At 48.9% G+C, this 576,716-nt stretch overlaps 2 protein-coding genes, 2 long non-coding RNA genes, 1 other non-coding gene and 1 pseudogene across 31 annotated transcripts; 3 read left to right on the top strand and 3 right to left on the bottom strand.

Annotated features, from left to right (window-relative positions):
• Positions 1-18,712: 18,712 nt before the first annotated feature.
• Positions 18,713-33,216, top strand: LOC104003150 (uncharacterized). The gene is made up of 5 exons (XR_675695.4): positions 18,713-19,003; positions 26,616-26,753; positions 29,910-31,609; positions 32,248-32,412; positions 33,108-33,216. It is a non-coding gene; the product is annotated as an uncharacterized LOC104003150 (long non-coding RNA).
• Positions 33,217-44,477: 11,261 nt separating this feature from the next.
• On the top strand, positions 44,478-75,613 carry SMAD7 (SMAD family member 7). Of its 2 annotated transcripts, none has more exons than XM_016933668.4 (4): positions 44,478-45,631; positions 47,008-47,061; positions 52,867-52,938; positions 73,554-75,613. In XM_016933668.4, exons 1-4 carry the CDS (start codon positions 45,019-45,021, stop codon positions 74,090-74,092), a joined length of 1,278 nt encoding a protein of 425 aa, XP_016789157.2. In that variant the 5' UTR covers positions 44,478-45,018; the 3' UTR covers positions 74,093-75,613. The 2 variants fall into 2 exon arrangements, with proteins under 2 accessions (XP_016789157.2, XP_016789156.2); XM_016933667.4 differs by having other exon boundaries at positions 52,864-52,938.
• Positions 75,614-130,683: 55,070 nt separating this feature from the next.
• Positions 130,684-459,128, bottom strand: CTIF (cap binding complex dependent translation initiation factor). 26 transcript variants are annotated; one of them, XR_010151923.1, is made up of 16 exons: positions 458,815-459,099; positions 378,789-378,996; positions 373,327-373,374; positions 361,911-361,982; positions 335,005-335,078; positions 334,281-334,385; positions 328,432-328,507; positions 283,397-283,473; positions 235,428-235,920; positions 232,150-232,449; positions 176,359-176,514; positions 136,256-136,309; positions 133,455-134,539; positions 132,612-132,687; positions 131,667-131,833; positions 130,684-131,498 (listed from the first exon to the last, which is right to left on the bottom strand). XR_010151923.1 is itself a non-coding variant. In XM_063795660.1 (13 exons), exons 2-13 carry the CDS (start codon positions 378,966-378,968, stop codon positions 134,324-134,326), a joined length of 1,851 nt encoding a protein of 616 aa, XP_063651730.1. In that variant the 5' UTR covers positions 378,969-378,996; positions 458,815-459,119; the 3' UTR covers positions 130,684-134,323. The 26 variants fall into 26 exon arrangements, 12 of the variants coding, with proteins under 12 accessions (XP_063651730.1, XP_063651731.1, XP_063651734.1 ...); XR_010151926.1 differs by having other exon boundaries at positions 235,434-235,920; XR_010151928.1 differs by lacking the exon at positions 373,327-373,374 and having other exon boundaries at positions 458,815-459,128.
• MIR4743 (microRNA mir-4743) lies at positions 328,483-328,594 on the bottom strand. The gene has a single exon (NR_106632.1). It is a non-coding gene; the product is annotated as a microRNA mir-4743 (primary transcript).
• A 5-nt stretch (positions 459,129-459,133) lies between the features above and the next one.
• LOC129137838 (uncharacterized) lies at positions 459,134-516,661 on the top strand. Its single transcript, XR_008540656.2, has 3 exons — positions 459,134-459,172; positions 482,134-482,195; positions 516,575-516,661. It is a non-coding gene; the product is annotated as an uncharacterized LOC129137838 (long non-coding RNA).
• A 3,849-nt stretch (positions 516,662-520,510) lies between these two features.
• LOC100611182 (DNA-directed RNA polymerase III subunit RPC7-like) lies at positions 520,511-521,222 on the bottom strand (annotated as a pseudogene).
• Positions 521,223-576,716: the final 55,494 nt, after the last annotated feature.

Here is a 576,716-nt window from a genome sequence, read left to right as displayed (position 1 = left end):
AGGACACTGCTGGGGCTCAAGTTACAGGCCCTGTACCCCTCAAAAGACAGAGTCTGACTGCAGAGGGCAAACACTCCACAAAGCCAACTGAAAAGCATTGAGTGGGAAGGCAATGGGGAGCTCTGAGTGTGACGCCCGTGCCGAGGCATCCACTCAAGGGCTGATGGGTGGGAGAGGCGCTGGGACCTGGGGAGCAGGATGTGGAGATGGGAGTTCTCCTGGGAAGGCAGGTCTTGCAGGGCTTATGGCAGGACGGTGCAGAGAAGGGGTCCTGGGAAGCAGGGGACTGGTGTGGGTTAGGTGGGTTGGGTCACTGTTTGGGAGGCATGACAGTTGTCTCTGCTTTCCGCACGCCTTCAAACTCAATGGCACGAACTGGAGGGCACAAAGGCCCTCCCCTCAAAACCCCCAAATCGCCCACCATCTCTGCGTCCTGCTACTGGCCACATTTTAAATTGCCCGCCATCTCTGCGTCTTGCTACTGGCCACATTTTAACAAATGATGTTCAGCATTTTTCCCTCTGGGTTTGTCAGAGCAGGGTTGTCCCTGGATGTTCTGTAGGGTCGTTGTGTCGGGGGCAGGGGTGGGGGAGGAGTAAAGGGGTTGCTGGGAGGAAGGGAGGGAAGCACCCTGGGAACTATTTCTACACAAATAACTAGCTATTTTAGTTTCCCTACTGGACTAAATGCCAAGTATCAATTAATATTTTTTGAAGAAAAAAACAGATGTATTAATTCTTGCTTCCTCCTTTTGTTGGCGGGTCTGCTCTTTGCCATTTGTGAGGCCGTGTGTGGGTGTGAACGTCTGTGTGTGCACATGAAAGGCTGCGTGTGCTGGACACGTGCTGTATCCACACATGTACTCACACCCGGATGACACGGCACCCTTCACCAATTATGAAACTGCTTCACAAATCCAACCTCAGAAATGACTGGATTTAGCGTTTTTATGGGGTGGGATGGTGAGGCACATCCCCCCCACATGCCGTCTCCCATGAGGACAGAAAAGAGCATCATACTTTATTTTATGACCAAGAGGTCATTCGTCTATATCTGCTCTTGAAAGCCACTGAGGACATTTTGCCAATCACTAGGAGAAACTAAATAAACAGAGCCAAACAGTGTCAGCTCTCTGCGGCTGAGTAATTATGAGGAATTCCTCTTTAAATAGAAGTTTAAGTAAATATAGAAAGATCACTTTACAGAAGGCAGCTCCAGAAGAGATGGGGGAGCGGGGCAACAGGCGACCCTTCCAAGTCAAGGAGAAGGTAAAGGCCGAGCTTGGAGAAACCAGAAACGGAGGGTTTCTGGTATGAAACAGACACGCTTCTCCCTCTTCCGTGCCTGGAAGCAATGTGCCAAGTTGTTTCTGCCTTCATCTTGGCAGGCTTCAATTTCGGATGCTTCATTTACAAAAATGGCTTCTGTTCTGGGCCTGGGCTGAAACCCTGGCCCTGAAGACTCACTCTTGTCCGCCAGCTCACCAGGGCTCTGTCCCATTGGTCACTGTGCTGAGCCTTGGAGGAGGGATGGAGTGTGGGGAACAGGTAGAGCTCGGGAGATCACTGCAAACCGAGAGGAGCCCTTGGTAACGCGTAGTAACTAGTTCGTGATACTGTCGGTTGGTGCTAGGCGAGTCAAAAAGGCCAATGAGCAATGGATGAGTGGAAGATGATTGTTATCCTGGTCTGGGGAGACAGAAGGCCTCTCACAAGTCTGACCAGTCCCCATGGAGAAGCCCCACCTAGTGCGAGCTGCCCACCCTATTCTGTGAACATGAGGGCTGTGCAATGATCTCTCTCCCCTTGTCTGAACATTCTCTGGTCCCCCGCAGGGCTGTGAATTCCCCATGGTCACGGCAACTGAAAAAGTCGTTGCCTTGAAAGCTCAAGCAGAAACTGTGTTCTGCACTGTGAAACACCAAGACCCGTTCTAAGTCCCTACCACACAAAGACTGAGAAGTCCTGGAAGGCTTCCCAGGGGAGGTAGCACACGAATGAGGTTTTGAGGAATGAATAGGAGTTTGCTGGAGGAAGGAGGCAGGGCATTCTAGAGCAGGTGGACATCTCAGAGGGATCAATCCCAACATGTTGGGAAACTCTGAGCAGACAGGGAATGGCTGGAATGCGGGTGGAGGAGGGAAAAGATGAGGGCAGATGGGAGCGAGGACGAAGGAAGGTCAGCCTCCTTCCAGAGGACTCTGTCCTAGAGCAGTGGGAAGCGATGGGAGGAGTTAGGCAGGAATGTGGCACACCCAGGCTCCCCTGTTTCAGACTTCCCAAGGCGGGGTATGAAGGCTTGAAGGTGGATGAGCGTGGCAGTGTGACATTAAGTTAACAGATGGCTGCAGTGGTTTGGTGACAAATGACAATGCCTGGCCCAGGCTGGTGGAGGGAGGTGGAGAGCAGTAGACAGAATGGGGAAGTAAGTGCTGAAATCAGCCATGAAGTTAGTAGGGGTGGGGGCAGGAAGGAGTCAAGGACAAGGTTGAGGAAATCTGTCGGATGACGCTGTCATTTGTGCATTGGGAAAACCAGAGCAGGAGCAGACTGAGTGTGGCCAGGCTGGGGCTGTGCCTGGAGAGAGGGTCTACACGCAGCTGGGTGAGGGGTCCGGAATTCAGAAAGGAGGTCCGGGCTGGAGAGGCCTTGGGCACAGATAGCATTTGAAACCGTGGTTTGGGTGAAGTCACTCCTTGGAGAATGTGGAGCGAGGACAGTACTGAGGCCAGTCCCCAGGGGACCCACATTTGGGGCAAGTGGCAGGGGAGACTGAGGAGTCCACTGAGAGGACAGTTGGGGGAGTGGGGAGTGTTCTAGAAGACGAGGCAGGAGGCAGAGGAGGGGACGGTCCATGGCATCAACATCACCCAGAGAGGGCCTGAAAAGCGGCCACTGGATGACAGCAAATGAGGCTGGAGGCCATGAAGAGGCCTGTTCAGTGAAGAAGGGGACACCCCAGCTGGCCTGGCCTGCAGACTGGCCCTTCCAGCAATTGCCACACTTCCTCCTGCCAGGAACATGGTTGCCGCAATAGTGCCAGGCGGGGGACACCGTCCAGCCAGTGCCGGACAAGGAGAGGGGAGGAGCCAGACCCATGCCCTCCTCCATGTCTGACCCGAGCTTGAGGCTGTGAGGCAGGTATGAGGTGAGCCTCTATTCCTGCCGGAGCAGAAGCTGCCACCTTACTGTGGGTCTGCACTGGGCGGCCAGCATGAGGTGCCCGGGTAAGGCGGCTGGCCCTCGCCTGCAGGACAGACCAGCTGTGAGTCATCTTCCTGGGTGAGCTGGGTGTTAGCAGTGTGGGGAAAAGGCGTTGGAGAAGGTGCCTTCCCTGGAGACAGGTTAGGCCCTGAGGCAGAGTCCTGAGCAGCCTACACCCCAGACCAATTAAATCCGAGCCTCTGCTGCGAGTCTCTCTCGGCCCCAGTGTTTGTGAAAGCTCCCCAGGTGATTCAACCCCTCCAGGGCTGAAAACCGCCAGTCTAGGGAGAGAAAACCCAGGTGTAGGGCTCTGTGAGTGCTTTAGATCGGAGCAAAGCAGCAGCACTGAAGCAACAGAACCCAGGAAGAGGCTGAACTCAGATGGGCAGGGCCGGCTGCGCAGCAAGGTCAGCCTCCCTTCCAAGGGGCTCCTTCCTTCTCCCTCTGGTCCTCGAGGCCCTGGTGTTGTTTTCCTCCAGGAAGGGTCATCCCCACCCCACCTTTAGCCCCCGTCTTAACCCAGCAAGATCCTCTGGAGCTCCTCCCTCCCCTGCCACCCCACCCCACCGTTTCTGGGAAACTGCCCCGGGCAGGCTCCTGAGTGGTCATCCCCGGACGCTCTGCACTGGTGAAGCTCACAGCCCAGTGCCAGCCCACGCCCCAACCTGAGGCCCCTCTCCAGTGTCAGGGAGGTGGAGGACTGCCTGAGGCCCCTCAACCTACATCTGTCCTTGGACCCAGAGCATGGAGAGAGGGCAGCCCACCAGGGTCACTGACCTCAGAGCCCAGACTTTTGCTCTCAGCTGGGGAGGGTCCCAGGCTTGGCAGGGTTGGGGCTCAGGAGGAATTGGGGGAGGGCCCGAGTCAGTGTGGTCCCTCCTTCCTGGAGGAGAGCTCTAGGAGGCCAGGCGACAGTTCTGCTTCTGGGAATTAGGAATGAAGAGGTCCTGTCTGGAGACCAGGTCAGAATCCCGTCCAGCCTCAGGGCAGGGTGGCCCCAGCACCCCTCCCATCATTCCTGGGATGAACTCCCGGAGTGGCGTGACCCTGATGTGACATGCCGAGCTCTCCCTGGCCTCCTTCATAACAGGTTCTGCAGGGACAGACTGACCTAATCTCCTCCTGGGGTAGGACTGAGGATGCCACAGACCAGAGGTGAGGCAACCTTCACAGGGTCGCGCAGCACCTGGTGGTCTGGTCAGTTCTAGAATCCCGGACTCCAGAGGCCTGCTCCTGTGGACTTTCCAAACACTGCCATGACTCACTAATGGTGACACATACCAAGCATGGCCTGTGTGCCCTGCCCCCTCTTGGAAGCTCACTGAGGGGAGAGTGTGGGTGTGCAGCCCTTTGCTACCAGGGAGCCCACAGCATGGGTGTGGACACCCCTTCTCGCGCACACACAAAAACCCCAAAAGCCTCAAGGCAGCAGTGTCTCTGCTAAGCCTCGTGGCTCAGACTGGACCTGGGATGGGGACAGGTAGGGTCTGGGTGAGCAGTGTGGCAGGCAGAGGGTGCAGGAGGGTGAGTAGGAGACCAGCTGAACACATATGTGGACAGGCGGGGAGGCTCCCAGTCACGAGGCCGAGCCTCACTGTGCAGGAGGGAAGCTCACTCTCTCTCTCCAGCTGTGGGGCTGGATGGAGCAGGGACAGGGAGGGGCCCAGGACAGTGGAGGGTCTCTCAGGCTGTGTCCAGGCTGGGTTTTCTCCCTCCCTACCCCTCCCTCCTTCCTGCCCATTGCTGTATGAGAGGGCACCCAGGCATTCGCTTTTAGAGTTGTCTTTAGGGTTGTGGAAATGGAGAGAAATCAGGGCCTGGTAGGAAGGATGGGGGCAGGAGGCTCTGCACAGCAGTGTCAAGAATTCAGGAATCAAGTCACTGGGAGAAATGTGGCTTCTCTCTGGCCCCGGCCCCTCACTGGGGTCTTAAGCTCCCAGCCCTCGCCGGCCACCTCCTCCCTCATCCAAGTTAAACGAGCCTGGAGTTGGATAAGAATTCCAGGCCAGGACCTTTGGGAAGTAGAAACCGCCAATCTTATCCATTGGGCTCTGAGGAATTTGGCAGGGCCAGGAGAAAGGGGCTCCAGGGACTGGGCTGGACGCCCCAGCCTATCTCCCCCACCCTGGAGCAGGGGGCGCGCTCATTATTAATAGCCCCACAATAAACCCCAGCGATAAGGCTCTCCTCTTCCCACCACGCAGATAGTTCTTCCAGTTCAGAACAAAGAAACAGAGAACAAACAGCCAGGTTTCATGGAGGGGTTTTGTCCATAGAACAAATCTCTGGGTTGATGCCACAGCGCACGGCCAAAGAGGTCTCACATCTTGGTCTGCCTGACCTGCCAGGGGATTCTCTTTGCTGTACAGAAGAAGCGCCCATGCAACCTCACCTCGGCTCCTCTGTTCAGCTGTCCCTCTCCCTGCCAGCTGAAAGCTAACCCAGGCCTGGCAGCCAGTTCCAATAAGGCCTCCCCTATAGCCCCACAGTCTGAGTTTTCTGCCAAAGCAGGGTCAGAGGTGCACCGTTGGGTGGTGGGCTAATTCCTTCCCCTGAGTGCGTCCTGTCTCCAGTTTGGAAAAGTCCAGGTTCCTAGATGGAGGTCTTTTTTTTTTTTTTTGAGACAGGGGCTCACCTGTCACCCAGGCTGAAGTGCAGTGGTGTGATTATGGCTCATCGCAGCCTCAAATTCCTATGCTCCAATGATTCTCTTGCCTCACTCTCCTGAACAGCTGGGATTACAGGCACATGCCACCACATCTGGCTTAGATAGGGTCATAAGAGCAATCACACAGCAAACAACAAGCTTGTGAAAGCAGAGAGAAATGGGCTGGGGCACAGTCAGCAGCTAGGGTGGCACCTGCCCTGGCTCCAGGATACCTGGGATCAGGGTCTGGCATCCTCTGCTGGCTGCAGGTTGACAGAGGACAAAATGTTCCTCAGTGTTCTATGGCTGGGACTCTCCCCAACCCACAGCCACTGGGCAGCCCCAGAGGGGCTGTGAGACATTCCCTCCGGATACTGCCACCTGGGTCAGGCCTGAGCGTGGGGTGCAGCCAGAGAACCTGATTTTGGGGTCAGCTCAGGAGCCCCCTAAGCCACTAAGTAGCCAGCTTCCTAGGGTCCCACAGGAACACTCAGAACTCCAGCAGAGGAGCTCGGCTCTGCCTGATTCTGACCTTGCCCTTGGCCTTGCCTGGCGAGACCTGTGCCCTGGGAAGGCCCCCAGTGCCTCCCTCACCTATCAGGCTCCAGGAGACCACCTTCACTCCGTCTGAGCCCCCAGCCTTGGGCCTGCTCTGAGCTCCTGAGCTGAAGGCCTGACATTGACCCTGCTGCCTGATCTCCGGGCCTGAAGGCTGGGCAGGCTGCAGGGAGGCCAGACCTTCCTGGGGGTGCACCCTGTATGAAGCTGGCCCTCCTCCCCCAGCTCAGGCTGGGTTAGCAGAGATCTCCCAAGACCGATGCCCACCACAGGACCAGAGGGGTCGAGATAGGCGTGTTGGGCTTTTCAGAAAAACATGAGCCTCTTCCTCAGTACAAGAAAATTTGGGGAAACTTTTTTTTTTTTTGAGATGGAATCTAGCTCTGTCACCGAAGCTGGAGTGCAATGGTGCAATCTTGGCGTGCTGCAACCTCCACCTCCCAGGTTCAAGTGACTCTCCAGCCCCAGCCTCCTGAGTAGCTGGGACTATAGACTCCTGCCACCATGCCCAGCTAATTTTTGTATTTTTAGTAGAGACGGGGTTTTACCACGTTGGCCAAGCTGTTCTCAAACTCCTGACCTCAAGTGATCCGCCTGCATTGGCCTCCCAAAGTGCTGGGATTACAGGCGTGAGCCACCGCGTCAGGCCTGGAAAACTTTTAAACAAGGAAGCCACATGGGGAGGGTGAACAGGGGCAAAGAAGAGGAGGGCAGGAGAGGCCAACTTTTTTTTTTTTTCCCTAAGAAACTTATTTCTCTCTGAGTAGCCAAGCAAGTCCTAATCCCAGCAGTTTTGGGGCAAGATTCAATAAAAACTCTGTCTGCTGGGGCCTGGGCAAAGCCACTGAAAATAAATACTTCGTGGCTTGTCCGGTCTTCTGCCGCCTGGAGCCTGGAGGGCCCTTCTATTGACTTTGGGCCCAGTGGGATATGGACCGAGGGTGGAATTCTCTCCCCAGCCAATCAACTTCCTCTCCCCGGTTAGGACCATTTAAAAATCGTAAGTAGAGTTTCCGGTGTGGAGGGGGAAAAACAGAAGAGAGCATATTTGGTCGAAGGAAGAAAAAAAGAATTGCAGAAAGGCCAATTTATTTTCAATCAGAGCTGTTGGATTGTCCTGTTCGTGGAAAATAATCTTAGGGGTTAGGACCTTCCCTTAGCTCTCACACTTTCACCTCATGTCTTCTTAAATTCCAGGCCTGCAGCAGGAAAGCTCAGATGTCTAGAGTCGGGGCTGGCGCAGGGTCTTCCAGGGGCTGAGGAGCCCAGGACCTCCTGCCCCAGTGGTTGCTGCCAGGGCTGGGGAACGTGCAGGCTGCAGGGACAGTGGCAGCTCTGCAGGCCTGGCTGGGGGATGACTGGAAAAAAATGTGCAGGAAACCAGGGTAGGAAAACGCTCAGGGTCACAGGCAAGCAGCAGAGAGCCACACTCCACCGCGCCAGTCAGAGCAGAGCAGACTTTACAAACCGGGTATCTGTATCTGGGAGCAGAAGGAGAAAGGATTGCATTTGATACTGGGGGATGGGGGGGGCGGTTCTAGAAACCCAGGAGGAAAGAAAGGGTGAGGCACCACCGGATGAGCGGGTGGGTGGTCCAAACAGAAATGGGAGGACGGCAGGAGAGCACGCGAACCCCCACTGGGGCCTAGGAACTGGAAACCCCCCCCCACTTTTTACAGTGTTACAGGTCAAAGCATTTGAACAGCCATCTTGGGGTGTGGAAAGTCCTAACACCAAGGGTAGGCCACAAGAATGTGACCCATTTTCCCTTCCTATTCATTGTCCAGACCCTCCCTCTCACTGGGGGTCCAGGAGCCTCCAGAGGCTGTGGGAGGGCTGGGGGTGAGCTAATGCTTCTTTCCTTCTCCCACCGCATGTCCAGGATGGAAACACAATGGTTGGCTCTTGCCTTCCAAGGTCCGGACAGAGCACAGGGCTGCAGGGCTGCAGCCTGGAGAAGCTGTGTCTCCCTCTTTTAGCCACCGCCACCTCGGAGGGCCTGACTGGGCAGCTGAGGGCCACAGGCTCGGCTTGTGTGGTCCCCACTCAGTCCCTGGGCATGACATTCCACCCTCAAGAGCCACGCTATTCAGTTCAGGATTATTTCCCCAAAAGTTCTTATTTTAAAATGAAGACACTCTTGAGAGGGCTGATTCTGAGCAGGTGTCTATCTGGCTGACCTCCTCAGGGAACTGGAGGATGGAAATGTCATCATCGCCCAAATCTTATAGGGGGTTGGTCTCTCTGGTAGAGCCAACAGTTCCCCAAAGCTCTCTCCAAGGCCTCAAAAGTTAGCCTTGGTGGGCTGGATGAGGTGGCTCACGTGTGTAATCCCAGCACTTAGGGAGGCTGAGGCGGGTGGATCACCTGAGGTCGGGAGTTCGAGACCAGCCTGGCCAACATGGCAAAATCCCGTCTCTACTAAAAATACAAAAATGAGCCGGGCGTGGTAGCAGGCACCTGTAGTCTCAGCTACTCATGAGGCTGAGGCTGGAGAATCGCTGGAACCCAGGAGGCAGAGGTTGCAGTGAGCTGAGATCGCACCACTGCACTCCAGCCTGGGCCACAGAGTGAGACTCCATCTCAAAAAAAAAAAAAAAGTCAGACTTGGTGGCTCCTGGTACACAAGGAGAATCCCAAAGCCTCTATTTTTGGGGAGGGAGAAAGAATGGAAGAAGAGGACGAGAAAGTGCTGCTGACAGTCTTAGCTCTGATCCCCACTTTCAAAGACATGGTGGATAGTCATGAGTAATTTAAAAGAAGTATCTTGGGGCAAGGACTTGATCTCTTTAGAAACCGTATTTACAGGCTGGGCACGGTGGCTCATGCCTGTAATCCCAGCACTTTGGGAGGCTGAGGCTGGCGGATCACCTGAGGTCGGGAGTTCGAGACCAGCCTGACCAACATGGAAAAACCCCGTCTCTACTAAAAATACAAAATTAGCTGGGTGTGGTGGCACATGCCTGTAATCTCAGCTACTCAGGAGGCTGAGGCAGGAGAATCGCTTGAACCCGGGAGGTGGAGGTTGCAGTGAGCCGAGATTGTGCCATTGCACTCCAGCCTGGGCAACAAGAGCAAAACTCTGTCTCAAAAAAAAAAAAAAGAAAAGAAAAAAAGAAACTGTATTTACAATGAGTGGTGACATGTCAACTAGTCACAAATCCATGTATCTAAAACCCCCATAGGACCAGAATTAAAATAGAAAAGACTTCTGAGCAGCCCAAATAGACATTAAAAATCCCTGCTCTAAAACACAAGCTCTTTGTTTATTCGTGAGCCTTCAGTCAAAACCTTTGAATTCATATGTTACGTACAGTTGCAACTGCCTGTGTGAACTGATATCCAAATCCATGCAGGAGAAAAAGGTGCAAGGAGGGAAAAGAACTGTTATGGGAAAAAATGATCAAAACTTGGCTGTCTGGAGTATTTGGTATAGGGATGGGGTGGTGGGGTGCTGGCTGCCATAGTGCTCTGAAGTCGTGGGCTCTCAAAGCCCAAGGAAATGATAAGATTCATATAAGGGATCGCGAGTCACCAAGAAAGCACTCAACTCTGCTCAGGGCAATATGTGATAGATTCAAGGAAAATTTATATTCAGAATTGAACAGGGCTGTGACTCTTAAAGGGATAAACACTCCTTTATTGGAGCACCAGGTTTCTCCTCCATCTGAGCTGGGGGTGGAGATTTTGCTGTGCCCAGCTCCATATCCAACAAGTTCCTCAGCTCTCCTGAAGCACTGTTAGAGGAGAGAAGAGAATTGGGCCCTCACCTGAAGCCTGCATCAGTGACCAGTCCAGGCTAGTGACCCATCAAGCCCCGGGAGCCCTTGTACCTTCACTGTTCAACCTCAGCACCTGTGCCCCTTCTCTCTTTTCTCTTTATTCTGCCTTCTCATTCTCTCTCCACCTCTCCTATTTCTCCTCTCCATTCTACCCACAGCCACCCACCCACCCACTGCCACCCTGTAGGACTTTGTGCAATGATGGAGATGTTCTGCATTTATGCTGCCCAATACAGTAGTAATGAGCCATGTGGCTATGGAGCACCTGAAATGTAGCTAGGGCAACCGAGGAACTTCATCTTTGACTTTTATTTGTTTTAATTATTTAATTATTTTATTTTATTTTATTTTATTTATTTTATTTATTTTGAGACGGAGTTTCGCTCTTGCTGCCCAGGCTGGAGTGCAATGGCGCAGTCTCGGCTCACTGCAACCTCCGCCTCTCGGGTTCAAGCGATTCTCCTGCCTCAGCCTCCCAAGTAGCTGGGATTACAGGTGTGCACCACCACACCCGGCTGATTTTTTGTATTTTTAGTAGAGACGGGGTTTCACCATGGCTGGGCTGATCTTGAACTTCTGACCTCAGGTGATTCACCCGCCTTGGCCTCCCAGAATGCTGGGATAACAGGTGTGAGCCACTGCACCTGGCCTATTTATTTTTTGAGACAGGGTTTTTCTCTGTTGCCCAGGCTGGAGTGAAGTGGCATGATCATAGCTCACTACAGCCTCAACCTCTCGGCTCAAGCAAACCTCCTGCCTCAGCCTTCCAAGTAGCTGGGACTACAGGCGTGCACCACCCACCCAACTAATTTTTGAAAATTTTTTGTAGAGATGGGGTCTCACTGTGTTGCCCAGGCTGGTTCCAAACTTCTGGGTTTAAGTGATCCTCCCACCCCTGCCTCCCAAAGTGCTGGGATTGCAGACGTGAGCCACTGTGACCAGCTTCATTTTCATTTAAATAGCTACATGTGGCTAGCAGTTACCGCTTCTGGAGAGCACAGTGACCCTGGAGGAGTTCCAATGGGTCCCCTCAAGCTGCTCACTGGCCTGTTGGCCTGGATGACCACAGGCATTCATTTATTGTACATGCAACTGTTATTAAGCACCTACTGTGTACCAAGCAGAAAAAGATTATCTTGTGAAATACTTCAGTGAGCTCTCAGTCCCTTCCTTCTCTGTTTTTCCTTCCTTTCATCAGCAAATCCTGGCTGCCTGCCAAGCGCTCAGTGCTGTATGACAATGGTGCATGAACTGCAGTGAGCCTCAGGATCACTTCAGGGACCTGTTTAAAAAATGCAGAACTGGCAGTGTGCGGTGGCTCACACCTGTAATCCTAGCACTTTCGGAGGCTGAGGCGGGCAGATCATGAGGTTAGGAGATTGAGACCATCTTGGCCAACATGGTGAAACCCTGGCTGTACTAAAAACACAAAAACTAGCTGGGCATGATGGCATGCGCCTGTAATCCCAGCTACTCGGGAGGCTGAGGCAGGAGAATTGCTTGAACCAGGGAAGTGGAGGTTGCAGTGAGCCGAGATTGTGCCACTGTACTCCAGCCTGGCGACAGAGCGAGACTCTGTCTCAAAAAAAAAAAAAAGCAGAACCCCCTTTCCCACCCCCACCCATTAGATCTACTGAGCCAGAATCTCCAGGGCAGGCCCAGCATCAGAGCCTCCCACAGGAGAATCTATTCCCACAGGGAATACTAAACCAATGGCAGATGCTTTTCTACCAACAGCTTATACTTTAGAAGGTGTGATCAAAAAAAAAAAAGACAGGCCAGTAAATGGTGAGCTCTTTTTACAAACAGCTATTCCCCAAGAACTGTCTGAAAATGCCCTAGAGAGAACTAATACCTTAAGCCTTTTTATGGTGACATCTTAAGGGAATGTCTTTGGCAGATGTTTTTCCTGCCATGGAGTCAAATAGCAGAGTGGTTAGGAACCAGGCCTGCAGGGGCAGATCTGGCCTCAGGTCCTGCCTGTGTGACCTTGACAGGGCTGATCCCTATCTGTGAAACAGAGATAATCGTCTCTGGCTTCCATGTCACAACAGTTCATTATGAGAGTGGATCACAGGGAGATCAGGACAAGTTTCAGAAAGCTGAGAACCTTAGGGTCTCAGGTACCTCAAGGCCAGGAGGGACCCAGCCCTTCAAGAGTCCCTTGAACAAAGGGCACTTAGACCCTTAAGGCTTTAGTTTGGGATGTTTTCAGCTTGGAAAATATTGTTCTAATTTTATTCCAGTCCAACTGGAATACATTTAGAACATGCATAGATCTGGTTCCAATTCAAACTGGTTCATTGGGTACTTCTTGGGTTAAAGAAAATTGACAAATAAGGAATCGGTAAAAAAAAAAATCATCATCATCATATCTGAGTTCAGGGTTGAACTTTTCAGTTGGAAAGTTGTGATTCTTTGGTTCAGTTCAAGTACCTGTTTACAAATTAACTGTACAAGCATTTATTTAGCACCTAGTTTTGTTCCAAGAATAAACCAGGTATGAGACAGTTGCAAGGAATTTCTGCTCACCTGTGGAAAGAGACAACTAAAGAATCATAATCCCCTTAACGACCAAACAAGCAAAATCCTAGGGACGCCCACTAGGGAGCAAAAGGTTCTGGGGGAGGGTGGCCAGCAGACACACAGAGGAGGGGTGATGTGTGAGCTGGGTGCCGAACAGTGAGTGAGAGGGATTTCCCTGGCAGTTAGCGGTGGGGAGGAAGGGAAGCAGGAAGGTGAGATAAGCTGTACTGTGCACGCAGTCACAGAAGAAGGGGAAGGATAGTCTAGACTGTGGGTGGCCCATGGGCTTGGAGAGGTGCTTGCGGGAGATCATGAAGACACCAAGCTCTGCCCCGGACTTGCTACTCTGTCCCCACCCCAAAAAGAGGACCACTTTTCCTGGCCGGAAAGAACCATATTTGTATTTCCTTGTGTATTTATTTGTTTTAGTAGCTTTATTGAGATATAATTCATATATCACACAATCATTCATTCAAAGTGTATAACTGAATGATTTTTAGGACAGTCACAGATACATGCCACTATCACCACAGTCAATTTTAGAACATTTTCATCACTGCAAGAAATCCTATATCTGTTAGCTATCTTCCTCCCACCCAGCCCCCATCACCCTCACCTCCTCCCCAGCCTGAAGCAACCATGAATCTACTTTCTGTCTGTATAGATTTTTCTATTCCGCACATTACAAATAAACGGAGTTGGCTGGGCATGGTGCTCATGCCTGTAATCCCAGCACTTTGGGAGGCTGAGGAGGGCGGATCACCTGAAGTCAGGAGTTTGAGACCAGCCTGGCCAATATGGTGAAACCCTGTCTCTACTAAAAATACAAAAATTAGCCAGGTGCAGCGGCAGGTGCCTGTAATCCCAGCTACTCAGGAGGCTGAGGCAGGAGAATCGCTTGAACCTGGGTGGCGGAGATTGCAGTGAGCCGAGATCGCACCACTGCACTCCAGCTTGGACAACAGAGTGAGACTCCATCTCAAACAAAAACAAAAACAAATGAATTGAGTCTTACAATATGTTGCTTTCAACATCTGGCTTCTTTCACATAGCATAAAGTCTTCATCCATGTTAAGGCCCATCTATGTGGGAACACGTATCGGTCTGTCACCCCTTTTTATGACCAAATAATATTTTATGGTATGGATAGACCACATTTTATTTATCCACTCACCTGTGGACGGACGTTTGGGTTGTTTCCACCTCTCGGCTATCATGAACAATGCTGTGTGAATATTCACGGATGCGTTTCTGTGTAAGTCATTACTGTCATAACTCCCATGTCACAGATGAGGGTGCATGTTTTCATTCCACTGAGGAGTGGAACTGTTGGGTCACAGGGGAAATCTATTTGCAACTCTGCAAGGAATGGCCAGGCTCTTTTGTATTTACATATTTACTTTGAAAAGAAGGAAATGCTGGGTGCAGTGGCTCACGTCTGTAATCCCAGCACTTTGGGAGGCCGAGGCAGGTGGATCACGAGGTCAGGAGATCAAGACCATCCTGGCTAACACGGTGAAACCCTGTCTCTACTAAAAATACAAAAAATTAGCCGGGTGTGGTGGTGGGTGCCTGTAGTTCCAGCTACTCAGGAGGCTGAGGCAGGAGAATTGCTTGAACCCAGGAGGAGGAGATTGCAGTGAGCCGAGATCACACCACTGCACTCCAGCCTGGGCGACAGAGTGAGACCGTCTCTCAAAAAAAAAAAAAAAAAAAAAAAAAGAAAAAAAAGAAAAGAAGGAAATGAATGAGAAGACAGGAGTAATAATGGAAATCTGCTTGAAGCCAAGGGGCAGCCTATGTTCAGGGAAAGGAGAGGTTAGGGCCGCAATGAAATCACCATGGGTGGCATTACATCTTCCCAGGGACAGTGCCAGCTGGGAGGAGATGGGCACAGGGCCAGCACCCTTGGCCACCCACCTATGGACCGAGGGCACCTCCTTGTCACTGCCCCACCCCTCCACAAACCAAGGCCCAGGCTGGCTGTGAGTCTCCATGGAGCACAGCAAACATGTCTCCGCCCCAGCCTGCCATCTCTCCCTTCAGAGACAGTTAAAGAGTTCAAATTCCAGAGGGAAGAAACATATCCAAGGTCATGTTCATGGCGTATCTGGTGAGCCCCCATGACCTACAGGACTGCTCAGCATGTCCATATATTCTGTACACATAGTGTTCACTGTGGGCCAAACACTATTCTAAACCCTTTCCAAATCAAAATGCTTTAAATACTCAAAATAACTCTATGAGAGACTTCCTGTTAGGACTCCCATGTTACAGACAAGACACTGCGTCAGAAAGGGAAGCTAGCTTCCCCAAGGTTGCATGGCTCATAGTGACGATGCTGAGACTGAAGGTAGTCTGTCTGGCTTCAGCACCCACCTTATGCCACCTCAACTATTCTCCTGCAAGGGCAGTGTTGAAATTCTCATCCCACAGACAAGGACATTAAGGCCGAGGCTGATACACTTTCCCAAGGTTGCGACTAAAGCCCAGTCTCTATTCCACACCACGGCCTCCCTTTGTGGTGAGAGGGGGCAGAGATCAGCGTGCAGTGAGTCACAGCAGTTAGAAGGCGTGTGCCTTTGTCTACTGCCACCTGTTTCAGGAAGCTCTCCCTGACTGCTCCCTAGTCAGAGGGCTCCCACAGCTGCCAGGGATGTTCTGCCACAGTCCTGCTCCCTGGGCATGGCCATTGGTGTGTAGATGGCTCTGCCTCTGCCTGCTGAGGATGAGTGTGACTTTGCCCCCTCTGGCTCCCCAGCACTGAGCCAGGGCCTGGCACCAGCAGGTGCCCCATAAGCATGTGCAGGATGAAGGATGTGGTCCAGGTACTAAGAGACTGAGGGGCTTGGAGAGGGAAGAGCCAGTTGTGCCTGGAGCCATGTACTCGCTAGTGGGGCACCCAGGGCCAGGGAGGAATGGTGGAGTGGGGCATGGGGCAGGCCCTTCCAGTAGGGAGGGCTGGGGGTCCTCAGGGGCCTGATGTCTCACCGTCCAGAGAGGACTGGAGGTGGGTGGGGAGTGCTCTGTGGTCATGGGTGCCAGAGTCTCAGCCAGTGCACAGGGCACCTTCATGCCAGTTAGGAGGCACCCTTCCTCCCTCCAGGTGCCCAGCCCTGCCCCAGGACCCTGGGAGCTGCCTCGGACCCTCAGCTGGGCACCCTTGTGTAGGACACAACCTGGGTGCTACATGTGAGACTCTCTGGGTATAGAGTGTGACTGTGTTGTGTGGGGGTGTGGGATGTGGTATATACGCACACATGCAGGGAGTGGGGTATGTGTGGTTCGAGAGGGTAGTGTTGTGTGTTGTGTGGGGGTGCGGGATGTGGTATATATGCACACGCAGGGAGCGAGGTATGTGTGGTTGGAGAGGGGTGTGTTGTGTGGGGGTGCGGGATGTGGTATATATGCACACGCAGGGAGCGAGGTATGTGTGGTTGGAGAGGGTTGTGTTGTGTGTACATGGTGTGAGAATGGAGAATTAGTGTGGTATGCGTGTGGTGTATGTGTGTGTGCTGTGTGTGGGTGTGTGTGATGTGGGGTGTGTGAATTTGTGCTGCACTTTGCAAGCCTCCCAGGCTGGGTGGCCTCTGTGCAGGGAGAGCTGGGAGGCCTAGCTGTGAGGGTGCCACGTCCTAGAGCCAGAAACTCAGGTGTCTCAGTGGCCAAGCCTTCACCTGCCCCTGGGAGTGGGGACTGACACGGGGTCTGCTATGGCAGAGAACGGGCTGGAGGTCCCCAGTGGGCAGGCACAGCTGGCCTCCGCTCACGAAGGCCCTTCCTTCCAGAACTCTGGACTATCCCTTAGTTAGGGAGGGAAAGGTCTGGACAGACTGAGCCGAGGAAAATATTCCTGGGGGTCAAGGGATGCCCTCAGCTTGAGGCGCCTGGTCGGAGGCTCAGAAGAAGAGATCTGGGGGACAGGCCGGGTCCACACAAGGACGATGTTCTGGAAACCGGAACTGCCCAACGGCGGAGGAGGCCGCTTCCTAAGGGAGCAAAGCCCCACACCCTATGCCCTTGATGAGTTCCAGCAACGCTGCGGCCCCCTCAGCCATGGTGTTGGAGGAATCTCCCCTTCATGGTGCAGGGCGTGGGTCAGAACACGACCCCACAGACCCCTCACCCTCCTGGGTTCCACAGAAGCAATGGGGATGCCGGGGACACCTCCTTCCATCAATTGCACCTGCTGCCCCTCCCCAGAAGTTCCTCCATCGCTTTTCCCCAGTGGCCCCTCCAAATACTCCAGGATACCAGGATGTGGAAGGTGGTTTAAAGCCACCCTCTCATTTTACAGATGAGGACACTGAGGCCCTTACAGGGAAGGGACTTGCCCAAGGTCACAGAGGTACAGCTAACACCACGGGCATGCCTTGAACCAGGCACCCACCTAAGCACCCTCATCTCCTCACACCACGCCCGAGGTGGGACCTTCTCCATCTTACACAGGGGAGGACTTGGCCTGGGGTTGAGAGAGGCCAACATGGCCCAGATCACAGCACTAGAAAGAGGGCAGTATTCTCACAGGGTCCCCTCTGCCTCCAAGGCCCTGCTGCTGACCCTGATGCTCACACTCGGTGTCCCCCACACAGCGATGAATCTGACATGTCCACTGAGAGAGGAAGACAGATCCTCTCAGTACCATCTGCCAGGGACAGGGTTAGGGAGGCTGGGCAGCTCACTCAGCCTAAGTTTGTTTCCCCAGTAGTCAAACGGGGATAATAATAGTAACATTTGGGGCTTGTAAGATTTCCATAAAACATGTGACGCCTTCTCTTTGGAGACCTCAACAAGCAACGTTTCTCCTCTCCATCCCCTTCCATGACCAAAGTGCTACCCTCACCAAGCCTCCTAGCCTCCTGGCTTCCCACACCCTTAAGGCTTCGGCCAGCTTTCTTGGGGTACCACCTACATACAGTATGATGCACCCATTTTGCATTCAGTGTTGGATGAGTTGGGACAACTGTATACGTCCATCCACATAACCGCTCCTGGAGATGGGGCACCCAGAGCCAGGGAGGAATGGGGGGTGAGGGGCCATGGGGGAAAGGCCTTCCAGTGGGGAAGGTTACTGACTCCTCAGTAACCTGAAGTCTCAGGGTCCAGAGAGGCTGGTAGGTGGGTGGGGAGTGCTCTGCGGTCGCAGGTGCCAGAGACTCAATCAAGATATGGGACAGTTCCATCACCCCCAGAATTCCCTTGTCCTCATCCCAGTCACTGCCCCCACCCCCACCGCAAAACAACCAATACTTTTGGTGGACTAGGGACTACATTTGTCTCTTCTAGGGTTTTCCATAAATGGGGGCCACACCATATGTATCCTTTTGTGTTTGGCTTCTTCACTCAGCATAATAATGTATGTGGGGTTTACTCAGCTTCGCCCGTCAGTAGTCTGATCCCTTTTATGCCTGCAGAACAGAACCAGGAAGAGGTGGCCTCTCCGCCGCTGTGCCTCCTCAGAACCTGCTGTGGCTTCTGAGCAGCGGTGGCTTCAGTGCTGGGCACACTGGGCCTGGCCCACAGGAAGGGCTGAAGTTCGTTGCGAGCAAATTGACTGAACCCTTGATATTCGGGAAAACACAAATTGCCTAAACTAGGCGGGGAGTCATTTCATTGCTTTTCTTTTCTTTCTTTTTTTTTTTTTTTTGAGACGGAGTCTCGCTTTGTCGCCCAGGCTGGAGTGCAATGGCGCCATCTCGGCTCACTACAACCTCCTTCTCGCGGGTTCTACTGATTCTCGTGCCTCAGCCTCCCAAGTAGCTGGGATTACAGGCATGCGCCACATGCACGGCCAATTTCTTTTTCCTCTTTTTTTTTTTTTTTTGTATTTTCAATAGAGACAGGGTTTCACCATGTTTGCCAGGCTGGTCTTGAACTCCTAACCTCAGGTGATCCCCCAGCCTGGGCCTCCCAAAGTGCTGGGATTACAGGCGTGAGCCACCTAACCGGCCCATTTCATTGTTTTTCAAGCAGTCCCACCAGCGTGGAGAGGAAGGGGTAAAATTTAAATACGATGAAGGGGAAAGGACGGCTTAAGATAAAGAGCTTGGGCTGACAAGGGAATAGTCCCAGGGTTCAATTATCCAGCAGAGCGCGGCCTCCCAACGCCCGCCCACCGGGGATAATTAAAAGCCGGACGCCTCGGTCCCTTCCCCAGGGAGGCAGCGGCGCTCCGCGTGTGAAACGGCGCTCAGGAATGAACGGCGACACAGTGGCTTCATTGTTCGGCGGCGGGGGAAACTGAGGCCGGAGGGCGGCCGCCGGGTGACTGGAGGCTGGGTCACCGCGTGAGTCAGAGGCGCAGACGGGCAAGATTGCTGTCATTAAGGTTTACAGGTCTGCAGCCGCCGCCGCGGCTGTGCGGCCCGCGCCGCGCCCGGCCCGGGTCTCGCTCGGCCACCCCGCCTCGGCGCCTCGAGCGCAACTGCGGGTGGCTCGGCCACCGCGGGGGGCTGGAGAGGTGACCCCGACGGTCTCCGCCCGCCCTGCGCTCCTCTGCCGCCGCCGCCCCGCTCCCGCGGGCCCGCCCGCCCTCTGACAGCGCCCGCTGAGGGCCAAGCCTGGCGGCTGGAACCTGAGCCCCGGGGTGGCTGCCACCCCCGCCCGGCCTCTACCTGCGCCACCCGCGCGGCGCCCCAGGAGGCGGCGCGAGCTCTGGGAGCGCGGCGCCGGGAAGACGGCATACGGCCCGGCCCTCGCCGCCGCCCGGCGCCTCCGCTGCGCGCGCGCCCGCCGCCCCGCCCCCCACTCCTGGGCGCGCGCACCTCGCTTCTCCCGAGGCCGCGGGGTCCCGGGTGCGCGCCCGGCCCGCCCGCCCCTTCCCCCTGCCTCCCCGGCCTCGCGTCGCCACCCGGCTGAGTCACGGGCCGCGCACACCCGGCGTCTGACTCTGCACGGGCCCCTCGGGCCTGCACCTCCGCGGCCCGGAAGGGACGGAAGCCCCGCGTCCCCACCCCCACCCCGGGAGGGTCCCTGCGGCAGTTACGGGGGAGCAGCGATAGCTCCCCTGGAGGTCGCATTCCCACCCGGCCCCCGAGTTCTCCGGGAGAACTCCCCCGCAGCCTCGGCGGCATCGCCTCCTCCGATCTCCCCAGGAATCGTGTTTCCCCCAACCCTGCCTCCGTGCGCGCCGGGGCGGCGGCGGGATCCCGGTGCCGCCACCCCTCGGCCCCCCCGCCGCCGTGCGGGACCGCGATGGGGGAGGGGACGGGCGCGGTTTCGGTGAGGGGGCTGGGGTCGGCCGCGCCCTCTTCCCTGGCCACAGGGTGGGGGCCGCGAGGATGGCGGGGTCACCGGGCTGAACTCGCGCCTGTCTGACCTGCGGGGGTGTAGGCGGTGTGGACTGTGGACTGGAAGACGTCCTTAAATTTTTAAAAATAGTCTTGCCGTATGGAGAAGAACACTGGAACCTTTAAGTCCGCATCCCCTCGCCCGATTCGGCTCGTCTTAGCCCAGAGTGTAACTCCAAACATACTTATTAAGAAACTGTTGCTTTATTTTGACTCGTTTACATAAAATTTCCACTTTGGGGGGGATGGCGGTGGGCTTGTGGATTCCCTAAAATAACTTTTAATGGAGCGAAGCCTTCCATTATGGGAAGCGCCTAGACGCGGAGAGGCGTCTGGGGGCCTGGGTTGCCGTCACAGCCCTGCCACCAGCTGGCTGAGCGACCGGGGCACGTCGCTGCCCCCTCTGCCCGTGTTAGGAGAGTGGCCGCGGCGGGGCGACTGCACGAGCTGCCCCTAGGATTGAAAGACAGAGGCTGTCTCTCCTTAACTTGCTCTGATCCTGCAGAGAAGCAAAATGGAGTGAGATTAAAAATAAAGAAGATGCAAGCAGTTTGCTTTTCTGAATGGTGTGCCTTCCGCCCCGCTCCAGTTGTATTTATCATGCAGACAAGGTCAAGGTAACCTTCACGGTCTGGCCAGTTCCATTAATTACAGAGTGCCCTTTCACTAGGAGGAGACCTCCATTGAGAACTTTACTTCCCACATCACTTGGGAACCTTCAGGGCTTTGAAGGCTCCTACTCCAAAGGGTCAGGAGGGGAGAGGCCCGGAGGGAATGCGAAGAGGGACTTTTCACAAAGGGAGAGAAGAATGAAGGTGAACAGGTGATGTCGACTTGATGTGTCACATTTGGGGAGCCATAAACGGTTTATGGTCCTGTCCCAGGAGGCCCTGCCCTCCCCACCCCCATGGCTCCGAGGGGCTGAGTAATGTGGACACCCCGAGGTAGCGCAGCTAGGAGACTTTACTGCCTGGTCCTGCGCTCTGCTAACCTGCCTGCTTCCTTCCTCCCTCCCCTCTGCTCTGCCAGGGTGGGTAGGGGGGTGAGTGGAACAGAGCCCACAAGGATGGCTGTTTCACAAAGCTAGTGTCAGGGTCCCCTCCCACCGCCCCCCAGCAGCACACACGTGCATTAGCATGTCTGTGATGGGTGAGAGGCAGCTGCAGGGAATCGCAAGGTTAATTTAAAATGATGGAGTGGTGGGAAGAATGAAAGGCCACGATTAGAGCTCAACTTTGAAAGAAGGCAGGGGAACAATTACTTTAAAAGGTTTTAATTGGTCCTGTTCTGAAGAACTCACTCCTCCTTTGCTAAAACCCCAGGCCAGCTCAGACCTGCATTTCTGGATTGCCCAAGTGCCTCCCTGTTTTTCCCCTTTGAACAGTAATTCTCAGAGTGAATGCCTCCACTGCCCTCTCTCCGTAGCCTTCTCGGTTTTGGTATATGGGGGTGTGTGTGTGTGTGTGTGTTTGTGTGTGTGTGTAGCTAGCTGGCTACTTATCTATCTTTATATAGCAGATTTGCAGGCTGGCAGGTCAAAGGACTTGCAGGAGGAGAAGAGGGCCTCTCTAAATTATTCTCTCAACTCCTTAGCCTGACTCACTTGGGGCGGGTCTACACTGCAATCTAAGTAAAGTGAGGGAGGAAAGTGGCTTCTAGCAAACTGAAAACCTTTTGAGAGAAAGGGCGATGGGCCTGAAGGTGAGGTCCTAGCTATGCCAGCCATGGAAACAAACACCCTGTAAAACACTGAACTCCCTTTCAAGTTACTTGCACCAGATAATAAGGCTGGGTTCTTTCCCGCAAGAGAACTACCTACATCTTAATGGAAAAAGGGGTCAAAACTGGCCAGTCTGCTCTGTTCAAAATGTTCAAAAATGGCGGATCCTAGGACTGGGGCTGGAAATGCTGAAGATGAGTCCGGAGCACCTTGTGGTTCTGGGAAGTAAGAAAGTGCTCAAGATGAAAGGGATGTGGGTATGTCAGAAGGACACAGGGACCAACCTGAAAGAGGGCCCAGCCTCAAACCTGGAACAACTGGAACAACAAAATCAATAATGTAGTATTAGATTCAAATATAAAATATAAAATAGGGGCCGGGTGCGGTGGTTCACGCCTGTAATCCCAGCACTTCGGGAGGCTGAGGCAGGCGGATCACTTGAGGTCAGGAGTTTTGAGACCAGCCTGGCCAACACGGTGAAACCCCATTTCTACTAAAAATACAAACATTAGCTGGGCGTGGTGGCGGGCACCTGTAACCCCAGCTACTCAGGAGGCTGAGGCAGGAGAATCACTTGAAAGCAGAGGTTGCAGTGAGCCAAGATTGCACCACTGCACTCCAGCCTGGGCAACAAGAGCGAAACTCCGTCTCAATAAATAAATAAATAAACAAATAAATAAATAAATAAAATACTTGTGAATGAACCCATGCTAATACAAAGGCATGGTTGGATAAGTACATGGAGAAGAAGAGACAATCTCGCATGCAGATAATTTCAAATAATTCATGTAGACAAAACACTACGTATCTGTGTATGTAGGTAAACTCCCCTGAAGGAAGTAGAGCCTAATTCCCTCTCCCGTTGAGGGTGCACTGCCCTTAGTGATTTGCTTCCAAAGGCTACACACAGTATGGAAGGAGGTTGTGGGAGAGAAGAACTTTACAGTGGGGAAACCTGCAAACACTACCTGACCAGTGCTGAAGGTCAGCATCACCAGTGCTAAGTCATGTTGACAGCATGCACCGCAATATGATGGGATGAGAGTGGCCCTTCACCTCTGTGGACTTCTTTCCCCTAACCCATAATTCCAGTCTAACGATGAGAAAAACATCAGACAAATCCTGTTGAAGGACATTCTACAAAATACTTGACCCGTGTGGAATCCTGGATGGGTTCTGGAAGAGAAAAAGGACGTTAGGGAAAAATGAATTGGAGTAAAGTATGGAGTTTCGTTAATAGTAATATACCAATGCTAGTTTCAGGGTTGTGACGAATATTGACAGAATAATTTAAGATGGAAATTGAATATGGGGTAATACTGGAACTCTCTTTGCAACCTTCCTGTAAACCTAAAAATATTCTAAAAGAAAAGGTTAAAAAAAATAAAAAGACCCAATTTAGCTGGTCTAGATTGGGCCTTAGAATCACAGGATTCACAGGATTTAGGCATTCTAAGAAGGGGAAGGGTTAGCAGTGGCGCCCAGGGGACCCTTAGAAAGAAACTGCCAAGACCGGTTGGCGAGTTGATCAGGCAGAGTAAAATAATTTGGTTTTTAAATCACATCCTATCCCATGTATTGTGATTTTAAAGTAGCTTGCAGTTGTCCAAACCAAAAAGAACTCCATCCTGAACTCCTCTATGTGTAAACTGAAATTTTAAAAAAAGTGCATTTTAAAAAATGTGATCTTTGGCTGGGTGGGGTGGTTCACGCCTGTAATCCCAGCACTTTGGGAGGCCAAGGTGGGTGGATCATGAGGTCAGGAGTTCAAGACCAGTTTGGCCAAGATGGCGAAACTCTGTCACTACTAAAAATACAAAAAAATTGAGCAGGGCATAGTGGCAGACGCCTGTAATACCAGCTACTTGGGAGGGTGAGGCAGAGAATTGCTTGAACCCGGGAGGCACAGGTTGCAGTGAGCCGAGATAGTGCCACTGCACTCCAGCCTGGGTGACAGAGCGAGACGCCGTTTCAAAAAAAAAAAAAATGTGATCTTGTTCATATACAGTTCAAAGCAGGCAAAAGTAACCTCAGGTGTGAGGAGCCAGACTAGTAGTTACTCTTGGGGAGTGAGTGGGAGGGTGAAGGGAAGGAGAGTCTAGGTTGGTGATGTTCTGCCTTTTGAGCTGGGAGCTGGCTAGCTAGGTGTTTTCAGTTTGAAAAATTCAGCAAGGTGTATGCTTAAGATCCATATGCATTTTTCTATATGTATTAATAAGTTGTATCAATAAAAAGTTTAGAAATTATATAAAATAGTCCGGGTGAGGTGGATCACGCCTGTAATCCCAGCACTTTGGGAGGCCAAGGTGGGCGGATCGCCTGAGGTAAGGAGTTAGAGACCAGCCTGGCCAACATGGTGAAACCCTGTCTCTACTAAAAATACAAAATTAGCCGGGCATGGTGGCGTGCGCCTGTAGTCCCAGCTACCCAGGAGGCTGAGGCAGGAGAATTGCTGGAACCCAGGAGGTGAAGGTTGCAGTGAGCCGAGATCGCCCACTGCACTCCAGCCTGGGTGACAGAGCGAGACTCTGTCTCAAAAAAAAAAAAGAAAGTAAAGAAAAGAAATTATATAAAATAGGTTCATTTCACCAGGCGCGGGCACTGACGCCTGTAATCCCAGCACTTTGGGAGGCCAAGGCGGGTGGATCATTAGGTCAGGAGTTCAAGATCAGCCTGGCCAAGATGGTAAAACTAAAAATACAAAAAAAATTTGCCAGGCGTGGTGGTAGACACCTGTAATCCCAGCTACTTGGGGTGCTGAGGCAGATAATTGCTTGAACCCAGGAGGCGGAGGTTGCAGTGAGCCGAGATCGCACCACTGCACTCCAGCCTAAGCGACAGAATGAGACTCTGTCTCAAAAATAAAAAATAAAAATAAAAATTAATTAATTAATTAATTAAGTTGATTTCCAGCATTAAAACTTTAGAGCTGGGAGAGACCAACACTCCTCTCTTCCCTCCCCCAACGCTCCCCCAGGCAAATAAATTTAGAGAGTTCGAACAGTTTACCTGGGGGCACGAGGCCATCAGAGCCCTGGGGTCCTTGCTCCCTGTCTAAAACAAGGGCTGTCCCACTGGGCCTCTCTAGGGAGCAGTAAAACCCCTTTCTTTTTCTTTTTTCTTTTTTTTTTTTTTTTTTTGAGACAGAGTCTCACTCTGACGCCCAGGCTGGAGTGCAGTGGCGTGATCTCGGCTCACGGCAAGCTCTGCCTCTCGGGTTCACGCCATTCTCCTGCCTCAGCTTCCCCAGCAGCTGGGACTACAGGCGCACACCGCCACACCTGGCTAATTTTTTGTATTTTTAGTAGAGATGGAGTTTCACCGTGTTAGCCAGGATAGTCTCAATCTCCTGACCTCAGGTGATCCGCCCGCCCCTACCTCCCAAAGTGCTGGGATTACAGGCGTGAGCCACCGCACCCGGCCCTGAAAGTTTTTACATTGTGAAAGAACACCTATTGTGATAGTACACATAAACATTTTTTCAATATTTCATTTTTGTAACTGAGGAAGAAAATGGCAACTCTTCGTTTGCCATTGTTGAGAGTTGACTAGGTTGCCAGCAACTTCTCCAGAGGTCTGGGGATGGGTGGGGTTGAGTCCAGCTGAGGGAGAAGGAATGAGGGTCACAGCCAAATTCCCCACACTCAGGAAACCCCATGGAGGGTTTTGGAGGAGTTTCTGTCCCGAAGAATTTTACCATAAAACCCACAAACCAGTGCTTTGAGAACTGGGTTCAACTCTAAGGGTATTTTTTTTATTTCAATTTTTTAAAAGTTTTTTTTTTTAGAGCATTTTAAATTCACATGCATTTGTAAGAAATACTATGGAAATATCCTGTGTAACTTTCACCTAGATTCCCCCAAAGATGTTAATCTTGCACTAAGATTGTCTTGTCTTTTGTGTGAGCTGAGGGAAGATCACCTAACCAGAATCTCTTCTTGTAGAGTTAAGAAAACTCTTGTTAGAGTTGTGGTGGCTCATGCCTTTAATACCAACACTTTGGGAGGCCAAGGCGGGTGGATTGCTTGAGCCTAGGAGTTGGAGACCACCCTGAACAGCATAGCAAGACCCCTGTCTCTACAAAAAAACACAACAATTAGCTGGGCATGGTGGTGTGCGCCTGTAATCCCACGTACAGGCTGAGGTGGTTGGGTCACTTGAGCCTGGGAAGTCGAGGCTGCAGTAAGCCGTGATAGTGCCACTGCACTCTAGACTGTCTGACAGAGTGAGACCCTGTCTCAAAAATTAGATAAAATAAAATATAAATAAAATGAAGGCCTGCATTGTCCAAGTGACTTTCTCAAGATCACACCTGGGAATGACAGGGTCTGGGCCTCTCTCTAGATCCCTGTGGCTCCATCTATATGAGATTCCATTTTCTGTTCCCCAGGATCCCTGAGGTCAGGTCAAGTTGGCAAGTAGACATAGACATATTCTACCCCCCGACAACCTTTTTTTCCAGTGGTCCAGCAACAAAGGTCCATTTTCCACTCATGCTCTGTGTCCACCCTGGGTTGTCTGGAGGGCTCTGCTCTGGTCATCTCCACTGAGGGACATCCCATCTCTAGGTGGGCACGATTGCCAGTGGCAGGCTAGAAGAGCAGGGCAATAGTGTGTGGCTCTGCCACTCACATTTCACTGGCTAAACCAAGACGCATTGCTACCCTCACTCCAAGGGGGGCCGGGCCGGGGGTATGCAGTTCTACCTTTCACCTGGGAATGGAAACGGAAATATCTGTTAAGCAGCACTAATGAACATTCCGATATCCTACATCTATCAGGAGAGATGGGATGCTTTGAGTCAGTCACTGGCAAGCTTCTTTATTTGCATGATAAGAGGGCTTCTTTCTGATTTCGGCTTTTCTGTTGTGCTGCCTTTTTTTTTGGCAGGCTCCCAGAGTGAATGGGCATTGGCCAGTGGGGCTTGCGGCCCTATCTCCCCAGGGAGGGAGAAGATCTGGGGAGGCATGCCCCCATCCCCAAACCAATGAGCTCCGGAAGCTCCTCCTGGAAAAGCTAATTATTGAGGTAGGAAAGAAGGAAGGAAGGGACTGTCATTAAAAACACAAGGGAGAGAATGGTTCTTGTATATTGTGATGCTGATTAGACTCCTTCCTCCCTCCGTCCCTTCTTTCCCCCTCCTTCCTTCCTTTCTTCCTTCTTTCCTCCCTTCCTTCCTCCTTCCTTCCTTCCTTTTTTCCTCCCTCCCTCCCTCTTCCCTTCCCTTCCTTCGTTCCTTCCTTCCTCATTTCCTCCCTCCCTCCTTCCCTTCCCTCTCCCTTCCCTTCCCTTCCCTTCCCTTCCTCATTCATAGCTAGAACATTCCAGACCCAAACACTGCAGTCTGGGTGGCAATTTTTAACAGAAATGTAGACCAATTGAGGTTCCCAAAGGAGGGTGACCATGAGCTGGACGTCCTGTCCTGGGATGATCACCTGACAGAAGAGAGAATGTTCAGTTGATAGGAGAGAGGGTGAAGGAGGATGCAGGAAAGGTGTTCAAGGAGGGCTGGCAGGTGGAATTAGATTACATTTGTTATGCAGCTGCTGAAGGTAAGAGTAGGATCAATAGGTAGACATTAGGACAGGCACAGTGGCTCATGCCTGTAATCCCAGCACTTTGGGAACAGGAGACAGGAGGATGACTTGAGGCCAGTTCAAAACTAGCTTGAGCAGCATAGGGAGGCACCGTCCCTGCAAAAAATTTTTAGAAAATTAGCCAGGTGTGGTGGTGCACACTTGTACTCCTAGCTACTTGGGAGGCTGAGGTGTGTAGGATTGCTTGAGCCCTGGAGGAAGAGGCTGCAGTGTCATCACTGCACTCCAGCTTGGGCAACAGAGCCAGACCCTGTCTCAAAGAAAAAAAAAATAGCTGGAAGTTATAAGCGGTAAATTTCAACTCAGATTGGAGTCAGCCTTTTAACTAGAAAGTTCAGCAAGGAAGAATGGGTTTCCTTGAAAGCAGGGAACTCACAGTTCCTGAAAGTCTTCAGACAGGTTGAATGACCTTTCTTATCGATTATTTCTAATGTTATTCCCAACTCTGAGTCCACAATTCCCAAGAAAAGAGACTCTACAGAATCTCTTATTTCAGGATGTAAAATTTCATCTTTAAATGAGGTCATCTACCTTCTAGCCTAAGAGTTGTTTTTTTCCATGTACAGCTAAATTTTATTAATAATAATATTGATTTTTTTTTGAGACAGAGTTTTGCTCTTGTCACCCAGGCTGGAGTGCAATGGCACAATCTTGGCTCACTGCAACCTCCGCCTCCTGGGTTCAAGTGATTCTCCTGCCTCAGCCTCCCGAGTAGCTGAGATTACAGGCGTCCACCACCACGCCCAGCTAATTTTTTTTTTTTTTTAAGACGGAGTCTTGCTCTGTCGCCCAGGCTGGAGTGCAGTGGCACAATCTCGGCTCACTGCAAGCCCTGCCTTCCGGGTTCATGCCATTCTCCTGCCTCAGCCTCCCGAGTAGCTGGGATTACAGGTGCCCGCCACCAAGCCTGGCTAATTTTTTATATATATATATTTTAGTAGAGACAGGGTTTCACTGTGTTAGCCAGGATGGTCTCAATCTCCTGACCTTGTGATCCACCCACCTTGGCCTCCCAAAGTGCTGGGATGACAGGCGTGAGCCACCGCGCCTGGCCTAATTTTTGTATTTTTAGTAGAGACGGGGTTTCACCATGTTGGCCAGGCTGGTTTTGAACTCCTAACTTCAGGTCATCCACCTGCCTCGGGCTCCCAAATGGCTGGGATTACAGGTGCAATCCACAGCGCCCAGCTGATGGTTGTTATTTTTACAGCTAACACTTATAGAACACTACTATGTGTCAGGTACTTTTCTAAGAACTTTTGTGTATTTTAATACAATTACTAATTTAATTCTCAGAACAACCCTACAACGAAAGTGCTATTATTATCCCCCCATTTTACAGATGTGAATATTGAGTCATAATGACTGTAAGGGGCAGAGCCAATGTTTGAATTGGGGTAGCCTAGTTCTAGAGTTTAGAGTTTGTGCTTCTAACCACTGCCTTTCTTGATGCCTCTTTTGGTGGTACCCAGTGAGGTTTAGTGATGTGTCCAAGGTCACAAGGTTAGTTGAGTGATGACACTTGGTGTGGATGGAACCTCATCTGCTGGCTACCCAATGTGGTCAGTATCAAAGACTTTTATCACCTGTGACCCAAAGTGCTGGTATTACAGTTGTGAGCCACCTAATCTTCTGTTCTTGTCCTTTGAGCAGATATCTAGATGGAATACTGGGTCAGAGAATTGGAACGTTTTTAAAAATTGTGGTAAAATGCATATAATTTACCATTTTATGCTTGAACCTGGGAGGCAAATGTTGCAGTCAGCCAATATCGCGCTATTGCACTCCAGCCTGGGTGACAGAGCCAGACTCTGCCTCGAAAAAAAAAAGAAAGAATTTACCATTTTAGCCATCTTAAAGCATATAGTTCAGTGGTATTAGGTATATTCACATTGCTGTGCAAACATCACTACTATCCATCTCTAGAACTTTTTCATCTTCCGTAATTGAAACTCCATATCCACTAAACAATAATTCCCTGTCCTCTCTGCCCGGCCCCTGGTAACCTTGATTCTACTTTTTTTTTTTGAGACGGAGTCTCGCCCTGTTGCCCAGGCTGGAGTGCAGTGGCGCGATCTCGGCTCACTGCAAGCTCTGCCTCCCGGGTTCACGCCATTCTCCTGCCTCAGCCTCCCGAGTAGCTAGGACTACAGGCGCCCGCCACCACGCCTGGCTAATTTTTTTGTATTTTTAGTAGAGACGGGGTTTTGCCATGTTGGCCAGGATGGTCTTGATCTCCTGACCTCGTGATCCGCCCGCCTTGGCCTCCCAAAGTGCTGGGATTACAGGCATGAGCTGCCGTGCCCGGCTGATTCTACTTTCTATACTCTGAATTTGACTACCTCATATAAGTAGAATTATGCAGTATTTGTGCTTTTGTGACTGGCTTATTTCACTTAGTATGTCTTCAAGGTTTATCCATACTGAAGCATGTGTCAGAATTTCTTTCTTTTTTAAGGTTGAATAATATTCCATCATATATATGTGTATATGTGTGTGTGTGTGTGTGTGTGTGTATGTGTATAGTGGACTATTATAGATGGAAACTATATATATGTATAATTTACCACATTTTGTGTATCCACAGGAACATTTTTAAGGCTCTTGATTCAAATCATCTGCTGCTGTCCAGAAAGCTGACACCAACTTACACATCCGATAAGAATGGATGAAATTAAAATTCTGGGCCGGACACGGTGGCTCACGCCTGTAATCCCAGCACTTTGGGAGGCCGAGGCGGGCGGATCACGAGGTCAGGAGATCGAGACCATCCTGGCTAATGCGGTGAAACCCCTTCTCTACTAAAAATACAAAAAATTAGATGGGCATGGTGGTGGGCGCCTGTAGTCCCAGCTACTTGGGAGGCTGAGGCAGGAGAATGGCATGAACCCGGGAGGCGGAGCTTGCAGTGAGCCGAGATTGTGCCACTGCACTCCAGCCTGGGTGACAGAGCGAGACTTGGTCTCAAAAAAAAAGAAAAGAAAAGAAAAGAAAAGAAATTAAAATTCTGAAGTTTGCATACCTAACTCTTCACTTACGGTATCTCACAGTCTAATTAATTCATAGCCACATGTATAGAGTTTATTGCATTTGCAACTATGCAGCATCAAATTGTTGCAAAGAGACCTCTGGAAAGGACTGTCCTTCCTCCCAATGTGTATGTGTGTATGTACATGTAATACATGTACATATAATGAAGATTACATACATGTATAATTGTATTATATACATATATAATTGTATACGTATATAATACATTTATATAATCTTCAATTATATGTATATGTATTATATATACATACATACACATTGGGAAGGATATATATATAATTGAAGATACAGAATTGAAGATGAGTATATTTAATATTTATCAAAGGGTAAAGGCGCTCATCCACAGTTTGGATCAGAGCCTCAAAATCTAAATTCATGCCACGAATAGCGTTTTTCAGATGTTGACTTCCTAGGATCCTATTCTTTTAAACCTGATTCAATTTTTGTGCCTATCAAGACAGACACCAAAGATTTTATTTAGGAGGAAATATGTGGTATTCTTTTTAAACTTTTCCAGAGACATCACTTATGTGATCTTACTTGGTTTCTACAACATTCCCAGCCCCAGGAGGCAGGCAGAGTGATATTGCCAATCACATTTTTGTAGACACAGGCTCAGAGAAGTGACATTACCTGCTAGATGTCACACAGCCCATCTGGGACCCCAGGGCTCAAGCCCCTGCCCTCTGGCCCTGAGTCCTGCCTCTGTCTGTGGACTCCCAGCTCTTGCTGTTGCTAGAGTGTGCTGCTCCTTTACTTGGCATGTCCACATTCCTGGGTTGTCCAGGAACGCACATTCTTGGAGAGGAAGGGGAATAGATATTTTAGCCACATACAACACTCTGAGCTTGCCAGGCACCTAATAGGGACACTCAATAAATATTAATTAAAGAATGCAGCCACATTGGCTTATGTGCTGGCCAGATCCTTTAAAGTGTCAAGAATATTCCTTGAGAGACTGAGTGTTAGGCTGGAAGGCTGTGTGGAGGCGGAGAGGACAGAAAAGTCCTGGAGTAATGGAGTGCATTCTCTTGGAAGATGAAAATATCCACCCGCCCCAGGGGGCCCCTATCTGTCACTGTCACCAGGAGAGAAGGAGGAAGGGAACATATGTCTGTTGAGTGCCTCTGGGACCTGTATTTTTCTTGCTGGGGTGGGATTTATTCCGCTTCTCCCGTACTCCTGCATCTCCAAGGCCAGTGGAGGACACCAGGGGACAGCTGGCTGAGATCAAGGGTGAGTGCAATTGGTGGGGTGTGGAGTGGGGTGGGTGGGAGATGGAATGGGTGTGCCCACCCTCTCCTAGCGTCATGAGGGATTTACTGCTCATTGAGTAGGTGTTCCTTAGTGTCTCTGGCTTGACAGCAGAAGTCTACTTGGATAGGCAGTTCTGGGCACGCACAGCCAACTGTCGGGGCCTCTCCCCTAGTCTGAGTGTTCATGCTCACAGAGCTGGTGTCCCCTGGAATCCAGGGACTCGGAAGAGGGGAAAACTAAGCCGGAAGTGGAGAGTGAGGCAGAGGCCTGGGTAGGGAACCCTTGGGGAGCCCCCCCAGCCTGAGGGCTGCTACCCAGTAGACCAATGTGCCAGGAGGAGGAAGGATGTGGGGGCAAATGGGGATCTCCCATTCCACCCAGAGCCTGTGACTACCCTCTCTTTGCATTGGGAGGTGTTGCATGCAGAAAGCATAAGCAAGGCAAGTGAGGCTCCTCTGGGAAAGCCAGAACCTAGACATTGATCAGGCTCCTGGGGCTTTTTCAAATGAGCTCATCCCTGCTTTCCTAGGCCTCTTTTGGCATTGAATGGTATTTCCCTTTGGTTCTTTCAAAAGCAAGATGTGTTTTTGTAATTTTAAACAAGTGATCAATTTCAGATTAACGTCAAGGAATTTCTTCATCATCTCCATCATCAAATTCTACTTAACATGCTCTGCCCATTCCAAGAAAAAAAGAGGAATGAATGTGAACTCTTTTTGTACATACAGCCATTTACTCAAAAAATGCAGCCGGCAGAGATTCCACAGCTGGAAAGCTGACTGGTAAGCACCCTGTGTAAGTGAACGCGCTCAGTGGGATGGAAGGAAGAGTACTGAGGGGACGCGGGAGGGAGGGAGAGGGCTCCAGGTCACTCAGGGTTTTGTATGCCCCGGAAGGGAATTTGTCTTTGATCCAAGGGCATGCAGAAGCCCCGCTGGGTGGTTGTGCACTCAAATCAGCACTGAGCCCGACCGCCTGGCAGGGGAGGGGGACTGGGTGGGTCTGAGGACTCAAATCAGCACTGAGCCCAACCGCCTGGCAGGGGAGGGGGACTGGGTGGGTCTGAGGAAGACAGCAGAGGCTAAGGTGTGGACCAGTCCCGGACAGATGCTGGGTGGTTGTGGTGGGTGAGACTGGAGAAAAGCAGATAAGTGGAGAGGCATTTTGGAGGTAAAATGGATAGGCTTTGGGGCTGGTAGGATAAGGGGTAAGGGAGAGGTTTGTTGTCCTTGGTTTCTGGTTGTGATCACTGGATGGTGAGGAGTGAGCTTTCTGAGCGTGGAGCTCTGGAGGAAAAGCCTGTTTGGGAGTGTTAGAGGAGTTTGAACCAGAGCAACTCCATCTTGAATAGGGGCTGGGTAAAATGAGGCTGAGACCTACTGGCTGCATTCCCAGAGGGTTAAGGCATTCTAAGTCACAGGATGAGATAGGAGGTTGGCACAAGATACAGGTCAAAAATACCTTGCTGATAAAACAGGTTGCAGTAGAGAAGCTGGCCAAAATCCACCAAGATGGCGACAAGAGTGACCTCTGGTCATCCTCACTGCTACACTCCCATCAGCGCCATGACAGTTTACAGATTCCAGGTAATGTCAGGAAATTACCCTATATGGTCTAAAAAAAGGGGACACATGAATAATCCATGCCTTGTTTAGCATGTCATTAAGAAATAACCATAAAAATGGGCAACCAGCAGCCCTTGGGGCTGCTCTGTCTATGGAGTAGCTGTTCTTCTATTCCTTTACTTACTTTTTTTTTTTTTTTTTTTTTGAGATGGAGTCTTGCTCTGTCACCCAGGCTGGAGTGCAGTGGCGCGATCTCAGCTCACTGCAACCTCTGCCACCCAGGTTCAAGCGATTCTCCTGCCTCAGCCTCCCGAGTAGCTGGGACTGCAGGCGTGTGCCACCATGCCCGCCTAGTTTTTCATTTTCTTTTTAGTAGAAACAGGGTGTCACTGTGTTAGCTAGGATGGTCTCCATCTCCTGACCTGGTGATCTGCCCGCCTCCGCCTCCCAAAGTGCTGGGATAACAGACATGAGTCATCATGCCCTGCCATTTCTTTACTTTCTTAATAAACTTGCTTTCACTTTGCACTGTGGACTTGCCCTGAATTCTTTCTTATGCGAGATCCAAAGAACTCTCTCTTGTGGTCTGGCTCGGGACCACTTTCCTGTAACAGGAGGAAGATGGCCTATCTGGGACCTAATGAGCTCAGGGTGCCTTTGAGATATTGACCAGGCAAGTGGGACTGGAGAGCAAAGCAGAGACCTAATTTTTTTTTTTTTTTTTTTTTTTTTTGAGATGGAGTCTCAGTCTGTCACCCAGGCTGGAGTGCAGTGGCGCGATCTCGGCTCACTGCAACCTCCGCCTCCCAGGTTCAAGCGATTCTCCTGCCTCAGCCTCCCAAGTAGCTGGGACTACATGCACATGCTACCACACCCAGCTAATTTGTTGTATTTTTAGTAGAGATGGCATTTCACCATGTTGGCCAGGATGGTCTCGATCTCCTGACCTTGTGATGCGCCCGCCTTGGCCTCCCAAAGTGCTGGGATTACAGGCGTGAGCCATCGGGCCGAGCCGAGGCCTGTTCATGTTCTGCCTCTTTGGCTGTAATGGTGGCTGCCTATGAGAGGCATGGGTGGCTGGCAGCCCAGGTAGAAGGAAACCTTATCTTTCTCTTCCTCCCCTTTTGTATTCTTGGAATTGTGTACCATTGTGCATGCATTGCCTATTCAAAAATCAATAAAATAGAAAAAGCAAAGAAAAAGTACCAAATAAGATGGACTGAAGATGGAGACTCTCTGGGCTATGTAACGTTTATAATCCCTTCTGGCTTGAACCTCATTTTACTGCATTTCTCCAGATTTTTCCTTTATGGTCTACCAGACTCTAACAATGCTAAATAACATCATCTTCCCCCAACTTTGAAAGCCTTCAGAAGAAATGTTTATGGGATAGAGGGGGATCAAAACTAAATTGGGCACTGCAGAATCCTGCCCACTGGGTAACTCCTCTCCATGAAAATGAATCCCTCTTCACTTCCTCCTTGTATCTCGTAATTACCAGGGGAGATATTTCCAGGACACAGGAAAATATGTATGACTCATAGTAGTACTAGAAAAGAACTAAAAACACTTACATTGTTTCCTCACTTATCCCTCTCTTATTCCAACAGGGAAAAGATTTCCCTAGGTTTATTTGTTTGTTTTTAAACTCAGACGCTAGCCTTACCTCTTTGACAGAGTTCTAACTGGTCCTTATAAAACCCACACAAGGGGCCGGGCATGGTGGCTCATGGCTGTAATCCCATCACTTTGGGAGACCGAGGCGGGCGGATCACTTGAGGTCACTTGAGGTTCGAGACCAACTTGACCAGCATGGTGAAACCCCGTTTCTACTAAAAATACAAAAATTAGCCAAGTGTGGTGGTGCACACTGTAATCCCAGCCACTCAGGAGGCTGAGGCAGGAGAATCGCTTGAATCTGGGAGGCGGAGGTTGCGGTGAGTCACGATCCTGCCACAGCACTCCAGCCTGCGCGACAGAGCGAGACTCTGTCTCAAAAAACTGAAAACAAAAAACCCCCACACAAACAAAATCCCAGCCACTAGAAAAAGTAGCTTCCTTCTTCATTACCCTATCACTTGGACAATTATCTCCTCTAAAAATTCATTTCCTAGGCACGGAAGATTAGGCAAAATGTGCTTATTGGGCAGCTAGGACCTCAGAATCCATGATAATATGATAATTAGCATCTGTATACCACTTGGTTTACATAGCACTGGGGCTCTTGTGGTGTGAACGTCTCCTCCCAGCAACCCCACCGTGAGGACTTTGTTCTTGGAGCCTCACACTGAGTCTGGCACACAGAAGACACAAGACATTGTTAATTCAGTGTTTGTTGTATGAGGAAGGTAGACAGACTAGAAACAGACTTCCCTAAGGTCTTGTAGGTAGCAATGGCAGAAAAGTCTATTGAATCCTAAAGCCGAGCTGAGGGCCTTTCTATTCTCATAGGTCTGCGTTGGGAGAATGAGCAAGATGCCTTGGCCCTCACTCCTTCGGTGGGTCCCAGCACGTGCCAGGGGCAGCATGTGCGGTCACCTGTATGACCCCTTTGCTCTAGTCCCAATTCCCTACTACAGATAAAACATCATTCACCCTTCCGCAGGCTTTCTGTTCTGAATCACGATTACCAGCATGTCTCATAGCTCAGATCCTAACCAGCACTTACTAGGCAGAATTCAGCACTTAAGTGACCCATTAAGGACTTTTGGCAGAGGAATGGGAAAGATAAAAATAGGAAAAAAAATCAGAAAACAGAAAAGGATAATTTGGTAGCCCAATGTGACCAGGAACTTGGAGCTGCCCAGTTGAGTGGCTGGAAGCTGGAATGAAGAACTTGTCTGCAACATGGCCAGTGAGAAATAACACCAGGACCCATCAGGGTCCATCTGGGTTAGGCTCAACACTGATTTCCTTGCTTTGCTGTCTTTAAAATCAATTTTTTAGTACCTGTAGGGATCAGCCAACTGTATGTCTCACCGTCTATACGATAATGGCAAATAATAATTTTTTGTTGTTGGCATTTGAGAGCATTATTTAAGTACCCCCATTACTGAGGCATCTCAGCCAACTTCCCTGCTGAGGGTACTTCCCTTCCACTTGTCTTAAAACTGGCACAACTTCCTAACATGAACCAGTTTGACTCAAGTAAGGCCTGCTCTTGATCTGAGGGGTGGAGATCGTGGCGATCTCTATAGTTATTTGAGGAGAAACTTCTCTGTAACCGTAGACGATCTAGTGTTTTTCCTCCAATGTTTTCTACAGAGAAAACTGCCTTCTGAGGGAGATGCTCTTCCAGACCACCCACTGCAGGGACCTCACTTTCATCACTGACTTCCTATGGCTTGGGAGTGTTTATAAAGTTATACACTTAAGTGATAAGTGTGGCTTGGGTATTGAAAAGTTAGCTCAAAGAAAACAAAATTTCGTTCCTTTTTTTTCTGTCACTTAGGCTGGAGTGCAGTGGTGCAGTCTTAGCTCACTGCAGCCTCTACCTCAGGGTCTCAAGTGATCCTCCCACCTCAGCCTCCAGAGTAGCTGGGACTACAGGCACGCACCACCACCCCCAGCTAATTTTTGTATTATTATTATTATTATTATTTTTGAGATAGAGTCTCTCTCTGTCACCCAGGCTGGAGTGCAGTGGCGCAGTCTGGGCTCACTGCAACCTCTGCCTCCCGGGTTCAAGCGATTCTCCTGCCTCAGCCTCCTGAGTAGCTGGAATTACAGGTGCCAGCCATCACGCCCAGCTAATTTTTGTATATTTAGTCGAGACAGGGTTTCACCATGTTGGTCAGGCTGGTCTCCAACTCTTGACCTCAGGTGATCCACCTGCCTCAGCCTCCCAAAGTGCTGGGATTACAGGCGTGAGCCACCACGCTTGGCCATAATTTTTGTATTTTTTGTAGGGACGAGTTCCCACTATGTTGCCCAGGCTGGTCTCCAACTCCTGGGCTCAGGCAGTCCTCCCACCTCAGCTGTCCAAAGTGCTGGGATTACAGGCATGAGCCATCACACCAGGCATTGTTCCAGGTGTGGTGGCTCATATTTGTAATCCTTTTTTTTTTTCTTTCTTTTTGATAGGACAATTAGGACTCTGATCACCCTTGCCTGGCTAGTCAACTCAGCTAATCTAGTCTAAAATATTTCTTCCTTTGGGAAACGTTTTGAGGCCTCTCCCAGACAGAATGAGTCCCTTGACTTTCTGTTCCTAGAGCCAGTGCCCCCATTCTTGCTGCTGGGGTAACACTGATCCCATTTCATGAGAGTTTGTGGCTCTCCTAGACTGTGGACTTCTTGAGGGCAAAGGCTGATTAATCCTCACATTTATAACCCTCAGAGGTCTCTCCTGGATCCTGACTCCAATCAGCTCTGAATCAGTGCTGGCTAAATGAATTGAAAATCATGTGAACACGTTTCTGTTCCAAAAAGCAAAGCTCTCATTTTCTCAGATTGGGCAGGCTCCTTCCTGTGCCTGTGTCATCCTGACAGCCGTATTTATCTTTTTTTTTTTTTGAGATGGAGTCTCACTCTGTCGCCCAGGCTAGAGTGCAGTGGGGTGATCTCAGCTCACTGCACCCTCGGCCTCCTGGGTTCAAGTGATTCTCCTGCCTCAGCCTCCCAAGTAGCTGGGATTACAGGAGCATGCCACCACGCCTGGCTAATTTTTTTGTATTTTTAGTAGAAATGGAGTTTCACCATGTTGGCCAGGCTGGTCTCAAACTCCTGACCTCAAGTGATCTGCCCGCCTTGGCCTCCCAAAGTCCTGGGATTACAGGCGTGAGCCACTGCATCTGGCCCTGACAGCAGTATTTATTAGGCTGTCCATCCCAGGTTAGGACTTGCACCTGACTGATATCTGGAATGAGTTTTGATTAGGATGGGCATGTTTCCTCGCTGACTCTGGCCAGGCTCATGACGAAGCAGCCTCCACCCTTGCTGTCTGGGATGAGACATTGGCCTCTGTTGTTACCAGCCTCTTCCTGTAGCAACTGCCTCACAGAGAGAGAAGCTGTCTATAGCATCATTTCCACGTGGGACCTTGCCAACTTGTCCTTTTCTACAAGGACATCAGAACAACGAATTTCAGGAAATCAGAAAAGCAAGCAGAGATTTGAAAACAATTTAAATCTGTTTATTTTTGAATAAGTAACACATTCACACGGTTCACAATTCAAAAGGTACAAAATTATACAGAGTAAAATTCCCCTCCCAGTTCTGTTCTTCAGCTGTCCAGGGGCCCTCCTTGGAGGAAACGGCATCTAAATGTGACTGTAGATTTGAATGTCTCTATTGTCCTCACTCTTTACCTTTTCTGGATGTTTCTCATCTCCTCCATAGCAACATTCATTTCATCCTACCCCCATTCCAATCCCTGATACCTAGTTGCATGCTCTGGATAGGCACCTGGCAAATGTTGGGGATCAGCTGACAGCTTGTCTGTAATCCAAGAATATTTGTGGAGTCCGGGCTTATAGTATCTTTGTTTGATAGTGAATTAGATGCATTTTCATTCACTTATGTTCCTGTTCTTCCAAGAGAAGCCAAGAAGCGTCGATTGTCCCATCAGCCTTCCTCGTACTGTCTTCTTTTCATAAGCCATCACTTCCATTTGTATTGTTGCCAGTTGTGCATGGTTTAGGGCTCACTCACACATTTTTCAGGGGATGATTGTGCAAGAAATGTTGATGTTTTCCAATACTTTTTTGGCCTCCTCAATGGTTTCTTCTTTTGGCTTGTGCAAGAAAAAAATCTTTACCCCTGTCCTCACTCCCATCAACACACATCCATACATGCTTTGGGGCCTCTCTCTGCCCTTCTCTTCTGGAATCCACTGACAATGAGCAAAGAACTGAAAGGCAGAATCCTGTCTTCTCTAGACAGGCACTTTTCAGCTTTTACTTATCATTGTTTTGAGGTGTCAAGAGTTTTGGAGATTTTTTTCCTCTCCTCTTTCTCTCTAAGTCAGGCCCCTCCAGAAGCCTGCCTCTCCCCTTGGCAGGTGTGGAGAATTCACCTGCTTTTTTGGTCACTTCCTGTGCACTCTACTGCCTTCCCTGGCTGCTCAGAAAACATGGGCCTTGGAGCAACTTCCCTCGACTTCCTCTCTCCTCTAGATTCCTAGCCAGCAGCCGGTCAAGAGGCAGCCCCACAGTCCTCTGGGCGGCAGGGGCCGGTGATTAAGTAGCCAGGTCTTTAGCTGATTCCATCCTTGTTTGTCATAACTCTGCTGCAAGTTATTTTGGTCTCTGTGACTTGTGGCGGCACCATGATTAGGGTTTGATTACTATCACCAAAGCGACTAAAAGATGAAAATAGAAGCCACAACAGGAAATAAACAACTGCAAATGAGCTATTTTATTCCATATTCCCTGCCAGCAAATGATTAGAATCAAACTCATTCACAATAGTTTGGTGAACTCTTAAACTTTTTTCTTAAGGGTCAGAATAGTCTGAAACTGCATGTTTGTTGGCCTCCTTTGTGCCTGTGGAAGGGAAAGAAAGAAACTACCTTTCTAGGCACACCAGCCTGCCGGGAATTCCTCTACTGCCAGGCTTCTGGCTTCTTTCTTGGAGAGGAGAGGGATAAGAATGTGATGGGGTGGGGCTATCAGGAAGGCTGGGATGTTAACTGATTCAGGGGATGCCAGGGAGCTATAAAGCAGCACCAATCATTGTAGCTACTTGCTCAGCACCGCACCCAGCTTCTACCTAGGGTAGCAAAATGGAAGAGGAAAGCCGTGTAGAGAGGGGTGACACCTGAATTAATACACCTACAATTACACTATACGGGAACATATCTCTGCAAGTACATGCATGTTCCACCCAGACAAACCGTGACGTCAGACTCCACTCTTGAAACACCCATGAAACCTACCTGCCCTGTGTGTGCTCCGGCCTCTCATTACAGAGCCTTAGCAGTACTGGCCAGATCTCCAAAAGATTCTTCAGATTCTCCATTTAGCCAAGAAACTGAATTAGAATTATGACCTCTACTTTCTCTGCTTATTTAAGTCCTTTCTGTTGCTATGAAGCCTGGTCTGACCACTCTCAATAAGTGAAGATCTTTTAGGGAGATCCAGAACAGAGAGGGAATGGGACCCTAGAGAGCGGAAACTTGCCCAGAAAATCTTATAAACTCTGCCAAGTGCTCGCCTAATGTGGGGATTGCTGTTGGCCCAAGTTGCTTAACCAGTGAGTGGCAACGCCCCAGCCTGGAATCAGGTTTTCTGACCTCTAGTCTGGTACTCTTTCTAAGCCTTTCTAAGGTGAAAATATGATACATTTCCCAGACACCTTAAAAATCCCATTTCTGGGCCGGGCACTGTGGCTCACGCCTGTTATCCCACACTTTGGGAGGCTGAGGCGGGTGGATCGCCTGAGCTCAGGAGTTCGAGACTAGCCTGGGCAACACGGTGAAACCTTGTCTCTGCTAAAATACAAAAAAATTAGCGAGGTGTGGAGTGCGTGTGTAGTTCCGGCTACTAGGGAGGCTGAGGCAGGAGAATTGCTTGAACCCAGGAGGCGGAGGTTGCAGTGAGCTGAGATCATGCCACTGCCCTCTAGGCTGGGTGACAAAGCAAGGCTCCATCTCAAAAAAAAAAAAAATCCCACTTCTGTCTCTTTCGTCTTCCCTTGCCTATCATGATAGGCCTCCCAAAGTGCTGGGATTACACTCCTTCTCCATTCTCTCCTGTGCTTTCTCAGCTGCTGTCTTCACAGGTTGCTTCTTAGAATGTTTTTTTAATACACACACAAGGTTTCAATGCCCTTTTATACAAGCCGTATTTTAATTTACAACAAAATTATGATGTTATACAACTGCAGCTTATGTGGCCTTACACAGTAAATGTTCAGAATGGCAGCTTCTGTCCGTCCAGTAGGGTTCTGCACTGCTTGGCATCCTACTATCTTCCAAGTCAATAAGTGTTAGGATCTCCTTGCCTGGAAATGATCATGTAAGCAATGTTGCTGATTTCCTCTTGAATTTATATTACCAAAGGTACTTTTGGTGGGGTGGAGGAAGGGTCCAAATGCCCCTTAAGCCCTAAGTGTTGATTTCTAAATATTTATTAAGCATCTACTATTGTACTAATATGTTAGAAATCTTTTTAATTGCTAGAGGGGGAGAGGACTTGAGCTCTAAAGGCGGCTAAGATTCATTCCTGCCTTTTCCTTTTAAGAACATATAATTTAGCCGGCAAGATGTACATTTCATCTTTACTTTTCTTTTTTTCTTTTCTTTCTTTTTTTTTTTTTTTTTTTTTTTGAGACAGAGTCTCACTCTGTTGCCCAGGATGGAGTGCAGTGGCGCGATCTCGGCTCACTGCAACCTCCGTCTCCCGGGTTCAAGCAATTCTCCTGTCTCAGCTGGGATTACTGGCGCGCGCCACCCGCCTGGCTAATTTTTGTATTTTTAGTAGAGACGGGTTTCACCATGTTGGCCAGGCTGGTCTCAAACTCTTGACCTCAGGTGATCCACCTGCCTCGGCCTCCCAAAGTGCTGGGATTACAAGCGTGAGCCACCGCACCCGGGCACATTTCACCTTTTCTAAAGATTATTTTAAGGCCAGGTGCAGTGGCTCACGCCTGTACTCCCAGTACTTTGAGAGGCCGAGGCAGGTAGATCACTTGAGGTCAGGAGTTCCACATCAGCCTGGCCAACATGGTTAAACCGCGTCACTACCAAAAAATACAAAAATTAGCCAGGTGTGGTGGCGCGCGCCTGTAGTCCCAGCTACTCCGGAGGCTGAGGTGGGAGAATCGTTTGATCTGGGGAGGCAGAGGCTGCAGTGAGCCGAAATCGAGCCACTGGACTCTAGCCCGGGTGAAGAGTGAGACTCTAAAAAAAAAAAAAAAAGAAAGAAAGAAAGAAAAAAAGATTCTTTAAAGCCCCCAATGAGTTTCACTGCTGGCCTGATCTCACAATTCTCAATGGCTTTTTAAAAAAATCGTATTTCACTGAATATGAAGTGAGGTTAGATCACCATGCCAACTAGTGGCCTCATCAATACTGATGTGTGTGTATTTAAATCATTACGTTTCTCGGAGCCATCAGCTTTCACGCTGTAAATGCGTTTATGCTCTAGCAATGCCATGCCCGTTTCTATGCAGTAACCCGCCAGCTTGGGTATATGTTTCTTCGGGACCTGGGGTCAAGGAATAAACTCTCTGACTCTAAGCACCTTGAAAGCTACGAGGCCCAGAAACAAGGCCTGCATGCAAATGAATGCCCTAGGCAGGTCTGCTCGCTGGGTAACCTTCCCGCGCCGGGAGGCAGGGTGGCGGGTGGCGGAGGTCTTCCGGGCCCGGGAGGAAACCTGCCCGCGGCGCGCAGGCGAGCCCCCACCCCCGCTCCCCTTCTCCCGCCGGGATGCTGCCCCTCGCAGCTCGTCAGCCGGCCAAATGCATTCCAGAGCTGTGCACAAGACACACTTCTCCAGGCAGTCCTAGAAACCGGAGCCCGGAGCTGAGAGGGCGGGAGGGAGCGCGCGGCCGCCGCTGAGGTCATATTCACGCCGCCTCCCCGCCCTCGGCGGCTGTTCCCCTCAGCGCACACTTCCCAGGGCCTCGGTCCAGTCCGGTATAAATGTCTTTTAAACCGAGACAGCGCTCTCCTCCCCTTGCCCTCGGGCGCGGCCAAGGGATCCACCGCCAGGGCCTTTAAAACAAAACCAATGAATGAAGCGCTAGGGCGAGCGCGCGCGAGATGGCCATCGCGAAACCCAGCCGGGTCGAAATCGGGCCACCGACCCGCTCGCTCAGCTCCAAAACTCGCGGCGAAGCCCGCTCGGTGCTCCCTGCTTTTCCAATTTCTCCATGGCTCCGGCCGGGGCTCAATCCATTCTGGGAGCTTCTCTGCCCCCCACCTATCTCTCTCCCCTCCATCGGTACCCCCTCTACAGACCCGGGAGGGGGTGGCGGTGGCGGGGGGTTGGGGGGAGAAATAGCTTTTAGAAACCCGATCTGTTGTTTGCGAAACACAATCGCTTTTTTTTTTTTTTTTAAAGCGACAGGGTGTCTAGACGGCCACGTGACGAGGCCGGAGCCGGGCGCGCCACTGCGCAGTGGAACCAGCCGAGCAGAGGGCCGGAGGGGGGGTGCGGGGGGGCGGGGAGGAGGCGGCGGCGGCTGCGGCGGCTGGGGGCGGGGGAGGGAAGGGGGAGGAAGGGGGAGGGAAGGGGGCGGGGGCGGGAGGCCTTGCGGGAGGCGGTGAGCCCCGGGCACACTCGCTTGCTGCTCGGCGCACGGAAGATCCTGTCCCCGAGCCGCGCCAGCCGAGCCAGCCGGGCGCCGTGCTCGGTCCGCTCGCCGCGCGGGAGAGAGCTGCCTGAGACAGAGCCAGTCCGCCGGCGCCGAGCCGCCGAGCGCCCGGCCCCTGAGCCCCTGAGTGCGGCGCGGCGAGCCCCTGGCGGCGGCAGAAGGACCGGAGCGCCAGGAGAGGGCGGACCGGGGACAAGGAGGCTCCCGGGCGCGACGAGGAGAGTCTCGGAGGAGGAGGCGCCGAGAGGACACCGGGGCCTCCTGCCGCCGCAGCTGGGTCGAGGCGAGCAGCCCATGCGGGGAGCCTCGGCGGCCAGCCGCGGCCAGGGGAAGGGACACCGGCGGCCCCTGCACTAGCAAGCAGCTTGTGCCCGGGGGGGCGAGAACGCGCGACCCGTCTGGGGCCCTCCGCCGCCGCCGCGCCACCCTCCCCCGCGCTGTCAGCCCCGCCGGGCTCAGCCGCCGCAGCAGCATCTTCTGCCCCTGCGCCCCCGCCAGCCTCGAGGAAGTCCCCGCCGAGGACCTGGGCCCCCAGGAGCGCAGGAGGAAAGACCAGAGACTCCCCTAAACCACCCAGATGCGCAGGATTGAAGCGGTCTAGCCAAAGCTTTCTGTGGATTAAAAAAATACACGATTTTTTTTTTTTTTTTGGCAGAAGAAAAGGAGAGGAAGACCAGCGGGGCTTTGCAAGGAAACGGGGGGATGTAACTCGTGGATACATTTTTCCACTCATCAAACATCTTGTTATACTTTGTAAACATTTTCTTTTTTTAAACCCCAGTTCCAGCCGGACGCCCCCAGACCTCTGAGGTTCGAGGAGGTGGTGGTTTTCATTTGGGGCTTTGCATATTTGGTTGTTAGGTTTTGCGAGAGCCTTCTTATTTTGCCAGACATCTCATGCGGGGTGAAGTCCACTCGGCCCCCTCCCCTGAGTCTTCGTGTGCACGGAATTCGAGGAGATCCGGTTACTAAGGATATAGAGGAAAAAAATAAATCGCGTGCTTGCTTTTTTTTTTTTAATTGCCTGCTTCTCCCCACCCCCAAATTAAGTTGCTTAGCAAGGGGGAAAGAGGCTTTTTCCTTCTTCCAACAGCCCAGCCGAACGCCTTTCGTTTTTTGCCCCCGCGGACCTTCCATGTAGGAAGCCGAGGCTGGCGAGCCCGACATTCGGGAGCCACTGCGGGGGGGCCTCTTTTTGGGGAGGCGCCGACGGGGGCAGGCTCGGCCGTCCCCAGGGAAGCGGCGGCCGGGTTCCTCCGGGGCGCGCCGGGGCCGGAGAGCCGCGCAGGGCGCGGGCCGCGCGGGGTGGGGCAGCCGGAGCGCAGGCCCCCGATCCCCGGCGGGCGCCCCCGGGCCCCCGCGCGCGCCCCGGTCTCCGGGAGACTGGCGCATGCCACGGAGCGCCCCTCGGGCCGCCGCCGCTCCTGCCCGGGCCCCTGCTGCTGCTGCTGTCGCCTGCGCCTGCTGCCCCAACTCGGCGCCCGACTTCTTCATGGTGTGCGGAGGTCATGTTCGCTCCTTAGCAGGCAAACGACTTTTCTCCTCGCCTCCTCGCCCCGCATGTTCAGGACCAAACGATCTGCGCTCGTCCGGCGTCTCTGGAGGAGCCGTGCGCCCGGCGGCGAGGACGAGGAGGAGGGCGCGGGGGGAGGTGGAGGAGGAGGCGAGCTGCGGGGAGAAGGGGCGACGGACAGCCGAGCGCATGGGGCCGGTAGCGGCGGCCCGGGCAGGGCTGGATGCTGCCTGGGCAAGGCGGTGCGAGGTGCCAAAGGTCACCACCATCCCCACCCGCCAGCCGCGGGCGCCGGCGCGGCCGGGGGCGCCGAGGCGGATCTGAAGGCGCTCACGCACTCGGTGCTCAAGAAACTGAAGGAGCGGCAGCTGGAGCTGCTGCTCCAGGCCGTGGAGTCCCGCGGCGGGACGCGCACCGCGTGCCTCCTGCTGCCCGGCCGCCTGGACTGCAGGCTGGGCCCGGGGGCGCCCGCCGGCGCGCAGCCTGCGCAGCCGCCCTCGTCCTACTCGCTCCCCCTCCTGCTGTGCAAAGTGTTCAGGTGGCCGGATCTCAGGCATTCCTCGGAAGTCAAGAGGCTGTGTTGCTGTGAATCTTACGGGAAGATCAACCCCGAGCTGGTGTGCTGCAACCCCCATCACCTTAGCCGACTCTGCGAACTAGGTGAGAAGTTGTCCCCCTACCCCCAACATTTTCCGGAGCGCCAGTGCTGGAAGAAAAGCCCCTAGGGCAGTGCGTTTGTGCAGCCATCCCTCCAGTGGGGAGTGTGCACACCCTCCTGGGAGAGTGTGCATACCCTCCTGGGAGAGTGTGCATACCCTCCTGGGAAGAGACTGGGGGCTGAAAGTAGAGAAGAGACAAGGGGAAACTCAAAGGGCATTCCCTGGGGGTTCCCTTCCAGGTTTTCTCCTGTGTTGCCCCGAAGGGGTCTACGGGCACTGCTCCTGCAGTCTGCGGTTAAAAATTAGACGCCTTCATTTCCGGATCAACAAGGGGGTGCAGAGGGAGGTGGGGGGGGTCACGCCTCCCCGCACCCGGAAAGACGTTGAGGTGTGTGGCCGAGTTGGATTTGGTCCAGGCCCGCCAAGGAAGGCTGGGAGAAGCGTGCTATAAAGGCTGGAAGGTCTCCGTATTTACTCCTTTAGTAAATACGGAGAATCACGTCGAACACCAGTGGCCCAGATACTGTCGTGGCCGCGCACCTTTGGAGTTTTGGGGCAAAGAGAGTTGGATGGAAGGCCGAACTGGGTATCTGTCTCCTTTCAACTCTGCCAGCCCCAGGGTGCAGAGGAACAAACAGGCAGGAGAAGTTGGGTGTCCCCTACTTTTTCCTTCCTTCCGCACAGATAAGTCTGTAGATTAGTGGGGCCCCGGCGCCTCAGTGACGTTGTCGCCTCTTACTGCGCTGGGGCCTGGGCTTCTCGGCTGAGACCCTGAAACTCCTTTCCTTTTATCCTCTCAGCTTTCTCCATTCCTTCCTTTACTCTACGTCTCTGTACACAGAGTGTGATGTGAGGGTTCACCCCGGGCGCCCGCAGATCCCCCACGTTCCCCAGCACGCTTGGGATGCATCTCCCCAGTGCGCTAGGAATGGGCAGCCCCGTGTCCCCCGCGCGAGTGCCGAGCGGACCGGCGGGGGCAGAGGTGAATTGCACGCCTGGGGGGCGGGCCGGGGCGGGGAGCCGAGGTTGCTGGGAGCTGGGTCTGGAGTCCGAGGACGGGGAGGGGGCATGGTCGCCCCCCGCCCTGTGAACTGTGAAGTGCGCGGCTCCGGCCGAGCCGGTGGTTTCCAGCCGGGCCAGCCGAGCGCGGCGGCTGCGGCCGCAGACGTGGAGGAGCGGAGCGCCGAGGCTGGCGCCAGGCGGCCTCTTTTGTTTATCTGACAGCTAAATATCAAGGCAATCACCGCCTCGCGGCCCTGCCTCCAACCCCCACAGCTAAGACAAACAGTTGGGCTAAAAGAATGCCTCTGTTATCATAAGTTTCTATCTCTCTTCTCATGGCTGGGCCTTTATTTTCTCTTGCTTTTTTAATTTCAGAGTCTCCCCCCCCTCCTTACTCCAGATACCCGATGGATTTTCTCAAACCAACTGGTGAGTAGATGATTTTTAAAATATCCTGCTTATCTTAAGTTAGAAATAGAGCCTCTAGAACCTGGCTTTTTGTGTGTAGGCAAAGGCTTGGGGAGGTGCTGGGCTTCACGTTGGTTCTAGGTTTCCTCTGTTGGAAGTTTGGTGAATTTTTCTGTTGTGGCTGGGGTTTTTGCTGTTTTTGCAAAGACGTTCCCTTGATATGCTTTACATTTTGTTCCTTTTTCATGTATTTGTGCTGTGTAGCCGGTGGGCTCAGCTTTAACACATGGAAGCTTTAGTCCAGAGAGAAGTGTCTTGGAAACCAAATAGGACTGGTTGATGGGGATAACTCGGAGACTTAGTGAGTGCCAGGAGCATCAGTGAGAATAATGGAAAGGGTGATTCGATAGATGGGAAGAAGGTTTAAAAAGGTGCAAAGAAGACTTTGGTCTGGGGTAGACACTAGAACTTTTCAGAAGTATAGGCAACAGCCAGTAAAAGGGGGGTAGGTTCCTCCTGCTCCAGTCACCTGCAAGTCAGTCCTCTCCCGGGGTTTTCTCAGTATTCGCCATAGGGGCTATCAAAGTTTGGAGCATAGCTCTGCCTGTCTGCTGCTTTGTCACTGGCTGGCATGAAGCCACGGCAGAAGCCCATTTGAGACTGGCACCAGCCCTGTTGTGGTTGTCTGCATTCAACTTCTGGCCGGCAGCAGCACAGGGGTCCATCCTCTGGACATCACAGTGCTGGGGACAGGGTCAGCAAAATGAACTTGGGGGTGACAACAAGGACAAACCCAAATTCCTGGAGCTCCCTCTTACAGTAGGAGATAGATCTGTTTGCTAAAAGTACAGGTTGTATGTAACCTTGGTTTTTGTGCCTGTATACTGGTGCCTGAAAAAACATTAATACTTGGGACATTTTTATTTTGCCAAGGTTCTGGGAGAAGGAAAAGTGAAGGGTTGGGCACTATTTAGCTCCTGGAATTCTGCAAGTCCTTCCGCCTCCTGCGTTTTGGCTGTTGGGCCTTTCCCCCCACTAATTAAAAGTTTTGCTGGGGCGTTGTCATAAATTAAATAGTTTAATGAACGTGTAACCGAAGCCCATACTCTGCAGCCAGTCCTCCTGGGACTCTACCAGCTCCCTCAAGTTGGGAAGGCGTTCCTGCTTGCCTGGTGCCGGTCTAATAAGTGGCCCGCAAAGCATGTGATATTTTGCTTTCGATTTACAAAACACCAGATAAATGGTTATTAATGAGGAGATACCCAGCTCTCTGTATTTGTAACAAACGTTAACTGGAATTACCAAGCTCTGTTTTCCTAAAGACTGTAACTTGACTGGGTTTTGGCTTAAAGAATCAAGAATTCTTTTATGAAGTTCGTTTTCCAAGGGGCCACCTCTGACCTGTTTTTGTTTGTCCTTCCATATTCTTCAAATTTGGAGGTTTTCCTTAAAAGAGAGAGAACAGTGACCTTAGCCCCAGGGATAAAGACCAGCAGGGGTAAATGTTCCCAGAAACCTCCAAAAACCATAGAAAAGAAAGGCCATGTTCCCTTGGGTTTCCTGCAGAGACACTGGGATAAATCTGTTCTCAGGATTTAAGCAGTCATTCTGCCAGGCCAGGGCCTCATTTTCGGTGAGTGGAGTGATATATTTATTCATTAGCAAGTGTTGACATTAGGTAGCAAAATGTGTGTAAACAGAGAAGCCACAAAGACAGGAATGTGCCATTTCCAAGGGGGAGAAAAGTTCTCCAGATCAGCCAATAGGAAGTGATTAACCTGCCAATCGGAAACTAAGACAGCTGGTTACTCACCCAAAACGTTTTGTTGAAAATATAACAAAAAAAGAAATGAGAAAAGGCGCTGCTGTGTAAGAATTTAGCATCAGTAATAGACAAAGCCCCCATGAAGGGAATTGTCCTGCCACATTGGAGGACAGCCAGGTCTGGAGCTGGAGCACACCCCCCTCTCACAGGTCTGGGGCTGGTTTTGCCAGCTGCTGTGGCCGGGGGCATTGAGGTCAGACCACAGATGGGCGCTGACCCAGGTCTTCATCCCCATTTTGCGTATGGGAGAATGTTTGGCCCGGGAATCTACATGGACCATTTACATTCTTCAGTTTCTATGTCCCTTAGGTTGAATTTTTGGTCTTGGGTTACTAGATGAAACAGGCACAAAGTTTTACAGTGGACAACTGTTAAAATCTTAACCAGTTGCACAACTAAAGGAATACATCCTGTGAAGTCTCCATCTTAGGAAAAGGTGATGGGAATGGGGCTGGGGCCTGGTACCCTGCAGCCTTTGGAGACACAGAGGGCTCAAAGCTAGGAACTCCATTTTGCTATAATTTAACCCACTCCACTCAGCGTCTGGGAGGCCTGGACTTTAGACACCTAGGTACTGTGTGGTCCAACCAGCAGAGCCTTCTTTGAAAGAGTGTTCACATGACTGAACCTAGGGGAGGCCAGTTGTGACTTAGAAAGACACCCCCACTTCCGCATCCCACAAGAAGTCAGAATTTGCTGTTTAAAGCTGGATCTCGGGGATAGCTGTGTGGGCTCTGCTTCCCGTGTTTCATTGTATCTGATGGTCTGAAAGGTTTGAGGAATGGCTGGCCTTGGGGGGTTGCTGGGTGAGCTCTTGAGGGACCCAGGTGGCCAGTATCCATTGGCAGATCCAGCCTGCAAATCCAGATCGGAAGTCTGGCGTCTTGACCTGAGATCTGGCACCGCGTTTCCCTCTTAACCGAGGTCCCTCTTAACTTTTCTAGGCCTCTTTTAAAATCAGCATGATGAAAGAGATTAGGTCATTCATTCATTTATTCATTCATTGGTTCAGTCATTCATTTTACAGGCATGATGATGTGCCTACCTAGAAATTTGAGGATTCCGATGCAGTGCTGTGTTCTTTTTTTTTCCGAGACAGTCTCACTCTGTGCCCAGGCTGGAGTGCAGTGGCCCGATCTCGGCTCACTGCAAGCTCCACCTCCCAGGTTCACACCATTGTCCTGCCTCAGCCTCCCGAGCAGCTGGGACTACAGGTGCCCGTCACCATGCCCAGCTAATTTTTTGTATTTTTAGTAGAGACGGGGTTTCACCGAGTTAGCCAGGATGGTCTGGATCTCCTGACCTCGTGTGATCCGCCCACCTCGGCCTCCCAAAGTGCTGGCATTACAGGCGTGAGCCACCGCACCTGGCAGTGCTGTGTTCTTTTATAACCAGGGTTCATTTGAGTTCTGGGTTGGTTGAACTACCTGGGGCAGAGCTGGGACCCTTGGGGTACAGTGGTGAGTAGGGGCTCCTCTGTCTTTAACAGTACTTAGGAAGCTCAGAACGCAGTTGCTGAGACTATCGTGGGACTCCCAGCTCCTTTACCTTGTACTCATTCTCAATAGTTCACTCCTTGGCTGCTCCCCAGGGTTGGGTTTTCAAAGACTCTGTTGGAGCTGCTCGGAGAAAGGAATGAGTCTTTTTCTCTCGCAGAACCTAGTGCTTACCAAGTGCTTGATAACACTTAGTGTTGCGTGAGTCAGGAGTGGCCTAGAGCTTCTGTCTGCCAGCCAGCCTGGGCTCTGGGGAACAGGCGACACAGGCCTAAGGTGAGACCCTGACTTCAGAGATCTGTCTATGCGGAGCTTTTCTGTGGGTGAGAGATGGAGGTATGGCTCCTTTAACCTTGAGGCCAGTCTGGATGGCCTGGCCACCTCCAGGAAAGAGGGTAGGGACTCCATAGCCTGCCTGGGGAGTGAGAGCCATGGGATAGGGCTGGACTCTTGGGAATAGCCCAGCTCACTGGGTGGCCCTTTGAGCTAGTCAGTGACGCCTCAGTTTACCTGGCTGCCTATGGAACAGGTATACTTTGCTTCTTCACAGGGGTGGTAGGGAGGCTTAATTAACGTTTGTAAATCCCTCTTGAGATCAAAGCCACTGCAGAAGGGCAGAGCACCATTTCACAAAAATGCTTGTGGTTGCCTGTGTGGAGCTGGCTTACCTTTGATCTGAGATGGGCTGACACCCTGAATGTGGTCTCAGCTCTGCTCTGAGATGCCCGGCTTTTCCTTTGAAACACACCTTGCCCCTGGGATTCTGCCAGCCAAAGGTGGCGGGGAGTGGCTGTGGATAAGTCATCATGTTTAATGTGGGGGTGTCTTCCATCTGGGAGGAGTGGGTGGAGGAGAGGGTTGAGAAGCCTATCTCTAGAAAATGATGAAGGCCATCAAAATGGTTTAGAAAGTGCAGGGTATACACCATTTAACAAGTAACTCCATTTCCTGCCTGCCTCTATTGTTTTCTGTTTGATTAAGTGTATCCTGTAAAACTGTATATTCCTGTTAGGAATTAGACTTTACCCTGATAAAATGAGATTACACACACAGTCTTCTTTCCCCCCTACCCACCGCAGCCACCTCACCCCCACGCCTGCCTCCACTTCTGCCCCTCACCCGCTTAGGAGAGTTCTTGAAAAGTTGTCCTTCCAGCCTTGAGAATGTGGGAGAGGGAGTGACCCTGAGTTAGAGAGAGAAACTTAGCATTAAGAGGGGCAGACAGCAGAAACCCAGAGATGGTTTGGGGCTATGTGTAGGCCACTAAAGGATTCCCATGGGCTACTTGCCCGTCTGCTCTTTTTTTTGCCTTTCCTATTTGCCAGCATGGCCAAGTGGTTCCAACTGGAAACCCACAGGGACATTGTCCTGGTGGCCTGGGGTAGGAGGCCTGGTGTCTGCACGATCCAACCTGTTGTGTTTGCTGCGGACCTGGGCAGCACCTTTCCTTAGCCGGGCTCTCTCCTAGGACTTCAGGGAGTTTGGCGCTGCCAGTGGTGCATGACAAGCTTACAGGGTCTTGTGTATTTGTGTTTCATGGGACTAATGAGTTGTGGTTCATGGACATTAGGTTTTGCTTTAATTGCTTGGAGGGCGGTTGTGGAGACTCTGTTTCTCAGCTGGAATTGTCATTATCCTCATTAACGGTGAGGTCACTGTGCAGAGTACCTGAGGGTGACAGAAGTTGAAGAGAAGTCTAGTTAAGGGCAGATGCAATCTAAAGGTAAAAATCAGTGAGGAAACTCCGAGTGTTGGGTGCCAAACGTTTTATAGGAACTGAGGGCAGAGAGCCTTAGCAGGTCTGGGGTTGCCTGGGAAGGTTTCCAGAGATGAGGGGTTTGGACTAGCCCGGGAGAGGTAGAACATTTCCCCTCCGGCTCGGAGCCTTGCTGAGAATGTTCTCTGTCTTGATCTGGTGGTGGTTACACAGGTGTATACATGAGTAACATTCATTGCGTCTACTTGGGATTTTGTATACTTTGCTCTACTTAAGTTAGTCCTCAATTAAAAAAGGGGAAAGAAGTCCCGGCAGCCCAACATCAATCTTGAGAATGTTTTCAAGAACTGGGAAACCTGTCTTTAAAAGGATGAAGGCAGAGAGGACATGGGCTCCAAGGAGAGAGGCTTCTGCCCTTGATGAGGGATGACAGAGCAACCAGGGTTGAGAAAGTCCAACCCAAACCTCCTTTGACCTTGGGAACCACCTGGTATCCGTAATGGGGGACTGGTAATGCAAGAGAAATTCCAGCCAGTCTCATTGAGCCTGACTCGAGTAATGATTAACTGGCCGCCCGGAGCCCAGACGGGTGACAAGGTGCTGTGGTCTGTCTTATGATGGGCAGTGAAGCCTGAGCAGACCATTAATAATCAGCATCAAGGCCGCGAGTCAGCCTTTTGGAATGTGTGGTTTGTCTTTCATGCTGTTTAGAGCGTGCTTAAAGATGGATCTTGGTGTTTTTATTTGTGTATTTATTTCTTTCTCTCCCCTTTTCAAATCCACAGCAGACTGTCCAGATGCTGTGCCTTCCTCCGCTGAAACAGGGGGAACGAATTATCTGGCCCCTGGGGGGCTTTCAGGTAAGATGCTTTCTCTTATTTTCCTGGCAATTCCAACGTTTTTTGAAATTGCTAAAGACTGGAGGAATGGGGGTGGCCTTCTGCCACCCCAGCTGGTCTGGACTTCATTCTCATTTTTATATGCCTTAAGTTGGATGCATCGGTGGTGACATTGTGGTGCCCTTCAGCTCCTCATCCTGCAGTCCTTTACGCTCTGGACACTGGATCCATTCCGTGGACGGGGAGACAAGAGCGAGCTGGGGACTGCTTTGGTGTGTGAAATGTTGCCCGGTTATTTTTAAGCAGCTCCTGGCTTGGGGGGCTTCAGCTTGGTGACTTTGGTGTCATTAACTCATGCATTTGAGCTCTCTTTTTGCTTTTGCTCTTTGCGCATGGGGGATGTAAAGGGAATGGACCCACCTTTAGGGAACTTGTTGAAGACAGATCCCAAGCGTACGATGGGATTTCAGAGTAGATCTGAGGCTTCCCTCCCAAGTTCTGATTCCCAGCCCAGCTTGCTGCAGGATTTTGCAGCACATGTCTGGGGCTGGGAGCACCAGGGTGGGAGCACTGCCAACAGTAGGAGCTATAATTGTTCCCTAGCGGGGCAGGTTTTCCTCAGGGCTCACAGGTATGCGTGAAGGCCTGGAATGCCAGTGCTGGGGGGTCACGGGGCTGGCTGACAGGCACGGGGTAGCCAGAGCATTGTTGTTCCTGAGGATGCGAAAAGAGGGCAGTACTTAGAGAAACTCACTGGCTATGTACATGGGACGCATTTCATGTTGTTCTGAAGAAATCCTATTTCTACCTGTTTTTCCATCCCCACCATGTCATCACTAGATTTTCTAAGAACTGGCTGAAGCAAGAGGGAAAACGACCTTAAAAACAGAAATTCCAGCAGAGTTTTGGGCATTTGGCATTTCCTTGCCTGTAGGATCACGTGGTAGCAGCTCGAATAGAAGCTGTGCCCTGTTGTGGTGTATCCTCTTGTGTGAGGGGCACCCTTTTTTGTGGGGTGCCTGCTCTGACTACTTGGTGGTGTGTCCTCCATGGCTGGCTCAGGCAAAGTTCATTCCCGGACGGCTCCCTCCCCGGCTCTCCTCTTCAGGAACTGAGCTTGCTGAGAACGTCTTTAGGGAGACCCTTGTTTGTTTTCATTTCAATGCAATATATACTCTGTTATCCGAGACTGAGGGTATTGTTTACTCAAAGCTTCTAATGAGAATTGAGCAGGAAAAAGAGGGACCTAGAGAAGGGAGGGGGCTTCAGGCAGTACGGTGGGAGTGGACAGAGGAGTTGAGGAGGGAGAAAAGGCAGCAGTGTGTGAACTGCATCTTTTCTGCTTTCTAAGGCTGAGAGAGTTCTTGAAAGAAAGAAGGCCAATGAGAGGAAAGGGTCTCAGCAGAATAACACGCTCAGGATGTTGTTAGATGGTTTTATTTTTTAAACCCTGAATGTGCAGGGAGGAGCCCCGGCCCCTCCAAACCACATGAAATAAGCAAGGGAAGTGGCAGCTTTTGAAAGGGTCCTTTCGGAAGGTTTGTCTTATTGATAACATCTTGTCTGTCTCCCCTGCCAGAGGAAATGACGACACCAGGCTGAGATACCAGCCTGAGTGCCTCGTCACTCGCCCGTGCCATGTGACCTGTGAAGCCCTCAGGAGATGGGTGGGCTTTTTTTTTTTTCTTTTTTGACAAAGTCTCGCTCTGTCGCCCAGGCTGGAGTGCAGTGGCGCGATTTCGGCTCACACAGACGGAGTCTTGCTCTGTCACCAGGCTGGAGTGCAGTGGCGCGATTTCGGCTCACTGCAACCTCCACCTCCCAGGTTCAAGCAATTCTCCTGCCTCAGCCTCCCAAGTAGCTGGGATTACAGGCATCCACCACTGTGCCCAGCTAATTTTTTGTATTTTTAGTAGAGATGGGGTTTCGCCATGTTGGCCAGGCTGGTCTTGAACTCCTGACCTCGGATGATCCACCCACCCTTTCCTCCCCAAGTGCTGAGATTACAGGTGTGAGCCACTGCGCCGGGCCGATGGGTGGGCTTTTTTTCCCCAAAGCTCTTCCAGTCCTAGAAAGAAACTGGGGGTAAAACAATCATTAACTCCTTCCCCTCACCCCTCCAGGTAATTGTAGACACAGATATTAATAAGGAGCTGCCAGGAAGAAGCAGTGACTCTCTGAAGGGCAGTGTGGCTTCAGAAGACTGCAGAGAGAAAAGAGGGGGCCTTCCACATGGAAAGAGCATTTGTTTTGAATTTCAGCTCTTGATTTACTAATTCCAAAGGCTTCAAAGTTTGAGCTCTTTCTTCTTTCCGTTCAGAGTTGGTGCAGTGTATTCATAATGGGCCACGGTGGGGAGGGTACACTGTTTTGGGGGTTGATGTCACTGGCTTGGGGGCGTCTGGAGGGGAGGTGATGGGCACGGAGAAAACCTAGGGCTGTCCTCTTTGTAGCGAGAATGCCTTCCAAAAGGGAACTTTATTGGCCCCTGTCCAGGGCAGAGAGTTTTGTAAATGGAGAAAGCCCAAATCTCCTCCTTTTCAAGAAGTTGATCGTTCCATGGGGGGTGGCCTGGGTGTGTCTGCCTTGCTGTGGATGAGGCCAGTGGCTGGATGTGGCAGGGCTGGATGGGGGAAGGGGCATAGCAGACACTGAGGTTGGGGGGTGGGAGCCTGGCAGCAAGGTGGGGAGCAGTGAAAACTGAGGAGTTTCTCCCTCCTCCTCCTTGAAATAACCTCTCTGAGCCTCTTTCACAGGCCCTGTGTGCTGTTTTGCTTCCTGTCCTGCCCTGGCTGAGAGCGGGCTTAATGAATGGGGCTCAGTTTAGGGTGGGAGGAAGGTCGGCAGCAGGAGCCAGGGCTTGATTCTCTTGGCAAGGGAAGAAGGGAAAGAAAAAACAGCCGAATGTGAAAATGTGGTGCCTCGGAGGTGGGGGTGGGGTGTGCTCAAAGGCCCGTCCTCTCCTGAAATGCAGGGGTGACTCCAAGGCTGGCCCTTCCCTTTCCTGCGCCCTTGCAAACTGCCCGGGAGGAAGGGGAGTGGGCGGGTAGGAGCCCGGGGGCGGGGCTGCTGGCTGCAGGTTGGAATTCCAGCATTGCAGCTTTGTTTTGGGGGGGTGTGGGGGGGTGGGTAGACGACAGGCCTGGTCGTTAGGGACTTGCAGTGAAACACACCCCACCCCTGCAAGTTTCCTCGGTCTGGGAAAACGGGACATTTTTAGAAGGCAGTGACTTGCTTCCAGGAGATTGTACTTTCATTTTTGACAGCTGGCTCTCTGAGACAGATGGATTGCTGGGTGCAATCTTGTGTGTGTATGTGTGTGTGTGTGTTTTGGGGGGGGTGGGTGAGTGGGTGGGTGGGTGTTGCCGCAGACGTACAGATAGACAATCCCGTGCGCAAACACATGAGAGCGTGCGGATGCTCACAGGCAGGCTCTGGGATAGGGTGGGTCCCTGTCGCTGGGGTGGGTTGATGTCAGGGCGGCCTCTCCAAGAGGTTGTGGACTTGTGGGGTGGAGTTTGTGGATTGATTCTGCTTTGTGATTTGGCAGTCTGTGCCTGACTCTCTGGGATGGGTGTCTTTTGAAAGGCATGCAACTCCAGAACAGGTCCTTGCTGCTGCTTGGACATGGATGTGTCATGGCTCAGGAAGATCACCTGGGAGAGGTCTGATGTAGCTGGGAAGCCTCTAGGCTCAGCTCCGTCGTGGAAATGGAAAGGATTTGCTCCCAGAGCTTTCCGGGGATCACTGGGAATGCAGAGCATGTGTTGGAAGCTATCATCTTTGCAGCCTCCATCTGGAGTTTCTGTCTGGGGGCTTTCATTTTGCCTGTCTGCTGTCCTGGTTTGAGTGGGTTGAGGGAGCAGCATCTCCCTTGTGAGTTGTAGGTTATTCAGCTGCAGACTCATCTTCTAGCCTCCTCCTTTATATATGAATGTCTGGAGCTGGCTGGGCCTCAGCCATATGGACCTGCCCAGTTAGGGTAGGGATTGGAAGCCAGCAACCACTTGTAGTTATTTAAACTTCAAAAGAAGTGCTCCCATGGATCTCAAGGAGGGAGGTAGGAGGCAGTGGAGACAGAAGTGCTCACGTGTCCTGGGAAACTCCATCTCTTGGCTGTGCAAAGTCATGCTTGTTGGAGAGACCCGGCACCATGCCTCCAACCCAAGGGTGGCCAACTCTTTTGCTAAGGTCTTGAGATTCATATGTGGCTACTAGTTCCCAAGTCTGGGGGATGGGAGCGTCCTTGAGTCAGTATCCATTCAGCATCCAAGGATGTTTCTGTCTCCTTCTCTTTGATCCTTGCTGGCATCTGTCATAGTCTCAGAGGAGAGCCTTCAAAAATACCTATATAATCTGAAAATGCACCCCTGGCTCAGTCCACAGTTGACTTGGGCTCAAACCAAGTAGCTTAGGAAACATTGCTCCATCCTGTTTTAAGGAAAGTTAATCAGCTGCACGTGAACAATTATTCATTGTCTGGCTTGGAATTGTGATCATGAACTGGGAACCTGGGCCTGGGCGCCTGTTGCTCTGCTTTTAAATTAAGTCACCTCCCCCTGCCTGGCTACAAAACAGCTCATGGTTTCACTGAGGTCTCTAATGCCATTGTGGAGTGAGGGCAGGGGGCACAGGTTGAGCTCACAGGCATGTGGGCCTTTCACCCAAGTGCTCATGAGCGTGGACTTTGGGGGACTCAGGTGGACAGGTGCTTGTGACCATGAGCAAGCTCCTTCCTTCCCATCCCCTTAGTACCCTGCAGGCCACTGTGAGAAATGACAGTCTAGAACTCAGGGGACACCTTCTGCCTCTCCTTAAACACCTGCCAACAGGATGAGTCAGGGCTAGGGCGGGCTCACCTGGTGCACACCCACACCCTGGTGAAGACCAGTCCTGGACCCCGCCTCTTCTGCAGTGCCCCAGGTCATGCACTTCCCCCTGGAGAAGGGCTTACTGATAAAACCCGTTTTGTCCTGGAAAGAATGAGGCAGTCCGGCAGGGGTTAAATACAGGGTGACAGCATTTAAAATCTCTGGAGCATATTTGGGCTGCTCTGCCGGCCAGACAAGATGGTCTGCTGCCGCCTCACGCATCCTGTCCCCAGGCTGAACTGGGCCAGCAAAGGGGGAGGGCCAGGTGAAGGCCAGGCTTTGGGTGGTGTCACTTTTGGTGACACTGTAGCATGCTGATTGCCCCTCACTTCCTACACACACACACACATACACACACACACACACACACACACACACACACACACACGCCTTTACTTAGCAAAGCCTGACTGTAGCTGCGTAGACTTGTACACCTATGGGACCTCCGTGGCAAGCTCAGAGCCGGTGGAGCAGTGAAAAGGGAGGAAATGCCGAAGAATTCATGATCAAGTTTGGCTTCCTTTGCTTCTTTTTAAAATTTTTTAATTTTTTAATTTTTTTTTTTTAATTCGAGATGGAGTTTTGCTCTGTCGCCCAGGCTGGAGTGCAATGGCAGGATCTCGAGTCACTGCAACCTCTGCCTCCTGGATTCAAGGGACTCTCCTGCCTCAGCCTCTGAGTAGTTGGATTGCAGGCGTGCACCACCACGCCCGGCTAATTTGTGTACTTTTTTGTAGAGAGAGGGTTTTGCCATGTTGGTCAGGCTGGTCTCGAACTCCTGACCTCAGGTGATCTGCCCGCCTTGGCCTCCCAAAGTGCCGGGATTCCAGGCATGAGCCACTGCGCCCGGCCTCTTTGCTCCTTTATTATTGTTGTTACTGTGCCATAATTCCTTGCAGAATTATGATGGCCAGGCTGGTCTTTACTCCCTTCGGTCCAGGCCTTGAACTCGGAGCAGCACCCTCAAAGCAGTTGTCTTCACCTGGCAGAAGAAAAAAAAGGTGTAAAGTGCTGGTTCCTGGACTTGCTCGCACACTAAAATCCCTCGGGATTCAGCTTCCCAGTTAGCTTTTTTGCTTCTTTGTAGAGACGTTTGAGAGAAAACTATTATTAACTATACATGGTCCACTGTTTTGCTTTGCTGTCATGAATGGGATTGTAAAAGGGACCCATGGGACTGGGTTTCCTTTTGGGACGATGAAAATGTTCTGGAACTGTAGAGTGGTGATGGTTGCACAGTTCACCGAATGTATTCAATGCCATTGGTGGCACATTTTAAGTTATGTGTATTTTACCACAAGTTTGACCAAAAAATGGCCAGCGGTAGGTTTTAAATACATGTAGATACTTGGATAATCTATAAGGAACAGTGATTGTGGAGAGTAAAATTGGAGAGACTTCTGTTAGTTGCCTGGGACCTGATGATGGTAGACACTTGTTTTGGTGGCAGCCCTGAGGTCACATGGGAAATACATTGATGGACCAGGGAGCAAGGCTGGTAGCCTGCCTGGGATCTCGTGTGTGTGTGTGTGTGTGTGTGTGTGTGTTTTGAGATGGAGTCTCACTCTGTCACCCTGGCTGGAGGGCAGTGGCATGATCTCGGTTCACTACAACCTCCACCTCCTGGGTTCAAGCCATTCTCATGCCTCAGTATCCCTAGCAGCTGGGATTACAGGCGTGCCACACCATGCCTGGCTAATTTTTTTCTAGTAGAAAGGGCGTTTCACCATGTTGGCCAGACTGGTCTCGAACTCCTAACCTCAAGTGATCCTCCCGACTTAGCCTCCCAAAGTGCTGGCATTATAGGCGTGCGCCACCACGCCTGGCCTTCTGCTGTGTGTTACCTGAGCAAGCAGACACATCTGTGCTGATCCTTCGACCTTCCTTTTTTCTTCGTGGGTTCCAGAAATGAGAGACAGGAAAGTTCCCTCTGGTTTGATTCCCAGCCTGACTTTTCTGCTGGGGGAAGTGAATATGCTTGTTCTCACTCTGCGGGGTCCCCCTGGCCTGCCCATCCCAGTGACTGTGAACCAGGGTGGTGCCAGGGTTGGCTCCAAAAGCTGGTGATCCAGACCCTTCCTGGGCCGCTGGAGACCCCAGTCCCTGTGATGTCCTTGCCCAAGTTCTAGGGCTGCAGTGGCCGCAGGTGACTGGCCCGGGCACCCTCCCTTTGCGGGAGCCTCGTGAAAGGATACTCTAAGCACAGCCGCAGGGAGGTCACCACTGGCCCTACCACCTCTCGCTCGGTATTGAATGGCTAGCCCCAAGGCTGGCTGCCTGCCTACTGTCACACAGAGGCTTCCTCTCCGGGCTATTTTCAGCGGGAAGATATTATTAACTGCTGAGGCACAGTTCTCAATTTAGTGGTTAACACACCAAGAAAGCAACACTCACCTGATCCCGGCCACTCTACCTAAACCTGTTGGCTCACTTGGGGGACTCGGCTGCCCCCCAGCCTCTCTGTTTCTCTCTGTGGGTTCACCTGGGAGATGTGGGCTTCCACTCCCGTGGAAGGTGCCCCTGTGGATTCAGTATCTGCTAGAGAGAGAACCAGGCTTCTTATGAAGCCAACTCTTAAAAGGTGTAGAAAATGATCGTATTTATACTCTAAGATGGGGACATTTTTTGATAGGGGTGGGCACTGGCTGGGAAAAGGGACTTTCAGCGGTGTTGAGGACAGTTATTTAAAACAGGGTGATAACTTTCACCTTGTAAGTTAACAGGAAATATTGGGACAAGACAGGAAATTGCATCATCTTTTTTTTGAGAATAACTCCAGAAAAAAGTGGTTCGTGAAAGGTAGTGGCTGAGAAACGGCTAGCGTGTTTTCTGTTTTGTGTTTTTTTTTCTTCCCTTCCACTCCCACGAGAACGTGTAGGCCATTTTCTTTAAGAAAGAGGCTGTTTGAGAACTTTATGTTATTTTTATTATTTAAAAAAATATTTTACCAGAAGGGTCACCTTCAGTTGAAATGTTAACTGCCGCCTTATTTTCCATTTTACTAAAGAATCTTTCATGACTTTTTCAGCTTCCTTCCCCAAATGGTAAGGCCAAGCAGCTCTTGGCTGGAAGCTAATTTTGGTTTGGCTGCGGAGTCCTCAACACTGAGCCCCACCCAGTGTCATTAGCTCAGTTTTAACTTGCAAAAAAAAGATTGTATTTTTTTTTTTGATGGGGGGTACGTAAGAATTTACTCACGCCTTTAGCCTTTTTACCCACCCCCGGTACTGCCTTCCCCTAACAGAGGCACCTGGCACTTAGCCGCTGGGAACTCAGGGCTGCCTTCGTATTTTCAAGCCACCGTGTCCCCCTCATCCTGCAGGAGTTCTGTAACTTTCCTGAGACTATTTCTAGGGTGCTAGTGAGGAGTGGAGGGGAAATGGGTCTTGGAGCTGCCCCGGTACAGCTGTGTCCAGTAACGGTGCTGTGCTTTGGAGGAAGGAGTGATATGGTTCACCTAGAAGCATCTCCCAGAGAGGGGGCTTATCACAGCCCTACAGTGGTGTAGATAAGGTCCAGTTCCATTTTTTGTCTCTGGGTTTCTAAATCCCCTCTTTGTTGATGTCATTGTTCTAATGACACAGGGCATGGGACGGTGCCCTGGCCCGTGCTGCCAAGGAGCCATCTTTAGGATAGAGACCAGAAAGAAAGAGACCTGTGTGTGTGGCTGGCCCGCTCTCCACTCACGCTCACCCCCACCCTCCCAGCTTTTTCCTTAGCGTGCTTTGTTTTGTTTTCATAACACAACAAGGGCCCTGGGGTGTGTAAAAGCATTGTTGAACACTTGGTGAGGGTAACTTGTCCAAACAGAGCAGGACGCCAAAGCAGAATGCTGTGGGCAGGTGGTGTGCCCACAGAGGTTGGCGGGCCGGCGCCTGCCTTGGAAACACCTCTCAGTGGCATATGCCGCGGCGGCTGAGTGTGACCTAGTGCAGAACAGGGCTTCTCTCTTGTGTCCTCCGTGGGGAGTCCGGGAGAGGGACTTGGTCCTTCTGGCTGACTCCCTGCTTGGAAGGTGTGCTCCCCTCTCAGGTGGGTTCACATGTGCCTCCCTCTGCCGGGTGTGAAGCTAGGTGGGCCCGCTGCTTTGGAAGAAGCCAGTGTGTCCCTGTGGTTTGTTTATGGAGCAAATATGTATTGACACCTATTATGTGCCAGGCTGTGTGCTGTGCAAAGGACCAGTTCCTGGGCTGGGTTAGAATTAAGAATTGGCAGATGGAATGGCTTGTCCGAAGGTGATGTTGAATCCATGGGGATGGAGCCGGCGGGAGGGGGGATTGACTAGGAGTTGCCTCTACCTGGAGGCAGGCAGGGGCAGCTTCTGTAGGACAGAGGAGCCTGGTCCCTCCATGAAGCCAGGCCATAGGTGGGGGAGGTGCAGGGTGGGCCCCCTGGGATGGGCCGAGCTCTTGAGTCATCTACTTCTACTTCTGCTTTGGTTGTGTGGTCTGTTGAGAATTGAGATAAAGCAGAGCTTGTGGATAAACAGAGGTAGGTCTCCCGGGTTTTGGTTCCAGCCCGCCTCCCCACCCCGCTTCTTGCTGATTGTAAGATGACAGCAGGAAGAACAGGAGCTGTGGTTATAATCCACCCTCCAGACCCTGGTAGTACCTGGGGCACAGCACAGAGTGGAAGTGACCAGCCTAGCGCCAGGCTCCTCAGTGGACCACAGCCAAGGGGTGGGGAAACATCTGGAAAGACAGTATCTAATGTCTTGACAGCCAGAGAAGTGGGATGTTTTCAAAGCCCAGGAGTGACTTTCCCTTTGTAACTCCAGAGGACTTGATTCTCACGAAGACCATCTGGGGGATGAAAGAAATTCTTGCTTTTTAATTTTAAATCTGAGGGTTAAGCCCGTTTCTGAGGTGTCAGCCCTGTGTGTGAGGCCCTGGCCTGTCTGGGGTTGGGTTTGGATGAAATAATCTAAGATGCAGTTACCAGGGTGTTTCCTTTTCACGTTCATCCTTCCCTGTCTGTTCCCCCGGGGCCAACCGATGGCTTCCAAGCTCTGTGGAGTTCACTAATTGAATTACTCTTCTTGCTCCTCCGTGAAGCCCCACCAGGAAGAAAAGGCAGGGAGAGCTGCTTTTGCTGGGGGGTTTGATCAGAGCAGAAAGGGAAGATCTGGTCTCAACTCCAATTTCATCTTGCAAAGTTGGGACTTTCTTTCAGCCAGAAGACAACTCAGATAACCAGGCCAGCGACTGTGTGCTCATTTCAGTATTGCTTTCTTACGTTTTGATCTGCAACTGTCACTCAACAGGAACAAAAACAATAAGACGCCAAGATATGACTGTGCCGTTAGCAGATTAGCTGTCTGCATTTTCTGGGGTGGCTCACTCGGAGGTTAAATGATTGTCCCTGTCCCCTGTCCCACCTTCCAGTCACCTCATGAAGCTGTTAAGTGTCTCCTTCCCCTGCAGGCTAAGTGAGGATCATCAAGAGCTGGGCCTGGGGACCTTGTCAGCCTCACTGCAGCCTCTGAGCCAGCCCTGCCCCACCCCCTCATGAATCAGTAACCAAGAGGGAAAATTAAAAAGTTAGTTCTCAGTGTGATCTGAGTGCACCATACCGTTCTTACAAATAGATGGGCCCCATCTCCTGCTCAGTGGGGGCACAATCAAAACCCTGCTGGGGGGCTGTTTCCTGGGGAAGAGCCCAGGATCGTGGGGCCTGCAAAAACTCAGAAGCACCCCCACCTTCCCCGCAGGGTGTCCAGGATGCCCTAGTCCCAGGAGGGGGCTGGGAGAGAATTACAATGGCGGGGCCAGCATCCTCCACTTTCCTGTCACTAGAGGCTGGCCTGCTCTCCTGGGTTGAGGCCGAGTGTCTCAGCCCCTGGCTGGCCACATGGCCTTGCAGGAGCCATTTCTGTGTTCTGGGCCTCAGTTTTCTCATCTGCAAAATAAGGGCTTGGGCTTGGCTGCCAAGTCCCTTCGGTGATCTGTGATCTTTGTCTCTTGGATTTGAGGGGTGTGGGAATGATCCCCCTATTGATGAGATATCCCTATGGAAGCCAAAGACTGCTTCCATTTTAAAATAAAAAGGTTGTAGTTCTTTCTGTCTCTTGGCTCGCAAACTCTTCCAAGTATGGGTGAAAGCTGAGGACTCTGTTCAGAAAAATGCATGCTATACCACAATTTGTATACATCTGCAGGGGGCCGATATCTTTGCTGAAGCCCAGTCCCACCCGTGGAATCCCCAGTTCAGGAAATCTATGCTTATGAGGACTAGTTATGGGGGTGCAAAGGAGAGCCTTAAGAGAGCTGAGGCCTTTTTCTTTTATTGTGGTAAAATATACATAAAATATACCATATTAACAATTTTTAAGTGTATAGTTCTGTGGCATTAAGTACATTCATATTGTGCTATTATCCCCACCGTCCACATCCAGAACTTTTTCATCTTCCCTAGCTGAAACTTTGTTCCCATGAAACACTAACTTCCCTTCTCCCCTCCCCCAGCACTTGGCACCCACCATTCTTTCTGTCTGTGAATTTGCCTCCTCCTCTAGGTACTTCATAGAATAGTGGAATCAGACACTGTTTGTCCTTTTGCGATCGGCTTATTTCACTTAACATAGTGCCCTCAGGGTTCATCCATACTCTAGCGTATGTCAGAATTTCCTTCTTTTTTAAGGCTGAATAATATTTTATTGTATGAATATTCCATGTCTGGTTGATTTATTGCTTGATGGACACTTGGCTTGCTTCTACCTTTTGGCTATGGTGAATAATGCTGCTGTGAACATGGATGTGCAAATACCATTGGAGTCGCCGCTTTCAGTTCTTCTGGGTATATACCCAGAGGTGGAATTGCTAAATTACACTGTCATTCTGTGTTTAATTTTTTAAGGCATCACCAACGGTAGGGCCTCCTTGACTTGTGCGTCGTGTGTCGGCACACACTGATCGCATGGGGTGGGGGAGCCCTACCCACCGGGGTGGGCTTGAGGGTGAATCCTGGGGCAGAGGGAGTGAGAAAGGGGGGAGGGGACAGTCTGTCCCTGCGCGGTGGGGGAGGGGCAGTGCTGGGCTGCTGCAGTCACCAGCCAGATTGGAGCTCACATTTATGGGAGCCCATGTTTATGGGAGGCCTGGAGGCTCTGAAAGGTGGGGCACCCAGCACAGAGCAGCTGGCCGTGTATGTTGGACTCCAGGGCCTTGTGACAGCAGCTTCTGGGTGGGGGACCCTTTCATTCTTCTTTTATTCCCTTGACCTCCTAACTGGAGGTTAGGAGTGGGAGGACCCGCCAGAGGGAGTGGGGGCTTGGGTCTGGGAGGTCCTGGGTGCTTTAGGGGTGAAAGGGCTGGGATGGCTGAACAGTGAGTGTGTCCAAGCGGGAGAGATTAGATTACGGAGGCAGACAGAAGTAATGATTAACTTTTCCAGTCTGCACGCTGTCTCCAGGCTGTCGTACTGTTGTTTTTCCCTCTAAGTACAGTGTGGCCCTGGCCTGGCCAGGCCCTGGTATTGGGTTGTAAAGTGAGAGATGGAATGAGGGCTGGGAGTGCACGGGGAGGGGGGCCAGGGAGGGAGCTCGCAGGAGAAGAAGGAGCTTTTCCATCGGATCCTGCATTGGAATTTATTGGCCGGAATGCAGTAAATGTTCAAAATGCCATCCCATCCAACAGTTTTCATAATTGTTATGGAACAAGGGGAGCCGGGGGAGGGGAGGAATGAAAAGGACTTTTGTTTCTCACTGTATTTTTCCATGTCTTCGGACAGTTTTCCTACCCTCTAGAAACTGGAGTGGAGTTGGACCTGTGGGGGATAGGGTGGGAGAAGGGTCTGCCTTTGGGTCCTGTGATGCCTTCCAAGGACTAGGGGTCCTGGTAGCCTGGGGCTTTATTAAAACGAGGCCCACAGCAAAAGTAGCTTGGTTTCTTGCACACACAGAGCGCCCCCCCCCCACCTGCAAAACCAGGGGAAAACTGTCCTGTCCTTCTAGGGGTTTTGTCCTTTTGGAAAATTGGCTTAATGATGCAGTGGTTTGTATTAAGATTTTCATGATGCTTTAACGTGTGTGTGTGTGTGTGTGTGTGTGTGAAAGAGATTGAGAGAGAGAGAGAGAATGAATCAGCATTCAGTGCCAGCTGCCCAGTTGGAAATCCAGATAGGGAATTTGGGGAATCTCCTACACTCTCAGGGTGGCAGGTGGGTAGGTGGGTGAGGTAAGAGACTTGACTTGGTAGTTTCTCTTGGACACGACAGACTTTCTGTTCCATGCTTGTCCCAGCCCTTGTGTCTTCCTGGGGGTGCCAGGGTCATGCCCAGAGGGAAGGCAGCTGAGCAGACAATGCCATGCAGGGCTGAGGGCTTCTGTGCCTGCTAATATGTGAACCCCCTTTCTGAAGAGAGCTGCTCTGAGTTACTTGGGGGGTAACAGTGGGAACCTGGTTGGTGTACCATGGAGGGGAAGTATCTGGAAATTTGAACTCGAGAAATGATTCGGCTGCATGCACACTAAACAGCAGCCAGAGAGGCCCTTTACTGTCAATATTATGAATGGAGTTGGCTGGGTCGGGAGTCCCCACCCTTCCTCTGAGGCCTCTCTCAGAGGAGCCTGGGCAGAGCGGGCCTCCTCAGACAGCAGTGGCTGCAGGCAGCTGGGTACACGCTGTAATTTGCATGGCTGAATGCTGGGGCAAAGGAAGCCGCGTCAGCCTGACTGGCGAGACAGACAAGAGCTTTTGATTTGTGTGGCTCTCCTCCCCTGCCCCGTGCCACCCTCAATTACATTCTCCATGGCGAGATAAATGCTCTTAGGAGCATTCATCCCCAGGTTGGGGGCTTCAGACTCAGATGCTTGGGGGGTTTTGGGAGGTGGTGTGGGACCAGTTTGGGGAGCCAGGGAGTACATTTTAGTTCTAGGAATTGATTATTTAACATAATTTGTAAGGACGCAGTCACTAATTAGTGTTCTAGACCAGCAGGATCTGCGAAATATGTAGGCTTGGGAGAGGTGGCAAGGAGGGCGGTGATGGGAGGAGAAACTTCAGGGAACCAAGCCTGGGCAGACAGTGGACGGATGACAGTGATAAAAGAGATCCTCTCTTGGGGGCTCACCGTCTCTTGAGGGTGATGAATAGTAAGACAGAGTAAAAAGTCATTTCTGACTCTGAAATTTAAAAAACAAAAAGTTGGTTTAGAGATGGACACAGCAAAACCTGACTCAAACCTCCTTTCCCTTTTGATTTTATTTTGTTTTATTGTTGCAAATTAAATGCAAAAATGTACCCTGCTCCTCAAAGTGGTTTTCTTACTCTCTGGAAGGTAGTAAAAATAAATGGAACCAGTGTTGTTTAATACTGAGAATCAGAGTCCAGCCAGAGACCATGAAGGCAGAAGGGGGCCCATGGGGCCATCTTCCCTTGTCCCCTTTACATTATTTATGGACAGGTCAAACTGAGACCCTGAGAGGGCAAGCCACTTGGCCAAGGTCACAGAGCAGCTTGCTGGCAAAAAAGCCGTATCACCCCCCACTTCTTGCTGCAGGGGAGTTGCACCCCATGCGCAGCTCTAAAAGCTGGTGCAGCATTTCCAAAGTGTGTTCTGAAGGACACTTTGGAGAGGAACAGTGGGCTTGGTGGCTTTAGAGGCCTGTGTCCACAGCTCACACCAGGCAATATTCTGGGCTTGAATTGCAGCTCTGCACTTCGGCCAGTGACTTGTGCCTCACCCCCACTACTCCCTTTTTTAAGATAGGCTGGTGATAGTATGCAGCCTCAGAGGGTTGTCATGAGCCACTTAGAGAACACAGCCTATGCAAAGTAAATGCTTATTAAGTGTAGGCATTGGCCCAGAACTGTTCTACCATGGGGTGTGGGGATGTGGAGACAATCAGGAAGACTGGTGGGCATTTTCTGAGCGGCTGGAGAACCCAGGAGCCTCAGAGATGAGACCAACGCGTGTGCAGCACTCTCCACAAGCTGGCCCCAATCACTTTTGCATCAAATTGGTACAGCAACCTTATGAGGCTGGCCTTGGGGGAACCCTGTTTTAGGGATGAGCTGAAGTTACCCGGAGGCTGCATGCGAGGTTGGTGTGAAATGCATATCTGGCTTTGTAGCTGGTCGGCTCACCTCTGGGGTTGGCACAGGGGCGGGGGTTCTGCCATGGCTAGAACGCGCTAAGGGGTGGAAACGAAGCCTGCTGGGCCCGGGAACCAGAGAGCAGCCTGGCCTTTGAAGGAGACCCTGTGGCACCCCCTGCCCACCCCCAAGTCCAGCCATCTCACTTCACTAGAAAGCAGCCTGGCCTTTGAAGGAGACCCTGTGGCACCCCCTGCCCACCCCCAAGTCCAGCCATCTCACTTCACTAGAGATGCTGCAAAGCATGAAAAAAAAAAAATCCAGTGTTCTCAGGTCAGCCTTCCACCAGCCAGGATTCATCGTCTGATCTGTTTGGGGAGAGAGCATGGGGTGGTGGAGATGGGTTGGGCCCCAGTGTTTTCTGATTAACTCGCAGTTTACCTGAAACATTTTGGTTTGTTTCCTCCGTGAGGAACTCACTCTAAACCCCAGCATTGTCTGTGTTTCCTGAGGAGTCTGAGGGAGCTCTGGGGTCCTATTTCCTCTTTTGGATGAGGCTGTGAGCATGGTGGATTAGAGGCAGCCCCTTAAAGTGAGCCCAGATATCTCAGCAAGTTTTACGCGTCTCTATTTGGGGGAGGGATTCGCCTATTGAAAACAAGAGACCAGCAAGGGTCCTTGTGAATTATGATGGTTTGGCGTGAGAATAGATGGGATGGATTGGCACTGGAGTCCCCTTTTATCTTAGGCTTGTCCCTGAAGAGGGCTTGTTGATATCAGAACAGCCAATTTCCTGACAGGGTTGGGAGCAGGGGATGGGTGCTGTTAACCTTTGAGATGTCTGATGTGGAGGGAGAGACAGGATGAGGCAACCGTTGGTGGCGCCTGGGTCCTGAGGAGGGAGGACCCTGGACCTGGCGTTGGCGAGGCGTGGTGATGTTTGCGCTCCCAGGTTGCCAGGTGCAAGCTGTCTGTGTCCACATTTCTGCCCTTCGTTTGCCCCTGATTGGCACAGGGAGCCTGCAGGAGGCGGCCGTGCCTGCCCAGGCGCCCTTCCTCCCCAACTTCTCCGTCCTCAGCCTTCTGCTCTGCTGGACCATGGAGGAGGGGGCTGATAGGCCCATGGCCCTGTTGGACTTTGGCAGAGGAATATCACTTCATTATCCAAGTGCCTCACAGAGATGAGAGCCGGTGGAGACCCCTCCTCACTCGCCTTTGACCCTAGCTCCCGGTACCCTAGCAATTGGGCACATTTAACCGTGGGGCGTCAGCTGATGGAGCTCATGTCTTTACTGGCTTTTTTCCCCAAGCTTGCCCTTGTTCCTAAATGGAATCTTGAGGGACCCCCTCCCCACAAGTACGTCCTTTGTGTGTCTGGGCCCAGTCAGGCCCAGATAGCTTCTCTTCCACGCGTGCCCGTGTTCTCATAACCCCATGGCTGTTCTTGGAGCTGCTCTGCCTCTCTGCCCTCTGCCTTCTGCCTTCAGGTGGAGAATGGTATTGTTGAGGCACTGAGCAAGGCCTTTCCCCCCTCCTCCCCTTTTTCTTCTTTCTCATCTCCTGACACCTTCAAATTAAAAATTTAAGAAGGGGTCTGGGTGCGGCGGCTCACGCCTATAATCCCAGCACTTTGGGAGGCTGAGGCTGGCGGATCACGAGGTCAGGAGATCGAGACCATCCTGGCTAACACGGTGAAACCCTGTCTCTACTAAAAATACAAAAAATTAGCCAGGCGTGGTGGCGGGTGCCTGTAGTCCCAGCTACTCGGGAGGCTGAGGCAGGAGAATGGCGTGAACCCGGGAGGCGGAGCTTGCAGTGAGCCGAGATTGTGCCACTGCACTCCCGCCTGGGCCACAGAGCGAGACTCCATCTCAAAAAAAAAAAAAAAAGAAAAACATTTAAGAAGGGGAAAATTCCTTGCTTAACCTAAAATGTGGCCTTGAGGCCTGGTCACCCTGTGCCATTGAGACCTGGGGTGTGAGGTTCATTCATGAGCCTCTGGTCTCCTGGAAGGGTCTGGTCTGTTCATTCATGAGCAGGGTAATTAAATAACTCTTTGTAAGAGTCAGGGAGCTCCTTGCTAAGTGGTCTTCCCCAGTTGGAGCGCAAACACAGGCTGAAGTCCTCTCCCTTCTCAACACCCACCTCCCCCTTCCCTTTAAAGGGAGGATTTTATGCTTTAAGGGAAATGGGGAAGGTGGTGGGGGGGCAACACCTTAAAGGAATTTTAGGCAGATTCAGCATTTTTCTGGTGTTGCTCCAAAAATTCCCCACACTGTAATAAAAAGAAAAAATTGTGAGCAGGCATCTGATTAGTGAGCTTTTTACAACACAGCTTTTCTTTTGGATGCTTTAAAATGAACACATACTGTTTTAAAACAAGCCCCTGTACAGTTTTCTGGGGAGGGGGAGAAGTTTGTGGAAAATACCGGAAAAGGTTATAAAGCTGAGGGAAATTAACAAAGGACTGTGAGTTTTGCCTTCAGAGGTTAACTATCAGCGAGAGGCCAAGGCTCTTCCTTAGTCCTTGTACTGATTGAACTTCCCAGCCCCTCGACACGTGGCCCGGGAAGTCCCTGGGAGCAAAGCGTCCACACAGACCTTTGTGGGGAGACTCGTGTGGGCTGTGGGCCCGATTCAGGGAACTGTGTTTCTGTGAAGATGAAGCTGAGCATTTCCCAGAAATGAGCCCAAATGGCGGGGAATTCAGGGCAAAGGGGAATCTCTGTAGTGGCAATGGGGGATGTCGTGCAGGGTCCCCAGAAGGTGTGATGTTCACACAAGGGTGTGTGTTCGAGGGGCCTTTGCTGTTGCCGAATGGTTTTGCTGGAAAGCTTGTTTTTTGTGTGTGCTTAGAGATAGTCCCGGCAGGAGGAGAGTGGAGCTGTCCTAACGGGAGGACAGAGGGTGCTGGTGGGGGAGCTGGAGGGGACAGCGAGGGAGGAGCAGGCAGGAGTCTCCCTGCGGTGGGTTAGGGCACCAAATGGACTTCAGGGCCCTTGTTCACACACAGCAGCATTCACGACATCCATGCACTGCAGTTTTTCTGGGCTGGGCCATTAACCTCAGCAGAAAAATGCTTTTTCCAGGGGGTGTCTGGCAGCACATTGCTGGCGGGCTGCACAGATGAAACAGAAACCCACCTGACACTTCCCCGTCCTGCTACAGATCTCAGGCTCCAGTCCCCACCCAGCTTCCTCTGCCCCCAGAGGCCCCCACCCTTGGCAGACAAGGCTTCCACCCCTTGCCTAGGTGGCTGACAGGCCTGGCATGGGGGCACCTCGATCTCAGGTCCATACTCCACTCACTCCCTTGCTCCTCCTCCTCCTGTTGGCCGGTGCCAGGTTTCAGTGGGTCCTGGCTGCATGAAACAAAGCATTGTGAGGCTCTGCTGAGGGTCTCCCTCCCTCCCTCCCTCCCTCCCGCCTCCTTCCCAGTAGCTCCCCGAGTCTTCCTTTCCAGGCCAGGTTTGTTGTCCCGAATTGGGAAAATAAGCAAAAGCTTCTTGTGTTTCAGAACACCCTCCTCCACACCAAACGGGTGGATGTGCTGTGCCTCCTGGAAGAGGGCTTTCTCCCCCGCTTCACACTTGATGCCAATGTGTCCTTCCTTCCATGGGCGTTCAGGTCTTTGGTGTAGCCTTCAGAGCTGAGTTCCCTCAGCAAGAAAGTTCAAAGATTGCCAGCGCTCACAAGTTTATTAGCAGTTGATGGATACTTTGCAGAAACAAGTGAATGCCTGATGAGTCACCTTCTCCCTGTCCCTGTCTTGTTTTCCATATGTTCCAGTACGTATGTGCACACAGAAACACACATAACACACACTCGTACACACTGACATCATGGACACAGTCTTGCACACGCACATGCACAAGCACTGGACTTCCAAGCTACATGGGGGGCGGTGACCGGCCAGTTTTCTGGTGTTGATTTTTAGTGGGGGTTGGGGGTCGAGGGAAAGGAATGAGACCTCAGTGTCCCCCTTTTGTGGAGCTTTTGGGGCAGGCATTTGGGAAGGCCAGCTTGGGGTGTCTGTAGGGAACCGCTACTCAGGGTGTGTGTGTCTGTGGCTGCCCCAGCAGGCCGCAGTGTGCACATTTGTATGGCCTTACTGACGGGCACGTCCATCCAACACTGGCTGCTACTTAAAACAACAACAACAACAACAACAACTGAGTGGAGCCAGTGGGTTCCCAGGTCCTAACACGCCTGTAAAAGTTGGAGCCAGTTAGTGTCCTGGGCTGCCCCAGTTACCCAGCCTGCTGGGGCAGCAGGATGCGGCCCCATCTTCCGCCATGGACCCCCTGCAGGGTGCAACCCATCATCATTGACTCTGAACCCAGTTACTCCAGAAACACAAAGGCCACACCAAAACACATCTCACACTCAACCCCTGCTTTGTGCCCCCCAGGTCCCCAAGAGGAGGAGCTGGGGCTGCAGGGAGCGAGGGCAAGGCCCTGACCGACGTGGGGCCCTTCCCCTCTGCTTTTCCCCCTCTGCTGTCCCCATTTTTGTTAACAAATACAAGACTTCCGGTCTCCACCCTGCTGCCACAAACCACAGCGTTCCTGCAGTCTGGCTGGGCTGGGGAGATTTATGGTCCCAAGTCTGAGGCCTGCCCGCTGGCTCCTACTTAAGGAGGAGTCAGAATGCCCGCCACCGGGGCTTCCTTTCCCTCCGTGTGACCCCCCTTTTAAAGTCCTCCAAGTGCCTGTTGAGGAAAATTACCTTACCAGAATCACCCCGGCCCCCAGGCTGCCTGTGGGAAGACTGTGTAGGGAAGCGGGGCGGGGCCTGCAGGGGAGGGATGAGGGCGGAGCAGGGCGCCCTGCAGGCTCCAGATGCTTCTGTGGAAGGAGGGGAGAGAGGGGGCACCCCTGGGGATGGGGGTGCCGGCAGAGAAGGGGAGAAGGGGGACGCATCTATTTGAGACACATAATCTTCTGTCTGGGCTGGAGGAAGCTTTGTTAAGGTAGCCCGGGTTAATACCGGTCTGCATGTTGTGATTTGGCATTTTGACATGAATTCACCCTTTGTGTACAGGGCTGCTGCTGACACACTGAGACTTGTTTTCCTATTAGGAATATAGATGTTTTTGTCCCAAGCCACCCTCATTTTTATTTTTACCAGATAGGTCCCTCATGACCACGGCACTGATTTGAGAGCTGGGTGACAGGCACCCAGAGACCATCGCATAGGTGGTCCCAGAGTCTAGACACCTGGGTTCTAGCTCTGGCTGTGTCATCCCCTGGTACTCCAGCAGCAGGCTTTCTGGGTCCTGGTTTTCTCATCAGGATGACAAGGGGCTGGGAGGAGCTGGCCTTCAAGGTTCCATCCAGTTGAAAGATCTGTAACTCCAGGACGTTGCTGAGGCTTTTTGAGGCCCTAAAACCAGACTACCCAAGCTACTAAGGGTCCCTTTGCATCTGTGCTCTGCAGAGAAGAGGCTTTGTTGGCCAGGTGGGCACAGATGCTGGTGTACTGGACTCCTGATGGGCAGGGGCCTGGAGAGAAGCAGCACCCAGCGCTTCCTATGCTTAAAGAAAGGCAGGGTCCTGGTCAAAGGGCTGTAAGAGCCTGGGCAAGTCCAGGACTAGCCTCACCGCCTCCTTCTTTCTGTCTCGTCCTGAGAGATGAGCTGCTGACTGGGTGCGGTGGGGGGGCGGGTGTCTTCATTCTAGGAGTCACCAATGCCTGTCCCCACTAACCCTCTCTGCCAATGTGTTTTCTAGATTCCCAACTTCTTCTGGAGCCTGGGGATCGGTCACACTGGTGCGTGGTGGCATACTGGGAGGAGAAGACGCGAGTGGGGAGGCTCTACTGTGTCCAGGAGCCCTCTCTGGATATCTTCTATGATCTACCTCAGGGGAATGGCTTTTGCCTCGGACAGCTCAATTCGGACAACAAGAGTCAGCTGGTGCAGAAGGTGCGGAGCAAAATCGGCTGCGGCATCCAGCTGACGCGGGAGGTGGATGGTGTGTGGGTGTACAACCGCAGCAGTTACCCCATCTTCATCAAGTCCGCCACACTGGACAACCCGGACTCCAGGACGCTGTTGGTACACAAGGTGTTCCCCGGTTTCTCCATCAAGGCTTTCGACTACGAGAAGGCGTACAGCCTGCAGCGGCCCAATGACCACGAGTTTATGCAGCAGCCGTGGACGGGCTTTACCGTGCAGATCAGCTTTGTGAAGGGCTGGGGCCAGTGCTACACCCGCCAGTTCATCAGCAGCTGCCCGTGCTGGCTAGAGGTCATCTTCAACAGCCGGTAGCCGCGTGCGGAGGGGACAGAGCGTGAGCTGAGCAGGCCACACTTCAAACTACTTTGCTGCTAATATTTTCCTCCTGAGTGCTTGCTTTTCATGCAAACTCTTTGGTCGTTTTTTTTTTTGTTTGTTGGTTGGTTTTCTTCTTCTCGTCCTCGTTTGTGTTCTGTTTTGTTTCGCTCTTTGAGAAATAGCTTATGAAAAGAATTGCTGGGGGTTTTTTTGGAAGAAGGGGCAGGTATGATCGGCAGGACACCCTGATAGGAAGAGGGGAAGCAGAAATCCAAGCACCACCAAACACAGTGTATGAAGGGGGGCGGTCATCATTTCACTTGTCAGGAGTGTGTGTGAGTGTGAGTGTGCGGCTGTGTGTGCACGCGTGTGCAGGAGCGGCAGATGGGGAGACAACGTGCTCTTTGTTTTGTGTCTCTTATGGATGTCCCCAGCAGAGAGGTTTGCAGTCCCAAGCGGTGTCTCTCCTGCCCCTTGGACATGCTCAGTGGGGCAGAGGCAGTACCTGGGCAAGCTGGCGGCTGGGGTCCCAGCAGCTGCCAGGAGCACGGCTCTGTCCCCAGCCTGGGAAAGCCCCCGCCCCTCCTCTCCCTCATCAAGGACACGGGCCTGTCCACAGGCTTCTGAGCAGCGAGCCTGCTAGTGGCCGAACCAGAACCAATTATTTTCATCCTTGTCTTATTCCCTTCCTGCCAGCCCCTGCCATTGTAGCGTCTTTCTTTTTTTGGCCATCTGCTCCTGGATCTCCCTGAGATGGGCTTCCCAAGGGCTGCCGGGGCAGCCCCCTCACAGTATTGCTCACCCAGTGCCCTCTCCCCTCAGCCTCTCCCCTGCCTGCCCTGGTGACATCAGGTTTTTCCCGGACTTAGAAAACCAGCTCAGCACTGCCTGCTCCCAGCCTGTGTGTTAAGCTCTGCTATTAGGCCAGCAAGCAGGGATGTCCCTGGGAGGGACATGCTTAGCAGTCCCCTTCCCTCCAAGAAGGATTTGGTCCGTCATAACCCAAGGTACCATCCTAGGCTGACACCTAACTCTTCTTTCATTTCTTCTACAACTCATACACTCGTATGATACTTTGACACTGTTCTTAGCTCAATGAGCATGTTTAGACTTTAACATAAGCTATTTTTCTAACTACAAAGGTTTAAATGAACAAGAGAAGCATTCTCATTGGAAATTTAGCATTGTAGTGCTTTGAGAGAGAAAGGACTCCTGAATAAAAACCTGAGATTTATTAAAGAAAAAAATGTATTTTATGTTATATATAAATATATTATTACTTGTAAATATAAAGACGTTTTATAAGCATCATTATTTATGTATTGTGCAATGTGTATAAACAAGAAAAATAAAGAAAAGATGCACTTTGCTTTAATATAAATGCAAATAACAAATGCCAAATTAAAAAAGATAAACACAAGATTGGTGTTTTTTTCTATGGGTGTTATCACCTAGCTGAATGTTTTTCTAAAGGAGTTTATGTTCCATTAAACGATTTTTAAAATGTACACTTGATTTCATGTTGTCCTCCAACTCCTTTTTCTTCTGCTGCTTGGAGGGAGTGGGGAGGAGTGAGTATTCATCCAAATTCAGTTGAGTTGGCGTCTTCCCAGCCCAGTGCTTGGAGGATGGGAGACGTGGGCCACAAAAGAGACATCTAGAACAGCCCTGGTCTTCAAGAGTGCTGGAAAGACCTGCAGCCGCCCAGACATCCCTCCTTCTTGTGTCTTGAATTTGTAATGGGAGACAACCTACAGGAGCTCTGTGGGTGATAATTCAAAGCTTGTAGAATTGAGGACAGGGAATTACATCTAGGGTAATGGGAAGGAGACAGGATTAGAGGATGGATGGATGGAGAAGTTTAGCCCCAAGAACCTGGGTCCATCTGGTTCTTGCCAACTCCTCACTTGGTATTAAATCCTAAGCCCACTGTACCCCTGCTAGACTGGATTCCAGGAGAAGTTTCCTGGGGGCTGAGACCCTGGAAGGGTGATGAAGGTGGGGGTTTGAATGTCAGTGGTGTTCAGAGGGACTAGGCCACCTCCTGGCTCCCTCCCAAATACTGTCCTGGGCCACAGAAGTCACAGAGTACAAGTTCCACCCTGCAATATCCTCCCTTGTCTGCTGGGACTTAAGTGACAGTTCACTAGTCCCCTTCCCCAGCCTAGCTCTGGTGGCACTTGCAGTCAAAATGCCTCTTCAGTGCTGTCTTTGCATCAGCCTGCCTTGGTTCGCTGCTGAACCGTGATCTGAGCCATGTTTTAGATTTGGGAAATCTTGCACAAGAGATGGTCTAAATTGGGTACCAAACAAACGGCTGTGCAGGTGTCTGTGTAAGGGGTTTTGCACCTTATATCCAGGAAGGAGGTCCTTTTGAAGTGGGGGTTAAGATTTGGATATCATAAGCCTGTACAATTTCATGAAAGCTTTTTGGAAGGCCAATGTAGGACAGCCAACTTTCTATTTTGCCAAAAAATGACCAAAAGCGCTACAGCCTACTGGCGCCACCACTTCATTAAAGAGAATGACAATACAATTGGTTAGCAAGAAATATTAATACATGTTGATTTGCTGTTTTATGCTCCAGGGCATTAATGCCAAGTGGTCATCCTGGCCAACTTGTTTACATGTGATAGGGGAGCTTACTACCTCTAAAAGTAGCTTTTGCTTTTTTTTGGTTTTTTTCAGATGGAATCTCGCTTTGTCACCCAGGCTAGAGTGCAGTGATCTCGGCTCACTGCAGCCTCTGCCTCCCGGGTTCAGGCAATTTTGCTGCCTCAGCCTCCTGAGTAACTGGGATTACAGGAACACACTACCACACCCGGCTACTTTTTTGTATTTTTAACAGAGATGGGGTTTCATCACATTGGCCAGGCTGGTCTTGAACTCCTGACCTTAGGTGATCCACCCGCCTCGGCCTTTCCCAAAGTGTTGGGATTACAGGTGTGAGCCACCACGCCTGGTCGCTTTTTGCTTTTTATCATTGAACTGAAACTTGCTTACACTGTAGTTCTGTAACCCAGAATAAGTGCAAAATCTCATCTCTAGAAAACACCCAAGGAGGGTTCTAATTAACTCCAGGGTGGTAGCGGCGGAGGAGGGGTAGGGAGGGAAGGTGTTTCACTGGGGGCTGTCAAAGTTATTTTAGTTTGCTCTAAATTGCGTCGGCATGCCCGGAAGTTCTTTAATAATCGTAGCTACCATTTACTGAATGCTTCACTAGGTGCCAGGCATAATGTTTAGGCGTTTGAGGGAATTCTCATTTCATCTTCATTAGGACACGCTGCAAAAATGGAGGCTTTGAGAGGTGAAATGACTGGCTCAAGGTCACACAGTGAGATAGTAAGTGGTTAGGGAGATCAGGATCTGACTCCGGGCTGAGTGGTTCTTCCTGCTTGGTCCACGCCCTGTTGAGATGTTCATTTGGTAGGATCCTGTGTGGCTCCAGTCCCGCAACTCCCTGAAATGGAGAGAAGGTGGGAGGGTGGTCCGCCACGTTTCCTCCTGGCCACTTGCGCAAGGCCTCTGGATTTGGGAGGCAGAAGCTGTGGCTTCTGGAGGAAGGAGAGGCTGGAACAGGGTTGGAGGTGTGTGGGTTCTGGCAGCATGGCTGATTCCGGGTGGTGGGGAAAGAGGAGTGCTTAGGAGGAGTCTGGCATTTGCTGGTTTCTGACACTTCCCTCTTTTTGCCGGCAAGCCCGTCACCCACAGTCATCTCCTGAGCACCTTCAATGTGCCGCGGCAGGCACGGAGGTAACGTGGACCTGGACGGTGCCTGTGAGTGATGCTGGGGGACAAGACGCCACACCTGAGATGATCAGCAACAGAGCAGGCAGAAGAAAAGGCGAGGACCCAGAAGGAGGCCTGGTCTTGGGGCCACAGGTGCTTGCAGAGGAGGTGGGACTTTCAGCTCAGATGGCATTGAGATTAGCAGAGTAGGGGGAGAAGGTACCCCATTGGAAGGAAGTTCTCCTGCCTCTTGGTACTCCTTCCTTTCAGTTCGCCCCTTAAATTTCAGGGTATCTTATATAATTCGATCTCAGGCTCTGCTCAGGCTACATCCTCTCCCTGGACGACAGCATCACTCTGGTGGTCCGTCTCCCTCAGACCTGTAGATGCCTCAGCTGTCCCAACCAGAAACCTGGATTCCCCATCCTTGCCCCTGTCCCGCATAATGAAAAAAAAAAACAAATTCCCTCCATCCTGTTTCACTCGATCAATAATTATAAAATGCAAATATCTCTCTCAGAGTTCTGTTTTTTCTACCCCCACTAGCATGACTTAATTCAGGGCCTGTAAGTTTTCCCTGGGTCTCCCTTACCTCTGGTGAAAGTAGCACCTCAGCATCCACCTCTGCCAACCTCTCCCCTGAGTCCCCAGCCCTCCACGCACGGAAACCTTTTGTTCCAGGCATGCAGGGGGATGCACTGTGCTGCAGGCCCCCCGTGCTCATGCGCTTCTGCAGCAAGTGCTTTGCAGCCACTTCAATTAGCTATCTCCTCCTTATCCTTTGGGATGTGATGCAGGCAACACTTCCTCCAAGAAGCCTCCTCCCTTTAAAAAATTTCTGTCTGGGCGGGCGCGGTGGCTCATGTCTGTAATCCCAGCACTTTGGGTGGCTGAGGCGGGCGGATCACCTGAGGTCAGGAGTTCGAGACCATCCTGGCCAACATGGTGAAACCCCCGTGTCTACTAAAAATACAAAATTAGCCTGGTGTGGTGGTCGGCGCCTGTAATCCCAGCTACTTGGGAGGCTGAGGCAGGAGAATCACTTGAACCTGGGAGGCGGAGGTTGTGGTGAGCCAAGATTACGCAATTGCACTCCAGCCTGGGCGACAAGAGTGAAACTTTGTCTCAAAAAAAAAAAAAAAAAAAAATTTGTCCTGAAGAATCATCAATAGTGTAAGATTCTCTCTTCTGCTGAACTATAAGCTCTTGGCACCCTGGGGTCTCAACTGGAGTCTCAGTTAGGATTCACTGCCCTGACAATTCCTGGTGTGGTGCTCAGACAGGACTTGTCTCATGAACGAGGCATATTTGTGGGCTTAGCTTGGGCTGGGAATAATTGTCATCATCTTCATCATCAAGAGGCAACACTGAATATGTCCTGACTCTGTGCTAGGTAGTGTTCTAAGCACTTTATACTGGGATTGTCCCATATGATCCTCACAGCCACTCTGCGAGTGGATACCATGATCATCACTCCCATTCTACAGATAAATAGGTTCAAAGAATTGCCCACAGTCTCCCAGCTGTTAAGTGATAGCATCAGATTTCATCACTTCTGTGTTATCTAATCTCTCTGGGCAGGCCTGGCTCAAGGAGTTGGGTATATGTTTTTTCTAAAACAAGTTCTGGTTTGGAAGGACCAAGCTGATCTGACTGCTGAGCAACAGAAACAGCACCTGCCATTTGTACTTGTCAGTGCATACCAAGGGTCATGCTGCCTGTGCCCCCACGCCGCAGAGGACGTGGGCAGGCCTTCCCTGATTCAGGAAGGGCCTGACCCTCCAATGGGTGAGTGATTTGCCCAGGACCACCTATGCACAGCCTGTGATGGAAGCTGGATTTGCACCCAAACCTATAGCAAGCGATGACTTCTCGCTGGGTCTATTAAGCTCCCAACACTCAGCAGCCTGCAAAGGACCTGTTTGTCAGCTCAGCCGGTGTGCCCTCAATGAGCAACTCCTGATTGTCCCTGAGGGTGTGCTGGGGGCAGGCAAGGTGGGGGCCTGATGTGAAATAGGATGTGGTTCACAGTCACCGGTTTGGGGATCAGACAGATCTGGGTTTGAGCACTCACTTGGGCAAGTCACAACCTCTCTGAACCTCAATTTCCAAAGCAAAAAGTGTGTATTATACTTTCATGAGGCTAAAATGGGGACTGGGGAGAAAATTCATGTGAAGAGCTGACCATATGCTAATTAGGTTGAACCACGTGGGATTGCTAATATCTGATCATGTTGACCCACAATAATGGCAATTTCAGATACTTTATTAGATACTTAATCCAAGGCAGCCAGCTGTAATCAGGGGTCCCCACCCTTCTTTTCATCCCGCAGCTGCAGTCAGAGGCTGGTGGTGCCCTCTGGGTGGTGGATTTTGCAGCAAGTGAGAGAAGACAGTCGGAAAGCCAGTCCATGGATAGTAGGGGGGTGGCCAATATTGAGGCGATTCCTTCCTGCTCAAAATGTCATCCAACAGCTGAGTCCAGGCCAGGGCAGGAAGCAAAGACCACCAGCAGCCAGGGCTGCAGGGTTGGGGATGTCCTGGCCTCAGGAGGAGGGGTGCGTGGGCCCAGGCTGCCACCCTTGGAGCCAGGAGCAGCCTGCACAGTCCCTGGTTTCCTGGCGGCTCTCAAGCAGGAGGCCCAAGCTGCTAGCTCAGCAGTTTTCCCTCAGCCAGAAGAACCCCGCTCTCTTTCTGAAAGTAATGATTTTCTAAAAATGGATTCCCTCCCCTCCCCCAGCTGCAATTAATCTACCCAACACAAAGTGGCCGCTGGAGGAGGACTCTGGTGAGTTGGGACTAGTGCAAGTGCTTTGATTAATTCAGGGACAATTTCCTGGCTGGGCTGGGGATGAGAGGCCGGGCAGGGACACGCTGCCTGGGTCGGGGGTGGCCCACTGCAGGGTCCATTTAAACAGCTATGAGAGCCACGGAGACCTGGGAGAGCTGGGAGCCTCTTCCTAGGGAGCCTGTGCCCGCCTTCCTGGGGATTTTAGAGGCAGAGTCTGCCATGGACATGTGCCCAGGTGCCAGGGGAAGCTCTTGCTAAGCCTGGAGCTGCCATTTTAGTGGAAGCTTAGGGGGAGAAGGAATACAATTGTTTCTACCATAAGCCCTTATATCTTACGTAGTAGAATGCAAACTTGACCTGAATTGTTGAGAAAAAACAAGACACTTCAAGGACACGTGGTTGCCCTTGATGTTTTTAAGTGGTGGCCCCAGGCCCTGGCAGTTTCTCTTCTGCCGTGGGCATTTTAGTGGAAAAGTGTAAGACCAGTGGGACACAGAAGCCCTGGGGACAGAAATAGAGTGTGTATATTAGGACTGCTTTGAACCTTAAAGAAAATAGAGATGTGTCATAGACAACTGTATTGAATCCATTCTCCGCAGTGTAGACTGCCCTTTCATACACGTTCCTCTAATGATTCTGGATGGGAGCTCTGACTACCCCCATTTTAGAAGAAACTGAGGCTAAAAGAGATGAGCGACTTACACAAGTCACCCAGCCAAGAGGTGGCCAAGCAGTTTTCCTTAAGCCTAACCCAGGGCTCTTTTATCCAAAGCCTGGTGCTCACCACTCTGCCCATTTCAAACTCCAGGTCTTGCACTCTGCCTGCCCAGATCCCAGCAGTAATGAGTGACCTGGGGTCGAGACATTTCATTCCCAGGGAATACTTATGCACTTCCCTCATTTCCCAGCCTCCCTTGCAGTTTGTTTGGGACCATGTGACCAGTTCTGGCCAATGGGCTGTGAGAAGTGCCATGGGTCACTTCCAAGCTAAAGCATTGAAAAATTGGTGCAGGGTGACCCAGCTCTCTCTCTCTCTCTCTCTGCCACAGGGACCTGGAAGGTATGTTTTAGGATGATGGAGACAGAAGATGGAAAAGCGTTCGGATCCTGAATGGCTGCTCTGGAGAGCCCCTGGGCCTGCTGCAGACTTTGTTTGAATGTGGAAATTTTTCTTTGTGGCTGAGATTTGGAGGTTTGCCTATCCAGATGATTATGTGACCTGTGCCCCACACTCAGTCCCTCGCAGAATCTGGCTTGCTTCTTTCTTTTATGGAGGTGGGTCTTGTATCTCCAGCATCTGGGAGCTCCTTGAGGTCAGGCACGAGCCCAGCCCTCATGCTTACTTGAATCCTTTCACAGTACAAAGCCCAGCGCTGGGCTCATAGTAGGTGATGAGTAAATACCTGCTGTAATTGGCACGAAGTGCCTCTCCAGTGGTGCCCCATGAGGGACTGCCACCAGGTGTCCTCCAAGGGCACAGTCTCCCACCTGGTCCAGGGCTCCTCTCTGATGAAACCCTGCCCTTGCCTGCTCCTCAGCTACGTAGTCTTTGAAACGGCTCTTCACCTTCTCCTCAACCTCATCTCTGCAGGATACAGCTCCAGCCAGGCCAGGGGCCACTTTAACCTGGCCAAAGCCAGTACCCTCTGGGCAAGGAGAGAGAGGCTCAGAGCAGAGCTCCGGCTCCAGTGAACACATTGATTAGAGTCATCAGACCACGTTCCCAGCTCCTCTTGCCTATCCTGCTTGATTTTTCTTCGTATTGGTGGTTGACATTGTACTTACTGTATTATATACACATTTGCCTTTTTTTTTTTTTTGAGACAGAGTTTTGCTCTTGTTGCCCAGGCTGGAGTGCAATGGCACGATCTCAGCTTACCGCAACCTCCGCCTCCCAGGTTCAAGTGATTCTCCTGTCTCAGCCTCCGGAGTAGCTGGGACTACAGGCACACACCACCATGCCTGGCTAATTTTGTATTTTTAGTAGAGATGGGGGTTTCACCAGGTTGGCCAGGCTGGTCTCGATCTCTTGACCTCATGATCAGCCTGCCTTGGCCTCCCAAAGTGCTGGGATTACAGGTGTGAGCCACCGTGCCTGGCCTATGTTTGACATTTTATTATATATCTGTTTGTTGGCTTGACTATTATCAGAGGCCCCTAGTAGAGTGTGAGCTCTGTGACAGCAGGGACTTTGCTCTGGTCACTGCCACAACCCCAGAATCTAGAACAATGCCCGGCACGTAGAAGGGATAGAAGGCACTCAACCGATATTGGATGGATCAATGTTGAATGACTATTTAACTTTTCAACTAAAATATATGAATTTAAGTTCCAGGTGAATTCCTTTTTTTAATCTTTTTTCTTTTTTTTTAGAGACAGGGTCTCTGTTGCTCAGGCTGCAGTGCAGTGGCATGATCATAGCCTTGAACTCCTGGGCTCAAATGATCTTCCTGCCCTCAGCCTCCCAAATAGCTGGAACTAAAGGTGAGCACCACCCTGCCTGGCTAATTTTTTAATTTTTTTGTTGAGACGGAGACTCGCTATGTTGCCCAGGCTGGTTTCCAACTGCTGGTGTCTAGTGATCCTCCTGCCTTGCTGGGATTATAGGAATGAGCCACTGTGCTCAGCCAAATTCCCTTTTCCCCAAGAAAAGTGGGTATGGGGCCAGGTGCAGTGGCTCGCGCCTGTAATCCTAGCACTTTGGGAAGCCGAGGTGGGCGGCTTGCCTGAGCTCAGGAGTTCGAAACCAGCCTAGGCAACATGGTGAAACCCGGCCTCTATTAAAAATTAGCCGGTGTGCACCTGTAGTCCCAAATACTCGGGAAGCTGAGACAGGAGAATTGCTTGAACCTGGGAGGCGGAGGCTTCAGTAAGCGAGATTGCACCACTGCACTCCAGCTTAGGGGACAGAGCGAGACTCCATCTCCAAAAAAAAAGAAAAGAAAAGAAAAGTGGGTATGTACTTACTTTATAACACTAGTGAAAATAAAAAGCACATTATTATATTCTTTTCTCCCAAAAGGTGAATGCAAAACTTTACCTCTTAGGGTGGTGGTAATAGCAACAACTACACCCACAATAATAATAACAAAAACCTGCGTTTACTTAGGGCTAAGTATGTGCCAGGCACTCTCTGCAAGGTACGTTTTTTTTGTTTGTTTGTTTTTTTTTTTGAGACAGTTTCACTCTTGTCGCCCAGGCTGAAGTACAGTGGCATGATGGCATGATCTCTGCTCACTGCAACCTCCCAGACTCAAGCAATTCTCGTGCCTCAGCCTCCCGAGTAGCTGGGATTACAGGCGTGAGCCACCGCGCCTGGCCTACGTTGTGTTGTCTTTAAGGTAAGTGCTCTCATTAGCTCATTTTACAGGTGAAGACTTGCAGGCCCAGCGAGAGACTCACAGCAAAAGCGTGGTAGAACCGAAGCCCAGGTCTGCCTAACTCCACAGCCCTTGCTCTGAGCCCTGGGTCTCCAGGGGAGCCTAGAGACACCAGCAGCCTTGAAAGAGTAGTTTTCCCAGCTTCTGTTCCTTAAGGTCGAGACAGAAACACGCTAAGGCCTGATCCCACTGAGGCAGCTCGAGACTCTGGGGGTCTCTCTGCAGGAAGGGCTTGCTCCTTGGCCAAGCTGTCCTGTCCCAACCGGGGCTGTAATGTTCACTGTGTATGGGCGTCGTGTCATCAGCACCAAATCTTCTAATGACACACTGCAGCCAGGGAAATTACAGTGCCCGGGAGACTTGTCCCAGAGGCCCTGCCTGAGGTAATTCCAGAGCAGGAGCGCATGCTGGGAAATAACAAGAATGACAGAGTCTGGCTGCCAGCCTTAGATAATGGAATGGTGAGTGATGGTAATGGGGGTGGAGGGTAGAAGATTTTATTTTACTTATACAAATCTTTTTCTTGAATTTTAAAAATATTGAAAAATGGTATCAAAAGTAAAAATTAGCGCTAACCTCATCATTTAAATTATGCCCTCCAACTTCACTCCCCAGAGGTGAGCATGCTGGAGACTCAGATATGTCCCCTTTCTGAATTGGCTTCTGCCTCTACATTTGCACATATACAATTCTCACCAATGGAGTCACATTCTACATATCGGCCTGCGCCCTGCTTATGTCACTTAATGATACATCACAGACATTTTTGGAGATTATTCATTTTCATGGTTGTCTAGTAGTGGAGCAGAATTTAAAGGATGCTAGTGTTCATTTAAAGATATGCTACTTAGTACTGAATGGGAGTGAGGGCGTGGTGCAACAGGAACTCTTGTGTGATGATGCTGGGGGTATAAACTGGTTAACTTTTTGGCAGTATCTACCAAAGCTAAAGAGAATCATACCTGCATCAGAAATGCACACATATATTCACTAAAATATATGTGTCTTTTAGAGAATATATTCTTGAACATGTACAAGAATACTCACAGCAGGCCGGGTACAGTGGCTCACACCTGTAATCGCAGCACTTTGGGAGGCCTAGGCAGGCAGATCACTTGAGTTCGGGAGTTTGAGACCAGCCTGGCCAATATGGTGAAACCCCACCTCTACTAAAGAAAATGCAAACATTCGTCTGGCATGTTGGCACATGCCTGCAATCCCAGCTATTTGGGAGACTGAGGCAGGAGAATCGCTTGAACCTGGGAGGCGAAAGTTGCAGTGAGGTGAGATGACACCACTGCACTCCAGCCTGGGTGACACAGCGAGACTCTGTCTCAAAATAAAAAAATAAAGTATATTAATAGCAGCACTATTGATAATAGCTCTAAACTGAAACAACTCAAATATCTGTCAAAAGTCGATGGTTATTTACACAGTGCACATCATGCAACAATGGGCATGAAAGAACTCCAACTCTACACGGCAGCAGGATGATGTGCACAGTTATAACGCTGAGCCAAAGAAGGCACACACAGAAAAGTCTACACTGTATGATTCCCTTTATATAAAGTTCAAAATCAGGCGAAACCAATTTGTGGTGTTAGATGTCAGGAAGTGGGCACGAGAAGAACTTCTAGGGGCTGATGATGTCCTGTTTCTTGATCTTAGGGCTGGTTACACGGGATGTACAGTTTGTGAAAATTGTGCACTTTTCTACATGTGTTATACATCAGTTAAAGTCTATATATATATATATAGATGGTGAAGCCCCATCTCTACTAAAAATACAAAAAAATTTAGCTGGGCATGGTTGTGTGTGCCTGTAGTCCCAGCTCCTCAGGAGGCTGAGGCAAGAGGATCACTTGAACCCAGGAGGCGGAGGTTGCAGTAAGCCAAGATCACACCACTGCACAGCCTGGGCAACAGAGTGGGACTTCATCTCAAAAAAAAAAAAAAAAAAAAAAGTATGTGATACAGTCTCTATAGTGTCTGAGCAGGTTAATAATTGGGTGCTTATCCAAACCAATTGTCAGTGCTTTATTTCTTATTTTGGGAGTGCTCAAAATAGGTGATTCATTTCTTTTGCTATTTACTTTTATCTCCTTAGCAAGATATGTTCTCTCTTTAAATATTAGAGACTAAATTAACAAATACAAAGGGAGGGCTGGGCTCAGTGGCTCACGCCTGTAATCCCAGCACTTTGGGAGGCCAAGGCGGGTGGATCACCTGAGGTCGGGAGTTCGAGACCAGCCTGACCAACATGGAGAAACCCCATTTCTACTAAAAAATACAAAATTAGCCGGGCATGGTGGTGCATGCCTGTAATCCCAGCTACTCGGGAGGCTGAGGCAGGAGAATCGCTTGAAACCAGGAGGCAGAGGTTGTGGTGAGCCGAGATAGCGCCATTGCATTCCAGCCTGGGCAACAAGAGCAAAACTCTGTCTCAAAAAACAAAACAAAACAAAACAAAACAAAAACCACCAAATACGAAGGGAGAAGAATTTTGTGCAAATCACCTCTTGTGTTTTTTACAGAGAACTTCTTGACATCTGAACACAACTCATTTCAGACTTTAAAAAAATACATTTTTATGTGCTCACTATATAATAGGTGCTCACAGAAAATTTGCTGAATGAATGCTTAAATTGTTACAAAATGACACTATGTATGATTTTGTAAACTGCTCATTCCCTGACACAAACACACTTAATGCTGTAATGAGAACATATTTCCAGGTTCGTGAACACACAGCTACTTCTGATGCTTTCGTTCATCATTAGTAGGGATGATTTTTTTTTTCCATGTGTTTGGGAGATATTTCTGTTTCTTTTGTGGATTTCTTGTTTATGTCCTCTGCCTATTTTTTTCTCTGGGTTTGTTACTCTTTGTGGTCATTTGTCTTAAAAATTTTTTTCAAAGTAATTCATACACAAAATTTTAAAAGTCGAGTACTATTGAAAGGCTTATAATAAAAAATTGCAGTCCACTGTTGTTTCTCTCCCACCCTAGGTTTATTCCCCAGAAGTAACCCTTTCAACTTTTCAAGCTGTTTCTTTCAGTATTTATCACTATAACTTTTTAGGGATATATAAAATATTTTATTCATTAAAAATGTAAAAATAGTATATATTCATCATCAAATATTCAAAAGACACAATAATGCATTAAATAAAATGTTAAAGCCCTTCTTAATTTCTCCAATGCTACTTTTCAGGGGTAAATTTCATTAGAATGGATTACAATAGTCCCTCCTTATCTGTAGTTTTGTTTTCCACTGTTTCAGTTACCTGTGATATATATATATATCATTTTTTATATATATGTGATATATATCATATATGATAGATATATGTGTGAGATATATATATATATGTATTTTTTTTTTTCGAGACAGCATCTTGCTCTGTCACCCGGGTTGGAGAGCAGTGGTGTGATCTTGGCTCACTGCTGCCTCGACCTCCTGGGCTCAATGCATCTTCCCACCTTAGCCTCTTGAATAGCTAGAACTACAGATGTGTGCCACCACACCCAACTAATTTTTGTATCTTTTGTAGAGATGTTTTTGTTTTTATTTTTTGTTTTTTGTTTTTTGAGACAGAGTCTTGTTCTGTCTTCCAAGCTGGAGTGCAGTGGCGCAATCTTGGCTCACTGCAACCTCTGCCTCCTAGGTTGAAATGATTCTCCCACCTCAGCCTCCCAAGTAGCTGGGATTACAGGCATGTGCCACCATTTCCTGCTATTTTTTTTGTATTTTTAGTAGGGATTGGATTTCACCATGTTGAACTCCTGACCTCAAGTGATCCACCCACCCTGGCCTCCCACAGTGCTGGGATTACAGGCGTGAGCCACTGCGCCCAGCCTAGAGATGAGGTTTTGCCACGTTGCCCAGGCTGGTCGCAAACTCCTGGGCTCAAGCCATCTGCCCACCTTGGCCTCCCAAAGTGCTGGGATTACATGTGTGAGCCAGTGTGCCCAGCCATGGTCTGAAAATATTAAGTGGAAAATTCCAGAAAGAAGCAATTTATATATAAGTTTTAAATTGTGTGCCATTCTGAGTAGCAGATAAAAATCTCGTGTTGTTCTGCTCTGTCTTATCCGGGACGTGAATCATCTCTTTGTCCAGTGTGTCCATGCTGTAGGCACTTCCCACCCATTGGTCACTTAGTAGTGTCTGTTAGCAGAGCAACTGTCATCATATTGCAGAGCTTGTGTTCAAGTAACCCTTATTTTACTTAATGATGGCCTCGAAGCCCAAGAGTAGTGATGCTGACACGTTGTCTTAGGTGTTCTATTTTATTATTGTTGTTAATCTTTTACTACATCTAATTTATAAATTAAACTTCATCATAGGTATATATGCACAGGAAAAAATATGTAGGGTTCTGTACTATCTGTAGTTTCAGGCTTCCTGGGCGTCTTGGAACATATCCCTCAAGGGTAGTGGGGTACTACTGTATATCACCATATTCCAAAATAATATTCTTATTCTTATGTTTCTTGATACATCAATTTTAGATATCATCTAATAACCTCCTAGCTGGGGATTAGCTCTCTTGCAGCATCACATTGCTTCCCTTTCCAGTGGCCAACACTTACATTATTATGACTATGCCCATATTGTACACCCTGAGTCATATAGTATACTATGATTGCATCTATTATTTTTACACAATGTGTTGGTATTTCTGAAGTTGAGTTGTCTAGGTTCTTTTCATTTGCTTCAAGTCCATTGTATTTTTTGCCATTGGTTTCCACGCTCTTCAATTACTTCTCAGTATAGTTTTTCTCAAGGTTAAACCTACCAGATAGTTTGTCAGTTCAATTTTTTCCCCTTCTGGAGTCTCCAGCCGTCTGCCCTAGTCTGGACAGGTTGCCTCATAGGCCTGATGCACAGCAGTCACCCTGAAGCATCCCTCCACCTTCTATTGGGTGGGATCCCTCGTTACCGGCATCCCATGACTTTACCTTTCTTGGTTTAGTCCCTCATTTTGGTGCCAATTGTCTTTAAGTAGCCTGCCTGCCTGCCTGCCTGCCTGCATTCCTTCCTTCCTTCCTTCCTTCCTTCCCTTCCTCCCTCTCTCCTTCCCTCCTTCCTTGCTGCCTTCTTTCCTTCCCTCCTTCCTTCCTTCTTTCCATCTCCCTTTCTCCTCCTTCTCTTTCTTCTTCTTCTAAGCATAACCAAGGGCTTCACAGCAAGAGACAAGGGAAGAAGGACCCACTGGCAGCTTCAGCCTCTGCTCTGTTGTCTCAGCAATTCCACTCTGGCCCTGGACTTGCACTTAGCAAAACTAAAGCCCTGCAAATGACTACACCCACCCTGTTCACAAGGTGAGGGTTTTTTAGGGGCCATCAGGTGTTACCAGAGCTTGCCTGTTAGGGATTCACTCCCTGCCCATTCATGCCTCAAACTATATGGAGAACCCCCTGCAGGGGAATACTCTATCCTGTTGCTTTCTTGATTACTTTTGGTTCCATTGTGTAAAGGGACCCTGAGGACTGAATCCAGCACCTCAAAAGCCACCTGCCTAAAAAGGTAGTCGCATTCTTTCCATTCCCCTCTGCTCTTCCCCATGTGTTTTTCCTCTCTCCCTGGACTGGAAATTTTTGGATGTCAAGTTGTTTTTGTTTTGCTGGCACTGCCTCAGCTTAGGCTCTCCTGGCTTCTGGCTTGAACAATTCAGGGGCCTCCTGGGCACTGTCTCGATTCGCATGCTGCCCCCTGCTAATCCATACTTCTAGTTAGGGCAGAGAGTATGTTGTAACATCCAACATTGAGTTATTTTGTTTGTAAAAAACCACATCTCCACATCTCCACACAGGCCCCTTGGCCTGAAATGCATTTCCCTGCTCTCTAGCTGATGAAACCCATCTCTTCTTTCAATGTCCAGCTCAAACATCTACTCCTTCAAGAAGGCTTCCAGTCTCTTCTGTCGGAATGAATCACATCCTGCAGCACTTTATATGACACTTTCTTCTAATCCCTGTCCTTGTCTGCCATGGGAAAGCAGAGAGAGGAGTCAAGTAACCCAGGACAGATCCTGTGGCCAACTAGCAGAGCCACAGGCCACCTCAGCTGGCCCATCTGCGTACTTCTCAGGGAGGAGAGCTTGACTTTGTTCAATACCTATTAAGTGCCATGTCCTAGGCTAAGAATTTCACTGACATAGTGCAATTACATGCTGAACCCCAAAGCTCTTTCAGCAACAAACTTCTCTGCATATGTCCACTTTGAGAGTCTGGGCAGATAATGAGATAGACAAAGAATTGGAGGTGGGGGAATGAAACAGAGAGGACATTTGTTTTTGTAGATTAGCCTACCGTCATCTGGCTCTCTATCTGGTTTAGGGGAATTCTTACTTGAGTCTTTTTTTGTTTTGTTTTTGTTTGTTTTTTATTTTTATTTTTTAAATTTGAGACAGCGTCTCACTCTGTCACCCAGGCTGGAGTGCGGTGGTGCAATCTCGGGCTCACTGCAACCTCTGCCTCCTGGCTTCAAGCCATTCTCCTGCCTCTGCCTCCTGAGTAACTGGGATTTCAGGCATGCGCCACCATGCCCAGCTAATTTTTGTAGTTTTAGTAGAGACAGGGTTTCACCATGTTGATCTGGCTGGTCTCGAACTCTGGACCTCAGGTGGTCCACTGCCTCGGCTTCCCACAGTGCTGGGATTACAGGCATGAGCCACTATGCCCGGCCCTTACTTGAGTCTTATTGAGAGGATAATGAGCAAGATACTTGCTTTCCCAGCTTCCCTAGTGACCAAGTACAGTCATGTGACCTGGGATTGGCCAATCAGATGCCCCCATCCTGGTCTTGGGATCAGGGTCTGGGAATAGAGAAGCAGGGATGTAGGAGAATCATTCCGGAGGTGGACAGTGGTCACATCCTGTTTCTAGGGGGCAGCAGGGACGGCTAGGCCAACAGCAGCGTCCAGCGTTTGGTGTCTAGTGCTGATGTCAGTGGAAAGAGAGGAGCCTTCTGGGGCTCTGTGGCAGGGCCAGTGCGGGTCTCAGGAGGCCAGCACTGTGGTGTGGTTTGGCAGCCACCCCTGCTGTGGAGAAGTTCTCTGGCATGTTGTTGATTCTGTGACCTACCCAGGATCCCCTCATGACTTTTCTTTTGTGCTTAACTCAGCCAGAATAATGTTCTGTATTTTGCAACTAGGAAGACTGACCATGGATAGAGGCCTGGAGAGGCATAGGGACATGGTTGGCTGCAAAATCTCCCAGAGGGTTGGGAATCTCTGTGCCTCCAAAAGGTGTTGATGACCATGGTGTCTTCTCCACCCAGGTGGTCACTTAGGTCCTAAGCAGAAAGATACCACTCACCAAGGGCAGAGCCGCAAAGTTACAGAAGCCCCGGAAATGCTCCAGGAGGATGCAACTGAAAAATAGAACCATCCTAGGCAGTGGCCCTTCATCATGACAGCCACGCAAGCTGAAGGAGAAGGCCACTGTTCAGAGCAGCAGGGCCTAGAGTCCCATGGGCAGGAGGCATGGGCTCTTACCTTGCTGCAATTAACTCGCTGGGCAGCGTGGGCAAGTCCATCCTTTTCTCTGGGCTGCAGCGTCCTCATCAGGAGCCCTGGAATGTGGGCAGATAAATAGGGAGGCTTTGTCCGGCGCCACAGCTTCCAGGACCAGCACTGAGAGCTTCTGAGCTGCCCATGCCCCATGCCCTGAACTCGCGTGCTCTCCCTGACAGCAAGTCCTTGCCTTTCAGAGACTGGGTGCTCAGAAAGTGTGGGTTAATGGACCAGGGACTGGCTGGCTCTGTTAGGTGTGTGGGGTAGGTGGCTGGGGTCCTGACAAGCTCCTTCTCCTTGGGTCCTGGGCCATGCCTAATGATCTTTTTCTGGGAGCTCAAGATCTGCCTTTCCTGGGTCTCTACAGAGGAAGAAGGGGAGAAAAGGGGCTGGAGAAAGGGGAAGGAGGGCGGCTGGCCTGGCAGTGGCCCCAACGCAGCCTCGGCAGGCACTTTCTGGGAAGCCGCCCCCGGAACCTAGCCCCATGAAGGCCTAGAAGGCCCCGTCTCGTCTCCAGCCCGTTTCCCTTGAACTGGAGCCAGGCGGTCCTCACGCATTACTCACTGGCGGGGCGGCCCTGGCCCGGGGCCAAGGCAAACAGGCCTCCAGCCTGCCTGGGGGCTGGTCGGGCTGGGCTGAGTAGGGGAGGGAGGCACCCGCACAGCCTCCTGCCTGCCTGCGTCCTCCTGCCAGCTCAGCCCAGCCCCAGCCTGGTTGAGGGTCGGGCTTGGGCCCAGCCTCCCCCAGGGTTGGCCTGGCAGTTCCTCTGAAGCTGGCATGGCTGAGATCTTCCTCCTGCCTGTGCCCCTAGCAAGGGCTTCACCCGGGTCCTCCTTCTCCATCAAGGGAGAGATTGTGACTCCTGCCTTGTAGCCAATGCAGTGGCTTCACCCCCTGCCTGTCACTAACCAGCCCCTAGGACAGCAGAGGAGGAGGGAGCCCGGCCCTTCCCAGGCTCCAGGTCTGCATCTCAGGAGCATCTATTCAGGATGACCGATGTGATGATATGGGTTGTCCATTAATATTGTGAATTAGGAGTGCAGAAGAGAAGCAGACCACATGAGCTAGGAAGGCTTCCTGGAGGAGTGGGGCCTGGCAAGGCCTTGAAGGATGATTAAGACAGCCTTGGTGGAGGAAGACAGGAGGGTCTGTACAGTGGGTGTGTTTCTCAGGATGTGATGGGTCTGAAGATGGGGTCCTGGGTAGAGGCTGAGGTAAGAAGGGGAAGATAGCTAGGTGAGGAGGATGACACCAGGTACTGTGCCTAGGCAAGCCCAATCAGCCTTTTCCCAGAAGCTCCCTTTCCACTTATGCACCTACCCATTCAACCCACCCATCTGTTCATCTGTCCATCCACATACACATCCACCTATCCATCCATCTACCCATCCCCACATCATCCATCCATCCATCCATCCATCCATCCATCCATCCATCCATCCATCTATCCACTCATCCATCCATCCATTCATCCATCCATCCACTCATCCAATTATCTACCTATCCACACAGCCATCTGCCCATCCATTCATCCATTTACCTGTCCATACACTCATCTACCCTTCCATCCTAGCTACAAATATCTGTTGAGCATCCACTTATGAGCCAAGCCCTGTACTAGAATATTCTTACCGACCTTTGTGCATGCAGGCCTGGCTCACAGTAGGCTCAATAAATATTTGTTTAAATATATGGAGAAGTGATGATCAGAGGTGACCTGTCACTATCGTCAGTGAACTTATCATCTTGCAGAACAAAACATGTAAAATTATCAATTGTGATAAGTGCTATGAAGGGAAAGACCAGGGTGCTAAGAGAAGCAAGGAGGAGGTAAAAACTAAGGGCTCTTAGGCTGCTGTGTGATCCTGGACAAGTAACTTGACCTTGTTGTTCCTCACTTTCTGCATCTATATAATGGGAATAATGGTAGTACCTTATAGGGACGTCCATTAAGTTTTTTGCAATTATCAAAATCAGAAAGTTTTAATATTAACACAACTTTCTAGTCCACCATGCACATTTAGTTTCAGTTGTCCCAATAATGTCTTTTTCTTACTAGCTTTATTGAGATATAGTTCACATACCATACAATTTGCTCACTTAAAGTATACAATTCAAGGGTTTTTTAGTACAACCATAGGTATGGGCAACCATTACCACTCACCACTGTCAACTTTAGAATATTTTCACCACTCCAAAAAGAAATCCTGCATGCTTTAGCTACCACCCACTTTCTTCTCTCCACCCTCTCCCCTGCACCAGCCCTAGAAAGCCACTAATATGCTTCTCATCTCTATAGATTGCCCTGTTCTGGATATTTTATATACATGAAATCCTACAATATGTGGTATTTTGTTACTGGCTGAAAATAATGTTCTCAAGGTTCACTTGTGTTATAGAATGTATAAATACTTCATTCCTTTTTTTTTTTACTTTAAAAAAAGTTTTAAGATTTTTAGAACAATTTTAGGTTTGTAGCAAAATTGAGTGGAAAGTACAAAGGGTTTGCATATACCACTTCCTCTCCCTCTCAGCCTTTCCAGCCACCAACAATCCCATATCAATGTGGTACACTTATTACAATCAATGAACCAACACAGACCCATAATTATCAATCCAAGTTCATAGTTTACATTAGGGTTCACTCATTTTGGTTGAGTAAATATTCCATTGCATATGGATGTACAACATTGTGTTTACCTATTCATCAGTTGATAGGCATTTGGGTTGTCTCCATCTTTTGTCTATTATGAATAATGCTGATATAAACGTTTGTGTACAAGTTTCTATATGACCATGTGTTTTCATTTCTCTTGGGCATATAACTAGGAGTGGAATTGCTGGGTCATAGGGTAACTCTATGTTTAATCTTTTGAAGAACTGCCAGACTATTTTCCAATGTGGCTGCACCATTTTACATCCCCACCAGCAGTGTATAAAAGTTCTGATTTCTCCACATCCTTGTCAACACTTGCTATTATCTGACTTTTTGAGTTTAGCCATCCGAGTGGATGTAAAGTGGTTATCTCATTCATTGTAGCTTTGATTTGCATTTTACTGATGACTAATGGTGTTAAGTTTCTCTTCATGTGCATGTGCCTATTGGCCATTTGTATATCTTCCTTGTGGAAATGTCTATTCATAGCCTTTGCCCATTTAAAAATTGATCTATTTGTCTTTTAGTTATTGAGTTGTAAGAGGTCTTTTTTTTTTTTGAGATTTGCTCTGTCACCAGGTTGGAGGGCAGTGGTGCGATCTCGGCTCATTGCAACCTCCGCCCATTGCAACCTCCGCCCCGCCAGGTTCAAGCGATTCTCCTGCCTCAGCCTCCCGAGTAGCTGGGACTACAGGCGCGTGCCACCACGCCCAGCTAATTTTTGTATTTTTAGTAGAGACAGGGTTTCACCATGTTGGCCAGGCTGGTCTCGATCTCTTGGCCTTGTGATCCACCCGCCTAGGCTTCCCAAAGTGCTGGGATTACAGGAGTGAGCCACCGCACCTGGCCTAAGAGTTCTTATGTATTATGAATACAATTGCAATGTTTTTCTCCCACTCTGTGGGTTATCTTTTCATTTTTTTGTGTGTCATTTGAAGCACAAAAGTTTTAAATTTTCATGAAACCTGATGTTCTATTTTTTTCTTGTGTTGCTTATGTTTTTGGCATTATATCTAAGAATCCTTTGTCAAATCCAAGGTCATGAAGGTTTATTCCTATATTTCTTCTAACAGGTTTATAGTTTTTAACTCTTACATTTAAGTATTTGATTGAAGTTAATTTTTATATATAGTACGTGATGGGGATCCAACTTTGTTCTTTTGTATGCAGAAATCCAGTCGTCCCAACACCATCTGTTGAAAAGACTATTCTTTCCCCATTGGATGGTCTTGACACCCTTGTTAAAAATCAGTAGATGCATGGATTTATGTCTGAACTCTCAATTCTATTCCATTGATCTGTATGTCTCTCCTTGTGCTGTTACCACATTGCCTTTACTACTGTTGCTTTCTGGTAAGTTTTGAAATTGGGAAGTGTGAGTCCTCCTACTTTGTTCTTCTTTTTCAGGATTGTTTTGCTTATTTTGGGTCCCTTGCAATTTCATCCAAATTTTAGAATCAGCTCGTCATTTTCTACAAAGAAGTCAGCTGGGATTCTGACAGGGATTGCATTGAATCTGCAGGTGAACTTGGGGAGTACTGACATCTCGGTGATGTAAAGTCTTCCTATCTATGAATAAAGGACTGTTTTTCCAGTTATTTAGACCTTCTTTAATTACTTTCAAGGCTTTTTAGTTTTCAGAGTATCAGTTTTACCCTTTTTTGTTGTATTTATTTCTAAGTTATTCATTCTTTTTGATGCTGTTGTAATGGAATTGTTCTCTAATCCCATTTAATTCTCCACAAATGCTTATTGTGCTCAGCACCATTAGAGGTGCCAGGGATATCGCAGTGAGTATGTTGTGAGGATGAATGAGATAATCTCTGCAAAGGGTGATAATGTATTTTGTATTATTGTTCTTCCTGTCTTTCCCCTTTTCATCTTTTTTTTTTTTTTTTTTTTTTTCTGAGATAGAGTCTTGCTCTGTCACCCAGGCTGGACTACAGTGGTGCGATCTCAGCTCACTGCAACCTCTGCCTCCCAGGTTCAAGCAATTCTCTTGCCTCAGCCTCCCGAATAGCTGAGATTACAGGCACCTGCCACCGTGCCCTGCTAATTTTTGTATTTTTAGTAGAGATGGCGTTTCACAGTGTTGGCCAGGCTGGTCTCAAACTCCTGATCTCATGATCTGCCTGCCTCGGCCTCCCAAAGTGCTGGGATTACAGGTGTGAGCCACCGCGCCTGGCCTCCCCTTTTCTTTAAGCAGGTCCTAAGAAGGCATCCTGCAGAGGCAGGAGGGAGCTCTTTTCCTTCAGGAAGAGAAGACTTGCCAGTTGGCGATGGTTCCTGAAGCAGCGGGAGGAGCTGACTGTTTACCAGGGAAGCATACTTGCCTGCTTTGTATGACTGTGAGGACAAGATTGCAGGAAGGCTGAGGGAGCTGCTCCCGGGAAATGGGCATCCTTCAGAAGCCTGGGAAGGCAAAGCTGAAGGAAGGGCCTAGTGGAGGCCCTGTGCCTCCTGCTAAGAGGTTCCTGGAGGGAGCAGCATTGCTCCCTAGGCCCAGGCTTGGCTACCTCCTCCACAGGCTTTCATCTTTCATCTGTGGCTTCTTCTCAATTTCACATCCCTTTGAGGATCTCCTCCTGCCATCCTTCTCTCCTTCCCCGCATGCCTCTCTAGCACCCAGGAGCTGGGCAGCAGGACGTCTTGGGATCCTGGATTGTGCAAGACCCTGCCCATCGGATTAAGTTGGGAGAGGGAGCGGTGCCTCCTCCTTGCTACCACCCCCCTAGAAACACTGGGCCAGCAGGTGGGGAGATTTCTCACCACAGCAGCTGGCTCTTTCCTACGTCTGGCTCCAGCCTGGACCCCTTACCCTGGCCACAAGGGGGAGAGTGTCTGTTGGCCTGGCCAAGCAGGGGCCTGGGGTCTGAGACGGCCAGCGCCAGTCCGGGCATCTCCCTCCCTCTACACAGGGCCTCTTCCTCCTCCCCACTGTCTGGAAGGCCCCAACAGGTTCCTCATTTCAATAGTGGCTTCCTCTCTAGCCCAGGCCCTGTGGCGCCTGGGGGCAGCCTGATGGCCCCAAGCCTCACATCTGTCCACAAGCCACCTCCATCTTTGTCTACACCAAAAACACCATGCCCACTGCCCTCATGTCATAGGCCAAACCACAGAGGGCTGACTAAGGCTCAACTGTGTGTTCAGCACCCTGGGTCTGGAGGGGTGGGGACACAGGAGGAGGTGTGGCCCTTGTTCTGGCCCTTTTCTGTTCTCCATACAGGGCCCGGCACCACACATGGGGTGTGACCCAGGTCAGAGAAGGGAGGTGAGCGTGGGAAGCCGGGCTGTGGTAGGTTCGGGGCAGGACGTCTGGGTCCTCGAGGTCAAGCAGTGTAGCTAGGCACTCAGGGATCCTCATCAAGGCCCTGAGGGAGACAGTCCTCCCTCTGCCTGGAAGCTGTGGGTAGGCCAACAGCTCCCCCAAGGAGGGGGGTCCTGGCCAACAAGATGAGGTAAGACTGCTACAAGGTGAGGCTGAAGAGTGGAGTGGCCAGAGCATGGACTGTGGCCCAGAATTCTTGGGCTACAACAACCTGCTGCCTGTGTGACCTCGAGAAAGTGACTTTGCTTCCCTGGGCCTCAGTTTTCTCAGCAGTAAAATGGGATGATGACCTTACCTTAGACTCTAAGGCTTAACGCAGGGGTTTTCAGCCTAGACATTATTGACATTTGGGGCTGATGATTCTTTGTTATGGGGCCTGTCTGATGCATTGTAGAGTGTTAAGCAGCATCTCTGGACTCTACTCATTAGATCCCAGTAGCAACTCCCTGTCCCCAGCTGTGACAACCAAAATGTCTCCAGACATTGCCAAGTGTCCCCTGGGGGCAAAATTGAGCCTGAATTGAGAACTACTGGGATTGTGTAGTACTTAACTGAGTTACTATATTCAATGCACTTAGAACAGTACCTGATTCAGAGGAAACACTCAATAGTTCTTAGTGTTATTGTTACAAGCAGGTGACAGAGGCAAAAGCAAAACAAAAACATGAGACAAAGACAGAAGAACATGTCTAATGTTCTTGGTTACTAGAGAGTAGGGTCCGGGATGAAGAGGAGAAAAGACTGTGTTTTTAAAAATTCCATCGCTGGGGCCAGGTGCGGTGGCTCACTCCTGTAATCCTGGCACTTTGGGAGGCTGAGGTGGGCAAATCACCTGAGGTCAGGAGTTTGAGACCAGCCTGGCCAATGTGGTGAAACCCTGTCTCTACTAAAAATACAAAAATTAGCCAGGCGAACCCAGGAGGCGGAAGTTGCAGTGAGCCGAGACCATGCCATTGCACTCCAGCCTGGGCGATAAGAGCAAAACTCCATCTCAAAAAAAAAAAAGAAAAAGAAAAAAGAAAAATTCCATTTTTGAGGGTGAGCACAGTGGCTCATGTCTGTAATCTCAGCACTTCAGGTGGCTGGGATGGGAGGATCACTTGAGTCCAAGAGTTCAAGACCAGCCTGGGAAAGATGGTGAGACCCTGTCGCTACAAAAATTAAAAAAATTAGCTGGGCATGGTGGTGCACACCTGTGGTCCTAGCTACATGGGAGGCTGAGGCAGGGTGATCGCTTGACCCCAGAAGGTCAAGGCAGCAGTGAGCCCTGATTGTGCCACTGCACTCCAGCCTGGGTGTCAGAGCTAGACCCTGTCTAAAAAAAAAAAAAAAAAATTCCATCATTGGCTTGCCCAGTTCCTCCCTCCCCATGATTGGGTCTGTTAACCACAATGTGAACTGGGGCTCACAGTCAGTGCTGCACTGGGATGTGCTGGGGCCCCCAAAGACACAAAGGAAGGGGAGACCCAGCCACCCCTGGCTTCCAGGGTATTAATCTTGACTCAAAGAAAAGCTTATACACTTTACATTACTTCTCAAAAGGTCAGGGGACAGAGTGACCAGCTAAAGCCAGGGCCAATTGGCCAGGCACTCAGCCACTCATTCATTCGTGCCTTGCTCATTGAGAGTCTGCTATGTGCCAGACGCAGTGCTGGTTGCATCATAAAAAGACGGAATTTGAGCAGTGATTTAATGGCTGGCCAAGCTTCAGCTAGATGGAGAGGAGGAGAAATAATGGCATTGAGGGTGGGAGCTGGGGGTTGGCAGGAGGTGGGAGGAGGCGAAACTGATCAGGCCAAGGCCCTAAGAAGTGTGGTGTGATTGGAGGGGTAGATTGGGGTCAGCTTGGGGAAGGCCTTGAGTATTGGCTTAGAGACACAATGCCAGGGCCTTGCAGGCCTCCCCAGGAAGGGGCTCTGGGGTGGCCCTTTATTTGTTATTTTATTTTATTTTTTTGAGATGGAGTCTTGCTCTGTCGCCCAGTCTGGAGTACAATGGCATGATCTTGGTTCACTGCAACCTCTGTCTTCCAGGTTCAAGTACGTCTCCTGTCTCAGCCCCCCGAGTAGCTGGGATTACAGGCGGGCGCCACCATGCCTGGCTAATTTTTGTATTTTTAGTAGTGACGGAGTTTTACCATGTTGGCCAGGCTGGTCTTGAACTCCTGACCTCAGGTGATTTGCCTGCCTCGGTCTCCCAAAATGCTGGGATTACAGGTGTGAGCCACCACGCCCAGCCTGGTGGGCCCTTTAAGCAGGGCTTGGGCTTGGGTTCCTACTCCCGCCTCCCAGCCCCAGGGCAGGGGCCAAGCAGAGGGGCTGCTCAGGGCAAGCACTGGTCCTGACTCATCCTCCATCACTGAGGGATGCTCCGCCTCAGTCTCCCTAGCTGAGAAGTGGGCCTGTTCTATTTGTTCTATCAGCGATGGTTCCCACCTGCCTCCCAGGGCCCTCCACCTGGGCGTAATTAGACGCTGCCTCCAATTGCTTTAACTGCCTGAGGCAGTCAGGCAGCTCAACAGGAGGAAAGCATGGCGGCCCCTTTGCTAGTGAAGCAAACACCAGGCCTGACTGTCAGATGCAAGGTAACTGGGACCCAAGACAGAGCCAGGGGCTCAACGGGGATGGGGCGGGGCTGGACAGCAGGAGGCCAGGTGTGTGTGAGCACCTTCTCCTGGCCTTCATCTTGGCCACTCGTCTCCTCTGGGGCCCTTTGCTCTTGCCCAGGGTGCCAGGCGGGCAGCCGGCCTGGGCAGGACCACACCCACAGGGCTGTTAAAACCACCTGCAGCAGGCTTGGCCATGGGGAATGAGCTCACTGAGTCGCCGTCCTGTGAGGGAGCCAGGTCCCAGCTGCATGAGCATGACTGGTCTGCCTTGAAGCAGGGGTGCGGGGCCAGGCCTAGAGAGGCTGGCCCGAGGTTAGCCCGAGGTTGGCCCGAGGTTGTGCAGCTCTCCAGAGTCCAGCCTGCAGAGCCACACTGTAATCCCATGGGCGCAGGCATCCTTTCGGCTTCAAAGGGAATTTGGAAAACATGAATTGGTCTTTTGAACCCTGCCTGCCCCTTGGCCTGGGGCCCAGGCAGCTATGGAGAGCGTGAAGGGTCAGGTGGAGCCCTGTAGGAGGCTGGAGGAGGGCTAGAACTCCAGGCCAGCACACAGGGCATCTGGGCTCTGACCAAGGAGACGTCTCTCACCCACTGTGTGTCCCCTTGAGCAGGTCCCCTCCTCTTGAGCCCCGGTTTCCACTGGGGCCAGTGGGAGTCAAGAGGCCTGCCCGCCCTCCCTTCAGGGAGGTACTGGGGATCAAAAGAGATCACAAAGATAAAAGAGAATAGAAGAAAAGAAAGCTCAGAACACACGGACGTGGTTGTTATTGTCACTGTTGTTATTATTAGCTCCTCGCCAACCCCTCTCGGAACAGAGCCATGAGGGCAGGTTCTCAGCCCTACCTGGGAGCCCCAGAGGGAGCCGGGCTGTCCTGGTCCCGGCCAGGATCCCTGCTGCACCCCAAAGCTCTCTTTGGGAGCACCTCTGTCCCCCACCCCCATCTTCCAGCACAGTCCCCCTAAGGGTGAAGAAGGGAGAGGCGAGGGGCTTCGGTCTCTGTCGGGGATGGGACCCTCCTGGCACTGCTAAAGACACGTGGAAAAACACACACATACTTCCAAACATACACAATGCTCACACCCAGACATCTCAGACACACATCAGCGTGACTGAGCATTTGCACTTAGATCTTAACACAGGCACCTCTTACACACACACACACATACACACACCCCAGATACCATCTCTGAAGCAAACTCCATCATCACCTCCGTCCATCAGAAGGCCATGGATAGGAAAGGGGCAGGCAGGGATATGAAAGGATATTATTACCTGGGTGGTTGTTGTTATTATGATAGTCCTTAGAAAAGTCTCTACTCGGCAGAAAACATCAAACGGCGGCCAGCAGCCTCAGATAGCAGAGGCGACAGGCCCTTTGGGGCCCTTTCCAGTGCAGACCTGCCTCCTCGTTTGCAAAAATGACTTATTATTAATCTGCGATTGAAACTGTAATTATGCCATCACCGTGTCAACAAGCTGGAACACGGCGAGGGCTGGCAGTGCCGCCTGGAAGTGTGTTCTTACCCTCCACTGTGGCCGTGCTGGCACCCGCACCAGCATGCATGTGTGGAGGGGGCCTCATGCACACCTGCCAAATCAGGGCCCACCTCCTCACGGGCGCCCAGCCCTGTGTGTGTGCACATGGCTTTGTGCCTCTCTTACCCGTGAGAGTCTGGCTGGAGGAGGTGAGGTCAATGCATGTTCCTGATGGGAGAGCAGCCCTCAGAGAGCCCCAGGGAGCTCCAGAGCCTCAGTCAGTGGATCCAGCGGGGATTGAACATCAGAGTGTGCACGAGGGAGTCAGGGCCCAGGTGCAGGACACTCCCAGCTGTGCCTTTCTGAGTGGTCATTGTCCCAGCCTGCCCTCCACGATGGGGCCTTCTTCAGCACCCTTCATAGACGCAGTGCCAGGGTCCTTCCGGCCCTGTCCCTGCTCTGCTGGGCCCTGATGGGTGGCCGCCCTGGGGCCCATTCCCCTGCCGTGTTCACCTGCTGATGACCAACCTGTATTGACCACTCATGACACGCTAGGTCTGGGGGAAGATACTTTATGTTCATGATCTCATTAAAAATTTTAAAACCATTTATATTGAAATGAAGTAAAATATAAGTGTTAGCTCTGCAAATGAGGATGCTGTAGCCCAGTGAGGTTAGGTGGACTCCCCAGGTCTCACAGAGCCGGGGTTTGAAGCCAGGCGATCTGACTCCAGACTGCCGGCCTCCTGCCCCCTCCTCCCATGCGGGGAGCTTGGGAAGGCAGAGTCCTGGCTTTAGGTCCTCTGCCTCCCTGCCTGGAGTCTTGGGTATAGAAGATGCTCAGGAGATGGTCAATGAATGAAGGAATGAGGTGAAATTCAAAAGTTTAGAATTGGCTTGAGAGACATGAGCTTTCCAGAATTCATGGTGACCTGGGGTCACTACCTGAGGGTGTGCCAGGCTGAGACTTCTGGGTTGGGAAGGTGTCCTTTGGTGCCCAGAGACCACTTTTTTTTTGCCACATAATTGGGCTGAGTTTGGGTAGCTAAGAAAATGGCAACCCTAACTGGCCGAGAAGGAAAGTGTGTATGTGTGTGTGTGTCTGTCTGTCTTATTTTATTTTATTTTATTTTATTTTTTGAGATAGTTTGCTCTTGTCCCCCAGGCTGGAGTGCAGTGGTGTGATCTCGGCTCACTGCAACCTCTGCCTCCTAGGTTCAAGCAATTTTCCTGCCTCAGCCTCCCAAGTAGCTGGGATTACAGGCACCTGCCGCCACGCCCAGCTAATTTTTATATTTTTAGTAGAGATAGGGTTTCACCATATTGGCCAGGCTGGCCTCGAACTCCTGACCTCAAGTGATCAGCCCACCTCAGCCTCCCAAAGTGCTGGGATTACAGGCATGAGCCACTACGCCTGGCCTTGTCTGTCTGTCTTCTGTCTGTACCTGCAAATGTGTTGTCATGGTTTCAAGAGACAGCAGAGCTGGAAGGGCTCAGAGCTAGCAGGCGGCCAAGCTGAGATGAGGACCTGGGCCTCCTGACTGCCAGCTGGGGATCTTCTATGCATCTGACTGGGAAGACCACAGGGCCCTGGGCTGGCCAAGGTAGAGACAGCTTCAGGGGGCTGGTCAGAGAGCTTGGCCCTTTCAGATCTCCTCTGGAGGGTGACCACAGACTCAGTGGCCACATTCAGCCACTTCTCACTGCCCTCAGGGTCACTGGGAGAAGCCAGAAGTAGGAGGACTGTATTTGAGGCAGAAGGCAATGAGGCTCAGGAGAAAGAGGAATGGCTTTGGAGTGAGGTGCGACCTGGGGTTCAAATCCTGGCTCGACCACATTCTCACCGAGTGCTCCTGGGTAGAGTAACTTTTCTGAGCCTCAATTCTTTCATTTGTAAAATGGAGATAGGGAGGTCTGCCTTACAGGGTTACTGGTGGGAAAAAATGAAAACATGGTTCCTAGCCCCCTGTGAGGAGAGGCACGCTGCCCCGATGGTTCCCAAGGCTACATTCTACGCAGACTCGGAACTTCTGCGGCACATACCCAATGCCTAACTACAAGTAGTTTTGGGTCTGGAAACTAAGTGTCTCAACTCTGTGGCGTGCCCCCCACCCAGACCCAAGGCCACTGTTCACCACCCCATGCTCCACAAATGTCTCAGTGCCTGCCAGTCCTGGTCCACTCAGTTCCCTGGTGTTTCATTACTTTGACTTGAGGCTTACTGCAATCTCTTTCTATTAGGGCCTAGGCCTTGTGCCAAAACTGTTGAGATGCAAATGTCCCCCTTCATTGGTTTACTTATTCATGCACTCACTCACACATTCATTCAACAAGCAATGAGTGGCAGACACTGGGGAAACTGAGACACAGCAGGGCCCCAGCAGGGCTTTCTGGGATCTGGAGCTGCTGGCAGGGCAGAGAGGGGGAGGCCGGCAGTTAGGGTGCCTGAGACCCTGCAGGAATAAGAAGTGGCCAGGAAAAAGGGGCAAGCAGGAGGGGCGGCTGCGCTGAAACCAGGCATAATTGGGCTTCATTGATTCTATGTTAATGCCGCTGGAGCAGCTCAGTGCATGGCAGAAGGACCCAGCCAGGCTGGGTGGATGCTTTGAGGCAAACAAAGTCCTCTTTGGGGACTTTGTTACTACAGGGAGAGCCAAGGAGGGTCCGGGAGAGCCAAACCACTGTGGCTGTTTGAGGCCCACATTCTCTGGGTGGAGTGGGTGGCAGTGGTCCAGGTGGTCCAGGAAATAGGCACGAGGGGTGACCCAACCTGTAGATGTCACAGTTCGGGGGGCCCTCTGGGACTGTTCCCAGGCTGGGCCTCAAGTGGGGAGGCTCGGATGGAGTTGGGGAGGTCGGGCCCCAGGAAGGCAGCAGGAGCAGGGTGCAGAGTGCGCGGCAGGTGGGTCGATGGGGAGCAGGGAGGCCACGGTGATGGATGGGCCCTGCTGACCTTGCCTGGGAACCAACGCCCGAGACGCCTCCCGCCAGCTGGAGAGAGCCAGCGGGTCAGATGGCAGCCCCTCCCCCGGGAGGCCGGCCCTGCTAAAGCAGGAGGGAGCTGGCAAGCCATGCCGTTCTCAGGCCAGGCCGCCCATCCTCCCCTCTCCCACTGCCTCTGGTCCACACGGATCTTAGGGCTGAGATGGCTTGGAATGCAGGGGCCCCTAGGGCCTTGGAGAGGGCTCACACCCCCTCCCTTGACAGAAGGAAGAAATTGGCTTTCAGAGACCTGGAAAGGCCCTCCCAACCCCCTCCAGGACTCCCAAACCAAGCCCCCAGCTTTTCTTTACAGGGGCAGGGAGCTTGTGGACAGCACTCCTTGTGCCCAGAGAGGGGAAGTGATTTGCCCAAGGTCACACAGCCAGGGAGAGGCAGACTCTCCCTGGAGAAGAAAGGAGGAAAAGACTTAGTTTGTCTTCAGGTCAGGCCTCCCTGAAAAACATACTTCTGTTTCCATAGAGGTGCATTTATCCGATGGCTGTGGCCTTGGGAAAAGACCAAGCCATTTGTACCTGGCTAGGTCAGAGAACCCAGATTGTGGGGAAAGGTGAGGGGGCATGGCAGGGATGCTGGGGGCCTTGGGAGTGGAGCAGAGGCCCTGCTTGAGGGCACAGCAGGTCAATGGGTTGGTTGTTGCCATGGTTTGAATGTTTTTGCCGCCTCCAAAACTCATGTGTTATTAATGCCGCTATAAAAAGGGCTTGTGGGAGTGGGCTCCCCCTCTCTTCTGCTCTTCTGCCATGTGAGGACACGGCATTCCTCCCCTCCAGATGATGCAGTGTTCGAGGCACCGTCTTGGGAGCAGAGAAACCAGGCCCTAACCCGCCAGCACCTTGATCTTGGACTTCCCAGTCTCCAGAACTGTGAGGACACGTTTCTGTTCCTTATAAATCCCCTACTCCCAGGTGTTCTGTGACAGCAGCACACAAGGGGCTAAGACAGTTGTGAACCTGATTCTCCCCAGAACATGGAACAAAGGGCTCAGCACACGTTCAATTGTGGGCCACACCTGTTCAGCAGCCCTGAATGCAGCTAGTGTGCTCAAACACGCCTGTGTGTGTGCTGGGGGTTCCTAGCTGGGTGATGGGGTTGCTGGAAGAACAGCTCTACTTCCACCCTGCAGCCCAGGACTTGACCCCTTGCTGGGGGGCTGGACAGGCTGAGGGGAGGACAGAGCTTCTCAGGAGAAGGGGGGCGGAGAGAGGTCTTCTTACTGGGAAGGTGCGGATGTCCCTCTCTACGACAGCCCCCTCTGTGCCAGCCTCACAGCATGCCTGTAAGGTAGGTGCTGCCACCAGCATTTCACAGCTGAGGAAACAGGCCCAGAGGAAAGCCGTGCGTGCGGGGCTGCCGGGAGGGAAAGGGGTGCCGGCGAGCAGCCCCGTCCTGCCTCTCCCGGCAGGTGGCGGGCAGCAGAAGGAGCCTAGGATTCCAAGCTTGGTGCAAATCTCCTAGTAACTGTGCCTTTGGATTAAACACTTCCCCTCTCTGCGCTCCGGCTTCCTTTTCTGCACTGTGGGAACAATAGTATTGTCTCCTTCTCCCAGGAGTGTCTCAGGGCCTGCATGGTGACAGATGTGAAAAGGAACCACAAAGCATGAGGTGCTGTCCCTGTAGCCCAGGCCTGCGGCTTCTTGTGGTGGAGGAAGGGTTCCCCTGGGGCCCTCTGCTCCAGGAGCACCATGCGTGTGCCCTGGCCCTATTCCCACAGGAAGAGGATGGGAGAGGTGGGGTTCTCACCTCATCCTGAAAGTAGGGCCCACTGTCCAGAAGCCTAACCCTCATCTCATTCCGGCAAGGGCAGATGTTTTAGAGAGGTGGGGCCTGTCTCCCCAGGCCTCATGACCTCAGGTGGGAGAGTCGAGTCCCTACACCTGATGTCCCGGCCTGGAGATGCCGCTAGTTGGGTTAAGCGCCTGGCCCTCAGTTCACCTTCCAGTCCTGCTCACCTGCTCTGAGGTCATGTGCGTACAAAGGGCAGACTGGAACACTTACACAGGCTCAGGAAGCAGACGAGGCAGGCAATGAACTTAATTAATAGAATCAGGGCCTATAAATAATCTCTCCCTGCCCCCACCGCAGCAGGCTGTGCCCAATGGCTGGCTTGGCATTCCGAGGACTTGCCCATCAATCCAGGGACTTCTGTGTGCTCTGCCAGTGCTCAGGGAGGTAGAAGGCAGGACAGGCCTCTCAGGAGCTCAACGCTGAGCAGGGATGAGGCATTGAAACCACTGAGGTACCTTCCTGGGTGGTGGGATTCCAAGGAGGGAGAGGGCTGTGTGGCTGAAGGCCAGGAAGGCTTCCCAGAGGAGGTGGCTGCCAGTCTGGGAGATGCTCTGATAGGAAGTGGTGAAGAGGGGTAGTAAGAAAGGAGGAGAAGAGATGGGAGAAGGGGAGAGGTCTGTGTGTCCCCCTGCCAGCAGCAGCAGATGCAGGGGCTCGTTTCTTTCCCTAGTTGAGAACTCCTGTGTGTGTCAACCTCAGGAGTAAGGGGGACCCCCCACGTGCAAACCTACTAACTAGGCCCTGTGAGTTGCTCTCCGCTAGTAGTGACAGACTCCTCACTCCTTCCCTCTGAGGCGGGCGCCTTGTTGCCAAGGAAAGGGAGGCACAGAGAGGCTGATCTTGCTGCCTGTGGCCCTGCAGGAAAAGGAGGAGATGTTGGATGGGCATCTTCTGACTAAGCACGGGAACAGAACTGATTGAGGGGCCCCCTGGCTGTGTGTCCTGCAGGCTGATCCCAGCCCACAGGCTGCTGTCCAGCCTGGCAGGGACACTGAGGCAGGCTGGTTGCTGGAAAACACCAGACTCCCAGGGGCTGGCTTTGGCTCAATGACTCTAGGTGGACTTGCCCACCTTCCTTAGATCTCAGCGGTCTAGGATACTTTCACCTGGCCTTTCCTCCTTGGTCTTTCACTTTCTTTCTTTTCTTCTTTCTTTCTTTCTTTCTTTTTTTTTTTTTTGAGACAGAGTCTTGCTCTGTTACCCTGGCTGGAGTGCAGTGGCACAGTCTCGACTCACTGCCTCCTCCACCTCCTGGGTTCAACCAATTCTCCTGCCTCAGCCTCTGGAGCAGCTGGGATTATAGGCGCGTGCCACCACACCTGCTAATTTTTTGTATTTTAGTAGAGATGAGGTTTCACCATGTTGGCCAGGCCGGTCTCAAACTCCTGACCTCAAGTGATCTGCCCACCTCAGCCTCCCAAAGTTCTGAGATTACAGGTGTGAGCCACCGTGCCTGGCCCAGTCTTTAACTTTCAGGCCCCATGTGCCCCCAGCTGTAAGGGCTCACCCAGACTTTGCCATCTCCTTCCCCATATTCTTTTACCTAGTTTCCCCTAACAAAATCCTTGCATGCATGATCCCATCTTGTGGGGGCATCTGGGCACCCTGGCTAACACGTAACACTCCTCTGAGCTCCCTCTGAGGCTCTGGAATCCTAGGACTCTTGGGCCCCTCATGCTGAGCCCTGACTGGCCCTAGAATCAGGACTGAGCAAACCAAGGAGTGCTGGAGTCAGGAGGACACTCACCATGGACAAAAGAGCATCCTACCTACCCACGCTCCCCCACGGCTGCCCGGGGCCTGGGACTTCATCGGGTCCTCTTCTCCCTGCTCTGTTGGGAGTCTCAGCCCTGCTTTTGTCTGGTCTGCCCTTTAGGGTATGTGAAGGGGGTGAGCATTTCTTGAAGGCCTCACAACACCCTCTGAGCAAAGTATTCTTCCCTGAATTTTACCCGCTTCACAGATGAGGCCCAGGGAGGAGCAGTGGGCTGTCCTCATGCAGTCTCACTGCTGGTGGGACCTGGGGTTCCTGTTCTCCCTGCCAGCCCCTCTCCCTCACCCTATCCTGCCTTCACCTCTCACAGGGACGATGAGAGGTGGCAAGGGAAGGTGGTGGCAGGTAAGGAAAGTGGGGAGGTGCCGGGGCCAGGAGGTGTCTTCTCAGGCCCATCTTGGGAGGCTGGGGGTTGCCATGGCACCCCTGGCCCGCCTTAGCCTCCCTGACCAAGCCCGGCTGCCTCTTCCCATAAAAGCTAAATTTACTCTTTTAACAAGTCCAGCACTGCATTAAAACACAATGGAATGTTTGGGAAAGGGAATGTTCTGTCATCTAGGGCCAGTGAGTCAGGAGGCCATGCTCAGCCTCTGGGGGTCCAGCAGTGCCTCTGGAGTCAGGCAGAAGGCCCCCCGCCTCCGCCATGCCTCTTCTCCTCCTGGGAGGCAGGGCTGAGAGCCCCTACTGGAAGGCAGGAGGCCTGGGTGCTGTGCCCTGGGGCGGATCTCTCTGAGTCTGTTGCAGAACTTAAGTTCTTCTTTGGTCTCGGTGGCCCCCAAGGCCCTGTGGCTCGCCTCCATGGTGCTGGGTGTTCACCCGAGGCGCTCCCTCGAGGACAGTGCTTTCCCTGAAACCTTCCCAGTGGAGGTTGGTTTTCTCTACTCTGCATCTATCTCAGAACCAACACGTGGTTGGGTGCCATTTCTGCTCCCACTGGTACTTCCAGCATCTCTCCTCCCTCTTTTTTTGGAACCCCCAGCTCTTTCCGAAGCTCACCCACCACCTGCCCCAGGCCACACACTCTCTCTGTCCCCTCCTTGCTGTTACTTCCTAACTTCCTGGCCACTCTCCTCCATCTCTTGGGAGGCTGGCTCTGTCACTAGCATCTTGGGACTTTCCACATAGGGGACTACTGTCCATGTCTCAGTCCCTTGGCAACCTCACTTCTGGCCACCTCATCCTGTCACACAGTCCCAGGGTCATACCGTACCCTCATCACCACCAGAAACTGCACCACCTCTGAACCCTGATGTCAAGCTTCTCTTTCTCTGACCACCCCTCCTTCCTTCCCAGGTCTCTAACTCTAGACATTGACTTTCAGTCGTGACAGTTTTCCAACCTCACCATTTTTGGCTCCTCTTTCCTCCTTCTCCTGTGTCTATTTGGGGAATCTCAACCTTAGTTGAACTCAGCTATTTCCCCCAAGAGCTGAACTTTGCTGGAGAAACCCCTGTGGCCGGGCTGATCGGGTCCCCTTCTGTGCATGATCACAACCTTGAAGTGGGGTCCTTGCTGCCTGGCAAGGCTGGTGTGCGTGGCAGGGATCTGCTGTCCCTCAAGGCTTCACACTTTCCTGAAACCTCTCACCCCCTGCCACTCACTGTTGGCCAGGCCTCTGACTTCACCCAGGAAAGGGAAGCACAGCTTCCTTCTCTGGCCTCCAGAATACCCTCACACCTCCCTGGAGCCTCTGTCTTTCCACCATCCAAGTGGAAGCCTGCAGACCTTCACCCCTTCCCCCAGGCCCATTCCTGGCACTTATCAAAGGATGAGAGTGGCTTAGTGGGTTTATTTACTTGTTCATTATCACTAGAAAATTATTATCCTGGCACCTGGCACCAAGTAGGCACTCAATACATACCTCTTCGTGCATAAATGAATATATATTAGGGAGAGTTAGCTTTATTAAGTAATATTTTAAAATTACAACGTTAACAAGGTATGCACTCAATACAAAAACTTCTGACAATGGAAAAGCATAAAGAAAGAAAAGGCAGAAATTAACCATAATTCTATCACTTGTTAATAACTGCTGTCAACTTTTGATGTGTATGCATTCGAAGTTTCCTACACATATATTTTTTCTTCTCGAAATGATACTTGGATAGATACAGATCACTATCTAACAATTGGTGATGAACATTTTCCTACATCTTCAGATATTCTTCTAAATCTTTTTAATAATTGCACAGTGTTCCATTGTATGGATGACCTTAATTTACTTAACCACTTCCTTAATGTTGGACATCTGTATTCTTTCCATATTTTTTATCTTCCCTATTTAGTCAATATCCTTATACATAAATATATGTATACATTGTTTTCCCTGTGGCTGAATTCCTAAGTGGACTTGTAGGTCAAAGAGTACACAGATTTTAAGGCTTTTGATTTATATTATTAAATCACAAGAGACAATTTGTTTTGGAAACCAAATCAACACAAACACAATCTCCTACTTTTCCAAGCATAACAAATCCCCTTCTGAAGCTCCAGAAGGCTCCTCCCTCAGAAATCCTCATGGCTAGGATTATCCTTTCCATCAACATTTTGCTTAAATGCCCCCTTATAGGCAAAGGTCTTGATGGCTCTTCCATATAAAGTGGCACCTCTCCTTTTTTTTTTTTTTTTTTTTTTTGAGATGGAGTTTTGCTCTGTCACCCAGGCTGGAGTGCAGTGGCATGATCTCGGCTCACTTGCAACCTCCGCCTCCTGGGTTCAAGCGATTCTCCTGTGTCGGCCTCCTGAGTAGCTGGGACTATAGGCGCCCGCCACCACACCTGGCTAATTTTTTGCATTTTTAGTAGATATGGGGTTTCACCGTGTTGGCCAGGCTGGTCTCGAACTCCTGACTTCAGGTGATCCACCCACCTTGGCCTCCCAGAGTGCTGGGATTACAGGCGTGAGCCATCACACCTGGCCTCTCCTTCTTTTTCATCCTCTACATCCTTTTTGCAGTTGCCTAGCTGCACTCAGCACCCCCTGACAAGTCTAATGTTTGTTTATGTCTGTCTCTTCCAGATCTATGAGAGTAGAATGTTTGTCTGTTTTGTTCCTCCTGTAGCCCCAGTGTCTTCACCTCGCCTGGCACAGAGTACATGCTCAACAAGCATTTTGCGAGTGAATGACTGAGTGTTGGCACTTCTAGTCTCAAACCAATGGTGATGATAATATTCGGGGCTCTATAGGAGCTGTTTTAAGTAGCAGAGGCAATTCATAGAAGAGAGATAAGGAAACAAACAAATAAAATTACTGCTTAATGTAGTCATTGTTGTGAAGGGGGGATACACTAAACACAGGGTGCGATACATAAACTGAGACCTGAGGGCTGAGCAGAAGTAGGTGTGAGAAGGGCATGGACAAGTGCATCCAGGCACATGGAACAGTGTGTAAAAAGGCCTTGAAGTAGGAAGGAGATTAGCAGGTTAAGGAATGGAAAGAAGGCCAGGGCCTGATCATAGCAGTCAGTGGGGTGAGAGCCACAGCGGGGAATGGGAGATCACCCATGTGCTGTGGATCAAGGAGCATGAGGAAGAATCCCCTACTCAGAGCTCCTACTCACGATTCAGATCAGGGCAGTGACCTCCAAAGCCCATTCTCTCCCTGAGTCTCATACACCATGGAGTCTCATCAAATTTACATTTAATGCATGAAACTTCCAGCTCCTTATTTTTAATGTAATAATGCCATAAGTAAATTTGCATATGTAGTCTTTATTACATACTGTCCATTATCCCATGTTATGCTCACATACAAACACTATACTATATTGTACATATGAAACCTTTTACTTTACTTTATTTTATTTTTGGATAGGGTCTTACTCTGTTGCCCAGGCTAGAGTGCAGTGGCACAGTCATGCTCACTGCAGCCTTGACCTCCTAGGCTTAGGTGATCCTTCCACCTTAGCCTTCCAAGTAGCTGGACTACAGGCATACACCACCATGCTTGGCTAATTTTTATGTTTTTTGTAGAGACAAGTGAGCCCAGACTAGTCTTGAACCCCTGGGCTCAAGTGATCAGCCTGCCTCAGCCTCCCAAAATGCTGGGATTACAGGTGTAAGCCATCGCACCCACCCCATACAAAACCATTTATACTGTGTTTTATGGGGGTAAATTAAGGGATTTAAAAATGTTATTCTCTTTTTGTGCCCTGATTAAATTAATTAATTAATTTATTTATTTATTAACACAGAATTTTGCGTGTCACCTAGGCTGGAGTGCAATGGCACGATCTTGGTTCACTGTAACCTCCACCTCCCAGGTTCAAGTGATTCTCCTGCCTCAGCCTGCTGAGTAGTTGGGATTACAGGCACCTGCCTCCACACCTGGCTAATTTTTGTATTTTTAGTAGAGATGGGGTTTCACTATGTTGGCCAGGCTGGTCTCAAACTCCTGACCTCAGGTGATTCACCCACCTCGGCCTCCCAAAATATTGGGACCACACGTGTGAGCCACCGTGCCTGGCCCCTGATTTTATTTTTTATCAGATTTTCTCATTGTGCTTCATTGCTCAATATTTTATACTGACCTGTTTTCCAGTTCATTAATCTTCTATTAGTGACATCTAATCTGCTGTTAAACCCATTCATTGCTTGTTAATTATGATGATGATTATTTTTTGTAGTATTTTGTATTTGCCTAGAATTTCCATTTGATAACCTTTAGGAGTTTCCAGTTCTCCTTAAATTATTTATCTTTCCAATTTTTTTGAACATATCACAATTATTTTAAAGTCTGCTATTTTAAATAATAATATCTGGATCTCCTTCAGGTTTATTCCTATTAGCTGTGTTTTTTTTCCACCTCTTAGTTTCAGTCATATGATCTTATCTCCTGTCATGCCTGGTAAATGTTATTGACTTCCAGACATGGTATATGGAAGGATTGTAGAGATAATTTGAGGCTCTGAATAATCCAGAGAGGATTTACTCTTGACTCTGGAAGGGAGATAGAGTAGAGGCAGCGCACTTTAATCCCATGTGGGATTAAGTTTGTTTGAAGCTGCGCTTCAACCTTTGTGAGGGCTGACCTATTTCTGATTTGCGCTTCAAGGGTCCTGACAGATTTTTTTTTCTAAACAAGCCATCTCTCCACTTGGAGATGCTTGGGTTCTCCCCTTTCCTCTTTCTCTAACTCCAGGAGGTTGCAAAAACCTCAGTCTCCACTTCCTGCTCACATTCTGAACTTCATGCTACTGCTTAGGGGAAAAGTAGGGCCAAATGTTAAGCTCATCTTTCTAGATTCAAATTTTAAAAATGTATTTTATCTCTTTTTTCGGTTGGTGGCAAAGTTGGTGTGATATATAAGCTAGTCTACTGTAGCCAGAAGTAGAAATTGGCACAGATCTTAAAACCCACCCCTGCTGAGAGGTCATTCCAGTCCCCTGCTTCAATTTGGCCATTCAAAGGGTCAGCTTTGGCCTCCTCCTACTCTGAGCACCTGCTCCCCATTCATACAGGGCTTGGCTGCTGCCTAGTGATGTTCATGGCCTGGAGGCTGCCTCTAAAATGGCTACCCTTCCAGCCCCAGCATCCAGGCTGGTCAAGATGGTAGTGGCCTGGTTTTTGCCAAGGCTCTGCCATCACAGAGTGGCCAGGCTCACTTCTGTCTGCTGACCAGCCTCACTCACACACCATGCCTTCTGTAGCTCCCTCTTGTGCAGGCTCCATGCTCAGTGCTTAGCATAAGTGGTCTCATTTCATCCTCATAGAAAGACTAGCAAGTAACTATAGTTATCTTCATTTTACAGATGAGGAAACTGAAGCCCTAGGGGTTTAGTCATAATCCCTGCTCACTTCATAGAATTACATATGTACTTAGGTGTTCAATTAATTTTCTCGTTCACCCTAGACTATAAGCAACATGAAGGCAGAAAATGTGTCTATACATCTATTTTATATCCTCATCATATGCCCATGCCTGGCACAAAGTCTGTAGGCAGTAACAACCACTGAAGCCAGGTGTGGTAGTGCAGCCTGTAATCCCAGCCACTCAGGAGGCTGAGCCAGGAGGATGGCTGAAGCCCAGGAGTTCGAGGCTGTAGTGTGCTGTGGTCACATCTGAGAATAGCCACTGCACTCCAGCCTGGGCAACATCGTGAGATCCCCATCCCAGAAAAACAAAAAACAAAAACAAAAACAACCCAACCAAAATCAAAACCAAAAAGAAGCATTGAGTGAATAAATAAAGCTTCAAGTCCCAAAGTTGTCTGTGGTGGAGGCCAGACTCCAGGGAGTCCTGCCTGCTCACAACTCACATCACAGCTGGTGGGGAATATGTTCATTCACCAGAATGTTCCCAGTATCTTCTATGTGTTGAGATTCTAGTGGAGTTTCCTGCTACCAGGGGTATAATTTTGGCAATTTCAGCGCTTTGGTGTTGGGGGTTCCATTGCCCTTAACCAAGGTCTGAGGACCCATATGGAACTGAGGAATGGACTCAAAAGCTTCTGACATTACAGTAAAAATTTGTAGAGAATTTTTCTAGAGAAAGGATCTATTCAATTTCTCAGACTCTCAGAGAGGTCTGGGACCTCCCCAAAAGGTCAAGAATCTTGGGCATAGGGTTTGGTTGCCTTGTCGGTCTCCCAACATTACCTCGCCTGGCCAGGGAGGGGCTTCCTGAAGCCACCCACAGCGTGTTGGGGGCCGACTGGAGAAATCAGCCAGTGTGTGAAGGGGAAGCCTTTTCCAGCCTGAGCAGGGTACCCAGAGCCCTCCAGCCAGCATTCTCGAAAATCCCTCAAGGTTAGGGGGTGGGTGTCACTCACCGAAGGACCATGAATAATGGAGATCTGGCCCTCTCAGGGCAGCCGCTGACAGGAAAGCCGCCCCACCGGCTCGGCGGCATATTTGTGTGGCTTCTGGTTCTGAGGCAACTGCCAGGTGAGGCAGGGGTGGTGGGGGTGCGTGTGTGGGAATTCCCAGGCCCCAGCTCAGCACTTTGAAGCGAAGACCCTGAGTCCATGTTGGAGGGAAAGGAAGGCGCCACCAGTCCCTCGAAAGGAGACAAGAGGCTGCCGGGGCAACTTCTCCCTGCTCAGGCTGCCCTGGGTGCCCCCGGCCTGAGGATGAGGAGATTCTTGTTTAGTTTCGGAATCAGCAAGTCCAGCTACAAGAACATCCTCTCAGAATCAGAAAGGTCTCTCCTTGTACATATTCTACCCCGCACACAAAATCCTTACAATTATTTTTTCTTAGACGCACACTCTCAAAAACACGAGCACTCTCTTCTCTCACACACCAAATTCCCTCTCGTGTGCACATTTGTTTTCTCTTTCTCTCACACACAGGCTCACACTCGTTCATGACCAGGTTCGGGGGGGCTCCTGCAGACCTGGAGTCTGACCTTGGCCTCTGCGTCCACCTCAGGGTTCCTGAGGTGACCGGGTGGCTTCCTGGCTCCGCCTTTCTCAGTATTGTTCCCCACTGGTCAGCCCTGACAAGGTCACTTCCTACACAGAGTGTGGCAGACCTTGCTGGCCTTGCCCACCCCGCTGCGCTGTGAGCCACCGTCCTGCCCCTCCATCCCACAGGCCCTCTGACCTAGCCTGGCCCTGGGCACAGCCTTTGACAGGGAGTCAGGGGCCAGACCCTCCTTGTCACCCAACCCCAGTTCAGTTCAATAATTCTGTCTCAGAACTTAGAGGAGTTTAAGAAGGAGAAAATGTTTAAGAAAAGTCAAGAAAACCAAATTGTAATTTTATGTCCAGCTGTGACATGACTCACTTAGTGCACATCCTCCAACCCCCAGACCAGAAGCCTCCCCTGAGCCCACCATGGCTCCCGCGGGAGGTAGGGGTGACAGGAGTGGGAGGGATTGTGTTTCTGGAAGGTCCTTGGCCAGGGTAGTCCCTGAGAGACTCTAATGTCCTCTGGGGCTGAGTGTTCCCTGCTGTGGCTGGGCTCAGGGAAAGCCACATTGCCGGGTGTCTGGACTTGGAGAAGGTCCTGACATGACGCTGCCATGGTTGCCCCATCAATGTAGCTGGGTCATGGGCAAAGGTGGCCTAAGACAGGATGATATTTAAAATATTTAGGTCTGGGCACAGTGGCTCAAACCCATAATGCCAGCGCTTTGGGAGGCTGAGGTGAGAGGATTGCTTGAGGCCAGGAGTCCAAGACAAGCCTGGGCAACATAGGGAGCCCTCGCCTCTCCAACAAACAAACAAACAAAAAATTAGCACTCAGCACCAACTATGAGAACTGAGCTGGAACAGGACCCCAGAGGCCACCCCTGCCAAGCTGTGCCCGCCTTTAACCCTGTAGTTCCTAGATGTGGGCAGTTGTGGTGAGGTTGGTCCTGGGGGGTAAGAGGGGCAGGGATGGGACAGTGGCTATTCAGCAGTTGCTCCTGAAGAAGCAGCTGTGGGGACATATGTTGAGATTCTAGCTGAGTTCCTGCCATCAGGGGTATAATTTCGGCAGTTTCCAGATGTTGATAACATGTACACACATGGTTAGCAAGACACAGAGTGGGCTGCCTTGAGCCCATATGAGCTTTTGAAACCCTGAGGGGCTAATGATGAAGAGAGCAGGGGTGGGGGTTGGTGGCAGGGGACGTGAGAGAGTAACACCAGCATTTAATAGTGATGTAGTTCTCACTGTGCGCCTGATGCCTACTGAGTGACTTCCGCATATTACCTCACACGATAATTTAAACAGTGCTGTTGGCCTAGCACTTTGGGAGGCTGAGGTGGGTGGATCATTTGAGATCAGGAGGAGTTCGAGACCAGCCTGGTCAACATGGCGTCTCTACTAAAAATACAAAAATTAGCTGGGCGTGGTGGCAGACGCCTGTAGTCCCAGCTGCTCGGGAGGCTGAGGCAGGAGAATCACTTGAACCCAGGGGGTGGAGGTTGCAATGAGCAGAGATCGCGCCATTGCACTCCAGTCTAGGCAACAGAGCAAGACTCCATCTCAAAATAAATAAATAAATAAACAGTGCTGTTGAGATATATTTAAAGCCAAAGTGTACAATGTGCTATGTTTTGATACATGTATGTACCCACGAAATCATCACTACAATTAAGATAACGAACAAACCCATTGCCCCTCAACGTTTTCTCGGAACCCTTGGTAATTTCTCCATCCGGACCCTTCCTTTTGTCCTCAGGCAACCACTGACCTGCTTTCTGATGTTATAGAGTAGTTTTCGTTTTCTGTAACTGTTTACAGAAGTAGCTTATTTAATATTTACAACGACCCTCTGAAGTGGCTACTACTTTTCTTCCCATCATCCCCATTTTACAGATGAGAAAATAGAGGCACAGGGAGGTTAAATGACTTGTCTGCAATCACACCACATGGCCTGGGAGGGGTGGAGGCCAGGTGAGTGGCTTTGGAGCCTGGCCTACTGACCACAATACCGTACTGCCCCTCACTCGGGTGGAAGGACCCAAGCACAGGAGGGTGTCAGAGGCCAGAGAGAAGCAAGGAGGTCTCCTGTTTCAGAGGCCAGAGAGAAGCAAGGAGGTCTCCTGTTTCAGAGGCCAGAGGGAAGCAAGGAGGTCCCCTGTTTCAGAGGCCAGAGAGAAGCAAGGAGGTTCTCTGTTTCAGAGGCCAGAGGGAAGCAAGGAGGTTTTTGGGAGAGGGGTCAGAAAACCTCAGGATGTGAAGCTGGTGTGGGTAGCGTTAGGGGTCACGGCCAGGCTGGGCTTGGCTGCGGTGAGCTGTGGGCAGTAGGCAATGAACTGGCTCACAGCTCGAGTCAGGGTCTGGTGATCTTAGCAGGCCTGTGGAGCTTGTTCCCGCCACAGGAGGGGCCAGTGAGGGTGGCTGTCTCCCGCAAGCTTTTCCCTGTCTGTCCCTGGAGGTACCTTTGGTCTGCAGCGGCTTTCTGTCCTGTTATGGAGAAAAGCACTGATGGCCGGCTCTTCCCCTGCAGCCTGGCCTGGGGGCTGCAGCCAAACTGGGAAGGAGCTGCAGTCTGAGGATCCCTCTGGGTTCCCTCTGGCTGGGAACCCTGGGCAGACCTCGAGCCCTGGACCGAGACACCGTGGTCATGTGGTGCCTCCAGAGCAGCTGGCCAGGGCTGGGCACAGGGCACGATGTCTCCAAGGCTGCCAAAACACCTGCAGAAGACCCCAGATGCTTTCTAAATGCCCCTGCCACAGCAGAGCTTGGATGAGCAAAAGAGGAAGTGGAGCATCTGAACTTCTCTAGGGGCCACTCAAGGAAGGGGTTTCTGGAGAAGGCCGGTTTGGAGCAAGGCTTTGAGAGGGAGAACTTCAGGCACCATGACCAGCGATTTGGCCAGGATGACACCGGGCTCCCTCTCGCTAGCCTCTCTGTGATGATCACCAGTAGTAACTGATAAACCTGAAACAATGAATACTGACAAGAGGGCAGTAATCACTGTGATTTTATATTCGGCTAACTCGCTGCTGCAGAGATGGAGACTAGATGGTAAATAACGGGCAAAGACTGTAAATCACCCCGAAAACTGATCGATCCAGCAGCAGATTGACCCAACTTCCTGGCCCCGGTGCCTGGGTCTCGGGGGCCATTATAGGGGACAGCGCTGGGACTCCCAGGTTGCTCTGGTGCAGGAGTAGGGGTATCCCCACCCCGGGAGACCAGGCCTGGGTTCCAGTCCAGCTCTGCCAACTGCTTGCTGTGCTACTCTGAGCTGGTTGTTCGCCCACTCTGGGCTCGTTTTCCTTCAGCTATGAAATGGTGGGCTCCGATATTCTACAATTCCAAGTCTCCTCTGCCCCACCCAGATACCTTAAGACTCCTGGACCCTTTTAGGAAGGGGCCAGTCCTGTCCAGACTCCTAGGAGGGCTCAGGCACGGGGGAGGGAATAGAGTGGATGAGGGTCCTGCCAAGGCCCCTGCCTGGCCAGTGACAGGAAAGCAGTGGATCATGGCACAGGGAGCGATTTTACTGGAAAGATGAAAGGAAATTGCATCTTTAATAATTCACCGGCCGGTTTGAAGGGAGGCAGGTTGGCGGGACTGTGGAGCCGCCAGGCGATCCCAGCCTCTGTTCCTGGAAATCCTCCGGCTCCAGAGCTTGCCCGAGAGACCCGGGGCCCTCCATCTCCTCCTGGCCCAGGGACAGCGGGAGCCGACAGAGTCTAGACCAGGGTGAGAGGTTAAAACACAGCCATCCCGGGAACCCACTAAATTGATATCCCCAGCAAAAAGGGAGCCAAAATAATCAATATAGCAGCGGCCCAGGAAAGTGGCCAAGCTCGAGCCCCAGCCCAGCCCAGTGGAGTCGCTGCAGAAAAGGAGGGCTTGGGCTCTGGCCAACTGCATGGGGCTTTGGCGAGCATACTGGCTTCAGGGGCTCTGCCTGGGGTCACCAGGAATGGAAAGGGACCTGGAGGCAGGCAGGGGTCACCAATGCTGAGTAGCCTGTCCAGCTAGTGGGGTGGGTGCAGGGGCCACACTGCCTGGTGTCCTCCATGGGTCCTCGTTTTGTCCTTCCTTCCTGGTCTCTCTCAGGTGGGAATGCTTTGGCTCATGCTGAAGCATCAGGACCTTCAGCCTGGGAGCCCTGAGTGCCAGATAGAGAAAGAAACAGCTGAAGCCAGGAAGATGTGGCCCAGGACACAGATGGAAGGTGCCAAAGACAAAACTAGCTGAAGAGTCAAAAGTTCTGGAGTCCACACATGTTGGTTTGACTCCCAGCCCAGTCCCTCGGGCAAATCACTCCTGGGCCTGCAGCCGGTCCCTGTGAATGGGAACTCAAGGGACACGAAGAGGTGCAAGACCTTGTGCTCCCAGGAGGAGCTTTGCATCTGTAGGCTATCGTCATTATTAGGCCTTTTCCTCAAAGGCTGTAGAATTGTGGTTGACTCCACTGAAATTTCAAAGCTCTCCTGGGTGGGTTAGCCTAGGTAGAAACTGGATTAGAGGGGAGTGAACTCCATAAAGGAGAACAGACTAGGGAATGGAGGGAATCTGGGGGCCAAAATGGGCTCACACAGAACAGCTGTTAAAATCTGTCTCTCCCACTGCTCCCTCCCTTCCTTCCTCCCTCTCCTGCTAATTAACAAAGACAACTCAAGAATTACAGAGAAGGCCAGGCGTGGTGGCTCACACCTATAATCCCAGCACTTTGGGAGGCCGAGGCAGGCGGATCACATGAGGTCAAGAGTTTGAGACCAGCCTGGCCAACATGGTGAAACCCCGTCTGTACTGAAAATACAAAAATTACCTGAGTGTGGTGGCACGTGCCTGTAATCCCAGCTACTTGGGAGGCTGAGGCAGGAGAATCGCTTGAACCTGGGAGGTAGAGGTTGCAGTGAGCTGAGACCTCGCCGTTGTACTCCAGCCTGGGCAACAAGAGCGAAACTCCGTCTCAAAATAAATAAATAAATAAATAAATAAATAAATAAATAAATGAATCACAGAGAACCCACCTTAAAATCTAACATACCCATCCTTCTTTTACAGATGGGGGAACTGAGGCCCAAAGAACACTTTCATGAGCACCTAGCTGGTTGGGGTGGAAGCAGGACTAGAATTCTCTGCCGACTCTCAATCCAGTGCCCTTTCCCTGAGAGCAGGGGCCTCCAGTTCCCTTCTGCCCAGCTCTGATGCTGGGACGTGTGGTGTGGCCTCGAGGCCGCGCGACTCACCCTGACTCACTGTCTGATCTTGGCCCATTCTGGTCCTCTGAGGCTCAGCCTTCCTCCCTGGAAAACTAGAATAAGTCCCATCCCCAACCCCAGCCAACCTCAGGGGCCCCTCAGGAGGACCCCAGGGACTAGCACAACTTTAATTCTAGGTCAGCAAAACATTTCTTATCTGGCAGGTCCCATACTTTTGAAAGTCACTGGGGATGAGAAAGCAGGCATAGATGGTTTCTGAGCAGATCAATGGGTGGCTTCGAACCCCCATTCATGCAGGAAAGCTCATGCTTTTTGGTATGAAAATGCCCCTCAGGCCCTCACTCAGGGCCTATTTCCTCTTACTCGGCAAATAGTTTGGGTAAGTTTGGTGGTCTAGTTTCTCAGGCCACAACAGGTATACTGATAGTAGTAAGAAGAATTTTATGATGACCGAGAAGGGAGAACAATTGTAAAATGCAGATCCAGTAATTAAAAAAGCAAGGCAGACGGGGTCTACCTTGACAATCCTGAGGCTAACCCTGTGTTGCAGTCTAGTCTACTCATTAGCCTTGTCAGAAGGACCTGAGTCACCAAGGAAGTCAACACACGCTGACTTCTGAGAAATTTGGGATGTGGAGGATCCCCCGTGGAAAAATTGCTACCAAAAAATGAAAATAAAAAGTTTTGCTATTTAAAGAGGTAGATTACAGCTACAGAAAATGAAGGTCTGTGTCACGCCTCATTCTGCACCATGCCAGGCGCCCGCGATGGAGGCAGCTGGCCTTGGCTGAACATCAGAGCCCGCAGAACCCTCTTTAGTTTTCCTCCCCCATGGAGGTGCCTCCCACCTGGCCAATTAACTGGTTTTCCTGCTGTTCCTCACCGTTCCTCTCCCCTTTAATCCATTCTGCATGCTGCAGGAAGATGTCTCCCTTAATTCTTCCTGTCTTCTTCTGATAAAGAGACTCTGACTTTGACCGTCGTCTGCCTGACCCCAGGCAGCCCTTGTTTGCACACTGGCAGCCCACCCTGAAGCCGACCTCATGTGCTGGGTCAGCTCCCCACCAGGAGACTGGGTCCCTACGCCACTGCCTCGCTGGGTGGCCCCCTCTCCAGGTATTAACGACTCCATCACCAGAAGGTGCAGCTGTGTGTGGTCAGCAGAACACCTCATTGTGGGCTTTTCTTTACATGCTACCCTCCCCGCTGCCTGCCAGGTTCCCCACTGGGAACACAGGAAGGGACTGTGGCACTGACCTGGACAGCGACTGGCCTTAAATCTTCAATTAGAGTGGCAACACTCGGCTTGAGGGTAGGGCAGGTGTGTCTTCCTTCTGTATCTCCCAGGGCAGGGCTCAGCTCTGTCTTGCACCCAGCAGGTGTTCAGGGTCAGCTGATGGGTGCTTGGTGGGGCGTTTCATGGGTGACTCTTTGGCTCATTTGTTAGTGCTTCACTGAGGATGGTGAGGCCAGCAACCTAAGTCTCAGCTTCAAAAGTGCTTAGAAGTTCAGCCAAACCCCACACCAACACCTGTCCACTGACCCCAGTCCCAGCGGGTCCTAGCGGGAGAGCAGATAGGCTTTACTGCACACCCACTGCCCGAGAGAATCAGCAGCAGACAGACCCAGCAAGGCGGGCGAGTATCGTGTTTAAGAGGGAAGAGAGCCGTAATTTGTGGAGGACTCAATGCTCATGCACTGTTTCTCCAAACAGTCTAGCAAGATGGGATTGTGCATTCTGATTTTCAGCAGATAAACCGAGACTCAAAGAAGCCGAGTGAGCTGCCTGGCCTCACTAAACCTATTCCTACCTCTCTCTGTGGACGTATCTGATTCATCGCTGTGTGGGGGACACCGAGTGTGTGTGTCAGGGTCAGCAGCAGGGCCTTGGCAGCAGAGGGGACCCTGTGAGAATCCTGCCCTCTTTCTAGTGCTGTGACCTGGGCCATGTTGGCCTCTCTCAACCCCAGGCCAAGTCCTCCCCTGTGTAAGATGGAGAAGGTCCCACTTCGGGCGTGGTGTGAGGAGACGAGGGCGCTTAGGTGGGTGCCTGGTTCGAGGCGTGCCCGTGGTGTTAGCTGTACCTCTGTGACCTTGGGCGAGTCCCTTCCCTGTAAGGGCCTCAGTGTCCTCATCTGTAAAATGAGAGGGTGGCTTTAAACTGCCTTCCACATCCTGGTATCCTGGAGTATTTGGAGGGGCCACTGGGGAAAAGCGATGGAGGAACTTCTGGGGAGGGGCAGCAGGTGCAATTGATGGAAGGAGGTGTCCCCGGCATCCCCATTGCTTCTATAGAACCCAGGAGGGTGAGGGGTCTGTGGGGTCGTGTTCTGACCCATGTCCTGCACCATGAAGGGGAGATTCCTCCAACACCATGGCTGAGGGGGCCGCAGCGTTGCTGGAACTCATCAAGGGCATAGGGTGTGGGGCTTTGCTCCCTTAGGAAGCGGCCTCCTCCGCCGTTGGGCAGTTCCGGTTTCCAGAACATCATCCTTGTGTGGACCCGGCCTGTCCCCCAGATCTCTTCTGAGCCTCCGACCAGGCGCCTCAAGCTGAGGGCATCCCTTGACCCCCAGGAATATTTTCCTCAGCTCAGTCTGTCCAGACCATTCCCTCCCTAACTAAGGGATAGTCCAGAGTTCTGGAAGGAAGGGCCTTCGTGAGGGGAGGCCAGCTGTGCCTGCCCACTGAGGACCTTCAGTCCGTTCTCTGCCATTGCAGACCCCGTGTCGGCCCCACTCCCAGGGGCAGGTGAAGGCTTGGCCACTGAGACACCTGAGTTTCTGGCTCTAGGACGTGGCACCCTCACAGCTAGGCCTCCCAGCTCTCCCTGCACAGAGGCCACCCAGCCTGGGAGGCTTGCAAAGTGCAGCACAAATTCACACACCCCACATCACACACACCCACACACAGCACACACACATACACCACACGCATACCACACTAATTCTCCATTCTCACACCATGTACACACAACACAACCCTCTCCAACCACACATACCTTGCTCCCTGCGTGTGTGCATATATACCACATCCCACACCCCCACACAACACACAACACAACCCTCTCCAACCACACATACCCTGCTCCCTGCATGTGTGCGTATATACCACATCCCACACCCCCACACAACACACAACACAACCCTCTCCAACCACACATACCCTGCTCCCTGCATGTGTGCGTAAACACCACATCCCACACCCCCACACAACGCAGTCACACTCCACACCCAGAGAGTCTCACACGCAGCGCCCAGGTTGTGTCCTACACAAGGGTGCCCAGCTGAGGGTCCGAGGCAGCTCCCAGGGTTCTGGGGCAGGGCTGGGCACCTGGAGGGAGGAAGGGCACCTCCTAACTGGCATGAAGGTGCCCTCCGCACTGGCTAAGACTCTGGCACCCATGACCACAGAGCACTCCCCACCCACCTCCAGGCCTCTCTAGACAGTGAGACATCAGGCCCCTGAGGAACCCCAGCCCTCCCCACTGGAAGGCCCTGCCCGTGCCCCACCCCCTATTCCTCCCTGGCCCTGAGTGCCCTGCCTCGAGTATGTGGCTCCAGGCACAGCTGGCTCTTCCCTCCCCAAGCCCCTCAGTCCCTTAGTACCTGGACCATTCCCTTCATTCCCCACATGCTTATGGGGCACCTGCTGGGGCCAGACCCTGGCTCAGTGCTGGGGAGACAGAGGGGACGAAGTCACGCTCATCCTCAGCAGGCATCTGCCATCTACACACCAATGGCCATGCCCAGGGAGCAGGACTGTGGCAGAACATCCCTGGCAGCTGTAGGAGCCCAGAGGGGAGATCTGTAACCCTGACTAGGGAGCAGCCAGGGAGAACTTCCTGAAAGAGGTGGCAGTAGACAAAGGCACGTGCTTTCTAACTTCTGTGACTCACTGCATGCTGAGCTCTGCCCCTTCTCACCAGAAAGGGAGGCCGTGGTGTGGATCAGAGACAGGCCATCTGCAGACCTGTGATCAGGAACAGTGAACCTCTGTGTTGCAGTTCCTGAGATTTGGGGCTTGTTAGTCACACAGTGACATGGCAGTAGCTAGGCAACACGGACCCTGAGCCCCCTTTCCAATCTGGTGACACACCTCATGAGTTACAGTCCCTCCCCACCTGCTCAGCCTCAGCACTTCTCCTTTTCCTCTAAGCTGCACCCGGCTGAGCCTGGCCCTGGCTGAACAGGACTGCACTGATGACGCGCCTGGGCCATGAGCCTCCCTCCCACCCTTTTTGTTTGCCTTTGAGATGCCTTTGTGTCATTGTATGTTCTGCTGGGTCAGCAGGAGATTCAAGAGCCCTGACCTGAGCTCCCTGCACATTTCTGGGAACTGGAGGTGATGGAGTAGGCCGGGTGCCTTGTGTCTGATGTGTAGGTGGCATGATGTCAGGAATGGGGCAGAAAAAGGCTTCCAGGCTCCCGAGACACATTGAGTCCCATTGAGCATAGATGGCTATTAGGGACTTGTCTCTAGCACAGGGAGAAGGAGGCTGTGGCCCCTCTGAGAGGCCTTCTTTCAGTTTAGCTCCTAAGGATGGTCTTCCGGAAGCTCTCTGCACAATCTTTCACTTACCCAAGAAACATCAACATTTGCCCCTGAATGACACAGAATCACACTGGTGGTTAGGCTGACACAGCGTTTACACGGATTTGAAACTCTGTAGGTGTGACTGCTGGCTGCAGAACTCTCCACTGAGTGCTGAAACATTCTAAGCCACAAAAAGTAAGATTTTAGAGTGTGCAGAATTGCAAGGGTCTGTGTATGCATACAAGTATTTTTAAAATTGGCTTCTCACCTGCTTTAATCACACTTTTGTTATTTGGGGGAAATGCTATAGAATAAGTCTCTTTTCACCTTGCTAGCCTGTCTTGGTTCCCACTGGAAGTTTTCCTCTTTAGGCCTAGGTGGGTATTTGGGTTTCACCTGATTTGTTCTGGGAAGGGAGGGGAATGGTGGTCCTTCCTCTCTGGGGCTGGAAAGTGAAGCTTCGTCAAGCCCTGAATGGTCCCCATTGGAAGGCCTGGGCCAGGTGTTGGCTCTCTGTAGCACAGCAGATGCCACAGGCAGGGACCCTGCACCAGGACCTACCCAGAGTTGGGCTAGGCCTATGAGAGGTTGTCTGTTGTCTGGGAATTCCAGCTCCCAGGAGACTGACCATGCCAAGGTGGTTAAGGCATTGTCTCCTTTGCTTATTTCCTTATAGCACCCCCAGCACAAGGTGGGACCCAAGTAGGGGTTCACTTGAAAGACCTGGGCACAGGTGATGAGACTAGGAGACAGAGCATCACCCTTGAACCATCTCTGCTTCAGGTCAGCTGTGGGATCCTGGCCATATTATTATTATTATTATTATTTGAGATTAAGTCTTGCTCTGTCACCCAGGGTGGAGTGCAATGGCACGGTCTTGGCTCACTGCAATCTCTGCCTCCTGGGTTTAAGCGATTCTCCTGTCTCAGCCTCTCGAGTAGCTGGGATTACAGGCTGCGCCACCATGCCTGGCTAATTTTTTTGTATTTTTGTAGAGATGGGGTTTCACCATGTTGGCTAGGCTGGTCTTGAACTCCTGACCTCAAGTGTTCCACCCACCTTGGCCTCCCAAAGTGTTGGGATTACAGGCGTGAGCCACCATGCCTGGCCTCCTGGCCATATTATTTATTATTTTTTTTTAGAGACAGGTCTTGCTCTGTCACCCAGACTGGAGTGCAGTGGTGCGACCACAGCTCACTGCAGCCTTGATTTCCTGGGCTCGAGTGATCCTCCTGCCTCAGCCCCCTGAGTAGCTGGGACTACAGGTGCGTGCCATCACGACCAGCTAGTTAAAAAATATATATTTTTTTGTAGAGATGGGGTCTTGTCATGTTGCTCAGGCTGGTCTCAAACTCCTGGGCTCAAGTGATCCTCCTGCCTCAGCTTCACGACGTGCTGGGATTACAGGCTTGAGCCACCGTGCCTGGCCTGGCCATATTGTAAGACTTCATCTGTCACCTGGGACTGATTCCACCCATGGAATGGATGCCCCCATGGGTTGCAGGAGACTCAGGACTCTGCCTGGGAGCCAGGGGATGCCCAGTGAATGGGGAGGCTGAAGATGGAGACCAGTTAGAATTATGGGACACTGAGCAGGAAGCACAGACCTGCACTCCACAGGCCTGGATCAGGGGACTCAGGCACAAAGGTGGCCTGGGTCCTCAGCCTGGTCCCCATACCCACCCACCAGTCCCATCTTAGGACTAAGAAGGCAGCAATTCGAGGCCTGGTCTTTGTGCCTACAGGTCCCATGACATGGGATTGTTACTCTGCTTCTGTGAGCCTGTCTCCCTTCTTTACAATGGTGTCAAAAACATGTCACCTGGTAGCGCTGTCGTAAGGATCAAACATAGTCATATATTTAAAGACTATAAAGCCCCATTCAAACCTATGGGATGGCTCTGTAAGCCTCAGTTTCTCCAGATTTGAAATGGATATAAGCATTGTATTTACTTCTTTCACGGGGCTCTGGTGAGACCGTAACCAGATAATGTGTGCTAAAGGGCTGCAGAGGGGAGAAAGTGCTGTGTGATGAATCGGGCTCTCAGGGGCCAGCCTCCTTAGCGCGGCAAACACAGCTGCTCTGGCTGGCGCTTGGAGCTGTCTGGCTGGCAGCCAGTCCAGGGCAGAGGCAGCTACTGCATCTGCTTCCAGCACGGGCCAACTGCTTCCTTGGAAGACTGCTTTTGAACCACTCCCCCTCCCCAGCCCTGAGTCACCCAGAGATCAGGTGGGCAGCAGAGAAAGGTGGGACTCCCAGCTCAGATGACACTCAGGTAGGGCCAATACACCTGTTAGGCATATACAAAGGGTGCTGCTATGGACGGAATGTTTTTGTGTCCCCCTAAATGCATATGTTGAAATCCTAATCCCCAATATGATGGTATTAGGAGGTGCCTTTGGGAGGTGAGGAGGTCAGAGGGATGGAGCCCTTATCAATGGGGTTAGTGCCCTTATAAGGGAGACCCCAGCAAAGTCTCTTACTCTCTTTCTGCCATGAAGATCCAATAAATTAGCAGTCTGCCACGGGAAGTAGGCCCTCACTAGACCATGACTACGCTGGCACCCTGATTTGGGACATCCAACTTCTAGTATTTTAAGAAATAAATGTCTGTTGTTCATAAGCCACCAAGTCTATGGTACTTGGTTACAGATGCCTGAATGGACTAAGACAGGAGCCCACAAAATGTTTTTTAGGGGCCAACAAAGTGTTTTAATTTTTTTTAAAATCAGGGGTAAAAAAATGAACTTCTAGGTGGGAGAAAATGTTTTAATAAAAATAATATATTTGTCTCTATTACCAATGTAGTCATAATATTTCCATTTTTTTTTAAATGGAAGAAGGGGCCTATGAAGGCAAAAGTACCTAAGGCCCATAGGAGTGAGAATGCAGCCCGAGTCCATGGTATGGATTCTGTTCCACATTCAAGCAACTTGCCAGAGCCCCTGCCCCATGTTGCAGATGTGCCAGCCAGCATTGTTTCAGCCAAGATGGCAGACCCCGAGATTGCAAAAGAGCACAGCAGCATGGCCTGCTGTCCCCAGACAATAATTCTGCACTACTTATGACAGCTCTCCATGGCCATTATCGTACTGTGTTCCAGGAGTGATGGATGGTGGCTCTCAACCATCTTTTCTCTTGCACCCATCCAAGGCATAGCACACATGTACCAGTAAGAAGAGGGGCTCCCTAAGGCCCAAATTCTGAAAATATTGGTGTGTATGTGTGTGCTGTTTTAGTATGTAGTTTGAAAATGTTCCCAGGCAATTCGGGTATTGACCCTGATGCTTGATATGTCCCCCTATCAGGGTCCCCCTCACTGGCCTGGGGGAAACTGGGATCCAACAACACACACTGCACATATGATAATGGGTCCTTTTATAGAACAGCACCAAATTCTGCACCATTGCTCCTTCTGCCCACTCCACTGAAATCTCCTGATCTGAGGTATTTCATCATGGTCCTAGTTTCCACCGATGAAGCGGGAAGCCCATGTGGCCTGCCCGCAGCCTGCCGAGTCCCAGGGGCAGCTGGCTGCTCCTGTTGTCTGGCTGGTGGGACTGGCTGGCTCCCTGGGGCGCTGCAGGGATGAGGAGTCTGAAGGACCCGCTCACTTTCTGGGCTCACCCTTGCCTTGGCTCTTCTGGTGATCAGCCTTTGGCGCATCTATAAAATGGGAATCGAAAACACTCATCTGCCTACTTCACGGGACCAGCTGAGACCGTGTAAGGAAGCCGCTGCGGAACTGTAGGAATGAGGGAGATCAGTAACAGTAAGGCAGGACCACTTCTTTCCCATTTCAACTGCTCAATCCTTTATTTTTCTGCTATCTATCTTTGCCTTGGTCCTTAAAAGACCCTTATAAGTTATGCTGTGAGCATCCCAGTACAAATGTAAACACTCTAAAATGACAAGAGAATGCCTACCAGCAGAAAGATGGTGGTGAAATCAGGATTGAAACATGTATTATTTCGATGCTGTGTCTCGTAGTATTCAGTAACTAACTTAGGGCCTTCTGGAAGCAGGACTAAACCATCCAGGAAAATCTCCTTTCTCTTTTGCAGGGTGTGATAAGGCTCTCTGTTCCTCATCGTCGCCCTACCTTTCATCTTGACCTCCAATGTCTGCTTCTACTGCTTTGCATTTTTATAAAAATAAATTTGGGCCTAGCACGGTGGCTCACGCCTGTAATCCCAACACCCTGGGAGGCCGAGGTGGGTGGATCACTTGAGGTCAGGAGTTTGAGACTAGCCTGGCCAACATGGCGAAAACTTGTCTCTACTAAAAATACAAAAATTAGGACTGGAAGCGGTGGTTCATGCCTGTAATCCCAGCACTTTCAGAGGCCAAGGCAGGCAGATTGCCTGAGGTCAGGAGTTCAAAAGACCGGCCTGGGCAACATGGTGAAACCCCACCTCTACTAAAATACAAAAAAATTAGCCAGGCGTGGTGGTGTGTGCCTGTAATCCCAGCTACTTGGGAGGCTGAGGCAGGAAAATTGCTTGAACCTGGGAAGCAGAGGTTGCAATGAGCTGAGATCGTGCCATTGCACTCCAGGCTGGGTGACAGAGCGAGAGTCCATCAATCATCTCAAAAAAAAAAAAAAAAAAAAAAAAAAAATTGGCCCGCCACATACCTCAATTGTTTAATTAAAATGTTCTCTCTCTCTACCCAGTCTGTGGACTTCTGGCTGTCCCTGTCAGTGTCATGGTGGGTGTGTGACTCAGTGAAGGGCAAGGCCCGAATCTCAACATGCCTTCACCCGGCTCCTGGGAGGCCCTGGCCGCCATTGTACCCAGGCCAGGGAAGGAGGAAGGGAGTTGGTGCTCTGGTGCGACCCCTGCAAGGAGCTGAAGGACCAGCAAGTTCTAGCCAGAAAGAATCCCCAAGGAGAGGGGAGCGTTACCAGGAAACAGTGTCCCCAGTGCCTTGCCATAGACAGGATTGTGCAAAACAAGAGACATGTCATCACAGGAAAAGAAATCACTGGGCCCTTCGGGGACTCTTTGATGAAAGACTCATTTGACCAACTGGGACTGGACAGCCACTCGCTGTTGACTTTTGAAAGCCACTGGGCCCAAATCTCAGCCCTCTTGAAATGACTCATTGCCAAATGCCACAGTGACATTTCCAGGGAAGGGGTAGGTTTGGGGGGTGGTTAAACCAAACCTTTAGTGCAAAAGCCATTTTGTCCAGGACTGGCTTGATCCTGGACAGGTCCAGGTCACTTTGGATAGGTCATAGTTCCCAGTTTTGGGGGACGTAAGTCTCCTTCACCCATGGTCTCCTGGACCAACTTCTTGCAAGAATCTTCCCCTCAGCTCATCTCCTGGGCCAGCTCCTGGAGGCCCTGCTAGTATAGCTGAGGCACATGAGCTTGGGGAAAAGGTTTCTTTTGCTGAACACACAAAGAGCACAGACTCTGGGCATTTTGTTTTTGGTGGTGTTTATTTTTTTAAAACCCACTTGTAGTTTGGGTTCAGCTGGAAAGCAGGACATACCGACGGAGGGAGGGTGGTCGCACTAGCGGGGTTCCGCGGCAGCTTTGGCGGGAAGCCCCAGGCCCCTGCTCTGGGGAGGTAGGTCCTGTCGTCCACTCCCAGCCGGCTCAGGGAGGCGGCCAGCCCTTCTGTGTGAGTGAGTGTTCCGAGCAGAGGAAAGTTGTCTTTCTCCTGATCTGTGTCCTCAAAGGCCCAGCCAATGGTTTCCCAACACAGTGCCCTGCAGCTGAGGGACACGACTCCCCAGGCAGGCCTGAGAGTGAGTCTGTCTGACAAGGAACATGGGCCGGTGTCTGATGCCAGGAAACAGACTGGGACTTGGCTTCTTGGAGGCCCGTGTCTGGGGCACCCCATGGGGCTGCTCTGGTGGCGGCCTGGCTGTCTGGGCCCCCGCCCCTACAGCTGCCCCAGCCTGATCTGTGGTACCCTTCCCACACCCCCCACCCTCATCCCTCGGAGAAAATAAAATAGAATAAAATAAAAATCAGAATAAATACCGACTCGGCCAACATTTACATTTACATGGATGGACAGGACGATCCCCAAACAAACAGTGAAGGTTTACAGACTGGTCAAGGAAGGACGAACAGAGAGAATGGGGTCTGAGGGTGCACACTCCCGTGGAGGGTGGCAGGGCTCCTGGCCTCGTCTGGTTGAGGTTGGGAGCCTCGCTGGGGCTGCGGTCCCAGAGCTTCGGCAAAGCCACCAGGCCTTGGGGAGCAGGGCTGTGGCAAGCAGGCCGCCTTGGAGAAAAACAATGACTAACTCATCCTGACAGGCAGTGGGGAGACTGAGACAGGATCAACATCAGATGGCTGGACCGCCTCTTCCATGCGCCAAGAACCGCGGGCGAGGGGAAAGCAATGCAAGCCTTAGAAATGCAATATCCAGCTCTGCCTCTCATCACATACATTCAGAGGTCAACTCGGACGCGGCCTTCCTCATGCCACAGAGAGGGGATGGACTTGGGGGCCAGGGTCTGTGGGGCATCCACTTCTGTCCTGTAGTTCCTGTCTGAGCAGTCTCCCTCGGGAAGCTGCCTCGGGGTCTCAAATTTTAGGCTTGACTGTTGTTGTTTCTTTAAAAAAAAAAAAAAGTCTTTTAACGTTTTCCTTCCATATCTGAAAAAGGAGCAGCAACCTGCATTTAGAAAAACAGCTTAAAGTGTTTTGTTCAGATTGGCTAGGAAGCGCTTTCAAGCAGTGGAATAAACTAGGCAAACAGTATGTCTGGAGCCACCGTGACACGACATGTAATTAAAAATATATTTATATATGTATACATATTTATATTTCACTTCTTCACACTCTGGTCCTAACAAACAGCCAATGGGGAGCTGCCCCTGTGGCCAGACCATCAAGGAGCCCGTTCGGAGGAAGGAGAATCAGGCCCCAAGGTGCCCACAACACAGCCCCCTCCACACAGTGTTTCGGAGCGTCCTGCATGAAGCTTGCTCTGAGCTCACCGTTGGGTCTAGGAGACCCCACTCCCCTGCCTCCTCCCTGACCTGAGCTCCCACTCCCAGGTCTCTCCTCTCTTCGGGGGCCTTGCCTCCTCCTAGCGGACAAACCCCACATGCTTCAGGGGGGCAGGGGCCACTGAAGCACAGGTGGAGGCTGCCTGGCCACCACGGCAAGCTCGCCCTGGGGCCTGCCCTGAGCAGCCCCGCATCAGCCCGGCTCCTCCCTCAAGGCCTCCTACCCGCAGGGCATCTGTGTCCCCAGGCTGGGCTGGGGAGGAAGGGCAGTGAGGAGGAGCTTGAGAAAGTCTGGGAAGAAACCGTGGAGGGAGGAAGAAGGCAGGGTTCAGGGCCAGGGACCAGAGGTGGCGTGCGCTTCTTGGGAGAGACCACTGACCTGTTTCAGGTAAACTTGTGCCCCCTACACCTTGTCGCCAACAGGCTCTTTTTAGAGACAGGCAAAGGCTCCACACCTGGGACCAGAGGGCAGGTTGCAGCTGCAGGGAAAGCTGGAGAGAACTGGGGAAGCCTCTCCCCACTCTCAGACTCAGAATCAATCAATCAATCACGAGAACCTTCCCCACCCATCACCTCCCGGCCAGTCCAGTGTGGACCAAGAGGGGCCTCCAAAGTGACCCAGGGCCTGCCCGGCCTCAATAAAAGAGCAAATAAGGAAGTGGCTAGGCTCTGACATCATTTCTGGGGGGGCTCATCAAAGTGTGTGCTCCAGCCCCCAGAGATGGAGCTATGTGGACACCTGTTCCACCCCACACTTTCCAGCCAACAACAGGGCCTGCTCCCCAGGACGAGGGCCTGCCAAGAAACCCCCATCTTGTTTCCCGGCTGGGAAGCTTCATCTGGCGACCCCACTGTCCCTTCCATGACCCAGTGAATTCACCCCTTTCCCAAGAGCTCACGGAGGGCTGGGCCTCTAGGTCCGAGCTGGGGCAGTGACACAGCGCATTAGCTAAAATCGAGTCCTGGGGAGCCCCCACTCCCATCCTTTTCCCCAGTAAGACCTGCGTGTGGAGCACAAGACACCATCTAGAATTTTGGTTTTAATTTGCCAGTCTCGTTCTGTGCCCTGTTTGCCACAAGGCCCCTGGGGCCAGGACCAGGTTTAACTTGGTCCCAGTGGTGACAGTATCAGCCCTTTGAGAAAACAGAGGCGCTGGAAGCCAGTGGCGAGGAACACAGGATTCCAGCGGGGACCCCCGCCGGGGCAGAAGTTCCCAATTACCCTAATTGGCTACTGGCAAGCTGTCTGTGGCTAGAATCCTTCTTCTAGAGGGGGGCTGGGTTTGATCTCCCACTAATCCGGGGGTCCTCAACAGTGCTGACTGTGTGATCACATCACGGGCATTTTCATTGACCAAAGAGACTTCAAAGCAACCGACTTTTGAAAAATAAAACACAATAAACAAAAGAGTGCAAGTGGAACTGCAAACTCCATCTCCCCCGCTGCGCCTGACCCCCTAGGCCTGAGGCTGGGGGGCTGCAGTGAGGAGGACTTGGAGGTGGGAGGTGGAGCGTCAGCTCTGCCATGGCTGACAAAGGCCGTCAATTACGGGCGGCTGGTGGGGACCGTGCCTGCCTTTGTCCTCCCGGACATCTGCTACACGTCGCCTGCTGCCAGTTGGCGGCTGCGGCTGACAGCATGCGGGAACAATGCGAGCCCGTCTCCGACCCACTTTTTCAGCCTTCCGAGGTCCTTTCTGACCCAAGCGGTGCCCCGGCGTGCGAGGCTGCCAAGGTCTCCGAGGAGTCACAGCGATGAGATCCCTCACACAAAGCTCTGTGGGGGATGGGTCTGATGGGGAGGGGAGAGGCAGGAGTGAGGAAGGGGAGGGCCAGGGCCACCAGGAAAAAGAAACATGCTTCCCTTATTGGTGTGAGCTTGCATGCTCGGGCTGGGGGGCTTGTGCGGGGGCACTCCTCTCAGGGATTTGCTCCCTTCCCCGTCTGGCTCCAGACTGGCCACCGACTCTGCCTGCCCTCCTCCCCATGTCTTTCTCCCGCCAGGGCCACCCCTGTCCTCCCGCCTGTCCATCTGGCCCTGTGCACCAGGGCCCCAGCTGCCCGTGGGCCGCCCGCCAGGCCCCCTGGCTGTCAGGCTGTCAGTTTCTGGATGGTTCTGTTGTAGTACTGCGTGATGGGGGGCGTCAGAGGGTTCCAGCTGTTAGCATGGAGCTCGATGACCTCTAGGAGCAGTGACCGGGTCAGCATGGACTCCGAGGGGCACAGCATCTTGTCCCGTGCGCTGGCCAGGAGCTCTGTCATCATCTCAGGCAGCTGTTCCTCCAGCAGCCGGCCTGTACTCTGCAGCTGCAGACAGAGATGTGGGGTTAGGATGGACTCGGGCCCCGCAATGGCCCACTGGCCATCCTGATTAGGTGGGCAGGGATAGGAAATAGCTGGGTTGTCTTAAGGACACACAGGCCCAGGCCCCTGTGCCACAGCTGGAATGAGGACAGGGAGAGTGGAAGGTGGAGTAGCCAAGAGTGAGAGCTCACATTTACCAACCAATCTGCCAGCAGGATCCAGAGGGATCCGAATATTGCCTACTGCCCAGGGCTGAAAGAGCTGTCACCAGGAACATGCCTCTTGTCCCTTTTACCCAAGAGCCTCCCTCTTCCAGGAAGCCTTCCCTGACTACATCCGCACCCTCAAATGGCTCCATGATCTGTGCCCCTTGGTGATCAGGGGGCCCTGTGGTCATTTTCACTTGCTGGGGCGTCTCTCTGGCAATGAGCTTAGTCATTATTACATGTGTCCATTGGAACTTGAGAGCAGGGGTGATGCCTCCTGTTTCTCTCGCTCTCCTTTTCTCCTGATCCTGATCCCATCTCCCAGCCCCCAGAAGTGACCTCTGCTCACGCTTGTGACAGGAAGTGGGGGAGAGAAATACAAACTGGGGAAGAAGGCCAGCCAGAGGCCGTCAGGAGAGCCCTAGATAATCTTGAAAAGCCCACTGGGAAGGAGCCCCTATTCCTGGACCAGCACACCCCTGGCCAGTGCCCCCCAGGCCCTCTCTATAGAATCTCAGTCCCCGTCTCTGTCCCCAGCCTTGTCCCATCCATTTTTCTAGTCTCTGCCTTCTTCACAAAGCCTCCCTTGACCCCCTGAGCCCTTCCTGACCTCTCTCCCCTGACTCTTCAGGGATGTCTCTGTACTTACACTTATTCTATCTACTCTCTGTGTGAGAGCTATTCCTAACCAGACTGGAAGCTGCCTGAGGGCAAGGACCAAGCTTTCTCCTCCTCCCTAATTCCCCCCTAATCCCAAGCCCCCTGTAGGGTGCCCAGCTGGAGGCCAACAAACAAACTGAGTCCCACAGACCCAAGACTGCCATCTGGTTCCCAGTGCTTCTGGCCTCTGAGCTCCTCAGTGAGGCCTTTGCAGCCAGGTGGAAGCCACCTGAGTATGCTTATGACAGCTGCCAGGTCCAGGTCCTCATCTGGAAGCCCCTCTCCTGCCTGCGTCCCACTCTGAGTGACTCTGGACCATCTGCAGAGGGCAAAGATCTGCCCAGGGACTGGGCCAAAGCTAGGCACTAAAGGGAGAGCCCAGAGGAAGAGTCTCCATTAGCAGGGGCCACAGCTTAGGGACAGGAGTGGCACCTCCCAAGAGGGGTGCTTTCGGGTGGGCTGTGCCAGCACTGGATTGCCAAGCATTAGCAAAGCAAAGGGAAATATTTGAGGGCAGAGGTAATCAGGAGCTTCTTAAGTCATTTGTGTGGCATGCCTGAGCTGGGGCGCAGGGGGCCTTGGGGGGACAGGGAAGTAGGCAATGCCACTGCTCTGTCTAGGGAATCACTTCTCTCTCCCTTCAGTCAGGGGTGAGCTGCTCTCACCATCAGTGTTCACTCTGGCTTGGGGTGGATAATTCTGGATGCAGAAGTCCATGCCCACTCCTGAAGCCATCCGCCTACCTTCCCCTGGACTTGTAAATGCCTCCAACAACACTTGTGCCCCTAGAACTGTTAAGGCATGAGAGATGCACCGGCTTTGAGGTTGGGGATGTCGAAGCCCCAAAGCTTACCTCCATAGAGCAGCAAAGGACAGCATCTTCCTTCACATCCTGAGATTGCAAGAGCTGTGGAAGAGAGGGGCAGAGAGCACCACTGAAGGAGACATGCCGGCTACTGGTCCCTGTAGCTCCCTGCAGCCCCTGCCGACCTGCAGCCCCAGCCCTGATGCGGCCTGTAACAAACATCTCCAAGGTTCAGGCTAGAGTGAGAGCCCACAAAAGTCAGAGAGCAGAAAGTCAGTTGCGCCGGGTGGCCGTGATTTCTCCGACAGGGTTTGAGCAGCTGGAGGTCAGTGTGATGGTGCGATGTGGAGCCCCTGGGCCAGGTCTGAACACCGTGATTCAAGAGGCCACTGAAGAGAAAGCCTGCAGCAGTGAGTGCGCTGGGATCATCCAGTGTTAACAACTGGTCAGCAGAAGTCCTCAGGGAAATGAAATTAGCTTAGAGACGTATAATTGGTAACTCCTCTGTGGGTGAGGAGGTTCAGCCATTGACTCAGGCACCCCTGGGCCCTGGCCACAGGAGGAAGTCCAGGAGTCAAAGCCCTCTTCTCCACTGGCCCAGTGCTGTAGACTTTCAAACCCACAAACCTGTGGACTTACTCAGGGGCTGGAACTGTTTCCTAACTAGGGCCATGGCTGGGCTGCTCAGCGCTCAGTCCTGCCGTGCTACAGTCCATGCTTCCCCCGACTTGCCTGGCTCATTCTCTCAATCTCTCTGTCTCTTTTAAATTGAGATATCATTCACATAACACAAAATCCACCATTTTAAAGTATATAATGCAGTGCTTTTTAGGATATCCCCAGAATTGTGCAACCATCACCACTATTTAAGTTCTGAACATTTTCATCACTCCCCATACAAACCCATACCCATTAGCAGCCATTCCCTGTTCCTCCTCACTCCAGCCTCTGGCAACTCCCCCCGACTCTATGTCTCTATGGAGTTGCCCGTGCTGGACATTTTATAGAAATGGAATCACACAATATGTGGCCTTTTGTGATTGACTTCTTTCACTTAATGTTTTCAGGGTTCATTCATGTTGTAGCATATACCAGAATCTCATTCCTTTTTGTGGCTGACTAATATTCCATTGTAAGGATATGTCACATTTTGTTTATCCATTCATCTGTTAATGGACTTTTGCGTTGTTTCCACCTTTTAGCTATTAGGAATAGTGCTGCTATGAACCTTCGTGTACCAGGCTTTTCCTGGATGCATGTTTTCAATTCTCCTGGATATTACATAGGAATAGAATTTCTGGGTCATGTGGTAACTCTATGTTCAGCTTTTTGAGTAGCTGCAAGACTGTTTTCCCACAATGGCTCCATCATTGTACACTCTCACCAGCAATGCATGAGGGTTCTGGTTTCTCTACAGCCTCACCAATGCTTGCTATGTCCCAGTTTTCTGATTCACTCTCTCTTGAACCCCCAGCAGCACTGGTGTGCTGACACCGAGTGCTTGAAACCCTCTCTGGGCATGGCTTCCGAGAAGCTCACCAAGCCCCACGGACCACTCCTACCACAGCCCTCTTTGCTGGCTAATGCTTTTTCTCTCAGTTCCTAAAACAGGCATTCCTCCAATATTTTCCTCCCCAAATAGTTATTGTCAAGCTTCTGCTCTTCTCAATGCCGTCCCCTCCTGCCATGTTGATCACCATGACTCTCAGGGACCCCACATCTAGCTCATCTGCACGAACCTTCCCACACTCATTGGGCTTCACTTTCTGGATGACACTATGGCTTTATCATCTTTGCCTCAAAGCAGCTCCATGTTACCTCCAGCTCAAAACCTCAGTCATTTTGCTCTCCCCTTACCATCCATAACCAAGAAGGTACCAGGTTCTGGTAGTTTTCCTGGTAAAACATCCTGGAGACATTTTAGTCCCACTTTTCCAGGTCCCTGGCCTTACTCAAAGGTGAGGTTTTGTTGCTTCCCTCATGGAGGACTGTCCCGCTTTCTGATGCGTCATCCTGGTCCCCACTTCCTTCCCCTGCAATTTATCTTGTACACAACTGGCCAGAGTGATCTTCCTAGCATGCCACAGCCCACGCTACTGTCCCGCTTAGGAAATGTTGGACGCAGAGACGGTTCTGTTGCTGGCAAACTTGAGAGCATCACCTAGTCACAGGGATCCAGGTCAGGCCACAGTTAACTCCTAACCCACAACTCAAGGGAGCCCAGTAACCAACATCTAACTCAATTCATGCAAAGGTGATTCACTGCTTTTATGGAGAAGCATTTTGGCACATTTCATGTACAGAAATCCTTGAACTATGTCTAGTAGGTACTCAAATATTGAGTGGAATGTGGAATGAATGAAAATATACTACATGCTGTATAAACCATAACAACAACCTTCCTACAACTTCCATAACCTCAAAGTCAGTAGAGATCAATCAGACTACAGACTGGGTCTCTCTGATCTCAACACAGTCCTGTTCCAGATGCCAGGTCTCCTTGATCACACTGTAGAGAGATGCCGAGGTGGCACTTTGAAAGCAGCACAGATCTACCAAAACAAAAGAGACAAAGTCACAAGTATCTGCCGAGCGCCTGCGCCAGGCCAGCACAGTTCACTGCAGAGAACAAGACAGACCAGGCCCTGCTCCAGGGCGGTGGAAATGCAGCTCCGGGGCGGTGGAAATGCAGAAAACAAACCAATAAACATCTCTATCAGATGGCGGTAAGCACTGTGATGCAAAGCAGCACTTGTGAGGTGATGAATATGTCAATGAGTGTGGTTGAATCACTCCACATTGTATTCATCTTGATCACCGCTGACTGTAACCTCAAACTCTTAGGCTCAAGCAATCCTCTGTCCTCAGCCTCCTGTGTAGATGGGACCACAGGTGCAGGCCATCATGCCCTGCTAATTTTTTTTATTTTTTGTAGAGACAGGGTCTCTCTTGAGACCCAGGCTGATCTTGAACTCCTGGCCTCAAGTGATCCTCCTGCCTTGGCCTCCCAAAGCACTGAGATTATAGGTGTGAGCCACCATGCTTGGCCTGGTTTATGTCTCAAGGGGACCATTCTGCCTGCTGTAGGAGGGAAGGGTGGACATTGAGGGACCTGGCCAGGCATGGTGGCAGTGTGGCCTAGGGCAGCAGCAGGGGCAGAGAGCAAGACGGGTCAGGCCTGCACACATTTGCCTCTAGAGTGGATGGGGAAGGTGAGAGCTTGGGGCCAGGGAGAAATCATTTCTACTTCAGGCCCCTCTTTGGTTAAAGCCATGGGTTTCCATGACTTCTTCCCATGCAGGTTAAAGGGCTGCACTCCATAGGTGGTGTTTAGACTCCAAATGACTTTGTATCTTTGGGGCTCTCCATCCTCTCTCCATCCTTTAAGGCTGGGTCACTTCCCAGCTGTTCCTCGGACCCTTCCTGACCACCCCAGTCCCTGCCCTCTCTGCTTCTCACTCCCAGGCACTCCTGCTTTCCCCTCCATGCACATTCCACACAAGTTAAGACATTTTCCAGGGTGAACTGTCGGCTTCTTGAAGTCAGGGACAGTGCCAAATTCATCTCTGCTGCCCTTTAACCCCAAGCAAAGCCCCTGGCAACAGTGGGGATTCATGAACTGTTGGTCAACATGATTTATGCATTTCTTTTTTGCATTTTTAAAAGGAAGGGTAGAAGGTGAGAAGAGGGTAAAAGATGGCATTCTGAGGGCACATCCTCATTTACTCACTGAGAGCTGGAGCCAAAGTTTTCATCTGGGCATGATATAGTCAAGAAGGAGAGGCAAAATCATGCCCAGCCAACCCTGGGGACTGGTCATGTTGCTGGCTCAAAATCTGCATTCTGCACATCCTTAATTCTTCCTGTCTCCTGTCATGTTGCATCCATCCACCCAGCCTAGGGGCCCCGCAGCAGGAGCTACAGCATTCACCACAGGAGCTGAGGACCCACGGCAGGCTTGGCTGCAGGCCAAACTAGGGTGCAGGCTCCAGGGCCGCAGGAGTGCTTGACTGGCCAGAGCCACTTTCAGGGACCAGACCTCATTCTCCTTGGTAACTTGGTCAGAACTGGCCTGAGAACTGGGTTTGCAGCAGATACATAGAAAAGAAATCATTTTGGGATGAGTGAGCAGAGGTGGGCCTTAAACTGCTCAAATGATGAGCAGGTGGAGAGCAACGGTCAACCAGGGGAGGGAACAGTATGGGCTGCACACGTGACAGGCACTGAGGACCCTCGGGGTCTCGCATCCCACCCACATATTTCCAACTCTGGGCCTCTGCATACTTGTCGCTGGAAATTCTTGGCCACCGCAGATCCACAGACCTCACTCCCTCATCCTATGCAGGGCTCTGCCCAAACATCCCCAGGGCAGACAGGCCTTCCCTGAGCAGCCACCATCCCCCACCTACCTCCCAGCTCACCCCTTTCTGCGGCCCCTGACATATACTTGTTTGCCTATTGCCCGTCTCCCCGCTCTAGAAGGCAAGCTCCATGAGGGTAGGGCGATGTCGGTCCACTGCTCTCCCCAACATCTGGCACACATTGGAAAATATTTGCTCAGAAACATGCTTTGGGAGGCAGGGAGAAAACTCGCCCAGCTGAGAGTCTGTGACAGGAAAGGAAAATGCTCACCCAGAGAGACTGCTTGCAAGGCCCTCTGATGCACGTACCTTTGAAAAGATGAGAGTGAGGGGGATGTGGTTACCTACCCCTCCCCATACCCCTGTCACCAGAAGGGACATGGCACAGAATTATTATCGATGTGTCTGCAAACATAGAGTGCTTGTAGAAATACAAGCTGGTATCACTCTATAGATGGCAATTTGGTGATAATCATCAACAATAGAAGTGTCCACACCCTCTGACCCAGCAATATTACTTCTAGGAATTTATCCCACCCATATAACCACACACATGCCATACAACACGTGTACACTAGTTGCTATACTATTTTTAGAGCAAAAGATTGAAAGTAACCTGGACCTCTCCCAACAAGGGGACTGGTGAAGTAGTTACAGTATGCCCATGTGGGCTACTCTGGGGCAGTGACCCCTCTCCCGCACTGGGGTCTGCGGATGCCCAAGGAGAGCCAAGGGAGGCTTCCACCAGTCAGTGCCTGGGGGACTTTCTTGGGCCACAGGCAACGGTCTCCCTCATCTAGAGGACCCAAGAGGCTGGGATAAAGATTAGTAAGCAGGTTCTAGAAAAAGTTGGAGGTGGGGGGTGTGACTTATCCTGCAGCAAGCCTACCTGAGTCATGGGGTCCAACATCCAACTGCGAGGGGCTGGTTCAGGGCCTGGGAGGGTCCTGTGACTGTCTGGGACCGGGATCGGAGGGAAAGGTGGGCCTAGCCACACTTACTCAGCAGGGAAAATGGGGATTAACATCAGGAGAATTCTGTGTGGTCTTGCTGGAACTCTTTTTTTTTTTTTTTTTTTTTTTTAAGACACGGTCTCACTCTGTCCCCCAGGGCAGAGTGCAATGATACAATCATAGCTCACTATAGCCTCAACCTGCTGGGCTTAAGCAATCTTCCAGCCTCAGCCTCCCAAGTAACTGGGAGCAGGGGTGCACCACCATGTCTGGCTAATTTTAAAAAATTTTTTTACTAGAGACGAGATCTCACTATGTTGCCCAGGCTGGTTTTGAACTCCTGAGCTCAAGTGATCCTCCCACCTTGGCCTTCCAAAGTGCTAGATAAATTATAGGCATGAACCACCCCACCTAGTCTGGAACTTCTTTCTTATAGTAAATTTCCCTCATATGCTTCCCTAGGGTGCTTAGCAGGAAAAAAAAATCCTTAAAATAAAAATTGCTGGTAGAAATCACAGGAAAGGGGGAAGGTAAGTATCTGGTGGGAATGAAACTCCAGACAGAGTGGGTGGTGGCCCTGGGTGGGGAAGAGGCAGAACCCGGGAGCTGATGCGAAGGAAGGGAGGGCAGCTGGGGACGCAGCCGCAGGCGGATGTCGCTGGCTGACACAGTGGGGCTGCTCAGTCAATGCTTCTCCCGGGGAGGGAAGTGCGCCTGGGGCCCTGGTGTGTCCTGAGACTAGCTTCTCAGGGGGCTCTGGTCCCTTGCCTGTGCCTGCCAGGTTCTGAGGTTTAGGGACAAGTGAAGTAATAATATGAGAAATTTCGAGAAGAGCCAGGGCCTGCCAGGCACTAGAGGCTCTCAATGTGGCTGCATCTCCCTCCGAGGAGAGAGGGAGACGCTGACAGGGCTGCGTGGAAGCCTCCCGGAGTCCCAGGGGTGTTGACAGTGAGCGCTTTGCCCTGACAATCAAGGGTCTCCTCCTCATCTCTTCTGCAGCCCACAGCCTGCGTGCCTTCCACTTTCTGTGATGGGGCTGCTTGGGCCTGCAGAGCGGTTCCACAGTCTCCCTGCTCTTTTTCTTCCCTTCTCGTATCTTTGTGACTTCCCCTTCCCATGCCTTCTTCCCTGGGCACGCCTAAACTCCCCGCAGGCAGGCTCCTGGGGCCGCTGCCCCTGCTCCCCCTACTCCCCCAACTCCTGTCAGGGCAGAGGACAGACTGCCCAGGGCCCTAAGGCAGAGCTGGGGGCGGGTTCTCAACCCTAGAGCCCCCCCTTCCAACCTTATCTTTCTCTGGGTTGTTTGGGAAAGTCTGCATGAAGCCAAAAACCACATTGTGCGAGAGGCCCTCTTGCAAACGGCCTGCTGGGTTTTCTCAAGGAAGTCAGGGAAGGAGTTTCTCATCTTACTTGTCCCTCCCAGTTGCTGGAACGCAGAGAGCACAGGAAGGGCCTTGGTGGCTGCAGACCATGTCCTGTCCTCCCCCCACACACCTGCTTGGTTGCTGGCTTTTGAGAGTGGATTCTCAGACCCTTCGGGGTGAAAGGATGGTGGAGGATGCTCCCTCAGCCTCCCTTGGATGGGGCACACAGCTGAAGGCCCCACCTGCTGCTCTGTGTCAGAACAAGGGTCTGGCCTGCCTCTTCCAGGGGGCCCTTGGCACAACTCCACAGGCTTCCTCCCTGGGGCCCCGTCAGTGCCATTGCCCTCCCGGGCTCTCCATGCTTCAGGGTGACCAATGGCTGCCCAGAAATCCCTACTGAACTTGCCTTTAGTGGGTATCATCCCAAGGGAAGAACCTTTCCAGTCTTTTCTATCTTGGCCTAAATGACCTGTCCTATGTCCCATTTCTTCAGGGCTCTGATTTCCTAACAGACAGCTCATTTTGGGGATAAACGAATCCCTGCCAGTATGGAGAGGGCTGACTAGCTCTCTCATTTATGTATGTTCTATTTGGGATCGCCAGGAGACAACAGCTTCACTTAGCTCAAACACAGATCTCAAAAATTAGTGGCATCTTGAACAGTGACTTGTACACTCATGTTCCCAGCAACATTATTGACAATAGCAAGAGGCGGAACAACCCAAGTGTTCACTGAAAGATGAATAAATAAACAAGTGCTAAATCCATACAAGGGGAATATTACCCAGCCTTAAAAAGGAAGGCCATTGAGACACATGCCACAACACGGACGAGCCCCGAAGACATTATGCTAAGTGAAATAAGTCAGGCACAGAAGAACAAACACTGTATGATTCCACTTCTATGAGGTCCCTAGAGTAGTCAAATTCATACAGACAGGGAGCAGAATGGTGGGTGCCAGGAACTGGGAAGAGGGAGGATGGGGAGTGTTTCACGGGGACAGAGTTTCAGCTGGGGAAGGTGAAACAGTTCTGGAGATGGACGGTGGGGATGGTTGCCCAACAGTGTGAATATGCTTAATGCCAAAGAAGTGCACACTTAAAAATGGTTAAAATGGGCCGGGCATGGTGGCTCACGCCTGTAATCCCAGCACTTTGGGAGGTCGAGACAGGTGGATCACGATGTCAAGAGATCAAGATCAACCTGGCCAACATGGTGAAACCCCATCTCTATTAAAAATACAAAAATTAGCTGGGTGTGGTGGTGCGGGCCTGTAGTCCCAGCTACTCGGGAGGCTGAGGCAGGAGAATTGCTTGAACCCAGGAGGCAGAGGTTGCAGTGAGCTGAGATCGTGCCACTGCACTCCAGCCTGGCGACAGAGTGAAACTCTGTCTCAAAAAAAAAAAAAAAGTTTAAAATGGTAAGCTTTACATAATGTTATATATATATGTATGTATTTATTAACCAATAAAAAATGGTTTTTTAAAAAATGGCAGGCTGAGCGGGGTGGCTCATGCCTATAATCCTAGCACTTTGGGAGGCCAAGGTGGGTGGATCACTTGAGGCCAGGAGTTTAAGACCAGCCTGGACAACATGGCAAAACCCCATCTCTACTAAAAATACAAAAATTTGCCAGGCATGGTGGCAGACGCCTGTAATTCTAGCTACTTGGGATGCTGAGGCAGGAGAATCGCTTGAACCCAGGACACAGAGGTTGCAGTGAGCCGAGATCTCACTACTGCACTCCTGCCTGACCGACAGAGTAAGACTCTGTCTCAAAAAAAAAAAAAAAAAGGCATTGGTAGGAGCAGGCATCCTCTGTGTGGGCAGGACTGTCCCTCTCCTCTGCTGTCACCTCTGGAAGACGAGCTGCATCCATGAAGGAGACCAGCCTGCTCTACCTGGGGATCAGAGGCCCTGGGGTGGGGGGAGGAGCAGCCCACTCATCAGAGTCTCTGGCACTGACGGGGATGTGGGCGGGCTGGGGCAGGCAAGCCTCCTGTGCCCTCGAACGGCGAAATGTGTTTCTTGGACAAGAATCCAAGGCAATTGTGCGAGCCCACACAGTGTTTGTTCGGAAGCGAATGCATTCCTGTCCTATTGTCTCTGCCGGAGACTTGTTGTGGGCACACCCATCATATCCTCCCTCAGGGAGAAACCAAGGTGCTCCAGTCAGGCTGTGGCTGTGGGAGGCCCCACAGCAGCCAGGGAGAAAGGCAGCCTGGTGGGAGTCTCCTGGAGTCCCTGGGGGAAGGGCCATGGGCACAGGCAGGCTGCCCAAGGCATGCCCAGGATGTAACCAGGCTGGTAGCTTGGGATGCCACCCTGCAGGGAGGGAAAGGGGGTGCTGAGAACTCATGGGGCAGCCTCGCTGTGCAGGGAGGGATGAGCACTGGCAATCCCAACGTCTTGCCTTGCTAGTGAGGGGTGCAGTGTCCATCCGAGGCGGGCTGGCCAGCCCACCTTGACCACCTCAGCTCACCCACAGCACAGCCTTCTACTGTGGGAGAGCAAACCCAAGCCACCTAAGGCAGCTGCAGAAAAAGCTCAGCCCAGCCCCTGCCTGGAGGAGCCTCCTTCCTTTGGTAGCGACTGGAGGTGGCCACAGGGGCAGCCATGAGGGAGCCAAAGTGGGAGGTTTGCAGAGGGCTGTGATTGGCTGGAGAACAAAGCCAGCCTGGGAGCTGAGGTTGGCTGGCTGGGCCAGTGGATGAGCCAGGGCTGTGGGAGGACAAGGTGAAGGTGTGGAAAGAATTGTAGGGCAGGAGAGAGGGAAACAAAGCAGAAAAGATAGTGACAGGTAAAGGCCGTGGTGGCGGAGGAAGCCACAGAAATGGGCACACATGCTGACAGTGGAGAGAAAGGGGACAGGGGGAAGAATGAGGCAGAGTCAGAAGAACCACACCTGCAGGGGTCTAGGATGGTTGCCACCTACATGTCAGGAGTACCCTCCGGGACAGCTGGCCCATCCACCCTGTGCCTCTGCGGGACCTGGACCTGTACCTACAGCCAAACCTGGAGGACAGCCCAGGGACTGTGCCTATGGTAATGACGAGTCATCAAGAAAAGGGCCAATTATGTCTAGGTCTCTGTTCAGGGAGGCAGGGAAGTAGATAATCTATCCAAGAAAGGCTATCATCAAAAATGTGCATCAGGCTTGGAGTCAGAAGACCTGCTACACACTAAGACTAGCCCCCTGGCATGCCACTTAATCACTCTGCATCTCAGCTTCCTCACCTGAGAACAAGGATAGTATCTGCCTAGGATTGTTTGGAGAGTCAATTGAAATAATGTATGTGAAAGAGCTTTGATAAGTGCAAAGCTTGATTCAAATGTAAGGTGTTATTATTATTATTATGTTTATATCTTTATAAACATATATCTTCCCTGAAGATCTCAACATGCTTTGTATGCACCATTCCTTTTACCCTCATGACACTCCTGTGGAGACAGGGAAAGGCCACAGGTATTATCATATCTGCTTAATTGGTAGAGAAACTGAGGCTCAGTAGTTAAGTGGCTTGCACAACCCAGACAGACAGCAGGTCTAAGTGGAAATGGAAGGTGCTGGAGAGTCCTGGATCTGTGCTCTCTCCTTTACGGAATGATATTAATTTCCCACATTAGCTAATTCTTATTTTGCTGGTTGGAGCTCATAATTTTTTTTTTTTTTTTTTTTTTTGAGACGGAGTCTTGCTCTGTCACCAGGCTGGAATGCAGTAGCGTGATCTCGGCTCACTGCAACCTCTGCTTCCCGGGTTCAAGCGATTCTCCTGCCTCAGCCTCCTGAGGAGCTGGGACTACAGGCGCGCACCACCACGACCAGCTAATTTTTGTATTTTTAGTAGAGATGGGGTTTCACCATGTTGGCCGGGATGGTCTCCATCTCTTGACCTCGTGATTTGCCTGCCTCAGCCTCCCAAAGTGCTGGTATTACAGGTGTGAGCCACCATGTCTGGCTGGAGCTCGTAATTTTTAATTGTGTTGACTGGTGACAAGTCAACCTGAGCCTTCACAAAATTGAACTGATTTTACCTATTCTTTGTATTGGCCACTACCTATCCCTCCATCCACTCATCCACCCTTTTATCCATCTGTCTACTTGCCTACTCATCCATCCATCCATCCATCCACTCATCCATCCTTTCATCCATCTACCTACTCACCTACTCATCCATCTATCCATCCATCCACCCATCCATTCTTTCATTCATCTATCTATCCATACATCCATCCTTTCATCCATGTATCTATCCATCCATCGATCCATTCATCCTTTCATCCATCTACTCACCTACTCATCCATCCATCCATCCATCCATCCATCCACCCACCCACCTACCCATCCATCCTTTCATTCATCTGTCTATTCACCTATCCATCCATCCATCCATCCACCCATCCATCCTTTCATCCATCTATCTACCCATCTACTCATCTATCCATCCATCCACTCGGCAACATTTATGAAATATCTATGGTGTGTTAAATGCTACGTAAGTACAGGGATAACAAGAGGAACAATAAGACTTATAATTTATAGTCTAGTAGGGGGAAAGCAAGAGACTTGCTAGGTATATGGCATTGCAGCATAAGAAGGAATAGCGGTGGTGGAGAACTCCAGGCATATGGCATGAGAAAGATGTAAAAAAGCAAAAAATGTGCACTAGCAGAGTACAATGATGAATAAGTATTTCAAGATGCCTAAAATATATGGTGCTGGGGGTGGAATGTGCTGATAAAGAAGGCAAAGGCCACATATTAAAGGGCTCTAGATGCCATGGTACTGAGTTTGGATTTTATCCCAAGGGACTGGAGAGCCACTGAAAGATTTTAAACTGGAGGGTAGCATAGTAATACCTGTAGTTTAGAAAGATCCTATCTTGCATAGCATGGAGATGTAGGTAGGGTGGTGTTTGGACTGGAGGCAGGGGGACCGTTAGAAGGTTGCTGTGCAAAATTGGGGTGGCTTGAATTAAGGCTGGCAGGAAGGGAGGAGGATATTTAAGAGGCAGAATATGTTAAGAGGCAGAAGTGAGAGTGAGGAAAAGGATGAGGTAGAAGATGGCCAGCCCCAGGTTTGGGGTTTGGTCAACTGCATAAGTGATGATGCCATCAACAATATTGGGAAGGCAGGTGGAGGTGGTTTTAGGGAAAGTGAATGAGTTCAATGTTAGAAATACTGAGTCCAGGGTCCTTGGGGATGACCAGGGAAGATGACTAATGGGAGAATGGTAATCTGGGATCATCAGCACCCAGGGATTAGTCAAGCCATTGGTGTGAGTGAGGTGACCTGGAGAACACATGGAATGAGAAGAGAAGACAGCAGGGGCTCCCAACCTGAACACAGCAATGCCTAAAGGGTGAGAGAGGAAGAGGAATCCCCAAAGAAGGAAGAAAAGGGTGGTCAGAGAGTTAAGCAGAACAGGAGGAAATGGCGTCATGAGGGCCAAGAGTTCCAAGAAGTACAAGGTCACCAGTGTCAAAGCTCAGAGAGGTCAAGTAAAACGAACAATGACCAAGGTCCCCTGGATTTGGTGATTAGAAGAGCATGGGTGACCTTTGCCATGATGACTTCAGGGCTGCTACTGGGGCAGTGGAAGCCTGGGCTGGGCCCCGCAGGGTTGGAGAGTGTGAAGGAGGTCCAGAAGTGCAGACAGAAAGAGCACACCATTTCTTTCTTTTTCTTTGGAATGAATTTCTGTACTTTCTTCTCTCTCTCTCTCCCCCACCCCCAACCCCAACCCCCTTCTTCTCTTCCTTCCTTTCCTTCTTTTCTTTGTTTTTGGAACTTGCCTATGGAAGAAGAAAAGGGGAGGATGCTAGGGGAAAGACACTGGCACAGGGTCACCTAGAATGGTCTGGGAATCTGGTGTGGTTAAAGTAGGAGAGTCTTGAGCCAGTTTAAAGGTAGAGGTGAGGTGCCAGAGTGCAGGAGAAGAGGATAATCAGAAAGGAGGAAAGGATCAAGTACATAGATCTGCCTTAAAGAAGAGTAGTGTCGCCCTCTGAAGTGGGAGGAAGGGCTGGTGTGGCCATGGATATAGGTGCTTGTGTAGATGCTAATGTTGCCTAGCCTGGCACCAAAGGTACAAAATTAGTGCTGTTTTATGTTAATCGCTCTTGCCTGCCCACAGTGCAGACACCTTCAGCAGAGGGGAATGGGTCCCCATGCCACTTTTCCACCAGTCTAACATGGAGCCTTGGTATGGTGGTTATGGTCAGATGTCAGGAAATGTGTGGTTCTGACCTGGCCTTCAGTCCAAGCTTGTGCCCTGTGGTCTGGCTGCCAGCCCTCCTAACTAAGGCGGGCGGGCACCCTAGCGCGGACCAGGCGCCCCAGAGGGAATAATTAGCCTCCTTCCTGCCGGGCTTGCAAACCACCCCGTACAAAGTAGCGACAGTGGATGTCACATGGGGGATGCTTCATCCCACAGCTGGCCCGGGGGCTGGAAATATAATTTGGGGCTCAGGGTAGACACCAAATTCTTCTGGAGACATTGGATCCAGAAGGCAGGGCCACAACTCCAGCGGCTTCTCCTGTGGACCAAGCCCCAGCTAGTGGCCTAGACAGGGGCTAGTTCTGTTCACAGTCCCTGCAGCCAGGAATCCCCAGGACCCTGGGGTGGGTTTGAGACTCCAGGGAAGCAGCTGTGCCTGCAGCCAGTGCCTCCCAGCTTCCCCTTTAGGCCCTCCCCATCCCTTCTGGAAGCTTCTTCTGTGCTCACTGCCCCCAGTCCAAGATCCCTCCTGAGGAGTGAACAGGAAATGCCTAAGGCAGCTCTGAGGTTCCCCTTTTGAGAGGGGGCCTCTGAGGGTGAACAGCACCTCCGGAATCCTCATGCTCACCTGGCTTACATATTTTGAGTGGTTGTTCTATGTGCTCTGTGTGTTTTTAAAGATCCATTTGATCTTTCTACCAGATGATCTGAGTTAGGCACCACTGCAACGCTCTTCATGTCACAGCTACAGAAACTGAGGCACAGGGAAGGAAATGATTCCTCCAAGAGCACACAAGTAGGTAGAAAAATAGCTTCACTCCTGCTCCCCAGTGAGTGCCCACATAAATAGGCTGATGGGGAGAGGCCGGCCAAAGGTGGGGTGATGGCACATCTCGTTTGCCTGGAATAGTTCCAGTTTTCACCTGTCATCTCAAAGTCATTAGTAAAAGCATCCTTTCCACTCTCCAAACTGCCCTGATGTGGATAATATACAGTCACCTAGATAAGGGAGGGGTGCTGGGAGGTTGGGAGTTTTTCCCAGGCCTCCCAGATCCCCTGGGTAGTCCATAGCCCTCTGGCCTATTCCATTTCCCTTCCCCGTGCCTCAGGGCCCCCATTATAAATGGGGCCTCAGGGCCATCTAGGGGCTGGGTAGCTGGGGTGGGGAGGAGGGCTCGAGAGGCTACCAAGTGTCCCATGGCCTAGAGATGGGTGGTTATCATCACAGGAGATCAGAACTCCTGGCTCGCAGGCAGCACCTGAGCCTGCAAGCCCTCCCCACTCCCCAGGGAACAGGATGGAGTTATGGTCACTGGGAACACTGGGCACAGCTCCCTGCTGGAGCGCAGGGCCCTGGGGAGGGCAGATGGAGGAGAGAAGGGTAGAAGAGCAGTTACGCCCAGCCCCGCACTGGGCAGCCCAGTCAGCAGTGCCCGGCCTAGGGGGAAATCTCTGACCCTCCCCACTGAGGCCACCCTCTCCAGGAAGGACTGCACTGTATGTCTGACTCTGCACAACAGAGCTCCTTGAGACAGGGGATAGTTTGGGCAGCCAGGGGCCAGTCCTGGGGCTTGGGGTGGGTGGGAGGCTCCCCTCAAAGGCTCACAGGTCTCTGAAATCACAGGTCCCTCCACAGCCCCGACATCCACCAGGCTGGGACCCTGGGCAAGCAGAAGGGTAGGGCAGGGGGCTCAGGCTGCCATCTGCTTCTGGCTGAGCCTCCTCCCTGCCCCCAGCTCCAGCCCCTTCCCCCAGTCCCTGCCCCTGCTTCTGGCCCCTACCTCCACCCACCTGAGGCCTGGACTTGACCTTGCTGGCTGTGGGGGCAGGGTGTGATAAGTGTCTCCGTGGAGGGAGCTAGCTGCCTGCAAAGGCATTTTCCGCTCTCTAAAGTAAACAATCAAACAGGAAATTAATCGAGAAACCCACATCAACGGAAGGTTCAGGTTGTGATTTTCACAGCCCCAGAGCCAGGAAATTCAAAGTTATAGTTCCCATAGTAACTTGCCTGTAGAATCAGCGACTGCTGGGCTGGAACAAGGCCCTGTGGGGTCACCTAGGCCAGCCCTGGCCTCTGGAAAGCATTGCCCAGCAGTAAGTCTGAGAGTCTTGGGGTAGGCTGCTCTTCTGAGGCGGAACATTAATCCTGGGAACACTGCGAGGCCAGGGCTCTCCCTTCCGCGCTAACAGGAATGGGCGCTCGGCTGACCTCTCAAGGATTCCGTTGACCCATCTTCTATAATATATTCCCGTATTCCCTCTAGCACTCCCACCCACAGGCCTGCATTCCATGAAATGGGAATAATACTCACCAGGCCTCCTGCCTCACAGGCTTCAAGGCAGCCAAGAGCGGGGCTGAGCGAGGCCTGGTTTTTCACACTCAGGCCCCACCACCCTCGTTCTACTCAGTCCCATGAGGCCTGACCTCCCCATCCCCGCAGCCCCTGAATCTTGTAATTGGCATTGGCCCATCCCCTGGTTGTTTCTCTTCCAAGAGACATTTCAGTTGACTGACAAGTCCAGGAGCTTCGAAAACAGCCACCAAGGCAGCTCCATTACTTGAACGTCCTCGTCTCTCCAACCCTCCCACCCCCTGGCAGGACCAAATACATTGATATTAGCTTAGTGCACACTTAACTGCCCCCGACTGAGAACCAGGTAGATTTAATGAAACCGGAGGCAAAGCCTCCTCCACCTTCCAGTAGGTAGGGGCTGTGCGTCTTGGGTGGAGTTCTCTTTTGTGTGTGAGCGCTGAGGAGTCCCTGCCTGGCAGGAAAGGAGATAAGGGCGTTGGAGCTCAGCCCCAGAAGGAAACAGTCTGGAATCCTTCCCTGAGAGCCACCCTGCCCTCCCACCCGAGATGGCCACTGATAGCCGCCTGGCCTTATCAGCCAGGTGCGGGACCCCTGGGATAACACCGGCTGAGGAGACAGTGAGTGCTTCCCAGGCACCGGGCTGGTGGGAGAGGGGCCTGCCCGCCTGCCTGCCCACCAGCCTGGCCCCCGAGCCAGCGTCTTGAATCGAGCAAAGCAGTGGCAAGACAGAAGTGGCGCCTGCTGGAAAGAGACAGAGCGTCTCCTTGATTTCCTAACAGGCCCAGCCACATGCCAGGGGCGGACAGGCCAGCTCAGAACGCCTGGCCTGGCTTGCGAAACAGTCCTTTCCTCCTCTGGGTAAGCTTCCCTGGGGGCGACTAAACCGCAGTCCAGCCACTCAATTCCCTAGAGGAGCTGGGCTGAGCCGGGGCCACGAGGGCGCTGCCCTAGGCAGAGAGGTTGAGTTCTCTGCTGTCCCAGAGGGAAGCTCAGGGAGGGCCCGGCTGCAGAGGCCACCCATCAGCTCAGAAGGAGGGCCTCCCCATGCCCAGAGCCCAGGGGCCGCTCCAGCCACGGGCCCCTGCTTGCTCACCAACTGGGCACAAGATTATCTGCAAGGCTATGCCAACCTACAGTTCCCTGAGACTGGGAAGAAACTTCTTAGAGGATTGTTTATGGGATGCCTACATTAACCAGGTGCCCTCTTAAATGTAGGGGGCTTTTGCCAACCTCAGACTTTACAGAGCATGAGTCGGGGAGGGCATAAATAACGAGCAAGGGTCATTGGAGGACTTAGAAAAGGGACACACTGGCCCACTCCTCTGCCACCAAGCACGGAATTTTGAAGAAACCTTTGCTTAAACCATGTTCTTTTTTGCATGATAATCTTGGCATGCTGTATTGAAGAAGGATCAACACTTGTAGTAGCCTGGTTCCCAGACAGAGGTGCCCATCTTCTGGGGTGGGGGTGGGGGTGGGGGTGGAGTGAAGCCGTGTGGCAGGAGCTGGGTTGGAGGGCTATCCTTTGGGTGAGGAAGTGCAGCTGGTTCTGCAGTGGGTTTGGGCAGAATGCAGTAACCAAGGACCAACTGGGTAGGGACAGCTGGGCCGGAGACAATTAAGCTCTGTTACTGTTCAGAGAAGAATCGGGCTGTGCTAAGGGCATAATTAGCATTGTGCTCAGAGGAGCAGCCACCCATTGGAGGAGCAGACAGGCCTGGGCTGAGAAAAGGGTCTGGGGCTGCCCAGGGTGTCAGTAGGCATTTGGTAAGTACTCTTTGCCAAGTCTAAGAGACTCAGAGATAAGAGAAGTTAATTGGCACCTGGAAGTTTGTTTGGCTTTAGAGCCTTACCCTTAGCAGAATATAAATTTTAATAATGGGGCAACTCTTTTTCTAAGTCGAGATGATCTTTTTGGATGAATGAGCATGTGAGTCAATATTTTGTTATCACCCGTGCATTCTCACTGTGTTCAACTGACCAGGCTGCATGGGGATGAGGGCTTAGCCTGGCATTCAGGCGGCTCGCTGGGCCACTTCTGCTCTGGGCCCTACAGTCTTCCCACCTTGCCCCCTTCACAGACCTCCAATCCACCCAAACTCGTCTGTTCACAGGTCTAAGGATGCATCCTGCCCTTATCTGCCTCTGGGTTTTGCTGACAATTCTCTTGGCTGAGCATGCCTTTTCTGATCTTGGCTCCATTGACCAGATCCCTTAAGAACAATGGTAACAGCCTCATCCAGGAAGCCTTCCCTGATCTTCTCTGACCTCCGTAGCCAGAAGACTCACCACTCCCAGCCTGGGAGCAACTGTTGCTTCTACCTAGTTCTAGGTCTAGTCTAGCATCTACCTAGACTAGCTTTTCTTCACACTGCTCACACAGGCACTTGAGTCCACCTGGGCCTCTCGGAAGACCTGAAGATTGGATTTGAAAGAAAGCATGGCTTTCTGCTGGCTGGGGTGAGGCCATTCGGAAGGGCCTCTGTTCCCTGGGATGCAGCCCCCCAGTGACATAAAGCCTTGGAGCACAGCAAGTCCAACTTCCCCAGGGTGTCTGAAGGGGGTAGTAAAAACTTTTCATTCATTCACTCATTCAACAAGGAGGCACAGATCCTGGCCTTATAGATTTATGAGTCTAGGAGGGAAAGACAGATGTTGCATAAGCAGATCAGCATTTGGAACTAAGGCTGTAAAGTGAGACTGCCTGGATTCTAATCCTGATTCAGCCGCCCCACTAGTCATGTTGTGCAATACAGGCAACCCCTCTGTGTCTCAGTTTCCTTACCTGTAAAGTGGTGATACTAATATTACCTCCCGCCAAGGGTAGTTGCAAGGATTAAAGAAGAGGATGTGGGGTGTTTAGGATAGTATCTGGCACACAGTGAGCTCAGTCAGTGGTGGCTCTTAGAACTGAGTGGGCTGCAAGTGGCACAGTGTAGAGTGTGCTGTGGGGTCAGTGACGGGAAGAACTGTTCTCACCTGGGTCAGGAGAGGAGGCTCAGGGACAGCTTCCTGGGAAGAAACCTTTGAAGCTACAGCCAGGAGAGTGGGATGAGGAGAGGAAGAGAGGGAAGGACACCACAGGCAGGGAGAAAAGTGAGTCAGGAGTGCTCAGAGAGAGGGTGGCAGGGTGAGACTGAGAACAGGAGGGGTGAGCCAGTGAGAGGGCTGGTGGGGTAATTCAGGGGAAAGGAAACAGTGGCCTAGCCGAGCCGTGGAGAGGCAGAAAAGTGGTGGCCAGATTCAAGAAAATCTGCAAGAGCTGCTGCTCACAGACCCTGGGAACTGGCAGCAGGGTGGGGGTTGGTGGTGAGTCAGGGATGGCCTCGGGGCTGTAGCCGGCACAGCCTGGAGGTCCTTCTCCGGGAGGAGGTGCAGGCTTGGGGAGCAGAAGACAGGTCCCACTAGGACACTTAGAGATTGAGGGGCCGGTGGGCAGGCCCGGGGAGGTGTCAGGGAGATGTGCCTGGGCCTGAGATGCAGATCTAGAGTTTGGGGGCTGCTGCTGCCCTTGAATCTGCCTGTGACCAACACAGGCTTCAGGGCCTGCCCTGGCAAATCACTATTGCTGCCTGTCCCTTGGCAAATCCCTCAACTTCTCCATATGCTTCTGGTTAAGGGGCCACCAAATAAATGAAGTGTTGGAGAAGGCTGTAAAGGTGAACACAGTGCCTAAGTGAAGGCTCCTACACTAAACTCTGTGTTGGCCCCGAGGGAGACAAAGGTTGTGCAGTAATGCATATACTTTGAGCCCACCCAAGTGTGCATTGCCACAGCCTCAAGCACAGACATGCTGTCTGTGTTGTGCTCTCTATGAAGTGTGACTATAAAGAGGACTTGTTTCAGGGGGGGCAGACAAAAAGCAATCTATATATTTCCTCAGATTTTCTCCAGTATCTGCCTGTGCAAGGACCCAGGTGAGACATCTTCCAGGCGGCCACTGCAGCGAGAGGCTCACGTGAGGCGTGGGCAGCCCAGCACGCTCAACTCTAGGAGGGCACTGGCTTGGGAAGGCAGCGCACCTGCCTTCTGATAGGCATTTCGCCTGGGATGAAAGTTCAGTGTAGGCTCCAGCTCCTATGTGAGTCTACCCACAAGCCAATGGGCTGTTGATGTGCCGGGGTGTTGGGAGAAAAGCAGGTGCTTTGTTGCTGTCATTTCTGGATTTTAAGTAATGCCAAGACTACATACTTGGAGAAGTGAGAACTCTTCCTACTTTAGGGACACTGATAGGGAGCAAGTTTGGGGGAAAGTAGAAAAAAAATCAGTTCTTCTATTTTCCAAGGTAAAATAAAACCCCAGGGAAGACGGACTTTGTTTTTAAAAGTCTCTCTTCCTCAGTGTGCCCCCTTTCTGGCATTGGACAGCAAAACCAAATCAGAGTTCCAGAGACAGCCCCACTCCCTTCCCACCAGGGAGGGTGTGGGTGTGGGGGATTCTTAGCCTCGCAGTCACCCAGTTGCCCAGGGCTGCTGGGACAGGTTGGTGGGGGGCAGGGGCTCAGGGCATTTGGGAGCAGGGAGAGGGATGCATCCAGTGGGTAGTTCCCAGCCCTGTGTTTGTACTGGATCCACCTAGGAGAGAAACAGATCCAGCCCTCACTCTTTGATTTTAGGGCTATGTAGGGCTGTGGGGGCCTAGGAATCTGTATAGTAAGATCTCTGGGTGTTTCTGGTGCAGTCAGAGTGGGCACCACTGAGAAAAATGTCTCTTCAGGTGGATGGGAGTGGCAGAGGCTCCATAAATGACTGAGACCCTCTTCTTAGCTCTAATCGCCTTTGTTCAGTTTGGGCTGGGCTCACCCAGGCTCAGGTGCCCCTAGGCCCATAGCTTCCACCCCTGCCTTCAGGTGCTTCCCCCAGCCCAGACCTCAGCCCTCCCCAGCTCCCAGGCCACTCCTCCTCCTCTGAGTTCCTGCAGCACTGAGAATTTGAACCCCGGATGTGACATGAACAGTGGTCTCGGTGTCCTCTGAGTGGGGATGTGTGCCAGGCCCCTGCTAAATGCTTGATGGGCCTTAGACAGCCCCCTTCTCGCCCCCACCCTGTGAGGCAGGCACCAGTGCTCCCTTGCTCTAGGGAGGGGCTCTTGTGAGCACAGGGATGAGGATTTGGATCCGAGACCATGAGGCTGTTCTTCCTCCCTTTACCAATGTGTGTATGGGAGGCCCCGGGAAAGGAGACCCCCCAGCCCCTGGGCATTGGATGGGAGCCAGGAGGAGAAAGATGAGGTCCCCAGTCCTTGGCAGCTCGTAACCTCTGGACCTCACTCCTTTGCCCCCAGGCCAGGCAGTGCAGGCTTCACTGTCAAACCCTGGCTGCCTCAGTTTCCTGCCCTTCTCCTCTCCTTATGCGATGGGAAGGGACAAACAGCCCATATGTGGGCAGGGATGCAGGACTAGTAGCTGACAACTTCCCAGGGTGTCCCACTGGGCCCCGGCGCTCTCTCAGCAGGCTGATGGCAGGTGATGTGGACTAAGCAGGGGAGACACTCACAGATGGCATCTATGTGCGGTGCCCAGGAGGAAACCAGAGGCACAGCTTGGGTGGCAGCAGAGCCAGCACCAGAACTCAGATTTCCTGACTCCTAGCTGGTTGTTCCTGCACCAGGCAAAGAGAAGAGGAGTGGAGGAGGAAGGCCTGGCTAATCCTTACCTGGGCATGACTAACGGCAGTCTCCTGGGGCTTCCCACCCTGCTTCCTTGCCCCTCTAGGGGAATGGCAGGTGCTGGCAGTCCAGGGGGACCTGGTGGGATGTTGGGACCTGGAGGGCTGAAGTGATGGGGTTGGTTGGGGATCTCACTCACTGGTGCCTCATAATCACCCAGGCCTTTGGAGTTGAGGTGGGAGAAGCTGGAGGGCCTGCCCCATACACATCTTAGGGGGCAGCAGGGTGGTGGAGGGGTCCCCTAGATGCCAGTGGTGACCCCACTGTCCTCCAGGCAGAGCAAGCAGGGCCCACACAGCACTTAGAATCAGGCCTTGAAAAAGACCAGGCTGAGCATGGGGACCCTGAAGGGCAGCCCAGGGCCTCTCTGGGGGCTGCTGGCTGTGCTCAAGAGGGGGCACCTGATGGGACCACGTCAGCTCCAGGAGAAGCACAGAATATACTTTTTAACTCTGACTTTGTTGCTGGGATCTTGAATGCTCCAGAGCACAGTGGGAGCTGCCTCTTTAGAGAAGTGGCTGCTGGGGGAGGAGGGAGGTGGGGCCTGGAGGTGGGTGGGCTCCAAGGCAGTGGCTCCTAGGGCGGGGGTATGCATTTGTGCCTTCCTGCAGCAAATGTTCATGGGCTAGAGGGCCTGGGGCCATGGGGACCAAACAGCCCGGTGCCTGTCCCCAGGCCACCTACAGTGGGGGGCAGAGGGGTAGAATGACAAATGCAAACAGGGAGCTGGGAGGGAGCCCCCTTTGGATGGATGAGGTGATCAGGGCAGGCTTCTCTGCGGAGGAAACCCAAAGGTTGAGTGGGGGGCAGCCAAGTCAGGGGTGAGGGCAGGTGGGGGGCTTGGTGGGAAGGGACCATGACCGACAGCTCCCACACAGTCCCCTCTCCACACCTGGCCTGACATGTCCTACTTGATCCTCACATAGTCCCATCACTGCTTTATGGACCACGCCGGAGGGTGGAGATCAGATGATCTCCAGTGTGCCCAAGGCCACTCATGGGGGTCAGGGAGCTGATTCTCAAATCCAGGAATATGCCTTGAAAGTCTGGGGCTCCCTTCTGCACTGTGCTTATAGATGTGGGATCCTTAGCTTTCTTGGGAGCATGGATTCCTTTGAGGATCTCGACGAAAAATCTGCACCTCTCCCAGAAAAATGCACCTCTACACAGGTTCACAGATGTCTGCATACAATTTCAGGGTTCTCGAACCCTGAAGGCCACCAAGGGACCCAAGTACATGAGCCTTACACAGCACAACCTAAATCGTCAATGGCAATGTCTCAGGAGTGTAGGACAGTGACTGCCTCTGTAAGACCATCAGCACAGCCATGGCCACACATGTTGTCTGGAGGATCAGGTGGCCTTTTTCTGTGGCTTTTGAGGTTGAGGCTGGGTACCCTTGTGGCTAATGCATAATGCCAGGATGGCCAATAAAGACACCATAAAAATTCCCTACCGTGTGCCTGACACTGGACAGATTTAATCTCCAGGTCTTCTGGGAACCCCGCAGAGGCAGGGGCTGTTTTCTCATTTTACTGATGGAAACTGAGGCTCAAGGAAGTGAAGGAATTTGTTTCAAGTTCCAGACAGTACCATGAACATGGGATTTGAAATCATGCAAGTCTGACATGCAAACCTTGGTTCTTTCCATTTTTCCCTTCTCACAGAGGGGGCTTTTCGCTTCCCGGAAGCTGGCAGGGAGTTCCTCTAAAGCGCAGATTGGAGTGGTCAGAAGGGAGCGAACTGACAGCACGAGGAAGGCTCAGCGCATGCCAGCTCCACTCACGGGAAATGACTCACTGCAGCCCTGCTGCTCTCGGGCTCCGGGGGACACATCCACATTTCCTGTGTCTCGGCTAGAGCCTTGGGCAGTGTGAGCTGGCAGGGCAGATCGCTGAAGGCGGCTAGAGATAGAAAACCACCCAGCTCTGCATCCTGAGACAAAGAAGCCTTTCCCTGGGCTCATATGATAGAGGTACGTTGCCTCTGGGCCTCAGTTTTGCCATCTGTAAAATAGGGTGAAGGTCAGACTAGATTGGGCATATTCAGTGTGGGATCCCCCTAATGACAGCATCAGCATCACCTGGGAAACTGCAAATTCTCCTTTATGACAGTGGCTCTCAAACTTTAATATGCATTGAAACCATCTGGAGGAGAGGAGCGTTTCCCACTTGAGAACCACACAGCGGGATCAGGGATGGGCGAACTATTGTCCACCGGCCAAATCTGGCCACGGCCTGCTTTTTATGGCCCATGAGCTAAGAATAGTTTTTTCCATTTTTCAGTAGTTGGGGAAAAAAATCAAAGAATATTTTGTGACATATACAAAGTATATGAAATTCAAATCTCAGTGTCCATAAATAAGGTTTCGTTGGCACACAGTCACTCTCAGTCATTTGCATATCGTCTACGGCTGCTTTTTCCGCTATGAAGACAGAGTGGAGGCGCTTGCTCTCCTGGTTTCATGCTGCTGCTCACGCCCTACACCTCACAGGGATGTGGTTAAACTCGGCTTTGCCTCTTGGCCTGCAGAGCCTAAAATATTTACTATCTGGCCCTTCATACAAGACATTTGCCGACCCTCATCTACAGAGAGAAGGGAAAGGAAGAGAACGGGAGGGGAGGGGAGGGGAAAGGAGGGGGAAGGGGAGAGAAGGGGTTTGTGCAAGAGCTGGGGTCCCTTCTGGGGAAAAAATGAGCTGTCAGGGGCTTTTGGAATCTGAGAGAGTCCTGCTCTGCGCTGGGCCAACATTTGGAATGTTTTGCACAGTTGCTTTGAGGGTGATCTGGAAGGCCCCTCTGACCAATAAAGACCTTCCCTCTTGCCTGTATGAAAACCTAACATTCCACTTCTAGAGCAGGGGCTCTTACCTGGGAAGCCGCCCATCCAGAGGCCAGGCTTCGGGGGTTCTAGGTAAGCTTTTAAGCATGCAGGTGTTTTCTGGGGAGAGTTTGGTGGCGCCAGTGACCTTCCCTACCCCTCCCAAATCCCAAGCACCCTTTTTGTTCCTTTGGGGCACACATTTTTCTCTCCCCACCCCTCCTTTCAAAATGTGAAAGTCCCCGGAAGGGGGGCACTGTGCACATACATCTTCCTACCTAGGAAAGGGGTGAGGTGATCTGATGGGACTAGGCAGGCTTTAGGAACGTCCAAGGAGTCTGAGGAGAGGTGGAGGGCGGCGGGGGCAGGGGGGCATTTAGAGAGAGGAAATGGGAAAGAGGGCCTCTTTCCCAGAGGGCTGCAGGACCCCCGAGCCCACACAATCTGTACTCATCCACTTCTCCGCATCAGCAAGAGGCATCCAAGACTCGCAGCCCACACGGCTACCCTCCCACCCTCACTGGTGGGCACTTCCACTCCCCAGGCCCCACGAGGCCTCCCGCCTGCAGCGTTAGCCAAGCAAGTCTCAACTCTGGCCCTGGGATTCCAGGTATTTTCCCAGCCAGCCGCACCTCATCTAATTGCTTTCCAGTCAGCTAATCCCTGGCCCACGCCCTCCACTCCAGCCAGGCAAGCCACCTCTGTGTGGCCAGCAGGAGCTTCTGAGACTTCCCATGGCATGCATCCAAGCCTGGGGCAGCCTCTCGCCTCCCCTTGCCCAAACCACATCCTCTTTGCCCTTCCCCACACCTCAAACTCTCCTCTGACTAACATTTCCAAAAAAAGTAGAGCTTGGTCCAGTCCAGACCAAAAGCAGCAGACTAATTCATTCCCTACCACCCCCGCCCCCCAGACTCATCACTTCCTGGCTATCAGGGAAGAACAATTAGCAAAAAGCGGAGCTGTACCTACTGTTCAATTTCTAGAGCTAATTGTTTTCAGCAGGGTTTTGGCCTTAATTAAAGGATAATTAATTACTGAATGTGTGTTTGCATTTCCACAAGTGTGTTTGCGTTTCCTAAGTCTGGCTTTTAACCCTGGGAAACCAGATTCAGCAAATACTTTCATGTTTCAATACTTCTGAGTAAGGGAGAAGGTCTTAGTTACAGAAATGGTAGTCGTGTGCAATCAAAGGGCAATGCAAGAATGAGCTAATTGTGCCTTCCACACAGTCGGCCACGATTTCTGTCGAGCTGCTGTGAGGAGAGGGTGGCAGCTGCCCAGCCCTGCCCAGCACTGCGTCTCTATCTGTGGATTCTCTTCTTATCCCTCTCATGCAACTGGCCACCCCTGCCACAGCCCTTCTCTTCCCTTTCTATGTGTTTCTTCTTTCCTACCTTTTCCCCCTCTTTAGCACTTTGGGAGGCTGAGGTGGGATTGCTTGAGCCCAGGAGTTTGAGACCAGCCTGGGCCACATGGCAAACCCCGTCTCTACTAAAAATACAAAAAATTAGCCGGGGGTGGTGGTGCACACCTGGAGTCCCAACTACTTGGGGGGCTGAGGTGGGATGATTGTTTGAGCCTGGGAGGTTGAGGCTGCAGTGAGTCCTGATTGTGCCACTGCATTCCAGCCTAGGTGACAAAGGGAGACCCTGTCTCAAAAAAAAAAAAAAAAAGAAGGACCACGTTTTCCAGACCCTGCAGGGAGCTCTCCAGCCAGGCAGCCCCCACACGCACACTGGCTGTGAGCTTGAGGTTTTAGTATTCATGGTGCCCCTTTGCTGCCTGGTGCTATAAGAGGCTATGAAAAGTACTTTTGAGACTTTGGGAATCCAGTTACTTTAGGGATCCAGAACTGCTCCAAAAGCCTGAGGATTCCAGAAGCTGCCTCCAGACCGCCTGGTCCAGCGTAATAGCCACAGGCCACATGTGGTCTTGGGCACTTCAAATGTGCCTGAGTCCAAATTGAGAGCTGCTTTCAGTGTAAACTACAGACTGGATTTCAAAGACTTCGTACCAAAAGAGAAGAACATAAAAAATATCTCATTGGTACTTTTTAATATTGATTACACGTTAAAATGGTGATTATTTGGATATATTAGACAGCATAAAATTAATTTCACCTGTTCCCTTTTCAGTTTTTTAAAATGTGGCTACTAGACCATGTAAAATTACACATGGCTCACGTTATATTGTTACTGGACATGTTGCTCCATAGGTGAATTCTGCCGTAATTGTCAAGGTTTCCGTCATCTTCAAGGTCTGTGACTGTGGGTGTCCTTTCCCACCCACTCCATTCTCCCACCCTTCGTGCCCCCTGCACATACTCCTAACTTCCTCTGTTCCTCATGGGAGGGGCAGTGAGGAGGGCCCTGCTGAGTGCTGTCACAGTGCACAGCAGGTGCCCAGCCCCCCACAACAATCCCTTCCCCATGGGCTCTTGGTCCAGGGAGCTTTGCTAGAAGCTCCTCCTGACTTCTCCTAAAGATTGTGGTTTGTGGGATTCTGACTTTGGACAGACTGAATCTCATATGAAGCTCAGTGGAGGGTTGTTGAGAGAAGGCCACTTAACCAAAGGCAGGGACAGAACAGAGGCAGCTTCGCAGGCTGAGAGCACTGTTTGCACTGGTTCACTCACAGTGTGGGCACAAATGCCCCTTTTGGGCTTGCTTGCTGGGGTGATGGGGGGTGTTTCTCTTCCCTTTCCCGTTCTGATCTCATCTCCAGGGACCACTACCAGCCAGCCCCACTCTGCTCACTCACATTGCCCCTTCAAGGGTTCTGGATTTATCTCCACTGAGAAATCATTCCAGATGAATTCTAGAAGGGCTGACTATTGTCTCTGGCTTTGCTCAGTCTAGGCACTCTATTTCCTTAATTCAGTCAATAAGTATCTACTGAGGACCTGCTATATACCAGGCACTATTCTAGGCACAGGGATACAGCTGTGAATAGACACGTTCCCTGCCTTGAGAGAGTTTCCATGCTAGTTGAGAGACAGAAAATAAGCGATTAACAAAGAAAACTCCAAGCCAGGCACTAGTAGGGCAATGAAGAGAAGGCAGTCAGGCTGGGGACAGTGGTGGGGGGACAGGCTGGGGCGTGGTCGGGGGGGTCTGAGAAACTGACGTCTGAGCAGAGCCCTGGACAGGCACCTAGAAGAAGGGCCTTCTCCCAGAGAGTGAACCAAGGTCCTGAGCCTTATTCTACTGTGTTCTTCCACATTTTTTCCCAGTAAGCAGCACTTCAGTTTATACAATATAAAATATGCTGTGAACTCATCCTTTTATTTCATGTCTTTGTTTTTCGGGGGTGGTGTGCCTCTCAGACAGTGAGCTACAGGGAAGGGAGGAAGTCAATTTATAATAAACAAATCTGGCCGGGCGCGGTGGCTCACACCTGTAATCCCAGCACCTTGGGAGACCAAGGTGGGCGGATCACCTGAGGTCAGGAGTTCGAGATCAGCCTGGCCAACATAGTGAAACCCCGTCTCTACTAAAAATACTAAAATTAGCTGGGCGTGGTGGCACACGCCTGTAATCCCAGCTACTCAGGAGGCTGAGGCAGGGGAATCCTCGACTCTGGCAGGCGGAGGTTGTAGTGAGCCAAGATCACATCACTGCACTCCAGCCTGGGTGACAGAGCGAGACACTGTCTCAAAACACAAACAAACAAACAAACAAAAATAATTAACACATCTACCCAAGGGCCAGAGAGGGTAAGCTGTGGGAGACTGTCTGCCTCCGAAACCCACCTTCTTCCCCCAGCATTCCCCTCCTCTTCCTGACTACAAGAGAAGGCTGATCCTGGAGGTTCTTTCTCAAAAGGCCTGGCCCAGCCCACACTCTGACCTACAGTTCAGTGCTGGCGGCAATGAGAGCAGAGCCATCAAGAAGGAACTGGAGCCTGGCTTGGTCTTGAGGTGGACAGAAGGGAGGAGAAAAGTTAGTTCCCTAAACATCATTCACATCTGAAGGCAAGAATGGCAGCAGGTGGATATCATCAATGCTAATTTGAGCTACAGGTCCTGAGAGCTGGAGTGGGTTGGAGAAAGATCCACACGGGTCCTGGAGAGCTGTGTGTGCTTTATTCACCCTCGGCTCTTAGTGCAGGGCACTGTTTGCTCCTCCTCTCCCCAGGAGACAGCAGCACTGTGAGGACAGGGATCCCAGCGTGCTTATGCCCAGGGCCTAGCAGTGGGTCCAGCACTCGGCACCCCAACTGCTAGATGGAGGGCACCTGTGCTGGAGCACGGAGGCTGGGCAAGGTGGGGGCCCACTCTGGGAGGCACGGAGGTGGGGGGCACTGCAGACGTCTGCAGAGTTGCCTGGATCCTCCCTTAAGGTGGGAAACAGGCAGGCTTATATTTTGACTTCTGAGTTACCTGGAGTAACTCATGGCCATTTTTTGCACCCCCAGTGCCCGGTTTATGATCTCTGAAATGTGTAAGTCACTGTCCCTCCCTCCCAACCAGTCCTCCCAACCAGACCTGCACTCAGAAAGTCCCCCAGCCTGGCTCCCCTAGTGTTTGCTGCCATCCGCCTGCTGGGAAACTGCTAAGGGAGGGTGAGGGTGTGTGAGCAGGAGGGCATCCTACTGTGTGATTTTAACCCCAAAGGATTACCCCAAAGGATGTAAAAATCTAGACGGATGCTTGTGCCTGTGTACATATATATCTTGTACCCACAACTCTGGCAAGGTACGATTCTATCCTCCCCAGTCCCGTCCATTAAACAGCTTAGAAAAAATAATCTGCACCCCCTCCCTCCTCCAAGCCTTCAGCAGCTGCCGGTCCCCTCCCACCTTCAGCTCAGCTCTGCAGATAGCAGGGGCCTCTTGAAGTTCAGACATTAATTACCCAGTCAGAAGATTTTTCAAAATTACAAGGCATGGCCCCAGGAGATAAGAGGGAGGAGGAGGAGCAGGCGGGGGAAGGAGATGGGAGGGCAAGCCGTCCAGGGCTGCGAAGGCGGGGCTGGGGGCTGGGAAGGTGCCCCTCCCCTGGGGAGAGTCCCCCTACTGCCCTCACTGCCCCCACTCGCCAGGCTTGTGCCCTCTGCAGGGAACGCAGAGAACAGGGATTTATAGCTCGTGCTGGGCCCATGCCCGAGGGTGTGTCCGTGGGGAGAGAAAGGGCTGGGGACAGGGATGTAGGATTTTTCTTGTTGTTCCTGAGCAGAAAAGTTTTGACATCACCATCTCTTACCTCCCTACCTAAGCCTTAAAGTAGAATTCCGGCTGGAAAATGGTTTTGTGAATTTAAATTGTTTTCAAGCAAGGGGAGATAGGCGAAATCATTCTCTCTCCCTAATTAGGAGGATGGATGGAGCTGAGGACTCCCCAGGAGGGAACTGGAAGGAAGATTTCACTGGGGGTCAGCAGGGCAGCTCAATCTATGAAAAAATGCCAAATAGTTGATGTTTATTAGGAAAAACTGCTCCCTGCTATATACCCTTCATAAGGCTAGTTAATTCCCCCGTGAGCACATGCATTCTGAATCTCTGTATTTTAGAGAAAATACCCAAAGCTTGCACCCACACCACCTTCCAAAACAGGATTAAAGAGATGTCCTCCTGAGCCATGTTGAGATTGGTTTAGAAATCTCTTGAGTTTTAAGACTGTTTAAAAACGGTTCTGGCTTGGAGACTGGTTTCCCTTTGGAAACCAGTGTCTGGTGGAAGCTGGTATTTTTATAACTCTAGGCTCTCTATCAGATCCTGTGTTACCATGGTTGCTAAGGGGAACACTGGCTTCAAATTTCACATTTCAGTTTGCAGAGTCTGGCTAAGGAAGCAGAACAGTCAAAGGGTGGGGGCTGGGGAGAGGGTCGGGAGTGGAGGTGGGGTGGGTGGGAGACTCCAGTTCTATCTTGAGGAGGTCAAGGATCCAGGCAGCTTCAGATGGGGCCGCTTCCGTGTGTTTATGTGTGTATGTTTGGGGCGTGGGGGTCTGGGTAGGTCGGCATCACCCCGCTGAGTTAACTTCACTGTGTGTGCTGAGCAGAAGAGGGGAACGAAAGCTCTGGAGGGGACAAAGCGGGTGGGAAGTTATTTCGGCGGAGGTTACAGGAATGGTCGCTTAAGCTGGGGTATTCATAGCAGCAGCTGCTGGCCCTGCAGGGACTCCGATGCTAAGCCAGTGCCCAGGGGCTGGGTACCTGCCCTAGGAAGGCTACATTCTCAGAGGAACATTCCAGGCGGGGTCTGTGCTTAAGATTAGGGCTGGAATAAACTGTTCATGGAGAAAGGTTCTCCTGATTTTTCAAGCTGCATTCTAGCCCTTCACTTCCTGCTAAGTCTTTTTGTTTGACCGTTACAGTCAGAACAAATTTAAAGGCAATCAGGACCTGGGGAGTTGCTCTCTGCCGGGATGCCCTTTGAGGTGGCTCTCCTGCCTCCTCGCCTCTTCCTCCATCTGGGCTCCCACCTTCCCTCTCCTGCCCACGCTTTATTTGGAGCACTGCACTCCTCCGGGCACTGAGTTACCCATGGGCTCCTCTGGCTAGAGACTGCTCCAGATTTAGTTGACTTTGTTATCTCAGCACATTTCTAGCAAGCAATGTGTCCAGGAGACTTTCCAGTTTAATAAGGAAGTAGCATTTTTCTCATTGTTTGTTGAATGAATAAAGAAATGCTCCTTTGTTCCTTCCATGGTGTTGCTTTGTGGCTTAAAACCTTTCAAAGGTTCTTGGAGTCATCTTGCATTCACTAGAACACCTCTGGTGAGAGCTGGAGCTGGCCATGGCTCGCTCATCGGGCCCTCTCTTTACCACCCAGATGGGCCATGCTTATTCTGGCCCCCACGCCTTGGCTCAAAGGCTCCTTCCTGGAGGCTTTCCCCATTTCAGCCATGCCTGTCCACAATCCACTTTCTCTTAAGCCCCAGCTCCCCTGCCCTTTGTCCCCGGCGGCTCCCCACCTCCTTCCCCATTCCATTTCCCCACATTCATCCATCCAGCTCACAATCCATCATAAGTGTTCATGGCTGCTTAATTTCAGGAGGATTGCAAGCTCTTTGCTGAAGGATCACAACTTATATCCCTCCTTCTGGTACTACTAGGAAACTTCGCAGTTCAATAAGAAGCATTGTCTCAAACTAAATCATTGCTTGTTGAATGAGCACAGACTCCGGGCAACATGCAGCTGGGGTTCCATGACAGATGAGACCTAGCCTGTCCCCAGGTAGCAACGAAAGACTGAAATGATTTAAAAGCAACCAAGAAAGGGTCACAAGGCATTAATACAGCCACCTGGCAAAGAGCATATCTGGAGACAGATGTTGACAGCCCCGTGTGGACATTAGTTCTATAGGATGTTGTAAGAGGAATGAATCCAGGCAGGGTGAGGAGGCGGTGGGAAGTGAGCCCGGCCCTGAAGGTGGGCAAGAGCCAGGCAAGAAGAGGAGAAAGATTGTTCTCATGGTGGGAGGAATGCAAGGCCACCTATGGAAATACAAGTGGAGCAGTTTGGCTGGAGAAAGGGGTTGTGTTTGCTTATGGAGGCCTCGGATGCCCCGTTGGGAGAATGGACCTCACTTTCTGGGGCTAACTGTGTTGCGATTTTTTTTCTCTTGAGCCATGCCTGGAACACGGTTTGTATTCAACAGCAACACACAAACTGACAGTTCCCTGCAAGGCTGTCATATGCCACTTGCTTTACAGAAACACCTCGCTTATTTTAAGCCTGAAAACAAAGCCACAGGGTGAGGAGTATTCTCATTCCTATGCTACAGATAAGAAAATTGAGGTTTCAAAAGACGGAAGAATGAGGTTAAAGTCCCACAGCTAGTAAGTGGCACAGCTGGGATTCAAACTCAGGTCTCTCTGGCTCCTAAGGCTGTGCCCCTCACCCAAGGGTTTTTGGCTGGTCAGTGGATGCTCACTGAATGCACCTACGATGCTGAGACTATGTTCCTTAACCTTGGCCGGACATTAGAATCATTTGGAAAGCTTACATATCCCTGCCGAGCAAACCCCATTTTCAGGAAGTTTGGTTTAATTGGTTGTAGAAGGGGTCTGAGAGTTTGTAATGTAGTAAAAGCTTCTCAAGTTGCAGGGCTGAAGATAATTCCCCATGGATCCAGCCAGCAAATCTCTGCTCCCCATCAGAGTTCATTGTTACCCCTGGGGAACAGACTATCTTGGTCACTTCTGGCCAAAGTGGGTCCTGCCCTGGCCTCTGCTGGGTAGCCGAATGCCCTGCTCTTGGGAAAGGAGGAATGGTCCGCCTGGAAAGGTGCCTCTGAAGAATGTGTTGCTTGACTCTGTGAAATAGCAGAGGCTCTCCACCCACACCCGCTTCATCTCAGCCTTTTCCGAGGTCAGATTTCCCCTGGAGCCAAAACAATGTGAGCAATTGAATGCACACTCACGCAAAAAGTTTAAAAAGTGGCTCTCTCATTGTTGCACAGAGCAATTTCATTTCCTGAGAAGCCTGACTTGCTGGCCTCTGTGTTCTCCTCCCTGGCCTGTGCCTGCCCACCTCCTCTAGGAGCCCAGCCAGTTGTGTCCCTTGGGGGCACCCCCTCAGAGACACCCCTCAGAGGCATCTGCCCTCTCCCTGCCCTTCCTTTGGAAAGGGCAGGGAGGGGCAGATGGGATTTCTGGGGCCTGGAGGGGAGGAGAGCCAGGGGGCAACCAGAGGGAGAGGTTGGTGGGGATCAGGAGGTGGGTACAGAGAGATGGGAGCTTCCTGGCAGAAAGCACCCTGCCTTCCTCCTTTACTCCACTCCTGACCTCTGGCTATGGCTGCTGGACTCCAAAGAGACAGGAGGGTTGGAATTACGGGTAGGGATGAGCTGGGGGGATTGGATGGAGAGAAGAAAGGTGGGATGTTCAGGGGAGAGAGAGGATGAGAGGAAGTGGAGGAAAACAGGCACATGGAACTTTGTTGAAAATTCCCCTGCTTGGCTGGGTGCAGTGGCTCACACCTGTAATCTCAGTACTTTGGGAGGCCGAGGTGGCCGGATCACCTGAGGTCAGGAGTTTGAGACCAGCCTGGCCAACATGGCGAAACCCCGTCTCTACCAAAAATACAAAAAATTAGCTGGGCGTGGTGGTGGACGTCTGTAATCCCAGCTCTTTGAGAGGCTGAGGCAGAAGAATCGCTTGAACCCGGGAGGTGAAGATTGCAGTGGGCAGAGATTGCACCACTGCACTCCAGCCTGGGCGACAAGAGTGAAACTCTTGTCTCAGAAAAAAACAAAAAACAAAACAAAAAAAAAAAAAAAGGAGAGAAAAGAAAATTCCCCTGCCAGAGAAATTTTCAACAAAGGACTTTAAGTAAGGGGCTCAGAGAGAGGCATTCAATGATAACCCAGAAGAGCCTCACAACAACACCATGGGATCACAGAGGCACGGAGAGGCGGAGGAGGTGGAGAGCATTGTAGGGTCAGGGAATGAAGGCTCTAGACAAGCCAGACCCACAACGTGGCAGGTTGGCTCAGAGATACCAGCTGATGGGGAGATGACACCCTTTGCTCAGGCCATAAACAATAATTGCACCCCTCCTGTGTGTGCAGCCCTCATAGTCACAGTTAGGCTGAGGACCGGGGCAGGAGAAAGAGGTCCTTAGAATGCTATTATAAAATGCTCATGGGATGTTTTTCCATTTGTTTGTGTCTTTTTTCATGTCTTAAAATAATATGTTATAGTTTTCAGTGTACAAGTTTTTTACTTCTTTGGTTGACTCTATTCCTAAGTATTTCTTTTGGATGCAATTGTAAGATTGTTTTCCTAATTTCCTCTTCAGATAGTGCACAGAAATAGAAAGGATTTTTGTATGTTGATTATGTTTTTTGCAAATTTACTGAATTCATTTATTAGTTCTAGCAGTTTGTGTGTGTGTGTGTGTGTGTGTGTGTGGAGTCTTTAGGATTTTCTATATATAAGATCATGTCATCTACAAACAGAGACAATTTTATGTCTTCCTTTCAGATTTGGATGCTTTTTATTTCCTTTTCTTGTCTAATTGTTCTGGCTAGGATTTCCAGTACTATGTTGAATAGGAGTGGTAAGAGTGGGGATCCTTGTGTTATTCCTGATCTTTGATTAGAAGATTTAATATTGTGAAAATGTTCACACTATTCAAAGCAATCTGCAGATTCAATGCAATCCCTATCAAAATCCCAGGGGCATTTTAAAAACAGAAATATAGAAAATAATTCTAAGATTCACTTGGAAATATAAAAGAGCCCAAATAGCCAAAGCAATCTTGAGTGAAGAAGAACAAAGCTTGAGGCAATCACACTTCCTAATTTCAAAATGTATCCCAAAGCTACAGCAATCAAAACAGTATGGTACTGGTATGAAAACAGGCATATAGACCAATGAAACAAAATAGAGAGTCGAAAAATAAATCCACACCTTTACAGTCGACTGATCTTCAACAAAGGTGCCAAGAACACACAATGGGGAAAAGACAGTCTCTTCAATAAACGGTCTTGGGAAGACTGGATATCCACACGAAGAAGAAATTATACTCTTATTTCATACCATATACAAAAATCAACTCAAAATGGATTGAAGACTTAAATATAAGACCTGAAACTGTAAAACTACTAGAAGAAAACATAAAGAAAAAGCATCTTGATGTTGGTCTGGACACTTTTTTTTTTTTGGATATGACTCCAAAAGCACAGGCAACAAAAGCAAAAATAGACAAGTAGGATTGCATCAAACTAAAATGCTTCTGCACAGCAAAGGAAATAATCAGCAGAGAGAAAGACAAAGTATGGAACAGGAGAAAATATTTGCAAACCATACATCTGATAAAGAGTTAATGTCCAAAATATGTAAGGAACTCCTAAAACTCAATGGCAAAAAACCTAATAACTCAATTTAAAACTAGTCTAAGAATTGGAATAGACCTTTCTCCAAAGAAGACATGGAAAATGGCCAGCAGGTAGATGAAAAGATGCTCAATGTCATTAATCATCAGGGAAATGCAAATTAATTAAAGCCACAATGAGATATCACCTCATACCTGTTAGAATGGCTGTGAGCAAAAAAACAAAAGACAAACTGGTAAGGATGGAGAGAAATTAGAACCCTTGTACACTGTTGGTAGAAATGCAAAATGGTGCATCTGCTGTGGAAAACAAAATGGAGGGTCCTCAAAAACTTAAAAATAGAGCTGCCATATGATCCAGCAATCCCGCTTCTGAGTATTTATCCAAAAGAGCTGAAATCAGGATTTTGAAGAGATATTAGCACTCTCATGTTCATTGCAGCTCTATTCACAATAAGCCAAGACATGGAAACAACCCAAATGTCCATCAGCAGATAAATGGATAAAACAATGTGTGTGTGTGTGTGCTGGGGGTGGGGGTGGGGAGATGAAGAGTGGTTGGGTAATGGGTACAAACATACAGTTAGATGGAATCAGCTCTAATGTTTGATAGCACAGTAGGGTGACTATGGTTAACAACAATGCATTATATATTTCAAAATAGCTAGAAGAGAGGACTTGAAATGTCCCTAAGACATAGAAATGATAAATACTCGAGGTGATGGATATCCTAAATTCCCTGACCTGATCATTACACATGCTATGCATGTAACAAAATATCACATGTACCCCATAAATATGTACAAATATTAACCTCCAAGAAAAAAATTTTAAAGTGGTATATACATACGATGGAATACTGTTCAGCCTTTACAAAGAAGGAAACTGCAATATACAACAACATGGATGAACTCTGATGACATTACTAAATGAAATAAGCCAGTCACAGAAGAACAAATACTGCATAATTCCATTTACATGAGGTATCTAAAATAGTCAAATTCAAAGAAGCAATGAATAGTGGTTGCCAGAGGCTAGGGGGAAGTGCAGATGGGGAGTCGCTAATCAATGGGTGAAAGTTTCAGTTATGCAAGATGCATATGTTCTGGAGATCTGCACAACATTATGGCTATGGATACAATACTGTACTTTATCCTTAGAAACCTGTGAAGAGGGTAGATCCATATTCAGTATCCTTACCACAGTAAAACTAAAAATAGAAATTCAAAAATATTTAAAAAATAAAAAAGAGCTTGCTAAGCAAATATGAGTTGTAAATAGCAGAGCAAGGAGACTCCTGCAGCTACAGATGACCAATAATCTTCTTCAATCACTTTGAAAACCACCTTGGCAGAAACTATTTGTTCTTAAACAAGAAAAGCACACATTGAAAATTATTCTTTTTCATCTCTGGAAGAAGGATCTCTGATTGGCATGTTAGTTGGGGCAAAAATGGAATCAATTCCACCAAGGTCTACCGGGATCCTACCGTATAGGTGCTGAGTTATGCACCAAGAAAACAAACAGAGTAGCCCCTGCTCTGCCTGCAAGGCAGTGAAATGGGGTGGTCAGATCTGGATTCCAGGATTGATTCTACCACTTGGTGGCTGTGTGGCCCTGAGCAAGTTGCCTGACCTCTCTGCTCTCCTCTGAAAAATGGGGATGATAATCTTCAAAGTGCTGTCTGAGTTAAAAGAGAAAAGAACACACGAGGCACTCGAATGAGATGGAGGCGTCCATGCAGTGAGATGTGCTGCTACCGTTACTGAACACTACTACAAGGCAACGTGAAGAGGCTGGGGTGAGGATGGAGCAGTAAGGACAGAGGACACTTCCAGGTCCCTTAGGAGGAAGCTGTTGGTGTGCTGAGGGGGTGCTACACAGAAAAGGTGACTTTAAACTGGGCCTAGGAAGAAGTGTCAGGGACAGGAAGACAGAGAGGCAGAGATGACTCCAAAGTTTCAAGCTTGAGTAACTTAAAGAATGGTTAATTTGATGAGGTCAGAGTGTGAAAGGATGTCCCCAGGGACTCCCAGAGAGCTGGGTGTCCTCCAGGCTGAGGCGCCTGGGGACTAAGCACATGCTTGATCTAAAGGAGCGTGGGGACCGAGTAAGCTTGGACCTCAGAATGAAGGGGGCCTCTGTGAGCACAAGGACCCCCAGACGGGCTGGATGGTGAGGACTTTGCATCTATCCCTTAGGTTTGTCCTCACCCTCAGCAAGACCCTTCACTCAGAGATGGCCTGTGGGTTTGTGTTTTACTCAGAAGCAGCAAGGAAAGCACTGCAGGGGAGCCCCGGGGGTACAGACGCAGGGGATGGAGTGAGTGACTTGACTGCGGAAAGGCCATGGCGTGGGTTCTGGGGCTGCTACCTGGCTGCAGGGAGGCAGGCAGCATGGGTGGGGGCCTGCATGAGAGCTGCACTGAGCAGGGGGTCTTGGGGTGCAGTTCTGACCACATCCTTTTGGAGGGTCCTGAGGTATGACCTGGGACAGGTGTAGTGGGCAGCTGGAAATGTGGGCCTGCGGGTGGTTCTGGGAGTTGGGGGGATCTCAGGGCAAAGTGGGTGCTGTGGATTTGGGGTCAGACATCTACATGGCCCCAGGGGGAAAGCCTAAGCTTTTCCAGCATGGAGGGGGCTGCAGCTGTGCCTTTGGCTCTGGAAACTTCCATAAGCTGGCTCAACCTGCTTTAGGGATGTAGGTCAAGCCTGCTTATGAGGCAGCAAATGGCTTGAAGAATTCAGGGGTCCCTACGGAGCTGCGAAAGGCAACAGGCTGTTCACAAGGATTGATAAGATCCGTAGGGCACCCCTTTAAGTCCCCATCTTTTCTTATGGCCCAGTTTTAGGGAAGCCAAGATTTCTCCTGGAAAGAGCCCTACCTGGAGTTCAGGAGCTCCAGACCAGCTCTGGCATGGACCAGCTGTTTGTCCCTGGGCAGGACACTCAGCCCAAGTAGCCCTTTAAGATTAGGCATGTGCTCAGCCCCTAGGCCCCATCAGCCTAGATGACAACTAGCTCTCTGCCAGATGCCATACCCCGGGCACTTCCTTCCATCCTCTGGCCTCGTTGTCCCTAGTGCACTTAGCTGTCTCTCCATGCCTTGCCACCCTCCCTGCACCTTGCAGAGAAAGCAGCATGAGCACCATTTACAGATGAGGAAGCCAAAGCTCAAAGCAGGTAAATGCTTCCCAACGTGGTGCAGTTGATGAACAACAGAGCCAGGATGTGAACCCTGCTGCAGCCCGGCCCTAGCTAGCTTGGTACCTGGGGCTCTGCCCTCTTCTTTTACAAATTGGAGAAGGCCATAGGTGATTTATTTATTCTTCAAGTTTACCATGAGCATTGGATGGGTCTGTGTTTGTCAAACTGGCCCGAAAATTTGAATGCATCCAACAAGTGTGCGTTAGGCGTGGCTCTTTGTTCTTGTCTGCACACATCTCCTGGCACCTCCGGATCTCACACCGGAATATTTGCACTACCTCAGGCGGTGTTAAAATTGTCCCAGCAGCCAGGGCCGGCGCTCGGCTACAGCCTTGCCTCCCTCTCGGAGGAGCAGGTGACGACAACACCAGGAGGTGTCCAGATCACGCAGAGGGAACGTGTTGGGGCAATTCAGGTCACCGCCCTAGAACAGTGCTGCTCCCTGTCTCGAGGTGGGTTGTCCAGGGCACAGGGCAATGCAGGCAAGGATGGGAGGACCCAAGAGGCCATGCAGGCCCGCTCCTAGCCTCCATGTCATTCCAAAGCGTGCAAAAAGCAGAGCTGCCTGCCCTCCTGGAGCTGCATTCTGAGCTCAAGGCACTTTGAGAGTGAAACAAAGTCAGGAGAGGCCATTGTCTGAATCTGTGAAACAAATCTGATTTCAAGTGCATTTGTTAAGAAATGTGGTTTGGGTACATGGAGTGGCAGAGGCTCACGGGTTTACAAAACACCCGAGAGAGAACTGTGTGCTCTGTGCTAGTCTGGAATGAGCATGCTATTGTTCTATAAACGGATGCTTCAAAAACACTCATAAATACACTCCCTCCCTTCTCTTAAATTGCTCTATTATTGTCTTTCTTTCAAAAACACAAAGATGCCCCTTGACCCCACAGCTCTCCTTCCCTGCTGCCATTCACAGAAAAACTTCTCGAAAGACGTGTCCACACTCCTGTCCTCACCTCCACTGACACCCAGGCCCGTGACCTACTTGTTGCCAAACCCAGGACACTTTTCTGTCCTGGTCCTTTGATTCTCAGGAGGCTGTTCCTCCTTGTGTCCTGGTAGCCCCTGCAGAGGCCTGCCGGTGGTGGGAGGGTACAACATGGGGGAGGCGTCCAGGTCCCAGTGAAGGGCTGCTGTGAGGGTTCTTACACGCCCCCTTCCTCTCCCTCTCCATCTATACTCTCTTCCTGCGTGGTTCCATTTGGTCCCCAGCTTTGAGCACCAGGTGCATATCGATACTTCACAGAACCCTCTATCCCCTACCTCCATGCGTGACCTCTTCAGAATCTCTAGACCCTTCCACCCGGCCAACCTCCGGGCAGTTCCCTAGGGACAGCTAACAGGCGACTCAAACATAACTGACTCTTGCTTTTCATCCCCATTCTATTTCTCATCCAGTATCCTCCATCTCAGAAAATGGGGCCACCAGGCTGGTAAACTGGGAGCCCATGTCCCCTCCTCCCTTCCCTCCAACTCACATTACCGAGTCCTGCTCGCTCTAACTCAGAAATACAACTAGAGCCTAAACGTGCTCTTCGCCCTCACTCCGAGGCTGTCTTCCAAGCCACCAACCTCTTGCTGCGCAGCCTAAGCAGCCCCACTCGGCTTCCAGCTTCCACTTTTGCCCCCTTTCAATTCTCTCCCCTGACAGCAGCCAGAGGGGTGTAGAAAGTGAGTTATAATATCTGGCAGTGCAAGCACCTGCTGAATTCCTGCTTCTCAAAAGTTCCTTGGTCATTCTTGTTTCTTTCTTTTTCAGATGAAATTTAGAAGAAAATATGTTTTCATAGAATAAATAATCCAGTGGCAAACCAGTCCAATCCAATTCCAAGACTGCTCATTGAGACAACACTTACCATAGGCCTCCCCTCTGCAGCCAGTGCTCCCGATTGGGAATGACTGAAGCCTCAGTTCACAACACCCCACGGGGGAAGGGGGTGCTGGTTCCCTTTATATAAACCCAACGAAGAAAGACCTGGCTTTGGGGAGCAGAAGTGACTGCTGTTGCACATCTCTTTGCTGAAGGATGGGCCCCTTTCTTTTTTTTTTTTTTGGAGACCAAGTCTCGCTCTGTTGCCCAGGCTGGAGTGCAGTGGTGCGATCTCAGCTCACTGCAGTCTCCGCCTCCCAGGTTCAAGCAATTCTCCTGCCTCAGCCTCCCAAGTAGCTGGGATTACAGGCACCCACCACCACGCCTGGTTAATTTTTGCATTTTTAGTAGAGATGGGGTTTCATCGTGTTAGCCAGGATGGTCTCGATCTCCTTACCTCAGGTGATCCACCTGCCTCGGCCTCCCAAAGTGCTGGGATTACAGGTGTGAGCCACCGTGCCTGGCCTGGATGGGTCCCTTTCTAAGTGAGCCTACCCTCACAGCTTTGTCCCGGTTATCTGAGATGCATTCCAGACCTGGTGCTGTCTGGCTGTGCAGGGGGCACAGGCGGCAGGTCTCTTACCTCCCTGAGGCAGGTGTAGATGGGGCACACGAGCACACGGAAGGGCTCGCCTGTGCTGCTGCGCATGGTGCCGAAGACCTCGCACAGGAAGGTGATGAAGCCCAGCCAGCGCTCCACGTCCTGCTGCTGCAGCTCCTCGCGCACCGTGAAGTCCTTCTGTGGAGGCATGAGAGACCGCGTCAGCCTCCCGGGGCTGGGGAGGGGCCTGGGTGCCACCCTGCTGTGCAGAGCATCTGTTGTCTTGGGGCTGCTCCTGGGCAGCAGGCAAACCCCGTGTTTTCAATGAGGATGGGGGTGCGTGATTGCACTCTCTGTGGCTGGGACCACCCTGACCTGGGGCCATAACACCTCTTCTTCAGGTGTCCCCAGGTTGGGGACACAGCTTCCTTGCCTCTAGGCATTGCCCAGACCAGCTGGTCATCCTCCTTCACTGACAGCAATGCTGATGTGGGAGGATAAGGTAGAACGGGAGGTGACACCCTCCCCAGACTCAGCACTTTCCCACTTCACTCCCTGTGGCTAAACCATCTCCCTTTGCTAACCCCCAAGTCATGCCCTCTGCGTGGTGGACTGGGGGTAACCAGAACACTGCCCACCCACACATCATCAGCAGTGGCAACAGAGGACCATGTGGGCTAGCGCCCCAGCACTGGGCTACACAGCTACAGCCCGTCCCTCGAGGGGCCTAGGCATGCATTCATTCATTCATTCATTCATTCATCCTCCTTAAAAATATTATTGCCCCATTGTGTGACAGGCTCTGTACTAGGAGCTAAGATAAGACATATTCATTCATCACTGTGATACAAGAGAAGAAAGTATAAAAAACCAAGGAGCTGGGTTCCATGGGATGGTCGCTAGGGAAGGTTTTGGGGATGGGGCCATGAAATACCACAGTCATACCAGTGCTCAACAGAAAGGTTAATATAGCTAAGGTGTGGAGACCACACAGGAGGCCACTGCAAGCATCCAGGCAGGATGAAATTAAAACCTCAATGCTCTGAGAGCTGAAAGATAAGAATCTGGGGTAGCTTAAATAATATTCAGAAAGATATTTCCCCTACCTCTTGTCTTTGGTTTTGGCCATATGTCTTGCTTTGGCCAATAGAATGAGGCAGGAGTGATGGTGTGCCAATTCTGATGTGAGGCGTTAAATATTTATGTTGACTTTCATGTTTCTTCTGTCATCCTAAGAAGACTCTCTCTGGGCTAGCCTGATGGTCCCAGGGAGAAGATGGGCAACATATGTGACAGGGCCTCACCTAAGTCTAGCCTAGGTCAGGTGACCCCCAACCAACCTGCACACACGTCATCTAAATGCACGTTTACTGCTGCGTGCCACTGAGATTTTTATGGTTGTTTGTTCAGCCTCAATAGCTGACCAATACAGGAGTGACACAAGAGACATTGTGAAGGTCAATAGTACTTGCTAAGTGGTGGGTTGTAAGGGTTGATGGAAAGGGGAGACTCCAAGATGACGCCAAGATTCTTGGTCTGGGTGACTGTGTCACCACCAAAATAGAACATGGGAAGACAGGTTGTAGAATGTGACTCAGAGCATTCCCACAGCCCAGTCCCCCACACCACTGCTGACTTCAGCCAAGCATCCTTGGCACCAGAATCTCAGCATCTCCAGAGATGGAAGGCCCTCAGAGATGACTTGGTTAACATCTGTCCCTTGTGAGTGATGAAGGTGCAATCTAGAGGGTGGGCCTTGGTCTCCTCAGGTGGCAGGTCAGGGGCTGGCTGAGAAGCCCTGCAGTGCCAATTTTGGATGAGCCTAGGCCACAGCTTATAATGACCTGAGTTTCATCAGTTACAAAAAAGTATATACTTGTGTGTGTATCTATAACTATTTTGATATCTATATTTATATGTAAAACAGTAACAGCAGCAGCTGCTATTTGTGAGCCAGACACTGAGCCAAGGATATTAATTGTGGTATTTTACATAGTTATCACAATGGTCCTATAAGGCAGGTCCTATTACTGCCCCATTTTATAGATGGAGAATCTGAGGATAGAGAAGTTGTGTAACTTGCCCATGACTATGAGCCAATGGCAGGGCTGGGATTCAAACTGACGTCAGCCTGCTCTGGAGACCAAACATTTTTTCTCCTTATGGTGTTTTTTATTTTTCAAAAAATGTTTTTGTGTATATTTAAGGTATACAACATGATGCAATGGGATACATATAGGCAGTAAAAAGGTTACTATAGTGAAGCAAACAACATATCCATCATCTCACAGTTACCCATTTTTGTTTTGTTTGTTTTTGTGGCAAGAGCAGCTCTTATGGTGTTTTTAAATTGGAAAGTAGTGCATCAGAGCCCACGCTTAGTCACTCTCCAAGTCTGTACTTTCCACGAAGCCATTTGTCCACACGGTCCCTTATAAGTGCAGCCATGCCTGCAGACCTCATGGGCCTCATATTGACCCCTCAGGCCTCCTGCCTCCCCACTCCTTTCTCACTGAATTGTCCACCTGGGTATGATTGTAGAGTTCTGCTGTTTATCTTTCACCCAGGGTGAAAAGGGACCACAAGAGACTCCAGGGACCCCGCAAGTAGTGCGTGCCCAGCATCTTTGACAGCTTTGTCTCTTCTCCCTAGTCCAGAGCCTGGAGCAGGCAGTGTTCACAGGGGGTCCTAGCTGTTCAGGGTCTTTGTGAATGAATGAATTACATTGCCTGCCACCCCAGGGCCTGCCAAGGACCCTGCACTACTGGGCTTGAAGTCATACATCTTTTGGTGGTTTCATTCTCATGAACCTTTGTTTATCCCACAATATTCTTATGTGATCTGAGCAAGAGTGGGCATTACCATTCTCATTTTAAAATGGGGACAACTAAGGCACAAAGATATTAAAAGACATGATTAAGGCCACACAGTACTAGAACTTGAATGAAAACTTAAGCCCCTTCTCTGCTCTGGGTTAAATGCTCTTGCCCTGGTTGTACATTGGAGTCACCTGGAGGAACTCTGAGGCTGCTGATGTTGGGACCCCACCCCGGAAAGTCTTGTGTAACTGGTCAGGGTGGGGCTCAGACACTGGTAATTTTTGACAGCTCCCCAGCTGATTCTAACGTGCAACCATGGCTCTGAACCACAACTCTAGGCCTTTATCAAGTGCTAACTCGGGTGTTAAAATCGTGCCCCTCTATCAACCCCCAGCTTGTCATTTCCTTATATTCCCTAAAAATACCCATGAAGACACACATCAAAGAACAAAGTCCCACAGCAACACTGAGAAGGAAGATAACAGTTCCCCAGCAGACTCCTCCCAGACTCAGGAGGTGACATCATTAACTAAAGTGCTGTCACCAACAAATTCTGGTTGCCCAGGGGACCCAGAAGACCAAAGACAGGGGGTAGCTTGAGGCTTCAGCCCCTTCCTCTATCTGTCTCTGGCTGGTAGACAGTATCTGTCAGTACTAGCAAAGCCCTGTGCCTGTGTATTAAGGCAGCTCCCATCTGCACCACCCTTATTCCAGGCCTTGGAGATTCAGAGCAGTGCAGGGGCAGGAGGAGACTGGGTGAAATGCTGTGTCCTTTAAGGGATGGTGCTCTCAGGCAAAGCCCTCTGGGGCAGGAAAAAACTTGGAGGCAGTGTGTATAAGGAACTGAAGTTTTAAAAAATAGATTGCATCTGATCAAAGAACTAGCTCTTGACTCAGTTTCTTCCTGATCATCCATGGCATCAGGAGAGCATTCTGTTTTGGGCTAGCAAAGGTTACTAGGAGATTGAATGCCTGCTAAATATTGGAAATTGGATTTGAGATGAGCTCATGAAGCCACCCTCCAGCTTTAGGTCTGAGAGGGAGACTCTGCCTAAGCAGACACCAAGCTAGTCCAAGGCTGATGCACACAGCAAACACAAAAGACCAGACAGGGGTGATCTCATTCAGGATTGAGGGAGGTGCAGAGCAATATGGCATCTACACAAAAATCCTGCCTGGCAGAATAAAGGAGCAGTGTCGTGAAAACTTAATGGAAATGTGTAACTCTGAACATATTAATGACAATCAACCAGATATAAATAAAATGAAAAACTCAAGTGCAAAACATGTGGGCTTGTATGTAAGGAGAATGACAATATAGATTCTATGACGTGTGAATAGGCATTCGAAGGAAGGGATTGTGATTAGCTAAGCAACTCTCAGGCTGAAATGAAGTGTGAGACAGGAACTGGGATTAGGAGAGAGCCAATGGAAACTAGAAATCCAACAGCAAAATCAAAATGAATTGGAGGCAGTAAAGGATAGAATGGATAATGCAGAAAAAGTAATGCAGAAGATAAACTTGGAAACCACCTAGAGAGCAGAATAGATAAATAGACCAGAAAGCTGAATACAAAGATAAATAGACTAGAAACAAAAAGAAAAACGATAGAGAAGATAGAGAGTGGACATCTAGTCTGTGAATTAGAGAAGTTTTCAAAAAGCATACCAGAATACACAGAACAAAGAGAGCAGAGAAATAAACTTTCTCACTGAAAATAAATAATACTAAAAATGAGTTGACTCTTTGGGTAAAAAGTGTTCACAGTGTTCCGGAAGTCCCTTGCCCTGCCCCAGTTTTACTTAGCGGAATAATTTTCTTTTCTTTTTTCATTTTTTTTTTTTTTGAGACAGGGTCTCGCTTTGTTGCCCAGGCTGCAGTGCAGTGGCGCGATTAAGGCTCACTGCAGCCTCGACCTCTTAGGCTCAAGTGATCCTTCCACCTCAGCTTCCTGAGTAGCTGGGACTACAGGCATATAACACTATGCCTGGCTAACTTTTAAATTTTTTTGTAGAGACAAGGTCTATGTTGCCCCCGCTGAATTTTCTTTTTTAGTTTCGCAGAAAAAGAAAAATTTAAAAACAGCTACGAAGGAACAAAAGACAGTCTTCTTACAAAGGAAGAAAAATCTGGTTGGCCTTATACTTCTTTATTTGAGGTTAAAAATTCAGAGACATGAAGGCAACGTCTTCATGAGTTTGAAGGGAAAAGAACAAACCTGCCTATGAGTGAAAGCAAGAGAAAGATCTTACATAAGTAAGTTCTAAAACAAATCACTCCTACATGTTTATCTTAAAAAATTCAATGCTGCAGTTGCTATGAAAAATAGTATGGCCAGCCGGGCGCGGTGGCTCACACCTATAATCCCAGCACTTTGGGAGGCCAAGGCAGGTCGATCACTTGAGGTCAGGAGTTCGAGACCAGCCCGAGCAACATGGTGAAACCCCGCCTCTACTAAAAATATAAAAAATTAGCCAGGTGTGGTGGTGGGTGCCTGTAATCCAAGCTACTCGGGAGGCTGAGGCAGGAGAACTGCTTGATCCCGGGAGGCGGAGGTGGCAGTGAGCTGAGATCATGCCACTGCACCCCAGCCTGGGGGACAGAGTGAGACTCCATCTCAAAAAACAAAATAGTATGGTGATTCTTCGAAAAATCAAAAACAGAATTACTATATGATCCAGCAATTCCACTTCTGGGTATATATCCAAAGGAAATGAAATCAGGATTTCAAAGAGATGTCAGTATGTAGCATTATTGACAAGAGGTGGGAGCAACCCAGGCATCCACCCACAGATGAATGGATCAACAATACGTGATATATACATACAGTGGAATACTATTCAGCCTTAAAAACAGAAACAAATTCTGACACATGCTGCAACATGAATGAACCTTCAGCACATTATGCAAAGTGAAATAAGCCAGTCACAAAAAGACAATACTGCATGATTTCACTTATGCAGGTATCTAAAGTAGCCAAACCCATAAATAGAAACGACAGTAGAATGGTGGTTGCAAGGGGCTGGGGAGCAGGGGACATGGGGGGTTAATAGGTAGAGAGTTTCAGTCCTGCAAGATGAAGAAGTTTTAGAGACTGGTTGCATGAGAATGTGACTCTACACTATTGAACTGTACACTTAGAAATGCTTGAAATAGTATATTTTATGTTATTTTAAAACTACAATTAAAAATAATAAAAAATAAAAAGAACTTTCCGAATGCATGTTATGGCCAACAAAATTTATGATTTAACTCTGAGGAAACCATGGTATAGAAGAAACAGAAGGGAAAACTGAAACTACAACCAGGTAGACTTATTAAGTTAAGTTAAAATAAGTCATTATACTTTTGGTTATACAATGGAATCAAAAGCCAGAAATAATCCTTGGAAGAGAAGATATTTAATTTTAAAATGTAATTTAAATAAGAATTTTATAGTAGTAGTGACTTAATAATCCAAGATTAAATTACTAGAGATTAGTAAATACTGGTGGGAAGGGGATAGAAGTCTGTAAAGCACACAACATTTCCTAATTTAGGCCATAAGGATTCACAGGTTATTGCATCTTTCTTAAGCTTGGGAATCAGAGAAAAAAAATGAAAGTATGCTTTTAAAATGCTAAAAGTAAACACTAGTAACCACTAGCAGAACTGAAAACAGGATATAAAAAAATAAATGGATGGGTAAAAATAAGAGTGAGCAAATGAAAATAAAGTAGTAGTAAAAGGGAAGTATTTTTAAGATAATTATTAAATAAAATTATAAGGTTTTATATATAAAAATACAATCCATAATAAAGAGATAACACAAAATGTTATAGACTTTATAGTATAGATTTGAATATACCTGAAGCTATTGAAACATAAGAAAAAAAAAGAAACATAGGAAAAAAACCAGAAAGGAAGAATTATATCAGGAAATAAAACCACTAACATTCTATGGCCGATTAAATGAATAAAAAACAAATGACTTAGGTGATTTAAATAATATAGTTAGTAAGATTAAATTGAAACAAGCTTCATAGTAAGCTGTGATCTCAGTATAAATTTCAAAACATAGAAATTGTACAGGTTACATACTGGGACTATGAATTAACAACAATTAAAAAATAGCCAATTGCTTGAATACTTAAAAGGTATTCTTCTAAAGAAAAATGAAATAAAGACATAATCAAATATACAATACCTGTATTAGATTATCTAGGAAATAACTATAAAAACTTGTGGGATGTGGTCAAAACTATAATGAAAGGTCAATTTATAGTCTTAACTATTTTGGCCATTAAATAATGGAAGAAAATATATCATCTAAACCAATGTTATCCAATATGGTAGCCACTATCCACATGTGACAATATATTGAGCCCTTGAAGTGTGGCTATCCCGACTGATATGGGCTGTAAGCATAAAACAGATATTACTTTTCAAAGGCTTAGTATAAAAACTAGAATGTAAAATGTCTTATATTTTAAAAATATTACCTACCTATGAAATTTTATAACACATATTATTAAATTTAAAATTACATATGTAGATCACATTATACTTCTACCAGACAATGTTGATCTAAACATTTAACTAAAACAATTAGAAAACCAACAATAGCTAAGGAAATATAAGGACATAATACAGATAAAACCCCCAAATTAATTACTTAGGAAATAGAGAAAGGAAATCACATATAAAATCAAGAAAGAAGAAACAGAAATAAAATTAGATATGAAAACAGATATGAGGTAGATAAAAAGTATAATAAAATTATTTATAACTCTATGTTGATAATTTTGAAAAAATGATGAAATAGGTGATTCATAAAAAAAATCAACATTTGCTAAAAAAGAAATGAGCCAGAATAAACTAAAAATTCATAAGCTAAAATGAAAGTTATGAAAGAATTACCTTTATAAGGAAATCTCTAAACTTACAATTTTTATAGGTAAGTTCATTCAAACTTCCAAAAAATTAGGTAACTGCTTTCCTTTGCAAACTGACTCAGAACATAGAAAAAGAGACGCTTTCCAACCAGTTCCCTATAAACAAAATCTCATGATAGTAAGTTACAAATAAGGAAGTCTACAAGTTAATCTTGCTAATGTGAATAGATATAAAAGTCCCAAGTGAAATACTAACAAACAGATCCATTATAACCAAGTAGATTTTTACCAGGAAGGCACGGATGACTTAGTATCAGGAAATCTATAAATGTAATGTATTACTTCAATAGGCTTGATTAAAAAACGGCAGCAACACCTATGACCCTTAGAATGGAAGAGATAAAATGATTTGATTAAATATATGGAAAATCTGAGAGAAGCCTTTAATAAAGAGTATCATTAACAAGAGAGTTTAGTGACTAATTAATAAGAATATTTAGATACAAAATTAATACACAAAATCAACAGCTTTCTTTTATGACAGAATTAACTAGTGAGATTTTAATGTACAAAGCTCATTTAATAAAGCAATAAAATACTTAAGTGACATTATTAAGAAATATGCAAGAATTCTATAAAGAAAATTACCTAACAAAACTGAAAGATTTAAGAGAACGTCTTCAACTAGCGAAGAGAAACATACACAATTCCTTATTGAGAAGACAGCATTGTGAAGATGGTAATTCTCTTTGAAATAATTCACAGGTTTAATATCAATCTGTACTCCATATCCCAATGTGAACTTTTTTGGGAGAAAAGGAAATAAAGACTTGAAAAAATAATCCTAAAAGTAATTTGAAAGAATAGCAAGGGAAATAACTAAAAACAAAACAACATTGGAAAGAGTTACACTACTCTTAACTTATCCTTAATAAAGCTTTATTCATTAAGAGGCTGTAGAGCTGACATCTGAATGGAGAGCTAGATCAGATAGCCTAGAAACAAATTTGGCATCCACAAAGGTTTATCACATGATCCCTTGAGGACCACAAATCAGTGGCAAAGGAAGCATTATTCACTCAAGCAACAGTGCAGGGACAGCTGTCTAAGTATCAGGAGGAAAATAATTTAGAATCTTACTTCACACTGGGCTCTAAAATAAATTCCAGATGGAATAAAGAGGCAAATGTTAAAAAAAAAAAAAAAAAGGACCAAAAATTTGAAGAAAATGAAAGAGTATTTCTCACATTTCTGGAAGGAGGGGGGCTTTCTTCACTAAGACAATAGAAGAATGCATCAAAATATTAAAAGACAATTGATATGCTCAGGAAAATACACGCAATAAATGTGACAAAGGGCAATGGTCTTAATATATAAATAGTGTGTTCAAATTTGTAATAAAAGTATGAAATCCCTCATGAACAAATGGGGAAAGGGCATTAAGAGGTAAATCCTATGTCAAAATGTAAATTACTAATACATATATGAAAACAACTTAATTCAATATCAGTAGTAATTGAATGAATGAAAACGTCTTTTTCCCATCTATATTAGGACAACTTAAAATGGTAATTGTCAATGCTGGTAAGGATGCAGTGAGACAGGCACTTATATATGGGCATTGGTATGACTTTTCTGAAAATCCTTAAAATAAGTCTTAAGAGTTCTTATTGTTTGCTCTGGTAGTTGCATTTCTGGTAATTATCATAAGGAAACAATTTAAAATATTAGAAAAAATAAGCTTAATGCACATAAAAATCTAAAAACCTAAGCACCCAACAACAGGGGAACAATTAAGTAAATGATGATTCATGCATCCATTAAAAATTATGTTTATGTGGCCAGGTGCAGTAGCTCACGTCTGTAATCCCACCACTTTGGGAGGCTGAGATGGGCAGATCATCTGAGGCCAGGAGCTCATGACCAACCTGGCCAACATGGTGAAACCCCATCTCTACTAAAAATACAAAAAAATTAGCTGGGCATAGCAGCACATACCTATAATCCCAGCTACTCAGGAGGCTGAGGTAGGAGAATCACTTGAACCTGGAGGTGGAAGTTGCAGTGAGCCGAGATCGCGCCACTGCACTCCAGCCTGGGCAACAGAGCGAGACTCCGTCTCAAAAAAAAAAAAAAAAAAACAACAAAAAGTTTCTGAAAAGTTTATAATAGCATGGGGAAAATGTTTATATAATGTTAAATGAAAAAAGCAAAACTGAAATTGCATTTACCATATAATCCCATCCATGAATACAGTTTTTTTTAAAAAGAAAGAGGAGAAATAGTGTTTCACAGGAGTTGTCTCTCAATAGCGGAATTATGGATGACCTTTATTCTCTACATTACTTTCTGAATTTCTGATTTTCTGTGAATTTTCTCTTTATAATCAGAAAAACAGCTATTTTAAAAGAAACTGGCAGGTTGTGACCCTTTTCCTTGATTTTTTGCATTAGGACAGTGGAATTCTTCTGGTAATCTGCCAGTCAGCAGTGATTCTCACGAGAAGGGTGGGGAACTGGGGTGTGAACATGCCCCGCCCAGAGGCCACCAAAACCCAGCCTGTGTGTCTCCTCTTGACACATGTTATAGGTTGCCAGCTTTTCCTCTGGAACAAGGAGTCCTTTCTGCCAACCGAAACAAGCCATTCCTCTAGCTCTGCCCCTAACCTCAGCCTCTTGTATCCAAAAGCAGCAAGGGGCCTCAGATTGGTGGCAGCCATTTCAAAGCCTGGTATTTGGCTCTAGGTTCTCATCTGATTGGCAGGCTACCTCCCAGCAACCCCTAGTGCCTTTCCCCAAACTTTAAGGCTACCATTTAAGCCCCGTTTCCTGCCTAAAACTATTTATTGACGTACTGCTATTTCCTGCACCGGCCACATCAATAAGCCCTGAAAGCCATTCAGTGTCTCAGGTTTCTCAAGGCATTCTGGGAAATTCTTCCCACTCGGGATAACCACATGAGCTCTGGCATGGTGGAGCGCAATGGCCAAGCCAAAAACAGCTGTATACAGGCAAAGGGGAAAAAACACCCCCACCCCACCCAGCAGCGCAAACCACCACAGGGAGATGCTGCTGGAGGGTGGGGTTGGGGGTAGTCGAGGCACAAGGACTATGATGCATATATTTTTTACACTTCTTGAGGGAGATGGGCAGCCCCTACCAATCCCTGCAAACTCACCCTCATTTCGGGCTCCCTCTTGGAAAATGAATGGCCTGGGGAAATTTGCCCATTCAAATGCTATGTCCCCAGTGACCCTGGTTTGTTTCTGTCCAGAGAGGTGGCTGCTGTTGCCATCTCTCCAGTGGGGAGGAGAAAGTGCACTTTTATTTACTGCTAGCAGGAAGTTTCTTTTCCTTGAGAAGCTGGATACATGTGGGAGGGACAGACCATGGGGAGCTGTGGGAGCCCAGCAGCCAGGAGTCAATCCCAGGCATTCTTCTCCCGGGCAATTGGTTGCACGGCTTAAAAAACATATTTCACAGAATTCTTTACACTGAAAAGAGGAAACTAATTTTCAAATAAAAGGTGCTTTATTTTTTATTTGGCCCCAACTTTCCTTCTTTCACGTTCCTGCTCCCACATTCCCTCTTTAGGGAGGCTTCCCTGGCTGTCCCCTCCACCACAGACCCCGGGATTCCTCATTCCGACTCTGCTATGCTTCCTTCCCAGCCCTGATCACCTCCACTAGGTCCGATGTGTGTTGATGACCTGACTTTTTGCTAGCAGGGTTTCCTGAAGGCAGGAATCCTGTTTTCTGAGCCATCTTCATGTCCCCTGGAATGCGACTTGGCTCGTTGTAGGTGTTCAATGAACGTGTGTGGACTGGATGCATAAATATCCCAAGGTACGTGGTCAGACAGCTCTTCTCTAAGAGGACAACCTGTCCAAAGGGTAGGGGGCTGTTAATCTAAGACATAAGAGTACAGAGTCAGCATGTATGCCTGTCTCATCTTTTCTTTCATTTGTGGCTGACAGTTCACTCCTGATATTTTCTTCCCACCTTCTCTGGGCCAGTCCCAGTCCCTGCTCCAAGGCCGCTGTCTCATGACATTTGTTTCACTTTTGTGGGTAACATTTTTGCCATACAGTGATGTTTCTTGGCTTATTGGATTTTTTTCCCCCTTCCCAGGGTTGCTTCAAGTAAGGCCACGACATTCCACAGAGCCGCCCTTTGGTGGTGTGGTGGGGTCACAGTTGACGTCAATGTAGCTCCACCCCAGCCCCGAGTCTCCCCTGTGTCAGACTCTCCCCTCAGGGCTTTGCTGAGGTTAGTTGCAATCCCCCCGGCAGGCTTTCCTCCTTGGTCCCCCCCACCAGTGAAGCCCCCTCACTCCTCTGTTCCTATCACACAGCCCAGGGCCTGCGGCCTGGCCCCCATGGCTAGACCTGGCCTTGGGTAGTTCCTGGAAGGCTCTTTTCTCACCCCAGTCATCATCATTTGGGAGGAGCCCAGGACAGGAGCCTCCAGCTCAGAGAGACAGTGCAGTCCTTCCTTGGCACCTGTTCCTATCAACAGTGAAGCAGAGGGCTGGGAATTCCCAAGCGTAGGGCTGGCCTGCAGCATGGAACCCACAGACACTGTGACACATCAGGTTACCCCCAGCCTGAGAGACGACCCTGAATGTTCCCTTCTGTCCTTCCCTGGGACTTCTGGGCTCCATGAAACCTCAGAATCCTTACAGAAAAGGATTTAGCAATGTTAAGCCACCTCAAGTTGGTTCCTGTGACTTGGGACAAAAAGAACTCATCAGTACAACAGGCTTCTCCTAGGTGACAAAATAATGGATTCCCAGGCCCTGGGGATGAGGATGAGACTGGGGCCTGGATGCTGGGGACTGGACGGTGAGGGCCAGAGTCAGAGAAGCGGGCACTGAGGCTGGGTGGGCAGTGCTTCTAGCAGAGCTGGAGTCAGGATAGGAGGAGAAGCAGGGAAGGGGTGATCTGGTTATTGCCTGGGTCCTGGGTGGCAGCCCATGGGCCCTGCCTCTCACACACCCACCTAGGGCAGCATCGTGGAAGGTCTTGGCATCAGTCTGATTGGGTCAGGCAAACCTCCTTGGCTTAAATGAGTAACATGTGCAACGTATCTGGTGCAAAGTAGGTGCTGAATAAGCGGCAGAGAGACCTGGTAGCTGTATCCTGAGTTACTCCATCCACCAAAGCCTGCCTCGGACCTGGCCGCCCCCGACCCCTGGCAGTCTGCACATGCAGCCCAGCCAAGGGGCATGTCCGCTGGGCTGTACTCGCAGCTGGCCATCATGCCACGTCCTGGCCACAGCTGCCAGTCTTGGCTCAGTCCTGCTGAGCCCTGAGGCCTGGCCCTGGGGACTCAGCCACACCTAGACTCTGGAGCTGTCAGAATCTGACCTGCATGTCACTCTGCACTCTGGCAACAGTCTGTGGTGGCTGCACATCTTGTCTGGAGGGAGACGGGGACCATGTGGGCACTGGGCTGCAGCCTCCGCCCTGGGACAAGTTTGCTTGAGTCCTGATGCCAGCTGGGCCCTGAACTACTCCTTGGGTTTGGGTGTGTCCCTTTTTAGGTGGACTTGAACCTTTCCCCAAGTATCCCTGATCTCCCTGGCCAATGACCCCTGACCATTCCACCGCTTCACTCTGCTCTGCCCCTAGACACTGAGGATTCTTGGATGCCAGTGACAGAAACCATCTCAGACTAGCTGAAGAGGCACACAGGCCTGGGCTGTCTTACATGGGAGGTGGGCCCTAGGACACAGCCTGTCCCCAGGGCTCAAACAGCAACCCCAGGGCTGGTCCTCCCTTCTCTCCCCTCTCTCCCTTGTCTGGGCTTTGACTTGCATGCTGACTGCTTTTTCTGCTGCCACAGACAGGTTCTCCCTTTGCCACGGCTAAGATGGCGGTCAGCAGCACCTGGTCTCTCTCATAATGGTTCTTGAGCCAAAAGGAAGACAGAGCCCCCCCCTCCCCAAATGTCAAACCCTCAAATCTCAGGGAAGGATTCTGACTGGCCCTGCTCATCACATGACTATCTCTCAGCCCAATCACTGTGGCTGTGGTGATGGGGTTCCCTGATTGGACAGAACCAGGTCATGTGGTCATTCTGCAGCTGGGGCAGGTGGGCTCAGTGACAGATCCCTGGACCACACGCAGAAATAACAGCTGCCCCCTGCAATCACAGGCCTTACCTAGGACCGTCGGGTGGCTGTCACAGGTGCCTGACACTCTCCTGAGCATCATGTCAAATTCCCGATGTACTGGGTGATTGCTGCCCTTTCTGTCCCATCCAAAAGAATGAAGAGAGAGTGATATGATGAGGATTATCTTGAATCTGCTCTAATCAATGGACATGAAAATCAAGCCCCAAATGCTGATCCTGTAACTATTATTAATAAAAAATTACCAGACACATTCTCTGTGACTGATGGTTCATGACACTGTGGCTGGAAATGCTTTCTCCCCAGCAGTTGGCTCTAGACAAAGGGCACACACTATGGCTGGGAACAGCCATCAGCCACTTCCAGCTAAATCTGGATCACTCTGGAGACATTTCCAAGTTTCCCAGGCTGTGAGCACCCAGCATATTTCTATTGGCAAAATCAGGTCAGGTAGGCTCAGCTCTGCTGATCCGTAGGAGGGGACAGGGAGGCGGGGGGATGGCGCTGGGTTGCAGCAGAGAGAAGCTGAGAAGTCAGGCTGATCCAGCAGGAATTCTGTCTCACACTTATGCAGGCGCGAAGCCTTATTCTCAGGCAAGGGAGCCAGCACCTGCTGTGGCTGTGGCCTTGAAAAGCCCTCAGAAGAGGCTGGAAGTTTTCCTTTCAGCCTGAGCAGAGAGAGAAGGCTGGATTGTCTGACAGATGAAGAATACCAGTGGGACAAGCAGGAATTCCTCAAAGCAAGGTGTCACTGGACTCAGCCTCAGGGAGGACGTTAGTACCACTTGTCAGGTCAAGGGGAGTGAGGGGGCTGAAGTTCCCAGGCTCAAGGGCAGCCCTCAGTGATTACACACTTAGTAGCTGGTGCCCGTGCTGGCGCCCTGATCTTCTCTGCCGCCTGCCTGATGTTCATGTCACTGTCTCGCCATACCTCTACACAGCACTCTGCCTTTCTAGGCACTTCCTGCAGCTTTCCTGGCTCTGCCCCACACAGCAGCTCACTGGAGGATGAGGCTCCTTGATCTGCCTACCTTCTGAGGTTGACAGAGCTGGAACCCAGGTCTCTGATCCTGGGCCTGGTGCTCTTTGGACCCCCCAAGGCATCAAGTTTGAAAAGGTCATCATGCAGACATGACAGCCACCCACCCCTGCCTTACACTTCCCTCCAGGTCCTCAGAGGAGAGGGCTGAGTTGTTGTCTCTGCAGAATTCGGATATTCCCTGCCTGGCTGCCATCCTGCCCAGGAGAGAGGCCGAGGGCTTGGAGACAGGTGTTTGCCAGGCCTAGGCCCGGGCACAGGTGGTAGGTCTTATCCATGACATGAAGCTCTCTGTGGAAACAGAGTGGGGCTGTGTTCACTGAGGCCTCAGCCTGAGGAGCAGGCCAACCGCAAAATAAAAGGACAGCAAGACTGGCCAACTGCTGTGACTTTGTGTCCCCATCTATAAAATGGAAAGTCACCATGTGACTGTCAGGCCAGTCACTGTGCCTCTGCATCCTTATCTATAAAATGAAAGAGACCTTTGACCTGCACCCAGGTGACAGAGTGACGCAAACAGGTGTAATAACCCTTACTAATCAGCAAAGGGTGACTGTGCCCATATTCTGCTATGTGAGAAACTGAAGCATAAGTTGGATGAATGTTGTATCCAAGGTTTCCAGTGGGAGGAACTGGGAGCTGGGGCCAGAATTCAGCTTATCCAGCTTTTTGGAGATTCCTAGAGTCTTCTCCAAGGTTTCTGCCTGGACCAGGTTCTACTAAGAAGGTTGGGTCCCCAACCCTAGGCAGAAATGGCATCTGGGATCCCTCTGCTCTGGAAGCAGTTGGAAGCTGAAGAAATGACTTTTGAAACCCTACTTTCAATGAGTGGCCCAATTACTTCTGAAATTGTCCGGAAGACTGGCTTTAAAAATAGATGAATACACAGGCGTTACTAAGCTATTTATAGAATTTGAGAAAACCCCTTGAAATGCTCACAAAAAGATTTGACCTATAATGGGGATTCCAGAATGACTCGGCCTGAAGCTCACATCCACCCACAACTTTGAACTTTGCCACAGATGGTCTTTAAAAGTCATGTTAACATTTATGTGGCATTATCCCTCAAGGAAGCTGCAATGGGAGTGCACACATCCTTTATCAAGCCGTATCCCAAAATGTCTACTGGACAACAGTTGAGGAACAGCCGGAGGCGGAGGGAGCCAGGATAGAGAAGGACACAAAGTCTAGGGAGCTTGGGGGAGACCAACGTTTGCATCTGTGAAATGGTGATCCTGGCCTGTGCCTGCCTCTGGAGACCATATGGGGATATAGACCAGGAAGTGACTGTTGTGCCTGCCATTTCTGCAGACGTGGATGGCAGCTGTTTGCACCGGGCTCTGTCTGAATGGGCCCCTCTCTCACAGTGTGCCATTCTGTGTGGTTCTGCCCCACTGGACTCAGTGAGGTCTGTTCTGAGCAGTGCCGGGGGTGGGGGTGGCCCTGAAGGAAGTGCTCAGACCTTCTCCATGCGTTCTGAGATCCGGTCTGAAGACTAGATGGGCCCCTTGTGTTGTTCCCAAGGAGGCTTGGGCCACCTGTGGGGATGGGTGAAGGGCAGTTGAGTGGGCAGACTCAAAGCTTCTGGATCCCAGGCAGAGGCCCTCTGCCAGGTCTGTTTCATGTGGTTGAGGACACGCCTGAGATTGAGTTTGGAAAAACAACTCTTCTGCTAAAAATACATGAAAATCACTAGTGTGTCAAGATATGCACAATGGGTTTGAATGCCAGACAGGCCTGGGTGAGGCACTCTGGTCCGACTCCCACTCAGCCCTTGGACCTGGGCAAGCCCCAGGTCTTCTACCGTCTCACGTTCCCCACCCAGAAAAGGGAAACACGGCTAAACACTGTGATGATGAAAACGCCTGGCCAGGGGAGCACCTCTGCAGATGCCTGCTCCTCCTGCTTCTTTGGTCTTACCAAGGACATGGGTATGTGGGGGGTTATCCATGCCAGGTGTTATGGGGTAGCCTGGCTGACCTCCCACACCTTGGCCAGTGTATGGTGGGTGTTGGAGCCAGCAAGAGGGAAGGTATCTCTGCAGACAGGAGGGAGAACAGTAGGTGGCTACTGACATCAGGGGACTGAGGGTGGGGAAAGTGATGGGCTGGCTGGAGATGGGGGCAGATGTTCAGCTGGCCCTAGTTTTGCCTGCATGTTTTATTTCCTTGGCTAGACTGTAAGCCTCTTGGGTATCTTATTCCTCTTTTCCTCTCTTGAGTATCTGGCAGAGAGTACAAAACAGTACAAAACTGCCAGGTATAAAACAGCAGTTTGGGGACTCACGTTGACTTGATGTGTGAATGGAGGCCATCAAGATATTTCTGATGATGGGGATGCTGACTGTGAAATACTGGTAGAGTGGGGAAGAAAAATCCATCCTGTCACCATGCATACCAAGGTGCCCCACCTTCACCCCACGGTGCTTCTCTAACCAGAGCTGGGGACCATCTTCCTCCGGCTGCTGAAAAGCTGGTGCACATGCACCTCCTTCAAGTCTCGGTCTACTTGTTTTCTCCTCCCAGAGGCCCCCTGCCTTCTCTAAGTAGGCCCTCCACTCTTGTGACATCCCTCACTGTGTTGTGTTGGCTCTTCTGTGTGGCCCCATCATAACTGGAAATGACACACCTGTAAGCTTATGCGTTCAGTGATTGCCTCTCCCACTCGGATTGCAAGTTCTGCAAGGGCAGAGAAACTCTGTCTGCTTTATTCGGCAATGTACCTGCTGCGTCTAGGCCACTGGAGGCCCTCAGTGTGTATCTGTTAACTGAATAAATGGATGGGGGGCTCCAAGGCAGTGGCAACCCCAGGGAGGAAATAATTTGGGTGCACAGAGAGAGGTGGGCTTCTGGCCCCTATATTAATGGGGAAGTCCCTGGCTAGATCTGAGCTTGGCCAGAGAAGGCATGAAAATGAAATTACTCTGGCTTTGGGCTATTATAGAAGTTCCCCAGGAGAAAGGGTGGCATCTAGGATGGGAAGTTCATTCTGTCCTTATTCAGGTGTCCACTCACGATGTTAACAAATACGTCCCATGCCAGTGTCCCCAGATAAAAATACAAGAAAGGACTGATTCCTCACCAACATGGGATCCAGTAGGACCCAAGAGGGAAGAGGAGCACAGAGATCCAAATGCTCTAGTGAAGGACCAGAAATCCATCATCTGGGGCTGCTTTTTGACCTTGGGCAAGTTATTTACCCCACTGGGCCTCAGTTTGGTCATCCACAAAATAGGGCTGATTCTACTTGTCCCATCAAGCCCATAAGTTGTTGTGAAGATTGAATGAGGCAAGAGATATACAACCTCCTTGTGAACTGAAAGTATTCTACAAAACTGCATGGTTTGTCTTTATGGCCAGAGACCACACCTTGCTTATCATCCCCTTAAAATCTGGCTTGATCCTGGCCTTGCAGAGCTCAGTAAGACTTTCTGAACTGCTCCGCGTGACCCGAGGCTGCTGGCTGGCACCATTCACCTTCTCCACTCACAGCCCTGCTGACCCAGCCACCTCCTGTCAAGTCACGCGCTGGCGGCAGCGAGAGGAGGCTCCATCTGCCTCAAGATTAGAGCAGCCTTGCCTCATTCTTGGCACTACTGACATTTTCGGTCGGCTCATTGGTTCTTGGGGGGTGCTGTCCTGTTCACCGTAGGCATCTGCCCACTCAATGCCACTAGAAGCCCCTATCCTCACCCCCAGTTGTGAAAGCTCCAAATAAAATATCTCCAGACGTTGCCAAGTGTCTGCCGGAGGCAAAATCACTCCTGGTTGAGAACCATTGCTGAGAGTGACAATGGTGCCCACTGCTCCCACCCATGGGACAACTTCTCAGGACACAGCAAGATCCAGAGGCACTTGAGAAATACTGGGAAGCGCATTAAGAGAGGGGGCTATAACGTAAGGCCTGCAGGTGGGGGTGCACCCCGAAACTGCCTTTAGAAAGCTGCAGGCTGCACAGGACACACACCGGTATGCCACACAGTTACTTCATGGGACTCGGAACTCAGTACTGTGCTAACTTAACACACACTCAGTAGCAAGTGCAGACAACCTGTCCCTGCACTGAAACCACAGACTGCAAGCACTTTCCCACTTGTAGAGAACAGATAGGGAAGCATGGTTTTCAAAAAAGCATGAGCCCTTATGTGTGATGAACCCCAAACCGAACAGGGTTAAGTAAAGCCCGGGCTCTGGAACTGACAGCTCTGGGCTTCAGTTGTGATGGCAGCAGCATAAGCAAATTCTCTCCCAGGAGTCTAACTGTATCTTTAAATGTGAGCGGCTTAGCGTGCTTAACACTACTTATTTGAGGGTTCCTTGGACAACAGATAATTCAACTGCGTTTACCAGATGACGTTAACAAATACCTCCCACGCCAGTGTCCCCAGATAAAAATAACACCAGCTCCCTCACAGGTCTGCAGAAGGAAAGGACAGGAAGCTGGAACTATCAATCCTGTCTGGCACCTCCTCGCCCGTCTGCTTGCCCCTGGTGGCGCTGGCTCTGCCGCGGGCAGAGGAAGTGCTACCCAGGTGATAAGAGACACTCTGACTGTGGTCAGAGGAGCAGAGAGGCCTGGCAGGGTCTCTCTCCACCTGCTACTGGCTTTGCCCACCACCGAGGGCTCTGCTTCCTGGGCAAACATCCAAGGAGAGTGCAGAGTACCAGGAGAGCTTGGGCAAGTCACTCGGCCTTGCTGAGCTGCATCTGGAGAATGGGTTAGTAAGATGCTCCCTGTTACCTCACACAGGTACCGTGAGATCTAACTGCCTGATTCCTGTTTTACAGGGGAGAAACCCAGGGAGGACTAAAAGCGCAGGCCTCATTGGATGAATCTGAGGAACACGTGGAAGGGCACTTTCTGCCTCAGAGCATCCCCCCACCCCAGAGTACCACAGTGCCTGAGGTCAGCCCATTAACACCACACCATCAGGATAAGGCTCTGTCTCCCCAGCAAATCCCCAGTCAACTCACAAGGTAAAATATCAGCTACAATTCATGCCAGCACAGTTCAAGGGATCAGAACTCAGACACTTGCCCCCCCCTTTTTTTTTTGGATGGAGTCTTGCTCTATCACCCAGGCTGGAATGCAGTGGTGCGATCTTGGCTCACTGCAACCTCCGCCCACTGGGTTCAAGTGATTCTCGTGCCTCAGCCTCCCAAGGAGCTGGCATTACAGGCACGCACCACCACCCCCAGCTAATTTTTGTATTTTTAGTAGAGACAGGGTTTCACCATGTTGGTCAGGCTGGTCTTGAACTCCTGGCCTCAAGTGATCTGCCCACCTCGGCCTCCCAAAGTGTTAGGATCACAGGTGTGAGCCATCGTGCCCAGCCAGAAAGTTGCCCTTTTATGAGAAAAACAGGACTGAGACAAGTTGGATTTGAAGGGAGAAAAATTAGGGATAGTTTAGATATTCCCTATAGGGTGGTGCTCTGGGAAATCATCCACCGGGTGGCTGATCACAGGAGGCCTTGGAGTCCACAGGGGACTCTGACAAGTACATTGGAGACCTGGGCAGAGGGAGTCCACTGCTGCAGATGGCTGACATGGCCTTTTTGCTCTGGGGTGGGCACCTGTGATTCCAGCTGTCAGAAAAAAGACCTGAGCTCTATAAAGGATGGTCTTAAGGAAACTGTAGATCTCCAGCCCAGACTCACTAAGCAGTGTGGATAGGGGAAACAATTCTCGTCACACAAGTCCCTCAGATCAGCTACCCAAGCGATTTCAGTAGGAGTGCACTTACAAATATTCCAGAAGCTATGAGTATGTAAAAGAGGCAAGAGCGTTCTAAGTCCTTCTCCCCTGGGCAGCTGTGGGCTGGCTTTGCCTGTTCTAAGTCCTTCTGCCCTTGGGTGGCTGTGGGGTTGAGTGTGGGGGCAGGTGTGATCGGATGGCAGAGGTTCGGATGGCCACTTCCTTGTCATCATGTCCATGTTGATAAGCTGCTTTCTGTTCTCACCATCTCCAGCTTGCTCCCTTTGTCGGCACACAGGCCCTCACTGATCCATAAACATGCAGAATGATGGACATGTTAGCCAACTTCAAAACTGGGCATTCAGGCCAGGTGTGGTGGCTCACACCTGTAATCCCAGCACTTTGGGAGGCCAAGGCGGGCAGATTGCGAGGTCAGGATATGGAGACCATCCTGGCTAACATGGTGAAACCCTGTTTCTACTAAAAATACAAAAAAAAATTAGCTGGACATGGTGACGGTCGCCTGTAGTCCCAGCTACTCAGGAGGCTGAGGCAGGAAAATGGCATGAACCCAGGAGGTGGAGCTTGCGGTGAGCCGAGATCACACCACTGCACTCCAGCCTGGGCGACAGAGTGAGACTGCATCTCAAATAAAATAAAATAAAATAATTAAAAAATTAGCCGGGCATGGTGGCACATGCCTGTAGTCCCAGCTACTTGGGAGGCTGAGGCAGGAGAATCACTTGAACCCGGGAAGCGGAAGTTGCAGTGAGCCGAGATCATGCCATTGCACTCCAGCCTGGGTGGCAGACAAGACTCCATCTCAAAAAACAAACAAACAAACCAACACCTGGGCATTTGGGGATTGCTTCTCTTCCCTGTCCTGACCTGTAGTTCTAGTGACTTCCAGCACAGGAAAGATGGTACCTGGCTGAGAGCTGTGGGTGCCAGGTGGCTCGGCTTTCCCAGGGTGTGGATGGCAAAGACTTGTGTTGGGGGAAAAAAAGCCGTTTTCTATAAACATTAAATTCTTACACTAAACCCTCCCTCAAGAGAGATGGCCTCCCCTAATAGTCTGAAATTCTTCCCAACACAGAATTCTTAGTAATCAGGCTCATGACAACAGAGAAAGTATACCCAAGTGTTGAACTTGATTCTGGGGAACCAGAGGAAGGAGGACTAGTTCTATTTTCCAGGTTAAAAAGCTCCTGGGAAAATAGGACTACCCATCTGAAAGAGCCTGGGGATGCAGGTGCCTCTTTGCAAGCCATTTGAAGAAACCCAAATAAGATAAAACTAAGAAGTGACTTTTTTCCCCAATGGGCATCTTCATTAAATGGAAGAGCTCACTGCAGGCTTCCTTTTATCTGGGACTCCCTTAAAATACTCCTGGTTAGATGAGAAGGTGAAGTACAGGCTTGCATCTGTGGTAGTCCATGAGATGGCCCATTTTTCAAAAACTGCATTATCAGAATCCCAAGAAATTGTGACCTTGGAGAAATCAGGTTGGGGGAGAGGCTAAGGCCCACCTGCAGGGTGTAGGGCACTCTGAAGGGGTCTAGGGAGTGAGAGGAGAATGGCAGTTATGGGGGCTCTTGAAATGACAGCCTCCATGCTCTGATGAGCCTCTCTCTGGCAACTGAGTCCATGGTTTGACACAGTATCCTTCAAGTAAAAGGTAAGCTTGCCAGCCAAGGATCAAAAAAAGCCAGGAGTAATGCCACCTGCTTCCAAAATATAGCTTCTTCCTAAGGTGAAGGTGACATCTATTTAACAGGAAGCTACGGCAAAACTAACCACTTAGGATTACCATGTTCTGCATGAATCCTCACACAGGACTCTCGCCAGCTAATTTGGAGTCTATAGTCATCCATCTATCCATCTACTCACCCACCCTGACCCATCTATCCATGCAACCCCCTACCGATCACCCATGCATCCACACACACATCCCTCCCTCCACAGATGCTTGTGGGCCTCCTCTCTGCCAGGTGCTGACTCGAATGCAATACACACAAAGAGCCTGGGGGAAGGAAGATCCGAGGCTGCCTTCTGAAATCTGCTGAACAATCAGGAAAACCTCCAGAGTTCCCACATGTTCCAGTCTGACAGGCATCTCCAGAGGGCATCTCCAGAGGGCATCTGCTTCGATCCCACCTGCCTTCAATCATCCTGGGTGGTTTGTAAAGCTGTCCTATTTTTAAAGCTATTCTGGGAAGAATGTTCCCAAACTTCCCTCTGATTCCAAGTTTCCCTTCAACCCCCCACCTCAGGCAGTTGGCTACTGAAATGTCAATCCCCACTACTCAGCCAGAGCCACCCCATCTGTGGGAGAACCAGCCGTAGCCCAGCAACCCCTCCCCCAGCCCCAAGACCCTTCGCCCACCCTGGGGAGGCCAGGTTTGCTGTTTGGGAGTTTAGCTGAGGCCCTTAGCTCTCGAGTTGCAGATGGCCCTTAGATCTGGCTTTCCCCGACCCTGTCTTTCCAGCACTGCTGTGCCGAACCCTCACTGATTCTGTGCCTAATGTGACTTAACACTGTTCAAAGGCTCACCCATGCCTTCAGCTTGGAACTGAGCTGGGAGGAATACATCTGTCAAAGGAGCAGCAAAAGATGTGAGTGGTACTGACTGCATATCTCTAGGAGGAATGGGCAGAGAGCAGGAACCAAGCTGGGGGCTAGAATGGGGAAAGTGAGGTAGAATGGCCCTGGGGCATTGCTTTGGGGGGCTGAGAGCCACGCTTTGGGCTACTAGTCAGAAAACCCAAAGGATCCCAAGGTGGTACAGATTACCTCGCCTCCCCTGGGGAGATGGGGATGGGGATGAAATCTGCAGAGCAGAAGAGAAGGTAACAGGTGCTTAATTTTTAGTATTCCACTGCCAGCACTGTGCGGGCATGGGTGGCTGGGAGACTCAGGATCTCATCTGCAAGGCTGGGCTATGTGATACAGTCCTGTGGTCTGTGTATTGGCTGTCTGGAAATCAGGCTCTTCCCCCAAAACCTTCCCACTTTCCTGGGGAAATGGCACTCAAGTCGGATAAAACTGGGGTGAGCTGCCATTTTGAACTCATCTATTTTCCTGCTTGGGCATTGGTATGGCAGTCTCAAAGAAGTATTTGGGAGCAATTTTAGGGAAAAGTCAATAAATGAAGATAAACTTGAGCTGGGCCAATTGCTAAGAAAAGAGAGGAGGAGAAGGGGGCACACAAGAAGCCCCCTGGAGCCTGTGGCCACCCAGCATGTCACTTGCGCCAAGGGATTCTGTTTACTGAGCTATCATCATGAGGGAGGAAACATTTTGTCAGAAATACAGAGCACAAAATATAGTGGGCGCTAAAAACTTAATCCTGCTGGCACCACATTACAGAAGCCAGAGTTGTAAATGGCTGTGGGGAAAGGCCTGAGTTATATAAAGCCACAGGGAGCAAAGCTGGCCCCAGGCACCTATCCTATCCTCTCTGTCAGTTTCCCAAAGTTGAAATTTAAGCCTTACCAAGGAATAAAATGATAAAATGACACCATTTTCCCAGGAAATGTCAAGAGACTTAGAGGGGGTGGGGTTGCAGCCTGCCCCTCCCTGCTTCTCCCTGGCAGGAGCCTCCTGATTTATAAGGATAATTACTTGTCTCTCCTGAGCCCTCCCTTGTGCTAGCCTGCAAGGGGATCCCAGGGAGGGGGCAGAGGCTGAAGCCTCTCTCCTGCAGTTGGCCTGTTGTGACAGGGGTGGAGTCAGAGCCCCATCATCAGCCACCCATTCATAACTCTAGACAACTGGAGACACAGCTTCTGCTCTACAGCAAGTGGCCTTTGTACCATAGATCCTCATCCTCTGGAGATGGCATCCTGTCTCATGGTTTTAACTACCACCTAATAGCACCACCTAAATACCACCTGGATAGAAATTAGCTCCCTGAGGCTTATTTCTATCCAGATCACCCCTCTGAATGCCGGGCTCCAACTGTCCACTCAACCTGGCCACTTCCTATTGCACAATTCCAACATGACATGTCCAACAGTGAGCTCCTGGTCCACCCTCCAAAGGCTACTCCTCCTGAAGCATCTTCCCCACCTCAGTTAGTGGTAAGCCCCTCTTCCAGTTGTCCAGGCCCCAGATCTTAGGTTATCCTTGACCCCAACATTCTTTTGCACCTACGTCCAGTCCTTCAGAGGATCCTCTCAGCTCTTCCTTGAAAGTAGACCCAGACTCTGACCTGTCCCTTCACCCTAATCACTTCACCACCACCCCTTACTTAGACTCTCCCTTATTTACTCTCCCACATTTACTCAACAGATTTGTGGATCCATTGCTTTTATGCTCATTGTCCCCCTAAAGGCTCCAGGCTGGTATCCCTGCATCTACTCCACCCTTTCAGACTCCTCTCAACCCAGCAGCCTGAGTGACACTATTAAAACTCAGGTCAGACCTTGCCTTCCCTGCTGGAAACCCTCTGATGCATCCCACCCCTCTCAGAGCTAATCTCGTCCTTGTGAGCCTATAGATCCCAGCATCGCGCTGACCTGATGCCTTCCCATGGCTCCCACCCACCCCCCTGACCTGGACTTCTTGCAGTTCTCCCATGGGGCAGGCACACTCCTGCCTCTGGGCCTTTCACTGCTCTTTCTCTTTGACCAGGATGCTCCCCAGGTCTGCATGGCTCACTCCTTCAAGCCTATCCAAGGGTCACCTGGGTGAGCTCTTTTCCAATCACCCTATTTAAAATTGTCCCCCAACATGCCCTGCTTCCTTCTCCACAGCCTTTTGGAAATTTACTTATTTGCAGATCTGTTGCTTTGATGCTTATCATCCCCTCCTCGCTAGAATGTAAGCTCCATGAGGGCAGGTTGCTGAGTCTGTCTGTTTGCTGCTGAATCCCACCATAGCCCAGGGCCTGGCACGTGGTAGGCCTTTAATTCATGGAGTGTTGAATGAACAAAGTTGCCTCAAGTTTGGTTAGAGAGACAGGAACAGACCCAAGAGATGACACTAAGAACACCAGGTGGCAAAAGCTGAGTGCCCAGTGAGGGCACAGATAGACTCCAGCAGCCTGGGTGATCAGGGAAGGCTACAGAGAGAGAGAGATTAATCTGGGAGAAGGGATGACTATGAACAGGTTCTGCTGACTCAGGGAAGACACTCACTAGAGAGGCATGGAGGAAGGTGATAAAAGCTATGGTTGAGATGGGGCAGGCTGCTTGGGGCAAGGAGATGCTGTGATTGAGGTGCTGGCCCTCAGAGTCTCTGGGCAAGCCACAGGCACATTCCTGTGTCCACAAACTGGTAGCTCCCACTAAGGGGAGCCCCCAGGGCCAGGCTGAGGCTGGGTGGGAGGGAGGGGCTTCCACTCAGCTTGGGGGCTGGGGGTAGAGGCTGCCCAACCCTGGGCCACTCTCTTCTTTCCTCTGAGTTTCTGGTAGCCCTGCCTGTGTCCCTGCCTGTCCATCCAGAGCCTGCCTTTCTCTTAAAGAAGGAAGGAAATGAAAAAAGAAAATGAAGTGAAACCATGAAAATGACTTAAAAGAGCTTGGGGCTCAGGGCTTGGGAGCCTTAGGTCTTCCATTCTGCTCTGCCTCTATCTTACTATAGGGCCTTGGGCAAATCACATTTCCTCTTGGGCCTCAGTTTCCTCACCTGTCCAGTGTGGCTCTCATGGTCTGACCAGCCAGCATGCAGGAGGCCTGGGAGCTATCTGTGGACATGTGTCCCTCCTTTGGCCTGGTGTCAACCCCTCTCTGGGCCTGAGCCACAGTGTAGGGCTTGTACAGGGCCTCCCCTTCCTGCCCCAGGTCTGCTCATGACCTCAAAGACAGAGACATGACATTCCTAGGAGGTCTGTTCTGGGTGCCAGGACTCTCCTGAGAAGATGGAGTGAGAAGGTGGACAGGTTTGGGGGCTGAGGGAGAGCAGGGATTGGGGGAAGCTGGCTAGAGGAGGGTCCACGGCCCAGCAGAAGGAGAAGGGCTATCTGGGAACCCCAGCAGGTGGGCCAACTGACAGAGGCCCCAGGAGGACGTGTTCCCCAGCACGAGGTGGCCTATGACGTGCCTCTCTGATTTCCAGGGTGGCGACTGCAGGCGCCCGTGGCTCCAGCCGGGCGGGGTCTGAAGTGGGAACTTCAGAGCTAGACTTGGCCGCGTTCCTCTGAAATCCCTGGCCTGTGAGAATGAAGGCTGCCGGTCACGTCCTCCCTTCGTCTGCTCCTCCATGAGAGACCTGGCCTCAAGCCTCTGGCCGTTGAGGCCGCCCCTCCAGCTCCCAGTGCTTTCTTAGTCTTTCAGGAAATGTCTCCAGGCCTGGTGGGGTACGTGTGTCCGGGGGATGGGGAGGGGGCTGCTGAGCTGGGCCCAGGCCAAAGGGCTCTGTGGGGCGTCCTGTTGGATTTGGCAGCCTGCCCCTTGGTGACTCATGCCTGCTGGTTGTCCCTTAGCCCCATGCCCCCTCGAACTCGGCACTCCAGAAACAGCCTTCTCCCATGGCCCAAGAAGCACCACTGTAACTCCTTGCCATGGACCTTTGCTCACACTCCCTGCCTGTTGGACACTTCCTCTGTATTTAACCTTCAGCCAAGTAACCCTGGATGAGCTACTTCCCCAGTCTGGGTCTTAGAAAAGGAGGTGGCTGTACTCACAGAGCCTGAGATCCTTATTCCAGAATTTCCCTTTTTGGAAAGGTGGTTCAGCTTCTAGGCTTTCCTTCTCCAAAGGACATACAGTACTGGGGGTGGAACCTCTGTCCTCATTCTACTTCCATCCCTTCCCCAACACCTAGTAGGCAGCCTTAGGCTAACATGGGTTAGCTCCTTTCATCTTCACAATGGCCCCATGGCAATGATGCTGTGATCATCCCATTTTATAGATGAGACACCTGGGACATAGAGGGGGGAAAAGTACCCTGCCCAAGGTCATGAGGTAGCAGGTGGCAAAGCCAGCATTCAAAGCCAGTGGCCAGGCTCTAGCATCTATACTCTTCACCAGTACCCTACATTCCTAGGAAGCAGCACGGGGTCTCTTATTAGTCTTCCCAACTAGTCTTAAGGTTCCTGAGAGCAAAAAAACAAAGCCCTTAATTTATACTTCTAATTTTGTTCTTTTTTCAAGATTCCTTTGGATATTGTAGGTTTGAGTTTCCATATATATTTTAGAATCAGCTTGCCAATTTCTGCCCAAAAGGCTTAATGGCATCTTGATTTGAGACTGTTGACTCTAGAGACCAATTTAGGAAGAAGTGACATCATACCAATATTGAGTATTCTAGTCCATGAACATGGTATGTCACTGATCTACACTTGACTGTATCTCCCTAGAGTTTCAGACAGGCTAGCCCTATAATATTAGTGCACACCTGATGAATCAAACTGAAATTAAAATTCCTTTCACTATTATCCCAAGCAAAGTCCAATTGAACCATAGCCAACATTATGAGCACTTACTGAGGGCCACGGTTGTATTATGCCCTTTACTACATTATCTCATTTAATCCACAGCAATCCAACCCAATCATTATTACCATCCTCATCTTACCAGTGAGGAAACTGAGGCTTGGAGAGAGTAAGAAACTCATTCAAGGTTACACAACTAGTCTGTGATAAAGCTGGGATGTGAATCCAGCCCTTATTGTCATCATGTTACAGGAAAATGAAAATCAGTGACTTTCCCTAAACCCGAAGAAAATGATTTGAGGCTTCTCTGTGATTTGGTACTTCCTGCCAAGGAAGCAATGGTTCAGAGGCTTAGAGTGACTGTACTAAAGGAAGATGAGGCTTGCAGTGCAGGAACATGTCCCATGGGTGCTGAGGGACCTACCTGCACACACCTGCTCTTTGCCACCTTCTTCAGGCTCAGCACAGCACATGTCCTCCTGAGTCTGCCCAGGGTCTCCCAGGCCTAAGAGGTGTGCTATTGGATGGTGGGACTGGGACAGTTTTGGCCATCGTTAACCAGACTCAGTCATGCTCACTCTGATGTCATAGTGCCTTTCTAGCATCCGTGTCCACTGTTGGCCTACCTACACCTCTAGGCCGGTGATGAGTTCACACCCACCCTGTACAGAAGTACAAGTGCTTCTTTTCATTTTTTCTGTAGTGACCTCCCCAAGGGAGACCCTTGAGTTTCCCTGTGATGGTGAGAGGGTCTGTGTCCTGTTCCTATTACAGCCACACCTCTGTATTTCCCAGACTTAGGAATCTTATCTTCAAAGGCTGCCACTGTGCCTCTGGCTGTTCCCACTGCTCCCCTGACCTCCTCCAGCTCCATGAGCCCTTCTTAGTAACAAGGCCTCCGGGGGCAGGTATGTGGCCAGGCAGGGGAAAAATGCTCCAGGTGTGGCCCTGGGATACAGGGAGATAGGAGGAACATAGTCACAGGATTCACTGCTGGCACTAAAAGGCCCTCAGTGGCTTCAGGCCACTTATTTACAGGTGAGGAAACCAAGGCTAGGGAGGAAGAGACAGCTTACCCAAAGCTCTCCTAGGAGTCAAGTGTCTGGAATTCTGGCCGGAAATGCTGGTGTCTGCCCCTCCTTGGGGCACCCCAATTGTGTTTTATATGGGAAGTGCTCAGAATGAAGCTCTATACTCAAAGCTGGGACGCGCTGGCCCCTGACCATGTTTCCAGCTCAGGCTATTGCTGTTACTGATTCTTTCCTACCCCTCTTCTGGGAAAGAGACAAAAACCCAAAATTCAGGTTTCTTCTCTCCCCAGCCTAAAGGCTAGAGAGGGTCGGCCATCCAATTGTCCCCATGGGGGTTATCACTGGGAGACTCTGAAAGGGGGGGTCCCAGCTCAAGGTCAGCAAAGCTGCTCTCCCTGAGCAGTGTTTTACAGGGAGGAGAAGTGCATGGCCCCAGCCTCACCTCCCGCTGAGATCCTGCCCATGTCACCCCCAGGAGAGACAATCAGGACAGACACCAAACGCAGAGGACTGCCAGACCTCCAACCCTTGGCACTGTGGACACAGCCAGCAGGCTTTCTCATGCCTTTCTGTGTCGCCAGTCCCCTCAGGGTGCTGGGGAACTGGGTGAGGAGCAGGAGAATTGGGCAGGAGTTGGCGCAGGGGCAGAGGGAATACTGTTTCTAGCTGGGAGCCATGAATCTGCACTGCAAACCACCCTTTGGAAGAGAAGCAGACTGCACAGGCAGACAGAGGCAGCCGTCTGGGAGATGGAATGCGTGATGAGGCTGACACACACCCTGCCTCTTCTTCCTTCTCAGGAGGGGGCAGACTCAACCATGAGAGGATACCCAGGAGGCCTGGAGCTGGGGCCCATCACGGTCCCTGGTTGGAATGCCTGGTTTGGGGGCAATTGTATCCAAGGCCCTCAGAATGGAGGCGGCTGAGGCCTAGAGTTGGGCTGCACAGCCCTGAGTGTAAAGCAACCTGCAGGCAGATGATTGCCTAAGGAAAGCTCCTGGTGCTTTTTCTCTTTTGAGATGTGAGTCTCCTCTCTCCATCCCTTCCTCCTTCTCTCCCTTCCTCCTGCCCTCCTTCCTTCCTTTCTCCCTATTTCCCTCCCTCTCTTTCTGTCTTCCTTTCTTCCTTCCCTTTCCCCACCTCCCCTTCCCTTCTTTCTTTTCCTTTCATACTTAACATGTGAACCAATGTGGTCACAGCCATCCTGGGCTGGACCCCTCCTCTGCCCTATCCCTCGCAAATAGTAAGGACTGCGGGTGGATGTCGGTCATCCTTCTGGGCCGGTGCCCCCACACAGCTGCTCCCAGAGAGCCAGTGAAAGGCACTGCTGTTGTCCTGACCACAGCCCCGCCCCTGCCTCAATGGTTTGGAGGCTTCAAACAAACTCCCAGCCACAGGGCCCCTCCCAGGCTGCTGATGAACCATACGGATGGGCTGTGGGCTCCAGCAGGGCACAGGCTGAGTGGTGGGTTAGGGGAAGGGAGATTTACTGCCATGGTGGGGTGAGGAGCTCCAGAGGTCATCCAGGCCACCCCCTGCCCCATGGAGAAGGTGCTTCCAGAGTCAGTATTTGACTGGGGGTGGGTGGGGGGAAGGGTGGTAATGACCATGGTGGGAGAGGAGGAAGGACCCCTGGGCTGGGGTGAGGCCAAAGAGGGAAAACAGGTTCCTCCTTTCCCTTCGAAGTTCCAGGTGTGGACTCTGTACCCCAGGGGTTCTGATCTAGCTAAGAACAGGCAAGGCCAAAGGGCAAACATTGACTTAAACTTATCACCTTGACTGATTCAGGCCCATGTTCCATCGAGTTTCTGCTCAGCAATGAACTGCACGTTCACAGTCGTAATCCTTAGAGTGCCTGGGATTTTCTTGTTTTCTATGTTCCAGGAACTGCTTTCAATCCTGATATGCACTGTCTCATTTAGTATTCCTAACAACTCTATCATCACCCCATCATGCAGATGAAGAAACTGACATACAGAAAGATCACTCACTTTGCAAAGTCACACAGCTTATAAGTGGTGGAGCTGGGATTTGAACCTAGGCAGGAATGCGGCTCCTGAGTCCAGGCTCTTGACAGTGCCCACCGCTGGGCTCAGACACTAAGAGCATCTGCTGAGTGAGGCTCAGGTTCAAACTGACCCAGACAGCCTGGATCCCCAGGACTAGGGACCAATCGTGCCTTGGGAGGGAGGCTGAAAAACAGGCCTGAGGCTTGCACCCCCTCCCAAACGCCAGGAACAGGCAGACTGCTCCGCCGGCACCTCCCCTGTCTCCCCGCAGCGCTCTCTGAGCTCCTTCAGCTGGCTGGTTGGATCACTCACTGATGCTGGGCGGGGTCTGTACAGGTATATCCAGCCCTGCAAAGGAGGAAGAATGATGGGCTTTGGGATGAGGGAGAACCTCAAGGATCTTGGATGAGTGATTCAAACTCGCCTAGCCTCAGCTTCCTTATTCATAAACCCTGGCGGGGTTGCTGTGAGGATGAACCTATGTAAGTCTCCAGCCAAATGGGTGGGGGCAGTGGTTCTCAGCTGTGGCTGCATGTTGGGCTCACTCGGGAAGCTTTAAACAATGTTAATGCGGGGGTCCTACCCATAAGATGGTGACACAATTTGCTTGGGGCATAGCCTGGGCATTGGCATTTTCCAAATCTCCCCAGGTGCAGCCAAGCAAGGTACCCCATAGAAATTTGGTAAATGGCAGCTGTTGATACTGTTTACCAAAGGCATGGAGGTCAGAGCTAGTTCATGGCAAAGCCAAGCTCACAGCCTGGTTTGGACTCCCAGGGAGTCTCTTAAGAATCCCCAGATCCCTTCCCCTGGGTTTGGTCTCTGGGGAGTCTCACTTTTGAAAGCCTTTTGCTTTCCTTGATGGTCTTGTGGCTGGGTCCAGCTCTTCCACCCATTTCAGAGGAAACTGTGAACTGTCTTCAGGTAGGCAGGGGGCAGGTTTCTGTAGGATGCCTGACTGCAGGAGTGGAAATGCTCCCCAGCCTGAGATGTGAGGAGTTCCTCCAGCAGTGCAGGCCGCAGTGGTGGGGGCCTCATGACACATCAAGGCCATCTAGCCTATTTTGTGAAACGGCATCCCAAGTCAGGTTTCATTTCTGCAAATTATTTTTCTAATTTTGTAGCCACTTACAGCAACCACAGCTGAGTTTCGGTTTGGAGCCTCTAAGAGTCAGAAATGTCAATAGACTGTGGTTCCTTCTGCCTTTCTGTGAGCTTTTCTTCATGAAAGAAAGAGAGGGAAGGAAGGAGGGAAAGGAGAGAGGAAGGAAGGAAGGAAAGAAGGAAGGAAGGAAGGAAGGAAGGAAAGAAGGAAGGAAGGAAGGAAGGACAAAAGAGAAGGAAGAAGGAAGATGGGATGGTAGCAAAAGAGAAAAGAAGTTCACCCTAGTGCCTGTTTTTTCCAGAAACGAAGAACTAGAGGCAAAACTGGCCAGAGTGCAAAACTCCATGCTCACGCATGCAGCAAGGCTGAGGGCTGGGCTCTCCCGGGTTTGCTTCTCAGGAACTAGGGGGAAGATGTCTAATGTGGCCATTCCTGGGAGTGTGGATGACAGCGAGGGTTTCCTCCAGCATGTATGAGAGGAGTTATTCACATGTACATGTGCATGAATGTGCATACATGTTTCTCTGCCCAGGGGTCCTCCTGCTTATGGTGCTGATGCATGTTAACTGCTCTACAGGTAGTCCCCCCACCTCTCTCTCTGTCTCTCTCTTTTTGCTGACCACTCATGGATCATCCCCTGACCCTTAGGCCCCACTGCCACAGAGTTGAGGCTGCCCACACCTCTCTTGGCTCTCCCAGGAGGCTCCAATAGGACACCCCCAGTGGGGTGCTTTGCTCCTCCCAGGGTCCTTATCCTGCCCTCCTCCATCCTGCTGCAGAGAGAGAGCCAAAGATGCCAACCAGGAGACATCACCTCCATCCTTATAAACCTTTGGTGGTGCCCCAGAGACCAAAGGGTATGGTCCCTCCGACCAGGTAGGGCAAACAGTGCCTCTCCCAAGCTGGTTCTGGCCCACACTCTCTCCTCCCACCTCAGACCCCAGTGCACACTATACTTGGGAACAACCCCTTCTTTTGCTGTACATGATTCTTGCCTGCTTCTTGCCTCTGCTCATGCTCCTGTATTCGCCTAGACAATGCCCTTCTGCACGTTTCTTTGTTTGGCACCCCCAGCCCAGGTGCTGGGACTCAGGCCTGTGTTCCTCTCTCTGTGAGACACCCTCATGTGAGTTCTCTCTCCTCTCGATGCTCGGGGCTGTCTGGGTGTGCCGCGATGACAGCACCTAGCATGCTGGTCTGGAGTTACTGGGTACTGTCTGCATTGTCTACCAGATTAGGAGATGCCCAATGGCGGGAGAGGGGACCTCTTTTTCCGTTTTTCCACCATTTCACTGCCTGGAACACAGCACATGCTCAGCTGATAAATGAATGAATCTTGGTGTGGAAAAGGCCATCCCCACTAGAGTGCACATGGAGCAATGTAAAGATGTGTGTGAGATAGGGCAGGGGACTGGGGGTTTGGTGGCCTGTGTGGGTAACAGCATACGTGTGGACGCTACGTAAGGCTGGAGGGAGTGAGTGCTGACTGGGTGCCTCTGGGGCTCGGTGGACTGGGGTCAGAGGGCGGTGGTCGGCAGGCAGCGCTTGCCTGGAGGCAGCCTCCGCAGGTTTCCCCCGGCCTACGGGATGGTGGCAGCCTGCGGCAGACAGCAAAACACTGAATTCCCAGCCACGTGGGAGGAAGTGTCTCCAGCCGAGAGGATAGAGGAGGTGGGGTGGGGTGGAAATCCCAGGTGTAAAGATGAACTGGCAGTTCAAGCTACAAGTTACTGTCAGGGTGAGGCATGCAGCTCCAGGGTCGGAGGCCTCCCCAGGCTGTACCCCACACACTCAACAGTTCCTCTTATCCCCGGGCTCCTCAGTGCCAGGAGAGCTGGGTATCCAGGTGAACCGTGCTGTTCTGGAACCAGAGTCCTGAGCTCCAAGATTTATGGGACTGGTAAAATTTGAGGGTTGCCAACATTTTATTTTGCTAAGCATTTTTTTTTTAAAGCTTCAACCATCATATCATAAAAGAAAGGACAACTTAATGCCAATATGGTAGGAAGGATGCAATCTCAGAGTAGTAGCCAGTCCTTCCCAGAAAGGGCAGTCGACGACTGTTCAAGTCATTCCATACATAAGCCGCGCTGGTGCAATGTAGACCAGCTGTGGTTGGTGGACTGGCCCCTGGGAGCCCCCCAGCTAGGCCTCCCAGGTGGTCCAGACCTGTGGTGGCCTACATGGGACCCTGTGTCTAACAGGCCTGGATCCCAGTTGCTCTTCCCAGCTAAGACATCAGCCTTTCCCAGATAGGAAGGGAGGGACAGTACACCCTGTCATTCACTAAAGGTTAGGACCCAGGACAGGTAAATGTTAATTGGAGATGAAGGAGAAAAACATCTGTAATCTGGGGTGTTCTGGGAAGCCAGGCCTGGGCAGGGGAGAAGGGTCTACAGGCGAAGCTCCCCACTTCCCACTCCTGCCCCATGGGCTCTCTGAGTCTGGTGGCTTGGTAGCCAGTGGAGTGTGGGTGGGTGGTGGCAGCTGCCCCGGGCCACAGGCGTGGGCATTCCTCTTCTAAGCTCCACACTCATACTCAGCCCTGTTTATAAGGCACAGGAGCCAAGGAGTCTGTGTGGCCCCGCCAACTCAGCCCGGAGGCCCAGAGGAGGGAACCCAAGCCGAGGTTGGACTGAACCACATCTCATGCCAGCCCCAGGACCTGTCCGCCTGCAGCTTCCCAGAGCCTCAGGCACCTGACCTGTGGCCCTCTGGGTGCACTGAGGACCTGGGATCTGGGCCAAGGAGGGGAAAGCGAATGCTGAGAAGGCCTTGTGGGTGGGTGGCATTCATGTCCCCTGGGCGCTGCACGCTTTAAATAGCTCAGCTTCTCTCCTGCTCACAGTCTTGTCACCCCTGCCAGCTCCTGCCTGAGTTTCCACATCAGAGAGGGCTGATTTCCAGGTCAGGATGGGGAGTGGGTGGGGGGACAGGGGGACCTGGCTTCCTTGGGTGGCAGAGGCTCAGGAGAGGAAAACAGAGTGCTGCCCCCATCCCTCTGCAATCAGTGGGACTTTATTCTCCAGGCCAGGCAGGGGCCCTGGAGCTCGATGGGCAAGGGGCTTCATACGGCTTCCCCTGTCTCCCTGGAGAAGTCCATGCCCAACCCAGGCCACCTTCTACTTGAATCTGCAAGCCGATGACCAAACACCCCCACCCAGAGAGCTCTTGGACTTCACCCTCCACGCCTGCCCTGGGTCCTGGTTCTGGCAGGGCTCACTTGGCTGGGCCCGTGACCCACCCCTGCCTCCATGGAAACTTCTGGGTCCCTAAGTCTTGATCCTACCCACCCCACCCTCCTGCCCACCACTCAGCACCTAGTTCATCTAAGGCAGGTCTTTAATCAGCAGCCCCAGCCCCTGCTTCAAAGCAGTTTGAATCAGTACAACTCTTTAACATTTACGTGGCACTTTACAGTTTACAAACTATTTTCACGTCCTTATTTCATAAGATCTTTCCAACCCCCATGCGTGCTATGCAGAGCAGTTATAAATAATCCCCATTTTACAGCCAATGAGACGGAGACAGCCAGAAATATTAGGGGAAGTATCCAAGTTCATATGTCAAATTAGTGGTACAATCCAGACCGAAACCCAGGCCTTTTACCGCACTAAGAATGCTTCCTCTCCTGCCCCCATGCCCCCTCCCTTTTCTACTGTTTGACAAGGGGGAGAGGAGGGGAGACTAACACAAGACAAGGGGAGGAGAGGGGAGGGCCACGTGTCTTCTCTCCCAGGCCCTGAACCCTGCTGCTGGCTCCATAGGTCACTTTTACAACCCAGAACAAAAATCTCACTAGATATGGCCTCAGACCGCCCGGCTCCAGCCACCCTCGCCGGCAGACGCATGCAGATACACAGAGAACGGGCTGTTATCTCTCCTCTCCAGCCCGTTTCCTCCACTTCTCAAACAGCAGATTTCTTCCAGCCTGGCTGCCTCCCCTGGTCACCACCCACAGCCACTGGCCCCTGGGGCCCGGCCAAATCCCCCGCACCCTCTTTGCCCTAGACTGTGACGCCGAGTCTCTGCTAATCAGACAGTCGCCTCTGCCCTCCCAGCCGCCGCCCCCAGAGTTCCCTGGAAATGTCCCTTCTGCAGGCCCGGCCCCCGCTGCGGCGCACGGCTTTGTCTGCACACACAGCTGACTTGTGTTTGCAGGGACAGACAGGGGCTGGCGCTGGGGCCGGAGCCAGGAGGCACTAGGAGGGTAGAGCAGATGGGGAAAAACACAAAGTCCAGAGGACAAACTTTTGCAAGCAAACCCTTTGGGGTCATTTGGGAGCCTGACAACAAGAAGAGGGGGGCTCACAAAGCCAGAAGCTCCGTGAAGGCAGGGATGGGGGGGGTCTTCGCCTTCTGTGACTCCCCCAGCAAATATATTGGCTGGCTAGTCTTTTGCGATCTGAGTACAGGAAAAATCATGCCAGCTAGGAGCGGATGGGATGACAGAGGAGTCCAGGGAGAGAGGGAGGGACAGATGGGCCTCCTGAGGCTATCAGCACGCCCCCCTCCTCAAGCCCTACCCCTGCACTCTGCCCTGCTAGGTACACAGAAGGAGATCCATAAATGCTGGTCATGCTGAAATGGCCTCTGGCCATCTTGCCCCTGTGGGGCCCTTATTCCACTGGCTCCCAAGCACGCTGCCTCTTCTGTGCGGACCGGCAGGAGGGAAGCCTGGGAGAGTGGCTGAGACAGCCCAGCACACCATGCATGCATCTTGATGCGTGCTACATGAAAGGATCCCCCTTTATCAGGCAGAGAACCCAGTGTCCACAGTGCCCCGCCAAGCTCGCAGGGAGGGACACGCATGAACCGACGCGGCAGAGGTGCGTGTGCCACGTGCTGGATAAAGTGTCCCTCACCCTCCCACAGTCTCCCTCCAGCCTTTGCAGTTTTGAGCCTGATTTTGAACTAACACCGGGACACCGAGATGACGGGGTCATGATAAATCAAGTTGTATGGGGGTGGGAGGAGTTTTTAGCTTTTGTTTTAAAAGGCATAGCAGCACAGTGAAGAAAGCGATTTACGAGGTGGCTCTTTCTCCGGGTAGCACTCTGGGCTGTGTGCTGAGGAAAGCTTAGAAGGGTTTCTAGAGGACTGAGCAACCCAGGCTGCCTTGGCTCACACCCCAGGGTCCTCACTTCTTAATCATTTAGTGTTAGAAATGACATAGCACACAGGCTCTCATTTTTTTTCCTCTCTCTCTCTCCCCTTTTTTCTTTGCAGGCTTGGCCTCTTACACTTAGTGATCTGTAAGGAAGGGACCAGTTAAAGGTGCCATCACCCTTCCTCCAGCCTAGACAGGCAACGGAGGTACACAGCCTCATCCGAGGCACAAGCTGCTTCCTTAGGACTTCTGCTGCTGGAACCTGTCACAGGAGACTCTGCCACCTGACCTCCGGGGCTGCATGCAGATGGTGCTCACAGATGCCCATACCCCACAGACCAGGACCCACCTTCACCCAGAGCTGCAGCCTCCAGCACCTAGGGCTGCCAAGTGGAAGCAAAACATACCGATCTAAGTGGTCTTCTCTTTGCATTCACGAATCATGAAGGTGGTGGGTTGGAAACCAGCCCAGTGGGAAGGAAGGACATGGAGAAGTCTTGTCCCCCTTGGGAGGACAAGGAACCATTCTTCTGTCTGTCTGCAGCTTGGTGGAAACTCTCCCCCACCCCCGGCAAGACAGGAAAGGAGGCAGCAGACCCACGCCCGCTGCTAAGCGCTGGCCGGGAAGCTGTCTCTCAATTCTTTTGGTCATAAGATGGCAGTGGGGAGAGCCCAAGGCCTGGCCTGTGGGGAGGAGGCTCTGAAAGCATGGCCATCTAAATGGCATGTTTCTTATCTCGTTTCCCCGTCACCTCTCCTCAGCCTTATAACTGACCCCCTCCAGATGCACTCCTGACCAATCAGGGCATGCAGGTGGCAGCGTGTTCTGAGGAGACAGAGTGTGGGGTACCAGGGACTTGGCTCCAGTTGTGTCTGTCACTGACCAGCTGCGTGACTTGACGTATACCTCCTAAGCTCTCTGGAACTTTCTTTCCCCATGTATAAAATGGGGCTGTTAACCCCCACCCACAAAGGTCTAAGGGATACTTATGGCCCACAGTGTCTGCATACAGCTGGTATCCAGCCAGTGACTGCAGAGAGCTGGCCCAATGGCAAAGGAGGAGTAACTGGTGTTCCTGTCGGACCCCTGACAGGAACCCCCAGACATGAGCGACACCAGTCAATGTTGTGTTTATACTAACACCATCGTCCCCACCATTCAAGCCTCATCCACCCAAAGGAGGCAGGTATTATCTATTACCCCAGTTTATAAATGGAAAACTGGGGCCCTGAGAGGGAAAACCACTTGCCCAGGCCACACAGCTACGAAGTATTAAACTAAGGATTCAAATCGGGGCTGTCCAGATCCTGTACTCTCAGTCAGGGCCGAAACAGCTTTGTGGCATCATTGTCAGCCAGAGCAGAAAGAAACAGACTGTCATTCTGGGCTCCCCAGGGACCAGCGCGACCTGCTGGACTGATGTGTCCCGATGCGGTGCTAGTGAGAATGCCCCCAGAATGCCTCCAGTTCTGGGGTTCAGGGAGCACTCCCAACCCCAGGTGCTCACCTCCTGGCTGCTGGCATTTCAGTGAAGTGTAGTACTCCATGCCCATCCTCACCACCACCTCAGGCCCCTGGACACCCCCACCTCTGCCTGTTACCTGCTTCACAGTCCCACGGTGGTTGATGGGAGAAGCCTTCCTGGCTCAGTGGTAGAAATCAGAAATGGGGTGCCCAGGGCGCATCATGAACTATCCCTTCTCCCAACATGCCCAGAGGCTGAACGGCCATCCCCTGGCCAGGTTCCCCTGGTACAAACCCCGGATGAGAGTCCCATCGATGAAGATAGACCAGGGACCTTTTCTACCAAAAGGGAATGCCTGTGGCTTTCCCCGGTGCATTTTCTGGGGGATTGAATGCTTGTTCTAAGTTAGCTTGTGACCGACCTGCTCACATCCTCCCCTGCACTCCTGCAGACCTGGGGCTCCCTCCTCCTGATTGATAAATGACATACCCTTTGAACAGCTAACATTTCTGAATGAATAGCTAAAATAAGGAAGTAACTACAATAGAATCGACCCCATTTTTCTACCTGGCTCCTTAGAAGATGGCTGAGAATGCCCTCCTGGCTCAGGCTCCCATGCTGTGCACAGACATTTTTTTCTAGAATTCTGAGGCCCTGTGGGCTGTTTGCCTTCTACTTTGGGAACATCCTAACAGGGGTGGCTGCTAAAAAACCCCAAGAGGAATCCTCGAAGAATGTTCCATAAAACATACTGCAATGACCACAGGGACCCCAGGCGTGGGACCAACAAATTGGCGGTGTTGAAACAGTGACTCTACGGCTGCCCACTGCTGGTGACTCAAGGCATGCCTGTTTCCGGGTCCAGGTAGGTGTGGAAGGAGCTGACACCCCACACGGAAGCCCCTTTGCCTCTGTACAAGGCTACTGAGGCCAGATGGGGCTGCGGCCTGCTCTCTGTCCCACCGCCCCATGGCCTGCCCTTGACCCTGGCTGCAGTCCCTCTGTCCACCCCTACTGCATGGGAGAAGCCTGTTGACAGCCAGGGCTCTTCCCACAACCTCTTCCTGCTGTTTGAGAAAGAACATAAACAACACTAGACAAACCAATGCATTTTAAGAAAATGCAGCCTCAGCTGGTTGATACTCATTCGTTCCTAAGGGCAGCTGGGTCTCTGGGCAGGCACTGTTCCCAGGGAATCCAGGACCCATGCTCTATCCTCCTTCTAAGCTACCTGAGACCTCGGTGGCCCTCCTGTGGCCTCTAAGAGCCCTGGTTGTCTTGGGTATAAAATGGGAATGAGTACTACACTGGCCCGTTTTGGAGGTCTGGAGGGGACCCTTGCTGTGGGTTCTAGTCCAACTCTCAGCCTGAGGTTTCTGGACTCAGGGCTGGGACCCCAAGGGGTCTGAAAATTGCACATAGGAGGGTGGCTTGGTGGCGGTCACCATCATATAGTTTAAATCTTCCCTGTGGGACAGCCCCCAGGATGCCAAGATGCTGGGAGGTGGCCGCAGGCAGGGAGGGCTGGCCTTGCACACTGGTGCCCCCTGCAGGCCGCCCTGCCCACTCAGCAGGTGCTGCCGCCAGCACACACAAGCCAAGCAGGCCCCAGACTGTGTAGATGGGGCCAGGCAGGTGGGAAGGAGCCGGCCAGGACCGCAGACCCGCCGGGTGGGGAGAGTTGGGGATGGGTCCTGCTCTGCACTGGTCAACCCGCTAACCAATGTCAGCAACAGGCATTTTAGCAGGCACCCTCTGTTTGCCTAGCGCATCTGCTTTGGGATAACAAAGCTGGAAGGAATGTCTGAAATGACTTCTAACCTCTCCATGTTTTATGGGTGAGGAAGCCACCATCAGGGTAGAAGGCCTGGCCTGAGGTCGCCCAGCCAGGGAAAGGCAGGGCTGGGGCTCCCCACCGGATCTCCTGCAGGCCAGAGCACCTCCTCCCACGCCGAGCCTTTAAATCCTCAGCTTCTGGTTCCTTGTTTGGGATAAACATCTGCCAGATTGCAGACAGAGCAGCTCCCATCTTCTCTTCCCACCCGCAGTGGGTTCCAGGCTCTCCCTAGTCCTAGACCTCCTTGCAACCTTCACAGGCTCAAGGCACTCGAGGGGCTGTGCGAGGCAGACAGAGGTGCCGCAGGCTCTGCTGGAGAGGGCCTGGTGCCCGGCTGGGGAGACCTGACCCGCAGACCACACCCCACCCAGTGCCCTCGCTTCCCCTATGGGGATGCTGAGGTTCAGACGGTGACATTAGTTGAGGGGCTGGCTTCAGACTTTCTGCCTCCTGCTCCACCACTTGAGGGAGGGGAGGAAAAGGGGCTTCTGCAGAGGGGAGTGAGGTGAAAGCAGCAAGCGTTGCTGTGCAGACCCGCCCCATGGCAGCCTCCTGCACAACCCTGCTCTGGCTCCTGCAGGGCTCCTGGGGGCGGCATCATGCTCCCCCTCCCCCACAGCGAGCACTGCACCTCTGTGCCTGGTTGGGCTGTGGGCGCCCATCTCCATATAGCTCTTGGAAGCAGCTGGTGCACAAAGAGGGGCTGGTCGGGGCACATGGGGGCATATGGAGGTGGGCATCCCTACCCTCTCCTACAAGGCAGTAACCTCACCAGGGAGCGGTGGCGGGTATCTTCTGGCCTCAGATGCCAGGCCCTTGGTGCCACACCACCTGCCTCAGCAAAACCCCAGGGTTCAGAGGCCCTGGAGCCTGGCCAGGGTCGCAGATTCAGCAGCCCACTCTGCCACCTGCAAAAGACGGCCCAAGGCTGGCAGGAAACTCACGCCTCTTGAGGTAGAAGTTTTAGTTTTGGATGAAAATATGGTCTTGGCCTGAAATGGCAAGAAGCAGGCGCCAGCAAAATGAACGGGCCAGTGTGGTCACAGTGACCTGGGGTCACGGCCCGGCTGGGCAGCTCAGCCCTGGGCTTGCTGATTGACACCCTCCGCCAGGCTGGCGGTACCTCCTCCCCCAATCCTCCTCTGCAACCCCCAGTCCCTCAAAGGGTCCTGCCACTTACAGATCCTCTTGTTGTCTTCCTTCCACCCAGATCCTGCCTCTTCCTTCCACCCAGATCCTGCCTCTTCCTTCATGCTTCCTCCTCCAGGAAGCCTTCCTCAACCTACTCCACTTACAGGGCTTGCCCCTTCCTCTGACGTTCCTAAACTGCCCTCTGGCTGAGCTGGCCCTGCCCCCCTTTATGTGTCAGGCAGAGGCCAGTGCCTGTTTCACTGGGGTTTCACAGTACTGAGCTCAGGGCACCCTGTGGGGCCTCCAGGCCAGTCCCAGGGCTCCTTGGAGAGCTTTCCTTGTGGCTGGATCCTGGGCTGTCTACAGTGCTGCACCCAAACCTCAAGTCCTACTGTGCCGGGGGCCCCTGGACTTGTGGAAGAATCTCTGCGTGGGCATCTCAGGGCGCTTTCCCCACCTGGGACCTCCCCTAAGAACCTTGAATGAATGGAATCATCAAAAGGAAAAGGAAAAACATGCTGCTATGAAATTCACAAGTTTCTCCTGGAGGAGGAGTCTTAAGGGAACACAGGAAAAAGTCAGGCATTTCAGTGTATTTTAACAATGATAATGTCAGTGCAGTAGGCAGGGGGAGGAGATGGGTATTATGACCCCATTTAACAGAAGAGTAAGTGGAGGGCTGCCACGCTTGAGATCCACCCAGAGTCAACCAGTTGCATGGCGCCACAACTAGAGCCAGAGGGAGGTGGCTGGCTCTTGGCCGCTTGAGTTATTTCTTATGCCACAGGTGGTAAGGCATTAAAGGAAGGGTCTATGGCAGGGAAGGCTGATTCCAGGTGACTGTGCTTTGAACCCCACTTTAGAGCTATTACTCCCCTTGCCACATTTTTTTTTAATACTCAGAATAATGCAATGATGGTTGCCTAATGGGGTCCATGCTAAGTATGGGTCCAATATGTGGTGCTCCAATACGCAGCTGCTCAAGAATGCATTTATTCCGATTATAGCTATTCACCAGCTTTAGCTGGAGTCTGGCTTTCCCCAAATACCTCCTAAGCTACCCCCTTCTTTCGTATGGTCTTTGCTCTACGGAAAACTGGGAGGCAGGGGCATGACATGGTGACATGCTGGCTCCCAAGCCCTCTCTGCTTAATGGGTCTGGGTGTGAATGACCTGGGTGCATACAGACTTCTCTGGAATACACTTGGTCTCAGGCTTGGCACCGTCAAGGGGGGGGGCTGGCGGGGGGACGATTTTGACCATGCCTGTACTCATACTTCAAAGTGGCCTGAAGCTTCTCTCACTCTGGGACCTGGGATCTGTCCTGGAAGGGCCAGCAGAGGGTTAAGGGAGGGTCGTTCCCTGCAGGTTCCTCCCTCTTCCCCCCAAAGAGGACGCTGTTTTTCCCTGAAGACTCAGAGCTCTGCACCCTGATACCGAGTGAAGGCCTTTAAACCTGAGCTCTAGGTGGGAGGCAGTGAGGCACTCTGGCGGTGTGCAGGGACCCCTTATTCTAGGCTCTGGGTTTCAAGGGCAGAGCCATGCTGAGCCAGCACGACGCAGACTCCCTGTGCCCATGGTTCTGCTTCTGGTTGAGTGTATCCGCCTCTCCTGGACAGAGGGGCCCAGACAGGGAAGACCTAGAAGTAGGAAAAGCTGGCCTTTGGGCACAACATGGGTTTAAATTGCTCACATGATGCCGATTGGCCTCAGAGTAACCCAGGCACTGATGGCTGCCCCTGCAACAGCGCCTCCCTTCCATGCACTGCGCCGTGCACTCTGTGTGTTCCTGACCCCTTGGTGGCTGTCTGGAGGGGAGCTGGGGAGACCTCTGTCTCCGTAAGGGGGCCTGCTCTTTATCTAGACAAGGTGGAACCTGGCCACCCTGAACACTGTGGGTATAAATACTCTTAGAGCAGGGGGTTGAAGGCAAGTGTGGCATTCCTGCTGGCTGTTGAAAGAGTTGTCCTGTCATCTCCTCTTCCTGTTCCTCTCCCCCTGTCCCCTCAACTCCCTTCTGGTTCATTATAGGCATCAGAAACGCAGCTCAGGCAGGTTGGTATGGGCGAAGGGCAACAAGGAGATAAGCCCACAGCAGCATGGTGAGGGGCACCAGGGCCGGGGGTGGGGCACCCTGTGCGGAGTCTCTATCCATTCTTCCTATCAGCGGCCCACAGGCCAATGTTAGGGGCCCTCTCTGGAATGCAGGCTATGTACCCCTGGGGAAGCCTGCTCACCCAGGGGCTCTGGTTCGAAGATGCCCACTGACTTGTCCCAGAAGCTCTTGGAACCCACCATGGCACTTACTGAAGGAAGGGGACCAGAGCTAGGGGAGCACAGTTCCCCATGGCAGGCAACCCCAGCTCCTGGCTCTGGCTGGTGGGGGTGGTGGTGGAAATGCTACAGTTCCATGTGCCAGGGGCCAGAGAGCAGGATCCTGAGAGTAGGGCGGGGAAATGAGGCTGCCATCACAGCTCAGGTCTTTGAGGGGCAGGCTTAAGCCTGGGTATGCTCCCTCTCCACAAGAGACCACGCGGCTACCTAGAACCTCTGGTTCTCTGATGTAAAACATCTTTAAGTCCAACATCCTATGACCTATCAACATGTCTTCATGGCCTCTTTCAACCTCTCCAGGCCTCAAGTCTCTCATCTGTAATACGAGGGGGTTGGACTAGATGATCTATAGATCCTTCCTGCAAGTCTACACTGGTCTATGATTTTTAATTGATCCTGGAACTCTACATCTCAAGAACCCACAATGGCTCCCTGAGTCCCACTTTATAAAGTCCAGATCCTTCTGCCTCTTAGTCGGTCCCCCTTATAGACTTCCTCCAGCTCTCAGATGAATTTCAGTAAGGCAGTGTCCTTATTGTCCCTCAGTTGTGTCATTTCTTTGGCTCTTGGTTCATGATATTTCCCCCATCAAAAACACCCTTCCTGGAAACAGTTTGGCAGATACTCAAAAAGCTAAAGATAAAATTTCCATATGATCCAGCAATTCCACTTCTAGGTATATACCCCAAAGAATCAAAAGCAGGGACTCAAACAGATATTTGTGCATGCATGCTCCTATCAGCATGAATCACAATAGTCAAAAGGTGGAAGAAAATCAAGTGCCCATTGACAGATAAATGGATAAACAAAATGTGGTATAGACATAAAATGGAATATTAGTCAGCCATGAAAAAGAAGGGAATTCTGACACATGAATAAACCTGGAAACCATGATGTGAAGTGAAATAAGCCAGGCACAAAAAGAAAAATATTGTATGATATCCCATGTGTGCTATTTGTAGAGTGGGTGAATTCATGGAGATGGAAGATGGAGGGGAGGCATTGCTGTAGGGGAGGCATTGCTGTAGGGGAGGCATTGCTGTAGGGGAGTTATTGCTGTAGGGGAGTTATTGCTGTAGGGGAGTTATGGTGGGTATATGGCTTTTGTTTGGGGTGATGAGAGGGTCTGGTGGGGTGCCGGGGGATGGTCATGGGCATTGTCCAACATTGTAGGTATGCGGGGTACTGCTGAACTGTGCACTTAAAACTAGTTAAGATGGTGAATTTTATGGTATATTTTACTGCAATAATAATTTGCCAAAAAGAAAAGAAAAGAAAAACAGTAACAAAGCTGTCCTGCCCTCTTCCTCCTCTGTGGCCACTCCCTCCCGCTAGGTTTAGCTCTCTCCTTGCTATAATACTGGGGCAGGCCTCTGAGCTCCTTAAGCATTTTCAGGAAACACCTTGGCGCCATGCACAGGCTGGTTCCAGAGGAGGACCTCAGATAACGCAACACTATTTTCTTCCTTTTGAAAGAGTGACCCTCTGTGGTCTCCTTCCTGCCCAGGGGCCACTGCTCTCTCTTGGTAGTGGCTGGGAGCCTCCCTGGGGAGCCAGGGACAGGGCGGTGAGCAGTTACATAACCCGCAGGGAGATTTTTTCCATCAGCTCAGGCGGTGCCAGCTTTCCAGCGGCAGCCACGGCAGGTAGAGGCGCCCTGTCTGGGCCGGCCGTGCCCGGGCAGGGCAGAGATGCTGCGATCTGGAGCCGCTTAGCATAGCTCAGATTCCCCGCGGCGGCTGGGGGCCGGCCGCTCACAGAGCTGGGGGGAAGGATCTGCTGTCTCCTGCCTGCCTGGCTCCGGGGAAGGAGGAGGAGGAGGTGCTGGGGGTGAGCTGCCAGCCAGCCAGGGGTGACCCTCTGGGGCCTGGGACACCCGAGCTGGCCTTCTCCGGTAACCCACTTATCTGCAGGGCCTGCTTCGGTGTGGCAGCCTCAGACAGGGCAGTGCCCGGCCAAGTTCTATCAGGGGATTTAGCAGGGAAAATGAACCCTGGGTGGGGGGTGAGGGCATGCAGGGAAGAGGACACGGTCTGGCAAGGGACACGGGTGATGGTGAAATAATTCCTGACCTGGGTAAAGCTCTCCTGGCCCAGAAGTGAGAGGGAGAAAACCCCAGGCCATTTCCTTTTGTGGCTGTGGCCTGTGCTATTCCCATGCCTGCCTATCCATGCTCCTTCCTCCCCAGTGAAGGAAGCTCCTGGAGCCAGCCAGCTGATGCCTGATGAATACCTTGTGTGTACCAGTATGGTGGTGGGACACAAAGATGACCCAGATGCATTCTTTGCCCCAAGACATCCACGGATACAAGTCTCAGATAAGAAAAGCTTAAACAGGGGAGCCCAGAAGACTTCATGAAAGGGACACATGGTAAATGTTCAAGAGTCAGAGGAAGGTGAGGTCCCTGGGCTGGGAGATCAGGGAAGGTTTCCTGGAGGAGGCAGATTTGACTAGGAGGAAGAGTACACCTGTCAATCCTGGGCCCACCACCCAGGAAGACAATAGTCTAAAAGCACTCATTGTCTGCCCTCATTGTTCCACACTTAATCAGCGTAGGAGGGGGAAATGGAAATGCTGCCCAAGACTGAGGCATGGGGTGGTCTTTGGGAATCTAGGATGGGATAAAGTTAGAAGGGCCTCCCAGTTCATCCCACCAGGGCAGGGCACCCACACTGATGGAGCCATCTGAGTGGTGTGGCTCAGAGCTGGGGTCCGTGCATGCATTACCTCATTTAAGCTCTACCACAACCCAATCATCCCTTCCAGGACAGAAACGTGGGTGCAGAGACATGTTTTAAATGCTCAAGATCAGCATCGAGGCAGCAATGGATGCTACTGCACAGGTTTGCTACTCCTCAGGCCTCAGCGTTGCTGCCTCAGGGCAAGAAATCCTATCTAGAGAAATGAGATTCGGGGGCACGACCCACACCTGTCTGCTCCAGATGGCCCAGCTGACCTGATTCATGAAGCTGCAGGCTGGTCTTGCTCTCCCCTCCTGAGCCACCCACGCTCCTAACAACACAGGGCAATGGCCACTTTTCACGGGAAAGGAGTGACTTTTGTCCAAGGCTCCCTCAGCCTCTGCACATCTAGAGTCTCTGACAAGGCCTGCAGTAGACTGCCCATGAGACTTGTAAAAGCCCATGCCGTGCACAGAAAGGCACTTTGGGCTTTCTCAGGAGCGGGGCTCTCTGTGATTTTGAAGAACACAGTAGTGGCGCAGTGGCACAGTGGCGCAGTGGCGAAGAGGCAGGAAGCTGGGCACTTGGTTTTGCAGGAAGCTCACTGCTCCCTGGGGGCCTGGGGCAGTAGTTGGCACAGCAGCAGCACCCAGGCCCCCCTGATGATATGATGACTGGACACCTGGCATGCTGCTGTTCTGGGCACTTTCCAGGACTGGCTGAGGATCAGTGGTCATTTTCTTTCCTCGCTTATTTTCAGATTCAAAAATCAAAATGCTTGTTTATGATCCGGTCATCGGCTGCTCTGTCTCACTGAGCACTTCAAAGCTCCAGAGAGAACCACAGGCTTAGCACTCCTGGAAGCCACATGTTCCCCCGCCCCACCCAAACTGAACAGTCAGGGCGATCTGGTCTAAGCACTGACGTTGAGGTATCCCACCTGGATCCTTGAATGCAATGCTTAAGATTCGCACAAACAGATTGAAAGACCACAGTGGAGGGCAAATGAACAGAGACATACAGGACCTGCCACAGTGCATGGTATATAGCAGGTGCTCAATAAGCGTTGAGAAGAAATAAAGATTGGAGAAAAACAGTTCGTATTTACTCATCCCAAAGCAAGTGCAGACAACAAGTTTGGCAACGAAGCACACGGCTCCTATCCACTGTGGCTCTGGCCGCAAGGGCAAAGAACATGGATAGGAGTCAGGCATTGGCTCTTCCTATTGGGGGAGCCCAGGGCTGCCACAGAATCCTGGGCAGGGGTCAAGCTCCTGTGACTGCTGGCCTCCTGTGATGCCAGGCCAGCCTGCCGAGGCCTGTTGGTGCCCACCTTCAGGGAAATGTGTGTGCCAACTCTGCATGTCCCTTGCAGGGCACGGGCTTCAGCATGGGGACAGATGACACACAGGGGGCAGGGCGGGAGCTCAGATGCCAGCCATTTTTAGAAAAACAGCCCTTTTCTGGGCTTTTGCAAGCTTCCGCACAGCCTGCCCACGGGGAAAGCGGCTTGCACTGCCTCTGGCCCTTTGCTTCAGCCTTTCTGATTTCTAGCAACTGGTGGAGGGGAGCTCGATGTGGGTATGGCCAGGGCTTTTGCTCAAGCTTTGGAATGCACAGAACAATGTGCTTCTATCCCTGGGTGTGCCTGGCTTGGGCCAACATTAAAATTAGTTTACATGCCTGGAGTGCACATCGGCTCAGCGGTGGGTGTGCAGAAATGAGGGAGGGGGTCTGAGAAGAGGGAGAGGATGCAAGGAGGAGATGGGAACTGGGGCCAGCAGCCTGTGCGGTTTCACAGGGACTAGGGCGAATGGAGAGTGCAGGGGTTTCTTCAGGTACCCTTGACCTCCAGAGGCCCAGAAAGCTCAGAGACTCAGCGACCCCTGGAAACACAGTGGGATTATTCCACAGGGTGGATTTTGAAATCCCAATTGATGACTTCCTGAGATGGATTCTTTTTTGTTTTTTAGAGTCTCACTCTGTCGCTCACACTGGAGCGCAACAGCAGGGTCCTAGCTCTCTGCAGCCTTGACTCCTGGCCTGAATGGATCCTCCTGCCTCAGCCTCTGGAGTAGCTGGGGCTTCAGTAGCAATGCTGCCACACCTGCCTGTTTTTTTTTTTTCAAAGATGGGGTCTTTTTATGTTGCCCAGGCTGGTCTCAAACTCCTGGCCTCAAGCAATCCTCCTGCCTTGGCCTTGCAAAGTGCTGGGATTACAGGCATGAGCCATTGCTCCCAACCATGATATGGATTCTTGATTTTCCCAAGTTTTTGAGCCTTACACCCTATTTAGGATGTGGCATGGCAGCCAGAAGCTCCAGCTAGCCTCGTGATGCTGGGTGAAACTTGCAGCCTCACAGAGCCACTTTCCCCATGTATAAGCCTGGGGAGGGATCCCTGCCCTGGAACCTACCTCCGATTCACACACAGGAAAGTGCTCAGAAGAGTTTCAAAGCCCCTCATGCCCCAGAGAGCATTGGTACCCATGACTGATGGCTCCACGCCTCCCTTCCACAGCCATTTCCTGAGCATCTACTATGAACCATGAAGCCAGGAGCTGGGGACAGCCGATAACTCAGCCAGGATTCTGGCCATCTAGGAGTTTAAAACTTAGACTCCAGGAATCGATATCAGTCTCCCTCCTCCCTTCCTATGTAAAAGATAAGAGTTAGGAACTTCAAACTTCTGACAAAGGGGAATGACTTGATTTTCCAGAGACCTTGAGAGAATCACAAGAGAACGAGGTTTTCCCCTTAGGAAGAGAGTTAGAGGAATGGCCCAGTTTTCTTCCCAAGCCTGAAAACATGGGACAAGGAGAAGGGCAGGAGGATGGGAGAAACGGGTAGAAGTGGGGGCAACACACACATCCAGGATGAGGTATGGGTAAGACACATCTTCAGGCTTGTCTCACACTTGAGAGATTCACTGATAAGGAAAGCCAAGCCAGAAAATCTTGAGTGCCCCTTCTGGGCTAAAGTCATTCCCAGAGATCCCACAGAGTCACCACTCAACTGAGCGTCTATGTATGAAAAGCCCAAAACACAATGCTTGATGATGACCCAGCCAGAAACTCTGAAGAGTTTCTCCGCTCTTTAGCTCAAGGTCAGCTTTTAACAGGCTGTCTTCTAGAAGGTGCTAGAGAAGAGCAATTTATTTTGAAATCTGGTCACACACCAGATTCTGATTTTGTGTTGTCTTTTCACAACAGGCCTGCTGTGTTTATGACTTGGTTGAGACAAACTTTTTTTTTTCAAAAAAAGGTATCGCATCCTTCTGTTAGATGTGTTGTTGGCAACGGTTGCTAGGGAGAGCTGGGTTCAGTTACAGACACACTGATGCCGGCTCTAATAATACTTTGCTCTGCATAGCTCGGATGCAGACACCTCTTGGCTAAACAGAGCACACACATTTCAACAGAGGAGGGCTTGAACTTGTACTACCCAAGCCTGTCTCAGCAAAGGAGCATTCCCAGAGCCCACGTGGACGTCCCAGGGCAGTGACAGGGCAGTGCTGGGTGGAGGGGGCTCAGGCTTCCATTCCTGTCATTCCAAAGGTCCCATAAAAAGAGGCACACTCGTTCTTCACTTCTCTGTGAAACTGGAGCCCCTTCACCGCCCTGTATCACACCACAATTCCCTGATGAGGATCCAAGGAAACTTTTGGTTCCTTCTCTAACCCAGGCACCCTGGGCAGCCCACATTCTCCTGGAAGTCGGAAACAATCAATGCACATCATCTAGTTAGTCAGTCTAGTCTGCAGTCAGGACCCTGCAAAGCCAGAGAAGTTGGGAACCTTGGTGGGAAGGGGTATGGGGAGACAGGCTGAACTGCGAAGTGTGGCCCAGCCTCTGGTACAGCCTGGCACCGTGGGTGAGAATGAGGCCCTTTTCCTAAAACATGTGATAGCTGTTCTGACACACATCCCAGGCCAAGGAAAAGGAAAATGGGAAAAGGAGCTGAGGACAGAGAGAAATGGAGGCAGCGGGAGAGAAGAGGTGGCTTTCATCTCATCAAGGAGGAGGTTCAGGGTGACGACAAGAAGAGCCTGAGGCTGGGGGAGTGGAAGGCATGTTCTCAGCAGCTGAGGCCTCCTGTGTAACGGGGTTCTCCTGCCAGCTCAGACTCGGAGTTTTCCCCCATGGCTCAGCAGAGAGCCCAACACCTGGCAGGTATTTCTTGACTGGTTCGCGGCATGACAGGCAGAGCCAGCTGATTCATAAGTGGCCGCGATGAACCAGTTCGGTGTCTCTGGGGTGTCTCCTCAACGGTGGTGTTCCACCCTGGCTAACGAATGCCCAGGTTGCGTCCTTGGAGAATCTAATTCAACTGATTAGGGGTAGGCCCCCTGCCTGCTGTGCTCTCATGATTCTCATGCACAGCGAGGCTGAGAACCACTGACCTAAAGAAGAGCCAGTATCTGAAATGCAACATTCCCAGGCCAGACCTCCACTCTGACCATCACACTGATGACAGACTGTGCCTTAGTTTGCCCATCTATGAAACAGAGCCACTACCTACAAACCATCAGTCATTCAATGCCTTGTGACTTCCCACTGTGGTCCCTGGACTAGAGCACTAGCGTCTACCAGGAGCATGTTTGAAACGCAGAATCTCAAGCCCATCCCAGGCCTCTTGCATCAGAATCTGCATTTAAACAAAATCCCACGTGATTCATATGCACATTCCGGTTTGAGAACCCCTGACCTAATAAAGACAACATGCCTGGCACATTAAGAAATGTCTGTTTTGTTGTGGGGTAGGGGGAGGGGGGAGGGATAGCATTAGGAGATATACCTAATGTTAAATGACGAGTTAATGGGTGCAGCACACCAACATGGCACATGTATACATATGTAACTAACCTGCACGTTGTGCACATGTACCCTAAAACTTAAAGTATATAAAAAAAGAAAAAATGATTAAAAAATAAAATAAAGTAAAATAAAAAGTAAAAAAAAAAAAGAAATGTCTGTTTAATAAATAGAATTTTACTTACAAGGACACTACTAATAAAAGGGCCACATTTCAGGTAAAAAGGAATTGGCTTGGATGTAAAAACTGAAGACCATTTTGGAGCTGTGGGATTGGTGACGGGGTCCTCTGAGACCCCAAGGTCTCCAGCACTGTCATGGCTCATGAGAATGGTGCTTCAGGGTTCCTTGAGATAGCAGTGTTGAGTCTGGCTGGGAAGGGTTAAAGGACCTTAGACCTTCTCCCTTCTCCCACCCTGTACTTCCCACTCCATGGGGGCTGCACCCCAGCTTGGCAAGAGCCCTCAGACCTCTGCTGCAGAATGTTTACCACATCTGCGGTTGCCCCTCTCCCTCCATGCTGCCGGCTCCCATCATTGAAGCCCTGGCAGCAAGAGAAGTCAGCCAGGGAGAACCAAGTGTAAAGACCGCTGCTGGGAGCTGTGCTAAGGAGGCGCTTCACACCCTGGCCCCTTTGTAGCCTGCATTGCTAAGCCGGGTCCCAGAACTTGTGTGTGGAAGTGGTAGCTGAACCTGATCCTATGGGGGCATCTTGGAGGCTGCCAAACCCAACCAGGTGCTGGTTGGGGACCGAGAGCCAGATGGGCCTTGAGTGGATGGAGCTGAGTGCAAACCTCAGGGAGGAAGCAGGGGGGAGGGTTGTGCAGGCCGGGTCTAGAACTGCCTGCCAGGAAGGGATGCAAACATAGTTTGCCAGAAAATGAAGTCAGGTGAAAAAAGACATCCCTGGAGGTGTTAAGAGGGAAAGCAGGTTTTGCTGAGCCCAGCCCATCGCTTTCTTTTCTTGCACCTCTCGGGTTTGGGTGGTGAGGGGGCATGAATTATGCTGTCCAGAAAGGCCCACTCCACCTCTGTCTCCTTGGCTGCAGAGAGAAGGCACAGGGCCTGAGGAGGCTCAGCCAGATGTGGTTAAGGTGTCCTCTGGGCCTTGGAGTCAGGGGGCCATTGTGGGATCAGGGCAGCCCCGCACCAGCACAGTCCACCCGCCTTCCCATGGCAGCTGAAAGGGCCTTGTCTAGCCACCCAGGAGGTCTGAGAATGCAGATCAAGCCTCTGGTTATACTCTCAAGGGACTCCCTCCTCGGCTCACATGAAAGCTGGGACTGCAGGTGGTAAACAGGGGTGAGTGGTGGCCTATGTGGACATTTAGATTTCTAAAGACCTGACCCGCAGATACTCCACCCAGGCAAATGGCTGGCTTCCTCCACTGTGGGGGAGGAGAGGAGGAGCTGCTCTGAAACCTCAGAATGTGAGCCGTGACTGCCTTGGGTAGGGGGTTCCCTTCTTGCCCTGGACTTCAGCTGTCCCTGCAGGCCCCTAGCCCAGGAGAAGGGAGGCTTCCAGCGCCTTCCTTTTCAGACATCCATTTCTCCTTGACGACCGAGGGCCCTCCAGCACCAGGCACTGTGCAGCCCCTGGGATACAGAGGTGCAGAAAGTAGAGGGGTTCCCACCTCCCAGAGCCCAAGATGGGGGGCAGTAACAGCACGCACCCCAGTTTGTCACTGTGGATTCATGTAGCCATTGGTTTAAGTTCAACTCCTTCACTGCAAACCTTTTAAGGACAAAGCTGTGCCCAGTGACTGACTGCTGTATCCTCAGTCCCCAGGCTGGTGCCTGGCACACTAGAAATACTCAGTGAATACTAGGAGGGTGACTGAACATTGTGGCTTCAGGATGAGAGGTGCTGGGACAGGAGGAAGGGCCAGTGTTTCTTGGAAAGTGGGGCCCCAGCACCACCTGAAGTAGGAGTGTGAGATGCTTCAGGGGGAGGTGCATGCTCAGAGTGGGACAGAGAAGTGAATTCTGGGGGAGAGTCCGTCCATGCAGGGTGTAGTGGGAGGTTCAGCCTGGCTGATGGGGGGTGGGGAGCAGGATGTGGAGTGCCAGTTCTCTGCCCCAGAGACAAGGTGGCACCTGCAGAACTAGGTCTCTTGGGCTGGTCCCAAAGCCTGCATCACTCATGACAGACCTACCATGGAGCCACTATATGGGGTGAGTGGGTTTGTGAGGACTCAGGGGGACCTAGGACAGTTTCCTACTAGTGGCAAGGCCTCAGGAGCATGAGAAAGGGAAAGGCTCAAACGGGGTCCCTCGTGCCCCTGCCCGAGACCCCGGCTCATCTCCAGCAGTGCAAAATCGAGGGTACACTGACGAAGGCTGTTGCTTGCACTTTCCCAGGGAACTATAGAGGCCAAGCTCCAACGGATGACAAACGAATCAGGTCTGGAATCCTTGCTTCCCAGCTTTCAATTTTGTGTTTTCTTCCCTGCTGTAGTGTTTGCCAAACTGTCTCTCAGCACACTAATCCCACAAGAAGTTCTTAACTGGGGAATGCAGAGGACTTTGTTGAGTTAAACGGAGCCAAACAGGTTCCCTTCCTGCTGGGGCATCTGGAGCCTGTCCTAAGCCAGTGCACTTTGTGGTTGATTGAGAGGTGAGTGCAGGGGCCATAGGGCCCCCTTTGTGGCTGACTGTTCCCAAGGATTGATGGTCCGCTGGACACTTGTGGGTGAGGCCACCCTTACCACGGCAGGTTGGAAGAAATACCCGATCTGAGATGGCCCCTGCAGCCAGCTGCCCTCCCCAAGTGCCCCATGCCCTGGGTGCCTGTCTGCCACCGGGTCTGGCTGGGTTACTTGGAGCTGGCAACCACTGTCTAGAACTCTTGCCCCATCCTGGCCCTTTTTTGAAAAACAAAACCCAAAGCCGAGACCATAGGCTGATGCTGTCCCTGACTCCCCTGTGCCGGGTGCTCTGTGGCAGACAGGCTTCTCTGCCCGCCATTCTCCACACGCTCCCAGGACATTCCGGCCCGCGAGGAACATGCCCCATGTGCAAATCCCTCAGGTAATGTGGGAATTCGTCACCAGGGGAGTGTGGGCGATCCAGGAATGGGAACCTGATCAGGGCCTGGAGCAGGAGAGAAGCAGCCCAGGCTGGCCAGGGAGGGCTCATGTTGCAGTGAGTGCAACTCACATGCAGAGGAGAGGGTGGGTGGGGATGGAGCCCTGCCGGCTGCATGTGGAGGTGGCCTTGGCGGCAACTTCCTCCCAGCTTTTAGGGAAGACGGCAGACTGCGAACCACATGGTTAAGGTGAGGGTGGCCATATGCCCTTGTTTACACCTGTTGTCTAGGCATAATTATGAACTGAACCCCCTTTGACTTTCACAAGTGTTGCAGTTTGGATGATCTATTGTATGGTCACCCTAGTTAAGATGGCCCTATAGCCTGCCATTCTACTTCATTACTTGGAAACTACCATTTTATCTCATCTGGACCAGAAACTCACTTTGTATCTTAACTAGTCTCTAAAATACAAAATAGGAGGAAAGGAGACATGGCTCTCCCCCAGCCAAGAGTCTCCAAGGACAGTCCCAGGACCTGATGTGGCCACCATCCCATGACCCTGCTATCTCTCCCTGATATCACCAGTTTTGGGGCCACCAGCTCATCTGCTACTGCCCATACAGGCAAGCAGGTACTTGTGAGATGAAACATTGCTAAGCTCCGTCCAAGTGCACGCGCCTACTCCCACGACACACTCATGCTGATAGAACCACTGGACGTGGGCCTCCATGGAGGAAGCAATGATCAGGGGTGGGGTTACACTGTCAGAGGTGAAGGGATATTAAGAGGGAAAGAGCAAGGATGAAGACAGTCTTGCATCACCGCGACTTCCCTCTGCCCAGGAGCCATAGTGTGTTGGTAAACAGACTATCCTTTTTCTGCTCATGTGTGGCTTTACTCAAACCCATCTCACTACCAGCGATGATCAACTGCATATCTGCAAAGGTCTAAGGACCTAGCCCTGGGTGGAAGGAGGAGGAAAAGAGAAGTCCACAGCAAGTTCATGTCTGCTTGGATGTGGAGAGGTCAAAGCACATAGCCAGGTTGAGACGAAGAGCCAGCCTCTTATGAAAATAGAAAGTGGGAAAGGCTGGTTAAACATAAAGCACCTATAAAATTATATTGGTCCATTGTAACCAGGGAGCTCACACATAAACACACACAAATCCAGCCGCTCATTCCTGGCCCCTTAACTGCCTTTGTGTTTTCTATAATTAATCGGGCAAGGGCGGAACTTGGGAAAAGTCCAACTGTGGCCAGAACTCGCAGCCTTCTCGCTAGGAATAACTCACCGAACGCAGAGGGGCAGGGGGCGTGGGGCGGTGGTGGCCGGCGTCCAGTTACCTGCAGCATGTTGAGGAGCAGGCTCCGGAACTTGGTCCCCTCCACCATAAAGAGCGCCATCTTGTCGCAGAGCTTGGCAGCGGTGAAGGCGAAGCTGCGGTCGGACACAGCCTTCTGGTAGATTGTGCGCACGATCTCGCCCAGCATCTCCTCGGAGTTGGTGGAGTTCTGGGCCTCCTCCATGAAGGTGGTGAGCTTGGTGTCCACGTCGCTGCTGTTGTTCCGCATGCTGTTCAGGATCTCGATCAGCTTGTCCATCTTGTTCTGCTGGGGAGTGGTCGTCTCCACGGCCACTTCATCCTGGGGGTGTTGGAGACAAATGAATGTGCCTGAGTGAAGCCGAGGTCTCTGTGCAGGGGTGGCCTGGTGGAAAGAGGGTGGCCACCCCCAGAAAGCAGGACCAGGACTACTTTCCTGGATCTGAGGGCTGGTCCCTCTGGGAACCTCCACCAAAGACCCCTCATGCGCCAAAAGCTCCTTGTTGCCTTTTTTCTTGGCCCCTATGACATCCAGGGCTGATACTGTTTTTGGGTTCTAGCTCCTACCCAGGATTCTCATATACATTGGCTTTTTTTGTTTATTTGTCCATCAAATATCTTAATCTAGAAATGATTTAATGGAAATTATGAAAGAGGAAATAAGATAACAAATATGAAATCGGGCCAAAGAGAAAATGAGGGTAGGAAGACTTGGTCAGGAAGGCAGGTCAGATCCAAAATGCCTGCAGTGGTGGTTAAAAGCGGCCCAGGCAGTGGCCACCTTGTCCCCTACACCCTCAGCTCCAAATGCCCAACGATGACTTGTTCTCTGGGCATAGGGCCCCCTGTGGGCACAGCCCTGGCTTTTTGTCCTGTGGAGACTGTGCTGGTCTTCTGTAGACATATGCCACACACCAAGGAATCCTCCCATGTGCCACTAAAACAGTTGGGCTTCTAGGAGGGATATTACAAGTAAAAAGCCCTACAGCCTTATGAGATTTCACTGCAACTAGGACCAGACCAGGGGCTTGAAGAAGAAAAAAATGTCATCTTATTGTATTGACTCATTCTTGGTGGCCAAGAATGGGAACAACTTAACTGCAAGGAAGTGAGATCTGGCTGGAAGGGCAGGGTCAGGGTCATGAAATGAGATCCAAGCTTGGTCTTCTGTCCCTGACAATAGAAGCTCTGGGCTAGAAGGCACAGATCAAGGCTCTAGATCCCACTCTCTGCCTCTAGCTGTGTGGCTTTGGGTAAGTGATTTCACTCTCTGGGCCTCAGTTTCCTCATAGGTAACACAGTGAGGTTAGACGATAAAATCTATAGCTTTCCTTGAGCCCTTCCATGGTGGGATCAAGTTCCAAGGGCAGCTAGTCTCTGGCTTGAGAACCAAACACTCAGGAGGCTGAGGCAGGAGAATGGCATGAACCCGGGAGGCGGAGCTTGCAGTGAGCCGAGATTGGGCCACTGCACTCCAGCCTGGGCGACAGAGTGAGACTCCATCTCAAAAAAAAAAAAAAAAAAAAAAAGAAAGGGCTGAATCCTGGGTGAAGGAATAGGGTGGCCTAGTTCTCCTCAAACCCAACCACCTCTTCAGGGAAGGCTACTCTGAGTCCCTGGGTAAAGTTAACAGGACACAAATCCCCACCCCAAGAAACATCTCACGCTTTACCTGTCTCTTGAAAGAGAGAAGGAAAGTGTTGCTCTCCCTGATGAAAATGTTTAGGATGTGGCTGGTTGGCCACCTAGGATTTACCCTTTTTTAGAGTGAGCAACTAGCAGAGTGGGGAGTGACCCAGCCTGAGCCTGAGCCCATGTCTTCTTGGTCCAGGAGTTCAGGAGGCCTCACCTGAGTGGAGTCCTTGAAACTGATCTATAGGTGCTATAGGTCTACCTTCTCTGTTCCATTCCCCCATGTACCCCTCTCTTCAGACCATCTGGGCCCCAGGGCAGGAACAGTGGTCTGCATATAGAATAGGAATACCCACAAGAACATATCTGTACACGTTATTTCATTTAAACTTCACAGTCTCTCAGCAAGGTGTGTAGTATTAACACCCATTTTACAGATAAGTAACTGGGGCTCAGGGAGATTAGGTGACTTGCCCAAGACCACCCATCCAGTCAAAGGCAAAGTGAGGTCTGAGCCTGCTCAGCTGCGCTCTAAAGCCCGTGCTGTTTCCACTCTGCTGCCCTGCAGTTACATTTAGCAGAACTCTAGAGGACTTGGTGGGGAGGATACTGGGAGCAGCATCTCATCTTCAAGAGTGGATCCAAGAAGAGGTCTGACCTGCCTTATCCTGCCTGAGGGTGGACCCTGGGCCTGGCCTCTGGGGCAAGAGCTTGAGGAGAGTCGGCAGTAGGGGAGGATGGAGGAGAAGCCCAGAACATGGAGCTCTGCGGAAGCCCCAGGAGGAAGCCTCTGTAGGCCCTGCTGCTGTGTGGGAATGGCTGTGGGCAAGTTGGCCTTTCTTGGGACAGTTCCTCTCCAGGGTGACCTTTCCTGTGCCCCTGCTGGGCAGTGGGGTCGGGGGTGGTGGCACTGGGGTGAGCACAATGGACTTACTGCTGCAAGTACAAATCCCCATCCCTCTTCTGGAGGTTTAGGGTCATCTCCTGAAGCTACAGGCCAGGCCAGAACCAGGGTGCAGAAAGAGGCTCCTGGGAGCAAAAGTAAGGAGGCCTCACTCTCAGGTTCATGCTGGCACAGGTAGGCACCTGCGTGATGCTGAGAATGGAGCCACCTTACGGTGTGCACTGTAGAGCACTCCCTGGCCTCTGGGTGATGAAGGCGGGAAACAGGAAGGCTGGAATCAGCCTGCCCCCACTCTGAACAACTCACCTCTGCTCCCCATTCTGGCAGAGACCACTGCCTGGATGGTACTCACCTGTAGAAAAGCTTCAGTTCTTATTTCATAAGCTCCATGTTTCCCCAAGCGCTCTTCAGCACAAACAATATCTAACCCTAGAATATGCTCCCTGCACCTCCCCCATCACTCCCAGGCATGCATCTCTTCCCCCTACTCCCTTGGGCTGGGGGCTGGTTCCAAGTGCCCACCCTCGGCCTCTTGGAGTTTGGAAGGTGAAAAGCCCAAGTGTGCTGGAGGGGTTCATGATGGCCCTACCTGCTGGCAGTGGTGGACCAGTGTGGTGGGTCCCCACAGTGACCGAAGCCCCTGCTTCCCTGTACATGGCTCCCTAGACCCTCAAACCCACAAGGCTCTGCACTGTGCCCACCTACCAAAGTGCCTACCTCTTGCTGTCCTCCCTGGTGCAAGAGAAGAACAAAAATTCAATTACCGGTACCTTTTCCTTTAGCCTTCGCCGCAGTCTGTCTTTGGAAGACTGGAGCAGGGTAATTTTGGGCCGCTCCCCGATGCGCTCGGGAAGAATACTGTCTTTACGTTTTGTCTCAACCTCTGGCCCCCCTGACTGCTGTGGGGGCAGCCGCTCAGAAGCCACCGGGGCGAAGGTGTCAGGGCTGCGGGGTGCCTCGAGGCTGCTGTGCCCGGTGTCCCCTGCAGTGTCCTCCAGTTTTGGGTTCTCGATGGTCATGGTCTCTTTGGCATTGCGGTGTGCGCCTGCCTCCCCCTTGTCGCCTGGTGGGTGCTTCATGTTGCCATGGTGCCAGCGCCGGTTCTGGCTGTAGCCATGGTGAGTGGGCCTCCCTGAGGGGTGGGGTGCTGAGCCCCCCTGGTAGGATTTCTGGTGGTCCCTGTTGTGTTTGGCACTGCCTGGCTGGTGGTCACCATGCTGTTGGGGCTTGTTGCCCCCCGGAGGTCTCTGCTGCCGCCTGCAAACAGAAGAGGAAAGACAGAGAAGGCGATCACTGGGCGGGCTGGTCAGAGTCCCTGTGCCCAGCCGCCAGAACAGGAAGTCATTGCCTTGTCCATATATTCATTCTTCCAACAAACACTTCCTGAGCACCTTCTACGTGCCAGAGTCTGTGACAGCCCCTGGGGATACAGCTGAGAACAGGCAGACAGGTCCTTGCTACTGCAGAGGACCAAAGCCAATTCTTTCCTTAAAATCAGTGCTTTATTCACTTACTAGAATATGTGTGAATGCAAGCATGTGGAACAAAATTAAAAAGATCCAGTAGCAGATAACAGTGAACCCTCCTGCCTCTGACTCTGTCATCACATATGGCCTTTGGAAGCAGCCGTTCCACGTGTGTGAATCTTCCAGACATATTCTATGCATGTACCAGCAAAGATGCATACACAGACCTGCTTCTTACAAGCACCTTCCTATGAATGACTGTTCACCATAATGTTTTTTGAAAAGTTATATCCCTTTCAAACAACTTTTTTTTTTGGAACATTGTCATTTTCACCCCCAAACCCACAAACTACATATGCTATAAGAAGTTTTCATGGGCTAAATTGTGTCCCCCATCCACCCCGCAAAACTTCATATGTTGAAGCCTTAACCCCCAATACTTCAGAATGTGACTGTATTTGGAGATAAGATATGACGGATCACCTTTAAAGAGGTGATTAAATTAAACGAGGCTGTTAGGATGGGCCCTAATCTGAACTGACTAATGGCCTTATAACAAGAGGAACCTTTGACACACAGAGACACCAGGGAGGCTGCATGCCCAGAAGAAAGACCACATGGAGACACAGCAAGAAGGTGACCATCTGCAAACCAAGGAGACAGGCCTCAGAAGAAACCAACCCCACCGACACCTTCATCTTGGACTTCCAGCCTCCAGAAGTGTCAGAAAATAAAATGCCTCTTGTTTATGCAGCCCAGTCAGTGGTACTCTGTTACAGCAACCTAGCAAACAGATACAGAAGGAATATTTAACATGATGGGTGTAGGTGAAGACAGGCTCATCTGACAACACTTTCTAAGCACAGGGAACAGGTGTGAGTTGTGCAGCAGGAACAAACCCCAAACTTTTGAGTTGTGGCCAAAAGGCAAGTGAAGGGGTGGTGAGGGACATTCTCATGACCCTTCTGGCTGGCTCAAAGGCTGCTTCCTGCCACTCAAAGCACTACTATGTTCAAACTCCATCTTACCCTCAGGGTGTTTTCCATGCCACAACTTTACTGGAAGTGCAGTTGGAGCACAAGATAAGCATGAATTCCGCAAAGGTTGTAAAATAGTGGAAAGATTTTGCAGAAAGATAATGTTAGCTTCTAAAGAATAAGCTCTGCACCTCCTCCGTGACCTATCTTGGGTACCACAGACCTTCATTGCATTGCATGTTATGAACAAATTGTATTTATTTACTTACAACTTATTGCTTATTACTTATATAAATTCAATTTTAATATTTACTTGATACATTTTTATCTGTGAAAAATTGAGGGTATCCTGGGTTGGGGTTAAATGCATTATTTTTTCCCACTAAAATGAATAAAATTTTTTTTTTTCACTGAAAAGCCACCATTGAAAAGCTTAGTAGCTCATTATCCCCAATGGGGATGACAGTCCCTTTGACACCACCCTGTTGGGGTGCTGGGTACCTTGTCACTGTCTAGGCCCCTCATTGGGCCTCCGCTGGAGTGGTGGGTGGGGGTGTGGCTACAGTTCCTGCAGAGGTGTTTGGCTGGAGGAAAGTAGCTACTGTCTCGAGTTTTCTGTCTTGCTAGGCTGCCCCTTCCCTGGTCCTCTGGCTAGAAAGAGTGGACTTTTGTTGGGGCTCCGTTTGTCTGCTCAGGCCTCATGGTGTTTCTGGGTCTCCAGTTTCTTTAGCTCCAAGTCTGGGATATCTGAGCCAAGAGGAAAACCCCAGGAACTCACCAGTGTGTCATTCTTCAGTTCCCAAGGTCCCTGGCCTGTCTGTCTTCTTTCTACCTTTCAGAGTCTTCTTAGGTTTCTTTTTATATACAGTGTCCAAGGTTTGGGGTTGTCTATATTTATTTCAATAATTTAAGAGTCATTATTAAAATATCTGTAAAAATCTGGTACCCTGAACTGAATCCTGCTGACTAGGCATACCCTGGGCCCTTCTCAGGAGGCCTGCGTGACATTTTTCATCCTTGGTGTCCAAGTTCAATCTTGTTGGTTTCTGATATACATTCCTGGGCAAAAGCACTGTTGCCTTGACACTTGGGTGGGAGACGCAGCCCCTCCATTCCCAAACACACCCCCCTCCTCACTGGCATTGCTGAAATATTCAGTTTCACTCCCAATGGCAGGTAGGAGCTATCAGCACCAGCACCTGGAGAAGAGTTGGGCCCCATGAGAAAAGTGCGGCCCTTGAGTCAGGTTCCTCCCAGTGATTCTACCACCAACTGGCCTTCCGATTACCCAGCCCAGCCCAGCCCCAAATGCCTGAGTCAGCGGGGAGGGCTGCAGCCCTCATTCTGCAGCGTGTAAGGCAACCCCCATTGGAAAGCCCAGAAGAAACTGTGGCCCACAGACCACTCTCCAGGGTGCCTCGTGCCTGTGACTTTTTGTGAATTCTCCCTCCTTTAACTTCTCAGTTACTTTCAACTAATTGCTCCTTCCATTCTCTTTGTTCTTTCAATGTGAGTTATTTTTAAGCCCAGAGAGGAACCTTGGAAATTCCCTGGCAGATAATAATTGATTCTCACAACTTTCGTCATCCTTATTTAGAATTTTTGTGGCGCCTGCAGCTATGGCCCAAGAAATGTCCCCAAAGGATGGTTGACCAAGCCCTTCCCAACATCCGTCTTGAAACTGCCTGGTTTCCCACTTGCCGTATCAGGGATTTCCCTCTCTCTACTCAGTGCACTCCTCCACCCCCAGAAAAGAAAACAACTTCTATCTACCTGAAGGGGGAAGGAAGTAATTGCTATATGGCTAGTGGTCAGGGGCTCCAGAAAGAAATCAGCTGGCTCCTGCAGGGCTTCTGCTGTTCATTCTTGGAAATCTGGAGGGACCTGGAATTCCATGTCTTCCTGGTTCGAAAGAGCTTGGAGCCAGCCAGCCGTGACAATATAGCAATGGCCAAGAATGCCCCAGGCCACTTGGCATTAGTGGGCGTTCTCAGGCTCACCCTTGCTGGGCGGCGGCTCCTTTGCACATGTGGAAAGTCATCCGTAGGTGGGAGGGAAGCCAGGGAGTCCACCTCAAGTGTTCCCTCCTAATTGGGTAGGAAAGACTAACAGGTTCAAAATAAGGAGGTCTTGATATGGAGCTAAATGGCAGATGGAATCAGCTGGGTGAGCCCTGGGAGGGCAGGGAAGAACCCAGATGCCACTGGAGGAAGAGGCACTAAGACTGTCCCTCTGTCCTCCCTTTTCCTTCTTCCTGCACAAGGCCTTGCTTAGTTCTCAGGGTGAGTGATTGCTGGCACTGGCCTCTGTGTGCAGGCAGGCCAAGAACCTTTCTTTCCATTTGACAGATAAGACAACTGAGGCTCCGTGAGGTGCACTCCTACAGCAGAGGGCCTGCCAGGGGCTCCAGGAGTGAGCTAAGCCTGTCAACTAATCACAGCACCTTGCAGCCACCTCCCATCTGTTTCCCATTCGCCTTTAGACACAGCCTCCTTGGCTGATGAACACTCAGGGACAAGGACCGCAGTGACCTGTAGTAATGGAGAGAAAGGGCTGAATGGCCACTGAGACCTCGGTGGTGATAACTGCATGAGGTCCAAATTCTTTGCCTGAGAAGGAGCCAAGAGGGCTGCTAAGGGCACTGGAACAGACTTGGAGTTAGGCCTCGTTCCCCAACAATGGAGACCTAGGCTTCCCTGCTCTGGCCATTCACAAATATTTGTCAGCGGTCGTTGGCTGGGCCAGCCAAAACCAGCTCCTCTCTCTTCTGTATTTGCTGGCGCTGGGTTTCGTTGATACCTTCATTCAGGGGCCAGCTGGCTGCTCCCCACGAAACCTGCGGGTTTGGGGTTTGGCTGGGCCAGGGATGAGCCGCTTTTGCTCCCAGCAACCCGGCAAGGAGGCTGCACTTGGTCTCAGACACATGGACATGTGGGTCCTGGGTTGGGAAACATACTGGACACCCAGTTTTGCAGCCCTGCAAGTAAGAAGGGCAAAAACCCAACTCTCCGCCTCTTTATTTCTGGGGAAGTCTTCTTCGGGTGAGGAAGAACAGCACAGGAGATAAGATTAATATTCCATTTGTGCTACTGGCAACACCTGCTGTTAGGAAAATAATGCTTTTTTTTTTTTTTGAGAATGGAAATTGTCGGTTTATGCTTTTTCCATCGTTCATTTAGTTTATTCTTTATTCTTTGGGTTCTGAAATCAGATGTCTTGTTTTACTCTAAGACTGCTCTCTTTTATACAAAAAAACAAAAATGTTCTCGGAACACCACAGCTGCATTTTGGGAGGTGGGTGTAGGGAGAATAACTTCAAATTTTGTTTTAAAAAAATGGTTTTAACAGCAGTCCAAATGGAGACAAATGTCCCTCTGTTCGTTTTTTATTTCATAATCGTTCCCAACTAGATATTCTGAGTGCCACTGACTTATTATGGTTCTCTCCATGTCGGACATTTTACCACATAATTTATAGGTCTGCTTAAAAATTTCTGAAAGCAAAATTCCTAGGGCAAGTGGTTTTAAAACTATGCATGGGCTCATATTTCTTGCCTTCAGGAAAAGTGATGACTGCTTATTACCAGCGTAGGCACCTCCACTCCTGCCCACCTACACATGCCCTGAGTGAGCTCTGCCTGCCCTGGCCCAGTCACCTGGGACAACGCAAGGGTTGCGGTGAGGCTCGGAGGCACAGGCACCAGCAATTTCTCTGCAGCTCAGGGGCTGCTTAGTCGAGCGATGGCATATAGGACCCAGGAACAAAAGTTGCCACACACACCCACCCCAGTTTGCAGAATGATGGGGAAGCTTAAAAAGGAAAAGTATAAGGGAGGGGAGGTTTTCTTCCCTCATGAGGGAGTCAACCAAGGGACATCATGGTATTGGCTGATGAACACTCAGAGACAAGGATCACAGTGACCTGTACTAATGGAGCACCCATGGTGCGCGCAGGGCTGATTCGGATGATGGGTGTCCCCCGCAGGACACTCCTTGCCAGGTCTGTCTGGGGGATGGCAGCCTGCACAGAGCCTGGCACTGTGCCACTCACAGTTGCATGGGCTGGGTGATCTCACCTCTCTGTGTCTCTGTTTCCAGATGTGCCAGTCCCCACCTGAGGGGCAGTTGTGAGGATTACATGAGTCACAGCATGACGGATGAGAAAACCAAGGTCCAGAGAGGTTGCTTTGTCCTTCTAGGGTCGCCCCGCTAGTTAGTGGCAAGGCCCTCACTGGAACTCAGATTTGTGTTTTTGCTGTAACACGCCATATGACTGGATTTAACAATTACTTATTGGAGATCTCAGTGCTCTTTGGAGAACTGGGGGCATCGCTACAAAGCTTAGGCAACGCACGGGCCCTGTAATTGCCAGAGCCATCATTATCATGATGGCGGCAACAGCAGCACTGGGCCAGCTACTTCCTGAGCACTCCCTCCTAACAACGCTGAGAGGAGAGGGCCAGCATGCATCAGAAACACTCCTGCCACCATGGGCGGCCAGCCAAGCTGCAGACTCTCCCACTCCAATAGATTTTGTGGCTCTCTTTGCTCAGAGTTGGGTAGAAAACAATTCAAGATTGAGGTCTTTGCCAGCCTAGGCAAAAGTTCATGTAAGAAGTGTGGTAGCTCACTGCATGGACTAAAAGCTTTAGAAATCAGATGTTTACCTCGCCAAACGATGCTCTGGAATAGACGAAAGGTCTGATTGGTACCTCTGCACCCTACAGGCAAAGACTTTTCTCACTAACTGTAGAATGAATGAATGAATGAATGAATGAATGAATGAATAATAAATGATGCAGAGAAAGGCTGGTTCATTATTGTTTCATTAATTAAACACATGCTGAGACTCTGTTCTGCCCATAGGTTAATCAGAGATGTCAGTGGGTTTGCCTGAGGCCACACAGCTCCTGCAGCCCTCTGAGAGAAGTTGGGGTGGCGGCAGGGTGTTTGTGTGACAAAGCTGTTCAGCTGTCCCTACGGAGTCCTTCAGCACTCCCCTAATCCTATCCAGGTCTTAAGGTCCAGACCTGAGCAGGAGCCTTCCCCAGCTCCCTGGGTCCTGCCCGAGCCCTCCAGACTCCTGATATGATTACAGTCTGGAATGCCCTACATCACACCCACGTCTCTGCCACCAGAGTGTCTTGTCTGTGCCTCTGAACTGCTCCCAAAGCATCCACTTCCTTCAGATGAGGCAGAACCTTCTCTCTATCTTCCTTGTGGTCTGGGGAGGGGAGGTAGCGATGACTCCAGCGCACAGGGCTGCTGCCTTCATGAAGCTGAGGGTCCATTTGGAGAGATAGATGTGAATCTATTAGTTACAGAAACAGGTCTCTAGCTTTATCCCAGGACAAGAATCACGAAGGAAAGGAAGCAGAGAGCAGCACAGGCCTATGTTCTACTCTGGCCTGGAGGCAGGACTGGCCACATAATGAGCGGAACCCAGTGCAAGATGAAAATGTGGGCCCCTGGTTCAAAAGCTATTGAGAAAGTCAAGACAGCCATATTGGAGCATAAACCAAACGCAGGCCCTGGACTCGGGCAGTTCACACACTCTGAGGGTGGTCCTGAGGCCACAGGACTCAAACTCACATCACAGGGATGCAGAAGAATGGTTCATAGCTAGCATGTAGGAAGCAGTTACAGTAAGCCAGGCATGGCTTTCGTTCAACCCCAAGAGAGGCACTATTGTTCACTCCATTTTCCAGAGAGGTCTTCAAGGCACAGAAAGGGTAAGAAACTTGCCCAAGGACACACAGCTTGCACCAAGCAGAGCCTGGGTTTGAACTTATATAGTTTGGCCCCGAATGTGTGCCCTCAGCCACCACACTGAGTGTTCTGAGAGTGTAGGGCAGCTTGCACACCATTGCTGAGCCACTAAACCCAAATTCAGAGGACCACAGGCCTCAGCCAAAGTCAGCAAGGAGGGAGCTGTGGGCTGTCCTATGGCAGCATGTGGTGCAGAAGCAAAGGCGGAGGGCTGAGCCAGGGCCCGCTGGGAATGCGGAGGCCGGGGCTGGTGAGGGGAGAGCCTGGGAGGGCTCTGGATGGGAGGGTTGGAGATCCGGCCAGCCAGCCTTGGCTCCACTGCGTCTGGGGAAAACCACGGAAGCCACTGCAGCCCTTGGTTTCCATCTGTGCTGGGAACAGCCCTTTCCCACCACAGTCTGCTGGTTCCTGTGGCTGGGGCCTGTGGGGCAGGGCTCGGGGATTGTTTTTCGGGTGGCCCCTCTGGCTTCATTGCTGCCTCGTGGGGAAGGGAGGAAAGCGTGCAGACTCCTGCCACCTTCCTCCATCTTGCGGCAGCACAGAAGGCCAAGGGAAAAAGGCTTTCTTGGGGATACTCTATGGGGCTCTGAGCTTCACTCAACTGCGGACCCATTTCTGAGGCCTCCCCTCAACCCCACTGGAAATCCAGGGCTCTTGGCCCACATTGCCCAGAACCAGTTTGCTGTGCAGCTTTGGCCAACCACTCAACTCCCCGTGGCTCAGTATTCCCACCTGCAGAATGGGGAGACCAACCCTGACTCAGGTTCTTACGGTGGCCTCCCACCTACAGGACTCCTGCCTGGATCACAAGGCTAGTCTGAGGCTACAATGAAATGAAGCCCAGGAAAGCCTGTGGGGAACAAAAGCACGTTATAAATACGAGGTATTATTTTTGTTCCAGGGTGAATCCAGCATTCCAAGAATCCTCAGCCTCAAAAGTTCTGAGGCAGTGTGATGTCATGGGAAGAGCACGCGGCTGCCCTGGGGAGTCGCCAGGCTCCGCGTGAACCTGGTGGAGTGTTTCCAGGGGAAGGCCCTCGCCCTTCCGCTCGGCCTGCCAAGCCCTGCAGTCTCCCAGATCCGGCCCGTGGACCCTCACTACAGCCTGCTGGTGGCTCTGGGCATCCCCCGAGCTTCACAGTAGTTCGTGGTAGTTTGAAGTGTGGACTTTGGAGCCAGATCCCCAGAGTTCAAATCCTGACACTGCACTTTTAGCTGTGCAACTTTGGGCAAGTTCCTTAACTGCTCTGTGCCTTAGCTTCTTCCCCTATAAAATGGGAACAAATAGAACACCCATCTCATAGGGTTCTTATGAGTTTTAAAGGACTTGATACAAGTGCTATATTAGTGTTTGTTTGTAATATTATTATGCCATGGGTTTTCCAAGCAATAGAGCATGAATCCTCCAGCTATGCAGAGGGAGGGATCACACTGTGCACCCATAGTACAGGTGGGAAGACAGGGGCTGTTTCAAATGTTAGGTCAAGGAAGAGACCCCAGGATGCCTGGCTTCTGTTCTGATTTTGGGCTCTAAGGGCTGAGCTTTGGGCATAGTTTCCCACCATGAAAGTCTTCATCACCCAACATTCACTACCATCATCCCGAGGGAAATACTGTGATGGGGTCCTCGCAGCTTGGGGTCCACCTTCAGTGACTTCCTTTATCCCCAGCCCAAAGCCTGGCCATTCGAATCCACCACAGCTGGCCTCGGCACCCTGGCTGATGGGCCTCAGCTGGCCCTCTGCTGTCTCACTCACCCTACGAGTTGATTGACCTGGAAGTTGCTCTCCCGGAAGTCACCCTTTCCTTGCCTGTTTTAATCTTACCACCTTGGTGTGGTGGAACAGCCCTTAAACTAGAAAAGCTAGGACCAAGAGGAAGGCACATGGACAGAAAGTCGCCTAAAAGTTATTTAAAATCCCAGGTGCGACCAATCATGGAGCCTGTCTAATAAAAGAGGGCTGGGGAGAAGGGGCCAGTGGAGGGAAGGCTCAGAGATGCAGAGATGCAGCCTGGGCTCACTTAATGAAGGAACTTTCTCATGGGGAGGGCTGCCCCGCAACAGAGGGGTCTGTCTGGGGACATGGTGAGCTTCCTGTCATGGGAGGTGTCTGATCACTGACCAACAGTTAGAAACTGCAGTGCCCTATACCTCACTAGTTAGCTGTTGCCCATTCTGCAACCAGCACCTCATCCAGGAAGCCCTCCTGGACCTCAGCAGCCCTCTAAGAAGTTCTCATCTGGAGAGAAAGCCTGATGTGGTGAAAACTTGAAAGCTGGACACCCTTGGGTTCATATGCTGGTTTTGCCTTGGTCTAGCTGGGTGGTCTTGGACAAGTCACTTAACTTCTCTGCCCCTCTGTTATCTTATCAATCAAATGGACCTCACAACAGCTATGCACATGGTAGCTGTGAGGATGGGGTGCGCTGATCTTCGGGAGGTGCCTTCCCAGGGAATGGGCCTGCCTCCATTATCCCATGCTGTCCCACACCTCTAGGCTTCTGGCTTTCCTTCCACTCTCAGGGCTGGAGTGAAGGTGGAGTAAAGGTATAGTGATACTCAATTTAGCACCATCATTATCCCTCCCTCCTTCCCTCCCTCCCTTCATCCCAAGTCACCATGGTACTCAGATTTAACAAACACTGAGTGGCCCCCACCTGCTGGGGGCACACATGCTCACCCTTGATCCTCACAGCAACCCTAGGGGAGCCTTTCCCCCTTGGGAGAGGTTGAGCAGCAAGCCCATCCAGGACCAGGGCCCGAACCCCCGTCTCGCCCCTGTGCTCTTCACTCCAAGAGACTGACCCATCTGCGCTCTTCTAGAAAAACTTCCTCACTGCTATTTAAAATAATCTAGTAGGAATAACTGAGAAAATGCAAAGGATTGGGCATTTTAATTCGTCAAAGTCCATCTTGGGACTGGTGGAAAGGGCTGCTTTCTCCATTACTTTGGCCGTCAATGGGGGTGACTTGCAGCTGATGACAAAAACCTCCTTTTTTTGTTAAATAATAATAATAATTATTATTATTATTATTATTTCTTAGAGTCAGGGTTTTGGTTTTTGCTCTGTTACCCAGGCTGGAGTGCAGTGGCATGATCACAGTTCATGCAACCTTGACCTCCAGGGCTCAGGTGATCCTCCTACCTCAGCGTCCCAAGTAGCCAGGACTACAGGCTCGTGACATCATGACTGGCTAATTTTTTTTTTTTTTTTTAATTTTTGTAGAGACAGGAGTTTTGCTATGTTGCCCATGCTGGTCTTGAACTCCTGGGCTGAAGCAATCCTTCTACCTTGGCCTCTCAGAGCGCTGGGATTACAAGCGTGAGCCGCAGCCCCTGGTAGCAAAATCCTCTTGAACAAGCCAATTTCTCTTCTCCTAAACTTTCTGAATGAAGTGTTTCACTTCAAGGCCTGGGCATGAAACTGAGTAGTGACCCCAAGACTCCAAGTTGTCGGGAGCTTCCCTAGGACAATGAACATGTCTCAGTGGCCTGAGCTGCATGTGGGCCACCACCCTGTTGGCTCCAGTGCAGGCCCTTCCCCTGCCCAGCGTACCTCTCTACTTCTGGCTACAGGCCCTCCATGCAAGCCTGCCTACTGGGGTTTCCCAAGTTTCTTAGCCAGGAACCTACTGGGGAGCTTGCTGGGGCAGAAGATGGGGCGCTGGAGGCTCAGCACCAGTTGGCAAGCTGGCCGATGGTGGCTTCCTCATCCATCATAGTTTATTCTTGATTCATTGAAACCACATTTGAGCTAACGAATGAAGAATATTGCTTCTCAGGCTGGCCTCTCCCCTGAGATCTGGGTAGAGCCACACACCAGCTTTGGAGTCTTCCTTTGCAATCCTAAAATCTGATCAAACTCTGGTGTATTTGTTACGTGTCGGGGCTCAGGTAGCCACAAAGCAACATAACATATGGTTCCTGCCCTTGGGGATCTTAAAATCTAGCGGCAAAATTGCTGTGTCTACTCAAAGAACCATCTACGACAGCGTGTGGCGAGACATGGGGTCTGGTGAGTTCTCGGGGTGAGGTTAGGGAGGGCTTCCTGGAGGACGTGAGGTAGCGGAAGGACCCACATAACTGAGAGGAATACCCTTAAAAAGGAGAAGAGTAGAGACACCAGCAGTGGTTGCGGGTGGGATGGAGACAGAGAAGTAGTGGGGATGGGAGGATCCCCCTAAGACTGCAGGGGAACTCAGCTCCCTCCTGGGTCAGGGGCCAGGGGGCTGGACTTGGCATTTTTGACCCAGAGCTTCAAAGTCTCTGTTTCTGGATGAAGAGACCATGCCACACTGAGGCCTCTCTCCTCCATCCTGCTATGTGGCCGTGACTATCATCTTGCCACGCTCTGACCTGAAACCTTTGGTGACAGTGCTCCCTCTCACCTAATTCCTGACTCCTCCTGGCCAGCCTGGACCTCCTGTCTACCAGGCAAGAGCTAGAGAGGTGGTGCCACCATCATAGTGCCGCATCTGCTTGTCCCTGCGCCTGATCTTCCCCACCCATCAAGACCCTCCCCACACGTTCTCACTTCAATCAGTATGCACGGAGTACTTCATCAGGCCAGCAAGCTGTGACCCTGGTGTCCCAAACATAAGCATCTCAGAGGAGGGCAGCACAAGAGAGACACTTTTCAAGAGGGAAAGTGTGGAGCCTGGGGCACCTCTGAGAGCAGGCAGGTGTCATGGGTGTGCCTGGGGGCTGGAAAACAGGTAACAGCCCAAGCTAAAAGTGCTGACCACAGGGTGATGATAAACCTTGTCCAGCCCTTCTTGGGGAAAGGCCCCTACGTGAAGCAAAGATGGCCCCACAGATGGGACACAGAGGAGCTGGTTGGGCTTCCTGGGCTGTGGAGCCTCCAGGCTCTTGGCGGAGAATGCCGCCAGCCGCCTCACTCCATTAGGCCTCACAGCCCAGCCACCCTTCTGGGACTGCCTCCTCCACTCATGACTTCATTACTGACAGGTTCGCTTGTCCCTGGGAAGGGCTGTTTTTCCATCCTGGGAAGGAGAGGAAATGTGAAATGGAGTTAGCTGGAGTAGGGCCTCCCCTGGGCCACGTTTTTCAGCCAGGGCTGGTGGAACTGATGGGGCCATGTTGAGACGTTATCACAGAGAGGACTCCTCAAGGCTTCATGCATAGTGGAACCCTCAGCCCAGCCATCTTGGGACATGGCTTCCCAGCAGATAGTTTCTTTGTCTAGAACCTTCCAAAATACAAGGGACTTGTAGCAGGACGCTGATAACCTTCACATTAAACACCACTCAGCTAGGAGACAGCCCGTGTATTCTGGGACAAGGACCTGCTCTCCTAGTTCCCAAATGCTGAGGTCCTGAGGCTTAGAGCAGTGAGTTAAAAGTCAATGAAAGGCTTTCCCTTATGATAAAAGACAACTAGTACATTTAGAAGGAATGATGGAATTAGAAAATCATTTGGCAACCACCATAAGAATACTTGTTTCAAGCAAGAATCATCAATGGAAGTCAGTGGATGAAAGTTTTGAAGAAAAACAGAACATTGGCGTAGCCTCTAAATATCTCCCCAAAGATATTTCTTAATTACAAAGGGAAAACTTGTAACTTTACAGTGGAGAAACTTGGCAGTCACCACCTTTGCCAGGTAATCATAGTTAACATCACCAGGCAGGGGATTAAAGAACAGCACGTACCTCCTGACATGGTGCACTGGGAAGGTCACATCACTACAGTGCCTATAACCCAAGTCCAATCATGAAGAAATGCCAGAGAAACTGATGCTGAGGGACCTTCTACAAAAATAACTGGTCACTCTTTAAAAAAAGGCCAATGTCATGAAATACAGAGACTTAAGAACTGCCCCAGGTTGGCTGGGCACAGTGGCTCATGCCTGTAATCCCAGCACTTTGGGAGGCCGAGGCAGGCAGATCACATGGTCAGGAGATCGAGACCATCCTAGCTAACACGGTGAAACCCTGTCTCTACTAAAAATACAAAAAATTAGCCGGGTGTGGTGGTGTGCACCTATAGTCCCAGCTGCTGGGAAGGCTGAGGCAGGAGAATGGCGTGAACCCGGGAGGCGGAGCTTGCAGTGAGCCAAGATTGCGCCACTGCACTCCAGCCTGGGCAACAGCGTGAGACTCCACCTCAAAAGAAAAAAAAAAAAAGAAGAAGAAAGAACTGCCCCAGGATAAAAGATACTAACAAGTCATGACAATTGAATGCAGCCCACAGTCTAGGATCGATCGCTGGAGAAATATGAATAAGGTCTATAGACTCAATTACAGTATCGTATCTATATCAGTTTCCTGATTTTGAGAATTGTATTGTGGTTATGAAAAAAAGTCTTTGTTTTAAAGAAACACTCTGTGAAATATTTAGCAGTAAAAGGGCATCATTTTGGCAACTTACTTTCAGACGGGTCAGAAAAAAATGTATACGAGAGAGAGAAGGATAAAATGTTAACATCACAGGAAACTGGGTGATGGATATATAAGAATTCTTTGTACTATTCCTGCAACTTTTCTGAGAGTCTGAAATTTTGTCAGAATCAAAAGTTTTTAAAAATAAGCAGGATTTAGTTAAAAGGGAGGAGGGAAGAGGCCATTCTAGAAGAAATGCCAATCTCAACAAAGGCTTGGTGGCAATTTTTCTTAAGTCAATTTCTTACGCACCAGGCAAACCAAATGAAATACAATAAAATTGACACAAGGGGGTCCTGCTGCACCTAGCAGGAGGTGAAACTGCAGAGACCCCTCACCGTAGGACGGCACTACCAGGGTTGAACACAGAGCTCATTGTGCATCTGTGTACTTGGAACCAATAGAATCCCTAATGGAACTTGAGTGTCTGGGCACAGTCTGAAGGGCGGCCAAACCCTCCCACATCTTGGGGAACTTGGGAGGGCCTGTGTACCAGCACTCACCATAAGCAAGTCAGTTTGACCTTCTGGAAAGCACTTGTGGTCAAATTTCTCAAAGTACGCCCCTCCTCTCAGGGGTAGGCCTATAAGGCACTTATCAGGAGACTTAGCCCCTCAAAGGGAGGGAAAAGGATGAATTCTCATTATTCTTATTTTTACCTTCGTGAAAACTGGGGCAGTTTAGAAGGCTGTCACAGCTGAATCTTGCTTGACTCTTTGGGATTTGACAATTCCTCTCACCATAATATTTTCTCTTGGAAACACTCTTAAGTGTTAAAAAAAAATTGTTATTTTTGGTACTACCAGATAAAGAAGTTATTTTATGTCAAATACAGTTTTTAGATTGATATGTTATTGGAAGTGAATTACAAGGTTCGTGTTTAACCTGATCTTTAATAACATTTATGAATACAGGCAAAATTTAGCCTTCTGCCAATTATCAAGTGATGCATTCTTCTTCATTTATTGTAAATGAGTTGTAAAAGCAAAAGCATGATTTTCTACAAAGAAATTTCAAAATGACATATTACCATTACATTGTGGCTTTGGCATCAGTACACACTAAACTGCAGGCTAAAGTTTGACTATATAAGGCATAAAAAGAAACAAAAAGCAAAAACTGATTTCATGGCCCGCTGTTTGGAATTCTTGAATTTTATGTTTTTCTAAAAAAATGAAAGTCAACCGGTTTGATTTTGTAACATTCTTGCTTTGTTTCTAACTGCTGAGACCCGAGAGTTTTTAGGAAGTGCTTCTGTCCAAATTGCATGACGTGAGTGAGGAGGGCCTTGGCTCCGGGTGGACACAGAGTCAGATGGGTGTTGGGCTCTGTCTGCCTCCAGCCCGGGGTTGTGAAGCTCTGCAAGCTGCAGGAGCTGCCACACGAGAACTCTGACCAGATGAATGAGGCTTGCAGATCCGGCCAGAGCACCCTGAGGCATATGTGCAGAATTATTACCACTTACGTGTTCCTCATGAACCAGCCTTTTAATATCAGTGTTCTTTAATGCTTCCTGCCTTTAACCAACTGTCCATTATGGGTAAAAAATTAAATATTTGACTAAGAATAAAAATAATTTAAAATGTGTAATGGGCAAAACCACCAGAGTGGCTCTCTGGGCTGCTGAGTGATAGACTGGTGGAGGGGTCAAGTCCTGGGTGTGCTGCTCCCATCTCCGTGAAGCCCCGATGCTCACCCCATGCCCACAGGCAAGGACTCACACTGCACTGTTTAAAGATGAAAAAACACCCCAATACCCCTGGCAGAAGCAGGGAGAGCCAGACACTGGACCCAGACAGACTCTGGACCCAGTTACTTTCTAGCATGGGCCCCTGGGCAAGGCGCTTACTGTCCATGCCTCAGTTTCTCCATTTGTGAAATAATGACGATAAAGGCTATTGCACTGGCTTCTGAGGGTTAAATGAGCTGCGCCTTGGCTCTGACACAGAGCAAGGCTCAATAAGTTGATCCTGCTGCTGCTGTCATCACTCACTCGGGAAATGGCAGCAGTGACAAGTCAGGACTCCGGGCATGGTGCTCTCGCTGTCTGCGTGTGAACCAAGGAGGCCCGAATGCAGAAGGTGCCTCCTCTGGCATTGCTATGGTTCCTGTGGCAGGTTCAGCCTCTTACAGGCAACCTCGGGTCTGCAGCCCCTTTGGGGAGCATCCACAAGGGTTTGGATTCCTCTGCTTGCCCTCTGGGGAGCCTCAAGACTTGAGAAGAATCCCGGGGCACCCTGCACACTGTGCTGTAACCTGCCCTGCTCCTTTCTTTTTCCCTATGAGCACCCACGCGATTCCCCTGCAGGAACTCCCACCCCACTCATCTTTGCCTCAACACATCTTCTCTTGGTTCTTGAGGAGCTCGTGTGTTGTCTCCTTCGGGAAACGGTCCTGGTCACCCTGGCCCATGAGAAAAGCCCTGTCTGTCCCAGGACTTTTTCCTAGTGTTGAGAGTAAATGTCTCCTTGTTTATGGCCTATGTCCACAGCTCATCCCTGGAGGCAGGCAGGGACCACATCCTGTTCTTCTGCCCCTGCCTGGCTTTCTGCAGATGGTATTGAGCTCCACTGGAAATGAATGTTTAGATTTTTGCTGTGGGTCAGGAGCCCTGGTAAGTGGTTTCTGAGCTGGGGGACAAGGAGGCAGGTGTCAAGCCCTTGGTCCCAGTGGCACTCGCTGGCTTTCTGTTCCCCGGGAGGTGCCCTGTGCTCCCTTCTTGTGCTGAGTGTGGCCCAAGGGAAGATGAAGATGAGGAGAGGACAGCAGAGTGGGAGGCTCTCAGCCCCATGAGTCCACTTCTTTTGGGTGGGAAACTGAGCCAGGCCTCTTAAAGATGGCCTTGGTCAGCCGGGCATGGTGGTTCATGCCTGTAATCCCAGCAGGTTGGGAGGCCAAGGCAGGAGGATCACCTGAGGTCAGGAGTTTGAGACCAGCCTGGCCAACATGGCAAAATCTCATCCCTACTAAAAATACAAAAAAATTAGCCAGGCATGGTGGTATATGCCTGTAATCCCAGCTCTTCGGGAGGCTGAGGCAGAAGAATACTTGAACCTGGGGGGCGGAGGTTGCAGTGAGCCGAGATTGCATCACTGTACTCCAAGCCTGGATGACAGAACAAGACTCCGTCTCAAAAAAAAAAAAAAAAAAAAAAGATAGCCCTGGTCACTTGGCTGATGGGCCAGGTCAGTGCTGGCAGAGTTGGCAGGACACAGGGTGGGGTAGGGTAGCACCTGGGTATTTTAAGCTCACGGAGTACCCACTGCCTGGCAACATGTACCAAGGAGAGGGAGGGGCAGAGTAAAGAGCAGACCCTGGCTGGAGAGGCAGGCTGCTGGCTCCACTCCAACCTGTGGCTGTTAGCTGTGTGACACTGGCTTAGAGGAAACACCTCTCTGGGCCCCAGTTCTCTTCTCTAACAATAATAACAACAACCACCATGATAATGAATGATGTGCATGGTGCTTTCTCTGTCCAAGGCACTATTCTAAGAACACAAATGTGCTTATTCAATCATCACCACAATTCTAAGGGGTAGACAGTGGCATTATTGTCCTCATTTTATAGCTGATGAAACAGGCATAAAGAAGTGAAGTAACTTGCCCCAGGTCACACAGCTAGAAAGTTGGAAGCTGAGGAGAGCCCACACTCTTAACCACGATGCTATATTTCTGGACTTGGCGGGGTCGGGGCATGCGGGGCTAGATAAATATTACAAATAAAACACTGTAATATTTCTAGAACCCATGAGGAATTTTTTTAATGGTTTTAATGAGTTGACCACGGGTAGGCAGAGGTCCCAGGAGCTGGAGTCCACTCCTTCCAAAGCCAGAGCATCTCTGCTCCCTGGGGACACAAAAGAACAAGGTGCATGGTGGGGGAAGAGGTGACAGTCAAGGCAGGCCAAGGGCAAGGCCTGAGTAGCCCAGGACGTCCTGACTGATGGATATAAAATACTTCTTGCTCCTGGTCCTCAGGCATAAAAGTGCCAGAGTAAACTGAGGAACACCAGTCTCACCCTGACCATTCTGCTAAGAGCAGATCTGGGACTTGCAGCCTGGGTGAGGTTTCTGGAGAAAGGACAGTCCAGCAGGGAAGGCCCAGGCATGGTCAGAGAGTACGGAGGCCCAGCCGATGGAGACACCAGGTGCATGGCCAGTGAGGGTGGGGTTGCAGGAAGAGGTTCTGGAAAGTTAGGTTGGGCCAGGTTTTGGAGGACTCTGGAGGTCGATGGTAGGGGGAAGGGCAGGAACCTGGCTACAGGGGGCCATCTCTTAGTTTGGAAGCTGGATGGTCAGAACTGGGCTTCAGGGGCAGGGCTACGGCTGGGTCACAGGCTGCCAAGAGAGGTCCCAAGGGGCTGAGCAGAGAGAGAAAGAAGGGGAACTGCCTGAGCCTGGACTCTACAGCAGCCTGCCTGCATCCAGGCCCTGGCTTTGCCTCTGACTTGCTGTATAACCCCGGGCAAGTTACAGAACTGCTCTCTGCCTCAGTTCTCTCACCTGTAAGATGCGAACATAATAGCACCTACCTTAAAGGGTGGTTGTACTGACAATGTGCATTGATATTTGTAGAGTCCTTCAAACACAGGACACATGCTCTATGAGTTTATTAAATGCAATAGCCTGGTAGACCCCACAGCACATCAGCAGAAGGTCACCTGGGCCACTGCAAATGGCCAGGCAGACATCCGGGGAAAGGGAGAAAGATGGGAGGGAGAGGAGCCGATGGGTAAATATTCCAACTACCAGCACAACTCCCTCCTATGATTCCAGAGCAGAGGAATTACTAAAGGAATTTGTGAGCTTTGAAACCACAATGTTTGACAGAGCTGTGCCCCACAGGCCTCTCAGCTTCCAGTGGCCCCTGGGAAGGGCCCCACCAAGGGCCAATCTGCCGGGCCGCCATTTTGAAATGCTAACCACCCGGTATGGGTGCAGCACCCTCAGCACAGGCTCACTCAGTCTCCGTTGCCGCCCTGTGAGTGGTGGTGATGACAGTCTCTTTAAAGATGAAGTGACTGGGAAGAGGCAGAGAGGTTCGTCCATAGGCCAGAGAGTGAGCAAGGGCAGAGCCAGGGCCACAGCAGGGTTTGTACTGTGGCCCGTCCCACCACACCCCACCAGGTGAGTGAAGGGCCATCAAGTCCAACTGAAAACCTCCCTGCAGTGGCCCATCAGGCAGGGGTCCTGTCCTTCACAAAGGCGTCATGGGCCACGACACGGGAGTGCATTTGCCTGACATCCAGCTTGGGGGTTAGGTCTGTCCTTCCGACACCCCAGTTTCCCTCAATAACCCACTGTGGCCTGTGCTAACTCTGCCCCACAACTCCCTCTGCTCTGTCCTGAAGGCTCCTACGCCAGGAGGAATCTTGGCTGTCCCACTGGTGATGGGGAGTATGAAGAGTAATGACTCCCACCCAGATGAGGACACTCACATCTCTGCAATGTCACAGGCCCTGGGAGGTGGGAGAAGACTTAAAGACAGGGGGACCAGCTGTCCAGGGTGGACAGTGGGAGCTGACCTTTCCTTCTGCTTCAAATCTGGACTCTGAGGCTAGGACTTCCTGGGGTGTCTCATGTCTGGTCTCAGGATGGGAACTGCAGGATGGGAGGTAGCCCAAGGAGCTGGGCAGGTCCCTAAGCGAGGTGCTGAAAGGCCCTGAGAGGATAAAGTAAGTGCCTTTGAGCAGGGCTGGCTACCTTCTTGACCATTCATTCACTTACTCGACAGTGGTTTAGTGAGCATTTACTCATGCCAGGCTCAGCTCATCACCCAGTGGGGAGATGCAGAAGATAAACAGAACAAATGCACCATGGAGAATGCCAGAGCGTGGGAAGGCCTACGGAAGTGGGAAGCTGGAAGAACTGGGAATGCTGGTGTATGGTGGGGGCACCCCTGGTGGAGACTGCCTTTTTAGGTGGAATGGTTAAGACAGGCCTCCCTGAGAAGGTGACATGGAGCAGCCAAGACTTGAGGGAGGGGAGGGAGAAGCCATGCAAATACCCAAGAGAAGAGCAATCCGGGGAGGGGGAACAGCCACTGCAAAGTCCCCGAGGTGGAACTTCTGGCACCCAGGAAGGCAGGGTGGCGGGAGTGCAGAGTGTGAAGGGGGAGGGCAGATGGTGAGGTCAGAGAGGTGGTGAGAGCTAGATCATCTGGGGCCTTGCAGACCATTGAAAGGACTTTGGCCCTTATCTGGATGAAATTGGGAAACATTGGAGGGTTCTGAGCTAAGAAATGACATTGAAAAAGGTGAGATCAAAGACAGTAATGTTATAGGAGTAATCCTGGTGAGAGCCCACACTGCCTTGGCCCAGCGGGCAGGAGTAGAGGGAGTAAGAGGTGGAGATCCTGGATCTGCTTTGAAGATGGGACCCGCAGGAACTGCTGATGGTCCACTGCGGGTGGAGAGAAGGGCTGGAGTCAAGAATGTCTGCAAGGTGTCTGGCCTCAGCGACTGCAAGAAGGATGGAGCTGTGTTGTCTGAGATGGGGAAGACAGAGGGAGTGGGGCAGGCTTGGGGCAGATGGAAGCTTGGTTTTGGAAATGCAACTTTGAGAAGTGTATTAGACACCCCACTGTGGGATGTTGAGAAGGCTGGGGGACCCTCTGCTACCCAAGGAGCCGGTCTGGATGCCTTAGCTCATGCAGGTGCCTGCCCTCTCAGGCATAGCAAAAGGTTTGTTTTTATATCAATCTAACTTCTACTTACAATTATGTGAAACATTTAACATGGTTGTAAGGTCAGATCTGCAAAACAGGGTGTTCAGAGATATCTAGTGCTACTAACTCCCCTGTGTCCCATAAATAACCACTTTACTGGTTTTATGTTTATCCATCCATTCATTATCGTTAATATAAGCAAGCAGGAATATATATTTCTATCTGTCTTTTCAGAGAGAAACAGTAGCATACTACATATACTTTTTCTTACTTTGCTTTTTTTTTCAGTTAACATTAGTAAGGTTCATGTATTTCCTTTTGCTTTTGATTTTTAGGAATGACCTTTTTTAATGAACTGATCCATCTGATTGATTTCTAAAAATTGCCTGTTCCAAGGTGGTTCAATTCTGCTTTCCAGCAAGGCCTACCACTCTGGGTAAGGGGCAAAGAGCCCCTAGAATTCCATGTGCAGCAGCTTGCAAGAGAATAGGCTATTTTGTGGTTTCTTCCTCTTCTGAACATCAAGACCTCACTGCTTCTTCGTGACAGAGTGGGGTCTTGTGAGATGCTGGGAGCAGCACCAGGGCAGGAGCTGGAGACTTAGGAGTCAGGCTCTACTAATGGCAAGGGTCCCACCTTGGGGAGCCCAGCTCTTGCTGCAAAATGAGGACCTTGGACAAGATGTTGACCATTGGCCTTAAAATGGACACTGTGGACCCTGTGCAGAAGCTGACCCAAACCCACTCCTGGCCAAGCCACAGAACTAGCCAACTTCTCCTTGGAGGAAGGATGTAGACACAGGAGTCTCTCATCATGCAGGGGCCATCACTGGCTTCTCTGCACAGCGGTGGGGCACAGGGCTGCTGGGTGACATGGAGCCATGTGGAGAATCAGGGAGACAGGACTGTGAGCAGGAGGCAGAAGAAAGCATGCAAAGCAGGGGTCAAGCAGCAGTTTGAGCAGATGCAGTTCTAGGGAGTTCACGGCTGCGTGAACGTGAGTGCAGCAGCAAGTGACTGGGCAGCTGGTCAGGTGACAGAGGGGTGACTGCTCTCCCAGGAAAAAAGAGGCCATGCCCCCGTGCCTGGCCTGCCCTGACAGGAGGCTCCTTATGTTTTGCCCGCCTGAGGCCGGGCCAATGTCAGCTTCCCCAGGAGGGCCATCTGGGGCCTAGGGGCTCACTGGCCATGGCGCGGCAGGTCCAGAAACTTCCTGACCCACAAGAGTTGCTTTTATTCTCTCTTCCACTGTGAAAATTTCAAGTCTGGAGCCACCCATTCTACATGTTTTTCCTTCTCCCCCCAACCCCCATCACGACTCACACATGCAAAGGCAAGAGGCCAGGAAATATATATGCCCAGAAGGAAAATCATCGGAGGAACAGGATAGAGCTAAACTCTGGGCATCCCAAGGCGGCAGTCTGGGTGGAGTGTTCCATGAAGCCCTGCATTGCACATTCCTGCTTGAGTCCTCTCCCAGCTTCTATGCACAGCTCTGGCTTCCACTCAGTGCAGCTGGAGGAAGAAGGGGACCCCAAACCCCAGAGACATGGCGGTATCTGCTGAGTGGTCCCAGAGCATGCCGAGTGCAGAAGGCAGCTTGCTCCAGAACTTGGAGAGGCACAGGCATTCACTCAAGCCCTTCACCTTCCTCATCCCAGACACGAAATACATAATCACTAAGCTCATTAACCACAGCCCCATGGGGCTATGCGGGACGGAATGTGGGAGAGGAACCCGCTTTCTGCACTGACCGGGTCTTGACTCAGTGTATCTTGGAAGAAAGAAGAGGAGGTCTGAATGCTCGCACCCAGAGGCGGCTTGGTAATTGCAGGTTTTCATAACACTCCGGGAAGGAACAGTCGCTGCTATGGAGAAGCCAGGGAAAATGCTTCGTGGCAACCATTCCCAGGAACGGGGCCATCCTAACCACCAGACCACCCGGGTGTGCCCTTTCCAACTCCTCCGCTTCCCATGACATACAGGATCACAACCAGCCCAGCCCTCCCCAAGAGGCCATCCACAAACATTTACGGAGTGTTTACTATCTCTGTCCCAGATTGATGGCCGCAGCTCGCAGGGAGGACTGGAGATGGAATGGGAGCGCCTCCTCCTTCTCACCAGACCCAGGCACCTTTGGGTAAGGGAATCTCAAGTCTCCATCATAGCCTATTTTGATGGGGGAAACTTAATCACTGGCAAGAATCCTCAAGACTCCAACTAAATGGGTAGGAACTGGGCTCTGGGACTCAAGACAAAATCCAAGGCTCCACTGGACACTTGGAGATACAGAATCTGTTCAAACACCCTGTCCTCACCTCCTTCCCTCTTTCCCCTTTTAGCTTCCAGTCTTCCAGTCCCCTTCTCTCAAGCATGCACTTGCTTCCTCCACATCCTCCACCTGCCACGTGCTTCCCGCCATGTGCCTGTGCGCCGGCTGTCCCTCCAGCAACACGCTCTCTTGGACTTGCTGCCTATACATCTGCATGCAAGACATCCACAGATGCAGCCACAGATGCAGTGAAGAGTTGGCGCACTGGCTCTAATTCTTCACTGGCTTCTCACACCTTCCTCCCTGGCTTGGCCTCTTTCCTAACAGTGTTCTGTGCTCCTACCTCTGGGCCTTTGTCTCTGCTCAGTCACTTATCAGGAATGCTCTCCCCTTGCCCTCTGCTGGCCCCATTGCAGAGACGGATCAGGTTCCACCTCCTCCAGGAAGGCTTCTTGGCTACTCTAAACTGCAAAGCCTTTCCTTTCTCTGAAGTTACAGGGCCTTATGGGCTGCACTGTGCCATCACACACACACACACACACGCACACAAACTGGACGTACATGCACATATGCATAGGCACGTAACACATGCATATACATACTTGTACACATATTGCACACATGCATATGCATGCATACATGTGTGCATATAAATGCATATAAACACACATGTGCATATATACCATATATGTATATGTACACAGGAGTACACACACAGCAATATGATATTAAGTGTAAATTGTTCAGTATATCTTAATCACCTCACTCCAACTAGACGGGATGCTCCTCTAATGCCTGGCTCAGTCTAGGCTTGCGAGAAGCATTCACAGAGCCTCCCTTCCTGACCAAAACCTCCTCTCCAGCCCCTGCTTCCTATCCATACAGGGGCTGGTGAAGGGCATTGCTCCCACCACCCTGGGGTCATGAGGTGGGTGAGGTCAGCACTGCAAAGTGATTCAGCCTCTTGGAAGTCTTCCCTTTCTCTCCCAGAATGTTGCCGTGATGATGAACAGGATGCAAATGAACCCCAATGAATCCTGGGATTCAAATAATTTTATTTTATTTTTTGAGACAGAGTCTCACTCACTCTGTCACCCAGGCTAGAGTGCAGTGGTGCAATCTTGGCTCACTGCAACCTCTGCCTCCCACGTTCTAGCGATTCTCCTGCCTCAGCCTCCCGAGTAGCGGGGACTACATGCCTGTGCCACCAAACCTGGCTAATTTTTGTATTTTTAGTAGAGACGGGGTTTCACCATGTTGGCCAGGCCTGTCTTGAACTCCTGGCCTCCAGTGATCCACCTGCCTCGGCATCCCAAAGTGCTAGGATTACAGGCGTGAGCCACTGAGCCCAGCCCAAATAATTTTAATGTAGCTAACCTGGTATTATCTCTGACCACAGCAATGCTGGGGGTGGGGGACAGAAGGTGCAGCCGAGGGTCTCCCCACTCCTTGTCCCAGGGGAAGTGGGTGGGGACTCGAGGTCTCTTTTCCAAACAGCCTGGCGTCTTCCCCTACAGGAAGTTCCCATGCTGGGTTTGAGCCACGGCTCACAGGGCAGGCTTAGCAGAGTTAGAAGAACACAGCGTCCCTCATGGCGTTGCCAACTGGCTTTGCTGGGTGGATGCCCAGCTTTATTTTCAAATATCCCTTTTATTAAGCCCCAAATTGTACCCGCCTCCTTGAGAATGAAGACCCCTGCTGAAATGCTCCGAGCATTCTCGGGCTGGAAAGCTTAGTTCTGAGACAGCCCTGAGAGACTGGGGGAAGGGAGGGCTTAGTTATGATTTCCAGGGGGAAGGGCTGCGAGGGTGAGTTGGGAGCAAGCACTCTGGGGTGGGCTGGTGGGAGCTGAGTGTGAAGAGCCAGGAGGGTCCCCACAGGCGTGGCCTGAAGCTGACCTCTTGGCCAGTTGACTTCATCACGGGCTGCAAATGAAAACCCTAGGTGGGCTCAGATAATTTTCCTCCTTCTCCTCAATAATCCTAGTTGCTCTGTGGTGGATGTGCCAGCTCAGCACCCACACTGTCTCCAGACACTGGTGTGCCCTCGACTGCCAGGGAGGGGGGCCAGAGACCCTTGCCCGACAATCTGTTTCCCTGTAACTCCTCCCCAGCCACAGGATGTTCCCCGGGTCTTGGGCATGGCTCCATCAGTGTCTGAGAGCACCCCACTCCTGACTCTGCACTCAGTGGTTTCCACTGGAGACAGTGGTCAGCAAAGAGCTCAGCTAGCCCTATTCAACACTCAGGCTGCGGCTGGATCTGCAGGGTTAATGCACATGGAGGCAGTGACTCCCAGAAGAGACAGGCAGGGGCCCAGCACCATCATTAGAGGACTCAGCTTGATCTTCACTTCCACTCTGAGCACCCACCCCCTCCCACACAGTTTCCCACTTCCCTCTCGGCCCCTCCTCACCTCCTCCCTTATCTATAATCCACAAACTTGAAAAAGTTAGTGACAGAGGTGTCCGAGTGCCTTGGGATACTGCCTCCCCAGGGCAGCTACGCTTTGGAAGGGACCACAGGGATTATGAATTTTTAACCCAAATAAGCATGCACTAATGATGAAAGTCCAGGCAACCAGGCCCCCGATGCCTCTCAAAATAACGCTCCTCCTCCTCCTTCTTTTTCTGATGATGGTGATGTTGTCTACAGCCATACCACCCTGAACATGCCCAATCTTGTCTGATTATGGTGATGTAGATCAAATATCTGCAAGACACACCACGGCCTCTATTGAAAACGCGAATGAATGAAACCCTTAGACAGCTCTCACATCAGTGACATGCGCCTCCTCCTGCCTTGCACAAATTGGAGACCCTGGCTGGGATCTGGACAGCTCTGTCCCTCCGTGGCATGGCTGGGGAGGGCTGGAGGGCATACAGGAGCAGGTCACACTGGCCAGGCCATATTGTCTGGAGGAGAGGCAATGCTGCGAGCCAAAGGAACTTGAAGAGGGTAACAAGAAACCTCATGTCCAGAAGGAGCTGGGGAAGGATGGGCTGCCGAGAACAAGAAAGAAAGAGACCTCTTCTTACACCTGAAGATGCTTTGGGCTCTTGTTTTAGCTTCAAGCTGTGGCTCCCATAGAAGGGGACGGCTTTGCAGCAGCTTCTCCAGGGGGGATGCTGGAGGCAGTGGTTGCCCTGTGGTGGGCATAAAAAAGGTCCAAGCAGGGCAGTGTCCGGCTGGTCAGCCCCGTCATCAAGGTAAGACCTGTCTCCTGGGTGTGCACTGCCCTGCTGGTCCCCTTCTGCCTTCTCGGGGTTGCCTTACAACCTCAGTGAAGCAGGGGAAACAGGCTTCTAGTTTTCCTACAGCCTTCCAGGTTCTTCTGTTACCCCTGAGGCATCACTGGCTACTCCTGGGTACCCCGAATCCTGAGGTCTCCCGTGGCAGCCTCTGGCAAGGCCTTCTGCAGTTCCACATCAAAACATACCCCAGGGAATGGGAGTCCTGTTTGGACAGGCCTGGGTCTGCCTCAAAAGGCATGTGAGCCCGGCAGCCAGGTGAATGCACTGCTGCAGCATGGTCTCCTCGGCTGTAAGGTAGGAAGGGAAACTTCATTCTCTTTGGGGTGTTGGAAGATTCATGATAACCTACAACAAGAATTGGCCAATGGTGGCCTGTGGGCCGAATGGAGCCGCTATCTGGTTATGGAAATAGAGTTTTATTGGCAAGCAGTCACTTTCATTCATTTATATATTTCTATAACTGCTTCTGTGCTACAATGGCAGAGCTGAGGAGTTATGATAGAGACCCTATGGCCTGTAAAACCTGAAAGATTTATTCTCTGGTCCTTTGTAGAAAACTTTGCTGACCCCTAATCCAGATAGAATGCACAGCCTAGGAGGTGTCCCATAAAAAGCAGCTTCAATAATTGCTGTTATAATAAGCGGGAATGAAGTCACTGCAGTGGTAGGGACCATTGGGTTTCTGGTACCAACCCGATAAAAACTAAAGAGGTCTTCTTTATTCAGTGCTTTATATGGATAATTTCCATATAAGACTTTGAAGAAATCCCATCCATTCACACACCTTTCACTTATCACAGACAAACCAAGCCCTTACTAGATCCCTAAGCTGAGTTAGGTGGCCACTGGGAAGACATTGTTGAGATGTGGTTTGTGCAGTTCTCCAGGAATGAGAGGGTTAATGGAGTTCCACTCAGGCATAGAGGGTGGGGAATATGGTGACAAAGGACCAATGGTGGGTTAGGAAATGGGGACCTCTCCATTCTCCAGAAGCTTCCAGGCATCTCTCCCTATTCCAAAGGATTTGTCCTGAATTGACCATCATAATGAGCATTCTCTACCCCCTCCCAGTGATGCCCATCAGCTGCTGGTGAGGCTGCACAGCTCTCGGGGGTCCTGGTGGTCTGCAGAGTGGGCTTGGAGCTTTTGAGAGAAGGTGCTGCAGGAGGTGGTCCTCCCTTGTGGGTTTTAAACCCCAACAGGGTAGGCACTGTCTGCCTCTCTGAGCCCCAGATCAAAGAGGAATGACCATTTCCTGAGCACCCAAAGGGGCCACACACTGCTCCATGAGGACCCCTTCTCTTTCTCAGCTTCCTCTTTCTCATCCTCATGCCTTTTCCCTGGCCCCCAGACCCTTCCAAATGGTTCTCCACTTTTCTCTTCTCCCCCAACTGCCCCATGCCTGCCTCTCTGGGCTGGGAGAGTTTCCCCAGAGCAGGGTCATCTGACAGAATTTTTGCCATGATGAAAACGTCCTAGAGCAGCATGGTCCACTGTGGAAGCCCTTCACACTGCGGGAGGCCCCTCATGCTGCGGGGGTCCCTCACACCGCGGAAACCCCTCACACTGCCAGAGGCCCCTCATACCACAGGGGGCCCTTCACACTGCGTACATCGTGGGGGCCCCTCAAGCTGCGGGGGCTCCTCACACCACGGAAGCCCCTCACACCGCAGGGGCCCCTCACACCACAGGGGCCCCTCACACCGCAGGAGCCCCTCACACCGCAGAAGCCCCTCACACCACAGGGGCCCCTCACACCGCAGGAGCCCCTCACACAGCAGGAGCCCCTCACACCGTGGAAGCCCCTCACACCTCAGGGGCTCCTCACACCGCAGAAGCCCCTCATACCTCAGAAGCCCCTCACACCACAGGGGCCCCTCACACCGCAGGAGCCCCTCACACCGCGGAAGCCCCTCACACCTCAGGGGCTCCTCACACCACAGAAGCCCCTCACACTGCAGAAGCCCCTCACACCACAGGGGCCCCTCACACCGCAGGAGCCCCTCACACCGCGGAAGCCCCTCACACCTCAGGGGCTCCTCACACCACAGAAGCCCCTCACACCGCAGAAGCCCCTCACACCACAGGGGCCCCTCACACCGCAGGAGCCCCTCACACCGCGGAAGCCCCTCACACAGCAGGAGCCCCTCACACCGCAGGAGCCCCTCACACCACAGGGGCCCCTCACACAGCAGGAGCCCCTCATACCGCAGGGGCCCCTCACACCACGGAAGCCCCTCATACCGTGGAGGCCCCTCACACCGCAGGGGCCCCTCACACCGCAGGAGCTCCTCACACCGCAGGAGCCCCTCACACCGCAGAAGCCCCTCACACCGCAGAAGCCCCTCATACCGTGGAGGCCCCTCACACTGCAGGAGCCCCTCACACCGCAGGAGCCCCTCACACAGCAGGAGCCCCTCACACCGCGGAAGCCCCTCACACCTCAGGAGCCCCTCACACCACAGGGGCCCCTCATACCGCGGAAGCCCCTCACACCACAGGAGCCCCTCACACCGCGGAAGCCCCTCACACCTCAGGAGCCCCTCACACCGCAGGAGCCCCTCACACCGCAGGAGCCCCTCACACCGCAGGGGCCCCTCACACCGCAGGAGCCCCTCACACCGCAGGGGCCCCTCACACCGCAGAAGCCCCTCACACCGCAGAAGCCCCTCACACCACAGGGGCCCCTCACACCGCAGGAGCCCCTCACACCGCAGGAGCCCCTCACACCGCAGGGGCCCCTCACACCGCAGGAGCCCCTCACACCGCAGAAGCCCCTCACACCTCGGGGCTCCTCACACCGCAGAAGCCCCTCACACCGCAGAAGCCCCTCACACCTCAGGGGCCCCTCACACCGCAGAAGCCCCTCACACCACAGGGGCCCCTCACACCGCAGGGGCCCCTCACACCGCAGGAGCCCCTCACACCGCGGAAGCCCCTCACACAGCAGGAGCCCCTCACACCGCAGAGGCCCCTCACACAGCAGGAGCCCCTCACACCACAGGGGCCCCTCACACAGCAGGAGCCCCTCACACCGCAGGAGCCCCTCACACCGCGGAAGCCCCTCACACCACGGAGACCCCTCACACCACAGGGGCCCCTCACACTGCGGAAGCCCCTCACACCTCGGAGGCCCCTCACACCCCAGGAGGCCCTCACACTGTGGGGGCCCCTCACACTGCAGAGGCCCCTCACACTTTGGGGGCTCCTCACAGCACAGGAGCCCCTCACACCTCGGGGGCCCCTCACACTGTGGAGGCCCTTCACCACATGTGGCTAGTCCTGAATGTGGCCAATATGACTGCAGAACTGAAATTGTGGCTTTATTTAATTGTAATGGGTGTAAATCACCACAGGCAGCTCTTGGTGACTGCGCTGGGCAGCACAGCTGTGGACAAAGCCGGCTACTATTACTTCACCTGAGACTCCACCTGGAGGTGAAGCCTCCTGAGGCAGTCCTCCCAGGGATGCCTCAAAATGCAGGGAAGGGCATCTGGGTGGATTGGAAAGAGCGGATTAACAGGAGTCCTCTTCTGTCCATCGCCACTGTCCCACCACTGGGTGCTCCCTCACAATCTTTCCTCATGCCTGCCAAAATATTTCCGTTTCTGAGGGACTTCTCTCCCCAGCATTCTGAACCCCCACCATATCTGGTCCTCTACCCAAGGCAGGACCACCCTCCCCAGACAGGAAGACAACTCCAGATCACCACGGATCCCCAAGTGGGTGAAAAAGGAGCACGTGTTTTCCACCACAGGACCAACGTTCCAGAACCCTGTGGAAAAGAATCCAGACGTCTGGATGTCTGGGACCAGCCTCAGCTCTGCAAGGCCTGGAGTAAATCGCATCACCTTTCTGAGTCTCGCTGACCTCACTCTTCTCATGGGGACACCAGCACTCATCCTACTGCCTCCCAGACCACTGGGGGCTGCTGTGAGAAAGGCTGGGGGAGCCATCTTTATTTGTGTTGTTAATATTTGGATTATTTTCCCACCTAAGCAAGGAAGCCTTCTCTGTCAGTGTCTGACAGATGCAAGTATTTCAATATGCTTCCAATTAAAGCCCATACTTTTTATAATCATTGAGATTACAGAGTTTAAGGGAAAATAATTACATGTGTGAGTGTGTGTCTGTGTGTGTGGTAGTGGTGGTGGGGGGAAGGTGGGTGTGTATCTTGGAAAGTTTCCTTTTCCCAGAACTATCTGCTGGACCCCCTGGGTAAGAGGGGTGTTCCAAAGTTCTGGCAACAGCATCCCCTGGCTTCAAATCTTCCCCAGGCAGGAAGCGTCTTCACTGATGCCCCACCATGGAGAGGGGCCATAGGCAGGAAGGATGGAAGCGCAGAGGGGAGGACAGGATGAGGAGGGCATTTGTAGAGAGGTTTGAAGTTGAATCAGAACACACAAAAACCCTCAACCCATTCAAAGCTACCGGTGAATTTCACTAGATCATTTAAAGTGGGGGGAAAAAGCAATGGTACAGGAAGGAACTCAAAACAGATAAAGGTGGCTCCCAGTGGTCCCCACCTCCTGACACTCAAACTCTTGTTTATTCCCTTGCCACATCACGGTTAGTCTGTGACCAATGGAATATGGCAGAAGGGATCGTATGTTGCTTTGAGACCAGGTACAAAAGATCCAACAGCTTATCTCTCTCTTTCCTTCTCTCTCTCTCTCTCTCTCACTCTCCCTCTCCCTCCTTCACAGGCCAGTCACTCTGTCATGAGCACCCTACAGAGAGGCCCACATTGCAAGGAAATGAAGCCTCCAGCCAACAGCCAGTGAGGAGCCAAGGCCTGCCAGCAACCACATCCGTGAGCTGGGAAGTGGCTCTTCCAGTCCCATCTGAGTCAAGTCTCAGATGACTGCAATCCTGGCCAACAGCCTGACCACAATCTCACGAGAGACCCTGAGCCAGAACTCCCCAGCTATATAGCTTCTGGATGCTTGACCGTCATAAACTGTGTGAGATCATAAGTGCTTATTTTAAGCTGCTAAATTTGGGGAGTAATTTGTTACACAGCAAGAGATAACTAATACAGCTTTGGGTACTTGGAAGTGGGGTGCTGCCATAGTGAAACTCTGCAATGTGAGAGTGGCTTTGGTACTGGGCAGTGGGCCGGAGCCAGAATTCTGGGGTGATTCTTAGTGAAAACTTCAAATGCCATGAAGAGACCACTGGTAGAAATATGGACTTTGAAGAGACTGGTGATGGGGGCTTTAAGGGAGGTGAAAAATATATTATTGGGAATTAGAGGAAGGAGGATTTTTATTATGTAGCCCCAAAATGTTTAGCAACATTGTCTCCTACACATATGTGAAAAGCAGAAAATGTACTTAATGACTTGCATTATCTAAGGAAGAAGTTTTTAGCCAGGGTCCTGCAGGGGCTGCCTGGTTTCTTCTTGCTAGGTAAAATGTGAGAAGAGAGAGACAAGTTAAAAGAAGGGCTGTCACAATAAAAAAAAATCCAGGACTTGCTAGTTTTGAAGAGTCCCAGACTGTCCAGATGGCAAATGATGCTAAAATTAGGAAATGACTTCTGCGTAAAGATCAAATCCAGGCACTCTCAGGAAAGCATAGTCCAAAGATGAGGTGGAGGGTGTGGCTATGAAGTCTTTGTCAAGATCTTAGAAAGTTCAGAGGTGCTGCCTCAGAGTACTATTCAGTCAGACCAAAAGCTCTGTAAAGATTTTAAGAGATGTTAAAGATCTTCTCAGTCAAACAACAGAGCTTCTAAGAAGCTTAAGGGCATTGTCCCTCAGCAGAAGCCCAGCGGAGAGAAGGGATGGTCTTGAAGAGATGTGTGGGTGGGCTTTTATTTGGTGGAATAGACTCAATAGGATCACAGAAGACCCATAAAGTTTTTCAAAGGATTATTTCAGTGGAAACACAACAACTTGGGCTGGAAGGGAGAGAGACAGTACAAAATATAAAGAAGCTCTTGGACCTCCCAAATTCTACCAGCAGGAAGCTATCTGAGCAACAAATCAGCTGCAAAGACATGCTACCTTTCATAGAAAAGGAAGGATGACTCAGAGGCAGAACCAAGAGCCCAGAGTATTCACTGGGCTGATGACTTGCTGCAATCTCATGAAAGACCCTGAATGCAGAGGGTGGAGACAGCCTTGTAGAATAATTCCTGGGCAGGAACAGAACTGAGTTCTAATCAAGAAACTTCCAATATCTGCCTGGCTGGATTTCAGAACTGCTATGGACCAACAATGTCTATGTGCTTCTTGTTTCCCCTCTTCTTGAATAAGTGTATCTAAGGCTGTTACCCTATGCCTGTCCCACAATTTTATGTTGGCTACGTGTGTGTGTGTGTGTGTGCAGCTAACTTGCCTCCTTAAATCTCAGGCCTACAGATCAAGAGTGAACTGTACTTGAGGTGCTGTACTGAAGGAGATACACCCAAAGAGCGTCATCTGCATCTGAACATGATCTAGATGATGAGACTTTGGACTTGGAACTGATGCTATAATCAAATGAGATGTTGGGAGGGGTGAGACTATTTTGCATGTGAGTCACTGGGAATGAGAGGGTGGGTTGTGGTAGTCAGCCTCTAAGATTGTCCCCAGTGATCCCCACTTTATGGAATTTATATCCCTGTAAAGTCCCCTCCCACACTGTACCAAGGTTAGTCTATGTGACCAACAGAATATGGTAGAATATGGCATGTCACTTCCAAGATTAGGTTACAAAGCATACCGCAGCTTCAATCTTGGTGTCTGTCTGTCTGCTTGTCTTCCTGTCTGTCTCTCTTGGATCATACTCTGGGACAAGTCAGCTGCTATGTCATGAACAGCCCTATGAAGAGGTCCACCTTGTGACCAACAGCTAATGAGAAACTGAGAACTTCCAACCACCTTGTGAAGGAGGCTGTTCTCCAACTGCTTGGGCTTTCTCCAGCCCCAGTCATGCCTTCAGATGCCCACACCCCTGGCTGACAGTTTGACTACATTCTCAAGGGTGACTTTGAGCTAGGACAACCCTGTTAAACTGCTCCTGGATTCCTGACCCTTGGAAACTGGGTGACATAATAAATATTTGTTGTTTTAAACTCTACATTTTGGAGAAATTTGTTACACAGCAATAGATAACCCCAATACAAACGTCCAAGCCAAGCTCCATTTCCAGCAAATTATCATTGGAAATGATGATTAGCAGAGTCCTAAAGCAATCACATGCACACGTACATATCCACAACTATAAACATAAACCGAATATGTGTGATTCAAACACAAATATAGGCAGTAAGTCCTCAGGTTTGTGTTGCCCTTGGCATTTTACCTCCTTTCTGAGCATCACCTCATTTGAACTGCAGAACACTCTTACGAGGTGGATATCGTATTTTATAGTTGAGCAACATGCCTCAAAGAGGTGAAGGGATGTCTTGAGGCTACATATCTAGTGACAGGACTCGAATGAAGTCTAGGCAACTTAGCATTCTCAAAGGACCACCTACACATTAGGCTGGAATAAGGGCCCTGGTGTGGCTCCTGTGATATGACCTCCAGGCAACAAAGTCAGAGGCAAAATGTGGGTTTGCCTCAAGTGGGATGGTTTTAGGCTCTTAGGAGCAAAAAAATCTGCCTTGAAATAACATGACATATACCCACCCTCACCTACCTCCCACACGTGGGAGCTTCTCAGTGTGCCAGAAACTAAATCATTCTCTTAACTCTGGGTAATCACTGAAGGCTCAAGTGAAAATGCAAAGTAACCTGCCCTGGGTTACCATTAAGGGTAGATCAACCACTGACACCCCAGTTCACAAAACGGGATGCAGGAGCAGTAAATCTGGGGTCAAAAGGGGCCGCATGAGAGTAGAGGAAGGTGGGAGCTCCTCCTCATTCTCACCCTAAGGGGGTGGTGGGAAGGCAGAAGGTGGCTGTCCTTGACTGCTTGTAGAGTAAGGAAGCACAGTCAAAATACACCGGGGCTGTCTCCCGGAAAGGGCGCCGAGGCTCCCCTGCCATCCTAGGAGGGGCGTTGGGACAGGAATTGGGATGGTGGAGCCTTGGGAGGGAACTGGCCTTTGTGTGCTCTGCCTAAAGAGGCCCTGATGATCACTGTTCCTACCCTACCCCTGACTGAGCACCGCCAGCCCTCCTGAATATCAGGGCACAGTCAGAATCCTGCCCTCTAAGTGTCTTACCCCAGCCTCTTTGCACCGTGGCTGCAGCTCACAGCTCAAAGGCAGCAAGCTTCCTGCTCAGGGTGACCAGGCCAAGCCATCTGCTCCCTGACATGCAGAGCCAGTCTGGAACACGTGTTTGCTGTGGCCACACAGGCCACCAGACCAAACATGCACACCACCCCATAACACATTTTCTCTTTCTAAAAACATTTCTCATCTTTGTTTCAAGTTCACACGTCTTTTCTTGAGTTCAATGTCAGTCCTGACAAGTAATAAGCCTGAAATTAGATCTTTCGTCCACCAAATCCTCCCCTTGAAGCTGAAAGACAGAGTTCAAAGCCAACACAAGGGCAGTCGTATTCCTGCAGGCGGGTGTCAATGCAGATAATGTGGGCTCCAGGCAGCAGCTTCTGTTTTGGGCTCCTCTATCCACCTGGTGAGGTGACTCAGGATCCCGGGGCTTGCCCTCCAGACATGAATGAATGTGTGTGCTGGATGCTCTCCGGCCCTCTGCCCTTCCCTAAGTCCCTCAGTGGCCGCACCTGTTTCAGGTGAGCCCAGGAGCTCACACAGAGCAGGGAAAGCTCTCAGTCTGTGTCAGGCTGGACCCCGCCCAGCAGCTGTAGGGAAGGTCAGGGAAGAGGATCAAGGGAGGATGAATGAGGCCTTGAATAGTAAGGGGTGGAGGAGTAGGAAGGAGTCAGCAGAACCTGCAGAATCAGAGGAGGCCAGCAGGAACAAGAGGCAAGGGAGAGGGACTGAGGTACAGGGGCTGGTCAGTGTTGGGGGCAGGACAGAGACAGGCCTGTTCAAAGAACAGCGAGAAGACTGGGGTCTGGAGAGCACAGCGAGTGAAGACAGTGGGTGGGAGGGGAGGTGGGGACAGAGCTGAGGGCAGGTGGAGCAGGCCATCTACAAGGAGCAGGGGGTCAGGGAGCACGAAGCAGCTGAGGATTCCAAAGGCCTATTTGAAAGGTTAGAAGCTGTTTGATAATGCCATCCCACAAGTTGTTGGTGAGTCTGTGTCCACCTACAAGGGGGACCTAAATCCTGGTGCCCAGGCTGTTCATCTGTCCAGGCCTACTTGGAAAGAATGTGCAACCCCATCCAGCCCATAATTTGAAGGGCATTGAAATCCCTGCAGGTGCTTAGAGACATGGAGCAGGTGGTATATGCTGCTGCTACAGAGATGACTACACCAAGCACCCAGGGGACAACTTCATCTTAATTTCCCCCGTGGGTGCTAAGTACAGGCATCGCCTCTGGGAACTTGAGGGCCTATCTTCTTGAGCTATTTTATTTCTGTTTGCTGGTGTCTTGCCTAATTGAGTCCCTGCATCACTTTTGGAAACCAAGGCCTCCCAAAATATTCCAAACTGTAATAGAGGCCACCTTGGCTTCCCCAAAACACATGCATTGGAATAAATGGCTATAATTAAATTACTGGGAAGACTCAGAAATAACTCTTGGAGTTCAGGGTAAATGCTGACCCAGGAGGAAAGCTCCTTGGTATTTTTAAAACCTGTGCCCCTGTCTCTCCTGGGGAGCCCTGAGGAGTGAAAGGCACCCTCATGCTCTGGGTTTGTCCTCTTGGGAGTCAGGGGAGCCAACAGCTGGAGGAAGCTCTCCTCTGGCCAGGCTGCCTCCCCACCCCCTGAGCTGCCCACCACTCCAGAACTTACAGAACTTTCCCTCTGGGTGCTCATCGAGTGGGGTCCCCACAATCTGGGAAATCCCTGGTCAGTTTCGAGGGCTTCCTAAATATGTCTATTCATGAATCATCCAGACAAGGAAAGTAATCTACGGGCAGGACTGACCTAGTGCAGGTGGGGAGAAGGTGGGAGGGTGGGTGGCCCTGTCTGAGGGTCTCATCTGAAATCTCATCATTCATTCATTCATTCATTCATTCATCCCTTTGAATTAGGCAGCAGCCCTCCCCTAGTCCATTTGACATGACAGCCCCCTCACCCCAAAGAGGACCATGCTGTCTTTAGCTCCCCATGCATGTGAGTTGATCAGGTGGTTAACAGGGGGAGTATGTAGGAGGCAGCCAGGGAGGGGCCCAGCAGAGGGAAGCTGAGTCTGCAGATGGGGAAGGAGGGGGTCCCAGAGCAGCGGGTTGTTAGCAGCACATGCCTGGAAGCCAGGCTGCTTGTGTCGCTTCACTTTTCTGGACAAGTGACTTTCCTCATCTGTAAATTGGAAATAAAAATAGCATCTCCTTCCTAAGGTCATTGGGAAGACTATATGAGCTAAAGGGTGCCCTGAACACAGTGAGTGCTCTGAAAGTGCTTGTGAATTGCTGAGTGACATCCAGGCTTGGCAGAGGGTGGGCCAGGCTTGCCTGGGAGTCTAGCGAAAAAGACCCTCAGAACCAGTGGCATGCACAGCCTGCTACATCAATGAGTACAGCCAAGTGCTTACACCTATGAGCGCCGATGGGTATGGCCAGGTGCTTACACCTGTGAGCGCCGATGGGCACAGCCACGTGCTTACACCTGTGAGTGCCGATGGGTATGGCCGGGTGCTTGCACCTGTGAGCGCTGATGGGTACGGCCGGGTGCTTACACCTGTGAGCGCCGATGGGTACGGCCGGGTGCTTACACCTGTGAGCGCTGATGGGTACGGCCGGGTGCTTACACCTGTGAGCGCTGATGGGTACGGCCGGGTGCTTACACCTGTGAGCGCTGATGGGTACGGCCGGGTGCTTACACCTGTGAGCGCTGATGGGTACGGCCGGGTGCTTACACCTGTGAGCGCTGATGGGTACGGCCGGGTGCTTACACCTGTGAGCGCTGATGGGTATGGCCGGGTGCTTACACCTGTGAGCGCTGATGGGTATGGCCGGGTGCTTACACCTGTGAGTGCCGATGAGTACGGCCAGGTGCTTACACCTGTGAGCACCAACAGGTATGGCTGGGTACTTACACCTGTGAATCTTGCTGTCCTGGGCAGCATACGATCTCAAGAGGACAGAGAGGCTGGGTGCAGTGGCTCATGCCCTTAATCCTAGCACTGTGGGAGGCTGAGGTGAGAGGACTGCTTGAGGCCAGGGGTTCAAGACCAGCTTAGGCAACATGGCAAAACCCTGTCTCTATAAAATAAAAAATAAAAAATTTAGCCAAGTGTGGTGGCATGTGCCTGTGGTCCCAGTTACTTGGGAGGCTGAGGTGGGAGGATCACTTGAGCCCAGCAGGTCGAGGCTGTCGTGAGCTATAATTGTGCCACTGCAACTCCAGCCTGGACAACAGAGTGAGATCCTGTCTCACACACACAAAAAAAGGCACAGGGCCAGGAGTATGAGGCTTAGCCTAGTATGACTGCGTGCCAGATCTGGGGAAGGAAAAATATCCACAGGGGCAGCAGGCATGGCTGCCTTTCTAGAACCTTCTGGACAGGGCACATGGGCTGAGCTGAAGATACACGAGACACTGGTTATTTGCACTGAAAGCCCTGGCCAGCCTCCAACATGTCTTTCAGAACTGTCTTTCCCATCCCATGGTTAAGGAATGGAATATCCCTGAGAAGTGTCCCTTTTCATCTTCACCTCGCACTCTCTCTAATACATTGTAGAGTTGAAATCAGAGCCCTATTTTATAGTTGAGAAACTGTGTGCCCTTAAAGTGTAAGAGAATTGCTCTGAACCACACCACAAGTATGAAAATCCAGATTCCATGACTTCTGGTCCAGTGTTCTTTTCTTCCTGCACAGGAGTGAGTGTCAGGACAGAGAGGGGGGGATGCACGTTCTCTGAGGTTAGACTCAGAGCCGCACACAGGGTCAGGACTTCCCTCGTATCTGCCATCACATGGCATCTAATGGCATCCCTGTAGTCTGCACCATGGTGTCCTTGGGGACATAAGAAGAATGGTTTGTCCAGGGCCCAAGATCCCCTGGCTGGTGAGAGATGAGCTCGTCTTGAAGCCAGTGAGCCTCGCCCTGGGCCTGGGCTGCCCACCAGACACACTGTCCCCGGGGAGGGCTGGGCTGGCTTGGTGCCAGAGGCCAGGTTGCTTGGGGCTCCAGAGAGGAATGAAGGGTTGGGTGTTAGTGTTTGTCAGCCAATCCTCAAATGCCTAGCATTTCAGAAGAGACTAGACCTCTGAGGAGGAGTAATGAAACCAGCTTGGGTGGCTGGTTCCCAAGGCGTCCATTCTACGTCCCATCCTAGACGCAGACCCTGGGGAAATGGCATTTATCTCTCCAGAGCCAGTTTCTCAGGGAGCAGCCCTCCTGTCCTGCAGGTAACTAGACATGTGCCCCTACGTCCTCTTCAGTCACCTTTCTTGTCATTGGGTCTCCCTTTGCTATTTAGGGCTTAAGGGGTCTGAAGGAATTCTAATTGCTGGGGAAAAGGGGATTATTGTGATCGAGAAAGAGTAGTACTCTGCTCTCCAACTGTGGGCACAGAACTAGGGGATGCCCACTGCCTGGTGGGCACAGGGGGTTCCAGGGCTCTGCCAAAATGAGCTGTAGGCAACCTCTTTTCTTACCCATTTGTCCCCCGCGTGGATGTGGGTCCCGATGGGAGAGAACCCCCAGAGCCTTGTATTCCCATGAAGTGTGATGCTGGGAGGAAGTCCTGAGCATGGGGATCGGGGGAAGGTATATCCCTCATGGGTGAGTTGTGGGCCAGCCTCAACAGGGCCACTCTCTGCAGCTTGTTCTGCCCAGGAGTGCAGCCTGAGGCAGCTGCACTGTGCAAAGGATTATTGGGACCATCATGATTTGTACAAAGCGTGGGGCTTTCTCTGGGTGTATCAGGGGCTCCATTTCAATCAAACATGGACCTGGACATCTGGCTTGAAGAAATGAGCTGCTCTTCTTTTCAAGAGAGAGCCTGCTTGGGGGTGGGCGTGAGGGAGGAGGAGAAGGATCCTAAATATAATTCTTATCTGACTCATTTTGCTTAGAATCTGACAGGGCTGCCTGCCAGGTGGGGGTTTGCCTGTCCCATTTTCTTATCTATCTTTAGCAGGGACTTAATGAGGGCAATTTCCTTGCTGGGATGGAAAGACAAACCGTGGGCAAAGTGAGCATAGATCTGTCTCGCGGTCCCTGGGCTCCGGATGACAGGATGGCAATGACAGTCACTGCAGGGCTGAGCTGTCTGCGAGGGCCTCAGCAACAGTGGCATCCCAGCATGGTGCAAATGAAGCAGTGATAGGCTCAGTCAAACCATGCAGGACAATGACCACTGGAAGAAGCATCCCCCCTGTCCCCATCTCATCCACTAGCGAAGCTACCACCACACACGAACAAGATAAATCACTCAGACCTAAGATCCTGTTGCCTACAACATACTTCTTTATCTTCAGCATCTCTCTACTCTGTTTTAAAGAGCAAGTACGGTCACTTCTCATTATTTATGGTAGTTGCATTCCATAAAGTTGCTGCAAATACTGAATTAGTGAATACTGAACTATTACTCCTAGGGGAAATGCGGGGTTTGGTTCCTGCAAGCCTCTGGTCACAACATTTTCACCACTGGATCAATACATAACCTCGTTTTGTATGTGTTTCTGTTTAAAGAAACCTTATTTAATACATATTGTTGATTTATTAACATTGAACTCACGGCCAACAGCACTATAACTCATGCCTGAGTGATGCTTATCTAACACACACACTTTCTCCGGAAGGCACATCACAGCCTCCTTGCGCTTAAGAACAGTAGACGGCACTTCAGTACTATGTTTAGGAGCCATTTAAAATAGCAAATTCACCAAGGAAAAGCACAAAAATGTGAAAAACATGGCAGTAAACAGAACCATGAGAAGGGTGCTTGCTTATACTATGAGAGCTGAAACAAGGAGGCAGAGTGTTACTTTGGCCTGGACTGGGATCTTGCAGGTCAGGCAACTCAAATTTTTCACTGTTTGTGTGTCAATGACTGACTGCAAAAACACCATGAGTATTGAGTGCGGTGTTACAAGTAAGTTTTACAAGTAGGCAAATGTGCAAATATGAATCAATGAGTAATAAGGATGGACTGCACTTCCAAAAGAGCTATCTTAACAACTCATGTGAATGAGCTGATGTATAGATATAGGACTCCGACTAGGTTAATTCCTCATCAGTTCCCGGTGGGCAAGATCTGGGGGACCTGGTCATTTTTGTAGGATGTGGGACTCTATGACTGGTAGAGTGTTCTGAGGTGCTAAAAGGAGCAGCAAGTTCCAGATAGCAGCTGTGACTTAAAGAGAGGGATGTCGAGAGGCACTTGGTATCCCCCAGAGTCCTTGCCCATGAGCCCACATGTGAAAAGGAATGTGGGGCCTCCTGTAGTCACGGATGACCATCAAAGCCTGGGATACAGAAGCCACAGCAGTGTCAAGGAATGGGGCTTAAAAATATTACAGACAATTCTAGAAGCATATTTTCGTATTGAGAGTGAGAAGTCAGAGGGACACATGAGGCTACTGATGGGGCAGACAGCGTAGAATTAAGAGGTGGCAAAAAGAAAGTAGACCTCTCCCACTCCAAGTTTGCCTTCTGCAAGAGAGCAGGTACCAGCTCAGAAAAGGCAGCTGCAGTTGCCGCATCTGTCAGATGCTGAGGGCCTGGAAGACTCCACGGAGAGCAATGGGTGCTCTGAGTGCTCACCTTCATGCCTCGGGAATGGGGCGATATTGATATTGATTGGAGTAAAAGAAATCTTTACATGAGGTCATAAATGGCCCCTGACCATGTCTGAGGAATCCTGGAGAACAGATATAAGGGTTAATTTCATGTCAACCTGACTGGGCTAGGGGGTGCCCAGTTAGCTGGTAAGACATTATTTCTAGGTGTGTCTATGAGGACATTTTGAGTCAGTAGACTGAGTAAAGATCTCTCTCCCAGTGTGGATGGGCACCATCCAATCCGCCAAGGGCCCAAACAGAACAAAAGGCAGAGGAGGGGTGACTTCACTCCCTCTTCTTGAGTGGCGACATCCATCTTCTCCTGCCCTTGGACATCCCATGCTGTAACACATGGTATGCTTACGGTCACGCTGCGAACCTCATACATGCTCCTGCTTCTTGGCCTTCGGACTTGGGTTGATTACACCACTGGCTTTCCTGTTCTCTAGCTTGCAGCAGATGGCAGACTGTGGGACTTCTTGGCCTCCATAATCTCATGAGCCAATTCCCATGATAAATCTCTCTCTCTTCCTCTCAATATATCCTATCAGTTCTGTTTCTCTGGAAAACTCTGACTAATGCAACAAAAGTGTTAGAGACTGTAGCTAGGTATACACAGTCTAATTTTCAAAAATTGGAAAAATATGGATATCATTTCTCCAAAAGAGATTGCCAAACAGATGGTTTGGAAGGAAAAAGGTGACCACTAATAGCTAGCACAGGTTCACACAGACCAAGTCATGGCCAGACCAAATCTATGTCCTTTTTTGAAACAGTTACTAGCCCAACACATTTAGGGAACCCTGAAAATATCAAGGTTGAAGAGGTAGCTGGGTATGGTGGCTTGTGTCTATAATCCCAGCTACTTGGGAGGTTGACGGGAGAGGAGCACTTGAGGCCAGGAGTTTGAGACCAGTCTGGGCAACATAGCAAGACTCCATCGCTACCAATCAATCAAGCAATAAAAATAAAATTAGTCAGGTGTGGTGGCGGGTGCCTATAGTCCCTAGAACTACTCAAGAGGCTGAGGCAGGAGGATTGCTTGAGGCCAGGAGTTCAAGGCTGCAATGAACTATTATTGCACTACTGCACTCCAGCCTGGGTGACAGAGCAAGACCCTGTTGCTAAAAAAAATTTTGAAGGGGTGTTTCAAGAGGCTTGCCACATCACCTCATCCTGGGACCTGCCTTATTCTTTAAATTTTTTTTAATTGAGATATAATTCACACAGTACAAAATTCACTCCTTTAAAGTATATAATTGAGTGCTTTTTAGTCTATTCACAAAGTTCCATATGTCCTGTTTGTTTTTATCAGTGACTTAGATGATGTTACAGAGAGCTTGAAAAATCCAATCTGATGACTGACACTTAGGGTCTGGGTTCACGTTGGCAGAGGAAGAGAGGGAGGGACAAAATTCTTATTTATTTATTTATTTATTTATTTATTTATTTATTTATTTTAGACAGATTTTCGCTCTTGTTGCCCAGGCTGGAGTGCAATGGCGTGATCTCGGCTCACTGCAACCTCCGCTTCCCAGGTTCAGGCAATTCTCCTGCCTCAGCCTCCCGAGTAACTGGGATTATAGGCTGCACCACCACGCTCGGCTAATTTTGTATTTTTAGTAGAGACGGGGTTTCTCCATGTTGATCAGGCTAGTCTCAAACCCCTGACCTCAGGTGATCTGTCCGTCTCAGCCTCCCAAAGTGCTGGGATTATAGGCATGAGCCACCACGCCCGGCCCCAAAATTCTTAATTGGTTCTACATTTAGAAGACACCAAGTCACAGTCACGGTCAATCGCAGGACAGAGGCAGCAAGCGCTGCTGTAGGCTGTGGCCACCCTGCAACGTCCAGCATGTGGCCCACTCCGCACGCCAGGTGGATGGCTCGCTCCCCTGCCTCTAGTCCTGCGGAGCCATCTGACACTAGCTGGGCTGGCTAAGGTCTTTTTTTCTTCTTCCTTTCAATCTGCTTTGCACATGGAGTAAATTAACCATTCTGAGACCTCACTTAATGAAACAAATTAATTTGGAGAACGGCTCTCTTGTCTCCCTGGCCGCACAGGCACGGTGCGATGGACCACTAATGCCTACATTAGCCACCTCTTCTGATGGTTAAGAGGCCGGGCTTTGGAGCCTGCAGGGTCTTCTGACATTGCTGACAGTCGGGCGGGATCATCTGGAGCTGGCAGGCTCCAGTGGCTTTTCCCTTCTATGTAGTTCAATTGGGGGTGGTGGCCGCTGTGAGCACCACCCACCTGGCTCTGTTTCTAGGGAGCCATGTGGGGACGACTTCTGGGGATGTGGGGAATCCCTGGCTCCAGAGTCTGCTTAGATGCAGAGGAGCATTTAGAGGACACCAAGCCACAGTCACGGTCAATCACAGGACAGAGGCAGCAAGCACCACTCCTCTCATCCCAACACCCTCCCATCTCCCAAATCCTCCTGGAAGTCTCACTAGTAGTTCAAGCCCCACCTCCTCCAGGAAGCATTCTGGAGCATCTCCCAGGATGGCTGCTTTCTCTAAGCCTCCTCCCTGTTAACACGTGGATGCCTGACAGTCATGCACAGCGTTCTGATTGCTTCTGGAGTCAAGGCACCATTGTGCAAGCTACAGCTCAGGCCCTCGAGAGCAGGGGCCACACCCTATACTTCCCGTATTCTCGGGCACAGCTTATGGCACAGGGTACAGCCCAACCAATCCCAGTAGGAGAACTGAACAGTGCTTCACTGCAGTGTCTGCTGTGATACACATTCAGGAGTGGGGCACTGCCTCCCGGCTGCTGGAAGTGCTGTGCAGACAGCCCTCAGCTGCCAACCCCTAGGACAACTGCTCTGGGCAAAGAGCGCAGCCCCGCCCAAGGTAACGCTCCCTTCCTTGGGCAGTCCCTGCCTGATGACCAACAGACATGGAGGTATCAAGGCCTGCCCCTTTACCCCATCTTGGGACAGCTCTTAAAGAGTCAGCCCAACTTCAGAACCTCCCCTACAGGCTCAGATCTCTCTAAGACTGCACTGCAGCCCAACTTCTCTCTGCTGATACCACTTCCTCTTTTGATCTTCTACCAGTATCAACACCAAAGGCATGCCTTTAAAAGCAGCTGCTGATAATCACTGTCCCAGAGCCTGCTTCCCAGGGAGCTCAGGCGACAACATCCATTCATTGCCTTAATGTGTTCATCTCTTAAATGCAGCCAGGGTGCGGTGGGGAGAGAAAATATCCTCCCCAGCGGTGAGGGACCTCACTCAGGGTCAACTTGGGGAGTGCGCCAGGTCTCCAGCCCTCTAGTGAGCTTGCTCTTCTGGTCTATGTGCTCTGGGCAGAAAGCTTTGAGAAAAGGGGGGGAACGAGCCTTAGCAGCCCCCGTTCCAAGCAACAGGTCTCCAACTTGCATGGGGCCAGAGCATCAGAAGGCATGCTGCTCTTTGAGGAACGCGTGGAACACTCATTTAGCACATTTATGTCACAAAATGCATAATTTTGTCTGAAATCAGCAAATGTCTTTTCTTAGCTTCCAAAAACAAACAAGTGGTTACTAGTTGTTCAAATGTCAAGAACATTCTTGAGGAAACCTTTGAACTGTCCATGAGCTTAATTTTTTTTTTTTTCAAAATGGAAAAAAGACATCCACAATTCACTAGACGCAGCCCATGGCATCAGGAGCAGAGTCTGCAGGTGACCACTCTGAAGGGGCCTCCTTCCCTGCTAGCCCAGGCTCTGCCCCCTCTGACAGTGTGGGTAGGGCTTTAAAAGTGGATCCAGGGAAAGGAACAATTGATCCTAGCGGCCCGCCCCTGGAGGGAATGCAGGGCAAGGCTTTCCGGGTTTGCCGCCACAATCACAGGACAAAAGCTCCCCGCTCACTGCAGACACCTGTGCTCCACACTTACCTTGAAAGCCTTCCTGAGCACCTAGGACCCCCTCTGACCTGCAGAGTGGGCCAACACTAAGACCGTGTTTCTAGGTGCTTTATTAGAATCAGCTCCTTTCAGCTCCCTGACTAGTGAACCCATTTTGTAGAAGAAGGGACAGGGCTTTCAAAAGTGATGTAATTGGCAAGATCATAGTGTGAGTGAGGAGAGGAGGTGGGATTCCCATCCAGCTCCTAATTCCAGGGCATGTCCCTAAACTGCTATATAATTCAGCTTGCTAACAGCCTCAGACTTTAACAAGTGGAAAATAAAAGCAGTAAGGCACACAAAAACCCCCGAGAGTGCAGCTGGAACTGGGATGGGACACAGACTTTGATGAAGCCTAGGACTCTAGGTCCCAGTCCGAAAATCCCTGCTCCAGGCTGTGGGAAATTGCATGCTCCTAGCTTCAGCAACATGCTCATGCTGCCCGGAGTTTGCAGCTATCTGACACCAACTCCAGCCACTTTGCAGGAAGATGGAAAGCCACAGACTCCTCTCCATTCCAAGGAGAGCCACCAAGCCACCAGAGGGATACAGCTGGCCCCTTCCCTTCATATGGTGGGGGGAGATCAGAGGCATGGCACAGATGCTGGCTGTGCCCTTTGGCCACCAAATCTGATTCTGGTCACTTCTCCCTTTGCCACCATGCGTGCCCAGGAAATGCAAGCCCCTCCCAGTGTAGTTTAAGCCCAGAATATTAGGAAGGTGAACCTGCTGCACTCAAGTATGGACTTCCAAGGTCAAATATGCAGGTTTGACACTTAGCAAGGCTACTACTATGGGTCATTAGCTGGGAAGGTTAGGGGTCACCTGATAATATTCTGCAGCGGCTCTTTGGGTGTCAGAATCCCACGATTTCCCAAAACAGACTCAGGAGACCCCTGCTTTTAGACAAAAAGGTCCTTAAACTATATGGCTGCCTGCTTTCCTCCTGAAAGTCCCCATCACCTGGGGACTCCACAACAGCTCCAGGCTGTGAGTGAGTAACGGATTCTACCGCACCTAGAAGAGGAATTAGAGCGGGGCGCCCCGACGAGCACATGCTCTGTGTTCAGGCATGGCTGCTGCTCTGACTTGCACAGTGTTGCCCCAAATGGTCAAGATGTTTGCTCCATAAGTCTGTCTTCGGTCTAGCTGAAAACTCTGTTCTTCCATCCAAGCTGACTTCCTCTAGTCTGGGTCCCTGTGGACATGGAGGCAGCGGCCCCTCATCTCTCCGTATAAATCTTTCATGAGTTTCACGCCACGATGTTCCTTCCCTCCGGCCTCCTCTTCCCTGGCCCCAGCCCTCCAGCACTCCTCACAGGACATACTTTCCACCCCTTTAATCATCTTTATTGCCTCACTTTGGACCCTGGCCCGTCCACATCCTTTGGGAGGTGTGCTGACCTAACCCGGACATTGGTGAATGTGAGCGCAGCTCAGCGGAAGCTCGGCTTCCCAGCCGTTGCATGCCACGCTCCTCTTCCTACATCCCTGGGTCACGCTGCTGCTTTCCGGAGGCCTGCCACTGTCCAGGGTCTTCCTGCTGAGTGAGGTGACCTGGCCCAGAAATGGACATGCAGGCTGACCTGGATGCTGGGTGGCAGCCTGCCATTGCCTGGGCGCAGAGAGGTGGGGCAGAGGGTGACTTCTCATCAGGAAGCTCGGGGACTCTCCACACCTCCCAGACACACACTCTGGGTCTTCCCTGCCATCAGAGACTACAGGGCCAGAGGCAGAAGACATAAAGCCTTTGCTCTCTCTGACACCTCCCAGGCCCCTGTGAACCCTATTCCTCCTCGAGGGGTGCTGCCTCCTTCTTCCCTCTACCAGGAACCCAGAAACCAGGAATTTGCCTCTGTGATGCCGCACAGCAAAAAGGCAGCACACACGATGCAATAAACTGTACTCTGGTCAAGGCAGGAACAGGCCTGGGTCCACCTCTTCCTGCTCAGTGTTCCTATTTGATGCCTGGTGCTTCTACAGAAAGTGTCTGGTGGTTCTGATTTCTAAGCCAGGACACTGCCTTCTTCCCAAGCTACTTATACATTTGCCCATCCTCTGTGAATGTGTTCAGATCCACTTAATCCACCAGTGGATGACAAAGCAGTCTGGGCACCCAGGCCTACATCCACCCTGAGAGTTGCAGTCACCACCTAATAATCCCTACTCAGGGTGTGCATGCATAGGGAAGGATCAGAGACCCCAGTCTCAGCCTAAGGAGGTGGCCAGCCAGCCTGAGCACAGGCGCCGCTAGGGTTCTGAGCAAGGCATGTCCACCGGCTGTTTCTTGGCCCTCAGAGAACATTCTCTGTTCATTAAAGGTAGAACCAAAAGCCGTCATCTTTATCTAAGAATACATTCCCTATAGAGGAACACCTCATTTGAATTCCTGAGGCATAAGCCTTTTTGTTCTTTCTTTTTTTGGTATTTCCATCCAGAAATAATTTATGCATGTTCAAGCAAAAAATACACTCTAACTCCCCCTTTTGCATAAATGACCACACATAAGAAACATTGCTCTGCACCTGAATTTTTTCCACTTAAAATATATCTTGAAGATCTCCCCTTATAAGAAAGCCTTTTTGAAAATAAATGCACACATTCCCAGGATGCTCAATTTCAGCTGCATGTTCTTATCCAGGGCTACCTCATTGCCCCTTTCCTGGCCCCACTGTCACCCAGGAGTCTGAGTTCCACAGGAGATCTCGGTTTCTACCTTAGTTTAAGTGGGTTCCCCCAGGAATTTGGGAGCAGTAGCATGTGCCATTGCTGATCTGTGTGTTGCCTGTGACAGCAGAGCCAGCACGCATGAGGGACAACTCCCAATGACCAGGGAGGAGGAAAACAGATACTCTTGCACTTGTGAGCTCCAGGAGCCTCCTGGAGGCCATGTCTCAAAACACACAGCCAGCCAGTCCTATTTTTTGAGGTCCACTATTGTTGCTTTGAGGTCAGCGGAAACAGCATTTTTCCTCCTGAACTGCAAAGCCTGGTCACTGCCTGACCCCCAGGAAGAGGCAGTGGTGATGGTGGGCTCTCAGCCAAACGCCTGAAGGGAGCCAATCCCTAGGCCAACAAGAGAAGTGGAGCCGCCACTCTGCCCATGGGGAATCCCCAGCCAGTAACCAACCCACGATGCCACCAACCCCATCTCATCAGGATCAGCTGGTGACTGGGAAAAGCGAAATGCAGGCCAAAGCTGACGTCGCTACAGATGGCAGAAGCAGGAAAAGAAAACCCAAAGCTCACGACGAAGTCTCTCCTACCTTCGATCATTTCTCCTCCTGCGGAACAGCTTCTTGGTGTGTGCGATCTCCACTTCATGGGGCATCGGGTGGTAGCCCTGTGTCATGGGGGGAGGAAGGGGGATCATTAGTAACTCCTGAAAGAGAGCAAAGCACCTCTGGGACTGCACTAAGTACACCAGCATCTAAGACAGAAAGACATCAAGAGTTTGGAGAGACTAGACTCTAACCACCAAATCCGGACTGAAAAAGGAAAAACAGTAGAGTCAATGAACTTCCCACCAGGCAGTGATGCTGGAATTACAGAATCAAAGAACAGTAGGGACAATGAGGACCTTAGAATCCATTATGTCCAAGTCTTTGAATTACAGATGAGACATTCAAATCTGGAAAGATGAACAAGCTGGTTCAAGGTTTTGCAGAAAATGAGCAACAGAGCTGGGGCCAGGTTCTGCAGCTCACTGGCTGTGCATCCCAGGACAAGTTACTTCTCTAAGTTCCATAACACAATGGGAATGTTACCCTTCTTCTCTGGGCTGCTAGAGGACCAAGGAGGTGAAGCCTGAAAACCCTAAGCCCTGTGAAGAGGAAATTTGTCTCCTAAACCTAGTCCAGGCACCCCCAGTGAAATTTTTACCCAAGATCTTCTTTCCCTATATTGCCTAGGGAGTATTTAGGAAAACATGGAATTAGCTAAATTACTTTTTCAACATTACTATCATTATTATTATTATTATTTGAGACAGGGTCTTGCTTTGTCATCCAGGCTGAAGAGCTGTGGTACAAACACGGCTCACTGCAGCCTTGACCTCCTGAGCTCAAGCAATCCTCCTTCCTCAGCCTCCCGTGTAGCCAGTATCATAAGCACACATCACCACGCCTGGCTCGTTTTTTGATTTTTTGCAGAGACGGGGTCTCACTTTGTTGCCCAGGCTCCTTTTTCAACTTTAAAGGAGGAACTGGGGAAAATTCTAAGGATAGTCTTTTGCGTATTGTCATCACGACAGCAACTATTTATACATCTACATCAAGGTTGGAGAGAGACCCTCTATTTGCAACCCAGGGCAGATCCTGCAAATGCAGGATCACAGGCAGAGCTATTTGCACAAGCTGGGCTGATGGCCAGCTCTGCTCTTACCACCTCTTCCCATCCCTCCTCCAACAGAAAAGTGTGTTCTGGTGTGGACATGGCAGAGAGCACCACCATGCACTACCATTCCATTATGAGCGGCCTGGGGTGGAGTAGGGGGTACCAAGGCTTGGAGTCAAGTGGGAGGGAGTGGTCTGGCTTGGACTTGGGACACCTGGGTATAGGCCTGGATGCAGAGGCCATAGCCTGAGTGTGACTCCCACCCCCCTGCAGGGACCTGAGCATGCGCTGGATGAGGGGGAGCCACAGGGTCCAGGCTGCTGGAGAGCAGTCAGAGGGGATCTATTTTGGCCCACTCCCCACCTTACAGGCAGGGAGCCCAAGGCCCAGAGTGGCCACACAGTGAGTTAGAGATCATAGTCCTGTGGGTTACACCCTGCAGTGGGGCACGTGCAGCCCTCCAGATTCAGGTTCCATAAAGGAGGGTCCCACTGTTTTGCCTTCACAGGGCTAAGCCCCCAAGCTCATGGGGGAAACTGACCACTCTGGCTGTGCTGGGACTGGCCAGTTTTGGGGAGCTTCCCAGAGAGGTAATGGGAGAACAACAGACTCAGGAGGACACAGGGACCTTGGAGTTATGGCCACTTGGCCTGGACTGGATTGAGTGCAGGGAGGGAGCAACATATTTCAAAATACATTTTAATAACAATCCTTTCCTCTCACCCCCTGTCTCTCTTGCCTCCAACAATCTAGCCAAGAAAGCATGAATGAATTCCGGGCTCCAGGCAGCCACAATAGGCCTCTGGGGCCTTAGGATGTGCTTTGTTTAATGGTTTTCTCAAAGGATATTATTTGTTTTCTTTAATACAAAACACAAATAAGGAAAAACACCAAGTCTTCCCCTCTCGTTTCCCCTCTCCCACCCTGACTAGGCTCTGGGCTGGCCCCCTTCCCTCTTTCCCTCCCTCCCTGCATCTCCAGGTCACTTCAGGAACACACTGGGTGTGCCCCAAGGAGACAATGGACAGGAAGCCGAGGCTCCCTACCGGCGGCGGCAGGGACTAGGATCTCGGCTCTGAGGCCGGGCAGAGGGAACTGGCCATAGCCCCTAGTGTAACACGAGCCCGGGGGTGCCAGCCTCCTCGGTGTGGGCCTCCAGCCCTGGGCTCTAACCTACCTCCTGGCCTCCTTACCTGCACACAGGCAGCAGCCATGGGGAGCTAACCCTGTCCCAAGACTCAGTGTGGCTCAATGGGGCACACCAGGCCACTTGGGGCTTCTCATGAAGCCACTGTCAGGTCCCCTGTGTCCACCCATCCATCCATCCCAGAACAACTCACATCTATGTAGTGTATGTGTATAAACCATGACAGTGGTTAGAGGCCTGTGCTCTAGAGTTAGACTGTGAATGTCAGATCCTGGCTCTTCCTCTTGATGGCTGTGTGACTTTGAGCAGATGACCTAACCTCTATGTGCCTCAGTTTCCATATCTGTAAAATGGAGATAATAGCATCTGGCTGCTAGAATCCTTGTGAGGATTAAATGAGTTCAGAAACATGTAAAGAACATAGGATAATGCTTGGTACATAGTAAGCCTCATTGTCATCATCACTGTCATTGATGCCATCATCATCATCATCATCATCATCATCATCATCGTTATCTTTCCTGTGATCCTGACACTCTGCTCAGGGCTGAGTGTGCCAGGACAAACAAGGCAGCACAGGCACCTGTCCTCATGGAGCCCCCAGCCTTGGAAAAGAGTGCAGCAGGAAGTGATTTGCAGGGAGGGAGGGCATGGGAAGTTCAGGCCATGGAAGGAAGAGAGAATCTGCACAGTGCCTGGTGGTCCAGGGTGGTGTGCTGGGGGAGGATGGAGAAGCTCTATTTTATGCTGTTTTTGGCCTGGGGCTGGAAGACTATAGTGAGGCGAAAAATGAGTGGAACAAAGCGACAGAGGTGACAGAACAAAGCCTTGCACCCTCTGAGGTCCTCCCTCTCCAGGAACAATCCAGGCCAGGGCTATAGAGGGCTGGTCCTACGTATAAGGCCACCTGGGGCCTCAGCCTCAATGTGGCATCTAGGTGAATAAATGAATGGACCTTACTGCCTTCCCTGGGGCCTTTTACATAGAACTTCCAGCACCGGGAACCTCCTCCTGCATGCAATGGGGGGCACTGTGTTGACACAAGCTCCATTGAGAACCCCTCAAAATCAGCCATCTTGTTCTTCAAACTCAAGATGGTAGCTGGTACCAAGAGACACAAACAACTCAGGGTGCTGCCTACACTCCTCCCAAAACAAGAACACTTGGGTGTTAACAGGGGGCAAGTGTGAGGCCAGCAGAAGAAAGGAGAAAGTCTGTACTGAGTCACAAACCTGTCACCAGACGTGCAGCTCATGCAGGTTGGCAGAGCTTCTTTAAAGTCATTGGTGAGAGGTAAGGTAATATGTAAGTGATCTGGGCAGCATTGTTCATAAGAGCCAAAACATGGCAACAACCTAGTGCCCGTCCACTGATGACTGGATAAATAAATTATGGTACATATATACAGTGGAATATTATATGGCCATAAAGAGGAAGGAAGTTCTGAGCCACACTACAACATGAATGAACCTTGAAAACATCATGTTCAGGGAAAGAAGCTAGTTACAAAGGACCACAGAGTGTATGATTTCAGTTTTTAAGAAACGTCCATAATAGGCATATCTGCAGAGATGGAAAGTGGATTCGTGGTTGCCAGGGGCTGGGAAGGGGAAGAATGAAGAATGACTGCTAAGGGATGCTGCGTTCCTTCTGTGGTGATAACAACGTTCCAGAATTAGATAGTAGTGATGGTTGCACAACCTTGTGAATACCCTAAAAACCACTAAGTTGTATACTATGAGAGGGTGAATATCATGGTATGTAAATTATATCTCAATTAAAAAGGTAAAAAATATCTGGGGGTGGTGTATTCCAGGTAGAGGGAATGGCATGTGTTCAGAGGAAGAAAAAAAGGAGAATGAGGAAGAGGAGAATGAGGAAGAGGAGAAGGAGGAGAAGGAAGAAAGGAGAAGGAAGAGGAGGAGAAGGGAAAGAAGAAGAAGAAGAGGAGGACAAGGAAAAGAAGGAGGAGGAGGAGAAGAGAAGATCAATCAAAATGAAAAGTGCCCCCCACCAGTTAATCTCAAGGAAACAGCTGCCCTAAAACATTATCTGTTAAGATGCGGCTGGAAAAGGTGGCATGTCCAAGACAAGCGGCACCCAATGACAGGAAGGACCAACACGTTCCTGAAATCTGGAAAAAGTATAAGTTGTTGCTTCTGGTGGCCTGGCCAGGGGAGATAGTATTCTGGCTTTAGACCAAAGACCCCTCCTTGCTTTTTAAAAAGGATAGATCCCTTGAATGGTAAATGGGAAATGTATCCTTTAAAAGCACATACAGTGGACTTTGTTTTAATTCTTTGCTCAGCAAATCCTTCTACTATGTGCTTTGAAAGGGCCCCATGTAGACATCAGTCCAGGTATAAGTATCCCCTCCACCTCCTGCACTCCCCACATGAGAGAACCAGCCCTTGCTGGGTTTCCCAGCTGGCTTTTTGGCTGTCTGGTCTACCTGAGTCAGATGTGCCTCTGTAGCACACTGGGACTACCCACCAGGCCCTGCCTGCTTTTCCCCTACCTCTCTGCATGAGAACCATTCTCCCCTGAGCTCTGAGACCTGGCTGCAGTTCCCTGCCTGTCTAACATCTGACCACTTCCGGTAACTAAATGGGCCTGAGAGACAAGTAGATTATATAAACCAAGCCTCTCCAGGGATGGAGGGAAGCTAATACTCCTTCCACACGCAGCGCCGGCAGCGTACACGTGGAACACACACGTGCACATACACTCCTGTCCTGAGGTCAGTGCTTGTGGAAGACATGACACCGAGGGGCGGCATGTTATTGCTCTGGTTGCAAAAACATGTTATGTAAAATCAGCCCATTCCAGGGCAGGCTGAGGCTGGTATCTCACAACCCAGTGTGGTGGGTATTTCCGAGGGATTAAGGGCAGGCCCAGCAGAGCTCTGGCCCCAGAACATGAGCCCCAGATAGTTAATAATCCTAGGCAGGGAGTGCAAGGCCTTGCCCTGTGATGACAGCCATAAAAAAATAATAATTCTTGAATCTGGGGGTGAGGGGATGGGGAGGGAGGGCAAAACAAACAGTGAGCAGAAAGCATTGTGCCGGGTGGCTCTGTGACCAGCTGACACTGTGATAGGAGTGGCACGCCTCCTCTAGGCAACAGGCTCCCAGCCACCCACCCGTCTATGCCTCCATCCCCCCATCCCTCCATGCACCTGCAATCTCATAAATATTGTTGTTTCGGGCACTGTGGATACAATACTGAAATAGAAAGGCAATATGCTTGTTCTTACAGAGCACATATTCTAATGAAAGGAGAGAGGCAACAAAGTATATCATATGATAAAGGACTATGTTTTGCTATGGAGCAAAACACAACAGGGCAAGGGGATGAGAGAGGGAGGGGTGGAGGGGTCAGGGAAGACCTCTCTGTTCAGGTAACACTTGACATCCATCTACCTACCCATGCCCCCATCCATCCACCCTTGTCTCTCTCTCACTCGACAAATGTAGGAGGCCCGCCATGCAACAGTGCACCGGATGGAGAATATCAGGAGAATAAGACTCTGTCCCAGGCCTAGGGGAACTCAAGGGAACACAAACAAAGAAGCTGATATGTGCCATGTGCGATAGTTGAAGTTGAACGGGCGCCTCTGGCAGCCCATAGCAAGGACGGAGGACTTCTTGGGAGAAGAGTCAGGGAAGGTTCTGCCAGGTGGGTGATAGTTGAGTGGAGCTCTAAGGCATTTGACAAGGCACAAGAGAGGAAAAGAGGGCATGCCACAACCTCAACCCGGCAGGCCAATGGCAGCAGCATCATGGGCTGAGTGCTGGGAGTTGGGCTGGGCCCCTGGGCAGAGGTGAAGCCCTGGCATTCCGAGGACCGTTGCTGGTGCTCCTGACCACAGTGTGACCCCATCTGTAAAGTCCTGGTGTGATCCCATCTGTAAAGTCCTCCTCACCCTCCGCAGGAGGTAGAATTGTGTTCCCCAGAAAGACTGGTTGGAGTCCTAACCCCGTGTACCTGTGAATGTGACTTTATTTGAAAATAGGATCTTTGAAGATATAATCAAGTTATGATGAAGTAAGTCCTGTGGGATTTGGTTGGGCCCTAAATCCAATGATGGGTGTCCTTATAGGAGAAGTAAACTTGAACACAGAGAGATGGAGGAGACACAGAGGGACGAAGGCCATGTGAAGACGGAGGCAGTGTTTGGAGTGAGGCAGACACAAGCCCAGGAGTGCCAAGGATTGCTGGCAGCCACGGGAAGCTGGGAAGAAGTGCAGAAGGCTCCTCCCCTAGAGCCTTGGAAGAAGGAGCGCAGCCCGGCCAACACCTCTAGACTGTGAGATGATGCACTGCTGTTGCCGTCAGCAATGGGTCAGGCTGTGCCCGTGGACACCCATTAACCCACCCTCCCTGAAGGATGAACCTGCTTCCCTGGAGACCACAGTGGAGTTACCAGTTGTCCAGCATAGACCAATTCCTTCAGAGGCTGGAAAAGGCTCTTGTCTCCACCACTGCCTGCCAGGCGAGGTGGTCAGCATGCACTTAGGGGCCTCTGGTGTAAAAGTTGTTGTCTCTACCCAGTCCTCACATGGGGCCGAGATGTGCCCACCCTGAGGGGCCTGTGCCTCTCTCCCATGCTTCCTCCTTCCCCAGCCAAGGGTCCTCTGGATGATGTCATGGGTTGAAGTGTGATCTCCAAATTCTTATGCTGAAGTCTTAACCCCTGGTTCCTCTGAATGGCCTGATTGGGAAAGAGGGCCACTGCAGGTGTAATTAAGTTAGGATGAGGACACATTGGAATGTGCATGTGTGGGGCCCCGGTCCGATATGACTGATGTCCTTGTAAAAACAAGGCCGTGTGAGGACTGGGGGGACACTGCAAGAAGCTGAGGGGCTACTAGAAGCTGGAAGGGAGTGATGGTCCTTCCTTAGCATCTTAGGGCGGGTGTGGCCCTGCCGACACCTTGATGTGGGAATTCTGCTTTCAGAACAGTGAGCCAAGAAGTTTCCGTTCTAAGTCACCCAGTTTGCGGTCCTTTGTTATGGCGGCCCCGGGAAACTAACCCAGGTGGAGTGGTGGGCAAAATCACCCAGGCTGGGAGGGATATTTTTCTGAGTATATTTCCTTTGCCAAATTTTGAATTTGAATTTGAGATTTGAATTTGTATATGTTGAATGCTCACCAGGTAATTCCACTGTATATCCAGCCCATTTTTATGGAAGAGGAAGAGAAGGCTTAGTGAGGTCAAAGAAGTTGCCCACAGAGGCCCAACCCGTTAGCAGGAAGCCTGTGTCTTCCATCTCTGAGGCACATGGTCCCAATGGTGATGTGACATGGCCTATAGTACCAGGGCAGAGATGGGAGGCCAACCCCCCAGGAGCATCAGAGAGCTCTCTCCCACCCTACCATAGACCCCGTGGTGCTCCGCCATGCTCCCCAGGCCTCTAGAAGCAAGAGGGAGTGGACAAGAGCAAGTCCCTCCCTCATTTCTGTACTCAGAGACAGGCAGTCCCTCCCAGTGACCACTACGCTTCCCCCCAGGCCCAGAAGTGGGAGAGCTGGTGTCTGGCAGGCACTGGTTCAGACAGCCTCCTGTGTCTGCCTGGCATATCCTTGCTGTAACCCCAGAGATGACCCTGGCCACAGCCCTTTTGGCAGGCTCACCTGCTCGCCTCCCTTCTCCTCTCCAGAAAGGGGTATTCCTGGCCACCAAGCCCACCCTGCCCTTCACTCCACAGGCTGGAGTGGTGGTGGTGGTGGTGGAGGGGGAGTCCCCTGGCTGCTGCCCCTGCCCCAATGAGGTTTTGAAGTGCCCCGCAGAGCTCAATTCCATGGCCTGCACTTTCATAGAATCCAATGCCCACTTAACCTTCAAGGAAAATCTTCCTGACAGTCTCATGATCTTTGACCTCTGACCACGAACCTAGGTCTGATAGAAATCATACAAGCCTAACTATCTCTAGGTCTATTATCTTTCTCTCTCCCATACAGCAGCTTTTTGAAAAGGAAGAAAGCATTACACAGACACAAGAAAGTCTTCCTCCTGCTTTGTTAAAAACAACGACACTAAACGCTTGTCTTTGCAAGGAAGTGGTGCAGCTGTGCAGTGGTGGGGATCCTAGCCCAGGCCAGGGAAGGGGTGGGAGGTCCCAGGCAGGAGGTGGCCACACCAGGCTCCTCACCAGGCACACCTTGCAGCTCCAACCCTGCTCCCTCCCAGCTGATCACCTGTCTGCCCCCACAGTGCCTGGATACCCACTCTGCCCTGGCCTCTTGGAAGCTACAGTCCCCCTCTTCTTCACAAGTTTCTATATTGATTACATCAGGTTTCTGTCACTCCCTGGGCATACCCAGAGAGCATGAGCCCCATGGAGGTAGGGCAGATCCTCAGGCCAAGTCCAGACCCTGCTAGCTCAGGACTTGCAGACTCCCATCATCTCTAGCCCCAACCTGGGTAGACATCCCAAGGGGTGAACAATACAAAGGAACCACAGCACTTGATTAAAGGACCATAAAAATCCCAAGCACACCTCCTCTGACAATAAGCTTGTCTTAACAGCAGAGGCTTCCTCCTGCTGGGGGTCATGGTTTTTCATGTTTTTTTTTTTTTTCTAAGAAGTTATCCTACCAAGGTCTCTCTCCACGTGGGCAGGATGTGTGGGTCACGTCCAAGCAGAAATAAATAGGTAATGTTTCTAAAATTCCTGGAATCTCTAGGCTGCACAGCTATTCAGAGAAGTTGACCTGATTCAGAAAGGAAAGTCGGGGGTGGGCAGGCTCACCCATGCTTAAATTTGTGGTTTTCTAACTTTTAATTTATTATTTTTTAATCAGCAGAGATCCTTTTAAAAACAATACCTTAGCTGAAGTTCTAATATAAAATCATAGACAATAAAAGTAAACATGGAATTTCTGGAAGCTGCCGCTGAGCCCTGGCACCCCACACATCCTGCCTCCACCTGCCACACATTGGTGCCCTGGGGCGTGAACCTAAAACTCTACCCATTCTGAAAAGCTCTGCTCTCAGTACTATCCCAGAGGCTAGCTACACAATGAGCTAGACATTTTTCTAGAAGAAGGGCTTCACTCAGGAACCCCAGACAGGTTTCAGTGGATTCCACGACCCCCTTAAAAGTGCACGTGAATATTTTGCGCAGGGTAGCCTTGTGGGTGAGAGCCTATGACATGCACCCTATATCCAGGTGGTTTTCATCTGCACAGCACTGCGGTTCCAGAGGCTGGGTCGCTGGAATGGGCAAGACTTCCTTGGATGCTCCAAGGGAATAACCACCCCTCTCTCCCTTTTCCTTCCAACAGGGTTTCTTATTGTAACAGTCTAAAGAGTCCTGAATAATAAACTGCACACACCCTTTGGGTGACCCGGATCCTAGCTGTCGCTAAGCCTGGATCACCATGGACCATTCTTTTAATATCCCATTCTGCCCTCTCCTCTCTCTTGTGTAAAATGAGGATGAAAATATTTGCTCTTCCTACCTCCTTTGCCACACTATTAAGACTTTCTTTGATTTCATGAGCCAACAAATTCTTTTTACGTTTAAAATACTTTGAGTTGGGTTTCTGTCGCTTGCAACCAAAAAAGTCCTAAATAATTTAACATGATACAACTTTAGGAGTCAGTGGGGCTGATCTTATTATATCCAGGAAGTCATGGAAAGCAGACATGGCCCCTCCCTTATTGCCCTCCACAGGTAGCCATGTCAGGAGGAATCTACCAGGCAATGTCAAATACAAATGACATTTACTTATTAATTTCTGAATAAACAGATAAAATAGGTGAGGACACTGATGCAAAGAACAGGGACTAGGGACCAACAGGGAAGTGTTAGAAGATTGTTTCTACATTATAGAGGGTAAAATGTACAGGAAACAATTAGTAAAATGCCACTTCTTCAACTACCATTGTCAGGCTTCCATTCTACAGCCAGCACAGTGCACTGAAGGGAGGCCGTGTCTCCATGTGTGGTTGGGGGACGGAGGCACTGGAGGATGACTGTGACTCTCTGTGTCGAAGACCAAATGGGACCAAAAGGCTACAGGCCTTCTCCAGGTCATGAACCCAGGAAAGACTTGAACACAGGCCACTTAGGCTCACGGTGTTCATGCTGCTCATTGACACGGGACACTCACAAGAGAATGGAACTGGAGTGGACTGACATGCTCCACTCCCTGGATAATGGATATCTATTAAGGGTCCTGGACACACTTCTGAACTGAAAATGGCAATGCCTTCAAGCTGCTGCAGACCAGGGGCAGAAAGAGGCCCAAGAAATGTGAGAGGTACAAAGGGCCATGAGGAATGAGAGTTTCCATTCTGCAGCCCCTGAAAAAACCACCTGGGCATGATGAGACACATATGGCCTGTGTCCTGGCCCCTCATGAAGTGGTGTGTCTATGGCACAGATAAGACCCAGAGCCTCAAGAACTCTAGAGAGCAAGCTCAAGAGAAGGCAAAGCAATGTTTGCGTTCTGGCCTCTAAGGGGGAAATGACAACTGTTGAGAAGTGGGCAACATTGTGAAGAGTTTTATGTACTTGAGGAGGTTCAAAGACCATCATAGAACTGAAGCATCAACCAACTCTAGAAGAGGAGTGATGCTCAACAAACCCTCAGAGGATGCCCACGGTGCCCCGTGAGCATGCTGTGTGCACAGACACAGGAAAACAAGACTCCACCTCTGTCTCCAAGAGGGGCATGGGCCCCTGGGGAAGATGGACACGCAAATTGAGTGGAGTCACAATGGAAGAACATCCAAGGTCCAAGGAGCTGTGGAGGAAGGGATGCCCGAGGTCACCCTGCGAAGTGAACAGAGGCTCTGAGGTTAGAGTGAGAGAGGCACGGCCCACGCTTGAGGGGCTCTGCTCTGCTTCTTCTGAGCACACTCTGCTGCAGCTCATTATACAAACTAGCAGTAGTCACATTTGCACAGGGCAGGGGCATCTGTGGGTAGCAGGGAGGGAGCCCCTGCCTAAACCACCCGCGGAGCCATGCTAAGATTCTGAGGTGTACCCCGCTGTGCCTGGGGGAAGCCTCCAAGGCCTCACATGAATGAACAGGTTCATCACTGTCCTGCTGTCTGCCCTGGTAGGTCACAGCTGGCTGGAGAGGCCACAGGCATGTGTATTAGCCTGTTCTCACACTGCTAATAGGGACATACTTGAGACTGGGTAATTTACAAAGGAAAGAGGTTTAATGGACTCACAGTTCCACATGGCTGGGGAGGCCTCACAATTATGGCAGAAGGCAAAGGACGAACAAAGTCACATCTTACATGGTAGCAGAAAGAGAGCATGTACAGGGGAACTCCCCTTTATAAAACCATCACATCTCATGAAACTTACTCACTACCATGAGAACAGCATGGAGGAAACCATCTCCCTTCAATTATCCCCACCTGGCCCAGCCCTTGACACGTGGCAATTATTATAATTCAAAGTGAAATCTGGGTGGGGACACAGCCAAGCCATATCAGCATGGATAAGGAGGCCACAGTGAAGGCGAGAGCAGCAGGACCTGCCTCTCAGTATCTGCCAAGCCAGTGTGGAGTGTGCTCACGTGGAATTGGAGAGCTGGGGGATTGCAGCAATGCAGATCCAGGTGCCCTGAGCAGAGATCAGGCATCAAACGTTTTGGCTAGATGCTGTCACTGCCACTTACCGCAGGAGCTGGCAGCAATGCCTACCTTATTTATGCTTCTAGTTTTCTCACCTAAAAAATGGCGGTAATAAAGAAGCATACGCACATCAGAGGACCGTTACGAGGGTTAAATGAGATGACTGGGCATGTATGGCACGTCGACAGCCCAGCTCAAGAATGCCCCGCTGCATGTGGAGCCCCCTGGGCTAGGAAGGCCTCCAACCTGAGGCTTTGTAAGCACTTGCATCTGTGGTCTTTGTGCACCTGCTGGGAAGCAGCCGCCCAAACCCCAAAACCATCCTAGAATGTGGTCATACCTGTGTCAATCAACTAACCACCTGCTGAGCTCCCAGGCCGTGTCCAGGACACTCTTGGGCCAAAGCAGTCCCTGCAACCTCAGCTTCCTCCACACAGACCTGCACCACCCGGCTCCAGCCCCAGCCCCAGCCCCATGCTGGCACTTCCCAATCCCTCCCCTCGTCTCATCACAGGACTCTGGGCAAGGCAGAGAGCTAGAAGAGGGGAAGCTGCAAGGAGGCTCTGAAGAGCCAGGGAGGGGCCTGTCTCCCAGAGGACCAGCCAGTCTGTGAACCTGCTCAAGGGCAGAATGTTACTCAAAGGCCCTGAAGATTTCAGGCCTCGGCAGCCAAGAAACTCGACTGAGACACTGGGTCTGACTAGCCTGCTGGGGCCGTCGGGCACCAGGAGGCTCGGGGGTATCTAAGAAGCTAGCCACAGCACAGATAAGAAGAGTGGGGAAGAGAGGACCTCTCTCCTCAGGTCTGACCGAGAACCAGCAGGGGCAGCTCAGCCTTGGTGCTGGAGGGACAGAGGGTTGAAACGTGGGTCCTCGTCCAGGAAGCCAATCCGTGGTTTCATTCATTCAGGCAACACATTTCTGCTGAGGCTTATGTGGTGCCAGCGGCTGTACTAGGTGCTGGGGATGCCACAGTGACCTAGGCCACAGAGAAGAACTTCCACTCTACCAAGGGGAAATGATAGTCCCCAGCCTGCAGCTAAAAACACCAAGGTCATTCAAACAGAAACAAGTGTGCTCGAAACCAAACCAAACCATAGGAAGGGGATAACGCTTTAGATTAGGGCATGAGAAGAGTCCTCCCTAAGAAAGGGACATGTGAACCAGACCAGAATGACCAGGTTGAAAAGATCGGGAAAGATTCAAGGCTGAGAGAAAACAAATAGGGTATTCCTATTCTGTTTAGTCTTTAATATGTGAAGCTTAGAGTTTCTTTAAATAAAGTCGTAGACCTAAATTAGTGGTGCCCAACATTTCAAATTTCATAAACCAGTAAATTTAAAAATGGAGAATTGGGCTGTACACAGTGGCTCATGCCTGTAATCCCAGCACTTTGGGAGGCCGAGGTAGGAGAATCACTGGAACCCAGGAGTTCGAGACCAGCCGGGGCAACACAAGGAGAGTCAGTCTCTAAAAATAAGATAAATACATAGTTGCCTCCCCAGGATGGAAGCGAGTCCCATGCCAGCTGCTGGGCCCTCCTAGCTTGGCATGCAGCCGGGGCATCTCCTGCGACAGGTTCCAGGAGGGCAGCCCCTGCAGCTGAATCACCCAGCTGCCCAGCAGCAGAGGCCAGGAAAGCAGCATTTTGTCATTTTCCCCTTGTGTACTTGGTGTTCCCTTCAAGTGCTCCCTTCATCCATAGGGTTTTCAGAGGGGAGTTTGCTTTTTTTTTTTTTTTTTTTTAATGATGGCTACATTTTCCACTGAGTCGACTTTCAGGAGGGAGGAGTAGAGAGTTGCCCTGCAGTGCCACATGGTTCCTGGCTCTGGTCATACCCCACGCTTGACCTGGAAGGCCAGAGTGCATGAGCCAGGCTCAGGCGATCAGATCCTGTGCTTCAGGACTGCAGGACTGCAGGGCTGGGGTGATGGACTCAAGGGCTAGGATGCAATGGCAGGATCACTATTTCTGGCTGCATCGCAGCCTCCCAACAGTGGAGGTGCTTTCTGGCTTATCAGGAGGAGGTGATCCCTTAGATTCTCACTACCCCCTCACATGTCATCTCTCAGGAGAAGCCGATCCAGAGGAAAAGCTTCAGCCACTGCTCCCCAATCCCCTCTGGCCTTGAGAACCACTTTAAACTTCTATTTACAGCAATGCAGCAGAAGGAGCACTGGGCTGGGGGCCAGGATACCCGGGTTCCTGCCCTGGCATTTGGAGTTAGACTGGAGAATGGTCAGCCGCTGATCTTTAAGGACCATCTGGGCCTCCCTTTCCCTGTGCACCTGCCATGCCATCCCTGAACACACACTCCTCCTTCCAGGCTTTGTCTCCAGCCTGGAACATCTTCCCACTTCTGTTTACCCCTAAAATTCTGTCAGCTTTTACCATTAGCACAAATGCCCCTGCCATGCAAAGCTGATCCCAGTTCCCATGAGAAGGAATCCATCTGGTCACACAGCACTCTGGACAAACTTCCTAGTACTCCATCCTGCTGTCTGAATGGTCTAGATAGTTACTTAAATGCTTGCCTCCCCAAACAAGCTACAAACTTTCAGGAGCTCAGGAGCCATGCTTCCTTCACTTCTGTAGGCCCCACAGTGTCTGGCACAGTGCCTTAGATACCATGAGCCTCCATAATTGTTTGTTGTATAAAAAGTTAAGATGATCACTGTCCGACAGGCCAGAGTTGGGCCATTCTTACTGGATCCACTGTGGACCAAGAGCATTCATGGGTGGCCCAGAGGCCCAGGGGTCTGTGGCCTTTAACTAGGCAATATCTCTTGCTCTGCAAGAGGCCAGGATCTTGATGTCCTCTAACCATAAGGCTCAGTGCTTAGTGATTGCTAGCTCTCCTTCAGTTAAAGGGAAAAGGTAACAAAGACCTGGGTCCCCCAGGACTCAGTGAAACTGTAAGCTCTCCGAGGACAAAGGTGGCCATTCACTGGCTGCATGGTGACAACACACCACAGATGCTTAGGCCCACTACCTAGCTCCACAGGCCCCCTGTGTGTAACAAGTGTCTCACTTCTGAGACAGCAAGGCAGCAGGTACATTGGCCAGGCACCCATACTGTTCATTTATCCTCTCTAAGCTTCAGTTTCCTCTGCCTGAAAATGGAGAGACTAATACCTACCTTTCGTTGTAGGAATTAAATGAGATGCTGAAAACCAAAGGAGATGACAGATAGAAACACACCTGGCCAGTTCTGGATTACATGTTTGCTGAACCCAAATGGGAAATGCTCAAGCCAGATCAGCTTGCAAAGAGAAGGGTCCAAGTGGACCCTAGGTCCCGAGAGCTCAAGCCAGACAGACTAAGAGGGGTGTCGGTACCCATAAAGAGAGCAATATGTCTGGCGGGGGTCACACAAAGTAACACAGGCCGGGACAGTGAGACCAGGAGTTCCACCCTGCGATGGATGGGCAGCAGGGTCCAAGGAGGTAGGCCAGCCCAAACTGTGACCCCAGTCAGCACCAACAGGGGGGTCCCATCCAATGGCCTCTACTGGGTTATAGAAGACACAGGCTCGCTGCCCTAGGTTTGTGCTGTCTACTGATGTGAAAGGGCTGGAGGTGAAAGTAAATTCTGGATCACAGCTGGGCCCATAGCCTAGGCAAAGACTAGGGGACTCCAGGGACTCCTAAGACCCCCACCCCATGCCAGAGCCCTAAGCTTCACCTCCAGAATTGCATCTTACACGTTGCAGATGCTGATGAGACTGACAGCTGGGGAAGAAGTGGAGAGGGGGAATATCTGTGGGAGGTGGCTTGGGCCTTTGCACGAAACCTGCCAGATCTGTGACACTCCTTGGCTGTTTTCAAAAGGTTCTACTAGCTCCTCCTAGGATACCTCAGAGTGGCAAGAAGATAAAGAAAAAGGAGACAGCAAGACCAGGCTTGGGCATCTTTGAGCCGAGTCACATGCGGAGGAGACAGCCCAACAATGGCAGGAAGTTCCCTGCGAACTCTTTCCTTCCCCTCCAGTCCTGCCCGATAAATACGCTCTCTTCTCCTGACTGAGCAATGCCAGTTTCCTGGAAGGTGTTCAGAAAGTCTCCTCGCCATAGAAGGAGCCAAATGATGTCTACATGGATTATGAGCTATCATAATGATAGCAACGGGCTGTAATGTATGGAGGCAGGCACTGAGTGAAAAGTTTCTGATACAGTAACTAATTTAAACCTCACAATAGCCCTGAGATATAGGTACTACGATTATCCATTCTCTACAAATGAGGAAAAGGAGGGTTGTATAGACTAAACAGCATGTCTAAAGAAATGCAGCAAGTAAGCAATGGAACTAGGGTGGCACCTCAGTTCTCTAACATCAAAGCCTATTCCCATGAGGCTCAGGATTGAACCGTAGCGGAATGCTCATAAGAGCATCAGTCATGAGACCCAGCACTGACGGCAGCGAGTGCCCATCCAGAAGTGTGTGCGTGGGTTCCCTTTCTCTGGCAATAGACCCCCAGATCCCATTATAATGACTCTGCACAGCAATGTCACATAGCAGGTACTCAACAAATGCTGATTGATGGAGTGAACAAATGAATGAATGAATAATGAATGTGGCTTTAAACAAGCTACAGAAAGGGTTAGCCCCACTTGTGGTGGGCACTCGCTCTGTAAACAATTCCAGCATTGAATGCATACATTTACAAGGTTGCTGTAACTGGGTTGTGCCGGAGCACCTCACTTCTTCCCTCTCCCTTCTTCCAAATTCAGACACTAATAGCTGTGCTGCTTCATGTGAATCTGATCAGTACCAGAAGAAGATAATAGATCTCCCTGACAAGTGTGTGGTCAAAAATTTAAAAAGCATGAGGAACTTGCAGAAATGACAAAGGATAAGGTCTTACAGAGGTTTCCAATTAGGAAGAAAGATTAGATGGACAAAGATGAGTTCCTAAAAAGCTGCTTGCATGCAGAAAAATCTCTGTGTGGAAGTGTATTTTAAGCATACTAGGAAATTGTAAGTCCTGTTCCAAATATCTTTAGTAAATTAGACAATTGACTCCAACTTGTTAATTTTACAAGAGAATCCAGATACTTTAAGGATACTGGTTGTACCATTCTCTCTGACTATAGTGAAATTTATCATTTCAGAAATTCAATTACTTGTTCCATTCCCAGAAAGCAGTGCTAAGCTTTTGTTGTGCGGATGCATGGCATTAAAGAGTCTGCACCACATAAAAAGGTCTTTACGGGTTGTCTTAAATTGGGCAGCCATTGGTTCTGGCCAGCAGGCTCACTAAGCAATAGTGGCCCTGCTGACGTAGTTGGTATCTCATTCCCACCATGGCTCTGTAGCAGACAGTGATCTGACCTACTTTCAGGGGCACAGCGGTGGCTCAAGAAGGAATGGCGGAGAATTTGAGAACCTGGACTCAGGATATTGAAGCTCAGTCTTTAGGTGCTTCCTGGCCATCCTCCACTGCCAGGGTTCCTGTGGCTCTGACTGAGGGCAGCTCTCATCCCCTCCCTGCTCTCTGTCTCCAGAGCCTCTGCCTCCTGCAGCCCTCCTCACCTGAATCCATTGTCCTTGGGCAGGAATAGCGTCCATTCCTAGCCAGAGTGTCTAACTTCTTACATCTATTAGGTTTTGATATGGGGCTTCCCAAGTCCCCGACTCACAGCCCGCAGAGAAAACAGTAACATCTGCCGGGCACCCTAGGGCAACCAAAGAGAGTCTTTGGGACCAGAGGGTGGGAGCAGCAGCACCTGCCACCCCAACAGCTGAGTGAGGGAAGCCAACCAGGACTTATTGTCAGCACAGCCACCAGGACACTGCTCTGTTTTAAGAGCAACTAAAAATTTACACAAAGTCCAAAATGTGGTTTTAAAAATTCCCCGCATAGGCACCAACGCATAAACTGCAGTTAGGGAGTCTATGCAGGGTCAACCCTCTAGAGCAGGGATCAGCAGATTTCCTGTAAAGAGTCAAATACTAAATATTTTAGGCTTTGCAGGCCATAAGGTCTTTGTCACAATGACTCAGCTCTGCAGCTGTATGGCAAAAACAGCTATAGAAGTGTGGCTGTGTTCCAATAAAGCTTTATTTATAAAAACCAATGGAGGGCTGGACTTGGCGCGTGGATCATGGCCGATAGACCCTTGCACTGGAGACATGTTGGAGACCTGGCGCATTTGGCAGCAGTGTCTTCCCTCTCTGGGCCCTTCTCTCTACTCGGTGCTGGTTTTCTGCCTTGGATAGGTACCCAGCCTCCTCACACTCTCTCCCCACTCCTTCATAGAAGGACCTGACAAATTCAGTCCACCTGAGATGAGGATAAAGGGGTTACATTTACCTGAGGTTGGTGGCTCTCAGCCCTGGCTGCTCAGTGACAGCCCCTGGGGACATTTAAAACATCTCGATGCCCAGGTCCCACTCCAGAGACTCTCATGCATTTGGTCTGGGTGCAGCCTGGGCATCAAAGATGTTAAAAGCTCCCCAGGCGAGTCTACAACGTGGTCGAGAACCACTGCCTCAGACCAAAAGGAGAAAAAGTGAGTATTTTTAGAACAAGCAGGCCAGAGAGGTAGAATTTCTTTTTCCTCTTGTGGGTGGGAAAGGGCCAAAAACATGCCCAGAGCCCTTGGAGCCTGCCACACAGGACAGCCTGGGCCACCCTCCGCTGATGCTGGCACCGGGTAGATTTCACCATGGTCTGCCAAGATCCATCTTTATTTCCCTCTTGATATCTAGTACATTTCTCTGTGGCAACACATATATGCTCATTAACACCGATTCATCATCAGAAAAGCACATAAGGGCCTAATATCCAATCAGTTGGTTCATCTATCAATGCTCAAAACAAAATGTTGACCAAGTCCTGCCTTAGAGAGGGCTGTAGTCTATCAAGGTCGAGACAAGGTAAGCACAGATGAAATAATAATAGGCTTAGCCATATTCACTTTATTCAATAAGGCAGTGGTTCCCACACTGCACAGTATAATGACCTGGGGAGATTTTAAAATCCCAATGCCTGGGTCAAGCTCCATGCTAAAAACATCAGAGTGTCTAGGGATGGAAGACTAGCACCAGTCTCTTTCAACCCACCCCCCCACAGGAGCCCATTGTGCAGCAAAATGTGGGAACCATTGTTGTAGGGTTCCGCTACTCAAAGTGTGGTCTGAGGACCAGCAGCGTTGGTATCACCTGGGAGCTGGCTGGAGATGCAGAAGTTCAGGCCTACCCTAGTCCTCCTGAATCAGAAGCTGCATGTTCACCAGATCCGCATGCTATTCATATGCACGCTAAAGTTTGAGAAGTAATGAGGCAGGGTACCATGTTCTGAGAAAGCAAAGATTCTAGAATGTCCCAGCAGAATGGTTAGGAAACACTTCTTACAAAGAGGGGGAAGTGAGAGAGATTTTGAGGGATGGGAGAATTAGAGGCAGAGAGGTGGAGAGGACAAGATCCAGGCAAGAAGGAAACTGATCTTCATGTATGGTGAGCCAGAAATAGGAGTAAGGGTGGTTTTTTTTGCTTTTTTTGCTTTTTTTGTTTTTGTTTTTGTTTTTTGTGGGCCATGAACACCCAGAGTGGCCCTTGGGCACAATCCCTTTGTTTCCAGACCTCTAGAAGTCAAGTGGATTCCCAGTTGAGTCGAGCAAGGGTTTTTTGTTTTGTTTACAAAGATAAAAACTTAAGTCTCATTTAGTGAGACAATTAACAAGCTCAGGTTTTTGAAAAGGATAAAATCTGAGGTCAGGAGTTTGAGACCAACCTGGCCAACATGGCAAAACCCCATCTCTACTAAAAGATATACAAATTAGCTGGGCGTGGTGGCACACGCCTGTAATCCAGCTACTCGGGAGGCTGAAGCACAAGAATTGCTTGAACCCGGGAGACAGATGTTGCTGTGAGCCGAAATCACACCACTGTGCTCTAGCCTGGGTGACAGAGTGAGACTCTGTCTCAACAAGAAGAAAAGGATAAAATGGCAGGTAAATAGGATTGTCCTGGAATACCTGGGGCAGCAAGTGAGGGGTGGTGGAGGATAAGAATAGATGAGGGAGTGAAGAAACATTCCAGGGCTTCAGATCTGTCTCAGGCCAGGGGAGAGCTGGTGTCACCACTTGGGTCTGGGAGGGAGAGGGAAAGGGGAGACAGGAGTGAGCAAAGATGCTTGGACAATTTCTTTGAGGAGGACAGACTCACAAGAGAAGCAGTGGGGAGACAGGAAGACCAGACAAGGATTGGGGACATGAGCACCTGTTCCCAGCTAGAGAAAGGAAGAAGGAGAGACCTTTCAGGAGAGGACTGATTCTATCTGGTGCAGGTGGCAAAGAGTCACTGAGCATTGGGAGGCCTCGAATCTGGAACACTGGGCTGTGTGACTGACTGGAGGGAAATCTAGAATCTCAAGCGTATTCTAACAAACTATTTTGGTAACGACCCCTACAAAGTTATGTATGGGAAAATACAAAGCCCTTCAGCAAATATGTCTCCCAAAGGGAGGGAGAGAGGAAGAGTAAGCTATACACAGGCCCTGGAATTGTCTTCAGCACCAGAGGGCCACGAACACCCAGAGTGGCCCTTGGGCACAATCCCTTTGTTTCTAGACGTCTGGAAGTCAAGTGGATTCCCAGTTGAGTTGGAAATGCCGGGAGACTTTTCCCATACTACAGTGGACTGAAACAATGCCGGCAGAGTGGACGTTACAATTGTTTCCACTGAAGTTATTTTGGGGGAGTTTAGGAAGATTGTCTATTCCAAGACATTTCCTTCACCCGATTCCCTTTATAAAAATACCGAAGGAAGAAGCCTGTGTTGCAGCCACTCTGTCTGCCCTGCTCACAGGCACGTGCACCATGCTCGTGGTGAGTGGCTCCCAGTGGGCCCCAGGAGCTGCCGTGTGCAATACCTATTTACTGCTGCCCTCTCAGAAGCCCTTAGATTTGACTGGCACTTCACTGTTTTCAAAGAAGTTTCTCCATTATTGTCTTGCTTGATTCTCACTACAGCCTTCTGAGATGGTGGTTTGCAGGGAGGAGGTTTTATTATCTCCATCCTAGATAGGAGGAAATGGGGAAGTAAAGGTGCTTGGTCACCAGAGGATGACTTCTGGGTCCTGTGCGTGTTGCAGGGTGCGCCAGGGCTGCTGTGAGAGTGTTCCTTAAGTGTCTGTGGACTACTTTCCACAGCCAATCCCCGAGCCAGGTCATGATGGATCAGCCAGGAGAAGACAGACCTGGCCCTTCTGTACTCAGGGCTCCACAGCTAGTCCAGTGTGCTGTTACATGGGGTGCAAGATAGGGAAAATGTGGGATGCAGGGTTGGAAGGAAATGCAGGGGCTGGATCGGGATGACCGTGCATGAGAGGAGCTTGTCTTCCATGTGATGGAAGGCAAGGACAGGCTGGAGCAAATCAGGAAACTAGCTAGATGTGTGCACTTTGTAGGTCATGCTAGAGGTGACTGGATTTAGGGGATTTAAACCAAACCCAGGGCAGACTGGTAAGGGGCTGTCACAACAGCCAAGGGGCAAGGAGGACTAGCGGAGGAGTTAGGGAAGCCATAGGGGATGGAAGGAGAGTCTGTAAACTCCCAAATAAAATAAAATTTAGAATGAAATTGATGAGTTTTGGTGAAGGATGGGGTGGGGTGGAGATGGGGGATAGAGCATCACCTATAAGAAACACAATGGCAAAGAAGACATGAACCCTGCTCTGAGGAATCCTACCTTCTTATAGGACAGGGAGAAAATAAGGCTGGGCATGACTAATTTCAAGATGACAGAAGCTACTGAACTAATGTTTTATAAGTTAGGATCAAGTCCTGGCTAACTGCTTATTTTTCTATGATGTAAGTATCTCACAGACTGGGGAAATGGGATAAGTCTTTAATACCTTAGGGCAGAGGGGCTCAGCCATGACTGCAAGCCAGATTCACTCGGAGAGCTTTAAAAGTGCCTCATGCCCAGGACCCATTGCCCAGAGAGTTAACTGCGGCAGGGGAAGGTAGTGACCTTTTCTTCCCTGAAAGTCATCTTTGCACTTAGCCCCTCCTGGACAGCAGGAATCTCTCTCCTGTGTACAGTGACCTCTGACTCACAACAATCTTGAGAATTCAGCTCATCTGCGCTGGCCTGGGGCTTGAGTTTGGCTCAGTGCAGACTGAAAGGGGCTGTGTTATATGGACAACCATGAAGGCTCCTTTCAGGTTGGCCCTCCTATGACCTTGTGACTCCATCCTCCTGAAGAAATAGAATGGAGGAAACTTGCCTTCTTGGCTGTTAGACATTACCCTTCAGCGGAGGGTTCTCTGTAGCTGAAAGGTTCTCAACTCAAAGTTTGGCCTTCTAGAAAATGACTCAGTGACCCAAGCATTCAATTCAAGCTGCAGCATGTGAAATCCACTTAAAATGAGAGCGGGCTGCTGCTTCTGCATGCTTTGAACAACCCCAGGAGGTGACTCGGCCACTCTGTCCTCATAGATTTGAGTTATTTTTATGACAATATCAGACAGAGGCTGTGCTGAGGAAGGGGCACCTCTTTCTAATTTGCAAAAAGTCACCATGTGGCTAGTGGCCTCCTTCAGGGATGAAAAAGGAAGCCACAGGCCTGACACACAGCCCAGTATGCAGAACAGAGACCAATGAGGACAGGGTACAACTGCCAGTGCGGGGTGCCCAGATGCTGTGGCAGTCCTCCTCCTCCAGGGTGTGTCTGAAGGCCCCCAAACACCACCGCATCTTTCGGAAGAGCCCTCACCTCTCTGTGCCCCGGCATGGCGGGGCTGAGGAGTGGGGCCCCGGGAACCTCGGCCATTAGCAGTTTATGTGGTCTTGCAGTTCTCACTTGGATGAGAGAGGGGAGTGTGTGCAGAGACAGAGAGGCAGCTCTGATTGTCATTCCTTTCTTTTTCTCCCCCTCTTTCCTCTCTACAGAACATTTTCTGTGCAGATGCTTTAGTGATGAAGCCTTTTCAAAGACACCTACTTGATGCTGATCTCTAGGAAATTCTAGAATACATTATTAAACAGATGTCCTGTGAGCCTTGTACAAGGACCAATCATTCGGATTCATTATAAAAGAAACTACAGGATGCGTGGGAAGACCAGCGACCAAGGGACCCTGGGCCCCAAGTCAGTGGCTGAGTGAGCTGTGTGGCCTCTGGCCCAGCACTTCCCCACTGGAAGCCTTGCCTTCCTTGTTTAGAAGGACGTGTTTAGGATGGTTTAGAATGGTGACTAGGTGCTTTTCAAGATACATGCACAGAGGACATTTCATCTCTTTGTTCCTCCATCCAATGCTGGCTGTTCCTTACCCTGGGCACCATGGTGAGACAGCTAAGTCTTCTGTGTTCTCTCTGGCTGGTCTAGGTACCCATCCTTGGCACCCCTATACCTGAGCCTGCCCTCATCTGACCCTCTCTTCTTCACCAGCCCCATCGCAAGTATACCCAGCTTTATCCTCCACATCAGGGGCTGAGGTGACAACATGTCGGTAGGAGGAATCCTTGCAGGTGATCTGCTGGAAAAGGAGCACTTCCAGGTAATAAGGATGCACCCAGAGCCCTTGCCCTCCAGGCCTTAGTGTTCTTGAGAGGAGGAGCAGCTGACAAAACCGTGCACAGACTGGCCTTGCCTCAACCAGTCTAAGCTCTGAGGTTTCTACCTCTTTATCACTAAGATGCAATGTATTATACTGGAAAAGCTGTCTTGACTTTCCTTAAGGGTAGACTTGCTTATTTAAACATTTCCAGAAATGAGCAGGAACTCCCAAGTAAGGAGATTAAAGCTACCAGAAGTTCTACACAAGCGGTTTTCAGGAACTGCAGAATGCGTGGATTGTTGAAATGTGAATTGGCAAAAGGCAAGGACAGCTTGTACTTTATATGAGACCTTCTGGGACTGGGCTACCACTGGGGGTGGGGGCCACATTTCTTAGTAACGGCAAAGGACAGCGGGACTCAGGCGGCTGCAGAGACAGAGGTGCCAGCAACTACCTGGTGCCTTACAAGTTCTTAAGGGCAATTTGAAGAGGCTGCTTTCAGGCTCACCTTTGCACACAGTCGGCTTCACATTTGCTCTGGCAATTTCAGCGACGATTCTCTGGTTCTGTGATTGATGGAGCTCCAACAGCGTACCAGTGCTGTCTCAGAGGTGGTGTCGGACAAGAGCCCTGCTCCCAGGGCCCTGGAGGCTTGCTGAGGAAGAGTCTTTCCCACCAGGAAGGGGCAAATACAAAGCTAGGCAGGGTGTGGCTGGAATCCTAAGCAGGGGAGGACAATAGAGCCTTATCCTTGAGTCCCAGAGCACTTTTGCCCTGGTGGCTCTTGTGTAGGGTCTGAATCTTTGTAAGGTCTGAATCCAAGCAGAGATTTTCCCAGGCCCCTCAGACGACTGGGGCTTATACTCTGCTCACTCTGCCCATCTCCTGGTTGGTAAGCTTGGTGTGTGTGTGTGTGTGTGTGTGTGTGTGTGTGTGTCCCCTCCTAGAGTTCTTTGAACAACAGCAAAGAAAAAAATCTATGTACTGGCATTCAGGTACATCCTGCACCCCCTTTATCCTCTCTATACAACCTGTCCAGGGCTCAGCCACAAGCCAGTTCTCCTGCCTGAACTCTGAAGACAGATCGCTTTATCCCCGACTCCCACACGACACCATCTGCTCCCGTTGCTCCTCTTGACAAGCACACAGAGCTCAGTCTTCCGACCTTCTTCCTGTTTCCCTAACTATTTAAATCCAAACAAATTAGACTTCTGACTCGACAGGATTGACCACATGCATTTAATTCAACTCCTGCTCTCGCATGAATACAAAAACTTGTAAACCCCCATAAGCACAGAGATCAAGAAAAGAGATTTCAACAAACTTTGCAAAGACAGAAAGTAAACGAAGGAGGAGTGGGCAACTTGGCAGTGTGGGGACAGGTGCAACCTAAGTTATGTGCAGAGAGGAATACTGATGAGAAATGCATGGATGGAGGCTGCAAATCTCCGAGGACTCAAAGCTTGCAGGCCCCAGGTACCAGGAGAGGCAAGGCTCAGGTGTTGGCAGGAAACAGCAGAACCAGATCGAAGTCTAAATATGAGACTCCCCAAGTCCCCTTCCCTTTCCACATAGCCAGGAAACTACACTTTGGTCCCCACCACCAGGCAAAAGATTCAAAGTTTATTTCTGGAGAAGCAGAATAACAGAAGCTGTGACCTGAGAACCCAGGCACTCAAGGAATGAGGGAGGAGACAGTAAAAAACGTGAGAACTGAGCAGCAATGAGCACACCTAGGTCCCGATCTTGGCTTCTAAGAACCATTCATTAAAAGGTACCAGGGCTCCTTAGATAACACTAGATTCCAGGGCTGGGGCAGAGAAAATACCAGATAAGCCCAGAACGAGTTCTCATGCCAGAAAGCCAAGAAGTGCTCAAAGAATAATGGGGACATTTTAGAAACACACAGAAGCCAGTTTGCAAGGGCTCCCACTGGGATGATTTGAGCATCAAAATAAATAATAGTAATGGATTATAACCCTTAGAATAAAATAAAAATCTATGAGCCAAAACATATGTAAATAAACAGATAAAAGAAAAATAGAGAAGGAAAGATCTTTATAGCAGAAAGCCAACTAATAAATGTAGATGGAATTTTTTAAAACCACAATTTGCTGATCAGCATGATGACATTTCAGGCACGAATCATTAAGGAATGCTAAAATTTGTGAGTGAAAGTATTAGCAGAAACAGTATATTTACATAGTCTCAACTATCTCCTTGCAAGATACTTATTAATTACAAAGAGAAAAATAGTAACTTGGGGCCGGGGCACAGTGGCTCATGCCTGTAATTCTAGCACTTTGGGAGGCCGAGGTGGGTGTATCACCTGAGGTCAGGAGCTTGAGATCAGCCCGGCCAACACAGTGAAACCCCATTTCTACTAAAAATACAAAAATTAGCCAGGCGTGGTGGCAGGCACCTGTAATCCCAGCTACTTGGGAGGCTGAGGCAGGAGAATCACTTGAACCCAGGAGGCAGAGGTTGCAGTGACTTGAGATCGCACCACTCCACTTCAGCCTGGGCAACAGAGCATGACTCTGTCTCAAAAAAATTAAAAAAAGAAAAATAGTAACTTCATAGCAGTGAGGCCTGGAAGCTACTATCTTAACCAGTTGGTCAATGTCAACATCACGAAATCCCTGTGCCTCTCCATGAGCTGCACGAAGAGGGACACAGCGCCATTTCTGTGGTATTCCCTTAAAAAGTGCACATACTCAGCCGAGAGTGGTGGCTCATGCCTGTAATGCCAGCACTTTGGGAGGTCGAGGCAGGCGGATCATCTGATGTCAGGAATTCTAGACCAGCCTGGCTAACATGGTGAAACCCTGTCTCTACCAAAAATAGAAAAATTAGCCGGGCGTGGTGGCATGTGCCTGTAATCCCAGCTACTCAGGAGGCTGAGGCATGAGAATCACTTGAACCCAGGAGGCGGAGGTTGCAGTGAGCCGAGGTCGCACCATTGCACTCCAGCCTGGGTGACAAGAGCAAAACTCCATCTCCAGAAAAAAAAAAAGTACACAAACTCAATTATGAAGAAACATCAAACAAAATCAAATTGACAGACATTCTACACAATAACTGGCCTGCTTGTACTATTCAAAATGTCAAGGTCATAAAAGACAAAGAAAGATTGAGGAGATAAAGAGATATGACAACTAAAAGCAAAGTCTGATCTTGTATAGGTTCTAAACCAAAAAAAAAAAAATACAAACAAACAAAAAAACAAAAACTTTTTCTTTAGCTATCAAGAACATTAGTGGGACAATTAACAAAATGTAAATGTCTACAGGTTATGTAACAGTATTCTGTCAATGCTAATTTCCTGATATGACAATTAGATTGCATTTATGGAAAAGAATGTCCGTGCTTTTAGGAAAACATGCTGAAGTATCTAGGTGTAAAGTGGCACTGTGTCTGCAACTTACTCTTCAAGGAATTAAGAAAATAATAAAACTACATAGGGAGAATGATAAAGCGAGTATGGTAAAAAGTGAACACTTGGGGAATCTGGGTGAAGGCTATACAGGAATTCTTTGTGTTATTTTTGCAACTTTCCTGTGAATCTGAATTTTTGCAAAATAAAGAAAAGGAAAGCAGGATTCGTTAATGAAGTAATCATCTGATTAAACATTTAAGTAAAATTCGGTATACCTATATTGAGAGGACAGAGTATAGGAGAACAAAATTCTTCTCTATCATAATAAGAAAATCAGCAGGAAATCGCTAGAATTGATATACTTAAAAAGAACAGTATAATAATAGTATACTAGATATTAGAAATATTAGAGATTAGATATCTGTATTCGAAATAGGGTGGTACCACTAGAAAAAAAATAGTAAAAACAGTGAAGGTATGTAGTTGCTTTGAGGAATGGAACGGGTCATTGAGGACGCAGGGGGTGGAAAGCTGCTATTTTCTGTCACAGGCCTTTCAGTATCATTTAATTTTTGTAAATTACAGACAGGTACTATTTTGATAAAAAATGAGTAGATGGTTCAAGTGTTTGGGGCCCACCTCCCCATGAAGGCATGAGGTCGCCCCAGCCTACCTTTTCCCTTTTCTGAATCCCACCTGCACCTGTGGCCCCACATTATACTATGTTGGAGATGAATGATCTAATCAGAGCCACAAAGCATGCGAGGTGCAAGTGGCTACTGAGGTCATTTGCTCCAATAGTCACCTTAGCAATGAGGACACCACGCCACAGCAGTGTCCATCCCACCTGACACTTTAGCACCTCACAGGTAGGGGAACCCCAGCCCAGGCCATGTTGGCCACTCAACATAGAACTAGTGGCCAACAGCCCTGGGCCTCATGGTGCAACTGGGCCCCCATGAGAGCTTGGGAGCCTGGGCCCCAAATTTTCAGGGCTGGTGGCCACAGTGGTGCCACGCTTGTCTCAGCAGACAAGGAGCCACCATTTACCCTCCCTGGATCCCGGCCAGGCTGGCAGACCTCTGGGATTCAAAAGAGACACACTCCAGGAAACCCACAGCGAAAAGCAACCCCAAAGTCCCCAGGAGTAATGAAAACACTCCTTGAGGTTTTCACTCTGGAGAGAGAGCAGGGCCTAGACCGCTAGAGACAGAACTTCCTCCTGAACCCTTTGGGGGTGGGGTGCCAAAAGGAACAAAGAGGGTCTTTGGAGAACACAAGACTACATCTAATGCTTTAATAATCAGAGCTCTTTCCTCCAGGAGCACCCCAAAAGTGGGCAAGGGGGGTGAAGACTTGGATCCAGAAGGAGGGCAAGGCCAGCACTCCTATTTCACAGGAGGAGGGTGAGGCTCGGGGGCAGGAAATGATGGCCTGTCCCTTGTGCCCCCTGCTCGAAGCGAGACCACTGATGCTCGGAGGGACAGTGGTCTCACTGCAAGCAAGGGTCCAAGGGACAGGCCGTCATTTTCTGTGGGGTTCCTGGAGTCCAAAATTGTTTTCTGGACACAACCACAGTATGTAGCCTTTCCAGGGCGTGTTTAGCTAGGCCTGCTACTCCCTTGTTGTTCTTACTTATGGTCGATGTAACATCAACTTTGGATTATTCTCTTTGTAGACAGAAGTTTGTGTTTGTTGCTTTATTCCCAGGGAGGCTTCCTCCTGCCACCCAGTGTGCTTCGGTGTCAGCGCCCGCCGCTGCAGAAGTTCTGCACGCAGGGAACAAACTCCTCTCCCTGTCGGCCTCTGCCCAGCACGCTGTGGATGGTTCATCTGCCACACACACAAAGCAGTGCGCTGGCAGGAAAGATCTGGAACACTGAGCCCAGGGCTTCGCCCCATCCAGGTGGGTTGCCCCCACATCTCCACCCCAGGTGTTGGCTTTGACCACCTGGAAATATGCAGCATCACTGAGGACTCTGCTGAGGTTTCTATCTTTGGTGCAAAGGGAATGAGCCTTCCAGAAACCCTAATCCCCACTGGCTCGCCCAGGGCTGTCAGGACCCAGGGGTCCTCTGAGGCATGACCAGTGACAGCAGCAGTTGCTGGAGTCTGGGGGACCATGTTGTCCTTGAATCACCAAACCATTTGCAAATCCATGTCCTGGGTTGTCAAACAGGGCACAATTCTTTGTCCTTCATTTGAGCAAAATAATGGTAAAAAACAACCAACCAAAAATCTCAGCAGCAGATAGAAGGGGATAGGGGAAGGTGATGTCAGTGAGTCCCTGAACTATCCAGAAGTAGTGAAAAGCCAGTGGCCTGCAAATAGGTCATAAGGCAGTGGTTCTCAAATTGTTGCATGCATCAGTATCACAGAGGGCTTGTTAAAATGCAGACCACTGGGCCCCTCTCCCAGAGTTTCTGGTTCACTGGGGTGAAGACAGATCACAAGACTTTGCAGTTCTAGCAAGTCCCCAGGTGATATTACTGCTGCTGATCAGGGGCCACACTTTGAGGACCTGTGCAAAGAGCTGCAGAGGTGAATAAGATACGCTTTCGGCTCCCGGGATCATGTGTGTTTCAGGGAGAGACGCATGTGTGGGAGAGGCATGCATGTGTACCAGTGATGTGGAGGGGCAGCTGTGCTCTAGGAATATATTAAGTGCTGGAGGAGCCAGGTGAATCAACAAACTAACGCACTGGAAAAGTCCCTTATCAGGGAGGTCTTCACAGAGGAGGTGACCTCTAAGCAGAGTCTTTGAAGAACAGGTGTGGGGCTGGGCACGGTGGCTCACACCTGTAATCCCAGCACTTTGGGAGGCCGAGGCAGGTGGATCACCTGAGCTCAGGAGTTCAAGACCAGCCTGGCCAACATGGTGAAACCTCATCTCTACTAAAGACACAAAAATTAGCCGGGTGTGGTGACACGCGCCTGTAATCCTAGCTACTTGGGAGGCTGAGGTAGGAGAATAGCTTGAACCTGGGAGGCGGAGGTTACAGTGAGCCGAGATCGAGCCATTGTACTCCAGCCTGGGTGACAAGAGTGAAACACCATCTCAAAAAACAAACAAACAAACAAACAAACAAAAACCAGGTGTGGGGCAGGCAGGCAGGTGGATGAGGTGGGAAGGACACTGAAGGCAACTGGTGCTGCTGGATCAGGGGCTTGGCAATCAGTCACCAAGTTGAGAGCACAGACAGACTCGGAGTCACAGGAAAGAAGCCAGGGGTGCCAGCAGGCCCTGGGCTAAAGGAAAGTCCAGGGTTTTCCATAGGCCCTGAGAATCAGTGAAGGATTTTTAAGCAGGGCAATGAGAAGTTTGGTAAATCTTTTGCCTTTCTGGGTCTCTCAGTTTCCTCGTCTGTAATGGGGTTGTCGTGGAAGTTCTGGGTCTTTTCTAGCCCTGGCAGGCTACGAGTCAATGGGGAAAGGAGAGAAAGAGTGGTAGCATCCAGCTGGGGGCCCCACTCTGGAGGTAGCCCCTTGCAAAGGACAGGGACCCAATGGCCACTCACTCACTTGGTTTGTTTGGCCATCGGCTGCCTCCAGATCCCTGGCCCAGCCTGGGAAGTGGAGGCAAGCAACTGACGGTGTCACACACACTGTGAATCTCTCCTGGGCCTGACCCCCCAGCCCCCCTGGCTGTGTAGAACAGAGGGGCCTGGGATTGTGCAGCAGCTCACAATGGAAGGAAGAGGGTGTAGGAGGGAGGTCCCTGGGCTGACCCTGGTATTGTTCTTGGGCCAGAAGAAAGCTTCCTCCTGCCTGGCCGCTGCAATGCTGGAAAAACGCCGTCCAGCCAGTAAGAGTCAGTGTGTCCTGGGGGGGCCGCCTGCCGGCGGGTCAGCCTGGGAGCTGAGGCCCATTCACAAATGCCTGCTGGAGAGCACGTAGCCCTGTCCGTCCCCGCCCCCTCCACCACCACTGCTCCCAGTGACAGAAGCAGGGGTAAACTAAAATAACTGGGCTTCTCCGCCCCTAAACTCACCGCTGCCAGGAAGGAGAATGAGACCAGAAATGGCACATTGGCTAATAAAGGAATAATGGATGCTTCACACCCTTGGCGACACCTTCCTCTTCCCCCAAGCCCCGGCGGCTCCTTCCACAAAGGACAGAGGAGGGAAGATGCTGGACCAGCAAGCAATCTCAATCAACCAGGCCTGGCCCAAGTCATCAAGGGCATCGCCAAATTGGCTCAGGGAGTGGGAGGATTAAACCAGCCCCTGGAAACTGCTGAAGGACAGGGACGGCAAGGCTGCCGGCCGTGTGGCCCCATTCATCAAAGCGGGTGGACGTGTGCAGGGTGGGTCTGCCTCTGGGCATCCGTCGACAGGGCCACTCAGGCCAGCCTGGGACCTGCTTACCGTGTACCGGGCACCCCTGCTGGCCTCTTCTCAACCCTGAGCTCATTCCTCCAGCAGAGCTAGGCCAGCAGCTCTTTGTCTGTGTGATGGCCTTGGCCTAGCTGAGACCTTGAGGAAGGCTGTCCTCAATCTGGCCTTCTTTGAGCCTACTGTCCCAGCTCCTTGTCCCATGCTGGCCTCAAGGCCCTACTCCCTGAAGGATTAAGCCCTCTGATACTCATCAAGGGATTCTGGATATGGTCTGGCCCAAAGTAGGGCATGGACAGATGACCTCTCCACTGGGGACAAGTCCTACTTTTAAAGGGCTCTAGCCTTTGTCCCTAACAAATAACAAAACTTCTTCCCCGGTCCCTGGAGGGAGATCCTGGGAACTCCCTCTTGGTCTCCAGGAGGAGGGCAAAGGCTCAGTCAGGCCCTGTCCCGCGGCTTCTGAATCCTCCTTCCATCCTGCATTTCCTTGCTGGAGAGCATTCGGCTGAGTCCCTATTTGGTCAGGTCCCAAGACGTCCAGGGCCAGCCCCAACTGCTCTCCCTACATACAGTCTCCCCTCTCGAGGACTTCTGGACTCCCCCACTCTCAACAGCCTCCTTTTCTCCTGACCATAATTCTCTTTCTCCCCAAAGGTCCCCCTCCCCTCCCAGGCCACCCCCCAAGGCCCAGTTCCAGGTCTACCTCCTCCAGGAGGCACAAATGCATGGAGGGGCATAAAAAAGGAGAAAACCTCAAAACTGGCCTAGAATCAAGACCCCTAAAAAACCAAGAAACCTCTGTGGGCTGATGTGGTCTGATTTATCCAGAATAGTTTCATGCAGGAGGTGAAACTGGAACAGGGCCATGAAAGAGGGGGAAGATTTGAGCAAGAAAGAGGGAAGGACATAAGAGGAAAGAGAAATGGGTGAGCAGAAGACTCCCCCAACAGTCTTTTCTGTCTAAGGTCAAGGGCAGGAAGACAGTCACCCTTTAGGTCTGTCTCAGGAGGAGCTGGGGAAAGCCAACAGTCCCTGCCCTCCATCTCCCACCCGCCAAGAAACCCACAGAAGGAAGCTGTTGGACCATCTCCAAGCGCAGTTCTTATCTGCCAAGCTTGCCAGTTCTCTGCCTGCTTCCAGATGTGACTACCACTTCATGAGGCCACATCACATCTGCAGAGTGTTTTTCAAGTTCAAAAATCCCTGTCATTATATGAACTGGTTTATTGTATTTTGACTCTTAGCACAGCTTTGCAACGTAAGTTGAACAGGTATATGACCCCCAACTTTACAGCAGAAGAAATGGAAGCTGGAAGAAAATTATTTTGGGTGAATTACACAATGTTCTGTGTGCAAAGCAGAAGGGCTCTTGGATGACTAGTGAGTGAGCTTTAGGATTTCTGCCACCTGTTTTAACTCTCAGAGGTTTCCTTTTTTGTTCTGTTTATATTCTAGATCAGTGTTTGGCAAACTTTTTCTGTAAAAAGCCAGATAGTCAATATTTTAGGCTTTGCCGGCGATAGGGTCCACACAGCAAGTGGCTGCGGCACAAATGCAGTCACAGACAGGAAGCCGGTGAATGGGTGTGGCTGCGTTTTGATAAAACTTTATTTGCAAAAACAGGCTGGAGAGCTGGACTTGGTCTGTGGACCAGTTTGCCAATCCCTAAAATCCTAGCCGTGGCCTGGATCATTGAGGTGGTCCTATAGGGTGGGCAGACTTGCCCAGGCCCCTCGAAGCCTGCCCCACACAGCCCTGAAAGTACTCGCTGCCCACAGTCCCAGCTCCCTGCCTTCCGCCCCGCATGGAGTGAGCAGGAGGAGGCCCGTGTGGAAACCCCATCTAGACGCAGCCAGTGGCCTCTTCCCGAGGAACTTTCCCAGTTGTCACCAACAAAAGTCTTCACCTCCAGGATAATCAGTTCTTTAAAAAAAAAAAAAGACTCACAAATAACAAAAAATGAAAATAGGCTGGCCTCACAGAGCACGCTGCCCCTTCCCAGTGGACCTGCTACCTGGAGGCCTCAGACAGGAAACCACGGATTGGAGAACTTCTGGCCCCATTTATTGTATGGGCGCCTATTTTTGTCCTGAGGGAGGAAGCACTTGGGGGTGGGGAGGTGGCTGGGGAGGGAAAGGGGCTCTCGTTTGTAAGACCCCCTCCTTGATGGCTGCTACAGCATCTTGGGCCAGCAGGGATGGGGAAGGCCACTACAAACCTGTCTGATTAAAAAAGAAGAAAAAATATTTCTCTTTCAAAGCTGTCAGTAGAGGCTTTTCTCTTTTTTTCTTTCCATTTTTATTGCCTTCAGCAGTAGAGAGAAAAACAGAGATATCCACTTTCTTGTTCTTGCTTATTAAGGAAATGACATTCACCCCTAACTTGCTGTACGTGACTACCGTCTCCTGGAATTAGAAAATGTTTTTCCAGCACCTCTTCCTCCTCATCGTCCCTCCTTAGAAAGAGGTACCAGAGGAGTCAGGCTGCCTGGATTCCAATCCCCGTGCTCCCAGCTGTGTGATTTGAGGCAAGGTATTTGAGCTCAGTTCTCCAATCTGTGAAATAATAATAGAATAAACATTTCCCAGGGTACTCGTGAGACTTCAGAGATAGTATATGCAGCCCGCAGCTCAGACAGCACTCAAGTCATGGTAGCCTCTGTGGTGGAGGCACAAGTTCTGGACTAAGGTGCTGGGTGGGAGTCCCTCTGGGGCAGGAGCAAGTCACTCAACCCATATTTAATGAGCCCCTAGATGTGCCCCAGGGGAACGTACACTCCACTGGGAGAATACAGACGCAAAAGAAATGAAGCGAACATGTGACAGGTACTGCAGGGAAGAATCGAGTGATGATTCTTGAGTGATGAGGGGGCATATGGAATGTTCACAAGCCCTTACTGAGAAGGTTACATCCGACCAAAGACATCGGTCTGTAAAGTGAGGTCAATAACAGTACGTGCTCCATGGGACAACATGACGGTAAGATTAGAAAAAGCAAGGACCTTCTCAGTTCCTGGAACATGGAAAGCACTCTGTGAATGTTCGCTAGTGTTACTGTTGGTGCATTACGCTCCTTGTTGAATTCTCACTAAGGGGACATTAGGAGAATACCATGTCCCCATCTATGGGACAGGTACCAGCCCCTGCATTTAAACTCAGTCCATAATGGCTATAAGACAATGCCTGGGACACAGAGAGATGCCTGATCTGTAATGTTGGCCTGGGTGAATAAGGTCAGACCTCACCTCCGTGGGACCACAGGTGACATGGAGCAACAGTCGCCGGTGCACAGGGCCTGGGGAGGCGAGGTGGGGCATGGTTTTCAGGACTCTGTTCCTGGGTGTCTCGGGGCACTTTACTAATCCTCACGCCTGTGAGTTAGCATGTCCTAGAAGTTTCCAGAAGACTTGGCAACAGCTAACACAGCCCTAGGGAACAATAAAGTTACTCCTTCTCATCTGGAGGTCTGGGAACCCGGCTACAGAGGCTTCAACCCCAGTGTGGGGCAGCCCCAGCCGTGGCCCCAGCCTCCCGCCCAGGACCCCCCCGTTACTAAATAGCAGCAGCGCCACCTGCTGGGGCTGCCAGGCCATTCCTTATCGGCCACCATTTTCACTCCTCCAGGAGTGAGGGACACCTGGGTGTCATTTCATGGAGCCGTGATTTTCATTTTGAAAGCTCATTTGTCCCTCGGATTCTTTAGAGAGGTTGGGGGGAGGATCTCTCTGTTATCATCTAGGGCCAAGCAGAAGAACGAGGAAGGAACTGTCCCTTCCTTTAGCCATCTCCCGTGTGAAGGCTGGACTTGGACACAGGCTCAGGAGGCCAGAAAGCCACTTTCCGTCCCCTGAGCCTTCTGGGGACCCTCTATGGGGAATGCTTTGGGCACATCCCTAAGGCCAGAAATCCCACTTGACCGGGTGGCGTCCACTGTTGTGGTGGCACTAAGCCCCTTTCACAGCAAAGGGCTCCTGAGTCACACGCTCTGGACAAGGCCAGCAATGTGGGGGCAGGGGAGCCGGCCCTGCTAGGTCTAAGCCATCTAATGATTAACGGCCAACAGACACAGAATTTGGTTTCAAAATTTCCTAAGAGAAAGGCAAAACGAGAAGTCAGTGGGTTATGTAGTTCCTACTGTCAGACCAAAGACAGCAGACATAATGTTTGTCTGGGAGAATTCAAGGATAATGACCAAAATACGTCCTGATAGAAAGCCCTGGGCAGGACACTGGATAATTCAACAAACAACGTCTTTCAATGGGGTATTGTATATGACACAAAAGCACCAGGCCAGTGTGTGATATAAGGAGGTGGCATTTCCGCAGGGCACCGAGGGCCCTGTGCCCGGGAACCTGAGGAAATCTAATGCTCACCTAGGGTCCATCTAGGGCACAGGGACAACATGCCCGTTAGACCGTCTTTCTCACACTGGTCTCGCCGACTTCACACACATGGAGAAATTGCTCCCCAAGTCACACCTCAGAGTAAAGGGGTCCTGGGGGAGGGGGTGCCGGGGGGTGGTCTCAGACCAGAGATGAGGTGAAGGATATGCAATTCGGATTTCATCCCTTGCCTTCACATGGAACTTGGTCAAGTTAACTTGGAACTTAGTCAAGTTAATTCAGAACTTAGTAAGTTAACTCGGCTTAGACTATGGATTACAGATTATGCAGCTCCATCTCCCCACTTAGCCAGCCCCCATCCTTCCAGGGGCGGAAGCCAACACTTTGTAACTCCCCCAGCCCCACCCCAGTGGGTGTCCCCCTGCAGCCCCGTGCTGCTGCCCTCCTGGAAGCAGTGTGTTCCCAGGGGTCCCAGGGAGGGGCGGGCCCTCTGGAGGAATGTCATGCCTTGGCCTAGCAGGGGACACATGGCCCAACAGGAGCTTCCCTACACCTTAGTGTGGCTGCCTCTTGCACCTCCCCATCCTCCCCCTCGCTGCAGGGAGGAAGGGCCTGGGCACTGAGTGGGGTCATTTTCAGGACAGTGTGCATGTGCAGCGCTGACCAGGAGGCATGGCCGGTGAAGACGCCTTTGGCTGCTGGCGCTGGGACCAGGGGACTTCCCACGGCAAGCACCAGGCTGGAGCCTGCAGAGCGGTGCGCTGGTGCCCTCTAGTGGGAGCACACCACCATACAGCCACCGATCCTGGCGAGGCCTCCACCCCAGCAGTCCTCAACACTGGGGCCACACTCAGAGCAGGACTGTTAATGATGGGCCTGGGCTGCCCACATCACTGAGAGAGTGGTAGCCTGGCCAACCCCTCCACTCCTGTGATAGAGACGCCAAAAATGCTACCAGGACACCAGCCTTGTGGATGGAATTTGGGGGTCCCCTAGAACTGCAGTCTGAGCCCAAGTGTGTGTCTCAGTGTCTGCCCTGCCCTATGGCTTCAACACTGAGAACCATGATTGAACCCTGAATCCATGGCCCTGTACTCAGAGCCTTCTGCTGCCCCCCATCTCCCACCCCCTCCACCCCCGCCGACCCCCCACCACCCCATCAGTGTTCTTAGAGAGCAATGTCAGTCTCAACTGGTCTGAGGCTGCCATTGTATGGCATGTCATGCCTCGGTGTGGATGCCATAAAACCTGGCTATTGGCTAGCTCCTATCCCAGCGTACCTGCTCCTTTCCCTCCAGCCACCAGTGTGGGAAGGAAGACCTTGGGGACAGTTAACACCACCAATAGACCCTTTACTTAACTAGCTCACTAAATGCCTTTTCAGAGTGCAGAACTATTCCTGGCAGCAGGGGTTCACAGAGGTATAGGGTGAGCCCTGGACACAGACACCTACTGTCTACCCTGTTGCCCCACATCCTTATGGGGGCTCCAAGAGCCTGAGTCCAGCAGCCCCAGAGATGGAGTTCCCTGAGGTCAGCACTGCAGTGAGACTCACCCCTGGATTCATTGCCAGTTGTGGAAACACAGCCAGATGGGGTCACCAGGAATAGGGGCCTTGGCTCTGGCTGGAGAGGAGCTTGGCCAGACACCCAGGTGTCAGCATCTGACCCCCAGTGGAGGCATCACCTCCTAAGACCACTCATTGTGGCATGTGCTCTGTGTGTAACCCACTGAGAGATAAGCTAGGGCTCCCAGGATATCAACAGGCATTCAGTGTGGGGGCCCATGGCGCCCTCTGCTTTGTACTCAGCCACACATTCACGCCCCAGACTGCAGGAGCTGCAGCAGCACAGGGGAGGAAGGTGGGGTGTACTGGGAGAGGACCCAGACTTTGCCCTTCAGGAACTGTGACCTGGGCAAGGCACCAGCACTTGCTCGGGCATTTGCAGCTTTGAATGCATGTGGTAATCTGTGCATGTCTCATTTCCTCTACTAGGCTGTGCCTCTCGTGGGTAACTGTAACTTATGTGATCAATTCTCTCTCTCTAAAAGGCTAGGGCAGAGCACTTATCCATGAAGATGAGTTAAGTGAGCAAGTGAAGGAAAGAGGAAGATTTGGCAGAGGCACTTGCGGCTTACAGAACAGCCATGTGCTCCCCTTCTTCCCGCTCCCCTGCAGAAGTGTCAGCCCTTGCAGTTGGGGCGGGGGCATGTGACTAGTTCTGTCCAATGGGCTCTGAGTGGAGCTGATATTTCTGGGCCAAAGCATTTAAGACCTAGAGCAGGGGTGTCCAATCTTTTGGCTTCCCTGGGCCACACCGAAACAATTGTCTTGGGCCACACATAAAATACACTAATGATAGCTGATGAGCTAAAACAAAAAATTGTAAAATACCTCATAATGTTTTAAGAAAGTTTAAAAATTTGTTTTGGGCCATATTCAAAGCCATCCTGGGCCACAGGTTGGCCAAGCTTGACCTAGAACACGACCCTCCAGCTCTCTTTGCCCCTGCCAGGGCCACTTGGATACCATGGATTGAGACGGCAGGGCCACAGAATGCAATCCACCTGGACCCTGGAGTCCCCAAGGAGCTGCCCTGGAGACCAGCTGGACCCTCAGCAGAATTTCAGAAAGTTAGAAATAAAATTCTGTGTGTGATGCCACTGAGATGTGGGGTTTGTTTAGTATTATGCCATGGCCTATAGTGTCCTAATACAGGAGACGATGGAAAAATCCTGTTTTCTTTAACAACAACAACAAAAAAATATGTCTCAGAAATCACACCAAGAAGAGCATAACCAGGTTCATGCTGAATTTCTGCTGGGAAGTGGTGGGAGAAACTCAGAGACAGAGGGACGACTGAGTGTCAAGAAAGACACAAATCCTGCCTTTCTTGTACACTCTAGACAACACAACAGCACATCTAGAAAGGAGGTTCTTCAGCAGCACTCACTCTAGAGCACCTGGTGCTGGGGTTATGAGGCTGAAGGAAATGGCCCAGCCCTCAGGCAGCCCAGAGTCCAGGAAGGGAGTCTGGCAGTTATGTAAGCAGGTGCGACGTGGTGGGAGCCATGCCACAGAGATGGGGGCAGGGGCTCTGGGGAAATGGCAGATAGATGCTGGACTCCATCCTGTGCATATGAGAGGGCATCAGGGGAGGTATCCTGAGCCAGAAAAAGGACAGGCAGAGAAGGGCTGAGTGAGATTTTAGGCAGAGGGAACCGCCTGCCGGTGAGAAAGCAAGGAGAGATGGAAGATCAGAACAGATCGGGGGAGGGACTGACAGGGCCACAGGATGGCAGGGGGAGCCCAGGACAGAGGCTGGGCAAGGGTGCTGAGAACATCACAAAGCCTCCTGCCTGCTAAGGAGTCCGAACAGGGACAGAAGGGGCCGGAGATGGGGGTCTGGGCCTCTGTGGGTTGAGAAGATGCTGGGGACACAGCTGGTAGGATCTTTATGCCCCTCTTCTTCTGGGGTGCAGAAGTGGAGGGCAGGTAGGCAATGGGCTTCAGGCCAACCTCCCTTTGTCACCCTCTTTCCTTCTTGCCTCCAGGTAGGGAGGGGAGGCCAGCCCTGATTTTTGTCTAAGAAAGTCTCTAGGAAGCCCGCCTATCTCTGTACAGGCTCAAGACTCCCATAGGAGGGCTGGAGGTCCTCAGGCTAGAGGTGGGCTTTCCCTCCCATTTGGGGGTCTTCAGCTGGATGCACAATATCTCCTAGGTGAATCTGGAAGTAGGAGGATGTTTTTGGTGGTCACTATGCCTGCCCCTCTCCAGTGACTGCCATTCAGTGGCAGAGGCCAGGAGTCCTAAATATCCCACATTGCACTGGACATGTCCATACTATTAAGAGTTGTCCCCACCACATATGCTAATAGCTAGGCCAGCTGACCCTCAGTACCCAAGGCCAGACGAGTGAACCAGCCAGCCCTATTTGTGAGGGGCTTTGAAGAACACTAGGAAAACTCAGATAAGTCATCCCATTGTGCTCTCACAGGACCGCAAATTCCTCAAACACCAAAAGTCTGCGTTTGGGGATCAAGAAGCCTGTCTACCTTGTCCTAAGGGTACCCATGTGAATTGCAGATACTCCAAGGAGCAGTCAAGCCAGGAGCATTATCAGCCAGGACTTTAAGTTTTCAACTCTTGCTGATAATCAGAATTTCCTACAATGCTTTAAAAATGCAGATTCTAGCTGGACACAGTGGCTCATGCCTGTAATCCCAACACTTTGGGAGGCTGAGGTGGGCAGATCACTTGAGGTCAGGAGTTCGAGACCAGCCTGGCCAAGATGGTGAAACCCCATCTCTACTAAAAATACAAAAATTACCTGGGCATGGTGGTGGGCACCTGTGGCCCAGTTACTTGGGAGGCTGAGGCACGAGAATTGCTTGTACCTGGGAGGTGGAGGTTGCAATGATCCAAGATTGTGCCACTGCACTCCAGCCTGGGTGCCAGAGAGAGACTCCAAAAAAAAAAAAGGAAGGAAGGAAGGAAGGAAGGAAGAAAGGAAGGAAGGAAGGAAGAAAAGAAAAGAAAAAAGAAAGAAATGGATTCCTGGGTGTGATTCAGTGAGGGTGTTCTCCAGCCTCCAGGAGCCCCCCATGATTCCTGCCTTTGGGGATCCGCACCTCTGTGTAGGCCCTTCCCATATTGTACCAGGGTTGGTCTGTGCAAATGACATACAGCAAATGGCAGTGTGAAGCTCTGTCACTTCTGAGATCAGGCTATAAACGAGTGTGACTTCTGCGATGGAGTCTTCTCTCTCTCTCCCCCCGTCACCACTTGCTTTGGGGAAAGACAGCTGCCATATTCTGAGGGCACTCAAGCAGCTTATGCAGATATCATGGCAAGGAAGCCAGGGAGGAACCCAGGCCTCCTGCCCCCAGCCAGGGAGGAACTGAAGCCTCCTGCCTTCAGACACAGGAGGGGGTCTTCCAGCCCAGGTGTGCCTTCTGATGGTGGCATCCCTGGTCATCAGATTGACTGCAAACTCATGAGAGACCTTGAGTCTGAACCACCAGCTAAGCTGCTCCCAGAAAGTGTGTGGATCATAACTCTTTGTTGTTTTAAGCCACTAAGTTTTGAGCAATTTGTTACACAACAGTAAATGAGGAACACAGTGGGCAGAGAGTGTAGATTTCAGCACTTCCCAGGCAGTTCCGACATGCAGCTGAGCTCCAGCACCGTGGCCTCAGATTCATCTGCTGATAGTTCACTGAGGGCAAAGCACATCCAAAGTGTGTGTCATGGAAACATGTGGTGTGTGTGTGTGCGTGTGTGCTGTGTATATATGGGTGTATATGTGTGTGATGTATGTGCGTGCATGTGTAGTGTATGTGTGTGTGTAGGGTGTGAAGGGATGTGTGTGATGTGTATATGTGTGTATGTACATGTGTGGTGTGTGGTATGTGCAGTGTGTATGTGTAGGTGTATGATATGTGTATGTTTGATGTGTGTGGTGTGTGTACATGTGTGTGATAGATGGTGTGTAAGAGTGTGTGTGCGTGCACACGAATATCCAAGCCCTTCTGCTCCAGCCTGACGGTGGAGACGGTGGGTGAAAGCCTCCACTACCAGCCGCCCCTAAGAGCTTAGCATCACCTGTGGGCCCTGGAGAGCCCAGAATTCTCACTGATTTACCGTCCCTTGAGAAAAAAAAGAAAACTCTAGAATGTGAAACCTCAGAGGACCTTGGTCTGATGATGTTCAAAGTTTGTTTAGTAGTAGAATTGTTTCTTTACATGAAACCACGTTAGAATCCTGATTTAGAGGCACCAGCCAAACAGTTCTGGGCGGGCCCAAGTGGGGGCCCCTAGAACTGGCTGCTTCCGCCTCCCTGTTCCCCCTAGTAGCACCCAGGGGCAACCCAGGAGAATCTGCTTCACAGTTTGCAAATCTCTGATCTAATACAACTGTGTCATTATGCTGATGAGTAAACTGAGGCCCACAGAGGAGAGGTCACACACATGGCTCTGGCAGACATCCAGAAGTGGATTCTTCTGACCTCTAGTCCAATCTGTCTCCACTGCCTGTCAGGCTGCATAGGAGAAGAATCAACCAGGGCCTTGGTAACCTATGAGCCAAGGTTCATCATCTGAGCTTTTGCCCAGCAGAAATGCCCTCTTCACCAAGAAACAACTCACCTGGGGGTAGGAGCAGGAAATCACCCCCTCCTCCCTCTTCTTAACAGAGGGGGCCCCCATAGCCTGGTCCACCCTCAGAAGGTGGGGCTTCACTGGCAGTGTTGAGTCCCGGGAATAATTACAGCCGAGACCAACACAGCACCCACTGTGCGCTGGGCATCATCCTCAGCACCTCAAGTGAAGGAATGTGCTTGATCTTCCCAAACGCCCCATAAAGTAGATATGGTTATTTCCCTCATCTTACAGAGGAGGAAACTGAGGCAGAGTGCAAGTAAGTAGCTAGCCCAAGACTCCTGGGCTAGTCAATGGCAGGGCTGGGATTCCATGGGGACTATGCCTGGGTCCAGACACCAAGCCCTTGACCGCCAACCTCCCACCCAGCCAGCAGCCCAGCTCTCCTTTCTCATCTGAGCAGGAACCAAAGGTCCTCCATTTTGTACCCTAGAGGAGTGAAGAAACAGTCACCAAACAACACAAAGTGTCAGATCTGTTACTTTTCCAGCCATGACTCCCAAGCTTCTGGCTCAAAGGGTACCGAGTGGTCAACACCCCGCCTAGTGCAGGGGGCATCTGGTTTCTCACCTAGATCGGGGTCTCTCAAATGTACTTCTATCAATGATGAATGCTCTTGGCATTTAGGAATGGAGTGATAAGGTGGTCACTTCGAGTACCTTACCCTTTTTTCTCTTGCGTCAAGGCTGGCTTTCCATTAGCAGTGATAATTTAATATAGATCCAGCCCAAAGGGTGTTTCATGAGCTGATACTCTGCCTGTGACTTATACATCACAGCCTCGGCCCTACTGATTGATTCCTTTTCCTGTCAAATTTATAGGAAAGTGCAAGAACTGTACAAAGAACATCCACGTCCTCCTCACTCAGATTCCCCAACTGTTAACACCTCCGCATGTTTGCCCTTTCTCTTCCTCTGTGTCTACAAACCATTATCATCAATCTCTTTCTAAACCATTTGAGGAGACGCTGCAGACACCAGGCCCATATCCCTCAAACATCATAGTGTGTATTTCTCAAAGTCAAGCACACTCGCCCACATGACCAACACCGCCTCCAAGTCAGGAAACTGACATCGAAGCAACACTACTGTCCCACCCACAGACCTAATCACATTCTCCAACTGTCCCAGCAAGGTCAGCATTTCCTTCTGGTTCAGGATTTCAGCAAGGAACACAAGTTGTATTTAGTCATTTGCTTCTTCAGTCTTCTACAATCTGGAAGACTTCCTCAGTCTTTCCCTGTCTTTTGTGTCCAAGCAGTTATAGAGAGTGGTCCTTATACTGATTTCCAAAAACCAGACTCAGGCTATGCTTTCTTGGAAGGAAAACCCAAGAAATGATGTTGGGTTTTCTGTGTGGCACATCAGGGGGACATAGTGTCCACCCATCCCATCACTAATGATGTTTCCTTGATCACCTGGTCACGTTGGGGCCTTCCAGGTTTCTCCACAATAAAGTCATCATATTTCTCTTTGTAATGAGGTGACCTCTATGTGTGCCCTGGTTCATTGCCTGGAAAGTTTCCAGTCTGCAACACAGGGAGGGCAGTCCAGGGCCCAGTGGTCTCAATGAGCTAAGATGACAGGGTTCAAAATCCACGGAGTCCAAGACAATTTGATTTGCAAGGCAGAGTACTAAAGAGGAGAGACCAACATACAGAGATAAATCCAGAAATCTTAGCCTCTCAAGTCTTTGGCTGAGTATTAATTTGTCCATGTGTAAGGAAACTTCTGAGGCAAGGAATAGATAGAACAATCCACTGAGATCACATAGGGCTGAAAATAGTTTGTGTTTCTCCAGCCAGGGGGGAACACCTCCTAATACACAGAGCATTGGGTGGCAATCTCAGAAGGGTATTGATTCAGCAGTGGAGCAAAATTTGCCCTACACTGAAGTCTTCCCACCCTAACAAAGCCTAAAAGCAAGTCTTGAAAGGATCAAACTGTTTTTATGTAACTTAACTGTGATCCAGAACAAAACCCAAAATATTTAAAGTGATACAAAAAAAATAGCACCCAATAATGTAAAGGTTCTAACATATGACATTTAACATCAAATTACCAAGCATGTAAAGAAAGGTATGCCCCATAACCAAGAGAAAAATCAATGAATAGAAATAGACTCAGAGATTATATGGATGACAGAATTAGTAGAGAAGGACTTAAAACAGCTATTGGGAATAGGTTCTATATGCTGCAGAAAAGAAAGCATGAGGAAGAGAAGATATATATATATATATATATATATATATTTATTAAAAAAGCCCACAATGACCTTCGAGAGATAAAAACTACAATATCTGAAATGAAAAATATACTGAATGGGATTAACAGTAGATTTGACACTGGAATAAAATATTAGTGAACTTGAAGAAATAGCAATAAAAACTATCCAAAATGAAACACAGAGAGTAAAGAAAGACTTTAAAAAATCAGGCAGAGCTTTGGTGAGCCATGGGAAAAGATGAAGAAGCATAGAATACATACAGTTGGAACCCCAGGGTTGAGGGAAAGTAGGAGGAATAGTGGCTGAAAATTTTCCAAATTTGATGAAACTATAAACCTACAGATCCAAGAAACTCAATAAATCCCAAGTGGGAGAAACATGAAGAAAACCACCACACCAAGGCACATCATAATCAAATAGATGAGGTCTTAACTGTATGCTCTATTGTCTCTCATTGATAGGCCCAAGGCATGAACAGAGAAGAAACAAAATGGCAAAGGCACCAGGAAGAGATGAATGGATATAGGTAAAATAGCAGGAGAAGAATCAGGAGAGAAGGGAAGGGTGGCACAGTGGAGTGTGGTGGTAGGTCATGGTCACTGGCAGTGGCAGACTCAGTCACTGTGGAAGGTCCACTGCTTTTACACCCCTGCAGCAGGCCCAGTCGCACTCCTGAGAGCAGCTAGACTCCTGCTGTTTCCACCAAAAGTCCAGCACTATAAGTATCTAGAGACCTGGATTCACTGAGTGAATCCTCTTTGTCCTGGAACCTGGCCTGATTCCAGGAAAGAGGCCCAATCAATAAAAAAAAGAGCAAGCATAGCAGACACCTGGAGGCCAGCAGGGCAAGTCCACTGTTCAAAAGCCTAAAGACAGCCCCAGCCACATTAGAATCTCTTCCAGGCCTGCCAGTCCCACCTGAACACACCACAGGACACTTCACCTGCAGAGAGGTTTCAGGCCAAGGGACAAAAACTTCCAAGTTCACTGAGTTGCCAGGGCATGGTCTATTTCATCTCTAGGGCACATCAGGCCTGCCAGCAGGGCCTGCAGCATCACCGAGTAGGCTGTCACACACACGATCACAATGGGACACCCTGGAGAATGGCAGGTAGCCAGCCCTGCCTATTACTACCATACAGGCGGTTACACTCCTTGCTGGAACAAGGGGCCAGAAGGAGTGCTTCGGTTAGGTCCTGTCCAGGAAGAGGATCAGGACTCCAGGGGTGGGGGTGGGCTGTTAGAGAGCCTGCCCCTGCACCTACCTGCCAGGCTGGAAGGACCTTCTCGATGTCATTCAGGTTGATGCCATCCCCATCTTCCAGCTTCCCTTTGCCACACCTGGACCAGAAAAGACAGAAAGGCATTGGAAAGATGGCTCATTCATGCCTCCTGTCCCATCCGGCCAGCAGGAGAGGAGGGACAGTCAGCAGATACCTGGTGCTGCCCACCCTCAAGCCCTGCAGGGGCTGTCCCACCTACAGGAAACAGCCCTAGAGACGCTGTGTGTGTGTGTGGGGGGGTCCTCCCGTAATGCAACAGCCAACCTGGAGGGAGGTGGGAGCGGAACCAGAGTTCCCCTTGCTCCTTCCAGGCAGAGAAGCTAAGCTCCTTACTCATCACAACTCCTGTCAAAGCCCATCCACCTTGCCCCATTACACTGAACAGAAGATCAGTGGACAGAGACACCAAGCAACTTTCTCAAGGTCACATAGGCTGGCAGGGGCTAGGAGAAAACCCAATAGGGCTTCCTTCCTTTTTGGCTTGACTCTGGGTCAGTCCAGCAAGCCCACTCAGATAGTCTATGCTTTGTCTTCATGTCCTCTGTGAGTGGGCGTGCCCTCGGGCCAGAGAGGCTGGCCCCAACTCCCTGGCCAACTCTGAATCTTTGGCATATTTAAGGGTGCAGATTCCGAAACCAGACTCCCAGGGTTTGAATCCCCGCTGCATCCCTTACCAACTGGGGACCCTGTACAAGTTGTTTAACCTCTCTGTACTCATTTCATCAAATGAGTTTCCTCATTTGTTAAATGAGGATAATAGTGTCTAACATCTTAAGGTGGCTGGAGGATTAAATTAATGAATGTATCTGGAGTGCTTAGATGTTTAGAACTGTGACAGCACACAGTAAACGGTACATAAATACACACATATATAGTCTAGCTTATATATATATATATATATATATATATATATATATATAAATGTTTAGCTTGTTTATAAATGTGTGTGTGTATATTTCTTGTGTATGTATTATTATCTGTATTTACCATTAAATATATCTTAAACATACACACATATGTTTAATGGTAAATACTGGTAATAATAACAAGATTATAATAAAATAAATAATGAAGTAAATATATTGCTACTACTATGACTACTTTCATTACCACTAATATTGTTGCTGTTGTTTGGGCAAAGAGGCAGGAGGGTGATTAATTAACGACACAGATTCTGGAGCCAACCCAGCCTCATGCAAATTACTCAATTTCTGGGTCTCCTAGTTGCTTCATCTATTGAAGTGAAGATGATAACAGTTCCTCCCTCTCTGGGTGGTGGCGAGTTTTAAATAAATGAGGCAAACACTTAGAACAGGGGCTGGAGCATGGCCGGTGCATAGTAAGTATTGTCAGTTACTATTATTACTGGTATTGACTGAGGAATGGTGAGAGATGTCCCATGAGTTGGGTCATTTTCCAGCTGCAGAGTTCATGCGAATCTCACATTTCAGAGTAACTAGTTCATTGTTTAAACATTTACCAAGCATCTCTTCTGTTTTGGGCCTTGTGAACAAAAAAAAATCAGTTTTGGTTCCTGCCCTCAGACAGTGGATGGCTCTTAGAACAAATCCTAAACTCCTCTAACAGGGCTGGGTGCCTGAGCACCATTAGGGGGCAGCACGAGATCAGTGTCATAAAAGTCCTATGGCCAGAGGCGCCCTGGAACCCAGAGGTGGAGAAACTAGCTGCAAACACCAGCAAAGGCCTGGGTGGAAGAGAACAGGGGGCTAACCCAAGCCCCATTTGATGGCTCATTTCTCCATTCACCAAACACTTCTGTGCCCGGCTCTGGACAGGGTCTGGGACCCAGGTGTAAACAGTGCACACAACTGGCCCTCTCGGTGTCTGGCGGGATAATCACCCCCCACAGTACAGCAGCAAGTGCCCCGTCGGGGACAAGGGATCGTTGCAGGAACCCCAAGGAGCAGCGTCTAGAACTGTCTTGGGCGAGGGGCGGGAGGAAGGTGAGAGGTGAGCTGGCCAAGCACAGGGAATTTGGGAGGATGTCCCAGGCAGACAAGGCGCAGGCAAAGGCCTAGAGTTAGGAGCATGTGTGGTGCCAGTTTGCTGTGGCTAGAGCATGTTAGGGGTCAGGGTGCAAGGGGTAGGCAAGGGGCATGGTGGAGCTGGGGTGGGGAATGGTGTGCAAGGTATAACAGGCATGAAGGAAAAGAAAAAGTTTCCCCCGGCCCCCGGCTGTCCCCACAACTGTGATGTGCTGGGGCTACAGGTGAGCAGGTGGAGAAAGGCCCGGAACATCCAAACATCTCTTAACTCATCAATCTGCCTGGTGCAGACAGGCCGGCCTGTGAAAGCACCAACTGCGTGTAGTCTTCTGTGTTCTGCACCCGCCTGGGCCATAGGGGAGGAGGGCACTGGGGACTTGGCTTGACTAGAATGGCTGATACCACCTCCCCAGTGTCTCCTGTGGGTAAAACACACCTCAGGACTCTCTCGCATGCGCTGAACTCCAAGCACACACTGGGCACCAGCCTAGCACACTCCAAACACAGCTTTCTGTTCTCGCCTCAGCGCCCCTGGGGGTGGGCAGGTGGAGGCCTGCAGGGAGGGCTGCTGTCCCACGAGGCCTGCCCTCGTCAGGGCTCAGATCTCCCCAGAGGCCTGCAGGTTTGGAGGGCTGAAGGTGGCTACAGACCAGCTGAGTCACTGCTGCCAACAGGGTTTCCAAGGCAACAGCCTTCTCTGATTTCTGTCCCTCCATGGAAACACAGGCTGCAGGGAGCCTTGGCAACTGAGTGGTACCTGCATCCCAGGAAGGCTGCAGTGGCTGGCGCATGGAGTGTGTCTCCACTACAGCAGGACTCTAAGGGGGACACAGTTCCTGGTCTGGCCATGAGGTGGCCACAGACACTGCACTCAGACTCCCTGGGAACCTGGGAGTGACAGGCTTTGGCTAGTGAGCCAGATATCCATGGGAGACCCCAGGTGACTCTCAGCAAATCTGGAGGCTCCTGGTAAGAAAGTGAGACTGGCCGAGGAATTCAGGCCCACAGCTGGTGACACAGGTGTGGCTGGTTACTCTGGCTTCAGAAGGACAAAGTCCCTCAGCATAAGGGGAATTCCTCTCCTTCATAGTTATTCATCGCTTTTTTGCTAGGAGTTTAGTTCATCTCTGGGGACTGGTGAGACACTTTGGCAAGCTTGCCTTCAACATGCAGGCCCCATTGGGCACCTGTAGTCAATAAGGCAGCACCATCACTTCGATCTCCCCAGGCCTCGGTGTCCCCACTGACTTCACCAGCTATGTGCTCCCGGGGCACACAGGAGAGACTGGAGCTGCCCAGGGAAGTCTCCCTCCTGAAGCCTTTCCCAGATGGTTCAACCTGTAAAGTGCTCTCCTTTCTAACCCCTTTTGCATTGACTTTATTTAACCCTGCACCAGGCATCACACTTTATACCTGTCTATATATGTCTTTATGGTGTCTATATATCTACACTGCATAGTCTAGTCTGTATGTCTACACCGCATAGTCTAGTCTTTCTTCCCCTACACAGTCTCCATCATGAACAGGTTCATATTTCCTTTTCCCAGTAGAATAAACAGTCCTTCTGGGCAGGGACTGTATTGTATACTCGTGTGTGTGTGTGTGTGTGTGTGTGTGTGTCTACTTTCCTGGTACCCAGCACCATGCAGGGACCCAGCAGGTCTAGTGACAGACTGGCTACACTGAACTTGAAAAAAGCAAAATCCTGCTCCTATTCCTGTGGCATACCAAGCTCCACTACACTGTTGCAACAGGACACCGGGCAAGCATCACCTTTGCTCACGACCCCTTCCTGAAGCTGACCCGCTGAGAAAGGTAGGTAAGGCCATCCTTCCTAAGCACAGAAGTGTGGAGGCCCAGCCCTGTGCAGCTCAGCAGCCTGGAAGGAGCATGGCCTCCCTGCAACTGAATGAGTGTGCTGAGCAGGCAGTGAGCAGGGTGGATGGGGTAAGGTAGGGTCGGGAGCCTTGCAGCTGTGTCTCTCCTATGCTCCATCTTAACCAGTGCCTCCATGCGCAAAGCCATCTCTCCCTCTTCGCCCAAAGAGAAATGGAACCCACAACAGGGAGAGCAATGAAAAAGAGGCGTGTGAGAGGCTGGTGTCTCCTGGGAGAGTCGGATGCAAGTGATGGGCCTCTCCCCAGCAACACACACGTGTGCATGCACACATACAAATTTGCAGAAAATTTTAAGGAGGTTAAGAATACCCTGATGTGGTGAACTAGGGGTTGGATGGTGTCAGAAGGCCTGGCCTTAAATGATGGCTCTGTTATTCAGGCAAGTTACTTTGCTTCTCTGAGTGTTATTTTCCTCATCTCTAAAGTAGGAATGACCCCATTTCTTTCCGCGGGTTGTTGCTCATTACACTATGATGGGACCAATGTTGCCAAGAGGAGAGGTTGGGTGGGACAAATATAGCAGCAGGAAGACATGTGAGATGTAGGATAGTGTCCAGTAAAGTCACTAATACTTAGATCTGAAGTGAAAGGGAGACAAGAGTGAGCAGGGGAGGGCTGGAAGGAAAAGTAAGGGTCATCAGTATCATAATAAAACACAAACAAACAAAAACCAAGAAAGAAGAAAAAGCGCAAGTGCTGGTGGGGATGTGGAGAAATTGGAATCTCACACATTGCTGGTATGAATGCAGAATATTCAGCTGCTATGGAACACAGTTTGACAGCTCCTCAAAGAGTTCAACAGAATTACCATACAACCCAGCAATTCCACCCCAGGTATACACCCAAGTAATTACAAGCAAGGACTCAAACAGATACAGCAGTATTTTTGACAATAGCCAAAAGGTGGAGATGACTCAAGTAAGGATTGATAGATGCATGGGTAAACAAATTGTGGTATATCCATACAATGGAATAGTATTCAGCCATGAAAAGGAATAAAGTTCTGATACATGCTATAATGAATGAACCTCAAAAACATTATGCCAAGGGAAAGAAGCCAGGCCCAAGAGGTCACATATGACTGTTTCTGTAAGTATGTAAAATAGATTAATTAATAGAAACAGAAAGCAGATTGGTGGTTGCCAGGGGCTGGGGGTGGTGATGGGATGGGGAATGACTGCCTAGTGGGTATGGGGTTTTATATTGGGATGATGAGAATGTTTCAGAACTAGATAGACATGGTAGTTGCACAACAGGGCTAGCATACTAAATGCCAGTGGATTGAACACTTTATAATGGTTAATTTTATAGTATGGGAATTCTGCCTCATTAAAAATTATATAAAACTACAAAAGAAGGAGCAGCCATTTGTCCCACACCTCTGTGTCTCACTGGAGTCACATTCCTGTCCTGAGGTCGGCCCAGGCTGTGACACCACTTTTGAAAAGGGAAGGCAACCCTGCCACACAAAGTCATAGAGGGTGAGAAAAGCCAGTGTAAAATCAGGCATGACACCAGCTGCTCCCCAAGTGTGGTCCCTGGACCAGCATCAGCACCCGCTGGGGAACTTGTTAGAAACACACAGCCTCAGTCCACACCTACGGAATCACAGACTCTGGGGTGGGCCTGTCCTCTGTGCCACCGCCCAGGTGATTCTGCTGCGCTGGCCTGGATTACTGACAAGCAGGGCCACTGTGGGTCATCAGAAGCAGGTGGGGATGGCATGGCTAGAGGGGGCTGGGCAGAGGGAAATGGAGGGATTCCAGGAGAAGCCAGTGAGCCTGCAGCTCTGGGCCGCATAAGAAGAGCATCCCGGGGCATCAGCCACCTGAGTCCCCTTGCAGCAGAGCAGCCTCCCTGTGGAGGCAAAGGCCACTCCCGTCCCCTGCCCCACCCCACCCTGGGTAAGAGCCCCGGCACCCCTTACCCTTCGCGGTCGATGTGTGGCAGGGGCTGCTTGGGCGTGTGTCGGACTTTGCGGTGGAACTGGGTGAAGTCCAGCTTTTCCGGCTGCAGGTCCCAGGTGGCACCACTAGAGGGCGAGGGAGGGTGAGAAACGGAGGCAAGAGGGCAACAGCCCAGTTACTGACGGAACCAGGGGGCCAGGCTGAACCTGGCAGAGCAGATCCGCAGAAAGGGGCCACCAGGGGCCAGGAGGGGAGCCCCACTCAGAATGGAGCCCCAGGTGCCACCCCTCACCTTCCTCACCCTGCCGTGGGAAAGTGCATGCTTATGAAACAAGTGTGGGCCTGATGCCCACTGCACAGCGGCCTCTGCAACACCTGAGTTTGTTTTCGTGCCCACATTTGAGGAAGGCCAGGGTGAGCAAGGGGCCAAATGCCAGTCTCCAGCCTCTGACAAGCAGCTCAAAGTGACGACCCGGCCACCCTGAGGTAGATGAGGCAGGCTAGTGGGAAGCGGGGCCCAGCCTCTGCAGCCCCATCCCGGGGGCCCTCCCCATGCCTCCACTGTCTCCCGTTGACACTCACCGCCTCCTCTCTCCGGCCTTCTTTCCACCCCATCCTTCCTACATCCCCTACTCTGCTTCTCTCTGCCTCTTGCTCATGAACCATCAGCATTCATTCGGCCCCCAAGGAAGCCAGTTTCCCGGCTGGACCTCACACCACAGGGAAGGAGGAGGAGGAGGTTACCTGAAGGAATCGAAGGTGTTGGCCGCCCAGATGTCCGTGCCCAGCATGTCCAGAGAGTTGTCTTTGCTGCCATTCTGGAAGAGATGGAGGTGAAAGGGCTGACATTAATTGCTTGGCCAGGATGCTGAGAACACGGGGCCAGGGCCTGAGGGGCTGGGGGGCTGGAGTGAGCCCCCAAGTGAGTATGGTGGCTGGTGCACCCAGTCAGAGTCAGGGGACTGCCTGGGGGTCTCCTGGCCTCCCCCCAGGCATGGGCCCTCGTTTCACTGAGGTTTTATAGATGTATACAGAAGGGTCCAAGCCCCTGCTGCCCCAGGCCCATGGCTCTCTCCTCAAAGCCTCCACACCCAGCAAGGGCTCTGTACTACCCAGAGCCACCATCACCACTGCCAGCCTGATGGCTGAGGCTTCTCCCCAGGGAGGGGCTCTGCAGAGCCAGGCCCACTGGGGAGCCCATGGAGGCTGCCTTCCTTCACAGTTCAGTCGTACTCCCCAGAAGCCCCCACCAACCAAGGCTACACCAGCGACTGGATTTCTCTGAGTCGAGCCGATCCTCCAGTGTTCCCTATGTGACCCACCCCAGAGACAGAAACCTCTTTACTCAATGCAGCTTCTATGATTTGGTTTCTCTGCTCTCTGGCCGGTGAGCTCCCTGGCAAATTCTCCAACCCCTGACCGCACCTGATGCCCTCCAGCCCTTCTTACCCCTGCAATCTGGTTTCCATCGTCACACTCTTTAAAACAATACTTCCACATCCACCTGAGCTGAACGTGTGCACGCCGTATGACCCAGAAATTCACTCCCGGGTATAAACACACAGAAATGTGCCCGATGCTCACCAAAAGACATGTACAGAAAGCGTATACAGCAGCATCCGCCATTACAGCTCCAAACTGGAGACCACCCACATGCCTGTCATCAGCTGATTCGATAAATAAACCGTGGTATGTTCACATATTGGAGTATCACACCGCAGTGAGCACAAAGTAAAATAACATGCAACAATATGAATAAATATCACAAGCATACAGGGAACAAAAGAACCCAGATGCAAAAGAAAACCAATTATGTTCAGGAACAGGCAAACTAACGAATGTATAGTGAAAGAACTCAGATAGTAACTGAAAGAGGAAACCAATCTACTTTCCAGAGAGAGACAGACAGAGACCGAGCAGCTTTGATTAACTAGAAGGAGAGGGCACAAAAACCGGAAAGGCTGGACAGTCCAGCCTCCAAGCAGAAGGGGCCAGGCACTCCAGCCACCACAGACAGGAGGCAGGAGGTAATGAGAGCCTGGAGGACAGGTGGAGGACTTATGGAGTCGAAGGGACAAGAGGACTGTCTGGGGAGAACCACCTGGGCTGTCTGACTCTGGGCAAGTCCCTCAGCCTTCCTGGGTCTCATTGATAACATGAAGACTGGTCCCTCTCTCTGGGCACCAACAGCCTGCAGCCTGCAGGTCTAAGTAACTTGAAACTTCCTCATTCCAGGATGCCCTGAGAGCTTGCACAATCCTTCCTAGCAGATCAGCCACATTTATTCAGGGCCGCCATGGCCCTGGGTGCTTCTCCCCATGCCTTTCCTGTCCCATCCCCGTAATCCCCTTTGCTCCTGACCATGGCCTGTCAACTGGACCTTGCTCCCCTCTTGCCCTCTCCAAATGTGCCCCATCTGTCAAAGATTGGCTCAGCCAGGAAGCACCTCTGGCCTCCCAAACTGCAGTCACCTCGCTCTGCCCTGAACTTGCTATCTGTGTGGGTGACTTACAGTAGCAGAGCCGGCCTCTTGCAGTTCTCACTTCTATTTCCTGTAGTGACCTCTCTCCCACAGAAGATAGCGGGCCCTTGATGGCAGGGACCCCCTGGGTCCCCCAGAGCTGGAAGCTCAGTGCTCCTGACACATACTGCAAGAGATTTTCACCATCTTCTTTAAACATGCGTTTTCTTTTTGCCTCAATAAACTGTGTGACCTCGGCAAAGTCACTTCACCAGTCTGGACTTCAGATTCTTCATATTTAAATAAAGAGATCCCAGAATGAAATACCATGCCCTGTAGATGGGCTCCTTCTGACTGTCATGCGTGCTGCTACCATCCCCTCTCCTGCCAGTGGTAGATATCACTAATCAATTACAGCATGGTTGCCAGTCCTCCAAGCAGGTGGCCCCTAATGTTCTAGGATCATCCTCTCTCCCTTTTCTTCGAGTTGCCTCACATCCTCCCCATTCCAACTCCTGGGGCCCTGCTTGCTCCAAGTGCAACTCTGAAACTCCAGGTCAGCTAGAGAGACTCACCTTCTATCACACAACCCCCAAGGGGACAGCCTCTGCCTCCCGAGATGTTGACCGGCTTGTTCACCACCCACTCCTGGGCCTCGAATGTAATTATCATTGGGGATAGCAGCCAAAAATAACATCGAAAGCAAAGATAAAAAAAAAATCATACATGCAAACAAAACTCTTGCTTCCAAAGCACCTATTGCAGACCTCACTCAGCATGCAGTTCATTTTCCTCCTTCAGCCCAGTGACCTGAAGCCTCTCCTTCTCCACACGTGTCTTCCCTAATCCCTGATCTGTTAAATACCCAATGTTCTCTGGCGCCTATAAATTCAGCTTCAGTGGATCACCTCTTGGTCAGTGCTCTTTTACATGAATGTTAGACCTTCCCCAAGTAGACTGTAATCTTCTCCACTGGACTGCCTCTTTCTCTTTGTGCCCCCACAGTGGCCAAGCCAGGCACACAGGAGGGCCAGCTTGGATTCCTGCCAACTGATTGAGGAGATGCCACTTTGTAACAGGAGGAAGCACGACCCTACTGCCTCTGTGGCTGAAAGACTGAATCAAGATTAGGATGTCAAGAATGATTTACCGTCCTAGGATCCGAGGCCCATAAGGCCCTTAGAGAGTAAGAAACATGGATGGAGAGATAGAGAGAGAGAGCAACTATGTAGAGAAGGTCATGGCCAAACCTAGAAGTGCAAAGCATCTTCCAGGAAAATGGTGATTCACCTTGAAGGCAGTTGAAGGGCAGTGCAGATGGGCACGTAAATCTCCCTCCTGGCCTGCAGGTTGGCATCTTGGCTATTACTCCTCAACTGGCAGGGAGGGAGGACAGGTCACAGTAACAGTCACTGGCAGCAGCTGTGAGGGGGCCAGTGCCCCTGTGCAGAGAGCTGGTGGAACCTCTCTGCCTGGAGGAGGGGGCACTACCCTTGGGCTAAGGGAGGTGACTGGGCAGGGCAAACTTGGGCATTTCCAAAGCAGTATCCCTGGCGGGGGACCCACCAATCTCTGGACTTCCAGATTCTTGGGGTCAGGGAAATGTGCTCCCAGCTGATGGGAGGGAAAGAGCCAGGGCAGAAGCTGTGCCTGCATGTGTGTGTTTATTCTTTACAGAGGAAGCCCACCCTTCCGTGCATCTGCAGAACAGCCCTGTGATCAGCTGCTGCCATCTCCATGTTGGGGGTGAAAAACAGGAGCCTGGGGAGAGGGGCCATGGCCCAGCTGGGGAGCAGGTGGTGGAGTCACAGTGGCAACCAGTGCTCCTCCAAGAGCCATGGCAGTCACACAACCAACACACATCACAGGTGACAGACTCACACATTTTCCTCATTGAATCCCCACAACTCCTTACAACAACTCAGGGAACATATCCCTGAATGACATCAAGAGCCTACATCCATATTTAAATGACAAGAAACCCAGCGATATCCCTGCCATTCCCAGTACACACCGTATTTCTTGAGCCACCCCCGCCCTGTGGCTCAGCCTCCTGACTCCTGTGTCTCCCTCCCCAGGCTGGAAAACTCGGCACCAGGCTGCTTCTCCTTCCTCTCTCGCTCTGCCCCACAGGTCTCTGCCCCACAGCCCACCTTGGGCCTTTGGGCCGGGTCTCACCTCTCCTTTGCCACAAGGCTTGAGTCTTGTTAACTCTCACACTGACCGGCCTCCTGCCTCCTCCTGCCTCCTCCCCCGTGATGACTGCAACTCTGATTCTCAGAGCTGAGGAACAAAAGTGCCAGCAAGGTGAGCCCTTTACAAACCAAGGAGCCGGACCCCATCTTTGCACGGCTCCAGGGAGCCCTGGGGGTGCAGCTCCAGGAACGAATATCATATGGACAGCACCCCCGGAGCTGTGAAGCTCAGCAGCCCTGGAGGAGGCAGCAGGTGGAGGTGACAGCACTGAGAAGAATGAGGACCCCAGCCGCTGAGCTGGACACATGGAGGAGAGCAGTGGGCAAGGCATCGGGCCTCTCTGTCTGAATATCAGGAAGGAGATCGCCATGAAGACTCGGGGCCTGGCAGACGAGAAGCTGAGTCTCTGGAGAAGTAGGTATAGGGTAACACCTTGGACACAGGGGCCGCACTCCTTATTGCCACTCTACTTGATATAAGAACTGCAGTGCATATCAAGAATCTGGACACCTCCTTGGGGTTTGTTTCAATGGCACAAGACAGGCATATAACCACTAAAGGCAAACTTTCATCAACAGGGGCTGGAGAAATAGCCTAGCACGTGGAGAAGACATCCATCTCCTTCCAGCCTTAGCCCAGAGCAGGAAGAGTCTCACCTGCAGAGCTTTCCTTTGCTGTCCCTTGATGCTGAGGTGGTGGCCCAGGCAGTGCCCAGGGGGCCAGGCCTCATGCAACAGAGTTATTAACTGCCAAGCTAAACTGGACAACCAGGAGCCCAACGGTTTCACATGTCCATCCCCAGGGCCCACTTGCCCTGGGCTGAGCACCCAAGTGGCCACTCTGTCACCCAGCCCTGCCACGTGGCTCCGGAGCCAGACAAATGCTTACAGCCATACAAGTGCCACATATGCATACATGTACACATGCCACAGGGCCGCATATGCATACATGTACATATGCCACAGACACATATATACACAATACTACACACATGCATATACTAGACAGACACATCCACACACATCCACATAATACACACCATACATGCATATACATACCAGACACACATACATACACACACATGCATGGTATGCATACACACATCCACACAATGTGTGCCACACGTACATATACACACGTACACACCACACACATACATGTATATACTACACGCATACATGCATATATATACCACACTTATACAATATACACATCCATCCACACACATCCACACCACACCCATATACACACCACACACCAAACACACATACGTGCACACACCACATATATACATGTGGTATACATGTATACTACAACTATATGTGCACATCACATGCTACATGCATATTATATACACCACACATACAGGCACATGCCACACACAACATGCATGTAGACCACACACATATACATACTACAAGACACATATACACACCATGCACACAGGCATATACACACACACACACATATCCACACCCACATACACACCATGCACACATGCACACACATATACACCTCACACATACACACACATCACACACAAACATACAGGTACCACACACACATACACATACATGTGTCACCTGTTCTACAAACCCTCGAATGTCCAAAGAAGCCAGAGAAGTCAGAGAAGCAGGAAGGCAGGTGCCTGCAGGCAGACCCCTCACAGGCAGACTGTACCTGAGTTCTGGAACTTCTCACCAGGAAACAGACCCACCTCTCTCTCCCACCACCCTCACCTCTGGCTCACACTGAGGACCCATACAGAGAGGTGGCTGTCAAGCTGAGGACAGAGAGGAAGGGGACCCAAGCTCGGCTCATCCCAGGCAAGCGTTGGACTTGCCTCTCAAGGGCACACGAAGCTGCAGCATGTATGGAGTTATATTTCACTTTAGGCTACTATACTCTTCCTGGACTCAGTGAAAACAAAAGAATGTTCTCTCCACACCCTCCCACTCCCATGAGTCTTCCTTCCTGCTAGGATCTAGTTGAGGACTCTTCCTCTCTGCAGCTCTGCAGCCTCCTCAGCAGCCCACACCCTGTGAACCTCATAGCACATGCCATTCACAGCACGTACCCTGCACACTCCCGTGCAGAGCTGATTCCTCCCGTCATTGTTGTACTGCAGAGCTCCCCGGGGTGCTCTGGAAGCACCAATCCCCTGGCTCTAAATGTCAGTGTGCATCAGAATCACTGAGAGAAGGGAGAGTTGGTGGTTTAAATTTAGTGTAGCTGGGATGGTTCACAGACGATGCTTTCAGAAAGCCTCATTCCTCTAAATGGTCCTCATTCCTCAAAATGTTCAAGTTTTAACAGGGAAAAAATTCAAAAAGATTATATAGTCAAATGTTTGGTATATACTGAATGATAAGACTGCTAATACATTATTAAAATGTAGAAAATTGTTACGATGTTGAAATTTTTATTGCAGAACTTCTTCAGTGGATGTTAACTCTTCACATATGTGGAAGTGGAGTATGCAATATTTCTTTCCCAAGGTTTTTGGCTAGAAATCTACCTCACTCTTCCTTTTCATTCCACAGAGAATTTTGCAGGACTAGGGTTCCATGGAACCCCCTTTGGGAAATACTCAGCTAACACACTTTCTGTTAACTCTCTCCCCTTTCGATGGTGGGAACCATGGCTCCACTTCCTTGTTGTATCTTCCTGCCCATTCACCCCTTGTCCTAGCCTTGGGACCCAGAGTCATTCATCAAATATTTCTTCGCACAGACTCAGTGGCCAGGCACTGTCAGCTATCCATCAAAACCTCAGTGGCCTCTTAAAGAACATTCTCCAGTTGGCAATTCCATGGTTGGCCCTGGTAACCACAGCTTCCCTCTGAGCAAAGCATCCTCTCCAGCCCTGAGAGCAGCCAGGCCCTGCCCCCCCGGTTGCTGAAATGCCAAGGTTCATGAGAAGCCTTATCAAAAACAATCATCCTTTTCAGTGGGTTGTTCTTAGCACTTAAACACTGCTGAATCCTTCGCGACAGCCCCTTTTACTGGCAATTAGGGGGCCCCATACCAGGGTGCACCATACTGCTGGCAGAACAGATCACAGAGGGATAATGAGCACTTTAAGCCATGTGGAAAATAAAATGGAAACAGCTTGCTTGTGGGAAGGGAAACTGAAGTTGTCTCTGGGAAGGCCTCAGAGACATCCCCAGCTCAGGGGAGGTCAGACTCCTGAAAGGGCCAAGAATAAAGATGATGACAATAGGAGATATTGACCCAGCATGCAGTATGTGCCAGCACTGCCCAAGCGTGGCACTGTTACTACAACCCTAAGAAGCAGATGGTATGATCACCATCCCCATTTTACTGATGGGGAGACTGAGGAACAGAGCACCTGCCCATGTTCATGGAGCCAGTTACCAGGATGGGAGCACAGACAGTGTGGCCCAAAGGCCATGCTCTAACCACTGTACACTATGCATGCAGTTATTCTATTCAGTCAGGTAAACTGAACCCACTGCAGAGATTTCCATAAAGCAGGAACGTATCCCTCCCCTGCAAGCATCTGTATTCTCCACACCTATCTTTGTTAATGATTGGGAAGGCAGTGCTGGTGGAGGAAGTGCATCATCTGCAGTGAAGAGAGAGAGATTGTGGAATGTGAGTGGGTATGCGATGAGGCTGCGGTCTCCATGCATGCATGAATGCAACAAGGTGAGAGTGAGTTGCTGTATGGTAGAAAAACATACAAAGTCAGATGCAGTGAAAACAACAAATCTTCTAGCTGCTGGCTTTTCTTTATGAATACACAACTGTGCAGTGATTTTTGCTGTGCAAGTGCATATGTGGGGGCATGTGTGTAATGACAATTCCAGGCTGTGAGTGTTGAGAAACTAGGCTGAATGGGATAGGACAGCGGGAGGATGCTCTCTATTGTTGGGACAGTCATGGGGGAAGTTTCCCCTAGAGAATTCTAGTGCAGGCTGGTGTGGATTTCCCTAGCAGGCCTGCTACATCAGGTGACACTGGGGTAGAGGTGGCCAGCCCTCAGCCCTGGCCTCCTGAATGGAAACCCCCAGATACAGTGCACCCTCAGTCACTGAGTAGCTGGGCTGTGCAGGACCCAGCTCTGGGCATGAGAGAGATAAAGGTGGTGCAGTCTCCGCTCCCCAAAGGACTCCCAGTCCCAGTCCACACCCTTCTCAGTGCAGGATGTCCTTCCAGATTCCATGAGGGCAAGAGGCAAGCCAGACCCTAATACAGTTCTCTCACTTCACGGACACGGGGTTCCCCGGGGAGCTAGCTGTGGGACAGGGGGTCTGGTTTGAGCTGAGAGTAGAGAAAACAGGATTCTCGGCCTGCAACCTGCTTTCTGGTTCCTGCGGCCTCATTCACTCACTCTGGCTTTTTTTTTTCTTTTTTTTTTTTTTTTTAGTCTTGCTCTATGGCCCAGGCTGGAGTGCAGTGGTGTGATCTCAGCTTACTGCAACCTTGGCCTCCCAGGTTCAAGCGATTCTCTTGCCTCAACCTCCCGAGTTGCTGGGACTACAGGTGCAAGCCACCATACCCAGCAAATTTTTGTATTTTTATTATTATTTTTATATTATACTTTAAGTTCTAGGGTACATGTGCACAATGCGCAGGTTTGTTATATAGGTATACATGTGCCATGTTGGTTTGCTGCACCCATTAACTCGTCATTTACGTTAGGTGTTTATCCTAATGCTATCTCTCCTCCTGCCCCCCACCCCACAACAGGCCCTGGGGTGTGATGTTCCCCGCCCTGTGTCCAAGTGTTCTCATTGTTCAGTTCCCACCTATGAGTGAGAACATGTGGTGTTTGGTTTTCTGTCCTTGTGATAGTTTGCTCAGAATGATGGTTTCCAGCTGAATCCATGTCCCTGCAAAGGACATGAACTCTTCCTTTTTTATGGTTGCATAGTATTCCATGGTGTATATGTGCCACATTTTCTTAATCCAGTCTTTCACTGATGGACATTTGGGTTGGTTCCAAGTCTTTGCTATTGTGAATAGTGCCGCAATAAGCATACGTGTGCATGTGTCTTTGTAGTAGCATGATTTATAATCCTCTGGGTATATACCCAGTAATGGGATGGCTGGGTCAAATGGTATTTCTAGTTCTAGATCCTTGCGGAATCACCACACTGTCTTCCACAATGGTTGAACTAGTTTACGCTCCCACCAACAGTGTAAAAGCGTTCCTATTTCTCCACATCCTCTCCAGCATCTGTTGTTTCCTGACTTTTTAATGATTGTCATTCTAACTGGTGTGAGATGGTATCTCATTGTGGTTTTGATCTGCATTTCTCTGATGACCAGTGATGATGAGCATTTTTTCATGTGTCTTTTGGCTGCATAAGTATCTTCTTTTGAGACGTGTCTATTCATATCCTTTGCCCATTTTTTGATGGGGTTGTTTTTTTTCTTGTAAATTTGTTTAAGTTCTTTGTAGATTCTGAATATTAGCCCTTTGTCAGATGGGTAGATTGTAAAAATTTTCTCCCATTCTGTAGGTTGCCTATTCACTCTTATGGTAGTTTCTTTTGCTGTGCAGAAGCTCTTTAGTTTAGTTAGATCCCATTTGTCTATTTTGGCTTTTGTTGCCACCACTTTTTGTGTTTTAGTCATGAAGTCCTTGCCCATGCCTATGTCCTGAATGGTATTGCCTAGGTTTTCTTCTAGGGTTTTTATGGTTTTAGGTCTAACATTTAAGTCTTTAATCCATCTTGAATTAATTTTTGTATAAGGTGTAAGGAAGGGATCCAGTTTCAGCTTTCTCCATATGGCTAGCCAGTTTTCCCAGCACCATTTATTAAATAGGGAATCCTTTCCCCATTTCCTGTTTTTGTCAGGTTTGTGAAAGATCAGATGGTTGTGGATGTGTGGAGTTATTTCTGAGGCCTCTGTTATGTTCCATTGGTCTAGCTCTCTGTTTTGGTACCAGTACCATGCTGTTTTGGTTACTGTAGCCTTGAGGTATAGTTTGAAATCAGGTAGTGTGATGCCTCCAGCTTTGTTCTTTTTGCTTAGGATTGTCTTGGCAATGCGGGCTCTTTTTTGGTTCCATATGAACTTTAAAGTAGTTTTTTCCAATTCTGTGAAGAAAGTCATTCGTAGCTTGATGGGGATGGCATTGAATCTATAAATTACCTTGGGCAGTATGGTCATTTTCATGATATTGATTCTTCCTATCCATGAGCATGGAATGTTCTTCCATTTGTTTGTGTCCTCTTTTATTTCATTGAGTAGTGGTTTGTAGTTCTCCTTGAAGAGGTCCTTCACATTCCTTATAAGTTGGATTCCTAGGTATTTTATTTTCTTTGTAGCAATTGTGAATGGGAGTTCACTCACGATTTGGCTCTCTGTTTGTTATTGGTGTATAGGAATGCTTGTGATTTTTGCACATTGATTTTGTATCCTGAGACTTTGCTGAAGTTCCTTATCAGCTTAAGGAGATTTTGGGCTGAGACAATGGGGTTTTCTAAATATACAATCATGTCATCTGCAAACAGGGATAATTTGATTTCCTTTTTTCCTCACTGAATACCCTTTATTTCTTTCTCTTGCCTGATTGCCCTGGCCAGAACTTCCAAAACTATGTTGAGTAGGAGTGGTGAGAGAGGGCATCCCTGTCTTGTGCCAGTTTTCAAAGGGAATGCTTCCAGTTTTTGCCCATTCAGTATGATATTGGCTGTGGGTTTGTCATAGATAGCTCTTATTATTTTGAGATACGTCCCATCAATACCTAGTTTATTGAGAATTTTTAGCATGAAGGGCTGTTGAATTTTGTCGAAGGCCTTTTCTGCATCTATTGAGATAATCATGTGGTTTTTGTCATTGGTTTTGTTTATGTGATGGATTACATTTATTGATTTGCGTATGTTGAACCAGCCTTGCATCCCAGGGATGAAGCCCACTTGATCATGGTGGATAAGCTTTTTGATATGTTGCTGGATTCGGTTTGCCAGTATTTTATTGAGGATTTTCACATCGATGTTCATCAGGGATGTTGGTCTAAAATTCTTTTTTGTTGTGTCTCTGCCAGGCTTTGGTATCAGGATAATGCTGGCCTTATAAAATGAGTTAGAGAGGATTCCCTGTTTTTCAATTGATTGGAATAGTTTCAGAAGGAATGGTACCAGCTCCTCTTTGTACCTCTGGTAGAATTCAGCTGTGAATCTGTCTGGCCCTGGACTTTTTTTGGTTGGTAGGCTATTAATTATTGCCTCAATTTGAGAGCCTGTTATTGGTCTATTCAGAGATTCAGCTTCTTCCTGGTTTAGTCTTGGGAGGGTGTATGTGTCCAGGAATTTATCCATTTCTTCTAGATTTTCTAGTTTATTTGTGTAGAGGTGTTTATAGTATTCTCTGATGGTAGTTTGTATTTCTGTGGGATCAGTGGTGATATCCCCTTTATCATTTTTTATTGTGTCTATTTGATTCTTCTCTCTTTTCTTCTTTATTAGTCTTGCTAGCAGTCTATCAATTTTGCTGATCTTTTCAAAAAACCAGCTCCTGGATTCATTGATTTTCTGAAGGGTTTTTTGTGTCTCTATTTCCTTCAGTTCTGCTCTGATCTTAGTTATTTCTTGCCTTCTGCTAGCTTTTGAATGTGTTTTCTCTTGCTTCTCTAGTTCTTTGAATTGTGATGTTAGGGTGTCGATTTTAGATCTTTCCTGCTTTCTCTTGTGGGCATTTAGTGCTATAAATTTCCCTCTACACACTGCTTTAAATGTGTCCGAGGGATTCTGGTATGTTGTGTCTTTGTTCTCGTTGGTTTCAAAGAACATCTTTATTTCTGCCTTCAGTTTGTTATTTACCCAGTAGTCATTCAGGAGCAGGTTGTTCAGTTTCCGTGTAGTTGTGTGGTTTTGAGTGAGTTTCTTAATCCTGAGTGCTAATTTGATTGCACTGTGGTCTGAGAGGCAGTTTGTTGTGATTTCTGTTCTTTTACATTTGCTGAGGAGTGCTTTACTTCCAACTAAGTGGTCAATTTTGGAATAAGTGTGATGTGGTGCTGAGAAGAATGTATATTCTGTTGATTTGGGGTGGCGGGTTCTGTAGATGTCTATTAGGTCTGCTTGGTGCAGAGCTAAGCTCAAGTCCTGGATATCCTTGTTAACCTTCTGTCTCATTGATCTGTCTAATATTGACAGTGCGGTGTTAAAGTCTCCCGTTATTATTGTGTGGGAGTCTAAGTGGGAGTCTACTGTGTGCTCCTGTATTAGGGCCATACATATTTAGGATAGTTAGCTCTTCTTGAATTGATCTCTTTACCATTATGTAATGGCCTTCTTTGTCTCTTTTGATCTTTGTTGGTTTAAAGTCTGTTTTTTCAGAGACTAGAATTGCAACCCTTGCTTTTTTTTTGTTTTCAATTTGCTTGATAGATCTTCCTCCATCCCTTTATTTTGAGCATATGTGTGTCTCTGCACGTGAGATGGGTCTCCTGAATACAGCACACTGATGGGTCTTGACTCTTTATCCAATTTGCCAGTCTGTGTCTTTTAATTGGGGCATTTAGCTCATTTACATTCAAGGTTAATATTGTTATGTGTGAATTTGATCCTGTCATTATGATGTTAGCTGGTTATTTTGCCCGTTAATTGATGCAGTTTCTTCCTAGCCTCGATGGTCTTTAGAATTTGGCATGTTTTTGCAGTGGCTGGTACCGGGTGTTCCTTTCCATGTTTAGTGCTTCCTTCAGGAGCTCCTCCTGTAAGGCAGGCCTGGTGGTGACAAAATCTCTCAGCATTTGCTTGTCTGTAAAGGGTTTTATTTCTCCTTCTCTTGTGAAGCTTAGTTTGGCTGGATATGAAATTCTTGGTCGAAAATTCTTTTTTTTTTTTTTGAAAATTCTTTTCTTTAAGAATGTTGAATATTGGCCTCCACTCTCTTCTGGCTTGTAGAGTTTCTGCCAAGAGATCTGCTGTTAGTCTGATGGGCTTTCTTTTGTGGGTAACCCGACCTTTCTCCATGGCTGCCCTTAACATTTTTTCCTTCGTTTCAACCTTGGTGAATCTGACAATTTTGTGTCTTAGGGTTGCTCTTCTCAAGGAGTATCTTTATGGTGTTCTCTGTATTTCCTGAATTTGAATGTTGGCCTGCCTTGCTAGGTTGGGGAAGTTCTCCTGGATAATATCCTGAAGAGTGTTTTCGAACTTGGTTCTCCCTTTTGCTTTCAGGTACACCAATCAAACGTAGATTTGGTCTTTTCACATAGTCCTATATTTCTTGGAGGCTTTGTTTGTTTCTTTTTATTCTTTTTTCTCTAAACTTCTCTTCTCACTTTATTTCATTGATTTGATCTTCAATCACTGATATCCTTTCTTACACTTGATCAAATTGACTATTAAAGCTTGTGCATGCGTCACGAGTTCTCAGGCCATGGTTTTCAGATCCATCAGGTCATTTAAGGTCTTCTCCACACTCTTTATTCTAGTTAGCCATTTGTCTAATCTTTTTTCAAGGGTTTTAGCTTCCTTATGATGGGTTCAAACATCCTCCTTTAGCTAGGAGAAGTTTGTTATTACCGACCTTCTGAAGCCTACTTCTGTCAGCTCATCAAAGTCATTCTCCATCCAGCTTCGTTCCATTGCTGGCGAGGAGCTGCAATCCTTTGGAGGAGAAGAGGCGCTCTTGTTTTTAGAATTTTCAGCTTTTCTGCTCTGGTTTCTCCCTATCTTTGTGGTTTTATCTAACTTTGGTCTTTGACGTTGGTGACCTACAGATGGGGTTTTGGTGTGGATGTCCTTTTTGTTGATGTTGATGCTATTCCTTTCTGTGTGTTAGTTTTCCTTCTAACAGTCAGGTCCCTCAGGTGCAGGTCTGTTGGAGTTTGCTGGACGTCCACTCCAGACCCTGTTTGCCTGGGTATCACTAGTGGACACTGCAGAACAGCAAATATTGCAGAACAGCAAATACTGCTGCCTGATCATTCCTCTGGAAGCTTCGTCCCAGAGGGGTACCTGCCTGTATGAGGTGTCAGTCGGCCCCTACTGGGAGGTGTCTCCCAGTTAGGCTACACAAGGGTCAGGGACCCACTTGAGGAGGCAGTCTGTCCATTCTCCGAGCTCAAACACCATGCTGGGAGAACCACTGCTCTCTTCAGAGCTGTCAGACAGGGATGTTTAAGTCTGCAGAAGTTTCTGCTGCCTTTTGTTCAGCTATGTCCTGCCCCCAGAGGTGGAGTCTACAGAGGCAACAGGCCTTGCTGAGCTATGGTTGGCTCTGCCCAGTTCGAGCTTCCCCAGCTGCTCTGTTTACCTACTCAAGCCTCAGCAATGGCAGACGCCCCTCCCTCTCCAGGCTGCTGCCTCACAGGTCAATGTTAGACTGCTGCGCTAGCGGTGAGTAAGGCTCTATGGGCATGGGACCCGCTGAGCCAGCTGCAGGATATAATCTGGTGTGCCATTTGCTAAGACTGTTGGAAAAGTGCAGTATTTGGGTGGGAGTGTCCCATTTTTCCAGGTACCATCTGTCATGGCTTCCCTTGGCTAGGAAAGGGAAATCCCCTGACCCCTTGTGCTTCTCAGGTGACGCAATGCCCCGCCCAGCTTCAGCTTGCTTTCTGTGGGCTGCATCCACTGTCCAACCAGTCCCAGTGAGATGAACCAGGTACCTCAGTTGGAAATGCAGAAGTCACCTGTCTTCTGCATCAATCATGCTGGGAGCTGCAGACCAGAGCTGTTCCTATTTGGCCATCTTGGAATGGGTCCATGAGCAATTTTTGTATTTTTAGTAGAGACAGGGTTTCACCATGTTGGCCAGGCTGGTCTTGAACTCCTGACCTCAGGTGATCCACCCGCCTCAGCCTCCCAAAGTGCTGGGATCACAGGCGTGAGCCATCACGCCCAGCCTCACTCTGGTTTTTTGGACCTGTGTTTCCTCACTGGTCCCACGACTACATGGACTACATTGGTGACTCTATATTGGAATATATGAGAGATACCATGAGGGCTTTTACATTACATGAAATGTTCTGGACCAGAGGACCCCAAACTCATCTCCTGGGCCAAAACAGAGGCTTCCTATGGGCCAGATCTGAAACTCCTCTCAGGCCCAAACTAAAGCAGACTTTGAGAATGGTTGGATCTTCTCAGAGAGCAACTAAGGGGGAAAGCACAGGGGGAGGTGGCAGGGGGCAGAACCCAAAGAGAAACAGGCCTATCATGGCAACACCGTGTGTGTGTGTGTGTGTGTGTGTGTGTGTGTGTGTTCAGAACGAAGGACAGCACCCCAGACGCAGCTGGGAAAGGGGGAAATAGACCCCCCAAGGGGCCTTTGAGGCAGGAGAACAGCAGGGCAGAGCCCAGCAGAGACAGCTTTCTGGGTGGCACTAAAGCTGAGTCTGGGAGAGGGAAAGGCCATTCCTTTCATGCTGGGACATCTGTGTCTGTCTGTCCATCCTGTCTTTTCCCCCATGCTCCCTTTGTCTTTGAATTAAGACCCAAAGGCCAGAGAGAGATAGGAGACAATGATAATGCCTGTGGCCAAGTATATTTCTCCTAGGCCAACCCTCTGCCCACTCTCAGCTAATTAAGGTTGTGATTTAGGTTTTAAATGGACCATGCTATTTGAGCCTGTCCTGGACAGGGCCACACCAGAGGCCATTTCTGTCTGGCTGCCTATCCAAAACCTGCTGAAATAATGGGATCCTCCTCAACTGTCCCCAGCTCCTGCCAGGGAAAGGCTTCCAGGAGATGGGGAAAATCAACACTCCCCCTTCCAACACCATCCCATCCTCCAAGGTTGCCTCACAGGGAGGCCTTCTTTGAACTCCCCAGGCCCCAAAGTTCTGTCCCTTTCTGCCAGTACCAGACTCAGAACTACAGAAGGTCATGACAGGAGAAGCTGAGAGCTCATCTGGTCTGGGTGGTGACCTAGGAGTCCTGCAGAGATGTTCTAAGAGCCATGAGTTGGGCGGGTGGGGGAGAAAGCAGGCAGGGCTCCTCCCCTTGCCCCCTAAAAACAGTTCTATCCCTTTCCTGTTTCTATGTGGAATCTCCATGTAAGGTTCTGAGGAAATAGAAATGCTTTTTACAAATTACTTTTTGTATTTTGTAAATTACACTTCTTATACTTTTTACAAATTACACTTTTTATTTTTAGATGGTTGTAGATTCATACATACTTGTAAAAAATAATACAAAGAGACCCCTTGTGCCCTATACGCAGTTTCCCTCCATGGGGAAAGTATAGTTCAATGTCACAGTGTAACTTGTCTCTTCATCCTCTTAATACGATCCTTCCCAGAGCAAAAGTTTAATTATGATGAAGTCCAACTTAGCATCTCCGGGTATCAACATTGATACAGTGGAGACACAGAACACTCCCACCATCACAAGGCCGCCCCTTATAGCCACATCCACTTTCCTCCTGCCCCTACCCCTTCCCTCATCCTGGCAACCACAAACCTCTTCCCCGTTTCTATTACTTTGCCCTCTCAAGAATGTTACATAAATGGAATTGCAGAGTATGCGACTTTGGAGGACTGGCTTTTTGAAAATCACTCAGCATGATTTCCAGAGACTCCTCCAGGCTGCTGCATCATCAGGCATTCATTCCTTCTCATTGCTGAGTGTTTAACCATTCATCTGCTGAAGATCACCTGAGCTGCTTCCAGGTTTCTGTGTATTGTGAACAAAGCTGCTACAAACAGTTGAGTACAAATTTTTGTGTGAACATAAGTTTTCATTTCTCTGGGATAAACACCCAGGAGTGCAATTGCTCAATCAAATCATATGGTACTTGCAGGTTTCGGTTTTTTTTTTTTTTTTTTGAAACTGCCAAACTGTTTTCCAGAATGGCTATACCATTCTACATCCCCACTACTACTGTAGGAGTGATCCAGTTTCTCTGCATTCTCACCCGCATTGGACGCTGTCATTTGGTTTTTCTTTTCTTTTTGTTTTTCTTTTCTTTTCTTTTCTTTTTTTGAGACAGGGTCTCGCTGTTACCCAGGCTGGAGTACAGTGGTTTGATCACAGCTCACCGCAACCTCCACCTCCCAGGCTGAAGTGATCCTCCTACCTCAGCCTTCCGAGCAGCTGGAACCACAGGTGTGTGCCACTATGCCCAGCTAATGCTTGTATTTTTTGTTGAGACGGTGTTTCACCATGTTGCCCAGGCTGGTCTCGAACTCCTGGCCTTAGGCAATCCACCCGCCTCGGCCTCCCAGAGTGTTGAGATTACAGGCATGAGCCACTGCTCTTGGCCGTCACTTTTTTTTTTTTATGCTGCCAAGTTGAAGTGGACATGGTCACTTTAAAAAAAATTATTTTAACCATTCTGATTGGAGTGTAGATGTCTTGTTGGGGTTTTAATTTGTGTCTCCGTCATGGCTAATGATGTTGCATATTTTTTGTGTGCTTATCTGCCATCTGTACATCACCTTCAGGGAAAAACGTCTTCAGTGAAAAATGTCACTTTATTTTGTCCATTATCTAATTGGATTGTTTTTTAATGATGAGTTTTGAGAGTTCTTTATATATTCTAAATACAAGCCCTTTGTCAGATATGTTTTGCAAATATTTTCTCCCTCTCTGTAAACTGTCTCTTCATCCTCTTAATAGGGTCCTTCCCAGAGCAAAAATTTAATGATGATAAAGTCCAATTTAGCATCTCAGTGTTAACATCCACTGATTATTTCAGTCAGTCTGTTTGTGGTATGACAAACAATTTTTAATTGAAACCAGGACATTTTCATGTTAGCTCATGAGAGAGTCATATTTAAACCTCCTGCTTTAACTCGTGTTTCGTGGTACCACTCTGGCAGGGGAAAAGGGCAGGGGACAGCCTCATTATTGCCAGGTGGAAGTGGAAGTCCAGGTTGCCCACTCAACCTCCTCTGACGCCCCAGGGGTGCTTGCTGTCACTGCTGGGTGGAGGTGGGAGTTCCGGATCCCCATGTGGTCCCCTCTGACATGCAGTGGGGCTGGCCTCATCATCCCTGGGAGTCTATGAAGTCTGACTCACTATTTCTAACACCACCCCAGCAGGAAGGAGAGGGACACCTCGATACTGCCCAGTGGGGGTGCAAGTCAGGTTCCTGCTGTCTCCAGTGACACCATGGGGCGTGGGTAGGAGCCTTCTCACCAGTTGGCGGGGACGAAAGTCGCAGCTCCCCACTGGCCTTCTCTGACACTACTCTGGTAGGGGGTTGGAGCCCCTCTGATAGCCCAGCAGGGGTGGGATCTGAGCTCCCACTCGGTCTTGGCTGGGATGGATGGGGGTGGGGATGTGTTCTGTGGTGTTTGGCTGGGGTACAGCCGTGACTGTTGAAAAGTTTTTTGTCTTGCTAGATCTTTTCCTATCATTTTCCTTCTTCTCTATCTTATCTTTTTCTCTTTTCTTAGTCCGTTTCCTGTAGAGAGCAGCTTTTTATTGGGATTTTTTTTTTTTTTTTTTTTTTTTTGCCTGTGTCCATTAGCATTTCCTAGTGCCAAGTATGGGACACATGAGGCAAAAAGAAAACAAGCTCCTCACTGTGTCATTCCTCAGGTCCTGGGCACCCTAGCAGGTCTGCCTTCTTCCCTCCACCTCTCCGAGTCTTCTTATGTTCATTTTATACAGAATGTCTTGGGTTTTTAGTTGTATTTAGCAGGAGAAATATAGATAAGAACATCTATTGCATTTTCCAGAAGCAGAAGTTTAGGTCTATATTTTCAACAAGACATTTTGATGGCCTTACATCTAGTTCACGTCCTCATTTTATAGAGCAGAAACTGAGGCTGCAGTGAGATAATGTATCTTATCCACGATCCAATAGTAAGTTTGGATCCAATAGTAAGTTGGAAGCACAGCCCAGGCTGAAAGCACATCTCCTAAACCCAGGTGCAATACTGCTTCCACAACATCGTGGCGGCTCCCACTTTGCCTGTATGTCTCACCTCTCCTGCTACAATGCAAGGCCCTATGCAGACACCAGCCTACTCCTCCCCATATTCACATGCTGCCATCTCCTCCAGAATAGCTTATTTCCCTAAGCAGATTCCAGCTTCCCTGAGTGCAGAGACCAGGCCATGTGGCTCAGAATGTATACAGCAAGCACCCAATGCATGGCTGCTGATGGTTCTCCCTATAGGAGCTAGTTGTCAGCATTGTTTAGTAAGTGTGGCATCCTGTTCCTCCAAGTGAGCTGGAGCCAGAAGGCACTTTGAGGATAAGGACAGATGGCATTTTCTGAAAGATAGACATACACGCTGGTGAGCACAGAGGTTGTGCCATGTTTGTTTCTGGGAGGAATGTTAAGGGGAATCACAGCGCACACTTCTAGTGCTCCTGGGCATGTGATCCAGGCCCGAAGGACCACTGTGTCATGTCCCAGACATCTTCTCACTGCAGCTTGAGCATCTGTTCTCTCCACTCTACCCTCCATGCAAACAGCCACCATGGCTATGTTCCTCACCATCCCAGTGCCCAGTGCCCAACCTGGAGTACAGCAGCCCTCAGTGATGACTGGCTGATTGGAGCCGATCAATAGGTGAAAGAACAAATAAATAAACAAAGGAATGACCCAACCACAGCAAAGGCAATTCCTCATGCAGGAAAGAGGATATTTAGCTTAAAAAGACTTGCCATGCTCGGCTGCTGAGGAAAGTAAGTAGGCAAAAGACACAACCAAAAGAGTTAAATAAAAACCGTCAGCTGGAGCAATGAGAAGGGGGCTTGCGGCTGAATCAAAGAAAGAACTTTTTTATTAATGGAGCTGCCTAACAATATGCTGAGATGCCTTCTGAAGCAGTGAGCTCCCTGTTGCTGGAAATGCTCCCTGCTACTGGAAATCAACCTTTGCTAACATGGTGGGGAGTTGGATCAGGTGACCTCTGAGCTTCCTGCCATCTGAGAGCCCATGATGTTTCAGAATTCACTGGAGGCCTTAAACTCCAGTGCATGGGAGTTTGTTGGGGCTCAGAAAACAATATCCCAAAATGAAGGCCTCAGCAGCAGCCTCAGAAGCAAAAGTCTTTCTCTGACTTTCTGCCCCCCTGCCTGTCAGTCTCTCTCTCCCCTGAAGCTAGCCATAGAAGTTAGACTCCCTCTTCCCCACCACGAGAAACCACAGCCTCTTTCTCCCAAAGCCAGCCATGAAACCTAAAGATAGAGCTCTAATTCTCCCTCTGCCTTTCTTTTTAAAAACTGGCCATAAATAAATTATCTGATCTGCTTTGTTTGATTATAGGTCATGACACCCCCATTCCAGAAAGGGTCCTGCCCCAACTCAGAAGGAAGGAATGCTGCACAGAGAGGCCAGGGAGAGTCTAGACAGACAGGCCTTGCTGTGTTTCCCCATTTTGTCTATTAGCATTATTAGATCATGCCCTTTTGGTCCAATCCCATTTCTACAACTGTCCATACTTTGTTGAACTTAACCATAAAAATAGATAATTTTCCCTGTATCTTTGGGTCTTCATTCTGCAGCCTCCCATGTATACATGTTAAATAAATGTGTATGCCTTTTCTCTTATTAATCTGCCTTTTACAAGTTGATTTTTCAGCAAATCTTCAGAGAGCTAAGGGTTACCCTAGGCCCCCACAAGTTTAATCCTTGAGTTCCATCAAGGATTTGAGGTGGTGAAGAAGAAGAGGGAAAGAAAAGTTCAGCCCCAGCCTCCGGGAAGCTTCTACTAGAGATAGGGCATGTGACAGTCATTCTAGCCAGTCACCAAATAGTTCTGGTTCCCCTCATTCCAGGCACAGAGTAGTGTTGTACTTCTTAATGTGCTTATGGTTGGATGAGGCCACATGACCCGTTCTGGGTAACAAGCTCAGAGTGGAAGTGACAAGTGTTGTATCTAGGCTGGAGCACTGAACTGCCAATGCATGATCCTCCAGAGCTCCTTTTACTCTGTCATGTCAACTGGTTAAAATGGAACTGCTCTACCAAGCTGTGCCCTGGTTGTTTAACGTTACTAAGATTTGGATTGTTTGGTTGTTGGTTGTTTAATGTTAATGTTACTGAGATTTGGGGTTGTTTGTTACTGCAGCATTACCTAGGCTATCCTGACTGATACAGGGGAACAGACTTTGCCTGTATGGAACACCAGAGAAAGATACAAGAAAAAAGTTCAAGGCACACAACAGGGGCTGGGTTGGACAGAGGTTCCAACATCTGAGCCCACACACAGACCCCTCTGCATTCACCATTCTCAGCCCCCCACTTGAGTAACACCCAATATGATCCATCTCCTCTAGCTGTGCTGCCTCCTAACTATTACTCTAACATCCCAACACTGTGCCCTACTCAACCTTTACTAACATCATGTCTTCTCTCTTCATCTTCTTCTCTCTTCCCTTCCATCTAGTCAAACATCCTACCCATTCCCAAAGGCATAGGTCAGGCCTCATGTCCTGCAAGACACCTCCCTACCCACAGAGACCAACTGAACCACTCTTTGGAATCACCACAGTTCTTGTGGCCAGGATGACATCTCTTTGGGGATCTTACGTGTATGTTGTCATCTTGTTCTCTGTAAACTAGTTTTTACCCTACAAACTGGCAGTGATCCAGAAGCTCCCACTCAGACGCATCTGCTGGGCTCACAGCAGGGGCTCAATAAATACGAACTAAACAGAGAGCAGCACTATGAACATATACCTGGTATTTCTTACGTATCCAAGGAAGTGCTAAAAAATGTAGGCACTTTTACTAAGATATCATTTGCACTAATTATTTTTTAAATTAGCACAGAACCAAATCCTATAATTACTGAAGGGTAGCAAGTTGACTTGCAGAAAACTCCTCCATCTTTTTCTGGGGCCAGAGGTAATTAGTGTATTTGAGGGTCTCCTCCACCTACCATCTGTTATCCCCTGGGTCGGAGTCAATGTTGGTGCCCATATAGCTGGCCTGAAGGTTGGCAAAGGTATCAGGGGATGGGGAACAGTAGAGAAATTAGGAAGACCCAGACCTGCTGTGGCAGTGATTTGGATCCAGTTGGGTGTTTCATGGAGTTACAGAATGCAAACAGAGATTTCTGGAGAGACTCTAAGGAGTCTGTGTAGTTGTTTTTCTGAATAGGTGCTTGGAGCCAGTGTCACTCCTGGGTCAACATCTGGTTCTCCTGGCCCTTGGGACAAGGCTCTTTGACTCTCTTTATGCTTCTGTTTGCTACAGGGCATCAGGATGAAACAAGAGAGTGCCCTTCACTTATTCCAGGGAATGTTGGGATCATAGGCCCTCAGTCAAAACTCAAAGTCATCATTTGTGACACACCCCCATCTTTCCCAGGGCTTCATGTGAACCTGCCTGATAGGCAGTCGTGCTCATCAGGTTCCTAGCAAAGATTTCATCACCTTGCCTAACAGCCAACACAGTGGGCCAACAAGTCCTTCCGTCAAGGGAAGTCCTTCCCAAGTCTAATCAGAGGCTGTGCTGTTGTGGTGCATATTAATTTCCTGTTCTTGGCACACCTGTGCAGATGGAAAACAGCTGCTCACTCCTGACCCCATACAACCTTTCCCATGCATTTGGTTTCTTTCCTGAATTCTAAATCCCATGCCAACACCTTGAAAAGCTTTCTGAATGTACTGCTACTGCAGTCTCTAATTTCAACAATCCCTATACATTTCCCCCATTACAATGAAAAGCTGGAAACGTCTGACGTCCTAACTAAATGACTAGGTGATGGGTGAGTCTTTTGGGAAGAGGATGCCAGGATGTCAGGCAATCCCAAATACAGCTGTATCCCAGTTGCCGGCAGCTGGTCGGCCTCTTCTGAACTATCTGTAGCCCTTTTTATGCTCTACACTCTCTGGGCTCTCTTCCTCCTCTCTCGTGGGACCCAATCTCTTCTAGGTTGCCCCCACTTTCTGCCTCTGAAAGGGTTCAGAAAAAGCAAGGTTTTCTTTTTGACATTAGCTAAAATAACAAACAGGATGACGCTGGAAGCCTGCTGGGGATGAATCAATCATCCCAGTGTATGACTAATCTGCAAATGGGGCCACATCTGGGCCCTGGGCCCTGGTGCAGGGCATGGTCCGTGACCCACCACCCAGAGGTTGCTTGGCAGAATGCAGGACCTCTGCATCTTCCTGCCAACTCTACTTTCCTGGACATGTGCAGCCAACGTGGGCAGTCAAGAGGAGCACCAGAGCAGCCAGCCACCGCATCTCCATGTCGCCTCAGTTTCTCCCTGAAACTAATTGTCCCCACGGGTAAAAATGGGTTAGCAGTGTTCTCCCATCATCCTGATGGCCCCAGAAAGCTCATCAAAGTTGGTGTGGCAGGAGGAAAAGGGCCCATTAGGGAATGACTGCACGGACTGAGCCTGGGCCAACTCAGTGCAGTCTCAGGCATCACTATTGAGTGCCTACTGAGTACAAGGCCCTAGGCCAGAAGTGGTTGAGGAAGTAGAGCCCGCCCTGACTCCCGTCTTAGGGTTGACCAGCTGGCTGAGACACAGGCAGGTGTGCGTGGAACAGCTTGGCAACAGCATGAGTCGGTGTGAGGGTGTCTGCCTGGGTGCGTGGGTGCAGCAAGGAGCCAGCCGGGGTGCTCATGGGTGGTGTCCCCGAGAGCTGGTCCTGTGCTCTTGCCTCTGGTGGGCCAGGCTGAAGGGAGCCTTGAAGGATGAAGGGAACAGCAGCATCCCATCAGAGTGGCACTCAGCAAAGGTACCCTTCAGTGGGCAGCTGCCTGGGTCCTCCTCCATCAGAGAGCCCCTGCATGACAGGGGTGACAAGGACACTGCCACAGGCCAGCTACATGGGGCTTTCCTTGGGGTGCCGTCACTCAAAGGAAGCCGCCCAGCTTTGATCCCTCCAGTAGGGGGCAACAGGAGATGGCTGCCTCGTGGTCAGAAATCAGAGGTTCCCGGGAAGGAAACCCAGGTGGGTGTCCCCACGGGCAGATGCATGGACGTGGGTATGAGCCACCATGGGCCACGTGGCCAAGGGCAACACTCTAGAGAGGGTAGAGCAGTGAGAAGCAAGGAGCCGGCCCCCACACTGTTGGGCTACCACACCAGCCCCAAACGCCCATCCAGGATGGTGGCAAGAGAAAAATAAAGGTTCCTCTTGTTTATGCCACCCTGTTGTTTGTACCTAATAAATTCAGTCCCTGATGTCTAAAAATAAAGCCTGTCATCACTGAACCAAGGTGCTGCCAACCACAGGAGACCTTGTGTAAATTCAGGCCCACAGATGCTCCTGCCTCCCCCTGCAGCACCCAGGTCTGAACCTTGGCCATCCATCCAGGAGGTGCAACTCCCCCTCACCTCCTCTGTGCACCTGCCCAGGTTTCTGAACTCAAGGCTGCCCCCTGGGCCCCATCTCATGCCATGCAGGTGCATTTTTTTACACCTGTGTCTTGTCCTTCCCACTTAGCAGTGATGCCCTTGAAGGCAGGTCCCTGGCTTCAAGCCCACTGGGAGCTTAGCACCAGGCCCCTGCAAACACTCCTGGTTGACAAATCTCTAAGAAATCGCTCCTGAAAGACCCTCTCCAACCTTCAGAGGTTTCCGTGGCTGTAAGCAACTTCATACAGCACAGGTGGTGCATCCCACGCCAGACTCAGGCAAACCCAGCATTCTGACTGAGCCTTCCCTTCTGTCCCAGCCGGCTCTCCAGGCATGGACATCGCAGACTCTGCACCCAAGACCAACACAGCACCAGGCACACATGGCTGTGGCAGGGGGTGTCCCTCAGTGGCCCAGCCCCCCTTCCACTTCTCGGAAGTAGACATCTCTCCCTCTTCCCTCTGAGATGATCAGTCGGCCACCGCAGGTCAGGGGTGATGGGAATGCCAGTGCCCCTAAGGCCTGTAGGAGGTCCCTCCCACAAAATCTTGCCTCTGGGCATGTCAGGTGATTAGGTGGGGTTCTATGCAGAGACCCTGTCCTCCACCCTCCTTGGGTTCCTCCCCCATAATGAACCTATGTCTCAGTTCCACCTGTCAAGAAAGGATTTAATATGAGCTTTTCACAACTTCACTTTTAAGTTGAGTTATATTTCATTTTGTCAAACACTGCGTACCCCAAGTCAACTGCTCAGCTGCTTCTTGAAGGTGGGATTGGGGTGAGCTGCTCCTTGTGGTGTCAGGGTGCCTGGAGCAGGGACAAGCCCATACCTAACCCCACTCCACAAGCCCCCAGCCCTGCTCCATGGGCCCATATTATCTGGCAAACCCCTACATGACCTCCTGCAGGTGGGGAAGGCAGACCCGAGAGGACAGCTGGGTGTGGGAGGTGAGGCAGATGAGGAGAGAAAGGGGGGAGAACACTTCCTGGCCCCCTGGAGACCCTATCAGGAGTGATGTGGTGAAGGGGACCAGAGGGGAAAGGCAGCAGACAAGCACCCAAAAAGATGGTAAAGGGGAGAGGAAAAAGGACTCTTCACTGGAACATTCCAGAACCAGACACCTGCTGACCAAATAGCAGAGAGCTCTCAGTGACAAACCTCTTATTTCCCATCCAAGAGCTTCAAGCACTTCCTGAAAGCCTGTCTCTGGTGCTTGAGTCCCCAAATCCAAGTTCACCATTGCTGCTGAAGAGTGAGGGGAATCTCCTTTTAGGAGACCCCAGAATAACTGGCAGGAGCTAGAGACAGTGCCCCTGAGGAGCAGGGCCTAGACCAAAAGCTAGGGGGTCAGGGAGCATAACATGGGGTCCCAGGCAGGGAGGCAGAAGAGACAGAGGCACCCCCTAGAAGGCCACCTCCTGCAGTTGGGCAAGGTAGCAGTGCCGTATGGGGAGGAGGGCAGACAAGTGGCACCTCCGTGGGACTCAGTTTCCTCATCTGCAAATGGCACGGAGATGTTAGAAGGACCCTCAGAGGCCGTCGAGGCTCCTTCTGGGTTTTATGGGAGGAAGCTGAGACCCGAGAAGGAAGAGTTTGCCACCAAGTTTGCGGCAGAACAAAAACGAGACTCCAGGTCTCCCATCACCCCCCACCCCCGGGGCTCTTATTATGGCCTCCTTCTTAAGAAACAATTGGACATACAAGCACATCTTGTCACGTGAAAGAACCATCCTGGGCAGCCGTCCCTCCACACCATGGGGCAGCCACGCCCTACAGCCTAAGAAAGATCTAGAACCAAAGCCACTGACCAGCTTCTCTCGGGACAGAATAGAGGAGCTGGGTGAATCTGCCAGGAGACCGAAGCTGAACATGATTAAGTGGACTGAAGCTGAACATGAGCAAGTAGGCCCAGGGCAACCCATGACTGCAGCGGCTCTGAAACCAGGCATGGCCCCTCCAGGAGCCTGCAGGGGCTCCCTCCGCTTTCCAGACAGGCATAGTCTGAGGCTGGACTCGGGATGGGGACACATGTTTTTTTCAGCCTCTAATCCCTCAGGCTCCTGCAGGCAGGGATGAGGTATCAGTGAGAACAGCTGGACCACCATAGGGTGTGGTGGAGGGCCAGGGGGTCACCAGGGCAGCTCTCAAAGAGCAGCAGCTGCCTCCCTTCCCTCCCAGCCATGCAACCCACCCACAGGCCTCTCAGGACCTCACGGCAAGCAGCAGGGAGAAAGGTGGCAGGCTCTGGCGGGGTCCCAGGACTGTTGGTTGGCTGGGGGGATGGACAGGTCTCTGACAGCTCCCCCACAGGCTGCCCCTCCCAGGCCTTCTGCAGATCTGGAGCAGAAGTGATATCCAAAGCACCCACCAGCATCAAAATGCCGAGTCCCATTGTTTGTGGGGCTACAATGTCGGTAGCTGAACCCTCAGTGCAGTCATTTGAGAGCCGTGTAATATTCCACTGTAAGGATGGATCCCAAGGCACCTCTCCATTCCCCTCAGTGAACATCTGGGCGGCTTCCAGTTATGTGTTAATATATAGAACGCAGCCACTAAAAAGAAATCTCATCAATCGATGAGTTTGGGGGAGTGGGAGCTTCCCTGTGGGCAGGGAGTTAGGGAGGGCTTTCCAGGGGACAGATGCCCCCTCCCCTCTCCCACCTCTCTGCACTCTCCATGTCACCACCCCTCAGGAGCCACTGTGGGCCGGCCCAGGAACCCAGGCAGACAAGACATAGGACACCCCCAGACAGAGCGCAGAGCTGGTTCCCTACCTGCTGTGGGGGAGCTCGCCCTCGGGAGAAGGAACAGCTGCTGTCCAGCGGTTCGCTGCAGTCCGCTGTCCACTGCAGAGCAGAAAGGAGCGATCAGTGATGGCAGGACAGCCAGGCCCATGCTCACTCTGCCAGGCTGCAGGAGTTGTGCCCTGGCCTTCCCCATTAGCATGACTGTGGAATCCTATTTGGCCATTTCAATGCAAATCTTTCTCAACCACCAGACCCAATTTGGCATCATCAAGCTCCACATCAAGATGAAGCTTTGGTGTCTGCTTGGGGGAGGCAAACTCACTTCCCTTCACCTGAGCCCAGCACAGTGACAAAGACTGGCTATATCCCAAAGTCAGCCAGATATGACAAAACTTATTCTGAGTTTGGTACAACCAGCACCATGTTTGACTGCCTGACCTGGCTTCAGCCACACTAACCCTCTATTACATCAAGGGTGTGGCCGGAGATGGCAGTGAGGCAGGTATGTATTGGTCTTCCTAGAAGCCTAGCTCCAAAAGATGATGGGTTTGGCACCAGGAAAGAGCCCAACCTGGCTATTAGAAGCATGGCTCAGACAAGCCCTGCCACTCACATCCCCTGAGAACTCAGAGGGCTGCTGTGTCCCAAAGTGTGGTCTGACAACCATCTGCATGAGAGTCCCCAGAGTCTGCAACATGGAGGTCCCTGAGCCCCAGCCTTTACCCACTGAATTAGACTCTGTAAGGCCAGGGCCAGAGGATCAGCATTTTGACGAGCTCCCCAAGGGATGCATTGGGAGTCTGGGAGCCACAGAAATCCATGTGATCTCTCAGGCTTCATTCTGTCATCTATAAAATGAGGAGAGCCATGCTGGGTGACTGGCTGGGAGGCTGGGATGAAAGACCTTTGTGAGCTATAAAAACACTGTATAGATACAATGCAGTAGCAGTCATATAGCCCTTTCTGTCAAATGCTATCCAGGTATATGATAGTGTTTTTACTATTGTATTAAACATTAGGTAGCCTCTGGAGCTGAAGTTGTTGAATATTGACTTTAACCTACACCCTGCATGATACATAAAGAGCAGAGGAGGGCCAGGCAGCTCACGCCTGTAATCCAGCACTTTGGGAGGCCAAGACAGGAGATCACTTGAACCCAGGAGTTTGAGACCAGCCTGGGCAACATAGAGACACCTTGTCCCTACTAAAACAAAAACAAAAACTAGCCAGCTATGGTGGCATGCACCTGCTGTCCTAGCTACTTGGGAGGCTGAGGCTGGAGGATTGCTTAAGCCCAGGAATTTAAGGTTGCAGTGAGCTGTGATCATGCCAATGCACAATGCTCTTGGGTGACAGAGTGAGCCTCAAAAAAAAAGAAAAAGAAAAAAAAAAAAGAGCAGAGGGAAGCCCAGTCTCTGTATGTTTGATGACATGGTCAGAGCTGTGAGTGTGTGCCAGTGCAGTCCTAGCATTCTAAAACCTTGGCTGGACATGCCCTCCTGAGCATGGCTCAAGGGTATGACCTTTGTCCAGGATGGATGTTATTCTTACAATGTTGTTGACATAGGCTGGGTAGAAGTGTACCCTAGAGCAGCACTATCCAACTGAAACAAAATGAGAGCCACACGTAGAAACCACAGGCAGAATTTTAAATTTTGTAGTAGCCAAATTTTTAAAAGAAACAGGTAAAATTAAATGAAATAATATATTGTATTTAATCTAATACATCAAAATATTATCACTTTAACAGGTAATCAATAGAAAAGCTGTTAATGAGATATTTTACATTCTTCTTTCCATTCCGTGTTAGAAATCCACTTAGAGCACACCTCAGTTTGGATGAGTCACATTTCAAGAGCCACGCGTGGCCTGTGGCTACCATAAGGGTCAGTGCAGCCCTAGAGAAGTGGCAACGGTGTCAGAGGCGCTCCTTGCCCATCCCCACTATACTGCAGAGGGGCTGACCCCTGCGGACCACAATTCCCAGGCTCCCACGTCAGCTGGCTTCTGGCTGGGCTTGGCCAATGGGAGACAGGAAGAGGGCATTTCTCCCATCTCTCTATGCCTCAGGCAGCATTACCAGCAGTGCCTAGGTCTCCTTCCTGGCTCCAACCTCACCAGACAGGCTTCTATGCATGACCGGGAACCCTGGACTCTGGCAACACCTTCTTTCTTTGAGCCTCAGGTCAAGAGTTGGTACTAGCTACCTGAGGTTGCCATTTTCTGGGCTGTGGAGCTTCTCAGGTAGGAGTAATCAATTCTTTGTATTAAATTCCCTCTGCTTGGATCATTGCAGTCTCAAAGTATTTCCCCCAAGATATTTATTAATTATGGCTGGCAGTGGGGAGAGAAAAATGAGAAACCATCAGATGCCACTTTAGCCAAGTGATCAAGGTTAATATCACCAGTAACAAAACATATCTGCATCATGGACTCCCCAGTGTGGTGCATCGAGATGGGCACATCACTTCTGGGGTATTCTTGACAAAATGCACCCACTCGACATAATCATGAGAAAACATCACACCACCCAAATTAATGAGCTTTCTACAGAAGCATTGACCAGAACTCTTCAAAAGTGTCAAGGTTGTAAAAGAAAAGAGAAGACAAAATTTCAGATTGGAAGGGAAAGAGGAGATGTGGCAATTACATGCAAATTTGGATCCTGGAACACGAAAATGACGTTCGTGGAACAACTGGTGAAATCTGAATAAAGCCTCTAGTTAAGAGCATTGTACCAATGTTAATTTCCTGCTTCTGATAATGGTTCTATAGTTACGTAAGGTGTTCATATTACGGCAAGGTGAGTGACAAGTGTTTGGGAACACCCTGTTCCATTCTGCACCTTGGCTATAAGTCTAAAATAATTCCAAAACAAAAACTAATATGTATGTATTCATACATACGTAAAATACATGCATACATAACTATAAGTATATATGTACATTTATTTATTTATTTATTGAGATGGAGGCTCATTCTGTCACCCAGGCTGGAGTGCAGTGGCGCAATCTTGGTTCCCTGCAACCTCCACCTCCCAGGTTCAAGCGATTCTCTTGCCTCAGCCTCCTGAGTAGCTGGGATTACAGGTGCCCGCCACCACGCCCAACTAATTGTATTTTTAGTAGAGATGGGGTTTCACCATGTTGGCCAGGCTGGTTTCAAACTCCTGACCTCAGGTGATCCACCCACCTTGGCCTCCCACAGTGCTGGGATTACAGGCATGAGCCACCATGTCCAGTCCACATTTTTAGAATAATGTATACAGATACACATAAACATATGTATATGTATATACATATGTATGTATAATGTTTAAAGTACTGTAACTATAATCCCTCTGCTTTATATATTGGAGTAGTTTCTGCTTCCCTGGTTGGAGCCCGGCTGACAGGTGGGAGACATCCAAGGCACACAGTGCCCACTGGCTGGAGGGAACATGAGGCCATGCTTGCACTCCTCATCCCATCCTAGGTGACCTCTCAGAAAAAGCCTTCCCCCCTTCCAGGCATCCTGAACATTTTAACCCCAGCTGCGTAGTGCTGGTGTGATATTCCACAGCACGGTGACTCACGGGGGACACACCTTCTCCAGGGTCAGCACGGGCCTTGGCAGGATGGGGCCTCCTGATGGGCACGCACAGAGCAGACCCTGAGGCTTCGTGCACATCCGTATGCAACCCCACCCTCCTTGGTGAGCTTTCCAAGCTCCAACGAGACTGCTCTGCCTTGTCCAAGGCCATCCATAACTGTACATTTGCAAACCAAAAGTCACTTCCTGAGTGCCTTCTGTGTGGGTCCCTCAACAAAGAGTGTCCCCACGCAGGAGAGGTCAGATGACATGTCAAATAACAGCAATGAGAGGGGGGTGGGGACGGCACGGCTGAGATGAAGAAGAGTGTGCTCTCGGCAGGCGCTGTAAGGGAGGAAAAGCAGGCAACCCAGGGTTCCCAGAGAAGAGCAAGGTGCCCAAGAGGGGCAACAGGCTCAGCAGAACATGGCCAGCTTAGGGCAGATGGCGGCTGTCAGGCTAAAGAACTCAGAGACACTTCCTCCATATGCAGGGGTTGAAGGCTTCTGTTAGGGGAGGCTGAACTGGCCCAGGGGGGAAGTGGGGAAGGAGGGTCCCACATTGGGGTTCATTAGCAGTGGTGGTAGAGATGGAAATGAAGCAGTGGATCTCAGAGTGTGGAATAGATGAGCAGCAAGCAAAGTGGATGATCTGTGCACAAGAAAGCCAGCAAGATGGTGGAGTACACAGAGCCTCATTCCAGAGACCCAGCAAAGCCGGAGGCGGGCACAACCCCCAGCAGGAGGAGGGACTGTGGCCCTGCGTGTGACTGTGTAAATGGGGAGGAGTGAAGTGTGAATGATCACACTTAGCACAGAAAGCTCTACCCACTGGGCTTGTGGGGCTCCATCTCAAACCCCAGCCCAGCAGTAGCCCCAGGGGCAACCTGTCCAGGGCTACTGCCTGAATCCCCTCCATCAGAGACACACTTCTTCCCTGGCCCTAAAGGCCCTCTGGTAGCCCTCCCTTCCCTATTCTGAAGTTCCTCCCCATCCCTGCTGGGATTCTGCTCTCAACACCAGCTTCTTGTGGCACAGGCACCACCACCTCCTGCCTCCCGTTGGCCTTCTCTGAGACACCGCCTAGAAAATCTCCAGAAATGGACCTCCCCAGAACCTGTCCTGATATATAGGAGATGAGTCAAGAATGAAGAAGGGTCCACCTCTCCAGACCCGCTCCTCAGTCCGGGCCAGGGCTTGAAATCCCACACATTTCCCTTTCAAGGCAAACAGGCTTACAGCTTTGAGCCTCCTGAACCTTTAAGTTCTCTTGGGGGTAAAGGTGGTGTCTTACTTGAAAAGGTCATCAAACAGAAAGGTGGGAAACATGGGAAGTTTGTTAGATATGGGAACGATGAGCATCAAATTCACAAGAGAGGTTTAAAGGCCTCAACCACAGCTATTAAAATTTGTGTCTTAATTTAAAAACCTGGAACAAACATGACACAGGGTTAAGACTTAATAAACATGAGAGTACAGATGTTTGTTCTCCACTCAAAATAGATGTGTATTTTATTATTCTCTGTTATCAGTCCATCTTAAGTATTTCACAATAAAAAACAATGAAAATAAGCTATTTGTCTTTACATCCCAGGATGAAGAGTGTTTTATTGTTTGTTTGTCTTGTTTTTGAGACGGAGTCTCACTCTGGCCCAAGCTGGAGTGCAGTGGCACAATCTTGGCTCACTGCAACCTTTGCCTCTGGGGCTCAAGCAATTCTCCTGCCTCAGCCTCCCAAGTAGCTGGGACTACAGGCGTTCACCACCATACCCGGTTAATTTTTTTGTATTTTTAGTAGAGACAGGGTTTCACCATGTTGCCCTGGATGGTCTCAAACTCCTGAGCTCAGGTGATCCACCTGTCTTGGCCTCCCAAGTGCTAGGATTACAGGTGGGAGCCACCACACCCGGCCAGTGTTTTATGAGCAGAGATTGGGAAAGATTGGGGAGACCCCAGGGTACTGAGCATTGGAGGACGAGGAGAGAGAAGCAAGAAGCTCAGAGTGTGGGAGGCTGGAGGTGCTAAAGCTAGACCAGGCCCCCATTTCAGTGGTGCCTAAAACTCCTCCAAGAGACCAGCCCTACCAGATATCAAAGTATCTCATAAAGCTAGAGCCAGGGCTGGGTGCGGTGGCTCATGCCTGTAATCCCAGCACTTTGGGAGGCTGAGGAGGGTGGATCACGAGGTCAGGAGATCGAGACCATCCTGGCTAACATGGTGAAACCCCGTCTCTACTAAAAAATACAAAAAAATTAGCCGGGCGTGGTTGCAGGCACCTGTAGTCCCAGCTACTCGGGAGGCTGAGGCAGGAGAATGGCATGAACCCGTGAGGCAGAGCTTGCAGTAAGCAGAGATCGTGCCACCGCACTCCAGCCTGGGCAACAGAGCGAGACTCCGACTCAAAATAAATAAATAAATTAAAAAAAAAAAAAAAGCTAGAGACAAACAAGCTGTTGAACCAGTACAGGAATAAAAGAGCAGATCAACTGATAAAACTGCACCCACAAGCAAATTAATGTACAAATGGGAACCTCATATAGGTAAGGATTGTGTTTTGAATTGAGGGAGAGACTCATCAATAAATACATGGTATTGAGACAACCACCCAGCCATTGAAAAATTGACCTTAGATATCTGCCTTGCACTATTCTTGGAAAACACATTCCAAGGTGATTAAAATCTGAGATGCAAATTTTAAACTACATCAAAATTTCAAACTTCTAAGCGACAAAAGAAATCATGAACAAATAAAGACAAGTGAGAAGCTACTTGCAACATGCACAGTCGCCCCCCCCGCCCCCCATCCTTGAGGGATCCATTCCAAGATTCCCTAGTGGATGCCTGAAACCGTGGGTGGAAAAAGCCCTACATCTGTTTGTGATCCTGTAACAGAGATGTCTGCTCAGTGACTCTGGGCTGCGCAGTGACGCGCAGGTAGAGGATACAGCCTGGAAACGCTGGACAAAGGGATGATTCATGTCCCGGGAGAGACAGCATGAGATTTCATCATACTGCTTGGAATGCCATACAATTTAAAATGTATAAATTGTTTATTTCTGGAATTTTTCATTTGACATTTTTGGACTGCAGTTGACTGTGGGTAACTAAAACCATGGAAAGCAAAACAGTGGATAAGGGGAGCCTGCTGTGTAGCAAAGAATTAATCACCGGACTATATAAAGACTTCTCTTAAATCTAGGCACTGTTCTAAGTCCATTGCACTTACTAACATTTACTCTTCATGGCTACTGAGGCACTCTTACCTTCTCTAATTAGCAAACATGGAGACTGAAGCACAGTGTGGTTAAGTAACTCACCCAGGAATACACAGCCAAAAAGTGGCAGAATGAGCAAAGGACAGAAATAGGGATCATTCAAAGAGCCAGGAAAAATGACTGATATTAAACACAATATGTCATCTTGGATTAGACAAAGATCACAGCCAATTTTTTTTTTTTTTTGCTCTAAACAATATTACTGGGAAAATTGCTGAAAGAGCTGTAGGTTTAATCACAGCATTCTATCAATGTTCATTTCCTGTACTGTATCATGTCCTTGTTCTGAGGAAATACACACTGAAGTGTCAAGGGATACAGGGGCATCATGTCTGGAACTAACTCTCAAATGATTTAGAAAGAAGTTTTACATACAATTATATGTATAAATTATATATATCATAAGATATATTTAGAGAGAGCGTGTGGGTACAAATGTAGTAAGATGTTAATCGGATATGCAAGAATTGTTTGCACTATTATTGTAATTTCTATGTATATTTGAAATTATTTCAAAATGCATAGTTATTTTAAAGGTCATCTTACCCAGGGCTTCTTAACCGAGGGTGGTGTCAGACACCCAGGGGGGATTTTGGGGGTCCACAGGCCAGGTCTTCCCCAGTGTCTGAATGCATAGGTGGTGGTGGAATGTGACCTCTGTGTGTAAAACCTGCGCCAGGTGGGGGCTGCACAATGCAACCAGGGCTCTCACCAATGCCTTCATTTCCCTGAAGGGGGACTTGAGGCTGAAGGGAAATGGCTTCCTCCCAGTCTCACAGACCCCAGTCAGAATCCTGCCTGCCTGAAGACCCAACTTCTCAAAGACAGGAGTGTGCATGACATCTTCCTTTATCCTGGGCACATGGGCTTACTGACATGGGGAGGAGAACCAAGACCCTGATGTGGGACCCAAGGCTGGCTGGCAGCTCATTCTCTATCCAGTGATATTCTAGAAAAGACCTGTGCTAAGAGGGACAGGATGCTGCTGATGGCTGAGATTTGAGAGAGAGACAGAGAGAGGCTTTTGCTCCCATCTTTTCAGGAACAAACAACTTTCCTGTTGTAGAGAATGCTTGCGTGATTAGGAGCTTGAGTTCTTGAAGCAGAGAGTCCTGAGTTCAGATCTCAGCTCTGCCACTTACTCTATGACCTTGGGCAAATCGCTTCATCCCCAGGACGAAGTTTCCCCCATCTGTAATAATAATAGGTCTACCAATAGCAGAGAGGGTAAGTGGATGGCACGTGGAGACAGGCTGCCTGTTTCAAACCCCAGTCTTGCCATGTACTTGCTGTGTGGCCTCGGGAAGCTTAAGTCAACCTCTCTGTGCTTCAATTTCCTCCCTTGTAAGATGGTAATAATAACAACATCTTCAAGACTAAATGAGTTAACATGTGAGAAACAATGCAAACAGTCTCCTTTGTTACTTCCTCATCTCCCCAACTTCTTAAGTCAAGGCTCAATCTTTGATCCTCTCCTGTAAACTTCCTCACCCCCTGCGCTTAAAGCAGCACCCAGCTCATTATCCTCCTCTGAACACCACCAATGTGCGTCAAACTGGTGGACCAACATCTCCTATAAGGTGACTAATACTATCTTAAACCTTTCATGCCCAAACGGGACTCTTGACCTTTGCCCCCCAGAGCTGCTCTTCCAGGGTCTTGCATAGCTCATTTCTGCAAAGTCTATCCTATTTGCTCAGGCTAAAATCTTCAGGGTCAATCACAGTGTCAGCACTTTCCAAGCATACCTAGACTCTGAAGGCATCTCATCACCTCCAGTGACCACACGGCCCCAGTCTCCATTGCCTCTCCCCTGCAGCAAGGAGACGGCTTCCCGGTCTCTGCTTCCTCTCTTGCTGACCCCCTACCGTAGCCTATTCTCTACATAGCATTCAGAGGGATCCCATTTGACTGTGTGGTATGCCCCACACCAGAGCTTTGCCCTGGCCATTCCCTCTGCCTGGATACCCTTTCCCAGGTGGCCTCACTCTCACCTCCTTCAAATCCTCACTCCCTCCCTCCCTCCCTCCCTTCCTTCCTCCCCACCCTCCCCCCCACTCTGTCTTCTTTCTTTTTCTTTCTTTCTGTTTTTTGTTTGTTTGTTTGTTTGTTTTGAGACAGGGTCTCACTCTCTTGCCCAGGCTGGAGTGAAGTGGTGTGATCTCAGCTCACTGCAACCTCTGGGTCCCGGGCTCAGGTGATCCTCCCACCTCAGCCTCCCCAGTAGCTGGGACCACAGGCATGCACCATCATGCCCAGCTAATTTTTGTATTTATAGTAGAGACTGAGTTTCACCATGTTGCCCAGGCTGGCCTCGAACTCCTGGGCTCAAGTGATCCACCTGTCTCAGATTTCTAAAGTGCTGGGATTACAGGCATGAGCCACCGTGCCCAAATCCTTACTCCTAAGTGAGCCTTCCCCACTCACTTCCTGCCTCCCTCATGCATTCATCACCTTCTAACATCCCATTTCCTTCTCCCTCTATTGTCTGTCTTTCCCTGTGAGAAACTGAGACAGAGATCATGGTTGTTCTGTTCTTGACTTTGCCCCCTGAGCCTACAAGAGAACCTGAATGAATAAATGTTAGCTTTCATTCTATTATATTTTACCACCTAGCAGAAAAAGAGCAAATTTAAATAGTTACACTTTATGCTAAAAACCACCACCAAACAATGTCTAGGAGATCATTAAAACCTACAGATCATGAAACTTACATGTATGCTAGAAGTACAACTTTGTAAAAGATGTTTAAAAAAATGATGCACAAAAATTATATTAGTTGCCATAAAATGATTTTTTTTCCATTTTTCACTTGCCTCTGTTTTTCCAATTGTTACTTTGAGAAAATAAAATTTTATCCTATTAAAAAATAATTGGTGGCCAGGCACAGTGGCTCACGCCTGTAATCCCAACACTTTGGGAGGCCGAGCGGGGTGGATCACCTGAGGTCAGGAGTTCAAGACAAGTCTGGCCAAAATGGTGAAACCCTGTCTTTACTAAAAATACAAAAAATTAGCCAGGCATGGTGGCGGGCACCTGTCATCACAGCTACTCGGGAGGCTGAGGCAGGAGAATCGCTTGAACCCGGGAGGCAGAGGTTGCAGTGAGTTAAGATCACACCATTGCACTCCAGCCTCGGCAACAAGAGCAAAACTTTGTCTCAAAAAAAAAAAAAACAAAAAAAAAACGGCCAGGTGCGGTGGCTCATGACTGTAATCCCAGCACTTTGGGAGGCCAAGGCGAGTGGATCACAAGTCAGGCATTCGACACCAGCCTGGCCAACATAGTGAAACTCCGTCTCTACTAAAAATACAAAAAATTAGCCAGGCATGGTGGCACACGCCTGTAATCCCAGCTATTTGGGAGGCTGAGGCAGGAGAATCGCTTGAACCTGGGAGGCAGAAGTTGCAGTGAGCCGAGAGCACACCATGGCAATCTAGCCCCGGGCGATAGTGCGAGACTTATCTCAAAAAAAAAGAAAAAAGAAAATAAAAAGATTGGTAATTCAATTTCATTAGAAATAAAGACAATGTGGCCAGGCGCGGTGGATCACGCCTGTAATCCCAGCACTTTAAGAGCCCGAGGCAGGTGGATCACCTGGGTCAGGAGTTCAAGACCAACCTGATCAATATGGTGAAACCCCGTCTTTACTAAAAATACAAAAATTAGACAGGTGTGGTGACATGTGCCTGTAGTCCCAGCTACTCGGGAGGCTGAGACAGGAGAGTTGCTTGAACCCGGCGGGGGGAGGTTGCAGTGAGCTGAGATCGCGCCACTACACTACAGCCTTGGTGACAGAGTGCGGCTCCATCTCAAAAAAAAAAAAAAGAAAAAAGAAAGAAAAAGAAATAAGACAATGTGAATTAAAATGACAAGATGTCCCAATACACTGGTGGCAGTATGGATAATGGAAGATCTTTGGAGAGCAATTTAACAACAGCTATTAAAATTAATTTTACTTCTCAGCATCTAACTAAAGAAACACTGTTATTTGTACAGAAGGAGGCATGTTCAACAGTATGTGTTGAAGTATCACGTATTTCCAGGGGAAAATTTAGAAGTAACCTGAGTGCCTACAATTAAGCAAATGGTTAAATAAATCCATGCTATGGACAACTGGGCAGCCCCTAAACAGAACACAGCAGATGTGCAAGCCCAGAAGAATCTCTGGGGCATGTGGGCAGGTGAAAAATGCAAGTTATTGAACAATATATCCACTGGCTATGATATATGATTTGACAATATTGTATTTCTTCAAGTCATACATATGTCAGGAAAGGCATTAAAAGAGGCAAGGAAATGAACTCACTCATCTGATGGGAGGTAGGAGTAAGGGAGCAGAATGAGGTGGTAGCACAGAAGATTTTATTGTTAATATTTGAATTCTTATGTACCATGATAATGTATGCATAAAGGACTTGTATAATTTAAAATAATTTTAGCTCGGGAGAATTTAATTATTAATATCTGAATTCTTGTGCACTACGGGAATGTATGCATAAAGTACTTGTACAATTTAGAATACATTTTTTAAGTAAGGGGAAAATATATAATAAATCCCCCATGCTGAACCACCCCGCAGTCCTCCTATAAACTCACTTCTTCTGTTAAGCCTTTCATGGGTGGTCCACCATTGAGTACTTCCTCCTGTGAGCAAAGACATCAGGAAAAATGAATTTAAGGGCAGAAGGAAATGAAGAGATGGGATTTTAGAAAAAGGGCGAGGGAACAGTGAACAGGGAAGGCAGAATGAAAGGAGAGACGTAAAGAGAAAGAGGAGAAACTTGTTAGGAAAAGCCATTGAGCTGATCTGAACACTCTCACCCTATCCTATTCATTGCCACTGCTGCACCCCTTTGTAAAGATCACTGCATTTTAGATGAAACCCAGGATTTCCAAGTGCCGGAAAGCATCAAAATAGGGCTATAGGAAGTGATCTTCACTCTCACTGGCTCTTAATTTGACCCCTTAACAAGAATTTACTGGAAACTATGCTGTCATTAAATGTATCTTCATAGGGTTCCTACATGTTATCTTTCCAAGAGACTGGATCGGGGCAGCAGGCCATGGAGGGGGAGAAAGGAGACAGCCCTGCTCCCACTGTGGCAATCAGAGTCATGCACAGGCTTATGAATACTTCAGGCCCAGGCCCCTCACCTTTGCCTGCATCTCTAGCAGCGGGGCCTGTACATCAGTATTTCTCACAGCTCCCTAAGTGAGTTCATGCTCGCTCAGAGTTACATACTGCTTCCAAGCTTTCTGGTGATCCACTAGATCAGCCACGAACATCACATGTGCCAAAATTTTCCCCACTTACAACATCCTAATCTCTTCCCCAAAAGATTAGTGGTCAATGAGATTTGGAGACCTAATTTTCTTTCTACAGGAAAGAAATCTATATTAACCACCCAACACCCAATCAGTCATGGCCTGTACGGAGCAGGAAACCAGAAGTAGGTGGGGTGGGGATGGGGCTCCAGGGCCCAGCTCAGCCACCACCCAGCAGTGGGGTTTGGCCATGCTCCATCTCTGTGCCTCAGTTTCCCTCCTTTAGAATAGGGCTAAATCCCTCCTCCTCCCAAGGATAGAGTGACTGTGGGGACTTCCAATCTATTGGACAGCAGGTGCTCCTGAAACATGGGGGAGGGGTACGATGTAAAATACGGGGGAGGGGTATGATGTAAACATGAGGAGAGGTGTGATATAAAATATGGGGGAGGGGTGTGTGTCAAGCATGGGGAGGGGTGTGGTGTCAAGCATGGGGAGGGGTGTGATGTCAAACATGGGGAGGGGTGTGGTGTTAAACATGGCATCCAGAAAATGTTGGCAAACTTAAAACACACATTGTCTTGGTTATTCATCTAAGAGACTGGAAAACTGATCTATCTGTCTATGTTATCTATTTATTATCTATGTATCATCTATCTGTCTGTCTATCCATCCATCCATCCATCCTTCATTTCTTTCTAGTTGTTACTGGGAAGGACGAGAGGAACACAAGTGTACAAACATCATGAGATATTTTCTCCCTGAGTGTCAACTGTCACTTCTCAGATCCTAAAAAATGACCTCACCAGCTGAAGAGCAACATTCCTCTCCACTCCCTCAGGTCTTCTCAAGGTTTCCAAGCTTCTTAACAAATTTCCTCCCCAGAAACATCGAAATACCACACAGGCAGACAGGAACATTCCCTGAGTGTTTGCTGTTTTTTTTTCTTTTTGGCTTCCATTTAAACTAGTCATCAGATTAAAAAAAAAAAAAAACAAGCCAAAGTGCTTTAGCAGAAATATTTCCCATAAAGCTGTGTTAATAGAGAATTTTTGAAAAAAGTATCTTATGTAGACACAGCTAATCCTGGCCTTCCTGAGAGTGGGCCACAGCCATCCCTCTTCCAGAGTCAGTACCCCAGGTGTGTGTGTGACTGTGGGGATCGGGGAGGCAGGGGAGCGGTCGGGGCAGGATTGAAACATCCTCCCTTTCCGGCAGCAGCAGGCAGGCCTGCAGGCCCCAGCATCCTGCCAGGTGTCTGCATTCTTCGAGGGAATTCCAGAGCATGAAGAAAGTTTAGAGAATGCATCCAAATGTCACACCACACAGGTGTTCTCCACACCACACTTCACAGCAGACGTCAGTCTGAAAGCCCCTCCACAGCCTTGCCTTGCCCGCCACACAGATGGGGGCATCCAAGCGTGAATCAGGCCCCACTGATCCCTGGAGCTGGTGCCAGAAGCACAGGGCCCAGACTGAAAGCACTGGGAGGGCACCTCCTTTCAAAACTATGTCCCCGCTGGCTGCTCCGGGCACAGAAATTCTACCATCAGCCACGCATACCTCTGGGGTGAAGCTTTGAGGCTTCCTTGGCTCCTCCAGGTAGAGCAAATTTCAGCTGGAGGAACCTTTGGTAGATGCCCTGCTGCAGGCCTGGATGCCACACAGCTGAAAAGGCAGGCAGCCCACAACAGGGGGTACCCAGCCAGCCCATATGCCCATCCACAGGCGCTGCTCCTGGGGAAGTCAGCTCTAGGGGCTTGCAGGGGACTGCAAAAGTTGGTTCACTTAGTTCTTGCCCTAGACAATCTGAAGAGGTTAATTTCCCTTACAATTTTCCAATCTATCCTAATCCTCCTCCTCCTTCCACTTCAGATCATGGTACTATTAGCTGTGCAATAAGCATAGTTTGTATATTAAAAAAAGGATTATGCAAATAAGTTAATGCACCACCAGACAAGACCCTCCATGCAGTCAGCTGTAGACCACCAGGCCACCCAGCCACCACCTTGCTCCCACATTCCTCAAGGACTTTTCTCCTGTATCACAGCCACCCTTTCCCACATCCTTTTGTCCTTTCTTGGTGATTTCAAGATCCAAGAAGACGGATCTGAGTTTCACGACCCGCTGTCCTCCTGGCCTCTCCCTCTCCCCCACACACTCCCATGCTCACACCCAGCACTCTCCTGACCCATGACTGCATTCCTCCACCTCTGATTTCAAACACCCCACTCCTGGACACACGCCACACCCCCACCATCTTTCTAGCTCAGTCTCTTTGCTACCAGGATTACAATTCTTTGGGTGGCCTCCAATCCACCGACCCTACCACCTGTCAGCCTCTACAACCACCTCAGGTACCCACTCCCGTCCTGGCCTGGCTCAGCATCCAGGTGACTCACCATCATCACTCCTGTGCCTCCCTCACCCCTCTCTCCTCCACTGTATTCCCTGGAGAAACCTCCATCCTGGTTAAAGTCATCTTTGTAACTCTGCCTCTGCACCTTCGTGGCCGCAAGTAGCTGGAGAGAAACCACAGCTGTGCTGCAGGAGCCATTCTAGATGCTCGGCCCCACACCTGCCACTCCCTCCTGTCACTGTGGATGAACCGCTGGGGGCTGGGGATAGGCCAGGGCTCCAGCAACCCCTGACTTGCCCCTGGATTGAACACACAGGTCAATGCTCCTATTTTGACCTTATTTCCCCCAAATACCACCACATGTCTCTCCCCTTTACAGCTAAACTCATCAAAACAGTTGTACTATTCTCCTAGTCTCCAGGCCATCTCCTTCTGTTCCTTGAGCTGGCCACAGGCAGGCTTCTGCCTTCACCGCTCAGTGGAAACTTCCCGGTCACGGCCCCCTGCTCAGCCAGCCATTCTCAGCCCCTCTTACCTGGCCTGGCAGTGGCCCGCAAGGCAGTCTCCCCATCCCACTCCCTCGACTCCCCTCCTGGGCTCCAGCCCTCCGCGCAGCCTGGTTCCCTCCTGCCTCACTGGTCTCTAGGCTCACTTCTCCTCACATTCTTTCTTCCTCATGTGGGGCCACTCCAGGGCTCAGGACTTGTACCTCCTGACGACACAGTCCTCATCATCCCTCTGACTCATCTCCGCAGCTCTCCCTCCCTCATCCTCTGCTCCAGCACCCTGGCCTCCTGGCTGGGCCCGGACTCTTCTTCCAGCCCAGCCCTGGCACAGGCTGGTCCTTCTGCCCAGATGTTCCTATCCGGATATCTCCACTACCCACCCCTCCCTCCCCTCCATGCCAGCTTCCCTGACTACGCTACTTAAAACTGCAAGCCCCTCCTGCTCCTCCTCACTCCCCATTCCATTTTCCACTTTACTTTTCTCCATCACAATGATCATCCATTGTAGAATACACAGTTCATGAGGGCAGGGCTTTTTTGCTTAATCCTAGATACGAGTCCCAGAATAGTGCCTGGCACAGAATAGAAGCTTGTTAAACACTCATGGATTGAATAACAAACAAATTATAAGCTTGCATTACTTGTGATTTTAGAACCTCAAGGACACTAAAGAAAGCATCACATCTATTTTTTTTTCTCCCTCAGGGCTATTTTCTGTCCCCTGCTTCCCAGTGGGGACAGGGCATGGGATTACTGTGGCTTCAGCATTTCCCAGAGTGACTCCTGGTCTGAGTTCCAGCAAAGCCAAAAGTTTGTTCTGGCTTCTAAAAAGCTAGGGGTCCCACCCAAAAAGTGAGCCAGGTGGTTGGACTCAGCCTTTTCCCAAAGCAGGGTGCACCCAGGTAGCTCACCTTCTGATTGTCCCGGGAGTCCCAGGCTTGGAGATGGGATAACACGCACGAGAGGTGGATCCCCAGAACCCTGACTCCAGATAAGACAGGGGACTCTCCTGTACATGCTTGTGCAGGCAGCACTGATTCTCTGCAGCTTTTGTACTTCTTACTGTCTTTGACCTTCCAACATTCCCGAGGCAACAGCATAATTCCCATTTGCCAGATAAGAAAACACAGCCCCACAGACATTGAAGGTTCTGCCCAAGGTCACACTGGCAGCTAGAAGCCAATCTGGAAGCAGCTCTTGAACAAAAATCTGCTGAGGATTTGTGGTGTTAGGCAAAGATATGCTTGATAGGGTCCCTATCCTTAATGCATTCATACTTTATTAGGGAGAAGCCAAGACTTTCAAATCTCAGTTCACAATCTTTCAGATGAGTCCATCTTCCCTCCAAGGTCAGGGATGCCATAGACTGAGGCAGGAGGGGGCAGGACCAACCACGACACTGGTTGGATTGCCTCATATGTCTAAGTATGTCTGACATACACAGCCCTGGGTGAGAATCCCACGAGACTTTGGCTACTAACAATCATTCCTTTGGCTACCAACAACTACTTGTATTTGAAATCACAGAAAATATTCACAAGTTATAGTTCTTTGATGGTATGCATTATGGAGAAGCGAAACCTCCAGATCTCTCCTAGAACATAAGCTTATTGAGGACAGGGAACAGCGTTCAGCACATAGTCAGTACTCAAGAGACGTATGTTCAAAGACTTGTGGGCCTGGCTGGGCCTCAAAGCCTCATTGGATAGGGAGGAGTGGAGGTGGGTTAGAGGGACTGGGTGCACAGCCAGGGCACTTCCTGCCTGGATCCCAAAGCCCACCTGCCAGATTCTGGGTGCTCTGCTGGGTGGGACCATTCATGCCTTGGCAGTCTAGTGTCAGGCAACTGGATGCTGCCCAGAATTAGGGGCCCCTGCATCACCCCCTCTGAATTTCCCAAGCTCCCCCAACCCCGGGCCAGCGCTCACCTGGGAGATGTGGGACTGGGTCCTCTCGCTCTCGCCATCACCCTCCGTCTTGTCAGCCAGCAGCCCCTGCACCTGGTACTCCAGCACGTAGCTGTCGATGAAGCGCTCCAGCTCCTCGATCTCCTGGGAGCGGCTGCTCCCTGCCTCCGAGGAGGCTGATGCTGCAGAGGAGTTTTCCATCCCTCCAGCTCAGGGGCCTGGGCCGGGACTGGTGGGAAAGAGGACAGAGAACTCTGTGAGACGCTGCTGGAGGAGACGACGATGCCCACACCTGGGAAACACCCTCTGCTCCTGGAAGCATCTTCTTATCCATCATGGCGTTCTGTTCTTCCAACAACCCTGAGAAGTCAGTGAGGGGCTGGCTTGCCCTCAGCATAAACTATGTGCTGTAATTCCCACTGTGTAGGGCAGGAGACTGAGGCCGAGGGAATGCAGGCCACTTGTCTGATTGGCCAGCACAGGCACTGTGCAGTGTCAGAGTTAGTGTCTACCTAGGCCTTAATCCCTGGGAAAGGCAGAAGATGAGCTCAGCCTACAGGCCAAGCCTCACTTCCTGACTCAGATTTAACAGAATCTACCACAAAGCAGGATGAAATAAACCACAGAACCAAGATTGAGGGTGCACAATGGGGCCCGAGACACAAACCTCTGAGGGGCTCAGGTCCTCCAAGAAAATGACTACTTAAGAGGAGACTTTTTCTTTTCGGTCACCAGACTGTCCCCTAAATTAGTTGAAGCCTATGGGCCGTAACTTATAAGCAGGATTTTGCAGCCTTGCTCTGGTGCAGCTACTGGAACACACCTATGATGAGTCTGCAGGAACGTGACTGGATTTCACTGGCAGAACGAGAAAGGTTTGCTGCATTGTCTATGCTGATATGGCCTAGCCACAGACACTGCCTGGTCACCTTTACAGGGGCATGACTAACCCATTAGCCCTCCCGCCCTCTCTCTGGGGCAGCGTGGCATAGATGACCAGCTATGGCTGGAGCACTAGCTAAAGTCCACCAACAGAACTGCAATCTCTGGAGCTGATGTGCTCAACCCAGCCCTGCAGGGGCCCAGGTCTGCTGGGACCTCACCGCCACCGCCCTCTCTGCTCCCCACTCCCTTGCTTATCCCCCGAAGCTCCCACCTGACCCACCCGGGAGTGAGGAAAGCTAGAACCTTTCTCACCTCCAGGCCAGGGACCCTCCCCTTCCTCTGATGGGCTCCAGGCTAGATGGGAAGGGGCTTTAAAGCTTGCCTTGTGCCTCTTTTATTATCTGGAGACCTGTGATTTCCATGAAAGATCCTGATCTGCCAGAGAAAACAGAGTCTGCACATGCTTTTAGTATCACAACTAGTAGAAAAGACTTCTACCAAACCACTACCACAAGAAAGCACAGAGAAGACATGAATCCTGCACACACAGGGCTCTGAAGCCATATAGAGCAGCGTGAATGCTGCTGCCAGTAATAAAGGCGAGGTCCTAGCAGGTTTAATGGAGCATTTGAATTTCAAAACTTTGAACCTCAGAACCTTAACCCTGAGAACTTCTTTGGAACACAGTTATTTGCCAATAATCTAGGGTTTGTTGAGTGTTTTCACTGCAGCGAGTCCAAAGCAGGGCAAGGAATAGTGTGCTGGGTTCCAGAAATGCTGCTGAGAGCATGAATGTTGACTCTCCCACACCCTCACTGCCTTCTCCGAGGGTGAGGGAACGGAGAGGAAGAACTGCCCGGGGAAAGGAGAACTGCCCTGCTGCGCACACATCTTCCGCTGCTTTCCCAGCTCATTTTTAGGCTTTTGGCCGCTGCAAGGGGCCCAGCCTCCCTCGGACCCCAGGCCTGCTGCAGGGAGCTCTGAGGTGCTGCAGGGCCTCGCTCTGGGCCCCTGAGCTCAGCAACCTTGGAGCTGTGGGTCTGTTCACCCATCCTAGAGGGAGGAATCAGAGGACTGGAGGTTTCAGGCCAAGGCGGTGCCCTTTTCAGAATGAGGGAACCAGATGTGGAGGCAGGGGTGGCAGCAGGTCCTCAGGGAGTCAGCTGGGATTGGGCTATGCATATCTGGTGGCAAGGGCCACAGGCAGGGGCATGGGAGGTACTGTCCATTGCCTCTTCCTGCACCTGCCACTCAAAGCCTGCAGGACCTTATACCTCCCCACACCACCAGCACCCACCTTACTCCTCCTGCTCCACAGCTGCCCACACCTAAGTCATCCCCTGCTCCAGCCCCTGGCTACTCTGCTCCTCATCCTGGTCACATGCTAGGTATGGTAGACAGAATTCTAAGACAGTCTTGGGTATACACCCTCTCCGTTACTCTCCAGGAGTCTAGATACCCTTGGGAAGGGATTTTGCAGACAAAATTAAATCCCAAATTAGTCGACTTTAAGATAGAGAGACTATTCAGGAGGGCCTGACCCAAGCACTTGAGCCCATTAAATCTGGGACTAGAGCTCAGCACAGCAGAAGAAGCCAGAGATCCAAAGCATGAGAAAGACTCAATGCACTGTTGCTGGCTTGAAGGAAAAGAGACACATGGTAAGGCATGTGGGCAGCCTCTAGTAGTTGAGAGCAATCCCTGGTCAACAACTGGCAAGGAAGTGGGCACCTCATCCTACATCTGCAACGAAGTAAATTCATCCGAGAACCAATGAGCTTGGAAGCAGACTTTTCCCCCAGAGCCTCCAGCCAAGAATTCAACTTGGCTAACAACTTGACTTCAGTCTCATGAGATGCTGTGCCAGACTTCTGACTTACAGAACTGTGAGATAATGAATGCTATTGTTTTATGCTGCTGTTTGTAGTAAACTTTTAGGAAGCAATAGAAAATGAACACAGGATGCTTTTTCCTGCCTCTGTGCTTTTGCTCACACTGAACCTGTCACCTGGAAGCATTTTCTCCTTCCCTCCACCTGCCAAATCTAGAGGTCCTTATATGCACAGAAGCCCAGAGCATTGCCTTGGTTTCATGGCAGGCTACTAAGCAAAAGATTCACCCAGGGTTGGCTATGGGTATGAATACTGCAATTTCTGCTAATAGTAGGAATGACGAGTGTCTGCTGTGCCTTTGTCATGTCCCAGACACGTCAGCACTTGATCTGCCTCCACTCACTTCACCTTCGCAGCAACCCTATGGAATCGGCATAATTATGCTACTTAGAAGAGAAAACGGAGGTTCAGAGAGATTAAGTAACTTGCCCAAGTTCACACAGGAGAGTTCCAGGTCTGCACGACTATGCCTATACCCCAACTGCCTTCTCTCCATCCCCACTCCTGGTGGCCTGCTCAGTCCCTCAGGCCACCTCCAAGTTCCCCAATTCCATACTGACTCGCCAGTGAGCAGTGAATTCTTCAAGTGCTGAGCATGTGCTTATTCCCCAGCTGGGCACAGGTTCCGGAGAGCTGGCCCCATGCAGGCTCCGTGCCTGGCCCCGGGCAGCTGGCCTCCGCTGGATGGGAATAAAACCGCCGATGTCCAGAGAGGGCTGAAAAGGAGCCGCCTGCAGGAGAAGTCAATACACAAGGCCACGCCCATTATTCCTGGAAGACATCAGATCTTATCAAGGGCTCCCTGGCACACCTAACAGGTGCAGTCGGAGAACCGGGTTTTGCAGGAACTCTACACAGAGCCGTTTCCAGGAGGATTGAGTGCCAGGCTCTGCCTGCAGCAGCAGCCTCTGGCCGGCTCTGCGGGGCTCTCCCAAACATGCCCGAGTGTCTCAGGGCTGTGTCAGGGTCCCATGAGGGAGCCTGGGCATGGTCATCACCCCAAACCCATAATAGTTGCTGAGAAAGGGGACAGAATTGAGACCCATCCCAAACCTGCAGCCTTTTGGTGCCCCGAGGAAGGAAGAGGACTCGCTCTGCGGGTGCCTCGTGTCCTCACGTCCTCTCGGCCATTCCTTCTACTCTAGTGTTTGCTGCCCAGCCAGATTCACGTGGGGTAGCCCAGCAGCGCCTCACCTCAGCTGCCCCGGGGTCTCCTGCCCAGGCTTCCTCTGCAGTCAGGAGATGCCTGCAGGAAGCCCCCGGCCCCTGGCACCTGCAACCCGGAGTATGAGGAGCTAGCACCCCATGCGGCTGCCCTCAGTGGGACAAATACTCCCCTTTTCAGTGTCTCAGACAATTCCAGGCATGCTCCATGTGGTCCCTCAGCAACTCCGAGTGGGGTGAGCCCCGTGGCCCACAGTGGCCGCCAGATCCCTAGCCCCCCTCACTTGTCGGTCCTCCCCTCCTTTTCACTCTCTCCCAGGGATTTCAGCTCCTCCAGGAACTCTCGTTTTCCAGGGGGAACAGGAGAATACATCACTTCCCTGTTCCGCAGTGGGGCCCAGAGAGGGAGTGGGGAGGCCCCAGCTTCAGAAAAGTGGGGAATATGCAAAGCAGAAAAGCCCCAAGCTTCACCTCAGTCACAACAGAAGAAGGAGCAGAGAGAGGGAGAGAGCATGGCCCTCCTCTGCCCGTCCACCTCCACAGCTCTCAGCCTGGAAGTACAGCCCGGCACTTAGGCCCCCAATTTTTTATTATGGTCAAATATACACAACATAAAACAGCATTCAGCTGGGTGCAGTGGCTCATGCCTGTAATCCCAGCCCTTTGGGAGGCTGAGGCAGGAGGATCACTTGAAGCCAGGAATTTGATACCAGCCTAGGCAACATAGCAAGACCTCATCTTTCCAAAAATTTTTTTAAAAATTAGCTGAGCATGGTCGCACATGCCCAGCTACTCAGGAGGCTGAGGCGGGAGGATTGCTTGAGCCCAGGAGTTTGAGGTTACAGTGAGCTATGATCGTGTTGCTGCACTCCAGTCTGGGTGACAGTGTGAGTTTCTGTCTGAAAGCAAAAACAAAAAAAACAAAACAACAACAACAACAAAAACAACCAACCAACCAAACCAAACAAAACAAATCAAAACCTTATAATCTTAACCATTTTTGAGTACATAATTCAGTGGCTTTAAGTACATTCATAGTGTTTTGAGCCATCATCACTATCTATTTCCAGAACATTTTTATCAACCCAAACAGAAACTCTGTGCCCACTAAACAATGAACTCTTCCTCACTCTTCTCTTTATTAATTTGCCTATTCCAGGTACCTCCTATAAGAGGAATCATGCAGTATTTGTCCTTTTATGACCGATTTATTTCACTTAGCATAATGCTTTCAAGGTTTATCTACATTGTAACATGTATCAGAATTTCATGCCCCTTTATGGCTGAATAAGACATCATATCACAATAGTACACTGCATATCTAGACCATATTTTATTTATCCATTCATCCACTGATGGACATTTGGGTTGTTTGCACCTTTTGCTGTTGTGAATAATGCTGCTTTGAATATGAGTCTACAACGATCCCTCTGAGTCCCTGTTTATTCTTTGGGGTATCCACCTAGAAAAGTTCCAACACATTTTTAAGGCAAGAAGAGTGTGGAGGAAAAGGGTAGAGCTTTCTCTGGCTGGTGGAGACACAGGGCAAGGGAGGGTCTCCTCCAGGCTTGTTTTGCTGCCTTCCTGCCTGAGCTGTGGGGGTTTCAGCCTGGCTCAGTGTCTCATTCCCAGTAGGATCCTGATGGGAAGTCCCCAAACAGCTGGGCTGCTGGCTAAGCTGAGAGAGCCAGCCAGGAATTTATGTTTTAATGATCAGTGAAAGTCAAGAAAGGATGGAACCAGAGGCAGAAGGAAAAGGAAAAGAGGGAAGGTAGAAGAACACAAAAGACACGCCTCTCCCCTCCTCTCCCGGCTCTGCTCCGATTCCCTGCCAGGTGATGGATGAGGAGGAACTAAAAGGCAAGCAGCAGGAGTAGGAAAAATGCTGAGGTTGCACTTTGCTGTAAAGGGCACCACAGGGGCGGGCAGCCCTGAGCCTACAGCTGGAGGGGAGGGCCGGTGTGGGCACGGCTTTCTGGAGGACACAGAGGGCCCGGGCTGCGGCAGGACCCGCCTTCGCCTGTGCTTCCCAGAGCTCCTTCGCCTGTGCTTCCCAGAGAGGACCCAGGGCCGCCAAGCTTGGCCACATCTGTGTCTGTCTGGGGAAAGGGATGCATGCAGGCTCTCTTCCTGGGTCTGCATCTCTGTTAAACAACCTCATCCAGACTCGGCCGCCAGCCCAGGGACTCCCCACCTCCTGCTGCAGCCAATCACAGTCCGTGCTTGTCACAACGGCCCAGTTAGCCTGGCTATTTTTAAGGACAAAAATGAAAATCACCCATGTTCTTTGACAAAAAGGTGCCTCTCTCCACACTAGCGCCCCCTCCCCACCCTAGACCCAAACAAACTCCCCTTCGCCTTCCTCCCCTTCCTCCCCATCCCTTGCTGCTCTCAGCCCAGCACTCTGTAGCTTCCTTAGGAAACTAGTGTTCTGGAAGGGGTTTCTGTGAACACCGTGGGGCAGCCTGAGATGGTCGGTTGCCAGTCTCTCCCTCTAACCCCTGGCCAAGTCTGACTTTGAGTCTGACCTTCAGAGGCAGGAGGTCTGGAGGAAAAGGTAAGGCTGACATTGGAGAGCACCCACAGGCTAGAGACAATCAGCGGAGCCATCCCAGCCTTCTCAGTATCCTTTCCTGCCCACCCAGTGACAAATGGCATTAGGAGCTATCAATTTAGCCAATCCTTTTAAGAACAGCCAGGCATTAGGGGCATTACCTCCTCCTCCAATCCTCAGGGATGAGTTCAGTGACCTGCAAACCAGATGAGATGCATCTGCTCCAGGGCCTACCAGCACTTCTCAGGGAATCCATCATTCGAGGCCCGCACAGAGGCAGCACTGCACCCCACACTTCTTCAGGCTCTTTCCTCTCCACCCCCAGCACCCAACTCACTCCAGCAGCACACCCTTCTGACACCCCACTGAGGAAACCCAGGAAGACCCCAATTTCTGCTTCCTGGCTCATCTTTTGGCTTGTGGCTGCAGCAAGGGGTCCAGCCTCCTGTGGATCCCAGGCCCGCTGCAGGGGGCCCAGGTGGGGCTGCAGGGGGCTTGCTTGGTGACCGTAAGATCAGCAGCCTTGGGGCTCACAGGTCTGTCCACTCGTCCCAGCAGAACAGCAAGTCTGCGGTGGAGGTGGCATCGGAGCTGTGGTGGGCAATGGGGCCCAGAGTGTTGTCCCTCCTCTCCTGCTGCTAAATCCACTCATCACAGCCACTGGCGTCTTCACCCCACCTTCCTGTGGCCGCTTCCCATGTCACCTGGTGCTGCAAAGCACTGTGCTCCCAGGTTGCTCTCCAGCAAGCAGCTCCTGGTGACCATTATAGGCAGAGCTGGCTGCTGTCTTTCGGGCCCTGGTCCCCTCCATCCCCTCTCTCCTTCCCATCCCCACACAGTGGGAGCAACACCTTCACCCAGAATGCACAATTGGGGCTAGAATTCTCCCTTGTAGGCTGTCAGGTGGCCCCCAGGGCAGGGCCAGCCCAGAGGCCATGCTGCCTGCTGGAGTGGGGAGGAGAGAGGCCAGGCTGCCCAGGCTCTCCCCGAGGAAGCCATGGGAGCCTGCTCACTGCCAGCCGCGCCCCTCCAGCCCCAGTCCAGCCCACACTCCCCTTCAAGACTCCAGCGAGAATGTACTTCCCCGACAGTCTGCGGCCCTCAAGCTCTGGCCTGATAATTCAACCATGTTGGTGTTTGCCAAAGAAAAGCAGGACGAAGCAGAGGCCTCCATGTGCAGGAGCCCCAGGTCCCCAACCCCTGGGAAATGGGAAAGTTCAGAAATGCATGAAGTCGAAGGCAGGTGACCTTGGAAATTGGCAACATTTTCTGTCACGGGAGTCAAGGACATCTGACGTCCTCTAAACGTCTGATCCCCTGTCACCCCACCAAATTAACCCTTTTGTCACTCAAACATCCAACAGGGTGTTAGCTAGCATGGTGGTGTTCAAACTGCAGGTCTCAGCAATTTCATGAGCTGCAAAACAAATTTCCTGGGTCACGATCTCAGCATTAAAAAATGTATAACTAAATTGAAAATATCAGCATGTAGCACACATTGTAACTATCAATTTGTGGGACTTTTGTTTCACCTACCCATGAAAAACGTATTGGCCGGGAGCACTGCTTCCCAAACTTTAATGAGTACGACAATCACAGGGCATCTTGTTACAATGCAGATTCTGGTTCAAGGATGGGAGTTGGGGCCTGAGACTCAGCATTCCTAACACGCTCCCAGGTGAGGCTGCTGCTGCCAGTCAGAGAACTACACTTGAAATAGACAAGATCTAGAAAATCTTGCACGTCTCCTTTATCCATTATTCAGATACTCTTGCTCTGGCCAGAGGGCTAGAAATGTGTGGAGTCCCCAGGCCAAACTTCTGGCCAGCTGGTCAGCTATCTGGTGAAGGGGCGGCTCCTCTTATGGCCCACGCAGGGCCCAGGGCAGAGCTCAGAACCAGGCATGACCTCCACAGGTTATTATGATCAGTGGACACTGGGGCCACCACCTCCACACTGGACTCTCAGGGCCAGGCGCATGACATGACAGCACCTGCTTACAGTCCTGCAACACCCAGCATGGAGCTCACGCACATCTACCAGGTCTGAACAAGTTGGAGGTAGTTCCTGATATCTATGCTGCCTGCCCTCAACAGCTCTTCAGCTGCTGCCATGCAGGTGAGGACACTGGGACCTTGGGGGCTGAAGGGGGAATGACGTACTGGGAGCCACTCAGGTATCTATGGGTAGAGCCAGGCTGCAATGCAGGATCCAAGCCCTTACATCCCTCAATAGCCTGCCTTCTCCAGGGACCCCTGCTAAGAGTCACCTTCCTTCCCTTAGTGACTCCTAAGCTCTGTGGACCCCAAGCGCAGTTCTGGGTTACAATCATCAACATCAGGCAGTTAGTGACATGACAGATATTCCTAAATAACAGATGACACCAAAATCATCCCATTGTCCTCATACCCTCCTGAGCCCCCACCTTGTGCAAAGCCCTGGACCAAGCCCTGTGGTCTCATCAGAACTTCATGGAAACAGAGCTGGGGCTTGGCACTTACTCCTCTGTCCCCAAGAGTAGCCTCCATGAGTCACTGAGGAGCTGGACCAGTTTTCATGGGGTGGGCAGGGCATGGCTGGCTGGAAGGCAAGGGAGATGCCATGGATTCTTTCCTGCTCAGCAGGCCTGCAGGGCTGGCACCCAGAATGGGGGCTGAGATCGGAGGCCCTGGGGAGGGAGGAAGAGAGAGCAGCCCGCAGGAGTGTGGAAGGTACAGGCCTCAGTCCCCGGGGGGTGCCTCATTAGATTCCTGGCTCCTGATGAGCACTTCTTCTCGGAGGAAGAACACTGAAACAGCAACCCACCTGGGCAGGTAGGCCCAGCCCAATAGGCAGGAGGGCATCCAGGTGGGCTCCGTGAGGTGCAGATCCTGCTTTATCCCTGGGTGCCCCTGTTTCCAGGTCTGCCCCCAAAGCCCACAGAAGCCTCCACTGGGCTCCAGCACTGACCACCCACCTGCTCCCTTGGCACCAAACCCAGGCTGCCTGGTGACACCTTCTCCTCCACCTCTGCGCTGCTACCCAACTCTTGCCCTGCTCTTGAATTTTTTTATAGGTTTTTGCCTGGTATTGATAAGACTGCGTAATCCTTGAGGGCCCTGCTCCATCCTACACCTGCTTCCATTGCAGGCCCAGAATGGGTAGACGGGCCTGTGGCTCCCCCAGCCCTCCCACGCCCTCTCCAGCACTGTCCTTCCCTCAGAGTGGGCCTCCTCAGCTCTTCCGCCCACTGCCAATGGGCCCGGGCTTTCCTCCAGCCCCACTCCCAGCTCCTAGAATGTTAAAGCCAATGGATGCTGGGAGTTGACTTGCTCCAGCCCCCCACACCCTCAAGGTCACCCAGTCCCAGAACCAGGACTCCAAACCTCTTCCCATGACATTCAAGAGCCTCCTCGAGACAACTCTTCCCAACTAAGACATACTGAGCACCTGCTGTATACACCCTAGAGGCACCAGGGACAGGGAAGTCATAGCTGAAACAAACCAAAACTGTGCAGGGCCACCGGACAGCTGGACAGCCATATACCTGGCTGGAGTCAGGTGGCTTCCTCACTGCCCCCACTCGTAAAATAGGGTGACATCATGCTTATGGGTCCCGAGTCTGGGTTCCAGTGCTGGCTAAATCACCTTTTCTCTGCGTGCTGTTGGGCGGACTCTGGGCCTGCTTCCTCATGTTTAAAGTAGGCTGATGGTGAAAGTGCCACCTCATGAGGTGCTGTGAGAATCATGTGAAGGAATGAATGAGAAAAGTGCTCAACACCGCTAGGCATACATCAAGCACTCAATTATCAGTTGCAATTGTCACTCGACTTCACAACTGCTATACCTCACTCTGTCTTCTGCATTCTCTCCTACCTCTGCCTCTCCAAATCTCCCCTTTTCCCTCAAGGCCCACCTCTGGGCACACCTCCTCCCTGAAGCCCTCCTTGACTACTCTGGATATCAATGACCACTGCTATCTCTGAACCCCAGATCTCTGCAGATCTCACCACTCCCTAATGCCTCCCAACTCTGAACACCCTGAGTCCTCCTTGGGCCTCAGTCTGGCTCTCTCCTGTATTCCAGTCCCTGGGTTGACCTGTTTTGCCAACCTGCAGGAACTCACAGAGATCCATTCTCTCTTCTGTGGACTCTGAAGGTAGATGGGTGAGCCCCACCACCAGCTGTCAAAAGCTTCTGGGTTTATTGGCCAAGAGTGAAAAGTAACTTGGAGCATGCTAGGAAGGGAGACCAATAGTGCCCTGCTCTGAACCCAGCAATGTGTCCACAAGCACCTGGGGTTAAGGCCAGAAAGGGCATCCAAGTGTGGTGGCAGCAGCGCTCCAGGCCTTCCTTCTCAGGCAACGTTCTCTCTGGCATCTGTCTTGGGGTTTCCAGGGTCCCCAGTCAGCTTTCTCCCTCTTGGCAACAGCTCCCTGAACTACAGCCCAGCTGGAGCAGAGAGAGTACCGAGCTGTTTCCAGAGCCTGGTGGGAGTGTCCACAGCCCAGAACAGGCTGTGCACAGGCTAGATCTCAGCAGGCTGTGGCCTTGCAGGCCTGTCCAGGTGGTCTTGTGCTATGGCTGCAAGGCAGAACTGGCTCACGTTCGAGAACAGCAACCCTTTCTCTCTATTCATCCTCAAGAACAGCTCAAGCCCACCTCTTAGATGCCACCTTGACTGGCCCAGGTCACAGAGACCCCTCAGAATGCTCATAGCAGCCACTCACTGGGCCCTTGGGCTTCTGCCTGCCCCCACTCCCCCACCACTTTCGATGACCGCCTTGTCCTGCAAGGAGCACAGCCACAAAGTAGAGATTGCTACCGCCTGTGCTGGGAACACGTCTGGACCATGGTGTGTTCTGGTTAGCCAGTTAGATATTTTTAAAATATTTGAGCTAACATTTATAAATCAAAATATTTCACATAAAAAGCCACAATTTCTGACTTTTCTTGAAAAAACTGGATGATCAAGCAACACTGGCCCACCTTCTTGCACTGTAACCATCAGCTAGAGCTAAGAAGTGCTGTCCCCTTCAGACCAGGCAATCAACCCCAGTTCTCTGCAGACCCCTACACTCTCTAATGCCTCCCTGCTGCTCACAGCCTCACTCTCACCTGGCTCCCTCACTCACACATGTTACCTGCCTGGCCCCTGTAAGGCATCCGAGTTTGAAAGTCCCCTGCGAAAGAGCAACTAACTGGAAGTGGTCTATGCCTACAAAAATGAGGGCTCCCCCTGAGAACTTGGAAATAAATCAGGACGAAGGATTGCCCTTGGGAGTTACACTGTGAAATAATACATGATAGTCCAGGTCCAAAACAGAAATATGCAAGGTCATTGCAAGGAGAAAGAAAAAAAGGCTCCAGACCAGCAGTACTCAACCATAACCTGGCTGAAGATAGCCACAGCTATTATAGGAAGATGGTGTCACTCAACAGAAACTGGGCTGTGCATCCCCAAGCTCCTCCTAGGGACAGGGTACCCCTGCTCAGTATCTCAAGGGAGGAAAGGACAGCCCAGGGATGTCCCACTGCTCCTGTAATGCCCCCACCACCCTCCAGCTCAGCCTTAATGTGAGCTGAGTGGCTGCCTCCTTTCCCAGCTAAACTATGAGCTCCTGGAGGCTGAGGACCTGTCTGCTCCTTTCCTTGGACCCTGGGAGCCTGAGCTGACCTCACCATAGACATTCAGTTCCTCTTTTTGACAGTTTCATGATGGATTCCCAGAAAGTAGAAAATGGTCAGCAGCAGGTAACAAATGCTCTGCCCACCTTGGTATTAGCAGACGGACAGCGGCTGGCTGCTGATGGGCAGAGATGGGTGGCACATTACAAGTGGACCCAGCAGACACAGCTTGGGTGTCAGAGGGCAGGCCCCTCTTCTGCCAGGGAGCCATCATGTATCCCACACAATGCCTGAAGCATGCTGGACAGCAACCACAGGAATCTCAGACTTGATCCGGTGCCCAGCGCTCTTACAGCTCTCCCTGAATTCTCTGCGAACCACAGGGAGGCAAAGAAATCGGCAGCAAAAGCCCAGGGCCCCTGATTCCTGGAGTGGCCTCCAGGCCCAGAGACAACACAGCACAGCTGCCTCTGCCTTTGCTTGGAGGACCCGAGGGAGGGAAACTCCTGCTCAAAGGCAGCTGCCCTTTGACCTTTCCTAAAGCAGGAAAGCAAATCATCAATATTGTATTCCCCACAGATTGTTGGTTTCCAAACTATTTTCCTCTAATACCATACTTGTTTTTCAAATGAAATTATAAACGACTCCCCCCAAATATATAAAAGATAATAAATACTTGTGTTTATTGAGAATTTAGTATGTGCCGGCCCCTGTGCTAAATGCTTGTCATGTATTAATTTAATCCTCAAGATCATCCTATAATGTAGGCATTATTTTTGTCCCCCTTGTACAAATTAGGAAACTGAGGACACGAAGGGTTGCTCAAGGTCACCTGGCTAGGAAGAGGCTGGCTCAGAACTGAAACCTGGACAGAATGGCTCCAAGACATGGATACTCTGACCAAAGAGAGTGAGGGTCCCAGAGCTCCACTCCCTCAATGTGCCAGCCCTTGCCCAACATCCCCCAGAAGCTGCTAGACCCTGTCGTCCCTCCTGGAGTGGGCATTGGAAACTGCTCCAGATCAAGCCTTTGGGTCCTGTCCAGGGTGCCAGCAGTTATGTACTCTCCAGGGAGTCCGAAGTCATTTAGGGAGGTCTGGAGGGTGGCACTGGGCCTCATGCCCCTGGAGTCTGCACAGCTCAGCATTGTCCTTCCTGCCAGTCAGCTCTTAATAACCCTGCGGCTGCAGTTAGGCAGAGCATGCATCACCACCCCCTGTTACCCTCCCATATGGGGACCCTGGAACAGTATGCCAGTGGCCCAGTGACAGGGCAGGATGATGACCCAGGCATCTGACTCCAATACTGAGCATTTGCCCTGGACTAGCAATATCTCAGATTCCCACTCCTTGTGGCATGAACCAATGAGTCACTGAACGTTGCCCCCAGGTTGAGCTGAGATAGGGTAGGAGCTCTGAGGAAGGGGGAAAGGGACGGATGAGACAGGTGCAGTCCTTTTGAGCTGCAAAGGCTTCTTCTGGTTAGAGGGTATGAGAAAGCCAAGCTCTGCAGGCCACACATATTTGCAAGCCATATCCACTACCTTGTAGAACATAAAGCCCGATTACAGAGGCCTCCCACAACAGATTGCCAAGCCAGAGACAAGAGCTCTTGGCCAAGGCCACATAGAAGGTTCAGGTATGGTTTCCTAGGGTTGGTTTCCCCAATTACTTCTCTCTGGAACATGATCAAGTAATTGGGAAAACAGGCAGCCAGAAAAATCTAAGTTCCAGTTAATTCCATCAGGAACCCACTCTAGTGTGCGTGCTTGAGAACAGGGACCTTTTCGTTTTTCCCATCATTGTATTTACAGGACCTGGTATGAAGTGGGCAATCAACAGAAGCCGGAAGGGAGGACTGTGGGCTCCCTCCGAGAGGCCCATGGTGGGCCTCTGTGACCTAAGAGCTCCTCCCACAGGCTAGTCTGGGACAGCTGCAGTGAGGAAGGACTCCCAGGTGCAGCCAGATGCCTTGCAGCAGAGAGCCCACAGGGGGCAGCTCCTGATGGCTGTTCTAATTAGTCCATCAGAGTCCTTGGTCTCTACTTCCCATTATTTCTGTGGTTAATTTCACCCACTAGAGCATGGTAGCAGCAGATAACCTCTTCACACACACAGCAGGAAAAGTCTGTAGCCAGATACAACCGCAGGGAGCAGGCTGAGTGGTTAACTGGCAGATAATTAACTGAGAAATCCCCCACAGCCATCTGTAAACTCCACTGAGACATGGAGAAGGAGGGGATATAAGGCCAGAAAGGAGCCTCCCATAGCCTCAACTGTCACTGGATTTCACCCAGAATCCTAGAAGCTTAGAAGTAAAAAGACCTTACAAAGTATCGAGTCAAGTGTTGGAGAGGATGTGGAGCAACTGGAGCCCTCAAACACTGCTCATGGGAATGTCAGATGGTGCAGCTGCTGTGGAAAACCATATGGAATGGTTTGCAATTTCTTGAACCATTAAACATAAACCTTATGACCCAACAATTCCACTCCAGGTATATACCTGAGAAAAATGAAAACACATGTCTACATAAAAATTTGCACACAAATGTTTTTAGTACCATTATTAATAATAGCCAAAAGGTAAAATCTACACAAACATCCATCAACTGATGACTGGATAACAAAATATGAACTATGCATGCAATGGAATATTACTCAGCCATTAGAAGGAATAAAGTACTGATCCACGCTACCACATGGATGAACCTTGAAAATACAAAGCTAAATGAAAGAAGCCAGTCACAGAAGATCACATATTATAAGATTTCATTAATATGAAATGTCCAGAATAGACACATCTAGAGAGACAAAAAGTAGAATGGTGTTTGCTTACAACTGAGGCAGGAAGGAGGCAGGGAGACAAGGGGGTGATAGCTAAAGGGTTTCTTTTAGAGGTGATGAAGGTGGTAAAGGTCACACATATCTATAATTAGACTGAAAACCATTTAATTGTATATTTTAAATGTGTAAATTATAAAATATATAAATCGAATCTGAATAAAGCTGTTAAAAAACTAATGTACATGGATTGGCCCCATGATTATTGACTTGGGTTGGAATCTCTGGCTTAGTAGCTTGGAGGCCTCTCCAAAAAAACCATAGTTGTTAGAATCATCTAGGACCAAATGAATAAAAGAACATCAATGACAAGCCTTAAAAGGCCGGGCGCAGTGGCTCACGCCTGTAATCCCAGCACTTTGGGAGGCCGAGGTGGGCAGATCACAAGGTCAGGAGATCGAGACCATCCTGGCTAACACTGTGAAACCCAGTCTCTACTAAAAATATACAAAAAATTAGGCAGGCATGGTGGCAGGCGCCTGTAGTCCCAGCTAATCGGGAGGCTGAGGCAGGAGAATGGCCTGAATCCAGAAGGCGGAGCTTGCAGTGAGCCAAGATCACACCACTGCACTCCAGCCGTGGGGAACAGAGCGAGACTCGTCTCAAAAAAAAAAAAAAAAAAAAAAAAAAAAAAAAAAAAAAAACCCTTAAAAAAAAAATCACTGAGTCAGCGGGGTGTGGTGGTTCACACCTGTAATCCCAACACTTTGGGAGGCCGAGGTGGGCAGATTGCCTGAGCTCAGGAGTTCAGCTCATGGGCAACATAGTGAAACCCCATCTCTACTAAAATACAAAAATTAGCCAGGCATGGCGGCATGTGCCTGTAGTCCCAGCTACTCGAGAGGCTGAGGCAGGAGAATTGCTTGAATCTGGGAGGCGGAGGTTGCAGTGAGCCAAGATTGCGCCTCTGCTCTCCAGCCTGGGCAACAGTGAGACTCCATCTCAAAAAAAAAAAAAAAAAAAAAATTTCACTGAGTCTAGGCTCCCACTGAATCTGGAGAACTTGTTTGAAGCTTCCTGGAAGGGTATCTGTTGCCTCACCAAAGATGAGGATGCATCTCATGGTGCAGCTCCAGCCAGCCAGCAAGCCAGCCACCCATCTATATCTATTCATCCACCCATCCACCCAGCAATCCACCCACCTACCCACCATTCATCCATTCATCCATCCATCCATCCATCCATCCTTCCATCCATCCACCCACCCACCCATTCATCCATCTGTCTACCCAGCCAGCCATCCACCCCCCCATTTATCCATCCATCCATCCATCCACACATTCATCCATCTATCCATCCATCCATCCATCCATCCATCCACCCATTCTTATCCATCCATACATCCATCTATCCATCCATCCACCCATCTATTCATCTACCTATTCATTCATCCACCCATCCATTCATCTACCCATTCATCCATCCATCCATCCACTCATCTAACTGTCCATTCACCCACCCACCTGTCTAGCCATCCACCAATCCGTCCACCCATTCTTATCCATCCATCCATCTATTCATCCACCCATTCATCCATTCATTCACCCACCCATCCACCCACCCATCCACCCATTCATCCACCCATCCATCCACCCATATGTCCATTTAAAAAACACTAACTCAAGCTTGGTATTGAATGTTACGGACACAACACGAAGGGCAGAGAAGCGATCACACAGTTATGACATCAAGGGTCAAGTGCTACAGGGGCCCAGAGAAGCAGCACCAACATAAGAGAGAAACACCAAAAATGTTATTTTTGATCTGCTTGCTCCACTTGACAGAAAAATGAAAACACAACTATTAGACATTAGAACTAGAAGAGACCTTAGAAAGCAAAGTCATCAACTGTAAGGCTCACCATTATTTTATGAACCACAGAGAAAATATGCTGTCAATTAAGCTATGCCATAATGCCTTCATGATAGTCTTACATGTAGACAAATTGCTCACGCAGGCCTCACCTGGCTCTGAGACTGTTTCATCTCTTCTGAGTCAACTTCTGGCAATTTCTTCCACCTTTGGTGGCATTGTTTAGCATGCATGAGACTGACAATTCTTACTGTTTTATGAGATTGCAGTCTTTCCTCCAACAATATTTGCTTCTCTAATATTAAATTGGTGCCCCACTGCTCTGTCTTCTGGCCCTTCTGCTAATAAATCATGATGAGACCCTTTTGTAGACACCTTTAATGACATTCATACTCAATACATGGCTAATCAACAACAAACCTCTTTTAATGGAGAATGTGACACTATGAACAGTAGGCCCATGTTCACACAGGCTCAGGCCATGACGACTACGTCCTGCCTGTCATCTGGCAACAGCAAGGGTGCTATGCCAGCGATAGTAAGATGCACCCTGATTTAAGAAACATTAAGATGTGAAATGAACATGCCTCCTAGCATCAATGAAACGAGCAAGCCAATTCTTCATATTATAGGTGAGGAAACATACCCACAGAGCTATGATATGACACACCCCAAATCCCAGAGCCTAGACTAAAATTCTTGCTTCCTGAGATTTGTGCCAATGTCTTTTATTTCTCATCCCTCAGGCTGCCTCCAGGAGACTGCCATCCCTAAGCTTGTCTTCCATTTTCTTGCTTCAAAACAAAAGTGTTTTAGAGCATACAAGACAGTGAGTTGAACATATCAGTATATGCAGTCTTGGTCCAAGAAGCCAGTGAGGGTGGGTGATGGGGGCCCTTGTCTCAATGCCATCTCAGAACTCTGCTTCAATGTGTGAGTAAGCAAAGAAAGACCATTAGTTTATAGCTGTCCTGAGACTGCATTTCCACTCCCCACAGGCTGGTCCCCAGGCTGTCATTCAATAATATTGTGCCATGTTTACAGATGAGGCTGGCCAGATGTTTTCTCAGACTCATATAACTCTCCCTACAGGAAGGACCCTCGGGGAGACAGCTTTCCCATCAGATCGCCTATGAGAAAGTCTGGCAACGCCCTTGCCAAACCCAGTGTTAAAAATCATTATTCCTGTTGTGCACGCACAGAATATATAGAGATCAGAAGGCTTCTAAATTGATTCTCAGTGTCTAAACATGCGGTCAGTACATCTACCTCACAGAGCAGTAGATCAAGGTGGGGGAAAACACATTTTTCTTTTGGGAGCCTGGAATCGCTGGGCTGGACCCTTGAAATTAACACAGATTAACACGATCAGGTCCTCTTTGCTTCTACAAAAGCTCTTTTTACTTTTCCTATAGCTGGATAAAGAACGGGCCTAACACCTTAGTGGTGAGGGCAGATCTCAGTTCAGCTGAGCTGAGATACCCTTCTCCGCAGGCCAGACCAAAGCCTGAAAGGACCATCATCCAAATTGGAAATGTGTCTACCCAACACGTAGGAGAGCAGTGGCCTAAGGAAACACAGTGTCTACGTGGCTGAGAGAGCAAGGAGGCGCCTCTCAGATTTCAACGAGCTTAACATTCTCACCAGGGACATGCCAATGTAAAATGTCACCAGTATGAGACAGGCTACACTGGGATTGATGTAGCAGGAGGCTACTCAGGGCTGGCTGGGAATATTGCAGGGAAAGGGAAGAACTGGTTTGGCTGCAAAAGATAATGAAGAATTTGTCTATCTCATCCAGCACTATTCAGGAGAGGGGATGGAGAGACTGCCAGGAAAAACCCCAGCATTCCAGTCTGATTTATAGTGACAAGCCAAGAACAGAGATGGGGACACCGAGATATCAGAGCTCAGAAGAAATATCCCTTCAGCTCACCCAGTAGCCTTTGCTCTGGGGCTCTGTCCTTGACTCGAAGTGCAACAAACGCCTGTCACTTCCTCAGTGTCTGCCAGCCACTGTGCTAGACCTTGGGATACCAAGGCGAATGAGAGATGGGCTCTGCTCAAGGACATCCCCAGAGTGGCAAGGAGAAGACAGAGTATGAAGTGACAAGGACAGCATAGGAAATCCTGCCCAGAGCCACATCTGCTTGCTCCAACTGACAGAAAATTAAAAACACAACAGTTACAAAGGTGCCCATGGGGAGTGACACACAAATGAAGCACATACAGACACAGGCTTCGGAGCTCATCGCCACCGCCACATGACCTTCAGGAAGTTCCTGAACTCTTGAGGCCTCAGTCTCCCCAGCGCCAAGTCACTCTTGTTACTTCCTGTGTCAGCCCCAGCTCCCCACCCTGGGAGCTCCCTAGAAGCAAGCAATGATGGGGCCCATCTATTGCATGCCTCGGGGGTTGGGGGCAGACTCTGCACACACTCAGGTTTGATTGCTTTTAGTGCTCTCAACCCCATGGGGTGCATGCTATTAGTCTCTCCAATTGACAGTGAGGAATCAGAGGCATGGAGATTATCAGACACATTGGTTGGCAGCTAAGTGAGTTGTCCCTTCTCACCTCACACCCTCAAAGTAGATTGGCCACTTGGAGGGTGTCACAGGTAGGAAAGCTTTGAGGTCACTGGGCTGGCTCAGGGAAGCCCCGTGACAGGCCAAGTAAGGCTGGGTCACGGCACCCTCTGTTAGGGCTCATCACATCACACTGGGGGCCTTGTCCATCTACGCAAGACACAGGGGTCACCCTTTCGCCTCCTAACTCCAGCACATGGTACCCACCCTGTCGCTAGAGGAGATCTCCTTCTAATCCTCTGGATCCTGTGAGCACAGTCAGGTGCCTGTGGACATGGGCAGTGCAGAGGCCAGCTGAGCAGGAAGGTGCTGGCATGAGGGGGACAGTCTGGTGGGCACTAAGACGTGCCCACTCTCAGCTACAGACATGGCTTGCCAGCTTATTCAGCCCTCAGGAATTGTTTACGAAGGGCTGTAATAACCCGGGATTGCTCATGGCACCATGATATGTAGGAAAGAAAACACAATTTTTAATAGACCCTGGAATCTTAACTACATGAAAATACATAGAAATAGGGCTGTAAACTACAAATATCCAAAGACATCTTTCAGAGTTGGTATTAGGACTAACTTTCCTCCTTTTGCTGTTTCTGTATTTTCTTTTTATCTCCCCAAAATGAGATTTTGGCATTTTTATGAACAAGAAAAAAAAAACCTTTAAGAGGAAAAATGTAAAGTTTGGCTGTTGACCCCCCTGGCTAGAACACTGGTTCTGAGGAGTCTGTGTCCCTTCAGATCCGGTCACATGCTGGACATACGGAGGGCATGCCTATCAGTGTGAGGCCCCAGCCACACCCTGGGCCAATAGAACCATCTGCTCAGACTCCTCCAGCAACACTGCTTTACAGTTCGCCAGGCCTTTCCAACACCCATGAGCCGATCGGCAGAGAGGAGATTTTCTGCTCTGTTAAAGCTCTCAGGCCCCCGTGGGGTGGGCAGTCTTCCCATGCAGAGAGGCTTAAAGTCTTCAGGTCAGAGGTGGCAGCATCCTATCCATTGATCACTCCATGCACCACTATTGAATCTGGAATCTGCTCCACTCGTATAGGGGCAGGGGTGAGAAAGAGTCTTGTTGGGATTGTCCCCTGCCCTTTCCCCAGGAAAAAGGCTGGGGTTGGAGGTGGAGACTAATCACAGTGTCTCCGTCCTGGGGCTCTTGCAAGGAAGATAGTCCCCATAAAGTACTTTTGGCCCATGCTGAACACTTCACTACATTCAAGAAATGCTGATGTCCTTATCGGTGCTATCATGCTCATTCTTGCCTTACGTGTTGTTATAGAACCCTCTCTGTTGACCACAATGGTAAGTACAGGAGCCTGCCCGCCCACACCACCATGCCGTTTCACCGTTTCAGCATTTCATGGCCCTCTGAGCAGCAGATCGTTCTGGCTGGCAAATACCAAAGGGTTCCCAAGTTCTGACCTTAAATTTTAAATGCACAGAGATGACACCTGCCATGAGCTTATTGCTGGCTCCCCTCAACCTCAGTAGGCCCTGCTGCATATATTCTGAGTCTGTGTATTGCTGGAGGCAGGACAGGCTTCATGCACTCCTGAGCATCCTTGGAAGGTGCTACCTTGGCCTCAGAGCGGAGAGGTGCCTGCCACACCTTCTCTCCTTGCTAATGACAGCACACTTCCAACTTCCTTCAGGCTGAGCCTCTGAAAACTTAAATATGAATGAGCAGAAGTTCACAGGCTAAGTTAGGTGGTTTTGATTGTTCGCTTGTGACTTATAAAGCAACTATGGTTCAGGGGATGCCTGTGATGTTCCCTAGGTTGCCAAGTAGGAAAAATCTGGAGCCCTGGTAAGACCATCAGAGCCTCCGCCAACTCCCCAATACCCTCAGCTGGGGTTTCCCTGCCCACCCAGGCCACCTACCCACTGTTTCAGAGTCTGGAGCTTACTGCAGGCACACTGGAAGTCTAAGGGTTTGGCTTCAGGGTGCCACAGCCAGAAGATGGGCTGGAAAGGCTGAAAGGGCATTGGAATAGAGGGCGATAGAGGCTCCATCCTAGGCCCTGCTGCAGGCAGAGATCCATCCCCTGCACTGGCCACTGGGTCTCCTCATCTGAAACAGCCAAGTTCTCAGCTGGAAAAGAGAACACCCAGCATTGGCCCTCCTCCAGACAAGAGGGCTGGAGCTGCATGCCAGCACACAGGCTGCTTCCTCAGCCCATTCTGCCCAGACAACTGCTATCCACCTGTGTTAGGCCATTCTCACATTGCTATAAAGGAATACCTGAGGCTGGGTAATTTATAAAGAAAAAAGGCTTCATTGGTTCATGGTTCTGCAGGCTGTACAAGCATTGCACCAGCATCTGCTTGGCTGCTAGGGAGGCTTCAGGGAGCTTTCACTCATGGCAGAAGGCAAAGTGAAAGCAGGCCCGTCACATGGCCAGGGCAGGAGCAAGGCAGGGGTGGGGCGGGGGGAGGGTACCACACACTTTTAAACCAGGTCTCACGTGAACTCAGGGAGAGAGTTCGCTTATCACCAAGGGGATGGGACCAAGCCATTCATGAAGGATCCATCTCCACGATCCAAACACCTCCCACCGGGCCCCACCTCCAACACTGGAGATCATATTTCAACATGAGATTGAGAGGGGACACATATTCAACACATATCACTACCCTTCAAGTCCCAGCCTGCATGCCTTCCTTCCCAGGGCTGGCTTTCTGGTGACTGTCAGCTGACTGGTCATCTATCCAGTCACAGGTCTGTCTCCCGCTGGAGGCTGTGGTTCCCTTAACTCTATGTCTTCCTCCTTTTCCTGCTGCCTCATGCAAGGTAGGCAGTCAGCAAATCGATGATAAATGAATGAGGCAGTGAACGAAGAGGCCAGTTGATGTTACACTTCTTCGTTCACTGTTCTATCCTATGTTGCACTAGAACTTTATCCTCCAACATTTGCCCCTTATTCCACCCACTCAGCATCCCCAGGAGACCAGGAATTTGGGGCAGGGCCCACATGATGCAGTGGAGGTGGAAGATATGGCTTTACACCTTCAGGTTGAGGAGCCATTAAAAACAGCGGTCACTGCTAGTTGAATCTGGAAAATCCATTCTCTCCTTCCTTATTAACAGAATCCTTATAACACTGGGGGAGAAAATGTACCTAGAGAAAAACTACATTTTGCAGCCTCCCTCACAGATAGGAGTGAGCAATGAGGTGTAAAGGGAAGTTACTGAACCCTTTAAAGGAACTGATTCCAGACGGGTGCGGTGGCTCACGCCTGTAATCCCAGCACTTTGGGAGGCCGAGGTGGGCGGATCACAAGATCAGAAGATGGAGACCATCCTGGCTAACACAGTGAAACCCAATCTCTACTAAAATACAAAAAATTAGCCAGGTGTGTTAGCACACACCTGTTGTCCCAGCTACTCAGGAGGCTGAGGCAGGAGAATCGTTTGAACCCGGGAGGCAGAGGTAGTGAGCCAAGGTCCCGCCACTGCATTCCAGCCTGGGTGACAGAGCAAGACTCTGTCTCCCAAAAAGAAAAAAAAAAAAGAAAAGAAAAGGAAAAGGGACTGATTCCATTGGCACATGCCTTTTGCTCTTCCCACTTTCTCTTTCTTGTCTGGATTGTGGATGTGATGAATGGAGTTCCAGCAACTCTCTTGGGCCATGAGACAACTTTGAAGATAGCAGTCAACTATTACACAGGGCAAAGCAGAAAGATAGAAAGAGCTTGGGCCCCTATGATCACAGAGCCCTCACACGAGGCCTGAGCTGCCTGCCTGTAGACGTAAGAAAGAAATAAAGGAGTATGTTGTTTAAACCTCTGTTCTTTGGATTTTCTGTTCTATGTCACCGTGGTAAGCAGCTTTCTAAGATGGTGTTGAATAATCCTTGCCTCCTCCCATTCATGATCTGTGTAATCTCCTCCCTTGACTGTAGGCTGAACCTGGTGACTTGCTTCTAACAAATAGAATATGACAAAGGTGATAGGATGTCACTTCTGTGATTCAGTTACAAAAGACCATGACTGCCACCTTGTTGACTCTATTGCCTCCTCAGCTTGCACGATTTGATGAACCAGCTGCCATGCTGGAGAGGAACTGTGGACAACTCAGTCCAACAGGCTGCAAGGAACTGAATCCTGTCACCACCCACACACATGAGCTTGGAAGTGGCTCTTCCCACAGTTGAATATTGCCTCAGCTGACACCTTGATCGCAGCCTCGGAGAGATCCCAGAGCAAGGGATTCAGCTAAGCAGAGCTCCAATTCTTTACCAGCATAAACCATGAAATAACAAATGTATGTAGTTTAAGTCTGGGCACAGCACTTTGGGAGACCAATGTGGGAGGATCGCTTGAGTCCAGGAGTTCGAGACCAGCATGGGCAACATACAGAGACCCCAACCCTACAAAAAAATAAAATATTAGCCTAGTGTGGTGGTGTGCACCGCTGGTCCCAGCCATCTGGGAGGCTGAGGCAGGAGGATTACTTGAGACTGGGAGGTTGAAGCTGCAGTGAGCTGTGATCACACCACTGCACTCCAGCCTGGGTGACAGACTGAGACCCTGTCTCTCTAAAAAAAATTAATTAATTAAAAAATAAATGTATGTAGTTTCAGCTAAGTTTTGGGGTAATTTGAGGGGTAATTTATTACACAGCAATAGACAGCACAACCAACAGTCCTAATCCTAACCGAGACCTGGAAGGGAGCCGCTCCCACTCTCCCCTTTGCTCTCAGTCCCCTCGTCTGGATAAGAGGCTGGGCTGGGTGAGCTCTAAGGTGCCTGCCACCTTTAAAATCCTAGAATCCTATGACTTACCCAAGGACAGGCCACAAGAAGCCCAGGTGCCAGGTCCCCTGACCCCCTCCCTTGGGTGGCCAGGCTCGGGGGTCCATTTCCTCATGCCTGCTTAGTGCTGATTCTTTTGTTCATTGTGACTTGATGCTTCGAGACAGGGAAGGGAAGAGGGATGTCAAGATGACCTTTCCAATGCCTGGCACCGGAGACTCGGCACCACTCAGCCCACGGCCACCTCCCTCTTGGCAGACTGGAGGCCTTCAGGGCCCAGCAAGCCCTGACAGAAACTCTTGCAGTTCATCAAGACAAGGGCCTCAGCTCTCTCAGCCTGGCCCCAGGGACTTGCAGCACATCCTCAGGGCATGCTGCAGCCTGACTGAGCGCACCAGGTGAGGAGGAGGCCCAAGCAGGGCAGTCCTCATTCCTTGGATAGTTCTAGTCTTCTCGATCTATCAAAAATAAACTCCTGTGGGGAGCTCAGATTGGGCCAGCTTCAGGATGGGCACAGGAGGGGGACAGTTATCTGCTGTGGGTGCATGGATTTCCGGCACCTTGCTTTTTGCCAACAAGGTCACAGCGTGCACCTGGTGTTTCCAAGTGAGGAGGGAAGGGGCAGAGGCTGGGATGGAGGGAGGGTAGGAAAGTGGTAGCTGGAGAATGTGTGAGGACTCATTCCAGAAATCCCCAAGCTGCCCTAAATGCCAGGCCCCACAAACAGCTCAGGCCTCAGCCCCTGGGCCTCTGCCGGCTACTCCATAGCCATTAGGCCAGCTCACAGACCTGCCACGTGGCAGTCGGGAGCACAGATCCATGCTTCAACAACTGTGGGGCCCGGAGCAAGCAGGACTGGCTATATAATTTTCGAGGCCCAGTTGGGGTGGGGTGGGGTGGGGGCGGGGAAGAATGAAGGGCTTCTTGCTCAAAATAAAAATTTCAAAACAGTGACTATGGAGTATTAACCAAACATGAACCCTTCTGAGTGTGGGACCCCGTGCATCCGCATGGGGTGCAGGCCCAGGAAGCCAGCCGGTGAGCAAGGCATCCCCCAGGACCCGCCGGAAGAGGGTAGGCCAGACTGCAGCCACAGTTCACGACACCAAAGAAACTGTCCGCTGCACATTGCAGGAGTGGGGGAAGGGGGCAGATGGGGGGGGGGCTTGTGTTCATAGGAGGGACCTGTGGCACAGGAGAGGTAAAAAATTCACCTCTTTGGTCCATGTCATCTGGTTGATAGGAAACAGTCCTCTAAGAAATTGTTCAGGAGCCTCTATCACACAGTGCATAACTAAATGCCAGATATTCTGAAAGAAAAGGATCTGAATGGGTTCCCAGTATCACTGGGCCTGGCCCTAACCCCACCTGAGGCAAAGGTATATCCTCACCTTGGCCTGCTCACCTGAGCCAGTCACCTTCATCTATAGGCCTCATTCCTATATCTATACATAAGAATAATATCTTAAAAAAAAAAAAAAAAAAACCTCCCAGAGTTTAAGAACATAAAAGTCAGCTTTAAAATACAAAAGAATTCGAACTGGCCGGGCGTGGTGCCTCACACCTGTAATCCCAGCACTTTGGGAGGCCAAGGCGGGCGGATCACAAGGTCAGGAGATCGAGACCATCCTGGCTAACATGGTGAAACCCCGTCTCTACTAAAAATACAAAAAAATTAGCCAGGCATTGTGGCAGGCGCCTGTAGTCCCAGCTACTCGGGAGGCTGAGGCAGGAGAATGGCATGAACCCGGGAGGCGGAGCTTGCAGTGAGCTGAGATCGCGCCACTGCACACCAGCCTGGGTGACAGAGCGAGACTCCGTCTCAAAAAAAAAAAAAAAAAAAAAAAAAGATTTCTAGTTACATATTATTAATATCAATAATGATGACAATAATGAGGACAATTTTGCTTTAATTCAACCAAGTCCTTCAAATGCACTACAAACTTGCCCTTTTCTGCGAAGTCTTAAGAATCCCAGCGGAGGTGCTGACGCCCCTGCTCTCCATCTTGGGTGCATTCCCCAGCTGAGGGTCTCCCAGGCATTTCTGCCAACTGTACACTGACCAGAGGGAATCTCCGCCTGAGCTTCCTCCTGCACTTTGAATGCTGCCATGCTCCCACCAGATACAGAGCCCCCTGAGGATGCCCAGGGTGAGAGGAACAGGAGAAAACTTCATAGGCATCCTCTAAAAATGTTCCTGCTCATCTGAAGGCAGGACATGGGCTGTATAGACACCAGCCCAGCTGTGGTTCCCCTGCTTCTGGGCCTTCCAGATCCCCGCTGCCTCCATTCCCTGATCCGCGGCAGCCTGCCCCTCCGGAACAAGAGGAAGCCCCCAGATGTTTTGCAGCGATTCCCTTTGTTCCTCTTTCCCTGGGGCCCAAGGAGCTAAAGGCCACCTGTGAATGGCAGGCAGGCTTGGATTCTTCCCGGCTGATGAGAGCGATTAGTCCCCGACACTCCCTGCTAATCGCTATCCTCAGCACTGCCAGGCAGAGGCCTGCACACAGTCTCCAACTGTTAACAATGACAAAAGTTGCGTGTCATGGGAATGACAGTGGCCTGGGCAGGCTCGCGCTGGTTATTAATCCACTCACTGCACTTGAGTGGTTGCCCACGCACAGCTTCTCCCATGAGGCCAAGCCCCAGCATCCACTCCTTGCTCACATGGGAATGGAAGGCCAGGGAGAGCTGTTTTCTTTTTCTTTTCTTTTCTTTTTTTTTTTTTTTTTTGAGACAGGGTTTCACTCTTGTTCCCCAAGCTGGAGTGCAATGGCACAATCTCGGCTCACCACAACCTCTGCCTCCTGGGTTCAAGCGATTCTCTTGCCTCAGCCTCCCGAGTAGCTGGGATTACAGGCATGCGCCACCACACCCAGCTAATTTTGTATTTTTTAGTAGGTTTCTCCATGTTGGTCAGGCTGGTCTCAAACTCCCAACCTCAGTTGATCCGCCCACCTTAGCCTCCCAAAGTGCTGGGATTACAGGTGTGAGCCACTGCACCCAGCCAGGAGAGCTATTTTCAAACCAACCCGGGAAGCTGGGGTCTCTTGGCAGCTAGAGAGCTTTACAATAATGTATTCACTGGTATCTAGGTTAATTGGGTCAAGGGTGAGAACTGCTCCTAAAACCCACAGATAATACCAGGGTGTTTCAGTAGAAAAAGCACAGCACTGACCAGGCATAGTGGCTCACACCTGTAATCCCAGTGCTTTTGGAAGCAGAGGCAGGAGGATCACTTGCAGCCAGGAACTTGAGACCAGCTGGGGCAGCAAAGTGAGATCCCATCTCTACAAAAAAAATTTTTTTAAACTAGCTGGGCATGGTGGTGCATGCCTGCAGTACCAGCTGCTTAGGAGGCTGAGGTGGGAGGATTGCTTGAGCCCAGGAGTTGGAGGCTACAATGAGCTATGATTGTGCTACTGCACCCCAGCCTGGGCCACAGAGCGAGACCCTGTCTCTAAGAAAAAAGAAAAGAAAAGAAAAAGTGCAGCACCAGAAATGCAAAGGGCTGGGTAGGTCCATTACTTACTCTATCAATTTTCAAGTCTGTAAAATGGCGTTACAAGTACTGGCCCTGCCTACCTGCCAGGGTTGCAGCGAGGGTTAAATGAGGAAATGGGCACCACAATGATAGCTATGTGAGTGGCTACTGGGAGCTAAGCCTTTAGCTGCACTCTCTTCAGTTCTGCCTCTAATCTGAAGAATGGATCCCTAGAAATGAGGAAACTGAGGCCCAGAAAGGTTCAGACACCAAGGTCACACAGCAGGTAAGGGCACATACTGGACATGGCGCCAGGGACCTGCCAGGCTGGTGTTGACCTTTTCTTGATGCTGAGTCTGTCTTCTCCCATGTGTCCTGCTCAGAGCTCCAGGCCAGCCTGTTCTGTCCTTGTGGGCAGCCATTGCCTGGAGCGGTGGGGTACCACATCAGAGGGTGGCCCATCCACAGCCAGCCTGGGACCCACAAGGTGGGGTGATGGGAAGACTGCCTTAGAAGAGTCAGGGTAATTATAATGAGTGAGGCCATCGGACTGCCTCCTGAGTAGATCTGAGCTATAGAACATGAGATGGGTCAGCCAGTCTCCATGGACAAGGGAGATGGATCAGTCACTAGACAGGAGCTGAGACGTGCTAGGAGCATCTTCCCACACTTCCCAGGTTGGTTTGGAAATAGCTCTCCCTGGCCTTCCCTTCCTGAGAGAGCGGGTCCCAGGGGCTTCCTCCATTTCTGAGATCTGCCTGTTTCAGTCCATATGCACCTTACAACATGTCCCGTAATGCTGTGCCTGGCTGTGTCTGGCTGACTCCAACTCTCACTCCATGGCTGTTGTCCAAGTTCCTCTGGGAGAGGACTGATATTCAACTATGGGGTAAATGACTAACATAATAAGCAGGTCTCAGTGGTGGGGGCGGGGTGGAGGGTGAGGAGTGGCAGAAGCCAGTGGAGCCTGGGAAGTAGCACAGAAAGAGGGGCAGGAAGTCATCCGAAATGGATGTCTGCCTTTTCCCAATTTGCGCGCTCCCGAGGGTGTGGCCATCCTCTTCTGGTCTCTGGCGAAGGTGGTGCCTGGAGGGAGTCCCACCCTGATAACGGCCTGGCCTCCTGGGCAGCATGGTTCCAGGGAAGGGCAAAGGATTTGATGTCCAGAAGCCCAAATCTAGTGGCTCTGCCATTAACTGTGTGACCTTTGGCAAGTCACCGCCCTGGGCCACCCCAGTCTTCCTTCACTGCAGAAAGGGTGCATTGGACTATGTCACTCCGAGGCCCTGTCCAGTTCTGATCCTTCCAATTCTGAGGTGTTTGTTCACTTTCTTCCCTGCCCCCTTTCCCACAGGCCTCCTGGTTGACACAAAGGCAGGGGCAGGCCAGTTCCGGGCAGGCCCAGCAAGGTCCATGCCCCTTGGGCACCAGCTGCGCTGCACAGCAGGCCCTGCTGTCCTGGCTCTGGCTCTGGGCCAGTGTTCTGCCCTTTCTGGCATCCAGTGTGGCCTCAGAGCAGCAGCTGAGGCTGGATTCCAGACTAAATATGGAGCCCCAGAGCCAGGCTTCTGCCTCATGAGGCTTGGGTCTCAAACTTCCACGGCTATGGACTCGCATACCACCACGCCCCCGCACCCCTGAAATGCTGATCCACAAACTCTGCACATGGGCAAAGGCCAGACACAGGTCAGGAGGGCCAGAGCAACAATGAACTTCCAGAGCAATCAGAAAAACAGCAGCACGAGGCACTCGCCTGTAAAGGAAAGCAGGGGCAGGCCTACCAGCTCAACCCAGCAGTGAGGGACGCATGACCGCACGTCCCAGAGCACGAACAAGCTTAGTTTCCAAAGGGGAAAATGACAAAAAGTGAAAGAATAAAAGTGATGCTTCCGTGAGGTGGCTCTGCCCCACCCTAGGCTGAAATGTATAATCTCACCTGGAAAGATGGCCCAGGTGACCTCTGTCCTCCATCTCCCAGCTCCCCCCAACACAAAGAAGCATCCAAGACTAGCAAAATGTTTATTAATGATACAGGTCTTACAAATACAATGCTGAGACCTTTCAACCTCAAAGGCCAGCTAAATCCACCCCCAAGGTGAACCAGTGTGACCCACACCTCACGGTCCCTCTCTAGCACCACAAAAACAAGTGACATGGACCACACGGCATTAGCTCAGCTGTGTCCTCCCTCCTAAAAGGCATGTTGCACCCCTAATCCCTAGGACCTGTGAATGTGGCCTTATTTGGAAATAGGGTCTTTATAGATGTAAACAAGTTAGGATGGGGTCATACTAGAACCCTAATCCAGGGACTGGGGTCCTTATAAGAAGAGGGAAATTTGGACACAGACACACAAGAGGAGAGTACATGTGAAGATGGAGGCAGGCCGGGGACCGGCGTAGTCCTGGATCTGCCAGCCCTAACATGCCAAGGACTGTTGGGAGCTGCCTCGAGCCAGGAGAAAAGCTGGAACAGTCTCCCCCTGACGGCCCTCAGAAGGAAACAGCCCTACAGATACCTTCATTCTGGACTTCCAGCCTCCGGGACTAAAAGAATGAGTTTCTGCTATCTTAAGCCCCCCAGGTTGTGATAATTCGTGACAATAGTCCTGGGAAACTCATACACGCAGGCATGAGAGTCCCTGCCACAAACCTCCAACGACGTGACCCAGCATTTGCCCCTTCCCGGAGCCCTGGTTTTCTTAAAAAGTTGGGCTGGATTTGCTCTGACATGCAGCCCAAGGGTCTTGGATCTACTTAACCTCTGGAGGATTATGGGAGACGGGGGCTCCAGGTACATGCAAAGAGGGAGGGGAGAGGGAAAAGGCCGGTGCCCTCAGCCACTGTGTGGCTGAGGAGGTGACAGAACAATCAGAGGGAAAAGTCTGACCTTGATCAAGGATAAGTCCAGTTCAGCTGCGCAAGCCTGCATTGGGCCCCTCCTGAGATGGGGAAGGGTAAAGAGACAGCAGTGACTCCCGCAGGGAGCCCGCCACAGGACAGCGGTGTTCTTTGTTTTAAATTTGGATCAAAGCAATAAAGGAAGACTGGGAGCGGGAGAGACTGGAGGCAGAAGCATCAGTGGTGGAGAGAATCCTGTAGGAGGCCAGACCTCAGAAGATGCAGCCGGGAGAAGGAAGGATGGATGTGGAGCGAGCCGGGCAGGGACAGGACAGACAGGTCAGGGAGGGTGGGGGCAGGGGTCAGGAGAGGCAGGATGCCATGTGTTTGGGGGACCAGCTAGGTGACAGGAAAGCCAGACAGGGACTGTGGATGAGGATCGCGAGCTAGATTTGGGACCACATGGTCTGAGACATCTGAGGTCCAGAGGTCCCTAAGGCAGCCAAGTGGGAGCTGGATTGGGCTCAGAAGACAGGCCTGGTGTGGAGCACACAGGTGCCAGGCAGGGCCACCTGAGAGGGCCAGAGGGTCTAGGAAGAGAGCAAGTGGAGAAGTGGCTGGGATGAAACCCCACCTTTGACAGGCCACAGAGAATGGGTTCTGGGGAAGGCTGGAAAGCATGAAAGGCCTGGGGTGGTAGAGGAAGTGGAATCAGGGAGAGTGGGCTGGGGGGTGTCCTCTGTGGGAGAGGCCATGAGGATGCGAGCAAGGAAGAATGCCCATGGAGCTGCCACTTAGGAGGGTCCCAGTAGTTCCCGGCTCCCCACAAGGCACAGAGGTCCTCGAAGGGTTGCTCAGTTCTGAGCCTCCCCGGGGAAATGCCCCATAAACAGTTACTGAGAAAGGAGAGAAGGAAGAGGTGGGATGAGCCAAGAGAGTAATTTAACCACATTTTCCCACTGTCAAGCACATCCGTGCCTTCTCTCAGTGACTCCACAGACCCCAAGATGCCTTTGGTAAAATGGAGAGAGGCGACTGGCTGTGTGGAAGTAACCCTCTTTTCAGACACACGTGAAACAGCATAAATCAGGTAGAAACTTGATGGAATGCAAAAACGTCTAAATGGATTTTGTTTTTCATAACCCAGACGCTAAAGAAAAAATCTAAAACTAACCTGTCTTACAGGTGTCATAATCTTTTGGGGGAAAAAAGAAAAATACAGCTAAAACTCGAACTTGCAGATATTTAGAGCTGAGAATGACCTGGAAGTTTACTTAGTCACAGCCTCTCCTTTTACAGATGAGAAAAGTGAGGCCCCAAAAAGCTGGCTTGCCCACCGTCATGCCATGCATTAGTAACACAGCCAGGACTAGAACCCAGGCCTCTGAACTCCCTCCCAGGCCTCTGCTATCCGGCATGCCACAGCACAGACCAGACCAATGCCAAGCAAAATCAGATTCCATGCAGAACACCATGATGCCCACATTGGTAGCTGGGAGGTTTAATTGTATTAAAAATTGTACCCTCAATGGCTTGGAGTTTTCATTATTATTTTTTAAAGTGGCAGCCAGGCGCGGTGGCTCATGCCTGTAATCCCAGCACTCTGGGAGGCCGAGGTGGATGGATCATGAGGTCAGGAGTTCGAGACCAGCCTGGCCAACATAGTGAAACCCCATCTCTACTAAAAATACAAAAATTAGCCGGGCATGGTGGTGCGCACCTGTAGTTCCAGCTACTCAGGAGGCTGAGGCAGGAGAATCGCCTGAACCTGAGAGGCGGAGGTTGTGGTGAGCTGAGATCATGCCATGGCATTCCAGTCTGAGCAACACAGCGAGACTCCGTCTCAATTAAAAAAAAAAAAAAAAAAAAAAAAAAAAAGGATGTGGCTTAGTTCACTTTTTACAACACTAGTGTGGCCACAGTGGGCTGTGTAGGTTGTACAGCTGTGTTCTGAACAGGGGAGCCTGGCTAAGGGACCCAGGACAGGTCGAACTTACCTGGGTGCCACTCACTAAGCCCTAAACTTAGGATGGTGCTGTATCAGACAGGGAAGAAGCAGTTTTTCTAATGTTCCCAAAGACACTGTGTAGGAGTGGTGGCCTGATACCGCTTTGGAGTGAATCTGTTCCAAGCCTCTGAGTCTGGGTAGAGATAATATTTTTTGAAAACTGGAAACTAAGGAGGTACCCTATAAATTAAGACTCTAACTAAAATAAAAGAAAGACATAAATACATCAAAAATAGCAAAATGAGCAGAGCATAAAAAGCAAATTTATAAAGGAAGCAACAGAAACAGGTTATAAATTCCTGAAAAATCTTCGCAGTGACTAACCAAAGAAATGCAAAGGAAACTTTGGTACAATTTTACATCTATCAAATTTAAGGCCGGGCGTGGTGGCTCACGCCTATAATCCCAGCACTTTGGGAGGCCGAGGTGGGCAGATCACTTGAGGTCAGGAGTTTGAGACCAGCCTGGCCAACATGGTGAAATCCTGTCTCTGCTAAAGATATAAAAATTAGCTGGGTATGGTGGCATACGCCTGTAATCCCAGTTACTTGGGAGGCTGAGACAGGAGAATCACTTGAATCAAGGAGGTTGTGGTGAGCTAAGATCGAGCCACTGCACTCCAGCCTGGGCAACAGAGCGAGTCTCTGTCTCAAAAAAAAAAAAAAAAAAGTAAAAGTGTGGAAAGGAATGCTGATCGCCATTGTTGGGGAAACAAGTGCTCTCTGTCCGCTAACGGTAGTGAAAACATGTGCAACCTATCTTCTGCTGGGCAATTTGGCACGAGTATTTTAAAACTCGTTAAATATATGTAGAACCTAGAAATAACCAAAGATGCCTTTGACATTTCACTTACAAATATGTCTCTAGCAAAAGTGAGAGCAGAGGCCACCACCCCTGCGACAGGCATCCTCATCGCATATTTAGCTCTTGGAATCAGCATCGCCACCATCACAACACACAGAAGCAAGAGTTCACCCAAAGGGAAAACATTTGCAAGTTATTTTTTAAAACTCAACTATAAAGATTTATGAAATTGAGGCAGGAAAACAAAGCATTAGAAAAGAATCTATATGAAACAGAATGGGAGGCACATCTGTGAGTAGCAGGCGTGCTCAGTGGCTGGGTCGACGGCTGAAACGCTCTGAGCCGATTCTGTCCCTGGGAGGTGGGAACAGTGGTCAATGCCCCTTAACAAAGTCCCAGAGAGCCTCTTCAGGCTGGAGTAGATTGCAGTGCTTGGATGCTCTAGCCCCTCCTAGCGATGGGATGAAAATGCCAAGCGTCCCTGTCCACAGCTTCATGTCTTAAAAATGTAGATTCTTCAAAGAGTTTTGGAGGATGGGCCACCTGCCAAGTCTCCAGGGGAAACAGTACTGTCATCCTTCCCAGCAGGTCACCCCCAGTCTGTGGATGGTGTGGGTGTCCAGGCTGTATTCCCAGGCCCTATCTCAATCACACAGAACGCCATGGGATCCTCTGAATGGCTTCAGCAATGAATGCCACACACTGGCACTTCTCAAACTCTCCTTAAGGCTAGGACAGGGCAGGAGCAAGACTGCTACCCTTGGGGATCCAGAGGTAGGGTTAAGAGAAACCCACTTTCCCCACTTTCTAAAAGGTGAATGTTTTGTCATCAAGATCCAAATGAGTTTTACATTCTGCTCTCTATCCATCCCTATATTTCAACATAAAGATAGATTTTCTTGCACGATCTTCAAATGGTGTTAACACCCCAAGAAGATGCAGCACTTTTACCCGGCAGCTTGGTCTGCCCTGGCACATGACAATGCTCTGGGTTTGAGAAATGTGGCTACACATTGTTCCCACTGCTCCTCCACCTCTGCCCCATCCGCAGGCCTCACCCTTCCAAGGAAGATTACAGAAAACCCAAAGACACACGCATGGAACAAACAGAAGTGATCTCTGTCCCCCAATAGGTGCCTCTGTCCTTTCAGAACAACTGATGGCCTTCTGGGGCAATGGAAACCACCTTTACTTGGATCTGGGGCAATGATTATAGGGGTATAAACATTTGTCAAAATCCCTCAGGCTGTGCACTTAAGATTAATGCATTTTACTGTACGTGAATTATGCTTCAGTAAAGTACTGATAATACACTAAGAGGGGACAAAACATTGATGGCTAAAGGAAGCACAGTTTGTAAACAAAATGGCACAGAGCCAGGTTCCTGGCCTTGGAGATCGTCAGAGATGGGAGAGCTTGGAGAGGACTGGGTTCAACATGGTAGGCAGACAGTCAGAGGAGGCCTGCACTGAACATCGCCAAACTCAGGTCTCCTCTCCAGTTTGGGATGGCCTGGGCAAGTCACCAAACCTCTCTGGGCTTCTGTTTCCTTGTCTAGAAGTGGGTTAGATCTGTGGTGTGCAACTGGAGAGCTTATGAAAATGCAGGTTCTTGGACTCTGTCCTAGCTCCTACATCACACACAATGGGAGTTTGGGGTACAGAAATCAGCGTTTTGATAAGCTCCTGGGTGATGGCAATGTTCAGGGCCCAGGACATTTGGGAACTGTGGACAATGTGCTTATAAAGGTCCTGACCTCCAGTAGTAACAGTCCCTGGTTTCTTGTGCAAAGAACAGCAACATATGGCTAACAGAATTGTGTAAGTAAATAAGACAATCAGAGTTGGGTGACACAGAAAGGCTTCCCATCTTATACTATCTCCAATCAGAAGCCTAAATCTAGACCATAAATCTCAAAGGGTGATCATATACAGTCGCGCAGCTTGTGTACTGCTCAAAAATATCCATCCTAGAGAGCAAGTGAGGGCCAAGAGCCAGCTCAAACCCTATTTGTTAAGCCTTGTGCCCTGGTACAAGGCTGAAGCCAGCTGGGTGGGAAGAGGGGAGGCAGGGGCCGCTTTCTTCAAAATTCATCCACCAAGATAAGAGATGTCTATTTCCGATTCTCACAAAGGTGCTGTAAGGGTTATAGAGGCCCTGTCTGAAAAAAGACAAGAATCATGAAACCATTCCTGTTCTTTCTACAAAGCATGTGTTTTCAGCCCTGTCTCCCTAAACACAAGAGAAGTGAGTGACTTAATATTCAAGGCACTTCCTGTCCTGCTTCTTCCCATCATTCCCCAACTTCATCCCAGGATCCTTGGCACTTGCTTTCCCCAGACATGACATACCTTCTGTCCATCCATGCTCAGTTCAGGCTGCCCCTGCCACCTGCTCAACTTCCCACTGGTCAACTGCCCAGTTGTTGGCACCTCCTACAAGCCCTCATGGTGGAATCGATCCTCCCTCCCTGCTCATATGCCCAGCATGGAGGACGGGGTAGTGAAGAAGACAGGCATGTTGCAGGCCCTTGCGGACCTGAGGATCTTGTAGAAGATGATTAAAACACTAATTACAGCAAAGCTTGAGTGAGGAGAGTGCATAGCAGGAGGGCACACTGTCTGTTAATTACAAACCGAGATCGGCGCCCTCTAAAAATAGTCCGACTCCTTTCCCCACCAAACAACAAATCTAAGAATAATGCGACCTGAACTCAAAGCTCTCCTGGGTTTGGTAACACTCTCATCCTCATGATGCCTAAACACTTCACACTCTGAGAAAATTAAGATAACAGGGCATTCATTAACATTTTCTGCAGCATCTAATTTCACGAACTGTGAATTCCTTTCCCCTGCTCTGCCTCCTTGTCCTTCCTCACTCTTTGGGAAGCCTAAGACTCTTTGGGCCAAAGCACTGTTGGCCCCACCCAGACAGGGCCAGATTTCCCCATGGCCAGGTCATGTGTGGGGGTCACACCAGGTGCAACTGGGGCTGTGCTCAGGCTTTGTCCAGTCCAATGGCCCAGCTGGCCCCCTAAAGGCCAGCAGTTCCCATCTGGGCACTCCCCCATCATCCTCCTCCCTCCCCTCCACCGCAGCAGACATGGGGCAGAGAGGTGGGGCACACCCTGGGCATACCAGAGGTGCTGACCCTCAGCTGCCCATTTCTAAATGGCATGATGAAAGCGATTCTGCAGCGCTGGCCTGCTCTGCTGAAGAGGAAGAGTGCCCAGGAGCATGGAGTCTGGAGCCATGAGCTGGGGGTTCAGTCCAGGCTCTGCCCCTCACTAGATGTGGCACTTCAGGCAATTGCTGAAGTCTCTATGCCTCAGTTTCCTTATCTGTACGACCGGCCAACCCCACAGGGTTGTTCTAAGGACTAAACGAACTAGAGGTAATAAAACGTTTATTAGCACAGAGCAGCAGCTCTAACCCCGTTACTACCACCACCACTACTACTACCGCAAGCACTCCCACCACCACCTCTGCACCACCACTAACCTATGCTAGCAGGGAAGCCAGGAAGGTCACAGCCGTCCCTGGGCCCAGGCACCACAGCACATAGGGGGAAGGTCAGTGCAGCGCAATGTGCCTCAGGAGCCCACGTGAAACACAGAGGGGACCCTGAGGCAGGAGGGCATGACGTGGTCCTATGCAGGCAACAAAGATGCCCTCATGTGCATGAGGCCCCCAGAAAGCCAGACAGAATCAACCCCATTCCCAGGCACCTCCTTTATCCCCAGAAGCCCGTCTTTAGGCCCTGAGGGACCTTTTATGAAAATGTCTCCCTCTCCCCTTCTTCTCTGTTCCCACGGGTGTGTCCACACCATGCGTGGTCCATGACCTCCCTGCCCTGCCCCATGGAAGCCAGCTTCTCATGCCTCCTGCCCCCTGCCGCCTTGCCAAGCCTCTACTCTCCGGCCCAGGACCCTTCCTCTGACACTGCCAGCTGTCTCGGCCAAGTCTTGCCATGCTTCCTTGCTGGCCAGAGGGTGATTACAGCACCACACTCTCAGGGTACCCAGCCCCCGCACCCCACCCCGCCTCCCACTTCTTGAAACCCACGGCCCCTCAGACACCAAATAGCACAGGAGGTCCCTCAGGGAGAATACAGTGACATCCTCCCTGTCCAATAAGGGTCCCTCTCCACCCAACTCCAAACCCATCATCCTTCTGGGTCTACTCACTCTCCTCAGACAGAAGGTCTGCCCCGCTTTGGCCCATATGACCTCCCCTTCCCCTGAAAGCCCCCAGCACTTATTTCCAAACCATTCCCTTTGCCACTTAATCACACTTTTCCTTGTGGAGACCTTTAACTCCTTCCCGTCTGCTGTCCCTCCCTGCCTTGCTATGACCGATAATAACACCTCCCTGGTGCCACGTGTATAAGCAGGGCTTAATAAGCTCTTGCAGGACAGATACTCATGCTAGCTCTCCAGTCCTGTGCAGGCAACAAAAAGAAAGAAATGAGGTGGAAGGGGTCACTGGCTGCCCGACCCCTGGGGCACACTGGACAGGGGTGGGAGGACCCTTCTCCCGGACATCTTTACCAGCAGAGAAAGCACTCGCTTCCCTAGCCAAGTGGCTCTTCCTCTCTTTCCCCTCAGATGAAGTGCAGTGGTTAAGGCAGTGCCAGAAAGAGACTCTGCAGGGACACAGCAAGAAGAGGAGAACCTGCCAACCCAACTCAGGCATGGGCCATGGAAAAAAAGAGAAATGGGAAAAAAGCTCTTGGAACCCAGAGATAAGATGAGGGCAGAGCCAAAACACAGCCTGAAAACCTAAGAGGGTGTCAAGAATTATTTCTGAAAATACAGGAGCAAAGTCTAATTTTCGACACAGGGCAGATAAGTTACACAATTCATGCTGGGACGTGGTACGTCTCAGGAATCTAACAACAACAACAAAAAACCCCAAAAAAACAAAAACAAAAAAAAACATCAAACTCAGTCATCAGCCCCTGCATTTGCGAAAACAGTATTTGCTGTCTCACCTTCTCTCACTGTGAAATGGAAAATCTATAAAAAGGGATATTAGAGAGCTGATGCTGGAATGATGCTGAAGGAAAAATGTGTAATGGCACAGCAAAATTGTGGCATCGCATTGCTAAATGGAGAGAAGACAGCCCCCGGGCAGTACTGCAGAATGCTCTCATCTCTGGAAAGCAATACATGCGAAAGCGGTGTCAGCTGGGCGGGGCCGCGATGCCTGCAGCTAGTGGAATAGTTGATATCCAATCCCGTGCCCCCTGCCCTGGTGAATCCACATCCTGCCAGGCAGGGGACTTGTCCTCCTCTGAGGTTCAGGTCAGAACTCTAATCCTTGAGGTGGGAGAGGAAACCAGGCTGCAGGGCGGGGGAGCCAAAATTCCAAGAAGGAACTCCTCAGGATGGGAGGAGGAGCCCTGCACACTGGGACAGGCAGGACAGAGTACCCAGAAAGACGACGGTCCGGTAAACAGGGGAATGACAGTCCCAGTCAGAGAGGGTCCCGAACAGTGGTCCACAGTCAAAAACCCCACTTTCTAAGTAGTAGTGTGATGCTCCCACCAATGGGTCATGGGGCCCAAAGGTGTCCAGGTTAAGTTAAACTTCAGGATGTGTAGAAAGCAACACAGGTGAGGTGTGATGGAAACAAAGGTGACAAGGATGTTACCACTGAAGGCGGGTGGTTGGCACAGGGCCCCTGAGAGTTAGAATGTCTCCCCAGCCTCCACCTTCATTCTTCAGTACTAAATTCTAATGAGCAGTATCTAGACAGAGAGATCTTGGAATGGAGGAAGGGGCCCTGAGGCTACACTATCCCTCTGCTCTAACTCTTGTTTGCTGATTGGAGATGTGTCATTGACCTCCTGAGGAGACCCACTCACTAAAAAGGCCCCAGTGCCAGTGACCCACACCAAGCACTCTACCCGTGACGACAGCCACAGTAACCACAGACTCTGGCTTTCTGGTAAATTGGCTTCCACTTGGATGGGCAGCTAACCTGAGCCTCTAACAACATACAAACCTGTAGCAGAACTCTGACCCAGCCGGCAGACAGGGACCAAGCAACCAGCTCTTTTATTTCTCAGTAGATGAATGGGTGGACAGACTGATTGATGGACAGATGAACGGACGGATGGATGGATGGAGTACCACTTGAGTGAATCACTTATCCATCAGAGACATCGTAGTTCCTTCATTTAATTATCTAACTTGTGAACATTTTTTGTACGAATGGATGAGGGTCTCCAAGAGGGTCATGACTAGGAAAGTTTACACCTGATTTGGGAGTCAGAAATACAGGCATGAAAAAATATACACACACACTAATGTGGGGTTTTTTGATCCCATGCAGCTCCTCCTTCATTCCCTTTCCCTGAAGCAGATGAATGCTAGCATCCAGAGAGACTAATAAAGACACAAAGAGACCTGAGTACACCAAGATCCATCTGAGAAAGGGACCTGGGAGTTAGGGTCAAGGTTCTGGGCTGGCAATGCAGGCCTTCCTAGAGCAGCAGGGATGCCTGGTACTTTGAGGCAGGCTAGCAGATGTGTGTGTGTGGGCTTGGGGGGAAGAAAAGGAGAGAACTAAGTTACTTTTTAGTAGGAAAGAGGCATATAAGAAAAACAAAAGGCAATTCAATGGAAAAAACATTTTCAACAAATATTGCTGAGACAACTGGGTATCTACATGTAAAACAGTAAAGATGGCCAGGCACAGTGGCTCACACCTGTCATCCCAGCACTTTGGGAAGCCGAGGCAGGCAGGTCACTTGAGGTCAGGAGTACGAGACCAGCCTGGCCAACATGGAGAAACCCCTTCTCTACTAAAAATACAAAAATTAGCCAGGCATGGTAGCATGCACTGTAGTCCCAGCTACTCAGGAGGCTCAGGCAGGAGAATCACTTGAATTTGGGAGAATCACTTGAACCTGGGAGGCGGAGGTTGCAGTGAGCCAAGGCTGCACCACTGCACTCCAGCCTGGGCAAGAGAGCAAGACCCCATCTCAAAATAATAATAATAATAATAAGCTATGAGTATACCACTGCACTCCTGCCTGGGTGACAGAGTGAGACACTGTCTCTAACAAAATGAAACAAAACAATGAAGCTGAACCTCTAGCTCACAACATATACAAAAATTAACTCAAACTGCACCACAGACCTAACTGTCAGAGCGTTGTACAACCATGAACCTCTTAGAAGAAAACAAAAGTAAATTGTTGTGACCTTGGAATAGCCAACAATTTCTTGGATATGACACCAAAAGCACACCAATGAAACAGTAAGTAAAAGAGACAAATTGCACTTCACCAAAATTAAAAATATGTATGCTTCAAAGCAAATCATCAAGTAAAAAGACAATGCACGGAATGGGAGAAAATATTTGCAAATTCTGGTAAGGTTCTAGTATTTAGAGTATATGAAGAACTCTTACAATTCAACAATAAAAAGACAAATAACCAAACTAAAAGTTGGGCAAACAATTGATAGATATTTTCCCAAAGATATACACTTGGATAAGCATCTAAACCTGAGCTTTTAACACTAAAAAGCACATGAAAAGATGTTCAACGTCATTAGTCATCAGGGTAATGCAAATCAAAACCACAATGAGATACCACTTTACACCCACTAGGATGACTATAATCAAAAAGACATAATAACAAGTGTTGGTGAGGATGTAGAGAAACTGGAACCCTCAAGCATTGCTAAAGAGATTGTAAAGTGGTGCAGCCATTTTGAAATACAACCTGGCGTTCTTCAAAAGGTTAATATAGAGTCACTATACCACCCAGCAATTACAATCCTAGGTATATACCCAAGAGAATTAGAAACATACATCCACACAAAGACCTGTACTTGAATGTTCAGAGCAGCATTATTCATAATAGCCAAAATATGGAAACAACCCGCAAAGCTCCATCCATTGACAAAGGAATAAATAAAATGTAGAGTAACCACCTAATGGAACATTACTCAGCGATAAAAAAAAAAATGAAGAGCTGAGATATGCCACAACATGGATGAACCTTGAAACTATTACACTAAGTGAAAGAAGCCAGTTACAAAAGAGAACATATTGTATAACTCCATGTATATAAAATGTCCAGAATAGACAAATCTATAGAGAAAGCACATAAGTGGTTGCCTAGGGCTGAGGAAGCTGGGGAAAAATGAGAGTTATGGTAATGGGCGTAAAAGGTGAGGAAATGTCCTGGGGTTAGATAGTGTTGAGGGTTGCACAACATCGTCAATATATTAAAAACCATCCACTTTAGGCTGGACATAGTGGCTCATACCTGTAATCCCAGCACTCTGGGAGGCCCAGATGGGCGGATCACTTGAGCCCAGGAGTTTGAGGCCAGACTGGGCAACATGGTGAAATGCCTTCTCTACAAAAACTACAAAAAAATTAGCCAGGCATGGTGGTGTGTACCTGTGGTCCCAGCTACTTGGGAGGCTGAGGCAGGAGGATTGCTTCATCCCGGGAGATAGAGGCTGCAGTAAGCCATGATTGCACTACTGCACTCCAGCCTGGGTGACAAAGCGAGACTATCTTAAACAAACAAACAAACAAAAGAAACAAGAAAACAAAAAAAAATCCACTTCAAAAGGGTGAATGTTATGTTATATGAATTTTTTATCCAAAAAAGCTTTTATCTAAAATAGGTACTAGAGAAAGAGCTGAAGATGAGGGCCACGCAGGGGCTATGGCACTATCCTTCAGTGTCCTGGCCAAAGACAAACAAAATATGGCAGAAGGGAAGTCCAGGTGTGAGAGAAGCCGGGGAAGGAACGGCGCATCTCAGCAGCAGGATCCTACACACCATCTCTGGATTAAATCTCTTAGGGTGAAAGAATAGGGCCAACAAGACTATTTTCTTCTGGACATGGCTTTTGACATCACCCACCTTAAAAACCTAAATACCGTTGCTACCACCTGGTCCTGAGGCGGAAACACAGGTCAGATTCCAATCTACCCAAACTCCCCGCCTCAGGTGGATGAGGCAGCATTTGTCTAGAGCCACAATTTCTGTTTGTGATTTTCTCCTCACGTCTCCAACCTCAAGTCCTGGCTCCCCCAGGCCAGCCTGTGAAACTCAGTCAGTATCACACCCTGACACCAGGGCTCTGGGCAGACCCTGTCCCCGCAGATCATCCCAGGGGAATGGAGGCCACGACTTGCAATATCAAAGTGCTCTCGTAGGACATATTCCACATAAGCAGCTCTCAAAGTTTTAAGAATAATTAACAATTTCACCCTTCTAGAATGTTCTCTCCTCAGTGGCAAAGCCCAGAAAACCAAAACCACACAAAAGACAAGCCCTAAAGCACCAAAACAAGTTAATGGAGGAGAATAGGGAATTACGGTGTAAATAGGAGAATTTTATAAGTGCATTTGAGCAGACCGAATCCTCCCTGCGTCCTTTTATTCTCTGCTTTCTTAGTGTCATACTCAAATCCTGTACTCGGGGCACCATGGAACCTTGTTTCATTTGGTATTACGGAGAGACTTAGTGTCAGCAATTAAACGGTTACGCCCCGGCTGGCACAGCGAATCTGGAAAAAGAACCTCCATTCAGAGGTGGCTTCTCCCGGCTTATTTCTGCTGTTTGTGTTGGCTGAAGCAGAGAACCGCATAGAAAGAGGACTCTCAACGTGAGCAGAGTGGCAAGTGGGACCCAGGGTGAGGGCAGCGCCTAAATGGGCAGACAGCAAGGTCCGCAGATGAACTAAAAGGCCATCTCAAGAAGGGACTTCACTGGCACCAGTGCCCCGCCTCCCTTCCCCAGCTACCGCAAATGCTTCTATCTCTTCAGCTTTGCAATGACAATGGCCAGGCCAGAGGACAGGGGAACACATCACGCGACACTGAGCGTTCCTCCCTTGGGTCAGCAGCTGGCCTGGGCAAAGCCCAGAAGGCCACATATTTGATCTTCCAAAGGTCAACCCTGCCCCGGGCAGCCTCAGTGCAAGTGACCATACACCCCCAAAACACAGGCCCCATCCTTGGCGCCTCTCGGGCCAGGGCAAGGGGGCACACCTGGGTGCTCTGTACACAGGCGCCGCTGCCCGAGGACCGGGAGGGACAATCCACAAGCCTGCATTGTTCTTCGGCGGCTCTCTGAGGCCGATTGTTCCACAGTGCACGTTTCTGCAGCACAGGCCCTGCCTGGCATGTGTGGGTCTCCACAAATGTTTGTGGTTGGCTCCCCAGGGTGAAAAGCAAGAGTTAGAGTCAGCAAAGCACTCTCATTGACTAGGCCTTCGTCCAGGCAAAAGCCCTTACTCCAACAGTTTACCTTGGAGAGAGAAGGCTGCACGGGGTGGTTGCTGTTCTGTGTTTACTGTGGATAACTAGGGCTTGGGGTTGCGGCCACAGCCCAGCACATGTGTGTGCACAAAGCAGCCTTCATCAAAAGGCATCCGGGGCAGGGAGGCTTTAGGACGGCCCCGGTCTGAGTCTGAGGGCAGAGACCCTCCCGGGAGAGCAAAGCTGCATCTCCACGGACCTTCCATCCCCTCAGAGGGTGAGGGAGCCTCTCAATGGGGGTGCATGGATAAATAAAGCCTGTGCTGGGGGTTGCAGGGCTTGGAGGTCCTGACACCGCAACTCTGTTCCACTCACAGTGCACTGCTGTAATCCAGCTGGGTCAGCTTTAAACCCCTGAAGGCAAAAGAAAATCGAAAATTAATCTAATTAAAGTCGGCAGTGTTCACAGTAAGGAAAATTCTGGTATTTCGCCAAGAGTCTCGTCACTGGCCAGCTTTGTGGGAAAAAGGCACGGGGTCTGGATCCCAGTGGGTTGAAGATGGAGTTCTGGTTCTGTTACTCGGCTGTGTTGCCATAGAACAGCTGTCGGGGGGGCAAAGCATCACCTGCATTACAGAACTGTTTTGAGGGTACATGAGAAAAGATGTAAAAGATGTAAAGTCCCTGGTAAATTTTAAACACTCAACAAAAGTGGCTGGACTCAAGGCCTACGTGCTGACCTGACGGTGGCCTGCTTGGCCACCTCAAAAGGGGAAGCTGGGACCTTTCCCCTGCACCCTGGACCCTGCCCCCAGGAGTCCTGGCAGAGGCGGGGCTCCCTGTGTCTGGAACTGGGAGCTCCAAGGAGCGAAGTTCTGAAAACCTGGTCATACCCAGTTCCCAACACCTGTCATCACTATTACTCTTTATCTCATTTGGCCCTCCAAGCAGCCCCTTGAGGTAGACATGTGGCTAGCCCATATTTCTATTCTCCCCATTTTAAAGATTCAGAGAGGGAGTGAGTCTTGGGCCAGGTCACACAGGAAGTCACCTACCTCAAGAGCTGGGTCTCTGACAGTCCAGGGCTGTGTCTAATGAAAGAGCTAACATTGATCGAGTATCCCAGCATTTCACACCACACTCCTAGGGGACGAGATAGTCGCCACACTTCCCAGTGTGTGGCTGGATGCTCGGAAACATAGCGCAAGTGACTCCGGGTCTAGCAGCTTTTGCTTTTCTGTTCTGAGGGAAGCCAGTCACCTTTCAATAAAGCCAACAACACCATGCTGAAGGGAGGCCCAAGCTAACCACACACAGACACCATGCAGAGAAGAATGGAGGGTCCCAAGCGGCCCTGGGCTGAACCACAAGGAACAGAGATGCCCTGACCTTTTCCCAGCCCACTCTCTACCCCCTAAAACTCCTGCCCAAAGTGCAGAACTCTGAGCAAATAATAAAAGGATGGTTGTTTTAAGACATTAATTTTGTTTCCTTTTTTAATGCAATATTATGCACTAGTTTTTATGCACAAGATAATGCAGGCTATGGAGAAAAATAAAACAGAGGAGGCAAAGAACTGGGGGAGAGGGAGCAAATTTAAACTGGGTAGTCAGGGAATTATTTAAGCCCATTCGCCCCAAAGCCACTTGGAAAGAAAAATAAATTTATCCCCAAACGGGTGCAACTCCGGGCAGCTGGCATCTGTCTGAACTGAAGTGTGGCAGGAACAGACCCTCCCTTTTCAGAGTGACAGCAGGAAGGCGCCCTGGCAGGAAGGAGGAGCTGGAAGACAGTTTCGGGAAAGAAGAGGTGAGGGGAGGTCTTGCTGAGAGGAGGTGAGACCTGGTGAGATGACTGCAAATCAGACCTGAGGGTGCCCGGTGACACCACACTCCACTCCGTGGAAGGTGACCTGTATGGCCAAGCACTGCTGGGGATGCAACTGCCTTCCCCCTGGGTAATGACACCAGCCACCAGGGGTGTCAGAGGGCCCAGGACAGCACCTGATACAGAGGCGGCCAGAGGCATGGTGAGCAGGATGTCCTCAGACATACTTGCACATTCACAGTGCAGTGTGCTGCCTTCCCGTCCCCACACAGTGATGGCACACTGCGAATGGCCAGCGTGGGTGGCTGGATATGGCCCTTGTCCGCTGACCTGACCTAACCACACCCCTCTCAAGCTCCGCCCTGTCACCATGTGTCAACCTGGAGCTTTTGTCACAGAAACCTGCCTTCATTAACTCCCCATCATCTAATTAGAGGGATTCAAAAGTGGGGTGCCTGAGTGATCACTGGGTCATAGAAAGAAAATATTAGAATGCTTACTTTTTGAAACTTATCTTGTTAAATTTCTTTGTTGGTATGTTTTTAAAATGTACACACTGTACATCAGTGCAACATTACACATGTACAAAAATAAACAGACAATGAGCCAAGTGTACACATTTGTCTTTTCCTGCAAAGTAAGCCATTTTGGAGACCCCTGGCCTGGGTCACATGGAGGACACAGGGCCAGGCAGGTGACTGGAATAAATGGGGAGGGGGAGGTCATGAAACACAGGGATGTCCTGTGCTCTGCTGGCCTTCCAAGCCCTGCACGCAATGTTTTAAAGCTGCTCTGACCCCAGCAGCTCTGTGGGCTGAGCCAGACCTGGCTGGAGGCTGCCATTTTGTGACTTTAGGCCCTGAAATGAAGCCCAAATGCCTCTTAGTGCAGTCCAGGGCAGCCTTCCTGATCCAGACGCAAGGGCTGTTGTCCTTAAAGACTGCTTCAGCCACATGCTGGCTACCTCCGAGATGGCTCACTTCCCGCACTGGCCTTTGCACAGCCAGTTCTCCGAGCTGAAAATGCCAATTGCCCTTCTTTTTGTTTGTTTTTTTAAGACAGGGTCTTGCTCTTTTGCCCAGGCTGGAGTACAGTGGTATGATCGTGGCTCACTGCAGCCTCAACCTCCTGGGCTCAATTAATCCTCCCACCTCAGCCTCCTGAGTAGCTAGGACTACAGGCACACACTAATGGTAGTGGCCTGGCTAGGTTTTGTATTTTTTGAAGAATTGGGGTTTCTTCATGTTGCCCAAGCTGGTCTCGAACTCCTGGGGTCAAGTAATCCACCCGCCTCACCCTCCCAAAGTGCTGGGATTACAGGTGTGAGCCACTGCATCCAGCTTCCAATCACTCTTCTTTATCTACCTCATCAACACCTTCTTTTTCTGGGGCCAGATCAAATTTCTCCTCCAGGATGACACACACCCCACGTATGAAGCAGCAGTAACTCCCATGGGGTTAGGATGTGAGTTTTGTACTGGACTAGCCCAGGCCAGATTCTGCTTCTAGCTCCTACTAGCTGTGTAATCTTGGGCAATTTAATTTACCTCTCTGAGCCGGAGTTTCCTCAGTTATAAAACGAGAGGACTCATCTTTACCTCCGATAGCCACACAGGCAACCCAGGCTCCTCTCCTCTGCATTCCCAGGGTCTTTTTACCCTCATCCTTCTTGGATCTGTGATGGTTAATTCTACGTATTGACTTGGGGAGGCTATGGTGCCCAGCTGCTTGCTCAAACACTCATCTAGATGTTGCTTTGAAGGTATTTTTCAGATGTGATTAACATTTATAATCAATTGATTTTGAGGAAAACAGAGTACCATCTGTAATGTTGGTGGGCCTCCTCCAATCAGTTGAAGGCCCCACGAGCAAAGACTGAGGTTTCAAGAAGAAAGGAAGGAAGGAGGAAGGAAGAAAGAGGAAGGAGAAAGGAGGGAGGGGAAGGAGGAGAAGGAGGAGGAGGAGGAGGAATGGTGAAGGGGAAGGAGAAGGAGAAGAAAGAAATAATTCTGGCTTAAGACTACGACATAAAAATTCTGCCTGAGTTTCCAGTCTGCTGCCTTGCAGATTTTGGATTTAAGACTGCAATATCAACTTTTACTTGAATTCCCAGGCTGCCAGCCTGCCCTACAGATCTCAGACTTGCCAGCTCTCACAATCACATGAGCCAATTTCTCCAAATCTCTTTCTGTCTCTCTCTCATGGTTCTGTTTCTCTGGAGACCCTGACTAATCCAGGCTCCCTGAGGCCAGGAGCCAAGAGTGATTTGCCTTTGACTACACAGTATACGGTGTCCAAGCAAAAGACTGGGAACCACCCAAACATCCAGAAATAGGGGATGGATGAATAAAGCATGGTATAGCCATACTATAGAATATTATATACCCAGGAAAAAAAATAAGGAGGATCACTGTGTGCTGGCATGGAAGACACTGGTGGAATATTCTCTTAGATGAAAAAAGCAAGGTACAAAATAGCATTTTCAGAATGGCACCTTTGATGTAAGAAAGAATAAGAACATATTCCTTGTCATGCATGAAGAAACACTGAAAGGGGAAACAAAATATTTTTAAAAGTGCTACCTGGCCGAGTGCGGTGGCTCACGCCTGTAATCCCAACATTTTGGGAGGCCGAGGCAGGTGGATCACGAGGTCAGGGGTTTGAGACCAGCCTGACCAACACGGTGAAACCCCCATCTCTACCAAAAATACAAAAATTAGCTGGGCGTGGTGGCGCCTGCCTGTAATCCCAGCTACTCAGGAGGCTGAGGCAGGAGAATTGCTTGAACCTGGGAGGCAGAGGTTGCAGTGAGCCAATATCGTACCACTGCACTCCAGCCTGGGCAAACAAACAAACAAACAAAAACAAACCCAAACTGTTACATCCAGGAGGGCATAAGGCAAGACGGAAGGGGGTAGGTGGGGACAGGGTGAAAACAATACTTCCATACTTTGCAGATCATATCTTTCTTTTTAATTATTAAAGTGAAATTCATGTAACATGAACTACTTTAGGCATCTTAAAGTATACAATCCACTGGCATTTAGTACGTTCGCACTGTTGTGCAGCCAGCACCTCTATCTAGCTCCAGAACATTTTCAACACACCAAAAGAAAATCCTGGGACAAGGTCTGGATCCCTCATCTCCACACATGTGGCCTTCTCACTCTGGTCCCCGCTCCACTCTCCAGCCCTGTCCCTCACCTCCCTCCACCCTCCTCAAACTCTGGGTCCCTATAACCTGAGTCACCCCTACCCCCTGCACTCACTCTCTCACCTCCAGGCCTCTGCATATAAAGTTCCGTCTGCCTTAAGCACACCTCTCCCACCTCTTGGCCACAGTAACTCCCCTTCGACTTTTGATTTTGTTCTCAACTTACTCAATCATCACTTCCCTAAGAAACCTTTCCTGATTCCCCAGGCACCACTGCTCCCCCCACCCCCCAGGGACTCCCCAGTGCCCTGTGATTCTCTTTTTCTGGCAGCCTCAGTGTGTGCATGGATGTCTGTCTCCTCCGTTAGCCTGTGCATCACGCCAGGGCAGGGACTAAGGCTTCCACGCTAGAAGGCTCTCTCTGACCAGAGGGACTGTTAGTGCCCTCAATATATAGCACAGTTCCTGGCATGCAGTAGGTTCTTAATAAGTACTGATGATGGAAGGACAGGACTCAGACTCTGACACCCAAACAGCAACTGGCTTTATTAAAGCCCCATTTCCTCGGTCCCAGATGACAAGAGTTCTTCCTCCTAATCACTGTTGGCTTTTACCCGCTGAGAATCATGACCTGCTTCTCTGCAAATGAACCAGCCTCATGTGTGCTTTTCTGATTATACACATTCTCCCCATTCAGCCTCTCCACAGCTCTGGGAGTGGTTATTGTCTACCTCGTTTTGCAAGGGGTTTGGATCTCTGCTCTTCCACTCACAGGGAGGACTGGAAGTAAACCAATCAACGTGGCCACGTGTTTGCAGCTCTGGTGAGGGAGGTAAAATGTTTGTAGGTTGAAATTGCTAACATGAAGTTCGGACAAAAGTCACTATTCATTTGTCTATGTCTGCCTGCCCCTAACTGAGGAGACCAATGTCACTGGCCCTAGAAACAGAGATAAAGAAGGACAAGGTAAGATTGCTGCTGGAATAGATCGAAGCCAATGCTGTGTCCCAGGACAGCAGGAGGGGTGTGCCAGCCCCAGGCAGGGGGCCAGGGGCTGGTGCTGATACCCCCAAGACTGGTCTCATCCCTGTGCACACTCACCTAGAGCAAAGACACTGGGGAGCAAAGTTGAGGTGCCTCGGCTGCTTTCACCATCAACCTCTGGGAACTGAACTGGTCTTTGGAGGAGGAGCGTTCAGCAAAATTTTAATTACAGGTTGTCTGTCCTGCTTTTAATGGCTAGGCTCTGCAAACGTAGTACTTTAATCAGATGGTATTAAATCAAATCACTTGTTAAGTATACTGGTGCAGCTGGGTATTTAAAGGAACCCTGTTATGAAATCTTTTTATAAAGCAAGTTAATAGAAATTTTTTGAAACCCAAGTTTTTTTTGTTTTTTTGGGTTTTTTTCATTTATGAATTTCTTGAAGTAAATCTATTCTAAGTTTGCTGGGTGCACCGAATCACTCACTGATCTTCGTTCACCTTGTCATTTTTCTCAGTGGGGCCCCACCTCCCCCAGATCAAGTCTATGACAGCTTGCTGGAATTTTCCAGTTCTCTCCTTTTCCTCCAGCAGTGCGTTTTTCTGCTCAAAACTGTGCACACTCTGGAAATCCTGAAGAAATGTGTTACAGGCTGAACTGTGAACTCACCAAATTCATAAGTTGAAGCCCTAACCCTCAGTACTTCAGAACATGACTGCATCTGAAGAAAAGACTTTAGAGTGGTAATTAAGGTAAAATGAGGTCATGTCAGTGGACCCTAATCCAGTTTGAATGGTGTCCTTATGAGAGGAGGAGGCTGGGACACAGACACAGCCAGAGGAAAAATCACATGAGGGCACTGCAAGAAGGTGACCATCAGCAGGCCAAGGAGAGAGGCCTCGGAAGAGAGCAACTGATCTGGGTTGGCTATGTCCCCACCCAAATCTCATCTTCAATTGAAGCTCCCACAATCCCCACTTGTCATGGGAGGGACCCTCCTGGTGGGAGATAATTGAATCGTGGGGGTGGGTTTTTCCTGTGCTGTTCTTGTGACAGTGAATAAGTCTCACGAGATCTGATGGTTTTATAAAGGGCAGTTCCTCTGCACACACTCTTTTGCCTGCCGCCATGTAAGATGTGCCTTTGCTCGTCCTTTGCCTTCTGCCACGATTGTGAGGCCTCCCCAGACATGTGGAACTGTGAGTCCATTAAACCTTTTTTTTTTTTTTTTTTTTTTTACAAATTACCCAGTCTCAGGTATTTCTTCATAGCGATATAAAAATGGACTATTACACCAACCCTGCTGACACCTTGATCTTGGACATCCAACTTCCAGAATTATGAGAAAATAAATGTTCATTGTTTAAGCCACCCAGTTTGTGGGATTTTGTCATGGCAGCCCAGGCACACTACTACAGAAGGAGTGCCTGTCAGGGCCCTGTCTCACCAACTAGCTAAGTGACCTTGGGTGGGGGCCACAGCTGTTCATCTCCGATTCCCAATGTTTCCCCACCTCACGGGGCTGCTGGGAGGATTAAATGCAAATGGCAGACATCAATGCTTGTGAGCTCACTGACCATCCTCCCTGGTCCTCTGGTGTTTCGATAATGTCACGTACTCACAGGAACACGAGATTTCTCCCCTACTTCTTGCTGTCTCATAGGTACAGGAAGCCAATGTGAGAAGGGGATCCTGACACCAACAGCTGAGATTTTTCTTGAATTTACACTTTACTTTTTTTTTTTCCTAAAGCATTGTCACATATATTCTTAAAGTTAAGACTCACAAAGAATCTATGAAATAGGATTTGAAATCTTATTTTCATTTTGTAGATGAGGTGAACTGAGGCTCAGAAAGCATGAGTGATTTATTCACAACCCTGTGGCTTGCCAGGCAGGAGCCTGTTTCTCTAGAGCCACATTCAGCTGTTCTCTCCAGCATCACTTGCTACACCTGCCCTCCCAGCTCGCTCCACCTCACTGACACCCTAAGTACAACCAGCACCAGGGTACTGCTCTGCTGCAAAACCTTCAATGGCTCACAGCTGCAGAGTGTGTCAAGCCCCCACTGGTCTCCACTGTCCCCTGCCCTCTAACCTCTAGCCCCTCATTGCCAACCCCACTGTGACAGAGCAGTCACTCTGTCCCATGAGCACAAGCCATGCTCCCCTGTTACTAACTCCCTGAGAACACATTCCCCACTTCTTTCTGACTAGCATGGAGACACCTCCTCCAGGAAGCCTTCTCTGACTGCTCTTACTGAGTTATTTCCATAGTGATCTCAGGCCCTGCCATAGAAAGTGGCTCTCAATAGACTTGCCCTTGTTTTATTTGCTAATTACTCAACTATCGTAGTCCCTGGAGCAAAGAACACATCTTTCCATGGGCACCATGTACCCAGGCACAAAGAAAATACTCAATGACATTTGCTGCTCTATTAGAAGACCAGTCAAGTATAAGTTACCTCCTCAACATAATAAACATGTTCCAATATGGCTATTTATAAGCTCAACTTTTTAAACAGAATATCGTTCTTCCCTGACTTCTGCCACATCATGAGGGTGCTGGACGTCCACCCATCTGACTGGTCACCAGTGACACTGCTTCTGTTTCCTTCTGTCCCTGGACATCCCAGCTAACCCCACTGTCCCTGCGCCTCTGTCACGATGCCTACGTGAACTCCAGGAGTTAATATTTAAAGATTCCAGGGATCTTTCTTTAAAGAAAGACTTCTGCTATCATAAGGCTAGACTATGAGGGCAAGATTTATTGTCTCTTCTGTTCACCTGCTATATCCCCAACTCCTAGAAAAAAGCCAGGTACATAAGTTGTTGCTGAAAAATATCTGGTGAATAAATGAGACTATTAACCCTTTGACTATTAGCTTCACAGAATTTTTTTAAAATTTAATGGTTGAATGAAAATCCAAATCCATAGTCTGTTAGACAGGCTGAGATGAAGGGCCCTGCCTGTGGGGTATTGCAAGTCATGTAGGAGTGCCCGGGAAGTGCTGTCATTTAGACATGACTCAGCATTCTTTACCACTTCCAATGGCCCCACTCATGTTATCCACCCAGAGCCCAAAGGGGTTTCCACAGCCTTTCCAAAGCTATCCCTTCCTTCCCATGAGACAACAAATGGGAACCCCCACCCCAAAGGCAGTGGATGCTTTCCTAGCTGTCACCTCTGCAACAGAGGTGTCAAATATGACAGCTACCCAGAGCATGGGAGGGACATCGGCACCAAGCTGTGGTTGGTGCCAGCCCTGATGCCACCACAGGACCTTGGATTCATGACTAACATCATGCAGACCCCCTGTAAGGGCAATCCCCCCTAGACAACAAGCCTTAGCCATGAAAATCTCCACCCTTGCCCCTCGAAAGGCCTCCCCTGAGGTGCTGGCCAGTCACAGAACCTATTTTGGGTTTTACCTTCTCTCTCTTCCCCACCAACTTTGGGGAGGCCCCGTATGTCCCACTCACTCATCTTCATAGCATGCACCTGTGTCATGGTCTTGTCTGTAAGCTCCATGAGGGCAGGGCCTGCCCTGATCGCCACTGCACCCCAGCAGCTAGAACAGGACTTGGCACACTGTAGTCAACACTGGCTGAATGAATGAATGAATGAATGACTCCCTTTCCCTTACACACCACACTTTCTCTTATTGATGGTTTTATTCTTTTGTGTGAGTGTTTACTCACTGACACTCACTGAGAAAGTAGTGAGTGGGGCAAGGCTGAGAAGCAGAATGCCCAGACACTGCAGCCAGCCGGGTACTGTACAATGGGCTGGCAGAACTTGTTGCCTGTTAAAAAGCCCACAGAGTATGCCAGCATCCCTGAGTGAAGGGCGCTGTGCCCTGCAAACTATCATTAGCTCAGCTTTGTAAGCAGCCTCATGCCCACCCTCAGCCTCTTGGGCAACTCACTCCGGCAAAGGAAAGGGCACAAGTTCAGGAGGCCGGACCCCAAGATGCCTAGCACAGGACAGCAAGAAGGCACACGCTGGAGCCCCACCTTCCCATCCCACATGACCGTTATCTGGGCATGGATTTATCTGCATGGCAGGGTGGGGCGCCCAAGCCAGATGATCTGTCTGTCCCCCACATAACAAGATTGGAGGTACGGGGCACTACCCTCCTGAGAGCTTGCATGGTTGTGTGCCAGGCACTGTCCCAGGCATGTGGCAGCTCATCTAAACTTCATAGTGACCCTACAAAATAGGTACTATTATGATCCCTTATTTTACAGATAAGGGAACTAAAGCACAGAGGCCCTGCCCCTGGTTTCCATGGCTGGTTCTGGGGCTGCTGGAAAGAACATAAGATGGAGGGTCAGAGGATGTGACCTCCTGTCCTGGTGTCAGCAGCAAAATCCAAGAGACTTGCAGTCTCTCGGGGGATCTTTGTAAAACGGAAATGATAATACCTTCCTTCCCACATGCCCCAAGGCAGGAGAGCACTTGGAAAACTCATGAAAGACAACACAACTGAGTGGCAGGTGGTGTTATTTAAGGCTACAGCACACCAGCGATTTCTCAGCTGTTTCCTGCAGAAGGGAAGGCAAGGCCCTTGACAGCCAGGAAGCACAAACTACAACTAGATCCTCTCCGCCAAGAACGCGTCACTGATGAAGGCAGTGCCACAGCAGGGCTGTGGGGCTTGGACTCCGTGGAAAACAGCTTGCAAAGTCTCCACATCACAAGACACACACAGACGGTGACATCAGTAATAAACAGGACCGGAGACAAATCAAGACCCGAGTTAATTAAATATGCAAAATTATTTAACATGACCATGGATCAACCAATTGCCATTAAAGGAGGAAATTGACGTAATATGCAAAAATTAACACAGTATTCAAGTAATGAGAAAGAGGTGATTCTTCCCTTAAAATTTATCTCAATATCAGGGTGGCATCATATTTTCAATAACATTAAGTTGTTTAAAACAAGCCGACCAGGCTTGGTGGCTCACATCTGTAATCCCACCACTTTGGGAGGCTGAGGCAGGAGGATTGCTTGGGCCCAGGGGTTCAAGACCAGCCTAGGGAACAAGGTGAGACCCCCCATCTCTACAAAAAAATAAAATTAGCTGGGTATGGTGGTGTGCGCCTGTGGTCCCAGCTCCTCGGGAGGCTGAGGTGGAAGTATTACTTGACCCCCGGAAGTCGAGGCTGCAGTAAGCTGTGTTCGCACCACTGCACTCCTGCCTGGGTGACAGAACAAGACCCTGTCTCAAAACAAAACAAAACAAAAACCTACACAACCACCTACACCAAGAAGGTAACCTCAATGAGAACTAAGCTTCTGTTTTCTAAAATATCTCCCCAAACCAAACAGCTTCATTTTATTCAAGTACCTAATGTTCTGTCAATAGTTAACTATTAGATGAAAGAGGGCAAATATTCTCCCAGGATAAGCCACAGGAGAGCCAGGCTTTGGGGACCTTCACAGAGGCCTAGCGAAGGCCGCCTGCAGCAGGTGGGGCTGTCCCCGGGCTGTGACACGGAGCTGTACTCGTCTACCCTTCCCCAGCAAGGCCTCCATCCACACATGGGAAGCTCCCTCCACCACCCACAGAGGTTCTGCTTGCACCCAGGTGGCAGGCAACACGTCTGGGTACCACCTACGGCCACAAAACCACTTTTCTCTGTAGAACAATCTTCTAGCCTCTAGGACTCCCGATGCCTAAGTCCTTGCCCCTAAGATAGACAGGACCATGGGGAATGCAGCTGCCAGGAAGGAACACTTCAGAAAAGCTGGCTCCTGAAAATGAGGAAAACCCCAATTTGGCTAAACCAAGGGAGAGCCAAGTGTGGTCTGAAAGCAGCCATATAGAGAGCAGCCTTTCCCCCAAAGGCTTTCATATAGAAAGCCTTTCCCCCAGATCAAAAATCTCCAGCAGAGATGAAACTGAGATTCCGGGTTCTCAGGAAGTCTTTGAGCCTTTTGAGGGGGTAGGGGACTGGTGCTGATGGCTGGGGCGGGGAACAGGGCCAGAGACCCCAAGCAAGAGGGAAGCACCTGGGAAGACCCCACCCCACTCAATCTCAGGGGTCCCAAATCTTACTGTGTCAGGCACAGGCCAACCAAGGAGAAAACAGAGACAGCAAAAGCCTTAGAACAGGGCCAGGCACGGTGGCTCACACCTGTAATCCCAGCACTTTGGAAGGCTGAGGCAGGCAGATCACCTGAAGTTAGGAGTTCAAGACCAGCCTGGCCAACATGGCCAAACCCTGTCTCTACTGAAAATACAAAAATTAGCCAGGTGTGGTGGTGTGCACCTATAATCCCAGCTATTCAGGAGACTGAGGCAGGAGAATCGCTTGAACCCGGGAGGCGGAGGTTGCAGTGAGTCGAGATCACACCACTGCACTCCAGCCTGGGTGACAGAGTAAGAATCTGTCCAAAAAACAAACAAACAAAAAAAACAAAAACAAACAAAAAAAACCTTAGAACAGGAGACCCTTCTGTACAGGGCAGAGGAGCTGCAGGCCAGAGTGGGGTCCCATAGGGAAACTGAGTAGATACCATAGTTGAAACTGTCTCCCAAGATCCCAGAGAGATGAATACAAAAGTCACCTTCAAACCACTACCAAGATTGAGGTCAGCTTTTCACTGGCAGGAAAGTGAGTCACCCCAGCCTTTCCTGCTCCTAGTACAGTTTACATCCCCAAGGGTGGAGGAGGCTGGGTTTCATCCCTGCAGACTAACCAGTCCCTTATGGGAATGGTGGGGGTGGAGGAGGGGCCAATCAAGTCACTAATCTGCAAACAGGGAGCATCCTAAGAAAGGGCCGGTCTACAGCCCCAGGCTCCCACCTGCCCAAGAGGCGGGTGCTAAGCTAAAGCTCCTAAATGCCCCCCAGGCTATGTGGGGTCATTTGTAGGAGGAAGCAGGGAAGGTGACATTCAGCGTGAATCTCCTTTCAACGTCAATATCTTTTCAGTGTGAAGTGTCATTTCAGTGTGCAGTCTCCTTTGCTGATTTTTATGACAAGAGTCTAAGGCAAATCACTCTGGCCCAGGGAACTGGTTCCAATAGATTACTGGTTTTCATATTTGTTTGGGGCATGGCAACTATTGAAATATGTCTCCCTTTCAGTTACTGTTTTGAAATGTGGACCTAAGTCTCTAGCACTCATTTTTATCAGGCATAATTATGATCATGCTCGATAAAAATGAGTCTATTTGTCTGGAGTCCTCAGTCCCAGAGAACAGTGCTTTCTACAGTTCTTGGCCTGCATAAGTTCCCAATAACCAGGATCAATTCCTCTTGTAGCAACCAAAACAAACTGATGTCCCCTCTCCAAGCTTAGAAGCCTAACTTGCCAGATGTTATAGCCTCCAGAGGTTGCCAGAGATGCCCCTGAGATGCCGGGGGGCTGCAGAGAGAAGAGTCAACGGGCAAGGGGGAGATGCTGACCATGCCACATCAGTTCTAGTTAGTGGGGCCTGCTCCACCCAGTTTTTATATAAGGCCACCAGTGAGAGGCAGCATGGCCCAGTGGATAAGAAGGCAAACTCTAGAGCAGGACTCCTGAATTCAAATTTTGCCTTTGCCACTTAGTAGCTGTGTGCCTGAGGCAAGTTACTTAACCTCTCTGTTAACTCTGCCTCAGTTTTCTCCTCTCTAAAATGTGGGTGATGATACTACTGCTCATCTCATAATGTTTTCATAAGGATTAAGTAGTAAGTTAACAGTTTTAAAGCACTTGGTACAGTGCCAGGCACATGCCAAGTGCTGTGAGAATTGCTTTTATTGTTAAAAATAAGGAAGAGTTGTTTCCAGAAAAAAAACAGTATGGCTAAAATGAAGTTGAAAACCATTGTTTTAGATCAGGGGTGAGCAAGTGTTTTCTGTAAATGGCCAGACAGTAAATATGTTAGGCCTTGTGAGCCATATGTTCTTTTTTTTGTAACCAGCCAAAAGCAACCGTAGATGTACGTGAAGAAACAGGCATGACTGTGTTCCAGTAAAACTTTCATTTAGAAAAACAGGCATTGGGCTGGAGTTAGTCTGCAAGTTGTAGTTTGCCAACCCCCAGCCTAGACCAAATTCCCTATTTTACAGATGAGAAAAATAGAGTGGGGTAATTATCTGACACAGCTGGAAGCCAGGTCTTGGCCCTCCTAGACCAGGGCACTTTCTAAAATCAAGTGCCCCAGGAAGGAAAAGAGAAGTAGTCAACGGTTCATTCAGAATATAGACACACTTCCACTGTGTTCTGCCAGGGGACAAGGACACCCTGAGAAAAAGTGACACTGAGGCCATTGCTTTCCATCAGTGATACTTTGGGCTTCCTGAAAGTGGGGCACAGGGATGGAGTGTCCCCTGATCCATCTCTGCAGCCCCCAGCAGCCAGCACAGGGTCTTGCCACAGTGGAGTTTCTCTGAGAAGGGTCTTAACTGTGGATGGTCTTGCTGCGAAAGACTCCGTTGCTGCAAAGCCAAGAGCCTGCACTTCCCAGTCTCAGCAATTTCTGGGAATGGCTGAAGAAATAAAGCTCCACTATATGCCCAGGACAAGGGGGAGCCACTTTTAAATTATTAGCCACTTTTAAAGAATTAGCATATAAAAGGGGCTTCAAGCAAAACATTTACTAACTATAACTGAGCTCAAATGATACAAGCAAGTTTTTATAAACACTTTTTTTTTTTTTTTTTTTTGAGACAGAGTCTCACTGTCGCCCAAGCTGAAATGCAGTGGCACAATCTTGGCTCACTGCAACCTCCACACGCCAGGTTCAAGTGATTTCCTGCCTCAGCCTCCCATGTAGCTGGGATTACTAGCATGCGCTACCACACCCGGCTAATTTTTGTATTTTTAGTAGAGATGGGGTTTGGCCATGTTGGCCAGGCTGGTCTCGAACTCCTGACCTCAAGTGATCTGCCTGCCTTAGCTTCCCAAAGTGCTAGGATTACAGGCATGAGCCACTGCACCCAGCCAAACATTTCTTTTTCACTCCTCCACAAAAGACTGCAAGTAGAAGATGAATCTAAACCTCAGGGAAGGTCTGTAATAAGGAAGGATAGGCCGGGCAGTGGTTCATCCCTAGAATCCCAGCACTTTGGGAGGCCAAGGCGGGAGGATCACTGGAGCCTAGGAGATCGTGACCAGCCTGGGCAACGTGGTGGAACCCTGTCTCTACAAAAAATACAACAAATTTTGTGGGGTACAGTGGTGTGAGCCTGAAGACCCAGCTCCTCAGGAGGCTGAGGAGGGAGGATGGCTTGAGGCCAAGAGGCGGAGGTTGCAGTGAGCTGAGGTCACACCACTGTACTCCAGCCTGGGCATCAGAGCAAGATTCTGTCTCAAAGAAAAAGAAGGAAGGATATTCCTTTTTATGAGACCAGTTGTTATGGTTAAAACAGCCTCCAAGCCGGGCGTGGTGGCTCACACCTGTAATCCTAGCACTTTGGGAGGCCGAGGTGGGCAGATCACAAGGTCAGGAGATCGAGACCATCCTGGCTAACACGGTGAAACCCCATCTCTACTAAAAATACAAAAAATTAGCTGGGTGTGGTGGTGGGTGCCTGTAGTCCCAGCTACTCCAGAGGCTGAGGCAGGAGAATGGCGTGAACCTGGGAGGCGGAGCTTGCAGTGAGCCAAGATCACACCACTTCACTCCGGCCTGGGCAACAGAGCAAGACTGTCTCAAAAAAAAAAAAAAAAAAAAAAAAAAAATAGCCTCCAAATTCTATGAAATTCCTCCTAACAAGAAGTAGGGTCTGTGTCCCCATCGTCTTGAATCTGGACTCTGTGACTGCTTGACCAGTAGTATATGGAAGTGACACTCCAGAGACTGTTAGATAACTGGCATTTCTATGCCAGCCCTTAAGAAATTAGCCGTCTCTCCTTCCTGTTTCTTGGGCCATTCACTTTTGTGGTTTGGTTTTTTTCATATTCTTGGGATAAACTCCACTTGGTCATAATATATAATTATTTTGTTTGGTTTATTTGTATTTATTTAGGGGGTACATGTGCAGGTTTCCTACATGCATATATTGCATAGTGGTTAAGTCTGGGCTTTTAGTGTACTCATGCCTGAATAGTGAACACTGTACCCAACAGGTCTTTTTTTGATCTTCACCCGCCTCTCACCTTCCCACTTTTCACAGTCTCCAATGTTTATTACTCCACTCTACATTGGGATTAACTTTTCAAACCCAGCCACCATGCTTTGAGGAAGCCCAAGCAGCCTTGTGGAGAAACCTGCATGGAGAAGAACCAATAGCCGGCACAACTTGCCAGCCATGAGAATGTGCCATCTTGGAAGTGGATCTTCCAGCTCTGATTGCAGCCCAGCTGATGCCATGTGGAATAGATGCAAACTGTAGCTCTTGAGCCCTGCCCAAATTACAGACTCATGAGCAGGACAAAGGATTATTGCTGTTTAAGCCACTAAGTTTTGGGGTGGTTTTTCACACAGCCTACAGTAACTAGAATACCTATAACTAGGCTCTTAAATTCTAATCATTTATTCAGCCCACCAAGCTATCTGCTTCCACAGGTAACATTAGAAAATATTCTTTTGTTTGTTAGGATTGGGAGGGGTGGTAGGACTACAGACCTCATTTAACATTCTATCATATTAATAAACGAGCTAAGATATTCGAGGAAAACTAGGATGAGGAAATAAGTCTCAGGATGGTCTGAAGGTAGGGCCAATTTTTTAAGTAAAAAAAAAAAAAACAACAAACTTTTTTAAAATTTGTATGAGCACATAAACAAATTTGACAATGAGACTCCAGAGTCCCCATCTAGATAAAAGATGATAGTTAGGAGAAGTTCTGATTTCAAATATCCAAATACTCATCCTGATTTTTGATTCAGAAAATATGATCACCATCACTCAACAAGACGGGAGAGGATATTCTAGTCTAAAAATGCTGAGTCCAGTGCTACAGGTGATTATCTCTCCTACAACATAACTCTTACAGATTCTGAAAAAGATCTGCAAACGCTGATCAGGTTTTCCAGTATGAGTTTACCAGGATGGGTTAGCTCTCAAATACACCCCTTACTTAACTTTTGAATAAGTGTATTTATTATTGGTTGGAGAATGGATGTCAAAGAGAACACTTTTTATTGCAGCATGTTTGATGCTAAGATGATCATTTGAACAATTAAATATATCAACTGTCACTGTGCTGTTTTCCAGGTGCCAACTGAGAAGTTTCTGATGACCAAAATCCTAGATAACAAGTTGCTGTTTAAGAATCTAAATTTGCAGAATGGATACATTTGAAACAAACCAGATACTATAAAAAAGGATTCTTTACAAAAATATTTACTACAGTTGTCTTTAGGTGCTGACCACTTTTTGTGACTCAAAATTACAATTATATGTATAAAGTTTTTATGTAAATAAACATTTAGGAACCCACATTTGTTACATGAAAAGAGGTAGCCTTAGGCTGAAATTGAACATGTATTATTCAAAACTCTACCAGTGCCAAGTGACACAAATCCAACCCAAACTAGTTCATGCAACATTACACAGAATTCACTACCTTGGAGTTTTCTGTCATACCCGTGTACCAACTGTAACATTACTATTGACCTTGTACTGACTTTTTATTAAACTCAGCCTCCTGCAGAGCAATACTGAATACTCCCTTCACTTGTGAACATCACAAATTCTATGTACTAGTTGTGTTTGTCATTCTTTAATGCACACATAGATGAATACATGGCTTATATTTTGTACCAGTCCATAAGTATCTAACTGAAAATCACTGTGTGTTCTACCAGTGGTATGAATGCCATTCCTTAAGGCACAGAAAGGGAATATACTCCAGCCTGGGCAACAAGAGTGAAACTCCATCTCAAAAGAAAAGAAAAGAGAAGAAAAGAAAAGAAAAGAAAAGAAAAGAAAAAGAAAGGGAATCTACTGAATAGAGAAGTGTTACAGACTGAATTATGTCCTCTCAAAATTTACATATTGAATCCCTAATCCCCAGCGTAATTATGTTTGGAGACAGGGCCTTTAAGGAGGTCATAAAGGGTAAGTGTGGTCCTAAGGGTGGGGTCTGATTAGGATAGAAGTGGTGTCCTTATAAGAACAGACACCAGACAGCTGTCTCTTCCCATGTGCACAAACACAGAGAAACTGTGTGGGACCCAGCAAGAGGGCAGCTGTCTGCAAGGCAGGAAGAGAGCCCTCACCAGAAACTGAATTTACCAGCACTGTGATCTTGGACTTCCAGCCTCCAGAACTGTGAAGAAATAAAATGTCTGTTGTTTAAGCCACCCAGTCTGTGGAGTTTCATTATGGCAGCCTGTACGGACTAATACAGAGACTATAGAAACTAACAAATTCAGCACCAAGCCAGAGGAAGACAAATCGAGCAGAGGTATTGGTTCTCTTAAGTTTCCAGCTCTGCTTCTCTTCAGCTGCTAGCGCTGTGCTGTCTCCCCAGGATGGGTCTCTCCACAGCAGTGGATGTGGCCAAAGCTGCCAGGCTTCTTTCATGCCATGCCCTCAACAAGAAAAGGACTTTCTCTCCCAGCTTCCATTCAGAAAACTCCAGGGAAGGTTCCTGGTTGGCCTGGCTCTGGTCACGTGCCTATCTCTCATCCAAAAGCTCTGGCTGGGACAATGGGGGCACAAAATGGTTCATGACCAGCCTGAGTTCCAGCCCCCTCTGTAGCCCAAGGGTGACTGACACCTGTGAATTTCCAGGTCTCCAAACAAGTTTTGCAGGGGGCCTTCAAGGTACTGTTTCTCCAGTTCTCTATCTCTTCCCCACCATCCTCCTGTCCCTACCCCCAGGCCACACTCTCCCCTCCTCTGCAATCCCACCTGCTTTTACAGCCCCGCCCCTCCTTCAGTCCCTGCTGGACTCTTTTGACCACACTGTATTTGCCTATGATCATAAGAACAGCCATCCTTTCCAGAGACTCAGCTCCATGCCAAGCACTGGGCTAAGTGTATAACATATATTAGTTCTCATTCTAACAGCAGCCTTATGAAGTAGACACTGTTATGCCAATCTCATAGCTGGAGAAGCAGAGCTTTAGAAAATTAACTCTCCTAAGGTCACAATGCCAGTGAGCAGGCTGGACGTGGTGGTTCATGCCTGTAATCTCAGCACTTTGGGAGGCCAAGGCAGGTGGATCACCTGAGGTCAAGACTTCGAGACCAGCCTAGCCAACATGGTGAAACCCCATCTCTACCAAAAATACAAAAATTAGCCAGGTGTGGTGGTGCGTGCCTGTAATCTCAGCTACTCAGGAGGCTGAAGCACAAGAATTGCTTGAACCTGGGACGAAGAGGTTGCAGTGAGCTGAGACTGCGCCACTGCACTCCAGCCTGGGCAACAGGGTGAGACTCCATCTCAAAAAAACAAACAAACACAATGCCAGTGAGCAGCTGAGTGGGTAACAAGCCAGTTCTCAGCACTCCAGAGTGTGTACTTTGAGGATGTCCCAGCTTGTTCTCTGTGCACCTGTGAATCACTGACATCTCTATTCTTGAGGCGGGGTGCTTGAGCAGACCATCACCTCCCCTTGCATTGGGGCTTTCCAACTCCACTATCAAAGGCAAGGTGAGGAAACCAAGGCACAAAGAGTTTAAGATTCTGTAGTGAGCTTTATGCAGAGCCAAGCCTGGAAGCCTGGAAGCCTGGAAGCTCGTGAGCCTCAAAACTGGAATTCTTCGCTACCACTCCACAGTGATGCCCCCACCTATTGGCATCCTGACCTTCCAGATGGGCAGCTGAGAATCCATCTAAGGCAGAGATGCTGCTGAAACAATCCAGAGCACTCACCACCCACCCTTCACGATCAGATGGATGTGCAGGCAGCTCAGGACAGACAAGACCAACGGGCAGCCCAGGAGTTAAAACTGCAGGCTCAATGTTTAGAATAAAAAGACAAGCTCCAAACCCTCATGCTTCCAGAAAGGTCCCAGACTTAGGGAGCTGAAAGTCCTGCCTGCCTCCTCCTGGCAAAAGGAAACTTTTGATACACATTTCCCATCAGCCGGCATGCTCAGGGTTTCTCTCTCTCCTGCTGGCTGAAGGCTCCCTGAAAGCACAGTTGAGTCTTCCTTTCCTTTGCCCCCTATTCCCCATGCCCAGTGCCCCAAACTGAGCCCTGTGTCACACACACATACCAAGAGACTTCCCTGGGGGCAGACACCACAAGAATGTCTTCAGTTGAAACACAGTTTCCTCCATGGCTCAGCCAGGGAAGTCATCCAATACGTCCATGTCACAGGGTCTCTATGCAACTGGGCAAAGGTGAGCACCAAACCTTATCTCTGCTTCCTGAGCAAAAAAGAAATGAAGCCAGAGGCTGGCAGGCCCAGGGGGAGGTGGCGGTGCTAAGACACAGGAGCTGGTTCCCAGTGGTGAGTGGGTGGCCAGATTTTCAGGGGTAGGAGCCTGCATGAAACATCCCCACCTTCTCCAGGCCTGGAAGCCCATCCACCCCAACCCCCATCACAGTCACTTTGGGCAGAAAGCTCCAGCCTTCCTCTGCAAAGTGGGTCAGGCCTCAATAATCTCACCAGCTTCTGAACACCCTTGACCTTAGCTCCCTGGGCCACTCAAAGGGGACTCAGATGAGGTGGCCTGGGCTACTCATCAGGGCTGTGAAGAGTCCAGGCTGGGGAAACCGATCTTTGCCACAGATTATTTTGGCAGGAGCTGTGAAGGAATGGGAATCCCCATATCTAGAAGCTGCCCATGAAGAAAAATTACACAGTCATGGGCTACATTAACAGAAATATAGTGTCCAGATGGAGGGAGGTGACAGCAGCATGATTCCTGCACCACTCAGGTCACACCTCGAACACTGTATTCCATTCCATGTCCCCATTTTAGGAGAAGCATTGATAAAAGAGATGCACAGAGAAGGGAAGCCAGGAGAGGTTTGGACACCTTATCCAGAGAAACCTTAAGGGAAGAGAGCTTACTTCCAAAAGAAGATTTGGCACTCTGAATACTTGGTCACCCTGGAAGGAGAATGGGATATGCATTCTGTGTGGCTCTCAGATCACAGCCAGGGCTACTGGGAGGCACACCTTGGTCTAAGATAATGTCTTTAGGCCCGGGCTGCCAAGTAATGGCCTGGGCTGCAAAGCTGTAAGCTTCCAATTCCCGGGAGGCTACAAGGCAGATGCCTGCAGGAGGCCAAGCCTCTCTCAGGTCCTTCTGGGCTTTCAGATCTGTGATTAAGTCATTTAGAGCCTCTCCCATCTTCTAGATTGAAGTGGGAAGGAGAGCCCCAGGGACCTCAGGCAAATCTCAGGAAACCTGGAAGATTCTTTCTCTCCGAAAGGCTGGTGTTAGGCTGACAGAGAGGAGAACCTGGGAAAGGGGCCATGTTCCCAGCCCACCAGAGTACGATAATGCTCCTCCATCGTGGATCCTGCCTTCAGGGGGCTTTCAGCCCTATCCCCACAACCCTACAAAGGCATAACCTCTCCACTGCAGTGCACTGGCAAACACAGTGAAGAGGGTGCCTCCATCACAGTGCCTGCCTCGGCCTGGGAGGAGACAGACAAGGGCCGCTGGGTACAATGGCAGCCTGGAGCCAGTTCCTGAGGGAGACAGAGGAACCCAGAAATTTCCACACAGTTCATTCTAGAGAGGCAAGAGGGCACAGTTCAGAGAACCAGTCCTCAGTTTGTCTTCTCACTGGCAAGCCTGGTATGCGAACTTGGCCAAGTCACTGGTTTCTCTTGCTTAAATGTTCCCGTTGGAAGAAGTGCACTAGCCCTGCCAGCTCCCTAGGCACCTCACAACAATGCCAGGGGTAAGGACCCCTGGTGGCACCAACAACAGCAAGAAATGAGAAGACAACTTAGCTGGTCACACTGGCGGACAGCCACTCCACCACAGCAGCTGAGCGTGCACAGCCTCTTCACCCACTGCAATCTGCAGGCCTCTCTTCCCATCCACCCAAATACTGGTGTCAGGGAGCTTGGGAGTCTGGAGCTCTGAGGTCATGAGTAGGCCGCGGAGAACCAGGAACTTTGTGGCTCATGCCTGTAATCCCAGCACTTTGGGAGGCCGAGGCAGGCAGATCACGAGGTCAGGAGATTAAGACCGTCCTGGCTAACACAGGGAAACCCCGACTCTACTAAAAAAAAAAATACAAAAAATTAGCCGGGCGTGGTGGCAGGCACCTGTAGCCCCAGCTACTCGGGAGGCTGAGGCAGAAGAATAGCATGAACCCGGGAGGCGGAGCTTGCAGTGAGCTGAGATCACGCCACTGCACTCCAGCCTGGGCGGCAGAGCGAGACTTGTCTCAAAAAAAAAAAGGAAAAAGAAAAAGAAAGTCACTCAACCTCTTTTCCAGTTCTAAAATCTACGACAGATACATTAAGTAAACTTTTCTAATGAGGTGAGTAAAATCACGAACGCCTCGTGGGATGAGCCAGGAGCTGGGCGGCTGCAGGTTTACAATCCTTGTTCTGACTGCCCTGGTTACAGTCTGCATTCCGGGAATTACCCCATCACCAGGTCCTCACCATCATCTGCCAGCCACCTGGGCCTAAAGGCAAACGGAAACAGGTTGGAGGGAAAGACACAGAGGTCTTTGGCTCAACTTGGGCCTCCAAGGCTTGCCACGCCCGTGGCTGGCTTCTCTCTGGTGCGAATGAGGCTGCAGGCAACCACGTTTTTGTTTCACCTAGAGGAGGAAATCACAGTGACATCACTTCACCAGCAACCCTCTCCCCACACGCTTTTGTGGACGTCACTCAAAGCCCACACCATCAAAAGCCTAGAACAAACCTGGCACAAGGTGGGGATCATTTCTACCGTGTGCAAAGAGTTAATTTTGTAGGGAAGGAATGAATGGCCAAACCACACTTCCAACTGGCCGTATCAGGAAGATGTGCGACTATTCCCTCAGGTGTAGGCAAATGTCAAAAACATCTCAGGGATTCTCCCTCTAATCCCTGTATTATAGAAGGATGGGCACTGGGAACCTCAGAATGAGAGGATCAGAAACTTTAGTATTATATCGTCCAAGCCCTGAGGTCACCGAGGACAAAGCACCCAGATGTGAAGTGACTTCCCTGAGAGCAGCCAGATCACAGGTGGCCAATCTAAGACCAGTGACCTTTTCAGAACATCAGGGGACTACAGGGGAACCTGCCAATCCCTGTGTGTGACAGGCAAAGCTTGAGTAAAACTGGTTATGCCACTTCTTAGCTGTGTGGCCTGGGGTAAAACACTCAACCTCCGCTACTGTCTGAATGTATCCCCGCAAAATTCACAAGTTAGAAGTCTAACCACTGACTTGATGGTATTAGGAGGTGGGGCCTTCAGGAGGCAATTAGGTCATGAGGGCGGAGCCTCATGAATGAGGTTAGTGCCCTCATAAAGGACACCCCAGAGAACGTCCTCACCCATTCCGTCATGAAAAGAAGCAGTGAGAAGGTGCAATCTATGAAAAATTGAGCCTTCACCAGACACTGAATCTGCTGGCACCTTGATCTTGAACTTCCTAGCCCAAGAAATAAGTTTCTCCTGTTCATAAGCTACTCAGTCTATGGTATTTTGCTATAGCAGCCCAAATGGACTAAGACATAGGAATCCAGAAATTTCCACACAGTTCTTTCTAGAGAGCCAAGAGGGCACAGTTCAGAGAACCAGTCTTCAGTTTGTCTTCTCACTGGCAAGCCTGGTATGCAACTTTGGCCAAGTCACTGGCTTTTCTTGCTTAAATGTCCCCTTTGGAAGAAGTGCCCTCATTTTCTCATCTATGAAACAGAAGCTGTAATGGCTAATGAAGACAGCACATGCAAAGTGCTTACTATGACACCACAATACTTAGCAACTGTTAGGCTTTGAAAGTTATTATTAGGCCGGGCACGGTGGCTCACGCCTGTAATCCCAGCACTTTGGGAGGCCTAGGCGGGCGGATCACGGGGTCAGGAGATAGAGACCATCCTGGCTGACACAGTGAAACCCCGTCTCTACTAAAAATACAAAAAAAATAATTAGCCGGGCGTGGTGGTGGGCGCCTGTAGTCCCAGCTACTCGGGAGGCTGAGGCAGGAGAATGGCGTGAACCCAGGAGGCGGAGCTTGCAGTGAGCCGAGATCGCACCACTGCACTCCAGCCTGGGTGACAGAGTAAGACTCCGTCTCCAAAAAAAAAAAGAAAAAGAAAAAGAAAGTTATTATTGGATCACCCAGGTTTCAGGAGAAAGACCACCTGTTCAATCCCTGCATTTACAGACATCTCCCCGCTGCCCAAATGCAACAGCTTGCAGGCCAGAGTCCACACAGGCCTGGGTTTCTAGCCTGGCTTCCCTGTGTGACCTCAGGAGGAATGCTAACTTTTCAGGTGTATCTGCAAAAGAGAATAACAACAACTACACTCAGAGCTGAAAGATGAAATACACTTAGGGGGTGAAGTCCTAAACACAAGCATAACACACAATGCATGTGTATTAGTATCCATGGCTGCCATAACAGAGGACCACAAATCAGGTGGCTGAAAGCAACAGAAATGTATGATCTCATAATTCTGTAGGCTAGAAGTCCAAAACCAAGGTGTGAGCAGGGCCACACTCCCTCCACAAGCTGCAGGGGAGAATCCTTCCATATTCATTTGCTAGGGCTGCCATAGCAGGCCACCATAGACTGGGTGGCTTCATCAGCAGAAATGTATTTATTCTGGAGACTGGAAGTCCAAGATCAAGGTGTTGGCAGGGCTGGCTTCTTCCAAGGCCTCCGTCTTGACTTGCAGATGGCTGCCTTCTCGTTGCATCCTCACACTGTTGACCCCATCTGTGTCTTATCTGTGTCCTCTTCTTCTTTTAAGGACACCAGTCATACTAGATTAGGGCCCACTCTCATGATCTTATTTTACCTTAATTACCTCTTTAAAGGCCTGGCCACCAATCCAGTTCTGAGGCGCTGGAGTTAGGACTTCAGCATATGAATTTTGAGAGGACACAATTCAGCCCAGAACAGGATAGTTGATTACCTTTCTTCCTCTTAGGGAGGAAAACATGGAGAGATCCGAAAGTTCTCGTCCAGGGCACTGTGCAGTGCCACACGGAACTGGTTTGGAATCTGGACAGATAACCAAATGAACAAGTCCCTTTCTAGAAATATGTATCTTGCCTTAAAAATACTTTTTTTTCCATGAAGCATGGACCCTGTGGCCGGCACCACCCTAGCCCTATAGGAAATGCCCTGATGACTCCCAGGACAGTAGCAAGGTGCTCATGATCCCAGGGGACAGATAGGCAAGTATCCAAGGAATGATAAGGAGGCAGGGAGTGATGGGAAGTGCTAAGTGCTCTAGCAACCCACAGACTGTGCTGTGGGAAGAGGGGGAGGAGGACACAGTGACACCCTGAGCAGAGTGGAGAGGAGCCCAGAGGGGACAGATTTGTCTCTTAGCTTGCATGGTCAGCCCCACGGCCTGGGCTGTTTGCATGTGTATGTATAGAGGGGATAGTGGTTTGGGGAGGGGAAGGTGGCATCCGCCACCATCTTCCCACACCCTGCATTCCCTGGGGCCAGGCTTCCCAATCAGCAGGGACAACATAACTCATTCTGCAGAATGTGCAGGCCACAGCTGAGCACCAATTCCTCTCCCCAACCCACAGCTGCCTGCAAAGGTGACTGCCATCCTCTACCAACCCACTGGAGCCTCAGGCCTTTCCAGTCCTGCTGCCTAGGCCACCAGTGACATATGCTCCCTCCCTCTGGACAATTCTGCCTACTGGGGTTCTCCACCTGGCCCCAGTGTCGGGAAAGTGGAGGAGCTGCTGGGAGAACAGACCACAGAACCCATGTCCTGGGACCACACAAAAGGCATCCATGGAACACCTGGGATCCTATGCACCAGCATTACCTGTGGCTTAAGAAGTAATAATTACCAGAAATGGCAAACCTATAGTGATATAAACCAGGTTGGTGGTTGCCAGAACTAGGGGGTGAGATTTTAAAAAAACAAACAAACAAACAAAAACCTCAACAATATTGAGATTTAAAAAAAAGTAAAGCTAATTCACTAACTCCCCCCCAATAAATAAAAACATCTTGAAACTTGGTGAAGTAAATGTTCCTCTTTGCTTAGCCAACCATTGCTCCCTTCCCCACTTCCTTGCAAACACAGCTTGCCTCTTGCTCTAGATGAGGCGAAAGCACCAGGGACTTGCTTTCTCCTCCTCCACTGGAGTGGAGGCATGGGTACAGACTCGTTTCTCTTCAAGGAGACTTGATAGAATCTCCAGCAGGGGAATTCTGGGAAAGGCTTCCCTCCCTGACAAATTAAGACAGACAAGGAGAATCTAACCTTCCTGCCTGCCTTTGGGCGCAGTTATGTGAGAACATGATGCCCGGAGCAGTGGCAGCCATGCTATGACCATAAGGGGACTGGCCTGAGAACAAAGGCCAATGTGCTGAAGATGGCAGCCTAGGTTAGACAGAGTCCTTGAAATGATCGCTGACTCCCTGAATGAACCAACCTTAGAGCTCCTACCTTTAGACTTCTGGCTGAGTTGAAACACCTTGTTTTTAAAGCCATCCTTAGTACACTGTTCTTTTACCTGTAGCCAATAACATCCCACAAGCCCGATGGTTTTCATCTGTCCATATTTCCACCCCAATCCCCAAACTGTGATCATGGTGAGATATAAGATAGAACCCTGTGGCTGTAAACTGAGCCCCATCTGAATTCTGAGTCCAGTCCCCACAGATAATGCTTTCCCCTACATCCTCTAAGCAAAGGAAGGAAACAGCTGCCAATTCCTCTTATGCACGAGCACCTCCCCCATCACCCCTATGTGCACCCTGCAGTATAAATGACTGATAAGAGTGTCTGATAATAGTGTCAGGTATGACCCACATGCATACGCCCTCCCTGGCCCATGTGTCCATAAGCCCTTACCTACCCAGGACAACCTCAGTTTATATCTGTGTCCCAGCATGATTATCCATTGGAAAAAAAAAAAATTCACAGTCATCCGACTTCTGGCTGCCTTGGCACCCTTTTCATTCTCCTGACCCCATACTTACCACCTTACACTAGCGCAAGGCTATTCTGTCTTCCCCAGCAAGATGGGCAGATGGGCAGCAGGGACCCTGCCAGGCTTACCTCAATTCATCTCACCTCACTCCTAGAGCCAGACCCACTGCAGATACCATGTGTGTCCACTAAACTGAGGCAAAGGTTAACAGCTAAAAGGATTAAGGCAAATCAATAGAATGTGGGCAGAAGAAACCATTTTTAGAGGGAGAAGAGGAGAAACTGGGTGCTTTCTCGGAATCCCTGACCCTCATTATTGGCCTTGTCTGCACAGGGTCCTTCATGCCAGTGGCAGAGCACATCCAGGCACGTCCAGCCATCTGATGCAACCTTGCTGCAAAGGCAACGCATGCTCTTTATTACCCAATCTGCTGAATATGTGACCCACACAGATGCCAAGCACCAAGGAGATGGAGGAACAGAAAGACATTTTGCTTCCTGAGAGTGCCCAGGGTACTGTAGGTAGATACCGGAGACAGATAAACCGCATGCTGTAAAAAATACTTTGCTTGTAAACACCAGCCTGTTTGGTGACATACCAAGATGTGAATTCTCTAGCAGGTCACTTTCTTGATCTCATGGTTCAAACGTCTAAGTATCTCAGCAAATGCCCCAAGAGTGTGGGACAGGCCTGTGGGTTCCCAGCTACTGGTGAGATCATGATACTGCCTACCCCAGGGGAAGGCCCTATAAGGGAACAGCATGGGGAATGTGTCAGCCCCACCCACTCTGGATGGAACCACACACATTCTTTCTGAATCCCTTCAGGGCTCAATTGTCATAACTACAGTTAGGCATTACCGTATCTCTGCCTCTCTGTCTCCCTCAGAGAGGTTACTTTCATTTAGCGAGGCACACAGAGAGCGCCCAGCATTGTGCCTGGCATTTAACAGGCACTCAATAAACTCCCTGCACTCAATAAATTCCACACAGCTCCCTGCATGGGATTCCCAAGTTACTTACTTATAAGCTGAAATGTATTCTGGGCGTTGGAGGAAGGAACTTGCAGCAGGTGCTGCTGCGTCTCTCATGATCATCCGAAAAGCACCGAGCCAAAGCTTCTCAGAACTCCCCCATCACAGACTGCGCCTATGCAGCCGGCTCAGCTACCCTCACATCTATCTTCAAAAGCTGCCTCTGTGTGAAGTAAGTTAGGACAGAAGTTGGCTGGATTCTCACAGAATCTCAGCTTGACAAATGGAGGCCCTTCCAGCAGAAGCAAGCAGGATGGTGAAAGGTCTAGAAACCATCTCTCACAACAGCTGCAGGGGCCATGGGTGAAAACGGCCAGCCAGGAGGGTGGCCAGAGCTCAGTACAAGGCCTTTCCAGCTATAACATAAGGGAAGGCGCTGCCTCCAAGGCAATAAACTCCCGGCCACAAGCAGCACATTGGAACCAAGCGCTGCTGCAGTCAGGATTCCCACACCAGGTGGAGGGTTGACCAGATGACCTCTAAGATGTCTCCTGAGTTTGAAACTGTAGGAACTAAAGACTCTGAGCATGGGAAGACAATGTAGTGCCCAGTCTAGTGGACCAGTAGCAACTGCAATCTGCACAGGGCACCCTTAAGGGGACCCTGGAAAGAAACCTTATCTGTAAGAACCTGACCTGAGTATGCAGTAGGGAGAATGTTCTGGGCTTCCTAGACGGGGCTCATCTGAAGTTTTTTCCTAAGAGATGAAGCCTTGGATGGAACTGTCCTTCTCTGCCATCCTGCCCATGCCTCCCCGAGTTGTGCAGCTGTCTCCAAGGCCCTTTTAAAAGGTTCCTACCAAGGGGCACCTCTGCCCTTTCTTTTCTCACTGCTCCCTCACTTACCCTGCCCTGATCGCAAAGCATCTCCCAAGGTGGAGATTTAAGTCAGCAAAGGGCAAAGAGCCCCAGACTCTCCCCAGGCCCCTGATGCCCTAGAGCTCACAGTCAGGAAGACACTGGCCCCCAAGTCTTTACATGCTAATTTCTCTCTTGAGGGCCTCCTGGACCACATGTGTAGTGGACATTCAAAGCTCTAACAGGCCTGAGGTCTCACATTTCTAGGGAAGATTTTTCTCCACCTCACATCCAGGTCAAGACAAAAAGCAGCACACCCACTTTCCATGCCCCATGCGGACGGGCTGCTGTCTAGTCCATCCTTTCTCCCAGCATGCAAACTTTTACCAGGTCCTGTTCTAGGCAGGGCTCTTGATTCCTGGTATCATCTCTAGTCTCGGAGGAGATGCAGTCACGACTCAACCCCTTGGGCTTTGAGGCCAGGAACCACCCCTCAACACCCCTCCCAACCCCCAGGCCTAGACGAGCCTCAGCTGGAGCTCACCCTCCCCACTGCCTGAGATCCCTGGGGATTTCCCTTACATTCCATGAGCTTAGCTCTTCTTTGAAAGGACGCTAGCTACAGCTTACACAGCCTTTCTAGGTGCTCTGTCATTGGAAGGTTTTCAAGATTTTTACTCCACTGTGGTACTAAAAGTATTCTAAATCAGTCTTGGGATGCCCCTTTTGGACGTGCTTATGGAAACCTTCCCTGACTGACCTCCCACCCCAGACGACTAACTCTGGGTACATCCCTGCAGATCCACAAACATAGACTGAACACACACTTACAATGTGCCAGGCACTATTGTCAGTTCTGAGAATTTAAACATGCAAAGACTGGACGTTTGCCTAAAACACATCAGCTCTATAAAAATGAAGTATGGCAGGAACAGAGGGATCTGCAACACTCTATTTAATTTGCATTCCACTCTTCCCTGGGGTTGTTACAGCTTTTTAGTGGCTTCATATGTTCATATCTTCTCTCCCCAACAAAACTACCTGCTCCTGGAAGCAGGTTCCAGGGCTTCCCCACTCTGTACACTCCAAGGGGCTGGGACAGGGCTCTGCTCACTGTGGATGTTAAAAAGCGAAATGCCTCTCCCCTAACTCACTCTAATGCTTCCAGCTGAAACACGCTCTTGGCTGTCGCCGGATTCTGCCAGCTGGGCCTCCAGCATGACACAGCATCCCAGCCTGGCTTCCCTGACGACAGCGGCCGGCATGACAAAGGATTCTCTGACAATGGCAGGAAGAGGTCTGCTCTCATTGTCTACGGCAGCCCTCACCGTGGTTACGCTCAGTGGCCAATGCTTCCCCGCTCCCAGGGCTCAGCTTGGGCACACACTTCTGCGGCCTCTAGCTTGCACAGTGCATTGTCTGTAAGGCAGCACCACCCCACTATCCTACCAGCAATTCCAATTCAATACCGGAGCACTGAACTCACCATGATCTTCCCTCCCACCTCAACCCCAGCAGACCCTGCTCCAGCAACCAGAAGTTTGCACCTGAGTTAAGAGCTGCCGTCCATCTAGTCAGTGAGGCCACAAACCTGGGAGCCACTGAGATGATTCCCTTATCCCCCAAGTCTAAGTAATCACTGCGGACTTTACTCCCAACTAATTTTAATGTATGACCTTTGGTCCATCCTTAGATGCATGGCCCTTGTTCCAGGTCTCACCCCCTATGACCTGGATGCCGTGGAGAGCCTGTTACTGCCTCACCAGTCCCATGGCCGCCTGGCTCCCAGTCCTGTTCCCTTCCGATCCAAGCAAGGCTGTACACCTCTCTGATTAAAGTCCTTCCTCTATGCCTTACCTGCAGGCTAAAAGCCAAGGTCTGAAACCAGGCTTACAAAGCTCCTCCACTCTGAGCGCTGTCTGCATCTCCGCCTTTGCATTTGACCTCACTGCTTGCGATTCCTTCCTACACCCAGGCAGCCTCATGCCTCCACACCCTGCGCACGCCATGCCTTCTCCCTGAATGCCCTTCTCCCATCTCCTCTCCTGGCCAGTTCCTTTTCATCCATTAAGATTCAGCTCCTGAGCCGTCTCCTTTAGGAAACCCTCCCTGACATCTGAGGCCGGAGCAGGTGGCTGCCCCTTGTCTGTGCCGCTGTAAGGGCCTTGGGCTTCTCTCTACCTAGACTTCCCACATGACATTGAATGGAACTGTTTATGCATCTGTCTCTCCCACTAGAAAGCTGGCTGCTTGAAGGCAGGGGGCTGTACCTGTTCACTGTCATAGCCCCAGGGCCTAGCACAAAGACAGGCATAGAAAAGCAGCCCGACAACTACTGTGAAGCTCGCACCGACTGCAGGATGATCAAGTAAACCTCTTAGGTCTGTTCTACCCACCCCAAGCACCTAGTTGCCCCCTAACCATTTCTGGGCCATTGCCCCAGCCTAAAACCTCCTCCACCATTACCCAGGCCTACTCCCAAATTCACCTCATCCATGAAACCATCCCAAACTGGCTCCACTCTACAGATCGTTGCTATGGTAACTGCCTCCCATACTTTATCTCCCCTACCCCTTGGGTAAGTGAGCATTTGGGTCTGGCTCTGTGGCCGAATATGAGTGAACAGTAGGCATTAAGAAGCTCTGAGAAGTTCAAGGCTTTCTGTTCATCATAATGATGTCAGATAGCAAGCCACCTCAGCCCTGAGCACTGGACCTGAAGTCTGAAGTCAGGGTTCATATCCCTGCTCTACTGCTTACTCGTGACTTGGGCATGCCACTAACCATGAAGGCTCAGCTTCCTGCTCTGCAAAATGGGTATAACAACAACTGCCTCACAGGCTGATAACGATAACCACCTATTATAAAAGGCAGATGGGATAATTTGTGTGAAATAGTTTGCAAACTGTAAAGCCAAATCAAGTGCAGCGTATTAAAGTAGCCCCAGTGTCAACCAACCACTATTCAACCTTTCTGTCCTTCTCCCTACCAGTAGTTTTGTCCTTACTTGAGTCAGTTGAGAATCAAATGAAATCTGTAGATTCTCTTCCTAGAAAAGTACACACACATCCCAGCTTTGCAAACACTTCCAAAAGGTTCCTGAGGACCCTGCCTCAGGGCCAGAAAGCCACAGACCAAGCTTAAGAGCACTGTAGGACACCAAGACACCCTATATTTCCCAAATACAGACCTTCATTTGCTCATGAATGCCAAAGATGAAGATAAGGCAGGAAGGGCCAGTTGTGAAGGAAAGAGAAGTCAAATGAATTTCAGAGCTCTTCCCAGAACCAGAAGACAGGAGAGAAGATAAAGAGTTCTCACTCTTTGGGAAGTAAGAACCTAACTTTTTTCCAGAAAGCATTACGGTACATAGAGAGAAGATTGGATGAAATCTCAAATTCCAGGATTTTTTACCCACTCTGCTAAGGGCTCACCATGACCTTAGGCAAGTCATTCCACTTCCCTAGGCTTCAGGTCTTCACGTGAAGATCAGATCATCTTCAAAGTCCTCCCCAGCTCTGGGTGCCGGAGATCCAAGGATGTGTCTGTTCTCACCCCGTTGTGAACCACAGCTCTGGCCTTAATTCCAAAGTCAGAGGCAGGCTGAGAGCACGGTGCTAACACAGGGAGAAGGCCACCATTATAGCAAGGTTCTAAATTAAACCGCACACAGCGGGAGGCAGGGGCAAAAGAAAACCCAAACCTGAAAGGAAGCAGCTGAGCTCAGGGTGCCGGTGAGTCAGCAGTGAGGCCCAGAGGTAGACGCCCCCTCCCCCTGCCAAGCCAAGGACATCAAATGGGGCTGTGTTATCAGGTAAGTTATGCAGAAATGCCACCACGTGTGGAGAATTCTCAGAAACTGCAATTTGCCTGCATGTTTGTACCTCCTGTTCTCTATCTGGGCTCAGGATTCTCTCTCCAACCTAACCACCCATCTCCTGCCTCCTCCTTCATGACCTGAGCTGCAAACAACATAACCTTAAAACAAGGGCAATGGAGCCCAAAACAGAAATGAAATTAGAGGACAATATCTGGGACCAGACGGTGAGTTTGGGATTAGATAAAAAGCAGACTTGTATTAACACACCTACACAGACCTGTGAGGCAGAAACTCCTACACCCAGGCAGGGCCTGAGCGAGACCTTGACCAAAGCCACAGCCTGTCCCTGAGTCACAGCACATCTGAGCTGGGGCGGGACCACGGAGAACATCTCCTTAGCTCCGTGTCGCCAGAAACCTGTTGGTTGGCTTCAGGGTAATTTCCATCAGCTGCCTAACTTCCACAGAAGAACATACCTCTGGGCCCTCCCGGGAGGTTGCAAACAGCCTGAAGTTCAGGGTAACAAGGCTATCAAGGTGTTTTTTCCCCATCGCTTCCTTCTGCATTTGCTCTAGAATAAGAACTGGCATTTTGGGCCCCTTGAAACCAACATATGTGAAACTAAGTTCCAGGGTGACTGCTCTAAAATATTTATGATTTGTTCCCTCCTGTAGGCTGTGTTATTGCATTGCAACTTAACTATCTCTGCTCTACTATCTTTGTAGAGAAGCAGAGTATCTGGCCTAAGTGAGGCTGGTGCTTCATAAACATTTGCTGGACTTAATTAACATTTGTGAAGTTTTCTTTGTATGCACTTCTAGATACACAAACATGTAGGTGCCCAGTACATATTGAGTGAATGGTTAATTAATTGATTAGTTGGCTAAACTTAATAACCCTCCAGGCTGTCTGACAGCCTTCACATGCATGAATTCTGAGAAATCCATGCAGGCATGTATAAGTTCTTTGCTCCTTGAATTCAATAAAGACTCAATGAACACAGCCATACAAACATAGATAAGTGTTACATGAACAGGCATACCATATACATTTATTATATGCACATATGATTCTGGTAGAAACTGGATGTATCACAGCTGCTATCCATTCACCAACAGCAAATTATTAAATGCGTGGTAATAACAGCAATGCAGACTTCCGTTCTTTAGTGGCTGCTCTCATTAGGAATGGTTAACAAATCAAGAGTGTTTTGAGAAAGAATATGTGTCAGCATAATATACTCTATTTTTTAGCTTCAGTATTTCCTGAGGTGTCAAGAATCCATACTCAGAAAAAAAGTGGCCACTATTAATTAAATGCCATAAGCTGAGAAAAGGGGGAATGTGGCCCTTCCCCCACCCAGAGGCCTTATGCAAGCCACATTTTTGAGCCTCAGTGTGTTCATCCGTAAAATGGGGCTAATACTCTCCTACCTCACAGGACCCTCTTAACGCTATGATATCTGGCGGGGGCGGGGGGAGGTTCTGGGGGAAGAAAACCTGCCCTGTAAGGTCATACAAACATATTATTATTCTAGCAACCTGTTAATCACTGATGACACTGTGCCCTAGAATGTGTTACAAAATTGCTGCCTCTGAGCATCCATTATCCAGGACAGATACTTGACTCAGATGAGGTGATCTGTGTGTAAATCGAATCCTGTGTCAAACACTCAGAAGGAGTTTCCCCAGACAACCTGAGCGTGTCCTGGCCATCTTCTAGCGTCTGTTCGGTGCATTCTGTTCACGTATAATTGGGTTTTCTTGAAAGCCAGGCCATTTCCTCGCGCAGCCCGAGCCTGCTAGGAGCCTGGATTCCTGAGGTTTTCAGCCCAGACCGGGCCCTGGGCAGGAGGAACTGGGAACGGACAGCCGGCGGCCCCTCCCTGCGCTCTGGGCGGCTCCTTCCTCTCGGCCCCGGCTCCAGCAGCGGCGGCGCTCGCTCGCGCTGTGTCACTTTCGCCCTACGGAGGCTCTAGCCGCGGCCGAGCCGGCGGCTCCAGCGGCTTCCTCCTTGGTCGCGCGGGCCCCTGGACTGGGGGATAATCCTCGGGCCGCAGAGACACAGCGCCGGGCGGGCGGCGGCCTGGGCCGGGCTGGGGCGCGCTGGGCTTGGGCTCCCACTGTCCCCAGACTGAAGAGCCGGGGCTGCGGTTGGCAGTCGCTGACTCTCTCCCCGGTCTGCGAAGGCAGCGGCGGCGAGCGCGGGCACGCACACCCATAGAACGCCTCGGTGCGGGGTCACCCCAGCGTGGACTGGGGGCGGCGCAGCCAAACCAACCCCCCGCGCCGCCGGGTGGACCCCCAGTCTGCCGGGTCACGGGGCGTCGCGGACGCGGAGGGAGGGGCTGTGTGACTCCGGCCGCACAGCGGACCTGGGACTCCTGCACCGAAGACCAGCACACGCGACCCTACGGTCTTCCCCGGCCCACAGCCGCACGGTCCCCTCTCCAAGTAACTCGGGCGCGCGCGCGCGGGGACACACGACCCCGACTTAGACAAGGAGGGGGCTGGCGGGACCAGTCGCGCGGAGGATCGGGGCCCACGCTTGTCCCCACTACGCCGCGGTCTGCGGTCCCCGCCCCCCACACACACCGGAGCCGTGTGTACACACAAACAGCCGGGCGGGGGAGGCGACGCCTCACTCCTCGGGGTGGAGACGCACGCGGCGCCGCCAGTCAGCCCTCCCCTCTACACGCCGCACAGCCCGCGGTGCTCACACCCCCCAGCCCCAACCCTGAAAACTCCGCGGAACCAAACAGAGCCAACGCCGCCCAGATAACGGGCTCGGACCACCCCCCTCCCGATTGTCTTTTACCATCAATAGAGAAACACTCGGCTCAGGCGCGCGGTGTCCCGGACGCCCCCTCCGGCCACATCCAGGCACCGGCACGCGGCCCTCCGAGGCCCCAGACCTTCGCCGCAGCCCAAGCCATCGCTCCCCCGCCCGCCCTCCCCCATGACCGGCGCCCGGGACAGTTACCTGCTCGTCGTCCTGATGAACCCGAGCCGGAGCCCACCCCACGGCCTCTCGGGTCACTCGCCACCCTAGAGGTGGCTTTTCAGAGCCTGTCAAGTGAACCTCTCTCCGCCGGGCGTATCTATTCCCCAGGCCCGATTGCACCGCAGCGACAGGAATAATAAAAAAAGCCAACAGAACCACAACCGTTGGGAATAAGCAAAGGGGAGACCGCAACGGGTCCACCGATTTGGTTTCTTCCTCTGCTCCCATCCCCCGCTCTCCCCGCGGCCCGCGGGCTCACCGGGGACGCAGGGAGGGGGCTGCGCCCTGTCTAGACGACAGCCATCCACAGACATCCCCGAGCCCGCGGGGACGGGCGCGCACACTCACACACGCCCGCTGCCACAGACACAATCAGTCACCGGGGAAGGGAGGGGCGGCGTGGCGACACACTCTCGGGGTCCTTCCCGCAGCCCCGAGTGCCGCAGCCCCCGGCCCCCAAACGCCACCCCGAGACGGGCTCCCTACCTCGGCGGAGCGCGGTCTGAACAGCTGCAAGTTTGGCTGATACTAAACCAACTGCTCGATGCAGCAAATGCGGGCTTCAAAACAAAAGGGAGAGGAATCGCGCTCGCTCTTTTCCTCCTCCCAGGTCGGAACCCGGCACATGACAGCGGCTACACCGCGCAGCTCCAAAGCGAGCCGGGCTCCAGCCGTGCGTCCCCCAAGAGCCCCCCTTGGCGCCGGAGCTCCAGGGCCATGACACCCCGCGGGGCGGGGAACCCGGCAGGGAATGGGACAAACCCAGGGAGGGGGCGACACTGTGGAGTGCAGTTCCCCACCGAGGGGGAGGAGGGGATGGTAGATGGGTGCGGACACCCCGCTGGCCCAGGAGCAGGGAGGGGGGGAAGGGGGCTGATTGTTTGGGGCGGTTTTCCCGGATTTATCTATAAGCACGCCCACGTCACGCAGCCCTCCTCCCGGGTCCCCGAATCGATCAGCAAGCTGAGATGACTATAAGAGGAGGACGGGCGAGGAGATGCTCACCTCGGGGTTCCTCTGGCCGCCGCGCCAAGCCCGAGTCGGGGGTGGGGGAAGGGGGCAGGGAAGGGGAAGGGAGGGACGAGGCTCCGGAGAGCCGACTCCTGCCTCGAGTTCGGAGCGTCTCAGCTGCGGAGGGGATCGGGCGCCCCAGCGCACAGACCCAGCAGAGAGGGGAGGGAGGGAGGGAAGGGAAACAGGGAGGGAGGGGCGGGTAGGGGGGAGGGAGTAGAGGAAGGAAAAAAAATGATCCCTGATCTGACACAGGGAAAGAGAATGTAGGAGAGTGACGTTCAGGCCCCGCCCTCCCCTCCGGCCACGTGCAAAGACTTGAAAGGAAAGAGGGCGGCTGGAGGCCTGCTGGGTAATGTAGTTCGCCTTTCTTTTCCAGGATGGCGGGCCCTGGAGAGCGGGGTGGCCCCGGGACGCTCAGGATGTCGCCTTAGCTGCCAAGACAGCCCAGTCTAGCGACGCCAAAACCCGCCGCCCAGCGACCCCACGGCGCTGGCGCAGCCCTGGGTGGGGGCCCCTGCGGTGGGAGAACTGGGGGCTTAGGCGCAGTCCAGGCTTACAGGGAAACGTTGGTTTTAGAGTCCGAAAGGCTTTAAGGATGAGAACGTCCGTGCCGAAAGTGCAAAGTCTGTGCTAATGGCAGATAAAAAGGAGCTTTGTGTATGCACTGGGGGGCCCAAGTGGCGTGATTAATGCTGCACTAAATGCCACCGTCGGTTATTGAGATGCATATGTTATAATTAACATTTGAGCATCTCTGTGTCAGGGGCTGGCTGTTGTAATTAGATACGCACTTTGCAACCAATTAATTTTCCTTCGGCCAAGCTAAGGGCTGGGACGGGGTAGTTGGGAGAATTCAACGTAGTGGATAATTCAGTAATGACTTAACCAGATCACCAATGTTTTGGTTAAAACTGAGCTTGGCACAGAGAGGCCTTCAGGAGAAATACTGAATAAAATACTGTATGCCCCAACAGGGAAGGGGGCTAGAAATTCATTAGAGGAACTGTGTGATGCAGTATAAACTGCTGTAGAAACCCATTTATTCATTAGTTTATATTCACATTTAGTGAGCACTTTCCACAGACCAGGTGTGTCTAGGAATGCCAAGACAGGTAAGACTCACAGTCTCTGCGCTCAAGGAGCTCAGTCCAGTATTAGGGACTACAGTCATTGAAAGTATTATACAAGGGATAAGTCAGCGCTTAACACAAAGTGCTGTGAAATTCCCCCCACTACACAACCTGGAGCAGCCAACTGGATGGAGGGTGGGTGGGGTCTGGGAGAGGGTCAGGAAGACTTCCTGGAGGAAGTGATACTTGAGCAAAGAATTTCTAAGTTTTTTTTTTCTTTTTTTTTTTTTTCGAGACTGAGTCTCTCTTTGTTGCCCTGGCTGGAGTGCAGTGGCGTGATCTTGGCTCACTGCAAGCTCTGCCTCCCTGGTTCATGCCATTCTCCTGCCTCAGCCTCCCAAGTAGCTGGGACTTCAGGCGCCCGCCACCACACCTGGCCAATTTTTTTTTTTTTTTTTTTGTATTTTTAGTAGAGATGGGGTTTCACTGTGTTAGCCAGGATGGTCTCCATCTCCTGACCTCGTGATCCACCACCTGAGCTTCCTAAAGTGCTGTGATTACACTTTAATTGCTGTAATTGAGCCACCGTGCCCGGCAAGAATTTCTAAGATTTTTAACAAAGAGAGAGGAAAGGATAAGCACCTGATTAAGGTTAAAGGGTACAAAGGCTTCAGGTGAGAGAAGAGAGCTAATTCGAAAGGTCCCAGGCCTACAATCCCAGCAGTTTTGGAGCCTGAGGAGCTCAAGACCAGCCTGGGCAACATAGCATGATTCCTTCTCTACAAAAAATTTAAAAAATTAGCCATGGAGAGTGGCATGGGCCTTGAAGGATGGGTGGGATTTTGTTTTGTGTGGAGAACTTGTCTCCCGGGCTTGAGACACAAAACAGCATAGACATTCACATCCTATAGAACAACTCATTTGATTCTTGTACCAAAGGCCATGGTGGCTGTCATTCCCTCCCTTCAGGAGGGAGGCAACAGGCCCAGAGAGTTAAGCAACTCATGCCCAGCCATGATTTGGTACAGAGTGGGTACTAGAGGCCAGTTGTCTGGGCGGCAGGCAACCGTCGTCCACTCCGAAGGAACAGGTTTAAGCACACCTGACTCTTCCCGTTGGTTTGTCCTTCTTAGCATTTATGCCTCATTGGCTCAGCAGTGAGTTATTTGTATGCTTTAACATCTGGACAATTTCCTGGGTTTACAAAATATTATATAATAATACTGGAATATACACATTCAGCAAATTCCCATTTACTTACCCTGTTGTCATTGTTGGTTTTTACATATTGTGTGACAGGCATGCCACCTGCAAAGGAAATAAGAATAAAATTGTCTGGGTTTTGGCTTTGCTTTTGCTTAAATCGCACCCTCAGAGGTGAGGAGAGGCTAGAGGTTGAGCAACATGTGGAACGTGAAGCTTCCACGGAGAGCACACACCTCCGTTTGGGGTATGCACCTAGGGTGAGGGGGCAGTGGGAACCACAGGCTCTGGTGTCAGTGTGACCCCTGGGTTTGAATCCCAGGCATGATACATCCTGGCTCTGTGACCTTGGGCAGCTTACTTAACATTCATAAGGGATGACCTTGGGCCACTTACTCAACAACTTTTCTTGGCCTTGTGAGAACCAGTGGTGATCATGGGTTTATGCTGACTGTGTCACATGGAAAGTGCTCAAAGATGGCTGATGCCCTTTCTTGTCCTGAGTCTTTCTGGCCCTCAAAAATGATCCCTGAATTTTTCTTTCTGCAGACTCACACCAGCAGAGCTAGTAGTGCAGGAAGGTTTCCTGAGGGTGACACATCTTAATATGTGAAATCAGTTAGGTTTGTCTTCAAGGAACCTGGACCCAATTCTAACCTTCCCCTGCTCCTGGCCTAGCTCTCTTAACCCACATCAGCCAAAGTTCTTCATGCTCCTCTGCTCCCTACCCTGCTGCCCCACCTAATGCTGCCTCCTCTGGGCAGTGCCTGGGGCTTTGCACTGCTGCTGCCTGCCCACCCAAACTTCCCTCCTGTTTTCCACATCCTCAGTGCCTGGCTCTCTGCTCTACCTCCAGTCTAATAAACTGTCGTTAACATATAAGATATTCTTCTGATTCTCTCCTCTAACTCTGACACTTTTGTCTTCTTATTGAGCGCTCTCTTCAGTGGCCTCTGATGATGGGCATTTCAGGCTGGAATGGGGATCTTTGAGGGGAAGGCCTTGTAGATGCCTCAGACCAGAGTTCCCCCAGGTGGGAGGCCTGGGGCTTATGTGGCCCGTCGTCTGTTGTTCTTTCTCTGCTCTGGGATTGATTTCATGCCCAACCTGCAGGCTTGGGTCGGAAGAGCTGCTGGGTGCAGAGTGAAGGAACTGGAGATTCCTGAAGCAAATGACGCTAGCATTGGTTTAATTGTGACCGATTTTGAGTGGCCAGGAGTTGCCCTGTCTGCCTAGAAATGAAATGTCAGAATGTTTCTGTTTGTTTTAAGGAGTTGCTTCTCCTCATTCACACTTGCCTAATAGCAAAAAGTACTAGTTCTCCTTTCTTGCCATGACTTCTCTCCACCCACCTCCGTAGCCATAGCTGTTCCAGGGAAAAGTTACTGGTCAGTCCACACATTGACTGAAGGCCTGGTGGGAGCCTAGGTAGGTGCTGGGGGAGAGAAGCTACCTACCTTCAGGAGCTGAGACCAGGCTGATGCCCAGCAGATAACAGGAAAATGAATGAAGCGCTCCACTGTGTGAGAGTGATGTCAAATGAACTAAGAGTTCCCAGTCGGCTACAAGGATCAGAGAAGGCTTCTGGGAGGAAGGTGGGGCTACATCCACTTGTTACTTCCCACTGGGAGAAGGTCAGCAGTGGCCAAAATTCCTGTTATGCGGTGTTGGCCCAGGAGGCATTGCAGAACTAGTGACTTACTGTGGGAGCTAGAGTGGCTTCATCATGCAGTTTGGAGGCCACTGACAGTGCAGAAGGAAGGAAGTTGGTAGTCTAGTGTCTACGCTCTGTTACCGTGGTGTTGGCCTGGAGAGATAACAGCTTGATAGAACCAGGTGAAATTTCACCCATGCCTCATCTCACCTTCCACTACACAACCCCAAAGACCAACACCTGAAAGGCACATGCAAAGTGATCCCCTAAGATTGAAGTCGGTGGTGGAGAAGGGATGTGAATAGAGAACAATGAGCTTGAGAAAAGCAAAAGCAGAATATGAAATAAAGCAATTGAATATTTGTTGGGACAATGCTGTGCCTAAGACATGGCAAGGTACTCTGGGGAACACAGTGTGTGAAACGGGATCCCGGGTCCCACCTGCCCCTCTCCTGCTGTGTGACGTTTCCTGTCTCTGGGCCTCAGTTTCCACACCTGTAAAATGAGAAGGTTGGCCTCAATGATCTCTAAGATCTTCACCACACCTGAAATTCTCCCTTCAAGAATGTTATAATCTCACTGGCAAAAGAAGCAAGAAAATTAAGTAGCCAAAAGGAAGAATTTTAAGCTGTTTAATTCCAGCAGAGCAGGAAAGGTTTGTAATATTTGTTAAACAAAGCCCTGAAGTCCATGAGGGAATATAAAATAAGCAGATTTCCTTTTGCAAGATTTAAGGACATGGACTGATTCAATGTCAGCCTGTGAGTCATCAGACATTCCTCAAGTCTCCCAGAGTTCAAGGTCAGACCTCCTAAGTCGGTGGTGTGAGCACCACAGCCTTGTTCATGGTGAAGGCCTGGACAAAGATACACCCCACATCTCTGCAAGAGACAAGTTTCCTTGTTTGCCAGTCTACACTCTAAAAAAATGGGAGGGGCAGGCAGTGCTAATCACACCAGAGGTATACACCCGATCTATGGGATCTTGGGCTAGGCTGGACTTGAGTGGATGTGGCTCCATCAGAGGAACTGAGCCAATCAGAATTCCTCTTGTAAGAATCTGAAGTAAGAGGCTGAGAAACCTCTCTCTGCTCATTGGTGATGGCTGCTCAGGTCAAGGCTTGTGTTTTAGGTGGGTCGAGTGCAAGATAAGTAAGCAGAAGAAGTGAGTAGAGGGGGGAAAGAGGAGGGAGAGGGAAAGAGACATGTTTAGAGTAGCCTCAGTTCCTTACCTTTTCAGTTCTCCCTCACTGGGTGCTCTACTATGCCTCTCTTGGACTCCCGATACCTCTGCGATATCATTTGGATCTGTGTTCCCTCTGAATCTCATGTGGAATGGTAATCCTCAATGTTGGAGGTGGGGCCTGGTGGGACGTGGTTGGATCATGGAGGTGGATTTCTCATGAATGGTTTAGCACCATTCCGTTGGTGCTATCTTCACAATAGTGAGTGAGTTCATGTGAGATCTGGTCATTTAAAAGTATGTGGCACCTCCCCACCTCTGTCTCTCTCTCTCTCTCTCGCTTCTCCTTTCACCATGTTACTTGAAAGCTCTCATTTCACCTTGCACCATGAGTAAAACTTCCTGAGGCCTCCCCAGAAGCAGATGTCAGTGTTATGCTTCCTGTACATCCTGCAGAATCATAAGCCAATTAAACCTCTTTTCTTATAAATCACTTAGCGTTAGATATTTCTTTATAGCAATGCAAGAACAGCCTAATACACTCCATATTCTTGTAGTAATCCCCTTTAATTTGCGCTAGGTTGAGTGACTTCCGATCTTTGTAGTTTGAAGAGCCACATCTAGAACAGCCTGAAAGACAGGAAGTGCAGAGAGAGGAGTTAGGCCAATATGATCCCTCTAGCTGGGACGGTCCCCCTGCTGAAGATGCCCTTCCGTTTTCTATCCCAGGTGTCTCCCTCTTCAGTCAGTTTATAAATCCTGTCTGCTCAAGTCTTATTCTGAAATATCTGCAAAATAATTGCCCTTGAGCCTTCCAGGATCTCTAAGTCCCCTTTCAAAGAACAATAGCTACTGTATTAATTGAGCTATTACTATTTACAGAGCAACAAGCGAAACTTTTTTTGTGTGCTTTGTCTCACTTAGTTGGCAAAGCAACTTTTACAGTGGAACAAACTGAGACCGGAAGGGGTGAAGTAGCTTACCAAGGGGCACGCAGCCAGTGGGTAGGTGGTGGTCTACCCAGAGCTGTGGGCCTCAGAGCCAGTGAGTTAACTACGCCCCTCATCTCAAGACATTAGGATCTACCTTCTCTGAGTCCCTGGTGAGCACCTGTACTCCAGCTGCAGGAAATTTTGGAAACATCATTCTTCCTCAATGGTGCATTTATAATAAAGTGTTTTTTCTTTTAAATTGAGACTTCAGAGATGTGTATGTGTTCATTTATGTTAATGATTCAAAAGATCCTTTGCGCTTAGGGAAGTTTACTCTTTTTGCCTATTTTTGACATAAAAATAAATTTCAGTAAATATCACAATATTTTCTTCAGACATGCTGGTGGCTCATTTTGAGACACACATAGTAGGGGGTCCACATACTACATTCTGGATTTTGAGTGTTTGTCACATTCTCTAATTTTTTAATAAGAAAATGATTGCAGGAAATAATGAAGATGCATCACTAAATCTGAATGAGGTTCCATGCCTTTCTTGCCCTATTTATTACCCTGTATATTTTATGTTTTAAATTTTCTACATGTGATTTATCATGTGGAATTATAATAGCTGAGATGGCATTGCTTATGCATGTTTGCATGTTGCTTTTCTCATGTAATAAAATTAAACACATATTTTCTGTGTTATTAAAAACTCTTTATAGATAACATTAAAAAATTATTTAAATGATCCTTTATACCCTAGTATTTATTATATATAGCGCATTTGTTCAAAGTTGAATATGAATGACCAGCACACACAAAAGTGGGCATTAATTTAGGCTTACAGAACCTCACAGTTTAGTTCAGATGACATACACATTTTAAACAGAAATGGCAGTAAAAGATTAAAATCCAAGGTGTGCCATATGTGTAATATAGACAGAGTGATTGTTCAGGGAAAAGGCAACCCTTGTAAGCTAGAGCAGCAGAGAGACATCCAAGGGAGAAGTGGACCCGAGCCAGGCCTGAGTGTGATAGGATGGGACCAGGGCTGGAAAGGGGGCTTTCTCGGTGATAGGCAGGCAGGAGCTTAGAAGTGGGAACTCACATCGGGGAGGGGCTGAGCAATGGGGAGGAGGAGGCACGAAGTCCAGAAAGTTAGTTGTGTGTCATTGGTTCAAGACTGGACTCAGGAGGCAGACACCAGGATTTGCATCCTGCCTTCCCCTTTTATCACCACTTGACCTTGGGCAACTCTAAGCTTCCATTTCCTCTACAAAAGAGAGAAATAATAGAACATATCTCAGTAAGTCGTTATAAGGCTTAAAGGAGATGATGTATACAAGGCATTTCACACATAGTAAGGGCTTATAGTAACGCCAGGTTTTTTTTTTTTGGTTATTATTGTTGTTATTTTTGCTGTTACCCAAGTGATAGGCTGTGTGGGACCAGGAACAAAAGTTTTGACCAATTAGGACTTTATTCTATGACTCAAGAGGGTGAGATTAGATTTTGTTTTTCAGTTATAATTCGGGTAGACAGTAGAGTATGGCCCAGACTGTGGGAGCCACTCCCAGCCTGACCCAGACTGAGATCCAACACTGGCTTGTGCCCTAATCCCAGTAATCCTCATCCTCATCTTCAGCAGGGCCTCTGAGGGTTCAGTAGAGCTTGCAGAATCAGGATCTGTTCTCATGGTTCTTCATGAGCTGTCATTCTGTCCCTTTCTCACATGCAGATCCACTACCCTCACCCCACCTCTTTTTCCGTTTTGGCAAAATTATCAGATTTGTTTATACTCCACTCTTTCCAGAAATGACTCAAGACAGCTTTTTAAATTCTAAAATGTACCTACTAATATATAAAAATAGAAATTTACACAAAAGACACTTTGTAAGATGGTTATCCCTTTTACAAAAGAAGTAGCCATCATTTCTTTAAGTAGCAGCACGTCTGGTACATGCATTGTCAGACCTGATAGACCAAATTTTGCCTCATCAGCAGCTTTCTGGAATGTGTCTTCAGTATCAGTGTGGTTCACAGTATTACTCCCCATTATCACCTTCACAGGAGTCAGCTGATTTTCATCAAGTCTGGGACTTGAACAAAGGCAAAGGGTGTGTGAAGCCTTTGAATTTATTTTGTGCAGAGCTAGGTGATTGAATGGGATCTGCTCTAGAAAGCACCAAGCTGCCACTCGGTCAGGGAACCCTGCTTGGGAGAGGTGGCAGAGGAGGTTTTCAGAAAAACAAGGGAGGATGCCTATTAGCTGATGTGGACTGGGAGACCACCCAGGGGAAGGGAGCAGTGTAGGGGAAATGCCGGGCTGCTGTGCTCCCTGTGGGGCAGTGGCAGAGGTGGCAAGCCAGCTTGGGACCTCAGATTGCGCCACAGAAGAGAGGAGAGCTGCCTGGTGACAGTTCACCTGTCCTACCCCTAGAAGACAATTTTGGCTTGACACAGAGATAAGATGTGAAACATTCTCTCTTTGCTATATCCATATATTTCAGGACTTAGCAATCATGCCCTATGCTATAGTGAATATGTCCCAATGTATTATTTAACACATTTTTTTTTAACAAAAAGCATGTGTTGGGAACTTAATCCCTAATGCAACAGCGTTGGGGGGTAGGGCCTACTAGGAGGTGTTTAGGTCATGATGGCTCCACCCCGTAATGGATTAATGCTGATTATGAAAAGGCTTGAGTCTGTGAGTTTGATCTCTGGCTCATGTGTGCTGTCTTGTCCTTCCACCTTCCACTATGGGAAGACACAGCAAGAAGGTCCTTGCAAGATGTGGGCCCCTATACCTTAGACTTTCAGCCTCCAGAAAGGTAAGAAATACATATCTTCTCTTCTTTATAAATTACCCAGTCTCAGGTATTCTGTTATAGAAGCACAAAATGGACTAAGACAACCTTTCAGTGGGCATGTTGCTGTGGCAACCTTAAAGTCACTGGAGGGCATCTATAATTGGCAGAAAATGGTATGAATTTAGTTACAGGTTTTTTTTTTTTTCTGGGAGGAGTTTTTTAGTCTTAGGCTACTTAAAGTACTCACATGTGATCTTTTTGCCTGAGCAGACTAATAATCACCTCGCAATTTAATTACTAAGCCAGTACCAGTGAACTCTTCTCCTATCAATTGAGTTGTAATTTTTGAATACCAGCTTCTTGGACAGGGCCCATCTCTGGAAGCTGTGGTTACCCAGACACAAATCACAACCAGTGTTATGCTTTGTGAAACCAGTCGACTGTGGAGTCAGCTGGAGGGATCATTGACAAATGCAAGCATGTTCTGAGTGGCTCATCTGTCAGCTATGACAGGCATTCAGTTCTGCTAAAGAGTATTCTGGGTTGGCCACACTGTCACTTCTCCATTCCCTACAATCTTCTACCACTGGATGTGTTCCCATTTCCTAGGTATAGAAAACTCCTAATCATGGTGGTTATTTTATAATTTTAAAATAGTAAAAATCTTTTTATTTAAAAAAAATGGTAAAATACACGTGACATAAAATGTACCATCTTAAACATTTAATTGTATGCTTACTGCACACTTAAAATTGGCATTAGTAAATTCACACTGTTATGCTTCCATCACTAGCATTAATCAACAAAACTCTTCATCTTGCAAAACTAAAACTATGTGCTCACTAAAACACAATTCTCCATCCTCTTCTGTCGCCAGCTCCTAGAAACCACTAGTCTACATTTTGTTAATATGAATTTGGCTAATCTAAGTGCCTCATGTAAGTGGAATCATACAGTATTGGTCCTTTTGTGACTGGCTTACATCACTTAGCATAATGCCCTCAAGGTTATTCCCTGTTGTAGCACGTGTCAGAATTTCATTTCTTTTTAAGGCTGAATAATATTCCATTGCATGTATATACCACGTTTTGATTACCCACTTGTGCATGGATGGACACTTGGGTCACTTCCACTTTTTGACTGTTGTGAATCATGCTGTTACAAACGTGGGTGTACAAATACCCCTTTGAGTCCTCGCTTTCATTTCTTTTGAATATATACCCAGAAGGGAAATTGCTGGATTATATGGTAATTCTACTTTTAGTTTTTTGAGGAACTACCATACTGTTTTCCATAGTGGCTACACCATCTTACATTCCCACAACAGTGCACGAGTGTTCCAATTGCTCTGCTTCCTTGCCAATACTTGTTATTTTCCATTTATTTGTTTGCTTGTTTTGGATAGTGGCCATTCTAATGGGTGTGATGCAGTCATAGTTATTTTTTTAAGGGGAGGGCTTGTCTAACCTGAACGTTTAATGATAATACGACTTCGAAAAGCAATTATAATGGCTGACATTAATTGAACACATAACATAGACACTCTATGTTGCCACATTTGATCCTCAAGTCAACCCCATGAGTAATGTGCCATCATCATTCTCATTTTACAGATGAATAAACTGAGACCCAGAGAGTTTATATAATTTGTGATTTGAAGGTCACATAACCAGGTAATCATTCTGTACCATTGAATGTAGACACTGAGGAAGCTATAGGATTCCTCAGCACAGAACAAGACCTGCTTATTGGTGGATAAGACAACCTCTAGTAAGGCAGCTCTTTTCATGTATTTCTAAAATTTGGTGCCTTTCCTGGTGATGACAACAAACAACATTGAAGACAATGATGATGATGATGTTAAAAAAAAAAAAAAGGAATTGAATATAAGCAAACATTCAGCTCTAATCTCCATATGTAAAAAAAACCCTGAAATCCCCATTATTTGAATATTACATATTCATAGAGAACTAAATTAGAGGGTGATTATTCATATAATGGAATTATTTGCCTTATAGAAGGATTCACTGCATTATCCTCTGCTGTGACAAGCTTTCCCAGTTCATTTAAAATAGGAATTAATTTATAACAATGTGATGTATATATAGTTTTCCCCCAGAACACATCTACTGCTCAGCATGAAGCCAAATCAAGTCGCTAAAATGATTTTGATTACTGGATAATGATAATGGGGAATATTTGCTCACTTCAGCATTTGAGGATTCCAACTAGGACAGGATTTGTAGACCCAACTGTCAAACCACTATCCTTAATCTTGGTGGAATTATGAAGACCAGAAAAATGCCAAAAGACAGCGGGAACAGATCATTAAACAAAAAGTTTGCAAGCACTTACGAAGAAGTAATCATGTGGAGACTCCTTAACAGGACCTAAATAAAAAGACAAGCCAATCTTTTCTTATCATCGTAATGTTAATAGAAAATTAGAACACAGTCATATCTTTGTTATATATCTGACAATCTTGTCTGACCTCATGAAAAAAAGTAATGCTGATGGGTAAGAACGCATGACTAGACCAGCAGTTACTTCTGACTTTTTAGTGTGTTGGTGGAAGATTTCTGTCCAGCGAATCAGCACTCAGTAACACATTCCCACCCTATCAATTAGGAATTGCATTCAGCTGCTAATAACAGAGATCCAAATTACAGCGGCTTAAGGAAGATTTCTCTCCACATTAAGAAAAATGGTACGGCCATTTCGGAAGACAGTTTGGCAGCTTCTTACAGAACTAAACACACTCTTATCATACAATCTAGCAGTAGCTCTCCTTGGTACTCACCCAAATGAGTTGAAAACTTATGTCCACACAAAAACCTACACATAAATGTTTATAGCAGCTTTATTCATAATTGCCAAAGCTTGGAAACAACCAAGATGTCTTTCAATAGGTGAGTGGATAAACAAACTGTGGGACATTCAGACAATGGAAAATTATTTAGCGATGAAAAGAAATGAGTTATCAAGCTACAAAAAGACATGGAAGAATCTGAAATGCATGTTGCTAAGCAAAAGAAGCTAGTCTGAAAAGGCTACATACTGTACGATTCCAACTATATTACACTATGGAAAAGGCAGGGACAGTAAAAAGATCAGTGGTTGCCAGGGATTAGCAGGGAGAGAGGGATGAATAGGCAGAGGATTGTTAGGCAGTGACACTACTCTGTACAATACTATAATCGTGGATAAAAGTCATCATGCCTTCATCAAAACCCATAGAATCTACGCAAGAGTGAACCCTAAGGGAAACTGTGGATTTTAGTTCACAATAACATAACAATATTTGCTCATCAACTGTAATAAATGCACCACACTCATTCATGATGTCAATACTAGGGGAAACGGTGGGGGTGGTGTCGGGGATTTGGGAAGTCTGTACTCTCTGCTCAATTTTTTTGTAAACCTGAAACTGCTCATAAGTTTTAAAAAATCTATTAATTAAAAAATACAAAAAGCAAGACTGAGGAAGAAAAATGACCAGAGTTAGGCAGTCTCATGTTGGTGTGATGGCTGCATGGCCATCAGGGTCCCAGCTCCTCCCATCTTTCCATTTCACCTTCCCCAGTGTGTGGTTTCCGCTGTCAAAGTTTACTCATGGTCACAAAGTGGTGAGTTTGTGAAAGTGGGGACTTGGGCTTGGGCCATCTGAATATCCTGTAACAGCAGAAGGAGAGGGAGAAGGGCAAAGGGCCACCTAGTTTTCTACCAAGTCAGTCCCCTTAAAGAGATTTCTCAATTGAATACAGACTGCATATTAGATGATATTAAGGAATTATTGTTAATTTTGTTAGGTATGATATTAGCATTGTGGTTACGTTAAAAAAGAAAGTATCTCTTAGAGAGACACACTGAAATATATATGGGTGGAGATAATATAATGTCTGGTCTGTGCTTTAAAATAATCTAGAAAAAAAAAAGACAAGTGGAAGGACCGATGAAACAAGAATGGCAAATGTTGATTCCTGCCACATCAAGTTGACAGTTGATAGCTATAAAACTATGTGAAGAATACATAGAGGTTCTTGCACTATTTTCTGTACTTTTGTATATGTTTGGGCTTTTTTTATTATAAAAAGTAAAAAAAAAAAAAAAGATTAGGTGTAATGGTTCACACCTGCAATCCTAGTGCTTTGGGAGGCTGAGGTGGGAGGATTGCTTGAGGCTAGGAGTTTGAGACCCGCCCGGGCAACATAGTGAGACCTCATCTCTACAAAAATAAAAATAAACAATTAGCCAGGCATAGTTATACATGCCTGTGGTCCTAGCTTCTCTGGAGGCTGAGGCGGGAGGATCACTTGAGCCTGGGAGGTTGAGACTGCAGTGAGCCGTGATCACTTCACTGCATTTCAGCCTGGGCAGCAGAGTGAGATCCTGTCTCAAAACCAAAAAAGTTTAAAAAAAAATCTACACACACTTCACTGTCCATCCCTGTTTGCTGGGGAGAGGCTGGGAAATGGATTTTTACCTGGGCATTTGTCATATTCAAGAATGTGGAGTCCTGTTGGTGAGGAAGAAGGAGCATGGATATTTAGCAGGCAGCCAGCATGCCTGCCACACTCACTAAAGATAAGCCATCAAAAACTGCTGTTCTGACATAGCCTTCATATCAGATGGACCCTGCTCACCAAACCATATTTTCCTCATTATTGCCAGGACAGCCTATGGCTTGCCAGAATACTTAATCCTGCCCTCATTCCTACTACCTGGAATGTTCTCCCTGAGCCAGGATGCATTTCTTCCCTCTCTCCCACTCCTTCACTGGGCTTTACACCCCCTGTTTTTTTAGGACTCCACTCACAAGCTGCATCCTCCAAAAACTGCCTGCCTCCTCCCCAGCCCCACATGGTGTTAAACTCCCTCCTGGGCTCCCACATCTCCTGTGTTTGCCCCTGCAACAGTACTTATACCTCAAAGTGTGACATCCTTTTACTTATTTCCTTCCACCACCAAACTAAAAATCCCTGAGGACAAGTGCTAGGTCATCTGTGCCTCAGAACCCCCCATACCTGTCAGAGTACCTGAGACACAGCACAAAGTGAAACTCATGAACTGGATTACAGCACTTATCCTTGGAAGAACAACATCAACATCAATAGTCACTAGCCTTTCCTCACGTTTAATATGTGCCAAGTTTCATGCATGCATTATTTTATTGGATCCTCAGGAAACCCCTGTGTGATGTGTATTATCATTTCCATTTCACAAAAGAGAAAACCAAGGCTTGGAGAGATCATTAATGTGTGGGTTTTGTAAGAGGTGTGTCGTGGATTCCAACCTCCTTCCTGCACCAACCGCAAGTACCCATCACTCCCCTTGGCAGCAGCAGGCCCCATAAGGCAGCACAATAGACCCAGGAAGTATATGACCTTGGTGAGGGAGAATTTCCTTAGATGGTCATGGGGGCAGATCCTGGCATGCAGATGTGGCCCCGCCCCCTGAGTAAGAGCATAAAAGGGCAATTCCTGCCACACCAAGCAGGTCCTTCCACTTGTTGAATTCATCCCTCCGTGTGGTGCGTGGCGAGGTCTGTGGCGACCAGGATCAGTGACCACTGCATTCCAGGGACAGGCCTGTGAGGAGGCAAGGAGGCAGGAGGCTCACATGGGGCACAGACTCTCTTCCACACCTTTGCCCAGCTTGCCTCCTGGTTGGAGGTGGTGATCCCAGATGAGGGGCTCTCTGAGCCGTGGGTTTTGCCATTCAATCCTGCAAGTTCGCCCTGGTGCAGGGCTCACATGGATGGCAGTGCTTCAGTGCAGGGCTCAGATGTAAGGCAGATTCTATCGTCAGGTCCTTGTCATCCTCTGGCACATGCTTCCTAAAGGAAATGGATGGCAGACACCAAGGAGGTACTCTCTTCCGCTTCTCTCACTCTGAGGCGCCTCTGTTGACCAACACTGGTGATGGGGGAAAGGAAGAGGTAGCTGCAGGATCTCATGGTCTTACTACGTCCTGTCTTCAGTTTAATGTTCCAGCAATATCAAACAATCAGTTCTCCTACTGCCTTACACACACTTAATGGGATGGTTCTTGCCCCTGGTTGTCGTAAACCCTGGTTCACCTAGTTTCCTTTGGCTAAAATGCGATCCCCACCCCATCTCTAGCCCTCTGTTCATCTCACACTCAGTTGTCACTTCCTTCAGGAAGTCTTCTTGGGTTTCTTGCTCTGTACTCCCCAAAATACCCTGTCTGTATCTCTACATTGCAGTGGTAAGAATACTATGTAGGGGTTTTTTAAGGGTCTTCCTCCCAATAGATTATGAATCTTAACACCACACATTTGCTTTTTCGCCCTTCATATGCACAGCGCCATGCCAGCCAAAAGATATGTAGGTATTCAATAAATATCAATAATTATGCCTCACTTTTTAATTTTTATTTTTTATTATTTATTATACTTTAAGTTCTGGGATACATGTGCAGAACGTGCAGGTTTGTTACATAGGTATACATGTGCCATCGTGGTTTGCTGCACTTATCAACCCGTCATCTAGATTTTAAGCCCCACATGCATTCGGTATTTGTCCTAATGCTCTCCCTCCCCTTGCCCCCCAACCCCCAACAGGACCCGATGTGTGATGTTCCCCTCCCTGTGTCCATGTGTTCTCATTGTTCAATTCCCACTTATGAGTGAGAACATGCAGTGTTTGGTTTTCTATTCCTGTGTTAGTTTGCTGAGAATGATGGTTTCCAGCTTCAACCATGTCCTGCAAAGGACGTGAACTCATCCTTTTTTATGGCTGCATAGTATTCCATGGTGTATATGTGCCACATTTTCTTTATCCACTCTGTCATTGATGGGCATTTGGGTTGGTTCCAAGTCTTTGCTATTGTGAATAGTGCTGCAATAAACATACATGTGCATGTGTCTTTATAGTAGAATGATTTATAATCCTTTGGGTATATACCCAGTAATGGCGTTGCTGGGTCAAATGGTTTTTCTGGTTCTAGATCCTTGAGGAATCGCCACACTGTCTTCCACAATGGTTGAACTAATTTACACTCCCAGCAACAGTGTGAAAGCATTCCTATTTCTCCACATCCTCTCCAGTATCTGTTATTTCCTGACTTTTTATGATGGCCATTCTAACTGGCGTGAGATGGTATCTCATTGTGGTTTTGATTTGCATTTCTCTAATGACTGTGCCTCACTTTTATCTAGCAATTACCATGTACCAGGGAGCATGCTAAGAATATTACCTGCAGTATGTCTTTTTGTTGTTGTTGTTTGTTCTGAGACAGTGGATCGCTCTGTTGCCCAGCTGGAGAGCGTTGATATGATAATGGCTAACAGCAGCCTCAATCTCCTGGGCTCAAGTGATCTTCCCACCTCGGCTTTCCAAGTAGCTGGGACCACAGGTCGTTGCCACTATGCCCAGCTAATTTTTTAACTTTTTGTAGAGACAGAGTCTTGCCCAGGCTGGTCTTGAACTCCTGAGCTCGAGTAATTCTCCTGCCTCAGCCTCCCACAGTTCTGGGATTACGGGTGTCAGCCACCCCACCTGGCCTGCGGTACCTATTTTAATCTTCACTGCAACGCAAGGAGCTAGGCACCAATATTATCTTCATTTTACAGATGAGAAACCCAAGACTTGAAAAGATTAAATTACTTGCCCAAAGTAACTCAGGTAGTTAGGACTCAAAATCCAAGCATTAGGACACCATACTCTTAAATACTGCAGGATACACCCTCCTCTAAATACGTGTAGAATGTAGGGATAAGTGCTTTTCGTGAGCTGTATGTGCATTGCTAAAACTTAAGTGTTTCTAGGGGTGAAAAAGAGGGTGAAATAAAGCCCAGAGATTCACATTTGGAGGCCAGGAAATAGCTTATCTCCCAATATATTAGTGAATTCTATGAATATTTACAGCCTTGGGTTTCCTGTGAGCTCAGTACTGTGTTAATCCACGTGGGGAAGCAAAGCTAGACAAGAAGATGGTGTGTTTCCTGCCTTGAGGACTTGCCAGTGTGGCGGACACATGCAGTGACACAAGGGCAAGGACAGAGAACAGCTTGAGGTGGAGTCTGATGACCAGGGAGGACAGTCAGTGCTGCTGAGAGAGGACTTGAGTGGCTCTGGGTGAGGGGTGGTGGTCAGAAAGGAGTTCACAGAGCACAGAGCATAGAACGGTCTTTGATGACACCAAGACCTCCTGGCTTGGACTTCTCTGTAGGTCTTAACCAATGCTCCACGGAGTTGGCTGGAAGGCAACTCGTGTGATGCTGGATTTCTGCAGCAGTGCTCCCATCTTCATTTCTATGGCTAAAAAAGAAAGCTGGGGTTCTCTGGTTGGGTTGAGACAGGGAGGAAGGCTGTTTTTCCAGCCTGAAAGAGCTGCCTCTGTTGCCCCGTGTCCCTGTGACCTTCTGTGCTGTTTGGAGAAAGGAGGCTGTGTGAATCTCCCCATAATGGAGACTGAAGGGATGCTGGCTTTTGAAAGCCCTCACCTCTCCATTCTCTCCCTGGGGAAACTGGGGGATAATTGGGGATTATATGCAGCCTCTAGGACACAGGTCCCTTTCAGCATGACTGTCTCCTGGGATTGGCTGTATTTGTGTCGACTGCAATTTTCCCTGGACAAGGGAAGGGAGCAGATCAGGCCCTGTGCGGCCTTTTCAGAGCTGGGAATTGTACCTGGGCTTGGGGACTGCGGTAACATTGACAGTGACACAAAGCTGGTAACAGTGGAGGCTGCAACAATGACCACAGAGTGTAATCTTAGGACTAAACTAATTTCTTCTTCCCCCAGTAGAGGCTGTGCAAATGAATGTGAACATGGTTGCCTGCCAGCATTGCACTCTGCTCTTGTAAAGTGGGGCACACCTGACTGTGGTTTCTCCACCTTGGGTACCTTCTTCCTCCTCTCCTTTTCCCAGGTGTCAGCACCCTTGGACCTTCTCCCCATCCCTTCTCTACGAGAAGCTGCACTCAGGAAGAGCGTTCTCATCCATCATTACAGCTGTGCAGTAGAAGGTGGTATTCTGAGCAGGAACCAAGGGGCTGAGGGTCTAGTGCTGGCTTTGGCACTACCTGGCTTTATAAACTTGAGCAAGTTCCTGTCACTCTTCTCTAATTCTCATTTCCTCGTGAATAATGTCAAGGAGTGGGGGCAAGGAGGGATTAGGTCAGTGATTCTCAGTCTTGGTTGTACACTGGAACAATATGGGAAGCTTTAAAACTACCAATATCCAGGATCCATAACAGCCAGTTAAATAAGAATATCTGGGGGCAGAGCTAAGGCATCAATGTATTTTAAAAGTCTCCCATGAGGTTCTGATGTGAAGCCAGGCTTGAGAACCCCAGATGTGATGATTTCTAGGATCGTGATTATAGATGACTTTTAGATTACAAATCCCTGGATTAGCCTTACCAATGATATCAGCACTTTATATATTATTTCTAATGGTGGAATTTAAGTACAATTGACTCTTTAACCATGTGGGGTTCGGCGTGCCAACAGCCTTATGCAGTTGAAAATCTGCATATAACTTTTGTGTTTTGGGGGGCTTTTTGTTTTTTTGAGACGGAGTCTTGCTCTGTCATTAAGCTGTAGTACAGTGGCACAATCAGGGTTCACTGCAGCTTCAACCACTGAGCTTAAGTGATTCTTCCACCTCAGCCTCCCAAGTAGCTGGGACCACAGGTGCGTGCCACCATGCCTGGCTAGTAACTTTTGGCTCCTCAAACACTTAAGTACTAATAGCCTACTGGTGAGTAGAAACCTACTGATAACATAAACTAGCAATTAACACATATTTTGTATGTTATAGGTATTATATACTGTATTCTTACAATAAAGTAAGCTAGAGAAAAGAAAATGTTATTAAGAAAATCATAAGGAAGAGAGAAAATATATTCACTATTCGTTAAGTGAAAGTGGATCATCAAAGAGGTCTTTATCCTCATCGTTTTCACATTGAGTGGCTAAAGACAGGGAAAAAGAGAAGGGGTTGGTCTTGCTGTCTCGGGTGGCAGAGGTAGAAAAAAATCTGTGCATAAGTGGACCTGCATAGTTGAAACCCATGTTGTTCAAGGGTTAACTGTACTGATTTCTTTTGTAAGCAAAAGGTGGTATCATTTTTGTGAAGCGTCTTTCTAGACATCTAAGAACTGTGACATTCACAGAGTGGCCCTTTCAGAGTGGCTCTGACTACAATCAGCCTCATTAGTTTCAAAACTCCCAGTTGCCTTGCGGGGTAAGGTGAAAGGCATTCAGCATATTCCCCAGCATTCTCTAGGCGTGGAAAGAGGAGGTCTTACCTGCAGGCAATAGAGGCACTCACGCAAGTATCATCAGTCACTTGATACTAATCAGCAAGAGATTCTCACACCGATCGACAAGAAAGAGTTGGAAGTAGGTAATTTTAAATATATATATGGAGAGTTTATTTGGGCCAAGTTTGAGGACATCAACCTGGGGACATAGATTTATGCCCTGAATATTTGCTCTAGTGGGTAGATGTGATGGTGAGTGTGGAGAAGTAGGAAATAGGTTCAGGATATGATTCATTGCCCAGGCCGAGTTAGCCAAGGGATACACTGGTATAGAGGCTCTGAGCAGCTGGAAAGAGGGTCTTAGTACCTTAGAATAGCAAAATTCAGAGGGTCCTAGAGGGATGTTAGGATAGCACCAAAGAGACATTCTATTTGTTTCCCTAAGGTCTGGCTCTGGGTGTAAGCTCCTATAAGGTAATCTATGATTTTATATCTTTGTTTCCTCATTAACTAAACTTGTGTTTATGCAACTTGTGTGATGAGCTATGAGGGGCACACAGGTGTGTACCCTAAGGTCTGAGTCACCTGCTTTGACTCAGATCCATAATACCTTTGCTGGTTCCTTGATTGTTTTCTGTAGATTTCCTCCTTTCCCCAGTGGGATTATCAGCTTTGAGCAGGCACGAATCTTCTCTATTGCTTCTCAGGTGCTAATCAGTGCCCAGCCCAGGATGTTTGATAAATGCTTATTTATTTACTTCGTTGTAGCCCCCAAATGGGAGCCTATATTCTGGACATGATAATCCAAAGCTCCTAATATGAACATTAATTCATTCAACAAATATTTATTGAGTCCCAGGGACTAGACACTATATAACACTTAGGGAAGGGATAGATTCCTGTCATAATTTCAGGTTTGACAACCCCTTTCTTCAACTGAATGTTCTCATAGTCAGGGATTGGATTGTGTATTTCCTTGTATTCTTCACAAAGCCTAGTGTTTCTTTGCATATATGAGGCAGAACCTCAGTAAAAGTTTTTAAATGACTGACAGAATAAATGCGTTTATTTAGCACTTATTAAATCCTCACAGCCTATGCTATATGCTGTGAGGCATATAAAAAAAAGAATAGACATGGAAGTCCTTAAGGAGTTTAAAATCACATGGGGGAGTTTGTCAGACCTTCTTATGCATCACTGTAGATCCTCTACGCCTTGCTGCCTCTTATTATAGCCATTGCTATAGTGAGCTGTTCTAAAGGGCCTCAGCCAGCTTCCTATGGGACCAACCTAACTGTGGTGCCTCCAACTCATGCCCTATACCTGGTACCACCCTTAGATCCAGGCAAGCAGGACCCAGGCATCGACCTGAGCCTCAGGACCTGCCTACCCCTCCCAACTCCTTCCTTAAAATTTTCTAAGTACTATTGAACCTGGACTGAGACCTGCGTGGACCTAGGTTCCAATTTCTCCCATGGTATGTGCGTGCGCGCGCGCACACACACACACACACACACACACACACACACACAGGTTCATGCACCATACAAGAAGTCAATCAGACATCCCAAAGAGCTCCAGGACTTGGACATATGGAGCCCAATTGTGGCTGGTTCCAAGAAGGCAATTATCTAGGAATGGCCCTTTCTGTCTCCTCCAAAGGCTTTTAGAACTCTGGTTCCCCTAGCCAGTGGGCCCTTCTGATTGATGTGGTGATTTCATGCTCTCCTGGTCAGTCTGCAGCCCTGCTGAGTGAAGGACAAATGTTCCCTGTGGAAGCTGTTCTGCTCTTCTAGCTCTCCCCGACAGGCCTTTCACCTGTCCTCCATTTTGATGGTGGTGTGTGGAAAGCTGGAGTGAAATCAGCATTGAAATAGATCACATTCTAGGATGCAGTGATTACTGTCAAAGGGAAGACATGTTGAAGGGAAGACATGGTTGGAAGACATGCTGTTCAATATTTACATTACAAAATTCAGAAGGGAAAATTTACCATGTATGTTCAGAAAAGAATTCTTATTCACATTCCCCTGCATACTCTGAGTAAGACTTGCATTTATAGTCATCATCAGTGAAGCACATTAACAACCTTTGAGAGAACCATTGGAAACCAGTATCCTATCCACAGGTGGCTTAAAAGATGATGCAGCATTATGAGTAATGATGTAAACATCATTAAATCTATGGTATTAGGGACCTGCAGAGGCAAGAGCCATATTATTTCAATACAAATAGGTTCTAAAGAACCACAGCATTGTGAGTAATGACAGTCATTGCTACCTTTTTCTCAGTGGAAGATCTGATTATTCAGGAATGGTGCATTTAACAGTAATGAGCAGGAAGGGAATACTTCATGGTCCTGGATAGGAAGAGATGGTGCCTGGACACTACAAAAACTCTTCATGTGTATTGATGGGACAACAAAGTCAGTATCTATTGCCTACCCATGACTCTAAAACTTCATTGACAAATCACTCTATCTCATGTAGGCCTATGGAATTTGTTATATATATATTTGTTTGTTTGTTTTGAGATGGAGTCTTACTCTTGTTGCCCTGGCTGGAGTGCAATGGTGCCATCTCGGCTCACTGCAACCTCTGCCTCCTGGGTTCAAGTGATTCTCCTGCCTCAGCCTCCCGAGTAGCTGGGATTACAGGTGCCCGCCACCATGCCTGTCTAATTTTTGTATTTTTAGTAGAGACAAGGTTTCACCATGTTGGCCAGGCTGGTCTCGAACTCCTGACCTCAGGTGATCTGCCCGCCTCGGCCTCCCAAAGGGCTGGGATTACAGGCGTGAGCCACCACACCCAGCCGAAATTTGTAATATATTTTTAAATCAGATTGTTTATATATAAAGAATATTTGCCCAAGGCCCTGTATTCCCTGAGGACAGCCCCGCTTGTACTGCTCACTTCCTGCCCAGAGGTTGTTCTGGCACTGCCATGTGGGACTCATGGGAACACATTCAGTGCCCCTGCATACACAGTCAGGAAGTGCAGACAAGTGAACACCCACCCCACAGAGCAAAACTGACCAATGGTGGCTAGGAGCCAGTAAATAAGTGCTTTTCTCCTTTTTCCCCAGGGGAAGATCCTGAATGTGTTTCATATGAGTTCCCAAATGGACCTGTGGGGACAGGCAAGCAATCACCCATAAAAAGGACCACGTCCACCCTGCATCCTTGTATTGGCTCTCCCTCTAGCTCAGCTTTTCTCCCGTTTTTCACTTTTACTCCCTGTAAGGGATCACTTTCTCCAATAAGATTCTCACACCCAAACCCTTCTTGCAGGTTCTGCTTTCTGGGAACCCAGGCTAAAGCAGGGAGACAAATTGAACAGATAGAACTAAATAAATAAACCAGAAGATAAAGAAGTATGTCACAAGTGCTTCACTGTTTGTGTTAAACTGTGTAGCTGTGACTTTCAACTTGGAGGTAGTAAATCAAAGTTGGGTAGGGAGTTTTGTCAAAGCATACTTGTCCTTCCTCCTAGATCTGATTCCTCACAGTTGGGAATCATTTCTTATCAGGAACTGCTATTTGAATGGGATAATGTGGGACAGAATTTTCTGTGTGGGTTTCCAGGGATTGCTGCTATAAGGATTTGTTTGATTTTTTTTAAGAAAACATTAGAGATCTGTCATAATAGTAACCAAATTCATTAAGATATAAAGAAAACTTTCATAGAGGAAATAGCGTTTGTATTAGTTTGCTAGGGCTGCCATAACAAACTATCGGGATTGGGTGTCTTAGACAACAGAACTTTATTTCCCCACTGTTCTGGAGGCTGGAAGTTGGCAGGACTGGGTCCTTCTGAGGCCTCCCTCCTTGGCTTGCAGACGGCTGCCTTCTCGCTGCATCCTTACATGGCCTTTCTCTGCACATGTGCATCCCTAGTGTCTCTTCAAGCTCTGTTTACATGGACACCAGTCCTACTGGATAAGGGCCTTCCCACAGGACTTGATTTTAACCAAGTTACCTCTTTAGAGGTCCTTTCTCCAAATACAGTCACATTGAGAGGTGCTGGGGGTTAGAACTTCAACGTATGAATTTGGGAGGATATATTTCAGCCGACAACAGGGCTTGAGGGGCCTTGAGACACCAGATACATTGGGGCAGGGCAAAAGACAAAGGGCAAAGGAGCCTTTCCCTCCAGCATCCTCACTGTGGTGTATTCAGTTGCTCTTATGGAGATTCAATATTGTTTTTTCTCTTTTTCAGTGAGAAAAGGGCAGAGAATCACCGTGGTTGACCACAGGAGTACTAATCCCCTCTGAGACAAGGTAAGTGCCCATTATCCCCAACTATATCCCTGAGCTGTGACCCTCTGGGTCCCCTTTGGGGCATTACACGCTGTTCCTCCAGTGTGGATTAACTAGGCTGTTGTGCTTAAGAGTCCAAAGGAGAAGGTGCCAGGTGAGTAGCGCGGCCCCCAGAAGACAACCCAGCCAGGTCCTTTGGGGAGCAGTGGCTTCAGGGGAGTCATCCCACCCTGACCCTACAAGGCTGAATTGAATGGTGGTCCTGTGGTGCTAACTTGGTAAAAGGAGGAAAGAAGAATGGGAAGAGGTCTCAGGACTAGGTCAAGAGAAGCACCTGGAACAGAAGATCCAGCCCAGCACTGACCACTCCACTATGGGTCGTAGGTTGAGCTGCCCCATAATGATCATCTGGCACCTCTGGTGTTAGAGGACGAGGCTTGAGCTCTGTTCTCTGGGGACCTATCGGGGCATGCTGATGCACACGGTCCTGAAGGGAAGAGGGAAGACAGCACCCCTAATTCCCACATGTCCACATTTCTCCCCCATGAATGGAACCATTGCTTCCTCATCCTGGTGAACTCCCTCCTCCCTTCCCAATACCCTCTCCTCCCTCCCCAGTGTCACCCCATCAACTTCCTGGTTGTAGCCAAAGTCTGACTTGCAACAGGTCAAACTTTCTGGGGAGGCTTCCTGGAAGAATGGGGTCATTTTCATACGTCAGGGAGATGCTCTGCTTCTGCTACCAAGCAGCGCTGCCTTCCCATCAGACCCAGCTCTGACAGCCTTTTGTCTGCTGCTTTCATTTCTGCCAAGCTTTTCCCACATCCTGCTGAGCCTGATTAACAAACCTGGGGCCCACTTTTCGGTTTCTGACCAATAGAGAAAGAGCTGACAGCCAGCGAGGACGTTGATGCTTTCTTGCCAATGGCGGCGGTGGCAGAGGCAGAGAATTCTCCAGCTGGGCCATTTGGACTGGCGCACGGCCCCACGCTGGGCCAGCTGCAGGTGTTCCAGATGGCCAGCCTGGAGCCTGCTCAGCTCCACAGCCAGCCTTTGTTTATGGCCTACTGTCCTCACCATCCCCATCAAATGCACATCGATTGCCCTGCCACACCTAGAACTACAGCAGAAGGCTTCTTGATGGAGCTGATATTTCAAGGCATATTTCTTTTATTTATTATTTATTTGTTTACTTATTTATTTTTTGAGACAGGGTCTCACTCTGTCACCCAGCCTGGAGTGCAGTGGTATGATCACAGCTCACTGCAGCCTGGACCTCCTGGGCTCAAGCAATCCTCCCACCTCAGCCTCCCGAGGAGCTGGGACTACAGGTGTGCATCACCGTGCCTGGCTATTTTTAATTTTTTATACAGAGAGTCTCGCTATGTTATGTTGCCCAGGCTGGTCTTGAACTACTGGGTTCAAGGGATCCTCCTGCCTTGGCTTCCCAAAGTGTTGGGATTACAGTCATGAGCAACCACACCCAGCCTCATATTTCTTTTAAAAAGGAGGACAGATGAGAAAATTTTATTATGGAAGTGTTGCAGACCAAAAGGAATTGGACTCTATAATATCTGTTGACAGCATTGGGTTTCTATGTCCATTAGAAACCCAATACTATAAAAGTAAGTTTTTATAACAACAACTTATTTGAAGTGAAGACTAACCCAGAACATCTGGAATGGATGGTCACTTTTTCCAGAAATCATTCATTGGTTTGGCTAAAATGCCAGGTGCCATATGCTTTTCTTCATGTAGAGTTCATGAACAGACAAAAGTACTTGGGGTGAGAGAGGTCAGAAAAGTGTGCTATCAATAAGAGAGTTGACTGGGAAGGGGCATGAAGGAACCTTCTGGAAATTGTCTACAGCTTGATCTGGGTGGCGGTTATATATGTGTAGTCATATGTGGAAATTTATCAAGATATACAGTTGAGTGCACTCATGTATGTGTGATAAACTTCCATGTAAATTTTAAAGTTTTTGGACTCCCTACTGTGTGCTGGGCACTGCACTAGGCACTTGGAGCACACATTCTTTTAGCAAAGACAGACAACCAGGCAAGTATAGTATGGCATATTAAGGGCAGGTCAACAGGAACTGCTGGTTGCTAGTCTGTCTCCATTTTCTCCTTCGGTAGTAGCAGAAGCATGGCATTTAGCTGGGAATGTTGCTACCCAGGATAAAAATGACATCTCCCAAGCTTCTTTACCAAGGTGTGGTCCCTTGATTAGTTCCTGGCCAATAAGATGTGAGTGGAAGTGCTCCGAAGGACATCAGGGAAGGCTGCTTAAAATGAAGGCCACCTTTGTTACCTTTTGCCCCTTCTGGTGTCTGAAATGTGGACCAGAGTGCAGCATTTCCAGCTGACATTTTGAATCAAAAGGTGACCTTGAGGATGAAAATCATGCAGCAAAGATGCTGGAGAAGAAAGAGAAGAGGATGAGTCCCTAATGACCTTGTGGAACTGCCATGGCAGCTTCAGTCTGTCTCCTTCCAGACAGTTTTTTACATGAATGAGTATACTTGTGTGCATTGAAGTCACTATGCTTCAGCGTTCTATTACTCACAGTGTAAGTAATCACACGTTAAGATAAAGGTAAACACAGGGTAGGGTTCCATGAGAGACATAGTAAGGCACCAGCTCTGAGTGGGCAACAGGTTATCATCAAAACAATTTCTTAGACAAGGTGCCACTTGAGCTGAGTCTTGAAGGACAAGTAAAATTTAGCTAAGAGATATAATGAGTCAATTTTTTTTGAGACAGAGTCTCACTCTGTTGCCCAGGCTGGAGCATAGTGGTGTGATCTCAGCTCACTGCAACCTCTGCCTCTGGGTTCAAGCAATTCTTGTGCCTTTGCCTCCCGAGTAGCTTGGACTACAGGCACGTGCCACCACGCCCAGCTAATTTTTATATTTTTGGTAGAGAAGGGGTTTCACCATGTTGGCCAGGCTGTTCTTGAACTCCTGACCTCAAGTGATCCACCCACCTCAGCCTACCAAAGTGCTGGGATTACAGGCATGAGCCACCACATCCGGCCATAATGAGTCTTTTTTTTTTTTCCCATAAGTTATTGGAGTACAGGTGGTATTTGGTTACATGAGTAAGTTCTTTAGTGGTGATTTGTGAGATTTTGGTGCACCCATCACCCAAGCAGCCTACACTGCACCCTATTTGTAGTCTTTTATTTCTCGTTCCCTCCCACTCTTCCCTCCAAGTCCCCAAAGTCCATTGTATTGTTCTTATGCCTTTGTGTACTCATAGCTTAGCTCTGACATATCAGTGAGAACATGCGATGTTTGGTTTTCCATTCCTGAGTTACTTCACTTAGAATAATAGTCTCCAATCTCATTCAGGTCACTGCAAATGCTGTTAATTCATTCCTTTTTATGGCTGGTAGTATTCCATCATATATATATATATGCTTTTTCTGTATCTATTGAGATGACCATGTGATTTTTGCTTAGTCTTGCTTTGGCTATGCAGGCTCTTTTTTGGTTCCATGTGAATTTCAGAATTGTTTTCTCTAATTCTGTGATATATATATATATGTCAATCATATTCTGTGATCACAGCTCACTGCAGCCTGGACCTCCTGGGCTCAAGCAATCCTCCCACCTCAGCCTCCCGAGGAGCTGGGACTACAGGTGTGCATCACCATGCCTGGCTATTTTTAATTTTTTATACAGAGAGTCTTGCTATGTTATGTTGCCCAGGCTGGTCTTGAACTACTGGGTTCAAGGGATCCTCCTGCCTTGGCTTCCCAAAGTGTTGGGATTACAGTCATGAGCAACCACACCCAGCCTCATATTTCTTTTAAAAAGGAGGACAGATGAGAAAATTTTATTATGGAAGTGTTGCAGACCAAAGGGAATTGGACTCTATAATGTCTGTTGACAGCATTGGGTTTCTATGTCCATTATATATATATATCATATATATATCATATTCTGTGATATATATATGATATATATATTCTGTGATATATATGAGATATATATATTCTGATATATATGATATATATATATCATATATATCATATTCTGTGATATATATATCACTCCGTGGGTTGTCTGTTCACTCTGCTGATTGTTCCTTTTGCTGTGCAAAAGCTCTTTGGCTTAATTAGGTCCCAGCTATTTATCTTTGCTTTTACGGCATTTGCTTTCGGGTTCTTGGTCATGAAATCCTTGCCTAAGTCAAAGTCTAGGAGGGGTTTTACAATGTTATCTTCTAGAATTTGTATAGTTTCAGGTCTTAGCCTTAAGTCTTTAATCCATCTTGAGTTGATTTTTATATAAGGTGAGAGATGAGGATCTGGTTTCAGTCTCCTCCATGTAGCTAGCCAATTATCCCAGCACCATTTGTAGAAAAGGGTGTCATTTCCCCACTGTATGTTTTCGTTTGCTTTGTCGAAGATCTGTTGGCTGTAAGCATTTGGGTTTATTTCTGGGTTCTCTACTCCGTTCCATTGGTCTATGAGCCTATTTTTATACCAGTACCATGCTGTTTTGGTGACTATGGCCTTATAGTTTAGTTTGAAATCAAGTAGTATGATGCCTCCAGATTTATTCTTTTTGCTTAGTCTTGCTTTGGCTATGCGGGCTCTTTTTTGGTTCCATATGAATTTTAGAATTGTTTTTTTCTAATTCTGTGAAGAATGATGGTGGTATTTTGATGGGGATTGCATTGAATTTGTAGATTGCTTTTGGCAGTATAGTCATTTTTGCAATATTTATTCTACCCATCTATGAGCATGGGATGTGTTTCCATTTGTTTGTGTCATCTATGATTTCTTTCAGCAGTGTTTTGTAGTTTTCCTTGGAGAGGTCTTTTGACTCCTTAGTTAGGTGTATTCCTAAGTATTTTATTTTATTTATTTATTTATTTATTTATTTTATTTTATTTTTTTGCAGCTTTTGTAAAAGGGGTTGAGTTCCTGAGTTTTTGATTTGATTCTCTGCTTGGTCGCTATTGGTGTATAGAAGAGCTACTGATTTGTGTACATTAATCTTGTATCAGAAACTTTGCTGAATTCTTTTATCAGTTCTAGGAGCTTCCTGGAGGAGTACTTAGTGTTTTCAAGGTAAATGATCATATCGTCAGCAAATAGTGACAGTTTGACTTCCTCTTTACTGATTTGGATGCCCTTTATTTCTTTCTCCTGTCTGATTGCCCTGGCTAGGACTTCCAGTACTGTGTTGAAGAGGAGTGGTAAGAGTGGGCATCCTTGTCTTGTTCCAGTTCTCAGAGGGAATGCTTTCAACTTTTTCCCATTCAATATTATGCTGGCTGTGGGTTTGTCATAAATGGCTTTTATTACATTAAGGTATGTCCCTTCTATGCCGATTTTGCTGAGAGTTTTAATCATAAAGGGATGCTGGATTTTTGTCGAATGCTTTTTCTGCATCTATTGAGATGACCATGCGATTTTGTTTTAAATTCTGTTTATGTGGTGTATCACATTTATTGACATGTGTATGTTAAACCAGCCCTGCATCCCTGGTATGAAACCCACTTGACCATTGTGGATTATCTTCTGATATGTTGTTGGATTCAATTAGCTAGTATTTTGTTAAGGATTTTAGCATCTATGTTCATCAAGTATACCAGCCTGTAGTTTTCTTTTTAAGTTATGTCCTTTCCTGATTTTGGCATTAGGTGATGCTGGCTTCATGGAATGAATTAGGGAGGGTTCCTTCTTTCACTACCTTGTGGAATAGTGTCAAAAGGATTGGCACCAATTCTTTGAACGTCTGGTAGAATTCTGCTGTGAATCCGTCTGGTCCTGGACTTTTTTTGTTGGTAATTCTTAAATTACTGTTTAAATCTCACTGCTTGTTATTGGTGTGTTCAGGGTATCTAATTCTTCCTGATTTAAGCTAGGAGGGTTGTATTTTTCCAGGAATTTATCCACCACTTCTAGGTCTAGTTTATGTGCATAGAGGGGTTCATAGTAGCCTTGAATGATCTTTTGTATTTCAGTGGTGTCAGTTGTAATATCTCCTGTTTCATTTCTTAGTGATGTTATTTGGATTTTCTCTCTTTTTTCTTGGTTAATCTTGCTAATGGTCTATCAATTGTATTTATCTTTTCAAAGAACCAGCTTTTTGTTCCATTTATCTTTTGTATTTTTTATTTGTTTCAATTTCATTTAGTTCTGCTCTGAACTTTGTTATTTCCTTTCTTCTGCTGGGTTTGGGTTTGGTTTGTTCCTGTTTCTCTAGTTCCTTGAAGTGTGACCTTAGAATGTCAGTTTGTGCTCCTTCAGTCTTTTTGATGTAGGCATTTGGGGCTATGAACTTTCCTCTTAGCACTGCCTTTGCTGTATCCCAGAGGTTTTGATAGGTTGTGTCATTATCGTCGTTCAGTTAGAAGAATTTTTAAACTTCCATCTTGATTTTGTTTTTGACTCAGTGCTCAGTCAGGAGCAAGTTATTTAATTTCCATGTATTTGCATGGTTTTGAAGTTCCTTTTAGAGTTAATTTCCAGTTTTATTCCACTCTGGTCTGAGAGAGTGGTTGATATAATTTCAATTCTCTTAAATTTATTGAGGCTCATTTTATGGCCTATCATATGGTCTATCTACGAGAAAGTTCCATGTGCTATTAAATAGCATGTATATTCTGCGGTTGGTGGATGAAATGTTCTGTATATATCTGTTAAGTCCATTTGTTCCAAGGTATAGTTTAAATCCATTGTTTCTTTGTTGACTTTCTGTCTTGATGACCTGTCTAGTGCTGTGTGGAGTACTGGAGTCCGCCACTATTATTGTGTTGCTGTCTATCTCATTTCTTAGGTCTATTAGTAATTGTTTTGTAAGTTTGGGAGTTCCAGTTTGAGGTGCATATATGTTTAGGATTGTGATATTTTCCTGTTGAACAAGGCCTTTTACCATTGTATAACGTCCTTCTTTGTCTGTTTTAACTACTGTTGCTTTAAAGCTTGTTTTGTCTGATATAAGAATAGCTATCCCTGATCACTTTTGGTGTCCATTTGCATGAAATGCCTTTTTCCACCCCTTTAGTTTAAGTTTATGTGAGTCTTTATGTGTTAGGTGAGTCTCCCGAAGGCAGCAGATATTTGGTTGGTGAGTTCTTATCCATTCTGCAGTTCTGTATCTTTTAAGTGGAGAATTTAGGCCATTTACATTTATTGTTAGTATTGAAATGTGAGGCACTGTTGCATTCATCATGCTATTTGTTGCCTGTGTACTTTGGTTTTTTGTTTTGTTTTTGTTTTTGTTTTTGCTTTTTAACTCATATTTTTGTTTTATAGGTCTTGTGTGATGTATGCTTTAAAGAAGTTCTGTTTTGATGTGTTTCCAGGATTTGTTTCAAGATTTAGAGCTACTTTTAGCAGTTCTTGTAGTGGTGGCTCGGTAATGACAAATTCTCTTAGCATTTGTTTGTCTGAAAATGACTGTATCTTTCCTTCATGTATGATGCTTAGTTTCACTGCTGAGAAATCTGCTGTTAATCTGATAGACTTTCCTTTATAGGTTACCTGGTGCTTCTGTCTCACAGCTTTTAAGATTCTTTCCTTCATCTTAACTTTGGATAACCCAATGACAATGTGCCTAGGCAAAGATCTTTTTTGCAACTAATTTCCCAGGTGTTCTTTATGCTTCTTGTATTTGGATGTCTAGGTCTCTAGCAAGGCTAGGGAAGTTTTCCTTGATTATTCCCCCAAATATGTTTTCTAAGCTTTTAGAATTCCCTTCTTCCTCAGGAACACCAATTATTCTTAGGTTTGGTTGTTTCAGATAATCCCAGACTTCTTGAAGGCTTTGTTCACATTTTCTTATTCTTTTTTCTTTGTCTCTGTTGGATTGGGTTAATTTGAAACCTTGTCTTTGAGCTCTGAATTTCTTTCTTCTACTTGTTCAATTCTATTGCTGAGACTTTCCAGAGCATTTTGCATTTCTAAAAGTGTGTTCAAAGTTCCCTGAATGTTTTACTGTTTTTTCTCTAAGCTATCCATTTCCTTGAATATTTCTCCCTTCACTTCTCGTATAATTTTTTGGATTTCCTTGCATTGGGCTTTGCCTTTCTCTGGTCCCTCCCTGATTAACTTAATAACTAACCTGAATTCTTTTTCAGGTAAATCAGGAATTTCTTCTTGGTTTGGATCCATTGCTGGTAAACTTATGTGATTTTTGGGGGGTGTTGAAGAGCCTTGTTTTGTCATATTACCAGGGTTGGTTTTCTGTTTCCTTGTGATTTGGGTAGGCTCTGTCAGAGGGAAGGTCTAGAGCTGAAGGCTGTTGTTTAGAATCTTTTGGTCCATGGGGTGTTCCCTTGATATAGTACTCTCCCCTTTTTCCTATGGATGTGGCTTCCTGTGAGCCAAACTTCAGTGATTGTTGTCTGTCTTCTGGGTCTAGCCACCTAGTGAGTCTACCCAGCTCTGGGCTGGTACTGGGAGGTAGTCTGCACAGAGTCCTGTGATGTGAACCATCTCAGCTGTGGATACCAGCACCTGTTCCAGTGGAGGTGGTGGGAGGGTGGGGAAGGGGGTTGGAATGGACTCCATGAGAGTCCTTAGCTTTGGTGGTTTAATGCTCTATTTTTGTGCCAATTGGCCTCCTGCCAGGAAGTGGCACTTTCCAGAAAGCATCAGCTGTAGTATTATGGAGAGGGACAGGTGGTGGGCAGGGCCCTAGAACTTCCAAGATTATATGCTCTTTGTCTTCAGCTACCAGGGTGGATAGGGAAAGACCATCCGGTGGGGGCAGGGCTAGGTGTGTCTGAGCTCAGACTCTCCTTGAGCAGGTCTTGCTGTGGCTTCAGCTTCTCCAGTGGGGGTGTGTGTTTGGGAAATGAGGGTCTCCCTTTCCCACTTCCAAAGTTGGGCCACTCACAGTATTTGGGGTGTCTCCTGGGTCCTACAGGAGCAGTCCACTTCCTTCAGAGGATCTGTAGGTCCTCTCATAATGAGTCTTTTAAAATGCTGCTATGAGAGTCCTATGTGGGTATGAAAATCTGTTAAGGGTTGTTCAAATCCAGCCAATAAGACACTCTTACCTTCATGAAGCTAATAGTTTGATCTGCCTATTGGATAAGTAATAATTATTATTGCCTTTCTTTTAGTGGTTATTTGAATATTTATTGGTAAAATGGATGAGTGAAGCTTTATTTCTTTATTTGATTTGGAATCTACCCCCAGTAAGTATAAAAGCCATATTATATGGTCAAATGTCATTTTTTAAAAATCAAAACTTTATGGTGAAAGATATGCAAGACCTCTATTCTAAATATTACAAAACATTGCTAAGACATAGTAAAGAAGACCTAACTAAATATATTAAGTTGCTCAATATTGTTAAGATAGTAATTTTCCCAAATTTATTTGTACATTCAACACCACCACTATCAAAATCCCAATGGAATTTTTGGTAGAAATTGACAAGTTTATTCCAAAATTATATGGGAGCACAAAAGGGACCTAGAATAACCTAAATAATCTTGAAAAAGAATTATGTTAGAAAACTTAAACCACCTGATTTCAAGGGTTACTTATAAAGCTGCAATACTGAAGGACAGTGTGATGTTGGCATAAAGATAGTCAAATAAGATCAATGGAATGGAACATAGATTCCAAAAATGTACCTACGCCTATATGGTCCATTGATTCTCAACTAAGTCACCAGGCAATTCAGTGGGAAAAAGGAAAATCTTTTCAATAAATGGTGATGGGACAACAGGATATTCATATGAAAAAAAATTGAACTTTAACCCCTACCTCACACCATATACAATAATTGACTCAAGGTGGATCACAGACCTAAACATAACAGCTAAATCCATAAAGCTTCTATAAGAAAACATGGGAGAATATTTTTACTATTTGTAGACAAGGATTTCTTAAGTGGGATACAGAAAGACATTAAAATATTGTTATATTAGACTTTATCAAAATTGAAAACCAGCACCCATCAAAAGAAAAAGATACCATTAAGAAAATTGATGGACAAGCCACAAAAAGGGAGGATATATCTCAAAACAAAGAACAAAGGATTTGTATTCAGAAGATTTAAAGAACTACTATAACTCAATAATAAAAATGCAAACAACCAAATTAAGAAGACATAATGGCTTTAACAGATATTTCACAAAAGAAAATATATGAATGGTCAATATGCACGTGAAAAGTGTTCATTAGACTTCAGAGAAATGCAAAATAAAATTATAATGAGTACAATTATGTACTCATCCACTAGAATGGCTAAAATTTAAAAGACTTAACATTTTTTTTGGTGAAGATATGGAGTAAATAGAACTCCCATACATTGCTGATAGGAGGGTGAAATGGTAAAACCATTCGAAAAACAGTTTGGAAGTTTATCAAAAGTTAAACATATGCCAGCCTGTGGTAGTTAATTTTAGGGGTCAATTTGAGTGGGCTAAAGAATGTCCAGAGAGCTGGAAAAACATTATTTCTGGGAGTGCCTATGAGGGAATTTCCTGAAGAGATTAACAGCTCACTCAGTAGACTGAGTAAAGATTGCCCTCACCAATGTTGGTTGTTATCATCCAATCTGTTGAGGGCCAGAATAAAACAAAAAGGCAGAGGAAGGGTAAATTCGTTTTCTGTTTGAGCTGTGCTGTTCATATTTTCCTCAGACACTGAAGCTCCTGGTTCTCAGGCCTTCAGACTTGGACTGAATTACACCACCACCTTTCCTGGCTCTCCAGCTTGCAGATGGCAGATTGTAAGACTTCTGTGTGATAATTGTGTGAACAAATTCCTATAGTAAATCTCCTCATGTATACACCTATATCTGTTTATTGGTTCTGTTTCTCTGGAGAATCCTGACTAATACACTACCCTATGACCTACCCATTCAAGTAGTGTTCAAAAGAAATGAAGGTATATGTCCACACCAATATCTGTAATCAAATGTTCATAGCAACTTTATTCATAATAGCCAAAACTGGGTTTGTGATATATGATTTGCAAATATAGTTATGTAGAACATAATGATGTTTTGGTCAATTATGGACCACATATATGATGATAATCCCATAATATTTTAATATTCTGACTATGTTTAGATATGTTTAGTTATACAAATATTTATCATTGTGTTAAAATAGTCTACGGTATTCAGTACAGTAACATGCTATACAGGTTAATAGTCTGGAAGCAATCAGCCACCTCATTAGCCATTATCTAGGTTTGTGTACAATGATGACATTGCCTGACACATTTCTCAGAATGTATCCCTATTGTTAAGCAACACGTGACTGTACTTTCTCCTAGTTTGTGGCTTGTCTTTACATTTTCTTACCATTATCTTTTTAAGAACAGTTCCCAGTTTTGCTGAAGTCTAATTTGTCATTTTTTTCTTTTATGAATCATACTTTTTATGTCATATACAAGAACTGTCACGAATATTTTTTCCTGTTTTCTTCTGGACATATAATCATAGGTCTTATGTTTAAATCTATTATCCGTTTTGAGTTACTTTTTGTATACAGTACAAGCTATGAATCAAGATTAGTTGTTTTTTGTTTTGTTTTAACATATGTGTATCCAAATGTTTCAGACCATTTGTTAAAAGACTGTTCTTTCTTCACTGAGTTGTCTCTTCATCTTTGTTTATACTCAACTCACCACATACGTGTGGGTTTTTTACTGAACTCTTTATTCTGTTCCACTGATTTATATGTCTATAGTTTCTAAACACCACATTATCTCAATTATAAGAGCCTTATAATAAGTCTTGAAATCAGGTAATGTAAGTCTTCTACCTTTGTTCTTTTTCATAATTGTTATTACTATTATAGATTGCCTTTCCAGATACATTTTAGAATGATTTTGTCTGCATCTACAATAAACTATGGTGAAATTTTGATTGGAGTTGCATTTAATATAGAGATCAGTTTAGAGAAAATTACATTTTAACAATATTGAGTGTGCAAATATGGCATATTTCTCCATTTATTGGGACTTCTTTAGTTTCTTTATCAGTGTTTTGTAGTTTCCAGCATATGAATCCTGCATAGGTTTTGTGAGCTGTATACTTAAATACTTTTTTAAATTTTGGTGCTATTTTAAATGGCATAAAAATATTTTTGAAGGTCAGGCACAGTGGCTCATGCCAGTAATCCCAGCATTTTGGGGGGCCAAAGTGGAAGGATCACTTGAGGCCAGGAGTTTGAGACCAGCCTAGGCAACACAGCAAGACCCTGTCTCTAAAGGGAAAATTTTTCTTTAAGTAAAAAATTCAGTTGTTCATTGCTAGTGTATACAAATACAATTGATTTTTGTATATTGATCACATATTGTGAAACCTTGCTAAACTCACTTATTAGTTCTAGTAGCTTTTTAAATACATTCACCTTTTCTGTACAGTCCAAATCATCTGAGAATAAAGTGTTATTTCTTCCTTTCCAAGCTGTAGACCTTTTATTTCTTTTTCTTGACTTACTGTACCAGCTGTACCTTCCTTATGATGTTGAATAGGAGTGGAGAGTGTGAGAGTGGACATCCTTGCCTTGCTGCTAATATTAAGGGGACATTAAGTCTTTCTCCATTAAGTATAATGTGAGCTGTGGGGTCTTTTTTTGTAGACATACTTCATCAGATAAGGAAATTCCCTTCTATTCCTAGTTTGCTAAGTGGTCTTTTGTTTTTTTAAAGTATTCAATGGATATTGAATTTTGTAAGAGGCTTTTTCTGCACCTATTGAGATGATCACATGGATTTTCTTCCTTAATCTGCTGTTATGGGGAATTACGTTGATTCACTTTGAACATTAAATTAACTGTGCGTTTTTAGGATGCATTACCCTTTTTATATATTGTTGGGTTTGATTCGCTACTATTTTGTTGAGGATTTTGCATCCATGTTCATAAAGGATATTGGTCTTTTCTTGTAGTTTTTTTCTGATTTTGATATCAGAGTAATGCTAAATTCATAAAATAAATTGGGGAGTATTCTATTCTATTCTATATTCTTGAAAAGTTTGTGTAGAATTGGCATTATTTTTTCTTTAATGTTTGGTGGAATTCACTGTAAGAAGCCATTTGGCTAAAGAGTTTTTGGCTTAAAATTTTTTAACTATGAATTCAACTTCTTTAATAGATACAGAACTATCTACATCATCTTTTTTTTTCTTTTAGTGAACTTTGATAGTTTATGTTCTTTAAGGACTTTGCCCCTGTCATCTAAGTTGTTACACTTATTGACATATAGCCATGATCCTTTTAATATCTGTAGATTCAGTAATGATGTCTCTTATTCCAGATACTGGTAGTTTGTGTTTTCTCTCTTTCTTTCTTGGTCAGGCTGGCTAAAAATTTATCAAGATCAGTGGTCTTGTCAAAAAGCTCCACCATTAATTTCATTTATTTTCTCTATTGTCTTGTGTTTTAAATTTCATTGATTTCTGCTTTGATTTTATTTTCTTCCTTCTGTTCCCTTTGGATTTAATTTTCTCTCTCACTTTTTAGTTTACCAACATGGAATCTTAGATCATTTATTTGAGACTTTATTTTCTATTATAATCATTTAATTCTATAATTTCCAAGTGCTACTTTTGCTGCATTCCACAAATTTGAGTTGCTTTGTTTTAATTTTCATTCCATTCAAAATATTGTGTAATTCTCATGTGACTTCCTCTTTGACTTACAGGTTAATTGGAAGTATGGTACATTATTTTCAGATATATGAAATTGTTCAGATATTTTTTCTGTTATCTATTTCTAGTACAATTCTAATGTGGTCTCAGATCATTCTTTCTGTAATTTCACTTACTTTAAAATAGTTGGAAGTTTGTTTTATGTAAGTTCCATGTATGGTTTTTTTTGTGTATTTTGTCTTGTTTGAGACAGAGTCTCCCTCTGTTGCCCAGGTGGAAGTGTGGTAGCACAATCTCAGCTCACTGCAACCTCTACCTCTTGGGTTCAAGGGATTCTCCTGCCTCTGCCTCTCAAGTAGCTGGGACTACTGGTGTGCACCATCACTCCTGGCTTTTTTTTTTTTTGGTATTTTTAGTAGAGATGGGGTTTTGCTATGTTGGCCAGACTGGTCTTGAACTCCTGGCCTCAAGTGATCCACCTGCTTCAGACTCCGAAAGTGCTGGGATTACAGGTGTGAGCCACCATGCCGGCCTTCCATGTGTACTCGTAAAGAATGTGTATTAGGTTGTTGTGTGGAAGATTTCATAAATTCAATCAGGTGAAGCTGTTTGATAATGTTGCTCAGGTCTAATACATTTTTACTCATTTTCTTTCTATTTGTTCTGTTGTTTAGAGAGAGAGGAGTTTTGAAACTTCTCTCCATGTTGTGGCTTTATCTATTTTTCCCTTCAGTTTGGTCAGTTTTTGTTTCAGTATTTTGAAGCTACTGTTAGGGACATACACATTTAGGAATGTTGAATTAACATCTTTATCACTATGTAATGTTTCTCTTTATTTTCAGTAATATTCTTTGTTCTGGAGTCTATTTTGTCAGATATTATCATAGATACTCCATCTTTTGTTTAATAAATGTCTGCATGGTATATATTTTCTATCCTTTTCACTTATCCATGTCTTTCTATTAAAGTGAGTTTTTAATATAGTCAGATCTACTTTTTAAATCTAATTTGACAGTCTTCTTTTTAAATATTTTCATTTTGAAACACATTTAGATTTACAGAACAATTGCAAAAATAGTGCAGAAAGTTCCCATGTATCTTTCACCTAGATTCCTCTCATATTAACATCTTGCACAGTTGATAGTTCAACGATCAAAACCAAGAGATGAACTCAACTACAGACTTTATTCAGATTTCACCAATTTTTTTCACTAATATTCCTTTTCTGTTCCAGAATCCAGTCCAGGATTTCACATTGCATTTAGTTGCAATGTCTGCTTAGTCTCTTCCAGTCTTTTTTTTTTTTCTATTCTTATTTTATTGATCAGAAAGGTAAGCACAAAACATGTTAAACAATTTTCCTAAACAAAGGAAGCAACCAGGGAATATGATTTCTTCAAAATTTCAGTTTCAATTCAATGTCCACTCTGTACTATTTCTGGTGAAGTTGAATAATACTACTTTGTGCCTATAGAACATTCAAAACATTTTATAGGCCTTTATAAATCTTTTTACTTCCCTATGAGATTGAAAAATCCAAATGTTTTATATACAGCACAATGAATCACAGTGGTTGTACTACAGTTTCAAAATGTTTACACATCAAAACCATCCCCAAGAATTTCTATTAACTGTCAGCATTTGCAAAACAACAGCATTTCTGGCTAGGAAGGTTTCAGTATTTCATAAGAAAATCAACATTCAAACTTAATTCCTCATCTATGAATTTCTTTCCCTTTTTGTTATGAAGCTGCTGTACATATTTTGAAAGTTAAGCTATTGCATGTTTTTTAGAGCCTTATGAAGTTCTGTGATTTTATAATCAAGTCAATACGTATTTTAAATAGCAAATGTATTTAAGTGTCACATAGTTTGAGTCCTCTACAGACATAAAATAGTCACATTCAATTTCTCAAAGAAATGAAGTAACTTTGGGTTGGGCATAGTGGCTCATGCCTGTAATCCCAGTAGGGGAGGCTGAGGCGGGTGGATCACGAGGTCAAGAGTTCGAGATCAGCCTGGCCAATATAGTGAAACCCTGTCTCTACTAAAAAATACAAAAATTAGCTGGGTGTGGTGGCGCACGTCTGTGGTCCCAGCTACTTGGGAGGCTGAGGCAGGAGAATTGCTGGAACCTGGGAAGCGGAGGTTGCAGTGAGCCAAGATTGCACCACTGCACTCTAGCCTGGGCAACAGAGCAAGACTCTGTAAAAAAAATAAATAAATAAATAAATAAATAAAAGGTCACTTTAGTGTAAGCGTCACAAAAAAGAAAAAAATTACATACTTTGAATAAAATTAGGTCAACACATGATTGGTCATTATAAAAATGCCATAGTCCATTTCTCATAATTACTTCACATAAAATATTGTGAAGTGTTAAATTTTTTGAAGTGTATCCTTCATCACCATTGTCCAAATTTATTATTGTTTCTTTTTTTTTTTATACTTTAAGTTTTAGGGTACATGTACACATTGTGCAGGTTAGTTACATATGTATACATGTGCCATGCTGGTGCGCTGCACCCACTAACTCATCATCTAGCATTAGGTATATCTCCCAATGCTATCCCTCCCCCCTCCCCCCACCCCACCACAGTCCCCAGAGTGTGATATTCCCCTTCCTGTGTCCATGTGATCTCATTGTTCAATTCCCACCTATGAGTGAGAATATGCGGTGTTTGGTATTTTGTTCTTGCGATAGTTTACTGAGAATGATGATTTCCAATTTCATCCATGTCCCTACAAAGGACATGAACTCATCATTTTTTATGGCTGCATAGTATTCCATGGTGTATATGTGCCACATTTTCTTAATCCAGTCTATCATTGTTGGACATTTGGGTTGGTTCCAAGTCTTTGCTATTGTGAATAGAGCCGCAATAAACATACGTGTGCATGTGTCTTTATAGCAGCATGATTTATAGTCATTTGGGTATATACCCAGTAATGGGATGGCTGGGTCAAATGGTATTTCTAGTTCTAGATCCCTGAGGAATCGCCACACTGACTTCCACAACGGTTGAACTAGTTTACAGTCCCACCAACAGTGTAAAAGTGTTCCTATTTCTCCACATCCTCTCCAGCACCTGTTGTTTCCTGACTTTTTAATGATTGCCATTCTAACTGGTGTGAGATGGTATCTCATAGTGGTTTTGATTTGCATTTCTCTGATGGCCAGTGATGATGAGCATTTTTTCATGTGTTTTTTGGCTGCATAAATGTCTTCTTTTGAGAAGTGTCTGTTCATGTCCTTTGCCCACTTTTTGATGGGGTTGTTTGTTTTCTTCTTGTAAATTTGTTTGAGTTCATTGTAGATTCTGGATATTAGCCCTTTGTCAGATGAGTAGGTTGTGAAAATTTTCTCCCATTTTGTAGGTTGCCTGTTCACTCTGATGGTAGTTTCTTTTGCTGTGCAGAAGCTCTTTAGTTTAATTAGATCCCATTTGTCAATTTTGTCTTTTGTTGCCATTGCTTTTGGTGTTTTGGACATGAAGTCCTTGCCCATGCCTATGTCCTGAATGGTAATGCCTAGATTTTCTTCTAGGGTTTTTATGGTTTTAGGTCTAACGTTTAAATCTTTAATCCATCTTGAATTGATTTTTGTATAAGGTGTAAGGAAGGGATCCAGTTTCAGCTTCCTACATATGGCTAGCCAGTTTTCCCAGCACCATTTATTAAATAGGGAATCCTTTCCCCATTGCTTGTTTTTCTCAGGTTTGTCAAAGATCAGACAGTTGTAGGTATGTGGCATTATTTCTGAGGGCTCTGTTCTGTTCCATTGATCTATATCTCTGTTTTGGTACCAGTACCATGCTGTTTTGGTTACTGTAGCCTTGTAGTATAGTTTGAAGTCAGGTAGTGTGATGCCTCCTGCTTTGTTCTTTTGGCTTAGGATTGACTTGGCAATCCGGGCTCTTTTTTGGTTCCATATGAACTTTAAAGTAGTTTTTTCCAATTCTGTGAAGAAAGTCATTGGTAGCTTGATGGGGATGGCATTGAATCTGTAAATTACCTTGGGCAGTATGGCCATTTTCACGATATTGATTCTTCCTACCCATGAGCATGGAATGTTCTTCCATTTGTTTGTATCCTCTTTTATTTCCTTGAGCAGTGGTTTGTAGTTCTCCTTGAAGAGGTCCTTCACGTCCCTTGTAAGTTGGATTCCTAGGTATTTTATTCTCTTTGAAGCAATTGTGAATGGGAGTTCACTCATGATTTGGCTCTCTGTTTGTCTGTTGTTGGTGTATAAGAATGCTTGTGATTTTTGTACATTGATTTTGTATCCTGAGACTTTGCTGAAGTTGCTTATCAGCTTAAGGAGATTTTGGGCTGAGATAATGGGGTTTTCTAGATATACAATCATGTCATCTGCAAACAGGGACAATTTGACTTCCTCTTTTCCTAATTGAATACCCTTTATTTCCTTCTCCTGCCTAATTGCCCTGGCCAGAACTTCCAACACTATGTTGAATAGGAGTGGTGAGAGAGGGCATCCCTGTCTTGTGCCATAGTCTCTTCCAGTCTTTGACAGTTCCTAAGTTCTTCCTTGGCTCTCATAACCTTGACACTTTTGGAGAGTGATGGTCAGTTATTTTGTAGACTGTTCCGTAATTTGAGTTTACCTGATATTTTCTTATGATTAGATTGTGGACATGTATTTTGGGCAAGAATACCACAACTGTAATATACTCTTCTTACTATATCATATTAAGATAATGTTTCCATTAATGATGAGGTTAGATGGGTTATATTTAATTATATATGTGATTGAATTAGAATCTAACATTCTGCTACTTGTTTTCTATTTATTCCATCTGTTCCTTGTTGTCATTTTACTCCATCTTTGTCTTTTTAAGAATTATTTTTTATTATTCAATTTATCTTCATTAGCTTATTATATTTATTCATCTTCTAAAAATCCTCTTGTTTTAGTGGTTGGCCTAGGGTTTAAAATACACATCTTTAATTAAGCAATTTAATTTATCTATATACCTTTGGATCATCAGTCTGCCTTCAGATACATTATATCACTTCATATGTAGTATAAGAAGCTTACAGAAATATAATCTCAATTCCTCTCTCCTATTTTTTGTACTTTTATTGTCATATGTTACATTTACATATGTTATAAACATACAATGCATTGCTACTATATTTGCTTTAAACTGTTCTCTACCTTTTAGAGTGACTTTTAAAATAGAAAACTGTGAATATTACATTGTCTTTAGTTTAAGCCTTTCTATATATCTTTTTTGTGTAGACTCACATTTCTAATTTGCTATTGTATTCCTACTTTCTGTAGAACTTCTTTTTACATTTTTAATGATCTGCTAGTAATGAATCCTTTCAGTTTTTGTCTGAAAAATATTTATCTTTCCTTCATTTTTGCATGACATTTTTGCTGGATATAAGTTTATTGTTTGACTTCTCCCCCCACTGCTTTGGCCTATTAAAGATATTGTATGGTTTGATAGTTTCTGACGAGAAGTTTGCATTTTTCTTATCTTCCTCTCTCTATATGTGTCTTTTTTTTTTTTTTTTTTTTTTACTGCCTTCAAGATTTTCTCTTTAAGTGGATTTTCAAAAATTTGAATATTATGTGTCTAGGCTTCTTTGGGGAGCAGAGTTGGTGGTATTTATCTCTGAGTTTCTTGGATCTGTGGCTTGGTGTCTTATTGTTTTTGAAAAGTTTTCAGCCATTATGTTGGACTAATGGGTAATGTACCATTACATATGTACCATGCCATTACATATGTAAAGTCAATAGGTCTTGGATATACTGTTTTGTTGTTGTTGTTGTTGTTGTTGAAAAAAAAACACCTTTTTACTCTTTCTTCTCTTTTGCTTTCAGTTTGGGTAATTTCTTTTGACCTATCTTTACATCCACTAATTTCCTCCTCAGCTGTGTTTAATCTATTGGTAAGCCCATCAAAGGTATTCTTATTCTCCTTTAGTATGCTTTTCATTTCTAGCATTTTCACAGTATCCTTTCTCATATTTTCCAGCCCTCTACTGAAATTGCTCATCTATTCACACATGTTTTCTAATTTTTCCACTAGATCCTTTAACATACTAATTCTAGTTATTTTACATTTTCTATATGATAGTTCCAACACCTAGGCCATCAATAAGTTTGGTTCTGTTGATTGTTTTGTCTCTATGCAATAGAGTGTTATTTCTTTCTTCTTTGTGTGCAAATTACCCATGTCTGTGATTCTCAGGGGTTTTCTATTTTGTGCTATCCCACATTTGGCCTTTAGAAATTTTTTAAAAAATGGAGCTGATTTTTTTAAACCCAATTTTATGAAAGCCATACCTTTCTCCCATGCTCTGCCCAGGTAATTTAGTACTCACATCTTATCTCTTCTTAGATTGTCTTTCCTTAGATTTCATGCTAGTTGATTCTCTTGTAACATCAGATCTCTGAAGTGTTCACAAAAAGTTATGATTTTGTAGATTATCCAGTCTTTTTTTATTGTTAGGGTGACAATGATCTCTTTCCAACTTTCTACCTCTTCAGCAAACCTATGTTGGTTTTTTTTTTTTTTTTTTTTTTTTTTTTTGAGACAGAGTCTCACTCTGTCACCCAGGCTGGAGTGCAGTGGTGTGATCTCAGCTCACTGCAACCTCTGCCTCCTAGGTTCAAGCGATTCTCCTGCCTCAGCCTCTGAAGTAGCTGAGATTACAGGCATGCACTACCACGCCTGGCTAATTTTTGTATTTTTAGTAGAGACGCGATTTCACCATGTTGGCCAGGCTGGTCTAAACCCACGTTTTTTATTTCTAGCATTTCCATGTGATTCTTTTCATTTCCATATCTCCTGATAATATGCCCTATTAATTTTCTACTGAAACTTTAAATTATTAATCCCAGTTATTTTAAATTCCCTGATAGTTCCAGTATCTGGGTCCTCTCTGAATATGGTTCTGTTGATTGCTTTGTTTCTTTACAGTGGCTTGTTTTTTCTTGCCTTTCTGTGTATCTTGTAATAAATTGGGGACAAACTGTCTGGTACAATAGAGATTGAAGTTAATAGTATTTATGCTTGAAAATGAACAATGCTCTTCTTCCAGACATTTAGTGTGGGGCATTAAATCAATCTAATGAAGAGTTGAGTTGGTCTTGGGTTTTGTTGTCGCTATGATTACCTGCTGTGCAACACCAACTTTAAATTCCTTTAGCATCGCCATGTGTCTAGGATGGGGCTGGAATCACAGAAAGGTTTTTCTTAATGTTTCTTCTCCTCCCTCAGCTCTAGAGAAGCCTTCCCTGTGTGCCTGCCCACAACAGCAACTCTTCCCATGCTCTGGTTCCTCCCCCAGTGACAGGAGGCTGTTCTTTGTTACTTGGTGTTTGCTAGGCTGGTGGAGGGATGGAAGTGGGGTTGTCTGTTGTTCTGATTCAGCCTCTGCCTTAGGTAGGCACTGGGTGTCTGTGTGTTGGGAGTGGGGTTTTCTCAATGATCCTGACCTTTCTTCAGTCATAAGAAACCTAACTATGTGGGCCCAGGATAGGGTCCTGCCCCTTCTATAGGAGTGGTGACTTTTTTCTTTTCCCTTCCTCCAGTTGTACTGAATCTTCACTTAGGCTCTAAGGCAGCAGTTGACAACCTTTTTGGCACCAGGGACTCGTTTCATGGAAAGACAAACTAGTTCCATGAACTAGGGGAGAGGAATGTTTCGGGATGGTTCAAGCACATTACATTTATTGTGCACTTAATTTCTATTATTATGTTGTAATATATAATGAAATAATCATATAACTCACCATGTTGAATCAGTGGGAGCCCTGAGCTTGTTTTCCTGCAACTAGGTGGTCCTGTCTGGGACCAGTGACAGATCATCAGGCATTAGATTCTCATAAGGAGTGTGCAACTTAGATCCCTCACGTGTGCAGTTCACAATAGGGTTTGCACTCCTTTGAGAATCTAATGCCTCCACTGATCTGACAGGAAGTAGAGCTCAGGTGATAATGTGAGTGATGGGGAGTGGCTGTAAATACAGATGGAGCTTTGCTCGCTTGCCCACAGCTCACCTCCTGCTTCGCAGCCTGGTTTTTAACAGGCCACAGACTGGTACCAGTCTGTGGCCCAGGGGTTGGGGTCCCCTGCTCTAGGGGCTGTCGATTTGTTGCCCTTCCCCCAGTGGCTTAATGTCTTTTCTGGGGTGGAAGGATATGTGTGGGGTTTCATGCTTTTCCCACAGCTATATCCTCTCCCTTCTTCACCTCCGAACCATAAGGAAAGCCTCTCTCTGTCTCTCTGTCCTTACCCTGCTCCAAACCTGTTTCATGAGTTCCTGATGGAGGCTTATGTGGAAGAACTGCTGAGGTGTCTCAGCAACCTTGTGTCTGCAAGTGTTTTGTGGTCTCACACTAGCCCAGTCAGCCTTTGCGATTCTTCAGGCATTTTAGCTGGATGCTGCTTACTGGGTTGTATGTTGGCCCTGTCTTCCTCCTTTGCTCTGTTACAGGTGAACCAGTGCTCACACCCTGTCTATCTTTGGGAGAGGCTGTCTTTCCTTAGATTTCATGCTAGTTGGTGACATCATACACCCTGTGACATCAGTTTTTTGTGGGCTCGAGAAAAGTTATGCTTTGTAGGTTTTCTGGCTTTTTCTTATTGTTAAGGCAGGAGTGACAGTCTTCAGCTTTCTACATTGTAGCTGGAAGCCAGAAGTAAAAATATATTTTTAGATGATTCACTTTTATCCTGAATCACTTTGGGCTCTTTTCAAAAATCATGTTTATCCTGAATGGATTAAAAACTTTCTACCATAAAAATGATTCTGAGGAATATGTGCCTCAAGATTCATGGGACATTCCAAAAGCACAATTCCAAAAAAGTTTTTAGTAATGAGCGTCATTTGATAATTTGATATCAAATTATGCTCTAGGGCAGCGGTCCCTAACCTTTTGGCACCAGGGACCAGTTTCGTGGAAGACAATTTTTTTCGTGGACCTGGGAGGGAATGGTTTCGGGAGGATTCAAGCGCATTACATTTATTTGTACTTTACTTACATTATTATTAGATTATAATAGATAATGAAATAATTATACAACTCACCATAATGTAGAATCAGCAAGAGCCCTGAGCTTGTTTTCCTGCAACTAGGTGGTCCTGTCTGGGGGTGATGGGAGACAATGACAGGTCATCAAGCATTAGATTCTCATAAGGAGTGTGCAAGCTAGATCCCTCGCATGTGCAGATTCACCAAAGGGTTCACACTCCTATGAGAATCTTATGCCTCCACTGATCTGACAAAAGGCAGGGCTCAGGTGGAGCTCAACCCTTGATATAGGTTCTCAAGATGTATGCCCCCACAAGGATACTCATCTGCATGTTCAGTTTCTAATGGTTCTTTATAGGTTCATTACTATATCGTTACAGGAAAATAAAAACATATCATCCCCTAGATGTTGATAAAATTAATTAACTTCTCCAAGTCTCAGTTTCCTCATCTGTAAAAATGAGGATAATAATAGTCCCTGCACCATAGAATTACAGTGAACATATAAAGAACTGAACACAGTCTTACAATAAGTACTGAACACTGTTCAATGCCACTATCGTTGTTAAGTACCACTAAAAATACAAGTATTTTTCATTTTTCTTATGAAAACAATGACCATAAAGTAATGAGATTCTAGAATCTCATTGTCTGTTCCCCAGTTGAAATTGCTAATAGCATCCCCTTTCATTTTCAGAAGTGTCCTCATATATCACCTTGACAAGATCACAGTTAGTAAGTTGGTGCAACAGGGCTTTGAATACAGGTCACTCTGAGTCAGAACTATGGAAAATACAAAGTTAAAAGTAAGAGCAACCTCTTGGCAGAAGCCAAGGATTCTCTCTTCTGTTTAGCCCTCTGTACAGGCTTCATTCCAGGATGCTCTCCAGACCAGGAATAAAGGATCCAGTATGTTCTGTATGCAGAAGGACTCCTTCTCTTCTTATCAACTTCCTGTCTGTCCTGTTTTGTTTTGTTTGTTTTTTATTCCTTTCACCTTCTAATCCGAATAGTTCTCATTTTAATCCTTTCACAATATCCTCATGGAGGATTTCATGATTAGCTTTTAAAGGCAGTATTGCTTCAGTTCAAAGAAGTACAACTAGACCTTATCACATACAAAAGATACTTAAGATCTGAGAAGTGCATTTTAGCCTAGAAACTTCAAATCAATACAGGGGCTTTAGGGAAATAGGGAGGGGTTCCTCTTGGGCAGTGAGGAAAGGCATGCAGCTGCATAGACATTGAGCAGCTCTCTCAGTGCCCTCTTCTCTTTCTCTTGACAACAGCATGGTGAGCTTCCTCTGGGGAAAAGCTCCCTGCTTTGTTGGACCTGGCCAATCAGTGACTGTGAGGACTTATGGGATGGGTCTGGTGACATCGCCTGAACTGGTGAGATGTTCCAGGGCTTCCCTTGATATGTTGGCATAGAGATATTCTCTTTCAGCCAGGGGAGACTGATGGGGAAAATGGAAGCCTGGAGCTGCTGGTGGTCATCTTTGCCCCCTCCTGGGATGTGGGAAAAGAACAGACAAATGAGAGCCAAAGATGGAGGAAGACTTCTGATGAGTTATGTTTCTATTCCCTGTAGCTGAAAGAGTCCTGATTACTACAAGGAATTCTCTAGGTAACTTAGTGACAGTGGGCTTGTCTGATGGATATTGTCCAAAAATATCTAAGAGTAACCCTATCCTTTATTTATTGAATGCCTATTGTCATAGACTGATCGCAATGACAGCTCCATTACTAACCTCCCAGTATCTCATCCTCTGAGCATGTCTTTGCAGCACCTCCTAACAAGAGGTGGATCCTGTTTCCCCACTTCTTGAATCAGGGCTGGCTTATGACTTACTTTGAACAAAAGAATGTGACAGTGTGCCAGTTCTAAGCCTAGGTCACTGCCATGGGGAAAAAGCCTGGGCTGGCCTGCTGGAGGATGAGAGACACCATGTGGAGGAGAGGCGAGGCACCCTAGACCACATCCCACTAACTCACACAAGCAGAGCCACCTAGTCAACCTGCCGCTGACCACAGAATCATGAAGGACCCCAGCAAAGACTGGAAGAGCCACCCAACTGAGCCTAGCTTAAGTTGTTAGCCTACAGAATTGTGGACTAAATAAATGGTGGTTGTCTTAAGCCACTAAGTTTTGGGATGATCTGTTTCCTAGCAGTTAGATAACTGATACTCCTATTATGACTGAAGTACTTTATAAATACTAAGCATACTAGCTTTGAAGATAGATCTGATTTTGAGTCCTAGCTCCACAACTTACTAACTGTGTGACCTGGGACAGTTTTTAAAAACTGTCTCTGTTCAGATTTCTCATCTATAAAATGGATACAATAATAGTACTTATGGAATTTCGCTAAGATAAATGAGATTATACATGCAAAGTAACTAGCACAGTGCCTGGCATACAATAAGTCTTCCTGTACGGAGTGCATTATTATTACCACGAACAATACTCATGGTCCATCTTACAATGTTGCAGCTGTTACATCTGTTTTATAGGAGAGGAGAGTGAAAGTCAGAAGGCTGACTTGTTGATGATAGCTGCCATACACAGAGGGCCCACGATATCCTGAAATTGTCATAAGCTGCATCTTCCAGTACTGGGGCCATAGGACCTGAAGGTGCAGCACAACCTAGGTGAGCCCAGGTGAGCTGAGACCAGGCTAGGGCCCGGGTGGGGAGAAGAGCCCACTCCCTCACCTCTTGGGGAGAACAGTGATGACTGGACCTGCAGACTTTCCAGATCAGTGTTCTCTCAGAGAGGAGCTGAGCCTGAGAGCAGGAGAGTAAGGAATGCCATAGGAAGGTGCTACTTCCTCCTCATTTCAGCTTTTACCAAAAGCCGAGAGGGAAGGGGGTCTGACAGGTGCAATTCCCTAGTCACTTTCTCATTCTGCTTCCCACAATTGGGTCATCTGCTACTGAGCCCCACAGGGCATGTTGTATAGACTCTCTCCCACCCCAGTCCAGACAAAGCCAGAATAATGAATCATAGGATAACTAGGTCTTGGACTCCATGTTCTTCCAAAAGTCAGAACAATCCCATCCACTTTCTTACCACCAAAATTGCACACATATACATTTGTGGTACACTCACCCCCAGTTCCCTGCTCCCCCTCCCTCCCACTGTTTCTCCCTCTGCGTGCTCTATGTCTACACACACACACTTATGCATACACACAAACACACACACACACTTGCACACACTATTTATCTTACCACAGTAGTATTTAGACTTTGGGTTTTCATTGTATACTTAATTTTTTGCAATATTATTTATCACTGCCCGTTATATTTCCTATTTATTTGTCTTCTTCAACTAAAATATAAACAGAATATCCAGGAGGGATATTTTGTTTCTGATGTAGCCCCAATGCCTAGAACAGTGCCTAGCACATAGTGGGTACTAAATAAATCTTTGTTGAATTGAGTGAGTGAATGAATGAATCATATGTGTGTATGTGTCAGGGTGGGGTGGGGAGGAATGGATGATAAGTGGAGAATCAAAATATCATGTGTTTTTAAAGCATCAAGACCCAGACAGGCTGAGTGTCCAAGGTCCTAGAACCTGTCAATGGAAAGCTGAGACTAGCTCCCATGTTCCGCTGAAGTGGAGGTGAAGAGCCAGAGCTTATTGATGAAAAGCAGTTGAGAAATGTACTGCCATTTTCATTTTATTGATCGTTTTTGTCCCCTCTTGTAGATCAACACCAATCCCTAAACTGACTTGCCCACACACCAAAGATAGGCCTTGCTGTCCTGAACAGCTTTTTTTTTTTTTTTTTTTTTTTTTTTTTTTTTGTGCACACTTAGGAAGAGATCATATCCTGGGTGTGCTACTATACAAATCAGGGTGATGTGTTCTGCCTTCCAGGAGGCTCTTGGAACAGTGACAGCACAAGCTTACTATTCCATTTTCATATTTGAACAACTTTGAATGAAGTGTCTTGACTGGAGCTGTTTTTAGAAACAATAATAAGAATGCTTTCCCCTCCTTTTTCCCAGTTTGTTGTTAAACTAGCCTTCCTCTCTCCCCCTTTTCCCTCCTCCACATTCTCTGGAAAGTGTTAGTTTCAATCTCCACCCAAATGCATATGGGAGCTTCAGCAGGGAGAGCAGAGTGATGGTCTGAAAGTGTGGGGAACCAGAAGATTCCACTGACTCAGTCCTCAGCCAGACTGGGTATGTGCCTGAGAACTTTCAAAAGAGAACACATAGACCAAGTTACAGTGTTTCCCCCAGTCATGGTATGCTGGCACTTGTGGGTAATTTAGAAACCCAGATATGGGAATTTTTCATGTTGCCCTTGTAACATCTCATCTCTTCCATCCAAGGTTTAATCATCTATCTTTCAAGCTGTGGGTTTTATCAGAATTGTTGTATTATTTCCATTCAATTCAATTCCTGTTTATTGAGCAAAATGTAAAGGAAAACTCTAATTTGGCCAAGGTATAAGTTAATTGGAACAGTTAAATAACAAAACAATCTGGTACATACCCCTCTTGTTCTCAGTAATAATTCCTAATGCTTACAATATTGCCCGACCCATGTTAGGGACTTGATAAATATTTGTTGAATGAATGAATGAATATGCTAAGTACCAAAAGGGGGCAGTGCCTCCATTAGGTTTCTTAACGTCTCCTTGGGTGACCCACAATATTTTCCCAATTGTCTCCTGCCCTCTAGCACTCTTCCAAACTAATCCATTCTCCACTTGACTGCCACTGTAATCTTTCTAAACTGAAAATTTGCTTGTGTCATGCCCAGGTCTAAAGTACTTTAACATTCCTTCATGGCTCTCCAGTGCCCTCAGGACAAAGTTTATTTATTTTTATTTTTTGTTTTAATAAGCAATATGTATTTCTTAGATTTTTAATTTCTAATTTTTATGGGTCCATAGCAGGTGTATCTATTTATTGGTACATAGGATAAAGTTTATTATGTCATTCATTTATTCACTGAACTGAAGGTCTCCTGAGGAAAGATCACCACTGAGCCTTGGGCAGAAATTCTCAGCCTGGGGGCTGTGAGGACACACAATCAAATACCTTCTTTTATTATTGAGTGCCCAATGTAGAGATAGACAGCCACTGATCTAGAAACATATGGAAAAAAGGAGTATAATATTATAAGGGTATATGCATATAAGGGTATATGCAGCATGCAGCAGACAAAGCCTGCTTGTGAGAGATAATGCTGGAAGTGAGCATTTCTTTTCTGAGAAGGCCATTCCAGGACAGGCTCCACCCAAATCAGGGATAAACCAACAGAGAGAGAAGCCATGCCATTTCACCACTTAGTGTCATATCATTCTTCCCTGGGCAATAAAATCCCCCAGGTTAGCCTCCTGCCCTCTCCTGGAATTTCCATGTCACAATCTGGCTGATTTTGGCTTTGGCCAAGCCTCTTTTCTGGGGAAGTTGTCCAACGGAGCTTGCCTGGAGAAAAGTGTGTATTGCATTGTTGCATATCCAACCTAGGAGAGTCAAGAAAGCAAACCTCAGGCAACACATCCAGAACTCAGTGGGTCAGAATAGAGCAGGAGTGGAAGGCTCCAAGAAAGAGATGTCTGAGAAAGATATCTGATATTATTTGTGGTAATTAAGACATCTTAACAATGGAATTAAGATGAACAATGCAAGGGAAAAAAAAGATAACTAGCAATTTCAAAATTCTGTGCAAGAAAGGAGTACTTCCTGGTACAAAGCTGACCTTCAGGAGCCAGCTCTCTGCTTGGGGTGAAAAGTGTAAACATGCATAAATAGTTATTAGTTAAGTTTCTGTCTCTTTTTCCCCCTTGCTCAGGACCCTCTTCAGCCAGCAGGTCTTAGTTCTGTCCCCAGCACAGCTTGCTCATTCAGGTCCTTAGTGACCTCCCAGTCTTAACACATCTTCCCCTAGGACATTTACAATCCCACTGACCCCTTAATGCCCATATTGTATTTCTCAAGAGGTCTCCCTGAACCATTCCACCCCACAGGGATATCATTCTCTTCTGAAATTCATTAGCACCTATACTCTTAAGGAAGTTATCACTAACTAGTCAAGATTTTAAATAGTCTTTTAATGGGTATATATCTTCTGCAACCTTCCAAAGGGAAAGGGTACCCCTCTTCTTAGGCACACCAGGGACCTAACAGAGTATGCTCAGTCAACATTTATCCGCTGGTTGATGATTAATGCCTGAGCCATGTGGCAGGGCTCCAAACATCACAGGCATTCCAGGAAGGAATGCAGAAGCTGCTAGCTATGTTATCTCACCAAGTGAGCTCAAGATAATGTAGGAAGCTGGATGGAGGCCAGCCCTGGTCCAAATCTCTGTGAGTGCCCTTTATGTCTCTTAAGAAGGCTATTATACAGACCCCGACCTGGGTGACAAAATTCCTGAGGCTAGAGGCCTCCCCTCCCCCTAGAATTTCCAAGTCATAGTCTTGTTGATTTCTGCTCTGGCCAAGACCCTCTCCTGTGGATGACGTTTGTGTGAGGATGGCTGACAATGAATGTAGACCGTGCTGTTGTATATATATCAGATTAGGCAGCAGCCGGCACAGGTGGTCCTGACCTGGCAGTGGACTCTGAGTTGCTGCTGAAGTCCCCAGCTGCTTCCTGACTGTCGACTTTTTATGTCTTCATTGAGTACCTCTTAACCTTCTCAGTATGTAGTTCTTTGTCATAGATCTAAGTCTTTGATTTCACAGGACACGGGCAATACAAACTGGCTGGCTTCTCGGTGACCACATGCCCCCAGTACCCCTGCGTTCTTGCCTTGGTCCTATCTGGGGAAATGTTTTCCCTGACCCAGGGGAGCAACCTGGTTAGAGTAGAATAGAGTCAAGCAGGGTAGGCCAACCTGGGTAAGCTGAATTGTTGTGGAGGAGGTGGTGGGTGATGGTGATGTAAGAGGCCTTAGATAACATTTAGGTCAACCCTCTTGTCTTACAGATGAGGAAACTAGTGCTCAGTTTTAATTAATTTCCACGAGTCACAATATAAATTCATTTAATCTCAAGAGTTAGACACTTAAAATTCTTGGGAGGAAGTCATGTCATTCAATAATTCATCCAATGCTCGGCTGAGCATGATGGCTCATGCTTATAATCCCAGCATTTTGGGAGGCCGAGGCAGGCAGATTACCTGAGATTAGGAGTTTGAGACCAGCCTCGTCAACATGGTGAAACCCCTTCTCTATTAAAAATACAAACATTGGCCAGTCATGATGGTAGGTGCTTGTAATCCCAGCTACTTGGGAGGCTGAGGTAGGAAAATCGCTTGAACCTGGGAGGCAGAAGTTGCAGTGAGCCAAGATGGCGCCATTGCACTCCAGACTTGGGCAACAAGAGCGAGACTCCATCTCAAAAAATAATAATAATAATAATAATAATAATAATTTATCCAATGCTTGAGTCCTTTTCACAGTGTCCTGGCCACGTAGTTTTCTCAATCGTGCTTGAAAACCTCCAGTGGCAGAGATCTTACTACCTGCTCATCACATATTCAGACAACTTTGGTTATTTAACAAGTGAGTTAAAGAGCTGGAACTGGACACCAAAACTCCTGCATCTTTTTCCAGTATTCTCTCCATTCTACCAGGCTGATGCTCAGTTCTTTTGAGGAACCCCAAGGGATAGAGGCATGAAAGATAGCTGCCTACTTCTCAGGGGAGAGAGGCCAGAAAAACTCAGAGGGGAAGACTTTAGGGTGACAGGGAAGAATCCCCTCTGTGATCTCTGATTTAGCTGGGGCACAGTTTTCCTAAAAGAGGAGAGAGACAAGGAGAGACAACAAGGAGAGTGGAAACCCCGTTTAAATCATTCCCTTACTAATGATGTCTTATAATGTAAGAAAAGACACCGTTTTAGTACTCTTTTAGGAGACCGTTTGGTGTGGTACTTATAAACTAGAGAGAAACTCCAAAGTCAGAGCTCCTTGGGTAGGAATGTTGCAACCTTATCTCCTGCAATGGTGGAAAAAAATAAATGGTCAAATGGATATTTACAGAATGTCTCACGGGTCCCAGATCTGTGCTAGGTTACATAAACACCCTCCCACTTACTCCTCATAATAACCTTGTGATGTGGGGGACAATAAGGCTCTAAATCTAAGTATTTGCTTAAAGTTTTACAATAAGTGATTGAGGAAGGAATAAATCCAGACTTCAAGACTCAGAGAAGAGCAAAAGCTTTTCCTGCTCTGAGCTTCCTTTTTGTGGATCCTGGCACATCCACTATGCCAGTAGAAAACAGACTTGTACTCTCATGACCATTATTATGGGGTTACTGGAGTCATTGTAGGGGTGTGGAGAGCTGCTAGAGATTAAAAAAATGGAGACAGTCAGCCTCTTTGGGGCTGGCTTCTAGAAGTGGCCATTATAATAGGGTAGAAACATGTGGTTGTCTTGGAAAGGAAAACTCTTGTGAACTAAAAAGTATTGGAGAGCTATGGATTAGAGGAAGAGCAGGATGAGAAGGGAAGCTGCCTGAACCCTGAGAAGGAAGCCCTTTTAGTTTCCCAGGGTGAGAGGCTAAGGAAGGTCCCCAGACACACCCCTCCATCATGGCCAGGGCTGGCTGGGGACACAGCTTTGGAAACAACAGTGTGCTGGTAGCTGAAGAGAGCCAGGCCTTCCTGAGGCTAGGAAGGATGAGAAATCTGTTCTTGCCATCCTCACTTTCATTCATTCATTTGCTTGTTCATTCAACAAATATTTACTGAATATCTATTGTGAGAGGCCCCTGTCAACCCTCTTTAGCCCATGGTACCCTGATGCATTCCTTTGATGTCTCAAAGCTGGTAACACCCATTATCTGGATCTCTGGTCCAGGACTCATACCTGAGAAGTTGTCTTGTTATCTACTGGTGTAACACACCACTCCCAGACTTAGTGACTTAAAACAGACAGTATTATCACTTATGATTTTGTTGGCTGGTTGGGCTCAGCTGGGTGATTCTTACTTAGGATCTCATACGTATTTTCAGTCAAATGGCAGCTGGTCCTAGAGTCATCTGAAGGCTTGAATGAGCTGACACCTGAAATGGCTCACTTACATGGCAGATGATGCCGTTGGCTGGGAGATGGAGCTGTTGACTGGAAAGCCTGCGTGTGGCTCTCCATGTGACTTGGACTTCTCACAGCATGGTAATGGGCTTCCTAGGGAAAGTGTCCCAAAAGCAAGGATTCTAAGAGTCCAAGGAAGAAGCAGCAAGGCCTCATGACTTAGCTCAGAAGCTTAAGCACATTATTTCTGCTGCATTCAAGTGTCAAGGAAGATGGCCCATATTCATGTGGAGAGGAGCAAGACTCTTCTTCTTCTTCTTCTTCTTTTTTTTTTTAGACAGACTCTTGCTCTGTCTCCAGGCTGGAGTGCAGTGGCGCAGTCTCGGCTCACTGCAATCTCCACTTCCCAGGTTCAAGTGTTTCTCCTGCCTCAGCCTCCCGAGTAGCTGGGACTACAGGCACATGCCACCACACCCAGGTAATTTTTGTATTTTTAGTAGAAATGGGGTTTCACCATGTCACCCAGGATGGTCTCGATCTCTTGACCCTGTGATCCACCCACCTCAGCTTCCCAAAGTGCTGGGATTACAGGTGTGAGCCACCACGCCTGACCTCTACTTCTTAATGTAAGACATACTACTGTAGTACAGGGAGTCCAGAATTGTTTGAGGCCACCATGGAAGTCTGACCTTTGGCTCTGACAATTTATGAACTTCCATATGCGTAATACACTTACCCTCCCATAATCACCAAAAGTCTTCTTCCATTTCAGCACTTGCTCCATATCTTCATTAAATCAAATCCAAGTGTGACTGAAGCTCCTTAAATGTGTGGGAGTTTGGGGTTTTGTTTTTTGGTGTAGCTCATTGGGTATCATTTTTTTCAATCTAAAGACCGGTGAAATAAACATGAGTTATTTTCACCCCACACACCCAACATATGATGGCAATACAGGGATAGGATAACTGCAATGAACCCTTCTCTTCAGAGAGGCAAAGAATGGGCAGAACAAAGCAGTGTCTTGTTCATAGCGATGCTGAAATACAGCCACACACATTACCAGTTTTTAAAAATAAGAGTTTAATTCTGCTCCTAGGAAGTGGTCCACCATCACTGTGGTAGGAAAAAGGCCCCAGGGGCTCTTTTTATTTTGGATTGCTTCTGTCTTTTTCATTCCAAGGTGGTGCTGCTTTCTTTAGACAATTCTCTTAAAAACTTTGCGGGTTTCTCATTAATCTTATTGGCGTTTGTGCCAATATATAAATGCCATACCCATAAATATCTTTCAGGCAAACCCTTCTCTACCTTGCATTGAGAGTCAGGGTTCTGTGAGACGAGACAATACCCTTAATACTCTCGGAAGTCTTTTTATCTAGAAGAGGGTCTAAGATGCACCCTATTAAGATTCATAGGAACCTGATTGTCTGTCTAAGAGGGTAGCATGGTTAGCATGTAATGGGATATCCTTAAATCTTTCTGAAATTTCAACAAAGGGTTGTTACCTTAGTCCATTCTTACTTTGAGAACCTTTAATTAGCTGAAAAGACTGTCATGAGTCTTCCATACTTTCTCTAAATTTTGCCTAAAATTAGAAAATTGCCTTTTTAGTTCATCTTTATGACTGGATATCTTGTCATAAATAACTGAAAGAAACATGTTAGCACTTAAAACATTCAGTCAGGATGACTGAATAAAAATAAATATTTTTTATTTCATGTCACTGAACTTCCACCACTATGTAGGAGCAGTCATATTTGCTTTGGTTTTTGTCTTCAAATCTTCACTAACAGCAGCCTCTGAACCTTCCAGCTTCTGCCTGTTGCCTGGTCCCAAAGCCAATGCCATGTATTTTCGATTAAAATACTACAATAGCAACCCACTTCCAGGTGCCAATTTCTGTTCAGCTTATGTATTGCTGAATAGCAAACCATCCTAAAATTTAGTGGTTGAAACAACAATTTAATATTATCTCACGTGACTTTCTGTGTTGACTGTCTTGGCTGGGCAGTTTTCACGTGGTTGTGTTCAAATGGTGCCTGGGGCTGAAGGCTTGACTGTACCAGATGTTAAAGATGGTGCACTCACATGGTTGGGAGCTCAGCTGGGGCTGTCCACCAGAGCCTGTCCACACATGGCCTCTGATGGGCTGCGCTTCTTATACCTGATGCTGTTTTCTGAGAGGGAACGTCCCCAGAGGATTGTTCCAAGAGACCCAGGCTTCATAGGACCTGGTCTTGGAAGTCCCAGAGTGTCATTTCCATCTCACTCTATTTGCCAAACAAATTACTATAATCAGATTCAAGGTAGAGGAAATTAGACTCCACCTTTTGATGTGAGGAACAATGTGTACATACAGAAGGAGTAGAAGGGCTTAGACCAACTTTGGAGGTTAACCATAACAGATTTTTTTTTTCTTTTTTTCCACCAGTAAAGCTCCGGTTTCTCTAGTCTTGGCTTTATGAAAATTCACACTATGATGTTATTGGCTAATTACTAGATTGATGTTCCTTGGTGGTGTATCAGTCAGGATGGACTAGATTATATGATCATTACAAACAACACCAAAATCTTGGGGGCTAAATACCACATTTATTTCTCACTCACACTACATGATCATGGGGCTTTGACATGTTTACCTTGGCTCCCAGGCTGATAAATCTGACCCAATCTGGAACATTGCTGGCCCCTGTGGCAGAAGGAGGGTAAGAGTTTGAAGAATTGTGGACTGGCTCTCAATGTTTCAGCTGGACATGACTCTCATCACTCCCACTCATGTTTCATTATCCAGAGAGAGCCACGTGGCCACACCTAACCATGGGGATGGGATGTGCCAACCTACCATGGCCTGGATGGCCAACTAGAAAGATGTGGTGAGCAGCACTGAGACTACCACAGGTGGGTACCTGAATAGCTGCTAATGCTAAAACTAAATAAATATTCATAAAAGGTGGCATTTCAGTCACCAGCTGTAAATTGGGTAAAGGGAGCAACTTTTTTTAAACTTATTTTCCGTTACTTACCAATTTTCATATGAATGAGTTGATTTCCTGATATCTTCCAAAGTTTAATGTTTTATAATATTGTTATAGTCCAATAAATTTAAACACATTTTATGTATTTAAATCCATTGCAGTTATTACTCTAATACAACCTCAAATTGTCCCATTGTCTAGCGGGAGCCTTTTGAAGTTAGCCCAACCTCATCTTGTACATTTTTCTGTCTCCCTGACCTAGAATCAGTTGTTTCTTCAAGCAATCCTGGTTCCTTTCAGTGGAAATTGGTATTTAGAATCTGAACACTAGGAGTGCTTATTACTATTGAGTACTATTGAGTTGGTCCTTGTTTCTAAGCCTTTTTTTAAAAAAGTGTATTTTTAATTGGTGTAATTGTACATACTTATGGTGTATATGTGATTTTTTGATATATGTATATAATTTGTTATAATCAAATTCGGGTAATTGGCATATTCATCAACTCAAATTTTTATCACTTCTTGTTTGAGGAACATTCAAAATCCTCTCATGTAAGTATTTTGAAATATACAATAAATTATTCTTAAGGATGTCACCCTACTGTGTTATAAAACAGTCCCCAACCCCTGGGCCATGGACTGGTAGCAGTCTGTGACTGCACAGCAGGAGGCGAGTGGCAGGGCAAGCCAGCAAAGCTTCATTCGTATTTACAGCCACTTTCCATCGCTCACATTACCACCTGAGCTCCACCTCTTGTCAGATCAGCAGTGACATTAGATTCTCATAGGAGTGCAAACCCTATTGTGAACTGTGTGTGAGGTATCTAGGTTGTGCACTCCCTATGAGAATCCAATGCCTGATGATCTGTCACTGTCTCCCATCATCCCTAGATGGGACTACCTAGTTGCAGGAAAACAAGCTCAGGGGTCCCACTGATTCTACATCATGGTGAGTTGTATAATTACTTAATTATATATTACAATGTAATAATAGTATAAATAAAGTGCACAGTAAATGTAATGCGCTTGAACCATCCTGAAACCATCGCACCCAACCCCCACCTTCTGTCTGTGAAAAAATTGTCTTCCGCGTAACTGGTCTCTGGCGCCAAAAACGTTGGGGGCCGCTGTTATAGAACACTAACATGTATTCCTCATATCTAGTTGCAATCTTGTATCCATTAGCAGACCTCTCTCTCTGCCCTTCCCAGCCTCTAGAAACCACTACTCTACTCTGCACTTCCATAAGATCGGTAAGATCAGCTCTTTTAGCTTCTTCGTATGAGTGAGAACATGCAATATTAGTCTTTCTGTGTTTGGCTTATTTTACTTAATATAATGTCTTCCAGGCTCATCCATGCTGTTACAAATGACAGGATTTCATTCTTTTTCTTGCCAAAAGTATTCCATCGTATATATACATACACATACATACATATATATATACACACACATATATATACACGATGGAATACATATATATATGTATGTACGTATATGTACACACACACACACATTTTCTTTATCTGTTCATTTGTTGATGGTCACTTAGCTTGATTCTGTGTCTTAGCTATTGGGAAGAGTGCAGAAATACACATGAAGTGCAGACATCTCTTTCATATACTGGTTTTCTTTCACTTGTGGGGGGATTAGTGGATCCTGCGGTATTTCTGTTTTTAGTTTTTTGAGGAACCTCCACACTGTTTTCCATAATGGCCATATTAATGTAATTTCCCACTGACAGTGTATAAGAGTTCCCCTTTCTCTGCATGCTTGCCAACGTTTGTTATTTTTTTGTCTTTTCGATCAGGATATCTCATTGTGGTTTTGATTTGCATTTTCCTAATGATTAGCAATGTTGAGCATTTTTCATATACCTGTTGGCCATTTGGTTTTCTTCTTTTGAGAAATGTCTATTAGATCATTTGCCCTTTTATTTTTTTTGAATATGAGAGTCTTGCTTTGTTGCCCAGGCTGGACTTGAACTCCTGGGCTCGAACAACTATCTACCTCAGCCTCCCAAGTAGCTGGGACTGCAGGCACACAATCACCAGCTCAGGTGCTCATTTTAAAATCTGGTTATTTGCTTTTTTGCTGTTGAGTTGTTTGAGTTCCATGTGTCCTGCTTATTAATCCCTTGTTGGATGCACAGTTTCAAATATTTTCTACTCTTCTACAGGTTGTCACTTTACTCTATTGATTGTTTCCTTTGCTGTGCAGAAGCTTTTTAGTTTGATAGAATCCCATTTATCTATTTTGCTTTTGTTGCTTGTGTTTTTGAGATCTTGTTAAAAAAAAATTTTTGGCCAGACTAACGTCAGGAAGCATTTCCCCATGTTTCTTTCTAGTAGTTTCGTAGTTTCATGTCTTCAGATTTAAGTCTTTAATCCATTTTCAGTTGATGTTTGTATACAGTGAGAGATAGGGTTCTAGTTTCATTCTCCTGCATACAAATATCTAACTTTCTTAGCAACACGTATTGTAGAGACTGTCTTTTCCCCAATGTATGTTTTTGGTGTCTTTGTCAAAAATCCATTAGCTGTAAATACATTAATTTATTTCTGGGTTCTTTTTTTTTTCCAGGCTCAAGGTTGAGTTTAATAGTACAGGTAGAAATAGAATCTAGGGATCTGATTCTCACATTAGAGGATAATGATATCTTCCCAAAGGGGAAAAATAAAATTATTTATTTTGGTAGATAACACTGATAAATCATTTTTGAAATATATAATATAAATTTCCTTGAAAATGTTTGGCATTTGTGAGTCTTTTTAGGTTGAGGTTTTTAGGTATTTTTTTTCCCAAAAAATATATAAAGTTAGGGGAGCTAGCTTTAAACAACAAAAAAATTAATCTTAATTTCAAAATGACCTGAGTTCATTTTGCATTTTTATATAAATCAGTTGTACAGCTTGAGTACTCTGAAACATAAAAGGCCACCACACTTCATAGAGTTCACACACATGCATTCTACAGTGATATTTATATGACCAGAACTTATTTCACATTTACATAAAGTTTAAAATTAAAATGTCTTAGTCAAATTTTTCATAAGCCCAACTATTTGAAGATGTCACAGTTATTACAGTGGAATAATTAATTCATATATCATACAGTATTAAGTTAGTCCCCAGTTCAAGTATTTATAATATTCACCCCATGTGAAAATTTCTTTGTACTGGCTAAGATGTGAGCCGTGAAATTTATATTGCTCAGTTTGGTATTTTTCCCTGTGTGTATGTTTTCCATCACAAAACCTCTATTTCACAATTCTGTAATTATAAAAGCCCAGGTTGGTTTATGTAGTCATAATGCAGTAGTCTAGAACATACCATGTAAAAGTAAAAAATAAAATTATTTTCAAGTTTGTTTTTAAAGTGCTCCATGTGCTGTATTATATCAACTTTCAGGTTATAGAAATCCACTATGACTGGTAATAGTTTTACAAAAAATCAGCAGTTAAGCAAGCATGATTTCTTCAAGTATGTATACAGAGATTAAGAGAGCAAAAATTCTTTAGGCACATTCCGATTCAAATAATACAAGAAAACCCACAAGAGTACATAAGAGAGATGGCAGAGGTGTTTAGAAGGAAGGTCAGAGTGTCAGGGACTAATTTGTAAGGTAATTAGTATGTAAACTCAAAGTGGTCTTGAATATTTTGGTAACAAATATCTGTCCAAAAAAAAAAAAAACAAACAAAAATACTTATTCCTTATCAGAAAAAAATACAAAACGAATCTGTCCAAATGTTCAGAAGCTGCATCATAAAAATACTTTTTGAAAAATTTCATGCCTAATAGGTTGCTTCATCCATGTTGTCATCACTGTCTGGGCCAAAATCATTTCCATCTTCGAATTATGAATTAATGTAGTCATTTTCCTCTTCTTGCTCTTCTTCATCATATCCCTCCTGTTCTGCAGCATCATCGTCATCGTCATCATTACCTTCTTTACTTTCCTCTTTGCTTCCTTCTTCCTTTTCATTTTCCTCTTCTGAATTTTCACCATCACCTTTCTTTCCCAATTCTTCAATTTTTTTCAACACATCTGAAGTATTAGTGAGGTGACTTTGCCTGTGTCTTTTGCCTTTTCGGGTTTTGGGCCTGTGCTTTTACATTTATTTCTTGGTGTCATCTCTCTTGGAAGTCTTCTCCAATCTGGTATCCATTCTCCTTTATATACCTTCATGTATCTTTTACTATACCTTTCAATATCTTGTCTTTCTTCAGGTGTTTCAATAAAATAAGGCATTCTTTTCATTGTTTCTCTCAACTCCTGTTTCAAAGCCAGCATGTATTTTTCATCTTCTGTTTTCAGTGGCACTGATTTATAATCTGCATCAGGAAATAGTGGGGGTGGTTTCAACACTACATAAGGTAACTTTTCACCTTTGCTAAATCCAACAGCCTCAGTATTAAAGGTATGAGCAGCACATCCTCCTCTTCCTTTATTCCCAGCCATCAGATCTAGTTATACTAGACATGTGGGCAAATTCTGAAAGGCATCTGCCTGGCTGCACCCATGCCCAGCATGTTGGCGCTCAAGTGGTACACCCACAAGTCTCCAGGTGGTAGTATCTTTTGGATTCAAGAACACTTCTATGAGTCGGGCAACCATGCCAACATTTGGCTGGTGCATGGTTCCAAGCAGGACGTGGTGATTGATACAGGCCTGGGGCTGCACAGCCTCCCTGAGTACCTGTACTCCTCTGGCCTCTTGTAGGACCTCAGGGCCAAAGAGTTATTTCTGGGTTCTTAATTTATTCTTTTCCATTGGTCTATGTGTCTGTATTTAAGCCAGCACCATGCTGTTTTGGTTACCATAGCTTTGTAGTATATTTTGAAGTCAGGTAGTGTGATATCCCCAGCTTTGTTCTTTTGGCTCAGGATTGCTTTGACTATTCAGGGTCTTCTGTGGTTCTATATAAATTTTAGGGTTGTTCTTTCTGTTTCTGGGAAGAATGTTATTGGTATTTTGATAGGGATTGCATTGAATCTGTATATCACTTTTGGCAGTATGGACATTTTAACAATATTAATTCTTCTAATCTATGAACATGTAATATCTTTTCATTTTTTGTATGCTCTTCAATTTTCTTTCATCAGTATCTTATAGTTTTCATTATGGAGATTTTTCACCTCTGGTTAAATTTACTCCTGGGTATTTTTTTTCCTAGCTATTGTAAATGGGATTGCTTTCTTGGTTTCTTTTTCAGATTGTTCATTATGGGCAAATAGAAATGCTGCTGCTTTTTGTATGATGAGTTAGTATCCTGCAACTTTATTGAATTTCTTTATTAGTTCTAACAGTTTTTTGGTGGAGTTTTTAGGTTTTTCTAAATCATATTGCCTGTAAACGGGGACAGTTTGAATTCCTTCTTTCCAATTTGGATGCCTTTTATTTCCTTCTCTTGCTTAATTGCTCTCGCTAGGACTTGAAGTACTATGTTGAATAACAGTGGTGAAAATGAGCATCCTTATCTTGTTCCAGATCTTAGAGGAAAGGCTTTCAACATTTCCCCATTCGGTATAAAATTAGTACTAATATGTTAGCTGTGGGTTTGTCATATATGACCTTTATTGTTTTGAGGTATGTTCATTTTATACCTAGTTTGTTGAGAGTTTTTATCATGAACTAATGTTGTATTTTATCAAGCACTTTTTCTCCATCTATTAGAATGATCTTATGGTTTTGTCCTTCATTCTGATGATGTATCACATTTAGTGATCTTCATATGCTGAAATATCCTTGCAACTTGATCATGGTATGTAATCTTTTTGATATGCTGTTAGATTCAGTTTGCTAGTATTTTGCTGAGAAATTTTGCAACTATGTTCATCAGGAATTTTGGCCTATAGTTTTCTTTTTTAGTTGTGTCCTGGTCTGCTTTTGGCATCAGGGTAATGCTGGTCTTGTAGAATGAGTTTGGAAGAATTCCTTTGCCTTCAATTTTCTGGAATAGTTGCAGAAAAAATAGTATTAGTTCTTTAAAAGTCGTAGAATTCAGCAGTGAAGCCAACCAGTCTAAAGGGAGCAATTTTGAGGCCTTCCACAGATACCTTCAGATCCCACCTATGGCAACCTCTGCTGGCTTTAACCAAAACCTACCCCCTCTAAGGCAATTCTCCCTCATCCTCCTGAATTGGAGAGGGGAGTTGCTTCTCTCTACACATCCGTTTTACATGCAAAGATGACATTTTGTCGCCCCTCCCTTACTTTCAAAGCAATTCCTGGTAGAATTCAGAACATCTCAGCCCTGTCTACAGAGAAGTGGGTCTGCACAGTCCTTTGTGGAGTCTGCAGGGCTGTGTGTGTGACCCACATGGGGTCAAGGACACAGGATCCTACCTATGATCTGGTCTTCATTCCTTCTCAGGGAATGGGGCCAACTCATATTTTGACCTGAGTCAAATAGATCTAAGTTTGAATTCTGCTTCAGCCACTGTCTAGCTGTATAACGTTGTGCCTCTTACTTTTTCTGAGCCTGGTTTCCACATATGTAAAATAGGGATGACAACATGTATTTTGCAGGGTAGTTATGAGACCTGAATGATCCAAATGACCATGCCGTGTACTAGCTGTGTGACCTTAGGCAAGTTACTTAACCCTTCATACCTCTGTACTTATGGGTTGTTATGAGGTATGAGTGCATTAATATTTGCAAAAAGCACATGAGAGTGCCTTATGCATACAAAACATTACTTAGTGTTAACTACTGTTAATATTAAGGTATGTAAACTTGCTGATGTGCAAAAGGCCTCCAGTAAATGTAAGCTATTTTATCTTCTCCTTCTCAAGCCCACAGGTTCTGGCTATAGAAGTCTGGTTTCTCTGAGGCCACCAAAGAGTTCCAGGCAGCCCGTTTATCTGGATTTGAATAGTTTTAAGTAAGTGGCTTTGATTTGCCTTCTGGCACACAAAAAATAAAGTAACAGAGACACCTAGTGGGAGCTGGTAGCAAGTGCTCCAGCAAGTCTGAGTGCCTGTGTCTGGGATCAGGTGGAGACCCGGAGGATGGTACCACTGTGGCCCATGAGTGCACAATGAGGCCAACAGGCTCTCTCGAGCCATGCCAGTGCAGCCTTCACCAATGGGAAGCCCTGCTCATCCACCCTGCAGCTGGTCCTTGTCACCAAGTCTCTGTTCTGAACAACCTCTGGGGACAAAGAGTCTGTTGCTGTATCAGCTCACACTGGTGGACCTAGCCTCAGGTCGTGGTGGGGGATGTAGGAAAGCAGACAGGTTCCTGCTTTGAGGAGCTGGCAGAAAACGATTGGACTTGGCACTTTTTTTGCTGTGTGACCTTGGATGAATCATTTAGCATCTCTGAGCTCCAGTTTCCTTGTGTGCAAAAACAGAGTTAGTAATAGTGAGGATGGTTTAAAATGATGGATGTAGAAAGCAAAGCGCTGAGTCTATGCCCATACCCCCTTGAATGCACCCGAACTTGTCTGATCTCAGAAGCTAAACAGGGTCAGGCCTGGTTAGTACTTGGATGTGACAAAGTTAAGCACTGTGTTGTTGACACACAGGAAGCACCCAATAAATGGTAGCTATTGTTGTTATTGTTATGATTTTATGGTGGATAACTGCACATGAAATAAATAGGGAATAAATCCACACAATATTGAACCAAGTGAAAGCCATCGTAGTTTATAGCAGGTGAGAGACTGGGCTATTCCAGATCTGCAGTAGTTAGGTGAGGCCTCATGGAGGAGACCAGATCTCTGATGAGCCTCTGACTGCAACAACAAACAAATTATACTCCTACTGGCTGAAACAATTATGGGGTGTGTTGGCTCATATAACTTGGTAAGATTTGATCCAGTGCCTTGATGATGTCACGAGGACCCAATCTTTTCTTTTAAAAATATTCTTGTGACATAAAAAACACACAAAAAGATTTAGAAAATGACATAGCATTCACCTTAGGAAATAAAATAGCAAATATAGTTGAGGCTTCCTGGCCCTCCTTCAATTGCATTTCCCCTTCCCCTACCCTGCAAAGAGAACCACTCTCCTAAATTTGGTGTTTATACTTCCCATGGATGCATTTATGTTATTATTACATATGTGTGTGTTCCTAAACAACATATGGTAGAATTGCATGTTTTAAACCTTTTTATAAATATGTCATAGAGTATGTGTCTGTATTTGTCTGTTTGGGCTGCATAACAAAATACCATAGATTTGGTGGCTTAAACCACAGAAATGTATTTTCTCGAAGTTCTAGAGGCCAGGAAGTCCAAGCTCAAGGTGCCAGCCAGGGAGGTTTCATTCTGCAGACTGTTCTCTAGTCTTGCAGGTAGCTACTGTTTCTCTGGGTGCTCATGTGACCTCTTCCTTGTGCTTGTACAGGGAGAGAAAGAGAGACAGCAAGCTCTTTGATGTCTCCTCATGACAGCCCCATCCTCAGGACCCCAACTAACGCTAATGATCTCCTAAAGACCCCATCTCCAAATACGATCACATTTGGGGTAGAGTTTCAATATGTTAATTTTGGGGGGATACAGATATTCTGCTCATTTCATTCCACTTCTGCCTCCCACAAAGTTCATGCCCTTCTTACATGCAGATGCATTCATTCCATTCCAACAGTCCCAAAAGTCTTAATTCATTCCAGCATCAACTCTAGTTCTAAAGACCAAAATCTCAACTAAATATCATCAAAATCAGGTATGGATGAAAATCGAGCTACAATTCATTGTGAGCAAAACTACTCACCAGCTATGAACCTGTGAAACCCGACTATTATGTGTTTCCAAAATATAACGGTGGAAAGGCATAGGATGAACATTCCCATTCCAGAAGGGAGAAATCAGAAGAAAGGGGTGACAGGTCCCAAGCAAGTTCAATACCTAGCAAGGCAAATTCCATTAGATCTTAGGGGTTGAGAATAATCCTCTTTGGTTCAGTGCTCTGTCCACCCCCCATCCCAGCCCACTGGAGTGGCAGCATCACCTCACCACTCTCTGTGGCAACCTCACCTGCACAGCTCTCTGTGGTGGCCATCTGGTCTACTGAAACTGAGAAGAAACCAACCTTACCCCTTGGTTCTGTGATAGGAGCCCTGACAATCTCTGAACTGCCTTCAGGGTCATTGTTGCCTTTTCTTGAAGGACAAAGCATATTTCTCAACTGAATAGTTCTACCATCCTGCTCTGTAGAATCGCAATATCCAACAGCCTTTTTTCAACCTGTCTCACTTTCTCTGTCCCCTTTAGTTCAAACTGGCAGTGCCTAACTTCTATCCCTGGCTCTTATGAGCTGGCTAGCAAAATCCATGTGTTGCACCCATGATCTCTTTATCAAATGTTTGGCCAGCCACAACCTTAGTGTGCTCTTTAGAGGTGAAAATGCTTCTTCATTTTTTGTTTTTCCAATATGCATAGGCTGAGAATTTTCCAAATCTTCAAGCTCTGGGTCCTTTTTTTTTTTTTTTTTTTTTTTGTTTTGTTTTTTAGTCTTTTGAGACAGAGTCTTGCTCTGTCACCCAGGCTGGAGTGCAGTGGTGCAATCTTGGCTCACTGCAAGCTCCGCCTCCTGGGTTCACACCATTCTCCTGCCTCAGCCTCCGGAGTAGCTGGGACTACAGGCGCCTGCCACCACGTGTGGCTAATTTTTTTTTTTTTTTTTTTTTTTTTGTATTTTTAGTAAAGACAGGGTTTCACCGTGTTAACCAGAATGGTCTCAATCTCCTGACCTCGTGATCCGCCTGCCTCGGCCTCCCAAAGTGCTGGGATTACAGGCATGAGCCACTGCGCCGGGCTCAAGCTCTGGGTCCTTTTTGATTAACAATTTTTTTCAATTTCTCTCTTCTCTCTCATTTTACTATAAGCAATAAAGAGAAACCAAACGACTCCTTTAACATTTTGCTTAGCAATGCCCTCAGCTAAACATCCAGTTTCATTGCTTGTAAGTTCTACCTTCAACAAAACACTAGAACAAAATTCAGCCAGGTTCTTTGCCACTTTGTAACAAGAATCACCTTTCCTCCAATTTCCAATAAACTCTTTCTCATTTTCAGCTGAAACCTCACCAGTATTACCTTTAGCAGCTGTATTTCTACCGACAGTCCTTTTAAGGCAATCTAGGCTTTTCCTAGCATGCACCTCAAAACTCCTCCAACCTCTACACATGAGCCAGTTCCAAAGCCACTTCTACAGTTTTAGCATTTGTTATGGCAACTCCCTGCTTCTCAACACAAAAATCTGTCTTAGTCATCTTGGGATGTCATAATGAAATACCATAGATGAAGTGGCTTAAGCAACAGAAATTAATTTTCTCACAGTTCTAGAAGCTGAAATTTCGAGTTCCAGATGATTCAGTTTCTGGTCAGGGGCCTCTTCCTGCCCTACAGATGGCCACCTTCTCACTATGTCCTCACATGGACTTTCCTTGCTCTGTGTGTGTGTGTGTGTGTGTGTGCACGCGTGCGTGTGTGTGTGTGTGCACGCGTGCGTGTGTGTGGAGAGAGAGACAGACAGAGAGAAAACGTCTAGTGTCTCCTCTTATAAGGACACTAATCCTATCAGATCAGGGCCCCACCCTTTTGACTTCATTTAACCTTAATTACTTCCTTAGAGGCCCTGTCTCCAAATGCAGCCACACTGAAGGTTAGGTCTTCAACATATGAATTTGAGGAAACACAGATATTCACATTATAACATGGATTTATACTGATTCAAGAGTAATTGCAAATGGTTTGATCGGATGGTCAGGTACTTGGAAAGAACACGACTGGAGGATTAGAGACAAGGAAGTCTGGGAAAGTTATGTGGATGGAACTCAGCATGGGCAGACTGTGAAGATATTTCTGTCCCATGGGATTGCTCATCAAAAGACATCCTTTGCGGATCAGAGGAGACTTTCAATAGTCAGGAGGACCAAATGATACACTCTATCAATGTCAGTCAACATCTTTTCCCAGCCACCCCAGGGCTTGCTCAATGGACTCAGGGATAAACTGGTCATGGCAGTGGAGATGGAGCTGTGCATAAGCCCAACAATGTGGATGTTCCCTTACCAAGGCTGACCTGGCTATAGCTAAGTGAATGCTTAACTTGCCAACTGCAGAGATAAGCACCAACCCCCAATATACCACTCCCTGAGGGGACCTGTCAACCACCCCGTGGCAGGTTGATTACACTGGACCTCTTCTCTCCTGGAATCGGACAGCAATTGTTCTTGCTGGGATAGGCACACATTCTGGACAAGGATCTGGTTTCCCTGCCTGTGATGCCCATGCTTGCCCTTCACCACCAGTAGGCTCACGGAAGAATGCCCCATCCATGTTCAGAGCATTCTCAAGGGCATTCTGATTAAGGAATGTGTTTCTCAGCCAAGGAAGTACAGCAGTGGGTTAATGCTCTTGGGATTCATTGGTACTTCCACATACCCTATCGCCTGGAAATAAATGGTCTTATTGAAAGGTGGAATAGCTTCTTGAAGACCCAGTTGCAGCACCAGTTGGAAGGCAGTGTCCTGAAACCATGGGGTTCTGTGTCACAAGGTGCAGTATGTCCTTTGAATCAGAAATCATTACATGGCATTGCCTTCTCCGTGGCAAGAACTCACAAGTCTGGAAATCAAAGGGTAGAAGTAGAAGTGGTTCCTCTCTCCCTTACACCTAGTCACCCACTTACAGAATTTTTGCTTCCCATCCTGGCAACTTGGAGCTTTGTTGGTTTGGAAGTCTTAGGTCTGAATGGGAGAATGCTTATATCAGGGGACACATCGGTAGGATCATTGATTGGAAGATGAGAATGCCCTCCAGCTATTTTGGGCTATTTATACTGTGGTACCAATTAGAAGAACAAGGATTTTAGCTTTCGTTTTTTTCTACTGACAGGAGCGATTAATTCCAGTTACCGGGGGAAACTGGTTTGCAGCTACACAATGGGGCAAGGAGAGTTATATCTGGAACTGAGAAGATTCTCTGGGGAACAGGAGAGTTTGGGGAGGGATGGGCAAGGGCAGCATCCTTAGCTCATGACTTGATGCCACCTACTCTGTTGACACCGTGAATGACTCAAAATTAGGCCTGTCTCTGTAGCCATTTCTTTGTCTCTTTGACATGAGCCGGGTTCGGGATTTCCTGCCTCCAGCCCCAGCCCCGGCCCTTGGGCACCCTAGGTTTGGCCTTCCGCGCCATGCTGCTTCACATGGTGAATATTGATGCTGCAGTATTCACAGAGACCTTCTTCCCCAGGACCCTCCTCCCCTATGATCTATGCTTCCTCTTTCACTTACTCAAATTGAGCCCCGCTCAATGTGGTTTCTGTTTCCAGTAATTTTCCCTCAGACTGCAGCTCTTTCCTTCTGGAATGAATTGTTTGCCGGATATTTCTGAGACTCTCAGGAATTTAAAGTGTTCCACCCTCTCTGCTCCACCCAGAGCCAGGCCCAGTTATCTTCACTGTGAGCCCCTGGGACTCCTCTTCCCTGCTCAGGATGCGCTCAGCTCTGATCAGGGTGTTGTCTTCATCTTTTGGGGGTGAGAATTTGTGGGTGACTTTTTAATTTTTGTGACCAAGTCCTGTTGTTGCTGGTTTGGCGTATTTGTCCATGTCCTCAGGTTTGATAGGTCTCCTGTCACCTAATTTGGTTGAAGAGGTTAGAGGTTAGAGGTGGGATTTTTGTTGTTGTTGGCTGAGGTGGTGGGTTTTTGGGGGGCTGCATCCTATCTGCTCTACTTGGTTGTCAGGAGAGGTTATAGGGAGATTGGGGAACCTACTGCCACCATGACCACATTGCCCTTGAGTTGGATTCTTAGTTGATTTTCTTTCTAAGGCCCTAATATATAGATTTTAAGGCTGTGAATTTATCTTTAAATTCCGTTTTGGCTGAAGTCCACAGATTTTGGTAGATAAGGCTCTTATGTTGCTTTATTTTGAAAGATTGGTTCATTTCGGTTTTGGTTTCCTTTTAGACCCATGATACCTATTTTCTAGATTGTGTTTTCCTTGGAGGTAGAGACGACATCTCTGTACATGGTTGTGTCTTTTGTAATTATTTAGTGTCAGGGCTGTAGGAAATGCTTGATATTTTTTGTTGTTGGAATGGAATGAAAATAGTGTTACACATTCCTGTTCTCTATCTGGTCCAGCATACAAACGAGACACAGCAGGAAAGAAGGAGTATTTAACATAGTACATCTGGGGTTCTTGGATCAAAATATGTTGTGATACTTCCAATTTAGGGTTAATTTGCCTAAGTATTATCTTTTTGTGGTGGTAACTCTCCCCCAGGAATATTGATTGGAATAATACATCTCTTTCTTTCCTTCCTTTCTTTCCTTTCTTTCCTTTTCTTTTCTTTTCTTGTCTTTCTTTCTGTCTTTCTTTCTTCTTTCTCTCTCTTTCTTTCTTTCTTTTTTAACACAGGGTTTCACTCTGTCACCCAGGCTGGAGTGCAGTGGTGCCATCTCAGCTCACTGCAACCTCTGCCTCCCGGGTTCAGGCAATTCTCCTGCCTCAGCCTCCCATGTAGCTGGGATTACAGGTGCCCACCACCACACCCAGCTAATTTTTATATTTTTTTTGGTAGAGACAGGCTTTCATCATGTTGGCTGGGCTGGTCTCGAACTCCTGACTCAAATCTGCCCAACTCAGCCTCCCGAAGTGCTGGGATTAGAGCCAGCCAGCCCGGCAGGGACAATACATCTTTGAAGGATCAGCATTTATTAATCAAATTGCCTTCCTTATAGCTGAATGTAACGTCACTGAGGGAATGAGAGTTTGGATGCTGATGAAGAAGAAATATTTTTGAAGCGTGGTTCAAAGCTGGAGAGGGCTGACTTGAGGAGCAGGAGTATCTAGAAATGTTTCCTAATCCTGACTACATCTTAGAATTCTTTGGAGGGGAGTGGTGGTTTCTAAAATACACCTAAGAGATTGTAATTTAATTGATTTCAGGTGGGGCCTGGGCACTAATAATTCAGAGGACGGAAGAAAGTAGAACAGCTTAGACTTAAGTGTATCCATTTTGCAGTTTTTTTCGAAGATCTAGCGGTGGAGATGGCAGCTGCCTGGTACAGCACTGCGCCCTACCCATGGAGCATCCGAAAAAGTGGCAATGCATTCCTGTAGGTACATGGGAAACCAAGTGGCAGGAAAGGAGGCTACTTGGCAAAGATTGTTTGATAACACTGTGGGCTGGGCAGGAGCACTGAGCAGCAGATGGGACAGGAAGAAGCTTGCTGCAGTAGCCCAGGGAGAGGCAGCTTCAGCCACAGGCCCCCTGGGTTAGATTTTCTCCCCTTCTGCAACCTAGAGTGGCTCCCCTTCATGCTATTCTCAGGGCTGGGATAGCAGTGGCTGGGGCTGTTGTAACAAAGCACCACAAACTGGGTGGCGTCAACATAGTAATGTATTGTCTCACAGCTCTAGAGCTAGAAGTCTGAAATCACTGTGTCGGCTGGATTTGGGTTCCTCCTGAGGGCTGTGAGGGAAGGCTCTGTTCCAGGCCTCTCCCTTTGGTTTGTCAGGGGCCATCTTCTCTGGGTCTCTTCACATCATTTTCCTTTCTGCATGTTTTTTCCAGATACTCCCACACACACACTTTTTTTACAATCTTTTTTTTTGATATGGAGTCTTGCTCTGTCGCCCAGGCTGCAGAGCAATGGCATGATCTCAGCTCACTACAACCTCCGCCTCCCAGGTTCAAGCGATTCTCCTGCCTCAGCCTCCCATGTAGCTGGGATTAGAGACACACACCACCATGCTCACCTAATTTTTGTATTTTTTGGCAGAGAGGGGGTTTCACCATGTTGGCCAGGCTGGCCTTGAACTCCTGACCTCAAGTGATCTGCCTGCCCTGGCCTCCCAAAGTGCTGGATTACAGGCTTGAGCCACCGTGCCTGGCCCAGATTTCCCCTTTTTATAGGGACACCAGTCCTATTGGATTAGGGCCCATCCTAATGACTTTATTTTAACTTGATTCCTTTTGTAAAAATCATGTCTCCAAATAAGTCACATTCTGAGGTAGTGGGAGTTCAGAATTCAACATATGAATTTGAGCAGGACAGAGTTTAACTCATAAGAGTTGACAAAGCCAGGTCTCTTTATTTCTTTGTTAGTACCTACAAATCACCAACACAAAATGGCTGCGTTCCCTCCCTAGGAGTTCTGACTGGGTCTTCCTGATTGACTTTCTGCTCTCCACAAGCAGCTCTCAGTTGATGCTTTCTCCTCTCTTATGCTGCCAAAATGTGTCCTGTAACCATTTCCAGTGTAGTCACATCATTCTTTTTTTTGTTATGCCCAATAGCTGAGTGACCTGGGTGGTCCAAAAATTCCCCTGAAGTCTTGTGACCTGGTCACGCAACACAGCCAGCAACGGCAGCACCCGCCCACCCTGGGGAAATTTGTCATTCCAGACTGCTTTATCTGAATCCTAGTTCATACACTTGTATGACTATGTATACCTGGAATTGCCCTTAGAGACTAAATATCCTAGAGGTGTTCAACCAGTTTTCACAAATACACTGTTTTTAGAGACAGGGTCTCAGTCTCTCTCCCAGGCTGTAGTGCAGTGATGCCATCATGGCTCACTGCAGCTTTGAACTCCTGGTCTCAAGCAATCCTCCCACCTCGGCCTCCTGAGTAGCTGGGATAGCTGAGACAGCTGAGACTTCAGATGCACACCACCATGCCTGGCTAATTTTCTTTATTTTTTGGAGAGGCAGGATCTTGCTATGCTGCTTAGTCTGGTCTTGAACTCCTGGCCTCAAGTGATTATCCTGCTTTGGCCTCCCAAAATTTTGGGATTATAGGCATGAGCCACCATGCCCAGTTCAAATAATCTCTTTTATTCAAATGAACTATTTGGTAAATCCTCAATGTAAAACAGGTAAAAAGAAATGAATGGACTAGGAGTTCCCATTTTTGTAATTTGTGGATGTTGCATGACTGTTGTGGAACCAATGGAGTACTTCCATGGAGCCCCGAGTTTCTCTGTCTCAGAGAAAACTGCAGATCTCTCCAAACTCCTTGGTTTGCAGGAAAGGAAATGGAACCCAAAGAAATGAAAAGAACGAGCCAAAAGCACTATAGAGTGGAAGATCCAATGGGGAACTCTGGTATCTTGAAACCTAGACTAGTACTATCACAAGGGCCTGCCTCTGGCAGTCAGGACCTTAAAAAGAATGAGTTTACCATTGTTTTAGAAAGTATTTCTCGGCCAGGCGCGGTGGCTCATGCCTGTAATCCCAGCACTTTGGGAGGCCAAGGCGGGCGGATCATGAGGTCAGGAGATCTAGACCATCCTGGCTAACATGATGAAACCCTGTCTCTACTAAAAATACAAAAAATTAGCCAGGTGCAGTGGCGGGCGCCTGTAGTCCCAGCTACTCAGGAGGCTGAGGCAGGAGAATGGCGTGAACCCGGGAGGCGGAGCTTGCAGTGAGCTGAGATGGTGCCACTGCACTCCAGCCTGGGCGACAGAGCGAGACTCCATCTCAAAAAAAAAAAAAAAAGAAAGTATTTCTCAAGTGAGTTCTGGACAGCATCTTGTAAGTAAGTATGATTCCCAAATAAATTCTGGAAAAGCTGTTCTATAATTCTCCATAGCTAACTCTCATAGCATATTAGTGTACTTAAGGCTCAAAGATGTCCTGCAGCATAGAAAGCCACTTATCTTTGCTTATTCCAGTTTTTCCAAAAGTCTTAAAAAACAAAAACAAAAAGGTGTTACATTTTCCTAGGACTGCTTGCACTCTGCTTTGGAGCCCAGAAGAGTCTTCTCTTAAGGAGTGAATCTCTACAGGGAGCAACTCAGTCATGCTAACAGTGGCTGTGAGATTTCAGGTATCATGACCTGCACCATTTCCTTTGCCTGGGAATTGCTGGCCAGCATCTCTGGCAGGTGCAAGGATGGAGGCAGATGAGCGAGGAATTGCAGTGTGGTAGAAATGAATGGTGCTGTCTTTAAATTGCCCCTTGGAGTTTTGTACTTCTTGTACCTTTTGGGAGAAGAGTAGCCTTCAAGAGCCTGGATGTGGCCAGTGGTCTGGGAGAGATTTCCTAGCCTATTCTTTCATTGTTTTGCCTCCTTTCTCTAATGCATGCCTACTTCCAAATCCTCCCTTCAAATGCTTGCTCCTCTCCATTCCTGCCAACACCTTTCTGAGGCTCTCATCGTTCTCCAGTGACCTCCAGGCAGAGCACTCTAAGGTCCGTCACCCTTATCTTCCCTGGACAGTTGGTGTATGTAAATGTGATTACCAGAATCTTTTGCAAGGATGAAGTTCCAACGCTCCAGCATGAGAATTTCCAACACTCCTTTAGAGTCTAGGAATAAACAAACCCAATTAAATTCACAGCCACCACCAGAGGGCACAGTGAGACTCATGCAGGAGTAAAGGATGTTGAATAGAGACTGCAAAAACTTACTCTTGAAATACATTTATTTATTTATTTATTTATTTATTTATTTTTCTGTTCATAGCTGGTTCACATAGTCTTAGAAACAGGCAAAGTTTGAATCTAAAAACTGCAGAGTGAAATACTGTAGCTTTGGTCATTATTCGTGACTTCTTCATTGCCTTTATTCCAAATTCAGTAGAATTCTCTTATAATTAGACTCATGCCACACCACTGCAGTTGTGCCCTGGGGACCTAATCCCAGCCTTTCATAGATGTGCAGGCAGAGTGTTCACAAGAAGTTTCCAGCCTTGTTCTCACAAACATGAATGCTAAGGAGGACTCCTTTATAATTAAGAGTTTCAACTATAAAGCAGGGCTGGGGAAAAATAAGGTGTACAGTAGAGGCTGTTCTGGGTTGGCCTTCAGAAAATGGGACTCTGACTCCAGCTCTGATGTGATTAACCCTGTGAATCTATGATGTAACAACAGTGAGAGTGGATGTTCATTGAGAACCTACTGTATGCCACCTACTGTGTGCCAGCCGGGCACCTTATAAATATTATCACCATTCTTATGATAAAACTGCGAGACAGATATTTTCCCCTTTATTTAACAAATACAAAAACTGATGCTCAGAAATATTAAATGATGTGCTTAAAGACACACAGCCAGCAAGTGATGGAACCATGAAACCATTTCTAGGTGTGTTTGGCCATAAACCAGGTGATTTTTCATTACTTACACTTTTTCCACTTTTTGATGTTTCAATTTCTGTACATTCTTTGTAATAAAATTCACTCCTGTCTTTCTGCTTATTCAGGCTTGGCTAACTGTTGTCACAATCTCAAACTCTCAGGGGTTGAATAAGATAAAAACCTTTCTTGTTTATGCATAAGTCCAGTGCAAGTCAGACAGGGGCCTTTGCTCCAGGCAGTCATTCAGGCACCCAGTTTCCTTCCATCTTTTGGAGCTGCCATCTTCAGAATGTGGCTTTCAGGGTCTCCATGGATCAGAAAGGAGAGTCATATGAGAGATTTGTATGTGCCAGGCCTGGAAGTGGCACACATCACTTTCCATTTGTCTGAACTAGGTAATCCAGTCCTAACCTAATGGCAAATAGATTGGGAAATAACGTTGAGCCCTGTGTCCAGGAAGAAGAAGAGAAAATGGATATTGATGAACCTATCCCTCTCCACATCCCTATCTCATGAGATTGTGGTAAAGATAAAATAAAATAGTATCTGTCAGAGTACTTTACCAACAAGAGAGGTGTGGTAGTTTAAGCCTGGAGGGAAGGAGCTGTCAGAGAGAGATTGCAGATGGGGATATACATGAACAGGGATTATCATGGCCCAGTAAAGAGCTTGTTCTATGTCCTGGGTTGAGGAATAAGGAAAAAGAGACTAGAGAAGCGTCACTCATCTCCCCAAATTTATGTAAGCCTTTCACTCTTTGGCTCACACTCTTATTTCTAGTATTCATTCATTTATTCACTCATTTATTCTCCAACAAATTGTCACAATATCCTGGGCATTATGCCATGTGCTGGTGTGTGTGTATGTGTGTATGTGTGTGTGTAATGCCTCACGCTAAAGAAAATCTCCCTCTGGAGCTGGTGTCAATTCTAGGAAAGATGCATCTGCCTGCTCTAACACAGAAGCATTCCAATGTCATTGACTTGTCACCAGTTTGCTAGCTGGTGTACATGATGAAGGATGCCATTTCAAGGACTCAGCAATGGTCTTTTTTGCTAGTAGGTTGGGTACTCAGCAATCACAGTAAATAAATCAGAATCCCTGTTTTAGGACTTTTGTGTAAACTGTGTCCTTGTTACCTTGACCACTCTCTTCAAAGACACATTGAACAAATACTGAGATATCTGAGGGGAGAGATTGGATGACAAACACACAGGATGGGCCACCCTGTCTAGATGGTGACTGAGAACCTCAAATGTGTATATGGCCTTCAGTCATCATTAATGTGTGACCCAAAGATCTATCCATGCACTTGGTGCCCACTTCCATAGGTCTATCTGCATTCTGCTTTCCCAGATTTCCTCAACTCTCATCTTCCAGTCTGTTCCTTCCAGGCCATTAGCCAGCTGGCTGAGCCATCTAATCCTACCATGAAGGAGTACACATCTATGCCTCAGGCCACATCCTTCCTCCACGTACAGCATATGATCAAGTATACTGGTTCCAGCTTGTCCCATTGGAAGAACCACCTCTTACCATTATCCTTCAGGGTCACTTTTGTTTGGGGCAACAATGCAGCAACAATCCCATTAAATCAACACTGAGTTCAGTGAGATGTCGGGTACTCCCAGGAGGCTATAAGTGTCGATCAATTGGGAGTCAGCAGTGCAGCAGAGAGGGGTGAAATGGGAGTCTGGACCATCTGTTTAAATAATTTACTTAATCTTTCTGGACCTGCTACAGGTTAGATCCAAATGTATCACTTCTGTTGCATGATAAATTACTGTTACATGTGTCCAAAAGTAGGACTCTATAGGTTAGATAACACCAACTCATAATGGAAACCAGACTGCATAGTAACAGGGTGCCCCATGGTCAGCTGCTCTGTCTCCACTAGGGTCCAGTAGTATGCCAGGAGCTACTTGCCAAACAAGATGGTTCACTCCAGTAGTGCATGGCCTTATTCCAGAATCTGAGGGCTCTGTGCTGTGAGTCTTCTATTTAAGGCTGCCACATCCTTATCCATTGCAGATGCCCCTAGCACCACTGGATCTGTTGGTCACATGGCCCGAGAAACAGAATACCTGGAACCACAGCTTGGATTTGCTGCCCACACTCAACACTGGTGGCTTTCTGAGGCATCAGGGAACTGGGAGAGAAGTTTATACTATGTTGTCTTCAAAACCTAAAGAAACTGCAGCATGATGTCTCTCTTTAAAAAAACATTTATATGATAGTTTTATTGTTCAGATAATATATAAGATAGTATTATGGATTAGTATTTCTCAAATAAAAGAATATGATCTCTCTTTTACATTTATTTTATTTTTTAATTTTTATTCTGGGTTCAGGGATACATGTGCAGGTTTGCTATATAGATATGCTAAGTAAAGGTAAACTTCTTTGGTCTCACTCTACTGATGGATTGCCTGAGGCCGTGTTGATCTGCCCCAGTAAAGCTCCATATCCAGTGGCATGTGCCTGTAGTCCCAGCTACTTGGAAAGTGAGAGAATCACTTGAGCCTAGAAGTCCAAGCGTTCAGCCCAGGTAACAGTTAGACCTTATCTCTAAAAAAAAAAAAGAAATAAAAAATTTATATTTTGACCAGCAGCTGAAATGGAGTATTAAGCTTGCAGTATCCGCTGCCAGAGGTGAGCTGATTGGGAATACAATAGGGACCAATACCTTCATCTCTCATATCTTGAATGGTAATGCTAATCTCTAAAATTCCTCCAGAAATGTGGCATTGCTTCTAATTTTTCTTGGAGGCTAGTATTGGGGATAGGAAAATGTCAAGAGCTTCCATTTGGCCTTTCAAGGGCTTCCATTTCTTCTCATAATGGTTCTCACTCCACAAATCAGGCCACTACTGTAAGGGATCTACCAGCTGGTAAGTATATGCTAATTATATCTATCCTAACTATATATTTGGGCACTGGGGAAATAACCACAGGGTGGGTTTGCAGATGCACTGGATCTTCTGTGAGAATGACTTTTGTCAGCACTTAGGGTTCTAGAATTCCATTCATAATGGGCTCTGGGTCTATGAACTGACTTTGAGGCATAGGCCACAATTTTCCTTTGCAGTGGTTAATGTCAGTCTTCATTTGCCAGATTGAGATATTTTCTTGTTTGTATAAACCCAATAGCACCCTAATTGGTTGTCTACGCAACTCACTCCTTGGACTCTGTAATCTATTAATTACTGTCATAGCCCTGTGAACCAAAGCACTCTGACTGAACCTACCACTCTGGCTTGCTGCCTATCAAGTAATTATGTTTGCAGTGTGTGCCTTTGAAAGCCACCACTGAGCTTCTCCAAGATGCTGGTATCTTGCTCACCAATGCGCTTTCTACTGCCTGAGTGAAAAGTATGCCCTCTGGGTGGTAGGTTCTTGGTCTAAACATAAGAAGTTCCTGTATAATATTCCCAGTTCCCTGAGCCTTCTATTCTCTTCCTCAACACTATGCCAAAGTATTTCTGTGGTCTCCACTTTTTTTTCTGTAGTTCCTTGTGGAGTCAAGGCCTCAGATATCCATCCTGGCAAACTATCCATGTGTTCTTGATACAAAACTAAATTATGAGTCATAAATGAGTTATCCCATGTCAACAAATACCCTACTATCCAGCTCTGTATTCGCCCCCCTCTTTGGGCTACTACCCTCAATATTCACTTTATGTTCAGCAGTTCTTGCTAGGGTTTGTAACTCTTTTCTTATCTAGACAATTTCACCCTGAAACAGGATTTTGCATCTGCACTTGAGCTTGCTGAGACCTGCCTCTGGCTCTCAGTCTGGAGAGAATGAGAGGTGGTGAAGGTTAGCTTTTCTTGAGGAGGACGGGCATCACCTTGGGAAGCCACTGCTTCAGGTGAGATTATTATACTATACATCCAGCAAGTAGAGTCTAGTCTTCTCTGGCAAAGGTGAAGGTGTCACATCTTTGGGGAAGGAGGGCTTACAGGAATTTGGAGTTTCTAGATGCTCAGCTTCATCCACCTAATTGTCTCCATCCCAAGTCTGAGATTTCTACATTTTCCCTATCAGGACCCTAACTTGACATAGCAAACTTGCCAAGGCTATGCATTTCATCTTCATGGCAGCTCCAAAACCCTTAGAATCAGATTCTGAACCTGATTTTCACACAGTTTTCCCTGATGTTGCAGGAAACAAAGACCTCCTTTAATATTGCCATAGAAGTCACCTGGCTTTTAGAGCCATTAATCAACTTCCCTGACCCTATCATTTATTTAAATGTCTTTAGTGCTGCCATTAGTAGCCATCCTAGTCCAAAAGCCTCATAGGTGACATTGCTTCTGTATTAGTCCATTTTCATACTGCTGATAAAGACATACCCGAGATTGGGCAGTTTACAAAAAAAAGAAGTTTAATCAACTTACAGTTCCAGGTGCCTGGTGAAGCCTCACAATCATGGCGGAAGGTGAAAGGCATATCTCACATGGTGGCAGACAAGAGAAGAGGGCTTGCGCAGAGAAACCCCACTTTTTAAAACCATCAGATCTTGTGACAGTTGTTCACTATCATGAGAACAGCATGGGAAAGACCTGCCCCTATGATTCAATTCCTCCCACCAGGCCCCTCCTACAACATGTGGGAATTCAAGATGAGATTTGGGTGGGGACACACCCAAACCATGTCAGCTTCTATACTGGTTGAAGGCCGTGGCCACTTAATCTTCCAATGCCTTGTCTTATGCCTGACCTGCACTTTATCCCAATTAACTACAGTGAAAATTGAAAAAATCACAAGTCTACCAAATGCCAAGGAGTTGTTACTGGCCATGTACTACCAGCAATGGAATACCTATTACTTTAAGACAAATGGGACATTCAACTCATAATTCCATCCTGATAATTGTTTTCTAGAATCACTCTTGGATGCAGAGCTTTAAGCAAGGATTAAAGTGCTGACACTGTATTTGCAAGGCATAAGAACAGGGAAATAAGGGTGGAAAAAAAAGGGAAGTGAGGCAAAGATACATGTAAAACAATGCAATGTGTTACTGTGCTGGCCACTGCTTCATGATTAACCATGAGGAGGCATGTGATTCAATTGGCATGTGTGTTCATGCTGCATGGTGGATTTTCTCTAGAATTTCAAGGAGAAGCCAGTTCTCAGAGTTATCCACAGAAGGGAGAAATGAAGAGACATTTATTTTGTAGCTCTATTTTGTCTTCCATTTCTTAGCGGGTGCTAACACTCTTATCTTACATTATTTTGCTCCATAGCAGGTACTCAGAAAGCTAGAGGCCATGATCTAGGTGTAGCAATTTAGCCAAGTCTAGGAACAGAGGACAACTTGGTGTGGCAAATGGTATGTGTTGGTCATGTAGGCTTGTGCCTAATCTAGATTCTTGCCAGCATGGGGAAGTTGTTACAAGCAGTGGCAGCAGCATGGTTCAGGCAGAAATGTGGGAAGGAAGCCAGGGATGGTGACCCCAGAAAGCCAAAGTCTGTGTCAGACACATGATGCTGTGTCAGACACAGGATAACATGGAAAAAGCAGGTTCATGTTACCCATTAAGACTTGCCTCACAGACTATCTAGCCAGCTCCAATTTGGGGCTTTACACATTATAAATTGGAACTTAAGTGTGCTAACATTGTCCATGCAAGCACTCATGTGTGCCCAGTTTTATGTAATAGCTCTGGTCCTGAAAAATATGGAAGAGCTCATGTTTCAAGAAGCCTGGTAGAAAACCGTTTTGTGAAAGTGTGGATTTCTTTGCCAATGTGAACAATAATGTTCTAATTTGGCAATAAGAGGAGTTTAGTTTCAACACAATAAATTTGAAGTTTCACACAACCCAATGTTGTATACTGTTCTAAAAAGTCTAATTTTAGCCAGGCACGGTAGCTCATGCCTGTAATCCCAGCACTTTGGGAGGCTGAGGCAGGTGGATCACTTGAGATCAGGAGTTCGAGACCAGCCTGGCCAACATGGTGAAACCCCATCTCTACTAAAAATACAAAAATTAGCTGGGAATGGTGTTGGACACCTGTAATCCCAGCTACTCAGGAGGCTGAGGCAGGAGAATCACTTGAACCCGGGAGGCGGAGGTTGCAGTGAGCTGAGATCGCGCCACTGCACTCCAGCCTGGATGACAGAGGGAGACTCCATCTCAAAATAAATAAATCAATAAATAAATCAAATAAATAAATAAATAGTCTAATTTATTATTTGCCTTGGCCAGATTAAATTGTTACTCACTAGGGATAAAGCTAATGGCTTCCAGATATAGCACATTCTCAAACAAAGTTGACGGGCATGGACTTTTCGCACGAGATGATTCCTGGCTTGCAGCTCTATACCGGGTTTTGTGGAGATCCTCAGGCCAGGAAAGCAACAGCAAGTTTCTTAACCTCTCTGGCTCCCAAGTGACTCTTCATTTTATTTCATGGAACAAATAAGGAAATATATGGAAAATTCTAATCAAAAATGCCAGATACATATTATTATTTTGTCGTTATTGAGATAGAGGCTTGCTCTGTCACTCAGGCTGGAGTGCAGAGGCACGATCATAACTCACTGCAACCTTCACTCCTGGACTCCAGTGAAAGTTCCCTCCTCAGCCTCCCAAGTCGTTGGGATTACAGGCATGAGCCACCACACCCCGCATTTTGTTTCCTTTTTTTTTTTTTTTTTTTTTTTTTGGAGACGATGGTCTTGCTGTGTTGCCCAGCCTGGTCTAGAACTCCTGGGCTCAAGCGATCCTCCCGCCTCTGCCTTTTGAGTAGCTGGAATTACAGGCCTGCACTACCATGCTTGGTCCTGGTACAGATTATTATTCAATATCACTTCTCCAGCATCAGTTTCACTCTCAGTAGACTCAGGTGCTGGTCCAGGTAGTAACAGCTAACACCCACTAAGCACTTCCTCTGTGCCAGGCACCGTGCTCAGTGCTATAGGAGTTAAGCCCCTTTGAATCCTCATAGTAACCACGAGCTGGGCATTTTTATTTATCTATCAGAGAGCGTGAGTAACAGGCTCTAAGTCTGGTCTCTGGGATTCCAATGTTCTCTTTCCACCCACTGCGCTGCTTTGTTGGATCTTAGAGGGTCTCCCGACTCACTGTCGGCTTTAGCATGCCCTGTGATCTGAGAAGAGGGGAGGTGAGACGCTACTGGAGGGGCACCGGGGTGATGGGCCAGGTGTGGAGATTGCCTGCAACTCAGTTCCCACAGCCTGGGGGTCAGCCGAAAGGAAACCCACAAAATATGTGTCAGTGTTCAGCCCAGGGACTCTGTTTTGGGGTGACAGGGAGCTGCCCTGCTGGGATTATCCCTACACAGTCATTTTAAGGAGGTTTCCAGCAACAGTACTCAAAGCTAACAGGGTGTGTAACACCCAGAAATTACAATTTACCAGAAAATCCCAATCCCTGGGCATATTCTTCACAGTAGAGGTGTATTCAAAGGCTACTCAGCGCAGTGGGCGTCTGACTCATCAAGCTCACCCCGCTAACCAGTGCCCGTCCTTGCCTATCAGACAGCGCAGGGGCCAGGCGGGCCCAACTCCTTTCGCTTTCCTCTGGGTCAGGAGCCAGGGCGTCAGCCTCCCTGGGGGGTGACCATCATCTTCTGCGTTGGTTTGTGTTTATTGTGGGGAGGATGCTGAAGGAAGGGTCTGGGCTGCAGGGGCCTGTGCCGTGGGATCTGATATTTGCCCTTGTCCTGGACATTCTCCCTTTCCCCTAATGAGCCAGCGTATCATCAGTAATATAGATGCAGAGCCCACTCCCTGGACTCACAAACCAGTAACTCACTCAGCTTCTCTGTGCCTCAGTTTCCTTATCTGTAAAACAGAAATCGCCACAGGACCGACTTCTTAGAATGGTGAGGATTAAATGAGCTGAGCTAGCAGAGAAGATTTAGAATATTTAGTGTCTGTCAAGTGAGCAGGGCTGTATACATTTAGCTATTATTATGCCATACCTTAGGCTCCTTCAGGGTGCTGAGACTAAGTAGAAAGAAAAACCACACCCCCTAAAAAGAGCTCTAGAATCTTAGAAAGTCAGAGCTGCAGGTGACCCTGTCCAAGCTCTGAGGCCTGGTGCTGTGTTAGCAACTGTTCCAGCATGAAAATCCAAACTATCATCTCTGGTCTTTCTCTGTGGTGACTTCATCTACTGAACCCCAAGTATGGCTCACATAGGGGACTGCATTCTGTCTGAGGCTCCCCTCACACAGCACTGCCCCCGACAGTTGCTAGAAGAGCTCCTAGGTGAGTCATATTTGTGACAGCTTTTGGGTAGACCAGAAGCCTGTGCCCAAGGAGGGCTCCCACAGGTGAGTGGGGCTGCCCCACCCCCTGTTGCCTGCCTCTTCCCCCTGGGCAGGGCACCCTCAATAGGCTCTTTGTTCTCAGGACTCACCCCTGCTCCACCTAGTCTTTAACTGTCCCACAATCTGGGCTCAGGGCTTTACTTAAACCACCAAGCCCTTGCATCAAACCACAAGAAGAAAACCACACGCCTTTGGAATTGCTCAGTGCTCTCTTGTTTTTTTTTCCCTTCCTTTCTTCTTCCCTCCAGCACACACACACACACGCGCCCACACACACAGACACACACACACAGCAGTTTTCCCATCAAGCAACTGTTTCCTGGTGTCATGAGACAGGCTGTCCAGGACTTGTTTTGGGAACGTGTGAACACAGGCGTACCCATAGCCCTTACGACACTCAGGGGACCAGCCAGCCCCCTCTCTTGGGCCTGGAGCCCTCACCTCAGCTGCTGTTGGTGCTGTCTTGAAGCGCAGCAGACCTGGGACGGGAGCTGCCTTGCGTTTGTAGGCTCTCTGGACCAGGTGGCAGTAGCCCAGCCTTGAGCCCAGTGGTCTCAGTCGATGCCAGGCCTTGTGGACTTCTGGGTCCACTGAAGATCATGAGGTCAATGCTGGCAGCCTGGCCCCTTTGAGCTGCCCACACACAGTGGACTTCTGGCCCTGGGAACACAAGCTCCCCTGTCTGGGACTGTGGAGTCCTTGGCAGAGTGGGAAGGGGAAGGCAAAGTTGGTGAAGTGAGGGAAGGGTGAGGGTTCTATCAGTTTTTCTGGGCCCTCGGTCTGATTTCTCAGTGCAGATGAGGCAGCCCCAAAGTACCTTCCAAGAGAAAGGAGATGAAGCACCTTCAAAACACAAGTGTCCCAAGGCACCAGCCCTGCCATCACAGTGAGGATGAGAGATGGGCTCTTACAGGGTCACAGATTCCGATGCTTTCCAGGCCAGGCAGGTAATTCAACATGGAAAAGGCCAAACAGGTTATGCAGTACATGTTAAGAAAGACACTTAAATTAAAATGTTTTAATTTAAAAACATTATTTTAGGGCTGGGCACAGCACTTCGGGAGGCCGAGGTGGGAAGATGACTGGAGGCCAGTAGTTCGTGACCAGCCTGGGCAGCATAGCAAGACCCCACCTCTACAAAACACACACACACACACACACACACACACACACAAAACATTCTTTTAGCTAAATAAAATGTATTTTTGATCAGATGCAGCCTCATGGCTGTGAGTTTCCAACCCTCTTCCCTACAATCCACAGTTCTGCTATTTAGAACTGTAGAATAAAGGTTCATAAAGAAAACTGTCAGAGTCCCTTAAGGGCTTAAAACACAGCACTGGCTTGGGTGCTGGTAGAGCTGTGGTTAAAAACACAGCCTTTGATGTCCAGCTCTGATAAGCATTTCTCATTGGCTTCATTTTAGCTGTATGAGTATTGAACACATTATTAAACCTTGCTAAGTTTCAGTTTCCTCCTCTGTAAAATGGGGAGTCTATCTTTTAGCATAATGAGGCACCTCACATAGTAGGTGAAGCTTAATAAATGACCGCTGTGATGTGCTGCACCCACTTCCCCTAACCCCACACAAGGAGCTGGATGCCTTTTGCTGAATAGCAATGGTTCGGTGGACTGAGGGTTAATGCTTCTGTGGCTCTGGTCTGTGGCAAGAGGGGGTGTGGAAGTCAGAGCCAAGGTCAGACCTTCACAGGCCATTTCCCTGTGAACACAGAACAAATACTCTCTTTGCAGCTGGGCTGTTCATTTTAAATTCAGCAAGGAGGGCTCATTGGGGAAGTTTTGCCCTGGAGTCTTGGAATTTCTCACCAGATCTCTAGTGTTCACTTCCAGCTGCTCCCACTTTGCCCACCTTAGTTAGCAGTGGCCCATTTGCCCTTGATCTTAGCAAAAGAAGCAGATCTGCCCAACATCATGGCGTCTGGGGGTGGGGAACCCATCCGTGGCAGTGCCTTGGAGGCGTTTGAGAGAGGGGTTGGGCTAGGCTTCCTGAAATCGCCTTCTCCCACAGGGCTGTGAACATGAACTTGCAAACTCCTTGAAGGTGGAAGCGACCTGGTCTCTCTGGATCGCCACAGCTCTGAGCACAGCACCTTGGATAAACAATGTGCTTAATGCATGCTGGAATCATTCTATGAAATCTAGACTTGAAAGCAGAAAAACAGGGACAGAATTTTCACTTTTTAAAAAGAAATGTTCATTTTATAAAACGTTTCCCCACTGAAGCCCTTAAGTAGAAACTTCCTTAATTACCCAAAATGAATTTTTGAGTAGCTCAAACCTAAGCTGATGGGCTGAATTGCCCTGTCCTGTTGCTGGCTCCTTCCTTTCCCCACCACCTCTCTAAATTCAATCCCATCCACCCTCAAGCACAGTGAGTATTGTTGAGACTTGCTTTACAGACACCCTGTTCAGTGCTGTGAACATGATCTCATTCCATCACCACGGCCACGGCATGGCCAGATATATTATTTTCCTTCTTTTATAGATGAGAAAATACAGGCTTGGAGAATTCAAAACTACTTGTTCATAGGAATAGCAGAGTCAAGACCCAAAACCCAGCCTCAGGGCCAAACCAATGCTCAGAAATGTCTCTAAGGAAACCCTAACTCCAAAAAAGTCTTCCTGACCTTCCCCACCTCTCCTAGACAGACAGGAATGTCCCGTCTCTCTGGTTTCTGGTGCTCTCCTGGTCTTCTCGGACCTGACCTGGGGGCAGCCACCTGGGTGTTTGCTGCCTCACCCTTCTGCCGCCCTTTCTCCCCAACTGCTCACACTGGATTGGAATTGCCTGGAGAGTGAGCAACGGGTCTAAGTCCCCTTTGCATTCCCAGCAGTGCCAGGCTCGGTGCCAGCCCCCAGGGGGCTCTCTGGGTATTTCAGTTATTTGATATATTATTTGTCCCAGAAGAAGGCACTGAGGCCCTCCAAGGAAGAGGCTGACAGGCCTCAGACAACCCCAGAGGTCTCCAGGGGAGCTCAGGCTGTTCTGTTCTAGCCTGGGCAACACTGGAAGCTGCCCTCTCTAGGGCTGTTCCACTCCCTGAGAAGATCTAGGAACAGGCAGGGAGGCTCCCAAATTGCCTCATGGTTCCACAGCCTCCGGCGCGTTCCACCTCCCTGGGCCCTAAGGAGCTGAGGCCCCAGACAGCCCCTTGGGCATGATCCTGGCCACTGGCCATCCCCCTATCTGCCCTCTCTCAGCCAGTGCCACCCACTCTTCTGTGCTATGGGCCTGATACTGCTTCCTGCATTCCTGCTTACAGACCTGCTGAAATAGAATGAACAGAGTCCAGCCAGTCCTCAGCCTGATCACAGCAGGCCTGTCCGAGCATGTGACCTCTCTTCTTCCCCTTTCTTTGTCAGTCAAGCAGAGGTAATAACAATAATTAACCTGGAGCCCCTGATGGGTCCTCCTGGACCTCACACCCAAGGTCTCCCTGGATTATGCTAACAGTCCCAAATAGAAAATGAAGGTTATTATTATTGTTCTCATTGTACGCCCAAAGGAACTGAGGCTTAAACTAGGTAAAGACAGAGGCACAGAGACAGCCTGGAGCATCCACCAGAGACAGGGACCTTGTGGTGGGGAGAGCTTGCCTGTGCTGAGAGCTAGGAGTGTCTTGTCCCCAGGCTGGCAGTGTGGGGCTTTGCAGCCTATCTTGGCAGGCACCAGAGCACTCCTGGAAGAGGAAGGGGTGGCAGGGACAAAAGCTACAGGGCTGGGATGAAGGTATCCCTGCCTGATCACCTGCCCCAGATCCTACCCAGGGACCCCCTATTACGTACGAGGCATGGGAGGTAAATGGCTCCCCCAGCTCTGCCCCAGACCAGCTCACAGCTGCTGTCTGGGCTGGATGAGCTTGGCAGCCAGTTCCTAGAGGGGTCTCTTGCCAGCAGCACCTATATCATCTAGTAAACCTAAAGGCACATTCCTGTAGAGTGCAGACTGAAGACGGACATCTGAGCTGCTGCCTTGACTTTCCTGTTCTGTGTCTCTTTTCTCATTTTGTTGGGGGGAGGGGTGTGGCCAGAAGAAAGGGGTAGGAGAGGTATAGACAGGATGAAGGGGTACTGTTATGCTTCTCTCTGCTGTTGCAGCCCTGCATTTGGAATATTCCCAGTGATACAGGACGGGGCCAGGGAAATGCTGGGAAGGGAAGGACATGGTCCCTGGCAAGGGCTCCACCCCCAGGCCTGTGCCAACGGACCTAGGTGAGGACAGGCATTTCTGTTTTCATGCCCAAATGTTGTATTTCCCAAGACCACCCTGGCCCGCCATGCCCCCATCCTGTGCCTATAAAACCCAGAGACCTGGCTGGGTGCGGTGGCTCACACCTGTAATCCTAGCACTTTGGGAGGCCGAGGCAGGTGGATCACGAGGTCAGGAGATCGAGACCATCCTGTAACATAGTGAAACCCTGTCTCTACTAAATATACAAAAAAAATTAGCCAGGCGTGGTGGCGGGCGCCTGTAGTCTCAGCTATTTTGGGAAGCTGAGGCAGGAGAATGGCGTGAACCTGGGAGGCGGAGCTTGCAGTGAGCCAAGATCGCGCCACTGCACTCCAGCCTGGGCAACAGAGCGAGACTCCGTCTCAAAAAAAAAAAGAAAAAAAAAAAAATCCCAGAGACCCTAGCCGGTAGAGACACAAGCAGCTGGACTTCGAGAGGAGTGGAAGAACACACTGACAAGCACCAGCAGACACCAGCAGGCCAACGACCAGCGGAACAAGGCACAGTTAGCCCAAGGGTAGTTGGAAGAGAGCCTGGCCACAGAGCAGCCTGACTCCAGGGGAAAACCACCTGCCCACCCCATCTCCCTTCTGGCTCCCCCATCTGCTGAGAGCTACTGCCACTCAATAAAACCTTGCACTCATTCTCCAAGCCCACATGTGATCTGATTCTTCCGATACACCAAGGCAAGAAGCCCCAGGATGCAGAAAGTCCTCTGTCCTTGAGATAAGGCAGGGGGTCTAATTGAGCGGATTAACACAAGCCGCCTACAGATGGCTAAACTGAAAGAGCACCCTGTAACACATGCCCACTGGGCTTCAGCAGCAAACATTTACCCCTAGACGCTGCCATGAGGTTGGAGCCCCACAGCCTTCCTGTCTGCATGCTACCCCTAGAGGTGTGAGCAGTGGGGCACTGAAGAAGCGAGCCACACCTCCATCGCACGCCCTGAGAGGGGAACAAGGGAACTTTTCCTGTTTCACCAGTTCAAACTACCTATGGATCAGAAGCTCCAGGAGAAATGAAATTTTACAACTCTGGGAACCCACTGCCCACCAAGATAGATGAGCCTTGTGGGGCCTCCACACAGCCCAGCCCATGCTCTGAATTAGGCGCCTCCTTTCCTGAAGACCCTGCCTCCTTCCCAGATGCCACTCTACCCATCCATCCTCACATGAGTCATGTGTCAGCCATGAGGGGCTGTGCTGGACTCCTCCCAGCTCTGCTGCATGGAGGTGACTCTCACTATACATCTTGGGTGTGACAGGCCTTCAGAATGAACTTGACAGGGCTTGGTGGCTGTCTGAGACTTAGAATCCTTTCACTTATGCAGAATCTTAGGCTGCAGAATCTAGCTGAGCAGATGGGGCCATTTTTGCTTAGGGCCCCTTCTGCATACATTTCCTCTACACTTAGGGTCTTGGATGTCCCAGTCTTGCGGGCTACGGAATACTAACTAGTGGATGTGAGATATTCATTTCTATCCAACATATATTTATGAGGAGTCTGCCACTGTACTGGGATCTGAGGATGCAAAGGTGGTCCCTGCATAGAAATATGGCTGGGGCAGACCCAGAAGCCAGGCGGCAAGCATACCCTCTCTGTTATGCCTCTGGGTGGCCTTTCCTGTAATTAACAATGAGAGGATTAACCATGAGAACTCCACCAGGGTGCTAGAGCACAGTAAAGGGCTAGTGGGATCTTAATCAGTCACTCCTTCTGAGACTTTCTGAATTGGTTCAATTTTGAAAACCCAACTCAAATACCATCTTTGCTGTGACACCTTCCTCCCATTCATTCCTTTAGCCAGCAAGTAGTTAGAGAATGCTAAAACTGATAGGTATTGGTAAAAGGACAAAGGAGTGTGGAACACAGCTGTGTACATCTAGGATATTGCTTTCTAGTAGGGGAGATTCCTTTATTCTCCACAGATTGATTGAGGGCCCACCGTGGTCTAGGCATTGTGCTAGACACAGGGCATATGGCAATGACCCAGACCAACAGGGGTCCTCCCCTCCCGGTGCGTTAGACCTGGTGAGGGACACAAACATGTTGCAGCTAGCCCCACTGGTTGTGACCATTGTGGCATCATGGAGGGATGGAGTGCAGGGGGTGATAGAGCACACAGAAAAGCTTCCACACCCTGGCCAGAGCAGGTGTCCCCGAGGGAGTGATTCCATCTGTGCCCAAATATACACTCAAAGGTGGCGACAGCTCAGTACCACCCAGGGGTGCGATTAGTGCAATAGGAACTGCGAAGGGGAGATCCTCTCCAGCTGCGCAGAAGGCTTCCTGGAAGAAGTAGGCACTGAGTTGAGCATTCAAGCTTCCTGAATGACTGTAATCTACCCATGTCTGGAACTGAAAAGGCACTCCCAGCAGTCTCATCAAGTTAACTCAGTTGTTTATGCTGTGACTACATCATTGTGCTCCATTCTGCTCTGTACTGTTGCCTGTGTCCCTTGTGCCCCTCAGCATCATAACCCTCTTGAAGCCTCTGGGGACTGAGGCTTCCTGTATCCCCTTGGATCAGCTTGGTGGTGGGGAGTGGACAAAGTGCACAGCCTGGGAGGTTGGGTCCACGAGCAGATATTCCTCAACACCCTTTTATGTCCCTCTCCAGGACACACTGTGCCCAAGGAAAATCAGTGCAGTTTCTTGGGGGAGGGATTTTTAAGTGGGTTTGGTAAAAGCAGAGTCCAGGCTCTGCCCCAGAAGGATCTTTAAATAGAGCAGAGGAACACTGTCAGGAGAGAATTCGCTTACGCTTTCTATTATTCATTTATATTGGGAACATTAACGGAATTAAGCTTTGAATAAAAAGGACTCTATTTTCAGAATAGTCCTGAGGACAATTAAAGGGCGGCATTTCCCTCCAGAGAGCTGCCATCAAACCATATGGCTTCATTTTGGAAGCCACCAAGTGTTCAAGTAATGTGGTGTAGAAATAAAAAGTGAAAAGAGGTGCTCCTGCCTGCAGCGGGAGAGAACTCAGGCTGGCCACCCAGCCTGTTGTGACTTCATCCTGCCTGGGGCCAATTCCCAGGTGCCTGGAGGTAGAAAGGTGGGCAGTGGTGGTGTAGGGAGCCTGGAGTGCTGTCTCCCTTACTGGAGGTCTTTTAGATGGTGCCTCCAGTTTTTAGGTTAAGAGACGTCTTTCCTGGATGTTCCTTGCCGAAGCTATTTCCTCTGTTAGGCAAGCCAGCATCCTTCACAGATCCACACTGATTTTGAGCACCTATTTCGTGACCAACAGAGTTCTAGGAGCTGGAGACACAGCAGGGAGCAAAACAAAACACCTGTTCACACCGCACATCAGGGAGGCAGACAGTTAGCCAAGTCAAATCTGCACGTACGGGTTAGTGATGGCAAGGCCACTGAGAAACATAAAGCAGACCAGGGGATAGAGAGTGATGGGGCAGTGTTCTGTCACCTGCGGGGAAGTCAGGGAAGGCCCCTCTCATTATGAGACCCTTGGGCAGAAGCCTGAAGGAGGCAAGGCTGACCAGGCAGCTCTGAGGGAAGTGCTCCCGGCCAAGGGAACAGCAAAGGCAAAGGCCCTATATTAGTCCGTTCTCACACTGCTGTAAAGAACCACCTGAGACTAGGTAGTTTAGGAAGAGGTTTAATTGACACATAGTTCTACAGGCTGTACAGGAAGCATGACTGGGAGGCCTCAGGAAACTTACAGTCATGGTGGAAGGAGGAGGGGAAGCAAGTATGTCTTACGATGGCAAAGCAGGAGAGAGAGCGAAGAGGGAAGTGCCACACTTTCAAACAACCACTTCTTCTGAGAACTCCCTCACTATCACCAGATTGGCAAGGGGGAAGTCGGCCTCTATAATCCAATCACCTCTCACCAGGCCCCTCCCCTGACATGTGGGGATTACAGTTCGAGGTGAGGTTTGGATGGGGACACAGAGCCAAACCATATCAGGCCCCAAGGCAAGAGAGGGCTGGCATCCTGGAAGAGGGAGCTGGGAGCAGCCACTGAGGTGTGTGTGTGGGGGTGGGTGGTGTGGTGTGGGGGGTGGGGGTGGTGGGAGCTGAGGTCAGGCTGTAGGACCTGGCAACCTGTGCAGAACACCTTGGATTTTACTCTCAGTGGCATGGGAAGCCATTGGAAGGCTCTGAGCAGAGGAGAGACATGATCTGATGGGTGCTTTACAATATCACTTATCAGCCATCATCACCTTGGGTGCTGCATGAAATGAGACTTGAGAGAAGGGCAGGGGCTGGAGCATGAAGAGTGTTAGAGGCCAGATGAGGGAGCTGGGCCTTCATCATGAGGTCAATGGAGAGCCATGGAGGAGTTTAGAGGAAGGAGTTAGTCCTCATCCTTATCTTGGAATAGAAGGCTCTAAGCACGGAGAAGTGAGGTCACCCTTCCCGGAACACACATAACTGGATAAGGTGGCTCTGGGATGGAAACTGAGGTCTTCAGATTCCTATCCTCATTACTATGAGCTTTCTCCTGAATAACAACAGGAAACATTTACTGAGCATTTTCTCAGGTACCAACCCACTTATCTTTCAAAACAACCCTGGAGGTAGGCAATATTATGACTCTCATCTTACAGACAAGGACCCCAAGGCACAAAGGGGTTAAGGAACTTGTCTGAGGTTACATGGCTAGAAAGTGGTAGAGCCGGGATTGGAACCCAGGCAGCCTGGATCAGGAGTCCGTGGAGTCAACCAGTGTGCTCCAGGGCCTTGCTAAGTCCTCCAGCCATGTGAGTAGATGGGTGGGAGAACCGGGACTAGTTTCTACGGTGTTTGCGGAGCCGAGTCAGCTCTGTACCTGCCTGTACTCAGACCCCCATACTTTTCCTGCATCCTTAGTCCATTCCCACTGAGACCCCCACTGCAGTAGACATTGAAGGAACAAGAAGAGCAGCGGAAAATTAGACGCAAGAATTGCCTCCCCAGGAAGAGATTCAAAGCTGCTTCTTAACTTGTTGGGCCCCCATATCCCTCAGATCTTGAGTGCCCTGGGGAGCCGCCGTGCCCTCTCGGCCATAAGCAGAACACAGAGCGACGGCCTCTTGTGCGGTTTGATCATGTGAACCATCCCGGTTGAAAAAATGAAGGGTATCGAATTAGGAATGAAAATGATTCTTTCCCCAAGCTCTGAATGCACTCCAAAATCCCTAGGGGGAGGCTTGGATTTGTGTTGGCAAAGGAGGAGCTGGTGGAAATGTCTGCAACTCAGTCTCACGCTTCCTCCTTCTCCCTGACTGATTGCCTTAACAGGCGCCGAGGCTCTCCAGCCGACAGGCCACCAGAGGGCACCCACAGACAGGGCTGGCAGTCTCGGGCGGGCAGGCGGGTTAGCGTCCTCTGAGAAGGCCGGGGTCGGATGTCGTGGCACTGCAGAGAGAAAAGCATACACAGGAGCCGAAACACACTGAGCAGGCCCAGGACGCGAGAACGTGGATCTGGAGCCACACCCAGCCCGTGGCCTTCCCATGCAATGGCTGTGACAACTCTCCGGTTCTGTGGCCTATGCACCAAAACAATACCTGTGGGCTCTGTCTCAGTGTCAAACTGGGATTATGTTTTTGTTTCCAAGATTAATTTGAAAAAGGTGACTGGGCATGGTGGCTCATGCCTGTAATGCTAGCACTTTGGGAGGCTGAGGCAGGAGGATCCCTTGAGCCCAGGAGTTCAAGACCAGCCTGGGCAACATAGGGAGATCCTGTCTCTATTTAAAGTTTTTTTTTTTTTAATTTTGAAAAAATAATTTAAAAAGAAAAAAGAAAAAGGCAAGTCCTCTGTAGATGTGTAAAGACCACAGCTAGAAGTGACTACAGATACTACTTTATTAACCACCATGAGAGTCAACTGACCCAGGCCCCCAAAGTTAATTATCCAAACCCTGGCGACACTGGCTAGTGGTGGTTTTAGCCCAAACATACACATATGTACCCACATCCCCCATGTGTTTATCACACTGAATGAGAATTACCTCCTTATTTACATGGGGACCTGAAGAGCAGGAACCATATCCTGTGAATCTCTGTTCCCAGTTGAACTTTAATGTATGTCAAATATATATAGAACATTTGGTTCCATTTCTCCAGCAAAGCCTGGAAGACAAGAAACATGATGCCTTTGTGGATTCCAAGTAGAGAAAACCTTCCTGTTCTGTGGCCTGGGATTATTTCCAACTAGGCAGGTCCATGATTTTAGGACGGCGGTCAGCAAACTATATACCTAAGCCAAATCTGGTCCGTTGCCTGTTTTTGTAAGTAAAGTTTTATTGGAACACAGCTATGCACATTCATTTACTTACTATCTATGTCTGCTTTTGTGCTACAGCAGCAGGGTTAAGCAGTTGCAACAGAGACCATATTGCCCACCTACACTGAATGTTTGCTCTCTGGCCCTTTACAGAAACAGTCTGCTGACCCCTGCTGGAGGAGAACACAATAGCAGCCTTGGGATGTGGCTGGCAGGAGAGCTCCTCCCTGCTTCACTGTAGTGATGGTGGGGCCAGCAGGGCCTCCAAGGGCTGCTAGCCATGCCTTGGGTGTGCTATGGGTATGTGAAATCTGCTTCGTGGGGACAGCCTTGCTGAGAAGCCAAGGGTCCTGCACAAGTCCTTCCAGTTCTTGATACCCAGCTGCAGTGCTAGAGTACCTGTACCCTAGCACAGCCTGGGAGGGTCTGGACATCTTAGATCAGCTTCATTCTCTCTCTCTCTCTCTTTAAACATTAAAAAAGAACACTTTATTGAGATATAATCCACACATTTAAAGCGTAAACTTCAGTCCCTTATCTCTTAACCTACTTGTCTTGTGACTCTTTTCCCTTTCATTTCCTTAAGCTACATCTGTATAAACTTGTTCCCTGCAAAGATTTCAGTGAATTTATTCACAATCAGGTGTAAGTGACAAATAATAGTAGGATCCCTAGAATCTCAGGATGACCCATCCCATGTTGTATGCTTTTGTCTCAGGTAGAGTTTTTCCCAAGTACACACTGGGATGGAGTTTGGGGTACAGAAGAAGACATCAAACAGGGAGGCAGACCAAACAAAGCCTTAGCCAGCCTAGCTCTTGCCTAGATGTCCAGGCTTCTGTGCTTATCCAGACCTCTCTCAGTCACCAAATGCAAGTGCCCCAGGAGAGGAGGCTCCCTGCAGGGGAGGCCAACCCTGAAGAGCTGACCCTGGAGGCTTTCTGCGGACCACACTCCCCACAGCTGGATAGCGAGCACTTCCCTGAAGGGGATCTAGAAGCTGTGTTTCCATGTGCACCTCACCCTTTTAAAGGATCCCATAACCCAGTGACCCTCCAGCCCCCCACTGATAGGAGGACTCTCCCAGGACCAGGGCACCCTCTTTCTACAGAGGCAGCCCATCCCCATTTCACAAGGTGCTGGGCTTCTCTCTGCTGAGCTAAAATCTGCACTCCTAAAATGCAGGAGTGCTAGTCTAGGTTCTGCCCTTTGGAGCTACACAGATAAAAAACCCATTCCCATGATGACTATTGGGAGCATCTCCCAGCCCACTCCCATCCTGATCTCTCCATTCATTCCCCCTGTGACATACGTCCGTGATCTCTGTCCAGATCATTGCTGTTTAGTCCAAATCCCTCTGACATATGGTTCCAGCTCTGAATGCAGTTCTCCAGGAGGCCTGCTTAGTGCTGAGACTAAGTCCTTCTTGCTCTGAAGGGCACAGTCAAATCACAGTGTTGACTCAACTGAAGTTTACCAAAATCCTCAGCCACCAGCTACTGCTGATCCAAAGAGCCACGGACTGTCCTGCTATAATTGACTCTCAGACACAAGTAAAGAATTTTATATTTGTCTCAGTTTTTTTCTAACTTTTAGCCCCTTCCCAAGGGAATTTGCATTTTAACAGAAAAGGATGAATATCTGAGAAGGGATTCCTGGATGGATCAAAAGATGAATTTTCAGCCCTGGGTGTTCCTGCAAACACCCACAGATTAGTGCTTATTAGTGCTTTTTTGTTTTTTGTTTTTGTTTTTGTTTTTGTTTTGAGACGGAGTCTTGCTCTGTCACCCAGGCTGGAGTGCAGTGGCGTGACCTTGGCTCACTGCAACCCCCACCTCCTGGGTTCATGCCATTCTCCTGCCTCAGCATCCCAAGTAGCTGGGACTACAGGTGCCCACCACCACGCCTGGCTAATTTTTTTGTGTTTTTAGTAGAGATAGGGTTTCATCGTGTTAGCCAGGATGGTCTCAATCTCCTGACTTCATGATCTGCCTGCCTCGGCCTCCCGAAGTGCTGGGATTACAGGCATGAGCCACCATGCCTGGCCAGATTAGTGCTTCTTAAACCAGTTTCAGGAGTATGTAGCAGTTCATTACAGGAAGCTCAAACAAGCTTCTTTTAGCAAGAAGCATCCTCCTGGAGGGTCACTTTATCCTAAGATTTGGGGACAAAAATTCCTATATTAAGCAACTCAGTAATAATATAGAAAAGAATGCAAAATATACATGAATTTCTAAGGGAAATTATTGACTTCAAAGACATTTCACACATCTTTTGGGATGCCTTAGGCCCACCCCTGGCCTCCCTGGAGGGGAGCAACATAGTCACTCTCTAGTTACAGAGTACTTGATGTAGATAATGATGCTTTCCACCCTGGGCCAAAGTGGCCATGCATGGGCCAAGACATACACAAGATAACCAACCAAATGAGAACCAAACCCACACACTCCCTGCCAGTCTAGACAATGCAGTTTTGGAGGTAGAGGGTCCCTCACAGATCAGCTAGTCTGATTTTTTTGTTTTACAAAGATACTAACACCAAGAGCCAGAGAATGGAAATCATTTGCTCAAGATGGGGCAGATTTGTGGTCCCCTGAGTCTGAGTCTCCTTCACGGCATTTACTATGGGTAGTGCCAGGGAGGTGAAATTGGCAGGCTGTGAGGCTGAAACATGGTAGGTAGGCCCCTCGGGTTGCTGTTCCAGGAGATCATGGGGCCGTGGGCATAGGCACAGGTAGAAGTTTCTGGCAGGAGTAGCTGCTGGAGAATCCACATACTTGATGTGCTGGGCAGCTCCCTGTGGGTTGAGCCAGCCTCGGCCAGCTACTAGGGATTCACCCTGGATCCATTCTCTTACGTGTGAAGCTGACATCAGAACCACTTTCTATGACTCCAAGAGAAAGCCACACTTCTTTCTCAACAGTTATTTCAGACATTGATTTTTTTCTCCCCCTGGTTGTTTCTCATGGAAAACAAGACTGCTTTCCCCCAAGTCCCAAGTGACTGCCTTCTTTGATCCTGCCCCTGGGGCTGTGTGTGTGACACCATCATTTGGCAAACAGTGAGAAAACAAAGAGAAAACCCAGAAGGGTTGGGGTTTCTAAAATCTAGGGCACAGTCCATCCCTTGAGAAGCAGCAAGTAATCTAGCTGAGTGAGAGAAGACCAACATGAATTTGAAAACAGTAAAAAACCATAAAGAAGGAAGGGTGGTTCAGGCTGTGATTGAGAGAATAGCTTAGAGGGGAGGGCTGGATGGGGACAGGAGTGATCAGGGAAACCTCGCTGGAGCTGCCATCTCCTGTCCTAGGTTTTGGGGCACCAGCACAAGAGTACCAGACTTGGAGGTGGGGGTGCACGTTTAAATTTGAGTTCACCCAAACGAATTTTGTAAGGGGGCCCATCTCCAGTTCTTCCTAAGTCCCCTCCCATGTTGTCCTCTATGCCCAGTGATTGTGTAAATCCCTCAGGAAAAGACTATCTCATCAGCATGCATTTTCTCAGATTGGCCCTGCTCTGCTGGCTTTTTCCCTACAGTTGTCTCTGTAGTTTCCCTTAGTCTCAGTTTCCCCACATGCGAACGAAAGAGATTTGTTCTCCTGCTCCTCTCTAAGAAGGTTGTGAAGATAAATGGCATCACAGGCTAGATCAATTCAACTCAAGCCCAGGGAAATATTGCACTGGGAAGCTTCATTCAAACTATTCTCCTCCAGTCTGTCAAGCATCGCTATCAAGACAGCTGGAGGAAGAATTTCAGATGGGGGGCTGGGCAAAGGGGTGGCACCCTTTGTATTCATTCATTCCACAAAAGAAAATATACTTGGATTCCAAGAAATGGAGGGAGCATAGCTCCAGGCAAGTGTGCAAGGGGGCCGCCTTGTCACCTTTCCTGAGTGTCCTGGGCCAGAGCAGCCGGTGGAGGACGTGGCACTTGGAATCAGCTCAGCTACAAAGGCAGACCACAACCAAACCAGTAACTGCTTTTCCAGACGCTGCAAACAGCTTTGCCGGGCTGGAGAGTGTGAGGCAGCTGACAGACCGAGAAGGGCTTGCAGTTTCCAGCGCTCCGACCGGTGTCAGAAATCCTCAGAAGATTGATGGGCCTTTTCCAAAGAGGAGGCCAGAGCACTTTCAGGATGAGAGCCCGGGAGGAGCCAGGCTTTGGAGAACTTGGCACAGAGCTGCCTTTTGCCCCCAGGGACCTGGATCTGAGCGTGGTCCCAGAGTCTTGGCAGGAGGTCGTGTTTCAGTTGGCATCCTCTGCCGCGGTGGAGGAAGCCGACCACGGCCGGACATCCTGTGCCAGTTTGGGAGGGTTGGGAGCGCCTTTCAGAGAAGTCCCAAAACCCTGAGCACACACAGTCACACTGCATTCATTCAGCACACAAGTGCTGTTTCTAAGGTCAGCACCAGATGTGACTTTAAAAGTGTACAAAAGGAACACAGATTTCAACAAACGGAATCCTGCCTGGCCTTCAGCTTTAATGGAACAGCCCTCACAGGCCAACCTGGGTGGGTTTAAATTCATTTAAGCCACCTTCCTGACAGAGGGGTCTGACTGCGGAGAACTCAGCCAAGGACTTGGAGCATTTCCTCCTGTAGTTAGATTCGGTGGAGGACTGGTGGGGCTGAGTCCTCAGCCCGATTAAGCAATGAATTGGGATTTGTTTCCCTGAGCCCAGGGGTGGCGGGGATGGGGTAAGGTTGTGGCAAGGTTCCTGGACTGGAGTCAGGCATTCTGTAATTGAGTCCTTCCTAGGATACTAACTAGCACATGACTGCAGGCAGTCAACCTCCTCGCTGTCCGATTCTGAGATTCCTCCAGCTTGAAAATTCGAAATGGGGGTGTTCCAACTATAAGCGAAGATTATATTTTTAATATGAGTGGAGGGTTCCTGATGATCTCCAGTTAAAGGAAAGAGTTTTCTAAATCCATAGACTTTTGATTTTCCTTAAATTATTATGTAAATAGCAGATGTAAAGACAGTTCTAGTTGGAGTCAGGTGGGTAGGAAGAACTGAAATTCATTCAAATGAGCTTAAGAAAAAGGGAGTTTATTGGATCCTATGAAACCTAAGATGAGGCTGGGTCTTGCAGGGGCTGAAGCTGGAAGCTGGAAAGTTATCTGGAATGGAGATGGCCTGTCTGCTTCATTCTCTCTTTCTGTCCATTATGAGTTTCCTTTGTTTATCCAGAGTCCCTGTCACTCGTAAATGTCACAAGGCTTTGGCTTGTCATGATACTGACTTCTCCCTCCCTCTACTTTCCCTTAAAACCTCACCACTAGTGAACACAGCCTTGGGTCAGGTGTCCATCCTTGGTCTAATCAGCCTCTGTGGAGAAGGGGAGAGGTGTGGTACCTGTGCACTGGGCGGTTTCTCTAGAGAGGGCTGGGCTGGGAAGGGGCAGGTGCAAAAGCTATCTAGGACAAGAACATCTTGACCACTGCACCACCCTCTACTCTAGAAATTCTCTCTCTCTTTGGGTCCAGGGACTCCATATCCCATAACGCTTCTCTTTCTCTGGTGATTACTTTGACAGCTCCTTTGATGGTCTTTTCTTGCTATCTAGCCCTTTAGTTTTGATGTTCCCTAAGATCCTGTTCTTAATCATCTTTGCTTTATTAGGTCCTCAATAATCCAGGTCCTCAGTCCAGACACAAAGAATACAGTGGAGAACAAGACTGCCTCCATCGTCATAGGATTCACAGCCTAAAGAGAAAACAGGTGGTTTCAATCCATCATGACAAGCTCCATGATGGGAAGTGGGGAGAGGGTCTCGAGAGCACATATCAGGGAACTTAATTCCATCCACCAAGGACTCCCCAAGTATGTTTCCAGCTCCAATTCTCTTTTGACCTGCATTTGTCACTGTACTTATTGGACATCTCCATCTACCAGTTCTGCAGCAGTGTTAGATCTAAAATATCCACAATGGAAACAATTGTTACCCACCTAGAGCTGTTAAGCCTGTATTACTTACAGCTATTAACATTGGCACATCCTTCCAGGATCCAAGGCTGGATACCTGGGAGTCCATTGACATCTCTTTTCTCTGATCATCGAAATCCAATGAGTTGTTAGGTCTTGTCAAGTTGCCCTCAGTGATGTCTGCAGGACCCAGTCTTCCCCTACATCCCCACCACCATTTCTGGTTCAAACACACGTTGTCTCTTCTCCTTGGTGTTGCAATAGTCTCCAGTTGTTCCCCTTAGCTGGATTCTCACCTCCCACTTCTCAGTCTATCAACAACACAGCACCCGCAGTGAAGCTTAATTTTTCTGGGGGAAAAAAAAGAAACAAACTCTTTTTCCTCTTACTATATACTCTCAGAACACAGGATGCTTCCCCTGCAGTCACCAAAATGTGTGTGGGGTTTTTCCCATCAACTAATCAATTCTGTAGCCACACCAGCTAGGTGTCCTATAATTTAACTCAACTCTGACATTCCTGGAGACAGTGTCAGATCCCACAGGTTAGGGCTTGGTCCCACAAGACTGCCCCTTACCTTAAGGGGCCAGACACAAGCCCCAGATTGTGATCTGTGCTTCTGACCGACTGGTTATAAATCTCACTACCCCCTCCTTGGGTTCAATTAATTTGCTAGGATGACTCACAGAACTCAAGGAAACACTTTACTTACATTAACCCATTTATTATAAATGATTTTACAAAGGATACAGAAGAACAGCCAGATGGAAAAGATGTATGGAGCAAGATATGTGGGAAGGGGCACCGAGCTTCCATGCCCTTTCCGGGGGTGCCACCCTCCAGACACCTCCACGTGCTCAGCTACCCAGAGCTCTCTGAACCCTGTTCTTTTGGGTTTTTATGGAGGCTTCATTACACAGGCATGGTTGATTAAATCATTGCCCATTAGTTAGTGATCAACTCAACCTTCAGCCCCACTACCCTCTCTGGAGGTTTAGGGGGTGGGACTGAAGGTTCCAACCCTCCAATCACATGGTTGTTTCCCCTGGCAACCAGCCCCCATCCTGAGGCCATCCAAGAGCCCTTCAAGAGTTGCCTCATTAGAACAAAAGATGCTCCTATCACCCAAGAAATTTCAAAGGATTTAGGAGCTCTATGTCGATACTCCTGTCACTCAGGAAATTACAAAGGTCTTAGGAGTTCTATGTCAGAAATCATGGTCAAAGACCAATTATTAGAACAAATATTTTTCTAGTGCCCCATCTACAAGGGTTTTAGGAGCTGTGTGCCAGGAATCAGGGGCAGAGAATAAATGTATATTTCTTATTATATCACAATATCAAATTTTGCTTTTCTGTTTTTACTTATGTCTTAGTCTGTCCAGGCTGCTATACCAAAATACTATAAACCAGGTGGCTCATAAACAGCAGAGAGGATGTGCCAATATTAACAGGTAGAAGCATTATTGGATTTATTTCTCAGTTTTGGAGGACGGGCGGTCTAAGATCAAGACACTAGCAGATTTGGTGTCTGGTGAAGTCCCACTTCCTGGCTCCTTGCCTTCTTGCTGTGTCCTTACATGGTGGAAGGGAGTAACCAGCTCTTGGGGGCCTCTGTTGTAAGGGCACTGATCCCAATCATGACCCCTTGTGGTCTAATCACCTCCCAAAGGCCACACCTCCTAATACCATCACTTGGGGGGTGAAGACTTCAACACAGGAATTTGGAGGAAGACACAAATATTCAGACCATTGCAACCTAACTCTTACTCAGCTTCTAAAATCTGAAATCTTAGTATTTACTATTTGTTTTCACTTCTCCCTTAAAAAACAAAATAGAACATTAGAGATAACATTAATTTTTCCATTTAGATAACCAGTCACCCCAATCCCATTTGTTTACAGCGTGTGCTTTCCCCGGTGTTTGCGAACTTTCGGGGCTCCATTTGTGTGTTGGGGTATCTTTGGCCCCTCTATTTGATTTTATTGGTGTGCTGCTTTCTTCTGTGCCAATACCATACTTCATTAACATTTTGTTTTCTACAAAGTCTTAATATCTGGTGAAGCAAGCCCTCTGCTATTTTATTATACAACTGCCTTGGCTATTCTTGTCTCTGTGTGTGTGTGAGAGAGTGTGTGTGTGTGTGTATGAGTGTGGAGCATGAATGTTTCCTCAATTTTGGAGCAAGTTATGCACAACTTGGAAGATGGAGCGTACATGACAGAGCGGTGACATTTCAAAATATCAACCAGATGATAAATTCTGACCTGCACATTGCTGCTGTGCTTCATTAGCCAAAAAATACCTTTTACTTATGTGGCAATTTATAATTTCTCAGACCCAGTAGAGTGGTAAGAGGCAGCATTATTGCCACCATTTAATTATTTCTTAATTTTATGTTAAAAGTTTTATATTTTAATCAAAGCACAGATTAAAAAGTCCGATCCGTTTACAAGCTTTGATATGAAAAACAGCAGCCCCCTACCTTTCCCTCCATTTCTTCCTTCCCAGGGGCAACCATTTCAGCTCTGATTATTTTGGTAATTACAGTCACACACCATGTAATGATGTTTTTTTGGTCAACGACAAGCCACATATGTGATGGTGGTCCCATAAGATTATAAAACTATATTTTGTTGTGCCTTTTCTATGTTTAGATACACGAAGACTTACCATTGTATTACATTTGCCCACAGTATTCAGTACAGTGACTTGCTGTACAGGTTTGTAGCCTGGGAGCAATAGGCTGCAACACGTAGCCTCAGTGTAGTAGGCTGTGCCACCTAGGTTTGTGTAAGTACACTCTATAATATTCACAAGTAACAAAATCATCTAACCACGCATTTCTCAGAATGTATTCCTATTGTTAAGCAACCCTTGACTGTATTTCCATGTCTCTGAATAATATGTTGAAACTTGCCTTGCTGCCTGTTAATTTTTCAATTGTAAGCTTTAAGCTTTATTTTTCTTAATTAATTTTTTTTTATGGAATCTCTCTCTGTCACCCAGGCTGGAGTGCAGTGGTGCGAACTTGGTTCACTGCAACCTCCACCTCCCAGGCTCAAGCGATTCTCATGCCTCAGCCTCCTGAGTAGCTGGGACTACAGATGCGTACCACCACATCCAACTAATTTTTGTATTTTTAGTTGAGATACGGCTTACCATGTTGGCTAGGCTGGTCTCGAACTCCTGACCTCAAGTGATCCACCCGCCTTGGCCTTCCAAAATGCTGGGATTACAGGTGTGAGCCACCCAGCCTGGCTAGCTTTGAGCTTTAAATATTAGTCTACTGTGGATTTCTCTGCCCCTCCGTCTCATGTGCACCCTTCCCTTTCTCCATCCTGGCAATCTGGTTATGTCATAATTTTGGTTAGATCAAGCTTTGGGGTTAACATGAACATGACTGCATAAAAGCCCTGTTTACAGCCAAACCATGTAGTGAACCACGATGACTTTTTTTTCCACACAATTTTTTGTTTCTCCGGGAAGTAATGATTACCTTGCTTTTTTTGTTTGCTTGGTTCCTGTTTAGCTTACACATATCTAATTCAATCTCGAAGCCTTCATCAATTGTCTAATTCTTCCCTTTGCAATTATCTGGTGACAATTTCTTCTTCTAGGATATCTCCCCTGGAGATTTCTGATGTACTCCAACATGGACCTGGAAGTCTCTATGCTGGGTGCACAGCTGTCACCCTGGGCCTTTCTTCCACCAGCAAAGCTCTTTCATGTTGGATCTCTGTGTCATGATCGTGTTACCTTCTGGTTTTGGGGACACTTGTCCTCAAGGAGCTTCCAGGAAAGGGGTGCATGGGAGGGAAATATTTTGAGACCTTCTATGTCTAAAAATATCTTTCTTCCCTTTTCTTGATTGATTGCAACTTTAGAGGATTGTGGAGTCCCAGACTGGAAGGATTTAAGCTTCAGAATTTTGAAGGTTTTGACCAACATCTTCAAGCTTCCAATAGTGTGATTGAAAAGTCCAAGGCCTTTCTGAACTTTGAAAGCTTGTAGATTATTTTTTTCTTTGCAAAACACTTAAAATTGTAAAAGCATTCTAAAAACAATGTTTTTAAATTTAAATATTCTAAAACTTTATCATGTTATTTCATCCATTGTGCTGGGCAGTTGATAGGTCCTTAAACCTGTTAACTCAACTCCTTCCATTTTGGAGGGCTTCCTTGTCTTCTTTCCTTCTTTTCTTCCTTCCTTCCTGCAATTCTTCTCCTCTATTTTCACTTCTGTTTCTTCCTGGAACTCCTCTAGTTTGTATATTGCAACTCCTGAGCTAGTCCTCTAATTTTCTTATCTTGCCTTTTCTATTTTCCATTTCTTTTTCTTTGCTGTCTTTTATCAACTTTGTCTTCGATTCTACTAAATCATTTCTATTATGATTATTTTCAATTCTCAAGAGTCCTTGTTTTTTCTCTGGATGTTCTTTTTCGTAATAACCTCTCCTCACCCTATGGTTGCAACATCTTCTCTTATGTCTCTGAGGATATTAATTGTAGCACTTTTAGAGTTTTCTTCTTCCTGAATCATCTCAGTTTTCTCTAAGTTCAACTGGGCCTCTATTTTTCATATTGGTGGCTTTCCTTCCCTGTCTGAACATCTTTGATTTGTGTCCTTAAAGGGGCCTAAGTAGCTGATTGGAAGATCTGAGTATGTGAGTGGCGACTGTCCTGAGATGATCTGGCTAGGTCATCTTGGACATTTTCAATATCGGCACCTTTAGGTTTTTCCTTCTTGGGCTGATCAAATTGTTTCCTTCCCATCCTCCTGGGTTCTGGAGAGCTGAAGGTTTCAGCTTCCAGTGCACACACACTCACTAATGCTCTGGTTTTCAGTGGGAGACCCTGCCCCCAACTCTTCCTGGTAGTCTCCAATCATGAAACCTCCTGTTTCATACTCTCCAGAGAAGAAAATTGCAGTCTTCTTTCATAATGGGAAGTCATTTGGCTGTGCAGGCCTGGGAAGTTTTTTTGTTTGCTTTGTTTTTTATACTTTAAGTTCTTGGATACATGTGCAGAACGTGCAGGTTTGTTACATAGGTGTACACATGCCATGATGGTTTGCTGTACTCATCAACCCATCATCTACATTAGGTACTTCTCCTAATGCTGTCCCTCCCCTAGCCCCCCACCCCCTAACAGGCCCCCGTGTGTGATGTTCGCCTCCCTGTGTCCATGTGTTCTCATTGTTCAACTCCCACTTATGAGTGAGAACATGCCGTGTTTGGTTTTCTGTTCCTGTGTTAGTTTGTTGAGAATGATGGTTTCCAGTTTCATCCATGTCCCTGCAAAGGACATGCACTCATCCTTTTTAATGGCTGCATAGTATTCCATGGTATATATGTGCCACATTTTCTTTATCCACTCTATCATTGATGGGTATTTGGGTTGGTTCCAAGTCTTTGCTGTTGTGAACAGTGCTGCAATACACATACACATGCATGTGTCTTTGTAGTAGAACGATTTATAATTTTTGGGTATATACTCAGTAATGGGATGGCTGGGTCAAATGGTATTTCTAGTTCTAGATCCTTGAGGAATCCCCACACTGTCTTCCACAATGGTTGAACTAGTTTACACTCCCACCAACAGTGTAAAGGTGTTCCTATTTCTCCACATCCTCTCCAGCATCTGTTGTTTCCTGACTTTTTAATGATGGCCATTCTAACTGGTGTGAGATGGTATCTCATTGTGGTTTTGAACTGCATTTCTCTAATGACCAGCGATGATGAGCTTTTCTTCATGTTTGTTGGCTGCATAAATGTCTTCTTTTGAGAAGTGTCTGTTCATATCCTTCACCCACTTTTTGATGGGGTTGTTTTTTTCTTGTAAATTTGTTTAAGTTTTTTGTAGATTCTGGATATTAGCCCTTTATCAGATGGATAGATTGCAAAAATTCTCTCACATTCTGTAGGTTGCCTGTTCACTCTGATGATAGTTTCTTCTGCTGTGCAGAAGCTCTTTAGTTTAATTAGATCCCATTTGTCAATTGTGGCTTTTGTTGCAGTTGCTTTTGGTGTTTTAGTCATGAAGTCTTTGCCCATGCCTATATCCTGAATGTTTCCCCCAATATTTATTTTAGCCCAACCTTTGCCTTTATTTCCAGAGGTGACTGGTCTCACTGTTTCCTGAGTCTCTTGAGAGGTCTATCATTTAATCACATCGCTTCCTGGTTTTCTCCATGTTGGCCTAGAACTTAGTTTTCACATATCTGCTAAGTTGCCAAGTTAGTCACCGCTGTTTCATCTGCTTTGTAGCTTCCAAAATTTTGTTGCTAGAATTCTGTCCTGTTCTTTCCATCTTTGTTTATAAAGTTAAAACATTGCTGTCATTTAGGATGAAGTGTGATTTAGGGAGGAAGTGAGAATGGAAGCCTTTATTCAATCTATTATCGTTATCTTTAATCCACTGTCTTATTTATTTGTGCTTTCCTATGCATTTAAGGATGGGGTTATCCAATTCCACACACAAACGCATACACAAAACCAAAACTCCACACTTACGAAATTTTTATAACAGTTTTAAAAATTATAGATTGTTTTGGGGAGAAATGGCATTTTTCACAATTTTAAATCTTTGCATCTATAAATAGGATATACCTCTCCATTTATTCAAGTTATTGTTTGTGATCAATAGGAATTTGTATGGTAGATTCTTTGTAAGGGTGGTCACAGTACCTGTCCTCATCCTAGGATGCACACCCCTTTGCACTGTTACTTAGTCACTCCTCCATCCCTTGAATCTGGTCTGGCCTTCAGGCTTGCTTTGATTAGGACGCTGCAGTGGAAATGTTATTGTGTATCTGTCTTAGTCCGTTTGTGCTGCTATAGCAAAATATCTGACACTGGGCAATTGACAAAAACCAGATATTTATTTCCCACCCTTCTGGAGGCTGAGAAGTCCAAGGTCAAGGTGCCCAGCAGGTTCCATGTCTGGTGAGGGCTGCTCCTTGCCTTCAAGATGGCACCTTGTTTCTGCACCCTATGGAGGGGACCAACACTGTGTTACATGGTGGAAAGAAGGAAGGGGCAAGCTCACACCCTTAATCCCTTTATAAGGCACTAATCCATTCAGGAGGGCAGAGCCTTGGTGTTCTAATCACCCTTTAAAGGCCCCAAGACTTGGCTGGGCAAGGTGGCTCATGCCAGTAATCCTAGCACTTTGGGAGGCCAAGGTGGGTGGATCACTTCAGCCCAGGAGTTTGAGACCAGCCTGGCCAACATGGTGAAACTCCATCTGTACTAAAAATACAAAAATCAGCCGGGCATGTTGGCATGCACCTGTAATCCCAGGTATTTGGGAGGCTGAGGCAGGAGAATCACTTGAACCCGGAAGGCGGAGGTTGCAGTGAGCTGAGATTGTGCCACTGCACTCCAGCCTGGGTGACAGAGCGAAACTTCATCTCAAAGAAAAAAAAAAAAAGCCCCATGAAGTCCCCGTGTCTGAATACATCCCCTCCCTTTTTTTTTTTTTTTTTTTTTTGAGATGGAGTCTCACTCTGTCACCCAGGCTGGAGTGCAGTGGAATTACAGGCGTGAGCCACTGCCCCAGGCCTGAAAACATCTTAATACGGTTGCATTGAGGATTAAGTTTCAACATGAGTTTTGGAGGGGACACAAACATTCAAACCGTGGCCTTACCCAGGATGCCTTGCAGCTTCTGCTTTTGCCTCTTGGAACTGTTCCATTGCTACGTGGTTGCAGAAGGCAACCCAGCCAACAGTCAGTACCAGCCACCAGATACATGAGTGACACCATCTTAGATCATACAGCCCATCGAGACAATAGGTAACTGTAGCTGCATGAGTGAGCCTTGGTGACACCAGCAAAAAAACCACCCCAGCTAAGCCTGGACCAGATTGCTGACCTGCAAGAACATGAGCAAATAAAATGGTTGTTGTTTTAGGCTGCAAAGTTTTAGGGTGGTTTGTTCCATAGCAATGGATAACTGCTGAGATGTGCACATTTCTTTGTGAGCTGCTTGCACATATTTCCCTTGTCAAATGTAGTTCTATTTTCCTTCTAAATTTGATTGCTCTAATGAATGGGTTCTTTTTCTCTACTACATTTTATAATTGTCAATTACTGATTTGTAGAAATGCACTAATTTTTATATTATTCTTCTATATAGCAAGTTTCCTGAATGAAATTTCTTATTTTTATAGTTCGATAGATTTTGTCTCGTTAACAAATTCTCTGCAATTCCTAGTTTGCCAAGACTTCTTTTTATTTATTATGAATTTAACAAATCAAAGAATATTTGATGTTTATTTAATGGTTTTCCAGCACTTAAATGAGCATAATAATTAGCTAATATGGTGTAATTCATTAAAAGATTTTCTGATGATAAGTCAGCCTCACATTCCTGGATTAAAGCCTATTTAGTTATGTTATATTTTTATTTATACACTGATATATTCAACTTATTACTCAGTTAATTCAGAACTATTGTGTCCGAGCCCATACATGAGCCTGATCTTTGCTTTTCATTCTTTGTATCGTCCTTGCTTTTGGAATGAAGGTCATATTAACCTCACATGATGAATTAGTTGGTTTTCTTACTTTTTCAGTGCCCTCAAAGAGCTTATATACAACAGTAATAATGTATTTCTCCAAGTTTAATAAAATTTATGTAAAACGACTTTGGCTTGTCATTGTCTTCTCCTCATTCTCCTCCTTCTTTTATATTTTGAAATGATTTTTAGACTAATGGAAAAATTGCAAAATGTTGCAGAGAATTCCCATAGACTCTTCACCCAAGCTGAGTCAGAATTTTTTCATGGAACACTACAGTCCCACGACACTACCCGAGGGAGTAAGCCTCCAGCCAGTTCCTTTAAGGAGCTCATTTCCTCCATCCTCAGGAGTCTTTAGATCCTCCTAATCCCACCCAACATTTTTAGAGACTTTGACTTCATGACTGCTTGTACTGATATGCAAGTAACTGGTAAAACAAACAAACAAAAAAGCCCAGTATATTACTGAGTGATCCCTGAGCAGCTTCCATGGTCCCGATAGTACTGGGCTCTGTGTTGGCTGCAGTGAGGACCTGATACAGTCCCCAACTTCAAGGAACCTGCCATCTTCCTCTTGGAAGGCAGATCTGCACTCAGTGACCCTACGAGGTGGAGTTCAAACTCTGTTACCTGAAAAGAGTGGATCAATGCTAATATGATCAGGGACGACAATTCTCAAAGCTGTTGGGAAGCTTTCATGGAACAGGGGGTTATTGGTGGGAGAAAGGGTGGGGCCATGAGGCAGGGGAGTGGAGAAAGACTCAGATCCGTGGCAGGCAGGTGGGATCCCAGAGGAAAGTGTGGATATGTCAGAGGACAGAGTGCTAGGGTAGGATGTGTGTGTGTGCTGCGGGGGTAGGGGAGTGGGGATGGAGAGGATGATGAAATGGAGCGAGTGACAGCAATGAACACAAACTTTCCTGCTGCACAGTTTTGCCCAGGGCCAGCCCTGGGCCTGTGAGCCATCTGGCAGGACCTGCAATTCTACATGCATAAAATTGTCTACTTTGCCTTCCCTTCCCTTCTCTCCCTTACTACCACCCATGGGTGTGTGTGTGATTGCAAGATGCAATTTACAAAATTAGATAATTCTCTCTGACCTCACCCTGTGCTGCCCTCCTGGTGGCCTTGTGATTTCACTGGTGACATGTTTGGAAAGCCCACGCAGTGCTGAGAGATGGCAGGGCCTTCAGAGCAGGAAACCCACAAGGGTTATGGATTCTTTTCCCTCTCTCTCCCCAACCTCAAGTCATCTCAGCAAGCACGTTATTGAGCACTGAGTGTGTGTGAGGTACTAGCCAGGTGTTGGAAGGAGACAATGAGGAAGAAAAGGTTGAATAAGAAGATGAACAAGATCTGATCCCTGTCCTCAATGTTCTCCTGGCGATTTTTTTTTTTTTTTTTTTTGAGATGGAGTCTCACTCTGTTGCCCAGGCTGGAGTGCAATGGCACGATCTTGGCTCACTGCAACCTCCACCTCCCGGGTTCAAGCGATTCTCTAGCCTCAGCCTCCCGAGTAGGTGGGACTGCAGGTGCCCGCCACCATGCCCGACTAATTTTTGTATTTTTAGTAGAGATGGGGTTTCACCATATTGGCCAGGATGATCTCAAACTCCTGACCTTAAGTGATCCACCCGCCTCAGCCTCCCAAAGTTCTGGGATTACAGGTGTGAGCCATCCCCACCTCCCCAGCCTGGCCTTTCTGAAGAAAGGGGTCATGTGTGTAGGTCACTTTCCAGTTATAAAGCACTTCCTTTTTGAACTTCACAATATTCCTCTGAAGGAGACAGGGAAGGTTTTACTGATCCCATTTTACAGGTGAGGAAAGCAAGCAATATATTCAAGGTCATGCTGCTGGCAAGCAGGAGGCTCAGGGAAGAACTGGAGCTTCGAGTTCAGAACAGAGGGTTACCATGTCCCAGGCAGGAAGAACTGTTCAGATCGCAGCCTCCGAGGCTGTCCACAATCCACCATATCAATCTGGTAGAAAACTGCACTCCTTCTTCCATCGCACAATTGGCTTCGGGTGTTTCTTAGAGAAAGAAATTGAAAAGGCCAAAAAATGAGATATATAAATAAGGGGTTAATAAGTAAGGGCTATAAGCACTAGGAAAATGACCACGTGCCTCTTTCTCTCTCTTTTTTCTCTTTGGCCTTGTACCTCCCCCAGTTTTTCCACATCCAGCATTTCCTGCAAGTCCTGCAACCTGTGAGATAATAGCCAACATTTATTGAGCTCCTACTCTTTGGCAGCCACTGTTCAGCCTTCCTCACTTGTAATACTTCAATTCATCTTCAATGACACCGTGAGGAAGGCACTTTTTTGTCCCCATTTTGTAGTTGAGAAAACAGATAAGTTGTGCCACTTGCCCAAGGTCACACAGCTACTCAGTAGGGGAATCCGAATTTGAAACCCAGGTGGTCTTCCCTGGAGCCCAAGCCTTCAGCCCCATGTTGGCAAGGGCGGTAGCCCCTACTCAAGGTGAAAGGACTTGCTCGAGGCCCCATTATTAGTTAGCTCCGAACTGAGACTTCGCCTGGTCTTTGTGGGCAGAGCTCCTTTCCTTTCCTTCACACTACACCATTGCCAGAGGGAGAGGGTGTGGTGTGCCTGCAGCAGGCAGGCTCTTGCTCCAGCTTCGTGGGATGGGGAAGGCAGCTGGCTGGGAAGCATCATGAGGAGCAATGCAAAGTGGGTGTAGGGAGAGGGAGGGAAAGCAAATTGAACAGGTGCCCGCAGGCCTGCTGCTGCTGTGGTGGGTTCTGGGCTCTGCTAACACAGCTGGGTGATCAGGGGGCCATCTGACTCAGAGATCCAGCACTCCAACAGCTGTTATACTGGTTGTTGTGCAATTGTCTTGTGATTGTGGTATTGCTGCTGTATAGCCCGGCTGGACAACTGATGCTTCAGCTTCATGCAAACTCTAGAATCAATAAAATATACTGGCATGTTTGTGCAGGAGAAATAGAGATTTCTTCCTGAATACGTTTTAGATTTATAGAAAATCTTCCCAAAGAAAAACTTCTCACTCCCTTTTTTTTTTTTTTTTTAGAAAGGGTCTTGTTCTACCATCTAAGCTGGAATGCACTGGTGCAATCATAGCTCACTGCAGCCTTGATTTCCCAGGCTCAATGATCCTCCTGCCTCAGCCTCCCCAGTAGCTTGGAATACAGATGCATGCCACCACACCCAGTTAATTTATTTTATATTTGTAGAGATGGGGGTCTCTCTATATTGTCCAGGATGGTCTTGAACTCCTGAGCTCAAGTGATTCTCCCACCTTGGCCTCCCAAAATGCTGGGATTAAGGGCATGAGCCACCATACCAGCCTCTACTAATTTTGAATTGTTAATTTTATCTAAAAGATAGAGAGCTTGGAGGAACAGAGAGAAGAAACAAGATGCCAGGATCCTATTGCTATTGAATACCAAGTCTTCTGATTCCAGCATACGTCAGACAGAATGAGGCTTGCTCCATGGAGGAAAACCCTTACATTTTCCAGACGAGGAGAAGCATGGAGCAGTTTATTCACTAGAGCTAAAGTTAAGTTGCTCATGAGACCAGGGCAAACAAACAAACAAACAAAAAATGATTAAACTACCAGAGCATTTTCACTGGTACAAGAAAACCTGGCTTTTGGCAATAGATATGGTCCTGAAAAGCTATGAGCAAGCTCAATCTTGGGTTAAAAAAGCATTTTAAACGTATGAAGGAATCTTGATGATATGGTTAGGCTTTGTGTCCCCACCCAAATCTCATCTTGAATTATAATCCCCATAATCCCCACATGCCAAGGGACAGACCAGGTGCAGGTAATTGAATCATGGGGGCTGTTTCCCCCATGCTGTTCTCATGATGGTGAGTGAGTTCTCATGAGATCTGATGGTTTTATAAGGGTTCAGTAGTTCTTCCTGCATTCATTCTTCTTCCTGCCACCTTGTGAAGAAGGTGCCTGCTTCCCCTTTGCCTTCCACCATGATTGTAAGTTTCCCAAGGTCTCCCCAGCCATGCAGAACTGTGAGTAAATTAAACCTCTTTCCTTTATAAATGACCCAGTTTCAGGCAGTTCTTTATAGCAGTGTGAAAATGAACTAATACACTTGATTTCTAAAGGGATCCTGCAGACAAATGATTTGCAGGGGAGCTCTCTGTAAAGAATACTTTGTAAAGCAAAGTTTCTTTGTGTGTGTGTGTGTGTGTGTGTGTCTATATTTTCTTCAACTAGGGCCCCTGTCTTTTAATCAGTCCTCAGAACATTTTCAAGGTGAAAAATTTGTCTTCAGTGTTTCTCCTCTATCGTGGTGTCCTGACTTTCACTTTATGCCTGGGTGTCCCTTCTGTCACCTCCTATTTTTCTTTGGGAGGACTGACTGGGATGACTGGGTGGGGCAGACCAAATCATCAGATAATAACAACCTAAGTATGACCTTGGCCAGGAGCACTTTGATTTTTATGGTGCCTTTTCACAAAATGGAAACTCTTTGAAGATCACTTAACAGAGGCTTTTGATTAATTTCTGCCACACATTGCTCCTTGTATTAATATTTTGATCTGTGGGATGTCCTGCCTATGGCCCAAGGTGACTCAGAGAACTTAGCTTCTTCTTTGTGTACTGATTTTACAAGTTTAACTCTTAGGGAGGATCTATCTCCAACTTCTTGGATCCTGTAGTGGATTGAATGGTGGCCCATAAAGATAAGTCTACCCAGAACCTGTAACTATGACTGTATTTGGGAAAAGGTCTTTGAAGATATAATTAAGGTAAATGGATCTCAAGATGAGATCATCCTGGATTGGGATAGGCCTGAAGTCCAATGACAAGTGTCCTTAGAAGAGGAGAGAAGGGGAAAAGACAGAGGGGAGAGGCAATGTGAGGATGGAGGCAGGGCTTAGAAATGCATCTGAAGCCAAACAATGCCAGTGAGCATCAGGGGCCACTGAAAGCTAGGAGACAGGCTCAGAAAGATTCTCCCTTGGAGCCTCCAGAAGAAACCAGTGCTGCTGACATCTTGATTTTGACTTCTGGCCTCCAGAACTATGAAAGGATAAAGTTTTGTTTGTGGTAATTTGCTATGGCAGCCACAGATCCCCTTATTTGTAGCCGCATTTATAAATAGCAATAATAAGGACCCAACTGCATGCATGGTATCATATTATGGGCACCCAGAGAGGGTCCCCTGCTAAAAACAAATCATTTCTCCCACCCAGTATCACAAGTGCCCCCAAGTCTACAATGAGACCACCCTGATGTATGTAGCCAACAGAATTGTGTATGCATGTGCACATACAAGAATGTTCACAGCAGCATTTTTTGTTTGTTTGTTTTGTTTTTGTAATCACCCAGAATGACTATCCATGATAGAATAGATAAGTACACTGTGGTATATCCATACAATGGAGCACGACACAGTGCAAGTTAATGAACTGTACCCTGTACAGCATCATAGATGAAAGGCAACAAACACTAGCAAGTTAAAGAAGTCACACCTGAAAGAATGTATATTGAATAAGTGCATTTATATCAAGTTCAAAAGTAGGCAAAGTTATTGATGGTTTTAGAAGTCAGGATAGTGGCTAGGGAAGGAGGGACATGTAAGAAAGGGCGGAGGCAGCACAGGGATTTCTGGGAGCACTGGCGCTGTTTTATTTTCTGTCATGCGTGGTGGACATGGTGGTGTTCGCTTTGCAATAATCCCTTGAGCTGTACATGCAGAAAGTGTGCATTTTATATGTATTATAATTCGTAATATAAAAGTTAAAAAGTCTACCATTAGCGATTTCAGAAAAGCAGTACATATAAGAAAGCAATAATATAATTGTCTTAGTTTGGCCAGGAGCAGATGCTGAGACCAAGATTTCAGCACAGCAGCCACTGGGAGATGTGCCCAGGAAGCACTGGTTAGGGAATGGGGAAGTAACATGGGGAAGAGAAGGAATCCAATAAAGAGTATTATGGGGTGTGGCACCAGAGTACCTCTGATGGCGAGTGGGTTCAATCCCACTGGAGAACTCTGGCAGACAGAATCAAACATGCCCATGGTCCCCCACACCCCCATGCCCAGAGATGTGAATAAGCTGAAGAACTTACCTTCTAATTCCCAACCACCAGGGCTGCTCCCAGTAGGTAGAGGGGGAAACATTACCTCCTTGTCACTTTGGCTAAGAGAAAGTGCTCAGGTGGAAAGTCAAGGGGGACTTAAGATAGGAACTGGAATACTGAGTGCCCAGAGCATGTGTGAGCTTCTGCTCAATAATCTATAACATTAACACATAGAAGCAAATTAAGTATCAGAAGAGGAGTGGTCTTTCTGGAGTTTAGAGAGAGGAACCTAAGAGTCAACCTCTTCAGGTGTCACCAAAAATCTGCAGGCAAATGGGTGCCTAGGTTGGCGGACATGCTCAATCTTATCTTGAAGACTTATCTTTAGGATAGCTAAATGCAAGACAGGAAAAAGAAAAATGATCACAAAACAGGTACAGTCCTCAGAGTTCAAGGCATCACAACTTTAAAGATGCAATGGTGAGACAATAGGCATGGCCAGGAGTTGTCACTCTAGACTGGGTTACACTGTCTTATGTTCAAACATTCCAGGATGTGACAGGCATGGTGCTAGGTGTGCAAGATTCAGAGAATAAGGCAGTATCTGCACTAATGTGGTTTCTGGCTATTAAGGGAGCAAAAAATGGGGCCATCACAATTCACCAAATCATTATTTCACTCAACAAGTGTTTATCAAGCTTACAGTATGTGCACCAATCAGTACACTTAACATACATCAACACAGATGAAAAACATCTATGTTTTTCTAGCTTACTGTATGTGCACTGTCCCGGAGACTTAACATGAACAACATAGATGAAAAAATATGCACTGTGGTTTTATACTCTAATGGGGAAAAATAGACCATAAGAATAAGCATCATAAATGAGTGATTTACAGAGCATATTTGAAGCCGATAAATGCTCAAAAAATAGAGCATGGTCTTGGTGGGACAAGAGGGGGGTTGTATTTTTAAATGGAATGGTCAGATCAGGCCTCACTGAGACATCACCTCCCAATTAAACGACTTGCAACTGGATCCTTGTCTGCAGGTATGATTCGGGGGAAGCCAAACTAAGAGTTTAATACACTTCTGTTCACAGAAAATGAACCCAGGTAGAACCCAGCTCTGGGGAAATGTAAGCTGGCTTTTGCAGACGTTGTGTTTGAGATGCTTGTGCACTAGACAAGTGCAATGTCAGCCAGCACCATAACCTTGAGGGAGAACACCACATCTTCACCTTCATTTCCTCTTTTTCCTGCCCCTCCTTGAGCTGAAGACCCAACTCATCCTTTCGCTCCTCCAGGGCACACACACCTCTAGGAGGAGAAGGAAGATGATAAAGAGGCCAGGGCACAGGTCAGCATTCCCACCTGTACTTTTTTATTGTGATATAATATGTATAACATAGATTTTACCATTTTAACAATTTTGAAGTGTACAATTAATGACATTAAGTACATTCACAATGTTGTAAACCACTGGTACTATCCATTTCCAGAACTTTTTTTTATCATCCACAAAAAACATTCTGTACCCATTAAGCAATAACTCTCCATTTCCTTCTTTCCTCAGTCCCTGGAACCACTCATTCTACCTCTGAATTTGACTACTGTAAGTCCCTTATCTAAGTGGGATCATACAGTATATGTCCTTTTGCATCTGGTTTATTTCACTTAGCATAATGTCTTCAAGGTTCATTCATGTTTTGTAGCATTTTCAGAATTTCATTCTGTTTAAGGCTGAATAATATACCATTGTATGGATAGACCACATTTAGTTTATCCATTATTCATCCATTGCTGGCCATTTGCATTGCCCACCTGTTCTTTTTGAAGTGTTTCTGGATAACCCATTTTGAATCCAGCGGAGTGGAGAGAAAAAAATAAACTTCAGACCTCTAGGTGGACGGGATCTTCTCCCAACTCACGAGTGACCTAAACCAGCAGGAAGCAGGGGGCATGGGAGTAGTCCTTCGAGGCTACAGGATGAAAGAGAAGGGGCGGACAAAGCTGATCTTCAAAGGGAAGGGAGTGGGTGGGGAAGGGAGGAGGGGAATGAGCAGAGGGCGAGGAAGAAGGCTGTGGGTGGGGCTCTGTGAAAGCGGGAGGGCGAGGAAGGAGATGAAATGCCCTCCAGGAAAGTAAGTGGAGAGACTGACAGCTCCTCTCTTGCTCTTAATTAAGGAAAAGAAAGGCAGGCGGGAGGAAGAACAGGGAAGGAGGAGAAACTGGAGGGAAAAGGAGCGAGCATGTGTGTGGAGGGTGGTGAATGTGGAGGCTGAGGAGGCAACCAGCCCGCAGGAACTCAGATGTTGATGGACAGCGAGGACCCAGCTGGCTATGGAGTGGGCGGTGCCGGTGCAAAATGAAAACCCAGGGGCGAAGTGAAGTTAAAGGTACTCAAATACAAAGCTTTTTTCCTTCTGTAATCTCTCCCAATTTATGTTTTTTTTAACGTTGCTATTGTGATTATAAGTAACGAAAAATAAAACATAAATTATTAGCATGAATTTTGCCATTTATCTTTATATTGTGCCATTGATTGATTGATCGCAGTAAAATGCCCATAACATAAAATTTACCACTTTAACCA

The sequence above is a fragment of the Pan troglodytes genome, chromosome 17, assembly GCF_028858775.2.
Source record: "Pan troglodytes isolate AG18354 chromosome 17, NHGRI_mPanTro3-v2.0_pri, whole genome shotgun sequence".
NCBI lineage: Eukaryota > Metazoa > Chordata > Mammalia > Primates > Hominidae > Pan > Pan troglodytes.
This window is presented reverse-complemented; position numbering and strand designations above follow the sequence as displayed.

Coding starts and splice junctions, on each gene's coding strand:
- SMAD7 (XM_016933667.4), top strand. CDS start 45,019: ATGTTCAGGACCAAACGATCTGCGCTCGTCCGGCGTCTCTGGAGGAGC. Junction 47,062..52,863: donor GGATTTTCTCAAACCAACTG/GTGAGTAGATGA, acceptor TCAAATCCACAG/CAGACTGTCCAGATGCTGTG. Junction 52,939..73,553: donor GGCCCCTGGGGGGCTTTCAG/GTAAGATGCTTT, acceptor TGTGTTTTCTAG/ATTCCCAACTTCTTCTGGAG.
- CTIF (XM_063795660.1), bottom strand. CDS start 378,968: ATGGAAAACTCCTCTGCAGCATCAGCCTCCTCGGAGGCAGGGAGCAGC. Junction 373,375..378,788: donor CCCAGTCCCACATCTCCCAG/GTGAGCGCTGGC, acceptor CTTTGCTCACAG/GAGGAAGTACTCAATGGTGG. Junction 335,079..361,910: donor GGCGAGCTCCCCCACAGCAG/GTAGGGAACCAG, acceptor CATCTCTTCCAG/AATGGCAGCAAAGACAACTC.